This window comes from Elephas maximus, chromosome 17 (genome assembly GCF_024166365.1).
Source record: "Elephas maximus indicus isolate mEleMax1 chromosome 17, mEleMax1 primary haplotype, whole genome shotgun sequence".
Lineage (NCBI taxonomy): Eukaryota > Metazoa > Chordata > Mammalia > Proboscidea > Elephantidae > Elephas > Elephas maximus.
In genome coordinates this window covers 73,218,107-73,785,606 of record NC_064835.1, presented here as the reverse complement: position 1 = coordinate 73,785,606, position 567,500 = coordinate 73,218,107, and the positions used below count along the sequence as shown (strand labels likewise).

Sequence of the window (567,500 nt, the reverse complement as noted above, 5' to 3'; positions counted from 1 at the left end):
TAACCAACTACGTGTTCACATACTGTAATAACAGTATGTGAAATTCTGTGGGAGCTAATTTTAAATAGTGTTGAGTTGATAAACTCATTAAAACTAAAAAATTAATTTCCTCTGTGTAAATTTTGTATAAATACGTGGTAAGGTTTGAAGTTCAAATAGCCTAATTGAGTTTGAAGGGGGAAAAGGTCATTTAATTGGTCTATTGAAACGTTAACAGAAACAGATATGCTGTGGAAGAGACTTTCATGGCAGCAGCACAAATGTCCATATTCACGTGCAAAATTGTTAATTAGGGCACTTTAGTTGTTCATTTCTTTTTGTAATTGATGTGCTTAGTCCAACGGGGAAATCAATTTTATAGAAGAAATTTACATGACTTGCCAGAACCCTAAAATACATGTTTAGTTTTTATTCACAAGAGAATACTGTGTACAGTAAAACCCAAGTGCATGTTCAGTTGGAGACCTCTGCTTCTCTTTTGGATAGTGGAATGCCACTGTCATTTTTCTGTTTTATTTCCATTAAAATGTCCTGCATGAACATCTGAAGGTCTGACCGTATGTGAAACTTCACTTAGTTAAATATTTCGAGAAACCTGTGTCATTGTTTCAAGAAAAAGCTAGCTAAGAAAAAAAGAAGAAAGTTGTGGAGCATGGGTGGGATTGCTGATTCCACCCTCTTTAAATTGAGGTGTAAATGACATGTCTTTCTGAGAGATGGGTTTTACTGGGTGTCAGTGCTGATTATATTAACCAGGGAAGACCGCTAAGAAAAAGTATTCCAAGAAATTTTAAGATTTCCTTCATAAGCCTTAATGTGATATATTTCTTACAAAGTGGAGCCTTATTATGAAGCTGTGTTACTGAATGTTGGTCTTATACAATCTATACATACATGTAGTGCAATTTGTACGGTTTACTTTTAAAAGCACCACTTTGTTCTGTGATATTAGTACCACATATTTATGTTTGCAAATATGAAGAATCTTAGGGATCATCTAGTCTTGACTTTTTTATCTTACTGATGAGAACACCAAGGCCAACAGGTTGGCACGGAGCAGGTATTTGCTAACGCCCTGTCCAGTGCGTTCCCCTCCCCCCGCCACAGACATGTTGTTTGTTATGCAGTTCACATACAGAAATAATAATAATAAATTAAAAATTTAATACCTGAATGTTTAGGAAAACCATCTAGATTTGTAAAGTGTATTTTAAAATTATAGTGGGTTGTTTTATTTATTTATTTATTTTTAATGCACAGCTAAATGAAGCCCTAATTCGAATCTTCTCAATAAACCCAAAAATTTACTCTTCCTTACTTCACATAGGTGAAATCTTTTGTAGTTTACTCTCTAAACATTACAGGATATAAAACATTAACTCTGTATTAAATGTATATATATTCAAAAGGATCCCTTGAAGAGAAAATAACAAATTTAACATAGTAATTGGCACTGACTTTGTGATAATAAAATAAGTTTCTTAGGTTCCAGTGGTTTCAGGGTTTTTTTTGTTTGTTTTTTTTAATAGATGTCCGTAGATTGTTAAAATGTCGTGGGAAATAATTGCTTAGTCTTGCACATGAACATTATAGGTTTATTGCAATATGCCCTAAAATCTCTTAGTAAGATTACGAACATGTATTTTATTCTTTTCATTTATTTTTAAGCTATATACGTACACAGCCCCTATTTAGCTTGCTAGGGTAATGGGAATCCTAGGACATTTCATTGTTCCAGTATGCAAATGTATTTACATAGGAATAAGCCTAGGTTTCCTTAAAGAGGGCAACAGAACTGAAAACTGAGGCCAACAAATAAATGAAAGTTTCTCTAAATCCATTGGATAATAGAGGCAGTGTTAAGGCTAACCATAGTGTTGAACTAAACAGAGGGATTACTCCTGGGTTTTGCATCAGTTGTTTTCTGCCGGGTGGCCTCACTTGTCAAAAAAAAAAAAAAAAAAGTTTAACAGGCAAACATTCACATGGGCACATTGACAAAAGAAGTATGCTTAATTCCATCAAAGCTGGAAAAAAATCAATCATTAATTTATTCTAACTACAATTGTTGGTCATTTGTGAAAAGCATCTGGCCTTTAAGTCACAGGAACCTAAACCCAAGTACAATGTGAACACTTGTGAAGAGGATTCAAGTTTGGTATAAGGTAAAAGAGCTGTGTCAGTGTGTGTATATCGCTGTGTCTAACTACACAACGAACCACGTTTGGTTACCTACAATATTTGAACTCCATTTTGGTTTTGGGATTTTCAAAAGGTCATAAATGCAAATATAATGTGCTTTAAAAATGAAAAAATTGTCATTTGCAGCTTTAAAAAGCCCTGCTTTTTTACATGTCTTTTCATGGTTGTTTAACAATGTGGTATTTCAGCAATCTTGGTATTACAACTCAGAAATGGTTTCTAATGAAGTCTAAATGCAAGATGGAAAATATATTTTTAAAAAGGTTTCAGGAGAGACATACCCTATTTTCCATATGGCTAAGTAGTTGTTCAGATATTTGTTTTAAAGCTGGACTTAGACACCCCTGACTGCTCTCTAATTTGATATAGCTGGTCCAAGTGATTTTATTCAAGAAACTTTGGTAGGAGAATTCAGTGAAGGAGATAAATAATTTTGCAGGTATACTCATATTGCGAAGTACAGAACGAATTCACTCTTTCTTAGGATAGTAACATTATCCTTTTTTTTTTATATATAGCTTTAAAATTAGCAGTAGAACAGCTCAGTGTTGGGATACATTGAAATGTAAGTCAAAGCTTTAAATTAGTTGTGTTTCAAGCTCCAACACTATATAAATAAGCTTTCACCATAACCACAAAATTATACATAACAGGGTTTTTTTTTCTTTTTTTTCTATTTTTGTTCAAGAATAAACTTTCAAATTATTGAAGGTGGCCTAGGAAAAGCCTTGAGGAATGAGAAAATTAGAGCTCAAATTAGAACTAAAGAAAAAGTTACATCATCTTAATTGCATATGCTTTAATGTAATATGAATAATAGTCAACATATAAAAGCAGTCTCTCCCGCCATAGACATACTACCTGGTCTAGTGGCTTCTGATTGCACAAAGGAAATCAAACGTGATCTAACCAAACATTGTTGTTTCAAGGGCTTCATATAGAAATGATCCGTTTTCTTACTGACCAACTACTTTGACCACATTACTCACACTGTATGTCACTCACCAGTGCCCTTCAGCTTCCCCTGAGCTTTGAATTCTTACAAATTAAGAAAGATTATAAACACTTCTCATAAGTTAGGTTTGATTCTAAGCAAAATAATAATAGTAATAATAAAAAGACTGTTTTTTGTAATAAAAATTCAAATACTAGCCCTTAGTTCAGACATTTATTTCACTTCTGCCCTAAATATATTATTATAACAAGATGACCATGTTTTTTAAATGGACATTAAAATAAATCTAAAAATTTATAGGCCGTATGTGGAAGTCCTGTGTAAGCCTTGTTTAGTCCTAATTTCAGAGGCACTGATGCCCCAAGTACTGTTAGGATACTAGAGATGAGAGGGAAATTGCTTAAAACAGCTTGTGAAATATAACGTTTGAAATGGTTCTTTGAGGATGTGCAGATTATGGCTTGTATAGGGACTCCTTCCAGCTCTCTGGGAAAATGAGCTGTTGACATTCTTTTGGGTCATCATCCAAGATAGGAGGGCAACCACAAGGATTTAGCAGATAAATTCATCCCCAAAGACCTTTATCCATTTCATTGCAACCTGGAAACATTTATGTTGAATAGTAGCATTAATGTAGCCCATTTAGCTCTTCAAAGTGAGTCTTATGTTAAAAAAAAAAAAAAAGAAGGAAGAAAAAGAAGATGACGATGAAGAAAATCAAATGACTAGGATAATAACTTATTTAAGTCTTCTAAGAGATATTCCTTATTTACATAACTCTAAAGCACAAATCTTTTTTTTCCCCTACACTAGTTTCAAAAACTATGAATTTTACCAGCTGAATGAGTCCTATGTGCTACTTTTTAGTTGTTTATGACAAAGAGCAGAACACAGATGAATGTTTTAATCATGTGTTGTGAAGTGAATGACAACATTTCAAAAGATTGAAAATAATGTAATTTAGGTTCTGAGTCTCTTTGGGCTTTATGATTCAGGCAAAAAGGAAAGACGAAGCTGTGATAACGCATTGAAGGTATATATACTAAGAATCACACACATGGCCTTTCTTATTAAAAATGAAAAAACTTTCTGACTTAAACTGGAATGATACTATATAGCACTGAATGTGCAGGAAAGGTTCCCACAATGCATTGTGCAAACCTAGGGCTAACAAATACCCTGCTGCTTTGAACCCCCCCCACCCCCAAAGACAAAAGCACAATGAAATAGAAAGCTTACCACCGGTAGCTTTCAAAACGACAAACTAGGCAAACTATACATCCCCACCACTCCAATTTTGTCAGAATGCTAATGAGCTTGCTCTGATCTTTACTCGGCTTCCCGTGTTTTCTACATCTTCAAGGACCACATGGCGCTAGCAAAATAAAGACAACTAAATGAGAATTTCGAATGCTTTTTGTGTTAGGACTTGGTGCTTTTCAGTGGACGCACTCGTTGAATATTCTCAACTTAAAAGAGTACAACAGGGGGTTGGGTATGAACTTTTTAACAGGGGGAAATTTGTACAAAAGTAAATTAGTGAGATGAGGAAAATATGAGAAAAATTCCTGATTAATTTCCACTCCATAATATCAATGACACCTCCAGACCCACTCAGACTCTTCTAACAAGAGATGCTGATAAAAGATGAATGATTCTGTGTTGTTCACAGTGAATGTTTAGTGGTTCTTTAATAGCAGCATTCTACATAAAAGGCACCAGGAAGTACTCCGCATTAGCAGTTGAGATCACTAGTTAATAGGATGATGTCTTTTAGCTTTTGTCACAAGATTATTAGAAAGGATGGGTTTCTGTTCTCATCGTTGCCTAGTTTGGAGTGCCTGTTGAGTATAAGTGCTAAAATACAGGTTTCTCAGTATTGTTTCACATGTAAAGCAAAAAGCCTTTTCATGCAACACCTTTTTCCTTTTTGCCAGGTAATATTGTTATTGGTCTCTAATCTGCCCCTTTAGCTGCATTAAATGCTTGAAGTGTTCTGCTTTTCAGTGTAGCCTTGATGCTAGCTATTTGTGTCTATAGATTCATTAACATTAAAACAGACATCTATATACAGCATTCAATGCTATGATTTAAAAAATGGCAGATTATGGCGTTTTGTGGTTTTTGGGGGTACAGAAAAACAACATAAAATTAAGATTGCTCAAGTAAATACTATCAAAATATTTTCTTTGATAAAGAAATATTTTTATGAGGTTTTAATTATGTATTTGTTGGGAACATCTTTTTCACTAGATCTCTTTTCTCCAGCAATCACTGAGCACTTACTAGGAAATTGAGACTAGCCAACCCTATCCCTCTAGATACCAGTATCTAGAAAGGGGAAACTGAAAACCAAAACTGAATACATTTTCTTGTGTATGACAATATATGAACTTAGAGTTAGACTGGCTGTATACAGCAACTAATAAATAACCAGGAAAGGAAGTTTGAAATAGTGAAACTTTTCAGGTTTTGTATGGAGAAAAATTTTGGCAGTGTTCCTCACATTTAACATACATTTTGATACTTCTGTATACTATTTTTAAAATGTTCTCTTATCCTGAAGAATTATATTTTTGTACACTGTGCTTTGATCACATACCTTAAAATATTGCCTCTTATGATATTGAAATTCACTCACCCTTCTAACAAAATGGAGGGGAAAAACCCTATAGTAATAGGAATAACTTGGACAACCACAGTTAATAAAGTCAGGAAAAAGTATAGACTGTCTTCTAAATCTAGCAACAGCATTTTTTGAATAATCCAGTTATTCTATATTGATACGTATTCCTAGCGACCCTATAGGACAGAGTAGAACTGCCCTATAGGGTTTCCAAGGAGCGCCTGGTGGATTCGAACCGCCTGCCTTTTGGTTAGCAGCCATAGCTCTTAACCACTACACGACCAGGGTTTCCAGTTACTCTATATTCTCTATCATTTAGTGTGATATTTCTATGCTTCCTACAAGTGTGCTTGAGAATTGGTATTCCTGTAATGAAATGTATCCCTTTTGTGGGGGTTCTTTTTAGGTAGATATATGTCTATTTTCATACAAATGATAATGAGAAAAGAGGCCATATCATTCAAAAAATATACATTAAACTAGGTTTTATATTTATTTTGGCATTTAGTTATAAAATTTAAAAAAATTAAGAACTGTAGACTTGTCCTTAATGAAATTGGTTTCTAAGGTCATATGACAGCATGGTAAAGTAGAAAACAAAGTTTTTAGTTTATTAAAACAGGATGTTTCCATTTGCTCTCTGTACATCTAAAATACCAAATCGACAGACAAGTTTGAAATATTGTCTCTGCAAAGGAACTTTTCATAAATAGAAATACATGAGGGAATTTGGTGCTAAAAAGTAAATAACATGATGTCTAGGTTCCAAAATAGCACAGTGTTAGCCCATTGTTCTCTACTAAAATAATTACTAAAACTATTCACAGGGCATTGAATCCACGCCGGAGTAAGAAACCACTAAACAAATAACAGTTTATGTCTGTAATTTTTCTGCAAAGTGAGTTTTTAACACAGTTTCCAGAGGCAATGAGCCACATCTTTTGATACACTTTTAGAGTTGATAGAATCCATTCCTTTTTGGAAGAAAAATGTGAACACACAGTTTTAGTAAATATGGTGTTGTAGGTGTGTTTTACGTCTGTGTGGTTTTGACTGTGTCAAGATTTATTTTGCAAGAATGCAAAATAATAATAGCAATTAGCACTACAACTTCATGCAATTATATTCTAATCCAATATTAAGAAAAGTAAAAAAACATGAATGTGTTGAACAATTGACTCTGCCACATCCTTGATTAGTTGTATCCATAGCCAGGAGGAAGAACAGTGAGTCAAGGCCCAGCTCTCCAAGGTCTCCAGGTGAACCTTCTCTCCCGTGCGCCTGTCCAGTAGATACTGAAGCCCACCTGTTTCCCCCTGCAGCTAGCATAATTACAGGACAGACTTTTCTTCAATACTTAATCCTTAGTAGACTCTATTCTGGAAACATGGACTCAGCCCTTCCTTCCAGGGGTGATTTGGGAGCTTGGCTAGGAGAACAATAGTCAGGGTCCCAGTCTAGTGTTTGTATACTCATCCCTGCTTACTAGCTCGACTTTATCGCTCTAAGCCTCAATTTCCACTTCAATAGAATGCAGACACTATGGCTTTAAAATGAAAAACTGGGGAGAGAAACTAACTTTAATTCTCCTTAAGGATAAAATTCACTTACATTGTTTTGTTTCTTGTGATTTTCATTCATTGAACAAACATTTTTTGAGCACCTGTTACTCCTAAGACGCTATACACTGAGTGTGGAAACTTTACCCTGGTTAGTGAGCATAATTAGTTCAAGTTTGGTTACCCTGAGTCAAAGTTGATAATGGTGTGGTAGCAAAGAGAATTGTGAGAATTAAATGAGATACTTCATATCAAGCAATTGCACAGTTCCTGGTACATACGAAGAACTCAATAAAAGTGAGCTATTATTTGTATGATCTCTTAGTACTCAAATTTGTCAAAGTCTCTTCTGAAATAAAAGACAACAAAAGATAAAAAATACTAATGTGCTAAAATGTGCTAGGAAGCTTTAAATAAAATACCAAAAAAACCAAAAACAAACCCAGTGCTGTCAAGTCGATTCCAACTCGTAGCGACCCTATAGGACAGAGTAGAACTGCCCCATAGAGTTTCCAAGGAGCGCCTGGTGGATTCGAACTGCCAACCCTTTGGTTAGCAGCCGTAGCACTTAACCACCACGCCACCAGGGTTTCCTAAAATAAAATATTTATAATAAATTAATGTTCTCTAACATATTTGTCGTTCTTGTTAGATGCCGTCAAGTCAGCTGTGACACATACCAAACCTTTGTACAATAGAACGAAACACTGCTTGGTCCTGCGCCATCCTCACTATCGTTGCTATGTTTGAGCCCATTGTTCCAGCCACTGTATTATTCTGTGTTCCATATATACTGAAATAGGCCTTTGATTATTGAAAATAATTAATAATGAATAGAAACCACAGTGTAAAGAAGCTTACATTTTAAGGTGCTTAGGATGCTTTTGTACTTTACTTTTTTCACTTTGAACTTTTAAATTGGTAATATTCCTATATCCTTTTCTTTCTGTAGTTTTTTTCCTTATGTAGTTATAAGGAAAAGTAAACAACTGTCATCGTTTCAGGGTTCCGTTACTTTCACAATTTGTTCGGCTAATTCAAACATCTTTCATATCTATTTCTTCCTGCATTACATTATTTGGATTATTTAACAAAGGAAATCATAATTTATGTCTAGAACTAGTAGCAGCTTGTAGTTGTAGCTGAGTCATTGCAGTTCATGCAATAGGTATGGGATCATAGATTTCTAGAAGGGAACCTCTCTGATTGAGAAAAGCAGAGAAACTCCTAAGGTTTTCACTTCTAACATTTGTTTGTTTCCTTACTACTTACTGTTTGTCTTAAAATGTCTTTCTCATCTGCTGACTCATGTTTGTTAATTTATCCAGAATAACAAATGTATATAATTTCTACCAGTGATATTTGGAAAAGTATTTTTCACTACTAGAAATTTTGCATTGAAAATATAAAATATGATTTTTGAACTACAGAATTATCACATCACCATACTTTTCAGTTTGGAACCTGTCTAGTGCCTAAAGTGAGGTACACCCTTATTCTAAGTTGCAGTTATATTTTTTAACATTTAAAAAAGCAGAAATTCCAGGAAAATGTGTTTTTCTCAGCAACTATCTATGAAACAGAATTTAAGCATTTGAACTGATTTGGCAGCAACATGTTTTTCTTCTGAATGTGAAATTAAATTTGTATAATGTCATGCCAATGCTAAAATAACATGTTATACATGGAATATCACCCCTTCCTTTAAAAAAAATTAATCATAGTGACTTATTTGTGAAAGGGCTAAGACAGTGGTTCTCAAATTTTTATGTGCATAAAAATATCTGAGATGTTTGTTAGTCCAGATTCCCAGGCCCTGCCTAAAAGAATCTGATTCAGAGGACCTGGGATGGGGCCCATATTCTAGGCAGTTCTAATACAAGTGGTTCACAGATCACATTTTGAGAAACACTGGGCTAAGATATGCTAAACTTTTAAGTGTTAAACAAGTGCTAAGCGAAATAGTACAGCATAGAGATTTAACAGCATAGACTTTAAAATCAAGACAGATCCCAGTTGGAATCTGGATAGTCTTGAACACATTACTTAACCTCTCTGAGCCTCTATTTCCTTTCTGGTTAAAAAAGCAAAAAAACTGATAATACCTACTTCAGAAGGCTATCAAGAATCTAAAATACATTGATACAGCTATAGATGTCATTTGGAGCCCTGGTAGCTTAGTGGTTAAGTGCTACAGCTGTTAACCAAAAGGTTGGCAGTTCAGATCCACCAGCCACTCTTTGGAAACCCTATAAGGCAGTTCTGCTGTGCCCTATAAAGGCACTATTAGTCGGAATTGACTCGAAGGCAACGGGTTTGGTTTTTTTGGTTATAGATATCACTTATGTAAGAGTACTTAGCACACAGCCTGGCAAAGAATAAGCACTTAATAATACGTAAGTAGCTGCTGCTGTCAGTAGTAGTAGCAATGATTTCATTACTTTTCTGCCTTTACTTTAAAATTTTCCTTAGCTTCTAAGTATTATGTACACCTCCCATTCTGTCATAACTCTCCCCTTCCTCTCAGCACGGGCACACACACACACGCATATACACATATATTCCCAAGAAATATTGGAAGAACTGGTTTGGATATTTGGCGTAAGACTTTGGAAAGCTTTTTTTTTTTTTTTTAAACCTTTGGGTTATGTATGAAAGGTAACTTATAAATGTTTGTGTAGACACCATAATTTTTGCTTCTAATACATAACTCAGAAGAAGCCTTAGGAATTTTGCTAGTCCCAGCCCTGGTGGTGCAGTGGTTAAGAACTTGGCTGCTAACCAAAAAGTCAGCAGTTCGAATCTACCAGCTGCTCCTTAGAAACTGCATGGGACAGCTCTACTCTGTGCTATGGGGTAGTTGTAAGGCAAAATCGACTCCAACAGTTTTTTGTTTTCTGATCTGTGTAAGTTGTGTTGAATTGGTATCCTAATGATAAGAGTTTTGTAGGACACATGCAGAAACAAACCAAACTCAGGTATTTTGAGAAATTTATTTTAGGACATCATCTACGAATCAGCTTTACAAATGCATTTTATCCTTCTCTGTTTCATCCTAACACCTTTCTTAGAAACTTAACCATGATTTCATAATTTGGTTGGACAAAGAATGACATCAGAAATGGCTGAGTATGTGGGAGTTGCCTCCTCAGTCCACCAAGTCAAAGTCAAGGAAGGAGGCAACTCTGCTCCAACACCTTTCTCCCAGTTTCCCCAAATGGGAAAACTATTTTTCTTCAGAATTACAGATGTTGATGTACCAAGACAATTGGATGCATATGGACCCTTACTCGGTCCTTTTACCTTTGGGATAAACTTGTCCAGTTGAAGAGCTGTGAACCTTCCTTCCTTCTCTTGTTGTACAGGCTTACAAAATTCTGCTTTCAAATCATTGTTTACTCCATTGTCAGTTCTTCTAGTGGACTGTAAATTATTACGTCTTTTTTTTAGTTACTGGTTATGTCTTTAACATTCTTCATAGGACTCTAGGTGCTTTGCACAACAAAAGTGAACAAAGATAGACATTGCATCTGTTCCCTGTCCCCACATGTCACTTCCGAACTGGAATGTAAAAGGCATTTGTGCATTCAGAGGGGCTGTTTCCTCAGGAGAACTTCAAAAATACAAGTTAAGGAAAAACAGTTGGGTCGATACCTATTTTAAACAATAAAATTAGATATTTTCAAATGCTTAATATTACAAATTAATTTTTAATACTTATTGCTGATTTTTTTTTTTCCAGTAAAGGTTTTGTGTGTATGTATGTTCATGGGGAAATTTGGTAGGGAGAGGGGAGATTGATCAAAATTATGTGATTATTTTTACAGCTACATAGCCTTAAAGTATAAAATTTGGTATATATACATATATATAAAAAAACAGTTGTTTTCATGAGGGAATATATGAATTCGTTTTCTTCTCTGTTTTTAAACTGGTGACATTAGGTGGGTGATGATACATGAATTCACAGTACACAGAGTTATGCTCATCTGACTCCTGTTGCCTGCATTGACTGTCTGGTCTGGTTGTATACTGCTTCTACATCTCTTTACCCACCCCAGAGTCACCCAACCCCATCCCCCTTTATGCCAGCTGACTCTGAATTAATAGCACCACTTGGTGGCCAAAGTAAGAAATGTGTGTGAAACACCAACACTTCTTACCCCCCAACTCGTTATCCTCACATAGGCACTTCTGAGTTGGAATTTTTTTTTTTTTAATTGTGCTTTAGGTGAAAGTTTACAGCTTAAGTTAGTTTCTCATACAAAAATTTGTGTGACCCTAGTTGCTATCCCTATAATGTGACCGCACTTTCCTCCATTCCACCCCGGATTTCCTGTGTCCATTCAACCAGCTCATATCCCTTTCTGCCTTCTCATCTCACCTCTGGACGGGAGCTGTCCATTTAGTCTTGTGTATGTACTTGAACTAAGAGGCACACTCTTCACGAGTATTGTTTTATGTTTTATAGTCCAGTCTATTCTTTGTCTGAAGAGTTGACTTTGGGAATGGTTTTAGTTCTGGGTTAACAGAGAGTCCAGGGCCATGTCTTCTGGGGTTCCTCCAGTCTTAGTCAGACCATTAAGTTTGGTCTTTTTACTAGAATTTGAGTTCTGCATCCCATTTTTCTCTTGCTCCGTCAGGGACTCTCTGTTGTGTTCCCTGTCAGGGCGGTCATTGGTGGTAGCTGGGTACCATCTAGTTCTTCTGGTCTCAGGCTGATGGAATCTCTGGTTTATGTGTCTCTTGGGATAATATTTTCTTTGTGTCTTTGGTGTTCTTCATTCTCCTTTGCTCCAGGTGGGTTAGGACCAATTGATACATCTTAGGTGGCCACTTACTAGCATTTAGACCCCAGATGCCACTCAGCAAAGTGGGATGTAGAGCTTTGTTATGCCAATTAATGAAGATGCCCCCTGAAACTATGGTCCCCAGAGCCCTGCCCCTGCTACACTGTCTCCCTGAGCTGGAATTTTAAGAACCTCGTCATGGATATGTCTGTTGTATATTCTGAAGACCTAGCTACATAAGGAAAGTTAAAGATGTAAAGTCAAGTCAAGGAAGACATTTTAAAAAATGAATGTATTATGAATTTTATTGCTGTTTTAAAAAATAGAAATGGTTTTATATTTCAGGCATAAATACCTTTCTAGAGAAATAAATTATTAGTCAAATATTTTAAATTTTTCATGAGAATAAAATTACAAGAGCCAAAATTTAAAACCTTTAATACTGTTTGTTTTAAGTGCCAATTTTGAATCTAAGTAAAACATTTAAGTGAAATTATACTGAACATTGCACCTCAAAAAAACATTGCACTCAAAAAAACTCAAAAAAACATTGCACCTCAAAGGCAGGATGTTATTCTAGAAAAAAAGTACCAAATACTCATAAAGCCAACAAAGGCTGGTTTTAGACAATAGAATTCCATTAAAAGATTACGTCGTATCAATTATAGGAGATAAGAATGTCTTCTTTAAAAGTATCCTACAAAGTTGTCAGTGTAGACTAAACAGCTGTTTTACTAAATGCTGACATATATAATTGACTCGATGCTATTTTGTGTGGGAAACAAAATATTAACAGGTACATTGGAAGGACCACTATTGAGATGGTTTTTCTGAGGCTGGCCTTGGAGTTGACCATTACTTTAGGTGGGAATGTAGGTTAAGTGTTTCAGATGTAATTGCTCTGACTCTTTTTAAGTTGGCTGTAGCTTCTAGGAGAAGGGAGAGGACATGCAACACAACAGAAAGGCATACAGCAACCTGCTGGAGATTGGCCGTAAGATTTACGCCAGAATACAAGAGGCGCTGTTGGAGTAGTATGGTTCCTTAGTCTAAAATTTTTTGACATGATAAAAGGAGGAATTGAACATATCCTGGCGATTAAGCTGGGGAGAAATTGAAAAATAACTTTATCCTTGGGGTTCTAGAGATTCTGGTAGTCACACATTAGATTTTGATTGTCCTGAATTTCTGACTGGAGGAACCACTATTAGGGAGAGGGCCTTTAGAGTAGGCTTAATAGGATATGTATAACCTTGGGAAGGGAAATGTCGCATGGAGGGTTGACATTTGAGTAGCTCCTTTAAGAAAAGAAAAATGGGTGATGGGATAGGTCATGAGCTTCCTTACATGGGGGGAATGGAAAGTTAAAATGATGGTAGGATGTATTTTGGTTGATTGGCACAGTAAAATAGATATGTAAAGACATTAGAAATGCCATGCTCAATGGAACTAATCTCTTAAGACTTGCACCAAGTTGCCCGACATGTTTGCTTGTGGGTAGGTCTTTGTGGTGCCTGCACAGGCAGTCAGAAAAACCGTAAGACTGCCAGGAGGAATTACCATGTCTTGTTCCATCAATTATCCTGGGAGTCGTACAGTCAGAGAGTAGAAGCTTGAGTAGAGAATGTGGCTTTCTACCTAAATGGTGCCTAGATGGATGTATAGATGGATAGATAATAACAATAACAACTACTATTATTTATATAGCATTTACTGTGGGACAGGCAGTATTCTAAGTGCTTTACATGTATTAACCAACTTAATCTTCAGAAAATCCCATGAAGTAGTACTATTATCTCCATTTTACAGATGAGGAAACTGAGTCATAGGAAGGTTAAGTAACCTACCCAAGTTTACAGAGTCCTTAAAGAGCAGAACTAGAACTTGAATGCACCCTGATAATCAAATGCTAGACAGAATATTCTTGGTCACTTTCATGGAAGGATGTTGTAAATGGAATCAAGGTGTAGCTTGTAGTTGCCTGAGAAGTGAACAAGTCTACCCCTGAAACCCCCCATTTTTGAAAGGTATCACACATTACCCTATAATTCAAAGGTTATAGGGACACATCTGCATAGGAAGAAAGGCTGACTCTCCTTGTGAAGTATGATATTCTACTCTGAGATTATTAAGTCCAGTGACCTACATGGGAAGAGTAAACAAAACCCCCTCTGCTAGTGGGTGAACTAAGTGGACAGAAAAAATCCTTAGGATGAAGGATTTTTTTGTGTTTATCAGAGCCACTCAGAAGGGTTTGCCAGGCCTGGCCTAAATTCGAAATAAAGAACATTGTTCTGGTAAGACTGGTTACTTATGAGCCTGTAAGTGTTAAGTGGATGACTAAGAGTTGGTTCACAAGACCGACTGCCTAGATGTGAGGCCTGGTTCCAACACTAGCTAGCTATATGACTTGGTAAGTCATATAACCTCATTAAATATTTGATGCTACAATGATCATCATGGTCATTGTTATTCCCAGCCTATATGCAGAAGTTGTCAGTGATCTGGTGTCAGTGATGAGCGAGGGAGACATATGACATAAGAGCCTCTTTGAGGCACTTTTGCTCCTGAGGCTTCAGGAAACTGCAACAGAGCAGGGCTTTGAACTGGTTGAAACCCCTGCTGAGCATTTGCATTTCCACCCCAGGTATACTGAATCAGAATTTACATTTTAACAAGATCCCCAGCTGATTAGCTGGGTATCTGAACCTGAGCATGGTCAAAGCGGGTACCGAGTGGAAAAGGTGACACACTGAGGGCCAGACTCATGCTTTTTTGGAAACTGGAGGCTCTGGGGACACCCTAGGTATGATTTTTTTCAAGAACTTTAAAAAAAAAACTGTAAACAACACGGGGAATTACCTAAGAGTAGCTGACTGACTGCCTACAACATCTTTGGGGAAACTCTATTAGAAAGGAGCCCACCTAGAACACACTTGGAACGTATCCACCTGCGTTTGTCCTTCTATATTTAAAACATTATGTATACTGAATTTTCTGCACTTTTGACAGAATCTAATCTTATTCTCACCTGACATTTAGTAAATCATAGATTTCATCTACATTGACAATTTCATAAGCTGGTTTTAAAGATAGTTAGAAATATCTATGCGCTTCTAACATCAGAATCTCTCCCTGTAAAAACGATGACATCTTACTTTCCCAGGGGAGCTTTCTGCTTTATAAATATCTGATTTTTCTTGGTGAGGGTTTCTTGTCTTCAAATTACAGCACCTAAAATTGTCTTTTTAAAAAAAAAAAGAACTTTCTTTTGATAACCTGTAAGCTTTTAATGTTTCTTTAACTCCATAATTTTCAATCCTAAAATTTATCTTTTTCATTATTTGATATTAAGCAGTATATTCCATGATGTAATTTGTTCTTAAGTCTCTAAAACTCACTACAAATAACTAGACTCTCATTACCTAGTACACAGCCACATTGTTGTGTCACCATAGCTGTGGCTGTCTTTTGTGTGCAGCTGCAGAGATGGGGGAATTGTACTGATTCACCTCCATGTCTTACCTGTCCCGCTTACGACCAAGGACATATGAACTATAGGCTGGCTAGTTATGACTAACAAAGATTAAAAATATAATTTATGTCCATGGAATAGTTTAGAAACTTACCTTCCCTCAAGATATACAGTTATATGCTATATGTCCTAGTTATATGTCCGTCTTCACGCTAGGCTTTGAGCCCTTTCGAGGGCTGGGACCACATCTTGCTATCTTTGTATTTCCAGTTCCTGGTTCAGTGCTGCAGACACCACCATCTCCCCCTTCATTATCATCATCAGAACTAGCATGTATAGTCTTCAGTACTGTGCTAAGAACTTTACATGGATTTTCTCACTTATTTCCTATAACAACCATATGAAGCAAGTAATATGATTGTCCTTATCATACAGAGATGGGGAAACTGAGCTTTAGACAGATTAACTAATTAGTTTAAGGTCAAGGGATTCAGATAATTTTTTAAAAACTATATTGGGTATAGATTCAGCGTTCACTTTGTTTGCGTCGTATTCAGAATGACTGACCTAACCAGTCACGGAAACGATAAATAGTGTTGTTGTTGTTAGGTGCCGTCGAGTCAATTCCAATTCATAGCAACCCTGTGCACAACAGAACGAAACACTGCCCGGCCCTGTGCCATCCTTACAATCGTTGTTATGCTTGAGCTCATTGTTGGCAGCCACTGTGTCAATCCACCTCGTTGAGGGTCTTCCTCTTTTCCGCTGACCCTCTACTCTGCCAAGCATGATGTCCTCCTCCAGGGATTGATCCTTCCTGACAACATGTCCAAAGTATGTAAGACGCAGTCTCACCATCCTTGCTTCTAAGGACCATTCTAGCTGTACTTCTAAGACAGATAGACAATTATATATTATGTTTGACCCAATCAGAATTTATGATCTTATCCACAGGAGTTCCTTAGAATTAATGCAAACAACATTCATAAAGGTGGTCCTTAATTTACAAGAAGTATTTATTCTAAAGTTCATTTATAAAATCAGGTATTTTTCTGTAAAATACTTAAATTATGGATCAGGTCACCGGGGCACCTTACAAAAAGACTCTCACGTGTACCTATGTCCTCAAAAATAGATGAATCCTCATTTTCCCAGTGAGATCTCCCTCGAAATTTCATCTATGTGAATATATAAAAAAACCCAGTGCCATCGAGCTGATTCAATGTATAGAAGTTAGAAATACCTGTTGTAATATTTTGTTTAATTTAGCTAGATGTACGTACAAGTAGTCTATTCCATTTTTATCAGGAGGGATCAGTCCCTGGAGAAGGACATCATGCTTGGTAAAGCACGGGGTCAGCAAAAAAAAGAAAGACCCCAACGAGATGTATTGACACAATGGCTGCAACAATGGGCTCAAGTATAATGATTGTGAGGATGGCGCAGGACTGGGCAGCGTTTCATTCTGTTGTACCCAGGATCGCTATAAGTTGGAACCGACTCGACGGCACCTAACAACAACAACACATACAAGGAGTCCTGGTGGTGTCGTGGTTACATGCTTGGCTGCTAACTGAAAGGTCAGCGGTTCATACCCACCAGCAGCTCCACAGGAGAAGTATAGGACAGTCTGCTTCTGTAAAGATTACTACCTAGGAAGTCGTATTGGGCAGTTCTACTCTGTCCTATAGGATTGCTATGAGTCGGAATAGACTTGACGGCAAAAGGTTGGGGTTTACACATACATGCATACACATTTAAAATCACATGTCTTGAAATACATTAATCTAGAAATAATGCTTTTCTCCACTCTCACTTTTCAAGAAGTAATTTTATTAACCTCATCTTCATTTGGGCATTAATGTCTGTCACTTATATAGCTACTTTTGGGGTCATTCCCATGACACGGCTGTGAAAAGGCTCTTGGACAGGGAGGGGTGGAGAGGAATCGACCAGATGCAGTCCAAACAAAGGGGGCTTCAGGAGAGGGGAGAACTAGCAGGCATAACCATCTTCTGTAACGGTAGCTCACAATTGAAGTTTTCCCCCCACTGGAGGATGCCTAATTGATTCTCCAAGTAGTCTGTTCCACTGAATGATGCCTGTAAAAGCCACTTGCTATATTTTCCCCTATTTCAGAAAATATATTAAATGTACTTTAAAAAATAAATACAGTTTTGGAGTTCTGAGTGTTACAACTTGAGCAAAGTACCTCTCTCTACATAGTCAATATAGCAACGCATCAATGCATCACTTGAAATGTGGATCAAATTAATAGAGGTGCTTAGCCCTGGAAAGTTATGGGTGCAACCCCATCACATATATGACTTTAAAAAATACTAAACTGTGAATAAATATAAAGAATTTCATCAGGTATGTTTCCCATGGTAACTACTTCAAAGCTTTATTTATTTGTTTGTTTTATTTATTGAAGCTAACACTGACCCTTAAAGCATAAAAAATAACTGTTCAGACCCTATTAAGGAGTTGGGACAAGAAAACTGCTGTTAATTTCCAGCGTTAGAAATAGCTTCTTCTTACGTGGAAGTTTATTGAGAAAGAATTTTGGTGACATCATCTATGCCCCCTCCTATAGGAAGTGCATGCACAGAAGTCTGTTAAATGTTACCTGGAGAGAGATGTTCCCCAAATCCACCCCCGTTCCATTTTAGGGGATGGGTAAATAAAAGGTGTGTTTGCGAGAGTGCGTGTTAGGTTTTATTTTACTTCAACAAAAGGAAACAGGATTTTCCCCAGAGTTTATACCCTATGCTATAACAAATATATCATGCTAAGCGAATAGTGTTAAGACAATTATTGCTGAAAACATCAGAAAGATTATGAGATTCTCTTTTTATATTGATTGCTATTTGAGATTATTCTTAGAATAGAAACATCAGTCATGTGCTCATATAGTATAATTTATTTTCATAGTATCAGCCCATTTCTTGAGGTTAAAATATTTTCTAAAACCAGAGCACTGGAGTCCTGTTATAATGCTGGCTAGTAGAAGCGACTTCTCCATGACCCTACGTAACTGCAGTAAATGCATCTTTCTTGTCCGTTACATAAATCTAGCAAATTTCAGTGCCTGTGCTTTAAAATATGTTTCTCCAGTGCCAGTTAGTTGAGCACCTTCATGTGTCTCTCTGTTGTAATACATTACATCTTTCGAAGGTCAACGTATTCTTATAAGTACAGCAATGAAGACAATTTGTAATGGCAGCTTTTTTGTTGTTATGTTTGGTTTTGCTGTGTTGTGTCCTTTGAGAGCTGTATGTGATCACTAGTCAGCCTTCCCTGCTCTGGGGTTATGGCAAGATTTCAGCATCCTTGAATATTTTCATGGGGGATAATGTTGAATTTGTCCATGCATGTAACAGCAAGATATGTGTTTTTAATGTCTTTCCCATTGCATTCATCTTCTGTTGAGCTAAAATTTTGTTTCATATTTTGCATTTTTACAAAAATTCAATATCTGAAATACGTCTTTCTAAACAGAGTCAGTTTATGGTGAAAGGTTAATTAGTAGACACTTAAAAAATATGATTCATAACGTAAGGTATTTTTGCATCACTTTTATGCGTTTGAAAACTTACATTGAAACACTGCCTCTGGAAAAAAAAAAAAAAGAAACTGCATACAGATTCCTGGATGAGTGAATGAATTCTTGAATGAAATAAAAATCTTAACTTGAAATCACCTTTTTTTTAAGAGCTGGAACAGCAAAGTGCTTTCTGTGGTCAGCTACCACTTACCTGGTATTGATGGTCTGTGTCATCCTGTGCATTGTGTGGCTTTTTATTAAGTGGCTTTTGTTAACTATGGGATAGGAAGAATAGTTGGAAGTCATACTTACAGATTGCTGCTTTTCCTGCCGTTCTAATTATCCTTGATTATTTAGTAATTTTTATGAACCCTTCTTCAACTACAATAATTGATTAAAAGAAAAACTGACATTGAGATTGTGATGTCAGAAAAGACATCCTGGAGGCAAAATAACAACAGAAGCCTTTGAGGAAACAAAATGGAAAAAAATATTACCAGAGATTGTGTTACTCAATACTTCAAAAGTGAAGGCGAAGACCACTTAAATCTTACTTATCATGCCTGTATTGGCAGTGTATTTAGTAAACACAGGTACTTATTTTAATTATCGTATAACAACCCAGCCATGCTTTCACATTTTAGTAACTGTATATTTTAGAACTGTAGTACTTTGTCTTTTTTTTTTTAACTCCAAAATGGTCTTCAACAGTATATGTCTTGAATATATCAGTTCATGAGACTGGAAAAACATTGAGGATTTCAAAAAGTATCAGTATTGGCTCGAAGGTGACAAAAGTATGCTTGTAATGACAAATTAAAGATAATTTTGAAAGAAAGGTAGTTAGCCAGGTGAGGTTAAACAAGGTAAAATGATTTACGGCCATTTTGTAAAATAATGACAGTCTTCATTTTAAGCGACATTGTAAAGTACTTTATTCTGAGATTAGGTATTGTGGCAGAAGCTAAAAGTGCCTTTTTCCTAACAGTGCCAGAATACAACCTCCTTTTCTTTTTGCGCTAACAAGACTGCTTTACCACAGCGGCCCACTCTAAGTAATTAAATCAATCCTTTGTACTTACCGTATTCTCCTCTAGTGACGGTACTAGATCTGATTATATGCTTCATGCATATTCAAAGTACCGCACTGACAGCTCTTTAATGAGCTCTTACTTAATCAGTATGAACAATGTTCATCTTGTTCTTTTTTTCCTCATGCATTAGAGCTAGGAACAGTTGGGAAAAATGAAACATCCAGCATTCATTTGAAAAATATATTGTACTTTGAAAAGTGTCTAAGCTGAGGAAGTTGCATTCTGCCCTTTAAAAGTCTGATGGACAAATTGGATTACTAGTATTGGATTAAATAACAAATGGTTAGAGGAGAAATGAGAAAAGCTCACTGTGATCACAGGCTTTAATATTTTTTGTTACTCATAAAGCTAAAGGGGCCTTTAACCAGTTATTAAAGTCAGGATTAATTTGTAATGGTTCAACTTACTGGCTTTTTGAAGCTTTTCAAATTTAAAAATTTTAAATCCCTAAAACAATAGTGTAATCATGTATTAGGAGAAAATTTAATTTTTTTATCACTAGGCTAAGTATAGATTTCCATCATTGTATACTATCTCAGAGAAGGATTTAGGGATACAGAATTGATTTATCCTCAAATATGTTTTTTCATTTAATTTATATAACATTGTTGCCCCTGAATAACATGTCTTTAAATATTTCCTATTGTTAGGCTTATCTATTTCCTTGAAACATTTGTATTATTAGTCATATCCTAACAATTAGGAGAGAGAGATCTTTTATTCTTACCTAGAAATCATAGGCAAGAGTTAAACTGAAAATAACACAGTACCACATCAATATTGTTATTCTCAAGGAAGCAGTCTTTCATTGAAGAAAATGATGCTAATTTAAGAGTAGGCTGGTTGCTTCTAGTGTCGCCTGAAAGCTTCAATTATAGGTTAAGTTAAACTCAAAACAAAGTTTTAATATGTCTGTATTTTTAGAAGCCACTTGGGTTATAAACACAAGAATTAAGTCTTTAATCAGAAAATAAAATATCATAAAATCTACACCTATTAATATTGCCCACATGTGTCATTTCACTGATCAAAAAGGCCTTCACCAGGGTACAATTGGCCTTTTTCCAAATTGCAAGCTTTTTCTCAGCTTTTTCTTTTTACTCTTTCTTCTTTTGTTGCTACCCAGGGATTTGTGCCTATCGCAGCCTATATCACATGACCAGTGTCAAGACATCACATGGGCCAAAGTGAATACAAAACCAGCTACCCTAAAAGAGAGATTAAAAATACTGTAAAACAATAAAGTCTTTTGTTCAGACTCTAAAAGAATCTACCCTAAGTCTGCTTCAAACCATTTAACAGCATTTAATGAAGGCATATATACTAACTCTTCTCCCTGATGGTGGACAACAGAAACGCATTTTACAGGGATGCTCTGAAGTACATGTTTAATCTTTTATGCAGAGATCAGCTCTTTATATTTTATTTTCATTCTAAAAATATCTTCTTCAAATTTCTATTACTGTGTAAATAAAATAGTTAAATAGGTTATGGTACTCCCATAATGTATGCAGGCACTAAAAAGAATGAGACAGATCTACAGATGGCATGAAAAAAGCAAATCATAGGGCAATATATAATATGATCTAACTTATGAAAGAAGTTACGAGAAACCTGTATGTGTCTGTAGATAATGTGTGTACACGTGTGATAGGCATAACTACGTGTGTGGTCTGAAAGGAGATACTTCTAGAAAGCAGGGGGACTTGGGAAGGGTGAGGTTGGTGAAAGAGAACTTTTTACTCCATTATTGTTTGAGTTTTTTTAAATGGACTAGTAGTGTATTTGAAATTTAAAAGAGATGTTGTCGTCGTTAGTTACCGTTAAGTCAGTTACGACACATGGTGACCACAGGTGTTCAGAGTAGAACTCCTTCGTAGAGTTTTCAAGGTCGTGCTCTTCTGGAAGCAGATTGCCAGGTCTTACTTCTGAGAAGCCTCTGGGTGGGTTTGAACTGCCAACCTTTAAGTTAGTAATCCAGCGTTTAACCACTCGTACCACCTAGGAACTCCCTTAAAAGAAAATACCTTGTTTGAAAAAGAAAACTTAAGGAATAGTAGTCTTAGCTGGGATATTTAATTTCTTATTAGATATTTAAGTTACTCCTGTGGATCCTATATGGACATTGGACTGAAGATTAAATAATGGCCTAGCAAAGCGATAAACCCATCGTGGGTTTAAAAAAAAAAAAAAGCCAAAGAACTTTAAATTTGACTAGATACAATTTGACAGGAGAAGGAACAAGGTGAGGAAAGTTTTTTCTTGACTATGACTGTGGCCTACTTTTACATGAACAATACCAAATATATGCTATACGCTATTATAATCCTTGATATACCTAAGATATACTGGCCGGGGGGCGGGGGGGCGGAGAGACTGGGTTGAAGATGATGATGGAATGGGTGTTAGCGATAAAGAATTTTAAATACATCCTGTATGTAATCATTAACTTCATGATCTAAATTTCAGACAGCTTAGGTCATTTGTTCAAATATTTTCTGATTTAGTGATCATTATTATGTTTGTTGTAATATGTTTTTTCACAGATAGCTATAGGGTTTTGTTTTTGTTTGGGTTTGGTTTTTTTTGTAGCCTGGTCACGGTCAATACATTTAATAATTTGCTAAGTGGTTTCCCCTTTTAGGAAACCCTGGTGGTGTAGTGGTTAAGTGCTACCGCTGCTAACCAAGAGGTTGGCAGTTCGAATCCACCAGGCATTCCTTGGAAACTCTATGGGGGCAGTTCTACTGTGTTCTGTAGGGTCGCTGTAAGTCGGAATCAACTCGATGACAGTAGGTTTTGTTTGGGTTTTCCCCGTTAGCAATGATGGGTTTCAGCATGGTATACAGGTTTCCCCCGCTATCCTGTGAAACCTTTCATAAACCGAAATGGCGTAAAACATAGACGAAATTATCGTTAATTTACATGGGAAAATTTAATATTCCCAGACCCAAAAAACAACCTACCAAATCATACCAAATAACATATAAAACCTAAAATTACACTAACATCAATCCACTCAAGCAGCAGACCTTCCATTTTATCCATTACTGGATGCCCAACTAAAAGAGAGACCACTTTGTCACTAGCAGAACCAATAGTAACTTGGGCAGCTTTCAGGGATCTCTCTGCTTGTGACTGGTACGAATGGTGGACACAGGCAAGTTCAACGCATGCACAGTGTCTTTATTTTGTTCGCCATGATCGAAACAATTACGTCCAGTTCTATGTTAAGCGTGCGAGCTTTCTTAGGCTTTTCTGATACCTTAGGACACATCTTGCTAATGCATGCACAAAATAAATCGAGATAAAGCACAGATGCTCACAGACACAGTTCCAACCTATGGCGGCTTGATGCTGAGTGTAGTTCCCAGGGAACGAGCTTGGAGACGCCACTCTCACTGCTCGAGGTGTGCTGCCTCTTTAAGGGCTTGCCGCAAAACAAACACTGAACGCTATTTCCACTTTTTGCTTTTTTCATAAAACCGAAAATCGTCTTCAGATTTCTTTCAGTTAGCGAAAACAGGTACTAATGTAGGCCCTTCCTAAAAGCAATGTGGCATAAAGTCAACTTTGGACAAGTGGGGCTACCTCTAAACCTTTACTTTTGGGAAGGAAAAGAAGAAAAAAAGCAAGTTGTTACAAGTGGAAGCTTTCACACAATCTCTGGACTTTTCTGATCTTCCGGCTAGTCTTATAATTCTCATAATGATTTTTTAATGTTTTTTTTTTCTTTTTTTTTTTATTGTGACCATATGTCTGTCAGCGCCAGGAGTTCCTCATTGAAACATAATAACAAGTCAGCCTCTGGGGAGGATTTAAAAGGTGGAGCACTTTGTTTACTGTACTTAGTGTTAATATGGTCTGTAGGTATGTAAAGGGGTTCTGAAATGTACATGCTCAATAATAGCAGCTTTGGAAGATTGGCTTATGAGTTTTTAAATACTGATTTCTTTTTCAGGCCTTGGACTTTAATCTTATGTTATTATAAACAGTTTAATATGTACTATTGGGGCAGCTAAAACAGTATTTTTTTAAGTTAAAAAAAAAGACTTGTACTACACCTTTTATTTGGCTTGTAAGTGTCCTATAATAATAGATAAATTTTCCTGAATTTTAGGAAGGAACACAGAAGAAGAAGAAGCCATGATGCAGGAATGGTTTATGTTAGTTAATAAAAAAAATGCCTTAATAAGGAGAATGAACCAGCTCTCTCTTCTGTAAGTACTTACTTACCACTATGCTTGTTTGTCCTATGATACTGCTGAATCTTAGGCTTTTGTTATTGCTTTCTTTGGGGCTTCATATTTATTAGGTTTAATTTTTTTCTTTCCTTGGGGTTTATAGTATGTTTTATATAAAAATAAAAAAATAATAGACAACTGATTTTTATCTGAACTGTAAGAATTTTCAAATGGAGTGATAGACACTTGAAAAAGAAATGTGTTTATTATACTGAAGGCCAAAGAATATAAAAAATTTTGTGTTTAAGAAATAACCCACTTTTCCAAAACAGGAAGTTTGGGTTATATTGAGAGTTAGAGGGAATGAGAAATAAAACTGAAGTTCATTTAACGCCAAATTGTAAGCTAAAAAATAATTAACTCTAAGGACAAAAGTACATTTGTATTCTTCTGGTGATGCTACCCTAAATTTTGGAATAAAACATTAATGACTTAAACAAAAGTGACCTTTTTAGTATTGGAAGAATGACAATAAAATGGAGTCTAGACCAACTGTAAGCATTCTTTATCTTTAGCATTTAGTTTGCTATAGGACTTAATGCTTGTTCCTTTCTGCTCACTAGCAGCGTTCTTACAGTGTGCCACCTAGTGTGGGGATGAGTGGGCTTACAGGTTTTATTTTAGTGAAAAACTCTTATTTTTGTAACTTCTGCCACGCCTGAACTCGATGAGACAGGAAGAAGCACAAAACTTAAGGTCTTTAATTGTCTCTTTTTTTGTTAAATTTGCACTGGTAGTAGTACTTCATGCTTCTTGTATTTCACATGAAGTTTTGGATAAAAGAGTGTTTGTTATGAATTATGAGAAATATTTTACAAAAGAGCCTTATACCTGGCACTTAATACAAGAAGCATTGAAAAATGAGACTACTTGTACACAGATTAAAATACACCTCTGTGCAATTCAGAACTGAAGGAGGAAAATAAATAGTACTAGTAAATATTCTACCTGGGGAAGGTTTTAGGTTTGTGTATCATTTATTTGGAGTGGCTTAAAGTTAAAGAGAAAAGTCAGTTATGAGTCCTAAAATCAATGTAACCTAAAGGTTCTTTTAAGTGTTTAATGATTTAGTAATTAGCATATTGATGAACTTTTGCAACTCTTGCCTAGGGAAAAAGAACATGACTTAGAACGACGGTATGAGCTGCTGAACCGGGAATTGCGTGCAATGCTAGCCATCGAAGGTAAGAAATGCTAAAGTGGGGTGAGGTATGCAAGGTGTCGGTTGTCAAAGAGATTTAAAGAGTGTAATACACATCTGGTCTCACCAGGTTTTGTCTGAGTAGGGACCTACAGCAATTGCAAATAAATGCCTTAAAGGCAGAGAAAGCAGTAGCCATATAAATCTAAGGACCCCAATTCAGATAGATAATCATTATATTTGCTATTAAGCACAAAATTATCTGAACTTTTGATTAAGTAAGTTTAAATTTTCAGAAAATGGAAAGTATAAGGGGTTAAAGGATTTAATTGCATTTTACTTATATGTAATTTAAAGTTGCCCCGACTGGGGAGGTTTGAAAAAGATTTATCATTTTGATTTTGCACACTGGGACTCAAAATTTTACCTTAGTATTTCATTGATGTCAACACTGAAGTAAGTCACCAGCAAGTCTACTATAGTTCTTAAGATTACAACTCCTATTAAGTGAATATTCAGACAAAGACTGACATAGGAGATAAATGAAACGCTTTCACACTTTTCATAAAGCTTTCAAATGAATTATATAGTAATCTTTAAACATAGTTCATAATGTTAGTAAACACCAGCTAGCTTAACTATGCATTTACTACATATAATTATTTTTTTTTAATTCTCAGATGTTTTATAATGCTGTTCTTCTTATACCTCTTAGTTGAAAATGTCTTATAGTTCAAAGATGTCTGCTTAAAAGCTAATCCTTTGGGCTCTATAAAGTGGACCTTTTGTCTAATCAATGCAAATTGATTTTCCTATTCTACATTGACCTCTTAACCCATTGACTGTCCATGGTAATTTCGTTCTTCACCTGATAAGGTCCCTGATCCATAATAAGTCAATTGTAATTAGTTTTGAAACTAGAAATTTGGGTTTGTAAGAGAAAGCCACTTGAAGCCTTATATTTTAATAAATATTGTTATCAAATAAAATGCATGCTATTTACCTAAATAGCATAGTTTCATACACTTACAGGAGTTTCATTTTTAAATTACTTTCAAATCCATAGTCTCAATTGATAAATATAACTGACGACATTTTTATACACTCATTTAGAAATCGGATTTACTTTATAAGGCTTCACATAGCTAATTTCCTTTGGGGGCTATCCAGATATATTAACGCATACCATGTGGATAATGACTATAAAATTTGTCAGAATTGTTTAAGAAGTTCCGTGAAATTTGTTATTGAAATAAAGTACCCCAGAATACTAAATGTTGTTTTTCCTCTTGATATAATTTTTATAGTCATGATATGGTCTTTAAAAGAAACTGGAAAGCTAAATAGTCCCTTGAAAATTAGGTATACCAAATACTATACTCATTATATAGTCTTTTCTTTATGGATTCATTATACATTACACTTCAGAGTATTCTTTAAGTTTTTTACCTACCCTGTTATATAAAAAATATAAGACGTTAAATCGTCCCCAAAATACAGCTTGATACAATACAGTTGACAGATACTGGTTCAGTATTATTACCAAATACCGATCTTAAAGGGAGAGTCATGGTACACATATAAAAGATCCAGGCTCATCGGCAATCCTATCCCTCCCTATGTTCCAGACTTAAATTTTAAACAACCTAACATTTTATCTGCCTGATCATCTCGTACGATAGAAGACAAGTAGAAAATCATATTTTTTGAAAAAGGGGAAAAATGCTTTTCTTTTTAAAAGATCTTTAATACAGTTTTAAGTGTTTCTTTTGTTGTTGTTGTTCTGTTTTGCTTTTTAATTAGTATCATTGTCCCATATTTGACTGTGCCTTAAATCTCTCAGCCAGTTTCAGTTGCTGACTGAGGGAAAAAAGCTTTGGGAAAAGGAGCAGCCTGTTGATTACAGGTAAAGACCCTTTCTTGGAGAGAGGCCTGCCCCACTAGCCTGGGCAGTCCGTGAGCTGGGCTGTGTTGCAGAGGTACTGACCACCATCCTGGTGATCAGCTGTGAGGACAGTGTCCTCTGAGCCAACCCACAACCCTGGGAATGGCTACCTATGCAGTCGAATAGCCTTTTGGAGTGTAAAAATACCACAGTAAAACATGTGAATAGGCAACACTGGTTGGTTCTGTTTTGCTTTCCTTTGTTTTAAAGTCCATCCCTCTTTTCTTTACCCGTCCCTTCCACTTAGTAGCCATAAGACGGTTTTAGTAATAAAAAACTGGAATCTTCTTGAGTAAATCTGCTGCTGAAGCCATTCATCAGGAGAAAAGCAGAGAATTTCAATAGCCATAGCACGCTGAGAAAAACACGAACAGCTTGGTTTGAGAGCAAAAAATAATATTCAATACATCCATTCTTCTGAGAATTCATAATCACCTTGGCCTGTGTTTCACCTTTTTTTTTTCCTGAGGTGTTTTTCGTAGCAGGAGTTTCATTCTACTGAGCTAAGCAGGACCCCTCAAGCTAACGAACATCTTTTAGATACTTTTCCTATAGTTTTTTTGTTCCCGATTATTTAATGCCCCCCCCCCGGAAAGATAAATTCATTTCTGCACACATTGGGGTGGGCTTTCAGAAAGTGGTGTGTTCATCTTCTGCACAAGAAATGGATCTTCTCTAGGATTTTGTACATCTTGATTTATTCTTGGCTTAGTTTGAAGTGGGTGCTCTTTTAAAAGGATTTATGCAGAGGTTCACTATTTTTGTAGTTATGGTTTATATGATAAGCTTTTTATATTTAAAATCAATATGTAATCCTGTGGAGGAGCTTATCCCCTAAAACCCCATTTGTAAATCTATTTTAGCTTTGTTACACAGCACAGCCACAGCCTTCCATAGATTGATTAGGTGCAGTGCTAGAATCCTATCAAATGGCCTGCTCTGATGATGATGCAAACTCTTTCAGGATTGCTAGTTGACTGGAACTAAAGATAAGACTTGACTGCAATCCCCCAATGTGCTCTTTACAAAACTAGTGTTAATTTTCATCAAAGTGCCAGGCTCGTATATAGTGGCGAGGTTGAAGGTTTACTACAAGAACTTTGGGTCCTTTTTATTAAAGTGTTTATAGGTATTTCTCTTGCCTTTTTTCAAGGTAATTATCAACTTCAGCAAATAAACTGAATCAAGGAATGAATAATTGGCCCTATGTATAAAAAGGAGTTTTTTAAATTAACAAAACAGCTCAGTGCGGATGGACATAAACAGATCTCTTTATTTCAACACATTGGCTCAAATGCAGCATCAAAACTTAATCCTATTTGTTGCAAGAGGATATAGCTTTTATTGCAAAAGTACACTGGAATTTTTAAATTAATCAGAAGCCACATTGTCCTCTGGAACCAAAGTCAGTGTAGCTAGCTAGCTGTGACTGGCATTATAGGTGGGTAATCCTTTCTTAAAACGCATAACAGGTAACACATCAACTTAACATGCATCTTTCAAAACAACATTACGTCTAGATGAAGCTACTTAAAAAGGGATTTTTAAAATTTAGGGTTGAACATATAACATGAATCTTAATCAGTTTTAAAAGGTAATCTTAAATTTGTTTTTGTAAAAAAAAAATCAAAACATTTTATGTAAATTTCCAAATTAGCACTCAAATATACGTGAATATATGTAATTTATTCCTACTATGAGAAAGCTAATACAAGAAAAAGTATAGTTTTGTGAGAGTGAAATTTACTCTTGGCACATAGCTATTTCCTGTACAGCTGACTAATAATTCATACAGAGATACGAATGTGGTGAGGACAGAATTCCTATGAAAAATCCTACAAATTTATGCTAGAAAGGTTAAATTTGGCTCTGAAATGATGAAAATTACGTAAGTATTCTTAATTAAAAAAATGTTTGTTATAGTTATGGAAAATGTCATTATTGAGCTAGGAAAAGGTTATTAAAAATTATTAGAAAGTTCAAGGGCTAATAAAGTAAAAGAGTTTTCTCTTTTATCCATACTGTTAAACTCTTGTTTTTTTAATATTAAAAAAATTCTGATATTTCTAATTATTAATGAAAGGCTTAGAAGTGATTGGTCAAGTTCAGAGAAGGAATAACTTAATTAGGCTAAGTATGTGTCTGCTGCTAAATGGTACATTTTTTAAGTCATGTGGTTAAAATTTATGTTGGAAAAAATTATAATTTTCAGTTGAGTTATATTTTTTAAGCGAAAAGTGAAGAAAATTTATTTTGATAAAATTGAAAAGGCTCTTATGACAGTATTTTGAAAATAAAGAATTGTAAATCAAAGCTTGTGATTACAGTGACTTCTTGAGGTTGGAAATGGGATGCTTAATATTCATCAGAGCTGGTCATCGTAATAATTACAGAATTTAGTTACACATCTTTTAAAAATATATCAGGTTTTCCTGAGTTAGGATTTGTAAAACTACACCAAAAAACAAAATTAGATGAGATGACCTTTAAGATCTTTCCAACCTGAAGAGCCTATTATCTGCTCTGTAGAATGAGGTTGATTGAGAACAAGGACCAGATGAAAAAAAAATTTCTAGCATTCACGACCTCATTTTCACTTAAAACCAAACAATAAAATTGTGAGGGATATGGGTTTTCTTCAGTTTTGCCTTTTATTATTACTTTTAAAATTCTAGAGGAAAAAAAAACTTTCCGTAGTAAGTTTCTTTACTCATCTCCTTGCGTTAGAATGTTTCTTTATAAGAATGTAATGGTGATCCGTTATTTAATGTATTTATTTGTGTGATGTTTTGTAGGTAGTTAATATATGTCCTGTTTTATTTATATGTAGATATAATTTTGAGCTTATAATTAAAGGAACAGTGATAAAATTGAATAAACCATTCTAGCTTTTTGCTGCTATTCTAACCTCTATTGCATGAGGATGCATCTAATTTTTAATTTGTAAATACAAGATAGAATTCCCTCTAGCACCATTTGCTTTCATAAAGCTGCTGAGCAGTTTGCTGTCTTGAATAAATTTTGCTTTGGAGGGGGTCGGGGGGATTTGAACCAGCACATTCTTGTGTGGTTTGTGAAGATTCACATGGTAACCAGTGGTGTGCATTGTTAGGTTTATCTGAATAAGCACCAGCCATGTGAGTTTTAACATGATTGCCCAGGGCAATGGAGAGAGAAGGAGAAACCTGAAAGAATTGCACTCTCCTCTGTTTTTTGGAAAGTGCATTTACTGAGGGAGGGCGTGGGAGGGACACTGCTGGAGTCAGTGACTATGGTTTTTTTTTTGCTGTTGTTTTTAAGCTGGTGTCCTGTTTCCTTCTAGGTCCTCATTTGTTCTGCTATCTGCTTCATCATCTACTTCTTCTTTTCATTGTTTACCTTCCTAATGAGGGAGGCGGGGTAGGCTGGGGATTGATTGACAGCTACAAGCCCTTACAGTCTGGCCAGGGAGCAGTTGGCCTTGGTTTCAAAAGTGCTTTAAATGTTCGATTTGGTCCTGTTTCTATTAAATGAAGCTGCTGCTCATCTTAAGGAAATTATCAGACCAGCAAAGATTAGGAAATACGTTATTGGTGCCTAAAACCTTCCAAAACTGCCTGCACCCATGGAAAAAGCACTGCCCATCGGATTTTCCAACCCTTAACTTGGGCTTTCAAAAAGAAAGATGTAATTTTTCCTTTGCAAAAGTGCTTTGATTTCAAACCACCCAGCAAACGTCTCCAAAAGAAAACTGGCTGTGATGCGATCGAGAGCTGCAGTGTAATATTGCAGAGCAAATTTATTTTTTACTTCAAAGAAAAATGCTAATTAGCCGATTCACTACTTTTAAAGTTATTGTGAAGCATATGGCGCCCAGTGTGAGATACATCCAACTGCTAAAATTGAGCGAAGAGGAAATTAGCGAAGAATGGGCTGTTTGGGTGAGAGTGGGGGTGGGGGAGGAGGCTAGGTTCTCAGGCAGATTCTCTAACCTTTTCAGAATGATTTTATCGCCCTTCTCTGCCTCCCGCCTCCTGCCTCCTGATTTTACCCGCTTCCCCTACCTCTAACCCCTGGGCCAACCTCTTCTGGGCCTCAGGCTCCCTCCCCCAGATAGGCTGGACTCAGGTGCTGCGCACCTCCTCCCGGCCACTGGCTCACACCTGGCTTCTTTTGCAGGCTCCAGCCCTGCCGCGCCATCTCCATCTGCAGAAAATATTTAGAAAGTTAGGTTTTAGGGGTATAATCCACACCACGACGGCCCAGCTTCCCAGCACACACTAGCTAATGGATCTTTAAGACAGCTTGCCGAGAAATACAGGGAAACTGAAAAAGGCGGGAAGGGGGCAGGGGCAGGGGCCGGGTGTGCAGAGGCCCTGCTGGTTGGTAACAAGCCTCTGGTCCCGTGCAGACTGGCAGAAGACCGAGGCCCAGAAGCGACGCGAGCAGCTCCTGCTGGATGAGCTGGTGGCCCTGGTGAACAAGCGCGACGCGCTCGTCCGGGACCTGGATGCCCAGGAGAAGCAGTGAGTGGGCTATGGGACCTGGGTCGAGGCCACCTGTGAGTGGATAAGAAGTTTGTGTAAAGTTCAGCCCAAAGGTCCTGGGCGGACAGGGGCAGCCTCCTGTTGGCCCCGAGCTCCCATTCCCGCTGGGACTCCGAATGCGGGGTGGGGGGGGGGGGTGCTGCTCTGCCCTTCATGAAGAATAATAATTTTTGTTTCCTGTTTGTCCGACTTCCAGGGCCGAAGAAGAAGACGAACATTTGGAGCGAACTCTAGAGCAAAACAAAGGCAAGATGGCCAAGAAAGAAGAGAAATGTGTTCTTCAGTAGGGCCAGACCGGGACCTCTAGCAACATTTTAGTGTCTTTGGTCCCCAGACCAGAAAAAGTCAAACTCATTGTTGATTTAAAACTTTTAACATTTTGTTTGGCTGGATTGTACTTCTTTACCGCTGCAACCCTTCCCCCCGCCCCTTTCCAGATAATACACAGAACTCCAAAATAGCTCTGATCCCGGATTTGTTTGTGAGTTAAGCATTTCCTTGAAATCATGTGACACTGATTTGCACTGACACCTTGTAAGTGAATGGTATTGGGGGTGTTCAAAAAACTATTCAAAGAAGGAAAAATACTGTTTCCCTCATTATTTCCCCTCATTTTTTGATGGAAGGGAAATTTGAAAACATTTTTGTTATTGTTGTTAATAGCATAATGACGGTGGGGGGGGTAAGAGGGGGATAAGAAAAATGTCATCAATGATTTTTTTCCAGTTCTGCCATATGTAACACTTACTCTGCTACCTAAATTTTATAGTTAGATCATACTCAATCTACTTATTAAACCATGTCTGTTTACCAGTGGGGTTTTCTGCAGTTGTTTTGCATTTCACTATAAGGGTGATAGAGTTCTCCTCCTCAGCTTGCCTCAGAGGACAGTCCTTTAACATAGCCTGAGACAACCTGTGATTTGAACTTGAGCTGTGAGGATGGGACTAATTGACATGCATCAGTTTACAAAGACAGTCTTATCATCCGAGAATGCGCCATCTTTTTCTCTGGATAATTATTTATTACATCTAGCTTGGTTCCTACATTTTATTGCGTCTCACATTGGCTCAAGAATGCTGTTAATATTTATTCTGTGTTGATAGAAGTCTGTCTTGCCACTATGAGTAAATCCCCCAGTTAATATTTTCTTCTCTATCATAGCAATGTCATTTTTTTGTGTGAAAATGGTTATCTGTTTATTTATTACTGAGTCATATATAAATTTTCAATAAAAGCAGAAACTTTCTTACCTTAAACACTGCTGCTACTTTCTTGCAATGAAAACGTGACACTGGTTTGAGTGGAAGTTTGTGTATCCATAAGACTTGCCATGTGGAAAATGGATCTCTGGAACGCAGTGCAGGCTGTATTTGGAGGTGAGTAAGTTTACACCATCCCAAAGGGGCCCTGCTGACATATGAATTCGAATTGAACAGCAATTAGTCATATTTTCTTAAGCAGTGTAAACTATCATCCAGAAAAAGGGTCATCTCTTTTATTAAAGATTGCAGGAAATATGTGATTCCACATCACTGAAAAATGGTAACATCTTGATGAATTTTCCATGTTATTCTTTCAGTTGTTACAGTATTGCACTCCTGTTACTAGGTCTTCTGATAATAGGCAAGTCTGTAGGAGCTGTAAAAGGAAAAGGGTGATTGTAGGGGAAGTGGGGTGGGGTATTGTGTGCAGGTGTGTGTGTGTATGAGATGAGGGAAAATGAACTTTTAACAAGAAGTACAGGCTACAGGGGAAAAAAATGGTGATTCTATGGTAGTTTCCAGTCACTCCTCTACAGAGAGGTTCCAAACAAAGAAAGCTGTTCAACAAGTCTGGAGATTTAAAGAAAACAGTCCGCTAGCATTTAGCCTTTAAAAAAAAATGTATATATATATATATATATATATATATACACACACACACATATATATACATACACAGAAACATATACACACACATATATATTCACAGACACACACAAAACTGTATTCGAAAAGTATGCAGTTGTCTCCAATTGCTAGTCTTTCAAAATGACAAAAACTTGCCGCGGTAAAATTCCTTCAAGCAAAGGATTTTAGGAAAAGTTATGGAAAAGTTATCGGCGTTAAGTGACATCGTGTATTTGCGCCCCCCCCCCCCCAGCAGGAGAGCACAGCTAGCTGCAGCTCTCTGGGGGAAGCTTTCAGAAACGCTCTCTAACCCCAGGGAAGGATGCCACACAGAAATCGCCCGACCCGAGCAGCCTGAGGCTCGGGTGGCCAGCGTCACCCACCCGGTTTACTACGGATTCGGGCACCATTCACCCCTGAAGGGCCTTTCCGAGAGGCGGACCCCCTTAGCCGCGCCCGACCTACCAAGTGCCAAACCTTCCCTAGCCCTGTATTTGCTAGGGTGGTAGGGGCGGGCGTGCGGACCCGCTCCCGGCCCCTCCTGACCCGGTCCCGAGCCTCGCAGGGCTCCCATTTGGGCTGCTTAGTGGCGCCTGCACGCCCCGTAGCGGCAGCAGAGCGCGGACCCCGGGATTGTGGGGTCAGGCCCCGGGCTAGGGCGCCTCGTCCGGACTTGGCTGCGTCCGGCCGGGCGCCGGCTCCGGGCCGCGGGCGCGGACCCAGGACGCCGAGGGGCTGGGAACCCGAAAGCCCGCGCTGCAGGAAGAGAGGCAGTGGGCTCGGAGGTCGCAGCGGAGGAGGAGCATTGGCGGTGGGCTGGTTAGGGCACAGCCCGCGGGCAGCTGCGGAAATTCCGCCCCTGGCCAGGATCCCTCGGCCCCGAAGCCAAACCTCTCCGCTTGCTTTAAGTGTCCTTCAGAGCCTGGCCGGGCCTCGAGGTCACCTGGGCGCGGGATCCGGGCCCCGGGGCCCAGCTTTATCGCCTCCTCCCCGGCCCGGAGGCCTTGAGCTGGGTCCGCTTCCCCTCCCCCGGCGCTGTCTCCGCGGTGCGGCCGTTGCTGGAACGGTCGCAGATTCTGGCCCGGTGTCTCCCACCTGGACATTTGCCTAGCGACGGCCGCCTCAGCCCTCTGCACAGCGTACAAGAAACTTTCCTCTCTCTCCCTTTACGCTCTCCTCCCTCTCCCCTCTCCTCTCTCTCTTTTTCTTCTCTTAATCCCGGGGTTTTATGGGCTGAGCATTAAGAAAATTCGCCTGCAATTTGGGATTAGATAAATACTCTTATGGGGGGGGGGGGAATTCCATGCTACTTGATACCTCCCGACTTTCCTGAGACGGGTGGCAGCATCTGGAGCCGAAAGCGTCGGACTCCCGCTCGGCGGGCCCTGGGGACCGCGCGACACATTCCAGCGCGCACCGCCTCCCCATTTTGCCGGGCTGGTCCTGGACCAAGGCTCCGGCTGCCGGCGAAACAGGGCCCGGAGGAGCAGGAGACGGAGAGATTGCGGCACTGGGGCAAGGGCACGCACTCCGGCGCAGGCAGGCCAACCCGGGCACACAGCGCGCAGGCCCGGGTGGCTGCTCCGGGCTACGGATGCGGACGCCGCCGGCGCGCGCTCCTGGACGCTTGCACACTTCCCCCACCTCCAAACTAGTGAGCTCCAGCCAGCGCCTTGCCCCGGAACTGGGGGCGGGGGTGTCTTTCGTTTCTTTCTTTAACTCTCAGCACCATCTCCCGGGCTCCGATACCGGGGCTGCTGACTGCAGGCCGCACGGGCTGCCCCTGGCGGGGGCCTGCGCAAGCCTGAGTGTGTCCGCTCCGGGGGCCAACGATGCGCTCAGCGCAGTTTCTTTTCCCCTTAAAGCTTCCCCCCGCCCCCCGCATCATGTTTTTCCTTTCCCCTCGTTCTTTTATTCTGCTTTCCCTCTCTCTCGCTTTCTCTCCCTTTTGTGAATGGGCAGCGGTGTCTTTGTTCTGGAGAGAAGCGCCCGTGTCGCTGACTTTTGTGAACCAGAGAAGGATCTTGTAAAACCTCCTTTTCTCCTTCGTACTCCCCCACTCCCGCCCCTCCTTCCCTGCCCCTTTGATTAGATGTTCCTTCATCGTCAAAAAAAAAAAATGTAATTTCGTTGGTCTGGCGGCCACTTTCTTTGAACATTAGCTCGCTTTCAGCTCCAACTTCAATTAGAAGGAGTTGATTTTGAGAGATCAACAAAAGAACCGACCAAAGCCTTATTAAGGTCCTAAGAAGATCTCCCGGGTTCTTTGAGAAGCAGTTAAGGAAACAGTGTGCCCTCCATCATATTCTGTTACCGTATTTTATTCGGACTCCAAAGGAAAGTGTCGCTTGGGGGGAGGGGGAAGCACTTTGATGAGCTGCAGCCGCGGCCTCTTTTCACTCAGTGGGCTGCCCTTCCTCCTCCTCCTCGCCCAGCCCCCGGGCTGATGACGGTGCCGGACTCGGCGCCCCGGCCGTGTCGGCGCTCCCGAGCCATGCGCCTATCGGCTCCGTGACTCGCCCTCACACTTAACTGCTGCTCAAACTTTTCCCTCCGCCTGCTGGGGTGGGGGGATTAGAAAGAAGGGATGGGAATTCCTCGAAAGGAAATAAAGTCGTGCCTAGTATTCAGAAGGTGGTGCCATTGAAAACAACTGGCTTGTTCAAGGCTGGGGGCGAAAACGCTTTTTCTGCTTTGAAAAATCCACCAAGGTGGATGGGTAGGAGTTTGTTCGACTGGGAAATAGGCTTCGCCAGTAGGAACAACCCGGGAAAATCGCTTCAAGGAGGCTACTTCCGGGGCAGGTGGAAAAGAAGTTGAGGACAAGGGCCTGTGGCCACGTTTTGACCAGACTGTCCCTGGTAGCTGAAAATGGGAAAGAAGAGCAAGACAGAGTGGGAAAGAGAAAGTTTCCTATCAAAATCTTTCGATTCAGAAGAAGCGTGTGTGTGTGAGGGGGAAGGGACGCTGGGCTGGAACGTTTCAGAAGAAGCGTTTAGAATCTAAAAACACCCTTCGGGGAACAGGGCACGCCGAGAAGCAGGTAGGTTGCGGTGTCTCCCTTGCGGGTGCCATTTCCCAGCGCAGAAGTCTTGAGGCGCCGAGAAGGCATCTGCGCGCTGGGAGCTGCTCCCGCGCTCTGCAAAGTTGCCGGAGCCGGCACGAGCCGCCCGCGGCGTCCGCAAGCAGGTGACGGCGCTGGGAAGGAGACGCTGGGGCCCGCGCAGCCGCCAGAGGGGCCTGGGGCCCACGCTCCTCGAGTCCGCGGCCCCTGAGTCCTCGCGCCCATACCCGGGCCGCCGAGCCGGGTGAGCGCGCGGGAGAGCGAAGAAACCGGTTCTCCAGCACCTCGCCGCCACTCCCTCGGCCGCGCCGCGAAGGCGGGAGAGGGGGGAGAGGGGCGGGGGCCCCGGGCCAGGCCTCGGGACCCGCGCCCCTCTGCGGCCGGGGCTCCGGCGTTGCGCTCTCCTCGTTCGCCTGGCTTTGCGCGGCGTTTGGCAGTCGAGCCCCGGACTTAGCGCGCCACCGGGGCGGGGCGGGGCGGGGCGGGGCGGGCGGGCGGGTGGGGACAGCGGGGTGCAGGGGGCGGGGGAGGGCGGGGGCGCGCGGAGGTAACCCTCGGCTCGAGCTGCCATTGCCCGGCTCCCTGTCACTCAGCCCGCGCGGGGCCCCCGATTGGCGGCCTAGCCCCGTTACGCACTCGCCTCGCGTTCACATACTCGGGGAGGGCAGTAGAAAGGTGATCAATCTTCATCTGGCTACATTTCCAATCACCTAAACAACCGAGAAAGACAAGCCACTGCGACAAGGTAAATCGCTTGATTTATTTAGTTTACAAAGTGTCTGTTCAAGAATTCCCCAGCCCCTACCGCCTCCCTCCTGTACCAGGAGTGCAGCAACAACCGCGAGCCTCCTCCCAACTCTGTCCCTCGCACCCCCTCACCTCCTCCCTGCGGCCCTACAGCTCGATCCCCGGCGAGGCAGTGTCCCAGGAGCGTGTAGGGTTTTGCCAACAAAGTGTCTGTACAATAAAATGAAACTTGGAGGGACACACATAAAGCCACTGGGAGGGAAGAAAGAGATGGGAAGAGGGAAACTGGAGAAAGAAAGAAATCGGGGGTCCCAGACCAGCCTCGTCCAGTCCGGCGGGTAATTCCTGCGCCCCTCTGTTTTGCAGGTTGGCTGCCCGGAGGGTCTCGTTGAGGGCGCGAGGTAGATGGTGAGCGGCCGCGACAACTGAGGGCAGGTAAGGAGAAAGCCCAGGGGCCTCCCGGGACGCGGGGAGCGCGTCGGTTGCTCTTGCTTCCACCTCTTCAACTGGGTTCCGGCTTCCACAGGTCCTGGGCTGGGGGGCGGGGCTGGGGGGAATCGGCCTGGCGCCCCTCTTGGTGCGTGGAGGACCCCAGAGCGCGACTACAGTCCGGCGCTCCCGCCCGCCCAGTCTCCCCCGCCTCCTCCGAAGTGAGCGAGCTGAAGTGCTAAGTTTGGAGAAAGTCTTTGAATACACTGCAGCAGCCTAACAGAGCCGCGGTGGCTGGAGTCCCGTTCTCCCTGGGCCCAAGAACCCAGGCTGTTTCTCCTCCTCTCCTTCCCTGTAAACCCAGGCCGCAAGTCCCGGAGGACCGGGGCAAGGGCTTCTTTAGCTCTAACTTCTGTCCCTGAACTTCCTAGCCCAGCTTCCAAGGCCCGCTTTAGAGAGTTCCTGCGAAGCGGGATGAAGCGACAGGGCCCCTGGGCTCCAGCCCCACTCCTAGCGCCCCTTCCTGACCCCTGACACTAGAGCCTCGGGTTTGGGAAGCTGCGGAAACGAGGCTTCAACCTTCCAGTTAGGGGCTCGCGGGTTATGCCTCTGAGGCCTAGTTTTTTAGTTTCGGTCAGGTCCCGGGGCCGCGGGGTCCAGGGAGCAGGATAGGCAGGGGAGCTCAGGGGATCGGCTACATCCAGGCCTCCCAAATCCCCGAGGTCTTTTGGAGCGCCGAGCCGGTCACGCTTCAGCCTCATCCCGGGCCCCGTTGTCAGCAACAGGACCCAGCAGAAAGAAGGCCCGGCCCGCACCTCGGAAGAAGGGCCCGAGGCTCCGGCAGAGGCACCCGCCACCTCAGGCCGCGTCTTGCAACCACCACCTCTACGGTGGCCCCTTTTGCGTCTTTTGGTTGTGTCTGGGAGATCTGGGCCAGTAACTGCGCTTGAGGTGTGGTGGGATTCTGGGTGAGAGATCTTTCAGGGACTAGGCACAAAGGTCATCTGGAGGGGTGGCTGCGGACGGTGGGGCCGGGCCCCAGCTGCGGAAACCTTTAAAGAAACGAAGCCTCCCAAGTGGGCTCCGCGTCCAGAAGAGGCCAGGGGCGCCGGCCCTCCGCAGTGCTTCACCTCGGCCCTCGGGAGTGTCTACCTTTTCTTCCCGCTTTCAAGACATTAGAAACAAAACAGAATAACCCTTCATGTTCTGGGCAGCCTGCGGCCAGGGGCTGAATGAACGTTTGGTTGTTCAGCATGAGGCCGGCTCCCGCCGGACTCAAAATTTTGCTCAGGCTTAGGACCCTGCTTCCCCCTTGTTGAGGGCTTAGACCTCCCCAGCCCGGCCAGGCTTTTAACCTCTCCTCACTCCCAGCTCCGCCCTACGAGTGTCTTTCGCCTATTCTAAGCCCCAAGAGAGGCATGGAGACTCAGGAAAGTTCATTTTTCAAAAAAAGCTGTGGTCTCTGGATTTAGGCCTTATGGAGCTGAGTTGACCGCGGCGCTGTGCAGTCCCGGAGCCTGTGCACCCTCCCCATCCCGAGGTTTCTGACCTCGGACAGTACCTGGGAGCCAGGGTGGCTTGGATTGACGGTTACCATGTGTGTCATGTCTCCTAGGCCGGGCCCCCAGACGCAACAGAGCTCAAAGGATTGCGCGGTGGGAAGCCCGCACCGCGCCAGGCCCCCGGCCCCCTGGATCCGTCGGGGCGCCTCCACCCGGCTGTTAGCATGATGTCTTACCTCAAACAACCCCCATATGGCATGAACGGGCTGGGCCTAGCCGGGCCGGCCATGGACCTGCTGCACCCCTCCGTGGGCTATCCGGGTGAGCACCGGCCCTCCCAGCCCCTCCGCCCTTGCAAACGTTAGGGATCCTCAGTCTCTCGGGTCTGAGGCAGCCTGTTGCCGAGTAGGCCCAGGTAACCGATTGCCTAGTCTGCTTTCAATGCAAAGCTGGCTGCAGGCGCAGACAACAGAGTCAGGGGTGGGTGAGATGGACCAGGGCAGTGAAAAGGTGCAGCAATCGCCCTTCCAGCCCAACCGTGGGGGCAACCTGTCTACTGTTGTGCTCCCATCGCCCACACAGTGCATTTACCCACGGATTCGTTTCCCACGGGTGGCTATTACTTTTGTGGATCTAATCACTTTTTTCCCCCAGCAACGAATGAGAAATCTGAAGTCCCAGTGAGCTCTAACGGAAAGAGCTTGGCCCTAAGGCCTAACTTCCCTTATGTGAACATGCAGGCTGAGTTGAGGAAGGGTGGCCCTCCCCTGGACCTGTGGCTTGTACCAACTCTTCCACTGCTGAAGCTGACGGCTTGAGCCGAACCCTGGGTTTCTTTTCCAGTTTCCACTACTGCACCCCCATTTATTCTCTGAGTGTTTTCAGATCGTGTTTCTATACACCCTTCTCCCACCCCCAGCCAGCGTGTGTGTCGAGTGGAGGGGATGTGGAGGAAGGGAGATTACCTGACTTCTCTCCCTTTTTTAACTTTTGGGAGACAGGGAGGCGGGCAGTCCTGAAGACTTGGAGATACTGGCTCCCAGTCGCACACAGGCACTTTCTCCCACTTGTGGCCTAACGGGCTTATCCCCCTGGGAGAGTTTTTAATCCGAGCTCGGCTTCCCTATGTGAAGGCCGGACTCTGGAACTGCCAGGGGCCTGCCCGCGTCCTTTCGCGCTGGTCCTCGTGGCCACCGCTGACCCGAGGCGCCCCTGCGTGTCCCCGCAGCCACTCCACGGAAGCAGCGGCGGGAGCGCACTACCTTTACGCGTTCGCAGCTGGACGTACTCGAGGCGCTCTTCGCCAAGACTCGATACCCTGACATCTTCATGCGCGAGGAGGTGGCCCTCAAGATCAACTTGCCTGAGTCCAGAGTCCAGGTGCGCACGCCGGGGGCTTTTAAGAGTCAGAGTTTGGGCGCCGGGGCCGGTTGGGTATGGCCCAGGCTGATAAAGGCTCTCGGAGCCCCGGGAGAGTGGTGTGGTGTGGGGGATGGCCCCTCTCAGACTCCCCCTAGCGCTTTCACCTGGGCCAGGAAGATGTGGCAAAATTAAGTGAAAAGGCTTAGAGCTCTGAATCGGGCCATTGGCTCCGGGGCACCTTTGGTATCCAAAGTCCTTTTAAGGACTGCAGAAGGAAGAGCGGGGCTCCCGAACGTAAAGTGCACTGTGGGGCCCGACACTTGCCCCTGTTTCTTCGATTGCCCCTGGACTTGGCAATTTTCCTTGAGAGCCTGAATTCTGCCTCCACCCTTGCCTTCCATCTGGGGATCCTGGAACTGGAAGAGCGGAGCTTGACTGGAGCGTGGTGCCCTGCCTGGGAGTGAGCTCCGGGCATGGCGTACCTTGTTAAAAGGCGTTTCCTCTGCCCGGAGAGGACGCCCAGCGCAAAACCTGGCTGCGGGTTTTGCTATTTGTGTTTTTGTGATGGAAAAACACCTGTAAAATACTGTTCGGATTCTAACCCAGAGCTCTCTTTAAGGGCTTTTTATCCTGCATTCTTTCCCTGGTTAAGTGCTATGGCTGCTAACCAAGGGTCGGCAGTTCGAATCCACCAGGCTCTCCTTGGAAACTCTATGGGGCAGTTCTACTCTGTCCTATAGGGTCGCTGTGAGTCGGAATGGACTGGACGGCACTAGGTTTGGTTTTTTTTGTTGTTTTGTTTTTTTGTTTCTTCCCCTGGAGTCTCAAAAAAGGCCCAGAAATGCAATGCCGTGTGCCGGGGCCCTCTGAGAGGAGTGACAACTTTATGAGTGACCGTCCTATTTGGTTCCCCACCTGGAGCCCAGAAGCCCAGCAAAAGCCCTCCCAGACTTCCTTCCCCAGTTCTCCGAGAGCTGCATTTGTTCAGCCTCCCGGTCCTACTCCTGCTCCTGCCCAAAACGTTCGCCCTCCCAGTCCGGGCCTCCAGGGGTTGACTCAAAGTGTCTGTCCCCAGACTTGGTGAAACTGTCCGTTACGCCGAAGCCTGCTCTGTGCTTCGCCCCCCTTTCTTGAGCTCTGCTCCTAGCAGACAGGTCCTCCAAGCATCCTTGGGGGAGGGGACAGGCCCCTATGGGGCTGTGGAAAGTAGCCAACAGCAGCAGTTTGGCAGAACCTCTGGCGGGACAGAGCACTGGTCCCGCCCTGGGGCCCAATTCCACTGAGCAGGAGGGAAGGTCCGCCACCCTCCCCAGGAGTCGGTAGAGGAGGGGCTTTGAGTAGAAGGATGGGGGAGGGTGGAGGAGCTGGGAACACAGGGGCAGGGTCTGACTGGGAAGGGTGGAGGCCTGGGTAGGAAAGGGCTGCGAGATCCTGGACGGGGTGGTGGGTCGAAAGGGCGGGGGAGCAGCAAGCTCCACTCGGCCCCCTTCCCCACCCCTCCTGACTTGCTCTCCCCGGCCCGGCCCACTGCAGGTCTGGTTCAAGAACCGCCGCGCCAAATGCCGCCAGCAGCAGCAGAGCGGGAGCGGGACCAAGAGCCGCCCGGCCAAGAAGAAGTCTTCCCCGGTGCGGGAGAGCTCGGGTTCCGAAAGCAGCGGTCAGTTCACTCCACCCGCTGTGTCCAGCTCGGCCTCCTCCTCTAGCTCGGCCTCCAGCGCCTCCGCCAACCCAGCGGCTGCAGCGGCGGCGGGCCTAGGCGGGAACCCGGCGGTGGCAGTCGCGTCGTCGCTGAGCACGCCGGCCGCGTCGTCCATCTGGAGCCCAGCCTCCATCTCGCCCGGCTCAGCGCCGGTGTCGGTGTCCGTGCCGGAGCCATTGGGCGCACCCAGCAACGCCTCGTGTATGCAGCGCTCGGTGGCCGCTGGAGCCGCCTCGGCTGCGGCCTCCTACCCAATGTCCTACGGCCAGGGCGGCAGCTACAGCCAAGGTTACCCTGCGCCTTCCTCTTCCTACTTCGGCGGCGTGGACTGCAGCTCATACCTAGCGCCCATGCACTCACACCACCACCCGCACCAGCTCAGCCCCATGGCACCCTCCTCGATGGCGGGCCACCATCACCACCACCCGCACGCGCACCACCCGCTGAGTCAGTCCTCAGGCCACCACCACCACCATCACCACCACCACCACCAGGGCTACGGCGGCTCCGGGCTCGCCTTCAACTCCGCTGACTGCTTGGATTACAAAGAGCCTGGCGCCGCCACTGCTTCCACTGCCTGGAAGCTCAACTTCAACTCGACCGATTGTCTGGACTATAAGGACCAAGCCTCATGGAGGTTCCAGGTCTTGTGAGCCCAGGAGTGGGAGGAAGAGAAGAAAAACTACCTGCGCCCTCTGTGGTCCCCGTCCTGTTGCTGCTGCTGCACCGCCCGCCTTTGCCTCGGCTTCTCCAGAACTGATTTTTCACGCCCTAAAAAGATGCCCATTGCCTGCACTGCCGCCCCCATCCTCGTACCATTTGCTTGGGGGATGTGCAAACCCGCCCACCCCTTGGAGGGGGATCCGGTGCTTCAGCTAGACCCACCGGTTCTATGCGCGGGAGCTGTGTGCTCTCCTCCCCACCCCCACCGGACTCCCGAAGTCCCCCCTTCCAGTCTCTCTGGACACTTATTATGCACTTGCAGCCTCCGGAGACTCTTAGTTCTGACCCGCTGTTTGAGCCCAACACTTATTTATTCTTCTGGACGCTTGGAGTCACTAACTGGCGTATCTGCCCATTGGCATATTTCTGCACCCACACACTACTCCATATCCAAACAACCACTAAGTGTTTCTTGAAGACTGCCGCCCTTCAGCTGCCCTGGGCCCCGCTCCCCGCCTGCAAGCCAGAGCTTCCTGGCGTTTCCTCCTCCTGATCCTGGCCGCCGGGGTGCGCAAAGGCAAGGCCCGCGGGAGCGCGCCCCCGGCCTCCCGCGCACAAGTCCACTTCCCGCCCCGCCCTGCGCAGGATTGGCTCGCGCTTCCGCCTCGGCGGGAATGTTGTACATAGTCGGGTCCGTTCCAGGGGCCACTTCAACGTTTTAGTTGCTGTTGAGAACTGAGCATTATCTCAAGTCTTAGCGCCCAGAAAACAGAACTTTAAGATATATACAGTATACATATATATACGCATATAAAACAAAAGCAAAAAATATTTCCCTTCTGCCCCCCTTCCTCTCTTCCTCAAATGATGGCTCTTTCACGTTTTCAGTTATTAGGAAGCTGTTCTGTCCTCTTCACACCTTTTCCCTCTGTGTATTTATTAAAGAGAACAGCTTGGTTCTAGGAAGCTGGGCGCAGAGGACTGGGAGAGTTCGGGAGTGTGGAGATAACAGCTAAGTCAAGGCACTTGGGTGGGAAGTAGGTTGGGCAGCGGCGCCAGACCCAGCCCCTTGCCCGGTGTAAGCACAGAGTCGCAGTTGCGGTTTAGAGACCAAAAACAAAACAACAACAAAAGTCAAAATACACGTATTATGAAAAAACAGACAACAAACCCAGGCCCCAAACCCCAGTTCCAATTTCTGTGTCGGCTTCTCTCTCTCTAAACTACCCTGTTTTGTCCAGTGAGTTTTTAGTGCACCTTCATTCTCCGAAATCTGCGGAGAGCCCGCGCCTGTGTTATCAGTTTTGGTGGCTTTGGCCGCTTCGTCCAGTAGGTGGGAAAGTAATTTTTAAATTTGATTTGTCCGATGTGAAGATCACAAATGACTTGTTGAAATGTAAGGCAGTCCTCCCCCTCCTTCCCCTTTATCTACGTTATTCCCCGAAAATAAATGCAAATTAATGAACGATTTCTCAGTGTTGCTCTTCTGATTCCAGTCCCAGGTCCTGGTCTGGAGAGGGGAGGGCTGAAAGCAAGCGGAACCTCGATGTTAATAACTCGCGTGTTAATGACCCACGAGAAGCTGGGCCCCAAAGGAGAGGGCGGGAGGAAGTGGCAAGAAGAGCCCCCAGAAACATTCTCTTGAAGAGTGTCGTGTCCCCGTCCGCCTGGCCTCTGCCCCAGGCGTTTTGACCCCGTATATCCCTTCGCCATCCAGGGTAGAGACAGGTGTCAGGACTCAATGCCCGAAGCAATTCCATTCTCTTCAGGTGCAGGAACCTGGCACTGATTTCTTCACCCTAATTGCTTGCACCAGAAAAAAGAGGGGGAGGGTAAGAAGGCCGGGAGGCGGGAAAGGATGGCTCTGTAATGCTTTCAGAGCTGAGCCAAAAAAGAAAACAAAACGACCACAAAAAAAAAAAAAAAAAAAGGTCCGTGTCCTGCACATTGGCAGTAGACGACCTTCCTTTCTGCCGAGCTGTCTCGGGTGGCTTCATTGTGGCTGGGGAATCCGCGTCATTCCTTCCACGTGCTAAAATGTCCCTTTAAACCCTCAGTCTCCTGTCAGGAGAAAACAAATTATCTTTGCTAGTATAGTGAAGTTTCTTTAAAACACAAAACCTGGAAAAGTCGACAAGGACGGGTTTCACTTTGACAGGGGAAGAAGACTGCAGCCGGGGCTCGGGAGGACAGTTCCACCTCCCCCAGCGGGGGGTCGAAGAGTAACGGTCCCCCAGAAACAGACCCCGGAGCTGTCCAGACTGATCTGAAACCTCCTGGGTGTAAGGCCGGGAGGCTGCTTGACTTGTTCACGGGCGGGAAGGAAATAAGGAAACAACGAAAAGTTTCCTGCGAAGTGACCAACACCCTCGTACTCTTTTTATTCCGCGTGAGGCCTGAGAACGCAGCGTGAGGCCGAGTTCGGAAAACGACCCCTCCTCCAGGGCCTGGCGCTGAGCGAAGTCGTTGGGCTCGGAGCCTCGGCTGGAGAGAAGTCTCCTCAGCCGCGTCCTCCCTCTGGACTTCGCGGGCCTGGCTCGGGGCTCCCTTCCCACTCTGGCAACCCGGACCGCCTTCGACTCCGCAAGGTCCCTGGAAGGACACAGGGGCGGCGCCGCCCGCCAGGACGTGGGCCCGAGGTCAGGGCCCGGCGGCGTCGGCGCGAGCTCCCCCTCGGGGCGGCGCCTTCAGGGAACGCGACGCCGAGCTCCTCCTGCCGGGGGCGCCGCGGGCCCTCGGGCGCCGGGTCCGCACGTGTGGGCGGCGTGGGCGAGGGCCCTTCCAGCTCGCGCCCCCTTCCCCCGCCCTGGCCGGGGCACCTGGGCCGCAGGGCCTCCCGGACACCCCCCTCAGCGGGCCCTCCAGTGCCGCGCCCGGGCCGCTCCAGGCCGGACGCTGGGCTGCCCCACACACCGCTCCCGGAGGCAGCTTCTGAGGCGCTGGCTGCGCGGTGAACTGAACTCGGGAGACCCGGACAACCGGGCGGCCTCCGGAACGAGACACCAGGCCCCCTGGGTGGGCCTCAGTTTCCTCGTTTGTAGAGGTGGCGTAGTTATTTGGTCCCACTCAGACCGGGACGTGCCAGAACCTCCCACCTTAGGCAGAGGCTGCGGGCGGGAAGGACAGACGCAACTCCGGCGCCCGGCCTGCTTCTAGAAGTTTCGGTCTCCACAGGTTCCGGCGCCTGAGTACTCGGGCGGGCGAGCCCGGCGTCCAGGCCGCGAGGCTTCGTTCGAGGAGAGGCACGTGCTCCTCCTGGGGCCTCTCCTGGCCTGGGCCGGCTCGGCGGCGCTGAGGGAAAAGCCGCGAGCGAGGAAGCACCGGGGCCTCACGGTCCGCGGCGCCGCCTCAGGCAGCAGGACGCCGGAGCCGCGGGGCGCGGGGTGAGTCGGAGCCGGGCCGGGGGCGGCGGGGCGGCCGCGGGGCCGCACGGGCGAGGCGGGAAGGGCGAGGGCGGCCGGGCGGCGGGAGCGCGGGCTGTCCCTCCCGGCCACCTGTTACCGGGCGCGCTTCCTGACAGCCTTCCTCAGCTCGCCCTTCTGTCGAGGGAGGCGGGGTGTTCTTTTTGGCTTTGGGTGTTCGCGACACGATTGAGGCAACTGGACACCTCTTCAGGAGACCCCCCAGAAGAGTTAGCGACGTGTGGACGCCAACTGTTTCCTTTCTTGGCTCAACGAAATCTTCACGTTTTCTACACACAGCTTGTGTACTCTGCCCCTCGTCTGGGCGCAAAGAAGTCTACCCTTAGATGCGTCTATGAGAAGTACTTCAGGGGTAGAGAGGATGGATCATATTTGTGATTTTTAAAGTTTTTTTTTTTTTAAGTCTGAAAACTATCTTAAAAGCGCTGCATTGATATGCTGAAGCTGTGAGAAGATTCAGTGAAGTAACCTCGTTTGTTGCTGAGCTTTCCACTTATCTCTTACAGTAGCTTTTCTGGGTTTATGAAGCCGCTTCTCTAAATTGTGAATGTTTTCTGCGGGGGAAAAAACCCCACCTTAAATCTACAACAGTATTAAACGTGAGGGGAAAATCTGATTGAGAAGAAGAATAGGTAAAAACTTAAGACGTTGAATGTCAGTACATTCCTGTTAAATGACAGAGACCAAAAAATTGATTGGTTTCATTTCTTGTGTCAAAAGAAATTACTACTTTTTAAAAGTATTTTCTGCAAAATAGCAGTTTCCACAGCTAAATTGTGGTTTTAAAAAAAACTGTGAAAACAGAGAATACATTCGATACTCATTCTGGCAGAATTAATTAATATTAATGATGTCATTAAGCAGTGAGGCACTAACGTTTTCTTTATGGATACAGAAATGAAATGCATCTGGCATATAAATGTAGTTAATATATACATCATTGGTAAAGAGAATCTGTATCATTACTATTCAAGAGTAAAAAAAAATCACTTGGCTCCTGATGCAGAATTAATTTAAGAACAGCAACAAGACATCTTTATGAAGTTGCCTAATTAAAAACTGAACAAGTTATTCTATATTTTCCACACTTTCTCTCCCTTCCCCTATACACTTTAGTGTCTAAAATAAGATTGAAAAAATTTCATTAAGTTGAACCAAAAAATATTTGCATTCAAGAATACCATGCTTTAAGTTGAAACTACCAATTTAAAAATGAATACTAAGTAATAGCAGTGCATTGTCATTTGACAAGGAGAAAACATCTTCATTGTCTTAAAGAGCTAATCTGTTTAAGCAAATGGTTGGGCACCTGAAATAATAATGTGTTTTTAAAAAGGAGAAGCTTTAAAAATTTTTTTGGCTGTGTTCAGTAGGTGACTCTTGAGGGGGGAAAAAAAAGCAATTATGCCTTTTAATCTTCCTAATGATATTTACTGATATCTGAAAAAAGAATTGGAGAAGGAACATGCTTTTCACCTAATGACTCTTTAATCATGCTTTAAAATGGAGTTGGATTGTATTTAAAACACATTAGGTGTAGTCCTTCAAAAGTCATAAGAATATGCCAAAAAAAAACTTTAGAAATTTAGGTGAAGTGGCAGTTACACAATACAACAGAAGTTAAAACTGTTTTTAAATATGTCTCATGTTCTTAGGGAAAAAAAGCAAAGCATGCTGTGCTCTCAGCTAAAATGCATATCCCTCTAGTTTGTGAAATTGCAATTCACATTCTAGAATTACTTCAAATATAAGTGCATTTAAAAATATCTTGGAGTTCTTTCTAATCAGATAGGAATTGTGTGGGATTTGATAGGAATTTGTGACCCATCAAAATTTAAACATTGAAAATCTACTGTGTTTCTAAAAATTACACTTTGTGCCCCCTTTGAATTCTTTACTTGGTTACTAATATAGTGAAAGGGACACATTTGCATTCTATTCCAAAGGTCACAAATATATTTTTTTAAAGGTTAATCTTTATGAAATAGCTTATAAAAACTGTTTCAGAAAACTTTAGGATTACTTTGAAAGTGTATTATAGAATTAGGATTTAAGGACCATGAGTTAGAATTCTTTCAAGATTGAAGTGGAGTATAAGTAAATTATAACTAGTTTTGACACAGGTTGAAAATTAATTAAAATGTAAGAATAATGGTCTCTGATTCAACAAGTTATATCTAAAAAAAATAAAATAAAATATGTTTGGTACACAAATATTATGTATGTTCAGAGCTCTAAATGCTTATAAAATATACCATCATCTTTCATAACTATTTCACTACAGGAATCATGTTTTCTTTTTAAAATTCATTTTTAAAATGTTATTTTGAAATAGGCATACAAATAACATAAAATATGTATACTTTAAAGAATATTAAAATATACATAGAACAAGTTTTTAACAAATATTTTGAAAAGTAGATCTACAGTTGGTTACAATGTCAGTATTTAAATTTAATATTACATAAAGTATTTTCATTCCAGTGATTTTGTTAAATCCTTGAGAGTAGTAACTTAACATATAGGGACATCTTTTTAAGGAAGAAAAGCACTTAAAATCATAAGATATAAAAGTTCTATAGGCTTTTTAAAATTCTTAAGGTTTCTTTATTGATGGAACAATTGTGCTTTATGTTTTTAATGAAAATGAATCAGGGGCAACTATCTTCTTGTTTCCCAAAGCCATAGTTTCTCATCCAAAGCCATAGTTTCTACCCTTGATTTCATTACTGGTGCCTCTCAATTCCATACCGTATTTCTAGCCTAGACTTCTTTGTTGGACTTCATGTACCTCTACATTCACTAAAAAGAGATCATTGCATTTTAGCCCTTCCAAAAAAAAAAAAAATGAAGTTATTTATAATGATTTGATGTCTGGGACTTGCTTCAAAATAATAGAGGAAGAGAAGTGGGTGGAATGTAGATGAACTAAGATTAGCCCTGAGTTGATAATTATTGAAGCTGAGTGAGAGTACGTAGGATTTCATTATATTATACTTTTGTATATTTAAAATACTTTCCAAAATAACAAATGAAAAAAATATTTATTAGTTTGTGGAATGTAGTCTTTGCAGTGAATTGAGGAAATTTAGTTTCCCATGCTTTGGCTTATGCAGTATTATCCACATGTATTGTTTTCATTAATCTTCTCAAGTCTTGTGAAGTTGGTGGTGGTAAGGTGAGGATCAGAGTGGCTTGTTTACTTACTCAAGGTTGCATAATTGGTAGGTGGCAGATCTTGGTACTCTATTCAAATTCCCTGTTCTTTTGGCTATAGAAACTACCTAAAAACTTCCATGTATTAACAAACAGTAATGTTTTAAAAACACGCTATGTCATTTGAGAATCAGATTGACATTAACAAAACATGTTTTATCTAAATTCAACTTGTAAAATTTAAGTTTTGGTAACTGAAAATTGCTTCCTGGAGCATTCTTACCTTTATATGTTTCTTGGAATCACTTAAATCTTATTTTAATAAGTTTTCAGAGAGATGCTGTTAGAGTACTAAGCGAGGAGACTAGTCTTATACCTATATCTCATCTATCCCTCCTTGTAATTCCTTACTAATTTTCACTTTGTAAGTAATTTTTAAATTCACTGTTGGTTACTTAAGGTATTCTCTACTTTTCATGTTTATAAACTGTGTTGTCTAGTCTTGGCTGAGCCTTTTTTTGCTCCTTAGAACATTGCTTTTCTACATTATAGGAATTCTATTCGAAGGAAAGTTGTGTAAACCAGATACGGAGTTGAGATTAGATTAGTGGCCCTGTAGATGAGGATTAATTTATTGGTAAACAAACATTCATTCACCCTTTTTTTTCCTCCCCTAACTTTGCTGCCTTGGGAACTTCTTATTTCAAGTAGCCTTTGAAGCTTGTAGCTAGATTTTTTAAATCCTTGTCTTTTGGGGGCAAATTTTATTTTTCAAGCTAACTCTGAAAAGAAAAAGATAGTTTAATAAATTGAATAATAAAGATCGCATCACTCTGTAGCTATACATTTCTTTTATTGAAAAATAAACAGCAAAAGTCTTATTAAAATGGTATCTTTTATTTCTTAGCTTTTTCAACCTTCCATCTTGTACTTCATTCCTGCTTCTGGCCCCTTCAGTCTTCCTCTTGCCTGATACAAAATATAAAGGCTGTTTGTTCATAGTGTTTGAAGGAGAAGAGAACCACTAGCACCTATTTTCTCTATGTATTTCCTCAGCTGAGGTATAAACTATAAAACCTGATAATTTCTGCATACCTTTTTATTTGAATTTAAGAACGGAGCTTCTCTCCCACCCCCCCCATCCCGAGATTACATTCTAATCAATAATCAGCTAAACCTTTCACCCAAAAAAGAGTAGAAATCAACAGGGGTCCTAGTGCTAGGAGAAGCTTAAGAGGTAGGACTAAACTTTTCTGTACTTTCACTCCTTAGCACAGTGCCTGACCCAAGGTGGGCCTCAAATAATTTTTGTTGAGTGAATGAAATAATGAAGTCCAGTCACTAACCTTGAAGCAGATTTAAAAGTAATTCATCTCAGATAGAGAATTGTCTTTTTTCTTTGTGGCATTCAAAGTTAGTGAGTTTACCAAATGGATTCAATAGCAGGCTTACTAAATCTCTTTTAATCATCCTTAGAATCAAGACCTGTTTTGGTTACTTCTCACCATCACATCTCTTGTTGAATGTAAGAGTATTTTAAAATTTGGTTCACTAGAATTTTAAGTTTTAAAATATACCTAAAAGTCTATAATATTTATATGTACATTTTATCAAATGCTTACAAACTTAACAACATGTAACCACTACCACTCAGGTCAAGAAGTAGAACATTATTGGGACCCCAGAATTTGCCTTGGTAACCCCTGTCCCTCTTAGTCTTTTCTGTCTCTCCAGAGGTAACCACTCTGTTGTCTTACAGTAATTATTTTTTTGCATTTCTTTTCTAACTGAACCTCTTACATATCAACTCTTAAACAATATAGATTACTTTTTCTGTTTTGAATATTACGTGAATGGAATCCTACTGTATTATTATTTTATTGTGATTTAAGTGCAAATTTACAATTCAGGTCAGCATCATCTACAAAAAATTATACACACATCGTTATGTGACCCTAGTTGCTCTCCCTACAATGTGATAGCACACCCCTCCTCTCCACTGTGTATGTCCTGGGTCCATTAAACCAGCTCCTGTCCTCTTCTCATTTCGCCTCCAGACAGGAGCTGCCCATTTAGTCTCATGTATCTACTTGAGCCAAGATGCACACTCTTCACCAGTATTATTTTATGTCTTACAGTTCAGTCTTATTTTTGTCTGAAGAGTTGGCTTCAGGAATGGTTTTAGTTCTGGGCTAACAGAGAGTCTGGGGGTCATGTTTTCTGGGGCCCCTCCAGTCTCAGTCAGACCATCAAGTCTGGTCTTTTTACTAGAATTTGAGACCTGCACCCCATTTTCTTCCCCCTCCATCAGGGACTCTCTGTTGTGTTCCCTGTCAGGGTGGTCATGGGTGGTAGCCGGGCACCATCTAGTTTTTCTGGTCTCAGGCTGATGGAGCTTCTGGTTTATGTGGCCCCTTCCGTCTCTTGGGCTCCTATTTTCTTTATGTCTTTAGTGGGGTTCATTCTCCTTTGCTCCAGGTAGATTGGGACCAGTTGATGCATCTTAGATGGCTGCCTGCTAGCTTTTAAGACTCCAGATGCCACTTACCAAAGTGGGATGCAAAACATTTTCCTAGTAAACTTTGTTATACCAGTTGACCTAGATGTCCTCGAAACCATGGTCCCCAGATCCCTGCCCCTGCTACGCCGTCCCTCGAAGTGTTTGGTTGTATTCAGGAAACTTCTTAGCTTTTGGTTTAGTCCAGTTGTGCTGACTTCCCCTGTATTGTGTGTTGTCCTTCCCTTTACCTAAGATAATTCTTGTCAAAAAAAAAAAAAATTTTTTTTTTTTTTTTTTCTATCTAGTTAGTAAGAAACTCTGGTGGCGAAGTGCTTAAGAGCTATGGCTGCTAACCAAAAGGTCAGCAGTTCGAATCCATCAGGTGCTCCGTGGAAACTCTGTGGGGCAGTTCTACTCTGTCCTATAGAGTCGCAATGAGTTGGAATCGACTCAGTGGCAACAGTTTTTTTTTTTTTTTTAATCTAGTTAGTGAATTCCCCTCTTCCTCCCTCCCCACCCTCGTAACCATCAAAGAATGTCTTCTTCTGTGTTTAAACCTTTTCTTGAGTTCTTATAATACTGGTCTCATATACTATTTGTCCTTTGTGACTGACTAATTTCACTTAGCATAATGCCTCCCAGATTCATCCATGTTATGTTTCATGGATTCATTCTTGTTCTTTATCATTGGCCAGCACCCTTTGTTAAAAAGACTATCTTTTTCTCATTTGATGGACTTCGGGCCTTTGTCGAAGATCCAGGTGACCATGGGTGGATGGATTTACATTTGGGTTCTCAATTCTGTCCCACTGGTTGCTGTGTCTGTTGTTGTAACAGTACCAGGCTCTGTTGACTACCATAGTTGCATAGTAGGTTCTGAGTTCAGGTAGTGTGAGTTCTCCTACTTTATTCTTATTCTTCAATAGTACTTTACTTATCTGGGGCCTCTTCCCTTTCCATATAATGTTAATGATTAGTTTTTCCATCTCTTCAAAGAGTGCTGTTGGTATTTGAATCAGGATTGCATTGTATTTGTAAATTGCTTTGGGTAGAATTGACATTTTCACGATGTTAAGTCTACCTATCCATGAGCATGGTATGTTTTTCCATTTACGTAAGTCTCTCTTGGTTTCTTACTGTACTGTTTTGTAGTTTTCTTTGTATAGGTCTTTTATATCCCCGGTTAGATTTATTCCTAAGTATTTTATTTTTTTAGGGGCTATTATGAACGGTATTGTTTTCCTGATTTCCTTTTCATAGTTCCCAAGATTCTAGGAATGTTTAAATTTCACTTTTGATTTCTTCTGTAACCCAATGGTATTTTAGTAGTGTATTAGTTTCCATGAATTTAATCTTTTTTTTTTTTTTTTAAATTGTGTTTTAGGTAAAGGTTTACAGAGCACATTAGTTTCTCATTAAGCAGTTAATACACGTATTGTTTTGTGACATTGGTTGCCAACACCATGATGTGTCAACACTCTCCCCTTCTCAGCCTTAGGTTTCCCATTACCAGGTTTCCTTTCCCATCCTGACTTCTTGTTCTTGCCCCTAGGCTGGTGTGCCCATTTAATCTCATTTTGATTTATGGTCCTATCTAATCTTTGGCTAAAGGTGAACATCAGGTGTTACTTCAGAATTGAGTTAAAAACGTGTCTGGGGGCCATACTCTCGGGGTTTCTCCAGCCTCTGTCAGAAGAGTGAGTCTGATCCTTTTTTGTGAGTTAGAATTTATCTGCAGCTCTGTCTGGGGCTCTGTATTGTGATTCTTGTCAGAGCAGTCATTGGCGGTAGCCTGGGTACCGTCTGGTTACACTGGACTCAGTCTGGTGGAGGCTGTGGTACTTCTGGTCCGTTAGTCCTTTGGAGTAATCTTTCTCTTGTGTCTTTGGTTTTCTTCATTTTCCCTTGCTCCAGATGAGGTGAGTCCAGTGGAGTATCTTAGATGGCTGCTCACAAGCTTTTAAGACCCCTGACGCTACTCACCAAAGTAGGATGTAGAATATTTTCTATATAAAGTATGTTATGCCAGTTGAGCTAGATGTCCCTTGAGACTTTGATCCCCAGCCCTCAACCCAGTAATTCAGTCACTTACGGAGTTTGGATGTATCTGTGAAGCTTCCATGACCTTGGCCTTGGCCAAATTGTGCTGACTTCCCCAGTACTGTGTACTGTCTTACACATCAACAAAGTTACCACTTAACTACTGTCTAAGTTAGTGTTTTTCCCTCCTCACCTCTCCCTTCCCTTCCCCTCCCTTGTAACCATCAAAGATTGTTTCTTTCTGTATGTAAACCTTTTCATAAGTTTTTATGGTAGTGGTCTTATACAGTATATGTCCTTTTGTGATTGACTTACCTCACTCAGCACAATGCCCACCAGGTTCAACCATGTTGTGAGATGGTTTGCAGGCTCGTCATTGTTCTTCATCAATGTGTAGTTCTCCACTGTGTGTATATACCATAATTTGTTAATCCATTCATCTGTTGATGGGCATTTAGGTTGTTTCTATCTTTTTGCTACGGTGAATAATGCTGCAGTGAACGTGGGTGTGTATGTGTCTATTTGTGTGATGGCTCTTATTTCTCTAGGATTCCTAGGAGTGGGATTGCTAGCTTTTTAAGGAAGCTGTATGTTGTTTTCCATAATTGTTTTTATTGTTCGATGCCATCCTGTTGGTTTTGACTGATAGCAACCGTATGTACAACAGAACAAAACACTGCCTGGTCATGTGCCATCCTCTAGTCTTTGTTATGCTTGAGTCCATTGTTGCTGTCACTGTGTCAGTCCATCTCATTGAGGATCTCTCTCTTTTTCACTGACCCTCCACTTTACCAAGCATGATGTCCTTCTCAAGGGATTGGCCCCTCTTGATAACATGTTTAAAGTATGTGAGATGAAGCCCCACCATCCTCACTTCTAAAGAGCATTCTGGCTGTACTTCTTCCAAGACAGATTTGTTCGTTCATTTGGCAGTCCAAAATTTCAGTTTTTGTTTCTTCTATGACCAAGAGTTTTTCAGTAGTGTATTAGTTTCCATGAATTTGATCTTCCTTTTTTTTTTTTTTCCTTATTTATCCTGTTGTTGATTTCTTTTTTTTTGATTTCTAGTTTCATACTGTTATGGTCAGAGAAGACTCTTCGTATGATTTCAGTCTTTTTAAATTTGTTGAAACTTTTTTTGTGTCCTAGCCGGTGGCCTATCCTGGAAAATGACCCATGTGTGCTGGAGAAGAGTGTGTATTGTTCTGATGCTGGGTGGAATGTTCTGCATATGTCAATTAGGTCCAGTTGGCTTATGGTTTATTTAAGTTCTCAATATCCTTAGTAATTTTCTTTTTAGGTGTTCTGTTTATAATTGAAAGTGGTGTGTTGATGTCTCCTATTATTATAGTGGAGTTGACTATCTCCTTTCATATTAGTGTTTGTTTTGTGTATTTTGGTACATGTATATATGACTTAAAGTCTATTTTATCTGGTGTCATATGGCCACCCCTGATCTTCTTTGTTTACTGGTTACATAGAATGTTTTTCTCCACCCTTTTATTTCCAGTCTGTTTGTGTTCTTATGTCTAAGATGGGTTTCTTGTAGACAGCAAAAGGATGGATCTTTTTTTTTTTTTTTTTAATGCATTCTGCCACTCTCTGCCTTTTGCATGAGGCATTTAGACCATTCACATTTAAGGTTATTACTGAAAACGAAGTGTCTACCCCACTCATTTTGCTATTTGTTTTTGTGTTTTATATCTTCTTTGTTTATTCTGATTTTTCTGCTTTTGTTTGTATTTGGGTGTTTCCTTGTGATGAGCGTTTTTGTTACCTCCTTTCTTCTGAATGTTTCTTCTTAGTTGTTTCTTAGTGGTTACCTCATATGTTACATTACACAACTAACAATTACAACAATGTTTAACATATGAAAAACATTCAACTGTTACATAATAAATCTATTCCTGATATGCTCTTCCCTCCCTAGTTTCGGTTGGTATATCTCTAGTATCAATATAACCTGTATTCGATAATTTTACTTCGTATTTATTTCTTAATGCCCTTGCCTTTCCATTTGGAGTACTCTCTTGTGTTATACTTGCAAAACTGGTCTGGTAGTGGCAAATTCCCAGAGCTTCTGTTTGGGAATATCTTGATTTCTCCCTTGTTTTTGAATGACAGCTTTACTGGGCAAAGAATTCTTGGTTGGCAGTTGTTTTGGTTCAGAATTTTATATATTGCTCCATTGTGTTCTGGCTCTAAAGTTTCTGGGGAGAGCTGTACACTTATGAAAGACCCTTTCTATGTTATATTACATTTTTCTCTTGCTGCTTTCAGAATTCTCTCCTGTCTTTGGTTTTCAAGAATTTTATTATGATATGTCATGGAGTTGACCTTCTTGTGTCTCTTCTGATTGTGGCTTATGTAGCTGCCTCTATTTGTAGGCTTGGTTCTCTGTCCAGGTATGGGAAATACTCTCTGATTATCTCTCAGAAAATTGTTTTGTGCTTTATTGTTGCCAGGGTGCTCTGGGATTCCGATAATTCCAATGTTAGATTTCTTAATTGAATCCCACATTTCCTTTTGGGTTTGTTCACTTTCTTTGTTCTTTTCTCTTGTTTCTCTTGAGACGTAATTAGTTATTTTATCTTCTAGTTTACTTAGTTCACTTATTCTCTCTTCTGTCTAGATGTTTCTGTTGCTTTTTCTAATTCAAATGTCTTATTCTTCAGGTCCAATTGTTCTTTTTTGTTTTTATTCCTCATCTGCACTATTTTGTTTTCTGTGTGCTTTTTGTTTTGTTTAAACATATTTAGCACCATAGTCTGAAATTATCAATTCTTTGCACTATTCTGGCCTCCGTAGGAGAGATTTCCTCTTCATGTTTTGCTTTTAATTGTTCCTTCTTCTCTGTTGATTTTCTGTATATTACTATCTTTTGTTGAACTTGGGCCATTTTGTTATCTTTTTTTTTTTTTTAATTTAAATTCTGTATTCTATTCATTGTGGAAAATTTTGTGATTGGGTGCCCTGGTAGCCAAGTGCCCAGTTGCCAACCAGACTCCAGGGCCCGTACCCACCAGTAGCTCCACAGGATGAAAATGTAACAGACTGCTTCTGCAAAGATTGATAGCCCTGGGAACCCCATGGGACAGCTCCCTGAGTCCCACAGGTTCAGTATAAGTCAGAATGATCCAGCAGCAGCAGACTTGGTATCTTCTCCTGAGAACCTCTAGACGGCACTCCTGTCTTTAGGTTTTTTCAGTGTTGGTTCAGTTATTCCGGATACTTGGTCTCTGGAATTCAATATGCAAGCGTGGCAGGGGGAGTGTTTAGCTGTTTGAAGCTGCTGATGTAAGCAGTGGGATTCGACTTTTCTGTGGTGATGGTGGAGGGTTCTCTATGTCTTTCCCTTACTGATATCCTGCACAGGCACTCCCATGGTGTCCTGGTGTGGGCTGTTCCTGTGTCAACTGTCAGTGTGAACTATTCCCCTTACTTTGGTGCCCTTGTAGTTCCTCCCTGTGCAAGTGCCTACCCGTCTTGGGCCTCAGCGAGATCCAGCAGCACTCTCATGCAGTGCCACAGTCTCCCTTCACCCCCTCCCAATTGTGTGGCCTGCAAACTCCCACAGCCAATTTGCGCTGCTGTAAAAAAAACCAGGCTAGAGCTTCCTCACATCAGCTCCCTTTTTGTGTTCACTGTTTGGGGAATTATCCAGCCCTGTCCCAGAATGGCTGCGATGAGCGAGCACTCCCATTATTAGCAGGTAGGATCTTCTGGCTTCTATGCCAACCCTGTTTCTCCTTTCCCCTACTTTTGGCCTCACCTCAACTCTCCAGTACCTCAGCTGCTGTCCAGAGTTCTGAGATTTCAGTCTGTGCTTGTTTTTATTCATTGTTCTGTGTGTTAGTTGTTGGGGGCATAAATGAGAGTGTGTGCTCACTTCGCCATCTTGCCGTACCTCCCAAGGTTTCAAATTTATACCGAAGGAGATTGCCACATTTTTCTCCCTTGGAACGGCTGGTGGGTTTGAACTGCTGACCTTTTTGTTAGCTACCAAGCCCTTTAACCACTGCACTGCCAGGATTCTTTTGTCATATAGTAATATTAAATACTTGGATTATATTTAAGAATTGTGCTAACCTTTAAAAAGAAGATGGAGGTGTATATATTGACTTAAAAGCTGTGAGCAGGGAAAAATATTGATGAAAGTGTACAATATTAATACTTCTGAATTGTTTTTAGAAAAAGTTCATACTCATTACCTATTCTGAGTCAATTAAAGCTGTTGTGTTTTGCCGTACCATAATCACAGCTTAATTAGGTATCTGGGTTACTTTATATGGGTGAGTTCTAGCTGAAAATATTACATCTTGGTGCTTTGCCCCAATGATACCTGAAGGGGCAAAAATAATGTTAAAAGAACATAAAATTGACTGAGTTCTTATTTGTAAAAGGGTGATTTTTGTTTCAAAAAGATTTAGAATACAAAATTGATGAAATTAGTTTTGAAAGTAAGAAATTCAAAATTCTGCTGAAGAAATTTGTCTCTTTTTTCAGAGAACACATTTCTGAGCATAGTCTATTGTATTACACATTTATAATCCTGATGAAATATATTTGACAGTACTTTCCGAATTTTATGCTGCAAGGTGCTGGTGAATCAGATACCCTTAGGTTTACTCAGAACTGTGACAGGTTAACAGTTCTTACATGTGCTAATTCTTCAGACGCCCACAAAAAAATAAAACTCATTGTGATCAGAGTACAAACATTTACTTAAGGTTCAGACAACACAAAATGAATTTGGGATAGTCAGTTTTTTTATAGTTCATGTGGAGGAAGCAGTGTTAGTGTTAACATTTTTCCATGTTTTGTTGCTAACATCACTGATTCATTCTGTGGACAAGAGAATTCTAAGTACAAAATGTTCTTAGCAGAACATTTTTAGGAGCAAATCGATTTTTCATTAAAAATATCTTATTTATATCTGGAATTATGATTAAAGTAAATCTTTAAAGAAGCTTGAAAAAGTTTGTCTCCTGTGTCTTCTTTAGACATGTTATCTTCTGATGATGAATTTATAGGTTTTGAAATAAATCAGGCCCTAATCATACAAATAGCTTCCTGATAAACATAATCAATTGAAAATACATTTATTTTTACTCTTGAAAATACATTAAAATGATAGTCAAAGAATAAAAAAAAAAAAAGGCATAAACTCCTTAAAGACAAAGAAAACATGAGAGAAGATGTCAACAGAATTATGAAAGCTGGGAAGTGGGTGGATGAGTGGAAACTAACTTAGCAGAGTGGAGAAAGCTGAAACCTCAGCCTGTGCGGCTGTCTGTCACCTGCCACACCTGGCTAGCTGACAAAGCAGCTGTGCAGATACTGATTGTTCTTAGTCAAGTGGTCAGCATGAATTCAGTAGGAAACCTGAGCTCTGTTCTGGGATGATATGATTGCAGTACACATATATAGATTCTTGAGCTTGGGAATAAATGAACATGTACAGATGAAATATGCTATGTAAGCATATATTATGAATTGTGTTTGATTATAGGAGCAGGATGATTGTATCTAAGGAAGAACTTCAGTGGCTGTGTTAATTGAACAAGTGTAACTGTGGAAGCATAACATCTAGAGCCACACTGTCCAGTATGGTAGCTACTAGCCACATGTGGCTTTTGAGCACTTGAAATGTGGTTATTCTGAATTGAGATGCAGTATAAGTGTAAAATTCATCCTGGATTCCAAAGACCTAGTATTAAAAAAAAAAGTATAATACCCCATTGATATCTTTTATATTACTTGAAATAATATTTTGGACATACTGGGCTAAAGAAAGTATATTATTGAAAATGATTTCATCTGTTTTTCACTCTTTAAATGTGGGTACTAGATAATTTTAAATCACAGATGTGGTTCACATTATATTTCCGTAATTCAGCTCAGAATAGAGATATTCATCCCTATTGGGGATGGTATGGTTCCCCGGTCTGTTCCTTACCTTGGCTGTTTAAAAAGAAGGTACTCTGAATGTGGACCTCCTCTATATTCTGCTGCAGACCTTTTAGTAGCACCTACAGTACTACTAAATATATACCTTTGGCAAGCTATGAAATTAACGGCATTGTGAGTTGTGCGCTGTTTATTGAATAAAAGAGAATTGCATAAAATTAACAGAGCTTTTGCTAAAATTTGTAAATTTTTTGCATGCTATCCATTGTAACAACAATTACGAGGATGGTGAAGGACCCTTCGTTCTATGGTACATAGGGTCGCTATGAGCTGGAACCAACTCAGTGGCACCTAACAACAACAATATTCATCCATCACACCTTTTCAGCACAGCTCCCCTAATTACATCTAACTCTTCTCCTGAACCTGATAACTGAATTCTCCAAGAGAAGACCACACAGCTGGGCAAATTGAGGGCACCACAGAGTCATGGTTACTAACCTAGGCGTGGGTTCTCAAGCTTTGTAACAATCTTTCTGTGTTTTCCTAATCATCTCTTTAGCCAGTCTTCACAGTGGCCATTTAAAACCTCCTTTAGTCTTCTCAAATTTCCTCTCCTTGTTCTTCTGTCCAGAAGACCTTACTTCCTTCACTGAGAAAATACTGTAGAAGGCCTCAAAGAGAAATGCCCTTGACTTCCATCTATTATACCTACAGTCTTACCTGTGTTCACAGTCATTCTTTTACTCCTGTCCAGTGCAGTGCACGGCGATTTCTCTTTTCTGTCCAAACAGTTTACTCTCTTTGTGTTCTGGATGTTATTCCCTTCTGCTTCCTAAGAGACCTCTCTTTTGGCATCTTTAGTTTCTTTCTACTTCCCATTGGCTTCTCCCTAACAGCTGTTAAATATGCTCCCACCTCTGCTATCTTAGAAAATTCCCTCTTCACTTTGTCCTCCTATAGCTACCACTTGGTCTTCCTCTTTTTCTTCAGAGTTGAGCGTCTTGAAAAAAATTGTCTCCTTATTTCCACATCATCGCCTATCCACTTTTTAATTCACTGCAGTGTAGTTTCCACCCCTGAGAATATTTTTTTTCCCAGAGACACTAATAACTTACATGTTTGTGATCCAGGGGGTAGTTTTCATGTTTAACCTATCTATAGCATTTGATACTGGTAGTCTTCCTTGAAACAGTTTTTTCCCCTTGGTTTTTGTGATACTCTTCTAGTTTTTATTCTATGCCCTTTTTTTTTTAATTGTATTTTTGATGAAAGTTTACACAGCAAATTAGGTTCCCATTTAACAATTTCTATACATATTGTTCAAGGAGCCCTGGTGGCAAAGCGGTTAAACGTTCAGCTGCTAACCAAAAGGTCAGCAGTTCAAACCCACCAGCCACTGCATGGGAGAAAGATGTGGCAGTCTGCTTCCATAGAGATTACAGCCTTGGCAACCATATGGGGCAGTTCTGCCCTGTCCTGTAGGGTTGCTATGAGCCAGAATTGACTTGATGGCAGTGGCTTTGGTTTTGGGTTGGGTATACCTATTGTTCAGTGACATTGGTTACATTTTTCACAATGTGTCAGCTTTCTAATTATTTCCATTCTGGTTGTTTTGTTTCCATTAATCTAGCTTCTCTGCCTACTCCCCACCCCCACCTTCGCAAATATGGTATCTATTGACCGTTTGGTCTCATACGGATGAATATTTAAAGGAACACAGTACTCACAAGTGACATTATTTATTTTATATGCCGATCTATTATGTGGGTGAAAGATGATCTCTAGGAGTGGGATCAATTCCAAGTTTAAAGGGTATCTCAGGGCAGAAGTCTCAGGAGATCCTCTAGTCTCTCCCAGTCAGTAAGTCTGGACTTTTTTAGGAATTTGAGGGACCACCTGTTGTGTCCTTGGTCAGAATGGTTGTGGGTGGCAGCTGGGCACCATCTAGTTCTGGTGTCAGAATAGATGAGACTTTGGTTCATGTGAGCTATTAGTCCTGTAGACTAGTTTCTTTGAGTTTTTGGTTTCCTTTTTTCTATTTTGCTTCAGACAAGTACAGACCAGTAGTTGTATCTTAAGTGGCTAGTTGCAGGCTTTTAAGACCCCAGATATTACTCACCAAAATAGGATATGGAACAAATCTTTATGAACTATGTTATGCCAGTTGACCAAGTTGTCCCCTGAATATGCCACCACTTCTTAGTCTCCTTTGTGACTCCTCCTTTTCTGCTTACCTGTTAAATATTGATGTTCCTTAAAACCCCCACCCTGGGCTGGCTTCTCACTTAACGCATTCTTTCTGTGTAATTCACCCACTCCCATGTTTTCATTTACCCTAAATCTGAATCTTCAGTCTTAGTCTCTAGACACAGTTTCCATCCGCCTGTTGGGCATACCACAGTTTACCTCTGCTATCAGATCTGTTCTTCTTCTTCTGTTCTTTATCTCAGTTAATAAGAACCCTATCAACCCAAGAGCAAATATGGAAACCAGAGAGTCATTTACATGCCACCCTCGTTGGTTCTTCCTCAACTCAGAGTACCAGTGACCAAGTTCATTTAATCACTTAATAACTCTTAATTCTATTTACCTTTCTACATCTCAAATATAAATATAAAATAACACTAAAATCTCTCACCTACTTTATTCCAATGATCTTTTATCTGGTTATTCTTTTTCCAGTCTTGCTGCTGTGCATAAAATCTGTGGTAGCTAGTCTCCAAAGATGACCCCTAATGAACCACATCTCCCAGAATTCACACCCTTGTGTAGTCCCCTCCCATACTAATCTGAGCCAGCCCTATCACTTTAAGTAATAGAAATGTGGCAGAAGTGACACAGTGCCAGTTCTAGGCCTTGGCCTTAAAAACACCTAATAGCTTCAACTTTTGCAATTTTGGGAGCCCTAAAGTGCCACAGGACCACATGGAGAAAGTACCTGAGACTACACGGAGAGAAAGGCCCAGACATCTAGCATCCCAGATAAACCCAGCCTTTCAAATGTCCCCACCAAGATGCCAGACCTGTGAGTGAGCCATCTTAGATGTTCAGTGTCTATCAAACTCCCAGATGACCTTAGCCCCAGGTGACATCATATACCTACCTGAGCCCAGTCAGTCCACAGAATAATGAGATACAAGAAAATGATTGTTGTTTTAAGCCACTAAACTTTGTGGTAGTTTATTTCACAATCGATAAAAGCAAAGCAAAACTTCTCTCTGTTCTGCTTACTACCCCAGCCTCATCTCTGGCAATTCAGCTTTGATTTATAGTCCAATCTTTGCTAAATTGCATGAAGTTCCCCGATTGCACTCTGGTTTTTCTTACTTCTAGGTTTTTTCCACATATTGCTCTGCTGTTAGGATCTTTTTTTTTTTTTTTTACTTCTACCTTTCCCCTGGAAACCCTGGTGGTGTAGTGGTTAAGTGCTACGGCTGCTAACCAAAGGGCTGGCAGTTCAAATCCACCAGGTGCTCCATGGAAACTCTATGGGGCAGTTCTACTCTGTCCTATGGGGTCACTATGAGTTGGAATCGACTCGACGGCACTGGATTTGATTTGGTTTTGGTGACCTTTCCCCTACCAAATTCCTACTCAACCTTTAGGTCTCTGTTTTGACATCTCTGAGACGCTGGGTAATTAATTACCTTGCTTATGTTCTCACCTAGCAGCAAATACTCATACTGGCAGAATAAAGGTTGAGAGTATGGAGTCCATCAGTGTGATTCTTTGCAAGTTACTTATTCCCCCTAAGCCTCAATTTTTATTTATTTTTTATCTGTAAAATGAAGACAGTAATAGCAGTTACCTCATAAGGCTGTTGGGAGCATGTAAGAGTGCTTAGAGTGTGTGGCATGCACTGCTTGAAAAAGTGTTAGCTATTATTAATGGTATTAGTAGTATATGCCTGCTTATCATTTTATCCCTAGAGCCTAGCCAAGTGCTTGCACATAATGTTTACTATATAATGACTGAATGAATTCAGATCACTTGGATTTTATACTATTGATCCAAATAAAAGTCTGATTTCAAGCCTATTTTTCTATAAAATGAAATCTTCCACATATAGAGAGTTGCCTTTCATATTTGGGATACAATTCTCATTAGCTTGGTTTGCATGTGGAAACATGAGAGCATCTTAAGCACAAGAGAACAAACTATGGGATGGAAAGAGTCAGGACAAAGTTGGTGGGTAGGTATGGGATAACATCACCAGGCTTAACAAGATATTGGGCAGAGATGGGGTCAGGAACACCCAAGAATCACCCCACCACTAGGAGGCAGTCCCTAGCTGTCTCAGGGTTAAGTCCTGAAAGTATAAGCAGGATTCTACAAGTCAGTAACTATACTGGTTGTTCATGGAATATGATGAGTATTTTTGTAAATTAGGAATAAGCGTGAAGTGAATCTAAGAAGTATAACAAACCAAAACCCACTGCCGTCGAATTGAATGTTTCCTGTGTGCATGGCTTCATTGATAATAACCCACTGCCATCGAGTTGATTGCGACTCATAGCGACCCTATAGGATAATTGATAATAGTGCCGTATAATTTATCACTCACACTTTAAGAGTGAAAAGGAATGCTATTAATGACGATTCTGCCTGAACATGAGGCGTAAAATGAGACTGCCCCAGGTAGACTGGAACATAGGTTATCTTATTCATAGAGCTGTTCATTTATTCGCATATGGCAACCTAGTTAGCATTTAATCTTGGGAATATTTAGTCATGATGGCATATTAATTTATAAAGAATTAAATACTAGAACAACCTAGAGGTGTGTTCATAAGGTTCAGAAATTTAATGTAAGTAGTTTAGATTACAAATTAACATAAATAATAACAGATAATTTAAGAAGAATATAAAGATCTTTGCTGCACTGTTGCATGCAACTAAATCATGCTCCAAGCTGGACTGCCCTTTAGGCAGTTTCTTTGTTACATCGAGTCAGAGTAATCCTTATGGTGATGTAACTTTCTGTGATGACTGGTAGTGAGTTTACAGCTCATTTCTGCTTACTGTTATTTTCTAGACGTTTACAATAGCATTTATGAGTCAGTTGATTCACTTGTATGTGACTGGATCCGTTTTCTCTAAGCAATATGTTAATCTTTTTTAGAAAAACCTCCTTCGTGGAAAGATATGTAAGCTACTGATATGCAGAATTGTAATCTTGGATATCAACCTAAAAGTTTAGGGATTTCTATCAATACATATAGGAAATTGTCATGACTCTGTGGTCCATACCTTTCTTAAAACTTAAAAAATAATTGGTTTATATTTTTAGTTTCTGCCACCCACCTGACACCACCTGACAAGAGTAGAGCTTTCCATAGGTTTATTATTTGTATGTAAAGTAATATTCATCTTCTTTGGCTGTTTTGCCAGCATTTCTTCTGTTCCTCTAACCTATGGGTATTGCTCAAGGCTCCGTCTTCCACCTTGTAAACTTCTCTATATTCATTCTCCCGGTGAGCTCATTCATTCTGGTGATGAGAGATTCAGTTATTACCTCTATGTTGACTTTTAAAGCTGTCCATTCAGCCTGACCACCTCAATTTCATCAAATCAGACTCCCCTACCTGAGGTCATTTGTATTTGTCTCTCTCCTCACAAGTCTGTCTGTCCCGTATATTACTATCGGTCTTATCTTTATAAGTAATTCATCTTTACTACATTCTCTAGGAGCCTATAGTAGCCTGTAGCCTGTAGTTAGCATTTAATCTTGAGAATTTCTAGTCATGATGGCGTTTGGATTAATTTCTATAAAGAATTAAATACTAAAACAATTTAGAAGTTATTCATACGGTTGAGAAATTTAAATAGCTTTAGATTACAAATGAACATATAATAAAGGTTAATTTGTCTGTTACATAGAGTTCAGACTTCAATGCATTTTGAGTCTTTTAATCATCTTGTTCCACCCTTTCTCTCTCACTGGTCCCTCTCCCCTTGGCAGTTAGGCTGGTTTCTTCTTTGTCGTGGTAAACACACCTGACTGATGCTCTCCAGTGAATTCTGGAACGCACAACTGAAGGTCTGCCGTATCCTGAGCCTTTCCTGACTCTCCCAGGCTCCTAAGACTATTTTGTGAACTTTTGTTTCCAAGCAAATTATTGCAAAAGTGCTTGTACTTTTAAAGCACCAGCGTCCAAATCAGAAATCACATCTCGTAATGATGTGAATGTAGCAAACCTGCCTTTTCTTAGCGGGGAACAACTCTTTGCTACTGTGAAATTCCAGCCATCAGTGACAAATGATCCATAGCACCAATAATGTGGGGAAAAAAATGCTCGAAGTAGTCAAGGTCAAATGCAGGTAAACCATTGTGAGTGTGAACACTTCAGGCTGTTGGTCCCACGCTCCTTCCTGCTAAATTGGCACAACCACAGCTTGTCTCTCCTAGGAAGGCAGACTAGCAACTGTCCTGTGTATTAATGACACAGGACCATATTGTTGCTACTCCTTGACCTGCAAAGGGGAGCACGAGATTTGAGTCATACTAAATGCAATTGTCAGGCAATTGTCTTGAGGGGAGATGCTCCAGCTAGGAGAGAAAACTCAAACACATTCAGTTAAGTGGCTCATTGCTTCTTTCATCATTTAAAAAAGTTGAGGCATCTTCACTTAAAGCAGCAGAGGAGCCCATAGGAAAAAAGATGATGGACAGGAGCGGGTTCAGGTAGGTGAAGCAATCTTTCAAAACTCTGCTTCTGTTTAGGTAGGACCAACCCTGGAGATGAAGACCTGGCATGATGTTCATCTGGGCCGGATAACGTAGAACCCACTCTCTCACACCAAGGCAGTAATTTCCTTACCCACCCTTGGACACCAGGGAACAAGTGGTCAGGGTGAACAGTTTACGGCCGCACAGATTACCCGTGGCAGTTTACAGCAAAACATTACCTGAAAAAGCAGTCTTTGCCCTCCCTCAGCAACAGAATGCCCGGCAACAAAATTACACAGCTTAGAGAGAGCCACAAGGGTTCTGTTTGACTGCATTTTCCAGTTTACAGAGTGAGTGGTAAACCACTGGTATTTCTTTGCTACATATAAAATTGGCAGGAAATTTTTTGAAGAAAAAGAGAGAAGATGGGTCACTTAAAAGGTATAATTTATTACTTATAAAGGCAAGTACATGAATATTCAGTTGCCCTGCAATCTACCTTATGTTTTTTTTTCAGGTTAACTAAGGTACAAAAGTAAGGAGAAACAAGAGGCAAATACTAGTTACTGTAAGACTGCTCACATTTCTAAAATCTAAGGGCTGGCAATTGAAGCATAGACCATTTCAGGGTGTTTCAGTATCAATACATAAATACAAGGTCTCACTTCCAAATAAGAAGGGAAAAATTTTAAAAGATTTTCTTTTTTCCTCCCCCTATAGAGAAATTTTAAGAGCCCTGGTGGCACAGTGGAAGCCTGGTGGTGCAGTGGTTAAGAGCTCAGCTGCTAACCAAAAGGTTGGCAGTTTGAATCCACCAGCCACTCCTTGGAAACCCTATGGGGAAGTCCTACCTTGTCCTATAGAGTTGCTATGACTCGGAATCCAGTGGACGGCAACGGGGTAATGGGTGCCACAGTGGTTAAGTGCTCAGCTGCTAACTGAAAGATCATCAGTTTGAACCTAAGAAGCACTCTGTGGGAGAAAGATGTGGTAGTCTGCTTCTGTAAGGATTTATAGCCTTGGAAATCCTATGGAACAGTTCTGCTCTGTCCTCTAGCATCACTATGAGTTGGAATCTACTCAAGGGCAGTGGATTTGGTTTTTTAATAGAGAAATTTGAGTAGAGTGATAAAACTGAGTTTGGGACTTATTTTGAGAATTTTAGTGAGACATGTTTGTATCAGCCATGTTCATACTGTGTCTAAAAAGTCACCTATCTTGAGAAATCTAATCTTAAAGTTTTCTGTTCAAAATAAAAGCCTCAAATTAAAAAAAAAATTATAGCCCTTTTAATGGAATGCTAATATAGATATGTTATTAAAGTGCTGCTACACAGCAGCCTCAACTAAAAAAAAAAAAAAAAACAGCAGCCTCAACTACTAAACTATAAATAATAAATCATTTTCACTTAAACTATTGTGACTCCCACTGCCCTCCTTTGGGTGTTTCTAGACTCTTGGGCTATTAGGGTTGAATTCTTAAGAATTCAGAGATTCAGTACTGCAAGGGAATGGATCTTACATTTATTAAATGCACATTATGTTCTAGGCAGTGGCATAGATTCTTCACGCTTTATTTAGTCCTTACAACAGTCCTGTGAGTTTAGATATTTTTATTCTTCTTTTATAAATGACAAAATTGAGACCAAGAGAAATTAAATAACTTGTCCAAGATCATTCAACTGTTAAGTACTTGAGCATGGATTTTAATCTTGGTTAATTGGATACCACACCAGCTATTCTGCCATTTTGCATAATCTAGAAAGCAGGTTTAGTGCAAATTATTTTTACTAGTCAAAAAAATAAATTTCTAAAACTGGTTATGTAATCTTTGGGAGGTGACAATACATTCAGCTCCCAAGTGGGGAGCTGTTAATGACTAAGGAGTGAAGAGCTTATTTAGCAAAAATAAACATAGGTGGGAGACCCTCCACAGCAGCCTGCCATTTGACAGGGCGGTGACTATTAGACCAAGAGTAATAACAAAGAAACCATTTGGTAGACTAGACTAGACTAGAATCTCAAAGTAGATCGGAAAAGAGCTGATCAGGTAACTCTTTGCTCAAAACCCTTCATCTTGGCATCCAGTGTCACTTACTGCAAAGCCAAAGTTTTTGCAATGGCCTACAAAACTCTACATAATCCCTGCCCCTCCCACCACTGATTACTCTCTTACGTCCTCCTCTACTGTGTTTCTTCTTGATCATTATGTTCTGATAACTCCGGCATTCTTGTTGTTTCTTGAATACGTCAGTCATGTGTCTGCCTCAGGCCCATTGCATTGGTTGGTCCCTCTGTCTGGAATGTTCTTTCTCTAGATATCCATAGACCTCACTTTCTTTTCTCCTTAAAGTCTTTACTCAAGTGTCATCTTCTTAATGAGGCCCACCTTGATCACCCTACTTAAAATTGTCATATCGCCTACCCTAGCACTCCCTCATTTTGCTATACTTTTTCCATAAAACTTATCACCTTCTAACATACTATACAATTCACTTATTATATGTATTATCTGCCTATTCTCTTCGCCCTGTAATGTAAGCTCCATAAGGATTTTTATGTGTTTTATTTGCTGATGCATCCCCAGTGCCTAGAACAGGGCCTGGCAGTGCTTAATATTTGTTGAAAGAATGAAAGAACTCTTCTTCATTTCTTCAGATGTTTTCTGACATCTACAGCAAGTACGTAGAAGGATTCCTCAGCATATTATCATTAGACTGTTGCCCTGGTAGATGGTGGATGGATTCTGGTTATCCGAGTGACAATACGGTTAGTCCATTTTGGATAGAGTGACTTTTCTGTGATGATTCTTGAATTAACAGATAATGAAATACCAGTCTTGATTTTTTTGTTTCAACTTGTATATTCCTAGATGGCTTTTCTGTAAGTTTTTTTTGTTTTTTATTTTGAAAATTTTCAAATATATGCTAAAGTGGAGAAATACTTAATCCCATGTGCCCACCACCCAGCTTCAACAATTATCAACACCTGGCTATTCTCATGCCAGTAATACTCCTCCTTCTTCTCCTCCCCTCCTAAAGATTATTTTGAAGCAAAATGGAATGATAGGAAGACAACACATCATTTTATTCATAAAAGCCTGAAAGGCTTTTGGTACAGTTGAATGCCATTGAAACGCTTAACATTGAGGTTCATGATTCTTTAAAAGGAAATAATTAAATCCCTGCTAAAACAGTTCGCTTTAGCAGGGATTTAATTATTTTGCTGTATTTGTATCTTTCCATTTAAGATCTGCTAGATCAATTTTCCTATTTCCATTTGGTTTGAAGGCGATTTCTTCCCTTTTGGTTGTATAGCTTAATGTACTTAAAAAACAAAGACAAAAACTCTTCCCCTAAATGTTCCTGCCTTTCATCCTTTTATATGAAGTGATTGGATACTTAAAAAGGAAAAGCTAGTTGTTTTTAGGAAAGCGAGTAATGATTTAATTTTTCCAGAGTTGAGCTAGCTTTACTATTACTCTTAAAAAAGAAAAGCATTTCATAATTAAGGGTTCCCAGTTTTATCTCGTGGAATATGAGATGACCAAATCAGTGATGCATGAGAAGGGTCAATTTTGTTGTACAAATGACTGAAGAAGAACTGGATAAAACACTTTGTTCAGAGCAAATGGGCTGTGATTTTTATCTGAAAGACTATAGCTTATTTTTTAAAGCCTAAATTCTCTCTGAGCTATGGGGTTACTTTAGACAGTCTCAGAGCATGACCAAGGTCAAAATGATTAATTTGCTGAAAACTGTTCCAGGCCCCTAACATCTGTGGAAACTTTTTTAGATTGGGGCCAGTGGTAGGAGTAGTAGGTAAACAATTTGTGTAACTATCACAATGTGTGAATTATTAAAACAAATTTACTTTAAAATTAATTAAAATTTCATTACGATTCTCTGTGAATTTCAGTATCTTTATTAGACTACTAAATGTAGTCTTAATCATTTTCTTAGTTTACCATTTGTGCATTTGTGAAGGGCTAGTAAAAGATTGGAAGTTTGCTGCTACTAAATTGAAGTCCATATTAAGCAACCTACTCTGCTTAGAAACATTTGAAAGTTTTAAGTGCTGACTAGGAAATGTAAAAATGTTGTATTATCTTAAGATTTTCTTGACAGACAAATCAGTATCTCTGCCAGTTTTTGCATCATTATTTTTGGCAGGATATTTATCTGTAACGTAATGCCAGGATTCAGATGTATGGTAGTTGGAATTATAGAGGATCCAAAAAACTCAGTCTTAAACTGTGATACATCTCACACCCATAGAAAAGAGAGTGTGGATTACAAAAAACTGGTTGTATAAATGTGTTAAAGCTACCCAAATAAAGGTAAGTGGTTTCTAAAAAGGGGATGACGACGCTTGAGCTATTGTAACTTTGATAATTTTATCTATTTCAGGTTAACAGAACACTCAAAGTCTTAGCACTCCACTGGCTTTGACAGCACATAATGGTAAGTACACAGTAATGCTTAGCATTTCTTGAGGGGAAAGGCATGACTTTAGACAGTTTCTGACATGTATGTCCTTTACCTATGAAGGAGCAGTGCAAGTTACAGGAGAGAGGGACTAATTGATATAATAAAATTTCTGACGAGGTCGGGCGTAAGGCCATCCTAAATGGTTGTGCATAAGGGAGTTGGGCTAAGGGGGTGAGGAAGGGCTGAAATCTTGTGCTTTGCTTACTAAGCTTGTGTACCTAAAATAGGCCACTTTTCTCTTACACAGTGTAACCACATGAGCTGTTAGAGGCTCTGGTGGGCAGAGATGAGGTCCGAAGAAGTGAAGCCTACTCCATAATGACTATAGTAAAGTCGAAAGAAAACATCCAGATATCCCTTCAAATATTTAATATTTTATTGAGGGTAGGAGGATATTGATATTTTAGTAGAAAACTATCTTTTTATGTTCATAATAAAATATTTACTAGATGCACAGAGCATAGCTTAATATTTTAAGTTACGTTTTCCAAAAATTTCATTGTTTTTCTATCACTGACAACCAGGTAGTATTATTTATTCACACTCATTAAGGATCAAGGTAATGACCATAAAGCCCCACTTGATCTGACTCCTCCCTACCCTGTTGACTTCATCTCCTGCCACTTACTTTATCTTGCTCATTATAGTCCAACCCGAGAAAGGTCTTTTTTCTATAGTTTCTTCAAAGGCCAAACTTGTTCCTGTTGGGCTTATTATTCCCTCTGCTTTGAATGTTCTGTTCTCCCTTCTCCCCACCCTCCAATCTTTGTATGGTTGACTGCTTCTTATCCCTGAGGTCTTCTGCACCTCACTGTGGCCTTTCCTTCCTTTCAATCTGTATTTAGCCGCTTCTCCAACCCCAGTCTTTTGTCATATCACCCTGCTTTCTTCATAGGATTTATCATCTTTATTTATTTGCTAAGTATCTGCTCTTCACCTTAGAATGCAAGTCTCCCAAGAACCAGGGACCCTGTTTATCTTGTTTACCATTGTATTCTTGGTTGTCCAGGACAGTTTCTGGCACATAATAGATGCTTTCTAATATTGTTGACAAAATGATTAAAGTGGGAAAATCTTGTTCAGAATATATTTTAAAGTTATTTTTCTGTTTTTTTTTTGTTGGTAGCATGTTTTTCACTTGTCTATATTTTGGCTCTTCAGTCAATTCTCTTGTGCTGTTTTAAGAACCAGACAGTTTCCTGTGAGGCACATCAAACTGAGGTAGAAGAAAAACAACAACTTGTTCCTGATAAATAACACCATGCCATGCATGCCTTATGTAGTTTCAATTTTCTGCTGATGGTGACCATCAATTTGAAATGCCTGTTATCTGGATCAGGATTGATAGTATAGCACTGTGAAAACTAATAAAAACCAAACCAAACCAAACCCAGTGCCGTTGAGTTGACTCCGACTCATAGCAACCCTATAGGACAGAGTAGAACTGCCCCAGAGAGTTTCCAAGGAGCACCTGGTGGATGTGAACTGCCGACCCTTTGGTTAGCAGCTGTAGCACAAAACTACTACGCCACCAGGGTTTCCGTGCAAACAATTTGCAAAAATGATGTAGGTTGGTGCTGGCAAGAAATATTTTAAAATTTTCTCTCAAATGCTGCCAACTTTGATCATGACCAATATACATTTGCCTGGTTATGAAATAGTTGTGTTAAATAACCCCTTATTATCAATTTTTCCAGTGATGTTATAGCCATCTCTGGTAGACCTGAACCTCGGGCAGCTATTAGGCCAGATAGCCCTTTAATCGAGCTCCGGGGAATGGGTAGGTATGAGTATAGGTAAGTTTAAGTGTAATAGCAAGAATTTGAGGAGTTCTTGGCTGATGTCTCTTATTGTTAGTGAGTTAACAGGCAAGAGAATTTGCTGAGACTAAGGGAAGAAATAGTAGGAGGGAAGGTTTGAGGAAAGTAGTGAAAAATGAGAGGGAACTGACTAGGGAAGAATAAGAATTGTTGGGTAGAGCTGGTGACCAAATTGGGATAGGTAGCCACGCATTTTCAGTGGTACCAAGCTGTCAGGCTTTGATAGTACATAATGGTAAATATTTCATTTGTATGAACAACTACAAATGGGAAATATTTGGATAAATATAACAATTCTACTTCTTTCGAGTTCTTTAATATTTGAGTTGAAATAAAAAATCATAACACTAATGGGGTTTTCAGTGTATGTACATATAATATGTAAGTTAACTACAACATGAAGGGGGGAAGGGTAAAGGGACCTATATGATAGTAACGTTTCTACATTCCTCTTGAATTGTTAAAATAGTGATTCTAAGAAGATTGCGAAAAAGTGGCACAGTGGTTAAGTGGTCAGCTGCTAACTAAAAGGTCCATGGTTCAAATCCACCAGCTGCTCCATGGGAGAAAGATGCGGCAGTCTGCTTCCATAAAGATTTACAGCCTTGGAAATCCTCTGGGGCAGTTCTATCTCTGTCCTTAGGGTTGCTATGAATCAGAATCGATATCCTGTGCAAGCACTAATAAAAAGATATTTGGAATAGCTATATTAATGTCAGATTTAGAGCAAGGGAAATTACCAGGGATAAAGAGAAATTTTTATGGTGATAAAGGGATCTATTCACCAGTAAAACTTTTCAGTTCTAAATGCCTATGTCCTAACAACAGAACTTCAAAATACATGAAGCAAAAACTGATAGACCTGAAAGGAGAAATAGACAAATTCACTTATAGATGGTGACTTCCACCCACTCTAAGTGATTAAAAAAAGTAGAGAGAAAATCAGCAAGGATATAGAGCAACTGAACAACACTGTCAACCAACTGGATCTAATTGAGTTTAGAGAACACAACACCCAACACAGCAGAATCTATATTCTTTTCAGCTGTTCATGGAACAGGCTGAGATTGTGGGTTGGCAAACTTTCTGTGTAAAGAGCCAGATAGTATATATTTTGGGCTTTGTGAACCGTATGGTCTCTACTACAACTACTCAACTCTGCTATTGTAGTGAAAAGCAGCCTCAGAAAATTCATAAATGAGCATGACTGTTGTATTAAATTTGACCCAAAGGGGTTCTGTGGGTGTCTTAGATGGTCTGCCAAGTACACCATAAGGAAGTGAGACTCACATAGGAAAGCCAGAAAACAAATAGAATTTAGTACTTACAGGTCCCAGAGTGGAAACTATGGCATACCTTGATGCAGGACCACACAGGGGGTTAGGAGGTTGCACCTAGGGACAAAGTAACAACCAGCTGGAATTGTAGGAGAGGGCTTATGGGAAGCAAAGTGGGATCTCAGGATTAGTGTGCTGAAGTCTTATTGGTCAGTTTACAAGTTTCTAGTGCATTAGTGTGGGAAAAGGGAGAAGTTTTAGTCATGGGAACCCACTTAGGGCATGGCCTAGAGGGGCAAGGAGTAGCTACAGCCGTTGACAGACTGTTATAAGATAGTAACGTGTTCCTATCACAGGAAACCATATGGGGCATGCCTGGAAGGGCCAGTTGGAGACCACAACTTTTGAGATCAGGCTGTGTGACAAAATAGGAACAGTCCTGTCAGAAAATGGGTGAAAGGGCAGTTAGCAGGAATTAGAGGATGCTGAGAATTTGAAAGAGATTGTTTTTTGTTTCTTCATTCTGTCATGTTTTTAGTTCTTAATTATTTTGTAAAACTCTGTCTATGAAATGTTTTGTGACTCATTGTCATAATCAAAGAATGTTTGCTTACAAAAGCAGAAATCTGTCAAAAGGCCCAAAGAAAGGATGAATGAAAGGGTTGATATCTTAAAAGGGCATTTCATTTCATTCAGTTACTGGCAGCCTCATAGAAACATCTCTCGGGGCCAGCTGGTTTGTTACAATTCTTTGCATGTCTGCTTCTCTCTTTTCATTCATTATAAACTGAGTTCCCTGCTCACACATTCACTTGCATATGGCCCATCATGACCTTCTCAAAATGATAGCCTCAGACCTAGAATCCGCATGACTTCTGGCTCTTCCTCCCACAGTTATGTGTCCATGTTCTAATTCCAAATCCCCAGTATCTAATTGCTTCAATCATTTGTGGTCTGGGAGTGTGGTTGGGGGTGAAGGGACAGGGTCAAATGGTATAAGGGATTTGCCCCTTCCAACGTTGTAAGCAGGGCGGGAAATTATTGGCACCTTTGGTACATGTCATGAATAATTTTATTTTTATATACAGTGTGACTAATTATAAAGCAAGGGGATCTTTTTAGTCTGACAGTGTCTTTCACTCCACTTGTGAATTATGTGAGCATATCTCTTTTTAAAGTGATAACTTCATAAACTGATTACAAACTGAAAACAGACCGACTTTGACATAAAAAAAAACAGTGATAGCACCCCCTTAAATGAATCTCAAGTATTTAAAATTTCATTTTTTTATTTTACATAAAATTTTATCAAATGAAGAGTTTAATTCCACCCCTTAAAATTAAATATTATGTTATGACATTTTTAAAATAAAGGAGTCCATTTATGCTACATAGATATTAAAACCTAAGATTTTAGGAAAATCACTCTTATTCTATGTACATTCCTAGCATCACTTCCTGTATAATTTTAAAATCTGAAATCCTCTTAGCATGCAGAGTAAATAGATTATGATATACTGAAGGATTAAGCTGCAGTGTTTAGTGTCAGATTAATCCCTTGTATATTTTGGGTTTTTTTTTTTTTTTTTATAGATCATCACTTAAACTGACAAAAATATGGCTGCAATTCAGCAAAAAAGCTCAGTGGATAAGTAACACATTTCATTATTTTATGTAGGATAAATGCTATTCTTCTTGACAGGTTGCTGTATAATTCTCCCAATTAAATTTAAATATATCTAATAAACACACTTTTTTTTTCTTCCCCCAGAATTTCACAGGGATTCATGAAAAAAAGGTTAGGTGGTAAAATAAAACCCAAAATAAGGTGGTGTTTATTAAATACTGTTTGGATTATTCCCACTTCATCGGGGTAGCTCACTGGGTAAGAGTAAGTTCTTTTTAAATAAAAGTTTTCATCTTATTTTAAATATTTACTCATCGTAAAACAAATACAATAAAACTTTTGTGTTTAAAAGTTAATTCTATGAGAACATTAATCCACTTGATTACTAATAACGTTTTTGAACAAGATAAGTAAAACTTATATGGAATAGATGAAGGTTAAAGTGGAGCATGAAAAAGTGGAGCATGAAAAAATGGAGACAGCTATTATGGTATAGGAATTATGGTTTGAAATTAATGCATATTTAAAAAACATTTAAAGGAAATTTAAACAAATTGAAGCATAGATTTTTTTCTAGTAAGTCATATGAAAACAATTTAATGTATTGACTTTAAATATACTTGTTTGAATAAAAAATGTTTAAAAGTAAGACTTTTAATAAACTTTTGCGTACTTATTGTTGTCGAGTTTATTCTGACTCATAGCACCTGTCTTAGTCATCTAGTGCTGCTATAACAGAAATACCACAAGTGGATGGCTTTACCAAACCAAAAACCAAACCCAGTGCAGTCGAGTCGATTCCGACTCATAGCGACCTATGGCTTTAGCAAAGAGAAATTTATTTTCTCACAGTCTAGTAGGCTGGAAGTCCAAATTCAGTGCGTCAGCTCCAGGGGAAGGCTTTCTCTCTCTGTCGACCCTGAAGCAAAGTCCTTGTTATCAGTCTTCCCCTGGACTAGCAGCTTCTCCGTGCAGGACCCCAGGTCCAAAGGACACACTCTGCTCCCAGCACTGCCTTCTTGGTGGAATGACGTCCACAACTCTCTGCTTACTTCCCTTTCCTCTCTTGTGAGATAAGAGGCGGTGTAGGCCACACCCCAGGGAAAATCCCTTTACCTTGGATCAGGGAGGTGACCTGAGCAAGGGTGTTACATCCCACCCTAATCCTCTTTAGCCACAGGCAGAGGTTATGATTTATAAAACATAGGAAAATCACAAAATGGAGGATGACCATACAATACTGGGAATCATGGCCTAACCAAGTTGACACATATTTTTTGGGGGACACAATTCAATCCATGACAGCAACCCTATAGGACAGAATAGAACTGCTGCACAGGGTTTTGAAGGCTGTAATCTTTACAGAAGCAGACTGCACATCTTTCTCCTGCAGAGTGGCTGGTAGGTTTGAACTGCTGACCTTTCAGTTAGCAGGGACGTGCTTAACCTTTGTGCCATCAGGGCTCCACTTTTACATAGAACATGAAAAACACTTATATGTAGCCCATATTAAAGAAATGGTGAGATTATTTAAAAAAAAAAAAAAAAACAGCTTTCTCTGAAAAGTTGAGAATAGGATATTAAAGTTGTTAGCAGACCAAAATTAAAATTTGGATTTTTAAATTAATTTTATTTTAAACTCCATGGCTTTGTTTTTAAAAAAAGCAAATTGGCAGCTATTCAACTAGGATTATATTTCTGGATTATGAAATCAGAGGAATATTCTTAGTAAAAGAATGCTACTTCTAAAAGTCGGTTCTTTTTTGGAACTATTTTAAGGAGACAGCTAATCTGCACAGAGCTCAATGGAATTCAGAGCCTTTGAAATCATATAATAAGGTAAAACTACATACTATATATATTTTTTCAAATAATATAATTTATATAGTTTTAGAATAAAATAATACTTATAAACTTGATAGTCCTAATCTTTACTACCCCCATGTCTGTCAGTTTGTCGTACTGTGGGAGCTTGCATGTTACTGTGATGCTGGAAGCTACGCTACCAGTATTCAGATACCAGCAGGGTCACCCATGGGAGACAGGTTTCAGCTGAGCTTCCAGATTAAGACAGACTAGGAAGAAGGACCTGGCAGTCTACTTCTGAAAAGAATTAGCCAGTGAAAACCTCATGAATAGCAGCGGAACATTGTCTGACATAGTGCTGGAAGATGAGCCCCCCAGGATGGAAGGCATTCAAAAGACGACTGGGGAAGAGCTGCCTCCTCAAATTAGAGTTGACCTTAATGATGTAGATGGAGTCAAGCTTTCAGGACCTTCATTTGCTGACATGTAACCCATTAGCACGACTCAAAATGAGAAGAAACAGCTGCGAACATCCATTAATACTTGGAATGTGCAATGGATGAAGTATGAATATAGGAAAATTGGAAATTGTCAAAAATGAAATGGAACGCATAAACACGGACATCCTAGTCATTAGTAAGCTGAAATGGACTGGTATTGGGCATTTTGAACCTTTTAATCATACGGTCTACTACATCTGTAGAAAGAGATGATGGAAAAGCTCAATATCATCAGTCAGAACAAGGCCAGGGGCTGACTGTGGAACAGACCATCAATTGCTCCTATGCAAGTTCACGTTCAAACTGAAGAAAATTAGAACAAGTCAACGAGAGCCAAAGTATGACCTTAAGTATATCCCACCTGAATTTAGAGACCATCTCAAGAACAGATTTAACACGTTGAATACTAATGACTGAAGACCAGACAGTTTGTGGAATGACATAAAGGACATCATACATGAGGAAAGCAAGAGGTCACTAAAAAGACAGGAAAGAAAGAAAAGACAAAAATGGATGTCAGAAGAGACTCTGAAACTTGCTCTTGAATGTTGAGTAGCTAAGCAAAAGGAAGAAAAGTAAAAGAACCGAACAGAAGATTTCAAAGGGCGGCTTGGGTAGACAAAGTAAAGTATTATAATGACATATGCAAAGAACTGGAGATAGAAAACCAAAAGGGAAGAACATGCTCGGCGTTTCTCGGGCTGGAAGAACTGAAGAAAAAATTCAAGCCTCAAGTTTCAGTAGTGAAGGATTCTATGAGGAAAATATTAAATGAGTCAGGATCCATCAAAAGAAGATTGAAGAAATACACAGAGTCATTATACCATGGTCGACATTCAACCATTTCAAGAGGTGGCATGTGATCAGGAGCCGATGGTACTGAAGGAAGAAGTCCAAGCTGCACTGAAGGCATTGGCGAAAAACAGGGCTCCAGGAACTGATGGAATATCAATTGAGATGTTTCAGGAAACAGATGCACCACTGGAAGTGCTCACTTGTCTATGCCAAGAAATTCAGAAGACAGGTACCTGGCCAACCGACTGGAAGAGATCCATATTTATGCCTATTCCCAAGAAAGGTGATCCAACCAAATGCGGAAATTATCGAACAATATCATTAATACCACATGCAAGCAAAATTTTGCTGAAGATCATTCAAAAGTGCATGCAGCAATGTATCAACAGGGAACTGCCAGGAATTCAGGCTGGACTCAGAAGAGGATGTGGATCCAGGGATACCACTGCTGATGTCAGATGGATGCTGGCTGAAAGCAGACAATACCAGAAGGATGTTTACCTGTGCTTTATTGACTATGCAAAGGCATTCGACTGTGTGGATCATAACAAATTATGGATAATATTGCCAAGAATGGGAATTGCAGAACACTTAATTGTGCTCATGAGGAACCTGTACGTAGATCAAGAGGCAGTTGTTCAAACAGAACGGGATACTGTGTGGTGGTTTAAAGTCAGGAAAGGTGTGTATCAGGATTGTATCCTTTCAGCATACTTATTCAATCTGTGTGCTCAGCAAATAATATGAGAAGCTGGACTGTATGAAGAACAGGGCATCAGGATTGGAGGAAGACTCATTAACATCCTGCATTATGGAGATGACACAACCTTGCTTGCCGAAAGTGAAGAGGACTTAAAGCACTTACTGATAAAGATCAAAGACCACAGCCTTCAGTATGGATTATACCTCAACATAAAACAAAAATCCTCACAACTGGACCAATAAGAAACATCATGATAAATGGAGAAAAGATTGAGGCTGTCAAGGGATTTCATTTTACTTGAATCCACAATCTATACCCATGGAAGCAGCAGTCAAGAAATCAAAAGACACATTGCATTGGGTGAATGTTCTGCAAAGGACCTCTTTAAAGTGTTGAAAAGCAAAGATGTCACCTTGAAGACTAAGGTACACCTGATCGAAGCCATGGTATTTTCAGTCACATCGTATGCATGTGAAAGGTGGACAATGACTGAGGAAGACCAAAGAAGAATTGACACCTTTGAATTGTGATGTTGGTGAAGAATATTGAGTATACCATGAACTGCCAAAAGAAGAAACAAATGTGTCTTGGAAGAAGTACAACTGGAGTGCTCCTTAGAAGCAAGGATGGCAAGACACGTTACCAGGAGGGATCAGTCCCTGGAGAAGTACATTATGCTTGGTAAAGTAGAGGGTCAGGGGAAAAGAGAAAGACCTTCAATGAGATGGATTGACACAGTGGCTGCAACAATGGGCTCAAGCATAACAACGATTGTGAGCATGGCTTAGGACCGGACGGTGTTTCGTTTTGTACATATAGGGTTGGTAGGAGTCGAAACCAACTGAACAGCACTGAACAACAACAACAATCTTTACTAAAGGAGCCCTGGTGGTGCAATGGTTAAGCACTTGGTTGGTAATTGAAAGGTCAGCAGTTTAAACCCACCAGCTGCTCCCTGGAAGAAAAATTATAAATAAGAAGCTGCACTATATGAAGAAGAATGGGATTGGAGGAAGACTCATTAACACCCTGCGTTAAGAATTTACAGCCTTGGAAACCCTATATGGCAGTTTTGCTTTGTCCCATATGGTCACTGTGAGTCGGAATCAGTTCAGTAGCAGTGGGTTTAATCTTTAGTAAGGAGCCTTGGTGGTGCAATGGTTAAGCACTTGGCTGTTAACTGAAAGGCTGGCAGTCTGAAAGTCAACAGTGGCTCTGCAGGAGCAACAACCTAGTGATCTGCTCCCGTAAAGATCACAGCCTAGGAAACCCTGTGGGGCAGTTTTACTCTGTCCTATGTTGTTTTTAGGTGCCGTTGTATTGGTTCTGACTCATAGCAACCCTGTGTACAACAGAACAAAACACTGCCCAGTCCTGCGCCGTGTTTACAATTGTCGCTGTGTTTGAGCCCATTGTTGCAGCCACTATGTCAGTCCATCTTGTTGAGGGTCTTCCTCTTTTTTGCTGACCCTCTGCTTTACCAAGCGTGATGTCCTTCTGGTCCCTCCTGATAACATGTCAGAAGTACATGAGACAAAATCATATAATAAGGTAGAACTACATATTATATATATATTTTCAAATAATATAATTTATATAGTTTTAGAATAAAGCCTATAGGGCCACTATAAGTTGGAATAGACTCGATAACAACAACACAACAATCTTTAGTAACATGCAGATGTTCAATGAGAGCAATATATGATATAATTTTGGTTATTTGGCCTTTCAATAAACCAAAATATTTAGATATTGTCACTAGATATTATTTATTTTAGTAATCATAGTGTTTTAAATAATATGAATTATTATGGAAATTATTTGGGATTTGAGGATTTGGGAGAACAGCTGAAAGAGCTCATGGATCAATTCCTGAAGGAGAAGCTGTGAACCTATCAGTGCTAGGGTAGACGCTACCTAGCTGTTTCTGTCTATACCGTTCTTCTCATTTTAGAGCTGTGGTTGCTGTCATTAGTTGCTTTTAAATTGATTGCAACTCATGGTGGCCCCACGTGTGTAGAGCAGATCTGCTCCATAAGGTTTTTAAGGCTGTGATTTTTCGAAAGCACATTGCTAGGCCTTACTTCCAAGGCACCTTTAGGTGGGCTTAAACCACCAACTTTTTGGTTAGTAGTCCAGCACTTAACCATTTGTGCCACTCGGAATATTTAGAGCTGTGGTAGCCTGTTTATAATCCTCTGTGTTCCAGGACAGCCAGAATATCAATTTATTGGAATGCTTAATTAATAAACATCTCCATATTCACATTTAGAAAACACAGCATTTATAAATCATGATATTATCAAAGATCTCAAACATAACATATACTTACTATTATATAAACTTAGTTTTCTATACATTTGAGTTAATTTTTCTAGAGGCATGTGAAGTGGGGTAAATGGGCAGTTTAATTAATAACTAAGTTTTGTTTGGTTTTCACCTAGATAACTGGCAAACGTTATTATCATCATCATATAGGACAATGTATTTGTATCCATCTTTTATGTTTAATATTTCATTTAAATTTTCACTTTTTAGCACAGACTATAGTCTACTGAGGAACCATCATGGTGCAGTGGTTGAGTGCTCAGCTGCTAACCTGAAGGTCAGAGGTTTGAACCCAGCAGCTGTTCCCGGGGAGAAAGATGTGGCAGTATGCTTCCATAAAGATTAAACCAAAAAAAACTCATTGCTGTCAAGTTGATCCCAACTCATAGTGACCCTACAGGGCAGAGTAGAACTGCCCCATAAAGTTTCCAAGGCTGTAAATCTTTAAGGAAGCAGACTGCCACATCTTTCTCCTGGGGAGAGGCAGAGGGTTCGAACTGCCAACCTTTCAGTTAGCAGCCCAGCGCTTAACTACAGTGCCACAAGGGCTCCTCCATAAAGATTACGGCCTTGGAAATCCTGTGGGGCAGTTCTGCTGTGTCCTGTAGGGTCACTATGAGTTGGAATCAACTCAACCGCAACAGGTTTTGTTTGTTTTTTTAATACTCTGCTGACAGAAGACCTAGAAAGAGTATTGAACTTTTCCACCAGCCTCTCATCTAGTTGCAAAAGATATTGGTCAAATGAAAAAAAAATACTGTAGATCAGGAAATGTGGCCAGGGACAGATTACCCAATAAGCAAGGTATGCACGGGCTTACTTGTGCTTACTTACTCATCTGTAGTGCACAATTTCACCTATTTTTCACCACATCCTGCCCTACAGATGAGTACGTAAACACAAGTAAGCCCACATGTACCTTGCTTACTGGTTAATCCACCTCAGAATGTGGCCGGCACTGTGGGTTAATGACTATGTAGTAGAGTATCTGGACAGAATGTCACCATCTTGACAACAGTTGACAAAACTTAGTTAACTTCTGATTTATCTGTGTGATGAAGAATGGAAATAGTAAAATGAAAATTTGCTGGCAAGTCTGCATCTCTTTTTAGTATGTCTTACATACTATGCATTACTAAAACTTCAGAGTAGTAGCAAATTGAAAACTCTGAGTTTCCTTTTTTGTTATATCTTCTGGTAGAGGTACAAAAAATATAAAAGCTTTCAATCTTATTAACTATATAATTTAATTTCTGTACAGTATTTGAAAAAGATATTATAGACATCTACAATTGTAAAATACTTGCAATCTGCTAGTGAATGTGTTTCAAGAACTGTGAAGGATGAAATTTTGCTGTACTCGCTAACAGTTTCTTAGATGTTGGTAGAGAATATGAGACTCCTGGGTCAGAGACAAAGGACAGTTTATTACTCATGGCAATAGCAGTAGCCAGACTAACAATATTTTTCTTGCATTGATCCCCTAAATCCCATTCCTATGGGGGATGAGAAGAGGGCCAGATGACACCTGGCTACTATATGGGATGTAGGGGAGAGGAACCCTGAACTTATGGAACTTAAATCTTTTATAATGGGCAGAAAGCACGCCTGCTCTTTGCTCCAGAGGGAAACACTATCTCCCTCTGGAGCAAAGACTGTTCTGAGGGGCAGTCAGTGTCTCATAGCAAAATGTACAGGAATTCAAGAGACCCATGGAAAATTGCTTCCCAACATTAGGTCTGGACTGAATTTTTTGCTTAATAAATACTTCATTCATAATGCAAATTGGTAATGTAAACAAGAGTACGAGACGAAATGCTTAAAATACTTGGGAGAACCAAGTTTAAATATACTACTGTTGAAGCACCTAATAATGTACAATTTAACCCATTTCCAAAATTCTGCATTTTTAAAAGTAAGTAGGCTAAGAACTGTTACTTAGGACCACATTCCCATTATGCTTCATGTTTCTGAAACTAGTAAAACTTTTTTTTTTTAAAGCACTCTGAATTTAACAAATGTTAGCTAATTCATATTGTCTTTCTTCTTAATCCATACAGGGAGATTTTAATTTGTATCAGGCCATGAAAAAGTTCAGGGGCGAAAATGCATGTTTCTTTCTGAAGTTAAAAAAGGAAGTTTTTTATTTACACCAAACCAAAGTGAACCATTTTGAGAGAGCCACTATCTCCGATTTCCTGCAAATAAATAATGAGAATAATTAAAATCATGTTCAGAGTAGTTAATTGACCTAAAGTATATCTTTATTATTTTTAATTAAAACATTTATTTTAAAAACAGTGGAACAAAACTACAGGTTAAAATGCACTGTGCATGGTAAAACAAGAAAACTGTATATTTATCTTAGTCGATTATTAAAATTTTGATATAGTGTTCATAAAAATTAATCAAGAGAAACAATATATGAAGCATAAAAAGGCAAAGAAAGGATAGGATGCTAGTCAAAATTTGGAAACAGTTGAAGCCTTTATTTTTAATAATATTTTATTGTGTTTTTGGTGAAAGTTTATACAGCAAATTAGTTCTCATTTAACAATTTCTGTACGAATTGTTCAGTGACATTGGTTACATTTTTCACAATGTGTTAGCATTCTCATTTTTTCCATTCTGATTGTTCTGTTTCCATTAATCAAGTTTCCCTGACCCTCATCACTTTCTCATCTTTGCTTTAGAGTAAATGTTGACCTTTGGTCTCATACAGATAGTTTTTCTAAAGGGTCACAGTACTCACAGGTGATACTGTTTTCCTTTTTTTATGAGCCCATCTGTTAATTTAGCTGAAATGTGACCTCCAGGAGTAGTTTCAGTTCAAAGTTTAAAGGGTATATCAGGGTGACAGTCTTGGGGGTTCCTCTGGTTTCAGCCAGTCCCGTAAGTCTGGACTTCTTAAGAATTTGAGTTTTGTTCTACATTTTTTTCCATCGTATCAGGGTCTGTCTGTCGTATCCCTGATCAGAATGGTTGATAGTGGTAGCCAGGTGCCATCTAGCTTTTCTGGTCTCAGGGTAGATGAGGCCATGATTTGTGTAGCCATTTAGTTCTGCAGACTAGTGTCATCTCTGAGTGTTGGGTTTCCTTCTTTCTCTTTTGCTACAAATGCATAGAGACCAATAGTTGTATCTTAGATGGCCAGTCGCAACCTTTTAAGACCCCAGATGCTATTCACCAAACCAGGATGTGGAACATAAACTTTATGAACTATATTGCTCCCAATTGACTAAGTTGTTCCATGAGACTGTGGTTCAAACAGAGTAAACCAATTCTGCGAGGTGCTTGGTTATGTCTAAGAAGTATCTGTAACAGTGTCCCTGATGTGCTTTATTATATATATGCATTTATATGTAGCACACACATACGTGTATATACATACGCCCGTGCTACACCTGTATATGCACATGTATATACACACATGGACCTACCCATACACATACATACATACATATGTAACCACACACACATTTTCTGGTTGTTCCATCTGAAGGCTTTGCAACAAAAAGTTGCAAAGTTGTCTATTAAACTGTAGGTTATTCATTATTTGATCTGTATGATTTTATAATGCTGTCTGTTCTGAAAGGTCTTATATAGCATATAGGTCTTAATTTTGGTGTTATACTTAGTATACGATAGTGGCTTTTGAGGTAATGGTTCATAACAAAAGATCATGATTCTATAAACCCTTTATAAAAGTTAATGAAGTTGCAAGGAGATACTAACAAGATCCTCATCCATTTCCCATTTCTTATGCTTCCCATCTTTCTTTCACACCTTCCCCCCATCCCGATCAAGCAGAGAAAAATGAAAGATTTTAGAATAAGATTCTGAAATTGGAGGATCTTTGAGGGTAAAACTAAAGATGAGTGATATTATTTGAAAAATAAAACAATACAGTGTGGACATTTTTGAAAGTTTGAAGAGAACCTCTTTAAGAGTTGAAATGGTAAAGGGGAAAGGTAAGGAGAGAAGGGATAATGGTTAGCATTTACGCTAATGTCATAATTGGAGATACTTAAAGCATAGGTGAAAATTATTTTATATTCCTTAAGTTCTATTTACTAAGAGAAGTCTTTTAGAAAGTGATTGTATTTGTACTATTTTAAGTAGCTACATCTCAAATAAAACAGGTATGGGGCTGGAAAGTAAGGAAAACATATATGCATGTGCCTGTGAATCCTGATGTACAGTGATTAAAAAAAAAAGCTGGAAAAACAGGTAACAAGAAGAATGAGTAATACTGCCTGGGGGTTGTGTGTATGTGCTGGCAAGTTCAGGGGTTTTAAGTAGCTTTCAATTTAAAAACAAAACATTATAAGCACTGGCATTTAAAAAAAAATAAGCCCCAACTCTTGGCTTATAAACTATATACCAGAGTCAAGGTTCTACACCAGCAGAATGGTGGTGTAGAATGGAAACCTGGATTTGGCTTTCAGACTTGTTCACTAATGGGCAGAGATCCTAGGTAAATTATTTTGTTTTCCAAATTTCTAGATATAATTGTTGCTGGAAGGCTAGATTTTATATTTATCATGTGATTCAGCCATTTTCTTGATATTCAGTGGTATCTGTTATCTGGGGTTTAATATCTTATGTTTGGAATTACATTTTAAAAAGTGGAAATTATAGAATTAAATTCAGTAAAATTTTGCTGACGATAATTCAATGACAGTTGCAGTAGTACATCGCCAGGGAATTGCCAGAAATTCAAACTGGACTCAGAAGTGGACGTGGAATGAGGGATATAGTTGCTGATGTCAGATGGATCTTGGCTGAAAGCAGGGACTATCAGAAAGATGTTTACTTGTGTTTTATTGACTATGCAAGGGCATTCAACTGTATGGATCATAACAAATTATGGATAACACTGCAAAGAATGGGAATTGCGGAACACTTAATTGTACTCATGAGGAACCTGTACATAGACCAAGAGAAAAGGGGATACTGAGTGGCTTAAAATTGGGAAAGGTGTGCATCAGCGTTGTGTCCTTTCACTGTACTTTGTATGTTGAGCAGATAATCCAAGAAGCTGGGCTATATGAAGAACAACAGGGCATCAGGATTGGAGGAAGACTCATTAACAACCTGCAATGTGCAGATGACAGTCTTCCTTGCTGAAAGTGAAGAGGACTTGAAGCACTTACTGATGAAGATCAAAGACTACAGCCTTCAGTATGGATTACACCTCAACATAAAGAAAACAAAAATCCTCACAACTGGACCAATAAGCCACATCATGATAAATGGAGAAAATATTGAAGTTGTCAAGTATTTCATTTTACTTGGATCCACAATCAATGCTTATGGAAGCATCTATCAGGATGTCAAGTGACATGTTGCGTTGGGCAAATCTTCAGCAAAAGACCTCTTTAGAGTGTTGAAAAGCAAAGATGTCACTGTCAGAACTAAGGTATGCCTGACTGAAGCCATGGTATTTTTAGTCACCTCGTGTGCATGCGAAAGCTGGACAATGAGTAAGGAAGACCGAGGAATTGATGCCTTTGAATTATGGTGTTGGCAAAGAATATTTAATATACCATGGAGTGCCAGAAAAGTGAACAAATCTGTCTTGGAAGAAGTACAGCCAGAATGTCCCTTAGAAGTGAGGAGGGACCAGTCCCTGGAGAAGGACATCGTGCATCGTAACGTAGAGGGTCATTGAAAAAGAGGAGGACCCTCAGTTAGATGGGTTGACATAGTGGCTGTAACAGTGGGCTCAAACATAATAACAATTGTGAGGATGGTGTAGGACTGGGCAGTGTTTTTTTCTGTTGTACATGGGGTTGCTGTGAGTTGGAACCAACTCTATGCCACCTACCTACAACAACATGAAACTCAATTTCTCAAGGATCTCCCAGGATTTTTTTTTTCCAATCTTTTCTTTGAAGAACTTCCTTTTAAATGCACCTATTTTTCAAAGACTTCTTCAGGGCTTTTCCAAGTTTCTATGGTAGCTTGCCTTATGTTTAATAATCTTGACTTGTCACTGTTTACCTTGGGGGATATTTTGAAGATTAATGGGATGACATGTTTTGTACACTTAGTTATTTAATCATTATGAAAATCATATTCACTGAATAAAATTTGGAAAACAGAAAAGTATAAAAATTTACTCACAGTCCCATCAGCCATACAAAACTATGGTGTAACACATTGGTGTATTTGCGTCAGTCTTTTTTTTTCCAATATATACCTTTTATTTATTTATTTTTTTAACACAGCTGTAATCATATTACATATACAATTCTGTCTTTGTGTTTCACTTAAACACTTTCAATGCTCCCACAAAGTCTTTGATTTTAATGATTGAATTTTATTCCATCAAATATAATTTTACTTAATCATCCTTTTTTACGTTATATATTATTTTCAATTTCTTCTCTTTTATAAGTAACTCTCTGATGGACATGCTTAGGTAGAAAACTTTCTCTGTATTTAGGATTATTTTCTTGGTGTAAAGCACAGAAATAGAATTATGCAGCTTCAGGCCTCTGAATAAACACTGTCTAAACACTGTCAGATTGGTAGTTTTGCTATTAGTGGTGATTAACTTTTGAAGGCGATATTTTAAAAATAAAATACATTATGGATAAACGTCTTTGAATAGATGAGTTTTGACTTGAAATAACTTTTTTGGGGAGGGCAGGGTGAGCAGTGGTAGGGCATCACTTGTTTTGTTTCTTTCCTAGTTTGGGAGGAGGTGATTTTGTTTGGTAATAGGAAGTTGTGGTTCCAAGAGAGGCCGATTTTCATTATGTGTTGAAATTGTGCTCACCCTTGGCTGAATGAAGCTACATGTTAATTCCTGTAGTAATTTACAGCGACAAAAGAATTTTCCTTGGTTCTTCATTTGATTTCTACAGATGGCTGAGTACATTTTCTGAGCCACACCCTATTGCTGTTACCTAATGTTGGGTGATACCAGGTCACTTACCTTTAAATGTACACAGACTTTCGTAAGCAGTATATGCAGACAAGTTAGGTTTGCTTTGCTACAAACTGGATTTTGACCTTTTGCTGACTTAAAACAGACTTTTTTTTTTAAATTGTGCTTTAGGTGAAAGTTTGTAGCGCAAATTAGTTTTTCATTCAGAAATTTATACACAAATTGTTTTGTGATATTGGTTGCAAACCCTGCAATGTGTCAGCACTCTCCCCCTTTCCACTCCAGGTTACCTGTATCCATTTGTCCAATTTTCCTGTCTCTTCCTGCCTTCTCAGCTTTGCTTTTGCGCAGGTGTTGCCCATTTGGTCTCGTATACTTGATGAACTAAGAAGCACGTTCCTCACATGTGTTATTGTTTATGTCATAGGCCTATCTAATCCTTGGCTTAAAGGAGGGCTTTGAGTGGTTTCATTTCTGAGTTAGCTTGGGATCTGGGGCCTGTAATCGTGGGGGTTCCTCCAGTCTCTGTCAGACCAGTAAGTCTGGTCTTTTTTTGTGAATTTGAATTTTTTTCCATTTTTCTCCTGCTTTGTCCGGGACTCTCTATTGTGATCCCTGTGAGAGCGGTAGGTGGTGGTAGCTGGGCAGCATCTAGTTCTTCTGGACTCAGGCTGGTAGAGCTTGTGGTTCATGTGTTCCATTAGTCCTTCAGACTGATATTTTCCTGTGTCTTTGGTTTTCTTCATTCTCATTTGCTCCAGATGGGATGGGACCAATAGATGTATCTTAGATGGCTGCTCGAAAACTTTTAAGACCCTACATGCTACTCACCAAAGTAGCATGTAGAACATTTTCTTTATGAACTATGTTATGGTACTTGACCTATATGTCCTCTGAGACCATTGTCCCCAGCCCTCAGCCCTAGTGACTTGGTTCCTCAAGGTGTTTGGATGTGTTTATGAAGCTTCTATGAATTTGCCTTGGTCAAGTTGTGCTGACTTCCCGTATATTGTGTGTTGTCTTCCCTTTCATCAGTGATGTAGCGAACATGGGTGTGCATGTATCTATTCATGTGACGGCTCTTATTTCTCTAGGATTTATTCCTAGGAGTGGGATTGCTGGATTGTGTAGTATTTCTATTTCTAGATTTTTAAGGAGGGGCCATATCATTTTCCATAGTGGTTGTAACATTTTACATTCCCACCAGCAGTGCATAAAAGTTCCAGTCACCCCTGCAATCTCTCCAACGTTTGTTATTTTGTTTTTATGATTTGTACCAGTAACGGCAGACTGAGATGGTATCTCATTGCAGTTTTGATTTGTATTTCTCTAATGGCTAATGATTGCGAGCATTTCCTCATGTGTCTGTTAGCTGCCTGAATGTCTTCTTTGGTAAAGCTTCTGTTCATATCGTTTGCCCATTTTTTAATTGGATTATTGTCTTTTTGTTGCTGAGGTATTGAAGTATCTTATACATTTTAGAGATTAGGCCCTTGTTGGATTTGTCTTAGTCAAAATTTTTTTCCAAGTCTGTAGGTTCTCTTTTTACTCTTTCGGTGGTCTTTTAATGAGCTTAAGTGTTTAATTTTTAGGAGCTCTCACTTACCTAGTTTATCTTCTGATGTTTGTGCATTGTTAATTATGGTTTGCATTGTATTTATGCCATGTATTAGGGCCCCTAGCATTGTCCCTATTTTTTCTTCCATGATCTTTATCATTTTAGGTTTTATATTTAGGTCTTTGATCCATTTAGAGTTAATTTTTGTGTATGGTGTAAAGCGTGGGTCCTGCTTCATTTTTTTACAGATGGAAAATAAAATTTTGCCAGCACCATTTGTGAAAAAGACTATCTTTTCCCCATTTAATGGACTTTGGTCTTTTGCCAAAGATCAGCTGACCATGGGTGGATGGATTTATGTCTGGATTCTCAATTCTGTCCCATTGGCCTATGTTTCTGTTGTTGTACCAGAAACAGGCTGTTTTGACTACTGTGGCTGTATAGTAGGTTCTGAGACCAGGTAGTGTGAGGCCTCCTACTTTGTACTTTTTCTTCAGTAATGCTTTATTTATTCAGGGCCTCTTTCCTATCCATATAAAGTTGGTGATTAGGTTTTCTAACTCGTTAAAGAATGCTATTGGTATTTGAATTGAGATTGCGTTATACTTGTAGAATGCTTTGGGTAGAACTGACATTTTCACAATGTTGAGTCTTCCTATCCATGAACGTAATGTATTTTTCCATTAATGTAGGTTTCTTGCAGTAGTATTTCGTAGTTTGCTTTGTATAGGTCTTTTACATCCCTGGTTAGATTTATTCCTAAGTATTTTATCTTTTTAGAGGATGTTATAAATGGTATTGTTTTCCTGATTTCCTTTTCGAAGTTCTCTTTGGTGTATACAAATCCAGCTGATTTGTTGTTGTTGTTGATCTTGTATCCTGCTATTTTGCTAAATCTTTCTATTAGTTCCAGCAGTTGCTTGTGGAATCTTTGGGGCTCTCTATGTATAGTATCGTATCATCTGTGAATAGGGATAGTTTTACTTCTTCCTTTCCAATTTTGATGTCCTTTGTTTCTTTTTCTTTAGTCAGTGATTTCTTGAGCTATAAAAAGAATACCATAAAGAAAAAGTGGTATATTCTTATCTTTAATGTAGTTAAATTTCTCTTTATCCACCATAAAGATAGGAAAGAGACAGGCAACAAACTGGGAGAAGCTATTTGTAACACTGACAAAGGATTAGTATCCAGAACCTATAAAGAACTCCTACAAATCCGTGAGAAAAAGGGAAAAAACCCAATAGAAAAATGTGTGAAAGACAGGCATTTCAAGGAAGAAGAAACACAAATGACCAAAAACTACATGAAAAGATATTCAACTTCATTATTAATCAGGCAAATGCAAATTAAACCTGAACTAGAGACTGTTTCATAGCAACAAAAAATGGCAATAATTTAAAATAATTAAAAAACTACAGTAAAAAAATTTGGCAAGATTGTGGTGCATGGAATCTCTTATACTTGGCTGGTGGGGATATAAATTGGTAAAATTACTTTGAAAAAAAATTGGACTTATTTTTTAAAATTAAAGGTGTACATCACCAGTGATCAGAGATTTCCTTCCTAAGTGTATACCCTAGGGATATGTGGGAAAATGGTCAAAGCGGCATTGTTTGCAATAGTAATCATGAAATAATCTAAATATGCATTACAGTAGAGTGGATGAATAAATTAGGGTATTCATTCAGTGCAATAGTGCATACCTTTGAAAATGAATAAGCTTACACCTACACACATCAGCACTGATGAACTCCAAAAACATAATATTAAGTGATAAAAGCAAGTAACAAGAATAATACACTGTTTCCAGTTATATAAAGTTCAAAAAGATAAAATTAAACATTGTTATTTAGGGATAATAGCCACATATGGGAAAACCATGAAGAAAAGCAAGGGAATGATTAACACAAAACTTATGACTTTGAGAGTTAGGTGGAACAGGAGGAATACAGTTGGGAAGGTCACCCAGGAGACTTCAAAGGTACTGGTATTGTTGATAATTATCTGTGGATGGTATTTGGTTATAGGTGATTTTCTTTTTTTTTTTTTCCTGTCTTTACAAATTTATATATATATATATATGTGGCTTTCAGGGAAACAGTGTTATGTAGGGATTTCTATAGAGCAGTGCCTCCCAGTGGGGGGTAATTTTGCCACCTCCCTCCTCACTCTGCCAAGGAGACAGTTGACAATGTCTAGAGACATTTTTTGGTTGTCACGACTGGGTGGTTACTACTAACATCTAGTGGGTAGAAACCAGGGATGCTGCTAAATTAATCCTACAATGCACAGGCCAGCCCTCCACAACAAAACGTTACCTGGCTAAAATGTTAATAGTGCCAAGGCTGAAAGACTATGCTCTTGAGCCAGACTGTTTAGGTTTGAATTCCAGCTTTACACTTTAGAAGCTGTGTGACTATAGGGAAGTTACTTAATCTCTGTGTCTCAGTTTCCATGTTGATAAAATAGGGTTAATAGGGGTATCCACCTTATAGGCCTGTTGTGAAAATGAACTTAATTAAACATTTAAAGAGTCAGCCATATAATAAGCACTTGATAAATGTTAGCAATAATTATTTTTTTATAATTAGGGGAAGAAAATTATACAAAGACACATAGAAAAATTCCTACTTAAGAATGTATGAAAATTTTGAATGAGAAATACCTTTGCAAGCAATAATGACAGGCTGTGTTAATCTGCATCTTATCTGTACTTAATAAGAATTCCTGAATAAGAAACTAGAGTGCTGAACATAAAGGGTGTGTGAGTGAGTTAGTGTTAATCTGAATTTAATCTATAGTAATAGCTGAACTCAAAAACTATGGCAATTAGGTTAAGATACCCATTCTATACTTAGTTCGTAACCTAATGTTTCTCCTGTACTGTATAAAACCCCACAAAGATCCTTTGTTGTTCTTGTTGTTAGGTGCTGTTGAGTTGGTTCCAACTCACAGTGACCCTGTGTACTACAGAACAAAACAGTGCCCAGTCCTGCACCATGCTCACAATCATTGTTATGCTTGAGCCCATTGTTGCAGCACTGTCAGGCCGTCTTGTTGAGGGTCTTCCTCTTTTTCAGCGACCCTTTATTTTACCAAGCATGATGTCCTTCTCCAGGGAGTGATCCCTCCTGACAACATGTCTAAAGTATGTAAGGTGCAGTCTCGCCATCCTTGCTTCTAAGGAACATTCTGGTTGTACTTCTTCCAAGAGATATTTGTTCATTCTTCTGGCAGTCCATGTTATATTCAGTATTCTTTGCCAACACCACAATTCAGAGGTGTCAGTTTTTCCTCAGTCTTCCTTATTCATGGTCCAGCTTTTGCATGCATATGATGTGATTGAAAATACCATGGCTTGGATCAGGCACACTTAAGTCTTCAAGGTGACATCTTTGCTTTTCAACACTTTAAAGAGGTGTTTTGCAGCAGATTTGCCCAACGCAATGCGTCTTTTGGTTTCTTGACTGCTTGCTTCCATGGGTGTTGACTGTGGATCCAAGTAAAATGAAATCCTTGACAACTTCAATCTTTTCTCCATTTAACATGATGTTGCTTATTGGTCCAGTTGTGAGGATTTTTGTTTTATGTTGAGGTGTAATCCATACTGAAGGCTGTGGTATTCGATGTCTTCACTTTCAGCAAGGAAGGTTGTGTCATCTGCATAGGCCAAGTTGTTAATGAATCTTCCTCCAATCCTGATGCCCTATTCTTCTTCATACCTTTCCAGACTTTAAACCACACAGTATCACCTTGTTTGTTTGAACAACTGCCTCTTGATCTATGTACAGGTTCCTCATGAGCACAATTAAGTGTTCTGGAATTCTCATTATACAGAGATCCTTAGGAAGTAAATTTCTTTTTTTAATTTTTAAAAATGTAATTGTGGTAAAATATGTATAAAATAAAATTTTCCATTTTCACCCTTTTAAGTGTATAATCCAGTGGCATTAACTACATTCACAGTGTTGTGCAACTATAACCACTATGTATGTCCAATACTTTTTCATCACCCCAAACAGACACTCTGTACCTCTTAAGCAATAACTGTACCTTCTCCTCTCTCCCCAGCACCTGGTAACCTATAATCTACTTTATGTATTTGCCTAGTCTAGACACTTCATGTAAATGGAATCATACAATATTTGTCCTTTTGTGTCTGACTTATTTCACTAAGCATTATGTTTTCAGGGTGCGTCCATGTTGTAGCATGCATCAAAACTTCATTTCCTTTTATTAACCTAACGATAATCCATTGTATGGATATACCATGTTTCATTTATCCATTCATTTGTTGATGGACACTTGGGTTGCTCCCACCTTTTGGCTATTGTGAATAATGCTGCAGTGACTGTTGGTGTGCAAGTACCTGTTTGAGTCCCTGCTTTCGACTCTTTCTTTTTTTTGGAAGTCAGCTTCTTGATTGGAACTCATGTACACTTGTGTATCCAAGAGGATATACTTAAAATTTTGATAATATACTGTTTTTCATTAACAAGTGTTCTAAAAAGATAAACTTAAAAAAATTATATAAAATTTACAGTTAAGTTTCTTTAAGCTTTAGCAAATTAAACTCAAATAATTATGTCTATTCAACTGTAATATGGGGTATCTGCCTCCAAACAAATCAACAATATTTTTTAATCCTCAACACAGATATGTACCTGAAGAAGTAGACTGAAGCCATGATGTTGATAATTGCTATCATTAGTACCGCCATATAATTAATAAAATCCTATTGCATACATAGTCACAAAGCACTTCATAAAAATCCTGTGGGGTATGTGGGATTATCTCTGTTTTACAGATGAAGAACCTGAGGCTTAGAGAGATTAAATGATTTGTCTAAAGTCATAATGTTAGCAATTGTTGAACTATTATTCAAACTCAGCTCTCACAATGAATCAGTTATTATGATAATCCAGTATGGGCTATTAATAAAATTATGGGAATTCCTCTCATAGCTAACCTTTTTGAAATTGGTATAACAGGGCATTGAATCGCCTCTCAAAATTAACTTAGATGTTATGTCAGATACAGAATATGGAGAGGAGTTCAGGACCACTATTAAGATGTGATTTTTTATATGCATTACTTATAAAAGTTACACATAAATGTATTGGATAACTGTCATTATTATAAACCATTTATTTTTAAACTTTTTAATAATTTCAAACATATACAAAAGGAGAGAGAGAATGGTATATATAAACTGCTATTTTACCCATCACCCAGCTTCTTCAGTTAGCAACTTCATGGCCACTCTTAATTCATCTATACCCTTCCTATTTTCCACCCATATTTTAAAAGATAAAAAATTTTTATTTATAATTACAACTCTGAAATACTGAAAAGCTGAGTAGTTTTATAGAAAGATGTTTTTAGATAGACAGCATTTCCTGAGTTTAAAATAATCATATATAATATGCTTTTCCCTTGAAAATTAGATGTCTAATGATAAACAGTAGGAGAAAATGTGTTACCTGTTCTGTGCAGTCTTCTCTTAGTTCTCCTTCTAAAATAAAAGATCATAATACTAATTATCCTAAAGTCTAATAAAGGACCTTAACAAAATTATTGTTAATAACTTTTTAATTTCCTCCATAAACAGAAATGTACTTAAACAAAACATAAAGAAATTAAATGTTGAAAACTCTAAAACGGAAAACTCTTGGTTATTATAAAGCAATAACCAAGCCTCAAAATAATATGAAAGTACCAATTATTCTCATACATATGTTATGTCTAAGGTCTGCACTGAAACCGAAAAAGTAGACTATGTGCTATTCTGTTCTAAAATAATATCTTAGAACTAATATGACAAGTAAATTTCATCTAAGTGACTGTCATAGATTTAATTGTGTCCCCCCAAAATATCTGTCAACTTGGCTAGGTCACAATTCCCAGTATTGTATGACTGTCTACCATTTTCTCATTTGATGTGATTTCCCTATGTGTTGTAAATCCACTATGATGTAATAATTAGATGAATTAGTGGCAGTTATATTGATGAGATCTGCAAGATTAGACAGTGTCTTAAGCCAATCTCTTTTGAGATATAAAAGGGAGAAGTGAGCAGAGAGACATGGGGACCTCATACCACCAAGAAAGCAACACCAGGAGCAGAGTGAGTCGTTTGGACCTGGGGTCCCTGCTCCTGAGAAGCTCCTCTACCAGGGGAAGATTGATGACAAGGACCTTTCTCCAGAGCCGACAGAGAGAGGAAGTCTTTCCCTGGAGCTGATACCCTGAATTTGGACGTGTAACCTACTGGACTGTGAGAAAATAAATTTCTCTTTGTTAAAGCCATCTACTTGTGGTATTTCTGTTATAGCAGCACCAGATAACTAAGACAGTGACCAATTATGGTCAATTAGTGGTGGGTTCGTAGGGAACAGGGTTTAGAAGTTTTATGAGGCCGTTTTTTGCCACAATAGGAAAGAATTCTATAATTCATTAGTGATTATCTGCTCTCTGCAGCATTATACGTGCTGACCATGTCTCAGTACATCAAAGTGATGTGTTTAAAAGAGGCATCATCACTTAATTTATATGTCATTAGGCTGAGAGAAAAGTGTCATCACTGCCACAATCTAATTTTGTATTATTGATGAATATTAGATTGGCATTAATTTACATTGTCTCATCTTTGAAACAGGTAATTGTGTATAACTGATAGTATTTGTAAGTTCCAATTATGTTGTTATAACACTTACTGCATATATATGCCACTCATGCTACCTTACATTATTTTCTTTATTGATTTAATCTACTATCCCAAGTATAAATTTTCTGAAGCATATGGGCAGCATCTAATTTCTCCCTTGTAGTACTTGCATCAAGTAATGCCTTGATGATGATTGTATTTCTATAAAAATACATGTTACTTGTCTGCTTATTAACTTCACTTGCTGTTTTGGGTGTTTTTGTACAGTTGGGAATGTTTTATTTAGCTATATAGTTCAAAAATTTCCTAATATATGTAACACAGTGTGGAGCCATGCTGTGAAATCTGGATTGTGATGTTTTCTTAGAACATCTGAATTAAAAAAAAAAAAAAGAAATTGAATTGGCCCTTGCCTTTAGGTAGATAAATGCTGTATTAAGATGGTTATTTTCTTCTCGAAGTTCTCTAGGAGTATGAAATTCACTGTCTTTCTTAGAAACTGGTTCAATATTTTATCCCCCTCATGATCAATAAAGTCTTCCTATGACTAAACAAAAATAAAAGTACACTTCTTTAATTTAAGGGTGTTTTTTACTGGTCTTCCGTAGACCAAAGAAATAGCCCAGCGTACTTTGAGTGTTTTTAAATAGCAATTGCTGCCCTTGTAGTCTTCATATTTTTGAACTAAACAACTTCACTTCCTTTAACTTTTCTTAGTAGACACTAAATTTTACCACATGAGTCATTGTCAGTTTTCCTTGAATCTATGCCATTTTTTGGCATGAAAACTTAACTTCCATAACGTTAAGATTTATGATCTAGATTCTAGATGGACTTAATGTTTTATTGAAGAGATTGGTGTAATAAAGTGACTGTTCTTCTGACTGTGATTTCTTTTAAATATATACCAGTTCTGTTTATTCTTCTCGTAAAAGCCCGTGTTACTGCCTCATTCCGTTTCTTGTCAACTATGACAGTCCTCATCCCTTAACTGTATTTGTCTTATTGATAACTAGGGGCTCACATTATGCAAAGGGCCAGGGAGTAAATAATTAGATTTTGCAGGCCAAGAGACAAAATTGAAGATATGTAAATATGTATGCTGAGAATGACAACTTGAAGAGTAATGGTGTTGCATTCATTGTAAAAAAGAACATTTCAAGATCTATCCTGAAATACAATGTTGTCAGTGATAGGATAATATCCATACGCCTACAAAGAAGACCAGTTAATACGACTATTATTCAAATTTATGCACCAACCACTAGGGCCAAAGATGAAGAAATACAAGATTTTTATCAGCTGCTACAGTCTGAAATTGATCGAACATGCAATCACAATGCATTGATAATTACTGGTGATTTTAATGTGAAAGTTGGAAACAAAGAATAAGGATCAGTAGTTGGAAACTATGGCTTTGGTGATAGAAACAATGCCGGAGATCGAATGATAGAATTTTGCAAGACCAACGACTTCTTCATTGCAAATACCTTCTTTCACCAACATAAATGGCGACTGTACACATGGACCTCACCAGATGGAACACACAGAAATCAAATTGACTACATCTGTGGAAAGAAACAATGGAAAAGCTCAATATCATCAGTCAGAACAAGGCCAGGGGCCTGACTGTGGAACAGACAGACCATCAGTTGCTCATATGCAAGGTCAAGCTAAAACTGAAGAAAATCAGAGCAAGTCCATGAGAGCCAAAATATGACCTTGAGTACATCCCACCTGAATTTAGAGACCACCTGAAGAATAGATTTGACGCATTGAACACTAGTGACCGAAGACCAGATGAGTTGTGGAATGACATCAAGGACTTCATACATGAAGAAAGCAAGAGGTCATTGAAAAGACAGGAAAGAAAGAAAAGACCAAGATAGATGTCAGAGGAGACTCTGAAACTTGCTCTCGAACGTCGAGCAGCTAAAGCAGAAGGAAGAATTGATGAAGTAAAAGACCTGAACAGAAGATTTCAAAGGGCGTCTCGAGAAGACAAAGTAAAGTATTAAAATGACATGTGCAAAGAGCTGGAGAGGGAAAACCAAAAGGGAAGAACACGCTTAGCATTTCTCAAGCTGAAAGAACTGAAGAAAACTCAAGCCTCGAGTTGCAAGAGTGAAGGATTCTATGGGGAAAATATTAAATGACGCAGGAAGTATCAAAAGAAGATGGAAGGAATATACAGAGTCATTATACCAAAAAGAATTAGTCGATGTTCAGCCATTTCAAGAGGTGGCATATGATTAGGAACCAGTGGTACTGAAGGAAGAAACCCAAGCTGCTCCAAAGGCATTGGCAAAAAACAAGGCTTCAGGAATTGGAATATCAATTGAGATGTACCAGCAAACACATGCAGCGCTGGAGGTGCTCACTTGTCTATGCCAAGAAATATGGAAGACAGCTTCCTGGCCAACTGACTGGAAGAGATCCATATTTATGCCTATTCCCAAGAAGGGTGATCCAACCGAATGTGGAAATTATAGAACAATATCATTAATACCACACGCAAGCAAAATTTTGCTGAAGATCATTCAAGAACGGCTGCAGCAGTGTATCGACAGGGAACTACCAGAAATTCAAGCTGGTTTCAGAAGAGGATGTGGAACCAGGGATATCATTGCTGATGTCATATGGATCTTGGCTGAAAGCAGAGAGTACCAGAAGGATGTTTACCTGTGTTTTATTGACTATGCAAAGGCATTCGACTGTGGGGATCATAACAAATTATGGATAACATTGCAAAGAATGAGAGTTCCAGAACACTTAATTGTGCTCATGAGGAACCTTTACATAGGTCAAGAGGCAGTTGTTTGGACAGAACAAGGGGACACTGATTGGTTTAAAGTCAGGAAAGGTGTGCGTCAGGGTTGTATTCTTTCACCATACCTATTTAATCTGTATGCTGAACAAATAATATGAGAAGGTGGACTATATGAAGAAGAACGGGGCATCAGGATTGGAGGAAGACTCATTAACATCCTGTGTTATGCAGATGACACAACCTTGCTTGCTGAAAGTGAAGAGGACTTGAAGCTCTTAGTAATGAAGATCAAAGACCACAGCCTTCAGTATGGATTACATCTCAACATAAAGAAAACAAAAATCCTCACAACTGGACCAATGAGCAACATCCTGATAAACAGAGGAAAGATTGAAGTTGTGGAGGATTTCATTTTACTTGGATCCACAATCAACAGCCATGGAAGCAGCAGTCAAGAAATCAAAAGACACATTGCACTGGGTAAATTCGCTCCAAAGGACCTCTTTGCAGGGTTGAAGAGCAAAGATGTCACCCTGAAGACTAAGGTGCGCCTGACCTAAGCCATGGTATTTTCAATCACATCATGCACATGTGAAAGCTGGACAATGAATAAGGAAGACCAAAGAAGAGTTGACGCCTTTGAATTGTGGTGCTGGCGAAGAATACTGAATATACCATGGACTGTCAAAAGAACGAAGAAATCTGTCTTAGAAGAAGTACAACCAGAATGCTCCTTAGAGGCAAGGATGGTGAGACTGCGTCTTACATACTTTGGACATGTTGTCAGGAGGGATCAGTCCCTGGAGAAGGACATCATGCTTGGCAGAGTACAGAGTCAGCAGAAAAGAGGAAGACCCTCAACAAAGTGGATTGACATGGTGGCTGCAACAATGAGCTGAAGCATAACAACGACTGTAAGGATGGTACGGGACCGGGCAGTGTTTCGTTCTGTTGTGCACAGGGTCGCTATGAGTCGGAACAGACTCGACGGCACCTAACGCCAACAACAACAAATACTTATATAAGGAGAGAAAACAAATTTCCACAAAATTTTTATTGATGAAATTCAGAATATAGTAAATGAATATAATTTTTGTAATACACAGCTACTAAAGAGAAGGATGGAATTATTGTATAGGAGGATAGCATTTCATTTAGTTGGGGCTCGAAGTTAGTGTTCTCATCAAAATTGACTGTAAATATTTATCTGTTAATGTGACCTCTAACGAGATTTTATGTATTTCATCTTTGAAAATGCCTTTTCTTACAGATAAATACTACCAAATGCTGATATCAGTCCATGAGCAGCATATATTTTATAGAATTCTGTTAGATTGTTCTCTTGATGTTTGCCTTGTAATTTTAGGTTAAATTTATTAAGAAACATTATCAAGTTTGCTGCAAAAGTTAATTTCCAGAGTTATTTAGTTTGATAATAGTGGTTGATGGTGGTTCTCACTCAGAAAAACTAGTCTCAGCACTGAGCAAAAAAAATTCACAATAAAATTTTATTTACTGCTAAGTCATTGAAATGCACCAAATCTGTTCTTGAGATGGTATCCAAATTCAGGTGGGATATACTCAAGGTCGTATTTTGATTCTTGTGGACTTGTGTTAATTTTCTTCAGCTTCAACTTGAACTTGCATTTGAGCATGGACGGTCTGTTCTGCAGTCAGCCCTGGCCTTGTTTTAACTGATACTGAGCCTTTCTGTCATCTCTTTTGACAGATGTAGTCAGTTTGGTTACTGAATTTTCCATCTGGTGAGGTGCATGAATATAGTTGCCATTTATGTTGTTGAAAAAAAGTATTTGTAATGAGTAAGTCATTGGTCTTGCAAAATTCTACCACGTAATCTCCAACGTCGTTTCTATTACCAAGGCCGTATTTTCCAACTACCGATCCTTCTTCTTTGTTTCCAGCTTTTCCATTCCAATCACCAGTAATTATCAATGCATCTTGATTGCATGTTTGATCAATTTCAGACTGCAGAAGTTGGGAAAAATCTTAATTTTCCTCATCTTTGGCCTTAGTGGTTGGTGCATAAATTTGAATAATAGTCATATTAACTGGTCTTCCTTGTAGGTGTATTTATATTATCATACATTGTACTTCAGGATAGATCTTGTAATATTCTTTTTGACGATGAATGTGATGCCATTCCTCTTCAACTTGTCATTTTCGAAATAGTAGACCATATGATTGTCTGATTCAGAATGGCCAATACCAGCCCATTTCAGCTCACTAGTGCCTAGGATATTGATCTTTATGTGTTCCATTTCATTTTTGACGACTTCCAATTTTCCTAGATTCATACTTTGTACATTTCATGTACTGATTATTAATGCATGTTTGCATCTGTTTCTTCCCATTTTGGGTTGTGTTGTATCAACAAATGAAAGCTTGACTCTGTCCACATCATTAAGGTTGACTCTTTGAGGAGGTAGCTCTTCCCCAGTCGTATTTTGAGTCCTTCCAACTTGAGGGGCTCGTCTTCTGCCAGTATACCAAACAGCATTCTGCTGCTATTCATAAGGTTTTCACTGACCAATTTTTTCTGAAGTAGATTTCCAGGTCCTTCTTCCTAGTCTGTCTTAGTCTGGAGGCTCCACTGAAACCTGTCCACTATGAGTGACCCAACTGGTATTTGAAATACCGGTGGCATAGCTTCCAGTATCACAACAACGCACAAGCCACCACAGTACAACAAACTGACAGAAGCATGATATGGGATGACATCAAGTGTATCATACATGAAGAAAGCAAAAGGTCATTAAAAAGACAGGAAAGAAAGAAAAGACTAAAATGGATGTCAGAAGAGACTCGGAAACTTGCTCTTGGATGTAGTGTAGTTAAAGTGAGTGGAAGAAATGATGAAGTAAAAGAGCTGAACAGAAGATTTCAAAGGGCGGCTCCAGAAGACAAAGTATTATAATGATGTGTGCAAAGACCTGGAGTTAGAAAACCAAATGGAAAGAACATGCTTCACATTTCTCAAGCTCAAAGAACTGAAGAAAAAATTCAAGCCTTGAGTTGCAGTTTTGAAGGATTCTGTGGGGAAAATAATGAACGACGCAGGAAGCATCAAAAGAAGATGGAAGGAATACATAGAGTCACTGTACCAAAAAGAATTGGTCAACATTGAGCCATTTCAGGAGGTAGCATATGATCGACAACCGATGGTAGTGAAGGAAGAAGTCCAAGCCACCCTGAAGGCACTGGTGAAAAACAAGGCTGCCCGAATTGATGGAATACCAGTTGAGGTGTTTAAACAAATGGATGTGGCGCTGGAGATGCTTACTCGTCTGTGCTAAGAAATTTGAAAGACAGTTCCCTGGCCAACTGACCAGAAGAGATCCATATATTGTACTCATTCCAAAGAAAGGTGATCCAACAGAATGCAGAAATTATCGAACAACATTGTTAATATCACACACAAGTAAAATTTTGCTGAAGATCATTCAAAAGTGGTTACAGCAATATATCAACAAGGGACTGGAAAAATTCAAGTCTAATTCAAAAGAGGATATGGATGAGGAATATCATTGCTGATGTCAGATAGATCTTGGCTGAGAGCAGAGAATACCAGAAAGATATTTACCTGTGTTTTATTGACTATGCAAAGACATTTAACTGTGTGGATCATAACAAATTTTGGACAACATTGTGAAGAATGGGAATTCCAGAACACTTGATTGTGCTCATGAGGAACCTGTGCATAGACCCAAGAGGCAGTCAGTTGAACAGAACAAGTGGATACTGCATGGTTTAAAATTAGGAAAGGTATGCATCAGGGTTGTATTCTTTCACCGTACTTATTCAATCTGTATATGGAACATATAATCCCAGAAGCTATACAAAGGAGAATGTCGCATCTGGTTTGGTGGAAGACTCATTAATAACCTGTGATATGCAGATGACACAACCTTGCTTGCTGAAAGTGAAGATAACTTGAAGCACTTACTGATGAAGATCAAAGACTACAGTCTTTGGTATGGATTACATCTCAACATAAAGAAGACAAAAATCCTCACACCTAGACCATAAGCAATGTCATGATAAATGGAGAAAAGATTGAAGTTGTCAAGGATTTCAGTTTACTTGGATCCACAGTCAATGCCCATGGAAGCGGCAGTCAGGAAATCAAATGACTTATTGCGTTGGGCAAATCTACTGCAAAAGACCTGTTTAAAGTGTTGAAAAGTAAAGATGTCACTTTGATGACTAAGGTGCACCTGACCCAAGCCATATTTTCAGTCACCTCATATGCATTCAAAAGCTAGACAATGAATAAGAAGGATCAAAGAAGAATTGATCCCTTTGAATTACGATGTTGGTGAATAATATTGAATATACCATGAACTGCCAGAAGAATGAACAAATCTGTCTTGGCAGTACTGCCAGAGTGCTCCTTGGAAGTGAAGATGGTGAGACTTCGTCTCACATACTTTGGACATGTTATTAGGAGGGACCAGTGCCTGGAGACGGACATCATGCTTGGTAAGTTAGAGGGTCAGTGATAAAGAGGCAGACCCTCAACCAGGTGGATTGAACACAGTGGCTGCCAACAAGAGGCTCAAATATAGCAGTGCTTGTGCGGATGGCACAGGACGGGGCAGTGTTTTATTCTCTTGTACTTTTGGTTGCTATGAGTTGGAACTAACTTGAGGGCATCTAACAACAACAAGAAGTCATTGAACTGCTGTATGGTAGAGCAAGTCAGTCAGAATATTTGGCTTTCATTATTGACAAAAATTCATGGAACTGACAGTGGCTAGTTATGTCCATGAGAGCAAACGAAGTTTACCGCTTTCACTACTGGTTCAGTAACACATAGATCTAGATATTATCTAAAAGGTACCTGTGTGGATGAATAGTAAGTACAGTGAATAACCATAGGCTTTAAATACCTTGCGTTTTCATAAGCTTTGTACATTTGTTCAACTAAGCCTTTTTCTTCTCCATATATATTTTTACCATCATTAGCTGTAACCCATTTAAGCAGGTTCTACTTCAGGTTTTATTGAATTAGTATTTTATCAACTCCTTTGAAAATGTTCTTTCCTGTGGTCGTTGCACACAGACTGGTTTAGAGGCTAATTCCTCACTTCAAACTCAGCATTGATTCCTCAAATAAAAAACAGTAACTGAGCAGTATCTGTAACATGTGTTGATTCATTGGGAGCCAAGAAAAAACACTTGAAATCATTTGTCTTGTTTTTTAATCACCTATTGACATTGCTCCCAAAGTCCTCAAATTTTGGAGCAACTTGACTTGGCTGAATGGCCAGTGGTCTGAAACAAGTTTATTTTCTTTGGACACATTTCTTCAGCTGCTGCGGTCAGACAAGATTTAATTAGCTCACTATTGGTGGCAAATGGCTTTCCTTGCTTGGCTAACAAATAAGTCCTCAGAAACTTACTTTGGTTGTAGCCTCACTTTCAGTGTTTATTTTTCTGAAGAAATTCTGCTATGATTAGATACTCCATTTAAAATTTTCTAATTTTTCTGACCATTGCTTGCCTGTGAGTTGGGAATACTGTGATGAGTCCTTATTCTTGTTATGTAGACGTATATTGTAATCTTTTTAGCATAGGTATAGCGTCATTGCATAATAAACAAAATGGTTTGTCATCTAATTCAACAGCAAAACAATCTACATTCCTCTGTGTGTTAAAGGTGTGATATTTACAGTTCAATTTTCTTTTCTTATTTTGATATAATGAGCCTGCAGACGGATTAACCAGTAAGTAAGGCATGCCTGGGTTTACATTAAGCAAGGTATGCATCAGCTTACTTGTACCTACTTATTTACTAATCTGTGGTGCACAATTTCGCATGGATTTCCCCACATCTTTGGTGTGAAAAACAGGTAAAATTGTGCACTATAGATTAGTAAGCAAGCACAATTAAGCCTGTGCTTACCTTGCTTATTGGGTAATCTATCCCTGTGAGCATGCATTGGCAATAAAAATAAAATATTGTGGTACAGCAATATGTATGGCACTTGAAATGCTGTGGGTGTATAATGAATGGTGTCACTGCAATTTACAGTGTGACAGACAGCACTGCAAAGCACTACTCAACTCTGCATTGTAGTGTGTAAGCCATGGCGGTATGTAAAAGCATGAGCATGGTTGTGTTAAAAAAAATATATATTTTATGGACATTGAAACAGAATTTCATATGATTTTCATGTGTCATGAAATATTACTTTTTTTATTTTTTTACCCCAATAATTTGAAAATGTAAAAACCATTCTAGCTTGTAAACCCATATAAAACAGGTGGCAGTTAGGATTTGGAGCTTGGGGTCCACCTTGCAGACTCAGAGCAAATGGTTAATATTCTCGGCAGCTGATGAAATTTGGAGGTTTGAGTCTACCCAGAGGTGCCTTGGAAGAAATATCAGGCAATCTACTTTAGAAAAATCAGCCACTGAAAACCTTACAAAGCATATTTCTGACACACACGGGGTCACCATGAGTTAGAACTGACTTGACAACAACTCGTCTAGATAGTCTTTTTCTAAATTATGGCTAATTCTACTATTTTTTAACCCTTAAGTTCATTTCTATTAATTTTTTCCTTTTATGGAATTTATTTGAATAAATAAACTGAGTGATATTTATTTCTTAAATGGAGGATAGCTAACTTTAGCACAGCCTCTAAACCACCTAGAAGAATGCCTGGAACATTGTAAGGGCTTAGTTATTGTTGCTTTACTGTTGACATTCCTATTGAGATTTGCAGCTAATGGCAGTTGTTGTTGTTACGTGTTGTCAAGTGGATCCTGACTCATAGCAACCTATAGGACACAGTAGAACTCTGCCCCACAGGATTTCCAAGGTGAATTTGAACTGCCGACCTTTTGGTTAGCAGTCTGAGCTCTTAACCACTGCTCCACCGGGGCTCCCTAATAGCAGTAGGGAGGTGTTTACCATTAAAACACTTTGTAGCTTTGTTAAAAAGAATACAGGACTCAACCAAAAACCTTTCAGAAGGTGGGGTGTTATAGATTATAGTTTACTGTGTGCGCTGTGATAGAAGTAAATTGATATGATGAAACTTGCTTTCTGGAAAAGCCTTAATGGTTATATACTGGTCTCATTAGCTTTATAACAGGATGGCTGCTAAATTATTAAAGAATCTATTTCAGTATCTTACCAAGCAAGTTATCAGTGTTAAGCTTTTTTTTTTTTTAACAGAAATATTTGTGATCGTTAGCCAGTCTAAGTTCCTCACACTGCATATCTGTCAGGCTTTATTGATTTGAACACATCCAGTGTTTCTGCTATTTTTTCCTTGTATTACTCGAGCTTCCTGCCCGAATTCAAAATAGTTTAATTCACATATGATTTATGTAGAGACAGAAGAACCATTAAAAGTTTCTGTCTTTTTGCTCTTCTATTGCACTTTTTTTTTCTCTCTTGGGCTTATTTCCACTTTTCTTTTTATCACTCAACTTTAAAGTTTGCAACTTGGCCACCTTGGTCACTTGTTATTTTTTTGCTAACCAAAAGGTTGGCAGTTCAAATCTAGCAGCCACTCCTTGGAAACCCTTTGGGGGCAGTTCTACTCTGTCCTATAGGGTCACTATGAGTCAGAATTGACTTGATGGCAGTGGGTTTTTTTTTTTTAATGCATTAATTTAGTTTGAATAGTTTCTTTTTCATCCCTCATCTCTGCAGAATTCCTCCCTATTTTTGTTTTATGTTAGAAAGTATCATCTTTCCCATGGTTTTGTATTGTGGAAATAAACCTAAGTGGAACTGTGTTTTCCAGAATCCTCTTCTTGTATGTTTCCATGTTAGAGATGGCCAAAGAGAAATCTGTGCAAGATTTTGGAAGGAGGAAGCAGAATAGCAGTCATCACTCACTGAAGGTTGTGGTGCGAGATAGACACATGAGGGCCAGTGGATTCCAGCTTGTCTTCTCTAGTTCCATGTCCAGCTCTTCTCAAATACAGGCCCTGTTGAACAACAGTGAACCTAGAACTACCACCAGCTGCAGAGTCAACTGCGCTCCATAAACCTTCCCACCAAGCTGTCCTTTGTAGTCCCATTCTAGTGGTTGATCAAGCCTGGCTGCAGGAGGACCGGTTAGTGACTTTCCTCTGATCACCCTTTTGGAGCCTTACTTCTTCAGCTTCTTGCACAATTGTGTGAGGTCTTTTTTCCGAATTTGTTAGTCCATAATACTCCTAGAGGTGCTGTTTTCCTGACTGAACAATGATTGATACAATTCTGTAAATGAGGCAAAGTGTCAGCTTATAAACATGTATTTGTGTTTATCAGCAGTCCTGGTTATATCTCTAATAATAGCAGTTGATTATCTGAAACAAAAAAGACTACTTGAAATTTAACTGAGCTTCCATTTAAACTTCTAGAATAGGTAAAAATCTCTTGTTAGGTTAAGTAAAGCTTCTTTTTATTACAGCTGTCAACTGATCCTGGGAATTTCAGTGAAAATAAGAAATTGTTACTTTAAGAGCTTTGGTGGAGGATGGGATTGGTGAGAGATAAACACCACCAAAAAACTACATTTTAAGATGTAAAAGTTTTTTAAATGTGATGTTGTCATTGTTGTTAGGTGCCGTCAAGTCGGTTCCTACTCATAGCGACCCTGTGCACAACAGAACGAAACACTGCCCCGTCCCGTGCCATCCTTACAGTCGTTGTTATGCTTCAGCTCATTGTTGCAGCCACCGTGTCAATCCACCTCGTTGAGGGTCTTCCTCTTTCCTGCTGACCCTGTACTCTGCCAAGCATGATGTCCTTCTCCAGGGACTGATCCCTCCTGACAACATGTCCAAAGTATGTAAGACGCAGTCTCGCCATCCTTGCCGCTAAGGACCATTCTGGCTGCACTTCTTCTAAGACAGATTTGTTTGTTCTTTTGACAGTCCATGGTATATTCAATATTCTTTGCCAGCACCACAATTCAAAGGCATCAACTCTTCTTTGGTCTTCCTTATTCATTGTCCAGCTTTCACATGTGCATGATGTGATTGAAAATACCATGGCTTAGGTCAGGCGCACCTTAGTCTTCAGGGTGACATCCTTGCTCTTCAACCCTGCAAAGAAGTCCTTTGGAACAAATTTACCCAGTGCAATGTGTCTTTTGATTTCTTGACTGCTGCTTCCATGGCTGTTGATTGTGGATCCAAGTAAAATGAAATCCTCCACAACTTCAATCTTTTCTCTGTTTATCAGGATGTTGCTCATTGGTCCAGTTGTGAGGATTTTTGTTTTCTTTATGTTGAGATGTAATCCATACTGAAGGCTGTGGTCTTTGATCTTCATTAGTAAGAGCTTCAAGTCCTCTTCACTTTCAGCAAGCAAGGTTGTGTCATCTGCATAACGCAGGTTGTTAATGAGTCTTCCTCCAATCCTGATGCCCCGTTCTTCTTCATATAGTCCAGCTTCTCATATTATTTGTTCAGCATACAGATTAAATTGGTATGGTGAAAGAATACAACCCTGACGCACACCTTTCCTGACTTTAAACCAATCAGTATCCCCTTGTTCTGTCCAAACAACTGCCTCTTGATCTATGTAAAGGTTCCTCATGAGCACAATTAAGTGTTCTGGAATTCTCATTCTTTACAATGTTATCCATAATTTGTTATGATCCCCACAGTCGAATGCCTTTGCATAGTCAATAAAACACAGGTAAACATCCTTCTGGTACTCTCTGCTTTCAGCCAAGATCCATCTGACATTAGCAATGATATCCCTGGATCCACATCCTCTTCTGAAACCGGCCTGAATTTCTGGCAGTTCCCTGTCGATATACTGCTGCAGCCGTTTTTGAGTGATCTTCAGCAAAATTTTGCTTGCGTGTGGTATTAATGATATTGTTCTATAATTTCCACATTTGGTTGGACTGCCTTTCTTGGGAATGGGCATGAATATGGATCTCTTCCAGTCAGTTGGCCAGGAAGCTGTCTTCCATATTTCTTGGCATAGACGAGTGAGCACCTCCAGCACTGCATCCGTTTGTTGAAACATCTCAATTGATATTCCATCAATTCCTGGAGCCTTGTTTTTTGCCAATGCCTTTGGAGCAGCTTGGACTTCTTCCTTCAGTACCACTGGTTCCTGATCATATGCCACCTCTTGAAATGGCTGAATATCGACTAATTTTTTTTGGTATAATGACTCTGTGCATTCCTTCCATCTTCTTTTGATGCTTCCCGCGTCATTTAATATTTTCCCCATAGAATCCCCTGCTATTGCAACTCGAGGCTTGAATTTTTTCTTCAGTTCTTTCAGCTTGAGAAACGCCGAGCATGTTCTTCCCTTTTGGTTTTCCATCTCCAGCTCTTTGCACATGTCATATAACACTTCACTTTGTCTTCTTGAGAGGCCCTTTGAAATCTTCTGTTCAGGTCTTTTACTTCATCAGTTCTTCCTTTTGCTTTAGCTGCTCGAGGCTCAAGAGCAAGTTTCAGAGTCTCCTCTGACATCCATCTTGGTCTTTTCTTTCTTTCCTGTCTTTTCAGTGACCTCTTGCTTTCTTCATGGATGATGTCCTTGGTGTCATTCCACAACTCGTTTGGTCTTCGGTCACTAGTGTTCAATGCATCAAATCTATTCTTGAGATGGTTTCTCAATTCAGGAGGGATATACTCAAGGTCATATTTTGGCTCTCGTGGACTTGCTCTGATTTTCTTCAGTTTCAGCTTGAACTTGCATACAAGCAATTGATGGTCTCTTCTACAGTCGGCCCCAGCCATGTTCTGACTGATGATATTGAGCTTTTCGATTCTCTCTTTCCACAGATGTAGTCAGTTTGATTTCTGTGTGTTCCATATGGCGAGGTCCATGTGTACAGTCGCCGTTTATGTTGGTGAAAGAAGGTATTTGCAATGAAGAAGTCGTTGGTCTTGCAAAATTCTATCATTCGATCTCTGGCATTGTTTCTCTCACCAAGGCCATATTTTCCAACTATTGATTGTTCTTCTTTGTTTCCAACTTTCGCGTTCCAATCACCAGTAATTATCAATGCATTGTGATTGCATGTGTTCGATCAATTTCAGACTGCAGCAGCTGATAAAAATCTTCTATTTCTTCATCTTTGGCCCTAGTGGTTGGTGCATAAATTTGAATAATAGTCGTATTAACTGGTCTTCCTTGTAGGTGTATGGATATTATCCTATCACTGACAGCATTGTACTTCAGGATAGATCTTGAAATGTTCTTTTTGACAATTAATGCAACACCATTCCTCCTTGAGTTGTCATTCCCAGCATAGTAGACTATATGATTGTCTGATTCAAAATGGCCAATACTAGTCCACTTCAGCTCACTGATGCCTAGGATATCTATGTCTATGCGTCCCATTTCATTTTTGATGATTTCCAATTTTCCTAGATTCATACTTCGTACATTCCAGGTTCTGATTATTAATGGATGTTTGCAGCTGTTTCTTCTCATTTTTAGTTGTGCCACGTCAGCAAATGAAGGTCCTGAAAGCTTTATTCCGTCCATGTCATTAAGGTCGACTCTACTTTGAGGAGGCAGCTCTTCCCCAGTCATCTTTTGAGTGCCTTCCAACCTGGGGGGCTCACCTTCCAGCACTATATCAGACAATGTTCCGCTGCTATTCATAAGGTTTTTACTGGCTAATGCTTTTCAGAAGTAGACTGCTGGGTCCTTCTTCCTAGTCTGTCTTAGTCTGTAAGCTCAGCTGAAACCTTTCCTCCATGGGTGAGCCTGCTGGTATCTGAATACCGGTGGCATAGCTTCCAGCATCACAGCAACACACAAGCCCCCACAGTACAACAAACTGACAGACACGTGGGGGTTAAATGTGATATACTTGTCAAATTAAAAGATAATATAACTCTTGGACAGTAATATTACTCATTCAAGTATTAAACAAATATATACTGATTTTCCTACAGTGTGTCGGACACTGTTCTAGGGGCTGAGAATACATCCATGAACAAAAAAAGAAGAAATTCCTGCCGTTGCATAGGTTATATTTGATTAAGTATTATCGTCAATATTAGCAAGAAACACAAAATGATAAAGATCTGTATTCGTTAATTTGTTCTTACTACGATCATCCTTTAGTACATAAGTATGGCAGTTCACACACAGGAAGGCAGAAAGAGAAAATTTAATATGTTAACTGGCCACCTATACCAGAATATATGGTTTAAAAATTCTTTTTAAAGTATCTGTATACTATTTCTAAAACAGTTTTTAGAGCTGATCAAGAGCTAAATAGGGCAAAAGAGTATGCAATAAACTAGAGTCCAAAGAAGGCAAAGAGTATTTCAAGGAAGGAATAGTCAGTAAAGTCAAATGCTACCAGTAGTCATGTAGAGGAAATCTGGGAAAAAATCATTAGAATTAGTCAGTAGGAAACAATTGATCATTTTTTAAGTAAATATTTTAAAAGCATTGGGTAGAAAGAATCCTATAGGTATTAATATGTTTGGGGTTGATAAGAAAGTAGAAGTATTTAAAAGTTGTGGAGTAGTGGAAAATAAGGTTGGATAGAGATGGTATGGACAGATTCTAAAAGGACTAAACAGTTTAAGGTCCCTTTAGTGGCAGTGTGGAGAATGCATCAAACCATCCCACTGTACCTCTCCCACAGATCTTTATGATGAATACCCTGAAGGCAGGCAGTATGTCTTCTGTAAATACCTCTATTTCCACTATCTAAATTTTTTTTAATACAGTTTCTGGACAATAACTGGTACTCAATAATATTTGTTGAATTTTTGAATATTGAAATCTAACAGGTCATGCTGAATCTTTTATCATAATGTCTGTAAAATTTATCCTTCTCTGTTTCCACTATCAATATTTTCACTTAGGCTTACTTTACTTCCAAATTACTATAATAAACTTGATATCCAGTTTTTCCTTCTGTCATTTGTCATTTCAGTCAACCTGGATGAGGCCACGAAATTAATATTTTTATACTATGCATTTATTATATCACTTACCTGCTTTGTAACTTTCAAAGCCTTATCACTACCTATTGAAAAATATGTAGTCTTTGGCCTTACACCAAAGCCTATCCACAGTCTGGCCCATAACCTACCCTTCAATCCTTATCCTCCACTACTTCTTTACACCTTAGTATCGTTAGGCTTATAAAGATCATAAAGCCATGATTCACCAGTCCAGTAAGTGACTGTCATTGTCAAAATAACACAATCTAGCAACCAAAAGTAATTTTAAAATAACTCAAGTTCTCTAGTTATATTTCTCAGGTACCATAAAGGAAATTATATAGACTGCAGTGATACTTAAAAAATCTTTTCTGTCCCATCCACTTCCCTGAGATGCTGAAGCTGCTGTCAGGCATCTCCTTCCCTGGACTCTCCAGCACAAAAATTCCATATAAAACCTCTTAGCTCCACATGCCTCTCTTTTCCTTCTATTCCCCTTTCTTCCAAATTTTGCATCTCAAAGTCTCTAAGACTTAGTTAGGCCAAGCTGTACCCTTCTCAGAGAAATGGTGAAAGAATGAGTATAGACCAGGCTAGATTCATCTTTAGGGGACAGTGAGAAGGGGACATGGTGGATATACTCAAATGTTAATTATTTTTATCTCTTAACAGTCATCTGTATATTATTTGTGCTTTGTATCTCCATAATTGCTTGTGCACTTTCTTCTGCATTTTGAAATTCTACTTAACTTTGAAGGGCACCTCCTCCGCTAAACACCTTGGCTAGAAGGGATAGCTCTGTTACCTGGTCATGATTTTTTTGGTACTACTTTTAGGGAGTATATTACATAGCTGCCTTGTGTTATAGTATGATTGTGCACATTTCTTTCTTTCCAACTAAATTGGTTAAGAATCGTGCCGTATTTCTCAGTGACCATCACAGCCTAACTACTCAAAGTGTGGTACCCAGTCCAGCAGCTTAAGTATCATATGTGAGCTCTGCTCCAGTCTTACTGGATCAGAATCAACATTTTAACAAAATCGCTAAATGATTTGTATCCTCATGAAAATTTAGCCTCTGCTATAATCAGGAAATTTGGTATTTTGCATTATATCAACCAAGGGTGGTCTTATACCAACTGGAAATGCTCAGGTTTTCTAATTTTATTACTTTACTGTAAACTCTTGCAAGCTATAACTTGGTTTTTCTGTTATAATTTGAATATTTGGTTACCTTGGATGCTATGACCTTCTGCATTACAGGTCTTAGCCATCAAAGATCCAGGACCGATGTCTTTTTCAAGTTCACTCCTTCTGTCGGTTACTTGTCTGCAGTATATGGATTTTTTGTAATTGGAAAAAGGATTAAAAAAGAAAATTACAGGGTTAAAATATGTTATAGGTTTGAAAATACTATTTCTAAACTTCTGGGTATTTTAAAAATGTGAAAATTTTTCCTGGAACCTTTCAACAATATAGTAATTTAAACACTATGTTAATAAAAAAACATGAAGGCTGCTTTTAATTTTCCCACCATTAAATATTTGCAGGACACTTTGAAGAGTAGTTAAATTCAACTTTAATATACCCTGTTACCCATTGGCGTTGAGTCGATTCCTACTCATAGCGACCCTGTAGGACATAGTAGAACTGCCCCACAGGGTTTCCAAGGAGAGGCTAGTGGATTCCAACTGTCGACCTTTTGGTTGGCAGCCTGAGCTCTTAACCACTGTGCCACCAGGGCTCAATCTGTATTGTATACAAATACAATATTTTACGTATACACAGTTTTAAGGAACAGTAATCATAGAAACAAAATGTGATGCTCTGAACTTATGGATATTGCAAAATTAAAATCAATGGTAAAAGTTTATATTAAATAAACTTTATTTTCCTACCCTTAAAAGTAACCCACTATAGTATAGAAAAATCAAAAAAATGCAGAAAAAGAAGAACATAATCCAAATATCCAGAGTTCTTCTCTGGTTAGTTAGCTCCTATACTTAGTATTATGCATCTTTTTTTATTATATACTTTTTGAGATACTACAGTCTTATAAAATTTTATATCATCTCTCACATATATGATAGATATTTTTTGTTTAAATTATCATACTTTAAAATAGACTTTGTTTTAGTTGTACAGTTCTATGAATTTTGACACTTGTATGTTGTTGATAGTTGCCATCAAGTTGGCTCCGACTCATGAGGACCTGGCATATAACAGAACGAAATGTTGCCTGGTCCTGTGCCAGCTTCATGATCATTGGTAGACACCTGTATACCAAAAAACCAAACCAGACCCATTGCCGTTGAGTTGATTCAGACTCATAGCGACCCTATAAGACAGAGTAGAGCTGCCCCATAGACTTCCCAAGGAGTGCCTGGTGGATTTGAACTGCCGACCTTTTGGTTAGCAGCCGTAGCTCTTAACCACTACACCACCAGGGTTTTTGACACCTGTATAGATTCATGTAATTACAGCCACAATCAAAATACCAAACAGTTTCAGTGTGGCAAAAAAAAAAAAAAAAAAAATACCCTTATTCTTTCTTTACCCTTAGCCCCTGGCTACCACTGATCTCTTCTCCATAACTATAGTTTTGACTTTGAGAATGTTATATCATAGGAATCATACAGTATAAACTTTTGTGACTGGCTTATGTCAGTCAATATAATGTCCTTGAGTTGATCCAAATTGTTATATGTATGAATGGTTTGTTCCTTCCATGGGTTAAAAAAAAAAAATGGACCAGTAAACTGGTGTATGTATTCCACTGTATACATGTACCTGTTTATATATCCATTAACCCATTGAAGAATATTTGTTTTTCCCCCCATTTTTTTTTTCTTTTTTATTGTACTTCAGATGAAGGTTTGCAGAACAAACTAGTTTCTCATTAAACAGTATACATATTGTTTTATGACACTGGTTAACAACCTCGTGACATTACAACACTCTCCCTTCTCAACCTTGAGTCCCCTATTACCAGCATTCCTGCCCCTCCTGCCTTCTAGTCCTTGCCTCAGGGCTGATGTACCCCTTTAGTCTTGTTTTGTTTCATGGGCCTGTCCACTGTTTGGCTGAAGGGTAAACCTCAGGAGTGACTTCATTACTGAGATGAAAGGGTGTTCAGGGGCCATACTCTCAGGGTTTCTCTAAACTGTCAGGCCAGCACGTCTGGTCTTTCTTTTTGAGTTAGAATTTTGTTCTTCATTTTCCTCTAGCTCTGTCTGGGACCTTCTTTTGTGATCCCTGTCAGAAAACTCAGTGGTGGTAGCCGGGCACCATCTACTTGTACAGGACTCAGTCTGATGGAGACCATAGTAGATGTGGTCCATTTGGACTAATTTGTCCCTTGTATCTTTTTTTTTTCATTCTTCCTTGCTCCCAAAGGGGTGACACCAGTGGAGTATCCTAGGTGGCCACAGACAGGCTTTTAAGACCCCAGACGCTACTCATCAAAGTAGAGCATAGAACATTTTCTTTATAAACTGTTACGCCAACTGAGCTAGATGTTCCCTGAGACCATGGTCCCCACAGCCCTCAGCCCAGCAATTCGGTCCCTCAGGGAGTTTGGATGTGTCTATGGAGCTTCCATGACTTTGCCTTGTACAAGTTGTACTGGCTTCCCCAGTATTGTGTACTGTCTTACCCTTCACCAAAGTTACCACTTATCTATTTTCTATTTAGTGATTTTCCATCCCCACCCCTCCTCTCCCTCATAACCATCAAAAATTGTTTCTTTTTGTGTATAAACCTTTTCATGAGTTTTTACAGTAGTGGTCTCCTACAATATTTGTCCTTTTGTGATTGACTTATTTCACTCAGCATAATGCCCTCCAGATTCATCCATGTTATGAGATGCTTCACAGATTCATCGTTGTGTAATACTCCATTGTGTGTATGTACCACAGTTTGTTTATCCATTCATGTGTTGATGGGCATCTAGGTTGTTTCCATCTTTTTGCTGTTGTGAACAATGCTGCAATGAATATGGGTGTGCATATGTCTGTCCGTGTGACGACTCTTATTTCTCTAGGATATATTCCTAGGAGTGGGATTGCTGGATCATATGGTATTTCTATTTATAGCTTTCTAAGGAAGTGCCATATCGTCTTCCAAAATGGTTGTATCATTTTGCATTCCCACCAGCAGTGCATAAGAGTTCCAGTCTCCCTGAAGCCTCTTCAGCATTTGTTATTTCTTGTTTTTTTTGATTCATGCCAGTAATGCCGGCGTGAGATGGTATCTCATTGTAGTTTTGCTTTGCATTTCTCTTATGGCAAAAAAAAAAATTATTTTCTTTTTTTATGGCTAGTGATTGAGAGCATTTCATCATGTGTCGGCACCTTGAATGTCTTCTTTGTTGAAGTGTCTGTTCATTTCCTTTACCCATTTTTAATTGGATTATTTGTCTTTTTGTTGTGGAGGTGTTGGATTTTCTAGGAGATTTTAGAGATTTAGACCTTTGTCTTATTTGTAATAGCCAAAAAATTTTTTCCCAGTCTGCAGGTTGTCTTTTTACTCTTTTGGTAAAGTCTTTTGATGAGCATAAGTGTATAATTTTTAGAAGATCCCAGTTATCTATCTTATCTTCTGGAGTTCGTGTGTTGTTGGTTGTGGTATCCTGTTAATGCTGTACATTACAGCCTTTAGCATTGATTTCTGTTTTTTCTTCTATGAAGTTCATAGTTTTGGGCTTTATATTTAGGTCTTCGATCTTTTTAGAATTAGCTTTTGTATGTGGTATGAGGTGTGTTTCATTTTTTTGCAGATGGATATCCAGTTTTGCAAAAAGACTGTCTTTTTCCCATTTGATGGACTTTGGGCCCTTGTCAAAGATCAGGTGACTGTAAGTGGACGGATTTACATCTGGGTTTTCAATTCTATTCCATTGGTCAACGTATCTGTCATTGTACCAGTACCAGGCTGTTTTGACTACTGTAGCTGTATAGTAGGTTCTGTGGTCAGGTACTGTGAGTCCCCCTACTCTGTTCTTCTTCAATAGTGCTTTAGTTATCCGGGGCTTCTTCCCTTTCCATATAAAGTTAACGATAAGTTTTTCCATCTCTTTAAAGAATATTGCTGGTATTTGGATCGGGATTGCATTGTATTTGTAAATCACTTTGGGTACCCAGAACCCAGTGCCATTGAGTCGAATTGTCATTTCCACAACGTTGAGTCTCCCTATCCATGAGCGTGATATGTTTTTCCATTTATGTAGATCTCTTTTGATTTCTTGCCGTAGTGTTTTGTAGTTTTCTTTGTATAGGTCTTTTACATCCCTGGTTAGATTTATTCCTAAGTATTTTATTTTTTTAGGGGCTATCGTAAATGGTATTGTTTTCCTGATTTCCTTTTAATTGTACTCTTTACTGGTGTATAGGAATCCAGCTGATTTTTTTTTTGTTGATCTGGTATCCTGCTAGTCTGCTGAATCTTTGTATTAGTTCCAGTAGTTTTCTTGTGGAGTCTTTTGGGTTTTCTATGTAGAGTATCATTATCAGCAAATAGGGACAGTTTAACTTCTTCATTACCAATCTGGATGCCCTTCATTTCTTTTTCTTGCCGTATTGCTGTAGGCAGGACTTCCAGCACTGTGTTAAACAGGATTGGTGATAAAGGGCATCCTTGTCTTGTTCCTGTTCTCAAGGGGAATGTTTTCAGCCTCTCTTCATTAGGAATGATGTTTTGCATAGATGCCCTTTATTATGTTGAGAAATTTCCCTTCTATACCTATTTTATTGAGGGTTTTTATCAGGAATGGGTGTTGGACTTTGTTTTGGACTTTTTTCTTTGTCTTTGGTTTTAGCAAGTGTGATTATGATATGCCTTGGTGATTTTCTTTTGGGGTCTATCCTGTATGGGGTTTGTTGAGCTTCTTTGGTGGTGACCTTTTCACCTTTCATGATATTAGGGAAGTGTTCTGTCAATTCTTCAAGGATCCTCTCTGTGTTTTCTGTTTTCTCCCCCTGTTCTGGCTCCAATCACTTGCAAATTTTTGCTTTTGATTGTATCCCACATAATTCTCAGAGTTTCTTCCTTTTCTTCATTCTCTTTTCTGATTTTTCCTTAGAGTTGTATCCAAGTGTTTATCTTCAATTTCGCTGATCCTGTGTTCCATCATTTCAAACCTGCTCCTCAACCTTTGTATGACACTGTTAATTTCTGAAATCTTGTTGTTTATCTTTTAGATTTCTAATCATTGTTTTTGTATGATTTCTAGTTGTGAATTTATTTTGGCATTTTGTTTCTGTATTATTTTCCTGAATTCTTTCATTTTTTTTTTGTCTATTTTCTGTGAATTTATCTGTCTTTTCCATAACTTTGTCTATTTTTTCCCCATTTTTGTCTGCATTTTGCTTTAACTCTTGGACAGCTGTGAATATTAGAGACTTGAATTCCCTGTAAGGTAGTTCTAGTGCCTTTTCTTCTACTGGAAAGTCATCTGGAGTTTATTTTGGATGCCTGCTGGAACCATCCTGTCCTGTTTTTATATGTTTTGATTACTGTCTTTGGGACATTCAGTAGTTACTTTCTTTGTTTATTGATTATAGACCTGTTTGTTTTGTCCTGCTTTTTTGTTTTGTTTGTGTCTGAGCAGGCAGGCTATGTGATCTTTGTTATTTGCTTGTCCGTGGTCATGATACTTTTCACTTCTTTGTCCAATGGGTAGGGCTAGTCGCTCAGCTGTGGTGCAGCAGGGTAGGTCCAGCTGAAGGGGATGGGCTCGACTGGATTGTTTGTGGCATGTACTAGGGTCAACAGGGTGGGCCAGGACTAAGTGCTTTGCAGGTTCCAGTAGGCCATACCTGTGCTGCTCGAGGATGTGATGTTCAGCTCACAGTGCAGGTAGGCAAGAAGGAGGTCAGAGGTTGTGATGTGTGGAGCTCATATGGGTATGGGAGAGAGGAGAGAGAAACAGGAGCCAAAAACAAACAAAAAAGAGTGCTAAGGGAGCTTGCCATTGGAGTGGAGTGATGAGAAACCGAGAAATGGAGAAAAACAAAAAAGGAAAAAGAAAAAAAAAAACGATAAAAATTTGGAGGGAAAAAGAAAAGAGAGAACAGGCGCCAGGGGCCCACCGGTGTGGCTGCAAAGATTGGGGAACTGGCTCGCAAGCTGCACAGTACATCCTGGCTAGAGGGGGTATAGATGTCACACAGCACCAGGTATTCAGGAGGCAGGAAAAGAAAGTAGGTATAGAGAGATGAGAACAGAGAAATGAAAGACAGGAAGGAAACGAGAGAAAAGTAAAAAAGAAAGAAAGAAAAAAAATGCCCCCAGGGGCTGCACAGACTGGGAAAGTGGCGCCTACACCGTGCAGTACAGCCCAGCTAGAAGGCGCTCCTGAGCAGTGAAAAGAAAAATAAAACAAACCAACAAACAAAAGAAAACAGAACAAAGCAAAACAAAACAAAACAAAGGAAAAAAGTGCCAGGGATCCCACCAGTGTGGTGTCGTGGGCTGGGGGAGTGGTTCCCTAGTTGAGTGGTGCTTCACAGCCTTTCAAGAGGAAGCAATGGTGGCACAAAGAGCCAGGTTTTCGAGAGAAGGGAGGGGGGAGGTGCTGGGAGGCACAGGAGAAACCAAAAGAAAGAGAAAAAAGCAACATCAGCAACAAAATTCAAGTGGCCTGGGGCTGAAGCAGTTTCCTTCTGGCCAAGAAACTGCAGCTGGCAGGAAGTAGAGGAGACCAAAGGGTGTGGGTGAAGAAGGGTGGAGGTAGGAAAGCATAAATCTCAGGTTACCGGGTGCTCTGTTTCCTGCTGGGAACTTTGTGAAGTTGCTTTCCCATACTCCCTGTCCACCAGTCTCCAGTGTGGGTGGGGCAAATCCAAGCGGCATGGATGCTGTACTCGCCGGCCAGCTGAGCCACTGTCGCCAACCAAGAAGCGCAGAGGTCGAGCATTGGTGAGAAGATGGGGGCTGGGAAAGCGTGTATTGCTGGTTACCAGGTGCTCTGTCTCCTGCTGGGAGCTCTGCGAAGCTGCTTTGCCATGTTCCCTGTCCACCTATCTCTGGCAGGAGTCCAAGATGGTGAATCTGTGCTGAGTTTGCTGATAGGGGACCTCAGCATGTATCTCTCCTGGCTCTCTGTCAGTTTCTTATTTCATTCGGTGTTTGGCTGAGCTCTTTTATCTCTTAATTTGACACTTTGGGTTCCAGGAATGATGTTTGTCTCTGTTTTACTTAATTTTTCAGGTCTTTGCTGTGGAGGGACGGTGTGGTGCATCTGCCTATGGGTCCATGTTGGCCGGATGTTGCTCTTCCCCAAGTTTTTGGCAATTACAAATAAAGCTGCCGTAAACATTCATGTATAGGTTTTATGTGAATATGAGTTTTATTTCTCTAGGGTAAATACTAAGGAGCCCTGGTGGCACAGTGGTTAAGCACTCAGCTGCTAACCAAAAGGTCGATGATTCAAATGCACCAGTGGCTCTGAGGGAAAAAGATGTGGCAGTCTGCTTCCATAAAGATATACATCCTTGGAAACCCTATCGGCAGTACTCTCTACCTTATAGAGTCACTATGAATTGGAATTGACAACAGGCAGTAGCTCGACGGCACTGGGTTTTAGTAGGTAGTCTGGGTAGGGTAAATTAAATACTCAGGAATGGGATTGCTGACTCATATGGTAAATATATAGTTTATAAAAAAAAAAAATGAAACTGCTAAACTGTTTTCTAGAATTGCTGTACCATTTTGTATTCTGACCAGTAATGTAAGGGTTCCAGTTGTTCTGCATCCTCACTAGTGTTTGGTATTGTTGGTATTTATTACAGATATCCTTATAGCTATTCAGAGTATCTCATCATGATGTTAATTTGCATTTCCTTGATGGCTAATGATGTTGAATATTTCTTCATGTACTTACCTGCCATCTGAATATCTCCTTATTAAAGTAACTGTTCTAGTTTTTTTGTGCATTTTAATTGGGTTGTTTATTTTCTTACTGTTGAGTTTTAAGAATTCTTTATATATTCTGTATACAAGTCCTTTGTCATATATGTGATTTGCAAATATTTTCTCCTAGTCTGTATTTTGTCTTTTAATCTTCCTAGCAGTGTCTTTTGAAAAGCAAGTTTTTAATTTTGATAAAGTCCTTTTTATCAGTTTTTTTTCTTTTATAGATCATGCTTTTGGTGTCAGGTCTGAGAATTCTTTGCCTAATACCAGGTTATGAGATTTTCGCCTATGTTTTCTTCTAAAAGTTTTATAGTTTTACATTTTTTATCTAGATTTATGATCTATTTTGAACTGACGTTTAGGTTGAGATTCATTTTTTTTTGCACAATTGTTCCAGCACCATTTGTTGAAAAGACTATCCTTTCTCTCTAAAATTACCTCTGTTCCTTTGTCAAAAATCAGTTGGGCATATTTGTGAGTGTCTGTTTCTGAATTCTTTATTCTGTTTCATTAATCTGTGTTGTCTGTCCTTTTGCTAGTACCATGATTCTTAAATAATACAGCTTTGGAACTTGTTTTGTTTTTAGTTGCTGTTAGTTGGTAGTTAGTGCCATGAGTCACTTCTACTCACGGCAACCCCATGTATGCAGAGTAGAACTGCTCCATAGGTTTTTCAAGGTTGTGACCTTTCAGAACCAGATCACCAGGCCTGTCTTCTAAGGTACCTTTGGGTGGGTTTGCACCGCCAACCTTTCAGCTAGTAGTTGAATGCGTAACCATTTGTGCCACCCAGGGACTCCAGATTTAAGGCAGAGGATGACAAACTATGGTTCATAGGCCAAATTCGTCCCATGCCCATTTTTGTAAATAATATTGGAACATACCTACATCCACCTTTGACTGCTTTCATACTCCAATGACAGAGTTAAGTAGTTGTGATATAACTGTAAGACCTTCAAAACCTAAAATACTAAGTGGCTTTTCAGAGAAAATGTTTGTTAAACCCTGCTTTAGAACAAGTCCTAAAATTATGTCGTGTGATTTCCCCATCATTACTTCCCTTTTCAAAATTGTTTTTCCTATTCTAGTTTCTTTGCCTTGCACAGAATCAGCTTCTATATCTACAAAAGTCCCTGCTGAGGCTTTGATTAGAATTGTGATAAATCTGTACGTCAATTTGAAGAGAACTGACATCTTTACTATGTTGAGCTTTCTGATTCATAAACATGGTATGTTCCCGCATTTATTTTGGTCTTCTCTGATTTCTTGAATTAGTATTTTATAGTTTCACCATACAGATCCTGTACCTATTTCGTTAGTTTTATACCCAAGCATTTCATTTTTTCTTGGGGCTACTGTAATTGTTTTCTTTAAATTTCAGTTTCAAATTGTACAGTTGATTTTTAAGTGTTGGCTATGAATCCTGTGACCTTGCTAAAATCATTTATTAGTTGTAGGCATTTTTTAAATAAATTCCTAGGGATTTTCTCTGTAGACAATCATGTTGTCTGTGAATAAAACCAAAAAAAAACCAAACCAGATGCCATGGAGTGGATTCCTACATAAAGATGGTTTGATTTCTTCTCCAAGCCCTATGGTTTGGGTTTTGTGATAATGCACTGGCTAAACACTTTCATTACAATGTTGAATAAGAGTGGTGAGAGTGGACAATTTTTTTTTTCACTTGCTGCACATGCAGCTTTTATTGATTTTTAAAAAAATTATTGTGTTTTAGGTGAAAGTTTACAGAGCAAATTAATTTCCCATTTGATAATTTGTACATAAAGTGTTCCATGACATTGGTTGCATTCCCCACAATGTGTCAGTACTCTCCCCATTTCCACTCTGGGTTTTGGGTTTCCTTTTGTCCGGATTTTCTACCCCTTGATCTTTTGATCTTGTGTAATTGTTCGTTCTAAGGAACAAATTCCTCTCAGGTGTTATTGCTTATTTTACGGACCTATTGTTTGTCTGAAAGGTGGTCTCTGGGAACGGCTTCAGTTCTAGGTCAGAAGGATGTCTCAAGGCCATAGTCTCAAGTGTTCCTCCAGCTGTGTCAGACCAGTAAGTCTCTGACAAGTTTTGTGAATTTGATTTTTCTACATTTTTTTTTCCTACTCTGGCAGGGACCCTCTGTTGTGATCTGAGTCAGTACAGTTGGTAGTGGCAACTAGGCACAATCTAGTTCTTCTGTTCTCAGGGTTATGTAGGCTGTGCTTCATGTGGTCCCTTAGTCCTTTTGACTAATTGCTCTCTTGAGTCTTTGGTTTTTTTCACTTTCCTTTGCTCTGGATGGGAAGATACGAATCGTTGTACCTTAGATAGCTGCTCACAAGTTTTTAAGACTCTAGACACTACTCACCAAAGTAGGATGCAGAACATTGTCTTTATGAACTATGTTGTGCCAATAGATATAGATGTCCTCCAAGTTTGTGGTTCTTCACCTTTCAGCCTAGGAACTTTGTCTCACTAGTTGTTTTGTTATGCCTATGAAGTTGCCATGACTGTGTTCCTGGTGTGTTCTATTACCTATATTAATATACATGCAGCACCTACAATTATATATGTAGAAATATCCACCACCAAACCTGGATCTGCAGGAGGGTGTGCTCCCTTATACCCCTCCCATACCTCTTATGCACATCTGTCCACCTGTGTGGAGCCCTGGTGGTGCAGTGGTTAAGAGCTCAGCCTGCAAACCAAAAGGTCAGCATTTCAAATCCACCAGCTCCTTGGAAACCCTATGGGGCAGTTCTACTCTGTCCTGTAGGGTCACTGTGAGTCACAGTTGACTCAGTGGCAATGGATAATCTACCTGTGTATCCATTCGTAAGTTGTTTGTTAATACTATTGCTGCAGGATTGTCTGTCTTATAGTTAATTACTGTAAAAAAAAAAAATTTTTTTTTCCCTTTATTCTTATATTCTTCTCCATGTCTTCCTTTGCTTGGTCATGTTGTGGTGACTTCCCCCATATTGTGTATTGCCTTTCCCTTCACCAGTATTAACATGTTCCTTCTATCTAGTTTGGAAACCCTGGTGGCGTAGTGGTTAAGTGCTACAGCTGTTAACCAAAAGGTCAGCAGTCCGAATCCACCAGGCACTCCTTGGAAACACTATGGGGCAGTTCTCCTTTGTCCTATAGGGTTGCTACGAGTTGGAATTGACTTGACAGCAGTGGATGTATGTGATGATGTATCTAGTTAGTAATTTTCTCTCCTGGCCCCTCCCATCCCTGGTAACCATCAAATAATTTTTTTTTCTTTTTCTGTGTGTAAACCTTTTCTTGGAGCCCTGGTGGTGCAGTGGTTAAGAGCTTGGCTGCTAACTGAAAGGTCGGCAGTTCGAATCCACCAGCCACTCCATGGAAACCCTATGGGGCAGTTCTGCTGTCTCCTGTAGGGTTGCTATGAGTCAGAACCAACTTGACAGCAATGGGTTAAACCTTTTCTTGTTTTTTATAATAGTGATCTCATACAATATTTGATCTTTTGTGGTTGACTTATTTCACTTAGCATAATGTCCTTCAAATTCATCGATGTTGTGAGATGTTTCACATATTCATTGGTATTATTTATTATTGCATAGTATTCTACTGTGTGTATGTACCACAGTTTGTTTATTCATTTATCCACTGAGAACTTAGGTTGTTTCCATCTTTGTGCTGTTGTGAATAATGCTACAATGATCACGGGTGTGCATATATCTATTCGTCATGGCTCTTATTTCTTTAGGGTATATGTACCTAGGAGTGGGATTGCTGGATCATATGGTATTTCTATTTCTAGCTTTTTAAGGAAGTCCCATACCATTTTCCGTAGTGATTTTACCATTTTACATCCCCACCAGCAGTGCATAAGAGTTTCATTCTCCCCACAACCTCACCAATATTTGTTATTTTCTGTTTTTTTTTTGGTCAGTGACAGTAATGTCAAGGTGAGATGGTATCTCATTGTAGCTTTGATTTGAATCTCTCTAATGGAGCCCTGGAAACCCTGGTGGCATAGTGGTTAAGTGCTATGGCTGCTAACCAAAGGTTGGTCGGCAGTTCAAATCCACCAGGCACTCCTTGGAAACTCTACGGGGCAGTTCTACTCTGTCCTATAGGGTTGTTATGAGTCGGAATCGACTTGACGGCATTGGGTTTGGTTTTTTTGATAATGGAGCCCTGGTGGTGTAGTGATTAAGCGTTTGGCTGCTAACCAAAAGGTCAGCAGTTGGAATCCACTAGCCGCTCACTGGGAAACTCCATGGGGCAGTGCTACTCTGTCCTCTAGGGTCTCCATGAGTTAGAATCCACTTGACAGCAATGGGTTTTGCATTTAATGGCTAATGATTGCAAGCATTTCTTCATGTGTCTGTTAGCCACCTGAATGTCTTCTTTGGTGAAGTGTCTGTTCATATCCTTTGTCCATTTTTTAATTGGATTATTTGTCTTTTTGTTGTTCACATGTTGAAGTATTTTAAAGATTTTAGAGATTAGACCCTTGTTGGATATCTCGTAGCCAAAATTTTTTTCAAGAGTGGACATTTTTGTCTTGTTCCCAATCTTAGGAGGAAAGCATTCAGTCTTTGTCTAAGTATGATGTTAGGTATAGCTTTTTTTTTTTTCTCCCCCTCTTTTATAGATGCTCTGTATAGGGGGAGGAAGTTCCCTTCTATTCCTAGTTTTCTGAGAATTTTTTAAAATCATGAATGGCTATTAAATTTCATGGAATGTTTTTTTTTACTTGCATCAGTTAACCTGATCATCTAATTTTTCTTTTTTAGACTGTTAATATGGTGCATTACATAGATTGATTTTTGCATATTAAAGAAGGCTTGCATTCCCAGAATAAACCCCCACTAGATTATGGTGTATTATTATTTTTATGTATTTCTGAATTAGATTTCTTAATATTTTGTTGAGAATTTTGCTTCCATATTCATGGGGGATACTGGTCTATAGTTTTCTTGTATTTTCTTTGTTTAAGTAATGGCAGCTTCCAAAAAATGAGTTGGGAAGTATACTTTTGCCTTCTGTTTTCTGGAAGAGATTGTGTAGAATTGATGTAATTTTTTCCTCTAAATGTTTGGTAGAATTCTCTACTAAAACCAACCATCTTCTAGACATGGAGATTTCTTTTTCAGAAGGTTTTTATTAAAAATTTTAACTACAAATTCAATGTCTTTTACAATTATAAGAGTATTCAGGATATCTAGATCATTTTTGGTGAGGTTGGTAGTTTGTGATTTTCAAGTAATTAGTCCATTTCAACTAAATTGTCACATTCATATGCATAGAGTTATTTGCAGCTTTCTTTGACTATCATTTTAACATCCGTGAGGTCTCTTATGATATCCCCTCTTTCATTCTCGACACGGATGACATGTCTTTTCTCTCTCCCTCCCTTTTTTCTTGGTCACACCGGCTAGAGTTTTATCAATTTCATCGATCTTCGCAAACAACAAACTTTTTTTTTTTTTTATTGTGGTAAATATATATGTAACAAAACATTTGCCATTTCAACACTCTTCACATGTACAATTAAGTGACATTATGTCGCACAGTTATCACCATTATCTGTCAAACAAGCTTTTGATTTCATTGATTTTTTTCTGTTATTTTTCTGTTTTCAATTTCATTGATCTATGCTTTTACCTTTATTATTTCCTTTCTTCTGCTTTGAGTTTCTTTTTTTCTTCTTTCTTAGTTTTTTATGGCAGATGATTAGACTGTTGATTTGAGACATTTTTTCTTTCAAGCATTTAATGGTATAATGGAAATCACTAAGCACTGATTTAGCTTCATCCCATACATTTTGATATACTGCAATTTATTTTTAAGTTTATAATATTTTCTAATTTGCCTGAGACTGCTTTTTGGACCTACAGATTATTTAGAAGTGTGTTCTTTAAATTTCCAAGTGTTTTGAGATTTTTCTATATATCTCTTGGCTATTGATTCTAGTTTAATTCCATTATGGTAAGCCCCACCTGGCGCAGTGGTTAAGTGCTTGGCTGCTAACCCAAAGGTCAGCAATTCGAATCCACTAGCCACTGCATGGGAGAAAGTTTCCCACCAGCCACTCCGTGGCAGTCTACTGCCATAAAGATTTACAGCCTTGGAAACCCTGTGGAGCAGTTCTACTCTGTCCTACAGGGTCATTGTAAGTTGGAATTCGCTAGACGGCAGTGGGTTTTGTTCTTGGTTTTATGGTCAGAGAACATACTTTAAATTTGTTAAGGTTTGTTTTATGATTCAGTTTATGATCTGTCTTGCTGATTGTTCATGTGTATTTGAAAAGGATGTGTATTCTATTGTTGTTTGGTGGGACCTTCTATAAAGGTCAATTAAATACAGGTGGTAGATGTTATTGTTCATTCTTCCATACCCTTGCTGATTTTCTATTTACTAGTTCGGCACTGGGTTGTTTTTTTAGTTTTATCTATTATTGAAAAAGGAACATTGAAATCTCCAGCTGTAATTGTGGGTTTATCTATTTCCCTTGTCCATTCTATCACTTTTTGTTTCATGTTTGTTAGTGCTGCTGTTAGTTTCTTAGTGCTGCTGTAGCAGAAATATCAAGTGTGTGGCTTTAACAAATAGAAACTTATTTTCTCACAGTTTAGGAGGCTAGAAATTCAAACTCAGGGTGCTGGCTCTAGGGGAAGGCTCTCTTAGTCCACTCTGGGGTAAAATCCTGGTCTAAGCTTTTCTAGCCGACAGTCCTTGGAGTTTGTAGCTGGTCTACCTGTGTCTTCTTCAGATAATGGAGGTCTTCCCCAATTTAGCTTTCTTCTGTGACTAATCTGCTGTGTTTATATCTCAAAAGTGATTGGTTTAAAATACACCCTACACTGATATGGCCTCATTAACATAACAAAGAAAACCTTCTTCCCAAATGGGATTACATCCACAGGTATAGGGGTTAGGTTTTGTGACTTAAATTTTTGGTAACACAATTCAATCCATAACAATGTATTATGAAGTTCTGTTTCCAGGTACATATACATTTAGAATTTTACATCTTCCTGGTAAATTCACTCTTTTATCATTATATAATAATCTTTCTTTATCCCTGATAATGTCCTTTGCTGTGAAATCTACCGTGTCTGATATTAGTCATTTCAGCTTTATTTTCATTAGAGTTTGAATGGTATAACTTTTCCATCTTTTTACTTTTAACTTAGGTGTGATATGTGAAGTGAGTTTCTTGTGGACAGAATATAGTTAGATCATGCTTTTTTAATCTATTCTGACAATCTTTTTTATTAATTGGTATTTTGAGACCATTTATATTTAATATAATTCTTGATATGTTTAGATGTAAGTCTGAAAATGCTTTGATATTTGTTTCCCTTTTGTTCTCTTGTTTTTTCCTTTCCTGCCTTTTTTTGGATTCTTTGAACTTTCTTTTTAGTATTCTATTTTAATTTATATATTGTTTTAATTATTTTTGTGTAGCTCGCTCTTTAAAGTGGTTGGTCTAAGAATTATAAATACTTAACTTTTCTCACTGCAAGTGGAATGTAGAACCCTTGCCATTGTATAGGTCCCTTTATCCTTTGTACCTACTATTTGTAGTTTTCTTATGTATTACATCTGTCGTCATTCTTGTTTCTTGTTGGTAGGTGCCGTCAAGTTGGTTCTGGCTCATAGCGACTCTCTGTACAACAGAATGAAACACTGCCTGGCCTTATGCCATCCTCACAATTGTTGTTAACGCTTGAGCCTATCATTGCAGCCGCTGTGTCAATCCATCTCGTTGAGGGTCTTCATCTTTTTCGATGACCCTCTACTTTACAAAGCATGATGTCCTCCTCCAGGGACTGGTTCCTCCTGATAACATGTCTAAACTAGTGAGATGTTAAGTCTCACCATCCTCGCTTCTAAGGAGCATTCTGGTTGTACCTCTTCTGAGACAGATTTGTTTGTTCTTCTGGCTGTCCATGGTATATGTGATATTCTTTGCCAATACCATAATCCAAAGGCATCAGTTCTTCTTTGGTCTTCCTTCTTCATTGTCCAGCTTTTGCATACGTATGAGGCGACTGAAAACACCATGGCTTGGGTCAGGCACAATTGGTCCTCAAGGTGACATCTTTGCTTTTTAGCACTTGAAAGAGATTTTTTGCAGCAGATTTGCCTAATGCAACATGTCATTTGATTTCTTGACTGCTGCTTCCATGGGTGTTGATTGTGGATCCAAGTAAAATGAAATCCTTGACAACTTCAATCTTTCCTCCGTTTGTTATGATGTTACTTATTGGTCCAGTTGTGAGGATTTTTTTTTTTTATGTTGAGGTGTAATCCATATTGAAGGCTGTGATCTCTGATCTTCATCAGTAAGTGCTTCAAGTCCTCTTCACTTTCAGCAAGCATGGTTGTGTCATCTGCATATCACAGGTTATTAATGAGTCTTCCTCTAATTCTCATGCCGAGTTCTTCTTCGTACAGTCTAGCTTCTTGGATTATTTGCTCAGTATACAAATTGAATAAGTATGGTGAAAGGATACAACCGTGACGTATACCTTTCCTGATTTGAAACCACTCAGTATACCCTTGTTTGAATGATTGCCTCTCAGTCTTGTGTACAGGTTCCTCATGAGCACAATTAAGTGCCCGTTCTTCACAGTGTTATCCATAATTTGTTATGATCCACAGAGTCGAATGCCCTTTGCAGAGTCAATAAAACAGATATACATCTTTCTGGTATTGTCTGCTTTCAGCCAAGATCCATCTGACATTAGCAATGATATCCCTTGTTTCACATCCTCTTCTGAATCCAGCTTGAAGTTCTGGCACTTGCCTCTTGATATACTACCGCAACCACTTTTGAATGATCTTCAGCAAAATTGTACTTGTGTGTGATATTAATGATATCGTTGGATAATTTCCGCATTCTGTTGGATCATCTTTTCTTTGGAATGAGCACAAATAAGGATCTCTTCCAGTAGGTTTACCAGAAAGCTGTCTTCCAAATTTCTTGACATACACAAGCGAGTACCTATGGTGCTACATCCATCTGTTGAAACACTGCAACTGATACTCCATCAACTCTTGGAGCCTTGTTTTTTTGCCAGTGCCTTCAGTGCAGCTTGGACTCCTTCCTTCAGTACCACTGGTTCTTGATCGTATGCTACCTCCTGAAATGGCTGAATATTGGCCAATTATTTTTGGTACAGTGACTCTGTGTATTCCTTCCATCTTCTTTTGATGCTTCCTGTGTCATTTCCCTTGTAGAATCTTTCAGCGTTGAACTAGAGGCTGGAATTTTTTCCCTCAGTTCTTTCAAATTGAGAAACGTTGGGTGTGTTCTTTCCTTTTTGTTTTCTAACTCCAGGTCTTTGCCCATTTCATTATAATATTTTACTTTGTCTTCCCAAGCTGGCCTTTGAAGTGTTCAGTTTAGCTCTTTTATTTCAGAATTTTTCCATTTCCTTTAGCTACTGTACATTCAAGAGCAAGTTTCAGAGTCTCTCCTGACATCCATTTTGGTCTTTTCTTTCCTGTCTTTTAAATGAGCTTTTGCTTTCTTCATATTGACGTCCTTGGTATCATTCCACAACTCGTCTGGTCTTCAGTCATTCAGTGTGTCAAATCTGTTCTTGAGATGGTTGGTAAATTCAGGTGGGATATACTCACAGTCATATTTAGGCTTTCATGGACTTGTTTTAATTTTCTTCAGCTTCAGCTTGAACTTGCATATGAGCAATTGATGATCTATCCCGCAGCTGGCCCCTGGCCTTGTTCTGACTGATGATACTGAGCTTCTCCATCGTCTCTTTCCACAGATGCAGTTGATTTGATTCTTGTGTATTCCATCTGGCGAGGTCCACGTGTGTAGTCGCCATTTATGTTATTGAAAAAAAGTATTTGCGATGAAGAAGTCATCGGTCTTGCAAAATCCTACCATGTGATCTCTGGTGTCATTTCTATCACCAGTGCCATATTTTCCAACTACTGATCCTTCTTTTTTCTTTCCAACTCTCTTATTTCAATCACCAGTAATTATCAGTGCATCTTGATTGGATGTTTGATAAATTTCAGACTGCAGAAATTAAAAGTCTTCAATTTCCTCATCTTTGGCATTAGTAGTTGGTGCATAAATTTGAATAATAATCATATTAACTGATTTTCCTGGGATATTGTCTTATCACTGACAGCATTATACTTTAGGATAAATATTGAAATGTTCTTTTTGACGATGAATGTGACACCGTTCCTCTTCAGTTTGTCATTCCTGGCATAGTAGACCATGTGATTGTCTGATTCAGAATGGCCAATACCAGTCCTTTTCAGCTCACAAATGCCTAGGATATTGATCTTTATGTATTCCATTTCATTTTTGAAGACTTCCAGTTTTCCTAGATTCATACTTTGTACATTCCATGTTCTGGTTATTAATGGATGTTTGCAGCTGTTTCTTCTCATTTTGAGTCAAACCACATCAGCAGATGAAGGTCCCGAAAGCATTACTCCGTCCATGTCGTTAAGGTCAACTCTACTTTGAAGAGGCAGCTCTTCCTCATTTGTATTTTGAATGCCTTCTAACCTGAGGGGCTCATCTTCTAGCACTATACCAGACAATGTTCCACTGCTATTCAGAAAGTTTTCACTGGCCAATATTTTCAGAGGTAGATCGCCAGGTCCTTCTTCCTAGTCTGTCTTAGTCTGGAAACTCCACTGAAACCTGTCCACGGTGGGTGACCCTGCTGATATTTGAAATACCGATGACATAGCTTCAACCATCACAGCAACATGCCAGCCACCACAGTACTACGAACTGACAGACGCCTGGGGATATTATGTTTACATACATTGAAAGCCCCATTAGACGATGTTATGCATTTTGGCTTTCACCCTTTGAACATTTTTTAAAGAACTAAAGTGGAAAAAAAAAATCTATGCAGGTTTTTACTACTTCTGTTTCTTTCCCCTTATTTCCAATGTTTTAAGTTTCCTTTGGGTATTGTTTCTCTTTTGTATGATGAATCTCCTTTAGTAATCTTTTAGAGCAGTTCTAGTGGCAACACATTCTCTTAGTTTTCCCTCATCTGAGAATGTTTCTATTTCACCTTGGTTTCTGAAGGTTATTTTCACTGAATATAGAATTTTATGTTGACACTTTTATTTCAGCCCTAAAAAAATGTTGTGCCACTTCTGATCTCCAGTGTTTCTGAAGCGATGCACAGTTATCGGAACTGTAATTTTTCTCTGGCTACTTTCCAGATTGTTTTCCATATCTTTAGTTTTTAGAAGTTTGATGATGATTCTGGCCAGAAATTTCTTTGTATTTAACTTATTTTGGGTTACTGAAGTTTTTGAATATGTAGGCTTATGTCTTTTACCAAACTTGGTAAGTTTTCAGCCATTATTTGTGTATTTTTTCAGCACCGCACTCTTTTTCCTTTCCTTCTAGGACCCTGATGGCATTAATGTTAAGACTTTTTAGCATTGTTGCATAGGTCCCTGAGACTCTATTTATTTAAATTTTTTTTTTCCTTCTTTGCGGTTCAGACTGGATAAATTCTGTTAATCTGTCTTGAATTTCACTGATTCTTTCCTCAAATCTCCATTCTGCTATTGAACCTACCCAATGGGTTTTTAAATTTTGGTTATTGTATTTTTCAGTTCTAATACTTCTTTTTGTTTCTTCTTTATATTTTCTGTTTCTTTGTTGAGATTTTCAATTTTTTCATTTGTCTTAAGTTTTTGTGATTCTTTTGGAGCAATGTTACAATAGCTGGTTTAAAATTTTGTCAGATAATTCCTATATCTTTCATCTCAGTGTAACTGTTTTATAAGTATCAAAAACCTTAAACTGTCATAACTTTAAATTTCACTTTTGTAATATGTACATAGAAATATCCATCATGTGAGTTCAAATTTTCTGGTTTTTCATATGCTAAGTAATTTTTGATTGTATCTTGGACATACTGAATATTAAGATATGAGCCTGGGTCTTGTATAAATCCTGTGGTGAATGTTGACATTTTGTTTTAGTAGGCAGTTGACCTGGTTAGGTTTAGAGTGCAAGTTCCAACCCACCTTTTGTCAGCTGTGGTTCCAATATCAGTTCAGTTTTCAAAGCCTTACACTGTTATTTGGATTTGTGTTTGTGCCACCTAGTGGCCAATCTGTGACCTAACTGATAGTTCGTCAGTTTAGATCTCAGTCTTTTATATGCTGTTTAGCATCAGATCCACACATGCACAGCTTGGTGTAAGCCCTGAAGTTTATAAAAAACTTCATGGGGTCATTTTCTTGAGATCTTCCCTGTTTGCGATCTCCACTGGTACTTTCTGGTTCCTTGTTACTCCCCTTTTTGGTCTTCTAGCCACATACCCCCATGGCTGTACCTGCTTCCAGGTCCAAGTGGTGGCAAACCACAGAGAAAAAACTGGTAAACTTGCCACAGGTTTAGAGGTACTTCAGGTATTGGTCCTTGTCCCTAATCTACCTGCCATTATATACTTTTCAGAGTCCTCAGATAAGCTAGTCTGTGCATTTTGTCCAGGGTTTTTAGGTACACTGAATGGAAGAGACTGGGAGTAGTAAGAGTGTGCTTATTCCATCTTACCTGGAACTAGACCTGATGATCATGATTTTTAATAGCTGTATAGTATTATTTGGTTACGCTGTGATTTACTTAATTTCCCAGTGGACATTTAGATTGTTCATTTTTATGGTCACAATGTGATGGATATTTCTATGTATGTATTACAAAAGTGAAATATAAATTTGTGACAGTTGAAGTCTTTTGATACATACTGCCAAATTTATTTTATGAAAAAATTTATACTGATTTACAAAATTTGACTATCAGAAAGAGTAGTCAAAATGGACTGAAACACATGAAGCATTATTTTAAAATCCATATGTCCTCCTTTCCTCCAAAATAGTAGTCACTACTGGAGGTTGATGGGATACCTGTTCATTACCCTGAAAACTGGTAAATCTAAGGAAATCATCAAGTATTTACTTTGTATTATAGAAGCATCAAATAATTGATAAGGAAAAGTATAGAAGAATTCCAGTTAATAAATGCAGAATGAATGACAGAATTAGAAAATCACCATTTTATAACCCCAGTGAAATATAATCAAGGCAACTTCCATCAGTGAGTTCTAAAACACTAGCTTGATAGGGAACTTTATAATGGAGAATTCCATTGGTCAATCTTAGCAACCCTAAAAGGCATTATATACCTCATGATAAGATGTAATAGGAAGCATATGGTACCACTTACTATGCATTATCTGGGGTGCAAAACAATTTTCCCCAAATTTGTTTATAGAAATATATCTAAGAAATGCAAAACAATCCTAATTTCTAAATATAGGGAATTTTCAGATGATATGTATTCCCTCACCCCCCCCCCTCGTTCCCAATATGCCACCTATCTCTGGGAAGAGTTTTGCATATTTTTGGTGTACCTTGAACCAAAGGTAAAAGACATACTCTGAAAGGCAAAAGTCTTACATGGCACTGTCCAGGGTGTCTCAGGCCCCACTTAGGGATCTCCCTGGGAATCTACCATAACTAAAGAATGCAATTCTACACCCAGCTCTGCTTCCTGTTGTATATGAAATAGAAAGCGAAAATAATTTATTATTTAGTTGTAATTTTTTTGTGTGTATGTGGGCATCACTATCTTCCTTAGGTTGTTTTCTGCTCTTAAAATTCTTTCCCTGAAAGTTTTAATTTAGTAACCTTCTTTTCATCTCTCATTTTTGAAGAGAAAGATGTGAACCTAGATTCAAAGAATATGGCAGAGGGATAAAAGTAGATACAAAGAAATAATGAAAACAGTAAAGGCAGATAAACATTTCTACCTGGTCCCCAGTAGCATATGTTTCGTGATTTTGAAACTGAAGACTTAAACATTTTTACATAGCTGCAGGAAGTCCGTATTTGAGGGTAATTGCTTCCAGAAAAAAGCTCCTTAAAGTGAATCCATTTAAAAGCAGGATTGGAAATCATAGTAAATAGTGACAATAATATTCCATTAAAAATAATATGTAAAAACGTGGACCAGCTTATTTTATCTAATATTAATAAAATATAAACTATAATTTAAGCTCTGCACAAATTTTTAGAAGGAACAAAGATTAAACCAATTCGATTTGTGGGAGGGAATGGTCCTAGTTTTTCTGATCAAATAGTCTAATGCATGATATGGCATCTTTAACTTCACATTTGACTTTCACAGCGTACAAGATCAAAAAGAGGGTCATTTTTTTGCAAAAAATATTCAAGGATTTTGTCATTTTTCCCAAGGGCTTCCATTACCATATTTTTATGCAAATAACGCGCCCCTTCTATGTTTGTTTGCCAATTGCGCCTTCCCCCTTGGAGGTATTTTCATAAGTGCCGCCATGCCAATTGTTTTTACATGTTGCTGTAAAAATTAGCATAGTGTGCTACGAAAATACCCTATGGGGGGAGGGTGGAGTTGGCAAACAAACATAGAAGGCGCGAGTTATTTGTGTAAAAATACGGTAATATTTTGATGATAAATTCATTTCCTCTCACAGTTCTTTTTATTTCAACATCCTTGTGGAATTTCTCTTTTTCAGTTAACTGGTCTGTTATATGCTTGTTTTCAGTGGTTTTACATAGATGAGAGCAGTTCTCTAACATCTCTTTGACTTCATGAAATAGTGTATGTTTTGTGGGGACAAGATTTTCAGTTGTTTTGAAATGTGTTTGTATTGCTATGTTGGGTGTTAGAAATCTGACAATCAGTGAAAAGACTGATGAAGTGTGTGTGTATGTAGACAGGTGGAGATGAATGTTAGTATTAAGTGGGGAGGATATTTGAGTGGGGACTGAGTTAAATATTTCACATTTTGAGGACTGTTTTTATTCTGTGCAAACTATAGGGTATCAGATAATGACTATTTGATTAATAAGGACCCTTTGTAGTTGAAATTTCATGCTAAGTTATGAAGTTTGAATGCTCTGAGCTTTGTGGAAGAAAAGTACTATGCAAACAGAAGACCACATGTCACATGAACTCCACTAATAGAGGTAAAGCATTTCAAAAATGTAAATTCCAGATATAAGTTTGGCTTTATATATGAACTTATACTTTATAATGTTTTTCATTTGACTTAGTTAATAAATTTAAAATGCATTCTAAGCAAAATAGTAGCTCTTAAAATTCATAAAATTTGGAGCTTCCGATTTTTTGAGGTTTTTGTTTCTCTAGTTTTAGTTCTACAGAACTGTGGTTCCATAACAGCTGTGTATGTATAAAGCAGCTAATTTCCTCAAAGTTTTTCTTGAGTCATAGTAAAGCCACAATAAAATGCAACTTTTTTTCACAATAAGCTTTAAAGAGTCAGAAAAAGAAACTTAATTGGAGGCCAAATTAGGCTGGAGAGAAAATGGATATAGTCTTTTTGTTCTTCACCTCCCATTAACTTTCTCAGATTATCTTGATGAGCAATTTTAAACTACAGATAGCTACAGATTCAGTAGGTTCTTTAGGTTGCCAAATTTCTGACACCCTTTAATTTTTATGTTTTAAAAAGAGCTTAAGATTGTCGTTTTTGGAAATACGTTTAAAATTCTCAGTTTTAGATATAGCCTAAGGCTTAGAAAAATATGTCTACAGTTAGTTTCTAGCCTTATAGGCAACAAACATAAAACACCAAGTGGGAATAATGTGAACTGAACCAGCTCTATCTAATACATACTAAAGCTACCTTAGGATCTCAGCACACTGGAAATGTTCAGTATATCCTACATTTATTTTAGTTTAAGATGCAGAAATGGACTTCCTAGACATACGCCATATGTTCTTCTCTTATGCCAAGTTATCAAGAATTAAAAGACTGAGATGAATAAACAGGGTCAACTTAGGCTGAGCCAAATTAGACAACAGAATAATTGTCAGATTCTCTGTTGGCAAGGGCAGTTTGTTTTGAGCCAATCTTCATGAATTATAGGCTGTAAAAATTTTTTTTCTGGTAAGTCTACTGCCAGGCATTCTGTTGACAATTTTCTATGTTTTGTAGACGTCGAAAATTTTCATGCATTATATTGTTTATAGGCACACATAAGGATTTTGAATAGATGTTTTTGTTTGTTTGCTTGTTCCTACTTAAAGGCAAATTACTTAGCTATGAATTGAATAAAATCAACCTAAAATTTTTTTTAAATTTAAGAACTTTTAACAGGGTAGTATTTCATTTGGGGTTTCTTAAGTATTAATTTATGACAGTAAAAGTCAAAATAAATAAATTTGCTCAAATACAAGGTTTATTTGCTCTACAATATAGAGTTTTCAATCTGAAAGGAGATAATCTTACACAAATAGAAAATTGTGGCAACCAGAGATGTTGACTTATCTGAAATACAGTAATTAGGGCATTTGGTTACTGTTGTTGTTAAGTTCCATTGAGTCAGCTCTGACTCATAGTGACCCCATATATATCAATCAGAATGAAACACTGCCCAGTCCTGCGCCCCATCCTCCCAATCAGGTTACTAAGTCTAAATTATTTTTATTCTTTTCCTACAATTATTTACTTATACACTGGCCTTCTTACCTTGTGTGATTTTTTCCCCCTTTCTAAACTGTTTTTTCTTTGGGTTGTATAATGTTTTAAATTGCCAAGTCAAAAACAAGAAAAACCAAATATAGTAGTATTAATGACATAAAAGTATGAAGTCTCAATCAGCCAGTCAAAAATATGGAAAACCAACAATTTGCATGTGGGTATTAATGACATATAAAGTCTCGGTCAGTTCACATAGTTAAGATTTTTTAAGAAATCATTTGTAGCTGAGATGTTTTAACTGCTTTAGTTTAGGTCCTGATTGTTTTGTGTATCTAGAATGCCTACTTTACACACTTACTATTGGATATATTTTCTTATATTTAAAAAAATAATTTTTATTTATTCAACAAGTATTTACTGAGCATCTGTTACATGCCAGGCATTTTTCTAGGTCCTGGAGGATGCAATATAAAGGAAGACAAACATTCCTGCCCTCATACAGCTTATATTCTAGTAAGTTTGTTTATATACCAAAGCACAGTAGAATCTATTCAAAACCAGTTTTCAGTTGAATGCACCATGATGGATTAAAGTTAGTTCAGTTTATTAATTTTGCCAGAGGCTACCCTGAAATTAAAATTTTGTTGGTTTGTAAGCCTATAAAGAATATAAACAGTTGATGGGAAGGATTTAAAATAGGACAATTTTATAAGCTACGCTGATCTTTTATGGTTCATTCATTAATTCATGGAATGTTTGTTGAATGCCCACTCTGTGATACCAGGTTGGATTCTGTGGATACAACAGTGAGTAAAACCAGACACACACCACCATTAACCACTAGTGAGTCCAGGCTGTGGCCACGATGCCATTCTGTTTTCTATGCCTTACTCTTTTAGCACCTGAGACATTACTGAACTACTGAAAACTGTTTCTTTTTTTCTTATCCCTTGTTAAACTTGTTTGTGTGTTGAAGGAGAAATTAACAAATTTTGGGTAGCAAAATTCCCTCACTTGTAGTTCAGCTGTTCAAATTTAGCTCTGCTCATTCAGATTTGTTGTTGTGTATGCCATTGAGTCTGTTGTGACTCATAGCGACTGTATAGGTCAGAGTAGAACTACCCCATAGGATTTCGTAGGCTGTAATCTTTACGGGAGCAGATAGGTCTTTTCTCCTGCAGAGCAGCTGGTTGGTTCACACTGTTAACCTTTTTGTTAGCAACTGAGTGCTTAACCATTGTGCAACCAGGGCTCCTTGGCGAAGTACAAAAATAGATATCACATCAAAACTTCCCCTCATGTCAAGGCAGCTTTTCCTATTAAGTCAGCCTTGGTTAAATTCAAAGTGATCTATTACAAATGCAGATCACCTCCTGACACTTGGTATTAGTTTTCTATTGCTGCCGTAATAAATTACCACAATCTTAGTGGCCGAAACAACATAAATTTATTATCTTACAACTTTGAGAGCCTGCCTGCATTTCCTGGTTCATGGTCACCTTCCTCCATTTTCAAAGCTAGCAATAGTGGGTTGAGTCCTCACATTGAATCACTCTGATACTGCCTCCCTCTTCCACATTTTTTTGTTGTTATCCATAATTTTTTTTTTAATGTTTTATTGGGCTTTAGGTGAAGGTTTACAGAGCAAAATAGTTTCCAATTCAACAATTTGTACACAGAATATTCCAAGACATTGGTTGCCGTTCCCTCAATGTGTTAGCACTGTCCCCATTTCTGCCCTGGGTTCCCCGTTACCTTTTGTCCAGTTTTCCTACCCCTTTTTGCCTTCTCGTCTTTGCATTTGAGCAGATTTTGCCCTTTTGGTCTCATATAATTAACTGTCCTAAGGGGCTCGTTCCTCTTGGATGTTATTGCTTGTTTTGTAGGCCTATTGTTTGGCTGAAAGGTGGTCTCTGGGAATGGCTTCAGTTCCGTGTAAGAAGATGTCTTAAGGCCATAATATGGCGTTCCTGTAGCCTCTATCAGACCAGTCTCTATCAGTAAATCTGGTCTTTTTCATGGATTTGATTTTTGTTCTATATTTTTATCCTGCCCTGCCCCTTCCACATTTAAGGACTGTTGTGATTGCACTGGACCCATCTGAATAATTTAGGGTAATTTCTCTATCTTAGTCAGGAGGTTAGCAACCATAATTCCACACGCTACCCTAGTTTCCTTTTGCCATATAAGGTAACATATTCACAGGTTCTGGGGATTGGGACGCAGACATATTTATTGTCGTTGTTGTGAGGTGCCGTTGAGTCGGTTCCAACTCGTAGTGAGCACATGTACCACAAAACTAAACATTGCCCAGACCTGCGCCATCTTTACAATCCTTGTTATGCATGAGCCCACTGTTGTAGCGCAGACACCTTTTAGAAACCATTGTGGATATTAGTGTATGGTAGGCAGAATAATGGATGCAGACATTTTTGGGAATATATTATTCTGCCTACCACACATTAATATCCACAATGGCTTCTCACTGCAGTTAGAACAAAGACCATACACTCTAACATGGCCTACAATGGCCCTACATAACTTATCATCCCTTGTCCACCATTACAGTCCAGCTATATTGGCTATCTGTTACTCAGACCGCTCAAAGTGTTCCTACCCTACCATCTTTGCATGTGCTGCATCCTCTCTCTGGAATGCCCAGTCACCTTACTACACCACCACATAGATGATTTCTTGTCATTCAGGTCTTAAATACTACCTTCTGAGCAAAGACTTCCCTTATCACCCAATCTTTGTATTTTTTTTCTAGTACTTACCATTAATTGAAATACTCCATTTTCATATTTTTGCATGTTTGTTATCTGTATCACCTCCGTCTGCTCCCACCTGAGTGAGAGTTCCAAAGAGAGCAGTTGTCCTGATACAAATATATTGCACACCTAATATGAGCCAACTACATTCCAGGCATTGTGGTAGGGTTTGGGGAAACTATAATGTATAAAACAGTCATGGTGGTCCCTGACTTCATAGAGCTTATGTTAATGGAGAAGCAGGTATTAATCAAGTAGTTACGTAAGAAAATAAAATTACGAACATGACAAGTGTTATAAGATCTTACGTTTTAATGTCTGATGGAATTAATCCCCCTGTTTTTCACTGGTTTCCTGGCTATTCTTTCATGCTTTTTTTCCCCATATAAACATTAGTATTAACTTGTCTAACTTCATAAAAAAACTTTGTTAGTATTTTTATTGGGATTGCATTAAATTTATAAATTAACTTAGGGAGAACTGACATACTTATCATCTTGAGAGATCCTATCGAAGAACGGGGGGATGATTTATCATTTGTTCATGCTATTTTTATATCTTTGAGCAGTGTTTTAAAGTTTCCCTCATATAGATTTTGCACATTCCTTTTTAAGTTTATTCCTAAGTATTTAATCTTTTTGATATGTAAATAGTGTTTTCTCTATTATCATATCTTCTAACTGGTTATCGTTTGTCTATATGAAGGCGGTTGATTTCTGTGTGTTAATTTTATATCCTACCTTATTGAATTTTTAAACTGAGTTAATTTTATCATTGGTTCTCTAGGATTTTTCAGTTTACTTTCATATCATTACAAATAGAGATAGTTTTATTTCCTTATCAATTCTTATGTCTCTAGTTCAGGGGTTAGCAAACTTTTTATACAAAGGGCCACATATTTTAGGACACGTGGACTGTGCTGTCTCTGTCTCACCTACTCAAGCATACACAATAAACAAATGGGCATAGCTGTGTTCTGTTACACTTTATTAATAAAAACAGGTGGCAGTTCAGATTTGGCCGGTTGTCCATGGTTTGCCAACTCTTGGCTAATATCTCTAGTACAGTGTTGAATAGTAGCAGAGATAGTGGGCATCCTGCCTTGTTCTGATCTTAGTGGAAATGTCCTTAGTGATCTGATTCCCCATTAAATATGATACTGACATTAGGACTAATATATATATAAATTTTTGTCATGCTAAGAAGGTACCCCCAATTCCTATTTTTTTGAGTGTATTTATCAGGAATGGGCGTTCAATTTTGTCAAAAGTTTTTTCAACATCTGTAGAGATTATCATATGATTTTTTTGAATTTATATCTAATATGATGTGAAAAAAAAAATGGATTTGGTAACATTGGGCCAATCTTGTCTTCCCAGGATAAATTCCATTTGGTTATGATGTATTTTTTAATGTGGTATTGGATTCTGTTTGCTAATATTTTATTTAGTATTTGTACATTGATATAAATGAATGATACTGGCTTGTAGTTTTCTTTTTCGGTAATGCAGGAAGTTTTCGTTTATTTTCAGTGTTCTGGATAAGTTTATAGAGCATTGGGAATATGTGATCTTTGACGGTTTGGTAGAATTCTCCTATCAAACCATCTGGACCTGGTGCATTTTTATGGGGGCAGTTCTTTAATAACTTTCTCTGTTTCTTTTATGGAAATATGTCTGTTTCAGGTTTCTAAATCTCATGGTGGCCACTGTTGGCCATCTGTTTGTTGTTGTTGTTAGGTGTCACTGAGTTGGTTCTGACTCATAGCAACTCTGTGTACAACAGAACAAAACACCACCCAGTTCTGCACTATCCTTACTATTGCTGTTATGCTTAAGCCCATTGTTTAGCCCTGTCAGTCTATTTTGTCAAGGAATCTGTATTTACCTATTTTTATATAGGCTTTCAAATTTATTTGCATACAAGTCTGCAAAGTAGTCTCTTACACTTCAAAAAAATTTCTCCTGTTTCAATGGTTAACCCCCATTCTTTTTTTAATTATAATTTTAAATGCTAAATAGCTTTTATTTTCTAAAAAAAAAAAATTTATTTTCTAAAACATATTTATTTTGTTGTTGGTGAGAGTATGCATAGCAAAACATATACCAGTTCAACAGTATATGTACAATTTAGTTACATTGATTACCATATTTTTTACATAAATAACATGCACCTTCTACATTTGTTTGCTAACTGCCCTTCCCCTCCTCTCTGTGGTATTTTTGTAAGTGCCACTATGCCAATTTTTTTACATGTTGCTGTAAAACAAAATTAGCATAGTGGCACTTACGAAAATACCTTCTGGGTGGGGAGCAGTTGGCAAACAAATGTAGATGTGTGTTATTTGCATAAAAATACAGTACATTATTTGAGTTGTGTAACCATTTTCCCGCCCTTTTCTGAGTTGTTCCTCCCTCATTAACATAAACTCACTGCTCCCTAAGGTTCCTATCTAATCTTTCAAGTTGCTGTTGCCACTTTGATTCCATATAGATAGTTCTTAAAAGAGCATAATGTTCAAGGCAGACCTTTTTTACTAGTTAAGCTAAACTACTGTTTGGTTTTAAGAAGATTTTAGGGGATGTTTTCAAACATTATCTCAGGGCAATAGTTCCAGTGGTTCATCCACCCTCGATGGCTCCAAAAAGTCTGGAGGCCATGAGAATTTGAAATTCTGTTCTGCATTTTCTCCCTTTTGATCAGAATTCTTCTATGGAATCTTTGATCAAAATGTTCAGTAATGGCAGCTGGGCACCATCTAGTTTTTCTGGTCTCATGGCAAAGGGGGCAGTTGTTCATGGAGGCAATTAGTCGTACATTCCATATCTTCCTCCTTTTCCTGACTATCCTTCTTCCTCTGTTGCTCCAGGTGACTGGAGACCAACTATTGTGCCTTGGATGGCTGGCCGCTTTGGAGCTTTTAAGACCCGAGGCACTATACAGTGAACTAGGAGATAGAACAGAAGCACTATACACATTATCAGGCCAATTAACTGGGATGTCCCATGAAACCATGACCCTAAACCTACAAAACAAGGAACCTAACCCCATGTGGTATCTGGTTGTACATAAGCAGCCTCAGCCACTACTATTTTTTTGTCATTGTTATAAATATATGTAGCACACAAGTTCTGCCAATTTAGCTTTTTATGGGTGTACAACTACTGGCAATACAATAATTACAGTAATTATTGTAATTACAATAATTGGCTGTGCAACCCTACCTCGAATCAATGCAATTTTTCCATCACTGTTAACCCCCCCTATTTTCCCTCTCTCTTGCCTCTGGTAAACACTAATAAACTGATCTCCATACATTTACCTTTTCTTGTCTTTTTATATAAATGAGGGCATTCAATAATTGTCCTTTTGTGATTGACTTAGTTCATTCAGCATAATATCTTCAAGCTCCATCCATATTGTGGCATGTATCAAGGCTTTGTTTCTCCAACTGGCTGAGTGGTATTCCATTGTATGTATGTGTTACATTTTATTTATCCATTTGTCTGTTGATGGGCATTTGTTTCCACCTTTTGGATATTGTGAGTAGTGCTGCAATGAACACTGGTGTACAAGTCTCTTTTTGAGTCTCTGCTTTCAAGTCTTATTGGGTATATGCCTAGGAGTGGAATTGCTGGGTCATATGGTAGTTCTATTTTTAGTTTTTTGAGGAACCACCACACTATTTTCCACAATGGCTATAATGTTTTGCATTCCTATCAGCAATGTATAAGGGTTCTAATTTCCCAACATCTTTACCAGCATTTGTTATTTTTTAAAAAATCTTAGCCATCCTAAAGACACTGCCGTTGAGTCGATTCTGATTCATAGTGACCCCATAGAGTTTCCAAGGGTGTAAGTCTCCATGGAAGCAGACTGCCACATTTTTCTCCCATGGAGCCACTGGTGGTTTTGAACCACTGACCTTTCAGTTAGCAGTGGAGTGAAATGGTATGTATCATTGTGGTTATGGTTTGCGTCTCTCTGATGTCTAATGACGTTAAGCATCTTTTTATGTTTGGTGGCCATCTGGATCTCCTCTTTGGTGAAACGTCTAATCAGGTTCTTTGCCTATTTTATGACTGGGCTGTCTTTTTGTTGAGTTGTCAAAGTTTCATGTATATTTTGGTTATTAGATTCTTATTGGATTTATGGTTTCTAAAGATATTTTCCCAGTCAGTAGCTTGTCTTTTCACTTTTTTGGCAAAGTCTTTTTTTTTTTTTTTAAATTTTTGTTGTGCTTTAAGTGAAAGTTTACAAATCAAGTCAGTCTCTCATACAAAAACTTATATAAACCATACTATAGGAGTTGCTCTCCCTCTAATGAGACAGCAAACTCCTTCCCTCCACTCTCTGTTTTCGTGTCCATTTGGTCAGCTTCTGACCCCCTCTGCCCTCTCATCTCCTCTCCAGACAGGAGCTGCCATCATAGTCTCGTGTGTCCAATTGATCTGAGAAGCTCATTCTTCACCAGTATCATTTTCTATCCCATAGTCCAGTCCAATGCCTGTCTGAAGAGTTGGCTTTGGGAATGGCTCCTGTCTTGGGCTGACAGAAGGTCTGGGGACCATGACCTCTGGGGTCCTTCTAGTCTCAGTCAGATCATTAAGTCTGGTCTTTCTACAAGAATTTGAGGTCTGCATCCCACTGTTCTTCTGCTCCCTCAGGGGTTCTCTGTTGCATTCCCTGTCAGGGCAGTCATCGGTTGTAGCCGGGCACTATCCAGGTCTTTGGGTCTTAGGTTGATGTAGTCTCTGGTTTATGTGGCCCTTTCTGTCTCTTGGGCTCATAATTACCTTATGTCTTTGCTGTTCTACATTCTCCTTTGCTCCAAGTGAGTTGAGACCAATTGATGCATCTTAGATGGCTGCTTGGCAAAGTCTTTTGATGAAAAAAGTTTTTAATTTTTATGAGGTCCCATTTATTTGTCGTTTGCCATTTGTACTTTTGTTATATTAGATAACGTATTGTTAAAACTAGGCCTCACAGCGTTGCCCCTGCATTTTCTTCTAAAATCTTTATGGTTTTAATTTGCATATTTAAGTCCTTAATCCATTTTGAATTTGGTTTTACATATGGTGTGAGGAAAATTAAATGTCGTGGAATTCCCATTCTTCACAATATTATGCATAACTTAATCTATTTCTGGTCGTTCTCTGTCAGTGTACTGCTGTAACCAGTTTTGAATTATCTTCAGCAAAATTTTACTTGCATATGATATTAATGATATTGTTTGATAACTTCTGCATTCCACTGGATTACTTTTCTTCAGAATGGGCACGTATATGGATCTCTTTATTTGGTTGATCAGGTAGCTCTCTTCCAAATTTCTTGGCATAGACAAGTGATTGCTTCCAGTGTTGCATTCGTTTGTTGAAACATCTCAGTCAGTATTCCATCAATTCCTAGAGCTTTGTTTTTGTCAATGCCTTTAGTGGAGTTTAGACTTCTTCCTTCAGCACCATTGGTTCTTTATCATATGGTACCTTGTGAAATGGTTGAACATTGACCAATTCTTTTTGGTACAGTGACTCTACATATTCTTTCTTTTAGTAGGTGAGTTAAGTCCATCCACATATGACTGATAACGCTTGGTCTGAATTCCGTCAGAATATATTAATTAAGTGAATTTTGTTATACTTGCTATTTTTGTCTGAGATGTGTATGTGTTTCTTTTGGTTTAATTTATTAAAAATGATTGGATTTAGGAAGCTTTATATTTTTATTTTAGTGGTTACCTTTGAACTTCTATCTTTTCTAATGCCCCTACTGCTATCTTTTTTTTCATCTAACCTTTTTCTATCTATTTTGTTAGTGTTTATTGCCATCTTTTAACTCCCAGGTATTGGTGATACAACAGTCGCTGAGTTTAGTCTACTCTTTTCTTCTGTTTTCCCTCCATTTTCTAGTTGTATCATTCTACTTTGTCACAATATATAATATTTGTACATTACTCTCCCATCCTTATCCCCCATTTGTTTTCATCTCCAGTCTATATTTATATATATTAAAATGCTTACCATCTGTCCTTTTGCTCACGTTTCATCAGTTATCTTATAGTTGGATGAAACTCCTCCTGTAGGATATTCCTCAAGAAAGGCTCATGGGTACAGAATTTCCTATAATGAAAACTGTTTTTCTATAGCCTTGATTCTTGAAGGAGACCTTAGATGGATATAAAATTCTTGCTTCACACTTTCATTGAGTTTTTAAAAAATGCTGCTTCACTTTTGCCTTGCTTTGTATTTTGTTTTTAAAAGTCTGATACTACTTTAATTTTTTTGCCTTTATAAGTTATATGATCTTTTTACCTGGAGGCCTTTTTGTCTTCAAAATCTAATTATTCTAGGATGTGTTTTAGAGCCGGTTGTTCTGAGAAAATTTTCTGAGGCATCCAGTGTGCCTTTTCACAGTGTAGATTCAAGTCTTTTTTTTAAATTTCTGAAACATTTTCTTGGGTTATAGTTTTACATATTAATTCTGTCCCATTGTTTTTTGTTTTCAGGGAATCCGTTATACAAATGCTGTTACTTCTTAGCCTATCTTCCATTTCCATTACTTTCTTTTTTTTCTTCTTTATCTGATTCTTTATTCTCTTGCTTGTTTTCATTGCCTTTTATTTTGAATTTATTGTCCTTTGCATACATTATAGTTTATTTCATTTTTTCTGACATAATATTGTATTTTGCTTCCATTTCTTTAAGTTCACACAATTTCCCTTTTTCCTTTGGCCCATTTCTGTTCTTAGTTTTTGTCTTTCTAATTCAGGATAAGTTTTCATATACCCAAAGACTTGCTTGATGATATTTAATTCCTCCTGGAATGTTGTCTCATGGTTTTCTTCTATTTCTTAGTTTTGGGGGAATAATTTTCCTCAATAGATATGTTTTGGTTTTCATTTTTCTTCTTTTAAGTAATTCTGTATATAATTGTTCATCTTTTTCATGTTCATGTTTGTGGTACTGAAGTGTGCTTTGTGAGATCCTGGTTGAGTAGACCTCTCTTTGTCAGTGAGTTGGAACTGGCAACAGGTTTGGTTTTGGTTTTTAGGCACTTGTTGAAGGAGCCCTAGTGGCAGAGTGGTTAAGGCTTGGCTGCTAACTAAAAGGTTGGTGGTTCATCCAGTTGCTCCACAGGAGACTGACATGGCAGTCTGCTTCCGTACAGATTACAGCCTTGGAAAGCCTATGGGGCAGTTCTTCTCTGTCCTGTAAGGTTGCTATGAGTCTCAATTGACTCAACAACATACAACAATAACAGGCACTTGGATAGACATACAAATAAGGATTAGGATAGACATACAGATCAATGGAAAAGAATGGTGAATCCAGAAATATACACTTAAATTTATAGTCAATGTTTGACAAAGGTATAAAGACAATTCAGTGGGAGAAAGGAGTCTTTTCAATAAATGGTGGTGGTACAATTGGATTTCCATATACAAAAAATGAACTTAGACCATCATTCACACCATATATAAAAAATAACTAAAAATGTAAGAATTAAAACTATAAAGCATGTATCTTAGTTATCTAGTGCTGCTATAACAGAAATACCACAAGTGGATGGCTTTAACAAAGAGATATTTATTCTCTCACAGTCTAGCAGGCTGTCCAAGTCCAAATTCAGGGCATCCGCTTCTCTGAAGGAAGGTCCTTATCATCAGTCTTCCCCTGGTCAAGGAGCTTCTCAGGTGCAGGGGCCCTGGGTCCAAAGGAAGTGCTCTGCTCCCAGCGCTGCTTTCTTAGTGGTGTGAGGTCCCCCACTCTCTGCTTGCTTCCCTTTCCTTTTATCTCTTGTAGGATAAAAAGTGATATAGGCCATGCCCCAGGGAAACTCTCTTTGTATTGGATCAGAAATGTGACTTTAGTAAGAGTATTATAGTTCCACCCATGACAACATGTAAAAAAAAAAAAAAATATAGGAGAAAATCTTTGTGTTCTAAGGTTAGTAAAAGATTCCTTACATACTACACAAAAAGCACAATTAATAAGAGAAAAAAATTGCTGAACTGAACTTAACCAAAGTATGAAAACTTTTGCATTTCAACGGAAACTATTGAGAGAATGAAAAGGCAGCCACAGACTGGAAGAAAATATTTTCAAATCATATTCAGAACATAAAGAAATCTTACAATTCAGTAGTAAGATAACCCGATTTAAAAATGGACAAAAGATTTGAATATATATTTTACCAAAGAAGATACAGTAATGGCTAATAATCATATAAAAATGCTCAGCATCATTAAAAAAAAAAAAAAGCATCATTAGGGAAACACAAATTAAAACCATAATGAGATATCACTATACCCAACTAGATACCCATTAGAATGTCTATAATCAAAGAGACTGACAATATCAAGTACAGGTGAAGATGTGGAGAAACAGGAACCCTCATACATTGCAGGTGGTTATGTACAATGTTAGTCACTTTGGGAAACAATTTGGCAGTTTCTTAAGACTAACAGGTTACATTTAAACTTACCATATGGCCCAGCAATTCTACTCCCAGGTAGCCACACAAGAGATATGAAAAATACATAGACTCATAGATTTACATATGAATGTTCACAGCAACATTATTCATAATATTCTCCAAACTAGAAATAATCCAGATATCCATCAACTGGGAATGGATAAACAAGTTATGGTATATCCATACAATGGAATACTAGCGAGCAATTAAAAAGGAATAAACTACTGCATGCATAAACTTCAAAAACAATGCTACTTGAACAAAGCCAGACACAAATGACAACATATTGTATGACTCCATTTATTTGAAATTTCCAGATTGTATGACTCCATCTATATGAAACTCCTATAGAGACAGGAAGCAGAGCAATGGTTGCCTCAGGCTGGGGGTGGAATGGGAATTGTCTGTGAATGAACATAAGGGAACTGTTTGGGGTGGAATTACAGTGGGTGAATTTCATGACCTATGTAAATTATACCTCAGTAAAATTGTTTTTTTAAAAAAGTAAGAGGTAGGACTTCCTGGTAACTGGCAAAATAATAGTGGCTTCCTGTGTTCCATCTCCCACTGCCTCCTCCCTAACAATACGTCATGAAGGGAAAAATGAAAATCATGCCATCAGTGTAAGAGTTGCGGGTGGCAGTGGTGGTGGGACAGGAACAGCCCCAGGCAAGAACACAGAACACTAGAAATTCAACAGTTTTTCAGGAGTGGAAGTTTTTGAATTTGTTGCTTGCCTTTGTTTGATTTCCAGAGCCCTGAAATAGTTGTCTTTGTCATGTTTTATAACTGTTTCTTGGGGAGAGGATTTGTTGACCTTTAAACTCTGCCATACGTGCAAGTTCTGCCCCACTTTATTTACTGTTAATTTATATAGTTGGAGGCATTTTTCTCAAGGATATTAAAAGTATGTATGTATAATTGAGGAGCCCTGGGGGCGCAACGGTTACGAGCTCAGCTGCTAACCAAAAGGTCGGTGGTTTGAATCTACCAGCCGTTCCTTGGAAACCCTATGGGGTAGTTCTACTCTCAGTGGCAATGGGTTTGGTGTATATAATTGATATAAAACCCAAAACCAAACCCACTGCCATCGAGTCAATTCCAACTCATAGCGACCCTATAGGACAGAGTAGAACTGCCCCATAGAGTTTCCAAGGAGCGCCTGGTGGATTCGAACTGCCTACCTTTTGGTTAGCAGCCATAGCTCTTAACCACTATACCACCAGGGTTTCCATAATTGATATATATAAATATAAAAATATAGCCACTTCACAATTATTCCATATACCTGAGATCCTTAAGAGCAAGGGTTATAAATTACAGTCCAGGGCTAAATCTAGCCCACTGCCACGTGTTTTCTACAGAAAGTTTTATTGAAACACGGCCATTCTCATTCATTTATGTGTTGTCTGTGGTTGCTTTCACAGTTAGTAGAGTATGGGATCCATATGGCCTGCAACACATAAAATACTGGCTCTCTGGCCCTTGACACAAAAAGTTTGTGGACCCTTCCTTGAGAGCATTTATCATGATAATTACCATTATAAATAACACTATAATACTAAAACACTGTAGAGTTTTTTTTTTAATTTCATACTTATTCTTTCTGTTTATATTCACAGTAATCCAATGTGGCAAGCTGAATAGTTATTTAAATTATTATTTATCAAATTTCAAAAACTAATGGCAAGCTGACATTAAAGAAGTACAATCATATAAACCATAACCAAAACTACATATTCTAAAAATTAATAATATTTATTCAAGGTAATTTAACAATCCTAACTTTTAACAACAGAATATGAATAGAATTCAATATGGTTATAGTAATTTCATTTTGGCCCAGAGTAGCATTCATTCTAACAATTTTCTGTTTACATTCCCTTCTGCCTCCACCACGTTTGCTCTTGCATGAGCTAACTAGTACAAGGTATTAGCTATAAGAAAATGCACACTTTTTTCATTGACATTTTGAAATACTCTTGCTTAACTATCAGTTTACATTTAAACAGGGGATATTAAAATTGTTTAATATGAAATGCTAAATACTCTCCTTTATGGAACAATTTTCTTAATTCAACATCTCTTACCTATTAGAAGAGCCACTCAGTGTTCTTTGTTGAATAATATGTCTATGGATTGAACCAGAGGGAGGAAGGTTATCTGGAAATGTGTCTTCCCCTTGAGGTGCTAATGGTAGACCAACAAAAGCTTCATTTAGCATATCCCCTCTGTCTGAGGGCCCCAGGAGTTCTGTTAAAAAATGATCAAGATATGAGTCAAATATAAACACAATTTTGCTAACTCCCTCATAGGTCGGATTACAGAAGAACTTTCATATATCTCAGTGGAACTTTTTTCTTTTTTGTCAATTTACTATGTTTCACACAATGGAAATCTTACAGTCATACTCCCCTATGACTTCTGTCATTCTTACACTTGGCTGAGTCAGGGGAGTTTGATAACTGAATAATGAATGTTTTCAAGGTCAGCTTATAACATTTCCATTTATTGTGTTTTTGTTGTTATTAGCTGCCATCGGCTGGCCCCTGACTCATGGTGACCCTAAGCACAATGGAATGGAACGCAGCCCAGTCCTGGGCCATCCTCACAACCAGTTGTGGATTTGAAGTATTCTGATCCATAGGGCTTTCATTGATGGATTTTTCAGAAGTAGATTGTCAGGCCTTTCTTCGTAGTTTGTCTTAGTCTGGAAGCTCTGCTGAAACCTGCTCAGAATCATAACACCACATAAGCTTCCACTGGCAGACAAGTGGTGGCTGTGCTTGAGGTTGACTGGCTAGAATTAAACCTGGGTCTCTTGCATTGCCCAGTACCAAAAAAACCAAACCGAGTGCTGTTGAGTCGATTCCGACTCATAGCGACCGTAAGGTCCTAATGTTTTTTCCTTGGCAGACAAAAGATTATTGTATACTCACTTTGAGCTCTTTTTTCCAATTCCTGTTGTTACTGACTTTCCTTTCATATTCCCTTACAAGATACATATAATACAGATTGTCTCCTGCAACAATTTTCTGTAATAAATTCTGCCTACAGATCTGTTAGTACTATATTAAGGATAAAAAGGCATTTGTGGCAGCGCTTCTATAAGCCTACTTATTTTCCAGAGTATCATTACATGCTCTGTTTGTGTGCTTGCTAATCATGAAAATGTACAGAAGCTAAAATGTACGAATCTCAGTCTATTGTAGTCCTTAGATGGTACAATTTTCATATGTGAAAGTTGGGTTTGGTTGTTCATTCATACAAGCAAACATCATTAATCAATTAATGATTGAGAGTTTACTGTGTGCAAATTACTCTGGGAGATATAAAATGAAGAAAACTTAATCCCTGTTCTTGAGTATACAATTGGACAGTAGGGTAGGGAGAGAGGACAGGGGAAATAAATAGTAACAACACAGAAGTGGAGGAGAAAAATTCTTGGAAATACACTAAAGGACTTATTTTGGGTCCTTTGTACCTATTAAAAAAAAAAAAACCAAACCCAGTGTACGTATAACTACCCTGAAAGCACATATCCTTGATTATAAAAGGAAAGATCCACAGTAGAAGTGATTTACTATGCCTGGAATTTTGGGAGATGTCTGTAGAAGAGAAGAACAATTAGAATTAAATTTAATGGCCCTTTCTGACATTTATTTAAGTCTTAGATTATACCAGTAATACTGTGGTTTTATTTTAAAAGACAGTATTAACCTTATTTAATTCCAGGGAAGGTCTTAGGCATAACTAGTACGTTGGAGACAACTAATCAACAAAGCATAAGGTCTTAAACTAGCAAACTGCAATTAGTCAGAATTTGGGCAGAAGTGGGGCAGAAGACAGGGTAGGAAGTGGTTATAGCCTGAGTGACCTGTTACTTTCAGTCACAATTTTGTGTTCAACTGGCAGATAGGGTAAGGGTTTGAGCTGAAAGATACGTAATTGGGGAAATTTAGGTGCTTGCTAGAAAGCAGGAATTACCTAGAATTTTGTTTTGTTTTGCGTCCCTCCTAGAACAAAGGTTTTAAACTGTTAACCCATGTGCCAAATTCAGCTTACAGATGTTTGACCTATAGTACTTAAAAATTAGTTTGAATTACTTAACAACATTTAAAAATTGGGAGATTTAATATAAAACTCCAGAATTCTGGCTTAAAAAAAAAAAGAAAATTGGAAAATTTGGCAGCATTTGGCCTCCATTTCCAATTTGCGAGACAAGAGTGGTTTCTGCCCACTCCAGTTTATCCCAGACCCCATCACTCCCTATTGTTTCCATGACACTAAGGCAAAACACGTGTTCCATTTGTCTTCAAGCTTATGCACCTATAAGCATTGAGTTTGCTCTAGAGCAGGGATCGTCATCAAGCAATACATAGTCCAAATCCAACTCTTCACCTGGTTTTATATAGCCCAAGATCGTAGAATGATTTTTACATTTTAAATGGATGAAAAAAATCAAAAGAATAATATTTTGAGACACGGGAAAATTCTATGAAATTCAAATTTCAGTGTCCAAATAAAGTTTTATTAGAACACAGCGACACTCATTCATATATATATTGTCTAAAGCTGATTTTGTGCTAGAATATCAGAAATGAGTAGTTATAACAGAGACCATATGACCCACAAAACCTAAAATATTTACTACCTGGTCCTTTAAAAAAAAAGTGTGTTGAGCTCTACTCTACAACAAAAGGGAAAAGCTCCCCCACCCCCACTCTTTTTCTTTAATCTTTTTCTTGTCTCTCCCACTATTTTTCCACTGTCCTGTCTTACACATGCTCCTCCTGACCCAGGTCTTACCAAATCCCATTTCACAGCAAGAAGGAAAACAGTGAAAAACCCAGGAGACCAGGATTCTGATCTCTGCTTTTAACTATCTGTGCCCCTGGAAAAGTCATTTAATCTCTGAGTTTCTGTTTCCTCATTTGTTCAACAAAAGCGCTAAATTAGATCATCTCTAGAATATTTTCTCACTTTGAATTCTATGAAGTAGATAAAAAAAAAAATGAAGGAAAAAGATAAGCTGGGTGAATAAAAGTGTAAAGGACAAAGATTACAGAATGAGATCCTGGTAGCTAGGTAGGTAAAACAGAATACTAATTGTTACCTTTATTGAATTAGGCCCTTTATATATATTATCTCTAATCCTTATAATGACCCTATAAGATAGGTATCATTACCCTATTTGCAGATACAGAAACTGAGGGTCAAAGAGGTTAATTGGCTGGTTCTAGACCAGCATCTCTTAAGTGGCAAAAGAGTCAAGGTTCATACCTGGAATGTCTGGCTCCAAAGCCAGTACTGTTCCATTTCAACATGCTGCCTGAGTCAAAGGAAGATAAGTGAACTAAGGGAGCTGACTGCGGTTATTACATTTGTCTTGTGAAATCACTGGCGCTATTTCCTTGGTGATCTTGTATATTATTCTTTAAATCTATTCTTTTGTTGGCATTGTGCCTTCAAAGGAGATATCCTTTCCAGTCTAAAATCTCCGAAGGATTTTCAGGGTAAAACACATTTTGAGATGTGCAATCACATGGAAGAATGAAAATCTTTTATAATATTGTTTGTTAAACTGACAGCTCTACTTAACAGAAGCCATTAAAATATTTACAAAGTAGCAGATGCTCTTGTAAAAAAATACAGCTTTTTGGAGGCATAAAAATAAACAAGTCGATAAGTACAAGATAAGCCATTTGACAGCTTCTTTGTGTACACTGCACAATATACAGAAAATTCTGATATTTACAGAGCAATTATAGTATAAAGCCTTTAAGTTAAAAGGAACACAGACCCAGTAAGAACTGAACTGTTCACAAGACCTCTTCATATTTATCTTTTAGACAATTCAGAAAGTCCCAAACATAATCCTTAAGAAGTGTTAGGTTTTGGGTTTTTTTTTTTTTTAATTTGTTCTTAGAAAATAATTATATTCTCATATACATATGAACAAATTTTTGTTGAACTCTGTTGAGATCTCTATTGAACTAGATGAATTTCAGCCACTGCTCTTATGAAAATAATTACAAGTTGTGAGAAACAGACCGAGAGCAAACCAATAAATGTCAACAATTTTTTTTTTAAAGTGGTGTGGATGGTTAACGCGCTTGACTACAAACTGACAGGTTGGAGGTACAAGTCCACCCAGAGGCACCTTTGAAGAAAGGCCTGGTGATGTTGGTGATCCACTTCTGAAAAATCAGCCATTGAAAATCGTATGGAGCATAGTTTTACTGACACACGAGATTGCCATGAGTTGGAGTTGTCTCATAGGCAACTGGTTTAGTTACTTACTGCTAATACGGTAGTTAGACTGAAAGGAAATCTGGTATGACTTCTAAATCTCTGATATATTATCAGCTTAAGAAAATTATAGATCATTATTAAATATTCACATAGGTTAAATAATTATATCAGGCCTTTAAAAATATTTCAATAACATTATTCTTTTTCTGCCTTCAAGTTCACTTAGTTCTGTTTTTGTTGTCCCTCCAAATACATATTTTTTCTGTGCTGTTCTTAAGGAAAATAATATTTTCCCATCTTTTAGAACTGGAAAAAGGCAGGGGACTGAGAGAATAATGACGGAAGTGTTAGGACACTCAATAAATAAGTGTCAATAACTTGTCAAAAATAAGGAAGAGCAGGAAGACGAGTGATATCTTGACCCAAAAAGGCAAACACAAGCAACTTATCTTTTTGGCATAATGTTATCAAGTCCTACAATATTGGTCTCAGCTTCTTTATTAGTTAGAATACTTCTGTAAGGAGAAACTTCCCCTCATCAACTATTGGCTACGTATAATTCTCATATAAAAAGAAGTAGGAATGCTTAATTTTTCCTTATAATTACATGTTTTCCAGAGATGATCAATTATTAACTATCATAAATTCAAGAATACGCTCAATGTATCCCATTTTTACCCAAGTTGGTTCTTGTGTCCTTTTGATATGACCCTACCACTAATTACTGATAGCTTCTTAGTTATCTAGTGATACTGTAACAGGAAACTACAGGCAGGTGGCTTTAACCAACAGAAATTTATATATTCACAGTTTAAGAAGCTAGAAGTTTGAATTCAGGGCACTGGAACTAGGGGAAGGCTTTCTCTTATATGGGCTCTGACATAAGATCCTTGTCTCTTGTCAGCTTCTGTTCCTTGGTTCCTCGTTGATCTTTCTTCCTCCATCAGTGCTTCCTTATCTCTGTGCCTAGTTTGCTTTTTATATCTCAAAAGTGATGGCTTAAGACACACCCTCCACTGATATGACCTCATTAACATAACAAAGACAGTCCTATTCCTAAAATGGGGATTATATCCACAGGTATGGGGTTAGGATTTACAATACATATTTTTGGAGACAAAATTCAGTCCGTAACAGCTTCCTTGCTTTCTGGTATGACAAGATGCTCCAGGCTCATACATTTCATATCCCAGACCTGGAGTTGGATTTTTTGTCAAGAAGCACTGGTTCCTTTTAGTGGAAAAAATGGTATTTAGGGAACACAATCTGGGTGCCAGGGGTGCCCTGTGATTCTGGTATGATCATTGTCTCTAGGCTATTCCAATGGTAAAGCTTTTTTAAGATAAGCTACATCATGAGTTTATACTGAAATTCTCAATTCAGATTCAAATTTAGTTCTACAGTATTTTTATTTAACTTCCTTGATGTTATATCTCCATTCTCTCATGTTGAAAATCCTAGTTCTTAATAAAACTAACATAACTATCGTTTGCTTTATGCCACACTACACATGTGACTCAGAATCACAGTACGAACATTACTGCCAAGGTGGTAAGATTCTGTTAAAGGTTCTTTTTGTCCTTAGGGTATACCAATTTGGGATGTTTAGTTACAAATACTGTTTCAAAGTTACTTGGAATAATTCCTCTCTGTGTTGTTATGCCAACAATTAGATACAGTTAGCTTTGTTTCATTTTTTAGGATTGCTTTTTTTAAAAAGCCAATTTTGTTCTATAGTTATGTAAAGTTAACTGGTTTTTAAGTCTAATTGAAGGCGTCCTGGTGGCTCAGTGGTTAAACGGTTGGCTGCCAACTGAAAGGTCAGTGGTTCAAGCCCACCAATGGCTCCTCCAGAGAAAAGACTTGGCGATCTGCTCCCATAAAGATTACAGCCTAGGAAAGCCTATGGGAGAAGTTCTGCTGTGTCTTATGTGGTCACTATGAGTCGGAATCAACTCAATGACACAGTACCACCACCACAGAAACAACATATTCAAAGACGTCTAGCTTCTACACTTGGTCCCTAGCCCCTAGTCCTTCCTATAACAGCCGTTTAAAACATTAATTTTTTATCCTTCATTTAAATAAGCAAAAATGTGTTTATATAAATGGTAACATACTTTGTCCACCATGTTTTTTCCTCATAATAGATCTTGATGATGATGCTATTGTAGTATATATTTCCTTTTTATAGCTGCACAGTTCTCCATTATGTGAATGTACCATAGTGTATTCATCTAGTCTCCTTTTGATGAATATTTAGGTTCTGTTCAGTCTTTTGCTACAATAAATAGTGTTGCAATAAATAGCTTTGTACATATATATGTATATACATATATATATATAAATAAAGATATACACATACACACAAACACACACATTTGGTCAGGGTATCATTTTTGGGATAGATTCCTAGAAGTAGAATTTCTGGATCAAAGGGTAACTGCATATGTAATTTTTAGATATTGGCCAATTCTCTTCTGTAGGGCTTATACCATTTTGCACTTATAACGATCATGTATGAGAAGGTATGTGTCCCCGTAGCCTTGCCAAGAGTAAATGTTGACAAACTTTTGGATTTTTCCAATTAGGTGTAGTTTTGCTGCAAATTGTTCATATCTTTAGCTCATTTTTCTATAGAACTGTCAGCGTGTTTCTTTCTTTTAGAAGCACTTCATATATTAGAGATATTAACACATTCATCTGTGATCTAATTTGCAAGTGTTTTTCCCTGTTTGTTATATTTAAAAATTCTGCTTGTGTTTTTTTGCCTGTAAAATATTTTTTAGGGTATTGCATTTATCATTTTTTCCTTTTTGCTTCTGGATTTTAAGATATGGTACATTGACTTTCTATTGCTGTTATAACAAATTACCACAAATTCAACAGCTTAAATCAATACCTATCTTTTATCTCACTCTTCTGTGGTTCAGACGTCGGGGAACAGCACAGCTCAGCTGGATCCTTTGCTTAAGGCCTCAAAAGGTTGAAATTAAGGTGTCGGCTGAAATAGGCTACTATTTGCAGGATATGAGGGGAAGATTTTCATTCAGGTTGTTGGCTGAATTTAGTTCCTTGAGGTTGTAGGACTGAAGTCCCTGTGTCATTGCTGGCTGTCAGCCAGGGATCAGTCTTTACTTCTAGAGGCTGCTCATATTCCCTCATGCTTTCCATGTGGCCTCCCCCAGCAACAGCAGCTGAGTCCCTGTCACATTTCAGATCTCCCTGACTTCTCCTACTGTCGCAACTTTTTGACTCCAGCCAGAGAAATTTCTTTGCTTTTGAGGCTTCTTTGATTAGATTGGGTGTACCTGGATAATCCAGGATAATCTATTTTAAGTCTGTAACCTTAATTACATTTGGAAGGTGTCTTTTGCCATCTAATGTAGCATACTCACAGGTGCCAGAGGTCAGGATGTAGACATCTACCCCCCCCCCCACTCCCTCTGCCCCGGTAATATCAGTTGCTTAATTACCATCTGATCTGTAAAGTAACTTGCCTACATTTGTTTGGGCAGGGAAGGCATAAACTGAGAGGCAGGTAGATTGATTTTATACCCACTGACATCACAATCTCCTTTCCTGAAATATTGGGGCTAAGCAACCTAATTGAAATACAGTGATGACAAACCAACTTAGAAAAATGAGAAAGCCCCAGTAAGTGACAGCTCATTGAGACATCCATGTTCTTGGTCAGGGGGCCAGAATTTTCTTTGAAGGAAGTGCCACGTCTAATTAAAAAAAATTTTTTTCAGGTTGTGTTTATTATCAGTAACGTGTAATTTTGCTACTGGTGCATGGGGGTAAGAGGACATACAACTAAATTAGTGGTTATCATATAAAGGCAAATCTTATCTTTTTCCCTTAGACAAAACTAGACAGTTTTCTTACTTAAAACCTTCTGGAATAAGTGGGCCAATGTGGAGGAGTGCTAACTTATCCAGTTATCTGGAAAGTTAGTTAGTGTCTGGCACTCTTACAGCGGCTGGTATTTCCCTCAAGGAAAATGTTAGCTCCTGTGCTAAGAACATGGATATATCAATGAACTCTGTTATCTCAGGGACTGGGGGAAGAAAAAAACCTGAAAATATCCAGTTTACTTAAAAAAGTTAAGGAAAGAGAAAAGAGTACATTCTTAGCATTAAACACAAGATATTGTTCTATTTTCCTGGATTTCTAAATGATGGAAATGATTTGTCAGTACACATGCGTGTGCATATACACACACATACACAAGCAGCAAGAGGCCTTTAGCTGACTACGTTGGCAAAACTGGCACCACAGGAGGTCCACTTTTCCTAGGCAGGATCATACAGCGTCCTCAGGTTATAGGTATTGAAATCAGGAAGCCCATAGAAGAGAAGTGACTTGTCCAAAGTCATAACTAGTGAGTGTCAGCTCCAGGGCCAAATCTGTCCATAGTGTCTTGATACACAGCTCAGTGATCATTCCACCACACTGCTGACTGAGAATGCCATTGCTCTGTCCCTGCAGACTCTGTGTGAGAAGCTTGGCTACCAGCAGTACCGACTCTTACACACACCATGCTCATGCTTGCTTTTCTAAGGACTGGGGATTTTAAATGCTGGTTTACCTAGTCATGCTATCTGTTATTTATTTGGTGAAAAGGATGTGGACATCTTTGAGGGGGCCATTTTGTATACCACTTACGGTTATGAAAATTTCCCCCATTCACAGGTTGTACAGGGAATGTGTCTGCCTAGCAGTTACATGGCTTCACTTGTTCACATTTAAATTCCCAGTTCTTCTGGAATTTATCATGGTGTGAGGAGTGAATCAAATGTTAATCATTTTGAAAAAATCTAATATAGTCATTTAGTTATAAAGATTCCACTTACCAAAAAGTTGAATTTTTTTTTTTCTCCATTGATTTGAACTGCCTTTATCATATAAATTTCCATAGGCATTTCTGGATTGTATACTCTGTTCCATTGGGATACCAATACCAAACTTTTAATTATAGAGGCTCTATAGTATGTTTTAGGAGCCCTGGTGGCACAATGGGTTAAGTGCTGAGTTGCTAACTGAAAGGTCAGTGGTTCAAACACACCAGCAGCTCTGCGAGAGAAAGATGTGGCAATCTGCTTCAGTAAAGATTTCAGCCTTGTAAACCCACTGGGGAGGTTCTCCTCTGTCCCGTAAGGTTGCTATGAGTCGGAATCGACTCCGTGGCAATGGATTCATTTTTTTGTTTGTTTTTATGCTGTTGTTAGGTGCCGTTGACTCAGTTCCGACTCGTGACCCCATGTACAACAGAACCAAACACTGCCTGGTCCTTTGTCATCCTCACGATCATTGCTGTTTGAGCCCATTTGTGCAGCCACTGTGTCAGTCTGTCTCACTGAGGATATTCCTCTTTTTTGATGACCCTTTACTTTACAAAACATGATGTCCTTTTCCAGGGACTGGTCCCTCCTGATAACATGTCTAAACTAGTGAGACCAAGTCTTGCCATCCTCGCTTCTAAGGAGCACTATGGCTAACTTGTTCGTTCTTCTGGCAGACCATGGTATATTCAGTATTCTTTTCCAACACCATAATTCAAAGGCATCGATTCTTTTTCAGTCTTATTTATTGTGTAGCATTTGCATACATATGAGGTGATTGAAAATATCATGGCTTAGGCCAGGTGAACCTTAGCCCTCAAAGTGACATCATTGGTTTTAAACACTTTAAAGAGGTCTTTAGCAACAGATTTGCCCAATGCAATACATCTTTTGATTTCCTAAATGCTGCTTCCATGGGCATTGATTATGCATCCAAGTAAAATGAAATCTTTGACAACTTCAATCTTTTCTCTGTTTATTGCGATGTCACTTACTGGTCCAGTTGTGAGGATTTTTGTTTTCTTTATGTTGAGGTGTAATCCCTACTGAAGACTGTAGACTTTGATCTTCATCAGTAAGTGCTTCAAGTCCTTTTCACTTTCAGCAAGCAAGGCTGTGTCATCTGCATATTGCAGGCTGTTAATGAGTGTTCCACTGATCCTGACACCACATTCTTCTTTATATAGTCCAGTTTCTCAAATTATTTGCTCAGCATACAGATTGAATAAGTATGGTGAAAGGATACAACCTGGACATACACCTATCCTGATTTGAAACCAGGCAATATCCCCTTGTTCTGTTCGAATGACTACCTTAAAGGTTTACGTTCAGGTTCTGCATGAGCACAATTAAGTGTTCTGGAATTTCCATTCTTTGCAGTGTTATCCATAATTTTTTATGATCCACACAGTCAAATACCTTTGCATAGCCAATAAAACACAGGTAAACCTCTTTCTGGTATTCTCTGGTTTCAGCCAAGATCTGTCTGACATCAGCAATGATATCTCTCATTCTACGTCCTCTTCTGAATTTGGCTTGACTTTCTGGCAGTTCTCTGTTGACATACTGCTGCAAATGTTTTTGAATTATCTTAGCAAAATTTTACTTGAGTGTGATATTAGTGATATTGTTTGATAATTTCTGCATTCTGTTGCATCACCTTTCTTTGGAATGGGCACAAATATGGATCTCTTACAGTCAGTTGGCTAGGTAGCTGTCTTCCAAATTTCTTGGCATAGACGAGTGAGCACCTCCAACGCTGCATCTCTTTGTTGAAACGTCTCAATGGGTATTCCGTCAATTCCCAGAGCCTCGTTTTTTGTCAATGCCTTCAGTGTAGCTTGGAGTTCTTCCTTCAGTACCATCAATTCTCTATCATATGGTTGAACGTCAACCAATTCTTTCTGGTACAGTGACTCTTGTCCATCTTCTTTTGATGCTTCTTGCATCATTCAACATCTTGCCCATAGATTCCTTCACAATTACAACTAGGAGGTTAGAATTTTTTCTTCGGTTCTTTCAGCTTGAGAAATGCCAAGCATATTCTTCCCTTTTGGCTTTCTAACTCCAACTCTTTGCACATTTCATTATAATTCTACACTTTGTCTTCTTGAGCCACCCTTTGAAATCTTCTGTTCAGCTCTTTAACTTCATCATTTCTTCCATTTGTTTTATGTACTCTTATGTTCAGGAGCAAGTTTCAGAGTCTGTTTTGACATCCATTTTGGTCTATTTTTTCTTTCCTGTCTTTTTAATTACCTTTTGCTTTCTTCATGTTTGAGGTTCTTGATGTCATTCTGCAACTCATCTGGTCTTCAGTCATTAGTGTTCAATGTGTCAAATCTATTCTTGAGCTGGTGTTCAGTTACAGACGGACATACTCAAGGTTGTATTTTGGCTTTTGTGGACTTTTTATTTTCTTCAGCTTCAACTTGAACTTGCATAGGAGCAATTGATGGTCTGTTCTGCAGTCATCCCCTGGCCTTGTTCTGACTGATGATATTGAGCTTTTCTACTGCCTCTTTTCACAGATGTATGTATTACTTCCACTTATTTATTATGGCAAGTCATTGATAGACTTTTTGTATCTATTAAATTCTTTAAGCAAGATTTAAAAACAACTCAGCATCTTGGTCATATATTTTTCCTTTGAAGCATACGTATAAGAAGACCGTAAAACAAGGGCCAAAATAATCCTTTAGAACAGGGGTTGCAAAATCCTGCATTGTTGTTAGCTGCCATCAAGTTGGCCCATGGCTCATGGTGCTGGGCCAAATACAACCCATTGCCTGTTTTTGTATGGCTTGTAAGCTAAGAATGGTTTTTACATTTTTTAGTGGTTGAAAAAAGGCAGAAGAATAATGTTTTGTGACACATAAAAATTATATTAAGTTTATATTTTAGTGTCCAGAAGTAGTTTTATTGGCACTGAGCCTGGTTCATTCATTTATATGCTGTTTATGGCCGCTTTTGCACCCAAGAGCAGAGATGAGTAGTTGTGATGGAGACTGTGTGGTTCACAAAGCCTAAAGTAGTTCCTATCTGGCCCTTTACAGCAAGTTTGCTGATCTCTGGTTTATAATATTTCATGAATCTAGAAAAGCTGAGTCTAATACAGTCATAAAACTCTCCTTTTATTTTGATTCTGGTAGAGTGATCAAGAGAATAATTGGTTTGATCGTCACTTAGTAAAGTTTTTCATTTTCCTTCATGACTCAGGTAAATTCTTGAAACCAACAAATAAAGTAGTTGAAATAGCTTTCTTTTTCCTGAACTAAAATCTTACCTCACAGCTGTCATCCTAAAGTAAAAGGGAAGACTAACATATCATTTTGGGTTGGGTCACATAATTAATGGGCCAGTGCACACATTGATGGGTTTAGATGAAAAATGACTGAAATTTGAACTGTTAGTTTTCCCCTTCTTGTTACTTCAAAACTAGTTTGGGCTTTAAACTTCAATTTGCAGGTGTTTATCTTTTCTTACTTGTCAGGTAAATAGGCTTCCTGAGACACAGTTTTGTCGTTTTGTCTACCTAAAAATAAGAAAAACTTAAGGATCTCACAGTGGAATCCATAGATCAAAACTAGATTACCTAATGTCCCTTAAGGTTACATTCATGGGTATATCATTCAGAAATAAAAAAAATTAGAAGTGTCACTGTTGAGCACTAAGTTGCTGAGCAGTTACTCAGAAAGGTCTTTACCTCAGAGTTGAGCACTGACCAGAATTCAATTTGATAATTCATGGTAAAATGATTAAAATATTTGTCTAAAAACTAGCATTCAAATTATTAGCTTACTGAAATTAAGACCACAAAAATTACTTTGTTGCAGGTAAGGTTTTTTGGTGAGGGAAGGAGGGTGAAGATTATGGGGATTTTCATTGATTACATTTTCTGTATTCTTTGAATTTTTTCAATGAGTTCGTATTATTTTTATTATTAAGAATAAAAAAACCCAAACCAGTTGTCGTCCAGTCGACTCCAACCCATAGTGACCCTATAGGACAGTATAGAACTGTCTCATAGGGTTTCCAAGGCTGTAAATCTTCATGGAAGCAGATTGCCACATCTTTCTCCCGAAGAGCAGCTGGTGGGTTCAAACTGCCAACATTTTGGTTAGCAGCCAAGAGCTTTAACCACTGTGCCCACCAGGGCTCCATTATTAAGAGTTGAGGTTAAATAATTTTATATTCAAGAAAGCATATTTAGAGTATTACTAGTGAGAAGTCAGTAAACCGTAATGTTTATTTTCATCTTTTATTTCAGTTCAGAATTGCCCAGTTAGAAAAGTACGATGTGAATATGTATTTGTATATTTGTTTTTTGTGTTTAATATTTTAAAGTACAATTAGGCATTTCTCCTAAAATGCATTACTCTTTGAGTATACGTTTGAAGCAGAGATTATACCACAGTTCTGTATGAAGATAGTAAAGGTGTTCAGTGAAGTTTTTGGTATTAATAGCAACTTTAATTCAGTATATATTGTTAATAGTATGCTTTAAAATACTGGTTCAAAACCCGCCAAAAACTAATAAATTAATTTTCTTTGCCCTCAATCAGAAATACTGGCTAACCTATAATGAAGTTTGAATTAGCAATTACAATGTTTAAATGCACAATTTATGTGTATGCATAGTGTCATAAATCTTCTTTGCATTGCTCTTTACTATTAAGATTCGTTATTTAGTTTTTTCCAGATGGATGCTTTTATGAGCTTTAGCATTCCTTGAATTTACCTTTAGGCATTACGACAAAAGAAGTAGGGGTACTATAACCTGACTTGTTTAAAACATCACTACGCTACACTGAATGACAGTTTACAATTTACAAGTAGGGTGTGGTTAATAAAGTCACTGAAGCCGACCTAAGCATAGGTTTTCCCTTATTCACACTCCGGGCCTGTCAGTCACTTCTCCCACATGCTTTATTGCACAGGCATGCCAATAACTTAAACTATATTTTATCAGCCTTGTGCCCAAAGGCTTTAAAAAGACCATGCAATCATATCAATTTTTTAAAATTTCAGATTAAAGTCAAAGTCTTCAAGCAGAGAACTGCATCTAAAAAAGTTTCTCTACATTTTCTTAATTAGGGTAATGTATAAGAACAATAAAAATTATAATTTGACAAGAGTTGTTAAAACTTTGTTTTTAAAGTAGTTGCTCTGCCTTTTTTCCAGCGTTTTCCACATAACCTTTACACATCTAGAAAATATTAATTAAAATGACATACATAGTGTATATATATATATATATATATAAAATATACACAGTTTATCCTCTATTAACAGATTCCATATTTGAGAATTTGTTTACTCCCTAAAATTTACTTGTAACTCTGAAATCAATACACGTGACACTTTTGTGCAAAGCAGCAAGAAATTTGAGTTGCTTGGTGCATGTGTTTCCAGCTAAGGTTGAACAAGACAACACTGCCTTCTGGTTTCAGCTTTCATACTGTAATCTAGTGTCCTTTCACAGTCTATTTATTGCCACATCTTTCATATTTTTGTGCTTTTTGTTGTTGATTTTGCTGTTTAAAATGGCACCAAAGCATAGTGATAAAAGTGCAGTTTAGTGTTCCCAAGTGCAAGAAGGTTGTGATGTGCCTTATGGAGAAAAATATGTGAGTTAGATAAGCTTCTTCAGGGCATGACTTCAGTGTTAATGACTCAACAATACACAGTAAATAAGGTGTCTTTAAAGAGACACACATGTAAAATAAGGTTATGTATTGATCAGTTGACAAAAACATTGTGACCAAAGGCTGGCAATCCTGTATTTTTTCTAGGAGCAATGGCTCAGTATTCACTAATTCAGTGTTTACGGTGAGTACAGAACATGACTACCATGAATAACAAGAATTGACTCTGTATGCGTAATTGTATGTATGTAATGTTTGTTGTATGTGTGTGTGTATATAATTTTCAGTGATTTTATGTATGTTAAGGTATAGGAAAACTAAAACTAAAAAACTAGGACCTCCTAGTGGCTATACTGACTACACCTCCTTTCCCTGCTGCCCTAAGTGTAGCTTCCTTAGTAATTTTTTTCTCATTTTATCTATGTACTATCTGTTGAGATAGTACTTTTGATCTGTTGATTTTGTGGTAGTTTAGTTGTTGTTGTTAGTTGCCATCAAGTTGATTCCGCCTCATGTGGACCCCATGTGTCCAGAGTAGAACTGCTTCACAGGATTTTCAAGGCTGTGACCTTTCAGGGGACCCTGGTGGTGCAGTGGTTAAGAGCTCTGGCTGCTAACCAAAAGGTTGGCAGTTTGAATCCACCAGCCACTTCTTAGAAACCCTGCAGGGCAGTTCTACCCTGTCCTATAGGGTTGCTATGAGTCGAAATTGACTCAACAACGATGAGTTTGCTTTTGGTTTGGTCACCTTTCAGCAGTAGATCACCATGCCTATCTTCTCTGGCACCTCCAGGTGGGTTCCAATCACCAACCTTTCGACTGAAAGTCAAGCTTTTTAACCATTTGTGCACCAGGGACTTCAGTAACTGAGTACATACTTTCGTTTGTTTTTTAATTGTGCTTTAGGTGAAACTGTACAGAGCAAATTAATTTCTCATTCAACAATTTATACACAAATTGTTTTGTGACATTGGTTTCAAACCCCTCGACGCGTCAACGCTCTCTCCTTCCACACCTCAGTTCCAGGTTCCATTCATCCATTTTTCCGGCCCCATCCTGCCTTCTTGTTATTTTTGGGCCAGGTGTTGCCCTTTTGGTCTCATGTACATAATTGAATTAAGAAGCATGTTTCTCATGTTTGTTATTGTTTGTTTAATAGACCTGTCTAATCTTTGGCTGAAGGGTGAACTTTGGGAGTGGCTTCAGTTCTGAGTTAAAAAGGTGCCTGGAGGCCATATAGTCTCCGGTGTTCTTCCAGCCTCTGTCAGAGCAGCAAGTCTGGTCTTCTGTTTGAATTTCGTTCTACATTTTTCTGCTGCTCTGTCTGGGACCCTCTATTGTGATCCCTTTCAGAGTGGTTGGTGGCAGTAGCCGGGCACCATTGAGTTCTTCTGGGCTCAGGCTGGTGGAAGCTGTGGTACTTGTGGTACATTAGTCCTTTGAACTAGTATTTTCCTTGTGTCTTCGGTGTTCTTCATTCTCCTTCATACCAGATGGATTGGGACCAGTAGACACAACCATGGTACCCAGCCCTCAGCTTCAGTGATTCAGTCCCTCAGGGTGTTCTGTGGCTTTGCCTCGGTCAAGTTGTGCTGGCTTCCCCTACATTGTGCACTGCCTTTCGCTTCACCAAAGTTAACACTTATCTACTATCTAGTTAGTGATTTCGTCTCCCCAGCCCTCTCCTCCCTCGTAACCATCAAAGATTGTTTCTTTCTGTATGTAAACCGTTTCTTGAGTTTTTAAAATAGTGGCCTCACACAGTATTGTCCTTTTGTGATTGACTTACTTCACTCAGCATAATGCCTTTTAGATTCACCCATTTTGTGAGATATACTGTGGATTCATCATTGTTCTTTATAATTGTGTAGTGTTACATTGTGTGTATATACCGTAATTTGTTTATCCAAATGGGCACTTAGGTTGTTTCCGGCTTTTTGCTATTGTGAATAATGCTGCAGTAAACAAGGGTGTGGATATGTGTATTCACGTGATGGTTCTTATTTCTCTAGGATATATTCCTAGGAGTGAGGCTGCTGGATTCTATGGTATTTCTATTTCTAGTTTTTTCAGGAAGCGCCATATTATTTTCCATAGCGATTGTACCATTTTACATTTTGACCAGTAGTGAATAAGAGTTTCAACCTCCCTGCAACCTCTCCAACACTTTTTATTTTCTCTTTTTTTAATTAGTGCCAGTAATGTTGTTGGGGTGAGATGATATCTCAATGTAGGTTTTTTAAATTGAACTTTAGATGAAGGTTTGCGGAACAAACTAGCTTCTCTAAACAGTTAGTACACGTATGATTTTATGGCAGTGGTTAACAACCCCAAAACATGTCAGCACTCTCCCTTCTTGACCTTGGGTTCCCTATTGCCAGCTTTCCTGTCCCCTCCTGCCTTCTAGTCCTTACCCCTGGGCTGGTGTGTCCCTTTAGTCTCATGTTGTTTTACGGGTCTGTCTAATCTTTGGATAAAGGGTGAGCTTCAGGAGTGACTTCCATTACTAAGCTAAAAGGGTATCCGGGGGCAGGCATACTCTTGTGGTTTCTCCAGTCTCTGTCAGGCCAGTAAGTCTGGCCTTTTTTATGTGAGTTAGAACTTTGTTCTACATTTTTCTCCAGCTCTGTCTGAGACGTTCTATTGTGATCCCCATCAGAGCAATCAGTGGTGGTAGCCGGCACCATCTAGTTGTACTGGACTCGGTATGGTGGAGGCGTGGCTGTTGTGGTCCATTCAGTGTAGTTTTGATTTGCATTTCTCTAATGGTTAACAATTTCAAGCATTTCCTCATGTGTCTGTTAGCTGCCTGAATGTCTTCTTGGGTGAGGAGTCTGTTCATATCCTTTGCTGATTTTTAAATTGGAGTAGTAGTCTTTGTTGTTGAGTTGTTGCAGTATCTTGTAAATTTTAGAGATTAGGCCCTTGTCGGATATGTCATAGCCAAAAATTGTTTTCCCAGTCTATAGGTTCTCTTTTGACTGTTTTGGTGAAGTCTTTTGATGAGTATAAGTGTTTTAATTTTTAGGAGCTCCCAGTTATCTAGTTTATATTTTGGTGCTTGTGCATTGTTAGTTATGGTTTATTTGTTTATGCCATATATTAGGGCCCTTAGCATTCTCCCTATTTTTTCTTCCATGATCTTAATTGTTTTAGGTTTTATATTTAGGTCTTTGATCCATTTTGAGTTACTTTTTCTATATGGTGTGTAGTATGGGTCCTGTTTCATTTTTTTACAGATGGATATCCAGTTTTGCCAGCACCATTTAAAGAGACTGCCTTTTCCCAATTTAACGGATTTTGGGCCTTTGTCAAAGATCAGCTGATGGTAGGTGGATGGATTTATGCTTGGGTTCTCAATTCTGTTCCATTGGTCTATGTGTCTGTCATTTTACCAGTACCAGGCTTTTTTTTTTTTTTTTTTTTGAGTCTTTTTTTTTTTTAATTGTACTTCAGATGATGGGCTATAGAACAAATTAGCTTCTCATTAATTAGTACACATACTGCTTTGTGACATCAGTTGTCAACCCTACAACATGTCAACACTCTCCCCTTCTCAACCTTGGGTTCCCTATTACCAGCTTTCCTGCCCCATCCTGGCTTCTTGTCCATGTCCCTGGGCTGGTATGCACATTTAGTCTCATTTTGTTTTATGGGCATGTCTAATTTTTGGCTGAAGTGTGAACCTCAGGAGTGACTTCATTACTGAGTTAAAAGGGTATCTGGGGGCCATACTCTTGGGGTTTCTCCAGTCTCTGTCAGAGCAGTAAGTCTGGTCTTTTTGTGTGTGTGTGAGTTAGAATTTTGTTCTACATTTTTCTCCAGCTCTGTCTGGGACCCCCTATTGTGATCCCTGCCAGAATAGTCGGTAGTGGTAGCCTGGCACCATCGAGCTGTGCTGGACTCAGTCTGGTGGAGGCTGTGGTATTTAGGAGTACCAGGCTGTTCTGACTACTGTGGCTATATAGTAGGTTCTGAGATCAGGTAGTGTGAGGTCTCCTACTTTGTTCTTCTTTTCCAGTAATACTTTTCTTATCTGGAACCTCTTTTCTTTCCATATGAAGTTAGTGATTAGCTTTTCCATCTCATTAATGAATGCTGTTGGCATTTAGATTGAGATTGCATTATATCTGTAGGTCACTTTGGGTAGAATGATGTCCCCCCCAAAAATATGTGTATCAATTTGGCTGGGCCATGATTCCCAGTATTGTGTGGTTGTCCGCCATTTTGTGATTGCAATTTTATGTTAAAGAGGATTAGGATGGGATTGTAACACCTTTACCCAGGTCACATTCGTGATCCAATGTAAAGGGAGTTTCCCTGGGATGGGGCCTGTACCACCTCTTATCTCTCAAGAGATAAAAAGGAAAGGGAAGCAAGCAGAGAGTTAGGAACCTCCTACCACCAAGAAAGCAGCACTGGGAGCAGAGTGTATCCTTTGGACCTGAGGTTCCTGCTCTGAGATGCTCCCAGACCAAGGGAAGACTGATGACAAGGACTTTCCTCCAGAGCTGACAGAGAGAGAAAGCCTTCTCCTGGAGCCCTGAATTTGGGCTTGTAGCCTACTAGACTGTGAGAAAAGAAACTTCTCTTTGTTAAAGCCATCCACTTGTGGTATTTGTTATAGCAACACTAGATGACCAAGACAGTAAACATGGTATGTTTTTCCATTTATGTAGATCTCTTTTGGTTTCTTGCAATAGCGTTTTGTAATTTCTTTCTATACGTCTTTTACATCCCTGGTCAGATTTATTCCTAAGTATTTTACTTTTTAGGGGTGATTATAAATGGCATTGTTTTTTTTTTAATTTTCTTTGAGTACATATTTTTAAGATAGAGGCATATACATTTAGGTGGTAGAAGCAGGGTTTAAGCCAATAAAAATTCCACATGTTTTAGCACTTTCTAGTTTTAGAAAACTGGTTCTTAGGATTGCTATTCTTTTCTATACCATTTCAATTACAGCAGATTTCAAAGCTGGACTTGCGGTTATTGAAGTTCGTTACTTTTTCCATACCTTCTGGGATTAGAGCATGGAGTGAGAGAGTAACTTGAGAGAAACAGGAGCCACGGAAGACAGGATTGAATCTGACTGGATACATATAATTGTAAGCTGAATGTGAGGTGGTTGGTTACATCTGTGACCCTGAATGGCTCTAGGAAATTGTTAGCTAAAATGTATAGTATGGATGTATCCTGGAGGAATGTTAGATGGTGTCTCCAACTTAGGTTGTCTCCTTGATGACTGTTGTCTATTGCTTGGTGTATTAGAAGATTTACTGTAAGTCTTCTTATGTTTTTAGTCTGAAGTTCTTCCTAGCAGTTAATTGGTAACAGGTTTGTGAAGTTACCCAGTGGTACAAGAAAAAGCAGGTGTGGAAGTCAAAATTACTAGGGAGTGATATTCTGTTGAAATGAATGTAGCAAATTATTATATATAGATTTTTGCCCAATGATAAGTGAAACAGGGATGTTGTTGCTATCATATGTAGTAGTAGTAGAGATATTTTTTCAGGATCCAGGTAATACTTTCCTTTTTATTTCATTTGCGTGGTGAATAGGAGAATAAGGATATGCAAGCTTTTAGCAGTGTTTCTGCATTCTGAATGTGAATTGTGGTAAGGGATGAGATTGTAGGGCAGTTGGTAGTGGTAAAAAACTTTGATGAATATACTGATAGTACTTAGGAGGCAGTACGCCCAATGAAAGGAATAGAGCCATTTTGGTAAGCACATCTACCACTATCAGGATTAAATGTGGTCTTTGGGGAAGACAGGTTTGTTAAGAAATCCATAGTAATGATTTTCTAAAGATATTTAGGTATTTAGGAGGCAATGCAGTTGTAGTAACCTATTGAACCTTCTGGGTCTTTGCCCCAGGTACATGTGCTACAGGTGTCATATGTTGAAGGACAAGGGAGAATTTCAGGGTCTTGCCCTGGCCATAATAACCCTCCAGTGCAGGACTTACATATGAGCTTCTCCTTTGGGATACATAGAACCATAGCACTGGCAGAATGACTCCCCCATTTCCTGGCCTGCATCCCTTATCTTTAGAGGCTTGCCTCTCATGGTACTTTATTAGATCTGACATTGCTGTGAGCCACTTATTGTTTGCTCCTGATTGCCTTATTAATTAAAACTATGTGGAAAACTTATGATCTTACACTTTTTTTTGTATACTTTTTTGAGATGGTTCATTAAGCAGGCAGTGAGATTGGAAAACTGGGGGATGAAATAACCTGTGAACCCCAGGAACATTTAAGTATCTTTGATGAGAGATGTAGAGTGTCCCAGTTTGGGATGGATCCTTTCCATAGTTGGACAGGGTATTGCCTAGGAGAATCATCTTCAGGATCTCACAGATGTATTTTTAGGGGTTGGTCCAGAGGTGGTACTCTTGCAGGCAGCTCAGTTTTGCCTGGACAATGACTCATACAAGGCTGAAAGCTAAAGAGAAAAAAAAATTTTTTTTATGCAGACATATGATTATCCCTAATCTTGAAAGAGCAGAGGAGATCTTGATCCTCAACCTTTGGAATCTGGCTGAAGCGTGGCATGGGCTTAAGGACATCACATGTTATATTTAGCTTGAGTACCTGGCAGGCTTTCCCACTTACAGTTATACTCTATAGGTTCCGCTTCATTAAGTCTCAGACCATCAGAGGTGTGGGATGTTGGCAGAGTGGGAGTTTCCCTTCCTCCCCCTTTTGAAAACAAGACATTGAGAAAAACCGAAAAAGTCATGTACCATGGCCATAGATCAGGAATGTGGAAGTAGGGGCCTCTGGCTTGAACAGTTAATACACTGTCATGCCAAGCACCAAGTCTCTCACTTGCAGTTCTAGTAACAAGGTAGCTCCTTTATCTGCTGGTCTGAGAAGACCTCACAGGAGGCAGCATGTTTGGTCAGAATTCTAGGAATGAATAGAGCAACTGGCACACCAAGGTGGTTTGTAGAGCATGCTTAAGGCGGTGTCTAGAGGTAACACTTGTAGTAGTTGATTCATAGCCTCCATTTGTAGCTGGTACATTTACAGTGATTCTATGTACAGGTATAAGCACCTTAATACTTTATTCCCATTGCTATTGAGTCTATTCCAAGTCATAGAAACCCTACAGGACAGAGTAGTACTGCCCCACAGGGCTTCCAAGGCTGTAATCTTTACAGAAGCAGACTGCCACATCTTTCTCCTGCGGAGAGGCTGGTAGGTTTGAACTGCTGACTTTTTGATTTGCAGCTGAGCGCTTAACCACCACATCACCAGGGTTCCTTAATACTTCATTAGGTCTTTTAGTACGGAAATTTCCCAAGGATTTAAATATATTTTTAATATAAATTGCTTTCCATTTATTTCTTCTTTACATTAAAACTATGATTACATTGATTTATTTTATACACACACACACACACACACACATACACGGCAACTGTGGTGGTGTAGTGGTTAAGAGCTATGGCTGCTAACCAAAAGGTCAGCAGTTCGAATCCACCAGGTGCTCCTTGGAAACTGTATGGGGCAGTTCTACCCTGTGGTATAGAGTTGCTATGAGTCGGAAATGACTCGACGGCAACGAGGTTTTTTTTAAAATATATACATATATAAATATATATTATTTACGAACGTGATTTCAGGAAAGTAAAAGAGATGTCATATGAGGGTTTTTTTTTTTTTTTTTTTAAAGAGGAAAAGGTCTAACAGTTAAGAACAGCTGATATAGATAGCCTATAAAGAGAAAATTGGGAAGTGCCCCTCCCAAGACCAATTATCCACACTCGGACAAAATAAAATGGATATATTCTTTATTTTAGTATCTCATCAAATCAGAAACAAGAAACGACTACATCAGTACTAAATAAATATAAAGACATCTAAATGTCAAAAAAAACCAAAACCAAACCCAGTGCCGTCGAGTTGATTCCGACTCATAGCGACCCTATAGGACAGAGTAGAACTGTCCCGTAGAGTTTCCAAGGAGCGCCTGGCGGATTTGAACTGCCGACCCTTTGGTTAGCAGCCATAGCACTTAACCACTATGCCACCAGGGTTTCCATCTAAATGTAGAAGGCCTTAAATCTTTTTTTTTTTTTTTAAAAACATGTTATTTTAGGTGAAAGCTTACACAGTAAATTAGTTTCCCATTCAACAATTCATACACAAATTGTTCTGTGACATTGACTGCTGTCTCTGCAATGTGCCAGCACTCGCCCCATTCCCACCCTGCCTTCTCCAGTTTCCCTGCCCCTACTTGTCTTCTCATCTTTGCTTTTGGGCAAATGTTGTCAGTTTGGTCTTGCATAGTTGATTGTTCTAAGGGGCACATTCCTCACAGTTATCATTTATTTTATAGGTCAATCTGTTATTTGGCTGAAAGATGACCTCTGGGAGTGTCTTCAGTTCCTCTTCAGAAGGATGTCTTAGGGCGATAATCTCAGGGGTTCCTCCTGTCTTTATGAGTCCAGTAAGTCTGATCTTTTTTATGAGTTTGAGTTTTGTTCTGCATTTCTCTCTTATTCTAACTGGGATCTTCTCTTGTGTCCCTGGGTCAGAGCAGTAGGTAGTGGTAGCTGGGCACCATCTAGTTCTCCTGGGTTCAGGCTATAGAGGAGGCTGTGTTTCATGTGGGCCATTAGTCCTGTGGACTAATTGCTTTTTTGGGTCTTTGGTTTTCTTCACTCTCCTTTGCTCTAGACGGGAAGAGACCAACAGTTGTATCTTAGATGGCCACTTGCAAGCTTTTAAGACTTCAGACGCACTCACCGAAGTAGGATGTAGAACATTACGAACTGTTATGCCAGTTGAAATTGACCTAGATGTCCCATGAGACTGTGGTCCTTAGCCTTCAAGCCCAACAACTCATTCCCACGAGGTGTTTGGATATGTACAAGAAGTTTCCATAACTGTGCCCCCTATTTGCACTATTATATATAAGAATATATATGCAGTACATAGAAATACACAAATGCCCACAACTATATGTGCACGTGCATGTACTTCCATATGCCCTCCCTCACCTATATAGCATACATATTTCCCTATGTAACCATTCACAAATTTTTGGTTGTTATTACTGGTGTTGCAGAATTATATTTATGTTAGAGCATTTACTGTAGTTGTCCTTTATTTTTGTGTATCTGTCAGTGTCTTCATTTACCTTAGTCACATTGTGCTGACTTTCCCCATATTGTGTATTGCCTTTCCCTTCACCAGAATTAACATGCGTTTACTATCTAATTTAAGTGATTCTCCCTCTCTCCCATCCCTAGTAACTGTCGAAGAACACTGCTTTCTGTTTATAAAGGTATTCTTTTTTTTTTTTTTAATTGTACTTTAGGTGAAGGTTTACAGAACAATCTAGTTTCTCATTAAACAGTTGGTATACATATTGTTTTATGACATTGGTTAACCACCCCACAACATGTCAACACTCTCCCTTCTCAACCTTAGGTTCCCTATTACCAGCCTTCCTGTCCCTCCTGCCTCCTAGTCCTTGCCCAAGGGCTGGTGTGCCCCTTTAGTCTTGTTTTGTTTTATGGGCCTGTCCAGTCTTTGGCTGAGGGGGGAACATCAGGACTGACTTCTTTACTGAGCTGAAAGGGTGTCCAGGGGCCATATTCTCAGGGTTTCTCCAGTCTCTGCCAGGCCAGCAAGTCTGGTCTTTCTTTTTGAGTTAAAATTTTGTTCTGCATTTTTCTCCAGCTCCATCTGGGACCCTCTATTGTGATCCCTGTCAGAGCAGTCAGTGGTGGTAGCCAGGCACCATTATGGTAGATGTGTCCATTAGTCCTTTGGACTAATCTTTCCCTTGTATCTTTAGTTTTCTTCATTCTTCCTTGCTCCCAAACGGATGAGACCAGTGGAGTATCCTGTATGGCTGGTCACAGGCTTTTAAGACCCTAGTTGTTACTCACCACAGTAGAATGTAGAACATTTTCTTTATAAACTGTGTTATGCCAATTGAGCTAGAAGTTCCCGAAACCATGGTCCCCACAGCCCAGCAATTCGGTCCCTCAGGGAGCTTGGATGTATTTATGGAGCTTCCATCACCTTGCCTTGTACAAGTTGTGCTGGCTTCACATCAAAGATTGTTTCTTTTTGTGTGTAAACCTTTTCATGAGTTTATAGTAGTGGTCTCATATAATATTTCTCCTTTTGTGATTGACTTATTTCACTTAGCATAATGCCCTCCAGATTCATCCACGTTATGAGATGCTTCACAGATTCATTGTTGTTCTTTATGGTTGCATAATGCTCCATTGTGTGTATGTACCACATTTTGTTTATCCATTCTTCTCTTGATGGGCATCTAGGTCGTTTCCATCTTTTTGCTATTTTGAACAATGCTGCAGTGAACATGGGTGTGCATATGTATATTCATGTGGCGACTCATTTCTCTAGGGTATATTCCTAGGAGTGGGATTGCAGGATCATATGGTATTTCTATTTCTAGGTTTCTAAGGTAGTACCATATCGTCTTCCAAAATGGATGTATCGTTTTGCATTCCTACCAGCAGTGCATAAGAGTTCTGATCTCCCTGCAGCCTCTCCAACATTTGTTATTTCCTGTTTTTTTTTTTTATTCGTGTCAGTAATGCCAGGGGTGAGATGGTATCTCATTTTTAGTTTTGATTTGCATTTCTCTAATGGCTGGTGATCGAGAGCATTTCCTCATGTGTCTCTTGGCTGCTTGAGTGTCTTTGGTGAAGTGTCTGTCATTTCCTCTGCCCATTTTCAATTGGATTATCTGTATTTTTGTTGTATAGGTTTTGGATTTTCTTGTACATTTTAGAGACTAGACCTTTGTCTGATTTGTAATAGCCGAAAAAATTTTTCCCAGTCTGTAGGTTCTCTTTTTAGTCTTTTTGGTGAAGTCTTTTGATGAGCATAAGTGTTTAATTTTTAGAAGATCCCAGTTATCTATTTTCTGGAGTTTGTGTGTTGCTGGTTGTAGTTTGTTTCCTGTTAATACCGTGTGTTAGAGCCTCTAGTGTTGATCCTATTTTTTCTTCTATGAACTTCATAGTTTTGGCTTTACATTTAGGTCTTTTTCCATTTTGAATTAATTTTTGTATATGGTGTGGGTCCTGTTCTATTATTTTTGTGTATGTAAAGCTATTCTTGACTTTTTTATAAAAGTGGTCTCATGCAATATTTGTCCTTTTGTGACTGACTTATTTCACTCAGCATAATGCCCTCCAGATTCATCCATGTTATAGATGTTTCATGGACTCATCATTATTCTTTATCATTGCCTAGTATTCCATTGTGTGTATGTACCACATTTTATCTGTTCATTTGTGAAGATGGGCACTTACATTGTTTCAGTCTTTTTGCTATTGTAAATAATGCTGCAATGAACATGGGTGTGCATATGTCTGTTTGTGTGGTGGCTCTTATTTCTCTAGGATATATTCCTAGGAGTGGGGATTGCTGGATCGTATGGTATTTCTTGCTTTTTAAGGAGGTGCCATATCATGTTCTATAGTGAATGTACCATTTTACATTCCCACCAGTGCTGCATAAGGGTTCTGATCTCTTGACCAAGGCATAGAAGCTTCCTAGATACAACCAAACACCTTGAGGTACCGAATTACTAGGGCTGGGGACCATGGTCTAGGAGGACATCTAGGTTAATTGGCATAATATAGTCCATGAAGAAAATGTTTTACATCCTACTTTGGTGAGTAGCGTCTGGGTCTTAAAAGCTTGCGAGTGGCTATCTAAGATACAGCTTTTGGTCCATCCCATCTGGAACAAAGGAGAATGAAGAAAACCAAAGTCGTAAGGAAATGATTAGTCCAGAGAACTAAGGGACCACATGAACCGCAGCCTGAGCCCAGAAGAACTAGATGGTGCCCAGCTAGCACCACCGACAGCTCTGATAGGTATCACAACAGAGGTCCAGGACAGAGCAGGAGAAAAATGAAGAACAAAATTGAAATTCACACACACAAAAAGACCAGACTTACTGGTCTGACAGAGACTGGAGGGGCCCCCTGCTGACTCAGAACTGAAGCCACTCCCAAAGTATACCTTTCAGCCAAAGATTAGATGGGCTTGTAAAACAAATAATAACACAGGTGAGGAACATGCATCTTAGTTCAATCAGGTATGAGAGAAAATGGCCAACACCTGCCCAAAAGCAAAGATAAGGCAGGAAGGGACAGGGAAACTGGATGAATGGACATGGGTAGCCCGGGGTGGAAAAGGGGGAGTGCTGACACATTGAGGGGATTGCAAGCAATGTCACAAAACAATTTGTGTATAGGTTTTTGAATGAGAAACTAATTTCTGCTGTAAACTTTCACCTAAAGCACACACACACAAAAAGAACAAAGTAGGAGGACTCACACTTCCCTATTTCAAAATGTACTAGAAGTCTACAGTAATGAAAACGGTGTGGTACTGGTATAAGGATGGACATATAGGCCAACTGAACAGAACTGAGAGCCAAAAAATAAAGCCATGTATCTATGGGCCATTGATTTTGGAAATGATGCCACATCCATTAATTGGGGAAAACGATAGTTTAACAAATGGTGCTAGGACAACTGAATCTTTACATGCAAAAGAATGAATTTGGACTGCTACCTCACACCATATACAAAAACTAGCTCAAAATGGATCAATGACCTAAATGTAAGAGCTAAAACCATAAAACTCTTAGCAGGAAACATGGGGGTAAAGCTTATCTTGGATTTATCAGTGGATTCTTAGACATGACACCAAAAGCATGCGCAACAAAAGAAGAAAAAGATAAACTGCACTTCTTCACAATTAAAATTGTGCATGAAAGGACAGTGTCAAGAAAATGAAGAGACGACCTACACACCGTAAGAAAATGTTTCGAAACCATATACTAGTAACAGCTTAATATCCAGAATATATCAAGAACTCATACAATGAAACAACAAAAATAAATCCAATCAAAAACGGCAAAGAACTTGAATAGATATTTCTCCAAAGCAGATATACAAATGGCCAACTAGCACATGAAAAGATCCCCATTAGTCATTAGGGAAATGCAAATCAAAACCACAATGAGATACCACTTCACACCCACTAGGACAGCTATTATTTAAAAAAAAGAAACAAGTTTTGGAGAGTATGTGGAGAAATTAGAATCCTCATCTATTGCTGGTGGGAATGTAAAATGGTGCACCTGCTGTGGAAAACAATTTGGCCATTCCTCAAAATGTTAACATACAATTACTACATGACCCAGCAATTCCATTTCCCAAGAGACTTGAAGGCAGGGACTCAAACTGATAATTGTATTCCAGTGTTCACTGGAGTATTAGTCACATCAGCCAAGGCACCAACAACCCGAATGTCCAACGGCAGATGAATGGATAAACAAAATGTGGTATATCCACACAACGGAATATTATTCATCCATAGAGAAAAATGAAATTTTGATACATGCTATGACATGAATGAACCTTGAAAACATTATGCTGAGTCAAAGAAGTCAGATGCAAAATGTTGTATGAACCCATTTATGTAATATATCTAGAATAGAAAAAGAACTAAATGTTATTAGTGGTTATCCAGGTTGGGAGTTATTGCTTAAAGAAGTACTGAGTTTCTGTTTGTGGTGATGGAAAAATTTGGAAGTGAATAGTGTTGATGATTGCACAATATGATAAACATAACTGATGTCATTGAATTGTACATGTACAAAAATGTGGAAATGGAAAATGTTTTGTTATATATATTTTTACTATAATAAAAGATAAAGCAGGGAGGCTATATTAATATCAGATAAAGTAGATTTCAGAGCAAATATTATTATCAGGGACAGAGAAGGACATTACATAATCATGAAAAGTAATCCACCAAGAAGACATAGTAATCCTAAATGTATATGCACCGAACAACAGAGCTGCCAAATTGTAAAGCAAAAAACCAAAAAACTGTACACTTTAAAAGAGTGAATTTTATGGTGTGTTAATTAGATCTCAATAAAGCTGATATTTTAACAAAAACTGTATAGTTCTGCTTTTGGAAGATGGAGTAGACATATTTTAAAAAATGTTTGTGGTGGTAAAATACAGACATAAAATTTACCATTTTAACAATTTTTAAGTGTACAATTCAGTGACATCAATTACATTCATAATGTTGTACAGCCGTCATCACTATTTTCAAAAGTTTTCATCACCCAAACAGACACTTGTTGTTAGGTGCCCTCAAGTTAGTTCCGACTCATAGCACCATCCTCACAATAGTTGCCATGCTTGAGCCCACTGTTGCAGCCACTGTGTCAATCCATCTTGTTGAAGGTCTTCCTCTTTTATGCTGACCCTTTATGTTGATTGTGGATCCAAGTAAAATGAAATCCTTGACAACCTCAGTCTTTTTCTCTTTTTATCATGATGTTGCTTATTGGTCCAGTTGTGAGGATTTTTGTTTTCTTTATGTTGAGGTATAATCCATACTGAAGGTGGTAGTCTTTGAAATTCATCAGTAAGTATTTCAAGTCCTCTTCATTTTCAGGAAGCAAGGTTGTGTTATCTGCATAACGCAGGGTGTTAATGAGTCTTCCTCCAGTCCTGATGCCCCATTCTTCTTCACAGAGTCTAGCTTCTTGGATTATTTGCTCAGCATACAGATTGAATAGATATGGTGGTGAAAGGACACACATCTTTCCTGACTTTGAACCACGCAGTATCCCCTTGTTCTGTTCAAACAACTACCTCTTGATCCAGGTACAGATTCCTCTCGAGCACAATTAAGTGTTCTGGAATTTCCATTCTTTACAACGTTATCCGTAATTTACGATCCACACAGTTAGATGCCTTAGCATAGTCAATAAAACACAGGTAAACATCTTTCTGATACTCTCTCACCCAGGATCCATCTGACATCAGCAATGATATCCCTAGTTCCATATTCTTTTCTGAATCTGGCTTGAATTTCTGGTAGTTCCATGTACATATACTGCTGCAGCCACTTTAGAATGATCCTCAGCAAAATTTTGCTTGCATGTGATATTAATGATATTGTGCAATAATTTCCGCATTCAGTTGGATCGCCTTTCTTGGGAATAGACATAAATATGGACCTCTTGCAGTCAGTTGGCCAGGTAGCCGTCTTCCAAATTTCTTGGCATAGATAAGTGAGCACTCCAGCACTGCATCCATTTGTTGAAACATCTCAATTGGTATTCAGTCCATTCCTGGAGCCTTGTTTTTTGCCAGTGCCTTCAGTGCAGCTTGGACTTCTTCCTTTAGTACCGTTGGTTCTGATCATATGTTACCTCCTGAAATGGTTGAACGTCGACCAGTTCTTTTTGGTATAGTGACTGTGTGTATTCCTTATATCTTCTTTTGATGCTTCCTGAATCTTTTAATATTTTTCCCATAGAATCCTTCAGTATTGCAACTCAAGGCTTGAATTTTTTCTTTAGTTCTTCCAGCTTGAGAAATGCTGAGGGTGTTCTTCCCTTTTGGTTTTCTATCTCCAGGTCTTTGTATATGTCATCATAATACTTTGTCTAGCAACCCTTTGAAATCTTCTGTTCAGCTGAAACTTGTCCCCCATGGGTGATCCTGCTGTTATTTGAATACCAGTAGCATAGCTTCCAGCATCACAGCAACACGCAAGCCCCCATAGTATGACAAACTGACAGACGCATACACTTGGTACCCCTTAAATCATAACTCCCCATTCCTCCCTCCCCTTAGCCCCTGATAACCACTGATTTTTGTCTCTGTATTTGCCTATTCTAGATATATCATACAATATTTGTCCTTTTGTGAAACTCACTTATTTCGCTTAGCATAAGGTTTTCCAGTTTCAACCATATTATAGGGCTTCTGTGAGATGGAATGGACTCAACAGCAACAGGTTTGGTTTTTGGTTTTAGCAGAACTTCATTTCTCTTTATGGCATATGAGCAATGAATGATCTGTTCCACAGAGGGCCTTTGGTCTTCTCCTGCCTGATGATATTGAGCTTCTCCATAGTCTCTTACCACAGATGTAGTCGATTTGATTCCTGTGTATTTTGTCTGGAGAGATCCACATGTATAGTTGCCATGTACACTGTTGAAAAAGGTATTTGCAATGATGAAGTTGTTGGTCTTGCAAAATTCTATCATGTGATTTCTGGCGTTTTTTCTATCAACAAGGCCATATTTTTCAAATACCGATCCTCCTCCTTTGTTTCCAACTTTTGCATTCCAATCATCAGTAATTATTAATGTATCTTGATTGCATGTGTGATCAATTTCAGACTGCAGAAGTTGGTAAAAATCTTCAGTTTCTTCATCTTTGACATTAGTGGCTGGTGCATAAATGTGAACAATAGTCATATTAACTGTTCTTCCTTGTAGGCATATGGATATATTATTCTTTCACTGACAGCGTTATACTTCAGGATAGATCTTGAAATATTCTTTTTGACAATGAATGCAATGTCTTTCCTCTTCTATTTGTCATTCTTGGCACAGCAGACCATATGACTATTGAATTCAAAATGGCCAATACCAGTCCATTTCACCTCATGCCTAGGATATTGATCTTTATGCATTCCATTTCATTTTTGACGACTTCCAGTTTTTCTAGATTCATACTTCGTTCATTTTATATTTTGATTAGTAATGTTTGCAGCTAATTATTCTCATTTTGAGTCATGCATCATCAGCAGATGAAGGTCCTGAAAGCTTTAATGCCATCCACGTCATTAAGTTTGACCTACTTTAAAGAGCCAGCTCTTCCCCAGTTGTATTTTGAGTGCTTTCCAATCTGAGGGGCTCCTCTTCTGGCACTATATCAGACAATGTTCTGCTGCTTTTCATAAGGTTTTCACTGGCCAGATTTTTCAGAAGTAGATTTTCAGGTCCTTCTTCCTAGTCTGTCTTAGTCTGGAAGCTCCACTGAAACCTGTCAACCATGGGTGGCTGTTCTGGTATTTGAAATACCGGTGGCATAGCTTCCAATATCACAGTAACACTCAAGCCCCTACGGTAGGGGAAACTGACAGACAAATGGTGGTCAGCAGTCATTAAACCAAAAAAAAAAAAAAAACCATTGCTGCCGAATCCATTTTGGCTCATAGTGACCCTGTAGGACAGAGTATAACTGCCCCATAAGGGTTTCCAAAGAGCGCCTGGTGGATTCTAACTGCTGACTTTTTGGTTAGCAGCTGTAGCTCTTAACCACTATGCCACCAGGGTTTCCTCAGCAGGAATTAGGGAAATGCAAATCAAAACTACAATGAGATACCATTTAGCTCCCACTAGGATGGCTATGACTAGAAAAACAAGTGTTGGTAAGGATGTAGAAAAATTGGAATCCTCATCCATTGTTGGTGAGAATACAAAACGGTACAGACTCTGGGGAAAATAGTTTGGAAGTTCCTCAAAATGTTAAACATTTGACTCAGGGTTGCTGGATCATATGGTAATTCTATGTTCAACTTTTTGAGCCCATAATTCCAGTCCTAGATATTATACACAACAGATATGGGTACAAATATTCCACAAAGGACATACAGAAGCATATTAGCTCCAAACTGGAAACACCCATATGTCCATCAATAGTAAAATGAATAAATTGTGGCAAACAATTATGGTATACAACAGAATAGGACGTGTAATACAGTAGCCCCCCCTTATCCATAGGCGATATGTTCAAAGACCCCCAGTAGATGCCCAAAATCGTGGATGGTACCAAACCCTATATATACGATGTTTTGTCCAATACATAGGACAAATGTATGATAAGATACATTTGTTATTCTCTTACTGTGCCTAATTTATAAATTAAACTATGATAATTTATAAATTAAACTATGGTAGTTTAATTTATAAATTAGGCACAGTAAGAGATTAACTGTAACTAATAATAAAAAATAATGATATGCTATAATAAAAGTTATGTGAATCATGGAGCAGGATGGCATGAGATTTCATCAAGCTACATACTTATTTAACATTTTTGGATCTCAGTGGACTGTGGGTAACCGAAACTGAGGAAAGCAACACTGCACATCAGGGCCGACTAGTGTAATACAGATGCATTGCACAGACATAATGTTAAGTGAAAGCAGTCAGTCCCTGGAGAGTGTATACTGCAGTATTATATTCCAAAATCAGGTAAAACTAATTTATAGTGTTAGAAGTCAGAAGTGTTTATCCTTTGGTGATACGAGTTTGACAAGGAAGACTTTTGGAGTGCTGGTTCAGTTTTATGATCTGGGTTCTGGCTATATAGATGCTTTCACTTGGTTAAAATTCTTTGAACCAAACACATATAATTTGTATACTCCTCTCTTGGGTTTTTCTAAATGTATGCTATACTTTAAAAAGTACACACTAGTTTTCCTATAATAGAAGTACAATTCGGCCCTTCAGAAGCGAATCTTATGATCAATTCATCTACCCATACTCTTTGCTGAAACCCCATACTTTATGACAGGAGTTGGTGATGACAGTAACTGTAGAGGCTTCAGAAAGAGAAAGCAGGTGATGGACACGTATAATTTTATCACTTGAATTGCTTGGTCAACAAATAGATGTGTAAATTCCAAATATAAATTGATATATCTGACTGGTAGGTACTCCTAACCTTTGAGAAACCCAGAGATTCCTCCTATACCCCAGTCGCCTCAGGCTGCAGTACTGCAGATAATTCCACCCCCTCCAGTAAAAGACTTTCCTAAGCATTTCAGCATTTGAACTCAATTGTTTGATAGATAATAGGAAGAAAGACTGCTATAAATGCTACAAATCTCTAAAATACTATTTACTTAAATCCTTTTTAAAGGTGTTGTTTCCAGAAAGATTTCTTGAAACTCCAGGCCTCAGTCATCTTTGTGATATGTCATATACTTTGTCATATCAGGTTACCTTACATCGAATAAACAGAAGAATTAGGTTATAAACTTAGTATGCATGCAACCTGACGTGAAAATATTTGCCAACTGTTTCTTCCACTTAAATGAATATATTGCAAATATTTACTACAGACAACGTTTCTCTTTGACATTTTGCATTCTCTCTTGTCCTTGCACATGCATGTATACGTACAAACTTGTTCTACTTCCTTCTTAGAGGCGGTCATACTTGGAACACGGCAACTATCTAGTATAAATGCAGATTTGTACTAGATGAATAGTTGGCCAGCAAAAAAATTGAGATTTGACAGAAAGTTTACAAAGGAAATACTGTGGCACTTAGGTTAACATACCATTTGTTGTGAAAAAGCATTACCAAGATCTAAATGAATCTGAATTGCTCCTAAACACTTTCATTTCTGATCACTATGGCAACAAGAAGTGAGAAGTTCAGATGTATATTCAGGTAATGTAGGGATAAAGACTTTTTTCTGAGGAAAAATAATCACTGCATGCACACACACACACACAATCATCTCCAAATTATTCAGCTACATTAATTAAAATTTCTAAACAATGCCTATCTTCTGTTTCATGTTATGTTATAAATACAGCTTTAAGTCAGAATACCCACAGAAGGAACAATTCAATATCTTTTAGTTCTGGCAGTATTGCAGAAGTTTTCCATTTCATAAGCGAAGGAATTGCTTAGCTTAAGGTCATAGACTAAGGTAAAAAAGTTCAGCTCCACATTGGGGTTCTAATTGGTCAGTTTACCATGCAGTCGTTAGACTGTATGAGACAATGCTGTAAACTACCTTCTGTACTGTTAGCATGATATGATAAATTAAGAGAAAGATAAAGAACACTTGACTTGCTATCTTTTTTTTTTTTTTACTGGAGACTTACGCCAAAACAAAAACAAACAAAAAAAACAAGCCCCCCACCCCCAAACTCTTTAACAATTCAGTAAAAAGCAATTTTATGACAGCAAGGACTATGAGAAACAGCAGTAGAATTGAAATAAAAAAGCAGAAAGACAAAGCAGCTCAGAGTATGGGATTTGGAGTCAAAGGGGAACAGGTTTAAATTCTACCTCTGACACTGAGACTCTGTTTCTTTGTCTGGAAAATGGAATAACTAATATGACAGTAATTGCAGACCTTAGTACTGTGCCTGGCAAATAACATGTGCCTAATTTTTTTTTAATAAATAGTAGTTTTATTTTTACTAAAGGTTGGTTCCTTTTTCTCTTAGGCTGGCAATATTCCATTTTTAGATTTAGCATAATATAGAAGTTAAAAACATAAGCTTTGAAGTAAAAAGGGCCTGTGTGTCATAATCTTCTGCATTATATTTTCTTCATCTATAAAACAGATTTGTTGTGAGGTTGTGACCATTAAAAGAAATAATGCATGAACAGTATTCAATGTATTCCCCAACGTATAGTAAGCACTTGATCAACGGTAGCTAAAATCACAAGACCTAGATTCTGTTTCTAGCTCTTGCATTGATTCACTATGTAACTTAGAGCAAGTCACTCAGCCTTTCTGAATTTCATTTAAAAAATGAGTAAAACAGAACCTGTCCTGTTTACTTCTTAGGGTTTTGAGGCCCAGTGGATAAGAACTCAGCTGCTAACCAAAAGGTTGGCAATTTGGATCTGCCAGCCGGCTCCTTGGAAACCCTATGAGGCAGTTCTACTCTGTCCTGTAGGGTCACTATGAGTTGGAATCGACTCAATGGCAGCTGGTTTTTGAGATAATAAAATTATGCAGGTAAGTACTTTGAAAATTATAAAGCCTGATAAAAATGGATGGTGTTATTAAGATTTCGATGGTAGTTTAGAGTGTAAGTAGTATAAAAATGGCATTTTTGAATCTAATTTTTTAAAATCTAATTTATGCAGTCAAGAAAGCTATCCTTAATTTTTGTTAGCTTTCCGGGCAACCAACAAGAACAGTAAGAAACACCATTTTTCTATGTTGAATTAGTTTATTATGATACTCAGGATCAGAAAAATATTGCAGTTAGTAGTTAATATATTTTGTATTGTTATTCACTCAGGGATAAGATATTAACACCTGAATTATGTACACTGTAGAAAAGAGTATATATGACAAGTGTATTGAATATTTTTGTGGAGCAGAAAGGCTCAGGAATTCACTTCCAGCAGGAATGACATATTATTATGTTATCATATTAATTACTTTTAGAAAGCCCTTTAAAGAAAAAAGCACTCCTTAAATGCTTAGCATTTATTACTATAGCACCTAATAAGGTTAAGCTTTTCTTCAAAATGCAGCTACTGCTTGCTTGATGAGTTAGTTGTTAAATAACATGACAGAAATGGCAGCTGCTGTACTATGAGTCATTTCATGATTACAGCAATAAATAGAATTTCTATTATTAGTTACAACTGTTAACCCATTGTTCTTCCAAGGTTATTTCTTTTATAAAAACTGAGGCACTGAAAGGTGGAATTCATTCAGTTCCACACTTCACACTGGTACAGAAGGCCTCAGCTTCAGGAAAACTCCCTGCACTGTCCAGTCATACGGGAACCACTACTACGTGTGGCAGTTAAACTCTTGAAACACGGTGAGTGTGACTGAGGAACTGAAATTAAATTTACTTTTAATTAGTTTAAATTCAAAGTGATATTCAGTTTAGTTATTGTAAAAATTTTAAGGATGTGTAGGAAAACTTGGTACCTGAATTAATTGTAAGTTTTATGAAATCTAAATACAGATCAAGTATTTCCAATGAAAACTGAGCATCTGATTTGACATGTACTCTAAGATGTACTATAAAATATATAGTTACATATGTGGCTTGTGTCATATTTCTGTTGGAATAGAACTGCTGTATAAATTCAAAGACAAGTAATAAATGACATAATATGGACTCTACTCTCTTGTCTTTCCAATTAAATAGGAAGTTGGAGAAGGATATGTGAATGTTTAAAATTGTCAGTTCTGGTCATTTCAGAATCAGGAAGAGTTACAGTATAGGTCTTAGATATGTGAAGACTTATCCTTCAGGACCTGTGACTTGGGATTACCTCAGTTGTGTGCTGGTAAATGATTAACAACCAAATCTCAAACAAAAATAACTAATTTGTAGAGCTTGGCAGTTTCTGTGGTGTAAATACTTCCACCATCGCTGATTGTTAGCTACCAACAGGGTATCACTGAACTCTAAAAGCTGGGAAGAGACATACACAACTGGCATTTCCAAAAGCCATAGGAGCCAGCTCCAGTGCACCACTGGAATACCTTATGAATTCTTGAGGTCTACATTTCTTGAAGGATGTGTATGATACATGTGGCAGGGACTAAACAGAGTAGCTTGCAAAGAAATTCTGTCATATAGCTAAAAGTATTACAAGATGACTAGATTTGAGAATGTAGCCATTTTATTTTATTCAAGCCTTTGGAATCTAAGTGATTATAAAAACCTGATTTGGTCTGATTCCCCTTGAAAATATCAGTTTACAGCTAGGTGAAACCATTTTGTAATTTGTAAAATGTTATACAGCTATAAGATATTTAATTTTGATAAAGCAGACATACAGTTTTTAACTCATCAACTTTATAGGGCAATTATATAACAAAGCTTTCTTGTGTGAATAGAGATTTTCTGGTGTCATAGGATATAGAGGAAGAATACTTTCAGAATTGATATAATTTCTGACATAGAGTATTTTTTACATATAAAATATCTGTAAGGGGTCCAAATTCAGCTCTAAAACTCAACAAATTAATGATTTCTGTCAGCTAATGTGTATGAAATCATTCTGTTTATTTAGAAATTCCTCAGTTTCTATATTAGCTCCTGTCCTTGAGCACCTTGACGTTACACTTTTTGCTACATAAAATTTCACTATGTTTTTTAAAGTCACTAAGAATTTAATTCAAAATACCTTTTGAATTAAGCATTTCCTCCTATAAAGAAATCCTCTAAGAGCATATTCAAACAATTGTCTTCTAACAGTTAAGTGGCACAGGATGTTAATATGCTCAGCTGCTAACTGAAAAGTTGGAGGTTTGAGTCTATCCAGAAGCGCCTTGAAAAAAAGTCCTGGTGATCTACTTCTGAACAGCCAGCCACTGAGAACACTACGGAGCACAGCTCTACTCCTGAGACATGTGAGTCAGACTGCGAGTCAGGACAGACTCAAAGGCAACTGGTCGATATGTTCCAGAGGTACCAGTAAGTGCTGATTTTTTTCACATAGATGTTATGTTGGCTAGAATTTTATATGAAGTTACTTAGTTTCGGTTCTATTCTGTTATATCTAATTATATTACATGCATAGAATCTTAGTGCTGGGAAAGACATAGCCTCTTGTAGTCCTATCTCCTTATTTTACTGGTAAGGAAACTGAAACCCAGAGAAGTAAAGCAACTTTTAAACGTCATATGGTTAGTCCTAAAGTTTATACTGTACCCCTGTGTGAATCTATTTGTCCATCCACATTTGGGATTGTTAATAAAAGACAGCTGTACTTTACATTAGCCAAGCTGGCACATAGTCTATATTCTTTAACTTCAGTCTATTGGTTACTATTTAATATTATGTACCAAATCATCAAGCAGAATTCCATCATTATTTACTTGCAGAAAAATTAAATGGCCATCATTCTATCCATCAGCATAATTCACTAGTCTGACTAATAAGGCAGAAAAGAAGGTTTGAGATGTTTGACTTGTTCTGAAAATGACAAGAAAACAGGGTTAAGGCCTAAATAATTCAACGTTTGTGCCTTTCCCACAGGAAAAGACTATTTCCTTATGCTTAGTAACTTCAATATTGAATTCATGTAGGTGAGTTCTAAAAAGTTCACACATTATTTCAGAATAACCCAGTTTATAGTAACCTCATATTTCAGAATTTAAAAAAATGTGTTAAATGCTATTTAAATGAAGGAAAATTTCCATCAGAAAATAACAGGTAATTCAGAGAAAATCTATATTTGTCGTATTTAAGAATTTGGTATTATTTAGTATGTCACATTCTGTAATTGACAACATTATGTTACCACAAGGAAAGGAACAAAGGTTTGATAATTATGGCATTCTTAGGAACTTTACAGAAAACTATAAATCTCTTTTAAGTTATACCAATAATACAGTTTTGTGTAAGCCTCTGCAGCCAAGCAAACCAGTTAGCCTTTGATGTGCTTGTAATTATGAAGGGTTTAGGATTATGTCTTTAGGCAAAGTTGCCTAGAGATAGGAAGGTAAAGATCAAAACTGACAGGCATCATGACACAGTAAAGGGAAGACAGATGAAGTGGAGCCAAAAGTAAGTTGGCATGAATATACCTCCTAAGTCATACAAGTACAAATAATATAATGTAGCCTCTCAAAGATAGTGTAGGAAGTTGGTTTGTATAGTTAAAAAAAAAATTTTTTGTAGTTTAATTTTAGAAGAATTTTATATTAACAGTAAAATACTGTAATTAATGTATAAGAGTAAATCTTTCTCTTCACTCAGGTATCATCTACAGGATTTTTAATGCACTTTTACAGATGGTACCATGACTTTTAATGTTAAAACCAAAAAGACACTTGAGGAGGAAGATAACTTATTAAAATTAAGGTTTTGTATGATTTTTAATGACATGGGAATATGGTCAGCATACCATTGGGTAACAAAAAGGAAGATAAAATAATATGCTTCCAATTTTTTAAAAATATATGTATAGAAAAAAGATGAAAGAAATGCACTAACTTATCAGTAATCTCTAGATGATAATATAAGCACTCTATAGTCATTTTTATATTGCATTCTATAAAATTCTCCATTAAGCATGAATAAGTTTTTATATCAGAAATTGTTAAATCTTAAAAGGAGATGGCAACTTATAAAGTTACATCCTTTATGTAGCATAGTATCTGAAAGATGATATATGATACATGTATTTGGAGATACAATGCATTTGGAAAGATTTTTTAATGTGAATGTACGCAGATGCATTAAATGTGGCTCGGAGCTGTGTTTTATATTTTCTTTCTCTGTGGGGATTCTATAGAACTGATTTCCCAATTTTCTTCTTTTTTTCCTAAATGCCATTCTTCAAATCTTGTTGTAATAGACCAACTGCTAGCTGTCCCTTTACTATCTATTTTCTTATGCTTTTATAATAACAAGCATTTTACCGGGCATCTGGCCAAACACTGAAGCTATTCCCCAGGCTCTTACAGTTAGGTGTATTGTAGCCTTATGACCAGGTTGTGTACGATGGGACATGAGCAAAGTGATGTGCAACAACAAAAATGAGTATGCCTGTAGGCTGGGATGCACATCTTCAACCATCAGATAAAGGCTATCTCTAGAGATGACAAAGCAACAAGATAGAAGAAGCCTAGGAACCTGATACCAGCATGCTATACCAGTACTGGAATACCCCCCAAGATTACTATATAAGAAGGAAATAAAACTCTGTCTTTTGAAATTCATTGTGGTCTCTTATTATAGTACCCTAGACTGTTCCCTACCAAATATACCGTTGGCATTATACCACCACCATTAGTACCACCAGTGAAGCTCATTTAACCCTGGCAAGGGTGAAGGTGCATGAGGACAGATTTTACTACATAATTTGTATTGTACTACAGATTGATCTCAATCCGACTTGTCAGGATTACACTGAACATGGCACAGCTATAAAAATAGTCTTCTCTAAAGGAAAATATTACAGGATGCCCATGTCTACTACTTTCCTGACACAACCAATTTCTTAGATTCCATGTTTAATAAAGAATGCTAAAATTAAATAAGAATTATAACCAAGAAGAACAAGTAAAAATCTGTTTTATCTATAATAACTTACTAGTCAAGAAATGTTTATTCGGAGGCGGGGCCGAGATGGTGAAGTAGTCATATGCTTCTGGTGAACGCTCTTACAACAAAGACCGGAAAAACAAGTGAAACGATTATATTTATGACAAGCTAGAAGCCCTAAACATCAAAGGCAAAGTTAGAAAACAGACTGAGCAGCAGGGGAAGGGAGAGACGGTTCAGAAGCGGGTAGGTGTTGCTGGATCTGAATTGCTGGGAACCCTCAGGCTGCGGTGGGCTGGTAGTAGTGTTTGGCTAAAGTTTCCTCAGGGAGAAATAGTCAGCTACACAGCCTCCTCACACCTTTGGAACCAGAGAAGAACAGCGCTCTTGGCAAAAGCTAAGTACTTGTGTATATTTTATGGTGCCCCAAGCCCCCAAGCTGCCTTCAGTGGCTGTCGATTTCCCTGGGCCTGAGAGAGGTCCTGCTGTGTGCCCTGAGCCATTCTCCCAGCCTTGGAGAAGGAATAAATTCACACTTGGGGAAAAGATAATCTGCCAGCTTCACTAACCTGGGGAGCTCAGGCCAGAAGCGGCTCCTGTCCAGGCATAAACAGTCCATGGACTTAGAGTACCTTTCCCCCTTGCATGGACATGTGTGGGTATGTTTCAGGAGAGTAGGTCGTTGGCACACTTCAGTTGTTTCAGCTGTGCGGTGGGAAGGTGGGTGTTTGATGTTTGACACCGCTTTGCCTATTAAACAGAGTCCTCACCTACTCACATCAGGGGCCTAAGGACTGGTTGCTCCACTCAGGTCACCCAGCCACCTGTGAAAGGGGTCCAAGGATAAGGGGTACTTCCCAGTCCTTACAAACAAAAGCATTGGGTGCCCATGGGCCATCTGCAGAACCCGCCCACCTGTGCGCTCTAGGGAACAGCGATGAGCTTTCCTCACAGACCCTCGGGAGGCAGTTGCCAGCCCCCTGCCTTGTTCAGAGCATGACCCCCTGCTGCAATCAGATACCGGTACCTACACCAATTACCCCTGCCCCTCTAAGATTGTAGGACAGAGCGTGTACCACACACTTGATGACCAAACACTTGGACACCTGAGCTGAATCCATACAAGAAAAATGAATGGATTCCTAGGCTCATATACTTGATAACAGCTCTAGCCATCGGGTGACAGGAAGTTAGCACTTCAAAGGTGAAAATTACCAAGCTAGCTCACTCAAGCAACCTATTGGGGTGTATCAAAACAAAACAAAGAAGCTAGGCTACAGTAAGCAAACAAAAACTTGTATAACTTATAGATGGCTGAGAGACAACTATCAAAATCCAATCACATAAAGAAGCAGACCACAATCGCTTCAACAAGCTCTCAAAACTAAGAATCTAGGGATCTTCTGGATGAAGGTACATTCCTCGAATTACTGGATGCAGAATACAAAACATTAATATACAGAACCCTTCAAGACATCAGGAATGAGATCAGGAAGGATATCAGGCAATATGCAGAACAAGCCAAGGAATGCACAGATAAATAGTTGAAGAAATTAAAAAGGTTATTCAAGAATAGAATGAAAAGTTTAATAAGCTGCAAGAATCCACAGAGAGACACCAGTCAGAAATTCAGAAGATTAACAATTACAGAATTAGACAACTCAATAGAAAATCAGAGGAGCAGAATTGACCAAATGGAAGGCAGGATTGATGAGATTGAAGACAAAGCACTTGGCACCAAAATATTTGAAGAAAAATCGTATAAAAGAGTAAAAAAAAAAAAAAAAGCATGAAGAAACCTTAAAAATCATGTGGGACTCTATCAGTAGAAATAACCTATGAGTGACTGGAGTACCAAAACAGGGAGAAAAACACAAAATACAGAGAATTGTTGAAGATTTGTTGGCAGAAAACTTCCCTGATAACATAAAAGATACCTATCCAAGATGCTCATCGAACTCCACATGAGGTAGATCTTAAAGTCACCAACACATAATCAAACTTGCCAAAACCAAAGATAGAGAATTTTAAGAGCAGCTAGAGATAACCAAAAAGTCACCTACAAACGAGAGTCAATAAGAATAAGCTCGGACTACTCAGCAGAGACCGTGCAGGCAAGAAGGCAACGGGATGACTTATATAAAGAATTGAAGAGAAAAAATTGCCAGCCAAGAATCATATATCCAGCAAAACTATCTCTCAAATATGAAGGCGAAATTAGGACATTCCCAGATAAACAGTTTAGGGAATTCGTAAAAACCAAACCAAAACTACAAGAAATACTAAAAGGAGTTCTCTGGTTAGAAAATCAATAATATCCGATATCAACCCAAAACTGGAACACTGGACAGAGCAATCAGATGTCAACCCAGATAGGGAAATCACAAAAATAAATCAAGATTAAAAAATGCTCAAAACAGGGAAACAGCAATGTCATCATGTAAAAGAAGACAACATTAAAACAATAAAGAGGGAGTAAGAAATGTAGTCATAGGTCTTTCATATGGAAAGGAAGACAAGGTGATACAAAGAACTAAAAGTTAGGTTTAAACTTAGAAAAACAGGGGTAAATATGAAGGTAACCACAAAGCAGACTAACAATCCTACTCATCAAAATAAAATACAAGAAAAAAATAAAGGCTTAGTGGGAACAAAATCAATGACAATGAATAAGAGGAAAAGACGATATATAAGCTACTCAGCACAAAAAATTAAGTGGGAAAAAGAAGCTGTTAACAACACACAAAAAAAGACATCAAAATGGCAGCACTGAACTCATACCTATCCATAATTATGCTGAATGTTAAGTGGACTAAATGCACCAATAAAGAGACAGTGGCAGAATGGATGAAAAAACATGGTCCATCTATATGCTGCCTACAAGAGACACACCTTAGACTTAGAGACACAAACAAACTAAAACTCAAGGATGGAAAAAAATAAGCAATCAACCATCAAAAAAGAGCAGGAGTGGCAATACTAATCTCTGACAAAACAGACTTGAAGATTAAATCCACCACAAAGGATAAGGAAGGACACTATATAATGATTAAAGGGACAATATACCAGGAGGATATAACCATATTAAATATTTATGCACCCAATGACAGGGCTGCAAGATACATAAAACAAACTCTAACAGCATCGAAGAGTGAGATGGACAACTCCACAATTATAGTAGAAGACTTCAATATGCCACTTTCAGTGAAGGACAGAACATCCAGAAATAAGCTCAGTAAAGACATGGAAGATCTAAATGCCACAGTCAACCAACTTGACCTCATAGACATATATAGAACACTCCACCCAACAGCAGCCATGTATACTTTCTGTTCTAGTGCACATGGAACATTCTCTAGAATAGATCACATATTAGGTCATAAAGCAAGCCTTACCAGAATCCAAAACATTGAAATATTACAAAGCATCTTCTCTGACCATACGGCCATAAAAGTAGAAATCGATAACAGAAAAAGTAGGGAAAAGAAATCAAACACTTGGAAACAGAGCAATACCCTGCTCAAAAATGACTGGATTATAGAAGACATCAAGGATGAAATAAATTCATAGAATCCAATGAGAATGAAAACACTTCCTATCAGAACCTCTGGGACGCAGTGAAAGCAGCGCTCAGAGATCAATTTATATTACTAAATGCACACACACAAAAAGAAGAAAAGGCCCAAATCAAAGAATTATCCCTACAACTTGAACTAATAGAAAGAGAGCAACAAAAGAAACCCTCAGGCACCAGAAGAAAGCAAATAAAAATTAGAGCAGAATTAAATGAAATAGAGAACAGAAAAACAATTTAAAGAGTTAACAAGACCAAAAGCTGGTTCTTTGAAAAAATTAACAAAATTGATAAACCACTGCCCAAACTGACAAAAGAAAAGCAGGAGAGGATGCAAATAACTGGAATAAGAAATGAGATGGGCGATATTACAACAGACAGAACTGAAATTAAATTAAAAGAATGATACCAGATTACTATGAAAAAATGGTACTCTAACAGATTGGAAAACCTAGAAGAAATGGATGAATTTCTAGAAACACACTATCCGCCTAAACTAACACAAGCAGAGGTAGAACAACTAAATAAACCCATAGCAAAAGAAGAGATAAAAGGTAATTTAAAAACTCCCAACAAAAAAAAAGCCCTGGCCTGGACAGATTCACTGCAGAGTTCTACCAAACTTTCAGAGAAGAGTTAACATCACTACTACTAAAGGCATTTCACAGCATAGAAGAGGACGGAATACTCCCAACCTCATTCTATGAAGCCAGCATATCCCTGACGCCAAAACCAGGTAAAGACACCACAAAAAAATTACAGACCTATATCCCTGCTAACCAAAGGGTCGGCAGTTCGAATCCACCAGGCAATCCTTGGAAACTCTATGGGGCAGTTCCACTCTGTCCTATAGGGGCGGTATGAGTTAGGATCGACTCTACGGCACTCGGTTTTCGGTTTATATCCCTCGTGAACTTAGATGCAAAAATCCTCAACAAAATTCTAGCCAATAGGATTCAACGACATATCAAAAATATAATTCCCCATGACCAAGTGGGATTCATACCAGTTATGCAGGGATGGTTCAACATTAGAGAAACAATTAATGTAATCCATCATGTAAATAAAAGAACCACATGATCTTATTGATGCAGAAAAGGCATTTGACAAACTTCAATACCCATACATGTTAAAAACTCTCAGCAAAATAGGAATAGAAGGAAAATTCCTCAACATAGAAAAGGGCATTTATACAAAGCCAACAGCCAATATCATCCTAAATGGAGACAGTCTGAAAGCATTCTCCTTGTGATCAGGAACCAGACAAGGATGCTCTTTATCACCACTCTTATTCAACATTGTGCTAGAGGTCCTAGCCAGAGCAATTAGGCGAGATAAAGAAATAAAGAACATCCAGATTGGTAAGGAAGAAGTTAAAGAATCTCTGTTTGCAGATGACATGATCTTATACACAGAAAACCCCAGAGAATCCTCTTGAAAACTACTGGAACTAATAGAAGAGTTTAGCAGAGAGCATCAGGATACAAGACAAACATACAAAATTCAGTTGGATTCCTCTACACCAACAAAGAGAACATCAGAGAGGAAAGCACCAAATCAATATCATTTACAATAACCCACAAGAAGATAAAATACTTAGGAATAAATCTTACCAGAGATGTAAAAGACTTATACAAAGAATACTACGAGACACTATTTATTGCAAGAAACCAAAAGAGACCTATGTAAGTGGAAAAACATACCTTGCTCATGGATAGGAAGACTTAACATTGTAAAAATGCCTGTTCTACCAAAAGCCATCTATAGGTATGACACAATTCCGATCCAAATTCCAACAACATTTTTAATGAGATGGAGAAACAAATCACCAACTTCTTATGGAAGTGAAAGAGGCCCTGGATAAGTAAAGCATTACTGAAAAAGAAGAACAAAGTGGGAGGCCACACTCCACCTGATTTTAGAACCTATTATACTGGTACTGGTACAACAACAGATACATAGACCAATGGAACAGAATTGAGAATCCAGACATAAATCCATCCACATATGAGCAGCTGATATTTGACAAAGGCCCAAAGTCTGTTAAATGGGGAAAAGATAGTCTCTTTAACAAATGGTACTGGCATAACTGGATATCCATCTGCAAAAAAATGAAACAAGACCCATACCTCACACAGTGCACAAAAATGAGCTCAAAATGGATCAAAGACCTAAATATAAAATCTAAAACGATAAAGATCATGGAAGAAAAAATAGGGACAACGCTAAGAGCCCTAATACATGGCATAAATAATATACAAAACATTACTAACAATGCAGGAGAGAAACTAGATAACTGGGAGCTCCTAAAAATCAAACACCTATGCTCATCCAGAGACTTCATCAAAAGAGTAAAAAGATTACCTACAGACTGGGAAAAAGTTTTTAGCTATGACATTTCTGATCAGCATCTGATCTCTAAAATCTACATGATACTGCAAAAACTCAACTACAAAAAGAAAACCCAATTAAAAAATGGGCAAAGGATATGGACAGGCACTTCACTAAAGAAGACATTCAGATAGCTAACAGATACATGAGGAAATCCTCATGATCATTAGCCATTAGAGATACGCAAATCAAAAGTACAATGAGATTCCATCTCACTCCAACAAGGATGGCATTAATCCAAAACACAAAATAAATGTTGGAGAGGTTGTGGAGAGACTGGAACACTTATACATTGCTGGTGGGAATGTAAAATGGTACAACCACTTTGGAAATCGATTTGGTGCTTCCTTAAAAAGCTAAAAATAGAGTTACCATATGATCCAGCAATCCCACTCCTTGGAATATATCCTAGAGAAATAAGAGCCGTTACACAGATATATGCACACCCATGTTCATTGCAGCACCATTTACAATAGCAAAAAGATGGAAGCAACCAAGGTGCCCATCAATGGATGAATGGATAAATTATGGTATATCCACACAGTGGAATACTATGCATTGATAAAGAACAATGATGAATCCATGAAACATTTCATCACATGGAGGAATCTGGAAGGCATTATGGTGAGTGAAATTAGTCAGTTGCAAAAGGACAAATATTGTATGAGACCACTAGTATAAGAACTTGAAAAATAGTTTAAACAGAGAGGAAAATATTCTTGGATGGTTATGAGAGTGGGGAGGGAGGGAAGAAGAGGGGTTTTCACTAATTAGACAGTAGATAAGAACTATTTTAGGTGAAGGGAAAGACAGCGCACAATACAGGAGAGGTCAGCACAACTGGACTAAACCAAAAGCAAAGAAGTTTCCTGAATAAACTGAATGCTTCAAAGGCAAACATAGCAGGGGCGGGGGTTTGGGGACTATGGTTTCAGGGGACATCTAAGTCAATTGGCATAATAAAATCTATTAAAAACAAATCTGCATCCCACTTTGGAGCGTGACGTCTGGGGCCTTAAATGCTAGCAAGCAGCCATCTAAGATGCATCAATTGGTCTCAACCTACCTGGAGCAAAGGAGGATAAAGAACACCAAAGACACAAGGTAATTATGAGCCCAAGAGACAGAAAGGGCCACAGAAATCAGAGACTACATCAGCCCGAGACCAGAAGAACTAGATGGTGCCTGGCTACAACTGATGACTGGCCTGACAGGGTGCGCCACAGAGAATCCCTGAAGGAGCAGGAGAGTAGTGGCATGCAGACCTCAAATTCTCATAAAAAGACCAGACTTAATGGTCTGACTGAGACTAGAAGGACCCCGGAGGTCATAGTCCCCAGACCTTATGTCAGCTCGACAGGAACCATTCCCAAAGCCAACTCTTCAGACATAGATTGGACTATAGGATAGAAAATGATACTGATGAGGAGTGAGCTTCTTGCATCAAGTAGACACATGAGCCTATGTGGGCAGCTCCTATCTAGAGAGGAGATGAGAGGGCAGAGGGGGTCAGAAGCTGGCCGAATGGACATGAAAATAGAGAGTGGAGGGAAGGAGTGTGCTATCTCATTAGAGGGAGAACAACTAGGAGTATATAAAAAAATATAGCAAGGTGTATATAAGTTTTTGTATGAGAGACTGACTTGGTTTGTAAACTTTCACTTAAAGCACAATACAAGTTAAAAAAAAATGTTTATTCAAGAAAATATGTACCATGAAAGCACTATTAATAGCTGACCTCTACTGTGGTTTAATCTTTTCCAGACACTGTTCAATGCATGTATTAACTTACTCCCATAATAATCTTTTAAAGATGAGTAAACTGAGGCACAGAGAAGTAACTTGCCCAGGGTCGCACAACTGGTAGTAGTAAAGCTAGTCTTCAAACCCAAGCAGTCTGGCTCCAGAGTCCACACTCAAAATGTTAATCATAGGGGATTTTATAAGCCCCTCTCCATTTTTTATAAATCTCCTTTTAAAGTTTATTACTGATACTTAAATTATTTAGAGAATAGGTGATTAGAGAATGGGGATACCTGAAATAACCACATAGCTTAAGAATCATCAGGTACTCAATTTAGGTCAACAAAAGCTACACTGCCTTAATTTATATTATAATCTCTGTTAACAATGGCAACACCAGCTTTCAGTTTATAGTATTTGTATCTTTTTCAAAATTATTTTACATCTGTAATCTCATTCTATTTCCTTGTTTTAGCTCTTACCATCTCTCTTTTGTCATCCTACTAAGCAAGATAATAAAAATTTGCCTACAGAACTAAAAAGCAAGCAGAGGAGAAATAGAAGGGATAGACTATTTTCAACATCTTACTGCTACTATCAACTGCTTATTAAGATTAATTTTATGTTCTGTAGGCATTAAGCATGCAGACATGAACTGGTATGACTGAGTATAATCTGTTCCTTTCCTACTAAGGGGTATAAAGTTAGCATGTGTGACCGGTATGGACTTTATAGAATTTATTTATCTATATAAATGATAAACCAGAAATAAAACAACACTGCTTGAAGAGAAAAAAATTGAAAAGCTAGAAAATCCAAATATTATACACTTAGACTTCGCATACATGATAGAACATTTACTATAGTTTGTTCCACACACCCAATTTAAAAACAGGATTTGCCTGAAAAATATTACAGGCTTGTTGTTTATTGGTTAGAAGTAATTATGAGGATTCTTTATTCATTTTAATTTTTCCTGTGCATAGCAGTAAAAACTCGTTTGGTCCATCATTTTTGACCTCTCATGTTCTTTAAAACACCACAGTGGATTCCAAGGGCTCTGAATTAAAACTGGTAACAGACTTTAAGGCTCTCCCACAAACTGTGTGCCACTGACCTAACTGCTCTAACCCTGCTAAACCCTGGTTTGCATTTTCAGAGATATATTTATGGTTCCTTTTCCTCTATGGCCAGCACAGATGAGATATACCACTGAGAGTCAATTAGAAAATACAATAGAGGAAAACAAAATAAGGTCCACAGTAATAAATACAATAAAATATAAGCACGACAATGATGAGAAATTACCAAACATCATTGAAGAACATAAAAGACCTGAATAAACGAAGAGATTCACCACCATTTCTGGCTGGGAATACTCAATACTGTAAATATGTCCGTTATTCCCCCCAAATAATGTACAAAGTCGATGCAATTTCACTTAAAATCCCTGTGAAGTTTTTCATGAAACTTAAGCTAATTTTTGCATGCATATCAGGCACACCTTAGTCCTCAAAGTGACATCTTTACTTTGTAACACTTTAAAGAGGTCTTTTTGCAGCAGATTTGCCCAATGTAATACATCATTTGATTTCTTGACTGCTGCTTCCATGGGCATTGATTGTGAATCCAAGTAAAATGAAATCCTTGACAACTTCAGACTTTTCTCTGTTTATCATGATGTTGCTTATTGGTGCAGTTTTGAGGGTTTTTTTATTTTTATTTTAATTATGCTTTAAGTGAAAGGTTACAAATCAAGTCAATCTCTTACACAAAAAGTTTTATACACCTTGCTACATACTCCCAGTTGCTCTCCCCCTGAGACAGCCCACTCCCTCCCTCCACTCTCTCTTTTCATGTCCATTTTGCCAGCTTCTAACCCCCCCTCTACCCTCTCATCTCCCCTCCAGGGAGGAGATGCCAACATAGTCTTCAAGTGTCCACCTGATCCAAGATGAGGATTTCGGTTTTATGTTGAGGTACAATCCATACTAAAGGCTGTGGTCTTTGATCTTCATCAGTAAATGCTTCAAGTCCTCTTCACTTTCAGCAAGCAAGGTTGTATGATCTGCATATCACAAGTTGTTAATAAGTCTTTCTCCAATCCTAATGCGGCATTCTTCTTCGTAGTCCAGCTTCTTCGATTATTTGCTCAGCATACAGAGTAAGTACGGTGAAAGGATACAACCCTGATGCACACCTTTCCTGACTTTAAACCACTCAGTATCCCCTCATTCTGTTAAAATGACTGCCTCTTGGTCTATGTACTGGTTCCTCATGAGCACAAGGAAATGTTCTGGAATTCCCATTCTTCACAATGTTATCCATAATCTGTTATGATTCACACAGTCAAATGCCTTTGCACAGTCAATAAGACACAGGTAAACATCTTTCTGGTATTCTCTGCTTTCAGCCAGGATCCATCTGACATCAGCAATGATAGCTCTTATTCCATGTCCTCTTCTGAATCCAGCTTGAATTACTGGCAGTTCCCTGTTCGTGTACTACTGTAACCACTTTGAATGATCTTCAGCAAAATTTTACTTGTGTGCAGTATTAATGATACTCTTTGATAATTTCCACATTCTGTTGGATTACCTTTCTTTGGAATGGGCACAAATAAGGATCTCTTCAGTCAATTGGCCAGGTAGCTGTCTTCCAAATTTCTTAGCATAGACAAGTGAGTACCTCCAGCACTGCATCTGTTTGTTGAAAACATCTGAATTAGCATTCCATTAATTCCTGGAACCTTGTTTTTCACCAATGCCTTCAGTGCAGCTTGGACTTCTTCCTTCCGTACCATTGGTTCTTGATCATATGCTACCCCTGAAATGGTTGAATGTTGATAAATTCTTCTTGGTACAGTGACTCTGTGTATTCCTTCCATCTTCTTTTGAAGCTTCCTGTGTTGTTCAATATTTTCCTCATAGAATCCTTCGATATACCAACCTGAAGCTTGAATTTTCTCTTCAATTCTTTCAGCTTGAGAAATGCCAAGCATGTTCTTCCCTTTTGGTTTTCTAACAAAAGGTCTTTGCACATTTCATCATAATACTTTGTCTTCTTGAGCTGCCCTTTGAAATCTTCTGTTCAGCTCTTCTACTTAAGCGTTTCTTCCATTCATTTTTGCTCTTTTAGTTCAAGAGCAAGTTTCAGAATCTCTTCTGACGTCCATTTTGGTCTTTTCTTTCCTGCTTTTTTTGAAATGACTTCTTGCTTTCTTCATGTATGATGTCCTTGGTGTTATTCCACAACTCATCTAGTCTTTGGTCATAAGTGTTCAATGCATCAAATCTATTCTTGAGACGGTCTCTATATGCAGGTGGGAAATAAGGTCATATTTTGGCTCTCATGGACATGCTCTAAAATGTCTCACTAGATAACAATATCTCCTATTCAGTTTTGCCAAGAAATGTAGTGTTTATACTAGGATATGGAAATTATCTGTATTTATAGGCTTGTTTCTGTGTAATTGCCTGCTTACTTACATCTTTTTATTACATCAACATACATACAACAAAACATGCAATGTTTCATTAATTTCTACATGTACACTTCATGACTCTGATTATATTCTTCAAGTTGTGCACCCATTCTCGCTATCTTTTTCCCAATTATCCCGCCACCTTTAACACACATTCAATGCATTCTAAGTAAAAAACCCCACTGTGTCCCTCCCTCCTGTCCTGGTAACCACTTACGGTTTTTATATAATTATTTCATATAAGTGATATCATATAGTATTTGTCCTTTTGTGTCTTATTTTGCTCGGCATAATATCCTCTAAATTTATCTTTGTTGTGGCATGCCTCAGGACTTCATTTTTCTTTATGGCTGATTAAGTAGTCCACTGTTTGTATATACCACATTTTGTTTAGCCATACATCAGCTGATGGACATTTTGTTAGTTTCTACTTTTTGGCTATCGTGAATAGTGCTGCAATGAACATTGGTTTACATATGTTTGCTTCCATGCTTTCAGGTCATGGGTATATGCCTAAGAGGGGAATTGCTGGGTCCTATGGTAGCTCTGTATTCAACTTTTTGAGGAACTACCAAACTGCTTTCCACAATGGCTATACCAATTACAGTAACAATAGCATAGATGAAGGTTCCTGTTTCTCCACATTCTCATCAACGTCTTGTATTTTCTTTTTTTGATCACTGTCATTCTAATGGAGGCAAGATGGTGTCTCATTGTGGTTTTGATTTGTGTCTCCCTAATGGCTAATCAGAAGCCCTGGTGGCTGGGTGGTTAAGTGCTATGGCTGCTAACCAAAGGGTTGGCAGTTCAGATCTGCCAGGCGCTCCTTAGAAACTCTATGGGGCAGTTCCACTCTGTACTATAGGGTCACTATGAGTCGGAATTGACTCATTGCAATGGGTTTTTTTTTTTTTTTTTTAAATGGTTAATGACTTTGGGCATCTTTTCACGTGCTTGTTGGCCATTTGGATATCCTCCCTGGTGAAATGTCTGTTCAAGTCCTCTGCACATTTTCTGATTGAGCTGTCATTTTGCTGTTCAGTTGTATAAGTATTTTATAGATTTTGGCTATTAGACCGTTATCAGATACACAGTTCCTGAAAATTTTCTCCCACTGTATAGGCTGTCTTTTTAACTTTTTGATAAAGTCTTTTGATGGGCAGAAGTGTTTAATTTTTACAAGGTCCCATTTATCTATTTTTTTTTTTTTTCCCGCTTGTGCTTTTGTTGTCGTATCAGATAGTCCATTACAAAAACCCAGGTCCCACAGCTTTGTCTTTACATTTTCTTCTGTGAACTTTATGGTATTAGTTTTCAGATTAAGGTCATTGATCCATTTTGAACAGGCTTTTGTGTATGACGTAAGAGATCCTGGTTTCATACTTCTCCATGTGGATATCTAATTTTCCCAGCACCATTTATTGAAGAGATTTTCTTCCCCTACTTGATGGATTTAGCACCCTTGTCAAAAATCAGTTGACCATAGATGTATGGATTCATTTCTGGGCTCTCAATTTTATTCCATTGGCCTATGTGTGTGTTATTATACCAGTACCAGGCTGCTTTAATTACTGTAGCTTTACGTATGTTTTGAAGTCAGGAAGTGTGAGACCTACTTTCTTGTTCTTCTTTAGGATTGCTTTAGCTATTTGGAGCCCCTTACCCTTCCATATAAATTTGAGGGTTGGCTTTTCCATTTCTGTCAAGAAGGCTGTTGGAATTTTGATGGGGATTGCATTGTATTTATATTGCTTTGAGTAATATTGACATCTTAACTATATTAAGCCTTCCAATCTACAGACACAGAATATCCTTCCATTTATTTAGGTCCTCTTTGATTTCTTTTAGCAATGTTTTTTAGTTTTCTGTATATAGGTCTTTGACCATCCTGGTTAAATTTATTCCTAATTTTTAAAAAATTTTTCTCTATGTATTTATTGTACTTTAGATGAAGGTTTACAGAGCAAATTAGTTTCTAATTAAACAATTAATACACAATTGTTTTGTGACATTGGTTGCCAACCCCACAACATGTCAACACTCTCCCCTTCCCGACCTTGGGTTCCTCATTACCAGCTTTCCTGTCCTGTCCTGCATTCTCGTCCTTGCCTCTGGGCTGGTATGCCCATTTGGTCTCATTTTGTTTAACGGGCCTATTTAATCTTTGGCTGAAGGGTGTACCTCATGAGTGACTTCATTACTGAGCTAAAAGAGTGTCTGGGGACCATATCCTCCTGGGGTATTTTATTCTTTTAGATGCTATTGAAAGGGTAACGTTTCCTTAATTTTCTTTCCCTCTTGTATATCGCTACTATGTATCACTTACATTTTTAAAATTCCATTTCCTCCTTATCCTTCTTTTTTCCATCCTTTTAAATCTTTTATTATAAATGTTTGCTCATACATTTGTGTATTCATTCATTTAGTAAATACTGAGTTATTTATTGTGCCAAAGTCTAGGCTATGGATTCAGTAGTTTAAAGTCTCTGTCTAGTAAGTCCAACTCTGGGCTTCCTCAGAGATATTGATTGCTTTTTTCCTTGTGCATGGCCCATATGCTCTTTGCATGTCTTATAATTTTTCATTGAAAACTTGACATTTTAAGTGATACAATGTGACATCTCTGGAAATCAAATTCTCTCGTCTCCCCATATACCCCCCAATCATAGTTCTATAGTGCTACAGTAACGCAAATAGCACAGATGGCTGACTTTAAAGAACAGAAATTCATTTTCTCACAGTTCAGGAGACTGTGAGGCCAAATTCAGGGCATCGCTCTAGGGGAGGCCCTTTCTTGTTGGTAGCCCTGGAGTTCCTTGGTGTCTCTCTTCTCTCGATGTGTGTCTCTATGTATATTCTGGTCTTTTTATAACTCAGAAGTGATTAGGTTTAGGACCCACCCTGCTTGGGTATGACCTAATCAACTCTATTTCCAAACAGGATCACGTCCACAAGTATAGGGGCCAGGACCTCTATATATGTATTTCTGGGGGACAGAACTCAATCCACAACATTCTACCCTTTGTTGTTGTTGTGTGTTGAGTCAATTCTGACTCATAGTGATCCTATAGTACAGAGTAGAACTGCCCCCCTGGGGTTTCCTAGGCTGAAATCTTTAGTGGAGCAGATCACCAGGTCTTTTCTCCGACCTTTTGGTTAGCAGCCAAGCACTTAACCATTGTGCCACCAAGGCTCCTCTGGCCTCCCAAATTTCACATGTGCAAAACACGTTCAACCACAGCCCTCAGAAGTCTTAAGTCATTTCAGCATTGACTGTATGTCCAAAGTTTCATCTTCTGAATCATCTAAATCAAGTATGAGTGAGACTCCGGTGTATACAAATTCCTTTCTTTCCATGGACTTGTGAAACACAGAATACAAGTTATCTGCTTCCAGAGTACAATGGTGAGACAGCACAAAGTAGACATTCCCATTCCAAAAGGGAGAAAATGGAGGGAAAGAAGGGGTCACGAGTATTCAGCAAGTCTACAACCCAGTACAGCAAATCTCATTAGCTCTTGAGGCTTGAAAAGGATCTTCTGTTTTTCAGGTATACTGTATTTTATGCACATAATGCACACCCTTTGCGTTTGTTTGCCAGCTGTGCCCTCCCCTCGTCAGGCACCCTCACAAATACAGTCATGCCAATTCTTTTCCACATGCTGCAGTAAAAAAAATTAGCATAGCATACTTAATACCCCTTGGGGGGAGGGTGTGACTGGCATACAAATGCAGAAGGTGTGCATGATGTGCGTAAAAATATGGTATCTGGCCAATAGCAGACAGGGTTTCTGCTGAGATGGTTGATTAGATCCATCGGTCACAGGCAAACAGTTGTGTAGCCAAAGCTTTAGTGTCCTTTCCAAGGCAAGCTCTCTTTGTTTTTACAATAGAATTTTCCAAGTCTTTAAGTTCTGGGTTTTTTTTTTTTTTTTTTTTGCACAGTTATTTCTTAATCTTTTTCTTTTCACATTTTACTATAAGCAAAAAGGAAAAAACATGCTTTGTTTTCAAGATTTCACTTAGAAATCTCCTTAGCTAGATATCCAAGTTCATCATTTAAAAGCTCTACCATCTACCAAACATTTGAACATAATTCAGAAAAGTTTTTCGCCACTTCCTAACCGGGGTCACCTTTCGTCTAGTGTCCAATAACATGTTCATTTTTTCCTTTCAAAGCCTTACCAGAAGCAAATATAATGCCCACATTTCTAACAACATTCCATCCATAATTACAGAAGCTTTTTCTACAGGATTCATCATTTCTTTCTGAATCTTCATGAGTATCATGCTTAATGTCCGTAATTCTACTGACAGCATTTAGAAGGCAATCTAGGCTCTTACAGTCAAGTCCATCAACATTCCTCCGGCCTCTACCCATTATCCAATTCCAAAACCAGTTCCACATTTTAGGTGTAATCATCTTGATAGATACAGAAAAAGTACTTGATAAAATTGAACATCTATTCATGATAGAAAATCTTAGTACATTAGGAATAAAAGGGAACTTCCTTAATATGATTAAGATTTCACAAACAAAACAAAACAAAACAAAAAACCTTTCTGCAAACCTAATACCAAATGGTGAACTACTGAAAACGTTCCCAGATCAAGGACCAGAAAATGGTGCCTCTTATAACTTCTATTCAACATTATGCTGGAGCTTCTAGCCAGTGTAGTTAAGGAAAAAAAAAAAAAAAGGAAATAAAATACCTAAGAACTGGAAAGGAAATAATTAAACCACCCTTATTTATTTTTTTTTATTTATACATGCCTCATTAAAAAAAAAAAAAAAAAAAAAACATTGCCATGGAGTCATGGCAACCTCATGTGTTACAGAGTAGAATTGAGCTCCATTGAGTTTTCTTGGCTATAATGTTTACGGAAGCAGGCCGTCCTTCTGCAGTGCTGCTGGCTGAGTTTGAACTGCCAAACTTTTGGTTAGTATTTAAGCACAAACTATTTACACCACCCAAGGACCTATATGACATCATTAGAGCTGTAGAAAATCCAAAAGAATCTACAAACTATGACAATCAATAAGCAAATTTAGTAGTGTTGGTAGAAACAAGATCAATAGACAAAAATAAATTGTATATATGCCATTAAACAAAAAGAAAATGGAAAAAAAAGTTACCCCATTCAAAGTTGAAAAAGAAATACCTAAGATAAATCTAAGGAAAGATGTGGAATGCTGCTACAGTGAAAACTACAAAACATTTTTGAGAAAAATTAGAGAAGACCTAAATAAAAGAGAGATGTATCATATTCATTGATTGGATAGCTCAATATTATAAAGATATTAATTCTGCTCAAATTTAATTACAGATTAAATGCTATTCCAACAAAAATTTCATCCCTTTTGGGGTGAGGGGAGAATGACAAGGTGATTTTGAAATTTATATAGAAATACAAAGGGCCAAGAATAGTCAAAGCAATCTTAAAGAACAAAGCTGGACAATTTTCACTACCAAATACTGAGACTTAAAGTCAGAGTTGTTAAAGCCGTGAGATATTCATGCAAGTACAAACAGACCAACGAAATAGAACAGAGTCCAGAAACAGCCTCATACATACACAGACAGGTGATTAGGGACAAAATGATACTGAAGTGTAGCAGGGAAAGTATGGTTCTTTCAACACATGGTGCTAAGGCAACTGGGTATCCATAAGGGAAAAAAATTAATATTGAGCCCACCTCCACCACACACGAAAATCCATTCCTGATGCACAGTAGATCTAAATGTGAAAGGTATGTAATAGTAATTCTCTCAGAGGAAAACATGAGGTTATCTTTGTGGCCTTGGAATAGACTGAGATTTCTCTCCCAGGACACACACAAACACCTAATTGTCAAAGAAAAAAAGATAAATTAGAGATCATATTAAAATGAAGAATCCTTTTAAGGATTCAAAAGCCACAATTAAGCTAGTGAAAAGGCAGATCACAGAGTGGAAGAAGAAATTTGTGATTCATCTGTTCAGCAAAGTATTCATATCTATAAAATACATAAAACTACTCCAAATCAATAGGAAAGAGACACAGCATTCATTCTGGTGATTGGTGGAGTTTCTTCACTTTTCCGTATTTTGTGGTAATCTCATGTTCTTTTTCACCCTTAATAATTTAAATAGCTTTAAAACGCAAAGATGGCCTCTACTCTATTTGATACCCTAGTGGAAAAGGCAGAGTGCAGGACAACTGAGGAAAGTCACCATAAAAGTGAATATGAATTAACCTGCTATGTTTCCCTTAAATGTCTAGAGGGATAGGGATGGAGAACATTTGTATCCAAATCATATAGTGTCGAAGTTCCTATTAACATGGTATGGTTTCATCATCAAATATAAGATAGTACCTACCTCACAGAGTTGTTATTGTGGGTTGAACAGTGTCCCAAAAAAGTTATATTCGAATCCTGAACCTCAGTATGTGTGAACATGACTTTATTTGGAAATGGGGTCTTTACGGATGTAATCAAGTTAAGATGAGGTCGTATTAGCGTGGGCCATAACACAGTGACTGACATCTTTATAAGAGAAAAGAGAGGGGAGATTTGGAGACACACAGACATACACAGGGAAGAAGGCCATGTGGCGACGGAGGCAGAAGAGCGATGCAAGGGACACCAAGGGCCTCAAAATACACCAGCGTATCGAATACAGTAGAGGACTGTGGCAACCACAAGAAGCTATGAAGAGGCAAAGGAGGATTCTTCCCTAGGGCCTTCGGAGGGAGCGTGGCCTTGCCAACACCTTGATTTTGGACCTGTAGTGTTCTCCTTAACTGCGAGAGAATAAATTCCTCTTGTTTCACGTCACGTAAACCAAAACCAAACCTGTTGCTGGTGAGTTGATTCTGACTCCTAGCAACCCTATAGGACAGAGTAGAACTCCATAGGGTCTTCAAGGAGAGGCTAGTGGATTTGAAGTGCCAGCCCTTTGGTTAGCAAAAGAACACTTAACCACTGTCACCAAAAAAAAAAAAAACCAAACCTGTTGCCATCAAGTCAATTCTAACTCATAGCAACCCTATAGGACTCCTTAAGTCACATGTTTTGTAGTAAGTTATTATGGCAGCCCTAGGAAACTAATACAGTCATGGTGAGGATTAAATGAGTAATTTACAATAGTGTCTGGGCCAGGGTAAGCATTCAGTAAATTTTTTTTTTTATTACTTCAGCCTCAGTGCACAGTGGTTAAGAGCTCAGCTGCTAACCAAAGGTCAGCAGTTCAAATCTACCAGCTTCTCCTTGAAAACCTTATGGGGACAGTTCTACAGGGTCACCATGAGTTGAAATCGACTCGCCGGCAACAGGTTTGGTTTTTTCGTTTATTATTATGACTGGAAGCCCTGGTGGCGCAGTTAAGAGCTCAGTTTTACTTGATGGCAACAAGTTTATTATTATTAATATTAGGAGGTACGTGAAATCGTTAGCAAGTAACAAGTTACAGTGGTAGGTCAATTAAAGTTATTCTTATCTAATATTATACCAATAAATGTTATGGACTGAATTGTGGCCCTTCAAAATATGTTATAAATCCTAACCCCTATAATCCCATTTGGGAATAGTTTTTCTTTGTTATGTTAATGAGACAATATGAGTGTAAAGTCTGTCTTAAGTCAATCTCTTTTAAGATATAAAAGAGATTAAACAAGCAAGCAAGCAGGCAGAGATGGGGGAGAGATGCCAAGCCCCATGAAGATCGCCTGGGAGCAGAAACTCAAAGGATACAAGGATCTTCCTCCACAGTCGACAGAGACAGAACACCTTCCCTTAGCTGGCACCCTGAATTCAGACTTCTAGCCTCCTAATGATGGGAAAAGAAATTTCTGTTTGTTAAAGCCGCCTACTTGTGGTGTTTCTGTTATAGAAGCACTAGATGACTAAATCAGTGAATATGCCTTATCCATTAAAAAAAATTTGGAAGTGGCCTATGCACATCTTAAAAAAAAAAAAAATAGGTTCCATCAATTCGGAGCTCTCTCAGGGTCGGGGGAGGAGAATGGAACCATCTTCCTGGTAACTGTCAGCTCGGGCACTCAGGTGTAGAGCGGCCCTGGTAGGGTGCTCTCTGGTGGTAAATATTAGAGACGGGCTGACACTTGGTCCCTTTGGCTGCAAACAGTATCATAAAAACACAGCACACGATGATCTATCAATGGAAAGGCTCAGTATAGTAATTTCAAGCAACTTAAAAAATAGAAATACTATTAAAACTTGTTTGTTTCACAGGAGTTCCACAGAGAAAGGAACTCAGTTACAATTCTGAAAGTCTTTCGCTCAGTCTAGAAATAGAAAATATTAGAAAAAAAAGGAATGGGAATTATGATATCCAGGTATCAGAACCACCAGGTTTAGTGACATTAGGTCATTAAGTTTAGAAAAAGGAAGCTTATGTTGGTGTTATAATACGGAGAAAAACATTCATTTTTCTATATTTTAAAGTTTTAAATGGACCTTTAGATTCAGTCTGGGCTTTTGATTTGTATTCTTTGGAAGACTACACACTAAAATGACTCTGTCATTGTTGTGTGCCATCAAGTCAATTCTGACTCATAATGACCCCATGTAGAACTGCCCCATAGTGTTTCCTAGGCTGAAAAGGGCTCTAGTGGCTTCTAAACAGAAGCAAATCACCGACCAAATCTCAAATTCCACGTGAAGTCCTTTGTCTGATATAAGAGAATTATTTTGAAGTAAGACATGTTCATGTGTCTAAAGGGCTATATCCTGTGTTGGTTAATTTTAATAACAGTGCTGATGACAATAAACTCTTCCCTCAAATCTTATGAACAGAACAATGTCCTTTTTTTCTTTTTGCTAAATGATGACTAAAGTTAACTACTGATTATTATTTTCACATTAACAGAATTCCAACTTGTATATCCATATTGTACTATTTGTCACAACTTAATTCTTCTTTAAAAAAAAAAAAGACAGTCTATACGAAGAAAGTAATTCAAATTAACCAACCATGCCCTACAAACAAATGGAAATGATACTGAATAAGTACAAAAGGCACTTTAAAAAACCAGCATTAATTCTTACCAACTCCAGAGGTTATTGATTCTGCATCAATGTCGCTAGCTCTTTTCCTTGCCACTTCAGCTAGTGCCAATTCACCCTTATCTAGTGCAAGGTAATGGATGTCCTTTGGAAATAAAAGCAAAATAGAAGATTAATCCAAAATGAATCTTGGTCGAGTTACAAAAGAGATTTTGAAAGAAAGAAACATTGTTCAGATTACAAAACAGGGCAGATGAAAATTCTTTTTTGTATTTTAATATTCTCTGCAGGAGAAAGATGTGACAGTCTTCTTCCATAAAGATTTACAGCCTTGGAAACCCTATGGGGCAGTTCTATCTCTCATTTAGGGTCACTATGAGTCAGAATGAACTCAGTGGCAGTGAGTTTGGCTTGGGTTTGCTATTTTAATATTCTTGGGGTTTTTTTCCTAGTACAAGCAAATTTTTGTGAATTGGAGATCACAGCTATAACTAAAGGCAATTATTTAAACAATTTTAGGCCATTAGAGAAAAGAACAAGCTTTTAATAAAATATTTGCCATACTTGTTTTTATCAGAAAATAAAAACCTTAATTGCTATTTTCTTTAGTGAAGTTTTACTATTTGAGTGAGATTCTTCAATGAATTTTATCTTACATTATGCTATGCACTATCCAGGGAATACTATGCAGATTTGTCTCTCTGCTATTTATGTCTGGCACATATTACTTTATTTGTTAATACTGCTACTAGTATTTTGAACTCATTTTACCAACAAATAATTTTTTTTTTTAACTCAGTGCTGGGCTTCCTAAGACAACCAGGAAGAAAGCCCTGGTGATCTGCTTCTGAAAATTAGCAACAAAAATTCTATGGATCACAATATAGTGCTGGAAGATGAGCCCCCTAAGTTGGAAAGAAAACACACAGTGGCTGTAACAATGGACTCAAGCATACCAATGATTGTGAAGATGGCACAGGACTGGACAATGTTTTGTTCTGTTGTACACAGGGTCACCAACAATCAGGGTCAAATTGATGGCAACTAATAACAACAATGCTATGAGTCGGAATTGACTCGATGGCACTGGGCTTTTTTGGGGCAGGAATAACAACAACAAGTTCTGGGCACTGTTCTGGGTGTAAAGATGATGACAGGCTTTGAGCCCAATAGGTAGACAGACAATGGGAAACCAACAGTTAATTACCTAATGGCATGACAGGTTTCATGGCAGATATTTGCACAGAGTGCTGTGGAGTCAAAGAGGAGGAACTGATTCTGGGACTGAGTCCTGAAGGATAAATAAGAACTACACGAGGAGGATAGCCGGGGGAAAGGCATTCCAGACAGAGACTCACATCTATATATGCAGAGAAGCTTAAGAAAACGCTCCTGTCAGGGAGTGGCAGGTCTTTTAATATGGAAGGAGGGTTGGGTGTGTGGGAGAAAGTAGTGGAAAATAATACTGCACAGGTAGGCTAGCCACTGAAAAGGAGTTAGAACTCTTTTTGGTAGACAGAGTGATTGCTGGAATGAAAATTTTTATGACAGTACAAGTGGAAAAAGAATATGAACAGCCAATTTACAGTGAAGGAATATAAATGGTTTATAATCATGAAAAGATATTTTACTTCATTAATATTCAAAGAAATACAAATTAAAACAATGTAAACTTCAGATTTGGCAAGTTTTTAAAAGCCAATAGTACTCGCTGGTTGTAAGGTTGGAGAGACACAGGCACTTACATTAACTGGGAATATTTAATTGGTTAGGACTATTGAGCAGGGATTGACAAATTATAGCCCACAGCCAAATGTAGCCTGATGCCAGTTTTTATACAGCCCCTGAGATAAAAATGGATCTTATATTTTTAAATGGCTAGAACTGCATTCAACCACTGTTACTGAATGCTGAATGGTTTTGAAATTTGCTTCTGCTGCAGACTTGAAAATATTTCTTTAGTAATTTAACCAAAATTATAAGGCAAGACAGTGCATATATGTGAAATTCAATATTGTGATAAAGTCATTTCAGAGAAAACCAACATGGTTTGAATTGCAAGTAATGTCAGGCTGCATTATACACTTCCTGTGTGGTCAAAAGTTAAAAAAGCGAGAGCTACACAAACTCTCAGTGATATATTTTCTGATTTCAAACTATACTTCCATCAGCGTTTTTCAGAACTCAATGCCAGAACAAAGGAAATTTCCAGCATTCAAAGTCCATTTAACTGTTTCAAATTGGAAGTGCTTAATTTGCGATGAAATGACATGCTGAAAGGCAAATATCAAGAGAAGGGTCTAACAGAATTCTGAAAATGCCTTCTAAACAATGGACAGGCTCAATTAAAACCATATGCTCATGGTTGATATATTTGGCAGTACCTATCTATGTGAAATATGCCTTTTTTTTTTTTTGCATTGGGTAAATCTGTTGCAAAGGACCTCTTTATAAAGTTTTGAAAAGCAAAAAAGTCACTGTGATGACTAAGGTGCAGCTGACCCATGCCGTGGTCTTTTCAGTCACCTCATATGCATGCCAAAGTTGGATGATGAAAAGAAAGACAGGAGAAGAATTGATGCTTCTGAACTGTGGTGTTGATGAAGAATACTGAATACAGTCCTGAGTCACTTAAACACGATACGGCCTGTGAAATGGGTTGTAATGTGATTTGGACGTGAGTGAACACCATATTACATACTTAGCAAAGCTATACAAGATACCTTTTGTCTCACTTCCAGACTGATACTTCTCTTTTGCCTCTTGCTGCTGCTATCACTAGCACTGGTTTTACTGTGTTTGGGAGCCATGATGCACTTCACAGTAATATTTTCAAAAGAAAATTAGAGAGAGACCACTACAACACTCAAGAGACCTGAGATACATGAGATTGGATGATGCTGCCTACGAGTCGAAGCATACACTGTTACACGGGAAAATTTTTATTTGTAAGTAGGAAAGTTCACATCCAAATAACAATAGGAAGTACAGTACATACATAAGCCAGTAACATAGGCGTTTATTATGACTATAAAGATATACGTAATATAGGTTATATATGTAATGTACCATTATACACGTGACAGCACATCCGCTTTGTATACAAGAGACATGAGATATTCACGTTGCATGTGGAAACTGTTATGTTCACCATGTCCAGTTATGTCTGCTACATTCTGTTTTCTGATCAATATTTCTGAACTCTATTATAACTTTATGGGACCATGGACATATATGCAGTCAGACGTTGCCTGAATAGATGTTGTGTGGCGCATGACTGTACACCGTGGACTGCCAGAAGAATGAAGAAGTCAATCTCAGGAGAAATACCATAGCAATGCTTCTTAGAAATGAAGATGGCAAGACTTCAGCTCACTTACTTAGGACATGTCATCAGGAAAGACCAATCGCTAGAAAAGGACATCATGTTTAGTAAAGCATAGGGCCAAGGAAAACGTTTAATGAGATAGATTGACACAATGGCTGCAACAATGTACTCAAACAGCAACAGTCAAGCAGACGGTGAAGGACTGGGCACTGCTGCTTTCTGTTACACATAAGGTTGTCCAGAGTTGGAGTTGAGTCAGCCAACTACCAACAACAATCAACGTGAAAAGATATTTTGCAAAGGTGAAAAACATAAACTCCCATTACGAATTAGCATTAACAGAGGAGCATTTACAATTGATCTTGATGACAGGGAACACCAACTTTGAACCCCAATTAAAGGAAATGTTATCCACCCCCCCAAAAAAAGTCATTTATTCCCTCAGTAGATTTGTATTACAAAAATTGTATTCAATTATTGTCATATTTTTAATTCTATCCATAAAAATTTAGAAAATTTGTTTCCTCTTGTTATATAAACCCAAAAAACCAAACTCAGTGCTGTTGAGTTGATTCAGACTCATGGCATAATAACCTCAATTTTGTTTCTTGGACCTCAAACCTATAATATTTACTATCTGCTCCTTTAAAGAAAAAGTTTGCTTACTTTGGTATTTTAAAAATGTATCAGAATTTTAAATTTGCATATACTTCTTTGTGAGGAAATAATGGGACAATGTAAAGATTGGTGACAGCATTGTTTATAACAGTGAAAAATTGGAAGCAACTTAAATGTACATCAGTTAAAATAATCACATGATTATTTCTTTTAATCTAAGAAGACGATATATTATTTTTCATAATAGGTCCTTATGGGCATTGAATTTCAAAAATATACGACATTGTGTTCTCTTTACTAGTTTTTTTTTAAATAATTTTTATTGTGGTTTAAGTAAAAGTTTACAAATCAAGTCAGTCTCTCATATATAAACTTCTATACACCTTACTACATACTCCCACTTACTCTCCCTCTAATGAGTCAGCTGGCGCCCTCCTTCCAGTCTCTCCTTTTGTGATCATTTTGCTAGTTTCTAACCCCCTCTACCCTCCCATCTCCCCTCCAGACAGGAGATGCCAACATAGTCTCAAGTGTCCACCTAATGCAAATAGCTCACTCCTCATCAGCATCTCTCTCCAACCCACTGTCCAGTCCAGTCCATGTCTGATGAATTGGCTCCGGGAATGGTTCCTGTCCTGGGCCAAGAGAAGGTTTGGGGACCATGACCGCTGGAATTCTTCTAGTCTTAGTCAGACCATTAACTCTGGTCTTTTTATGAGAATTTGGGGTCTGCATCCCACTGTTCTCCTGCTCCCTCAGGGGTTCTCTGTTGTGTTCCCTGTCAGGGCAGTCATTGCTTGTGGCCAGGCACCATCTAGTTCTTCTAGCCTCAGGATGATGTAGTCTCTAGTTCATGTAGCCCTTTCTGTCTGTTGGGCTCATAATTACTTTGCGACCTCGGTGTTCTTCATTCTCCTTTGAGCCAGGTGGGTTGAGACTCACTGATACATCTTAGACGGCTGCTTGCTAGTGTTTAAGACCCCAGACGCCACACTTCAAAGTGGGATGCAGGATGTTTTCTTAATAGAATTTATTTTGCCAATTGAAATTAGATGCCCCCTGAAGCCATAGTCCCCAAGCCCCTGCCCCTGGCTCCACTGACATTGGAAGCATTCAGTTTATTCAGGAAATTTCTTTGCTTTTGGTCCAGTCCAGTTGTGCTGACCTCCCCGGTATTGAGTGTTGTCCTTGCCTTCACCTATAGTAGTTCTTACCTACTATCTAATCAGTAAATAACCCTCTCCCACCCTCCCTCCCTTCCCCTTCTCATAACCACAAAAGAATGTGTTCTTCTCAGTTTAAACTATTTCTCAAGATCTTACAATAGTGGTCTTATACAATATTTGTCCTTTTGCATCTGACTAATTTCACTCAGCATAATACCTTCCAGGTTCCTCCATGTTATGAAACGTTTCACAGATTCATCACTGTTCTTTATTGATGCGTAGTATTCCATTGTGTGAATATACTATTATTTATTTATCCATTCATCCATTGATGGACACCTTGGTTGCTTCCAGCTTTTTGCTACTGTAAACAGTGCTGCAGTAAACATGGGTGTGCATATATCTGTTCGTGTATAATATATCTCTAGGATATATTCCGAGGAGTGGGATTTCTGGGTCGTATGGTAGTTCTATTTTTAGCTTTTTAAGGAAATGCCAGATGGATTTCCAAAGTGGTTGTACCATTTGACATTCCCACCAGCAGTGTATAAGTGTTCCAATCTTTCCATAGCCTCTCCAACATTTATTATGTTTTTTGGATTAATGCCAGCCTTGTTGGAGTGAGATGGAATCTCATTGTAGTTTTAATTTGCATTTCTCTAATGGCTAATGATTGAGAGCATTTCCTCATGTATCTGTTAGCTGCCTGAATGTCTTCTTTAGTAAAGTGCCTGTTCATATCCTTTGCCCAATTTTTAATTGGGTTGTTTGTCTTTTTGTGGTTGAGTTTTAGCAGAATCATGTAGATTTTAGAGATCGGGCGCTGGTCGGAGATGTCATAGCTGAAAATTTTTTCCCAGTCTGTAGGTAGTCTTCTTACTCTTTTGGTGAAGTCTTTAGATGAGCATAGGTGTTTGATTTTTAGGAGCTCCCAGTTAGCCGGTTTCTCTTCCTCATTTTTAGTAATGTTTCGTATTCTGTTTATGCCTTGTGTTAGGGCTCCTAACGTTGTCCCTATTTTTTCTTCCATGATCTTTATCGTTTTAGACTTCATGTTTAGATCTTTGATCCACTTGGAGTTAGTTTTTGTGCGTGGTGTGAGGTATGGGTCCTGTTTCATTTTTTTTGCAGATGGATATCCAGTCATGCCAGCATCATTTATTAAAAAGACTGTCTTTTCCCCAGTTAACTGACACTGGGCCTTTGTCAAATACCAGCTGCTCATATGTGGATGGATTTATATCTGGGTTCTGTATGCTGTTCCATTGGTCTGTGTGTCTGCTGTTGTACCAGTACCAGGCTGTTTTGACTGTGGCTGTATAATATGTTCTAAAATCAGGTGGAGTGAGGCCTCCCACTTTGTTCTTCTTTTTCAGTAATGCTTTACTTATCCGGGGCTTCTTTCCCTTCCATATGAAGTTGGTGATTTGTTTCTCCATCACATTAAAAAATGTTGGAATTTGGATCAGAAGTGCATTGTATATATAGATGGCTTTTGGTAGAATAGTCATTTTTACAATGTTAAGTCTTCCTATCCATGAGCAAGGTATGTTTTTCCACTTATGTAGGTCTCTTTTGGTTTCTTGCAGTAGTGTCTCGTAGTTTTCTTTGTATAAGTCTTTTACATCTCTGGTAAGATTTATTCCTAAGTATTTTATCTTCTTGTGGGTTATTGTAAATGATATTGATTTGGTGATTTCCTCTTTGATGTTCTCTTTGTTGGTGTAGAAGAATCCAACTGAGTTTTGTATGTTTATCTTATATCCTGTTGCTCTCTGCTAAACTGTTAGTTTCAGTAGTTTTCTTGAGGATTCCTTAGGGTTTTCTGTGTATAAGATCATGTCGTCTGCAAATAGAGATAATTTTACTTCTTCCTTGCCAGTCCAGATGCCCTTTATTTCTTTGTCTAGCCTAATTGCTCTGGCTAGTACCTCCAACACAATGTTGAATAAGAGCAGTGATAAAGGGCATCCTTGTCTGGTTCCTGTTCTCAAGGGAAATGCTTTCAGGCTCTCTCCATTTAGGATGATGTTGGCTTTGTATAAATGCCCTTTATTATGTTAAGGAGTTTTCCTTCTGTTCCTATTTTGCTGCAAGTTTTTGTTATGAATGGGTGTTGGACTTTGTCAAATGCCTTTTCTGCATCAATTGATAAGATCATGTGGTTTTTGTTTTATTTATATGGTGGATTACATTAATTGTTTTTCCAATATTGAACCAACCTTGCATACCTGGTATAAATCCCACTTGGTCATGGTGGATTATTTTTTTTGATATGTTGTTGAATTCTATGGGCTAGAATTTTGTTGAGGATTTTTGCATCTATGTTCATGAGGGATATAGGTCTGTAATTTTCTTTTTTTGTGGCGTCTTTACCTAGTTTTGGTATCAGGGATATGCTGGCTTCATAGAATGAGTTAGGTTATTTACTAGTATATTTGATTTAAGACTTTTACATCTATACTGAATTGTCTGTGATTTTTTTTTTTTTTTGGACGGGGGGCTGCCCTTGAGTTGTACCAAAGTTATTCTAGTCTTAAAAAATGAGTTAGGTAGCTTTTTCTATTATCTCTCCTTTGGACAAATTTGTATTAGATTCTTCACTGATTATAAGTAAAATATGTGGAATACATTTGAAAAGAAATTACCAAGCATTACTGAAGAACATAAATGAACATGTGATGAAAATGAAGACATATATCTGCTTATGGCTGGGAAGAATATACAACATGAAGACAATTCTGACCCCAAAGAACCTGTCAAATTCAGTGGAATTACAGTCAAAATGCCCCTAAAGTTTTTCATGTAACTTAACAAGTTGATCTTAAAATTCATACAGCAAACCAAATAGTCAACAAGATCCACGACTTACTCTAGTTAATATTAAGACTATACAATGCTGGCATAGAAGCATATAAGCCAAATAACAAGAGCTATGGGATACACTATAGGATGGAGAGCATATTTCCATACATATATGGAAATTTGTCAAATGGCATAAGTTGCATAATAAATTAGTAGAGAAAAGATGGACTATTCAATAATTAGAGCTGGAACAATTGATTTTTCACATGGGAAAAATATGATTGGAGCTCTACTTCAGCACATACACAGGAATGCTTCAAATGTATTACAGCCTAAATGTGAAAGGTAAAACTTCAAGACTTTCAGGAATATATTGAAAACTGAAACATGAAACAAAAAATACAAAATAAAAAAAAAAAAAATAGACTGAGTAGCTTTTACCCATTAAATTTTTTTTTTTAATTTTTACAAAAAAGTTACTGTAAACTCAGATGTTCTTCAGCCAGCAAATGGATAAACAAATTGTGGTATATCTATACAATGGAATAACACTCTGCAATAAAAAAGAACAAAGTATTGATTCATTCAACAATGTGGATGCATCTTAAATGCATCTTGCTAAGTGAAAGAATCTTGATTGAAAAAGCTACATATTGTATGATTCCATTTATATGACATTCTGGAAAAAGGCAGTACTATAGGATGGAGCCCTGGTGGCCCAGTGGTTAAGCACATGGCTGCTATGCTATTTTTTTTTTTTACAGCAACATGTAAAAAAACTGGCATAGTGGCACTTTTGAAAATACCTTGAGGGAGGGTGTGGTTGGCAAACAAACATAGAAGGTGCAAGTTATTAGTGTAAAAATACAGTATTACCCCTTTGGTTTTCTTCTCCAAAATGAGTAAGCTCAATCTAATCATGAGAAAACATCGGACTATCCAAAACTGGGAAATATTCTACAAAATAATTGACCAGTGTTCTTCAAGTGTGTCAAGTCACAGATTGGAGAAACTATCACAGACTCATAAAGGAGACTAAAGAGACGTAACAGCTAATGAAATGTGGGATACTGGATTGATTCTGAAACAAAGGCATTAGCGAAAAAACTGGTGAAAATGAAATAGTCTGTTGTTTAGTGTACAGTATTGTAAAAATGATTGTTTCTTGTAGTTAGGTACCATCGAGTTGGTTCTGATTCATAGCGACCCTATGTACAACAGAATGAAACACTACTCAGTCCTGCGCCATCCTCACAATTGTTACGCTTGAGCCCATTGTTACAGCCACTGTGTCAATCTATCTCGTTGAGGGTCTTCTTCTTTTTCATTGGCTCTCTACCAAGCATGATGTCCTTCTCCAGGGACTAATCCCTCCTGATAATATGTCCAAAGTATGTGAGATGTAGTCTCGCCATCCCTGTTTCTAAGGGACATTCTGGTTGTACTTCTTCCTTGTTTCTTAGTTTTGGTAATTGTATTCATGTAAAATGTTAACACTGGGGAATCTGGGCGAAGGATATAAGGGAACTCTCTGTACTATTTTTGCAAATCTTCTGTTTAAGTCTAAAATTATCTTAAAATAAGTTTAAAAATTACATGTAGAAGAAGGTATAATGCCACCAAAAATGATTATGCTGTACTGACAAGTGGGTAAAAAAGAAGGCTGCAGAAAAATATATATATATTTTTAATTATTCTACTTTAGATGAAGGTTTACTGAGCCACTAGCTTGTCATTAAACAATTAGCACACATATTGTTTTATGACATTGGTTAACAACCTCACGACATGTCAACACTCTCTCTTCTCGACCTTGGGTTCCCTATTACCAGCTTTCCTGTTCCCTCCTGCCTTCTAGTCCCTGCCCCTGGGCTGGTGTGCCCCTTTAGTCTCATTTTGTTTTATGGGCCTGTCTAATCTTTGGCTGAAGGGTGAAACTCAGGAATGACTTCATTACTGAGTTAAAAGGGTGTTCAGGGGCCATACTCTCAGGGTTTCTCCAATCTCTGTCAGGCCACTAAGTCTGGTCTTTTTTTGTGATTTAGAATTTTTTTCTACATTTTTCTCCAGCTCTGTCTGGGATCCTCTATTGTGATCCCTGTCAGAGCAGTTGGTGGTGGTAGCCGGACACCACCTAGTTATGCTGGACTCAGTCTAGTGAAGGCTGTGGTAGTTGTGGTCCATTAGGCTGCAGAAAAATTTTGATGGTAACATTGATAGCATTAAAAATATGCATAGCTTAGGGAGCACTTAGTTTAAGTAAATGTTGGTCTCATCCCATTTGGAGCAAAGAAGAATGAAGAAAATGATAGACACAAGGAAAATACTAGCCCAAAGGACTAAAGGACCAAATGAACCAGGGACTCCATCCACCAACCTGAGACCAGAACTAGATGGTACCCAGGTGCCACCAATGACCACCCTGACAGTGAACATGATAGAGAATCCCAGACAGGGCAGGAGAAAAATGTAGAACAGAGCTCAAATTCACGTAAAAAGACCAGACTTCATGGTTTTTTAGAGACTGGAGGAACCTCTGAATCTACGGCCCCCTGGATGCACTGTTAACCAGAACTGAAACCATTCCCGAAGCCCGCTCTTCAGACAAAGATTAGACAAGACTATACAACAAAAAATAATACACATGAGGACTGTGGTTCTTTGTTCAGTCAGATACACGAGACCAAATGGGCAGCTCCTGTCCAAAAGCAGGATGAGAAGGCAGGAAGGGACAGAGAACTGGTCGAATGAACACAGGGAACCCAGGTGGAAAGGGGGAGTGTGCTGTCACATTGTGGGGATCGCAACTTACACCACAACACAATACAATTTTTGTATGATAAATTGAGCTGTAAACTTTCAACTAAAGAAGCATTAAAAAGAAAAATAAAATAATTAAAAGACAATAGTTGTATTGTCTATTGTTGCAGCTTAAATAATACATAGTTTCTGTCAGTCAGGAATTCAGGAGCACCTAAATTCTGGCTGGTTCTGGCTCAGGCTCTCTCACAAGTTTGCTGTCAAAATATCTGCTGGGGCTGCCGTCATCTGAAGGTTTGACCGGGGCTGAAGGATCCATTTTCAAGATGGCTCCCTAACATGACTGGCAAGTGTTTGCTGGATGTATGTAGGTAGGAGGCCTAGTTCCTTCTAGTACATGGACCTCTCCTCAGGGCTGCCTGAGTATTCTCATGACTTGCTTCCCCCAAGAAAGTGATTCAGTAGAGCCTGCCTTGAGCACTGTGCTCTTTTAAGAACTATCTATGTGGGATCAAACTGACAACAGCAACTCAAACATTAGATAGGAACCTTAGAGGACAGTGAGTTTATATTAATGCGGGGAGGAACAACTCAGAAAAGAGGGTGAGAATGGTTGCACAACTCAAAGAATGTAGTCAATGTCACTGAACCGTACATGTAGAAACTGTTGAATTGGTATATGTTTTGCAGTGTATATTCTCAACAGCAACAAAATAAATAAGAAGGTCTCCTAATATTTCTGTGGGGAGGACTTGAAGCACCTTGCTTGCTGAAAGTGGGGAGGATTTGAAGCACCTTGCTTGCTGCAAGTGGGGGGAACTTGAAGCACTTCATGGTGAAGATCAAGGACTGCAGCCTTCAGTATGGACTGCACCTCAACATGGGGAAAGCAAGAATCCTCACAGCTGGACCGGTGAACAGCATCATGATAAACAGAGGGGGGATTGAAGTTGTCAAGGATTTCATTTTACTTGGATCCATAGTCAATAGCCACGGAGGTGGCAGTCAGGAAATCAAATGACGCATTGCACTGGGCAGGTCTGCTGCAGAGGACCTCTTTAAAATGTTGAGAAGCAAAGATGTCACCTTGAAGACTAAGGTGCGCCTGACCCAAGCCATGATATTTTCAATCACATCATATGCATGTGAAGGTTGGACAATGAAAAATGGAGACCAAAGAAGAACTGATGCCTTTGAATTGTGGTGCTGGCAAAGAATACTGAATATACCATGGACTGCCAAAAGAACGAACGAATCTGTCTTGGAAGAAGTACAACCAGAATGCTCCTTAGAAGCAAGAATGAGGAGACTGTGTCTTACATACTTTGGATGTGTTGTCAGGAGGGATCAGTCCCTGGAGAAGGACATCATGCTTGGCACAGTACAAGGTCAGCGGAAAAGGGGACCCTCAGCGAGGTGGACTGACACAGTGGCTGCAACAATGAGCTCAAGCCTAGCAACAATTGTGGGGATGCTGCAGAACCAGGCAGTGTTTCATTCTCTTGTGCACAGGGTCGCTATGAGTTGGAACCGACTGGATGGCACCCAACAACAACAACAATAGTATTTCTGTATACTGGTATTGAGTGATCTCTAAGATATATTAAGTTAAAAAGAGGAAAAAAAATCAAGGTGCCAAACAGTGTGTTTAGTATGTTACATTTTATCTAATAAAGTGGGTATATGTGACTATAATGCATATTTAGTCATACATATTTTTCTGTAAAAGGATGGACCAAAACAAATAAAAATGACAAACTAAAAGGGAAGGAAAGGAACAGCATGCAAATAACAGAGACTGAAGCTAGACATTTCTGAATGTATCTTTATAGACCTGACTTTAGAACCATATACATTTTTTACATAATTATAAAATAAGATTAAATAAAAATAAAACCAAAAAAATCAGTTGCCTTTGAGTCAATTCTGACTCATAGCAATCCCATGTATTTCATAGTAGAACTGCTCCATAGGGTTTTCATGGTTGTGACTGTTTGGAAACAGACCTCCAGAACTTTCTTTCAAGGTGCCTCTGGGTGCGTTCGAACTGCCAACTTTTTGGTTAGTAGTCCAGTGCTTGTGGGATTGAGGCATATCCAGAATGGGTCCTGCCAGTGGAGGACTGTGGGATTGAGCAAGAGGAACTGACTGGACAGTAACCACTGTCCCATATTTGTACAGGGACATTAACTAGACTCTTCGGTCTAACAGTTGCTGAGTAACAGCATTTAAGTGCAAATCCAACTATCAATTAGTAAAATTAACTCCCTAGGACCTACCTCCTTTGGAGCCCTGGTGGCACAGTGGTTAAGCGTTTGGCTGCTAACCAAAAGGTCAGCAGTTCAAATCCACTAACTGCTCCTTGGAAACCCTGTGGGGCTCTGTCCTATAGGGTCATTATGAGTCAGAATCAAGTTGATGGCAACCGGTTTGGTTTTTCTGGTTTAAGACCTCCCTAGAGCCATTTCCTAGAGCCATTTCCCTCGCAGTTTCCAGACCTCACTTTGCCTTCCCTTTCCCCTGCTCTGGTATCACATCTTTTTCCCTCTTTGTAATGCATCCACTCTTTGAGCATCTATGTTAGAACAAAAGGCCCCATGGGAGCCAATATCATAACCTAGGTTAACTAACAATACTGCACAGTGGATTCACTGTGTCACAGGATATAGTGCTGCTGTCCTTGAACATTTCTCCTTATTTAAAAGCCTTTAGTCCAACCAACCTGGCTTTTACTGCCTCTCTTTTCAGAATTTGAACTAAGCTTTCCAGGAGCTTTACCCTTCAGCCCCTGTGACTCCAGCTTTGGTGCTGCCTCAACCACTGGCCAGGCAGGGCCTAACTGTTTGAGTCACCCAGGGACTCCCCCCCCAAAAAAAAAAAAATCCTCTAAAAAATTTAAAAAACAGTAAGAAGCAAATGATCTTAACAGTATATCAAACTGATGGCATAACTACATGAAAATAATTATTTCAAGTCATTTAAAAAATACACAGAAATGTTTTTACCCTTTGTGAGATATATGTAAGAAGGAGGGAACTGCAAAGACATCTTAGAATATTTTCATTAATTATATATGTAAGAAGGAGGCAGCTGCAAAGACATCTTAGAATGTTTTCATAATTATACTAATAGTAATATTTGTAGAATTATTCTGACTTTTTCTTTTTAATATAAATATTATAGAACAGAGGTGAGCAAACTACAAGCCATTGGCCTAGTCCAGCCCATTTGTTTTTGTAAATAAAGTTTTATTAGAATACAGCCACACTCATTTGTTTATACATGGTTTCTGGCTGCTTTTGAGCTATCATGTCAGAGTTGAATAGTTCCAATAGAGACTGTGGCCCACCAAGTCTAAGATATTTATTGTCTGTCTTTTTATAGAAAGTTTACTGATTCCTGTTCTAGCTGTTTCCTCTGCAAAACAGTGACAAACTCCGTGGCAATAAGGACCATAGCATACAGCCTATGAACTCTAATTACCATTTACCACTAAAAGGGGAACCAAGACTTCTTGATCATATGGTTGACTGTCATACCAGAAGGCAAAAAAGCTATGAGTCATCCCAAGAGGACCCAGGAGCCAAGTAGAAGGGACATACATGGCTAAAGATACATGTAAAATATTACCATCTGGACACTCTTTAAAGGAATAAAACAAAACCCAGCACTCAACAACTTAAAATTCATAAAGTTCAGCTCCCAGTAAACGATACTAGGTATAAGAAGAAATAAGAAAATGTGACCCTAACCAGGAGAAAAATTAGTCTCTTGAAATAGATCCAGAAATGACATAGATGATGGAATTACCAGAAAAGGACTTTAAAACGGCTATTACGAAGTATGTGTGTATTTGACACATATATGTACAAGAATTTACAGGAACACATGAACATCATGAGGAGAGAGTTAGAAGGTATAAAAAATACCAAAATGGAACTAGAGATTCAAAATATAATATTTGAGAAACAGAAAATCTATTGGATGGGACTGAGTAAATTAGACACTGCAGAATAAAAGATTAGAAAACTTGAAGACAAAACAATAAAAACTATACAAAATGACATACTCAGAGAAATAAAGACTGGAAAAACTGAACAGAGCTTGAATCGGCTGTGGATAATATTAATCAGTGTAATTTAAGAATAATTGGAGGCCCAGAAGGGGAAGAGAGGAGAACAAAAAAAAATTTTTTTGAACAGATAGGGGCTGAAAATTTTCCACATATGATGAAAGCTATTAACCTGTAAATATAAGAAGTTCAATGAACTCCAGCAAGATAAAACACATACACATACCACAAAAAACAACATAATCAAACTGCTGAAAACTAGTAACAAGGATAAAATCCTGAAAGCAGCCAGAGAAAAAAGGCACATTATCTACAGAGAGGTAGAGATAAGAAATATCACAGACTGACCATCTAAAGTAGAGCCCTGGTGGTGCAGTGGTTAAGAGCTCAGCTGCTAACCAAAAGGTCGGCAGTTTGAATCTACCAGCCATTCTTTGGAAACCCTATGGAGCAGTTCTCCTCTGTTCCCATAGTGTTGCTATGAGTTTGAATTGACTTGATGGCAACGAGTTTGGTTTTTTTGGACCATCTAAAACTGTCAATTTTAAAAACTGAATTCAGAATATATTTGCCAGAAAGCAAACTCCAGACTCAGATGCTTCCCTGGTGAAATCTATCAAATATTTAAAGAAGGAATAATATTAATAGTGTCATGGATTGAATTGCGTTCCCCCCAAAATATATGCCAACTTGCTTAGGCCACGATTCTCAGTATGGTTTGGTTGTCCTCCATTTTGTCATTGTAATTTTATGTTAAGAGGACTGCGTGGGATTGTAACACCACCGTTACTCAGGTCACCTCCCTGACCCAGTGTAAAGGGAGTTTCCCTGGGTTGTGGCCTGTACCACCTTTTATCTCTCAAGAGATAAAAGGAAAGGGAAGCAAGCAGAGAGTTGGGGACTTCACACCACCAAGAAAGCAGCACCAGGAGCAGAGTGTGTCCTTTGGATCCGGGGTCCTGTGCCTGAGATGCCCGCAGATCAAAGGAAGACTGATGACAAGGACCTTTCTCCAGAGTCAACAGAGAGAATAAAGCCTTCCCCTGGAGCTGATGTCCTGAATTTGGACTTGTAACCTACTAGACTGTGAGAAAATAAATTTCTCTTTGTTAAAGCCATCCACTTGTATTGCTGTTGTAGCAGCATTAGATGACTAAGACAAATAGTATGCATACTCTTCCAGAAGGGAGAAAAAAAAAAGTTGAAGAAAAGAAGCAGGAAGGGATGATTGGGGAACACTTCTTAATTCATTGTATAACACCAGCATTACAGTGATTATCAAAACCAGAAAAAGACATTTAAAAATTAGACTGATAGCCCTTATAAACATAAACACATAGCAAAGTACATCTCAGGAATGCAGTGTTTAACATTTGAAAAAAATCAATGTAATTTGCCATTCTTAACAGGAAAAAGGAGAAACACGATATGATCGTTTCAACAGAGAGAGAAAAAGCATTTGACAATTCAATACCCATTGTTAAAAGTTCTCAACAAGCTAGGAATACAAGGAACCCTCCTCCAGCTGATGAAGAGGATCTGTGAAAACAGTAGAGCTGATACCAGACTTAAGGATGGAAGACTGAATGCTTTCTCCCATAGATCAGTAACAAGGCAAGGCTGGTCACTCTCACCACATCTATTCAATATTATATCAGAAGTCCTAGGCAAAGCAATAAGACGGGAGTAGGGGGGAAGGCACAGAGATTAGAAAAAAAGAAAACTTTCTTGATTCCAAGACTGTATGTTCATGTTGGCCTAGGTATAAAATTCTAAATAATCTATCAAAAAGTTACTAGAAACAGTGACTACAGCAAGGTCGTCAGATACAAGTATAATTTTAAAATTTATTGTAATTCTGTATACTAGCAACAATTGGAAAATGAAATTAAGAAAAAATACCATTAATTATGGTTTCATAAAACATGAAATAATTAGGGTTAACTTTACCAAAATATAGGCAAGATACATACACTGAGGCTCCAAAGCACTGTTGAAATAAAGAAGATCTAAATAAACAGAAAATATACCATATCCATGAACTGGAAGACACAATATTTTTAAGATGTCAATTGTCCCCAAATTGATCTACAGATTTAATGCAATCACAGTGAAAATCCCAGGAGATATTTTATAGAAATTAAACTGATCCTAAAACTTACATGGAAATACAAACAACCTCGAGTAGCTAAAAAAATCCTTAAAAAGAACAAAATTGGAGAATTTACACTGCCTGATTTCAAGACTTACTATCAAGCTATTCATCAAGACAGTATGACGCTGGCTGAAGTACAGACCAGCATTTCTAAACCTTGTCACTATCTACACTTCAGGTCAGATAATTCTTTGCTGTGGAGAGCTGTGTTGTGTATTGTAGGATGTTTGGCAGCATCCCTGGCCTCTACCCACTAGATGCCAGTAGTACCTCATCCCCTAGTTGTGAGAACCAAAATGTCCCCCGGGGGAGCAAAATTGCTGCCCATTGAGAAGTACTGGTATAGACATATAAATCAATGGAACAGACTAGAGTCCAGAAATAAATTCACTTAAAATTGGTGAATCTTATTGTATTTAAATTATACCTCAATAGAGTTAGTTTAAAAATAACATCTTCAATGGACAGAAACGTTAAATACACTAAAATTAATGAATAATAATAATAATATTTAAAATGTAATCAGTGGCTTTTAGAAAATGCTACGGAAACAACTTCTTTTAATATCTAGCAAATATAGGCAAAGAAGCAAATATTTATCCTTCCTTTCCTACAGGAATTGTACCTCAAGGTATCCCAACAGAGAGAAGGGAAAGTTTTTGTTTGTTTGTTTTAAGAAAAATTCCAGCTAAGAAATGAAGAAGCCATGATAGAATATCACCACTTTGCAGTCCTAATGAAATAATAAATGTAGGTAGTGATCATTGATATCTGTTAAAACCATGCGGTGGAAAGTTTCAGGGGAACTTTATAATGATTAAATTAGGCTGACAACCCATGAACCCACTGAGGAAACTTAACATCAGGAAAAAGAAAGCCTAACATTATTTGACACTTGGCAGAGGCATACACATCTATGAAGCATCTTTGCCAAAAAAAAAAAGCAAATAATTTTTGTTGTTGTTGTCTGTGTGTATATACACACAAACTCATCACCAGATTACAGAAAATACAGGAGGTAGAGGAACATGTTAACCACTCCACAGATAATGCAATTGGCACAACCCAGAATATGGCACTCCCACACTTCTGTTAGTTTGTTGTACTGTGGGGACTTGCGTGTTGCTGTGATCTTGGAAGCTTTGCCACTGGTATTCAAATACCAGCAAGGTCACCCATGACAGACAGGTTTCAGCTGAGCTTCCAGACTAAGGCTAGGAAGAAGGGCTCAGCAGTCTACTTCTCAAAAGAATTAGCCAATGAAAACCTTATGAATAGCAGCAGAACATTGTCTGATATGGTGCTGGAAGATGAGCCCGCCAGGTTGGAAGGCACTCAAAAGACAACTGGGGAAAAGCTACATTCTCAAAGTAGAGTCAACCTTAATGACATAGATGCAATCGAGCTTTCAGGACCTTCATTTGCTGATGTGGCACAACTCAAAATGAGAAGAAACAGCTACAAACATCCATTAATACTTGGAATGTGGAATGCACAAAGTATGAATCTAGGAAAATTGGAAATCATCAAAAATGAAATGGAACACATAAACATCGATATCCTAGGCATTAGTGAACTCAAATGGACTGGTATTGTCCATTCTGAATTGGACAATCATATGGTCTACAATGCCAAGAATGACAAATTGAAGAGGAATGGCATTGCATTCATTGTCAAAAAGAATATTTCGAGATCTATCCTGAAGTACAATGCTGTCAGTGATAGGATAATATCCATATGCCTACAAGGAAGACCAGTTAATATGACTATTATTCAAATTTATGTACCAACCAATAAGGCCAAAGGTGAAGAAACTGAAGATTTTTACCAACTTCGGGAGTCTGAAATTGATCAAACATGCAATCAGGATGCATTGATTATTACTAGTGATTGGAATGTGAAAGTTGGAACAAAGAAGAATTGGTAGTTGGAAAATATGGCCTTAATGACAGAAACAATGCCTGAGATCATATTATAGAATATTGCAAGACCAAGAACTTCTTCATTGCAAATACCTTTTGTCACTAACATAAATGGCAACTATGCATGTGGACCTCACTAGATGGAATACACAGGAATCAAATCGACTACATCTGTGGAAAGAGATGATGGAAAGGCTCAATACATTCAGTCAGAACAAGGCCAGGGTCCAACTGTGGAACAGACTATCAATTGCTCAAGTTGAAACTGAAGAAAATTAGAACAAGTCCATGAGAACCAAAGTACAACCTTGAGAATATTGTACTTGAATTTAGAGACCATCTCAAGAATAGATTTGAAGCAGTGAACACTAATGACCGAAGACCAGATGAGTTGTGGAATGATATCAAGGACATCATATATGAAGCAAGCAAGAGGTCATTAAAAAGTCAGGAAAGAAAGAAAAGACCAAAATGGATGTCAGAAGAGACTCTGAAACTTGCTCTCGAATGTCGAGTAGCTAAAGCAAAAGGAAAAAATGATGAAGTAAAAGAGCTTAATAGAAGATTTCAAAGGCTGGCTTGAGAAGACAAAGTATTATAATGAAATGTGCAAAGACCTGGAGGTAGAAAACCAAAACAGAAGAACATGCTCGGCGTTTCTCAAGCTGAAAGAACTAAAGAAAAAAATCAAGCCTCGAGCTGCAATATTGAGGGATTCTATGAGGGAAAATATTAAACGATGCAGGAAGCATTAAAAGAAAATGGAAGGAATACACAGAGTCACTATACCAAAAAGAATTGGTCGACATTCAACCATTTCAGGAAGTAGCATATGATCAGGAATCAATGGTACTTAAGGAAGCAGTCCAAGCTGCACTGAAGGCATTGGTAAAAAAACAAGGCTCCAGGAATTGACGGAATGACAACTGAGATGTTCAGTAAATGGATGCAGCACTGGAAGTGCTCACTCATCTATGCCAAGAAACTTCGAAGACAGCTACCTGGCCAACCAACTGGAAGAGATCCGTATTTATGTCTAATCTCAAGAAAGGTGATCCAATTGAATGCGGAAATTATCAAACAATATCATTAATATCACATGCAAGTAAAATTTTCTGAAGATCATTCAAAAGCAGCTGCAGCAGTACATCGACAGGGAACTGCCAGAAATTCAAGCCGGATTCAGAAGAGGACGCGGAACCAGGGATTATCACTGCTGATGTCAGATGGAACTTGGCTGAAAGCAGAGCATATCAGAAAGATGTTTACCTGTGTTTCATTGACTATGCAAAGGCATCTGACTATGTGGATTATAACAAGTTATGGATAACTCTGTGAAGAATGGGAATTGCAGAACACTTAACTGTGCTCATGAGGAACCTTGACATAGATCAAGAGGCTGTCGTTGGAACAGAATTGCATGGTTTAAAGTCAGGAAAGGTATGCGTCAGGGTTATATCCTTTCACCATACGTATCCAATCTGTATGCTGTACAAATAATCTGAGAAACTGGACTAAATGAAGAAGAATGGGGTATCAGGGCTGGAGGAAGACTCATTAATAACCTGCAATATGCAGATGACACTATCTTGCTTGCTGAAAGTGGAAAGGACCTGAAGCACTTACTGATGAAGATCAAAGGCCACAACTTTCAGTATGGATTACACCTCAACATAAAAAAAAAACAAAAATCCTCACTACTGGACCAAGAAGCAACATCATGATAAATGGAGAAAAGACCGAATTTGCCAAGGATTTCATTTTACTTGGATCCACGATCAATACCCATGGAAGCAGCAGCCAAGAAATCAAAAGACGCATTGCACTGGGCAAATCTGCTGCAAAAGACCTCTTTCAAGTGTTGAAAAGCAAAGATGTCACCTTGAAGACTAAGGAGTGCCTGACCCAAGCCATGGAGCTTTCAATCGCCTCATGACAATGAATAAGGAAACCCAAAGAAGAATTGTCACCTTTGAATTGTGGTGTTGGTGAAGAACATTGACCATACCATGCACTGCCAAAAGAACAAATAAATCTGTCTTGGAAGAAACACTACCAGAATGTTCCTTAAAAGCAAAGTATGGCAAGACCACGTCTCACATACTTTGGACGTGTTATCAGGAGAAATTAGTCCCTGGAGAAGGACATCATGCTTGGTAGAGAACCAATGAAAAAGAGGAGGACCTTTAACGAGATAGACTGACACAGTGGCTGCAACAGTGGGCTCCAGCATAACGACTGTGAGGATGGCACAGGACTGGGCAATGTTTTGTTCTGTTGTATACAGGGTGACTATAAGTGGGAAGTGACTCAATGGCACCTAACAACAACAACAGAATATGGGAAATTCTTCAGGGCAAGGGGTCCAATTTCTTCAACAAAGAAATTGCCAAACCGGTAGGGGTGGGAGAAGATCGGTAGCTGGAACTCAAAATAAGATATGAGACACGTAAGTCAAATATCATGTTGGAACTTTTTTGCATCCTGGGTATCATGGATTGAATTGTGTCCCCCCAAAATATATGTCAACTTCGTTAGGCCATAATTCCCAATATTGTGTGGTCGTCCTCCATTTTGTGATTTTCCTATATATTATAAATCATAATCTCTGCCTGTGGTTAAAGAGGATTAGGGTGGGACGTAACACCCTTGCTCAGGTCACATCCCTGATCCAATGTAAAGGGAGTTTCCCTGGGGTGTGGCCTGTACCACCTTTTATCTTACAAGAGATAAAAGGAAATGGAAGCAAGCAGAGAGTTGGGGACCTCATACCACCAAGACAGCAGTGCCGGGAGCAGAGTGAATCCGTTGGACCCCGGGTTCCTGCATGGAGAAGCTCCTAGTCCAGGGGAAGAATAATGACAAGGACCTTCCTCCAGAGCCGACAGAGAGAAAGCCTTTCCCTGGAGCTGACGCCCTGAATTTGGACTTCTAGCCTAGTAGACTGTGAGAAAATAAATGTCTTTGTTAAAGCCATTCACTTGTGGTATTTCTGTTATAGCAGCACTAGATGACTAAGACACCAGGATACAAACTACATTTTAAATATTTCAGGAGATAATTAGGGTAATTTGAACAACAACTGGATACTTGATGATATTAAGATATTGTCTTTTTTGTTATGTGATAACACTATTATGGCTGTGTTTTCTTTAAAAAAATGAACCTTTATATTTTAGAGAAACATACTGAAGGATTTATGGGTGAAATAATGATTCTTCAAAATAATCCAAAATGGGAAGTGCAGTGATTGAAGGTATAAATGAAGTGTGTTCAGTCATGTATTGACAATTTTCAAAGCTAGGTGATGGCTCTTTTATCCATGATAAAAAGTAAAATAACTCCATAATAAAGAATTAATAGTATATTTCCATTTAAAAACAAACTTCCTTTGTCCGTAGTTACAACCTCCTTTCCAATCCTAATGGTATTTTTTGTCTCTTTTTCTGTCCTGATCATATTTTTCAAACTATTGTCTTACAGATATTTTCTGTAAACTGGCTTTGATTTTGAGAAATTCTCCTTTTTAAAAATATACTTCATTAATTTGTTCTATCTTCATTAATTCCATTCCTTCTACATCCTTTGCATGAATGGGTTTAGGGGTAAGAAATTTCTTTTGAGTTACTGCTTTGGTTGCAAGCTATAGATCTTGATATACAATATTTTAATTGCTTTTTGTAGTTTATTTTTAATTCTGTTGTATGGAAGTCACTGGTTTATGATAGCAATCTTTTTTAATTTATTCAAATTTCCTTGGTGGCTTACATATGGTCATTATTTGTGAGTTTGTTAATAATGTACATTTTCTGTTATCAAAATATAATAACTTTTATTATATATAAAAATATCTTTATTAGCTCGAAATTCCTAATTGTTCTATTATATCGTTACTTAGTTTTTTCCTTTTTGGTGCACAGTTTTCTGAAAAGAATATGTTACAATCCTGCACTCTGACTATAGATTTTTCAATTTTTCCTTGAATGGCCTTCATTTATAAAATATATTTTGGAGCTGTGAAGTTAAATGAATAGTGGTATATATGCTTGATGGATTATTTCTATTATGAATTATATCACTATGAAATCCCTTTCTGTATTAGTTTTCTGTTGCTACATAACAACTTATCTACAAATTTAGCCACTTAAAACAATAAACATCATCTCATACAGTTTCTGAAGGTCAGGAATCCAGGAGAGCTTAAGTGGATGATTCTGATTCATGGTCTCTCATGAGTTTGCAGTCAAGATGTTGGCCAGAACTGTGGTCATCTGAAGGTTTGATTGGGGCTGGAGGATCTGCTTCTAGATTGCTCATTCATATGGCTGTTACCTTAAGCCCCTAGTGCCTACTGGTTGTTGGCAGGAAGCCTGTTATTCACTGTATAGACCTCTCCATAGGATTGCTTGAATATCCTCATGACATGGCAGAGAGCTTCCAAAACAGTAAATGATCAGAGAGAGAGGGCCAAGGATGAAGCCACAACACCTTTTATGACTTGGTTTCAGAAGTCACACACCATAACCTCCACCATGTTCTATTCATTAGAAGTGATTCACTTGGTCTGGTTCACATTCAAGGGGACGGGAAGATGAGCACCACCTTTTAAAGAGACAAATGTCAAAGAATTTGTGGGCATATTTTTAAAGTACCACACCCTCTTTTTTCTTTTAAAATCTTTTGTTTTCAAATATTTTGGTAGCATTTGTTTGTATATCTTTTTCTAACCACTTTTGAACCTTCCTGTGTCATTTTGGGTTTTGGAATGTATTTTATATGCAACATACATCTGGATATTTAAAAAACCCAATCTTATGGTCTCTGTTTTCACTAGGTAAATTTAATTCATTCACAGTATACTTAACTAATTTTTATACTTATTCCAGCCAGCTTATTTTGTGTTTTCTAATTACCATATATATACTTATTTCCTTTTCCTTATATTTTTATTTAATAAGTTTTCTTTGTTGTGTTTTTTCTATGTATAGATTCAAAGTTATACCAATCATTCCTGTGATCAATATCCTTAAATTCTTAACACATTCACATCAACTTATTTTTTATAACAATAGCTAGGACCTTAATCAGTACCTATACAATCTCACTTTTCCCCACTCACTCACCTTATTTCTCCTGATGGAGCACCCCAATTATTCACTCTTGCTTGCCCAGGAACACCACCTCATTCCTAGCATCCCCTTCTTCAGGAATGGGGAACATCTGATCCTGCTCTGAAATTTGGGAGACGTCTTCTCTCAACATTTTGGTTTCTACTTTCCTGCTTCAATTTGATTCTGTTTGTTTTGTAGTTTTCAGTAGATTTCTCACAATTTCTGGTTCATCAAGTATTCTCCTTATTTTGAAGTCCCTTTGTAATTATACACACACAAACACTCCTTGTATTATTTCTAGAGATTTGGCACAGGAAGGAGAAGTTGTTGTATTTCTTAAAGCAGAAGAGGCACATTTCATTTGTGTAGGTTTAAGTTTCCATCTGATCTCTTTTCATTTAGAAGTTATTTATTCTTTCAGTGGAGAATTTAACTTTCAGGTCCAAGCTGGGTTTGAGTCAATGGGAGCTAGACAATACTATATTCATGGTATTCTATATTATGATTTAAATGTATATAATAAATGATAAGTCTTATTTCTGAAGCTAGTAGGTATAAAACTCCTCTATATAAAAACAGGGCCAAGGAAGCAATTCCATGTCAACTTGATCACCAATCAAGTGCCTAGGAGTGGCAGATGTAAGCTCTTCTACAAAAATCGTGCCAGTGAAAGACGAACTACCCAAAAGAATCATGCCAAGGGAAGACACAGATGGCTGGACAGCAGCAGCTATAAGTCTTTTTATAGCATTATCAGATGGTACAGTTGACATTCCAGTTGGCTCTGTGCCGATGGCCAAGGTAATTAGAAATGCCAACATTAGCGTGTTCAGAGGCATACTCCTTTTTACACCATCGAACATGGTTCCAGAGAAGCAATTCTGGGTGGCAAATGAGTAGCCTTTATGCCACAGTAAAAATTAGGCTGGAGAGGTTACCTGAATTTTCGAAAACAAAATAAGGTCCCAAAAGACACTACTAACTTGTATAGTAAGGATTCATGGAATCTTATTTTATTCAATGGGTTATAATTGTCCCACAAATTTTAATATATTGCATTTTCATTATAATTCAATTAAAATATTTCCTAATTTCTCTTGTGACTTCTTCTTTGACCCATAGAATTTTTAGAGAAGTGTTATTTAATTTTCAAATATTTGAGAACCTTCTAGATACGTGAATGATATTGACTTGTAATTTAATTCCTTTGGTGTCATGTTTCAATCTTCTGAAATTTACTGAGCTTTATTTTGTGGACCAGCATATGGTCTATGTTTAGTGAATATTTCGTGTGCATTTGAAAGAATGTGAATTTGGGGATTATTGGGTATAGGTACAATAAATGTCATTTAGGTCAAGTTGGTTAATAGGTTCACATATTCTATATGTGGATTTTTTTTATCTTATTCTGTTGAGTTACAAGAATTGTCTATTTCTCTTTATAGCCTTATCAGCTTTTGCTTCTTGTATTTGAAGCTCTGTTATCTTCAACATAAGCATTTAATACTGTTTTATCTTCTTACTTGACTTTATCACTGACTGTCTCTATCTCTTGTAATATTCCTTTGTCTTGAAGTCTGCTTATCTGTTTGCATAGTATATCTTTCTCCATCTTCTTACCGTCAGTCTATTTGTTTCATTATAGATGAAGTGTTTCTCTTGTAGACAGAATATAATCAGGTCTTGCTTTTTAATCCAGTCTGATAATCTCTGGCTTAAAAAAATCTAATCTCTGCTTTTTACTTGGAATGTTTATTGTTGCAGTTAGTTGCCATGGAGTTGGCTCCCACTCACAGTGACCTTGTGTACAACAGAATGAAATGTTGCCCTGTCCTGAGCCATCTTCGTGATCTTTGATATGTTTAAGCCCTTGCTGTGGCTATTGTGTCAATCCATATCATTGAGGGTTTCCCTTATTTTTGCTGACCTTCTACTTTACCAAACATGATGTCCTTTTCCAGCAATTGGTTTTTCCCGATGACATATTTGAAGTGATTTAGAAAATAATATTGAGTCATTATTCCCAGTCCTTGAACATAGAGAGGGTGACCCAGCTGGAGGTAGGATAACAAGCACTCACAAGGACACATTAACTGGCCCCTGAGGTATAAAGACCATAGATGGGACAATCTTGGAAATTATCTTTTAGGGAACTTTTCACATAAAGCCAATCAAACAGAACACAAAAGGAGTCCCACTCATCTTTTTCTACTAGCATTTAGTGAATAGAAAATCTGTTGGACCAATGAAGACTCTCCTGACTGACATTACCATGTACCAATGATTACTGAGAGGGACAATTCAAAATGTAGGATCACAGTGTCTAGCCAATCTGTGAAAAGGTGAAGCTTTCAATGGTTTTGCCCATTTTGTAATGTTAATATATATTGATTATACTGTAACTTTCTTGGGACTCAGGCAGACTTGGCTGTGGCAGCATGCTTGTCTGTTTTCCCATTCTTGCCTATTCTGTAATATTCTCTGGACTCAGGAAGACATGGCTGTGGCAGCATCCTTGTCCATTTTTCCACTTCTGTCTATTCTGTAATATATCCTCGGACTCAGGCAGACATGGCTGTGGCAGCATGCTTGTCCGTTTTCCCATTCTAGCTTATTCTGTAGTATTTCCCTAGACTTGGGCAGACATGGCTCTGGCAGCGTGCTTGTCTAATTCCCACTTTTGCCTTTTTGAATATATGCCAAATAAAACTGTCTTTTTGCTTTACTAAACTTTGTGATGTTTTTGCCCTACAGCAGAAGTAAGGAAAACAAAGTTTCTAAGGAGCATTCTGGTTTCATTTCTTCTAAGATCCATTTGTTTGTTCTTCTGGCAATCCACGATATAGTCACTATTCTTCTCCAACAGTCAATTTGAATTTAATGTAATTATTTTTATCAATAGAATTAAGTGTACTATCTTTCTATTTTGCCTCCTTGCCTGCCTTCTTTCTGAGAATTTTTGAAGTATTTTTTCCTATTGACTTTTTTTTTTTTAGGTATATATCTATTTAAAATCTTTTTAGAAGTTCCTCTAGGTACTGTAATATGTAATCTTATCACAGTCGGCTGAAAATGAGGTAAAAAGGTCTGAACCTTACAACACTATGATTCCATTGACTCACTCCTGTGCTGGTACTGTCGTTCATTTACCTCTACATGTATATAAATACCATGGTGCATTGTTACTATTTTTGCTTTAAACAATTATCTTTTAAATATATTTACAAATGAGAAAAAGGCTTCTTTATTAACCCATCTGATTACCTTTTACTTCATTCCTTTGTGTAGATCCAAGTTTCCATCTGATATCATTTTTCTTCTGATTGAAGAATTTCCTTTAACTTTTCTTATAGTCCAGATCTGCTGGTGTTACGTTCTCTCCACTTTCATTTATTCAAAAATGTCTTTATTTCTTTTTCTGTTTAAAGATTATTTTCTCTACATATGGAATTTTTTATTGAGAATTTTTGATTTTTTCAGTGCATCAAAGATACAGTTCCATTATCTTTTAGCATTGTTTTTTTCCTTATGAGAACCCAAACCAAAACAAGCCCATTGCTGCTGAGTCAACTCTGACTCTTAAGAACCTTACAGGACAGAGTAGAACTGCCCCAGAGTGTTCCCAGGATGCGGCTGGTGGGTTTGAAAGGCTGACCGTTGGGTTAGCAGCTTGAGCTCTTAACCGCCGAGATTTATATCTGTCATTGATCCTCTTATGTAATATACTTTTCTGAATATTTTTAAGATTTTCTCTTCATCTTTGACTTTCAGTACTTTGGCTATGGTGTGCCTAGATGTGGTATGAGTAAAAAAAAATTTTTTTTTTCCTATTTGGAGTTTGCTGTGCTTCTTGAATCTGTAGATCGATGATTTTCAGCAAGTTCCAATTAGATGTATTTTAGACCACTTGATTTTGGCCCACAAGTTACTGAGACTCTGTTCCTTTTTTTGCAATAATTTCCCTTTTTGTTCTTCAAATTTCTATTTATCTGTCTTCAAGTTCACTGTCTCTTTATCTTGTGCAATATGCAATCTCCTGTTAAGCACATCCAGTGAATTTTGAGAGGTTATTTGAATCTTCTACAATTTTAACTTTATCTCCATTTAATTTATTTGTAAAGTATTATGAGGTACTGTATATTTAAAATCATCAGAATGGCAATGTTACCCTAATTTTTGTTTTGATAGTTGCACTTTTTTTTTAACAGAAAGGAATCATTATGAACAGTGATAAAATTTAAGAAAAACTACAGTTGTGCCTTATTTTTTCATAAAGTCAAAGCCTTAAACAAAGATCTGCTGTGAAACAATAAAAAATTTTAATTTAGAAAATCTGTTTGAAGACATTGGAGAGCTCATAGGCAGGGAGTACTTAAGAGACCAAGATCCTAGACAAAAGCGAAGCCCAGAGAAGAAAGCTTGGCAGTTGGTGCCACTTTTTCTTTTCAAAGCATTTGCCAACTTGTAATAGGTCACCAAGAGGCTGAGAAACTTAGAAAAAAGTAGTGTTTGGTTAGTTGGGAAGATGCACAAAGCTTTAGGTAGACTCAGTGGGCTAAAAGCACAAAGATTTACTTCAGAGTAAGATCTTTCAACTGGGACTCCGGAGGGGCTATGCTCTTGAAATAAGAGTAAACTGGCTAGAAAAAGGAGTATAGACTAGATGGAACATATAGAAAAAAAATAGGGTAGGCTCAAACACAATTATATTAATATTTAAATTATACTTTGATTAAAAGATAAAAATTCTGAGAATTGATTAAAAATGTCCAACTATATGATTCTTACAAAAGATGTATAAAGCAACAGTGTGAAAAAATGGAAAACATAAACCAAAATAAAACAGGTGTAGCTACACTTTGAGATGAAGTAGATTTTAAGGTAAGAGGCATAGCTAGAGAAAAAGAGGAATTTTCATAACTATAAAGGCTCAATCTACCAAGAAAATATATAACAGTTCTAAGTTGCTATGTTGTTATGTACCTAAGTACATAGCCTTAAAACATATCAAACAAAAATGACCGAACTAAAAGGACAAACAGATATGCCTACAACCATAGTGGGAGATGCTGGCACACAATTCTCAGTAAAGATACAGAAGAATTGAACAACGTGCTACAAACTCGATTTTATGTAGAAAATGGTACCCAACAACTACGGATACACATTCTTTTCAGTGGATGTGGAAACTTTACCATTGAGCAAAAAATGGACCATAAAACAAGTTTTAACAAATTTCAGAGGACTGGAATAATACACAGTAAACTAACATTAATGTATATCTGTAAAGAATCCCTCAATGTTTGACATTAAGAAATACACTTTTAAGAAACCATGGTCAAAGAAAAATTCACAACAGGAATTTTAGAAAAGATTTTGAGCTGATTGATAATGAAAATACAACATATCTAAATGGCCAGAGTGCAGCCAAAGTGATGCTTAAAAGGAATTTATAGCCTTGAGTGCAGATACTAGGAAATAAAAGCTAAATGATTTAAAGTCAATGATTTAAAAGCATCCATCTCAAGAAGTTAGAATCAGAAAAGCAAATTTAAACAAAGAATGTTGGAAGACTTACACTACTGATATCAATACTTAAAAAATTACGGTACTTAAGACGGTTTGGGGCTGGTGAAAGGATACAGAGTCTAGTAGTAGACATACATATATGTATACATATATATGGGCACTTGATTTGTGACAAAAGGTGGCCCTGTAAATCAGTGAGTAAAAGACAATGGTCCTGGGTCAACTGGATATACATATGACAGAAAAGAACTTTGACCCATACTTCAAGTCATCCCCCCAAAATCAGTGCAGGTGGATTATAGGCCCAAAAGTGAAGACTGGTATAATAAAGCTTCTAGAATATGACAAAGGAGAGTATTTACAATACCTTGGAGCAGGAAAAGATTTGACAAAGGAGAGTATTTACAATACCTTGGAGCAGGAAAAGATTTTTTAATGACCCCAAAAAGCACTAACCATAAGGGAAAAGGTTGATATACTGAATTATGTTAAAATTAGTAACTTACGTTCAAGAAAATACACCATTAGTAGCATGAAAGAGCAAGCCACAGAGTAGGAAAAGATATTTTCAACGTATATCACTGCTAAAGGACTATTTCCTATCTTTCTCTATCTTATTTATAACTCCTACAAATCAATAATTAAAAGCTAGAAAGCCCAGTAAAAGAGTGGGCAAAAGACTTGAATAGACGCTTTATTAAAGGGAATAATAGCCAGTGGAAGCATGAAAAGGTGCTCGATTTCAGTAGTCATCAAAACCAAAAACACCAAACCCGTTGCTGTCAAGTCGATTCTGACTCACAGCGACCCTACAGGACTGGGTAGAATTGCCCCACAGAGTTTCCAAGGAGTGCCTGGTAGATTCGAACTGCCTGCCTTTTGGTTAGCAGCCATAGCATTTAACCACTACGCCACGAGGGTTTCCTCAATAGTCATCAAGGAAATGGAAATTCATAACACAGGGGGATATAACTACGTACCTACCAGAGTGGCTACAAGTAAAAAAGCTAGAATGGGAGTAACGGGAATTCTCCTGCACTGGATGAAAATTAAAATTTTAAAAACTGTGTGCTGTATCTAGTCAATGTAAGTATATGCATACCTATTACCTAGCAATTCTTCCTCTTGGTTGTATCCAGGAGAAATATGTATATTTGTGTATATATATAGTGTGTATTTGTGTATATATACTGTGTATATTTGTGTGTATATATTGTGTATATATATGTATACATACATACATATACATAAAAAGATATATGTGAAAATGTCCAAAAGAACCTTATTCAAAATAGTAAAAACTGGAAACAACCCAAATGTCCATCGACAGTAAAATGGAAAAATATATTGTCATATATTCATACAATGGAATGCTGTACAGCAATTAAAGTTAATGAACTATTGCTACAGACAACAAAATGAATGAATTGCACATTGTTTATTAAAAGAAACCAGACACAAAAGAATACTGTATGGTTTCATAGATACAAAGTTTAAACCAGGTAAAACTAATCTACATTGTTAGAAGTCCAGCAGTGGTCACCTTTATTTAAGATAAGGGCTGGTTATGGGGAGGGGACGTGAATGGTGACTTCGAGGGTACTGGTAATGCTCTAGTTTTTTGGCCAGGGTGCTCCTTTTCTGAAAATTGACTGAGCTGTGTACTTGCAAACTGTGCGTTTCTCTGTGTGCATGTTATAAACATGTATCACAGAAAGCTACCATTACTGTCATATTGCACTATACCATTACAATTTTAACTACATGAAAAGCTGGAAAGACAAATTGGACTAACTTTCATCGTTTTTGGAAAGACTTTTTTTCAGTAAGACATCCGTAACTTGCGGTGTGCACTATGCAGTTTTGATTGCAGCACTGCCATCAGTAGAAGCCCGTTAATACTTTTCTATGGACCATATTTAAACTGATGTTGGCGTTCTGTGACCCCTTGGGCCCCCGACTGCTTGCCAAACTAATGATATTTTAAGCTAAAGCAAATTTAGTCTTTTTTTATAATTTATTTTTGTTGTTGTTGTTAAGAATATACACAGCAGAATATACCCCAGTTCAACAATTTCTACATGTACAGTTCAGTGACATTGATCACATTCTTTGAGTTGTGAACCATTCTCACCTTCCTTTCCTAGTTGTTCCTCCCACATTAACATAAACTCACTGCTCATTAAGTTTCCTACCTAATCTTTTCAGTTGCTGTTGTCAATTTGATGCCATTTAAAAAGGCACAATGCCCAAGGCAGACATTCTTTACTAGTTAAGCTAAACTACTGTTGGGTTTTGAGAAGACTGCAGGAGATATTTTTGGTTTAAGGTTTAAGGACTATCACAGGGCAGTAGTTTCAGGAGTTCATCTGGCCTCCACAAATCCAGGAAGTCTGGATTCCATGAGAACTTGAAATTCTATTTTTCATTTTCCCCATTTTGATCAGGATTCTTCTACAGAAATTTAGTGTTTTTGATTGGTATATTTAATTCAAGAAGTGAGCTCTTGTAAGGTATTAAATAATTAGTATGTAGATCGACTGTGTATTCACAAGATGAAGTTTCTTACCTTCACACAGTATTTTTATATAGTAGGGAGGACTACTATAGTTAAAGAAAATACCAAGAAGGTCTGCTCTTTTAATTTTATAACTTTTTCCAATTAGTAAAACAATAACAATTTTCTCAGCTAAAAAGATCCACTTTATGCATGAAGGCCCCCAGGTAGAGACTACACTTTTTGAGTCCATTAGTGCCTGTAGTACCTACTGTCTCCCTGATCTCGTTTGCTTGGGGAAGCAGCTATTCTTCAGAGCCAATTAATCTGGCAGTGGGACTTTCAATTATGAACCAAAAAAAAAAAAAGCCCACTGCCGTCGAGTCGATTCCGACTCATAGCGACCCTATACGACAGAGTAGAACTCCCCCATAGAGTTTCCAAGGAGCGCCTGGCGGATTCGAACTGCCATCCTCTTGGTTAGCAGCTGTAGCACTTCAGCACTACGTGACCAGGGTTTCCTTCAATCATGAAAAGCGTGTTCAAAATGGAAGGACCACAAAGGGGCTGAAATTACATGCTGAGAAAGGAATATTTTGCTCATTTTGGCAACAGCAGAGCCACAGATACCCAGGTACTAAAGTCTGACATTGAGAAAACACCAACCACAAGCACACTCAGCTATAAATTTGTTTGGAGTGGCCTACCCAGAAAGGTGATTTTGAAGAAATGAGGTTCCTAAACATGGTTATCTACAATTTTTAGCTTGAAGAATTAAGTAAGTGAATTTACAAATTGTCATTCTATTCCAAACACATCCTGGGGCCTGATTGGAAAAACTTGCTTATTTTAACTTGTGTCTTTCACCTTGGGTTTATCTTGGCTTTTCTCTCCAATTTCTACCTTCTAACACTGTACTAGAGCCCTGGTGGCACAGTGGTTAAGCGCTTGGCTGCTAACCAAAAGGTCAGCAGTTCAAATCCAACAGGCACTCCTTGGAAACCCTATGGGGCAGTTCTATAGGGTTGCTATGAGTCAGAGTCAACTCAATGGCCACAGGTTTGGTTTGGTTTTTAACAAGGTATTGCGCCCAAAATGTATTTATTCCATAACCTATACTTGGGACTGATCAAACTTACCTTACAGTTCAATTAGGTGTTTTCCTCATTAAATATCCAATATTTTAACTCTTAGCATGCATTTGCTAGAAGCAGCAGGTAGGTCTAGAGGTCAGGACAGAGGCTTTGGGGTGAGATCTGGGTTTAAAATCCTGGCTCTAGTCTTTCCTAGCTGTGTTGTTACTGTTAGCAGCCACTGAGTCGGCCCACAACTATGGCAACCCCATGCACAACAGGGTCAGACCATCGTGATCCATAGGGTGATTTTGGGATGACTTTTCGGAAGTAGATGACCAGGCCTAACGGTGCAGTCTTGGGAAATTAATTCTCTTCTATAAAGCTCAGGCTCCCCCTCATAGCCTATATTACAGGACTGTAATACTACAGGGTTGTGGGGGGAACATGACATATGCCTACAAAGCTCTTAGTGCAGTGCCTGACATTTTGTAGGTGCTCAATAACAGTAACTTTCCAAAAGCAAGGACTGTTTCTCTATAAATGTTGAAAATTTCTATTGAGGGGAAGTTATTTGAAATTCATGCCCATTTCTTAAAGTCTGTTTTACTTATAAAGGTGATGATACTGAGGCATTCGTCTAAACTTGATTTACAAACTCATTGCAATTCCAATCAAAACCCAAGGGAATTTTTTTCAACTTGACAAAATGATTTTAAAAATTCACAAACACGCTAGAATAACCAGGAATATTCTGAAGACAAAGGGAGTGATGAAGAGAAGGTAGGAGAGATGTGTCCATCATATATTAAAACATATTATAAAACCCCAGCAATTAGAACAGTGTGATGGTGACACAAAAATTGACTAATTAATTAACCAGAATAGAGAACGTGTACAAACGTATTGACAGATAGCAGTCGTTACTATATGCCAGATGCCACGTATATATTGACTCATTTAATACTTAAAATAAACTGATGATATAAGTTTTCCATCACCACTGAGGAGCCCTGGTGGCATAGTGGTTGAAAGCTGGGCTGCTAACATAAAGGTCAGCAGTTCAAATCCGCCAGGTGCTCCTTGGAAACTCTATGGGGCAGTTCTACTCTGTCCTATAGGGTCACTATGAGTCAGAATCGACTCGACGGCAGAGGGTTATCACCACTAAGGAGCCTTGGTGGCATAGTGGTTGAAAGCTGGGCTGCTAACCAAAAGGTTGATAGCTTGGATCCGCCAGCTGCTCCTTCGAAACTCTGTGGGGCAGGTCTACCCTGTCCTATGGGGTCGTTGAGTCGGAAACAACTCAACAGCAATGGGTTTGGTTTTGGATATAGGTAATAAAACAGAGGTAAACAGAATTAGGTAAATTATACAAGATCACACAGCTAATGAGAAATAGAGTTTGGATTTGCATCCCGGCAGCCTGGCTTCAGAGTCCAGCGCCCTGATCCCCAAAAAGTGCCCTCATACTGACTTTTTAATATCCAAGCCTGCAGCTGTTGTGCTGTGTGCCTCGCATCTCTCTACCAGTGACTGATGCTAATGCAAAAAGGGAATACCTGAAGGTTAACTAACACACTTTTTTGTGATTCCTTTGTGACCCAAATAGTATTATTATTAGTCTTTTAGGAAGCGATATCTTGTGGGTGAAAAAGAAAAAAATCACTTATAGGTAGGAATAATCCTTTTTTTTTTTTTTTTTAACTTTTAAATTCAAAGGAGCTACCATTTCTCAGTATATAGGCTATAGACCTATGTCTAGAAAAAAATGTCTAGATGATGGTTTAAATAGTAAAAATTGATCTATTAGAAAACATGATTTTTTCTCTAGACAATTTCAACACGGAACTTCAAATGTATATAGTAGGTTTGTGAGCTTAAATAAAACTTTGTTTGAGGCCTTAATGTTCGTTTTATATTTTGGGCTTCCCTAAGTGGGTTTGTTTTTTTAAGGCAGATCTGGAGCCCTGGTGGCACAGGGGTTAAAGCGCTCAGCTGCTAACTAAAAGGTTGGTGGTCCAAAACCACCAGTGGCTCCTTGGGAGAAAGATGTGGCAATGTGCTTCTATAAAGATTACCACCTTGGAAACCCTACGGGGCAGTCCTACTCTGTGCTATAGGGTCGCTATGAATCGGAATCGACTCGACAGCAGTGGGTTTGTTTTTTTGTTTTTTAAGGCAGGTCTTGGGCTATAAGCAAATTTATATGTGAAGAGTGAGAGTGTGGAGTTTTAAATAATGACTGTTTACTTTTGCAAATAAAAGAGGAATTAAAACGATTCCTTTCCTTCCCTTATTTTAGGTTTTTCTCTTACATGTAAAAATCCTCGGGTTAGGGTTAAGATTAGAGCTAGCCTTTCAGTAGAAAGGCTATTTGGATTGAAGAAATTTCAACCAACATGGAGACTTTATATTGTTACTGGCTAAACTGAGGCTAAATGCTGAAGCAGGTATGATTTGAAAGAGTTTAGAAGCTGGCTTTGATGGTTCAGTATCATTAATTAATAATCAAATCACTAGAAATTACAGATCAATATAAAACCTTGAGAGAGGAAGTTTGCCAGGCACCAGACATTCACATACTGATCTCTTTAATTTTTATCTCAGCTAGGAAAAAGACCGTTGACTACAGACTTATAAAAAGTAAAGAGATACGAAGAAAATCATCCTTTACTGGAGTAGGTAAGCAGTAGGGATGAGAAGGTGGAGATAAGGAGGGAAAGTTAATGGGGTAAAAAAAAAAACCTAAAAAGTGACATAAGTAAATTTCTGACATGATGATGTCTACCTATATAGATTTTGATGAATAAAACCTTCCCTCAATATACTAACCTGCCTGCTCAACCAGACATAACTAAACAAATGACAAATAACAAAAAGTTCCTACGTTTGAAAGAAATTAGGTTTTTTTCACGATCACTGAAAGCGCAATTTAATTGAATGATGTAAATTTAGAATTTAAATAGCAAACTCAATCCAAAGGCCAAGTGACTTAATGTACCGAGCCCATATTAACATTTAAAATGTCAAAGCTTAAACTACAAAATGTCTTCACTGTACAAAAGATTCAGGTACAAGACTCCTCCAGAAGATTTTCTTGTTTTCAAGCAGCTTTGGCTCTATTGTTTCTCTGGCAGTGGTGAAATCTGGCATGGAGAAGAATACGCCAGGAAGCCAGGGAAGAAACCCAGCCTTTGTTCATCTGACCTCACTGTGACACTGGTGCACGAACTCGATGCAGAGCACAAAGGTCTGTAAGCTCTGTCCGGAGCGGGTCAGTTTGACTTTTCTGTAGCTAGTTAGTGAGAGGACTAGAGTGTACATGAAATTTATAACTTCTTGGATCCACTTTGCACTTAAAAATACATGTAAGAACAAACCTAATTTATTACTTCTCACTAAAATCTAAGGAACAAACTGAGCACATTCAAGATCTATAGATATGTTTTGCCCTGTCCTGGCTTCTGCAGTGGTGCATCAGAGAACAGATTAGAAAGACATTTAAGTTTATTAGAAAGGTGTCATCCTCTCATATCAAGGTACATGAGGAGAAAAGTTTAAGAATTATAAATTCATCTTAGAAAACACAAAAAATCCTTTGGGCTCTGGCAAAGAAAATGTCAACAAGTCAAAAAATACTAGATGGCTATTGACCAGTTTCACGAAGGCAAAGCTGCAAGACAAGATGGAATAATGCCTTTTGCACCATGTGTTTAAGGCTGAAAATGACACTAATCCCTTTTAATGGTCACAAAAGCTGACAACTTACTCAGCCTTAGAACTGGAGGCACAAAATCATCCCTGGGAATGACTCACCATAAACAGGTCACGAGCACCAATGTCAACAGCTAAGAGAAATGCCTTTTCAAACCTCTGGTACCTATAAGGAAGAGAAATGTTATATATTAGTTGTGAACAAAACTACATAAAAGGAGAGAGCTGTTTGTTTAATGTGTTTATGTGTCACTGTTTTTGCTCTTCTGATGCGAAAAATATCTTCAAATAACTCTCATTTAGCCTGCTGCAGTCTTCCACATGTGAAATGTCATTGAGTGTCAGAGGAACTAAGGTACAGAAAGCGCACATGGGGCCCTGAGCACTGTCTGCAAGGACTAGCACAGCCCAGCATAGGCACTATTGAATGTAGGAAGATGACAGCTTAGAAGATGCTTCTTTGACAATTTTTCACTTTATTGTGTTTGTAAGAGAAAACTATGAGGAAGACAGCAAGATGACAGTCATTAGATCAGATAATTATTATTTCTGTGTTTCTCAGGAAAAGTTGGTAAGTCAAATGCTAAATTAGTACAAAAATCTCCTACCTGTGACTTTGAAAAAAAAAAAAAAAAACACACACATCCTAAGTTGTAACAGGACAACATACATGATTTTTTATTTTTGAATATTACTTTTCTATTCTTTTTCACAATTGTACTCTCTTTCCCCAAAGTATAATTTTGAGATTTTCCTTTGTAAAAATTTACTTTTAGGCTAAGATACATGAGAATAAGCTACAGTTTAAATGAATAACACTCATACAAAGTTTAAGATCTTGAGAAAAAAGCATGAACATATCTGTTGCACAGGATTTTGGGATAAAAGGTCTTTTCTATTTTGCCTGAGTGCCTAGACTTACACAGATATAACTCTCAGGTTTTCTGACTCTAAAAATAAGCAAGTTAATAACCAAGTTCTCTGTTCTCTATTCCATATTGCACACAGTGAGATATGGTGACAGAAAGTATAACAGAGATGTGAAACAAAAAAGAAGTATGGAATATTATTAATAAATTTCACAAATTCTATTAGTGAAATAGGTAAAATAAAATTCAAACAAACAAGGCTTGTTAATATTACATGTGAGTTGTAATACGTACAACCTGAAGCAAATGAACAATTTCCATGTTTTGTTTGATGACTGTAACTCCTGTGTCCTCCTTGGCCTTCTAACTAGTATCTCTAGCATCTGCACCAATCCCTCTCAGCTATGTGAGATCAGAAGGCAATTTTGTTTATTTTGTAGGTGAAGAGTGTTCTGCTCGAGGAAGCTAACTGATTCATTATACATTCAGCGGAGGTGGGATATGCTGAGGAAGTCAGAAGATCGGCAAGTTATAGTGCTTCTCCATGCATTTGCTGCCATTTTGCATTTTTTTCTTATTCCACTGAAACCATTCTGGTAATAATAATCAGCCTACTTCTAATGATAAAACCTAGGGGTATTTTTTCTTTCATAACTTCTCATCATGTGTGCCCTTTTGGCTGCATCTGACTACAAAAACTGCTCCTCCTTGAAACTCTCCCCTTCCTTGGCTTTGGAGACACCAGTTCTTTGTTTTTCAGTTTCTTAGATCCCATCTTCTTAGTTTCCTTTCGTACTTCATTTTTTATCTGCCTGTCCTTGAAGTTGTTCTTCTATTTCTGTTCACTCACTCCAATCTCCTCCGTGATCATATCCACTCACACGATATTATCACTTATATAAATGACTCATATGTCTACATCTCTAGGATCCATTTCTTACCTGAGCTCCAAACTCATATTTCCAAGCATCTCAAATTTAACATGTCTAACATGTTCACTATTACATGAATTTGGCAACCATATATGAAAAATTGGATTTGGAGAGAATAAATTTAAGGGGGACAAGTTAGGATGTGCTCTTCTTTCTAGGTGGAAGGTAATGATGGACACTATAATGAAATACCAAAGGGAACTTTAAACTAGATAGCTGACAAAAATACTTAAAAATGCATCACTGGGTGCTAAAAAAGTAAGGAAATCCACAAGGACATCACATCTCCAATCCATAAAAATAACAAACCAGTGAATGAATCAATCAAAGTCCACTGGTTGAAACTGGAGTAAGGACCTTGAACAGATAGAAAATATGAAAGAAAAGGCAGAAACTTCTGAAACCATCACCCTCAGGAGACTGAGCCCTGAGCAATTCTCAAGATACAGGAGTTAAGCTTCAGACTTCTGATTAAGCCAACTATAGGCACTAAGCCTGAGAGTTCTGAGTAAGCCAGGGGATCAAATGGTCCCAGGTTAGTAGCGGCCTGTAACTTGGACAAGGAAAAAAAATCCTGTCTGGTTAAAGTACTTCTGATAGAGGTTCCCAGGATTACTACAAATTAAAGTGAAATGGATATGAGTTCACAATCAAAGATCACCAAACACATAAGCCACTATGACTAAGAGTCAGAAAAATTAATAGATTTAGATCTTCATGGATTTCAGATAATTGAATTAAATTTAACCTATAAAATAACTCAGTATAAAATGTTTAATGAGATAAACGATGGGATTATTAAAATAAACCTGCAATAAGATACAATAAAAAAATTCCAAGTATACATTTTTAAATAAGTAATTAAATGGTTTATTAAAAATTAATTATTGAAGTTTATAACATGGCACAATGGAAGGAAGAATTAGTGAACTAGATGATGCATAAGTAAGGAATTACAAAGAAGGTTACATAGACTAGAAATAAACATGAAAGAGAACATGAAAAAGTCTAACGTATGTCCAAACAAAGAATTAAGTTAAAGGCTGAGAATTTCCGGAGCTGCTAACTATCATACCAATAGACACAAGAGGAACAATATATATCAAGCAAAATAAATCGAAGGAATCTATAGCTATGCACATTTGTAATGTAGCTGCAAAACTCCAAAGGCAAACCGAAGATCTTAAAAGCTGCCTGAGAGAAGACAGATCACCTACAAATGAACTACAAACATACGTACAGCTGACCTTTCTCAATGACAACAATGGGAGGTAACAAGAGAGTGGGAAAATATCTTCAAATTGTATAGTGAAAATAACCATCAACCTGTATTTCACAGGAGCCCTGGTGGCGCAGTGGTTAAGGGCTATGGTGCTAACCCTATGGGGCAGTTCCCATAGGGTCTTTATGAGTCAGAATTGACTCGAGGGCATGGGTTTTTTTTTTTTTTTGTATGACATGACAATGGAACAGTCAAGAATGAGAATAAAATAAAATCACTTCTAAATATACAAAAACTGAGTGTAATCAACAGATCTTTGTTGAAGGGACTTTTAGGGGGATGTATGTCAGGAAAATGGAAAATGACCTCAAAAGGAAGATAAAAGTAGCAAGAAGGAATGGTTAAAAAAGATAATAAAGTCAAATTCAAACCCGTTGCTGTTGAGTTGATTCTGACTCATAGAGACCCTATAGGACAGAGTAGAACTGCCTCATAGGGTTTCCACAAGGGCTCCAAAAAAGATAAATATGCTAAACAAATAGGTAGATAAATGAATAATATGGAGCCCTGGTGGTAGAGTGGTTAAGAGCTCGGATGCTAACCAAAAGGCTGGCAGTTTGAATGAAAGCTTCGCAGTTCGAATCCACCAGCCACTCCTTGGAAACACTATGGGTAGTTCTGTTCTGTCCTATAGCATCGCTATGAGTTGGAATTGACTCGATGGCAATTTTTAAAAAATATATATATAATATATAACATTCTAATATTTTTTAAGGCCAGGAATACCAATTATTGATATCATGTAAATCAGAAGGGAATTAAAGTATTATAGCCCTTGTTTTTCTGTATTATTCAAGATATTAAATAATGTTAGAATTTGGTAACTACATATAGAGAGGGAGAGAGAGTGAAATTTCAGTGATAACCAGTAAAAAAGTAGAAATAGTGGGTATAATTTGCAAAATAGTCAAAGAAGTGGATTGGGGATGAATGTCGGGAAATTTAATAAAAAAATTCAGGCAGTTAAAAAGTCAAGAAAGGAGACAAAAGAAGCACAGAAAAAATAGGACAAAGTGCAAAGAATGACAGTAGAAATAGCTCATTATTATAAAAATAATCATGAAAATGGATTAAACTGACCAGTTAAAAGGCAGATTATCAGATGGGAAAAGTAAAATCCAGCTATAGATTATTTATAAAAGCCACATCTAAATCATAAAAACAAAAATGGTTGAAAGTAAAAGGATGGAAGAAAATATATCAAATAAATAGTAATAAAAAACAAGCTGAGGACATTGCTGCTGAATGTAAAATAGGGCAGGAACTTTGGGAAAAAAGTTTGGTAGTTTCTTAAAATAGTAACATAAACTTGCCATAAAAAAACACAAACCAAACTCGTTGTCGAATGACCCAGCAATTCCATTTCTAGGTATTTACCCAAAAGAAATGAAAACACCTGTCCACAGAAAAACTTCTGCACCTTATGTTCATAGCAGCATTATTCACAACATCCTGAAAGCAGAAACAATCCATATGTCAATCAACTGATGAATAAATGGACAAAATGAGGTATATCTATAAAGCGGAATAGCATTCAGTAATAAAAAGGAATGAAGTACCGATACATGTTACAACAAAGATGAACCTCAAAAACATTCAGTGTAAGAAACAAATACCATATTGTACGATTCCAGTTACATGAAATGTCCAGAAAACACAAGTCTATACAGACAGAAAATAGATTAGTAACTGACTAGAGTTGGAAATGAGCCAGAATTCATTCCACTGCTAATGGGTTTGGTTTTTTTTGCTTTTAGAGTTGGGAACAGGGAGTGACTCCAAACGGCCATGAAGGATCTTTTTTGGATGAAGCAATTGTTCAAAAACTGGATCATGGTGATAGTTTCACAGCCTTTAAAATTTATTAAAATTTTTTATTTGATACTTTAAAGGGATAAAGTTTAAGATACTTAAATTATACTTCAATAAATTCTCTTAAAAATTAAATCCATGTAGCTATATTATCAGACAAACAGACTTTAGTAGGGATAGAAAAAGTAATAACAAAATAATGGGTTCAAGTCTCCAGAAAGACACAAAAATGGTTAGCTTGTGTGCACTTAATAGGCTCAAAATGTATATAGCAAAACTTGATACAATTAAAAAAAATAATGAGGCAGTATCATAGGAAATTTCAAAAGGTATCTATGAATTTTTGCTAGATTAAAAAGTAAAAAAATTAGTAAAAAATAGAAGTTTTAGACAACATAATTACAAAGGTAGGTTTACTGGATACACAGAATTTTTCAACCTTAGAGAATACACATTCTACCTAAGTATAAATGAGATATTTACAGAATTATATAGTAAGTCAAAATTATATTATGTAGTAAGTCAAAAAGCAAGTCTCAATAGCATAATGAATCTGTCAACACTGCAATTAAGTTTGACAAAAAGGTAAACAATAAATTCATATGTGTTCAGAAATTAAATCGTCACTAGTCAAAGAAGAAATCATAATAGAAATTTTAATATACTTAGAAATAAATGATAATGAAATATTACATAGAAAAACTTAGGCAAACAAGGCACTTAAAGGGAAACCCATAGCCTTAAGTGCTTCTGTTAGGAATGAAGAAAGCTAAAGGTGAGTATCTAATAATTTAGAAAAGGAATAGTAGAATAATCTCAAAACAGTGAATAACATCTTCAAAGTAATGATGGGGAAAAAAAAACTGTCACTCATAATTTTTTTAATCCAGCGAAAAGAATAATTTCAACAAGAAAGGTGAAATAGATATTTTCAGAAAAATGAAAATTTATCACTGTTAGACCAAGACTATAAGAAAAGCTAAAGGAAGTTCTTTAGGCTAACAGAAAAGATACGAGGTGGAAACTATCCTCCAAGAATGAATGAAAAGCACTAGAAATGGTAAATATCTATTAAATACATGGGACTCCCCTCCCCTTATCTCTTTAACATATCTGTGACTGTTTAAAGAAAAACTATAGCATTATCTTGTGGGAATGATAACATAGCTAGATTATACATGTGGCAACTACAGCATAAAGAATGGAGTGAGGTAAATAAATAGAATAATTCAGTTGCAAGGTTTCTGCATTTCACATGAAGTGGTACAATGTTAATTCTAAGTAGATTATGGAACATTAAAAATATATAATGTAAATCTTAGAGCAACTATTAAAAAATACAAAGAGATATAGCTAAAAAGTAAAGAGATAATATTCCCGTATGTTTTTTTTTGTTCTTTGTATTTTTTTAAGGGTAGACACTTACATTTAACTTTCCCAGATCCAGTGCTACCTTCCCCTGGCTCCAGAGGCTTGTGCAGACTCTCCACCACTCAGTTTCTCCTGACTTAGAAAACGCATCCTGAGTGCTACAACTTGCCTCAGCCCATGTGTGCCAGCTGATCCAGCCTGCAGGGTGTCATCCAGGTCAGGTCTGGCAAATCCTTGCTACTTCTGAACTGTCCCTCCCTACTCCTGCTGCTCAGTCCAGCTCCTCAACTTTGTCTTTGATGTTCAGGGCTCCCAGATTGTCATATATAATTGATTCACTTGTTTTTGGGTCATTGTTGTAAAAGGGGTCACAGAAAGTGTCTTACGCTGGGTTCTCTAGAGAAGCAAAACCAGTAAAGCATATAAATATACATAGAGAGATTTATATCAAGGAAACAGCTCACATGATTGTAGGGGTTAGAATGTCCCAAGTGTTTGGATCAGGGTAGAGGCCTTTCCCAGTTCATGAAGCTGCAGAAGCTGGTGAATTCAAGATGAGCAGGTCAGAAAGCAGGGCTCACGCTCACAGGCTATGAAGGTCGAGGTATCCCCAAGGTCAGCAGGCAAGACTGCAAGGTTTCTCCTGATTCAGGTAGCTGCAGGGGCTGGTGAACACAAAATAGGCAGTGTGGGGAGGACTCTTGCTCGCAGGCTGTGAAAATTGACGAATCCCAAGACGGACAGGTAAGCTGCTAGCTCAACTCCCAAGAACCACAGATCAGACAAGAGATAGCTGCTGGATCCAGAACAAGCAAACAACCTTTGCAAGGCGAGCAGGAAGGATGTAGGCAGCGGAAGGTGGAGAGAAGAAGGCTGAGGGGGCGGTGAGCTACCACAGTCCCCACCCCCGCCAGTGTCACCCAGCAGATTCCATCATGGTGGTGATCACATATCAAATTTCAACAGGGAAGTGATCACAACATACATGCGTAGCCAATTAGCCCTCTGATTTTTTTTAGTTTTGTGGGTTTTCAAAATATAACAATCGCTTTATTGTGGTAAGTGTACCTATAACAAAACATTTGCTATTTCAACATTTTTTATGAATACAATTCAGTGACATCAGTTATGTCCATCATGTTGTGCAAAAGTCACTACTCTGTTTCCAAAATTTCCCATCATCCTTAACAGAAGCTCGGTGCCTTCTAGGCAATGACTCCTTCTTTCCCCCTCACTTACACACTTTGGTAACCACTAATAAACATTGGTCTTTATGTATTTGTCTATTCTAGATATTTCATGTAGGTGGGATCATACAATATTTGTCTTTTTGTGACTTATTTCACTCAACATAATGTTTTCAAGATCCATCTTTGTCATAGCATGTATCAAGACCTCATTTCACTTTGTAGCTAAGTAATATTGCATTGTATATCCATGCCACATTTTGTTTATGCATTAATCTGTTGATGGACATTTAGGGTGACATATCCATTCAATGGGGAAAGAATTGTCTTTTCAACAAATGGTGCTGGGACAACTGGATTTCTACATGCAAAAGAATGAAGTTGGACCTTTCACACTATATACAAAAATTAACTCAAAATGAATCAATAACCTGAATATAACAGCTAAAACCATAAAACTTTTAGAAGAAAACAGGGGAAAGCTTCAAGACCTTCTTATAGGCTACGGCTTTTAAAATATGACACCAAAAGCATGTGCAGCAAGAAAAAAATAGACTTCATCAAAATTAAAAACTTTTGTGCATCAAGGGACATTATCAAGAAAGTAAAGGGACAACCTACAGGATGGGAAGAAATATTTCGAAACCATATATCAGATGACGCAGTGGTTAAGAGCTCAGCTGCTAACCAAAAAGTTGGTTGTTTGAACCTTGGAAGCCCTATGGGGCCATTCTACTCTGTCCTACAGGGTCACTATGAGTTGGAATTGACTCGATGCAATGGGTTTGGTTTTATACATTATATATACCTGGATTAATATCCACAATTTTTAAGGAAGTCTTAAAAAACTCAACAACATAAAGGCTAACATCCAATTAAAAAATGGGCAAAGTCATGAAAAGATACTTCACCAAAGAAGTTATACAAGTGGCCAATGAGCACATGAAAAGATGCTCAAAGTCATTAGTCATAATGGAAATGCAAATCAAAACCACAATGAGATACCACTTCACACCCACTAGGATGGCTGCTATCAAAAAAACAGAAGACAAGTGTTGGTGAGGATGTGGAGAAATTGGAACACTCATGCATTGTTGGTAAGAATGTAAAATGGTGCAGCTGCTGTTGAAAACAGTTTGGCGGTTTCTAAAAAAGTTAAGCATAGAAATATCATACCAAAAAAAAACCAAACCCAGTGCTGCCGAGTCGATTCCAACTCACAGCGACCCTATAGGACAGAGAAGAACTGCCCCATAGAGTTTCCAAGGAGCACCTGGCAGATTCGAACTGCCTACCCTTTGGTTAGCAGCCGTAGCACTTAACCACTATGCCACCATGGTTTTTTTAGAAATATCATAGGATCTAGCAATTCTACTCCTGGGTATACACTCAAAAGAATTGAAAGTAGGTACTTGAAAAGACACATGTACACCAATGATCATTGCAGAGTTATTCACAATAGCTAAAATGTAAAGACAACCTAAGTGCCCGTCAACAGGTGTGTCATGGATTAAATTGTGTCCCCCCAAAATATCTGCCAACTTGGCTAGGTCATGATTCCCAGTATTGCATGATTGTCTACCATTTTGCCATCTGATGTGATTTCCCTCTGTGTTATAAATCTTATCTCTATGATGTTAGTGAGATAGATTAGCGACAGTTATGTTGATGAGATCTACGAGATTAGATACTGTCTTAAGCCAATCTCTTTTGAGATATAAAAGAGAGAAGTGAGCAGAGAAACATGGCGACCTCATGCCACCAAAAAAGCAGCACTGGGAGCAGAGTGCATCCTTTGGACCTGAGGTTTTTGCACTGAGATGCTCCCAGACCAAGGGAAGACCAATGACAAGGACCTTCCTCCAGAGGTGACAGAGAGAGAAAGCCTTCCCCTGGAGCCGGTGCCCTGAATTCGGACTTCTAGTCTACTGGACTGTGAGAGAGTAAACTTTCTTTGTTAAAGCTATCCACTTGTGGTATTTCTTTTACAGCAACACTAGATAACCAAGACAAGCTGAATGGATAAACAACCTGTAATATAGCATACAATGGAGCATTCATTGCTCAACAATAAAGAAAAATGAAGTTCCGATACATGCCACTACATGGATAAACCTTGAAAACATTATGCTAAGCGAAATAAGCCAAACACAAAAGAACAAATATTGTATAATCTAACTTATATAAAATACATGGAATAGTAAATCCATCAAGCCAAAAGAAGACTGGAAGTTACCAAAGAATTGGAGGGGGGATGGGAAAAATTATTTAAAAAAGTAAAAAAAAAAAAAAAAGATTCAATCAAACATATATTTATTATTTATGTTTCATAAAAGATGTTGCTAACATATAGTATTAGAGTAAAAATATAAAAACCAAATAGAACAAAAGTAACTGACTTTGCTTAAGTAAGTATAACTAATGTTAGATCCTCTTGAGTAGTCACATTTACATTAATATAGCATCTATTATTTGAAATTAAAAGAACACATTTATATTTAATACACAGAAATGAGTGAAAATGAAAATATCAAAATCCGTGGCATGCGGCTAAAGCAGTGCAAAGAGGGAAATGTATAGCACTAAATGCTTACATTAGAAAAGAAGGAATGTTTCAAATCAATAATCTAAGCTCCTGTCTCAAGAAACTAGAAAAAGAAGAGTAAAATAAACCCAAGCCAGCAAAAGGAAGAAAATGTAAATAAGAGCAAAAATTCATGAAACTGAAAAGGAAGATAATACAGAAAACCAATGAAACAAAAACCTGGTTGACAAACTTTTACCAAGACTGACAAAATAAAATGAGAAGACACAAATCATCAGTATCAGTACTGAAACAGAGGATAGTGTCACAGATCCTGCAGCCATTAAAAGGATAAGGGAATACAGACACTTTTATGTTACACTCATAAATTCAACAACTTACAAGAAACAGACCCTTTCCTCAGAAATCACAAACTACCAAAACTCAAATCAGACAGAATAGTCCCATACTCTTCAAAGAAACTGAATTTTTAATTAAAATGCTTGGGAAAAGAAATCTAAAAAGAAAAAGAGAATATTTATATGCATCAGTTGTTCATATTAAATTTTGTCTGTGAAGCTAGAATTCCAGAAGATAGTAATTTTTAAAATTAATGATCTAGCCCAAAGTTCCTGATTTATTCTAGAATTATAAGTTATTAGAAGTCCCCCATGCTGTACTGGAAACTATAATTGGTAGTTTTTGTATATTATTGTTTTTGTTGTGTGCCAACTCATAGCAACATATATGACAGAATAGAACTGTCCCATAGGGTTTTTTAGGATATAATCTTCGTGGGAGCAGATCACCAGGTCTTTTCTCCCGTAGAGTCGCTGGTGGGTTCAAACTTCTGACCTTTCGGTTAGCAGCTGGGTGCTTAAACGTTGCGCCACCAGGGCTCATAGTTCAAATGTATGTAAGTGCAGTTTTATTTCATCTAAGTCATGATGCACTAAGACTTTATTGTCCTGTAATTTTATTATTTTAGTTACTTTGAAGCCTGGCTAAAATTTCCCTCTATTCTGTATTCTATAAAATTTACCACTGGGTATGACTGTTTTCTACCTCTACACTATTTCTTTCTATATGGAATTCTTTTCAAATATAAACTGTTTCTGATTATTTTATATCATAGTACAAAATAAGGCATCATGCAAAAACGAAAGTTGTATTTTTCACAAATCAAATACTGAATGGTAGTCAGAAGCCTCTGGAAAGAATACCCTGAATTAGTTTCTATCCCTTTTACCCCTAGAATACAAGGTTTATAAAACCACATTAAAATAACACATTTGAAAACTGAAGTCACTTGGCTTATTTTCATCCTTTGAAGGAGAGAAGTACATTTGGGAAGAGAACCGAAAACCAAACCTGTTGCTGTCGAGTCAATTCCGACACATAGCAACCCTATAGGACAGAGTGAAACTGCCCCATAGGTTTCCAGGGAGCGCCTGGTGGATCCAAACTGCTGGCCTTTTGGTTAGCAGCCGTAGCTCTTAGCCGCTACGCCGCCAGGGTTTCCACACTTGGGAAGAGAACCAGTTAAAAAAAACAGTTGCCATAGCATTTTGACTCAGGGTGACCCTATGTGTGTCAGAGGAGAACTGTGCTCTGTGAGGTTTTCAGTGGCTGATTTTTCAGAAGCAGATCACCGGGCCTTTCTTCTCAGGCATCTCTGGGTGGACTTAAACCTGCAGCCTTCCAGTTAGCAGCCGAGCACATTAACCACATGCACCACCCGGGGCCTCCTTAGGAAGAGAGGCTTATACACACTGTGGGACCGACTAACCCACCTGTGCAGCCCAGGGTTTTCCCGCTTACAGGTGCTCACCTCTGCTTAACAAGAGCAGGATCATTCCATTTTACCTGCCGATTCTCCCAGACTACGTTTGAGGAATATGCCAGATCCTAGCCTTTCTTTTCCAAAGGGCTGAAGTGAGGGAACTTACGGAGTAGGGATTTCCTCCCTTTAACACTGTGTGCCTCCCTCTCTAACACATAAGCCACCCTCTAGTCAGTCCCTGATGGATGTAGGTTTAAGGCTCACTCTGTGAGCAGCAGGGTGCCACTGCCCACCTGCTCTGAGCTCTAAGCCCCTCTGAGAGCACAGTATACTGTAAGTTGAGAAGGGACTGTGGTGGAATGGAGGCAACCCTGCTGGTCTGCTCCATTTTGGCACAAACTGGACTCTTGGTTTGTACAGGGATTTATTAAGGCTTTGGGAGTTTCTTGGCAGTTGGTAGGCATTTTTCAGGCACAAGAAGGAAATTTATGAGCTTCTAGGATGCTTTGTTTACTCACACAAATGTAAATAACCAAACTATATAGTTTTTTAGGCTTTCCCTCCCTCCCTGCTCTTTAGCCTGAAATTTGGTTAAATAATACAGTATTGTTTTGGAACTATAGAAAATGCTAAATATCTGTCTGTTTACTTTAAAAAGATGCTGACACGGTGTAAATAACATTTTCTTGCGCTTCCAATTTCTAATCTAAAAGATGAGAACAATATAATCTCTGCCCCAATCAACTTTATAGGATTATACTGATAAATAACTTAATATATGGAAACAAATATGCTTCAGAAATCAACATGAAACCATTTTCTATTTTTAGTCCTGACACTTTAGTACTGACGCTTCTGTAGTACCACGAAATACAAACCGAACAGGTGTTTAGTTGTATCATGGGTAATATATTTAGGGACTCATAGAAAATTGTACTTGAAAGGACAGCAGCTGGAAGCCTGAACATGCATGGTTCAATATTCTTGATTTAGTCTAGGTTCAAAAGCAAAGCGTAGAGGAGCCTGGAGTCAGTGTCTCCTAAGGTGGAAAAGCTGCTGAGCACATGACCTTGTGGCCAGGCCAGAGGCACAGGAGGGCTGACATTCTGCAGCTTGAAGGGGCTAGGAAGATGGTGTTCACTCCTCACAAGTAAGGTGAATCCAACGTGAATTACTGCTTCCTGGTACACCCCTGGTGGCATAGTGGTTAAGAATTCGGCTGGTAACCAAAAGGTCGGCAGTTCAAATGCACCAGGTACTCCTGAGAAACCCTATGGGGCAGTTCCCTACTGTCCTATATAAGGTTGCTGTGAGTTAGAATGGACTTGATGGCAATGAGTTTGGGTTTTTTTTGGTTATAGCCTAGTTGATCAGTGTCTAGTTAAGGTTGTATTAATGAAAACCTAATAATGTACTAGCTTCTTTTTTACTAAAAAATAAAAAGTACTCTTCTTTTTGAAATCATGGTTGGATTTCGATTCGTGTAATATTTTGATTCTGTGCACATATTCCATGATGGATTTTTAAAATTGTACTTTATACAATAACATTTCTCGAGAGAGTTGGACTGGCAACTTCATATAAGAAAAAAAATCTATTAAAACATTTCTAAGCAACATTTTTTTTTTTTTTCAAACAAAGCAACACAGAACCAAACCTTAGCAGTAAGGGCCACATAATAATGGAGGCCTGTCATACATTTAAAGTTATGCACTGGTTTTTCTGAGAGATTTAAGTACTCAAAGTTTAAAGTTTCAACTACTGGATGACATTAATGACAGCTTTTCTATGCTGTAAGAGCTAATTAAGAAAATGACTTTTACTCCCTTGCTCAAACACTTATTGACTTTTATTTTTTAATTGTCTAAATTCTTTTCAATTTTCACCAAAAAGAAATACTGAATTGCCACGGAACTTTACGCCAAACATACCGCTTCAACAGTGGCTTCCCTTCAATGTATAGATCCAGTGAGTAACTGCCATTGGTTTTTCCTCCCACGGAAAACCTACCTGTTTTACTAACCTCTCACTACTTAGCTGCTTCGCAATAGTCTGTCTCTCTCTCTGAATACAGGCACCAGGCAGGTTCTCGGCAAAGTGAGTCAGGCTGAAAACAGATGTTAATTAAAACTCCTGACAACAGCCCCTGACACCTGTTCTTTGCCACGTCATTTACTCTAGCCCCGGGCTGCCAACTCCCTTTCTTTATTTCAATAATTCTCTGCAGCTTTTCTTCCATTCCAGCTGTAGGTCTTTCACGCTGGTGATTGTTTAAACATAACAAGAAAGCCAGGTTTTATTGAGCCAACCTATCAGAATGACTACACACACAGTCAGCTCAGAGAACCCAGTGTCACAGCTCTGATTAAAAATCAGCTACTTTCTAATGGTAAATTTCAATTGTCTGGATGCGATATTGCAGCAATTTTAACGATGGGAACAGGAATTTAGTAAATCAGTGAAATGTACATACCTCCTCTAACCCTCTGGTAAGACAAAACCAAACCCACTGCCATCGAGTCGATTCAGATTCATAGTGACCCCATAGGGTTTCCAAGGCTATAAATCTCTATGGAAGAGGACTGTCACTTCTTTCTCCCTCAGAGCCCCTGGTGGTTTTGAACCGCTGACCTTTCAGTTAGCAGTCAATAGTTTAACCACTGCGTCATCAGGGCTCCTTAACTCTCTTGCAGATCTTTGTAAAGTGTTTTCATGACAGGACAAAATGGAAGAAAGGAACATATAGCCCTGAGGAAGATTTAAATTGGCCGTAATCACCTACACATGTAGTTAGAAAGGATCAACATTCTGGAATGGTAACTATAGGTAAGTCTCTAAAAAGAAAACAAACTGCACAAAGATTCTGCCAGAAACACTTACATAGTGGATCTCAAAAAAAGTAATCAAGACTAAGCAATATAATATTGTGGCCAAGGTAGTGAGATAATAAATGTATAAATCAGAATATCCTGATACTGATCGCGGACCACAGATCCTGAATCCATCCAAAGCACTGAGTCAGGGCTTCCAACTGCATTTTAACAAGATCCCCAGGTGATTCTTATGCATACATCTACATTTTGACAACATTCTGTTAAAATGTAGACTCTGATTCAGTATATTGGAGGGTGGAATGCAAATTCTCAGCAGGGAGTCGAACTGGAACGCACTGGCTCGAAGCCCTGTACTGAGCAGATAGAAGGTAGAGCTTTGAGCTGTATTCTTCACACCTGGCTCAGTGCCTAGTGCACAGTAAACAAGTATTTGTTGAGTGAATGAATGATTTTTACAACCAAAGAAAAATGTGGAGAAGATTCTGGGGAGAAAAAGATAACGAACGGCTTGGAAATAAAGCCTTCTGAACCCAGTTGGCACTAAACCGTGCATACATCACCATTTAGGGTAGAAAACTCTTGCTGCTCAGTTTATTTTAGCGGCACATGATCTGCCCAAGCATCAGCCTAATTCATTCTTTTACAGACGGTGCAAGTAAAGGGAGGGGGAAGAGAGAGACGCAGTGAGGACATGAATGGCAGACATTCAAACTATATACTTCTCAAAGGAAGCAGTGAAGCTCCAAGATTCATAGCATCTCAGGGAATGGAAATTTCACTTGAAAACATGGGACAGGGGAGGAAGGATTTAATTTTTTCCTCTTTAATGAGGCACTGTCACATGCACATCCTGGTAAAATTAGTAGAATCCCATTTTTCTGTCAGTCAATCGTGTGTGTATGTGTGTGTGTGCACGCACGTGTACGTGTGTAAAGGGGGAGGGGGAGGCAGCATGTCTAGAAAGTAAAACAATATTCTGTTCAGTGAGTGACCGATTTGTTACTCTTAATTTTATCCAAGTCATCAGTGGTGTTTATTAATACTACAGTCCCGAGACTATGAATAGGACCCAGTACTGCTAGGAGAATATGTTAATAACCCAGGTCTACTTAGCTATTGCTTGTCCGCTGGAGTCTGCAAGGCTGAATATGTGATATCTCTGAGATTTTCCCAGGGACTTGAATGAGCTTGCCCCCTTGAAAGTTAATGTATTTATTTATTTGTTTTAGATCACAAAGTACACAAAGATCTTGCTTCCACAAAACAACTGTCCTTGATTGGGTGGGTGCTTTATTTACAAACTAGGTGACTCTTAGATACACTTTCCTCTTCACTTTCCCTGTAACATAAAACCCCATAAAATGATGGTGTGGGTACAGTTTTAGTGTTGGTCTTCATTTATAGTTAAAAACTTTAAAAAAAAAAAAGAAAAAACATACAGAAGTATAAAGAAAAAAATAATTATTACTGTTAACATCTAGATACACATACTTCCCCTTATTTAAAAAAAATGTTTTTCAATAAGGGGACAAAATAATCGCTCTTGCTTTTGTAAAAATGATACATGATCATAAAAAGGAATTCAGATAATGCAGAGAACACAAAGATGGAAATATAAAAAAAAACTCCTAAATTCTACTACCCAGAAATACCATTGTTTACATTAGACATCTTCATATGGGTGTAACACAAAGAGAATTATCCAGGAATTATTGTATGTAAATGGATTTATATTGTAGGTCTTATCAATGGTTAAATGCTCTGCTGCTAACTGAAAGGTCAGTGGTTCGAACCCACCCAGCAGCTCCTTGGGAGGAAGACCTGGTGATCAGCTTCCATAAAGATTACCAAAAACCAAAAACCAAATAGTCAAACTCACTGCCATGGAGTCAATTCCAGCTCACATATTATAGCCAAGAAACCCCATGGGGCAGTTCTACTCTGTTACATGAGGTCACTACGGGTTAAAATGGACTCAGTGGCACCTAACAATAACAATACTTGCTAATATACAGCATTAAATTCTTTTTACTTTAAAAGAAAAAGAAATAAAAGCAAAATTTTATATGAATTATTAACCTTCAAATACTTTTTTCTTGACCACATATTGTTTCTTAAAAGATCCCTATAAGATTAAAAAAAGACATTATGAAAAACATTTAGTTTTTTTAACTACATGTATTACTTTTAAACAGTAATCAGTAATTCACTGTTTTGAAAGATAACACTGATATTTCTCCAACTTCCAATTTTTATGATAAAGTTATGTTATTTTTACATTATCCAATGTAATAGTCAATCTCTTTTCTAATCTTAATTTCTATACTTGTTTAGCATTGGTTATATATAAATGGGTTGTTCACCACCATGCTCCTTTGGTTTTTCTTATGGATTCTCCATTTCTGAGATGCATTTTATTTAAATTCATTGTTAGTTTTTTCACAAAGGGCTCAAAGATGCTATATTCTCTGAAGACCTTCATGTTTGAGAATATTTGCCTATTGCTTCTAAACAAAAATCTCAACAAAGAATAATATATTCTTGAATAACACTGCTGGATTCTTTTATCATTTCCGAGACTCTTTTCTTACATTATATATTTGAATACAAATTATGTTGAATCAGCTGTCTTCCATACATGATACATCCTTCTAATTGCTTTAAACTCTGTCTTTTCATCATTGTTACCTGGGGTATCTCAAGTCTGTCCTGATTTTCAGGAGTGTCTGTTTATTCTGTTTTGTGCTGTTTTTATTTTATTTACTGGAAATGTTTAGACCATTTAAATATAATGTGATTATTGATATGTCTGGATTTAAATCTACCATCTTGCTATATTTTCTATTTGTCCAATCTATTCATCATTTATTTTTTCCATTTTTCCTGTGTTCTTCTAGATCAAGTATTTTTAATGATTCCATTCTATTTTCTTGATTATTATCAAAATATTTTCTTTCTTATATTCCAGGAAGGAGCCTAAGGTTTTAAATGTCACTACAAGAATGATAAAAACCTGTTGCCACCGAGTCAATTCTGACTTATAGCGACCCTACAGGACAGAGTAGAACTGCCCCATAGGGTTTCTAAGGAGTGGCTGGTGGATTCAAACTGAGGAGCTCTTTTTGGTTAGCAGCCAAGCTCTTAGCCACTGTGCCACCAGGGCTACACAAGAATGATAGTTTCATACAATTATTGCTCAAGACATAAGAGACATTGAGGTTGGGGCTCATTTGCATTTCTAAAATAATAATGCTCTTATTTTAAAAGAAGCATCTTATTGTAGCATGTAAGTTCTGGATTAACTGTTACTGCTTGCAACTCCTTCAGTAGTTGTCGTTACAGGAATACATGCCATGAATGTAAGATTGGTCCAGTACTAGGAAACCAGTTAATAAAACTGTGTATCCAATAGGTCAAGAGAGAAAAGCTATATATAATCCTAATGATCCCCAAAACATATGCAAAAAGATTCAAATATATCAGATGCTTAGTAACCTAGGGGAAACCCTGGTGGCATAGTGGTTAAGTGCTATGGCTGCTAACCAAAAGGTTGGCAGTTCAAGTCCACCAGGTGCTCCTTGGAAACTCTATAGGGCAGTTCTACTCTGTCCTATAGGGTCGCTATGAGTCGGAATCGACTCGACAGCAGTGGGTTTTTTGAGTGGGAGTAACCTAGGAACAGAAAAATGCTTAACATTATTTTTTTAAAACCCACAACAGCATGTATTTCAAAACAACTGACAATATCGTGGTAAATTATGAAAGATTAGCAACACTGTCACTCCAGGTACAAATAAGACAAGGCTGTCTTATCACCATTGTTAACTTTGTTCTGTTAGTACTAGATAAGAATGAAAGGTATAAATGTGGGAAGGGAGACTGATGGCTATTTGTAGATAATATGATTGTCTACCTTGAGAAGCCAAAATAATCAACTGCAGAACTATTAGAAATAATTTTTAAAAGTCCAAAAGGTAATTCAATACAAAATTACAAATATCAATAGTTTTCTTATATACCAGCAATCATCAGTTAGGGAGTTGGAAAAAAAATCTCAGTTACATTAATGTAATAAAATAAATAAATAAATAAATATTTTTTAATTACATTAAGAAAAAAAAAACCTACAAAATATTCAACAATAAGCTTAATAAGAAATATATATGCCTATAAAAATACTGGAAGCCCTGGTGGCATAGTGGTTAAGTGCTATGGCTGCTAACCAAAGGGTCGGCAGTTTGAATCCGCCAGGCGCTCCTTGGAAATTCTATGGGGCAGTTCTACTGTGTCCTATAGGGTCACTATGAGTCGGAATCGACTCGACAGCACGGGGTTTGGTTTGGTTTTGATTTTTTTATAAAAATATACTAAAGGACATAATGGAAAATGAGTAAATAGAGACATACATTATTAAGATGTTGATTCTTCCTGAAAAATCCATACATTCATGCTATTCTAATCAAAATACAAACAAAGCTTGTTTTTGTTTGTTTAGAACTTAACAAAAGGACCCTAGAGATGATCTAAAATTTAAAAAATAAACATTATAAAGTAAGGTCACTCTTTGTATCGTATGCAAAGTTGCAGTAAATGAAAAGGAATGGCAGAGGGCGCACGGCACGGATAGATTATTGAAAATAGAGCCCATATACTAAATGCCTGTAAGACCAAGCAGGCAACTGAAATACATTTTCAATGGGCCAAAAGTGAGAAGCAATAAGCTCTGCTGGGGACTGTGGCAAAGGGAGAACGCCGCCCATTATGGAGGGACATGCACTACTCAGCTCTACCTGACTGCAGTCTCAAAACTCAGGTTTGGTATGAACAAACCCTCTGATATTTTTAAAGAGAAATCAGAAATTAGGTTTTTATGTGATGTCTCAATTTTTAAATGCTGACTCACGTTCTTAAAATATATATATATATACCAAACCAAAACCAAATCCAGTGCTGTTGAGTCGATTCCAAGTCATAGCGACCCTATAGGACAGAGTAGAACTGCTCCATAGAATTTCCAAGGAGCGCCTGGTGGATTCGAACTGCTGACCCTTTGGTTAGCAGCCATAGCACTTAACCACTACATCACCAGGGTTTCCATATATACATATGTGTGTGTATATATATATATTTAAAAAAAAAGGAGCCTGGTGGCGCAACAGTTAAGTGCTCAGTTGCAAACCAAAAGCAGGGTGATTTGAACCCACTAGCCACTGCATAGGAGAAAAGACTTGGCAATCTGCTCCCATAAAGGTTACTATCTAAGAAATTCTATGGAGCAGTTCTACTCTGTCCAATAGGGTCACTATGAGTTGGAATTGACACAATAGCACACAACAACAACAATACATAAATATACAGAATAAAATGCACAACCATGGCTTTGAATTTGCTGCCAAAAATCGTTTCAAAATTGTTCATTAGTATGGAATGAAAGGAGCCCTGGTGGCGCAATGGTTAAGAGCTTGATTGCTAACCAAATTGTTGGCAGTTCGAATCCACCAGCCACTCCTTGGAAACCTTATGGAGCGGTTCTACTCTGCCCTATAGAATTGCTATGAGTTGGAATTGACTCCATGGCAATAGGTTTTTGGTATAGAATGAAAGTGGATTCACAAATCTGGAGAAAATTGTTGAAAATGACGTTAGCTCAACTGGCCAAACAGTTGGGAGAAAATAAAGCTGTATCAATGTGTTACTTCTTATGCCAAATTATTTTCAGAGGGTTAGAAGAATAAAATGTGAGATATACAGTCATAAAGGTGACTGAAAGAAATAGTGATTTTTTTTATAATCCTGGGAAAAGAAGATCTAAGAATAACAAACAAAATATTATACTGAAGAACACAGATATATTAATTAACTTTATAAAATTTTCTTTGAACAACAAAAACAAAACCCATGTACTAGATTGAAAACATATGGCAGGTAAGGAAAAGAATATTTCCAATATATGAACAATATCCCTAATATCTGACACTAACCTAAAAAATCAGTAAGAAAACAATAAATATTCCAATGAATAGACAATTCACAAAAGAATCAGAAATGGTTGATCAACTTACAAGACTCACATATGTACCAAACACAGGTACAAGAATGTTCATAGCAACATTATTTGTAATAGCCCCAAACTAGAAACAACATAGATACCCCACAACAATAAACGGATAAATAAATTGTGATATATTCCTACAACATTCATCATGAAAATATAACGTTTAGTGACAAAAATCACCATACAACTGCCACATACTACCACGAGTTAATGCTATAACCTGTATTACTCTAACAAACGTGATGTTGAGAAAAAATTCAAACAAAAGAAAACATACTGTACAATTTCACTGACATAAAATTTAAAAACAGGTAAAACTAATGTACGGTGTTAGAGTTCAGCATAGTGGTTATCTTTGGAAAGGAAAGAGAGTGACTGGAAGGTGGCAAATCCGAGGCGCTGGTAATATCCTATTTCTTTATTTGGGTGGTGACTACATGGTTATGTTTACTTTGTGATCATCGTGCTAATTCAAAGAGCTGGAAACATGATTCGTTCATTTTTCTGAATATATGTTAATTCAGTATAAGTTAAAAACAGAAAAGCAATTTATTTTAGGAAAAACAGAAAGGAGAGCAAGACAGGAAATGACTGCAAACAAATCAATACCCTACACAACTATCAGCACTCTACTAAATCTATATGTCACAGTGTTTATAAAAGCATCCTCAGTTATCATGATACTACTTGGCCACCTTTCAGTAGTACCGTCTTTCTCTATGCAGAACTATTAACTGATTGGCAAAGTTCTCAAATATGTAACAAAAGAAAGGTTCTCAAATATGTAACTGTCATAGATTGAATTGTGTCCCCCCAAAATATCTGTTAACTTACCTTGGCCGTGAGTCCCAGTATTGTGTGATTATCCACCATTTTATGTGATTTCCCTATGTGTTCTAAATCCTATCATTATGATGTCATAAAATGGATTAGCGGCAATTACACTGATGAGGTCTACAAGATTAGGTAGTGTCTTAAACCAATCTCTCTTGAGATATAAAAGAGAGAAGTGAGCAGAGAGACCTGGGGAACTCATACTGCTAAGAAAGCAGCACTGAGAGCACAGAACATTCTCTGGACCTGAGGTTCCTGTGCTGAGATGCTCCCAGACCAAGGGAAGACGGATGCATCACAAGGACCTGAAGAGCCAACAGAGAGAGAAAGCCTTCCTCTGGAGCTGGCACCTTGAATTCGGACTTTTAGCCTACTGGACTGGTGAGAATAAACTTCTCTTTGTTAAAGCCGTCCACTTATGGTATTTCTGTTATAACAGCACTAGATGACTAAGACAGTAACAGAACACTTTTTCTCTAGCAACAGCCTGATTAATGTCTCATTTACAAAATTAATGTCCACTTTTTTTTTATATAATGTTTCATGGTTCACTGTTCTCAGTGCTCCATTTAATAGATAGCTCAGTAATAGGATGTCTACACAATTTTAGCACAATTAGATTTTACCTGTTGACCAAAGTTTGGAAGAACACCTGTGAAAGGTTCATGGTACTAGTTAAGAACCAGTGAGCTATACTGCTAATACACCTGAGACATGAGAAAAGGGTTGCTATTTCATATAAAGTTGCATCATCTAAAAATCCATCATCTAAATATCTACAGTAGATCATCACAATACCTGGCATATAACACAAGAGGGAGGGAGAAGTTAGGGTTGTGGTTGATGAAACCATTAAAAGCATGGATAACTGAAGATCCATTTCTTGGAATATACTGAGGACGATAACAACAATTATAATAATAATATGTGAAAGGAACTTGTAGCTTCTAAGTCTTCTCGAAAAACTGCACCTCTCAGCAAAGGTGTCTTTCCTCAGTGGAGAATTCATAATTAGGCCTTTGTACTCCTTAAAGCCAAATTGCCTTAAAAACAGCTATGACCTATCAGAGAAAATCCCAAGACCCACCCTAACCTCTTAAAGCCAAATTGCCTTAAAAACAGCTATGACCTACCAGAGAAAATCCCAAGACCCACCCTAACCTCTAGGAGGTTATAGAAGAATTATATTAAGGTGGAGTTTTATACTGTTTCCTACTTGACTGTGAAGGTGATGGCAGCACTGGCCAGGGCTTTTTAGGGTTTTAAAAATGCGTTTGGAGGCTTCTGCTTCTTGGAAGATGTGTTAGGAATACTTTTTCCTATACCTCCATCTAAGTATAACTAAAAAATCTGAAAAATAGAAGAAATCAGATCAGCTAGAGATCTTGGTACCCAAGGCACAACATGTTGCTGTGGTCCCTTCTGTTTACCTTGTATATCCCAAACGTGGAGGTGAAGCAGTCAGCAACCTGAAAATGCCAATACGCACAGATAAAAAAAGCCTCAACAAGAGAAGAATCAGCTTAACAAAACACAAGTTTTGTAGAAATAATTGCTCTATTCCAGGCAAACACCAAGAAAAATTTCTGCTCCATCCTCACACATGCCAGCAGGGGCTGAGCGACTTCCAACCTCGCTGAAAGAACTGTCAACCCTGAATCCTAAACCCAGAGAAAATATCCTTCAATATGAAGGGGAAATCAAGATTCTTATACAAATAAAAGCTAAGAGAATTTGTCATGAGCACACTACCCTAAAGGACTGACTAAAGGAAGTTCTCTGAACAGAAAGGAAATGATAAAAGAAGGAATCCTGGAACATCAGGAAGGAAGAGAGAACATATAAGCAAAAATATAGGCAAATACAATACGCCTCCCTTCTCCTTCTGAGTTTTCTAAATTATTCTTGATGATTAGTGCAAAAATTATAACACAGTTGGATATGGTACTAAATGTATGACAAGGTAATAGTTAAGACAATTATGTTATAAACAGAGAAGGACGAAGGGGCGTAAAGAGAGGTAAAATTTCTATACTTCACTCAAATTGGTAAAATAGTGTCTGTCACCAGTAGACTGTGATAAGCTATGTATATGTAATTTAATGCCTAGAGCAATCACTAAAAAAGCTACATAAAGAGATACATTCAAAAGCACTCAAGATAAAATGAAATTAAGAAAACAATTCCATTTACAGTAACAGCAAAAATAATAAAGTTCTTAGAAACAAATTTAACCAGGCAACTAGAAGACCTGTACACTGAAAACTACAAAACTTTTCTGAAAGAAATTAAAGACCTAATATGTGGGAAGACATCTCGTATTCCTACAGTACAATGTAATCCCTGTCAAAATTCCAAATTCCTTTTTTGCAAAAATGGACAAGCTAATCTTAAAATTCGTATGGAATTTCAAGGGGCCCCCAATAGCCAAAACAATCCAGAAAAGAAAGTTAAGGACTCATATTCCTGATGTCAAAACTTACCACAAAACTATAGTAATCAAAACACTGTAATACTAGCATAAGGATAAACATATAGATAAAGGAATAGAATTGACAGTCCAGAAATAAATATATCCATCTATGCTCAACTGATTTTCAATAAGGGTACCAAGAACATTCAAGGCGAAAGAATAATTTTTTCAACAAACGGTGCTGGGACAATTGGGTGTCCACGTGAAAAAGAATGAATTTTGACCCTTAATTCACATCATATATAAAAATTAACTCAAAATGGATCAAAACCTAAATATAAGAGCTAAAACTATGAAACTCCTAGAGGAAAACAGGGGTTTAAATCTTTGTGACCTTGGAATAGGCAATCCGAAAACCAAACCCACTGCCACCAAGTCGATTCTAGCGCATAGCGACCCTATGGAAGCAGACTGACACATCTTTCTCCTGCTGAGCGGCTAGTGGGTTTGAACTGCCGACCTTTCAGTAAGCAGCCAAGCATTTTAACCACTGTGCCACCAGGGCTCCTTAGAATATGCAAAAATTCCTTAAATATGACACTAAAAACACAAGCAACAGAAGAAATATTAGATAAATTGGACTTCATCAAAATTAAAAACTTTTGTGCATCAAACACTATCAGATAAAGTAAAAAGATAATTCGTAGGAGAAAATATTTTCAAATCATATATCTAATAAGGGCCTAGTCTCCAGAATATATAAAGTACACTTACAATTCAACAACACAGAGACAAAAAGCCCATTTAAAAATGGGTAAAGAATTTGAACAGACATTTCTCCAAAGAAGATACACAAATGACCAATAAGCTCATGAAAAGATGCTCAACATCATTAGTCATTAGGGAAATGCAAATTGAAGCCACAATGAGATACCATTTCACAATACAAGGATGGCTACAATAAAAGAGTCAGATAACAAGTGTTGGGAAGGATTTAGAGGAACTGAAACCCTTACATATCGCTGTTGAGAATGTAAAATTGTGTAGCCAGTTTGAAAAACAATCTGGCAGTTCCTCAAATGGTTAAACACAGCGTTACCATATGACCCAACAATTCTACTTCTAGAGAAATGGCAACAGATTTCACACAAAAACTTACACATGAATGCACACAGACATTATTTATAAATGGCAAAAAGGTAGAAATAACTTAAATGTCCATCAGTGGGTAAATGGATAAACAAAATGTGGTATATCTATACAGTGAAATATCTTTCAGTCATAAAAAGGAATGAAGTACTGATACATGCTACACTATGGACGATCCTTAAACAAACTTACCCTAAGTGAAAAAAGCAGACACAAAAGTCACATAATATACGATTATATTTATATGAAGTGTCCAGAATAGACAAATCCACAGAAGCAGAAAGCAGATTAGTGGTTTCTAGGGAATGGGGAGGAAGAGGAATGACCGATGACTGCTTGATGGGCACGGGGTTTCTTTTTGAGTAAAAATATGTTCTGGGAATAGATAGTGGGTATGGTAAATACATTAAAGCACCAAATTGTACACTTTAAAACTATTTAATTGGTGAATTTTATGTTATGTGAATGTTACCTCAATAATAATAAAACATACAAGACCAATCTAGATAAATCAAAATAAATTTCTACAAAATGTTCAAGGAACTCACACGAAAGCAGAAAAGAGAAAATTGGGAAATAAAAAGGAGAGCACAAACAAAAGAAAAAATAAATGGTAGACTTAAGCCCTAACATATCAATAATTGCATTAAATGAAAGTGGTGTAAACACACCAATAAAAGACAGAGATTGCCAGAATAGATTAGAAAAGATAACCCAAGAATATGTTGTTTACAAAAATTCACTTCAAATATAACCATATAAGTAGGTTGAAACTAAAAGAATAGAAAAGGTATATCATGTAAACATTAATAAAAAGAAAGCAGAAGCAGCTATATTAATATCAGATAAAAAAGGTTTTAGAGCAAATAAAATTACCAGAGATAATGAGGGATATTATATAATGATAGAAACTCATAGAAATCCTAAATATGTATGCACCAAACAACACAGCTGTAAAATATGTGAAAAAAGCCAATAAAACTGAAAGGAAAAATAGATAAATCCATAATTATAGCTGGAGACTTCGATATCCCTTTCTGAACAATTGATAGAACAACTAAACAGAAAATCAGCAAAGACACAGAAGAATTCAACGACATCATGAACCAACTAGATCTATCAATATTTATATAACATTACACCCAACAACAGTGGAGTACACATTATTTTCAAGTGCCCATCAAACATATACCAAGATATCCTGGGCCACAAAACAAACCTCAACAAATTGAAAAGAAATTGAAATCATAGGGTATGTTCTCCAACCACGATGGAACCAAATTGGAAATCAATAACAGAAACCTTACAGAAAAATCTCCAAACACTTGCTAACAATATGCCTCTAAATAATCCATGGGTCAAAGAGAAAGTCTCAAGGTAAATAAAAAAATATACTAAGCTGAATGAAAATACAACACATTAAAATGTATGGGACACAGCTAAAGCAGTGCCGAGAGGGAAATTTATAGCACTAAATGCTCATGTTATCACAGGGACCAATCCTTGGAGAATGACATCATGCTTGGTAAAGTAGAGGGTCAGCAAAGAAGAGTAAGACCCTCAACAAGATGGACTGACACAGTGTTTACAACAACAGGCTCAGGCATAGCAATGATTGTGAGGATGGCACAGGACTAGGCAGTGTTTCTTTCTGTTGTTCATAGGGTCACTTTGAGTTGGAATTGACTTGACAGCACCTAAAAACAACAACAAAGGCTCATGTTAGAAAAGAGGAAGAGCCTCAAATCAATAATCTAAGTTCCCACCTCAAGAAACTAGGACAAGAAGAGCAAAATTAATCCAATGCAAAAAGAAGGAAGAAAACAATAAAGAGTAGAAAAATAATACAGAAAAACACAAAACAAAGGGCTGGTTCTTCAAAATGATCAATAAAATTGACAAACCTCTAGCAAGACTGACAAAGAAAGAAGACACAAATGACCAACATCAGGAATGAAACAAGGGATATCACTACAGACCCTATACACCTCAAAGGATAACAAAGGAGCACTATGAACAACACACACACATAAATTTGAGCTTTGATGAAATGGACCAATTCCTTGAAAAACACAAACAACCAAAACATACCCAATGTGGAACAGACAATTTGAACAGCTCTACAGCTCTAAGGAATTTTATTTCATAATTTAAAAATTCCTAAAAATGAAATCTATATGCCCAAATTGAAATGTTTAAAGAAGAATTAATACCAATTCTACACAGTCTTGTCCAGAAGATAGAAGTGGAGATAACACTTAATAATTCATGTAATTATACATAAATCAACATTTGGTATTATCTTGAAACCAAAATCAGACAAATACAGTACAAAAAAAGAAAACAGACCAATATCCCTCATGAATATAAATGTAACAGTTTTTAACAAAATATTAATAAACAGAATTCAGCAATACATAAAAAAGAATTATATACCATGACCAAATGGGGTTTATTCTGGGGATGCAAGCCTGGTTTGATATTCAAAAATTATTCAATGTAATCCACTAAATGAAGACTAAAAAGGACAAATTACTCGATCACACCAATCAATGCAGAGGAAGTATGTGACAAAATTCAACACCCATTCTTGACAAAAACTCTCAGAAAAGTGGGAAAAGAGGACTTCCTTAACATGATAAAAGCATCGACTAAAACCTACAGCTAACATTATTTTTAATGGCGAAAGACTGAATGCTTTCTCCGAAGACTGGGAACAGGAAAGGATGTCCATTCTCTCCACTCTTCTGCAATATAGTGCTGGAATTTCTACAGTGTAACAGGGAGGAAAAGGAGATAAAAGGCATATACACCCAAAAAGGAAGAAATAAAACTCTCCCTATTTACAGATGACATGGTAGTCTATGTAAAAAATCCTAAGGAATTTGCAAAAATCTCCTAAAACCAATAATTCAGCAGTGTCTCCAGGGAATTATGCTGTGTGAAGAAGGCCAATCCCAAAAGGTCAATACTGTATGATTTCATTTATATAACATTCTAGAAATGGTAAAATTCTAGAAATGGAGGCTAGATTAGTAGTTGCTAGGGGTTAAGGAGGGGTGAGGGCAGAAGATAAGTGGGTGTGGCTTTAAGAGGAAACATGAGGAATCCTCATGATGCTGGAAACTCTGTTCTTGACTGTACTAATGCCAATACCCTAGATGTGATAGTGTACTATGGTTTGGCAAGATGTTACCATTGAGGGAAACTGGGTAAAAGGTATTAGGATCTTTCTGTATTTCTTACAACCGCATGTGAATCTACAATTTTCTAGAAATAAAAATAATTATTAAAAAAAAAAGGTAGCTGTGTTTCAAACGTGAGGATTGCTGCTATTCAAAAATCATCTAAAGCCTGGTAGGCAGAGGTCTTTTTGGCATCTCTTAAACGCTGCTTGGAGCCCTTTATTCCCTGCCTGTCATCATCTCCTACCTGTCCCTCACTGACACATAGGAGGTCAGTGCTCTCATATGTGGACCGAATCCAGCACTGTGATGGCACACCCAGGTTGGACCCATTATGTTTGGTGTGCTGAAATTACCTCTTGACCCATTCCCATAAATTAAAACTCCCAACTTCTTAGTCCCAGGGTCAATGAAGTCCATCTACAAAAAAAAAAAAAAAAAAAACCTCATTTCTGAAGTAATTAACACAATATCACAAATGGAACTTGCTTATATCATTTTTCCCTTGTGCATTCAGGCTGCATGCTCCAAACAACTACAGGTGTCCCCTGCTGTTAATTTATATCAGAGGTCAGATACTTTTTCTGTAAAGGGCCAGTTAGTAAATATTTTTGGCTGGTGAGGCCATATGCTCTTACCACAACTACTTAACTCTGCCATTGTAGCATGAAAGCGGTCATAAACAACATGCGAACAATAGGCTTGACTGTGTTCCAAGACAACTGTATTTACAAAACCAGAAGGCAGGTTGTAATTTGCTGACTCCTGTTTTGTACAATCAATCCCAGCATTGAGGTCAAAGTGGGGGTCCTAGGGCATGCAGTGACTTCAATAGAGGGGAAAATGCTTACTTAAATAGGGTTTCTGCAAGGATTAAATTATGGTAATAGCTAGCTAGCACACATTTGAATCCAGCACCTCATGGCTGATGTGGAAAAATGAGTTAATGTAGCTAGTGTGCTGTCCTTGAAGATCTCCCTAATCCCCACATTCTAATCCGTGGTTATGCCCTACTATGGGAATTTAGGAGGCTCTTCTGAGGAGTGCAAATGGTCAGCGCACTGGGCAGCTAACTGAAAGTTTGGAGGTCCACCTCAGAAGAAAGGCTTGGTGATCTACTTCCTAAAAATCAGCCATCAAAAACCTATGGACCACAGCTCTACTCTGACACACATGGGGTTGCCATGAGTTGAAATCAACTTGAGGGCACCTGGATTTTTTTTTTTTCCCCTTCCATATGTAACTCTCAAGAATGGCAGGAATTCACGAAAACAAAAATAGGAACAATATAATATTGCTACCTGTTACCTTTTGTCAAGAACTTTCAAATAATATTTCATTTGAATGTGACAACAACCCCCAAGTAGGGATGAAAGGTGTTATCTCCATGTCAAAGTTGACGACAGTGAGGATCAGGGAAAGCCCTCCTGGTGAAATGGTTAGGACATCGACTGCTAACCAAAAGGTCAACAGTTTGAATCCACTAGCTGCTCCTTGGAAACCCTGTAGGGAAGTTCTACTCTGTCCTAAAGGGTCGTTATGAGTCAGAGTCAACTTGACAACAAGGGGTCTAGTGTGTTAAGGGTAGACCAGAACCTAAGCCCATAATTTTCTGATATCCTAGGACTGGCTTTCTTGGGGAAGCCCTTCTTTTTTCCTATTGGAAAGACTAATCAAAGCTTCAACATTTTTGATGTTCTGAGAGCCCCCAGCTGACAGGTTCATGCAGCCCAATGTAAGAGAAAATGGCCCCAGTCAAACAGTAGGCAACCATGAGAGTGGCTTAATGCAAAGTAGCACCCTTGAGACCATAAAATCTCCTCATTCCTCCAACTACTCCCAGAAATGTTTCATTATATAAAATTAAGTTCATTTATTATACTTATTATGAAGCTAAATTATGATTATATTTGAAATACATCAGATTAACATTGTTCTAAGTTATTTGAGTCTACCCTATTTATTTGTGCCATTCTTCATGACTTATTACTGATATACTATAATTGCTCACTTAGAATTTGAAAAAATTAGAACCCACTAAGCAGAAAAAGGTTAGCTTAGGGTACTGAGATGTTTCTACTTGAATAAGCCTGAGAAACATAGGGTCATAGAATCTCCGGGTTGAAAACAACCTTGAAAGTATAAGGAATTCTCACCTATTCCCACTTCCTCCCCAAACCAGGACTCTGCTACTAGTTTGGCAGTTTTGTTTAATTTTAAAAGGAAGCATTTCCTTCTACAGCATGCATTCTCAATAGGGGAAATATCAAATTCGAGGGGGGCAAAAAATGGTTCTTAGGGGGTGAAAAAATCATAAATATCACAATGGTTTGTGGTCTTCCAAAGCCGGACCCTATTTGCAAAATTTTATTCCTTAGCATTTATCTTGTTATGAAGAAATTAAATTCCATTCACTTAATTTCAACTTTTCTCCTTAGAAGGCAATAACGAAAAAAAAAGGGGGGGTGGTGGTGGTAGAGAATGCTGTTCTAAAAGGTCATTTAGTCCACCTTCCTCTAATTTTTTAATCTCTACAATAGCCATCGTCAATAACTGCATTCACTGTGCCAGACTGTACCTTAAGCTCTTGTTACATGGATTGTTATATTACATCTCACAACATCCTCTTGTGGTAGGTACTATGATTGTCCTTATTTACAAATGAAGAAACTGAAGCTAAGAGATTAATGATAAACCCGCACTGCTACCCGCTGCACTGTGCTGCTCCTCCGCACTAGCACACATGTCCCTTTTGGTCCGACACCTCCAGAAAAGAGGATCTCTTTATCTATCGAGGTGGTTCATTTCATAGTATGATGGTCAAGAGGACGGACTTTAGGTCAGATGAACCCAAGTTATAATGCTGGTTCTGCCACATAATGTATGTGATGTGGGACAAATTACTTAAAATCTCTTTAAGCCTCAGTTTCCTCATCTGTAAAACAAGGATAATATATCCTTACATATTGGAATGTGAGGATTGAATATGACCACGCTTATAAAGCTCTTAGCTTTAACCAGGACAAATTCAGTAGCAGCAATTCACATAATAATACAAATAGCCTATATACACAGAAAATGCATGCATCATCATTATTACCGAACAGATCAAATCCATTGTGTCGAGTTGATTCCACTCAAAGCGGCCCTATAGGACAGAGCAGAACTGCCCACAGAATTTCCAGAGAGTGGCTGGTGGATTTTCACTGCCAACCTTTTGGTTACAGCAGCCACATTCTTAACCACTGCGCCACCAGGGCTCCATCATCATTAGTAATAAAAGAAATTATATTTAAAGCAGCAAGGTAGCAAATTTCACATATTCAATTGTCAAAGCCTAAAGAAATTGATGAGCTCAATCTGCATCCTGAGCAAATAATCCCAGAAGCCAAACTATATGAAGAAGGACAGCATCAGGATTGGTGGAAGACTCACTAACAGCCTGCGAGATGCAGATGACACAACCTTCCTTGCCAAAAATGAAGATGACTTGAAGCACTTATTAATGAAGGTCAACTAACAACAGCAACAACAATCAAGGACTTTAAAAACATGAATGATCGCTAAATGGGTAATTCAACTTAAAGGAATTTATTATCTAGAAATAAGGAGATAAGTGTATAGAGATACATACATGTTGTTATTGGTAGCTGTCAAATCAGAACAGCTCCAACTCATATTGACCTTATGTATAACAGAAGAAAATGATAACCATGTCTGCAACACATCCATGATTTACTACGTGTTTGAGCCCACTGGTGTGGCTATTGTGTCAATCCATCTCATTGGTGGTATCCCTTGTTTTACTCACCGTCTGCGTTAGCAATGAAACCCTGGTGGCACAGTGGTTAAGAGCTATGACTGCTACCCAAAAGGCTGGCAGTTCAAATCCACCAGGTGCTCCTCGGAAACTCTGTGGGGTAGTTCTACTCTGTCCTATAGGGTCGCTATGAGTCGGAATTGACTCGACGGCAATGGGTTGGTTTGGATGTTAGCAAACCTGATCTTTTCTAGCAACTGCTCTTCCCTAGTGATGGTCAAAGTAAGCAAGCTGGAGTCTCATCATCCTCGTTTATATAAGGAGCATTCTAGTTGTATTTCTTCTCAGACTTATTTCTTTGTCCTTCCAGCAGTCCACAATATATTCAATATTTTCCACCAGCACCACAATTTGAATTCATCAATTCTTCTGCTGTCTTTTTTCATTGTCCAGCTTTGGCATGAATATGAAGCAATTGAAAAGATCATAGCTTGGTTTGGGTGCACCTTAGTCATTAAAGTGACATCTTTGCTTTTTTAGAACTTTAAAGAAGTCTCTTACAGTTGTTGTTGTTGCTAGGTGTCACTGAATTGGTTCTGACTCATAACGACCCTATGTACAACAGAACGAAACACTGTGCGGTCCTCAGCCATACTCACAATTGTTACACTTGAGACCCCCTGTTGCAGCAACTGTGTCAATCCATCTCATTAAGGTCTTCCTCTTTTTTGCTGATCTTCTGTTTTACCAAGCATGATGTCCTTCTCCAGGGACAGCTCCCTCCTAACAACCTGGCCAAAGTGTGAGAGACGAAGTGTCACCATCCTTGCTTCTAAGGAGTATTCTGGCTGTACTTCCTCCAAGACAGATTTCTTCATTCTTTTGGCAGTCCGTGGTATATTCAATATTCTTCACCAACAATGTAATTCAAAGGCATCAATTCTTCAGTCTTTCTTATTAATTGTCCAGCTTTCGCATGCATATGAGGCGACTGGCAATACCATGGCTTAAGTCAGATGCACCTTAGTTCTCAACGTGACATCTTTGCTTTTCAACACTTTAAAGAGGTCTTTGGCAGCCAATTTGCCCAATGCAATGCGTCTTTTGATTTCTTGACTGCTGCTTCCATGGGTGTTGATTGTGGATCCAAGTAAAATGAAATACTTGACAACTTCAATACTTTCTCTCTTTATCATGATGTTGCTTATTGGTCCAGTCGTGAGGATTTTTGTTTTCTTTGTATTGAGGTGTAATCCATACTGAAGGCTGTGGTCTTTGATCTTCATCAGTAAGTGCTTCAAGTCCTCTTCACTTTCAGCAAGTAAGGTTGTGTTATCTGCATATTGCAGGTTGTTTATGAGTCTTCCTCCAATGTTGATGCTGTGTTCTTTTTCATATAGTCCAGTTTCTTGGATTATTTCCTCAGCATACAGATTGAATAAGTATTATGAAAGGATACAACCCCGATGCACACTTTTCCTGATTTTAAACCACACAGTAATCCCTTGTTCTGTTTGAATGACTGCCTCTTGGTCCAGGTACAGGTTCCTCATGAGCACAATTAAGTGTTCTAGAATTCCCTTTCTTCACAATGTTATCCATAATTTGTTATGATCCATAGTCGAATGCCTTGGTGTAGTCAATAAAACACAGGCAAACATCTTTCTGGTATTCTCTGCTTTCAGCCAAGATCCATCTGACATCAGCAATGATATCCCTCATTCCACATTCTTTTCAGAATCCAGCTTGAATTTCTGGCAGTTTCCAGTGGATGTAATGCTGCAACCGCTTTTGAATTATCTTCAGCAAAATTTTACTTGTATGTGATATAAATGATACTGTTCGATAACTTCCATGGTCTGTAGGATCAACTTTGTAATGGGCGCAGCTACGGATCTCTTCCAGTCGGTTGGCCAGGTAGCTGTCTTCCAGGTTTCTTGGCATTGACAAGTGACCACCTCCAGTGCTGCATCTGTTGAAACATCTCAATTGGTATTTTGTCAATTCCTGGAGTTTTGTTTTTGGCCAGTGCCTTCAGTGCAGCTTGGACTTCTTCCTTCAGTACCATTGGTTCTTGATCAAATGCTACCTCCTGAGATAGTTGAATGTTGACAATTCTTTTTGGTACAGTGACTCTGTGTATTATTCCATCTTCTTTTAATGCTATCTGTGCTGTGTGATATTTTCCTGTAGAATCCTTCAATACTGCAACTCGAAGCTTGAATGTTCTCTTCAGTTCTTTCAACTTGAGAAATGCTGAACATGTTCTTCCCTTTTGGTTTTCTAACTCCAGGTTTTTGCACATTTCATTATAATACTTTATTTTGTCTTCTAGAGCCACTGTTTGAAATCTGCTGTTCAGCTCTTTTCCTGCATCATATCTTTCTTTTGCTTTAGCTAGTCTACATCCAAGAACAAGTTTCAAAGTTTCTTCTGACATCCATTTTAGTCTTTTCTTTTTTTTTCCTGTCTTTTAAACAACCTCTTGCTTTCTTCATGTATGATGTTCTTGATGTCATTCCACAACTCCTCTGGTCTTCAGTCACTAGTGTTCAATGTGTCAAATCTACTCTTGAAATGGTCTCTAAATTCAGTATGACTGAATTTAGACCTCTAAATACTTGAGGTCATACTTTGGCTCTCATGGAATTGTCCTAATTTTCTTCAGTTTCAACTTGACCTTGCATATGAGCAATTAGTTCCTCAGTTAGGCTTGTTTTGACTGATGATATTGAGCTTTTCCACCATCTCTTTCCACAGATGTAGTCAATTTGATTCCTGTGTATTCCATCTGACGAGGTTGATGTGTATAGTTGCCACTTACGTTGTTGAAAAAAGATATTTGCCGTGAATGAGTTGTTGGTCTTGCAAAATTCTGTCATGTGATCTCCAGCATCATTTCTATCACCAATGCCGTATTTTCCAACTACTGTCCCTTCTTCTTTGTTTCCAACTTTCACATTCCAATCACCAGTAATTATCAATGCATCTTGATTGCATGTTTGATCAATTTCAGATTGCAGAGTTTGGTAAAAATATTCAGTTTCTTCCTTTTTGGCCTTAGTGGTTGGTGCATAAATTTGAATAAAACGCATATTAACTGGTCTTCCTTGTAGGTGTATGGATACTGTTCTATCACTTCAGGATAGACCGTGAAATGTTCTTTTTGACAATGAATGCAACACCATTCCTCTTCAATTTGTGATTTCTGGCATAGCAGACCATACAACTGTCTGATTCAAAATTGCCAATACTAGTCCATTTCAACTCACCAATGCCTAGGTTATCAATCTCTCTGTGTTCCATTTCATTTTTGACAACTTTCAGTTTTCCTACATTCATACTTCATACAGTCCATGTTCCAATGATTAATGGTTGTTTGCAGCTGTTTCTTCTCATTTTGAGTCATGCAACATCAGGAAATGTAGGTCCTGAAAACTTGACCCCATCCATGTCATTAAGGTTGACCCTACTTTGAGAATGTAGCTTTTCCCCAGTTGTATTTCCAGTGCCTTCCAACCTGAGGCTCATCTTCCGGCACTACATCAATGTTCTGCTGCTATTCATGAGGTTTTCACTGGCTGATTTTTTCAGAAGTAGACCACCAGGTCCTTCTTCCTAGCTTGACTTTGTCTGGAAGTTCAGCTGAACTTCACCATATGTGACCCTGCTGGTATTTGAAATACCAGTGGCATAGCTTCCAGCATCACAGCAACATGCAAGCCATCACAATACAACAAACTCACAGATGCACAGATATGCCCAATTTGACCAGTTCAATACATCATTTGATGTCTTGACTGCTGCTTCCACGGGCACTGATTTTTGATCTCAGCACAGTGATATTCTTAACTACTTCAATATTTTCTGTTTATCATGATGAAGTACCAGTGGTTCTTGATCATATGCTGCCTCCTGAAATAGTTGAATGTTGGTCAATTCTTTTTGGTACAGTGGCTCTGTGTATTCCTTCCATCTTCTTTTAACACTGTCTGTATAATTCAATTTTTTGTCCAGAGACTCCTTTAGTATTCTGACTCAACACTTGAATTTTCTCTTCTATTCTTTTAGCTTGAGAAATGACATCATGTTCTTCCTTTTGGTTTCTAACTCCAGGTCTTTATACATCCACTCCTCAGTTATTGATTAGGTTCCAAAGACAGGTTTGTTATATGGAATCGGTGTTATATGCGAGTTTAGGGCCGCACACCATCTTTGGTGCTGGTGTGTTCCCCCCGCAATCCCCCATCACTCACCACCCATTGAGCGCCCCTGGTGTGTTTAGGGATGCAAGTTAGGGGGGTCTCCTTCCCTACCACCTCCTTCTCCAGCACATGGAGCCCAGAGGTTGGGGGTAGTAATACTCGGGTGTTGCCCACTGCTCACCACCTCCCATTGCCCACAAGCTCCCACCACTCACCCTGGGTGGGGACCCCACTCATTCCTCATCTGCCCTGGTCAGACAGCTACACGCAACCCCTTCCCGCCCCTCCCCATCAATCTCCCCAGCACCTCCGGGCCCTCGCTTAGCCTCCCCCTGCCTACTGGCAACCTTGCATTGTCTCACCATCATCCAGTACCCTATATGCCAGGCCGAGACATCACAGACAGATGAAAGAAGGTATCCGTGGCCAGTCAGGTGTTGTCACTCATGTGGCCCAGTCATTGCTGGGGCCCCCAGTATATTGTTCGGGGTGGGCCACGTGGGTAACCTGGGATCACCACGGCCCCACATGGGGCCCCTATCATTGGAAGCAATGCTTGAGAATTTTTTCAAAGTTGTTGCAAGTGCAACCTGTTGGATAATGACCTAGTCAAGTGAGAAGCAGGTATATTTCATTATAATACTTTTCTTTGTCCTTTTAAGCAGCCCTCTGAAATCTTTTCATCATTTCTCCTATTCTTTAGCTACTTTATGTTCAAGTGCAAGTTTCAGAGTCTCTTCTGACATCCATTTTGGTCTTTTCTTTCTTCCCTGTGTTTTTTTTTTTTTTTTAATTTTTATTAAGCTTCAAGTGAACATTTACCATTCCAATCAGTCTGTCACATGTAGGTTTACATACATCTTACTCCCTTCTCCCACTTGCTCTCCCCCTATTGAGTCAGCCCTTACAGTCTCTCATTTCGTGCCAATTTTGCCATCTTCCCTCTCTCTCTATCTTCCCATCCCCCCTCCAGTCAAGAGTTGCCTACACACTCTCCCGTGTCCACCTGATTTAATTAGCTCACTCTTCATCAGCATCTCTCTCCCCCCCACTGACCAGTCCTTTTCATGCCTGATGATTTGTCTTCGGGGATGGTTCCTGTCCTGTGCCATCAGAAGTTCTGGGGAGCATTGTCTCTGGGATTCCTCTAGTCGCAATCATACCATTAGGTGTGGTCTTTTAGTGAGAATTTGGGGTCTGTATCCCATTGGTCTCCTGCTCCCTCAGGAGTTGTCTGTTGTGCTCCCTGACAGGACAGACATCGATTGTGGCTGGGCACCAACTAGTTCTTCTGATCTCAGGATAATGTAGGTCTCTGGTTCATATGGCCCTTTCTGTCTCTTGGGTTCTTAGTTGTCGTGTGACCTTGGTGTTCTTCCTTTGCCTTTGCTCCAGGTGGGTTGAGACCAATTAATGTATTTTAGATGGCCGCTTGTTGGCATTTAGGACCCCAGGCGCCACAATTCAAAGTGGGATGCAGAGTGTTTTCATAATAGAATTGTTTTGCCCATTGACTTAGAAGTCCCCTCAAACCAAGTTCCCCAGACCCCAGCCCCTGCTTCGCTGACCTTTGAAGCTTTCATTTTATCCCGGAAACCTCTTTACTTTTAATCCAGTCCAATTAGGCTGACCTTCCTTGTTTTGAGTGTTGTCTTTCCCTTCACCCAAAGCAGTTCTTATCTACCGATTGATCTATAAAAAGCCCTCTCCCTCCCTCCCTCCCTCCCTCCCTCCCCCCTTTGTAACCACAAAAGTATGTGTTCTTTTCCGTTTTTTCTATTTCTCAAGATCTTATAACAGTGGTCTTATACAATATTTGTCCTTTTGCAACTGACTCATTTCGCTCAGCATAATGCCTTCCAGATTCCTCCATGTTATGAAATGTTTCAGAGATTCGTCACTGTTCTTTATCGATGCGTAGTATTCCATTGTGTGAAAATACCACAATTTATTTACCCATTCGTCCGTTGATGGACATCTTGGTTGCTTCCAGCTTTTTGCTATTGTAAACAGAGCTGCAATAAACATGGGTGTGCATATATCTGTTTGTGTGAAGGCTCTTGTATCTTTAGGGTATATTCCGAGGAGTGGGATTTCTGGGTTGTATGGTAGTTCTATTTCTAACTGTTCAAGATAACGCCAGATGGATTTCCAAAGTGGTTGTACCATTTTACAATCCCACCAGCAGTGTATGAGAGTTCCAATCTCTCTGCAGCCTCTCCAACATTTATTATTTTGTGTTTTTTGAATTAATGCCAGTCTAGTTGGTGTGAGATGGAATCTCATCGTAGTTTTAATTTGCATTTCTCTAATGGCTAATGATCGAGAGCATTTTCTCATGTATCTGTTGGCTGCCTGAATATCTTCCTTAGTGAAATGTGTGTTCATATCCTTTGCCCACTTCTTGATTGGGTTATTTGTCTTTTTGTGGTTGAGTTTTGACAGAATCATGTAGATTTTAGAGATCAGGCGCTGGTCGGAGATGTCATAGCTGAATATTCTTTCCCAGTCTGTAGGTGGTCTTTTTACTCTTTTGGTGAAGTCTTTAGATGAGCATAGGTGTTTGATTTTTAGGAGCTCCCAGTTATCTGGTTTCTCTTCATCGTTTTTGGTAATGTTTTGTATTCTGTTTATGCCCTGTATTAGGGCTCCTAGGGTAGATCCTATTTTTTCTTCCATGATTTTTATCGTTTTAGTCTTTATGTTTAGGTCTTTGATCCACTTGGAGTTAGTTTTTGTGCATGGTGTGAGGTATGGGTCCTGTTTCATTCTTTTGCAAATGGATATCCAGGTATGCCAGCACCATTTGTTAAAAAGACTATTATTTGCCCAATTGACTGACACCGGTCCTTTGTCAAATATCAGCTGCTCATACGTGGATGGATTTATATCTGGATTCTCAATTCTGTTCCATTGGTCTATGTGCCTGTTGTTGTACCAGTACCAGGCTGTTTTGACTACTGTAGCTACATAATAGGTTCTGAAATCAGGTAGGGTGAGGCCTCCCACTTTCTTCTTCTTTTTCAGTAATGTTTTGCTTATCCGGGGGTTCTTTCCTTTCCATATGAAATTAGTGATTTGTTTCTCTGTCCCCTTAAAGTATGACATTGGTATTTGGATTGGAAGTGCATTGTATGTATAAATGGCTTTTGGTAGAATAGACATTTTTACTATGTTAAGTCTTCCTATCCATGAGCAGGGTCTGTTTTTCCACTTAAGTATGTCCTTTTGAATTTCTTGTAGCAGAGTTTTATAGTTTTCTTTGTATAGGTCTTTTACATCTTTGGTAAGATTTATTCCTAAGTATTTTATCTTCTTGGGGGCTACTGTGAATGGTATTGATTTGGTTATTTCCTCTTCGGTGTTCTTTTTGTTGATGTAGAGGAATCCAAGTGATTTTTGTATGTTTATTTTATAACCAGAGACTCTTCCAAACTCTTCTATTAGTTTCAGTAGTTTTCTGGAGGATTCCTTAGGGTTTTCCATGTATACGATCATGTCATCTGCAAATAGTGATAGCTTTACTTCCTCCTTACCAATCTGGATGCCCTTTATTTCCTTGTCTAGCTTAATTGCCCTGGCTAGGACTTCAAGTACGATGTTGAATAAGAGCGGTGATAAAGGGCATCCTTGTCTGGTTCCCGTTCTCAAGGGAAATGCTTTCAGGTTCTCTCCATTTAGAGTGATATTGGCTGTTGGCTTTGCATAAAAAAAAAAAAAAAAACTAGGCTTTGCATAAAGAAAAAAAGATGCCCTTTATTATGTTGAGGAATTTTCCTTCAATTCCTATTTTGGTTAGAGTTTTTATCATAAATGGGTGTTGAACTTTGTCAAATGCCTTTTCTGCATCTATTGATAAGATCATGTGGTTTTTATCTTTTGTTTTATTTATGTGATGGATTACATTAATGGTTTTTCTGATATTAAACCAGCCTTGCATACCTGGTATAAATCCCACTTGATCAGGGTGAATTATTTTTTTGATGTTTTGTTGGATTCTATTGGCTAGAATTTTGTTGAGGATTTTTGCATGTATGTTCATGAGGGATATAGGTCTAAAATTTTCTTTTTTTGTAATGTCTTTACCTGGTTTTGGTATCAGGGAGATGGTAGCTTCATAGAATGAGTTGGGTAGTATTCCGTCTTTTTCTATACTTTGAAATACCTTCAATAGTAATGGTGTTAAGTCTTCTCTGAAGGTTTGGTAGAACTCTGCAGTGAAGCCATCTGGGCCAGGACTTTTTTTTGTTGGAAGTTTTTTGATTACCGTTTCAATCTCTTTTTTTGTTATGGGTCTATTTAGTTGTTCTACTTCTGAATGTGTTAGTTTAGGTAGGTAGTATTGTTCCAAGAATTTATCCATTTCTTCTAGGTTTTCAAATTTGTTAGAGTACAATTTTATGTAGTAATCTGATATGATTCTTTTGATTTCATTTGGTTCTGTTGTGATGTGGTCCTTCTCGTTTCTTTTTCGGGTTATTTGTTTCCTTTCCTGTTTTTCTTTAGTCAGTCTAGCCAGTGGTTTATCAATTTTGTTAATTTTTTCAAAGAACCAGCTTTTGGCTTTGTTAATTCTTTCAATTGTTTTTCTGTTCTCTAATTCATTTAGTTCAGCTCTAATTTTTATTATTTGTTTTCTTCTGGTGGCTGATGGGTTCTTTTGTTGCTCATTTTCTATTTGTTCAAGTTGTCGGGACAGTTCTCTGATTTTGGCTCTTTCTTCTTTTTGTATGTGTGCATTTATCGATATAAATTGGCCTCTGAGCACTGCTTTTGCTGTGTCCCAGAGGTTTTGATAGGAAGTATTTTCATTCTCGTTGCGTTCTAAGAATTTCCTTATTCCCTCCTTGATGTCTTCTATAACCCAGTCTTTTTTCAGGAGGGTATTGTTCATTTTCCAAGTATTTGATTTCTTTTCCCTAGTTTTTCTGTTATTGATTTCTAGCTTCATTGCCTTGTGGTCTGAGAAGATGCTTTGTAATATTTCGATGTTTTGGATTCTGGAAAGATTTGTTTTATGACCTAATATGTGGTCTATTCTAGAGAATGTTCCATGTGCACTAGAAAAAAAAGTATATTTTGCAGCAGTTGGGTGGAGAGTTCTGTATAAGTCAATGAGGTCAAGTTGGTTGATTGTTGTAATTAGGTCTTCCGTGTCTCTATTGAGCTTCTTACTGGATGTCCTGTCCTTCTCCGAAAGTGGTGTGTTGAGGTCTCCTACTATATATGTGGAGGTGTCTATCTCACTTTTCAATTCTGTTAAAATTTGATTTATGTATCTTGCAGCCCTGTCATTAGGTGCGTAAATATTTAATATGGTTATGTCTTCCTGATCAATTGTCCCTTTTATCATTATATAGTGTCCTTCTTTATCCTTTGTGGCGGATTTAAGTCTAAAGTCTATTTTGTCAGAAATTAATATTGCTACTCCTCTTCTTTTTTGCTTATTGTTTGCTTGATATATTTTTTTCCATCCTTTGAGTTTTAGTTTGTTTGTGTCTCTAAGTCTAAGGTGTGTCTCTTGTAGGCAGCATATAGATGGATCGTGTTTTTTTTATCCAGTCCGTGACTCTCTGTCTCTTTATTGGTGCATTTAGTCCATTTACATTCAGCGTAACTATAGATAAGTAAGTTTTTAGTGCTGTCATTTTGATGCCTTTTCATGTGTGTTGTTGGCCATTTCATTTTTCCACATGCTTTTTTGTGCTGAGAGGTTTTTCTTAGTAGCTTGTGAGATCCTCATTTTCATAATGTTTAACTTTGTGTTTATTGAGTTGTTACGTTTTTCTTGGCTTTTTTCTTGAGTTATGGAATTGATATTCCTTTTTGTGGTTACCTTTTTATTTACCCCTATTTTTCTAAGTAAAAACCTAACTTGTATCCTTCTATATCGCCTTGTATCACTCGCCATCTGGCAGTTCAATGCCTCCTATATTTAGTCCCTCTTTTTTATTATTGTGATCGTTTATCTATTGATTTCCATGATTTCCTGTTGTGTGTATTATTTTGTTTATTTATTTATTTTTTAGAATTAGTCTTAATTTGTTTGTTTTTGTGCTTTCCCTATTTGAGTTGCGTTGATATCAGGACGTTCTGTTTTGTGACCTTGTATTGTGCTGGTACCTGATATTATTGGTCATCCGGCCAAACAATCTCCTTTAGCATTTCTTGCAGTCTTGGTTTAGTTTTTGCAAATTCTCTAAACTTGTGTTTATCTGTAAATATCTTAATTTCTCCTTCGTATTTCAGAGAGAGTTTTGCTGGATATATGATCCTTGGTTGGCAGTTTTTCTCGTTCAGTGCTCTGTATACGTCGTCCCATTCCCTTCTTGCCTGCATGGTTTCTGCTGAGTAGTCTGAACTTATTCTTATTGATTCTCCCTTGAAGGAAACCTTTCTTTTCTCCCTGGCTGCTTTTAAAATTTTCTGTTTGTCTTTGGTTTTGGCGAGTTTGATGATAATATGTCTTGGTGTTTTTCTTTTTGGATCAATCTTAAATGGGGTTCGATGAGCATCTTGGATAGATATCCTTTCGTCTTTCATGATGTCAGGGAAGTTTTGTGTCAGGATTTCTTCAACTATTTTCTCTGTGTTTTCTGTCCCCCCTCCCTGTTCTGGGACTCCAATCACTCGCAAGTTATCCTTCTTGATAGAGTCCCACATGATTCTTAGGGTTTCTTCATTTTTTTTAATTCTTTTATCTGATTTTTTTTCAGCTATGTTGGTGTTGTTTCCCTGGTCCTCCAGAAGTCCCAGTCTACATTCTAATTGCTCGAGTCTGCTCCTCTGACTTTCTATTGCATTGTCAAATTCTGTAATTTTATTGTTAATCTTTTGGATTTCTACATGCTGTCTCTCTATGGATTCTTGCAACTTGTTAATTTTTCCACCATGTTCTTGAATAATATTTTTGAGTTCTTCAACAGTTTTATCAGTGCGTTCCTTGGCTTTTTCTGCATTTATCCTAATTTCATTTGTGATATCTTTAAGCATTCTGTAAATTAGTTTTTTATATTCTGTATCTGAGAATTCCAGGATTGTATCTTCATTTGGGAAAGATTTTGATTCTTTTGTTTGGGGGATTGGAGAAGCTGTCAGGGTCTTTTTCTTTATGTGGTTTGATATGGACTGCTGTCTCCGAGCCATCACTTGGAAACTAGATTTTCCAGGTAGTCGGCTAAAAAAAAAATGCAGTCAGATCCCTATCTGAATTCTCCCTCTGGCTCCGGGTATTTGGATGTTAATGGGGCCGCCTGGGGAGGGTGGGGGAGGGATCTGAGAGCTAGGAGTGTAAAAAAAAAAAAGGAGTGTAGCACCACAGAATATAGAGCTGAACACCGCGTTCACGCTCCGCCCCCGTTCGCCAAAATCCGGGCGGGACAGGTCCCCTGCTAGGATGCTGCTTTCCTTGCTCGGATACCAGTCACTTCCTCCTGGGGACTTCTCCCTCCGGTGCGCGGCACCGCTCGCGGGCACTGGGTGGGCGTTTCCCGCACGAACGGGTGGGCCCGCCCCCAGGGTCTATTCAGGCGATTATAACTGGGCCCCGCGGTCACGCCCCACCCTTGCGCGTGCCCAAATCCCAGTGGGACGACTTCCGGGTTGGGACGCTGCTTTCCCCGTTCCGGAACCAGTCACTTCCTCCCAGGGACTTCTCCTTCGGGTGCGCCACACCTCTCGCGCGAACTGGGTGGGCGTCACCCGCACGGCCAGGTGGGCCCGCCCCCTGGATCAATTCAGGGTAATAAAAATGGACCCCGCGCTCACGCCCCGCCCCCGCGCGCGCCCAAATCCCAGCAGGACGGCACCCCGTCTGGGACGCTGCTTTCCCTGCTTCGGGACCAATCACTTCCTCCCGGGGACTTCTCCTTCCGGTGCTCCACACCTCTCGCGCGAACTAGGTGGGCGTCACTCGCACGACCAGGTGGGCCCGCCCCCTGGGTCAATTCAGGGTAATAAAAATGGACCCCGCGCTCACGCCCCACCCGCGCGCGCGCCCAGATCCCAGCGGAATGGCTCCCCGTCTGAGATGCTGCTTTCCCTGCTTTGAGAACAGTCACTTCCGGGGATTTCTCCCTCCGGTGTGCCGCGCCACACGCGCGGACTGGGTGTGCGTCCTCCCGCACGAACGTGTGGGCCCCGCCCCGGGGTCACTTTAGGGAAATATAGTTGACCCCCCCCCCGCTCGCGCCCCGTCGGCTTCTCGCCTAACTCCCGGCAGGACGGCACCCCAGCTGGGACGCTGTTCTCCCCACTCCCAGATCAGTCACTGCCTCCCGGGTGCTTCTCCCTCCGGCTGCGCCTCTACGCTGCCCGCGCCAACCAGCTAGACTTCCTCCCGGGATGGGTTCGGGGGGAAGGGGTGGGCCCCCTTTCTGTGCCGTCTGCCCCCCTGGGCTCTGCCCCAGATCGGGCTCCGAAGGTCACCTGCCTGGTACGCTGGCTCCTGGTTCTGAAAACAGTCGCTGTCTGCCCGTATTTGTTCGTTTTCCGTCTCTAAGTCTGTGCTTGTTGTTCAGAGTTCGTAGATTGTTATGTATGTGATCGATTCCCTTGTTTTTCCAAGTCTTTGTTGCAAGAGGGATCCGCGGTAGCGTCCACCTAGTCCGCCATCTTGGCCCCGCCTCTTCCCTGTGTTTTTAATGACCTTTCATTTTATTCATGTATGATGTCCTTGATGTCATACCGCAACTCTTATGGGCTTTAGTAATTAGGTGTTCAGTGCCTCAAATTTATTCTTAAGAGAGTCTCTAAATACAGGCAGAATGTATTCAAGGTTGTACTATGGCTCTTGTGGACTTGCTTTACGTATTTTTACACAAATAATGCATGCCTTCTATGTTTGCCAACTTCACCCTCCCCCCATGAGGTATTTTTGTAAGTGTGCTATGCTTTTTTTTTGTAACAGCAACATGTAAAACAAATTGGCATAGCGATGCTTATGAAAATACCTTGTGGGGGAGGGTATGGTTGGCAAACAAATGTAGAAAGCATGCTTTATTTGCGTAAAAACATGGTAATTTTCTTCAGCTTCAACTTGAGCAATTGATCTGAGGATACTGATCTCTATCGCCTTTTTCCACAGGTGTAGTCAATTTGATTCCTATGTAATCCATCCAGTGAGGGGCACGTGTATAGTCATTGATTGTGTTGTTGAAAAATAGTATTTCCCATGAATAAGTCATTGGTCTTGCAGAATTCTACTGATCCTTCTTTGTTTCCAACTTTCACATTCCAACCACTAGTAATTATCAGTGCATCTTGATTGCCCATTTGTTTGATCAATTTCAGAGGGCAGCAGTTCATAGAAATCTTCAATTTTTTCATCTTTGGCAACCACAGCTGGTGTGTGAATTTGAATAATGGGCATCCTTAAACCATAAACGAAATCTTTAAACTTTAAACCAAAATGATCCCCTCAAGTCACCTTTGAACCAAATAACAGTTTACCCTAATTAGAAAAGAATGTCTGCATTAAGCATTACATTCTTTTGAAGAATTATATGTGACCAAACTGACAACAGCAACTCAAAAGGACAGATAAGAAGCTTAGGGGGGCAGTGAGTTTATGTTAATGATGGTGAAATGGTTTGGAAAACATTGTCAATAATGAAACCAATGTCACTGAATTGCACGTGTAGAAATTGTTGAAGTGGTATATGTTTTCTTGTATGTTTTATTTCACAAAAAAGGACAAAAAACAAAAAAAAAACCATAAGTAAAATAAGACTATTTTAAAAAGTTGGTAAATTAACAGAAATAAAAATAAATTTAATATATTGATCTCAACATTCAGCAAACTTGTTATATTTCTTATTCATTTTAACCATGTCTATATTTTTATGTAATTACAATAGTAGCTGCATTTCAACACTTCCATTTCTTACATCTTTTATTGTGTTATCTAGGTCCTCTAGTACAATACTAAATAGAAATTGTGATAGTGTGCATCCTTACTTTTTCCTGCTTTTTAAAAAACACTTAACATTTTTCCATTGAGTCTGATGGTTGCTTTAGGCTTTTTTTTTTTTTTTTTTTAAGAGATATCTTTTTATCAGGTTTAGGAATTTCTCTTCTTTCTTAGCTTGCAAATGTAATTTTTAAACTCTTAATTTTGTAAATGTTACATTATTACATTTTTAAATGTTGAAGCAACCTTAATTGATGGTATAAACCCAACAAGCTATGATGTATTATATAGTTTTTATATATCCACTATAGTTTTATATAAACGGCTGAATTCTTGTTAATATTTTAAGTTGAGATTTTTGTATCCATGCTCATGTATATGAGTAGCCTATAATTTCCATTCTTGTATTGTCCTTTTTTTTTTTATTGTCCTTATCCAGCTTTAGTACCAGGCTTATACTGGCCTAACAAAATAAATTTGCCCAATAAAACAGGAATGCAGAAATCTGGAATTACCTATTTCTTGAAGATTTCATAGAACCTCACTTGCTGAAAACATATGGGATGAACTTTACTTTGTGGAAAAAACATTAACTAGTAATTTAATTTCCTTAATGGTTATAGGGCCACACAGGTCTTCTATTTCTTCTCCAGTCAGCTTTGGATATTTTTATTTTTCTAAGAAATTTTCAATTTCACTTAAGTTTTCTAGTTTGTTGCCATAAAATTGTTAATAGTATTCCCTTAATTTATTTCAGTTTTTAAAAATATGTGATTAGTCTATTGTTATGTCCCATTTACACTCCTAATATTGTTCATCTATTTTACTAATCATGTCAATCAGCCCTCTTTTGTATTTTTATTTTCTGTTACATTAATTTCCAAACTGAATTTATTATTGCCTTCCTTCTACTTTTTTTTGGCTTTATTTTACTGATTTTTAAAAACGTCCTGAATTGCATGGCTTATTATAATTATGTACTTTTTTAGTCTTTCTACTTGCCAATATAAGCAGTTAAGGCTGTATACTTCCTTTCATAACTCTGTCCCAGAACTCTCCTCTCTATTCCTCACTGAAACGTCCCATGTCCAAAATTATACTCCTGATTTTTTTCCACTTACCGTGTCTTTCTGCAGTCTTACTAGTCTTGTCAATGGCAACTCCATTTTCGCAATTGCTCAGGCCCAAACACTTGAAGTCATGCTGACTTCTTTTTATATCAAAACCCTCATCTAATCTGTTAGTAAATCCTGTCAGCAAAGCCTCCGAAATATGTCCAAAACCCAATCACTTTGTCATCACTTTTGCTACAAATCTCTCGAAACAGCTACCATTTCACATCCAATTATTGCAACAGCTTCCCAATTGGTCTTCTTGCCCTTTACCTTCTACAGTCTATTCTCAGCACAACATCCCAAGTGATCCAGTCATTCCTTTCTTCAAAATCATCTATTGACTTCCCCTATTTTCAAGAAAGAAAATCCAAATCCCTTATAAATAGCTTCAAAATCTTATATGATCTAGCCACCTGCTACCTCCCTGACCCATTCTCTTATTACTCTGCCTCTTATTCACTCTGCTCAAGGCAAACTGGCCTCCTTGCTGGGTTTTATCTCAAATTTCACCTCCTTCGCAAGGCCTTCCCTAACCACCTTATTTAAAATTGCAGTTCACTCACCCCACCACCCAGTACTCTCTAGGCCCTGACTCTGCTTTGTTCTCTTTCATGGCACACATCATTACTTGACATACTATATATTTTATTTACTTATTTATATATTGTTTCCTTTACTATAATGTAAATTCTATAATGCCACAAATATTTTTTGGTCTGTTTTGTTCATTGCTATATTTCTGTCTCTAGTGCCTGGCATGTGGAACTCAGTAATTAATAGCTGAGTAAATAAAACTCATTCTTTGAAATTTTTAAGGATGTTATGGTCTAGAACATGGTCAATTTTTAGAATGTTTTTTATTTCCATGAAAAAAAATAGTCTACAGTTGTTGGATATAATACTGTATACATATCCATCATTTCAAGTTTTAATTGGTATTGTTCAAATCTTGTATTTACTTATTGATATTCTGTTTGTTTAATCTATCAATTACCGTAAGAAGAGAGTTAAAAATCTTTTAACTTATGGTGGATGTGTCCATTTTTATTTTATGTAGTTTGAAACCATGTTATACACATTTAGAATGGTTGTATCTTCCTGGCGAATTGATTTTTCCATCAGTATCTCTAATCTCTGCTATAGTGAATTTGCTTTAAAGACTATTTATATAACATTACTGTACCTGCCTTAGCTTTCTTTTGAATATTTCTTTTAGATATAACTTCTTTCTATTCTTTAACTTTTAAATTTTCTGTGTATCCTTTATAAAGAGGATTTAGCTGTAGTTAAAAACAAATCTGTTCCAAGAATTTTTGCAAATGAAAAACTTAGCCTACTTATATTGAAAATAATTATTAATTTCTTTGGATTCATTTTTACTACCTCATTGTGTATTTTCTATTTTTCACTTTTTTTTTTTTTCATGTTCTCCTCCTGTGTTCCCCCTCTCCAATTCTTGTCTCCTTTTTGGTTGATTTTTCTTCCCTCACCTATTTGCAAATTATATACTCTTTTAGTGAAAACCTAGAAATTCTACCATGTATATTTTACTTCATAAAATCTAGAGCAAATTAGTATCTGTATCGTCTTCTTAAACAAGGATCTTAGAATGCTTTAAGGAACCCGGATGGTGCAGTAGTTAAATGGCCACTTGCTAACCAAAAGGTCAGTGTTTCGAACCCACCGGCCGCTCCAGAAGAGAAAAGATGTGTCAGTCTGCTTCCATAAAGATTTACAACCTTGGAAACTCTATGGGATAGTTTTATTCGCTAAGTCATAACTGACTCAACAGCAGTGGGAGGGTTAGAATGCTTCAATTCTCTTCACTCCCCTTCTGATTTTTATGTTGCTATTTGCTATTGTCCAGGATTTTATTTTATCTTAATTTTTAAACCCCATGAATTGGTTATTATTTTCCAATATTTTATACAATCACTTTTTGTCTAGGTTCCCACAAATCTGTCACTATTTTCTGTCCACCATTTCTTCTTGCATCCCAAACCTTCCTTCCTCCCAGTTCATTCACAGAGGATGCTGCCCTTCACGGGTCCTAGATTCCTGTGGGGATCTCTAATCCCACCTCCCACTCTGCCTGAGCCCTTGGCTTTGTTTCCTAGCCCTGAGTACACAGCCTTTTTAAACAAAGCACCTCACCACCAGGTGCCAGCAGATGCCCTCGAGGCAAACTTTGAGTTTGCTTATTCTTGTGGAATCAAGCATCCTTGTCATTTCAACCTCTGATTGTTTCCCTTAGCTTCCTGCCAGTTCGACCATGCTTTAACAAATATTTTAAATATATTATCTAGCATTTTTAGGTGATCTGAAGGTTGCTTTTTTTTTTTTTTTTTTTTTGTCCCCTGCAAATTTATTCTCTTATTGCCTCAATATCCTTAGGTAATTTTTAAAATACTCATTCTTTGAAATAATTTTATACAATTGCATGTGCTATTAGTGAAAAGTATAACTGAATAAGCCATTTAGAAATCAAAGTGGTTAGTTATAAAACAGTTTCTTTTTGCCTGGCATATATATTTTGCACAGCTAAGAACCATTTCCAAATGTAAATACTGGCTCCAAAATAATATATATAACTTCTCCAACATTTTATTATAAAAGATTTCAAACATACAACAAAGATGAAAGAATGTATATCCACTACCTGGATACTACGATCATCATTTTACGATATTGTTTTATCACATTCCTAAGCATTACCCATCTTTCTATCATTCGTCAATCTTTTTTTTACATCACACAAGAAAAATCAGACATCAGCACACTTTTCCATAAATACTTCGGCATAAATATAATAATTTTATTTCTAGGCAATGAAGCTCCCTATTCAAACATTTTGCTTATTTTATAAGCATTTAAGAAAGCGTGACTCTCAGTGCCACAATCACATAATACCATTTGAGTCCTAAAACAATAGTTCTATAGGTAAAAGGTGGGAACAACCACATTAAAATGAATTAATCATTAGTCCTTTATATTTCTACGTGAGTCAAAAAAGCTTCATATGTAGCACATTCATTTGTAATATCTATACATTATTTCATCAATATTATAGTTTCTGTATGTTTATAATAAAAAGCTTTTACTGGTTAATTCTTTAGTCAAAAATTCTGGAGGACTACTCAAATTCACGGATGCAGACAGGTGAAAAATCACCTTCTAAACTTACGTTTAATGTAAGCTGTGTCTGCCTTCTACGAGTGTCTTCTAGCTTAATGATTTTATGAATTAGACTGTATCACTGCTTTAAATATCTACTATAATACTTTATTTAGCTACCATATAGAGACTGCACTTCTACAGTTTTCTATATAAGAAACATTATTTACATTTTAATATAAGGAGCAATTATTTACATTTCTTGGGAACGTCTCTTTATGAAAATGGTCACTTTGAACACGTACAGAGAGGTGTCAGGAAAGAACATGAGAAGTAAGTTTAAAAGTTTAGAGTATGTCTGGATTTGGAGGAAGGCTTTCAGGATAATTTTTTATATGTGCTAAAAACAAAAAGGGTGAAGCAATGTAAAAGGATGCTGTGGAATTCATCTGCTATCAAGACAAAACCAAAATTATGTACAAAAACATTTATTTTAATAATCTACACAATATGCTTGTCTCTTATCACAAATTCATATTATGACCTCACCCTTTGTATTCTGGAAGCAATTAAAATCACTGTCATATTTCATTCTTCTTTACCAAAAGTATCCAATGTGGACTCAGACAATCTGAGTTCCACCACAGCTTTACCAGTGAGTGATCTTAGGTACATCCCTATCGTCTGTGGGGTTCGTTTTCTTCACCTGCAAAATGAGTGCAGTAGACTCAGCTCTATCTTCTGGTGCTAACTTTCAGTGAGCCATCGAGCATTTGGAGTAACCTAGTTCCAAAGACATATATATCTTTTTCAACCTTCTTACATGAAGTCAGTGGCTGAGAATCTAATTTTTTTTTTTTTCATATCTCTGGGACATGTCATTTTAAGGGCAAAGATCTAGAAGTAGAGAATAAGACTTGTAATTTTTAAAAACTTGGTTAAGGGTAGACACCAGCAATAGCAAAGAAATCATCTTCTAGAAGCCCCATTTTTGTCCTTCTATTTAACCTAAACTCCATGTAAACACTTTAAAATTCCATGATAGAAAAAGTTCATCAGTCCTTTGTCTCAAACAAAAAAACAGGCGAATTTAAAGAAAATCCTCTAAATATATAAGTGGTATGGACCAGGGAAAAGAAAATGAGCATATATCTTAATTTAAAATTCCCTATGCTGGTCTTTACTGTTTAGGACTTATTTCACTATCTCAAAACTTTCCTAGAGTATTAAAGATCTAGGTACCAAAGGGCAGAGGATGATGCAATTCTAGCACTGCACAAATACATAAAGGTATTTGGCCTGTTTCTTTCCCCGCTAAGGCAGAAGACTTTCTTGGCAGCAGATTAAACAAAAGAATGGTTCTAACTTAAATTATCTCATTTAATTTCTTCTCAACTTCATTTTCTTTTTTCATAATGCTATGTATAGCCTACTGTTACGAGAACAAATAAAAACATTAAGACAGAAATAGAAGCAAAGCATGCCAAAAAAAAAAAAAGGAAACATGAAAAAGCTAGTATACTTTAAGGGAGAATGTCCAGTTCCAGATCTAACTACACACAAAAAGCTACTGTCGCACAATAACAACAATGATAGTTAACTGCCCCACCAAAGTATGCCAAAACAAAAGGAATCAGAAAACTGCATTTGAGAAACTCCATGAACAAAAAACATTTGCACATTAGTAGACTGTGTTGCGGCAGAATATGAGCGTCCTAGGCCAGCAGAATGGTTACAATGGTAAGAGTGGCCAGGGACACAGTGTAGATCATCAATAAAAAAGTATGCCCAAAGTCCAAGTAAATGTGACACCTGACCCAGCACTCATAGAGATTTGCCTCATTCAGGGTGAAGAGTCTCTACTAAAGTCATTCAGATACGGAGGTTAAGATTCAATTTACAAATCCAAACTCCTGCAATACAGTAATGCTTTTGAGCTTCTACAAAGACTGTTTTCCAAAGGTTTCATTGCTGGGTACAGTTCAGAGTGCCACTGAAACCTACTTATAGAATATGAATATCCACAAAACAACACAGCTCCATAAACCCTGACCAATCTGAAGGCCTGCCCCCTCCTTTTTTGTCAGTTAAGAACATCAGTCTACTGTTAAAAGGATGACAATTTCCAGGTATTTAACAAGACAAAAAAAAAAAAAAAGCCAGTTGCCGGTGACTCAGTTCCAACTCAGAGTGACAAAATTTGACAACCAGCAATGGGCCACTGGTCTACAGAAAGTAATGACCTGGCAATCTGTAAAAGCAGACTTAAGATCTGGCATCACCAATAACTTGCTATTTGGTCCAAGCAAGCCACTTACCCATCCCTCAGTTTATTCATTAGTCAAATGATAATAGCCCCTTAACAGGGTTGTTCTAAAAAAATTTTTAAAAAGGGAGACTTCACATGAAAGTTTTTCAGAGTAAAAAACTAACAGATTACATTATTAGTAAAATAAAACTACAATAAACCCATTGCTGTAATTCTTTTGGTACATGGAGTTGAAACTTCTATTACTTTTATTGTAAAATTTATCACATATAAAACTATTCAAAATGTACATATACAATTAAAAGAATAATAATTTAATGGACTACCATATATACCCCCACTCATCTTAAGAAATGGAATGTTACTTACACCTTGAGGCTCCCATGTGCCTCTTCCTTTCATATTTCTCTTCTTCCACCCCCAGACTATCCTAAATTTTCTGTTAATCACTTCCTTTCTTTTATGTATAGTATTACCACATTTGTATCCCTAAACTAACTAGCCATCCATCCACTCATCCATTCTGTTTTTGAACTTTATGTTAAATGCAGTATGCTGTATATACTTGCCCCTCAACTTCTATAATGTTTTTCTCAGAGTAATTTCTTGACATAATTATCTAATTCTTCCCCACAATCCCTAAAGTTAAAGGAATGTATCATGCTCATTTAAAGCAGAGAAAGTGAGGCACAGTAAAGCTAGGCAACTTGCCACATTACATTACAGGACTATGGACAAATCTTTCCACAGTAATTCTGAAACCAATGACTGTCTCCGAGCAGTTGTATTTTTAGCTTCCTTTTAAAAAAAAAAAAAAAAAATTTTTTTTTTTTTGTTTAAAACTAAACAATTCCTCTAGTGCTAGGAGCAAATGAAGTTAATATTTTAAAACTGACTTTATATAGCTGGTCTTTTTGCTACCATATTAAAGTGGCAGTTACATTCAAGTGATGATGGAAAAGCCCTAAACAATATTCAATTATATTCCTTTAAAAAAAAAAAAACAAAAAGAGCAAATTAAATAAAGAACATCAAGAGATTTGCCTTTCTCTTAGCGGGCAGGCTGTTAGGAAACAAACAGCCTCATTCTGGAACATTCTATTTAAAGAAGATGGATTCTAAAATAGGTAATTAGTTTGACACTAATCCATTCAAAGATAGCATTCACCTGAGCAAGTGGTGGAAGAACCTCCTTGCATATTTGCTGATCTGGTCTCTATATTCCAATACAGTGGTATCCAGGAGTGGTCTTGTTGGAGCGTAGAAGGTCCCAAGGCTTGCCTCAAGCTGTGCTGTGGAATTCAAACAGAGCAGCCCTAAAACAAGTGAAACTCCTTCAATTACAAAAGAGTACTCATGTTTGCAGTCAGTCAGGTTTTCCAAACTTGGATGAAATGTGAGCTTGTTGCAGGGAAGATGAAATTAAAATATGACAGCTGGTACAAAAACAAACCTGTGTATAAACTTTCACTTGAGGCAAAGCTGACAATGACTCTGAGCAACAAAAAGCTGTCAAAACTGAAGAAATCCATAATGAACCAACCTCTCACCACAAATGGGTAATTAAAACAGTGACTCATCAGAGTAACACAGTTTGAACTAGTATTTCCAGTAAAATCAACTCACATTGTGCTCAACATTTGCTCTCTTTAGTTGGAAGGAGAAAACAAACCTTTCTTTACTGTGAATTACAATCAACATAGTAGAAAATTTTTTTAAATAATACAAATAAAATTAGCCTTATTGGAGTAAGTATATCTATTACAATCTTTTAAGCAACAGTGACATTCCCTCTATCTTCCCTAAGTATTGCCCTCACCAACGAGACTCTGGTTTTGTCCAAGTTTGAAAGCTAACTAACGCCCCTGGTAGGGATGACATGCTAACTGTGCTGTCAACTGATACTCTCCTGGGCAAGAAGGACTGGAGAGCAGGTTTTGATTGTGGGAACATCAAGTACCTGGAATTTGAGGTACCAGTCCTGGCAGGAAAAAGGCTCATTTTGCCTACTTCATCCTACATTTCTTCCCAGAAATACCTGGAAGTTAAGTAATTACCATAATGGTGATAGTAGGAGTATGTATGAGAAGACTACGGTTCACAGTAACACTCCACTGATTTTTATGCTACTAGCAATGGGTTGTGGCACAGTGGTTAAGAGCTCAGCTACTAACCAAAAGGTCAGCAGTTTGAATCTACCAGCTTCTCCTTAGAAACCCTATGAGGCAGTTCTGTTCTATCCTATAGGGTCACTGAATCGGAATTGACTCGAAGGCAACAGTGTTTGTTTTTTTTTATTCAGTTTAGCACTGGGTTAAGGAGCCCTGGTGGCACAATAGTTAAGCGCTGGGCAGCTAACCCAAAGGTCGGCAGTTTGAATCCACCAGCTGGAGGAAGAATGTGGAGTCTGCTTCCTTAAAGATTACAGCCTAGGAAACCCTATGGGGCAGTTCTACTCTGTCCTATAGGGCCACTATGAGTTAGAATTGACTCGAAGGCACACAACAAGAAGCACTGAGTTGAATAAACAATTCCTGATAGCAAAACTCTTTAGTTTCAGGCATATTTTGGATTTCAAAGTATTAAATATCTCATCAGAGTAACTGCTATGGACTTGGCTAAGCTGTTGGTAATTTCTTCTTTAAATCTAACATCTAGACAGTAAAATCAGATGAACTTTAGGGTTTTTTTTTTTTTTTTCAGAGCAGCAGTCTACATTAAAATTGAATATAGCAATGCTATTGTGAAAACAAGCCAGATTCTCTTGCCATTGCTTGTTTTCTTGACAGCATGTTTTGTACATCTGAAATGTTCAAGCCTACATGGAATACTCGTAACTCCCAGCATGGTTACAGATTCATTAGACAGCCCAGCTTGATGTTTAAAAGCAGAAATGAAGATCTTGAAGATAAGCGCAACGCTGCGACAAATAAAAAGACCTCACTGGGTTCCACTAATAAAAGGAAAACAAACTACCCTGTCAAATTTGTTAGATTCAGAGAGAAAAAACCTCAACAGAGAAGAATTCTGAATGTTTGAGAACTGTGCTGTGCAGTTACATGGGGAAAAGTGCACATATCTACTTAAAATGTACGTCTTCTGATAACCCAGCATCGTACAACTGTTTTTAATAGCCTAGTATCATTTTTTTTTTTTTTAGTATCATACAAGCTTTTTATTTCCGTATCTCCCCTGTACATTTCCCTGAAAATATCCTTTATTAAGGCAAGAATCTGATAACACCTATTTGTGAAGTCCCTAATAATCTCTCTTACAACACAAATCCACTCAGGTGTCCTGAATGAGAGTCAGTATTTTATCTTCTCCCTATTTCTTCAACTGTAAGTTTTGATAATGTATACCATAACACTCATTCTTTGGGGACTCTGCTTTTTGTTGTTGTTGTTGTATGTACCCAATCTGGAGAATGAACCAATACTAAAAAATAATTGAGATAATCCTGCAGGCAGAAATATTGCTGTAATACATAGTGCCTTAAGATCTTGGAATTATACTCTTTATTTTTAACTAATATTCATTGAGTACCTACTGTGTGCTAAACACAGCGCCAGGCATTTCCCATTGTAGAAATAATGGAATATTCATAGATGAATTGGACTTCCTCCAAAAGCACATTCAACTCACACTACTTTAGTTTTACACAAATAATGCATTTGTTTGCCCGCCACACCCTCCCCCCTGGTATTTCTGTAAGTGCACTATGCCAGCAAACCATGCTATTTGCGTAAGAATACGGTAAATAAATATTTATTGTGGGACTCTCTGAGTCAGGACAAGTCCCAAGTTAAAAGAACTGAAACAAAAAGGAGCAGCCTGGCTATAAATCTGGCAAAAAATATTATTTTTTTAAAGTGACTGGAAAGGACTATCGCTTGGGTAAGGACTTTGAGGATAGGAGAAAAATGTTGATGTCTAGAGTGAAGGAGGAATAAGGACCTTTGTTTGGGGTCCTTTGTCTACCAGACTCTAGTGAGTACATGAAATTCCTCATCAAAGTTTGAAATCTGAGCGTATTCCATACATAAGCTGAGACTCAAAAGTACAACTGTATTGTGAGTCCCAACATAACCATACACGGAAAAGTTGTTGACAAATACTACACAGTAAGTACCAAAAAAAAAAAAAAAACACAGTAAGTACCATATGGGAATAATTATTTGGTATTTGATCCTTTCAGTTTTAATAGGGCATTAGTATTTTTGTCTTTTAATCTTTGATAACATAATTTGAAAACATTAAGAAAAAAACTGACTCAATAAAATATACTTCATGTATATGCTTCTTCCCGTATGTACACAACCCATTCATGACATCTGTTTCAAGGCTGACCTTCTCTCTCTGGAGTGAGCTTTTGTCTGAGAAGATGGTTTACAATGGCACTCATGCTGACAAAGCACTGGTGACCCAGAGTGTTCCAGTTCATGCTGCTTAGGAGGTTTATGGCCTCACAGATCTCATCACAGTGAATGTACTGGAAGATCATGTCCACTGGGCTCAGCTGTCCCCGTGTAAAGATACCTGTCACCAAAAAATGCAAAACCATAAAAAATGTAAAAAATAGAATAACAATAACAGAGTTCACTTTTCCATAAAGTAAAAACCAATAATTATTTCTTCCAACAGTGCTAGAAACGTGGGATTCTGGGGGGCAAGGGTGACATGGCTCTGTGGTTAAATCCTCATTTTAGATACCACTTCCAATTAGCTTATGCTTATCCTTCAAACCAAAACCAGACCCACTGCTATCGCTGTGGGAGTCGATTCCGACTCATAGTGACCCTACAGGGCAGAGTAGAACTGCCCCATAGAGTTTCCAAGGAGCACCTGGTAGGTTCGAACTACTGACCCTTTGGTTAGCAGCCATACCACTTAACCACTATGCCACCAGAGTTTCCGTTTATCCTTCAGTACTTATTAACTAATTTACACGCCACATAACAAAACTGCCCAAACTAAAAGTGAAAAAAAAAAAGAATTTTTTAGGTGGGTCACAAATACTAACCCTGCTTTCCTATCAGTCATCTAGGCCTCTACTTGAGAGCTTTAAAGACACACAATTCCCACTTATCAGTATCATTAGTTCTAAGTTGCACCCAGTTTTCAGCCCTACACACTTGGCTCTTAAAATGGGTTAATTAGAATGTCGGGAAAAGTACAAAGATTCATGACAAATATTATGAATAACAATGTAGTTATATGAATGCTTTTAAGCCTGTTTTTATCAATGAGTTCTCTGAAGTGATAGTTTCTTCACTGTCACCACATATCAGTTTAATTTAAATTGGTACTTGGCAATTATTCTCTTCTACTGAAGTTAAGAAATGAGCAGAAGTGATCCTGCTATTGATTGCATTCACAGCAAATATTAGCTATAAAATATCTTGGTACAATATAAATACATTTGTTATCCTTTTAAAATGAAAGAAAACCCACCTCTAATCTTAGAGGACCGAGAACACAAAGCAAAGGGGAGGAGGACATTCTGTTCAGGTTTTATCATCTTTAAAAATGGCTGATCTCATTTAAAACTAACGATTTGTATGTAATTCAATGACAGTAAGTACTAACACTTTAAGTAGATTTTTAATTTTAAATATAAAAATGGCTGGCTATAAATCTTATTTTCTTCAGCCAAACATGTTTACTGATTTGAGACTATGAAACCTCTCAGTACAAATAACTGTAAAACTAAACAAAGAAATATATGTGAAATTACTTTGTGAGCTATAAAGTACTATTAAATATTACAGCAATTGTTCTTTTTATTACTATCATCATAATCATTTATCTAGAATAGTTATGTTTCAGGATTTATATATATATATAAGTTCTTGAGAAAGATGCTAAAATCCCTCATATTAACTCCAGTCACATCAAAATGAGGACTTCTGCTAGTATCAAACAGGACTCAACTTGATAGGGAATCTGGGGAATTGCCCTGACTGCATTAAGCAATAAAACTTTACTGTTCTTTTTGTGTTGTTAGAATCGACGAATGCTACGGTCCAAAAGCCTCTAGTCAATCCTGGAAGTCCTCATAAATCAGGGTAGTTCCTTGGCAGCTATATTAACCTGTAGGAACTTTGCAGGAAGTAGAAAATATCTGAAATCTCTTGTCTCTACCTACACCTTAAGCGAGAGTAATAACTGACTTGCTAAAAGGAAGAGTACCACCCAGCATAGTTTTTCATGTTTGTACTTTTGCAGAGAACATTTTGCTGTGCACATCACCATGTGCAATAAGAGAGCCACTAAAACCCCCAAAGTGTCAAATAATTAAGGAAACAAATAATCTAAAGATAACTCATTTTGTTTAAGTACAAGATAAATTATAAATTAAGATACACAGATTTTAATAAAAAATAAAATCAGCAAATGAGATGCTGTGACTTACAATACTCAGAAATAACTTATTTTTACTTAAAATGTATTTGTTAGAGTCATTAAATCTTTGAATTAGTGGGGCCCAGATTTATTCCTATTTGCCTAAAATTTGGTGTTGCCCTGAACCTTTGCTTATGACTTTTTTAAAGTTAGATTTTTAGATTTTATTTACACAAAATTGAAGTCCATTATCAGATTTTTGCTTCATTACACGATAATGGAGTAACTGAAACCAAGCTTACGCTCTCACTGTAAACAACTAGAAAACTGGACAAAATAAATAATTGTTGTCAAATACTGGAGAACAAGCAGCAAAGGTCTATAACCTTGAAAGAAAAGAAACAAACTAGGTAAGCCTCAGAATGGCCTCTTTCTGTCTAGAACAACTTTCTAGGTTGTAGTGCAGAGGAAGTTGAGGCAGCAAGAATTTGTAAGGCAGAGAAACAGAAAGGAGAGAAAGAGATGCAAAGAACTCCAATAATGTGCACAGAAGTCCCCTTGAATCTGTTGATAAATACTAAGCTGTACAAAACATCATGAGGCAAAAACAACGAAGCTGTAAGATGAATAATTCCTAGAGCTCATAGTCAGCTAGGACACATTCATGGTTTGACCAATCAGTGTAGAGAATCCTCATTAAATACCAGAATATTCAGTAGATACCCAAAAAAGTCACAACTTAGTAGTATGGTTGAACTATCCCAGAATAAATGCTACCCTGGATCACGCAAGTGTCTAAGTGCTTGACTACTAGCCAAAAGTTTGGCAGTTCAAAACCATCCAGAGCAGCCTTGGAAGACAGGCCTGGTGATCCGCTTCCGAAAGGTCACGGTTTTGAAAACCCTATGGAACAGTTCCACTCCGCACACGTGGGGTCACTATGAGTCAGAATCAACTTGATGGCAACTGACAATAATAACAAAGCTTAAAAATAAACCTTGAAAGCATCAAACTATCAGTTAATTTAGTAACTTAAATGCCTTTCAGAATTAAACCCAAGACTATTTTTAAAAATAAACAAAATTCAGCATTTGAAAATATAAAATTCATAATGTTCAGGGTCCAATCAAAATTATCAAATGTCCCAAAAAGCAGGAAAATGCGGCTCATAACTAAGACAAAAATCAGTCAATGGAAAGATAACCAGAAATAACACAGATGATGGAACATGAAACAAGGCTTTGAGACAACTATTATAAACATGCTTAAGTTTGTAAAGCGAAACGTGCATAAAAAGTGAGTAATGGAAGACATACATATATACACATACATACATAAACCCAGTGCCGTCAAGTCAATTCTGACTCATAGTGACCCTATAGAACAGAGTAGAACTGCCCCATAGAGTTTCCAAGGAGCGCCTGGCGGATTCGATCTGCCAACCCTTTGGTTAGCAGCCATAGCACTTAACCACTATGCCACCAGGGTTTAAACATACATACATACACAAATATAATATATAGATATAGGTATATTTTAAAGGAGCTTCACAAGATTAAAAATACAATATCAGAAATGAGCAGCTCACTGAATGAGATTATACTGCAGAAGAAAAGATCAGTAACCTTGAAAATACGGCAACAGAAACTATCCAAACTGAAGCACAAAGAGAAAAATGACTGACAAATATTAAAACAGCTCCAGTAACTTATGGGTCAATAAAAGTGGCCTTATAAGAGTGTAACTGAAGACCTAGAAGGAGAAGAAAGAGACTGGAGAGTAGAAAAAAATTTTGAAGAAATAATTGCTAAATATTTTCAAAGTTTGATGCTACCATAATCCACAGATCCAAGTAGTTCAACAAACTCCAAGCAAGATAAACATACAGAAAAATACACTAAGCTAACAAAGAACATAATCAAATTGTTCAAAAGGTGTGATAAAGAGAAAATCTTAAAAGCAGCCACAGGAAAAAGGATACGTGATATAGAGAAACAAAGATAAGAATGATTAGAGACTTTGCATCTGAAAATATGCAAGCCAAAAGACAATGGTGAGATATTTTTAAAGTGCTGAAATAAAAAATAAATTAACCTAAAATCTATACTCTTATAAGACCAATTAATTTTAAAAAATGACAATTTTAAAAGTACAGAATGAGTTCTGAAATACATAAAGCAAAAACTGACAATAAAAAGGAGAAAAAGCCAAATCTGCAATTATAGTTGAAAATTTCAGCACTTCTCTCTAATTGAGAAAACATATAAACTGAAAAACAGTAAAAATATAAAAGTTTTGAACACCTCTATTGATGAACTTAACCTAACTGACATTTATAAAACACTCCACCAAACAACAGAATATGCATTCTTTTTGAACTGCACATATATTATTCACCAAGATAGAGCATACTCTGAGTGATGAAAACAAGCCTCAACAAATATGAAAGTTTTGAAATCATATAGAATGTGTTTCCTGACCACAATAGAATAGAGCAAACACACACAACCTGCATGTCCAGATGGCTTCATTGGTGAATTCTATCAAACATTAAAGGAAGAAATAATATCAAGTCTACAAAGACTCCTCCAGAAAATAAAAGAGAAGGGTACACTTGCCAATTTATTTCCTTTTTTTTTTTTAGGCTAGCATTACACTGATACCAAAACAAGAGAAAGACATAATTAAAGAAACTAAAGATCAATATCTCTCATAAATGGATGCAAAAATCCATAATAAAATATTAGCAAACCTAGCAATACACAGAAAAGATAATACATCACAAACAAGTGAGATTTATTCCAGAAGTGCAGGGTTGTTTAAACACCTCAAAACCAGTCAGTAAAAGTCACCATACATCAAAACAAAAAACATACACTATAACCTGTGAAAGCCAGAACCTGGGTAAGGCAGAAACCTGCCAGAGAAAGAAAACTCAAATATCTTCCACTAAAACGAGCAAAAGCAAAGTGGTAAAACTGTGCCCTATCAAAGGCAGAAAACTTGTGAGATCCATCAAAACAAGGCAGTCCCATTGAGTTCTGGCACTTACAGATTTCACTGTATAATGATTTAAATAAATGCAGAAAAAGCATTTGAGAAAATTCAGAATCCACTCAAGATAACGTATCTCAGAAAACCAGGAATGGAAGGGAGCTACCTTAACCTGGTAACATAATATTTTCCACCTAAGATTTCAAACAAAGCTAAGATGTCCTCTCTTACCACTTACATTCAATACTGTGCTGATGGCTCTAGCCAGTGCAATAAGGCAAGAAAAAGAAATAAAAGGTATACAGGTTGGATAAAAAGATGTAAAACTGTATTTGTAGCCTTCATGATCATCTATGTAGAAAATCCTAAGGATTTTCTAATAAATAAAAAAGTTCCTAATACTAAGAAATGAGTTTAACAGGGTTGCAGGATACATGGTCAATATTTTAAAACTTTATTTCTACATAGTTAAAATGAACAGTTAAGAACTGTAATTAAAAATATTATTTACAATAGAATGTCAAAGCATGAAATACTTAGAGATAAATTTAACTAAATATGCACAAGATCTTCACATTTAAAATTCTAAAACATTGCTCAGAGAAATGAAACCCCCATTGCTGTTGAGTCAATTCCAACTCATAGTGATACTATAGGACAGAGTAGAGCTGCCCCATAGGGTTTCCAAGGCTGAACCCAAATCTTTCTATAGGACAGAGTAGAGCTGCCCCATAGGGTTTCCAAGGCTGAACCCAAATCTTTACAGAAGCAGACTGGCACATCTTTTACCCACAGAGAAATGAAAGAAAACCTAAATAAATGGAGAGGGATGACTGTGTTCATGAATTGAGAGACTCAATATTGTTAAGATGTCATTCCTCTACAAATTGATCTATAGATTTAACATCCAGCTGGATTCGATACCAGTCAAAATCTCACCAGGTGTTTTTATAGAAACGGACAAGCTGGTTTCAAAACATATATAAAAATGCAAAGGATCTAGAGTAGCCAAAACAATTTTGAAAAAGAATAAAATGTAGATAAGTGGGTGGCTGGTTGGTTGGTCATGGGTAAGATCCTCTGTTGAGAAGGCAGGTGAGTTTAAAGAGCACAGTAAAGGTTGCAAAAGGTACAGGTGAGAATGCAAGAGCTTTCAGGACTCAGCAGAATAATTAGGGCCTCTTCTTGAAATTAATCTCAGCCTTGTATGTGTGGAAATATGATAATGATTATCAGGTGAGGAAATTCTGAATATATATTGCTTTATATAAAACAGTACCTCTAGACTTCCATGTGGGAAGATTATACTTCTTGCTCCCTCCTGAGGATGACATGCTCTTTGCATTGTTCTTCCTATAGCAGAGGCGATGGCCTTTAATGCTCATGTGATCAGGTACTTGTGCAGTGACTAGTCAGGATTAAGAATGGAAAGCTCTAGTCTTGGAACAAAGTTTTCCTTCAACATGACATTAAGTTACCTAATCTAAGAGTCAAACTCCCAAAATCTTAGCCTCCTGGCACCAGCCACTGCCATGTTTATATACGACAGCATTCTATTTTAAACTATGATCTATCTCTCTCAGCTTCCTAAATTGTAAGCTACACCTTTCACGTCAAATTTTCCAAAGGCTTGCATAACAAGCATCTGAAAAAAACTCATAAATACTCCCCAGTGGGGAAACTGCACATGCAACTACCTGTTTATATATGCAGCAACTTGAATTATACATGAAAATTCCACATGGATGCCCAGAATCAGCACCATGTTAATTCCAGAAGTATATTAAATTTTTTGGATGTATTTAGTAGCAAATCCTAAGAAAATCTGTTCTTTAAACAGGGTTTTCTTAAAAAAAAAAAAGTTACTAGTTGGAATCTACTGTTCCAAAGAATCTACTCTTCTTAGGAAAAATACATAATTTGTAATAAACATTAATCTTATAATAAATTAACAATGAAAACCAAAAATTTTAAAACAGTTGTTGAAAACTCCATATTTAGATCTTTAAGAGACCCTATAAGACTGTAAATTTTCCGAAACCTATAAAACTTAAGAGTCATATTAAAAATAAAACTTAAATGACAAATGTCAGTGGCAGAAGTTACCACCTTTTCATTTGAATGCTTGACTTATATTGGGTAATTCTCTTCCAAGAGACCTTCTTGGAAAAAAGAGGTGACAGCCAACTCATTGCCTAATTGATTTAGGAACAGTGCCCAGGGAGATAGTCCAATTAAGTTTACAAGCTGGCAATTAGCAGGAAGCCCTCTAAATCCCTACACTGAGAGCCTGTTTACTTTAGTAAGAAAGCAAATGTGCTAGAGATAGGAAGAGAAAGCTGTGCTTTTTGCAAGGCTGTTGTGAGTAGGCCCACAAGGGAAGAATAAAGAACAGCTAGGTATACGTGGGCAGACAGCCTTCTGTTTGACAGGTAAATGGGTAATTTAGAGGATGTGAGTGTGTGCGTGCGTGTGTGTGTGTGTGCGTTTTAACAGACATGCAAAACACCAAACATCCACTTTAATTAGTGTTGTGTATGGAGACACACAACTGTTAAACATGGAGTTGGGCAAAGCAGACCTGCATTATCTCGTAACAAATGAGATTCCAAACATTTTTTCTTGGACAGTATTGACATTCTGAATAGATTTAGTTGTGTTTTTATGAAGTGGAAAGAACATAGTTCTCATGTTATATCATCTTTCAGGTTAATCAAATCATTTTTACTAGATTTTTTTCACATGTTCAACTTTAGAGTCAAGTAGATCCATTAAAAAAAAATTGGCAGCTATTTAACAAACACTACAACTTCAGAAAAATAAAAACTTAAAACTCGGTACCTCAGAGTCAAATCCTATAAGGAGTTTTAAAATGTATTTACTTTTCTATGCTTGCAAGTAGCTATCGTATGAATTAACTGAAATCTGCTTTTTTAAAATCTACGTGAGTTTCTTTCAAGAATGTTAAATTATACAAAAGTACCTAAAGTATATCACATATTTTGGGATGTAGCCAGTAAAGCAAAACTTAAGCTGACAAAAGACAAATGACTCATAATAATAAAATTTCATTTTAAAGTGTCCTGGTTGCAATGGGTTACATTAATGTATAACTTTCAGAGATTTTGATAAATTCTTTTGAATATTTTTATCCAAAGGAGAAACAAAAGCAAAAAATTATATAAATAGCTTCAGTAAATTCTAACTAAACATCTGCTTTTCCTTCTCTGAAAATATTTGCTTAGCACAATTCCAATTTGGGAAGTAATAGACACCTATAATTTAAAATAATTTTTATAGAAAAAGTATTATAATCTTACAACACACAGCTCTTTAATAGACATAGTAAGCACTTTTTAAATATTCACATACCTGCATCTTAAAGTTTATTTATTTGTTTATTTTAGTAGGACAGCTTATTTTGGAAAATATCAAGTTTGAAAGCTGAGGCTTTTTAATCACGGCAATGGACAAATTAATGCAATTTCCAGATTCTTCAATATCTAATGTTCCTTCAGCATTTAGAAAACCATCCACAAAGCCTTTTTGAGGAAAGTATATGGAATAATGGTTGAAAGGCAAGTATACTTACGGGATAAGTATGCAAATCAAAAACCTTCATTCCAAGAACAGTTTTATTACCTTAATTATAACATCAGTACTAATAAACACTTTACTTACTCACCAACTTCCTTGACTTACCAAGTTTAAACAAAAGCACACCCAAGGGTCCTCTGTCAAACCTAAGGAAGAGGAGATCACAAATGTCCCTACTTTCAGGCTTCTGAGAAACAACCTGAGGTGCTATCCACTGCATTTGAACGAGGCTACTGGCGACATTAAAGTATTTATTGAATTGCAGCGTTGCCCTCGGTGAGCGGTCTTCAGCCAAAAGCTGGATGTTAATAGGGGACAGAGCCATATCAAAAATTTGCAGCTCCCCTTGGTTGCTGCCAACTAACAGAATGGCGCCGCTTGGGTGGCAGCTTATTAATGAAGGCAGAAGTTCAGCCTGGACTAAGAGCGTCACTCTACGGTGAGTTTCATAAAGAATTACTGAAGAATCTTCACAGCCCAGAATCAGTTTGTCTTCAGTAACAGTCCTGCAGCAACTGATGGCCTTCGATCTTAGTGGTATTCTGGTGACTGACACACACTGGATCTTGTTCCGAACACACTCATAAATGCAGCTGTCAGCCATGGGCTCTTTGTCTCCACCGGTGGAGCCCTCCACTGTGAGCACCTGATAAGGCTGTTTGGTGCCAAAATGAACATCCAGTGGGTTCCATTCTGTACGGATAGAACTCAGAACCTGTAAGAAATATATCAAGCATATTCAGACAGACCTTTGTTTTTCTTCGGCTGTCATACATAGGCCTGCATATTAATCCAGTATCCTACTGTTGACCATCAATTACCACTTCGAACATCAGCAACATTTAAGTACACAGCACATATACAGCACACAGGGCAAAGCTGCAGAAATTAAACTGGAAGATTTAAATATTAATGCTTTGTTTGGCAAGTCTATAAACAACTTGAATAAAGACAAATACGTCCCACAACATGTAAAAACTAATAAGGTGAGCTTTTAGGGAAATAATGTGGTTAGCAGAGTATCTAAAAACGTTTGAAGTTAGATTTTTAAAAGGATCAATAAAAGGCTTTAAACAATTGAGTTAATCTCTTTCTCATCCACTACCCTTACTGGTTCCTACTTTTTATTAGTAGGGCTGGATAAAACCCACTGCTGGATAGGCAAAGAAAAAAAATTAGAATCCTATTAATAGTCTTGTAGAAGTATTTCACTATCAGAAAGGGTATGAAGGGTTATTAAGTAGACAAATAACCAACGGAGAGAAATAATAATGCAATATACTGGTTTAAAAATTAAAATATAAAATTAGGACCTGGTAAATAATATTTTTTTAAATAATATAGTTTGTCAATACTGGTGAGAAAAAAATTTTTAAAGCATCTTTAATGTAGAAAGGAAAATCTACCCTACAGCAAATAAAATGGGGAAGAATAAAGACAAAGAGGCTATCCACTTTATTCATATGTTAATGAAAGGAGACCAAGAATCCAGGGGGTGGTTTTGGAAAAAATATATTCTAACACTTACTTTGCCAGAAACATCAAAATCAGATATAACGTGTTGTCATTGAGTTGATTCCAACCCATAGCGATCCTAGAGGACAGACTAGAACTGCCCCATAGGATTTCCAAGGAGCGACTGGCGGATCTGAAAAAGCAAATGGTTAAGTGCTGCACTACTAACCAAAAGGTTGGCAGTTCAAACCCACCCAGAGGTACTTCAGAAATAAGGCCTCCAAAAGGTCACAGCCTTTAATCCACTATGGAGTGCAGTTCTACTCTGCACACTTGGGGTCACCATGAGTCAGAACTAACTCAATGGCAACTGAAAACAATACACACGTGATAAAATTTCATAAAACTATATATATAAAATAAAGCACGTAAAATTTGATGAAGTCTGAATAAGGCACACATGAGTTAATAGTATTGTACCAAGGTCCTTTTCCTGAATTTGACAATGTAGTTTAGTGTGGTTGTATAAGACATCATGAGGGGGAGCTGGGGGAAGGGTACATGAAAGGAATTTGCTATTTTATTTTTACCAACTTCTATTAAGTCAAACTATTTCAAAATAAAAAAGTTATTTAAAAACAAAATACATACAGCTATTTTCAGGAGTGCTGGATCGGGGAGTGGGGAGGAGGGTCAATATCCCTTTTTAAAATATTCATCCTACACATCATTGCCAAACTAATCTTCATGAAACTACATGCTTTTGCTCTAGCTTCCCTGTTCAAGCCCTTCAATGGCTACCCACTGACTAATGAGTTTAATTTTTATTCCCCCGCCTGGAACCCAAGATCCTGTAGGATCCATACCCAACCCCTTTTCTCACTCACACACTCTTTCGTGCTCTCATTTTTCTTCTCTTGACTGACAAAATTTTGATCACCAGCTATGTGCCAGGCACTGCCCTGGGTGCTGGGGATACAGCAGTGAGTAAATTCTCTCCCTTGCAGAAGACAAGGCAATAAATAGGCAAGAATATAGAATAAGTACTATGAGGAAAAAATAAAGCAAGGTAAGCGAAAGGGGGTGTGGCAGAAGTAGGAGGTTATGTGATACTGAGTCAAGAAAGGCTTCACTGACGAAGGTGATCTGAAGGAAGTGAGGAGGGGTGAGCCACGAAGGCATCTGGGAGGAGAGGCAGGAGCCTGCTTGGCACTGTCAAGGAACAACAGGAGCCAATGTGGCTAGAGAAGGGTAAGCAAGGAAGACAGTGGAGGGAAACTGTGGTGGGGGTGGTCATGAAGGTTGTGTAGTAGTTTATAGGCCACTATAACCAAACCCATTGCCATTGAGTCTATTCTGACTCATAGTGACCTTACAGAACAGAGTAGAACTGCCCCATAGGGTTTCCAAGGCTGTAATCTTTATGGGAACAGACTGCCGCATCTTTCTCCCACAAAGTGGCTGATGGGTTCAAACCACCAGCCTTTTGGTTAGCAGCCGAGTGCTTAACCACAAGCCAGGCCATTACCCAAAACCAAAACCAAATCTGTTGCTGTAGAGTCGATTCCGACTCACAGGAACTGGCTTTTTCTCTGAGATAAGAAGCCATAAGCAAGTTTTGAAGGGGGAAGGCCTGATCTGACTTACAAATTCTTCTAGTGCTATCCTCTACAGTATTCCCTCACATACTTTGAGTTCAAACTAAAACCTGCCCTGCATTTTCCCAGCTCTATAACTTCACCCATATCCTCTGCCTAAAATCTACACTTTTCACTGATACAGTCACATTTCTACTCTGTCCTATAGGGTCGCTATGAGTTGGAATCAACTCAAGGGCAACAGGTTTGGGTTTTTTTTTTTTTTTTTTAATACCATAGCCTTCAGTATGGATTACACCTCAACATAAAGAAAAAAAAAAATCCTCATAACTGGACCAATAAATAACATCATGATAAACAGGGAAAAGACTGAAGTTGTCAAGGATTTGATTTTACTTGGATCCACAATCAACACCCATGGAAGCTGCATTCAAGAAATCAAAAGACACATTCCATTGGGAAAATCTGCTGCAAAAGACCTCTTTAAAGTGTTGAAAAGCAAAGATGTCACCTTGAAGAATAAGGTGCGCCTGACCCAAGCCATGATATTTTCAATCGCATCACATGTATGCAAAAGCTGGACAATGAATAAGGAAGAACGAAGAAAAACTGACACCTTTGAATTGTGGTGTTGGTGAAGAATATTGAATATACCATGGACTGCCAAAAGGACAAACAAATCTGTCTTGGAAGAAGTACAACCAGAATGCTCCTTAGAAGCAAGGAAATGCAAGACTACATCTTACATACTTTGGACATGTTGTCAGGAGGGATCAGTCCCTGGAGAAGAACACCATGCTTGGTGAAGTAGAGGGTCAGGGAAAAAGAGGAAGACCCTCACCAAGATAGATTGACACAGTGGCTGAAACAATGGGCACAAGCATAGCAGCAATTGTGAGGGTGGCACAGGTCCAGGTAGTGTTTTTGTTCTGTTGTGCACAGGGTCAATACGAGTCAGAATTGACTCGACAGCACCTAATAACAACATATTCACCTTTGAAAAACTAGACCAAATGCTATCCCAGTTTTCCAGATTCCTTCCAGCTGAGTGGTATCTCATCCCACTTTGATCCTACCCCTACAGCACCTTCCCAGCCCTAGCTCAGCCAATACCTCTCCTGTAACACTCTGCCTCCTATTTGCTTCTGACTTTCAGTTATATGCCCTCATTTTTTACTGTAGGCTTAATAACAGGAACCATTTCATGTATTTTACACCTTTTTTATATCTTGCATAGCAGCTAGCTCAAAATTGTGCTGGTAACAGGTGTGCAAAAAACTTTTTTAAACCATGAATTCAAAAAACAAACATAACACTGGCCAAATATCATATTGTAGAAAGCTTACATTTTTACGAAAGAAGACTTAGGACAGGTAACTGAGAGGCCAGTGATGTTGAGTAGGGCCTGTACTTACAGAGGGACAGCCCAAAAGGAGGGGCCCAGCCAGGTAGCAGTCTAGGCCAAGGGCAAGTTGGTCTCAAGGTCCAGGGAAAAGGGTCCCAGGGTTTCTCAGTTTTAACAGTTTGTGAGACTCCTCCAATAGGCTTAGTAGTTTCACCAAGAGAAATGGAAAAAGAGAATAAGACCATAGATCAGATGGAGACCTTCTGTGGCCCGCCATTGCATCGCTTCTCCTACTACCAATCCCAGATAACTCTAAAATGCTAGCCTAGGTCAGTGGCTCATCTGCTGTCCCAACTAAATGTCCACCTGGTTATTGATCGCTGGAATTCACTTAAGGGAGGAAAAAGTCCTGCGTGTCATAATTAAAGATACTATAAAAGTTTAAAGATTAAATAACACTTTAGTGTGCAAAAGTTTCAGGAAAGAATAAGTCCATCGATAATAAAAATAAAATAGAGTACTTGCTAATCACTTTTTATACACTGTCTTATTTTATCTTCTCAATATTCCAAAGATAGAAAGGGTACAAGATAACAAAAAGGATGAAAGCCATTAACACCAAATAAAGTCCAAATTTGGTATTTAAAATTCATGGCTACATTCAAGAGATAAGGAAAAGGAGAGTCAGAGAGATGGTATAAGTTGCCCTTGGTCTCAAAAGTAATGAGATAGAGCTGCAGTCTGAATCCAGGTCTGTCTGACTCTAAAAACCAAGGTTTCTGCAGGGCACACTGCCTCACAAGCACAGGAAGTTTATGAATGTATTGGCTCTCCCCCATGTGATCAGAGAGAGGGAATGAGAAGAACAACCGGGCAATGAGATCCTTAATTGCGGTGAAAGATCTCCACAGAGGGGAGAATAGTGAGAAAAAGGTGAAGGGACTGAGAGACAAAATATTCAAATGACAATGGAGCCTGCTAACCTTGTGGGGGAGAAAGAAAGAAGCTTGGGCCGAGCTACATTTGTCAAATAGTGACTAATACAGGCAGCTGTGTTTCGTATGATTGAGGAGGTTTGCATGTGTTCTTAAATAGGCTAACCTCTTTTAAAGAGACTCCGTTCTTGGATTGAGTGAGCTGTAATGAAAATAAATAGCATGTTTTATAAATGTAATGTAAAAACATCTCTAAAATGAACCAAATAAAAAAGCAAACTATCTCCTTAAAACAAAAACTATAAAGATGCAAAATATTATTTCTAGTTTTTGCATCTGCCTATATATGCTATGAGTCAGAATCGACTCGACAGCACTGGGTTTGGTTTGGTTTTACACAGAAAAGGATAAAATGAAAACTTAAGTTTCTTTTATGGTGTTTTATGGATTCTTTTGAAAATAGTATTATGTCAAGAAAAGACAGTCAAACTCATATGACTCAAAATAAAATGATAACATCCAAAATACCTGTATGTCCAAAGCCAACAGCCAACATCATCCTAAATGGAGAGAGTCTGACAGCATTCCCCCTGAGAACGGGAACCAGACAAGGATGGCTTTTATCACCACTCTTATTCAACATTGTGCTGGAGGTCCTAGGCAGAGCAATTAGTCTAGATAAAGAAATAAATGGCATCCAAATTGGTAAGGAAGAGTTAAAGGAATCTATTTGGAGATGACGTGATCTTATACACAGAAAACCCTAAAGAATCCTCAAGAAAACTACTGAAACAGGATACAAGATAAACATACAAAAATCGGTTGGATTCCTCTACACCAACAAAGAGAACATCAAAGAGGAAATCACCAAATCAATATCATTTACAATAACCCACAAGAAGATAAAATACTTAGGAATAAATCTAACCAGAGATGTTAAAGACCTATACGAAGAAAACTATAAGACACTACTGCAAGAAACCAAAAGAGACCTACATAAGTGGGAAAACATACCTTGCTCATGGATGGGAAGATTCAACATTGTAAAAATGTCCATTCTACCCAAAGTGATCTATGGATACAATGCGATCCTGACCCAAATTCCAATGACATTTTTTAATGAAATGGAGAAAGAAATCACCAACTTCATATGGAAATGAAAAAGGCCTCAGATAAGTAAAGCATTACTGAAAAAGAAGAACAAAGTGGAAAGCCTCACACTACCTGATTTTAGAACATACTATTTATACTACCACAGTAGTCAAAACAGCCTGGTACTGGTACAACAACAGATACAGAGGCCAATGGAACGGAATTCAGAATCCAGAGAGTAATCCATCCACAATGAGCAGCTGTTATTTGACAAAGGCCCGAAGTCTGTTAAATGGGGGGAAAGACAGCCTCTTTAAAAAAATACCTGTATGTCTAAAATAGTATTTTAATTACATAGGTTTGGAATTTAATTCCAAGTCAGACTCAACCATCTATAACAGCCACAGCAACAATGCACAGTAGAGGAAGCACAAAAAGGGGTTTGAATCCTTGTTTTGGCAATAGACAGTTCTGTGATCTTGGGCAAGTTAGCGTCTCAGAACTGCAGCTTCTGAAGAGAAAGCCATGGATTTATAGGCAAGGACGCAAGACATCAAAAAGGATGAAAAATACTGATAGTAAATAAAATTCAAATTTGGTTATTTAGAATGCAAGGGTGATATTTCATTGTGGACTGTAAATGCGGAAAATAATTTTAAACACAGAAAAGATGTAGCTTGGAAGTTAATATTATAATGATTTAATTTCTGTACAATATTTACCACTGAACTTGGTAAAAAGTAGTGACTCAATAAACATTATTGATTGAATATATTTGAAAGATAAGACATAAATTTCCCAATTGCAGGATTTTAAATTTATTTAAATGCAAAATAATGTGATTTTTAAAGATAACCAATACGATTAAAATAAAAGAAACATTTCAGTGTATGAAAATAACAAATATGTACTCTGCCACAGTAAAGGTATCTTGTACTACAATAAAATAAAACGAGGAGCCAGAATAAATACACAGTGACAGTAAATCTACACAGAAAAAGCCTATAAATAATTTGACCGACACAGCACAGACACTTAGGGCCAACATTTAGGTCAATCAAGAAGAGAGAAATATACTCAGATGTTACCTAAATGTGATAGTAGTTCTGTTTTTAACTGAAAGGAAAAGTGGACTGAGATTTCAACTGGAATTCTGCAGTAAGAAATTTTGTATTAAAAAGTACGGAGAAACAGATAATCATCAATAAAAATGGACTCAGATAAACTGTGGTAATGAGACATAGGGGAAGAAAATTCATTCATTCAAGTCTTCTAGGAAAATGTTAATGTCATAGACCAAGATAATGAAAATGAAATGTTATACCTGAGTTTTCAGCAGCCTTTTAAAATTATCAAAGCATGCTCTACCGACTGAAGAACTTTATGAAAAAAGTGTTAATTCATTTTCTGGTTGTAAGACATTCTGTTAGTGTAGCACTTAAAAATAAGAAGCTAAAAACATCAAATCCAAAATTATTAATGCAAAACACAAAGAAATAATAGTTCTTTAAAAACCAAACTTGCACAGATGAAGCCACCTCTCATATTTATGTAGCTAGTTTTTCTTTCCAAAATGAACTTAGATTGAAGTACTACTCAGGAGATGATCGAGGTCAAGATATGACGCTAAGATAAAGGCACGAAAAATATGGTGTGTGATGAAGGAAGAAATGTTAAGTGACAATGCCCTGAAGAAAAGCAGAAAGAGAGAAAAAAACTCTAAAAAGAATGGCCCCTGGCTCCTGACACTCACATAACCAATCAAGGTTACTTGTACCTTCCATAAAGAGGAAAAAAAAAAAAAAAACATTGTTGTTGAGTCGATTCCAACTAATAGTGACCCTGTAGTACAGAGTAGAACTGCCCCACAGGGTTTCCAAGGACTGGCTGGTGGATTCAAACTGCCAACCTTTTGGTTAGCATCTGAGCTCTTGACCACTGTGCAACCAGGACTCCTCCATGAGGCATGCTCATTATTAAAAAACCAAAGACCAACGGTTGCGGTGGAGCTGACTCCAACCCATAGCAACCCTGTACAACAGAATAAAACTGCCCCATAGTTTCCAAGAAGTGGCTGGTGGATTCGAACTCCCCATCTTTTGGTAAGCAGCTGAGCTCATAACCACTATGCTACCATGGTTCCTCCAGAGGCATGCTTCTAATTAAAAAACCAAAGACCAAACCTGTTGTTGTCGAGTCAATTCTGACTCACAGAGACCCTACAGAACAAAGTAGTACCACTCCCCTCCTCCTCAGGATTTCCAAGGACCAGCTGGCGGATTCAAACTGCTAACCTTCTGGTTAGCAGCTGAGCTCTTAACCACTGTGCTATCAGGACTCCATGTTCATCACTACCCTCTGCGAACTTCATGATCAAGAATTTGAAACTTTTCGGACTTCCAGCCAACATGGCACCACAGACAGATGCACCGCGCCGTCCCTCCATAGCGAAGACCCGAAAAACTAAGTAAAACAGAGAAAACATCAGTCCTGGAACCTGAAGTGTCAAATGAAGACATAAAGAACCCAGCCAAGCGCCGAATGGAATAAGAAACTGACAGAGAACACAGGGCAAGGAGAGATACGTGCGGAGGTCCCCTATTAGCTAACAGCATGGGTTCACAAACTTGGACTCCTGTTGGAGATCGGCAGACAGGGAGCACAGGAAAGCAGCTTCACAGAGCTCCCAGCAAGAGACACAGCACCTGGTAACCAGTGATACATGCTTTCCCACCCCTCACCCTCTCCCCACTACTCTACCTCCGTGCTTCCTGACTGGCAGCTGTCGCTTGGCCAGCTGGGAAGTGCACCGTCCATGCTGCCTGGATTAACCCCACCCACATCAGAGATCAGCAAACAGTGAGAATGGGAAAGCAGCTTCACGAAGTTCTCATTAGGAGACAGAGCACCCTATAACCAGCGATACACAATTTCCAAATCCCTACCCTCTTCCCTCTCCTCTGGGCTTCCTCTGCTTCCTGTCGGCAGCCGCAGTCTCTTGGCTTCTGGCCCAGGCCACTTGGATTTACCCCACCCACACTGGCCAGCTCCCTGAGTGCCATTTGTATGTTGATGTTGTTGTTGTTGTTGTTAGGTACCGTGGAGTCTGTTCCAACTCTAAGCGACCCTATGCACAACAGAACAAAACACTGCCTGGTCCTGAGCCACCCTTAAAATCATTGTTATGCTTGAGCTCATTGTTACAGCCAGTGTCAATCCACCTCCTTGAGGGTCTTCCTCTTTTTCGCTGACCCTGTACTCAGCCAAGCATGATGTCCTTCTCCAGGGGCTGATCCCTCCTGACAACATGTCCAAAGTGTGTAAGACGCAGTCTCGCCATCCTTGCTTCTGAGGAGCATTCTGGTTGTACTTCTTCTAAGACAGATTTGTTCGTTCTTTTGGCAGTCCATGGTATATTCAATATTCTTCGCCAACACCACAATTCAAAGGCATCAATTCTTCTTTGTTCTACATTATTCATTGTCCAGCTTCCACATGCATATAAGGTAACTGAAAATACCATGGCTTGGGTCAGGCCCACCTTAGTCTTCAAGGTGACATCTTTGCTCTTCAACACTTTAAAAGGTCCTTTGCAGCAGATTTACCCAATGCCATGCATCTTTTGATTTCTTGACTGCTGCTTCCATGGATGTTGATTGTGGATCCAAGTAAAATGAAATCCTTGACAACATCAATCTTTTCTCTGTTTATCATGATGTTGCTCATTGGTCCAGTTGTGAGGATTTTTGTTTTCTTTATGTTGAGGTGCAATCCATACTGAAGGCTGTGGTCTTTCATCTTCATTAGTAAGTGTTTCAAGTCCTCTTCACTTTGAGCAAGCAAGGTTGTGTCATCTGCATAACGCAGGTTGTTAATGAGTCTTCCTCCAATCCTGATGCCCTGTTCTTCTTCATACAGTCCAGCTCCTCGGATTATTTGCTCAGCATACAGATTGAATACGTATGGTGAAAGAATATAACCCTGACACCCACCTTTCCTGACTTTAAACCAATCAGTATCCCCTTGTTCTGTCCGAACAACTGCCTCTTGATCTATGTAAAGGTTCCTCATGAGCACAATTAAGTGTTCTGGAATTCCCATTCTTCACAATGTTATCCATAATTTGTTATGATCCACACAGTCAAATGCCTTTGCATAGTCAATAAAACACAGGTAAACATCCTTCTGGTATTCTCTGCTTTCAGCCAGGATCCCTCTGACATCAGCAACGATATCCCTGGTTCCATGTCCTCCGCTGAAACTGGCCTGAATTTCTGGCAATTCTCTGTTGATATACTGCTGCATCCATTTTTGAATGATCTTCAGCAAAATTTTGCTTGAGTGTGATATTAATGATATTGTTCTATCATTTCCACATTCAGTTGGATCACCTTTCTTGGGAATAGGCATAAATATGGATCTCTTCCAGTCAGTTGGCCAGGAAGTTGTCTTCCATATTTCTTGGCATAGACAAGTGAGCACCTCCAGTGCTGCATCTGTTTGTTGAAACATCTCAATTGATATTCCATCAATTTCTGGAGCCTTGTTTTTCGCCAATGCCTTCAGAGCAGGTAGGACTCCTTCCTTCAGTACCATTGGTTCCTGATCATATGTCACCTCTTGAAATGGTTGAACATTGACTAATTCTTTTTGGTATAATGACTCTGTGTATTCCTTCCATTTTTTTTTTTTTTCTGTTGATAGAGTTGCTTTTTTCCATTTCTTTTGGTTTCTTCTGTGCCTCCTAGTTTTCTGTCAGCAATTCTTCAATGATCTTCTCTGTTTTCCGCTTTCTCCCCCTGTTCTGGAACTCCAATCACTCGTAAATTTTTGCTTTTGATTGTATCCAACATAATTTTCAGGGTTTCTTCATTTTTCTTTGTTCTTTTTTTCTAATTTTTCCTCAAACAGAGTCGTAGCCAAGTGTTTGTCTTCAATTTCGCTGATCCTGTCTTCCATCATTTCACAACTGCTCCTCAGCCCTTGTATGACACTGTTCATTTTTGAAATCTTATTTATCTTTTGGATTTCTAGTTGTTTTTGTATGATTTCTAGTTGTGAATTTATTTTGGCATTTTGTTCCTGCATTATTTTCCTGAATTCTTCCATTTTTTGGTCTGTATTTTACATGAATTTGTCTGCCTTTTCCATGAATTTGTCTATTTTTTCCCTCATTTTTGCCTGCTTTTTGCTTCAACTCTTGGATAGCTCTGAATATTAGAGATTTGAATTCCCTGTCAGGTAGTTGTAGTGCCTTTTCTTCTACTGGAAAGTCATGTGGTGTTTAATTTTGGATGCCTACCGGAACCATCCTGTCCTGTTTTTTTATGTTTTAATATTGCCTGTGTCTTCAGGACATTCAACAGTTATTTTCTTTTTTTGATTGTAGATCTGTTTGTTTTGCCCTGCTTTTTTATTTGGTCATGTCTGAGCAGGCAGCCTGTGTGTTCTTTGTTGTTTACTCATGTGTGGTCATGATACTTTTCACCTCCTTGTCCAATAAGCAGGGCCATTGGTGCAGCAGGGAAGGTCCAGCTGAAGGAGAGGGGCTGGGATGGGTTGTTCATGGCATGTACTAGGGCCGACAAGGTGGGTCGGGAATTAGTTCTGGGCAGGTTCCGGTAGTCCATGCCTGTGCTGCTTGGGGGTGTGATGTTCAGTGCATGGTGCAGGTAGGCAGGAAAGACAGGGAAGGCTGTGATGTATGGAGATAATATGGACATAGGAAAGAGGAGAGAGAAACAGGAGCCCCCAAAAAATAAAAAGAGTGTTAAGGGAGCTTGCCATTGGTGTGGAGAGATGAGAAATGGAGAAAAACAAAAAGGAAAGAAAATAAAAGAAGGAAAAAGAAAAAAATAGATAAAAATTTGGAAAAAAAGAAAAGCCCCCAGGGATTTCCCTGGTGCAACTGCAAAGACTGGGGAAGTGGCTTCCAGGCTGCTCAGCATAGCCTGGCTAGAGGGGGTATAGATGTTGCACAGCACCAGGTATTCAGGAGACAGGAAAATGAGGTAAGTATAGAGAAACAAGAACTGAGAAATGAAGAAAGACAGAAAGGAAAAAAAAAAAAAAAAAGAAAGAAAAAAAGTAATGCCCCAGGGGTTCCACCAATGCAGCTGCACAGACTGGGGAAGTGGCTCCTAAGCTGTGCAGTGCAGCCTGGCTAGAAGGGGCTTCCAAGCCACGAAAAGAAAAAGAAAACAAACAAACAAAACAGTACAAAGCAAAATAAAACAAGGCAAGGAAACAAACAAAAAGCCCCAGGGATCCCACCGGAGTGGTGTCACAGGCCAGGTGAGTGGTTCCCCAGTCCAGCAGCACTTCACAGCCTTTGAAGAAGATGCAAAGATGGCACATGGAGCCAGGTGTTTGAGAGAAAGGAGGGGGAGGTGGTGAGAGGCACGGAAGGAACCAAAAGAAACGGAAAAAAGCAATAGCAGCAACAGACAAATGGCACTCAGGGAGCTGGCCAGTGTGGGCGGGGTGAATCCAAGCAGCCCAGAGCTGAAGCAGTTGCCTCCTGGCCAAGAGACAGAGGCCAATGGGAAGCAGAGGAGGCTGACTGGGTAGGGGGAGGAAGGGTGGGGTTTAGGAGAGTGTATATCACTGGTTACTGGGTGCTCTGTTTCTTGCTGGGAACTTCGTGAAGCTGCTTTCCTGTACTCCCTGTCCACCAATCTCTGATGTGGGTGGGGCATATACAAGTGGTACGAACACTGCACTTCCCGGCTGGCCGAGTCACCATTGCCAGCCAAGACGCACGGAGGTAGAGCAGTAGGGAGAGGATGGAGAGTGGGAAAGCACGCATCGCTGGTTACTGGCTACTCCATCTCCTGCTGGGAGCTCCATGAAGCTCTTTTCCCGTGCTCCCTTTCCACCTATCTCCGGAAGGAGTCCAAGTTGGCAAATCCGTGCTGCGTTCGCTGATAGGGCACCTCCACACGTACCTCTCCTTGCTCTCTGTTCTCTGTCAGTTTCTTATTCCATTTGGTGTTTGGCTGAGTTGTCTCTTCATTTGACACTTCAGGTTCCAGGACTGATGTTTTCTTTGTTTTACTTAGTTTTTCGGATCTTTGCTGTGGAGGGACGGCGCAGTGCTTCTGCCTATGGTGCCATGTTGACCAGAAGCTGGCCATGGTGTTTTCCATTACCTCATATATATGTGAAAGCTGGACAATGAATAAGGAAGAATACTCTGCAGAAGTGAGGCAAACAAGACTTTATCTCACATACTTTGGATATGTTATCAGGAAGGACCAGTCCCTGGAGAAGGGCATCATGCTTGGTGTGATAGTTACGATTGTGTGTCAACTTGGCTGGGTCATAATTCTCAGTGTTTTGGCAGTTGTGTAATGTTTTGATCACTTACGTGTTGAACTTTGATATATGATCACCCCCATGATAGACTTTGCTGAGTGGTATTGGTGGGGCAGGACCTGTGGTGGCTCACCACCCACTCATCCTTCATCTCTCCACCCTTCACCGCTTACTTCCTTCCTGCTCACCTTGCCAACACTCCTGGCTTGTTCTGGATTCAGCAGCTGTCTTTTATCATCTGACCTCTGGTTCTTGGGACTTGAGCTAGCAGCTTACCTGTTGACCTTGGGAGTCATTGATCTTCACAGCCTGCGAGCAAGAGTCCTGCTCCTCGATCTGCCAATCTTGGATTCACCAGCCCCTGAAGCTAGGTGAATCAGGAGAAACCTTGCAGTCTTGCCTGCTGATTGCGGAATTTGTCAACCTTCATAGCCTGTGAGTGGGCACCCTGCTCTCTGACCTGCCGATCTTGGGTCCACCAGCTTCCACAGCTGTGAGAGCTGGGAGAGGCCTCTATCCTGATCCATGGACTTGGGATGTTCCAGCCTCTACAGTCATGTGAGCTGTTTTCTTGATATAAATCTCTCTCTCTAGGTATTTATATGCTTTACTGGTTGTGATTCGCTAGAGAACCCAGCCTAAGACACTTGGTATAGTAGAGGGTCAGCTGAAAAACAGGAAGACCCTCAAGGAGATGGATTGACACAATGGCTGCAACAATGGGCTCAAGCATAACAATGATCATGAGGATGGTGCAGGACCAGGCAGTGTTACATTTAGTTGTACATAGGGTCGCTATAAGTCGGAACCAACTCTACAACACCTAACAACAACAAGAAAGATGAGAAGGTAAGGGGGTCAAGGAAGCTAGATTAATGGAAACAGAACAATCAGAATGGAAATAGTGACAATGCTGACACATTGTGAAAAGTGTAGCCAACGTCACTGAATAATATGTACAGAAATTGTTAAATGAGAACCTAATCTGATATGTAAATTTCCTCTAAAAAGACAATAAAGTATTAAAAAAAAAATTGGTCACATTCAGAAGGTGAGAGAGAACCATTCATTATCTTGAAAACTGGTAAATTAAGGATAAAAATAAGGCATTTTATTCCGCCTATAAATCCAACCACTGAGTAAACAAATAGTAGATGAGTAGAAGTGTTTCTTTACAAAAGTATTCCATCTAATAAATGAAAAAGAAATGATAGGATTAGAATATTACCATATTGCAACCCTAATAGCTAATGAATCTAGGCATTCAGCATCAATAGCTGCTAACACCAAAAAGAGACGAGAGAGAAAGAAAGAGAAACTGGTATTACGTGCCTCCTGATGAAAGAACATATTAAAAAAAAAAAACCCTGTTGCTGTCAAGTCAATTTTGACTCACAGCGACCCTATTGGACAGAGTAGAACTGCCCCATAGGGTTTCCAGGGAGCAGCTGGTGGATTCAAACTGCACCTCCAGAGCATACCATCACCTAGATAAGGTCTGACAAAAAACCCTGAACATGAGTCTGCTCAAGCCACCAGATCCAACTACTAGCTTGCAAAACTAAGGAAGGGCAGAGAAGCATGTTGAAGTGGGTCATGATTATGTAAGTAACAAAATCCACACTGTCAGAAACTACAGTTTCAACATGTAAGTTTTAAGGAAAAGAAAGGGATGGAGGGGAAATTTGTAGATTAAAAGAGATTTAAGACAAACAAAAATGTGTTAAATGGCAACATTTAAAATATGATTCATGGTGATGCACACTTAGGTTCTGAAAACTAAAAAGGTACATTAAAAAAAAAAAAAAACCTCAAACCCGCGGCTGTTGAGCTGATTCTGACTCACGGTTGCTATGAGTATGAGTAAATAGATACATAAGATATTACAAATCACAGCAGTGGTTTTTGGGGGGCAGGTAAGGGACTGAGTTGTGGCACAGCACATGGAAGTGCCTCTGGGTTAAGCTCTGGCAAAATTTCAAGAGTGTTTTTCTTATTAAAAAACAAACCAAACCTGTTGCTGTTCAGTTGGTTTTGACTCACAGTGACCCTATGGGACAGAGTAGGACCTCCCCATAGGTTTCCAAGGAGCAGCTGGTGGATTCGAATTGCCGACCTTTTGGTTAAGAGCCAAGCTCTTTACCATTATACCACCAGGGCTCTGTTTTTCTTATAGTAACTCATTAAACTAGACATTTATTTTGTGTGGTTTTCTTTATGTGTGTTTTATTTTATAATAAAGAGACTGAAATAAAATAGCATCCCTAAAATAGGGACATTATCTTTGTTATTTGGTTGAGAGCTATTACAGCAGTACGCATTTTTGGGGGAAGAGGTGTTTCTTAAATATTTTGGCTTTCTAGTTTTTTTTTTTTAGTGGGATGGATTTACAATGCTTTCTGAGTGCTTCTTTTTTCAAATTACACTATATTAAAAGTTGGTCACATTTTTACTTCCCCATTAGTTGCTATTCATGCAAATCACTGCAAAAATAGTTTTTAATTATTATGGGGAAACATGATCTTTCTGAGATTATCAAATTTCCTAACCCATGCCCACAGTTTTTAAGGCTTAATAACTCTGCTTATGTATTTTTGATTAATTGGATAAATTCAGGTGGTCTTTTCTAAGTAAGATACCTTGAAATGAGCACAATATTCAGAAAACATTATTAAATCCATTACAGCTAAAAAGTTAAATTCCTGGTCAAATACAAAGCAAAGGAAAGAAAAATTGAGTTGTCATCACATTACTGACAAACTGAATGAATAAAATAATTATAGGATGATGGTAATAACATTCCAAAAGGAAGTATGAAGAGGGTGTAGAAATTTAAATAAAAATGACTACTATATTATATGTGATAAGCTACACAATTATTAAATACATTTCAAATGAATTTATTGATAAAATTTTTTTTCTGCACATTATCCATTGTATATTTTTAAAACAGAATTTTTTTGTTAGACTACATAACTCTCTGTGCTTCTAATTAAGACATACTGTTGTTTAAAAAAAATTTTTTTGTTGTTGTTGTTTAGAGCTTCATGGTGTGAAATTAGACCCACAGTTTTCTAATATCCATAAAATAAATTTTAAAACGTTCCTCCTCTGAAAGACAGATAATGCAGTCACAGAGAGCTTATTTCTATGTTCCCTTTGTTTTCTTTTTCTTTTTTTTTTTTTTCTGGTGCTTGGTAAGCCAATTTTCTACTTAGAATCTACTGTTAAAACTCTCATTTGGTTCAGTATGTGGGCTTTATCCTTTCCATGGTCTGTTATGCAAAAAAAACAAAAACAAAAAAAGCCTGCCTTAAAAAAAAATTTTTTTTTTAAGTTTGCTGTAAAGCAGTGATACCCAATTAGAATGCATATGAGAATCACCTAGGGAACCTTTGAAAGAATATAGATGCACTCTCCCTACCCGCCATCACCGATTCTGTCTGGATTGCCCTCTTTGTAAAAGCTCCCCAGGTGACCGTACTGTGCTGCCAAGGCTAGAAACCACTGCTCTAGAATCCTGCCACTGTCCAAAGAAAAGCTTATTATCTGTTCTGATTAAAGCAGGATAGGAAATGCTTTTTAAAATTCCATACTTTCATAGATTCAAGGATTACATTTTCCCTCTATGGGGCTGCTATTATTTTAGTTTGAATTTTAGAATTTTATAGCACAGTGTATGTTTTATTCTGATGATTAGTTCAAGAAGACCATTGGCCACTATTAAAAAAAAATTAAAAGAGATATGCCTGAACACTGTTTTTATAGACTGGTGGTTTTAGCTCATGATATTTTGAAATATTCGCTACAATTCATAGTTAAAGATACTTATGTCTCCACAAACAAAAAAGAAAAACAATTATTTCCCCAGATATTTCTTCCAAAAATATTCACCTTTTGCATACCAAAGTTCACATAAGGATCTGAAAAATAAATCTTTACATATTTTTCCAAAAGTTTAATTTGATAAAATGACCAGAAGCCCAAATTCTAAGACAAAAGTTATTTCCCCCAAAAATGAATTATATATCTTCATATATCAGTATTGAGAAAGGGATCACTAAATACAAAATCGGTGTTGAATAAAAAATCCTGTGCAAATATCACACACAACTTTATGAAAATATACACAAAAACCCAAATCCAGGGCCGTTGAGTCGATTCCAACTCATAGTGATCCTATAGGACAAAATATTTATATAAAATGGGTAATTTTCTAGAAATACAAATTATAAAAAAACAACTCAAGGAAAAAATAAAAATCCTCCCAAACAAACAATCCTTAAAAAATGGAATCAGGGATGAAAAATCTACCCTCTTTGAAAGACACCATACACAGGCATTTTACAGATGAGTTTCACCACCTTCCTTCCTGGTAGTGTTTCAGATAGGAGGAAAAGAAAAAACAAGTCATATCACTCCACGGGGCTAGGAAAACCTTGATGTCAAGCCTTAAAGGAATAATAAAAGAAAGTAAAATTGTGTACCAATCTCATATTTGAGCACATTATGAAACCTCTTTAATCTTCAGTCCTTACCATCTCTCTAAGTAGAATCAGGAAACCCTGGTGGCGTAGTGGTTAAGTGCTACCGCTGCTAACCAAAAGGTCAGCAGTTCAAATCCACTAGGCGCTCCTTGGAAACTCTATGGGGGGCAGTTGGTGCAGTGGTTAAGAGATGGACTGCTAATAAAAAGGTTGGCAGTTAGACTCCACCAGCCATTCCATGGAAACCCTAGGGGGGCAGTTCTACTGTCCCGTAGGGTCGCTATGAATTGGGATGATGGTGATGGGTATAGGTACACATATTCTACCCATAGCACCTTTACCACTTTAGTGCACTAAACACGTTTTCATATTTGTCTCTCATGGTAAACACTAAGATCTTTGCAGGCAAAGAGTGTTTCTTATTATCTTTGAATCCCCAGCATGTAATCCACAGTGCTCAAGCTCAGTAACTACTAAATGATGTGGGAAGAGAGAAGGAAGGGTCTTTCAGGTAGAAACACCACCAGTGTGAACATGCAGGAGATGGGAAATTAACGAGGCAGTAAGTAAATTCATTTGGTCACAGCATAGATTTGTTTAACACTGGGAAGGTAAGTCAGAGCCAGTCAAGGTGGGCCTTTCAGTGCCAAGGCTGTGTTTGGCTTTGGCATTTACTGAAGGCATCTGAGCACGGTAATGGCTGAATCAGATCTGTGCTTCAGAAACCCAGATAAGCACCTATCTCATCTAAACCCTTCATTTTAAAGATTAGAAAACTAACACCAGACAAGGTAAATGACCTACCCAAGGCCACAGAACACAGAACTGACTAGAAGCAGGCAGAATCTTAGAGGAATTAAGCTTGATTAAGGTCACAAAATACAGTAAAATCTGTGAAAGCCGGAACCTGTATAAGGTGGGAACCTGTCAGAGAAGGAAAAGTTAACTGGGTGTTTATGAGGTAGGATTCTTTTTTTTTTTCTTTTATTGTACTTTAGATGAAGGTTTACAGAGCAAATTAGTTTCTCATTAAATAATTAATACCCATATTATTCTGTGACATTGGTTGCCACCCCCACAACATGTCAATACTCTCACCTTCTTGACTTAGGTTCCCAGTTACCAGCTTTCCTGTCCCCTCCTGCCTTCTTGTCCTTGCCCAGAGCTGGTATGTCCATTTGCTCTCGTTTTGTTTTATGGGCCTGTCTAACCTTTGGCTGAAGGGTGAACTTCTGGAGTGACTTCAGCACCGAGTTAAAAGGGTATCATACTCTCGGGGTTTCTCCTGTCTGTCTGACCAGTAAGTCTGGTCTTTTTTTGTGAGTTAGAATTTTGTTCTACATTTTTCTCCAGCTCTGTCCAGGACCCTTTATAGTGATACCCGTCAAAGTAGTCAGTGGTATTAGCTGAGCACCATCTAGATGTGCTGGACTATGAGGCAGAATTCTTGATAAAGAGATAGAAAAGTGGTAAGCGCCCTGTCAAAAGTGGAAAACATGTGAGACCTGGAAAAACAAGGCAGTGCTGTCAAGTTCTGGCTCTCCCAGTTTTCACTGTATGTGGCCCAACTAAGAGGTAAACCCAAGTTCGTCCAACTCCAAAGTCAATGACCTAGATGACACCACTAGCTATAGACCATATATATATCCTTTTAGCACAGTCCTCATTTCATGTAGTGTATTCATTTAAATAAGGGTAATTTGTATAATGTATAACTTACAGCTGACTTAATGATCTTTACTTGTTTTATAGGACAGAACACTTCATTGAATCCTACTTAGCTCGGTTACATTAAGTCATTTTGATGAAGTGTTTTACTCAGTGAGCTCCTGGGATGAAGATAAGTAAAATGGTGGGCATGGTCAAGAATAAGAAACAAAGTGCTTCCCTACCTTCACAAAATCACTAGGGACCCAAGCACAGGACACTACAAGTAGTTTTAGTCACTGCCACCAAATTGGAAAAGTTCCAGCAAAAGGAAACTAAAATATCTAGAGGGGATTGGCAGGGTTTCTAAAGGAGACAGAATTAAAAATAAAATAAATGAAGACTTTACAGTTTTAAAAGACATCCTGCAAGTTTATAAAACCAGAAGAGGTAGACAGGGATGGAGAAAACCTGGATTTATTCCTTGTATCTCAGAATAATATTTCTAGGAAATACTCCTTAAAGCCTAAAAAGATAACAGATTTAGAGAAAATATAGGAACATACTATTTTACCCAGTTAAAAAGTAAAAAAAAAAAAAAAAAAGAGGGAGCTCTTTTAAAGTTTTTTTTTTTTTCTTTTAAAAAAAAGGAAAGAAGAGACTTTCCTACTCAAAGTACTGGTACAAGCTGAAAATACACAGAGGTTCACATATGTAAATGTATAATCGAACCATAGTTAAGAGTAGATAGGCTGGGGCTATTGTCCTCACCCTCTTCATTAGCTCTTTTGGTGCTCCTGTCCAAGACAGGATCTTGGAGTGAGGAGGCCATTGTTTTACAGCACTCTTTACATATTCTTGTCCCAGCCATGGTTTGACACTACAGGGTCTTGTATAAAATAGGCATTTGACTAAAGTTTACTAATAGACTGATTGAAGTTTGAAGAGGTTGATTGATAACATAGCTTTAACGGGCATGAAATCATGAGCAAACAAGAATGTTAGTGCTCATAATGATAATAGTGACAATCCCAGTCGTGAATAGTGCTTCAGAGTTTACTCTATGCAGGTACTCCTCTAAACGCATCTATTAACGGATTGATCTTCATTAACGTTCGTTTTCAAATAATGAAATTGTGGCCTATAGAGATTCGAAACTTACTCATGGACGGAGGGTAGCAGAGCTAGGGTTTGAATCCAGGAGCCTGTGCTGTTAATCACTGTGCTATCCCAGCCAGCCTTCGAATTGTCTGGCTAGCCTCTAGATATGGTATTTTTAAGATTCCATTTCATATGTAAGTTCCTTTTTTCAGTGTTTGAAAAAATAAATTATAGTTAAAAAATTATTCATTTATTTCAGGATAGAAAAACTAATAATCATATTTTATTTGCTCTTCATAACAATGCATATATTAGTTTTCACTTTACCTCTAGCCTTCCTTGAGCATGACCCAGGAGCAGCAGATTGGCTCTGTCCTTCTCAGAAGAAATAGGGGCCCAAGGCCAAGCATCATCACTGTACAGGGGCCACCAGCAAATAACCATATCCTGAACACAATTGATAGCTAGACGGCGCTCTGTTGTCCTGTTTGCTGGACCAGGTATTTCATAATAGGAAATCTAATGGTTTAAAAAAAAAATACGAAAACATCTCTTAAAAGATGCAAAAGTCCTCAAAATGTTACAAAAATTAAAGCATTGGTAAATGCAAGTAAATATGCACATAAAGATGGGCTTAAGAATATGTCAGAATTTACCAAATTCATTTGACACATATAAAAAAGATGTATGTTCAAAATTCTCCCCATTTCCAGCAGAGGAAAAATGTGAGTTAGGGAGGAATTGGCTCTAGCCGTTCAAATCAATACCAAAATGTACAGTCATGGTTGCTTCACAGCATCGACCTACACATAGGATTTAAGACCAGCCGTATTAAATGACAAGTTCAGTACTGCTGACCAAGAGTGTCTGACTACTGTTTAAGACATAACACATTAACAATGACTGACAACAATAAAAGGAAAAGCAACTCAAGGCAAATATCTCTTTACAGAATATAGGAGACCTATGCACATATATCCTGCATCAAAGGGATAAGCCACAGCATCGTGCGTAAAAGTTTATGCAGCTTCTGAGAATTATGCTTCTCTTTCTTAGGAAGGATTTGTAGAATTTATTATTCAAACTATGTTATTTTGGAACATGGTTATTTGAAAACATAAGCACGGCACCATCTGGGTGACACATGCCAAGGAAATATAGATTGCACCGTATTTCTGCTTAAGGAATTAATGGAAGGTTGATAGCCTGGAAGAGAAAAAAAAAAACTATCTTGCCATTGCTGGTCAGCAATAATCGAACCACTTTCTGGGGATTAAGCGCATGGCTAAGCCTACTGGACCAGACACTAGCAAAGGGCAGGGGGTCTTCTTATCAGAGAAATGCTTCTGGAGCCAGTCTCACTACATGACAGATTGCTTTCATATTCCTGTCTGCAAGGCAACAAAGGATGGCAGTAATGCGATAATGCCAGAGTGCAATGGGTGTTAAGAACCCGTTGCATTTATGTATTGTATTTAGTAAATAATCAGGCTCATCCAAATTGTGATCTCACCACTCAACCAAGGCCATTAAAATCAAGGTTAATGCTTTAATAATCCTCTGCTATTTTTTTTTAATATCGTCAAAAGGAACCCTTCTCTATTTGCGTGGCCATAATATTACTGACCCCTTCATCCTCTCAAAGCACATCAAAAGGAACTGAAATCAAAGTAATTACCAGTGTTGTTCTCTCATGGTAAACATTTAACTCCTTGCACTTCCCTTCACTGTTAAAGAAATGCAATTGGATTTTAAAAAATGTAGATGGGAAAACTTAAGGTCAATAATTTCAGGATATTTATACTGCAATTTTCTTTGCCGAAATGATTTCGATCTGAATGAATTCAAGTATGGGTATAGCTATAAAGAAAAGCAGAATTATAATACTCTATGCCACTTCTTAGTTTTAAAATCCAAATGGACAATGACAGAAGTACTTAAGCTTTCAAGTGCAAATTCCTGTATTTAGGCTTCCAGTATAAGTATTTTAACTAGCTATGTACTTATTAGACAGAAATACTACAATGGGATTGGTAAATCCACAAAAATATACATTGTGATGTCCTACTTGCCACACAGGCATTTACTTACGAATTTCTAGATGAGGAAATAAGAGTTAAAACTAGTGATTGCCATCTTCAGTCCTCACATAATGAAAACCATTAATGTTCTCTGAAATTTCATGTTCTCTATGACTTTTCATGGCATCAGTACTCTATCACGATGGGTAAGTAGACAAGAAAAATGAACAAATTTCTGCAAATATCCAATACTTAGTTTTGACTAAATGTTGTTGCTGTTGGGTGCCTTCGAGTTGGTTCCGATTCATAGCCTGGGCCTGTGCCATCCTCACTATCGTTCTTATGTTTGAGCACATTGCTGCAGCCCCTGTGTCAGTTCATCTCATTGAGGGTCTTCCTCTTTTTCCTTGACCCTCTACTTTACCAAGTATGATGTCCTTCTCCAGGGACAGGTCCTTCCAGATAACATGTTCAGGGTGCATGAGATGAAGTCTTGCCATTCTCACTTCTAAGGTGCATTCTGGCTGCACTTCTTCCAAGACAGATTTGTTTATTTTCTGGCAGTCCATGGTATATTCAATATTCTTTGCCAACGCCATAATTCAAAAACATCAATTCTTCTTTGGTCTTCCTTATTCATTGTCCAGCTTTCGCATGCATATGAGGTGACTGAAAATATCATAGCTTGGGTCAGGTGTACCTTAGTCCTCAAGGTGACATCTTTGCTGTTTAACACTTTAAAAAGGTCTTTGCAACAGATTTGTCTAAAGTAATACGTTGTTTGACTTCCTGACTGCTGCTTCCATGGGCATTGACTGTGGATCCCAAGAAAATGAAATCATTGACAACTTCAATATTTTAGCTGTTTATCATGATGTTGTTTATTGGTCCAATTGTGAGATATCTTTTTTTCTTAATGTTGAGGTATAATCCATACTGAAGGTTGTATTCTTTGATCTTCATCAGCAAGTGCTTCAAGTCCTCTTCACTTTGAGCAAGCAAGGTTGTGTCATTTGCATAACACAGGTTGTTCATGAGTCTTCCTCCAATGCCGTATTCTTCTCCATATAGTTAGGTTTCTCGGGTTATCTGTTGAGCATATAGGTTGAATAAGTATAGTGAAAGGATAGAACCCTGATGCACACCTTTCCTGACTTTAAACCTTGCAGTATCCCCTTGTTTTATTCAAATGACTGTCTCTTGGTCTATGTACAGGTTCTTGATGAGCACAATTAAGTGTTCTGGAATTCCCATTCTTCGCGATGCTATCCATAAACTGTTATGATTTGAACAGTCAAATGCCTTTGCATAGTCAATAGAACACAAGTAAACATCTTTCTTGTATTCTCTGCTTTCAGCCAAGTTCCATCTGACATCAGCAATGATATCCCTGGTTCCATGTCCTCTTCTGAATCCAGCCTGAATTTCTGGCAGTTCCTTGTCGATGCACTGCTGCAGCTGCTTTTGAATGATCTTCAGCAAAATTTTACCTCTGTGTGACACCAATGATATTGTTCAATAATTTCCTCATTCTGTTGGATCACTTTTCTTTGGAATGGGCACAAATATGGATCTATTCCAGTCAGTTGGTCAGATAGCTTTCTTCCAAATTTCCTGGCATAGAGGAATGAGCACTTCCAGCACTGCATCGGCTTGTTGAAACGTCTCAATCAGTATATTCTGTCAATTCGTAGAGCCTTGTTTTCGGCCAATGCCTTCAGTGTGGCTTGGATTTTTCCTTCAGTACTGTCTTAGTTATCTAGTACTGCTATAACAGAAATATTACAAGTGGATGGCTTTAACAAAGAGAAATTTATTCTTTCACAGTTTAGGAGGCTGGAAATCCGAATTCAGGGTGCCAGCTCCAGGGGAAGGCTTTCTCTATGTCGGCTCTGGGGAAGGTCCTTTTCATCAATCTTCCCCTGGTCTAGGAGTGTCTCAGTGCAGACCCTAGTTCCCAAGAATGTGCTCCACTCCTGGCTCTGCTTTCTTGGTGGTAGGAGGTTCCCTGACTCTCTGCTTGCTTTTCTCTTTTATATCTGTAAAAGAGACTGACTCAGGATACAACCTATTCTTGTAGACTGAGTCCTGCCTCATTAACATAACTGTCTCTAATTCTGCCTCATTGACACCATAGATGCAGGATTTACAACACATAGGAAAAGCACATCAGATGACAAAACGGTGGACAATCACATGATACTGGGAATCATGGCCCAGACAAGTTGACATACATTTTGGGGGGACCCAATTCAATCCATAACAAGTACTATCAGTTCTTGATCAAATGACGCCTCCTGAAATGGCTGAACATCGACCAGTTCTTTTTGGTACAGTGATTCTGTGTATTCCTTCCATCTTTTTTTTGATGTTTTCTATATTGCTCAATATTTGCCCACATTGTTGTTTTTAGGTTCCATCAAGTCAGTTCCAATTCATAGTGACCCTATGTACAACCGAATGAAACACTACCCAGTCTTGCACCATCCTCACATTCATTTCTATGTTTCAGCCCATGTTGAAGCCACTGTATCAACCTATCTCGTTGAGGGTCTTCCTCTTTTTCGCTGACCCTCTACTTTACCAAGCATGATGTCTTTGTCTAGGGACTGGTCCCTCCTGATAACTTGCCCAAAGTACTCAACATGAAGTCTCACCATTGTCACTTCTAAGGAGCATTCTGCATATACTTCTTCCAAGTCAGATTTGTTCATTCCTCTGGCAGCCCATAGTATATTCAATATTTGTCACCAACACCATAATTCAAAGGCATCAATTCTTTAGTCTTCCTTATTCTTTGTCCAGTTTTTAGGTGCATATGATGTGAGTGAAAACACCATGGCTTGTGTCAGATGCACCATAGTCCTCAAAGTGACATCTTTGCTTTTTTTTAACACTTTAAAGAGATCTTTTGCAGCAGATTTGCCCAATGGAATATGTCATTTGATTTGACTGCTGCTTCCATGAGCATATCGTTTGGTTTTCCATGAGCACTGATTGTGGACCCAAGTAATATGAAATCCTGGACAGCTTAGATCTTTTTTCTGTTTATCCTTTAGCCCACAGAATCTGTCAATATTGCAACTCAAGGCCTGATTTTCTTCATTTCTTTCAGCTTCTAGGTATCTGCACATTTCATTACAATATTTTATTTTGTCTTCTTAAGCTGCCCTTTGAAATCTTCTGTTCAGCGTTTTTACGTGATCATTTCTTCTGTTTGCCTTAGCTACTCTACATTTAAAAGCAAGGTTCAGAGTCTCTTCTGGCATCCATTTGGGTCTTTTCTTTCTTTCCTGTCTTTTTAACGACGTTTTGCTTTCTTCATGTATGATATCCTTGACATCACTGCACAACTCATCTTGTATTCGATCATTAGTATTCAATGATTCAAACCTATTCCTGAGTTAGTCTCTAAATTCAGGTGGGATATACTCAAAGTCATACTTTGGCTCTCGTGGACTTGTTTTAATTTTCTTCAGCTTCAACTTGAACTTGTATATAAGCAATTGATGGCCTTTTCCATGGTCAGCCCCGGCCTTGTTCTGACTGACAATACTGAGCTTCTCCATCCTCTCTTTCCATGTGGTGTGTAGTCAATTCAATTCCTCTGGATTCCATCTAATGAGGTCCACATGTACAGTCACTTTTTGTGTTGTTGAAAAAAGGTATTTGCAATGAATAAGTTGTTGGTCTTGCAAAATTCTATTATGTGATCTCTGTCGTCATTTCTGTAACCAAGGCCATATTTTCCAACTACTGTTCCTTCTTCTTTGATTCCAACTTTAACATCATAATCATCAATAGTTATTAACGAATCTTGATTGCATATTTGATCAATTTCAGACTGCAGAAGTTGGTAAAAATCTTCAATTCCTTCATCTTTGGCATTAGTGTTGGTGTGTAAATTTGAATAATAATCATATTAATGGGTCTTCCTTGTAGGCATATGGATATTATCCTATCATTGTCAGCACTGTACTTCAGGATAGATCTTGAAATGTTCTTTTTGACCATGAATGTGACACTAGTCTTCTTCAATTTATCATTCCCAGCATAGCAGACCATGACTGTCTGATTCAAAATGGCCAATACCAGTCCATTTCAGCTCATTAATGCCTAGCATATCGATCCTTATGCATTCTATTTCATTCTTGACAACTTCCAATTTTTCTAGATTCGTACTTCGTACATTCCACGTTCTGATTATTAATGGATGTTTGCAGCTGTTTCTTCTCACTTTGAGTTGTGCCACATCAGTAAATGAAATTCTCGACAGCTTTACTCCATCTATGTCATTAAGGTCAACCCTACTTTGAGGAAGCAGCTCTCCCTCAGTCATATTTTGAATGACTTCCAAGCTAAGTGGCTCATCTTCTAGCACTATACCAGACAATATTCCACTGTTATTTTTTTATTCCATAAGGTTTTCACTGGCCAATTTTTTTTTAGAAGTAGACTGCCAGATCTACTTCTTCCTCCTCTGTCTTAATCTGGAAACTCCACTGAAACCTGTCTGCCATGGCTGACCCTGCTGATATTTGAAATACCAGTGGAAAAGGTTCCAGCATCACCGCAACACGCAAGCCACCACAGTACGACAAACTGGGACTAAGTATTAAAATAACTATATTTTAAATATTGAATCAGAAAATAAAATCCCTAGGCTTTGTAAAAGGAAATGAGTTACTTTCCAATGTGCAGAAACGACATGGAATGGTTATGTTCTTAATTTCCCAAATCTAAAGAGAGAAAGGTAGAAAGAATAAGCAAACAAGTAATTGCCTGACTTAAGGTATTAGGTCTATTTTCTACAACTAGTTCATAAGAAAAGATGACATCTGACAATTTATCTCTGCTGTCACTAAAGGGTAATTACTATCCTTCAGTTAAGAAGACTCTACCAAGGTATCCATCACACCTAAGATAGAAAAATTAGTCATAAACAATTTTATATAATAGTGTTAAAAAATTTACTTTAAATGGCTTAAGTTAGTACATACTGGTGCATTTTAAAGACCAATACTAGTAAATAAACAACTTTTCAAATAAATCTACAATTAGCCATTCTGAAAAACAGCATCCCATTAAGAATGCTAACACTATTTTTGACTATTGATTTCCAAGGAAAGAAAATCAATATTATATTAAGTTTTATGAAAGCTCCACGAAGTTGACAAACAAAACTAGATTTTAGTTATTCCATGATGAAAAGCTTAGAGCTATTTTCTTCCATATTAAAAATCTTTTTTATAAGAATAAATGTTTCTGCTAAATAAAATTAAATTCTCCTCACAAGACTACCACCTTAATAATAATGATAAATAATTCCAAAGGCCAAAAAATTATGTTAAATACTACTTTTCCAAAAACACTTAAAATTTCTAGCCACAAAGCTGGCTTCTAAAGATCTTTGCCCTTGCTATAGAGTCTCTAGGTATAGCATAAGTATGCGTCTTTTTTTTTTTTTTTTTTAAGGGCACTGTATATCAGCTCTGTTCCCAGTGAACAGTGAACTGTTTCAAATCCACGTCGCAGAGGCTGGATCAATCTTGCAAACACAAGTCATTGCTGAAAAGAGGCCTTGAACTGAAACAGCCTGGAAAATGTATTAGATCTTCATCTTTGCAAGAGGGTATGCCTTCCAAGCAAGTTAAAATGTAATGTGGCAAAACTTAAATTAAACACTTCATTTAAAATAAAAATCATGCCTTAACAGATGTAAAGTCCCTGATTCAAGGAAAAAAATTACCTGGAGTTAGTGAAGGGAGAGATACTAACACATAAAGGCGATTTCTTTTGGCATCTTCTCCAGTTATAGTGGGGGTGATGGGGTGGGGGGGGGCGCCTTGTTTATTACACTTTTCTATTAACCTTTGAAAGTACCTTCTTCCTTCTCTTTTCTTTTCTTGTGAAATGGAAACCAGAGCAGCTATCCTGGCCTAGAAAGATGATATGGGTCTTGGGGAAAATGAGAACGGTGTATATACTACCACTAGAAAGAAAACCATTTTCAAAAGTGTAACTTGCCTCTATCATGTCTTTGATATAAATTGCTCCAAAGATGCCATTGTTAGACCCCTATAGTGAGAGTGAAAAAAAAACTTAGGATGGCCACTGTTTCCAGTGAACCCAGCTAAATACTGTAACAACTCTCGTTTTTCTGAAATTCAGAATTATTCAAGAATAATGAGCATAACACCAACTCATGTGATACTCTAGTATACTTTAGTAATTAATAATACTACTATATAATTTGAAATCAGTACCTTATAATCCAAGGCTGAGAGTTTTTCCAGTCTTTTGTTTCCATCAGGAGAACCTATCTTCTTGGTAAACTGAATAAAACATAGTTTGTTTTGTGCCAAAAATGATAAGATGATAAAACTGTCTGTGAGAAGAGCTAAAAAAAAAAAATTTTTTTTTATAATACCATGTTACCAATAAAATAATAATGAATTAATAGATGTTTTCCTCTGACATATAAAAGGTTATTTTCAGAATGAAGAAAAATATTACACTGAAGTCTCTAAAGTCTCCTAAATGCCACTGTGACTTTTTACTAGGATATTAAGGATAATTGTGAATAAATAATAATAATCTAATCATACATGGATTTGATACTTTTTCTTCTCTCCTGTGACCATTTCAATATACACTAATGATTGGGGACCACTAGCAAATGAGATACATTTGGAACCAGGCCTAGGAAAGCATAGAATAAAGACTGTCTCACACCTGAATGCAAAGATGAAAACATTTACTTTATTTACACTTAGCTTTTAACCCTGTGTCTACAATCATATAAACCATCTGAGAATACACTGGACTTATTAGGGGATACAGATTAGTCTTCTCCACCCGATGTAATTTTATTTTTTAAATTTTGAAAATTTATACCAATGAACCTTCTTTAGAGGGTATATATGCTGAATGAAACAAAGCATATTATGCCCAATATGTATATTATATAAATTAATATTTTATATGAAGACTAGCAAAAATATTCCATAGCTTTACTTCTAGAGCACACAAGAAGAAAGACAGTATTCAAGGGTTACATAAAGGGACATGACTGTTGTATAAAATTATTGATAAAAACACATAATGGAAATTTGAGAAATGTTTTGTATTGTTCCTAATATAAAGAAGTTATTGAACATTTTATATATTTTCTTTACTTCCACACCCCTGGCCATGCAAGTGATGGACTTCGATCAACACAATTACAGGAGAATCTGGATACCACCAATAAAGCACATTGTTATCATGGTCCCATAAGAATGTATTATTTTGGGTATAAATAAAAGAAACAAGTGAAAAATAATAATAAAGACACGAATAGTGCTGAAGTCTCCTTTTAATTCTCACAGAAGAACATTGATATAACAAAATTGTCACAGTCACTATTTTATTTGCAGTGTCAACAAAGGGGTCAACTATGAGATAGATGAAAATGGAACCTCTTGCACAGGCAAGCTTCCTTAGCACCACATTCCTATAAGAGGAAATGGCATACTTACAATCCTACCCCCAACTTATTATTATTAGTAATATGGATAATTATAGCCATCCTGCCGAGTGTTTTCTTTAATATGATGAAATTGTGTCTGGTTTATTTGGAGGTGGCTAGTGAGAACACACAGCAGAAGGAAGGCTTCTTTACTCTCACCTCTGTTCTTCGCTTTGATTGTTCAATTTAAAATACTGACAATTTTCAATCTTTCGATAATGCAAGCTGTTTTTACACCTTTTTACCTTGGAAAAAAGAACATAATCTTAAAAATTCATATACTATAAAGAAAATGGGCTTTGTAGCCAAAACCTGGGTTCAAATCTCAGCTTAGCCATATGACCCTTGACATGTTCCTTAGTATCTCAGCTTGAGTTTTCTTATCAATAATTTGGAAATAACTGTACCTTATAAGGTTGTTTTGGGATTAAATGAAATAGGTATGCTGACACCCAGCACACAGTCTTTAGGGCTCAATAAATGTCACTATCCTTCCTTTTCAATAACTGGCTTAAAAACTTCTTTCTTATGTGTTAGGTACCAATTCAGTACTGATTGTGGTGTCACTTAATAGAATCCAGATTTACCCAGTATATTTGGCCTTGATTTTTTATATGTAGAAAGTGCAGGCTAAAGTCTTTCCAAAGTTACTACTCATAGACTTTGGTAACACAGAACCATCCTGTGTCCAAAGCACAGATTTTTATTGATGGCTGTGCTGACACATTTGTGTTATTTATTCAAAAGTCATTTGCATGTGAAAATATTTGAAATGTCAACAATAGGCAACTAATTCTGGAAGAACACACACCACAAAATCACACTATTTTGAAAATCCTTACATTCACATTTTTTGAAGAAAAGTGTGAAGAATACTCAGAGAATAAGCCTAACAGTTGGCAAGACAAAAACTTTGATATTAAATATTAGTCAAAACTTCTACTGGTCCCAAGGGTTGTAGCTACGCTATTACAAGCAATTACTTGTTATGTTTGCAAGTCCCCAGCGGTAATAATTAGTCTACCTGTTGACACACTATTTCTCCTGCTCCACGGTTAATGTAGGCAATTGATTTGCACATGGGGGTAATTACCATCACTGATAGTGTCTGAGATGAGCTTCCCCACCAGGCTTCTGTCGATCACCACTTTCTCCAGCTGTGGCCCAGAAAGGCTTAGCGATACCAGCACACCTGAACCAAAGAGGAGCTAAAACCAGGTAAGGGGGAGGGGAGATATGCCAAAAGTTAGAATCTTTTTAAAAACATCGCTCTCTAAACATACAATTTATGCATACGTCTACGCTATGAAATTATAAAGTTTTTCTTCATTAATTACTGGCATTCTGAGTAAAAAGAGACAGGTGGCTAAGTGCCCTGATTAAAGCTACCAAAATGCAGGAACAGAATCTAGTCCATGTTTATTAGGAGTCCATTCTTCTAAATACTTAGAAAGTACTCATGCAGAAATAATCACTGTGTTTTGTATTCAGAAAATGTAGTGTGTTCTTTTAAAATATTTTGAAAGATTACTATTTGCATCAAAAATTAAAAGAATATTTCTTGAGGTCTGAATACTCACGGCTACACATTAAATATAGGAGATGCCACAATTACAAAATGAAGAGCTAATGTTAAGATTTATTTGAAATGTAAACCCCACTAAAGAGTTTGTTGGTCTAAAATATTAAAAATACATGTAAATCAGGGCAATTAAGGTAAAATATTAATATTTTAAAAAATATAAGTAAATATACCAGAAAGGAGAGATAAAGAAATCTTGTAAAGTACCCAGGCTTTACCAGTATCAGCATTCACCACCCAACAAAAGATGATTGGGTATCATCATTAGGATTTTAGGCTGCTACTTTCCATTTGTGGCAGCATAATTCATTCATCTCCAAATGTTCAAAACACTCTGAAAGAACTACACCTATGCTTGTTAATCTATGAGATTATGGAATATCAACATTGGGAGAAATTGCTTCACCTTCAAGGTGACAGGCTCAAAGCTAATGAATCACAGAACAGCATATGATAAAAGAAGGAAAAAAAAATTGTCAGTGAACTAATCATGAAAATGCTAGCCAAACCCAAAGACAACTATGATTTCAAACAAAACAGGGGAATCCCCCACCCACCTAGCCATCATGTCCCAGCTAGAGAGGAGGATTCTGTGCCAAGACATATTGGGACTTGTGTGAAAGACAAGCTGCATGAAAGGCTGGGGTTATGTAAAGAAAGACCACTACTCCCCCTGCTAACAAATTCCAGGGGCATGAATCAGAAAGGAAACCGAAAGGTCTCTTTGCACACAACTGTTGGAATCCTTGTCCTAGTCACCAGAAAGCTTACTTTCACCATGAAACACATGACTTAATAATGCCCTGAAAGAGGGAGGGAAAAGGACTTAACAACCATCTTTATTGGTCTTAGAGACTACAATGAAGGTACATTTGTTCCAAGAATTTCAAAACACTTCACAAATTAATGTCTACTGAATTACACCCAGTCCTGCAAAATACACTGATGAAAAATACTAATATTTTCCTTTTTTGTAATTCCCCAATAACAATATAGCATATAGTCTTCACGCTCAAATTCTCCCTTCTCAGGCAGACAACCTCAGGGACATCTTCTCTGTTTAGCTCTCCCTCCTAATAGCTTTTCCCTTTTTGCAAATCCTAACTTGTCCTTTATTCAAAACGTCTATAAAATCTGTCCTTTCCTATTACTTTTTATCTACTAAAACTTTATACCTGTACTCTCATGCACCTCTTTTCTTAATTATCCATTGTCTACTAGCTCCTTATGAATACTGGCTAGGCCACTTTCATCTTTGCATCTTCAATGCCAGGCACATAATAGGTACTAAATAAATGTCTGGAGAATCATAACTACCTCATCATCACATCAGATAATTCAGAGTTAGAAGGAAACTAGTCTAATCATCCACTTTCACATGGCAAGGAAGTTCCTTCTGAACAAGGACAGATTATGCAATAAGCAAGGTACACACAGGCTTATTTGTGCTTACTTACTAATCTGCAGTGCACAATTTCACCTGTTTTTTTTATCACATCCCATGTGAAACTGTGCACTACAGATTAGTAAGTGAACACAACTAAGCCCATGCATACCTTGTTTATTGGTTAATCTGCTCCCATTTCTAAAGCAACCTTTCAAGCATTCAGCCCATGCATGAATACTGCCAAGGACCAGGAGCTCATTACCTCACAGGAAAGCTATTCTACCATTGCACAGTTATAATCAAAAAACTGAAGGTCAACTATATGCTAAGCAGTAAATTACATTTGCTGGCCCCAAAATGAATCAAATATAATCCTGAAAAAACAGATTAAATATACATTAAGAGAGGTAGAAATACAAGCAAATAAGCGCAATAAAGCACTGTTACTGCTCCTATTATAGCAGTATTACAGGCTACTGTAGACACTGAGAAGGAAATAGTGACTCTTAAGTTTGAGGTTAAGGTCTAAAGCTGTCTTCTCAGAACTTCACAGTAGCCCCAGTTTTTATTCAATAGTTCCCCTTTCTAGAAAACTGCCCTTCAAATATTCGAAGACAACCAGTCAGCGTTGGCTCTACCACTTTCTAAGGTGTGTGGCCTTGAAAGCATTACTTAGCCATTCTGTGCCTTCATTTACTTATATGAAAAATGGAGGTAATAGTATTAACTTCATCGGGTAAGGATTAAATAAATTTTTACAAAGAAACACTAGAATAATGCCTGGCCATAGTAAGTGTTTACAATTACTATTATTCAATCATTACTTATAAAACATGCTCTCACCATGCTGTTTGCCATCTCTGAACACATTTTTTTTTTAATTTCTTTTAAAATCTTGTATCCAGATTGGACTTAATATTAGACGTGGAACACTAGACTCCAGGTGAGGTATAGCCAGTAAAGAGTAGTCTTTTGTTACTGTATTAGTCATCTAGTGCTGCTATAACAGAAATACCACAAGTGGATGGCTTTAAAAAAGAAAAATTTATTTTCTTACAGCCTAGTAGACTAAAAGTCCAAATTCAGGGTGTTAGTTCCAGGGCAAGACCTTCTCTGTCAGCTCTGGAAGATGGTCTTTCTTGTCAATCTTCCCCTGGACTAGGATCTTCTCCATGCAGGAACCCTGGGTCTAAAGGGCACGCTCTGCTCCTGGTACTTCTTTCTTGGTGGTATGAGGTCCCCAACTCTCTGCTTGCTTCTCTTTCTTCTTGAGAGATAAGAGGTGGTGCAGGCCACACCACCGGGAAACTCCCTTTACACTGGATCAGGGATGTGACCTTAGTAAGGGTATTACAAGCCCGCCCTAATATTCTTTAACATAAAATTATAATCACAAAATAGAGGACAACCACACAATGTTGGAAATCATGGCCTAACCAAATTGACACATATTTTGGAGGGACACAACTCAATCCATGATAGTTATCTTCTCCATTTGCTATGATTTCACAAAAATATCTTCTCCAAGATATTTGCAATTTCCTCAGAATTTTGAATTTTAATTTGTCCAAGTCCCTAATCCTTTTTTTTCTCATTTTTTGTTCTCGCCACTGCTATCACGATGTAATCAGTTATCCTACTAGAAATTGCTTTTTCTGCATGTAAGTGTTTATTATGTTATAAAATTAACTCCAAAAGCTCACTTTTGTGGGGTGGAGGAAGAAGGCCAACCTACGGGAGTGGTAAGACAGAACTTGAGCTGGAAAGGATTAGAAGGGGACGGTAACTGTCAAGGCGCAATAGGAGAGTATGCCGTGATAGATACAGATCTAAACATGGAACTAGGCATCGTGATTTGGGGACTATGGGTCCTACCTAGTGTGTTTGGGCATTCCTTCAAAAATCCTTTTCAAAAGTAGGCGGAGCCAATGATTTGCACATTCATTCCACAGATAGAAATTTGGTACCATGTCTCAGCTAGTTCTGGGTGCTGAGGATACAACAGTGAGCAAAAGAGACAAAGCCCTTGCCCTCGATACTTTCATAGAGTATGCATTTGAGTCTGGACACAGACAAACAAACACCCACTGCCATTGAGTCGATTCTGACTCATAGCGACCCTATAGACAATAGACATATAGTTTTAATATAATGTCAGATAGCAATGAGTGGTATGGAGAAAAATACAGTAAGAATAAGGATATTAGGGAGAGGCTATTTTAAGTAGGATGACAAGTAAACCTCTCTCAGGAGATGAATTTTGAGTACAGACCCATAAGACTAAAGGAGCAAGTCCCACAAATATCTGGAGAAAAGGAATTTGAGGCAGAAAGAACACCAAATGCAAAAACTCTGAAGTTGGGATGTGCCTGGGATGACTAAAGAACACCTTGAGCCAGTGTAGCTGGAGGAGAATGAGTGAGAGGGCTATGTGTAGAGGATGAAGTCAGAGAGGTGCTCAGGAGCCAGATTAGTTGGACCTTGTTGATGAAAAGCCATTGGGTTTTAAGTAGAGGAGAACGATAATCTATGTTTCGAACAGAATCCTCTGGCTACTCTGTTAAGAACAGAATATTAGGGAGTCAGGATAAGAGTGGAAGCAAGGAGACCATTAGGAGGCTAGTTCAGTGGTGCAGGTAAGAGAAGATGATAACTTGAACTAGAAAGGTAATGGCAGAGAAAATGATAAGTAGTCAGATTTGAGATATATTTTAAAGGAAGATTCACTAGGATTTGCTGAAGGACTAGATGTGGCACATAAGAGGAAGAGAAAGTCAAGACTGACTCAAAGGTTTTTAGTCTGAGCAGCTGGGTTTACTGATAGGCAACACTGGTTGTTGTTGTTGTCACTAGGTGACACTGAGTCAATTCCAACTGATAGCAATGCCATGTGACAGAGTAGAACTGCCCCCATAGGGTTTTCTTGGTTGTAATTTTACTAAAAGTAGATCACCAGGTGTTTCTCCTAAGGCGCAGCTATGTGGGTTTGAACTGCCAAGCTTTCAGTTAGCAGCTGAGCACTTAACCATTTCACCACCAGGGCTCCTTAGGGAACACTGGAGGAGAAGCCAATTTGGACTGTAGGGAATCAAGAGTTTGTTTTTGGATATGTTAAGTTATGATGCCTGTGGACATACAAATGGAGTTATCGGGTAGACAATTAGATATAAGTCTTAAGTTCGGGGAGGGGTGGGCTGAAGATATACATTTGGGATTCACCAGCAATACAAAGGTAGAATTTAGTCATGGGACTAGATAAGCTCTCCTTAAAAAATGAGTGGAAAGGCAGTCTAAGATGGCAGAGTAGTTAGACGCTTCATAACGTCCCTCTTACAGTAAAAACTTGAAAAAAATGAGTGAATCAGATATAGATGACAACTTTAGAACCCTGAGCATCAAAGACAAGGCTGAAGAATCAGTCTGAGCACCAAGTAGGAGAGACAGCACAAAAACAGCAGACATGGAGAATTATGGATTGCCAGTGCCATGCTAGCCAAACCTGCACAGCACGGCCATATTGAGACAAAGCAAGCAGTGGTGCAGCCAAGAAGGAGCGAGTCTGCACTCTTGTCCAGAGCTAGGCAGTAGTGCTTCCTGCCCGGCAAAAGTTAAGTGCACACACCCCACCAATCGCACCCACCCCAGTCCCCGATGCCAGAGGCTCACAGGCCTATGGGGCCCCGCCACGTCCGTCACCCATCCCCCCTCCCCACGCATCATCTCAGGCTGGCAGCACCCACCACTACCCCGCCCCCTAAGCCAGGAGCCTATGGACTAGAGGTGCCCGCCCCTTTGCTCAGTCACTCACAAGGGGGCCCACAGACCTGCAGCACCTAATCCCTCCAGCCACCTGCTCCAGGGGCCTGAGGGCTGGTGGTGCCTCCAACTCTCTGCAGCCACCTGTGCCGGGGGCCTGAGGGAAAGTGGTACCTCCCACTCCCTGCAGCCACCTGTGCCGTGGGCCTGAAGAATGGCAGTGCCTCCCACTCCCTCTGGCCACCCACACCAGTGGCCTGAGAGCTGGCAGTGCCTCTCACTCTATCCAACCACCCACGCCAGGGGCATGAGTGCTGGAGGTGCTTCCCACTCCTTGCAGCCACCTGTGCTGAAGACCTGAGGACTGGTGATGCTTCCTACTCCCTCCAGCTGCTCTGGGGGCCTGACGACTGGCTGTACAACCTCACCCATGACACACTTTAGCAGATAGGGGCATGCCTTCCAATCAGGCACCCATGGACAGGTGATATCCCCTTGCCTTGCCCCTCGCCATCACCCCTCCCCAAGCAACTGAAAGCTTGTGCTTGCTCTGAAGACCCCTGCACAGCCCTGCCCACCCAAGACTGTTGGTGTGAGTTTCCACACCACCCACCCGGTGACTGACGACCCAGGCACCCTTGCCCCAGCCAACCAGAAATCGGCAGAGTGCACACACAACACCCAATGCAGACGTCAAGGAGAATGCCCCCTGCACCCACAGTCAGGTAACCAGCTGGACAGATACATAACCTCACCAGAAATGGCACCTAAATCCTCAGCAACTCCAGAAGATGGGCAGACAGAGATTCATGTTCGCATATCTAGTCGCTGCCTCACCCACCTGAGAACATGAGACAAGAGCTTCAATGTGGCCAGATTAAGTGACCAGAGTAGCACACAAGCCCAACTGTCATGGATTGAACTATGTCCCCCCAAAAACATGTGTATCAACTTGGTTAAACCATCATTCCCAGTATTCTGTGGTTATAATTTTGGTTAAAAGGATTAGGGTGGGATTGTTACATGTGGTTATCATTCCCAGTATTCTATTTTGTGATTATAATTTTATGTTAAAAGGATTAGGGTGGGATTGTTACACCCTTGCCAGGTCACATCCCTGATCCAATGTAAAGGGAGTTTCCCTGGGGTGTAGGAAGCAAGCAGAGAGTTGGGAACCTCATACCATCAAGAAAGCTGTGCCAGGAGCAGAGTGTTTTATTTGGACCTGAAGTTCCTGCACTGACATGCTCCCAGACCAAGGGAAGGCTGACGACAAGGGCCTTCCTCCAAAGCCAACAGAGAGAGAAAGCCTTCCCCTGAAGCTGACGTCCTGAATTTGGACTTCTAACCTACTAGACTGTGAGAGAATAAATTTCTCTTTGTTAAAGCCATCCATTTTTGGTATTTCTGTTACAGCAGCACTAGATGACTAAGATATCAACCTACTCAGGTATAACAAAACAAAACAAAAACTCAGGACACAGCAAACATTCAATAAATAAATAAACACAACAGCTTCTTGATTCCTTGGAGACAACAAACAGTATCAAATCACATAAAGCAGGACAAGATGGCTCCAACAAGTGACCAAAATAAAGAACCAGAAACCCTTCCAGAGGAAGAAATGGCAATGGAACTACCTGATAAAGATTTCAAAAGACTAATATACAGGATTCTTCAACAGATCAAGGAAAACATTGACAAAATCATAAACATAAACAAAATCAAGGAAAACACACATGAAGCAATAGAAGAATTCAGGGAAACAACACAAGAAAAAAATGACAAAATAGAAAATTCGAAACCATACCAAAACGGCAACTAGAAATCAAAAAAATTCACAAAATTTCAGAAATAAATAACTCAATAGAAGAATATAGGAGCAGAATTGAAACAATGGAAGACAAATCTCTTAACACCCATTTGCTTGAGGAAAAATCTGAAAAAAGAATGAAGAAAAATCAAGTAAGCCTAAGAATTATGTGGGGCACTATCAAGAGAAAAAAATTGCACATGATTGGAGTTCCAGAACACGGGGAGGTAATGGAAAACACAGAGAAAATTGTCAAAGATTTGCTGACAATTAGAAACCTTCCTTAATATCATGAAAGATGAGAAGATATCCATCCAAGAAGTTCAACGAACTCCATACAGAATAGACCCCAAAAGAAAGTCCCCAAGACATACCACAATCAAAACTGCCAAAACCAAAGGAAAAGAAAGAACTCTAAGAGCAGCTTAAAAAAAAAAAAACAAAAATCAGGTACAAAGGGGAACCAATAAGACTAACTCTGATTACCTGGCAGAAACCATGCAGGTAAGGTGAAGAAATGGAATGACATATATAAAATTTGAAAGAAAAAATTGCCAACCAAGAATTATATATATATGATGGCAAAATTAGGATATTTCCAGATAAATAGAAACTAAGGGAATTTGTAAAAACTAGACCAAATTTACAAGAATATTAAAAGGTTTCCTTCAAATAGAGAACCAACAACATCAGAAAACAATCTGAGATTAGGACAGAGGAAACAATCAGCCAGATACCAACCCAGATAAAGAAATATCAAAAATAAAACAAAGCTAAAACAACTGAAAACAGGAAAACAGAGATGTCAATCTATAAATGATGACAACATCAAAACAAAAAAGAGGGAATAAATGGTGTAGTTATACAACTTTGATATAGGGAGGAAATCAAGATGACATCAAGATACAAAAGACTGGTTTAAACTTAGGAAGATAAAGGTAAATTTCAAGATAACCACAAAGAGAGTTAAAAAAAAAAAAAACGTACTCATCAAAATAAAAACAAGAAAAACATCAAGACCCAGCAAACACAAAATCAACAACAAAAGAAATGAAAAGAAAAGCCACAGACAAAAAAACTCAGCACAGAAAATTAAGTGAAACAAAAAAATCATCAACACCACAAAAAGAGTACGACAAAATGACAGCAGTAAACTCATACCTATGGATAATTACACTAAATGAAAATGGCTTAAATGCACCAGTAAAAAGACAGAGAGTGGCCGAATGGAGAGGAAAAAAAATATGACTCATCAATATGCTGTCTATAGTAGACACATCTTAGACACAGAGACTGAAACAAACTAAAACTCAAAGGACAGAATCCACCAAGAGGACATAGCCATAATAAATATATATGCACCCAATGGCAGGGTTCCAAAATAACATTAAAAAAAAAAACAAAAAAACTCTAACAGCATTGAAAAGAGGAATAAACAGTTCCACAATAATAAAGGAGACTTCAATGCACCATTTGTGGTGAAGGAAAGAATATCTAGACAGAAAATCAGTGAAGATACAGAAGATGTAAATGTCACAATCAACTAACTCAACCTCATAGACATATACAGAACAATCCACCCAACAGCAGCAAAGTATACACTCTTTCCAGTGCACATGGAATGGTCTCCAGAATAAACCACATTTTAGGCCAAAGAACAAGTCTTAACAAAAATCCAAAACATCAAAATAACACAAAGCATTTTCTCTGATCACAATGCCATATAAGTAGAAATCAATAACAGGAAAGCTGTTGTTCTTAGGTGCCATTGAGTCAGTTTCAACTCATAAGGACCATATGTACAACAGAACAAAACACTCCCCAGTCCTGAGGCACTCTCACAATCGTTGTTCTGCTTGAACCCATTGTTGCAGCCACTGTGTCAATCCGTCTCGTTGAAGGTCTTCCTCTTTACCACTGACCCTCTACTTTACCAACACAATGTCCTTCTCCAGCGATTGTTCCCTCCTGATAACGTGTCCAAAGTATGTGGGGCATACTCTCATACACTAGTCTTCAAGGTGATATTTTTGCTTTTCAACACTTTAAAGAGGTCTTTTGTAGCAGATTTCCCCAACACAATGCATCTTTTAATTTCCTGACTGCTGCTTCCATGGATGTTGATTGTGGATCCAAGCAAAATGAAATCCTTGAAAACTGAGATATTTTCTTAGTTTGTCATGATGTTGCTTATTTTTCCAATTGTGAGGATTTTTGTTTTCTTTACTTTGAGGTATAATCCATACTGAAGGCTGTGGTCTTTGAGCTTCATCAGTAAGTGCTTCAAGTCCTCTTCACTTTCAGCAAGCAAGGTTGTGTCATCTGCATAATGCAGGTTGTTAATGAGTCTTCCTCCAGTCTTGATGCCCTGTTCTTCATAGAGCCCAGCTTCTTGGATTATTTGCTCAGGATATAGATTGAATAGGTATGGTGAAAGAATGCAACCCTGACGCACACCTTTCCTAACTTTAAACCACGCAGTATCCCTTTGGTCTGTTCTAACAACTGCCTCTTGATCTATTGTCCTCACAAGCACAATGAAGTATTCTGGAATTCCCATTCTTCACAATATTATCCATAATTTGTCATGATCCACACAGTCAAATGCCTTTGCAAAGTCAATAAAACACAGGTTAACATCTTTCTGGTATTCTCTGCTTTCAGCCAAGATCCATATGACATCAGCAATGATATCTCTGGTTCCACGTCCTCTTCTCAATCTGGCCTGAATTTCTGGCAGTTCCCTGTCGATATACTGCTGCAGCCACTTTTCAATGATCTTCAGCAAAATTTTACTTGCATGTGATATTTAATGATACCATTTAATCATTTCCACATTTGGTTGGATCACCTTTCTTGGGAATAGGCATAAATATGGATCTCTTCCAGTCAGTTGGCCAGCTAGCTGACTTCCAAGTTTCTTGGCATAGACGAGTGAGCACTTTCAGCACTGCATCTATTTGTTGAAACATCTCAATTGATATTCTTTCAATTCCTGGTGCCTTGTTTTTCGCCAACACCTTCAGTGAAGCTTGGAGTTCTTCCTTCAGTACCATCAGTTCCTGAACATATACTACCTCTTGAAATTGTTGAATATCGACCAACTCTTTTTGGGATAGTGACTCTGTATATTCCTTCTATCTTCTTTTGATGCCTTCTGTGTCTTTTAGTATTTTTTTCTCATAGAATCCTTCACTATTGCAACTTGAGGCTTGAATTTTTTCTTCAGTTCTTTCAGCTTGAGAAATGCCGACCTCCAAGTCTTTGCACGTCATTATAATACTTAACTTTGTCCTCTAGAGTTGCCCTTTGAAATACTCTGTTCAGCAGTTTTACTTCATCATTTCTTCCTTTTGCTCTAGCTACTCAACATTTAAGAGCAAGTTTCAGAGTCTCTTCTGACACCCATTTTGGTCTTTTCTTTCTTTCTTGTTTTTTTAACAATCTCTTGCATTCCTCATGTATGGTGTCCTTGATGTCATTCTACAACTCAACTGGTCTTCAGTCATTAGTGTTCAACACGTCAAATCTATTCTTAAGATGGTCTCTAAATTCAGGTGGGATATACTTAAGGTCATCCTTTGGCTCTCACGGATGGGCCCTAATTTTCTTTAGTTGCAACTCGAACTTGCATATGAGCAATTGTTGGTCTGTTCTGCAGCTGGCCCCAGCCTTGTTCTGACTGATGATATTGAGCTTTTCCACTGCCTCTTTCCACAGATGTAGTTCATTTGATTCTTGTGTATTCCATCTGACGAGGTCCACATGTACAGCTGCTGTTTATGTTGGCGAAAAAAGGTATTTGCAATGAAGAAGTCCTTGGTCTTATGAAATTCTATCATGCAATCTCTGGCACTGTTTCTATCACCAAGGTCATATTTTCCAACTACTGATGCTTCTTTGTTTCCAGCTTTAACATTCTAATCACCAGTAATTATCAATGCATCTTAATGACATGTTTGATCAATTTCAGACTGCAAAAGTTGGTAAAAATCTTCAATTTCTTCATCTTTGGCCTTAACGGTTGGTGAGTAAATTTGAATAATAGTCACATTAACTGGTCTTCTCTGTAGGCGTATGGATATTATCCTATCACTGACAGAGTTGTACTTCAGGATAGATCTTGAAATGTTCTTTTTGACAATGAATGCAATGCCATTCCTCTTCAATTTGTCATTCCCATCATAGTAGGCCATATGACTGTCTGATTAAAAATGGCCAATACCAGTCCATTTCAGCTTTCTGATGCCTAGGATATCAATCTTCATACGTTCCATTTCATTTTTGATGATTTCCAATTTTCCTAGATTCATACTTTGTACATTCCAGGTTCTGATTATTAATGGGTGTTTGCAGCTGTTTCTTCCCATTTTGAGTCATGCCACATCAGCAAACAAATGTCCTGAAAGCTTGACTCCATTCATGTCATTAAGGTCGACTCTACTCTGAGGAGGCAGCCCTTCCCTAGTTGTATTTTGAGTGCCTTTCAACCTGGTGGGCTCATCTTCTGGCACTTTGTCAGGCAATGTTCCGCTGCTATTCATAAGGTTTTCATTGGCTAATTCTCTTCAGAAGTAGACCATTGGGTCCTTCTTTCTAGTCTGTCTTAGTCTGGAAACTTAGCTGAAACTTGTCCGCCATGGGTGACCTTGCTGGTATTTGAATACCAGTGGCATAGCATCCAGCATCACAGTAACACGCAAGCCCCCACAGTAGGACAAACTGACAGATGCATGCGAACAGCAAGGGAAAAAATAACATACATGAAAACTGAATAACACATTGCTTAAAAACCACTGGGAAATAGAAGAAATCAAAGATGGAATAAAAAAAAATTCATATAATCAAATGAGAATGAAAATACACCTTACCAAAACCTTTGGGACACGGCAATAGCAGTGTTCAGAGGTAAATTCACAGCAATAAACACACACATCAAAAAAGAAGAAAAGGCCAAAATCAAAACATTAACACTACAACTTGAACAAATAGAGAGAGAGGAGCAAGGAAGCCCACAGTCACCAGAAAAAGAAGGAAATAATAAAGGTTTGAGGGGAAATAAATGAAATAGAGAACAGTAAAACAATAGAAAGAATCAACAAGACCAGAAGTTGGTTCTTTGAAAGGTCCAACAAAATCTACAAACCACTGGCCAAATTGACAAAAGAAAAGCAGAAGAGGAGGCAAATCAGAATAAGAAATGGGATGAGTGACATCACAAAAGACCTACTGAAATAAAAAGGATCATAACAGAATACTATGAAAAATTATACTCCAAAAAATTTGAAAACCTAGAGAAAACGGGCAAATTTCTAGAAACACACCATCTACCTAAACTAACACAAACTGAGGTAGAAAAACTGAACTGACTTGTAACAAAAAAAGACTGAAGAGGTAATAAAAAAAAATTCCCAAGGAAAAAAAAAAAAAAAACCTGGCCCAGATGGCTTCACTGGAGAATTCTACCAAACATTCAGAGAAGAGCTCATACCAATACTACTCAACCTATTGCACAGTATAGAAAAGTAAAGAATACTCACAAATTCGTTCTATGAAGCCAATACAACCCTGTTACCAAAGCCAGGCAAAGACACCGAAAAAAAAAAAAAATTACAGACCAATATTACTCATGAATACAGTGGTAAAAATTCTCGACAAAATTCTAGCAAATAGAATTCAACAGCATATCAAAAAAAACAATACATCATGACCAAGTGGGATTCATACCTAGTATGTAATGATATTTCAACATAAGAAAATCAATCAACATAATCTACCACATAAATAAAAGAATCAACATGATCATCTCAATTGATGCAGAAAGGTCATTTGATAAAGTTCAAAACTTACTCCTGATAAGTAGTCTCAATAAAATAGGAATACAAGGGAACTTCCTCAACATAATAAAGGGCATTTATACAAAATGAACAGCCAGCATTATTCTGGAAGCATCCCCCTTGAGAACAGGAATGAGACAAGGATGCCCTTTATCACCATTCTTAGTCAACATTGTGCTGGAGGTTGTAGCTAGATCAACAAGGCAACAAACGGCATCCAAATTGGTAAGGAAGAAGTAAAACTACCCCCATTGGCAGATGATATCATCCTACACATAGAAAACCACAAAGATTCCACAGGAAGGCTACTGGAACTAATAAAAGCATTCAGCAAAGTAGCAGGATAAAAGATCAACATACAAAAATCAGTTGGATTCCTATACACCAACAGAATACTTTGAAAAGGAAACCAGGAAAACAACACCATTTTCGACAGTACCCCAAAATATAAAATACTCAGGAATTAACATATTCAGGGACATAAAAGACCAATACAAGAAAACTACAAAACACTACTGCAAGAAACCAAAAGAGACAAACATAAATAGAGAAACATAGCATGCTCATGGATAGGAAGGCTCAACATCGTGAAAATGTCAATACTACCCAAAGTGATCTACAGATGTAAGGCAATCCCAACCAAAATTCCAACAGTATTCTTTAACAAGATGGAAAAACTATTGACAACTACATATGGAAGGGGAAGAGACCATGGCTAAGTAAAGCACTATTGCAGAAGAAGAAGAACAAAGTAGGAGGCCTAACACTACCTTACCTCAGAACCTACTATACAGCCACGGTAGTCAAACAACCTGGTACTGGTACAAAGACAGACAATGGAAGAGAACTGAGAACTTAGACATAAATCCCTCCACCTATGGACAGCTGATCTTTGACAAAAGGCCAAAGTCCATTCAATGGGAAAAAGACAATCTCTTTAACAAATGGTGCTGGCAAAACTGGATGTCCATTTGTAAAAAAATGAAACAGGACCCATACCCTACAGCATACACAAAAACTAACTCAAAATGGATCAAAGATCTAAATATAAAATCTAACACTATCAAGATCATGGAAGAAAAAATTAGGAACAGTGCTAGCGGCCCTAATACATAATATAAATAGATAGCAAACATAATTAAACAATGCACAAAGAGCAGAATATGATCAAGATAAATGGGATCTTCTAAAAATTAAACTCACTTATGCTTATCAAAAGACTTCTCCATAAGAGTAAGAGAACCTACAGACTGGGAAAAAAAAATTGGTTACAATACATCCGCCAAGGGTCTAAGCTCTAAAATTTATGGAAAACTTCAACAACACCTCAACAACAAAAACACAAACAATACAATTAAAAAATGGGCAAAGGATATGAACAGATACTTCACCAAAGAAGACATTCAGGCAGCTAACAAACACATGAAGAAATGCCCTTGATCATTAGCCACTGAAACCAAAAAAAGCAAACCCATTGCCATCAAGTCGATTCCAACTCACAGCAATCCCACAGGGTTTCCAACGCTGTAAATCTTTACAAAAGCAGAGTGCCACATCATAGAGCAGCCAGTGGATTTGAACTGCCAACCTTCTGGATAGCAGCCAAGGGCTTTAACCACTGCACCACCAGGGCTCCTTCCATTAAGAAAAAAAAAATTTTTTTTTTTTTAGCCATTAAAAAAACCTGTTGCCGTCGAGTTGATTTCAACTCACAGAGACCCTATAGGACAGAGCAGAACTGCCCCATAGCGTTTCCAAAGAGCCACTGGTGGATTTGAACTGTTGATCTTTTGGTTAGCAGCTCTATCTCTTAACCACTGTGCCACCAGGGCTCCGTTAGAGAGATGCAAATCAAAACTACAATGAGATACCATCTCACCCTGACAATAATGGTGCTTTAAAAGAAAATAACAAATGTTGGCAAGGTTGTGGGGAGATTGGAACTCTTATACACTGCTGGTGGAAATGTAAAATGGTACAATCACTATGGAAAACACTATGGCACTTCCTTATTTAAAAGCTAAAAACTGTTGCTGACAAGGCAATTCAGACTCAAGGCAACCCTACAGAACAGAGTAGAACTGCCCCATAGAGTTTCCGAGGAGTGGCTGGTGGATTTGAACCTCCAACCTTTTGATTGGCAGGCAAACACTTAACCACTATTAAAAAGCTAGTAATAGAAATACCATATGATCCAGCAATCCCACTCCTAGGTATATACTCTAAAGAAATAAGAGCCATGACACAAATAGACCTTGGTACAACCATGTTCATTGCAGCAAAAGATGGAAACAACGTAAGTGCCCATCAACAGACGAATGGAAACAAATTGTCGTACACACACCCCATGGAATACTATTCAATGATAAAGAATAATGATGAATCCGGGAAACATCTCACAACATGGGTGAACTTGAAGGACATTATGCTGAGTGAAATAAGTCAATCACAAAAGGAAAAATATTATATGAGACCACTATTATAAAGATGGTTGCCAGGTATAGGAGGGACAGGGAGGGAAAATTACCAAATAGAAGACGTGTGTTCACATCAGTGAAGGGAAAAGCAATACACAACATGGGGGAAGCCAGCAAAACATGACCAAGGGATGGGAAGACACCAAGAGGAATGCAACAGCAAAGGACAACAATGGTAACTGCTTTAGCATAGACGACTTTGCAACAATAGTACTGTCGTTGTTGTTAGGTGCCATCCAGTTGGTTCTGACCCATAACAACCCTATGCACAACAGAATGAAACACTGCCCGGTCCTGCGCCATCCTCTCAATTGTTGCTCTGCTTGAGCTCATTGTTGCAGCCACTGTGTCAATCTATCCATCTTCCTCTTTTTTGTTGATCCTCTATTTTACCAAGCATGATGCCCTTAACAGTATTAACAAACATTAATTTCCAAAGGTAATTAATTTCATAGGTAGATAGGTATACCAAAAGGTGTGGAAGGATGTAAAGGAACATATCCACCTGCAGATATAGGTTTGGTTGTGGATATTTCTACACACATAAGTAAAGGTGCTGCTTATATATTATAGGCAATTGAGCACACAAGGGCCACAGTCAGGGCAACTTCTTAGATATAACCAAACACCTTGCAGAACGAAGTTCCTAAGCTTGAAGGCAAAGGGCCATAGACTCAGGGGACATCTGCATCAATTGGCACAACATAGTTCATGAAGAAAACGTTCTGTATCCTACTTTGGTGAGTAGGGTCTGGGGTCTCAAAAGCTTGTGAGTGGACATCTAAGATACAACTATTGGTCTCTTCCTGTCCAGAGCAATGGAGAATGAAGAAAACCAAAGACTCTGGGGAACAATTAAGTAGTCCAAAGGACTAATGGACCACATAAACCACAGCCTACACAACCCCAGGACCAGAAAAACAACAGAGGGTCCTGGACAGAGCAGGAGAAAAAAGTAGAACAAAAAAATCAAATTCACAAAAAAGACCAGACTTACTGGTCTGAAGGAACCCTGGAGACTATGGCCCTTCTTAACTGGAACCGAAGCCATTCCCGGGGACCACCTTTTAGCCAAACCATAGAAAAGCCCATAACGTGAACAATAACACCTGAGGAGAACTCCTTAGAACAATCAATCATATGAGATCCAAAGGACATTTGAACAGAAGCAAACATGAGAAGGCAGGAAGGGGTAGAAAATCAGGACGAAAGGAAACGGGACATAGGACAGAAATGGGGAGAGCGCTGACACATTGTGGGAAATGAAGCCAATGTCCTGGAACATTTTATGTACAAACCATTGAATGGGAGACTAATTTGCCCTGTACACTTTGACCTAATGCACAGTAAAAAATTAAAAAAAAAAAAAAAATGGAAAGAAAAAAGAAGTCCAAGTTCTGAGCTTTGGGCATTCCAACCTTCAGAGATAGTAAAAGATCAGAGCTAGCCCTCTTGTTGAAACCTAGTTTGGGTAGTCATTAGGATGAAGGTGTGCCCATTGTTTCAGATCTCTAAATGTCCTATGGCCTAGAGGTATGCCTAACACCAGAAACAGGAACTTAGTGGGAGAACCCACTAGCATAAAATAATTAATAAGCTAATTAATGCATTTTTATAAAATAGCCTGTGGGGAAGCATGAAGTTTCCTAGTACTGGTGCCAAAGACACTCCTGGATATGGTAAAGGAGATGACTAGAGTTACTAAAAAATAGGCTGAAACTTAGGGAAAGGATATTCTAAGCCAGATGGGAAACACCTCTGCGTATTTCCCCAAAGTGGTTAGCCCTTAAGCCACCTAAAATGAAAATATTTGTGTAAAATTTGGTACATAGGGAAGAAAAGGGGGCACTGAGATAGTGTCCTACTCCACTGCAAGGGGCTGGAGAATTCCGGCAGCTCAGAAGCTGAAACAAGAACAGGCAGAGACAAAGGCAGGTACCTCCAGAGCAGATCCGAGCTTCAGAGGAAACCCAGAGAATGAACCAATAGGGAGGTCCATAGGATTTCCCAAAGCCTTCACAATTTGAAGGTTGCTTTTTGTGCAGGAGAAGACTGAGACAAAATAGGGATTGCAGCTCTTCCTTCTCTGACACTCTCCTAGGCAAGAATTATCTTTTTTGTTTTGTTTTTAATATTTCTGTTCTGGCCATGTCTCTTTCTGTTGCCTTTACCATTTTCTCTCTCATTTTCTTCACCAGAGGAGTGTGTTTTTTCTTTAAGAAACTAGGAAATGATTCTCAGTCTTCAGGTGGCTCTCCAAATTGACTTCTCTAAGCTTTAGTCTACAGTACTTGGGTTAATTGCTTAACTGAAAGTAAAATGGCACTGGGAGCAGAGAAAAATTATATCAGATGGCATCACTAATCAACACAAAACATAAATAACCACAGAAATTTGGGCTTCATTCATTCAGTAGGTCCCACAACGTAGTGAGTGCCTATTCTATGTCAAGCACTATACTGGTTGCTAAGGATACAGTGCTGAACAAGGTCAATTTTATTTGTCCAAACATATTGGTAGAAGACCTCATCTCAGAGAGAAGTATAGGTTTTAGTTAGAATAGATGATGCCTAGAAGATGTAGTTTAGAACCCATAAAAAAAGAGAAATATACCACACTTGATGTCAAGTATTAAAAAAGAACTGGTACAAAAAAATAATTGTGAGGGAGTTATTTTATAATGGTGATCACAATTCCACTGAATTCAAGATTCTCATTAGATTAAAAAAAAAAAAACCTCCCCCCAAATCCATGTGATTATTATCACACCTGAGCAGAAAGGAAAAGCAGAGACACACAGGCTCAGCACTAAAAATCAACCATGGGTGATAGGTTCAACCCATGATTTGAGAGTTAAGTCATGAGCAGGCAGCCAAGACTGATCCCATGAGATCATTAGGAGACATGTGGGAGACAGCAAGTGCTAAACACTTCAATCCAGAGAAACAGCAAAGTAATAGGATACTTGGACAGAATTCTAGGGCTCAAGAAAATAAAGTATTATAGAGACACTCTCCTAGAGGCCCCAGGAGCATCATGATGTTATCTACCCTTCACCTTCTTAACCACGTACCCACCCACCCCGACTCCTAATTACCAATCCATAAGATGAATTCTAGAGAATCTCTTAAGAACTACAGACAGGCTAAGAATTTCACAGTGGGAAACTCTATAATGAAGAGTAGGGTCACTGCTTATTTTAACAGATAACCTGCTGTAGAAGAGCTAACATGTTTTCCGTAATTAATTTCAGAATTTATTTTATATTAAGAAAACATTTACTGAGTATAGAGGGAAACCATGCCTGACTAATCCATTAAAGAGACAAAAGTGAACACAGTTAAGACAAAAACCAAACCAAACCCATCACTGTCGAGTCAATTCCGACTCAGAGAGGCCCTATAGGACAGAGTAGTATTGTCCCACAGGGTTTCCAAGGAGCACCTGGTGGATTCAAGCTGTCAACCTTAACCACTACACCACCAGGGTTTCCAGTTAAGACAAAGATTAAAAAATTTTGACTCACTACAGGGAATTGATTTAAGGACAAGAAACAAAGGGACAAGAAATAAACAGGTATTTTTCAAGATAGAGAAATGTTAGCAGTGCTTATTCCCAAAGATTTGGGTGATGTTATTCAACTTATGGAATAGATACCTGACTAGTGGTTTGCCTGTCAAGTCCACTGCAATTTAGAAAACATCACTTTCTCATTTACACTCACTATAAAATGAATGCTGCTATATTTTAATCGTTAATGTAATTTTAAATTCACTTAACATCAAACCAAACCTGTTGCTGTCCTGTCAATTATGACTCATAGCAACCCTCAGAATAATAATCATATAAATATGTATATGTATATATACAAACACATACACACATACATATGTATTACAGCTACACAAAGGACAAGTGATTTTTCCTAGAAAATACTTATAATCATGATCAAAGTCACTAAAGAACAAGGTCCAAAGATAAATTTTACATTTGCCAGTAGTTTTAAAGACCTAAAGGGATAGAAACAGTGGTAAGAAGCGAACAGAGAGAAATACCAGATAATATATTATTTTAGAATATTTTATAACTTACAAAGGACTTTCACACACTATCTTTATAAAATCACGTAACATGTCAATACAGCTCTGGTACATAATAAGTACTCAAACAAAATAATAATGCTAATCCTCACATGAACTCACAGTCAGAAGGGTAAGGCAACTAACCAAAGGTTGCATTAAAAAAAAAAAGTTGCTGTCTAGTCCACGCTGACTCCTGGAGACCCCGTGTGTGTCACAGTAGAACTGTGTTTCATAGGTTTTCTATGGCTGATTTTTAGGAAGTAGATTACCAAGCCCTCTGAGGCACCTCTGGGTAGACTTGAACCTCCAATTTTTTGGTTAGGAGCTGAGCACATTAACCATTTGCACCACCCAAGGACTCCAAAGTTCTCCTAATTAGTGGGAAATCAAGACAAGCCTACTAATGACAAATCCTATGCTATTTCACCTGCTGCTGAAGAACTAATATCGTTACATCTTGTTTTTTCAGTTGTTTCTCATGCAATATACCATTCTGGTTTTCCTTTCTCTAGCTCTGTCTTCACTTTCCCTCTAAATGAGTGATTCTCAGCCAGAGGTGATTCTGGCCCTTGGAGACATTTGGCAGTGTCTGGAGATACTTGGCTGTCACAAGCTTTACACATTAGTCACCTCCACAAAGACTCACCTCAAGGGAGTGCTTGTAAATAACTCACTGTAGAGGTGAAGGTATTTTCCATGTCTCCACTGGGCAGATTCAGGGGCTCCTCAACTTCTAATGAACACTTTTCTCACATAAAGAAAGGGTAATGTGACCAGCTGTCCTTTCTCATGAATGAGGACTGGTCAGGTGCCTCATTCAGAGCGGGGGTCAGTGCACGGTCCAGATCAGGATCCCCAAGGAAATCTGCTCGACATGTCTCCAGCCACTTTCAGGGCAATGACTAATGACTAATGCCAGCTGTCAAGATACAAAGAGCCCCAGGGCAAGTCAGAGCTACCTTGGCTTGATAGAAATATCCTGTAAGAACATCTCCTTGCTTTTGTTCTAATTCTATGCTCACCAATCAGCCTTTTTACCTTTAGTCTCTTGAGTAATTCATCCATCAGGTGGGAATGCTCCAAGCAAATGAGCAATGCCTGTGATGCCAGACATCTCCCACATGGCAAACTAATAAACTTCTACTCCCTCCAGTTAATAAATCAGTTGCTTCTGAGTTGTTATTGTGAACGTTGTTAGTACAAGAAAACAAATGGAGATAACATAATAGATTAAGTTTAATTCATCAGAAATTTTCTGCCCAAGTCCATGATAAATTGTTTAAGTGGGAAGGAAGTTAAAAAAAAAAAAAGTTGCTGACATATATACGAATACCATGATCCCATTTTGTTAGGGGAAAAAAAGCGGGTGTGGCATGTTTTTATATGTATATATATATACACAGAAAGGAGCCCTGGTGGTGCAGTGGTTAAGAGCTATGGCTGCCAACCAAAATGTTGGCAGCTCAAATCCAACAGCCACTCCTTGGAAACCCTATGGTGAAGTTCTACTTTGTCCTATAGGGTCACATGAGTTGTAATCAACTCGATGGCAATGGGCTTTTATATATACATATAAATCATCAGTATAAACACAAGAATAAGTCAGAAAAAAAATATGCATCAAACCGTTGACAGTAGGGTTCTCAAAGAGATGGAATCGGGAGTTGAAAAGCATGAGCTTCAACTTCTTGCCTTACAGATTTTTGTAAAATTAGGATTATGGATGATTTTTAGTTGTGTGTGTTTTAACTTTTCAAAAATAAAGAAGCTCTTAAAATATCTGTCTACGACCAGACTTACTGGTCTGACAGAGGCTGGAGAAACCTCAAGAATGTGGCTTCCAGAGATTCTTTTAACTCAGAACTGAAGTCATTCCTGAGGTTCATCCTTCAGCCAAAGATTAGACAGGCCCATAAAACAAAACGAGATGAAATGGGCACACCAGCCCAAGTGCAAGGATGAGAAGGTAGGAGGGGACAGGAAAACTAGTAACGGGGAACCCAAGGTTAAGAAGGTGAGAGTGTTGATGTGTCGTGAGGTTGGCAACCAGTGTCACAAAATAGTAGGTGCACTGTTTAATGAGAAACTAATTTGCTCCGTAAACCTTCATCTAAAGCACACACACACAAAAAGTTCAGAATCTAGTTTAGAAAGAAAGGAGGGAGGGAAGGAGAGAAGCAGGAGGGAAGAAGGTAACTGGGCTGGTCCCGGGGAGGTACTTTGGCAGCCTCCAGTGGGTTCCTGCTCCCTCGTGAACATGGTCATGGTGTTAGGGGCATGATCCATGGATTCATGGCATTCTTATGTTATTAAAACAAGATTTCCTAGTAACTCCAAGGTTTGTCAAGAAATAAGGAATAATCTGAATTTTGTTGCCAGCACTAAGAGAATTTCATGGTTATAGTACTGGCAGAGCTTCAGGAGAAAAGGTTCATCCATTTATCATTTTAGGCGTTTTGAACTGGTAGCTTTCCTTTTGGAGAGCTACATCATAATGCATATCAAATGTCAGACAATAATCCTGTTCCTACTCCTAGGGATGAGTCTTAGGGAATAATTCAAGAGGAGAAAAGCTATATCATTGGGAAACATTTATTGGGAAAAAGATATGCTTAGAGCAGCATTATATAATCTATACAAAACTGGAAAGAGGCTAAATTTCCAATAATAGATGATAACTGAATAATGATATGTCAATGCTATTGAGTTACCGTAAAAATAATATAAGTGTGAGAGGCAGACATGGAAACATATTGGTGAAACAAAGTGAAAAAAGCAAAAAAATCTGGCTACAAATATATTATTTCATGATTTAAACAGATGTTTTTATGCCACAAGTGAGAATATGAATCATACTTCAAATGAACCAATAGTAGTCCTTTACAAAAAGAATTCAAATAGGAAGCTGAACCAGTCCCCGTCTTCTGCAATTTAACTAATTAAAAAAATTTAAGACAATCTTTTTCTTATTGTACTGCCTCATTAGATTGTCCATTCATGTCCAATTTCCTCACTTACTGCGGAGGATCACCACTAACGACTGTAAAGTGTGGTATATCCAAACTATGGATTACTGTGTACCTACTAAAAACAAGGAGGTAGATCACTGACAGGTTTGTTACACATTGTTATATGTTTAGCAAGTCGCAGAACAATATGTATAGTGTGATTCCATTAACATTAAGGTCATGTTTTCCAACTACCAATCCTTCTTCGTTTCCAACTTTCACATTCCAATCACCAGTAATTATCAATGCATCTTGATCGCATGTTTGATCAATTTCAGACTGCAGAAGTTGGTAAAATCTTCAATTTCTTCATCTTTGGCCTAGTAGGTGGTGTGTAAATTTGAATAATAGTCATAGTAACTGGTCTTCCTTGTAGGGTATGGATATTATCCTATCACTGTCAGCATTGCACCTCAGGAAAGCTCTCGAAATTTTCTTTTTGACAATGAATGCAATGCCATTCTTCTTCAAGTTGTCATTCCCAGTATAATAGACCATAATGATTGTCCAATTCAAAATGGCCAATATCAGTTCATTTCAGCTCACTAATGCCTAGAATATTGATGTTTATGCATTCCGTTTCATTTTTGATGATTTCCCATTTTCCTAGAGTCATACTTCGTATACTCCACATTAATAATCAGAGTTATTAATGGATGTTTGCAGCTGTCTCTTCTCATCTTGAGTTGTGCCACATCAGTAAATGAAGGTCCTGAAAGCTTGACTCCATCCACCTCATTAAGGTTGACTCTACTCTGAGGAGGCAGCTCTTCCCCAGTGGTCTCCTGGTGCCTTCCAGCCTGAAGGGCTCATCTTCTGGCCCTATATCAGACAACGTTCCACCGCTGTTCATAAGGCTTTCACTGGCTGATCCTTTTCAGAAGTAGACCACCAGGTCCTTCTTCCTAGTCTGTCTTAGTCTGGAAGCTCAGCTGAAACCTGTCTGCCATAGGTGACGTTGCTGCTATTTGAATACCTGTGGCATAGCTTCCAGCACCACAGCAACATACAAGCCCCACAGTACAACTAACTGACAGACGCAGGGGGGAGACGATGGTTAGAAGGGCCATATTAAGTAATTCACTGCACTACAGATGTCTCTGTGTTTTCTTTGAAATTTTTAAATATCCTTGCAATGCCCTGTAAATTCATTGTAGTTCCTAGGGTGTCTTGGTGCACAGTTTGGGAACTGTGGGTCTAGGTGGACAGCTTGGCCTTAGATAGAATGGACTGCTCTTCTGTAATGCAAATGGACAAATGTAGATACAGGTAGATTTGTATGCCTGACACTCAGTGGCAACTAGAGCCTCACAATTCAACACAGACTTCTCCTTAGACCAAATGACAGGTACTTCTTTACTGTAGAGAGCCACTGTGAGTATTTTGTATATAATACAAATACACTTTATAGTTGTAACTGCTTTTTGTTTCACAGACACTTGTTAAGTAGTGTATCCAACTTAATAGTTTAAAAAAAAAACTTAAGGGGTATAAATTACAATTTGTCAAAAGCACTTGATGTATTTTCTTCATCAGATATGTTGGTACATATGTAGCATAATTTTATATATCATGAACGTAACAGTCCTGGGTTCCCACACCCAACCTTAGATGTTCAGTTTATACATACATTTCTATCTGGCATATTTCAACCAGTGCATCGAATACAAAGTTCTAAAATTTAAAATAAGTCTTATTTTAAGTTTTTATATAAAAACCCAGTATAAATATTCAAATATAATACATTACAAATCTCCTCATTAGCTAGCTATGGAAGTAAAACCTCACTCTCCCTTAAAAAAGGAGAGGGAAGTTTAGCATGTCTTTGTTTCTACTTTGTAAAACACAGTGAGAATCAAAAAGAGAGGAATTAAATTACACAGATTTTGAACTCATTTAGCTTACCATACTTATTATTAACTATAACTGAACATAGTAGGGAAATCCATAGTCCTGAACCAGCTTCCTTTGTAGTAAAATACTTTGTAGCTTCCAAAACATTATTAGACATGAATGCCAAGGGCCAAGGCACGGAACTATATGAGTTTCTTTAAAGAAATGTTTTAAAATGAAAACAATAAAAAAACAACCATTTACGAATAGAACAGGAAGGAAACGTTAATTGATGATACAAAGGTATATTATTATAAAGTAGATGATCAAATTTTTCTTTGTGTCATAACCATGTTTCAAAATTGTGTTTATATCTCACTATATTCTTAAGAGTAAACAATTAACATATCAATAGATTATCATTGGTCATGAAACTTTGAATTGAGATAGCCAAGACACAATGTAATTTTCTTTCTATTTTTCTTGGAAAGAAAATAATTGTTTGATTAAGGTATTATGTTGAAGTCCCTAGATGACAAGTAAGATTCCTCAGGTTCAGGGTTGTATGTGTGTGCAAACACAAACACACATATACACATACATTTCTTTTTCAATAGGTATCAGTGTGGGTGTGATGCCCATAGACGTATACAACTAGACCTCCTTCAAGAGGAACTCAGGCTAGGAGCATACTTAACTGATAGCCTCCAGAAGCCACCCCTGTGAGCCTTGAGGCCACACTTTCCCCAGGTAGCTACCAGTCAATGAATGACTAAGCATGCTGGGGTAGGAGGGCCGGCCCAATCCTGTCCAACTGGAGACTCCTCTCATAAACAACCGTGGCTCAGGGGCTCCCATTTGGCCTGGCTGAAACTTTGTCAACATTGTGCGTGGCCTGAAGCTCTTCCTCCCCAATGACTCCTCCTTTCTCCTTTCACAAGCTTAAGCCCGGCAGGAAAGGCTCTCCCCACCTACCCCTACTCCCTTCACCCTTTATCTCTCACACCTCCCCCAGAAATCTTTTAGTATATGCTTCTCATAAAACCCAAACTGACACAGTGGGCATGTTTAAATGATTTCAACTTTATATACATACACACACATACACATATAATGAGGCTTTTGCCTGCTTCATCCCACTGAAAATACTCTTACCCAGGTAGCAGTGACTGACTCCATGCTGCTCCATCCAGTGGACAAGTCTCAGGCCTTACCTTAATTACCAGCAACACTTGACTCTTTTCTTGAAATCTGGCTTCCGGGGCACAATGTTCCCTTCATTGTACTGTACCTCTCTGGCTTCTCCTTCTCAGACTTCTTTCTCTCTATCTCCCCCTTTCCCCATCTCTTCAACCTCCAGGTGCTGGAGGGCCCCAGAGTTCAGCTCTTAGCCTCCTCTCTTCTGTCTGCACTCACTCCCTTGGTGATCTCGACCAATCTCTTGATTTTAATACAACCTATTTTTTATGTGCCTGCCTCCCACATTTATATCTCCAGCCCAGAACTTTTCCTCAACTACAAACGCCCATAACCAACTGTCGACTTGACTTATTCAGTGGATATCTAATAGGCGTTTCCAACGTAACATACCCCAAATTGAGCTCCTGATGTTGCTGTTGGTAGGTGCTGTCGAGTTGACTCTGACCCATAGCAACCCGATGTGGCAGAGCAGAACTGGCCCATGGGTTTCCTAGGCTGTAATCTTTATGGAAGCAGATTGCCAGACCTTTTCTGCTGCAGAGACACTGGGCAGGCTCAAACTGCCGACCTTTTGGTTGAGCTCCTGATTACCCGTCATGGATTGAATTATATCCCCCCAAAAATGTGTGTATCAACTTGGTTACGCCATGATTCCCAGTATTTTGTGGTTGTCTTCTATTTTGTGACTGTAATTTTATGTTTAGGAGGATTAGGGTGGTATTGTAAGACCCTTACCAGGTCATATCCCCGATCTAATGTAAAAGGAGTTTCGCAGAGTATGGCCTACGTCACCTTTTCTCTCTTAAGAGATAAAAGGAAAGAGAAGCAAGCAAAGAGATGGACACCTTCTACCACCAAGAAAGCAGTGGTGGGAGTACAGCGCATCCTTTGGACCTGGGGTCCCTGCATGGAGAAGCTCCTAGTCTGGGGAAAGATTGATGAGACAGCTGACAGAGAGAGAAAGCTTTCCCCTGGAGCTGACACCCTGAATTTGAACTTTTAGCCTACTTTACTGTGAAGAAATAAATTTCTCTTTGTTAAAGCCATCCACCTGTGGTATTTCTGTTATAGCAGCACTAGATGACTAAGACATTACCAATTACCATTACTCATTGCCATCGAGTCAATTTCAACTCATAGCGACCCTACAGGACAGAGGTGAACTGACCCATAGATTTTCCAAGAAGCAGCTAGTGGATTCAAAGTGCTGACCTTCTGGTTAGCAGCTGAGCTCTTAACTATTGTGCCACAAGAGGTCCTAATAGTCCCCCCACAAAATGTCTCTTCCTCATCTTCCCCATCTCTGTAAACGATAACTCCATTCTTGCAGGTGCTCATCAATTTTTTCTATATCCCACATTTAATCCCTCAGCAAATGCTGATTTCTCAACACTCAAAATACACCCAGGATCTGACTACGCCTCACCTCCTCCACCATTACCATCCAATTAAAGCCACCATCCTGTCTTGCCTGGACTATGGCGACAGCCTTCTAATTGAGCCCCTTACTTTGATTCTTTAACCTCTTCAATTTTTTCCCATCATAATAGCCACAACTGACCTAATTAAAAAAGTAAATCAGATAATTTAACAACAAAAAGACAAACAACCCCATCAAAAAATGGGCAAAGGACTTAAACAAATATGCCATGAAAGAGGATATTTAAATGGCCCAAGCACGTGAAAAGATGCTCAATGTCATCAGTCATTGACCCGTTGCCATCGAATCAATTCCAACTTGTAGCAACCCTACAGAACAAAGTAGAGCTGCCCCATAGGGTTTCCAAGGCCGTAAATCTTTACAAAAGCAGACTGCCACATCTTTCTCCCATGTAGTGGCTGGTGGGTTCAAATTGCTGACTTTTCAGTTATCAGCCAACCGCTTTCACCACTGTGCCACCAGGGCTCCTTCATTAGTCATTAGGGAGATATAAATCAAAGCCACAATGAGATACCACCTCACTCCCATTAGTATGGCAATTATCAAAAACAACAACAAAACAAAATAAAACTGGAGAACAGATGTAGGCAAGGATGTGAAGAAACTGAAACCCTCATCCGTTGCTGGTGGGAATGTAAAATGGTACAGCTACTATGGAAGACATCTTGGCAGGTCCTCAAAAAGTTGAATATAGAACTACCGTATGACCCAGTAATCCCAATCCTAGGTATATACCCAAAACAAGTGAAAATGGGAATGCAAACAGAAACCTGTCCACCAATTTCATTGCAGCACTTTTCACAATAGCCCAAAGGTGAAAGCAAGCAAAATGCCCACCAAGAGATGAATGGATAAACATGTAATATATATACAATGGAATACTGCCCAGACATAAAGAGAAATGAGATCCTGATACAGCCACAGTATGGATGAACCTTGAAAATACTATGCTGAGTGAAATAAATCAATGACAAAAGGACAAATACTGTATGGTCTCACTTATATGAAACGAGTAAATATACAGAAACCAAGGATTATTAGTAGTTATCAGGGGTGGGAGGGAGGAACGAATGGGAATTTTTTGCTTAGTGAGCATTGAATTTGTTAATAGTGATCGCATAATTCCAAAAAGGATAGTGATAATGGTTGCACAACATGAAGATGTACTCAATGTCACTGAATTATACATGTAGAAGTTGTTGAATTGGCAAATGTTTTGTGCATATTTTCATCACACGTAAAAGTATATATATATATATTTTTAAGTAAATTAAATCATGTTCCTCCTCTGCTCAAAATCCTTCAAGGGCTTCCCATCTCCCTGAGCATAAAAGCTATGTAACTAGGGTCTCATTTCCTCTTTGACCTCAATTCCTACTACTCTTCTCCTTGCTCATTCTACTCTGGTCACATAGGTTCCTTGCTGGTCTTCCATCATGTCAGGTATACACCCACCTCAAGACCTTTGCACTTGCTGTTCCTGCTACCTGGAACCGTCTTCCTACAGAAATCTTCCGTGGCTGTTTCCTCACTCCTTCACATCTTAATCATGTGACACCTTCTCAGTGAGGCCTTTTCTGGCCACCAAATATCAAGCCCAACCTGTCCTCACACGCACTTCCTATCTTTCTTGCTGTATTTTTCTTTAGCAGTTTTCACTCATATATAGTATATATTTTACTTGTTAATCTTTGCTTAACTGTCTCCCCTGTTAGAATACAAAGCTTCATAAGAGCAAAGATATTGGTCATTTTGTCTGTTTTGTTCACTGCAGTCCCCAGCACCAAGTATACTATCTGGCATATTAAAAACAAAAATAAAAAAGGTTGCCATCAAGTCAATTCTGATTCATGGCAACCCCACGTGCATCAGAGTAAAACTGTGCTCCATGGGGTTTTCAATGGTTGATTTTTTGGAAGTAGATTGCCGAAAAATCTGAGGTAACTCTGGTTGGACGTGAACATCCAATCTTATGGTTAGCAGCCAAGAGTGTTAACTGTTTGCACCACCAGGGACTCATCTGGCATATTGTTGTTGTTAGCTGCCATGAAGCTGGCCCTGACTCATGGTGGCCCCATGCACAACAGAACGAGATGCTGCCTGGTCCTGTGCCACCCACATGATCAGTTGCAGACTGGACTGCTATGATCCAGTTTTTATTGGCTGTTTTTCGGAAGTAGATTCCCAAACCTTTCCTCCTAGTCCATCTTAGTCTAGAAGCTCCACTGAAAACTGTTTAGCGTCATAGAAACCACTCACAGACAAGTAGTGGCTGCACTTGAGCTGCACTGGCGGGAATCAATCTGATCATAAGGAAGAATGAATACTGAGCAAGCAACTAGCAATGTCTTCCATATATGTTATTTCTTGAGTTAGTCCTTACCTATTGACTTCCTATTATCGTAAATGAGGACTGAATTCTCTTACATGATCTCCGGACCCTCATTTCTAGCTTTCCTTATCCTTCTGATATAGTTAAACAGGAATTTTTGGTTAAATTTATATTCACTGTTTACATTATAGCAGCTACTGAAGTAGTGTTTACTGCTGAGCCATGCAGTGAATTATGAGACTTTTTTTCTTCTGCACAATTTTGTTTTTCTTGGAGATAATAACCACTTGTTTTTCATTTACTTAGTTTTCTATATATCTATCACAAATTCTTTCTGAACTCTCCAATAGCCTCTCAATAAAATTTTCACTGCACTCAAACATAACAGGTCATCTATGGTTCCCTTCTCCCCTCTTGTACATCCCTCCTGGGACCTTCTTGCCCTCACCCCAGCTGAGACTCGTTGCATTCTAGGTCTAAGGCACAAACATCATTCTGAGACTTCTCTTCATCTCCTTCCTATGTTAGATCCCCTGTCTCTTCGGTCCTGAGAATCTTGTTTCTTGCTTTACTCTGTTGTTTTAAGGGCAGTACATTCTTCAGTAGCTTCCTGAGAAAGTGCATGACACATAAACGTTTCTGAGATCTAACAAGTCTGACAATGTCTTTACTTGAACGACAATTTAGAATTCTAGGTGTAGAATTCTAGACTGAAAATCACTTTCCTTTCAGAATTTTGAAGGCATCATTCCTTTGTCTTCTATCTCCTTTTGTTGCTGATGGTAAGTCTGATGTCATTTTGATTTCCTATCCTTTATATGTATCATGCTTTTCTTTCCTCCCTCCTTCCCTTCCTTTTTTCCTTCCCTCTAGAAGCTTTTCAGATCTTCTCTTTGCCTTTAGTTTTCTGAAATTTCATAAAATATGCCTTGGTATTGTTCTTTTTTTAATCGAACTGTAAATATGCATCTCCCAGTCCTGGGAAATTCTCTTCTATTATTTCGTTGTTCTTTTCTTCTGTTTTTTATTATTTGTTAGATATAGGACCTTCTAGCCAGATACTCTAATTTTCTTATCTTCTATCACCTATTGATCATTACTATGTCTTTTGTCATTCTTCTCTGAATTACAGGGATATTTCAATTTTATCTTCCAACCCTTGTATTAATTTTTCTATTTACGACATCATATTTATAATTTCCAAGAGCCCTTTTTCTTGTTCCCTGATTATTTTTTTATTAAGCACCTTATTCTTGTTCTAAGGATGCAGCCCAAAGCTCCTCTTTTTGTATTAGTTTTAGTCTAGTTATTAAAATTACTCCTGATTCTTTTTATTTTCTGTTTATTGCATTGCCCCGATTCTTTTTATTTCTACTGCAATCAGGAGTTCAGGAGTCTACTGCTTACATAATTTTTCTATATTTTGCTGAAAATCAATGTGGTAGAGTGGCTAAGGACATGAACTTTGAAGCCAGTCTGCCTGAGTCTGAATCCTGGCATGACTTACTAGTTGTGTAATTAATCTGTATCTCATCAATAAAATGAAGATTATAGTAACTATTTCACAGCGTTATGAAGAGGGCAGTGAGTTAGTATTTGTTCCATGAGGAATGAAAATGAGTTAATAGTTGTAAAGTACTTAAGAGTGCCTGGTACACAGTGCTATATAAGTGTTTGTTAAATTAAAAATATATACCGAAGTAATATAAAAACTTAATAAATATGTACTAAGAATTGCAAAATACCCAGTAGGAGAATATCAGAAGTATCTAGATTAATGACTTCCAGTCCATTTTCACATAATTTTACACACATAAATATGTATCCACGGCAAATACAAATTTTATTTTATATAGATGAAATAATAGCATACATAAAGTTCTGCACTTACTGGCAGACATAAGATGGTTTCAAATATTTCCCTATTATGAAGAGTTTACTTGGACATTTATGTAAATGTTTCTCTAGGAGTCATAGCTAACGATGGAATTGTCCTCCAAATTGCCAACTGTACACTCCAACCAGTAGTTTATGAGAATACCCATTTCTCTATAACTTCACCAACACTTGATGTTGTTAGACTTATATATTTGCCTATGTGTTGAATGAAAAAATAGTATCTCATTGCTATTTTAATTTGCACATTGTAATGCTAGATGAAAAACGATCCCTTTAAGATCATTTGTATCTAACGGAGAGTCACTCGAACTAAACAGAGGAGGAACACACAGGCAAAGTCAACAATATTAGCAATGACCTAATTCATTAGTTCAGTGTGGGGCTCATGTGTGTTTATTTTATGACACATAAAAAAGAATATAATATATAAATATCAAATTATATGATAAAAAATTTAATACATACACACAATATATCATCTTTTAAGCAAATGTTTATAAGTACATATATGCATAGTAAAAATACAAACATCAAAAGGTAAATAGTGGGTAACACCATGTGGTCAGATTAGATGATTTATGACCCTTTGGGCTTTTCTGTGTTTTCCAAGTTTTCTGTCTTAAGCACGTCTGTTATTTTTGTAATTTTAAAGAAAGTCATTAAAGACCATTAAAAAGTAGGAACATGTAAAGTATTAAGCTATCACACACTGGCTGAGTTTCATTGGCCTCAAAGGGTTCCTGGATAGTGTTATTCCTTTGTTTACTAACTTATTAGTATAAGTCAAAGAAGGTCATCAAATAAATATCTATGGAGAAATCGTTTCAAGCTACATTTCTAGCCCTTATTTTATTATCTACAGGCAATATATCTTCAGTAATACTTTTCCCCACCACCAAGCATGTCCTTCTCTTCCTCCATATTTCCCCCAATTATGTCCTATTGTCAAAGTCCACCTTAAACCTAATCTCCTCTATGAAACCTTAAACAACTACCCCAATCAACAACAATTCCTGAACACTAGCTGTGTTTAGGTACTATACTAAACAATTTAGCATTTAATCTCAAATTATTCTTTAGTTTTATACACTAATTTGGTTTCTCAAATATATTTGAAGTCAGTCCTTTGAAGGCAGGGATTCCATCTAATATTTTCAATAGTTCCTAATATAAAGATGGGTTTATTGTTGGGCCTCAATAAATGCCTGTTGATAGACAACTTAGTAATGATAACATTGAGACATATAAGTAGTTAAATATTAAAAGAGGAAACAAAGTGTGCTTCAAGCCTTTCTTAAGACTCCCCCGACTTGTCCACCCTCTGATCTTCAGGGAAACAAACATCTATGTCTACAATTCCTCATTACTCCGATTTTCCTGTTTCTTTTGCCAGCTCAGTTCTCCTCTCTTGTCACCTAAATCAGAGAATCCTTGGCTCCCCTCATGGGGCCGTCCCCTCAATGGCTTCATATCATCTCTTTGCTGTTTCCCCTCATATCCTCAGCTCCAACCTTTCACTCCGGTTCCACATTTCCAATAATCATTTGATTGTCTGGCTGCTTCAAACGTAACATGGCCAAAACTAAAATTTCTACCTACCATTCTAAATTTCTTTGCTGGCTTTCAACATTCTCTCCATCTTCGCCTCATCATACTTCCCTCTGAAATGATCTTACTGCTCCCAGTTCTCATGTTTTATCCTACATCCCACTGCTAATTCTTCCATAAGTCTAATTTTTATAAAGCACTTGCCTGCTCTAAAAGTGCTGATAACATTACAGGATAAAGTATCAATATCTAGTGCAACACTCAACGCCCCTAACAACGAGGCTTCAGGTTGCCTTTCAAACGTTGCACTTCATTGTCCAACAGAAACCATCTGGCCCCAGATGGGCCCATCTCCTCACTACCATATAGACACCCCATTTAATTCTCACTTGAATTCCTCAGTTAATCTAATTCCTTTTTTCTATAATGCCTTTTCATTTCGCCTAACAAAATTTTATGTATCCTTTAAGGGCTAAGTAAAGTTATAACTTTCCCACAAAATTTTTCTTAACTGTTGCAGATTACATTGATCTTTGCTTTCTCTAAACTCCCACTATCTTTTTTACCTGGTGCCATACCACTTAGCGGAAACCCTGGTGGCACAGTGGTTAAGAGTTATGGCTGCTAACCAAAAGGTTGGCAGTTTGAATCCACCAGTCGCTCCTTAGAAATTCTATGGGGCAGTTCTACTCTGTCCTATAGGGTCACTATGAGTTGGAATCACCTTGACAGCAATGGGTTTTATACCACTTAGCATTCATTAGTGTCCCAGTGATTTCCTGTGTCTATTCTCCTTGACTGGGTTATATTAGGGACTCGACCCATGCCTTACTCTTCCTTAGTGACTTGCACAGTGCCTCCCTGGTGAGCAGTCAACAAATACTGTATAGGTAATATGCTATTACTAATAGCTGTACCATAAAACCATGGTTTGTCTATTGTTATTTTCTGAGGAAATCATACTGATTCTCACAGAATTTGATGAAAGGAAAGACCAGTTAATGAGGCTGTTCATTTTTATAATTTAGAAAGTTGTAATAAAATAAATTTCATAAGGTCACAATTTATCTGTGATAGACCTGGAAGATGATTTGTATCTTTGCATAGCTTGTCAAGTAATTCATTACAGGAATTAAAATAGGAAACTGTCTTTTCTTGGCATTTTAAAATTATACCTGGAAACGCAGAATTGTTATAGAAAGAAACCAAAGTGAAATCAACTACATTATATGCTTTTATAGGTAAATATAGAGACATGATTCAAATAATACAATCTAAAATCAACATATGTCAAGTTGTATTTATGCTTAATGATAATATTGTTTTTAATATGTAATAATCTGTGAATAAGAATCTGACTTGAAACATAATTCTTTCAGGAATTTATGAATTCCACCATAGTGGTGAACAAGCTAATAGTGTTTTAAGGCTGAAACTCTATTCCCTAAGAACAGTTTGTAAAATGAGTTAAGAAATTCAAAGCAGGAGATTATTAAACACTTTCTATTAAAAAAAAAAATTTAGGAGACAAAAAAACTGAGAAATATATTTAATAGGTAGTAAAACTAAAATTCTAAATTACCTTTCATGTCTTTTAATACATCTCAAATGAGGTACAGCCATAGTCTGAAAAACCAACTTCAAAAGACAATTTTCTCCCAAACATATGTGTAGGTGAATCTTCATTTGTAAACTGTTCTGAGTTTACTAGTGGAGGGAACTATTTTTAAAATGGACAATTTTAAAATTGTCCATTAGATCAACAACATTAACTAAGCTTTGGTAATGATGACAACCTATAAATGTTCATTATTATTTGACTGAGGGGAAGATCCAACTTCAGACTGCATCTCCTGAAACTCTTTATGTTGTTGCAACCGCTTTGCTAATTTCTAAACAACTGGACCTTTTGAAGAAATAAAGATCCCTTAAGGGAAGACAACTAAAATCAATTCCATAAGTCCTAAGCTTGCCAATTTCTTTGTGGGCGAAAGATTTATGTTAGTCGTGGAGTGGCCAAATTTAAAAACTGGGAGAGAAGATGGTTTAGCAAGGAGGGTGCTGAGGAACTTTTTTCACTTCTTTCCTAAGAGTTATAGAACACTGTATGTTTGGTCAACTGCTGCCATTTAAGGCTAAAAATGTGATGCTGAAGTTAATTTTTTAGAAGGATCTACAAAAACAGGATACACAAAATATTTTTTAGAAGACCTACCTAACAGCCCCGTCAAGAAACTGACAAAGTGGGCAGATAATGTTAGGTGGTCTCTGAGAGGCCCTATGTGTTTTTAAGTGTTTCTGTGATGTGAAGTAGTGCCTTGGATGGACCTGTGCGTGGAAGTCAAGGTATCTTGTTAAAATACGCCACATCACAAATGTGCTGATGTCATGGATTGAATTGTGTCCCCCAAATACATGTGTATCAATTTGGCTAGGCCGTGATTCCCAGTATTGTGTGATTGTTCACCATTTTGTCATCTGCTGTGATTTTCCTATGTATTGTAAATCCTGCCTCTATAATGTTAATGAGGCATGACTCAATCTATGAGATTGGATTGTGTCTTGAGCCAATCTCTTTTGAGATATAAAAGGGGAAGCAAGCAGAGAGACAGGGGGACTTCATACCACCAAAAAAGCAGCGCTGGGAGCAGAGCATGGGGTTCCCGTGCAGAGAAGCTCCTAGTCCAGGAAAAGGATGATGACAAGGACCTTCCTCCAGAGCCAACAGAGAGAGAAAGCCTTTCCCTGGAGCTGATGCCCTGAATTTGGACTTCTAGCCTACTAGACTGTGAGAAAATAAATTTCTCTTTGTTAAAGCCATCTACTTGTGGTATTTCTGTTATGGCAACACTAAATAACTAAGACAGCTGGTAGTGAAAGGTCTATTTTAGGAACATCTTATTGTTCAGAAAAATAAAATACAAAATATGACAAAACATAAACAGAGGTAAGTGCCATTGGAAATATTAAAAACAGACTCATTGGTACACACGCTTAAAAAATCAGTATAGTCAGGTTGCTGTAAACAACAAAAGTCTTAGGATGTATCATAAAAATTCCTTCTCTGAGCTGAGCTAATTCAATAATAAGGGACATCCCTCCCCATGCTTTCCCCCAAAATGCTTGCTTATTAAATTAAAATGCAATAAAATCTATCTAAAAAGGATTGCCTATTGGGATGCTCCACTGCATATTTTAAGAGGCTTGACATGTTCCAACTTACCCCGTGTGATGGTAAGGGTGGAGGCCATGAGACACACCCCTTACTACAGGTGGCAGGCTTGCCCTCCAGTCAAATAATTTTGAGACTGTTTTTAAGGTGACTAATGGCATTAAAACTACAATTTGAGTTGCACTAAGTTTGAAACTTTCTGGAGCATATTTTGTATTAAGTTTTTGAAGTGTAAAAAGTATTTTTATGCAAACAATTTATGAATATTTTATAATCTCATTTTTTGAATGGTGTCTAAGGTGAATTTAAGAAGTATTACAGTTCTAAAAATATTAACTCAGCCTTATAGTCTCTGGAAAATAATAATTTTGTGCCAGTTGCAGAGGTAACTAAGTAGTTACCTCTATGAGTAAAGTTAAGACTAGTTTAAACAAAAAATGAGGAAAAACTACCAGTCTCCATCAAGTCAATTCCAACCCAGGGAGACACCATATGTTTCAGAGTAGAAACTGCGCTGCATAGGATTTTCAAAGGCTGTGATCCTTCTGAAGTAGATTGCCAGGCTTTCTTCTAAGGCACATCTGGGTGGATTTGAACTGCCAACCTTTTGTTAGTAGCTGAGTGAAAACCATGTGCACCACTCAGGGACTCCTGAGGGAAACCTACAGTCCACTAAAATGACTGTCTATATTCATATAAACCTAACAAACTAGATATGCTTATAATTACTACAAATTTGATGTTCTAGATTTCTGAAGAGAACTACCAGCCTAAAGTTCAAACAAGAATGGTTAGATACAAAATGTCACATTGTAAACAAATAAAAATTTAAATTCATACAGGAAATCTAATTCCAGAAAACTGTAATAATTATTAGTAGTACTGATACAACTTCAATTACACTGATGAACAGAATATAAAACAAACAAAAAAACCAGTTGCCATCAACTTGATTCCGACTCATGACGACCCCATTGTTACAAAGTAGAGCTGCTCCACTGATTTTCTTGGCTGTAACCTTTATGGAGGAAACTCTGGTGGCGTAATGGTTAAGCACTACAGCTGCTAACCAAAGGGTCAGCAGTTCGAATCTGCCAGGCGCTCCTTGGAAACTCTATGGGGCAGTTCTACTCTGTCCTATAGGGTTGCTATGAGTCGGAATCGACTCGACGGCACTGGGTTTGGTTTGGTTTTCGGGAATCTTTATGGAAGCAGATTGCAAAGACTTTCTTATGTGATGCCACTGGGTAGGTTTGAACTGCCAACCTTTAGGTTAGTAGTCAAGTGCAAACCATTTGCACCACCCAGGGACCTCCTGAATAGACTATAACTTATGATTATTCTTTTTATCATAAGCAAATGAAATTTTTCTAGACAAATAGTATTTTCTAAATCTATCAGCAAAGCTGGAAACCCTGGTGGTGTAGTGGTTAAGGGTCCAGCAGCTAACTGATAGGTTGGCAGTTTGAATTCACCAGGCGCTCCTTGGAAGCCCCATAGAGCAGTTCTACTCCGTCCTATAGGGTCACTATGAGCTGGAATCGACTCAGTGGCGATGGCTTTTGGGTTTAGAATCAGCAAAGCTGAGGCTTTTATCCATTATGTTGTGACCAACAGACAATAATTAGGTCCTTATTAAATTCTGAACCAAGGCCCATTCAATATTTAGCTCACTCTGTCTAGACCCTGGTAGTGCTCTCCAGTGGAACATTCTGTGATGGAAATGTTCTATATGATAGATAAGTTCTATCTGCACAGTCCAGTACTATAAAATGTAGCTACTGAGCTCTTAAAATGTGAGCAGGGCAATTGGAAAACTGAGCTTTTCTTTTTATTTAACTTTTAAAAACGTTTTCTTTTTTGTTTCTATCTTCTTATCTTTTTAAAACTTTCCTGTCATTTTATTTAATTTTTATTTAAATAGCCACATATGACTAGTGGCCACCGTATGAAGCAGCACAGGGTTAAAGGTTCAAAATCCAAGACCAAAGGTCTTGTCATATTAGGTGTAACTCTAGTCTGCTTGTTGACCTCCGTAAGCATGGTATTCCCAAACACCGAAGTGCCAGGCCACACAACCGTTTGTCCTATGGTTTCATCTTCATTCAAAAATATGATTAGATCTATTCCAGTAAATACCTAATGCAACTTTCAGACAACATTCAAACAAAGAATATCATCTGAAAAGATTTTTATCAGCATTTATAGGGTGCCAGTACAGCCATACCGATGAATGAGGTAGGCTGCCTCAGTCGGATTGTCTGTTAGTTCTAGAATGTCTAGAATTCAAGCTATGAAATAGCTGCTCCTAAAAAGTATCTGTCTATTACCTATCATAACAAAAGAATACCAATTACTGCATAGTTTTCAGCTCCACTGGTTAAACACTGCAAAAGCACGTCAAACCATTTTACCTGACAGACATATTTGTCCTTCCATTTGCTCAGCACACACTGACTGTTTTGCATCAGCTCCTGAAGGACAACAGAAAAAGAGAGAGTGCAGTCGGCTATACACATTATCATTATCAGTTAAAGTGCTTCTGATTTGAAAGCAAAAAAAAAAAAAAAAGATCAGCACGCCACACAAAGATGCAACTGTTTTGGAACTCCTCAGTAGACAAAAGCAAAGCTATCGTCACCATGAGAGCTGATCCTTTATGAAAATTAAAGCTGGTGAAAGATGTTCTAAAACAGACTTGCTTGTTGCTTTTTGGGGGGAAAAACTTTTTAAAAGATACCTCCAACTCCTTGAGTGAATCTCGAAGCTTTTCTGGGCGCCTGTTTTTGAGCGTCCAAGGATAATCTCGTGCTGGCAAATAAAACATGTATTACAGTTAGTTAAACGCGACTTAAAAAGGAAACTCTACGTAGCAGTGTGACTTAGGAAGATTAAAATAAAACACCTTCATAATTGAGAGGAAGTGGGCTTCATTTCTATCATCAAATGACAGCCTTTTGAAAGGCTTTGTCATAGGAACAGGATTCTTACCACAAAACAATCTCTCTGATCATAATTTAATGATGACAACCAACAAGGCTCAGAGAGTCCCTGGAAGAGTTTCCTAGGCCTGTGAATCTAGTACTTAACAGTAAATGACCTACTCTATACCATTGAAATAACTGTTTGTGTAAATAATTAAACTTTCAATCCAAAAGAAATCACAAATTTTGCCAGTGGCCTTCTCAGACCTTGAAATTCTCAGGAGTAACTGACTATAATGAAGAAATAATACACAAAAATAACACATAGAGGAATTTAAAATTAAGCTTCAAAGTTACATATTTAAAAAAAAAATCTGAGGAAAATCCAAGTTTTAACAAATCAGGCACCAATAGTATGCTTTTTTACTTAAAATACTCCTTTCTAAAATATATACAATTCAATAACGATAAGGCTCTGTTTTGTTTTAAACAAACTTAACTGAAAAATAAAATCATTTACTATAGAACCACTCCTCGCTTATTGATGTTTAGGTTCCAAAGACTAAGTCATTATACAAAAACCAGTGTTATACAAAAATGGAGGATGACCACATCAGATCACAAAAATCATTACACAATTGCCAAATTACATCATTACATAACTGCCAAACCACTGAGAACCATGGCCCTGCCAGATTGACACAAAACTTTAACCATCATAGCCAGCATTACTCTCGCCTCCCACTCAGCGTTCGTTACTGCCAGATGTACATTGTTAATGTGCAAAATAGTCGAATAGTATATTTTTTACAATTGTCATAAATGAAATGTCTGATAACGAGATAGTTGATAAATGAGAAGGAGGTGTATTCTCAATGTTAGCCTAAAACAAACTAAAGACAGTTCTGTTTAAAAGAATTAATAGAGTGTTAAACTCATTACAGTGATACAGTGCATCATGAAAATGATTTTTGAATTCTCTTAAAAATTCCAAATAACAGTCGTGTCTGTGTACATATATATACATGTGTACAAATGTATATATATTTATTGTATGTGTATATATATAATACATAACATTAAAATTTGACAGTAGAATTGCTATATACCTTATTTCGGCAACTAATTTGGTTCTATAAGCATAATTTCTAACGCTTATAGCATACATGCAAATTTTAAAATCTGTATTACAGCTACAATACAGTATTTTTAAAAATTAAACATGTCAATTTGACCTTTCAAAATGTAAAAAGTGGTCATTTCAGCTCTAAGTATGTTCCAAATAAAGTCTTATTTCTAATTTTAAGTTCATTAAAATCACATGACATTGTAACCATATTACATATGTAATATATTTACATATTTGGGAACAGAAAAGACTAGGGGAAATAAAATACTAATACTAATAATTACAAATCTTATTTTCTTAAAATAGGTAAACTTTCAATAGTTTAGGCAAAGTTTGAATTATAAAATGTTATCATCAGAACTTAAGTATGGTATATTTATTTTAAATATATTAAATAATATAAATATAGTTCATTAAGAAAGCTTATGTTTACATAAGCACATTTCTGACCAAAATAGAATAGAGAGGTTTCAATAGTTAAATTAGAAAGGCCTAACGAATATAAACTTACTATGCTTATGTACTCAAACAATGGGTTTTGCAATTACAAGAAATTTGGTGGGAATAAGGTTTCCTATTTGTGCAGAAAGAAGAATGTTAAGACTGAACCTTCAGGATTATTAAAATTCCAGTTTCATAATAATTAGAAAAAAATATCAAGTAAGCTTACATTCTGCCAGCTTCTGTTTTTCTTCTAAGTTACCATGTTCTGTCACTGATATTGTGGTGAAGGAGAGAAGCAAAGAATGAAAAACAGTGGAATTTATTTTTATTATAATACCTTATATTTTTAATATTAACATGTATAATACATTATTACACACATATTGAGATTAACAAATTTTGCTAAACTTTTAAAAGGACAGTTGAAAACATTGCCCTAATTTGGATGTTTTCATTTCATAGAGATATTTCCCAAATGTGCAGTGAAAGGCTTATAGAGCTCAACAGGTGGGCCAATATTCTAAGCTTCCAATCTCATCAGATAGGGAAGGGAACTGCAACCGAGCCTAGAAGGCAAAGTTGCTTCAGTCTGTCATCAGAACCATGAAGTCAGCCTATTAACCACCAAGCTAAGCACACAGGATGCCCACACAAGCCTCACTTCAACAAAGACCAAAACAGGAAGTAACTCTAGCTAGAAAGACCTTTTGGCCCATCATGAAACTTCTAGGATTAATAGGATTAATCAGATAAAGAAAATTGATCATTCACTCAGAAATGCCTATTTCAGATATCAGGTGAGGATCTGGGAGGCCGGCATCAGTGGGACCCATGCATTAACAATGCCCTCTACTGGGACACAGATAAATAAACATGAATAGACTGTCCAGTTATCAACCTGATCAGCAATAAAATGAAATTTTTCATGTTCTTCTACAGCATTTCCCCAATGTTGCTTAACTTGGTACTGAACAGATATTAAACTCAGCATTTTTCTAAAGGATTGAAGTGACTTTTCTTGAAATTCTAGAATTTATCTAAAGCTCATAAAAACAATTTTTCATGGTCAGTATTTCCTAGTTTAAATGTTTCATTTATAAAAATTAGTTCAGTGGAATAGCTATACTTTACCTAGTAGCTCTTTCTTGTCATAATACTGGTAAGTCCCGATGTCTCTGTCTAAAGGAAGGAAGAAAATAACATCAAATTGTGGTGAAAAGTTCAGGAGAATGAGAAGCCAGGCCACACTACATGGAGGTGCGGCCTGGAGGGTAGAAAGTCTCTTTATGCTACTGGAATTGAAATAGCTCAGAAGCATCTGGAGATGGGTTTATCTATTCTAGAGATATGCAGGGACTAGAAAGTTTATCAATCTAATGAGAAAAGATTCATACAAAACTGTAATGGAATGAGGAAAATGTTATTAAAGTACTGAAATAAAAGAAGTCCAAGTTTTCTCCTTCATAGTTCCTCTAGTATTATTCAAAGGAACTGTCACTAAACAATGCCAAATGAAATCAGCGGATGGAAATGCTCTAGCTGTTGGATTCTGAATTGTGGCTTTTCCTCCTCCTTTGATTTAGGTCAAAGGTCTAGTTCCCAGCCTATGGCACTTGGGGAAAATCTACAGGAAAGAATATGGAGGATGAGGGGAAGTATGGATAAATTATCTGAAACCTGTTTCATTTCAAACAGCTTTCCAAACCCCTTCAAATTTGGATTCTTTGCTGGGGTGACATAAGAAGCAAAGATGTTTAGAGTGATTTTACCAAGGAATTGGTTCTTGCAATTTAATTATAGGAAAACAAAATTATTGTGTCTGTTCTCTTTGTATCTGTGAATAATGAAATATCTCTTTCATTGAAGCAACATTTATTTCCTTCCATGCAAAATAATTCTCAGTAACAAAAGGAGACTAACTACAACGGTTTCTAAGGACGTGGCAGCAGTACAGGCTGCCCCCTAGTGACTGATGGCTCCAAACTTCCTCAACTGACTGATCTACCTCCAAAAAATACATTATTCCTATAATTAACTTCACAAATATCGTTTTTCAAAATAACCAATCATGTACACTTACAGAAGCTGTATTTTATTCAGTACGCCATTAATTGGAGCATGTGATTTTAAAGAGTGCAGTTTATGATGTCTAACAAGGAGTGACTAGGAAAAGGCAGGTCTAGGGTACTGAGAATACTTTATTTCTTGAGCTGGGAAGTAATTAAAACTACCATTATAACTACTATTTGCAGTTTGAAACAGATCCTTAGGATCACTGTTTATACTTCTAAACATACCCTTTCGGTACATATGTTATACTTCAATAAAAAAGATTTTTTTAATCTAAGAACCAACGGCACTATGTACAGAGGCAGTGGCCCATATCATAATATTTCGACCTATAATCATTCCATTGTGTCTAAATTACCACAATTCTAGAAGAGCCACGAGGATCACAGGGGCCCTGACTTCTGTGCACACAGCTGACCTACTGCATCTGGCCCACAGTGGGGTTGCCAAACCCAGGCTGGACGAGGAGGGCGTCTACATGGGAGGCCTGCCCCACATGGAGGTCAGAGCCCAAGCTGGATGATGAAGGTGTCTGCATAGGAGACCTGCCCCACATGGAGGTCAGAGCCCAAGCTGGATGATGAAGGTGTCTGCATAGGAGAGCTGCCCCACATGGAGGTCAGAGCCCAAGCTGGCTGATGAAGGTATCTGCATAGGAGGCCTGCCCCACATGGAGGTCAGAGCCCAAGCTGGATAATGAAGGTGTCTGCATAGGAGACCTGCCCCCCATGGAGGTCAGAGCCCAAGCAGGATGATGAAGGTGTCTGCATAGGAGACCTGCCCCCCATGGAGGTCAGAGCCCAAGCAGGATGATGAAGGTGTCTGCATAGGAGACCTGCCCCACATGGAGGTCAGAGCCCACGCTGGATAATGAAGGTGTCTGCATAGGAGACCTGCCCCACATGGAGGTCAGAGCCCAAGCGGGATGATGAAGGTCTCTGCATAGGAGGCCTGCCCCACATGGAGGTCAGAGCCCAAGCTGGACAAGGACGCATCTGCGTAGGAGAGCTGCCCCACATGGGGGTCAGAGCCCAAGCTGGATGATGAAGGTATCTGCATAGGAGGCCTGCCCCACATGGAGGTCAGAGCCCAAGCTGGATGATGAAGGTGTCTGCATAGGAGGCCTGCCCCACATGGAGGTCAGAGCCCAAGCTGGACAAGGAGGCATCTGCGTAGGAGAGCTGCCCCACATGGAGGTCAGAGCCCAAGCTGGATGATGAAGGTCTCTGCATAGGAGACCTCCCCCACATGGAGGTCAGAGCTTAAGCTGGATGAGGAAGGTGTCTATGCAGAGAGTTGGCTGGTGTGATGTGTCAAAACCACAGCAGAGTGACAGGGATATTCACGTGGGGCAATGGCCTGGTAAAGGGTGTCAGAGACTGAACAAGGTGAGTAGGGCATCCACATATGGTGGAAGCCCAGCATGGTGGTCAGAGCCCGTGTGGGGTGAGAAGAGCACTCACACAGGGAGGGAGTGGCAACAGAGACAGGAGATTGATTGCATATAGATTAAGTGACTAAATCAATTAAAGATAATGGAGTCCCAGGTTTCCCACTGCCAGAGAATATAGAAAGGGAGGAAATTAGAATGAACACTGTGGTGGTGGGTTGGAAATTGGAGGTACCGGTTTGAATGTATGATTTTCAATATGTAAAGACAGATATAGAAGTGGATGTAAATGTGCATGTATACATGCACACATGAATACATATATTCCCTCAGCTCTGTCCACTGAGAGGGCCTGGGAGCAGCGATACTCCAAGAGCAATGAGCACACCTTCACTTCTAGGTTCTACTGTCCTCTAAAAGGAACCAAGCTCCTGAGACAAGTAGCTGATTCCAGGGCTGGGGCAGGGAAAGAATAATATGAGCCCAGGCATCTGTTGTACCAGAAAGCACACAAGTGCTCAAATATTGTCAGGGACATATCAAAAAGAAAGAGAAGCCAGCCCAAGCGGGGTCCTACTGGCCACATCAAGGATAATATAAACATCAAAATAAATAATGGTACTAATGGGTCTCATAAGCATAGAATAAAATCGTATACAGTACATAGAGATAAAATAAATAATAAATATATGTAAAGTTTGATGAGGAACAAGATATTTACGTAGTTTCAAGGTAACTCTCTGCAACATACTTATTAATTACAAAGGGAAGGAGCAACTTTACAGTGGAGAAGCCTAGCAGACACCACTTTACTCAAGTCCATGTGAGCATCATCAGTAAAGGGACAAATACCTGTACCACCTGAGAGGATGCACTGAGAACAGAGAGTCACTTCTGGGATATTCCTGCCAAACATGCATAACCCAAATCTAATCGTGAGGAAACTTCAGAAAATCCAAACTTAGGAACACGTACAGAATAACTGGCCTAAAACATGATATAATGGTCTCATAGCTTACTGTGAAAGGGAGGGTAAATTTGGTGAGAATTTACATAGATGAAAGTGTCTATATTTTCTTCTCACATTCCCTTGATGAGCTAGCTGGAAAGAAAATACTAGCTTGGCAATAATTTTCCTCTAAATTTTGAAAGCATTGTTCCATTGCCTCATAGCTTCCAACGGTGGTGTTGAAAAGGTCAAGGTCAATCTGACTTCAACCCTTTGTATGCAACCAGTTTTTTCTTGCTATAAAGTTTTTGGATCTGGTGTTCTGAAATTTCACAATGATGAGCCTTGATATACATCTTTATTCATTCACTGTGTTAGGTACTTGATGGGCCTTTTCAATACAGAAACTAATTTACTTAATTCTATAAAAATTTCTAGTAATAATTCTTTGACAATTTCTACCTGTCCTCTTTGCTGCTTTTCCTGGAATTACTAGTTCAAATCAAAGTTCCTAGATTGAGCCTCTAATATTCTTATCTTTTTGATTTTTTTATCTTTGTCTTGCATTTCATTTTTCTATCCTATTGATTTTTTATTGATGCGTATTTTCAACATAATTACTTTACTGATTATAAAAATAATATATGTTCATTACAGAAAATTTGGAAAATAATGAAAGCACAAAAAAGATAAAGGAACCACACTTCCACTGTTCAGAGACAGCTATTGATAACATTTTATTGTTTCTCCTTAGGTCTCTGGGTGGTACAAACAGTTTGCACTCATCCAGTAACCTAAAAGTTGGTGGTTTGAGCCCACCCTGTGGCACCACAGACAAAAAGGCCTGGCAATCTACTCCTGTAAAGATTACAGGCAAGAAAACCCTATGGAAAAGTTCTACTCAGTAACACATGGGGTTGTCATGAGTTAGCAACGGATTTGGTTTCGTCTGTCCTTAGAGTCTTTTTTCTGCATGCGCATTATTAAATAAAAGAGTTATATTGATAATGTTATCTTAGCATGCTTTAAAATTGTTTTAAATATTGAATCAATACAAAAGGCTACATGTAATGTTTAAAAATACAAAAGAAGATATATAAGGGTAAAAAATACAAAAATCTCCCAATTTATGAAAAAGAACAAAACTTTTAAGCCTTCTGCATGACCTTCCTAATTCTATTCCCTCCCGTCTCAGAACTATACTAAATTTTGTGTTTATACTCCTCTTAATTTTCTTTATTGTATTACCATATAAGTTTGTAATCTTAAATGATATATCATTTAATTTTGCCTGTTGTTCTTTAACTTCTTCTAAATGTAATCATACTATCTGTACTCTCATGCAACTCTTTAATTTTTTGGCAAATTTTATGGTTCTGGCCTTCATCAAGCTGTTGCATAACAGCTATAATTTATTCACTTTCTCTGTTGTATAAACTTATTTATCCATTCTGCTACTGACAGACACGGGGTTGTTTCTAGTCTCCTATATTACAAACAGTACTGTTAGGAACACTTTGGTCTCCTGGACCACAAGTGCCACAGCTTTTGCTAGGGCATTTATCTAGGAATGGAATTATTGGTCTACACGTTATAGGTTATGTGCATCTCCAGTTACGCTAGGTAATGCCAAAATGTTTTCCAGTTATGCTAGATAATGCCAAAATGTTTTCTAAAGTAGTTGGACCGATTTATATTTTCAACAGCAGTGAAATACCCTCACTTTTTTTCTATTTTCTGAATTTAACTCTTTTGAGTTTTTAATTTTCTTTCTCTGCTACATATTTTTCATTTTCAAGAGGTTAATCTTCTGAAGTTTCTTTATTTTGTTTAAACTACTATTTTTTTGTGTGTGTGCTTTAAGTGAAAGTTTACAGTTTGTTAGTTTCTCATACAAAAATTTATACGCACATTTTTATGTGACTGACCCTAGTTGCTCTCCCTATAATGTGACAGCACATTCCTCCTTTCCACCCCAGATTTCCTATGTAAACTACTATTCTTGTTTCAAGTATCTTTTCTTAAGTGTCTGTGGCTTTTTCTTTTTTTTCCTTCCTATTTTTTTTTTTTTTTTTATGTTATCTATTTCTTCAGAGATCCTTTTATCCACTTTTTTGTTCTCTTTCCTCTTGGAGACATTCCTCAAATGTTTGGTGATCCTTTGCTCACTGTGAATATTTAAAAGCCAGGCACTAGGAAGCTGATTAGAAGCTCTGTGTACATGAATAAAACCCACTGCTGTCAAATTGATTCCGACTCAGGCAACCCCATACGTGGCAGAGTAGAACTGCTCCATAGGATTTTCAAGGCTGTGACTGTTTGGAAGCAGACTGCCAGGTCCTTTTTCCAAGGCACCTCTGGGTGGGTTCAAACCATCAACCTGTTGGTTAGCAGTCGAGTACTTAACCATCTGCGCCACCCAGGGGCTCCTGTGTACATGAAGAGGGCTTGTCAACTGGTGGGTTTCACTAATCAGCCTGGGTATTTCATTGAAGGACTCCTCTTAAATGTCAGTGTACATAGGTCTTCTCTCTGGGGCCTGCAGTTGCTCCAGAGATGAGTCCTTCAAGCTCTTTCTTTCTTGGGAAGTGAACAACTGGCTGTGGTATTCTCAGAACCAAATAGGATTAAGTGGCCCTCACCCATTAGAATGCAGGCTTTCACTTCATCCTTGTTTTCAGTTCATTGCTTCTCCCCTGTCTTCTTCCACTGGGCCTGGTATACCCAAGTTTACAGCCTCCATAATTAAATATTTCTTTTTATAGAAGGGGAGGTGTCTAACTACTTCTTATGCAAACTTTCAAGTCCCTTTCTTAGAACCCTCATGCCACATACCCATTTCCTGTAATATTGGGATCCTCAAATTTCTGTACCTTTACAGAGTTTTCAGGCATAAACTGGCTTTCAGTAGAATTCTCTTCTGTAGGCATTTGAAACTTAGATATTTTAGCTCTGGTAATTCTTTCTTCTGCCTTCCAGCTTCCAAAAATTGCCCAACTGCACTTGTCTCCTCTCTTATTCCCTTAGTCCTCATGGGTTTACCCTTTCTTTATTTTAATTCATTTAATTTTAGAAGAGTTTTGGAAGGAAGTAAAAAAAAAAAACAAAATCCACTGCTGTCAAGATGATTCTGACTCATGGTGACCCCATCTGTTACAAAGTAGAACTGCTTCTTAGGGTTTTCTTGCCTGTAATCTTTTATCGAAGCAGATTGCCATACCTTTCTTCTGTAGCAGAGCTGGGTGGGTTTGAACTGCCAACCTTTAGGTAAGTAGTTCAGAACAAACCATTTGCACCACCCTGGGGCCTAAACACGTGTTAAATCCACCTTGTTTAACTGGAAGTTCATTTATACATTTTAAGGAAGATAAGACTTAATGAAAATACAATGCCATTTATCTGATACAAAGAAAAATACTTTCCAAGAGAAACAATCTTCTTAGCAATCATGCTAAAGGCATACGAATGCCTCCTCTTAAACACAAGAATTGCTTCAGATAATAAAGAATAAAAGATTTTAACATAAATGTATTTCCTAATAAAATACACTTTATTCTATAATATGACTAAGCACCGAAAAGCACTGAAATTACTACCCTCCCCAAAAATGTAAAATGCAAAAAACATGATGTACATCTTAGTTGTATGTTTGAAATGTTATTTTAATATTAAACAGAGATGCCTCTCTCATTTGCTGGCCTACAGACATTTACAAATATAAATCAGTTACTATGGACAGTCCCAGGAGAAAAAAATTGGACACGTGCATATCTTCAAAGGAAACAAATATTAATAAATAATTTAATTTTCAAAGTTCATTTTCAAAACAGGAACTCTGACTCGATCTGAAAAAATAAGTTAATCAGAGTGACTAAAAGGAATTATGTTCTGTTAACCAATTTTTCATTGACTATGAAGAAAATAATGCCACTCCTATTGGTGAACCCACGGTGTAGCCTTTGCTAAGACTTATTTATAATGTTGTAACTTAAACTTAAAGAATGTTGAAATTAATCCAGAATTTACTTACCCCCAATATGTAGGGTATTCTTCAAAGACCACAAGTGCAGTTCAGTCAAGCAGAAAGACATCTGATGGCAGAAATCTCCGTCCTATTTAAAAATAAGTAAAAAGAGGTGCCAATTAATTACCTTCTATTAGGATTACCAATAAAATCAAAATCCTTAGGAACAGCAGAGTCATTTGCCACTACTGATATTTGAGGTATGATCCATTAGAATAAACACATTTTAATGTATCCTTGATTAACCTTCCAAATATAAACTCTAAAAAAAGGAAAAAAATGCACTTTTTTTCTAGATTTAGTATTCTATCACACTGAGAAATGTGATAGTAAGAATATATATATTTAGGTTTTCAATAGCATATGTTTAGTTTTTAAGGCTCTGAGTATATTTAGAATTATTTGGTATATGAGCATTTTTTTAAACTTATATTTTTAAGGAAGGGAAACATCTGTTAGATAGTTATGATGTATAAACACATTTTGTAGTGCATTTTCAATATACAAAGCAAATATTTACAATCTCTCACATACAAATAGGCTAACTAAAGTGGAAACTTGCAAGGTAAACAGTATATAGTTACTATAGTAAGAAACATATTTACTTAAAAGCAAACTGTGTGAAACCACATTGGCATGCAGGTTTCCTAGATTAGCTTGTTTATCTGCATGCCATGATAGATCCGGTATTTTATTCTAACTGCATAAAATATATATATATATATGTATATATATAAACCAAAAAAACCAAAGCCACTGCCATCGAGTCGATTCCGACTCATAGCGACCCTACAGGACAGAGTGGAACTGCCCCATAGAATTTCCAAGGAGTGCCTGGCGGATTCGAACTGCTGACCCTTTGGTTAGCAGCCTATATAGATATATATGTATCTTATAGCTCCTCCCAATTATAATAGCACAAGCTAGTGATGGATGCTTTTGGGATTTTTTTCTATAAAATAGAACTTCTTCAATTTGGCCTAATTGGGAGAAGGTGGATCTGAATCAGAAAAAAAAATTTTTTTACAAAAATTTGAAAGTAACCTATATAACTTTAAGGTGTTTGCTTGGAAATATTTGTAGTACTTTTTAAAATTATTATTATAAGAAAACCCTGGTGGCATAGTGGTTAAGTGCTACGGCTGCTAACCAAAAGGTCAGCAGTTCAAATCCACCAGGTGCTCCTTGGAAACTCTTTGGGGCAGTTCTACTCTGCCCTATAGGGTCACTATGAGTCGGCATTGACTTGATGGCAGCGGGTTTTGGTACACTATGTGTATACTATGTTTTTGTTGTTGTTAGTTGCTGTCAAGTGAATTCTGACTCATAGTGACCCTATGTGCAACAGAACGAAACACTGACCAGTCCTGTGCCATCTTCACAATTGTTGCTATGTTTGAGCCCACTGTTGTAGCCTGTTATGGATTGAATTGTGTCCCCAAAAAATACATGTCAACTTGGCTAGGCCATGATTCCCAATATTGTGTAACTGTCTACCATTTTCTCATTGATGTGATTTTCCTCTGTGTTGTAAATCCAACCTCTATGATGTTAATGACGTGGGATTAGAGTCAGTTATGTTAATGAGGCAGAACTCAATCTAAAAGATTAGGTTGCGTCTTAAATAATTCTCTTTTGAGACATTAAAGAGAGAAGTGTGCAGAGACAGGGGAACCTCATACCACCAAGAAAGAAGCACCAGGAGCATAGCGCATCCTTTGGACCTGGGGTCCCTATGCTGAGAAGCTTCTCGACCAGGGGAATACTGATGACAAGGACCTTCCCCCCACAGCAGAGAGAAAGAAAAAGCCTTCCCCTAGAGCCAGTGCCCTGAATTTGGACTTCTAGCCTCCCAGACTGTGAGAGAATGAATTTCTCTTTGTTAAAGCCATCCACTTGTGATGTTTCTGTTATAGCAGCACTAGATAACTAAGACACAGCTGATGCGTCAACCCATCTCATTGAGGGTCTTCCTCTCTTTTCCTGACCTTCTATTTTACCAAGCATGATGTTCTTCTCCAGAGACTGGTCCCTCCTGGTAACACGTTCTCACATTCTCCCTTCTAAGGAGCACCATAGTATTATACTGTATACTATATTACTATATAGTATGTATACTATATTATACATTGGAAATTCATAGAGTAATTTAAACTACTAGCATTTTTTAGAGTGATCATAAAAGAAATGTTCCTTCCAGTAAACTTCTGAATGAACAAGAAAAGAAGTTTGTTGGAGATGAAGAAAAAGCCCTAAGTTTCTTTAACATAGGGGGATGACTATAAAATGTATCCATACTATTCATTGAGATGTACAGATGACACAACCTTGGTTGCTAAAAGTGAAGAGGACTTGAAGCACTTACTGATGAAGATCAAAGACTACAGCCTTCAGTATGGATTACACCTCAACATAAAGAAAACAAAACTCCTCACGACTGGGCCAATAAGCAACATGAAGAACATCGGCACATACTGAAGTTGTGAAGGATTTCATTTCACTTGGATCCACAATCAACACCTATGGAAGCAGCAGTCAAGAAATTAAACAACACATTGCATTGGGCAAATATGCTGCAAAAGACGTCTTTAAAGTGTTAAAAAGCAAAGATGTCACTTTAAGGACTAAGGTGTGCCTGAACCAAGCCATGGTGTTTTCAAGTGCCTCAAATCATGTAAAAAATGGACAATAAATAAGGAAGACCAAAGAAGAATTGATGCCTTTGAATTATTGTGCTGGCGAAAAATATATACATACCATGGACTTCTAGAAGAAGGAACAAATCTGTGTTGGAAGAAGTATAGTCAGAACATTCCTTAGAAGCAAGGTTGAAGAGACTTGGTCTCACATACTTTGGACATGTTATCAGGAGGGACCAGTCCCTAGAGAAGGACATTATACTTGGTAAAGTAGAGGGTCAACGAAAAAGAGGAATACCCTCAATGAGATGGACTGACGCAGTGGCAGCAACAATGGTTTCAAGCACAACAACGATTGTAAGAATGGCACAGGACAATGTTTCGTTCTATTGTACATAGGGTCGCTATGAGTTAGAATCGACTCGACAGCACCTAACAGCAACAACATTCATATGGGTAAACCATTTGATTCCTTTTGATTCAAAATAATCAAAATATAATTTTATATATAGTACAAACTTCCTTTGTGCTTCCTTCACCTTTACATCTGAAGCACACTTACAGTCATCAAGAAACAGATCAACTAACTAGAATTCAATGTAGTAAGAATTCAAATAGTAGAGTGAACAATGTAGCCATGGCTGCACAAAACCCACCAACTAGTTGCTGTTGGGTTCATTCCGACTCATGGTGACCCCATGTGTGTCAGAGTAGAACTCTGCTTCACAGGGTTTTCAATAGCTGATTTTTTGGAAGTAGACTGAGGCACCTCTGAGTAGACTCGAACCATCAACTTTCCAGTTAGCAGCCAAGCATGTTAAAAGTTCCATTACCCAAGGACTCTACAGAAGAGGGGGTTCAACCCTGCCTGGAACAGCAGGGTTATAAGACAGCTACAGAGAAGTTGTGAAATTTTAGTGGGACTTCAAAAATGCATAGGATTACACTAGTTAGATGATAATGAAGAAAAGAATGATGACAACAGCAACAGATAGCTTATTAAACACTTACTTGGGCCAGGCATTGCTCTAAGGATTTTATAGGAATTAACTCATTTAATTCCCATAGCTATTCCTTGAAGTAGTACCATCGTTACTCCCCAAAGGAGGAAACTGAGGAACAGAAAAGGCACGTAGCCAGCAGGTAGTGGGATCTGTACTCACAGCCTCAGTGCTTTACTGAATTGAGTATAGAGAGGTAGGAGAGGGAGGGATGCAGCAGGTGGAGTAAAAGGATGGCATGTCCAAGGAACAGTGTGTGTGGGGTGGAAAAGTGATAGAAAGATGAAGCTGAAACGGGTAGGACGGAAACAGCTTGGAATAACAATAGTAAATTCTAGATTGATCTGAATTTACTCCACTCCTTGTTCTAAGGAAACAAACCAAAAAACCTCAAACCCACTGCCATCGACTCAATTCACAGTAGTCCTATACTCCATTCATAGCAACCCTATAGGGAACCTACGGGACAGAGTAGAACCACTCTCCTCCCCCATAGAGTTTCCCAGAAGCAGCTGGTGGATGCGAACTGTGGACCTTGTGGTTAGCAGCCAAATGCTTAACCGCTGCACCACCAGGGCTGAAAGCTGAAATGAAGGAACCGTCGTCAATCCCTAAATATGCTCTGCTCAAACCAGGAGCTGGCTGCCACAGTGCACAGGTGTGGAGGGGAGAGCCGGCAGGCTGCGTTACTAGGGGCGTTACTATGGGAGAGCACACAGTTTGTCATCAGCAGGTTGTAGGGCACCAGGGAAATTAAACTAAGTAGTCATTCTTCAAAGCAACTGAGTATTATCTTTCAGAGCTGTCAGCTTGGGAGGCTGCCATTACTCAAAATATTTCAAAGCAGCGTTCCTTGGAATTGCTTTCAGTTGACTTTCTGAGGCTTATTTCAAAATTATTACTTTATAGTTATCCTTTTTTTTTTTTTTAACCCAAACAATATATTAGAATAAGTAAACTGTACTGTTCTCATTTGGATAAGTGAATTTTTGTTTTTTTAAAAAAAAATCAGTTAATGAATTAAATAAATACTTATTTTGCATCTATTTAGCTTAATGTGTGGATTCTAGACTCTGCCTGCCTGCTTTCTTACCCTGATTTCTTGGCTTACTAGCTAACTCGGACAAATTACTCAACTTCTCAGTACCCCCTGCTATAAAATGGGTATAATAAAGTACCTTCCCCAGGACTGTTTTGAAGTGACCTTTACTCACTCAGTTACCTTACCGCTGCTGTTCCTGCTACTGTAGTAACAAATACTATCTCTGTTCTTACATCGCAAAAGTCATAATGTGAAATAAATAAGTGAATGAGTGATTAAGTACTAAGTACAATATTTGTTTTGTGAAGGAAAAACATCACTACATGGAGGTGGTATTTGAACCAGGCTATGCAGATTTTTTTATGCAGATGAGTGAATATTTTATTTAAATAGGGAGGAAAGGATGTAATGAAACAGGTACATACACACTGCCTCTGACACAAAGCAACAAATGTCACCAGCTTCCAGACTACTAGACAATATCACATTCTTCGATTTAGTGTTTATTCAGATACTAATAATTAGAATTTATGATAATTTCAGAAGACTAGCCTGAAGGTTAGCTGTCTGTATCTACATAAAAAGGTTTTATCATGCAAATCAAATATAAAGCTTTATAAATGAAACCCAAAGAGCCACACCTTTATTTACATATCAAAAGAAGATTGTATCTGAAACTCTATTAATCAGTTTAAGTGAATTCAGCAATATGAAATTTTTCTAAACTTTTCCCTGATAACAGCAATGGAAAGTAGATTGCAGTTTTGTCTAAAATCCACTTTGGCTATTTTTATGAGACAGAAAGGCCTTTAACTAAAAGCTGATAGGTTCACTGCCCATATCTCTACTTAGCTTGAAAGTCCCAAACTACTCATAAATTATGGTGTTTGAAGAGAATAAGCAAAAAAAGCTTTGTTGAAAGCTTCAAATGCCAAGCTAAAAGCCCCTGGCCCTTTGTATTTGGACATAAGGGGAAATTCTGAGAACAATACACTGTAGACTCTATGACCTAGACTTGTCTTCCAGCTCTGCACCCAAAGATTCATGTCCGGTTCCAAAGACGGTGAGAGGTCTGAGAAAAAATGCACAAGATATTTCTCAAAATGCTGTGGTATACAAACGACCCTGCTCTGTGTTCCCAATAAAGAGTACAGGACGAAGGGGGAAGAAAGACACTCTTCTGTGGCCCCACAGGGAGGATGGTATAAGAGCAGAGAAGCAATTGCAGGTGGTGGTGCCCAACAGAAAGCAGGCAGAACTGGTAGCCCGTGGGATTAATGTACTCATTTGGAGTGGTGGTAACCAGACAAAACAGGATCTGCACCCAACAAAAGCAGACATGGTGGACAAGCAGTGGTTCAAACCACCCAGAAAATGGCAGCAATAAGCAGTTGATAGAGCAAGCTAACAAGTAGTGGGTGAAGCAGGAAGAATTAAAATGGCCAATGTCCATTAGTAAGTAATTGAATTTGTTTATCAACATTATGAGACAACTCCTGTTTAAAAAAAAAAAAAATTTTTTTTTTTTTTTTTTAGACTCCCCAAAATACATGTGATTAAGGAGAGGGCTTTGCAAAGGGTTGTGCAAGGTGGGCAAAAGATAGCAAAATATGAGTTATTTACCCTTCTTTTGCCCTAAACTTCAAGTATCTGCTAGTAAGACCATATAAAATTAAAGGGAATTAACAAAGTAAGTAAAACAAATCTGCAAAATCTATACTAACTAGATGGGCGGGGTGGGAGGGGACCAAATCAATATCCTTTTTAGCCCTGCCGATGTATTGCCATCTTTCTACTGTGCAGATTTTCTGAAAGGCGCAGACCTTGAAATGTCTTGCATCTTACTCAAGAACGCCACCAGTTAAAAGGAATGCTGGTAATTTCCTGGTATAAAAAAATCTGCCTGGAGGAAGTAGTCAAGACTGAGCTTGTATTATTCAAATACTGTATTAGTGCACAAATAGTTGTTGTGAAGGGGGGAAGAGAAGCATTTCAGAAGTGTGCTGTATTCTGAATTTCAAGAGGGGGGTGAGGGCAGGAATTAGAAAGGCAGTGGGATCATTCAGGGGGGCTTCACAAAGTAAGCAGAGATGATGGTGCCCCACTGAGGGCCGTAGTGCACTTCTCTGGGGTACGAAACCGAAGGCACATGGCTTAGAACAGGGACAAAAGTCGCATCTGCCAAACTGTGGTGCCGCATAGGGGAAAAATGAATGATTGGCTGAATGAATGAATGACAAATACATATAGCAAACTGTCTTATTACTGAATACTGAATAGGAAAAAGAATTATCCAAATGAAAAGAAGGAAAAAACCTAAACCAAAAAAAGCCTATAATTTAATTTTTCATTTATTTTTAAATATCTTTTTAACTTTGACAAATTTATTTTAATTTTATGAGGTAGTTGATGACAGTCTTAGGAGTTAAGAACATTCTGCAAACTCTTAATCTCCATGAGATAATAAGAAGCATGCTTTGAACTGAGCTCAACCTAAATTTAGGATGACAGTTCTCTTGTGGGAGAGACTCTATGACAAATTTAGAATTTTGAGAATGGAGAGATGAGAAGATTCCAGGGAGCCACATCTTGTTTTCCATTTATATTTTTTAAAAGTTTCAAAGTTTAAGCCTCTCCTCCAAAATGATTCACGCTATAAAAGCCAAATCAAGCTCGTTGCCATCAAATCAATTCCAACTCATAGCGACCCTATAGGATAGATTAGAACTGCCCCATAGAGTTTCCAGGGAGCACCTGGTGGGCCAAACTTTTGGTTAGCAGTCGTAGTGCACTTAACCACTATGCCATTATTTGCCTTAAGAATAACTGTTACCATATAGACTAAATTTTGAGAAAGGAACATGCAAAATAGAAACAGTTGGACTAAGACGCTATGATTTGTCATACTTTGATAATCTTCTCTTGTGAAAAGTAAACAACTATGTTTTAGATTTAAAGATTACTAGTCACTAAATAAATCTGCAAAACACTTACCTTCTGCCAGGGTAGTTAACTATGCAGTTTCCTGGCTTCTGAAGTCAACTGTTTTTATTGTTTTGAGAAGTATAGGAAACCTGAGGGCAAATAAACCCTAAACAGGACAGGGAAGAAAGAAATAAGGAAAAGAAGACACTGCTGTAGTTGTAACAAAGATAAATGATACTACGGCACCAACAAGACAGTTAAAATGGATATACTCTAGCAAAAAACAAAAACCTCAAAGAGCCTAAGGGAAGCTTTCTTGGGTATAAGCTTACAACGTTCACTTGCTATTTATTATCAATAGGCTTTCTGATGAATGTCTACCCACCAATAAGAGCTATGGCTGCTAAGAAAAGGTCAGCAGTTCAAATCTACCAGGTGCTCCTTGGAAACTCTATGGGGCAATTCTACTGTGTCTCAAAGGGTTGCTGTATGTCAGAAATGACTTGACAGCAATGAGTTTTTTATTCAAAATGTACAACAACAAAGACAACTAAATAGCATAAATTTAAGGGAAACCACTGGTTACTTGTATTTGGTGCTCCAATCATTAGATAATTTTCAAATTGCATAAAACAATGAATTGCTCCACAGTACCTTGTCCAGGGACACCGACACAGTATCATGTTAATACTTGAGCATATACGTGAACACATTTAATCAATGGCATGTTAGCAGGATCAAGCATTTTAAAAATATGCAGCACTAAACCAAACAATTAAGCAATGATCAAGTTTGTGTCAAAGGGTGAGGAAGTCTCAAAATAAGACCTCAAGCTTGGATTGAACCTATTATAACAAAAGACTGAAATACAGGGAACACTGGGTCATTTGTACCTCAGACAGCCCTGTGATATTTAAATATCCATTCAACATCACAAACACTTTGAGCACCTTTTATATATGACATTTTACTGTAGGTCATGGATACAAAGATTTATAAAATAAGGTCTCTACTATCAAATAGTTTATAATCCAGTATAGCATATTAAAAAGCTACAGAAGCAACAACATGAAGTAGTTGGTGGTAAATGTTAATTTAGTAACATAAACAAAGGGCTATGGATGTTCAGCAGATGTTGTAGTATGACAATAAAGAAATGATATCTTATAAAGTAGAGGGCATGTGCAGACTGTGTGAGAAGAGGGAACAACACACAAAAGCATAGATTAGGCAGACAGATGCAAGGCTTATCTGAGAAATAATGAGTAATCTGGTTTGGTCCTGAGACTCACTACCACGCTAAGAAAGTCTCTGAATAGCAAACTTAGGAGTCAGGCATTTTTTTACCGGGTAGCTAATGAAGAATAATAAAATTTCTAATCCAGGAAAATAGTAAAAGTAGTCAACAGATCACAATTGTTGCAAGATTAGCTGGGAGGTGTGGGGCAGGGGGGAGGCGGGGATAGAGGAGTGGAGAAGTATCTGATGAAAGTGACCTGTTAGAATGGCAATAAAATAACATATAACCCTGATGTTCAGTATCAAGGACTTGAAATGAGATGATGAAGATAAAGTTGGAATGTAAAAAATGTACATAATTCTAATCTTTTGAAGAAAGAATCAATAGTGTATGTGGGGCTGATGAACTGCAGAAGTGTGGAAGAAAGAAGAATCCAGAATGATCACCAAAGGATGGGGACATGGTTACTGCAGAAGAGTGGCCCTTGTTTTGAACGTGGAGGCCCCACGCCTCCATCATCTTGTGCCAGGCAGAAAGGTACCAGTACATTCCCTCCATTCACAACGACCGCCTCAACTACTCAGCCCACACACCTCAGTTTTCCTAGCCACTGACCAGGATGCTGGATGTCCTGTTACATGTTTGCCTTGCCCCTTGGTTTGTAACTCTGGCTCTTCCTCTTTCTTAGACTGTGATTCAGGTTCCTCACCCTGGCAATGATATCTCAGCCACGCCTAGTTCCTAGGAACACCTTACCCAGACTTGTTCCCACCTGGTTTATCCTAGTTTTAGGGGCAGGACTTGGATTGAAACATACTTAGAAACAGGTTAGTCTAGAAGAGGAGTAAGTTTTAAGGTTAACAAGCTGAATTTTAGACACAGTGGGATTTTAGGGGAAAAATGTCTGGGTAGATATGTCTCACTGGTAGCTAGAAATAAAGGAAAGGAGGTGAGCTATATGAAAACTATTCTGGAATTTTCTAAATGGAAAGGAAAGTTAAAGTCACTGAGTAAGGTCCCAGAATAAAAATAAAGTCAAGGCTAGAAATTTTAGTAATTTCCCAATGAGGAGACAATGAAAAAGACTAGGACAACAGAGTGTAAAAAAGCTATGCAAGAGAAAAATGTTTTTTTTTAAGTGGTTATTGGTAGCAGTCAAGGATCCTTGATGGCGTAGTGGTTAAGCACTCAGCTGATAAATGAAGGGTCGGCAGTTTGAACCCACCAGCTACTCCGTGGCAGAAAGATGTGGCAGTCTGCTTGCATTAAAGTGACAGTCTTGGAAACCCTATGGGGCAATTCTGCTCTGTCCTACTGGGTCGCTATAAGTCATAACAGAATTGACTCGAAGGCAGTGGGTTTGGCTTTTTTTTTTTTTTAAATAGTATCAAACTTTTTGTTTTTAAATTTTGATGTAGAGATGACCTCAATCTGGTTTAATGAGTAATAATGTTTTAAATCAAAAACACAAAGATTAAGTCTGCTGAAAAAAGGTGTGGTCCCACTGTTCTGAATGCTGGGCTCTGAGCCAAGAATGCTTTCTTTCTAATCCTGCTGTGACAAACTTACTCCAAATCATTTAGCCTCTATGCCTCAATTTCCCCACCTACAAAAACAGGGATAATGATATTGACCTACATTTGTAAGAGTGTTGTAAGGATTAATTAATGCTGTATAATGCTTTGAAAAGTACTAAGCATTATTAGTGGGTATTGCATAACTTATTGCCTGTACTACTGAAAATTTTATCCTTTAATTTGATTCAGACAGCAGCTATCAAATAAATGTTCTGGCTCCCTTAGTAACATTAACTTTCCAAAATTTTATTATTAAATTGTTATTTAAAACATACTTAGATCGTTCTATTTGCAATACCTGTGGCTTAGCTTCCAGCATCACACCATGGAAGTCACCACAGTAGGACAAACTGACAGAGATAAGGTTGTATCACAAGTCTCATCTCACAGCATATATAGTTTTAGATCAGTTCAGAGAAGTCTAGGACACCTTTTCAACCTAAATGTTAATTTATTTGATAATGAGCATCCATTGCAAGTATTCAATAATGCCAAAAGATAAATACCTTAAATTATTATTTTTTTTAGATTTAACACCTAACACTAAGCAATTAAATGATGGAAGCAAAACACAAAAGCACAGAACAGTGTGTTAAAAACACTGTCTATCATGTCCCTTTTTAAAAAAACAAGTGTTAGGACTTAAACTGTCCAAAAAGTGAAGAGAGAAACTTTTAAAACCCATTAGACCCTCTGTCTAGTCTTTTGTTTGTTTCCTCCTGGGTTTTGAAGTTACAACTGAGAGTATATGCTTATCGTTTTAAGAAATGCAAACAATGCCAACCAAAAACCAAACTGGTTGCCATCGAGTCGATTCCAACTCATCGGACAGAGTAGAACTTCCCCATAGGCTCTCTCCAAGGAGCAGCTGGTGGATTCAAACTACCGACCTTCTGGTTAGCAGCTGTAGCTCTTAACTACTATGAAGAAGCTAAAATTAACATGTTCCACTCTCAGACCCCCTTCCCACTCTGAAGGGAGCCACTGCACAGTGTGGCTGTGGCCTTCCAGACTTCCTCAACGCACTTACAATATGGCCACGTCCATACTGACTTGTTTTGTAAAGACAGAATAATGCACTAGCTTTTTTTTCACTGACCACCACAACATGGATATTCTCTCTGTTAGCATATCCAGATGCACCTCCTTTGTTTTTAACAGCTGCAAGATATTGCAGTGGATAGAGATCATAACTCACCTGTTCTCTTAGTGAGCAACCTTTTGTTTCTAATCTTTGCCTTACAAATAATACTACCATGAAAATACACATGCTCACCTTATGTTTTGATAACCAAACCAGACCAGTTGCCATCTAGTCAATGCTGGCTCATGTTGAACCCATGTGTTGCACAGTAGAACTGTGCTCCATAGGGTTTTCAAGGCTGTGACCTTTTGGAAGCAGGTCACCAGGCTTTTCTTCTGAAGCGCCTCTAGGTGGGTTCAAACCTCCAACCTTTTGGTTAGCAGTCAGGTGCTTAATAGGTACTGCCAAATTACCCTCCAAGATGACAGCACCAATTTACATTTCCACCAGTAACATGACTGCACTTTTCCCTACATCCTTGACAACAGGGAGCATTACCAAGTTTTTTTAATTTTTGTCAATCTGGTAAGTTAAAAATGGGTTCTTGTAATTTTAAGCTTCATTTTCCTATTCATTAAAGACATCAAATATCTTTTCATGCATTTTTTAAATAACATTTTATTGTGTTTTACATGAAAGTTCACAAAACAAATCCTGTTCCCCTTTAACAATTTTTACAAAAATTGTTCCATGCCATTGGTTACAATTTTTACAATGTGTCAGCATTCTCATTATTTCCATTCTGCTTGATCTGTTTCCATTGATCTAGCTTCCCTACCCCTCCTTGCCTACTCATTTTGCTTTTGGGTAAATGTTCACTGTTTGGTCTCATGTAGCTAATTGTTTCAGGGAGCACATTACTCACAGGTGATACTGCTTATTCTAGAAGTCAATCTATTATTTGGCTGAAAGGTGACCTGAAAAATAGCTTCAATTCCAAGTCTGAAGGGCATTTTAGGGTGACAGTCTGGGGATTCCTCTTCTCTCTATTGGTCCAGTAGGTCTGGCCTTTTTTAGGAATCTGAGTTTTGTTCTATATTTTTTTTCCCATTCTATCCAGGAACTTCTATTGTGTCCCTGGTCAGAACAGTGGGTAATGGTTGCCAGGGCACCATCTAGTGCTTCTGGTCTCAGGTTAGAAGAGGCTGTGGTTTGTGTGGGCTATTAGTCTCATGAGTCAGTTTCTTCTTTGAGCCTTTGATTTCCTTCATTTTCTTTTGCTCCATACAAGTAGAGACCAATAATTTTATCTTAGAAGGCTGCTAGCAAGCTTTTAAGACCCCAGATGCTATTCACTCAACTAGGATTGTAAAACATTATCTTTGTGAACTATATTATGCCAGTTGACTAAGTTGTTCCCCAATCACATATTTTTTAACAATTTTGCTTCTTCTATAAATTACCTGTTCTATAGGGTCGCTATGAGTCAGAATCGACTTGACAGCAATGATCATCTTGAGCCCACATTTCCACTGAGTTCTTTATCTCTCATGTAGTAATAAAACTAATCCTTTATTATATACATTGGAAATACTCCTTTTAAAATAATTTTCATCAAGTTTATATGTGAAGGAAACAGGGGAATGCAGAATCCACGTGTTTAAAAAGTTGGGCATAACATTAAATAGAAAGCTCTTTGAACTCAATTCAGCTCATGCTGCACAAAGTCCCGAAGAGATCTAGGCCCCAAGGCCAGAGAGTGGGTCTTCACAGCTGCTAACAACTGGTCAAATGACGCCATTTCTGGATAAAGCAAAGGCTGCAGATTGCTGTGTTCCAAGTGCACCCGTGCAGCATTCTTCCTAGAAAAAGTTAGAAGAAATTCTATGCCTAGAAAGAAAAGTAGGAGTCCCTTCACCTCCCTGAAGTAAATTGTGGCAGAAATCTTTACAAGCCTCCTTTTCTACTTAAATTTGGAAAATATTCCTCTAGGGCATTGTTCAAACTGTTTAATTCACTTAGTTAAATAGATCTCGTCAATTTAACATCTTCTTTTTTTTTTTTTTTTATACCGTAAGCAGTTTTGGCATTTAAACAGTTTATCAATAGCTTCTTCATTGTGGCCTGCTTCCTCTTCTTCATTCGACTCATTACATGCAACAAATTAAATTTCACTAATATTTAAAGCTCAGTGCTGACCTTTGCATAACCATTTTCTAGGTTCCTGCTAACACAAACATCTTGTTTGCTGATGTTCATTTTAAATATTTTGCTGCATACAAGTTTCCATTATTCCAAAGAGACTTCTATCAGGTTGCGATGCATTTTTTCATGACGATGCAAAATAATTGCAATGGCTTATATTAGGCATTTTAGAAAAAAAAGATATGCTTGTATAAGCAAATAACAACCATCTTCTGTCACCACTCCCCCCAACACATTCACCTACCTTGTGATCTTCAAAAATATGGACTTAAGTCTTCTGAGGACTGACTACCTCAACACAACAGTAAAAAGACAAGGAAAACAGAAATGTTGGCACCGTGATAATGATAATTAATTCTAGATTATAATTCCATAAATGCAGTTTTATGCTACACTTGAAAGAAAGAAATGTGGCTTTGAAGAAAAAATAAACTGAATTTCAGGAATAATTCCTAAAGAGCTGAGTTAAAAACAAGAGAACACTGAAATGCTCTTATCTAAACCAATGCTTAAATGCTGAAATAATTTGTCAATTTGGAGTTACTGTTTTAAAAAGCATATAAATCAAAGACTGTTGTGAAGCGAGCAAGAATGAAAAAAAAGATCCTTTCTCTTCAAATAGGGAAGACAGGGTAAAATTTTGAAGTGGCCCGAAGCTATACTATCTCAACCTTGTCAAATTTCACTTGTCAACACTTTGATGACAGATTGCCACCCCCTCCAAAAAACAAACCCTAGTAACTGTTGAAAGACACTGCTCCTTATAAAAAGTCGAATAACTCATGCAACTTGATAGTTGTACTTCAAAATCTTTCTTCCCGAAAAGAGAGTTAACCTTTTTTCTACGGCTTCTATCAAAACTAAGATGCCAAAGAGCCCTCCCAATGTGGGGAAATAAAAAGTGAAAAACATTTTTAAGTCTCTACAAAATGCAATTAATATTCATTATTTCATCTAATCTTCACAATAACTCTCTGAAATTATATTCTAAATTGCGTGTGCATGGGTACTGTGTATATGCACAGAAGCATTTTTCTGAGCACAGAATGGCAGTTTCTCCAAAAAGTCTGTATGCCTCTCCCTACCCAGTGCCGCCAAGTCGATGCCAACTCATAGCGAAAAATCCCTTAATTTACATATGTGGAAACTGAGGCCTAGAAAGGTAAAGCAATTTTAAATAGAGGTAAAGTTCAGTCAGCTTGTTAGTGAACAATTAGGACTAGTGCAGTGCTCTACTAAACACAACACTCCATAGAACCTCTGGTTAAGCTTCTGCATAACCACCTGAGACAGGTGTCAGTTTAAAGAAAAACAAACCAAACCCGTTGCTGTCAATTTTGACTCATAGCAACCCTGTAGGACAGAGCAGAACTGCCTCATAGTTTCCAAGGAGTGCCTGGTGGACTCCAACTGCCAACCTTTAAGTTAGCAGCCACAGCCCTTAACCACTAGGCCACCAGAGTTTCCAGTGTCAGTTTAGACTTGTATAATTAACCAATGGCGAAAGATGTAGATGGCCAACTTTTACTTTATTTTGCTTAGAAAGCTCTTAAAGGAAGTCATTTGAATGACTATTTAAGGATTATTTTTAATTAATATATTAATAAACCAAACCCACTGCTGTTGAGTCGATTCTGACTCACAGCCACCATATAGCTCATAAATAAACTGATGTATCTAAAACAATTGAAAAGTTCTGATGTAAAATCAGCATTTCTTGGGCACTAAAAAAACCTTGACACTATTTGCTTAACAAACTTCATAGATAACATTAAAATAAGCTCCAACGTGAATTATTAATGTCTTATGGCTGATTATTAAATAAATTAAGGTCTACATTTTAAGCTGCTATATATATTATATCAGAGAAGCTTTACTTCCATTTTGACTACCCTCATTTGGTAACGGTTCCCATTAAGTTCTCAGCCCCTCAGTGTCTATGACAAGTTCGTAATAAAATGTAAACAAACCCTAAATTTGTAAGAATTCTGCAGTGAATGTTTTTATCGTGATTTGATCTTTGTTCATACTCTTTCTTTCCTGATTGGTTGTGTTTGCTTTTCCTAATGGTTTGTCACAGCGTTCTTACTTATACCACCCTTTTAGTATTTTGTTTCAATGGCTGAATAGAGAACCAAAGGCTGAAAAGAACAGCCTTTTCTTATTGAAATGAAGGACTGCGAATAACCACCAGGGTCCCCTGAGAATGGATCAATTTCACCTTAATATATTTAACACAAGCATACATCATCGGGGCTTAAAATGTTAATAATTCCCTAAAGCAGTAGGAAATTATTACCTGGGATTTAAAATGAGTAGAACAGAACAAGGGAGATCTGGATTACGATCCTGTTTTACCACAAAGCCCAAATAAATCATGGATTAATTAAAAAAATGTTTCCTGTACACATTATCGAGCATTAAGTGGGATAACATATTTGGAAATATGTGGCAAATGATAATTTTCCAATAAATGTCAGTTTCCCTTATGTGAATTTTCAATATACTGATTTCAGTAATGCTTAAGTAGAAAAATATAATAATTTTAGAGTTTACTGAGTATCACTTCACCTTCTAATTATTTTTCATTTGGTTCAAACTACATTACGGAGCATCTACTACGTGCCAACAACCAGACCAGGCACTGTGCTAGGCATTCAGGATATGAAGAAGGAAAAACAAGCGCTATTCAACCTTCAGGCACATCACTGTGGAATCTTCAAACACTGAGGCCGGGCTTCGAACCAGTTCTTCCCGGTTCAATCGTGGCTGAGGAAATGACACCAAAACAGACCCAAAATTCTGAAATTTGGATGAACCAGAACAGGAAAAATTATGGGTTGAAGCCCTGCTAGAAACTTAATCTCCCTATTAGAAAACAAGGGCAGTGTACACATTGCATAGCAACCAAATCTCTTGCCAGTTGGATTCTGCACACAGTCGGAAACAGCTGTGCCCCGCTCTAAGATGGCGGCCAACAGCATAGCTTTGAATGTGTGTCACGCTCCCCAGTCTTGGCAATAATCCAATCTCACACAGCAGGCCCCAGAATAAGGCTCACCATGCCTCTTCCAAGTCTCCCATTCCAGGGTTTCGACCTGTAATTTTTCCTGTTCCGGTTATAGTTCTGAGACAGGTCTGGGGTCCTGAGATAAAATTAACCCTCTTGTGAACAGAGGCTGTAAAAAAAATTCCAAAGCAAACAAGATATGTTGTAGGCCGGACAGCAGAAAACCACTATCTCAACCTGAGGCTAAATTTTACACGATTAGCAACCCGATTTCCCTTCACACTTTCTGTTAGGATTGTTTTTCAGACAAACCAACTAAAACCAGAATCCCACACAGGCGCAGAAAGGATTTGGTTGACTGCTGGATGTCCCCATCCCATAATAAGTCCTGCCTAGGAACCAAAAGAGTCATGCCAAGGAACTTAAAATCACCAGATTTACATCATCTCTGTTTGTAGTACTTGGAGGAAAGCCTGGTGGCATAGTGGTGAAGTGCTACAGCTGCTAACCAAAGGGTTGGCAGTTCAAATCCGCCAGGTGCTCCTTGGAAACTCTATGGGGCAGTTCTACTCTGTCCTATAGGGTCACTATGAGTCAGAATTGACTGGATGGCACTGGGTTTGGTTTTGGTTTTGTAAATACTCTGACCCATTTTAGAAGTGAGAGGTCCATCAACCACTTCCTGCCAAAAACCTGACCCAACTCCTTTTTTGAATATGCATATTATTTCCCAGAAATCCAATGAATATGTATAACTTCCCTTTTACTGCATAATAAAAAACTTCTCCCAGTCCTCTGTTCTAGGAGACAGCGCTTTGAGAGTGATCTCCCTGTCTCCTACTTGCTGCGAGTATTAAACTATGCCTGCTTTAAATCCACTTGACTCTTACTCTTAGTGACAGTACAAGCAGCGGACCCACTGCATTCAGTAACAGTTCCAGGTCACCCAAATTTTAAAAAATTGAGTCTGTTTCAGTTTCACTTCATCAGCTAGACTAAACTGGTTTGAAGACCTGCACTGGGGATAAACGAAATATACCAAAAGCTTCCAGAGAAGGAAAGAAAAAGAAAAAAAAAAATGCAAACAGGCCACATAAAAGGGATCAAGTATCAAAATGTCATCAGATTTCTCAACAGCAACATTGGAAGTTAGAAGACAAGGGAGAAATGTTGCCAGTTTATGAAGGAAAATTATTTCCTACCTATAATTCCACAACTAGCCAAACTGTCACTTAAGTGAGGTTGGAATAAAAGCATTCAGATTGGCAAGATCTCAAAAATTTAACTATCATGTATTGTTGTTCGACAGCAATGGATATTGTTGTTCAGGACGTTACTGGAGGATACATCCCATCAAATGAAGGAACAAGCCAAGAAGGAGGAAGATCCAGGAGCCAGGAAATAAGAGATCTAACACAAAAATCAGGAAAAGGGAATTTCCAGAATGATGATGAAGGAAAATCTTAGAAGGTTATCTGTGCCTCACAGAGAGGGCGATGAGTCCAGATTAAAGCAGGAGGACAAAGAACTCAAAAGAAATGTCTCCAAGAAAAAAATAAAACTGATAAATAGGCTACCTGACGCATTTGAACTTTACTGAAACAAGATTTACACCTCTGCTGGGGATGCTGGGAATGAAGAGGTAATAGATCTATTTGAAAAAAAAAAAAAAAAATGGCAAATAACAAAGTAAGACAATCATTAACTGCAAAGAAAACAAAAAGTTGTGCAAGAAGGAAAATGTAATCATAGTACGCTGCATAGTTCAGTTTGAGTATTTATATAGTTGCAATAATGTAAACACACCATATTGATTTAACCAAATACTGTGCTATAACTGTTAGAGGGGAGACAAAGATGTGTGTAGAAAGAGGTAGATGCAGAGTGGACATTAAATCCTCCTCTACCAAAGTAAGAACAGATTAAAAACTAATTTTTTTTTTTTAATGAAGAAACCAGTACATATGTGTTGTTAACAAATATGGAGGTAAATATCAACTGAAATAACTAAAGAGTTGAAAGTGATTAACTCTGAAGAGTATTGGGGAAGAGAAATGTCGTTGTTGCTTATAAGCCTTGTAGAAGTCTCACTTTTTATACTATATATATATATATATATATACATAGTTTTGATTTAAAGAAAAAGTCTCCCATCTCCTACCTAGTTTACTTAGAACACATATGCAGATGGAAATGGCAGTGAACACTGAGTAAACGCCTCATCCTAGGTGCTTCCCCTACTGCTGTGTTAATGCCTTTCACGTCTTGGTAAACCAAAACCACACCAAACCCACTGCCGTCAAGTCAATTCCTACTCATAGCGGCTCTATAGGACAGACTGGAACTGCTCCATGGGGTTTCCAAGGCTGTAAATCTTTACAGAAGCAGACTGCCACGTCTTTCTCCCATGGAGTGGGCTAGTGGGTTCAAATCTCGACCTATCGGTAAGCAGCTGAGCACTTAACCACTGTGCCACCAGAGCTCCTCAATGTCTTGGTAATCATCCTTTATTCTCCTTCAAATTGATGGTTTAACCACACGTGATAGAACTAATCATACTACCTTGATAGGCATTTTCTGTGAAATAATATTTTCTATTTTTTTTTAATTAGAAATACAAGTAGGGATTTTTTCTAGGGTAACTCATCATTTTGTCTTTTTAACATTCCATGGTATCAGCTGGCATTTAAAAACTGGTTGCAAAACTGCTGGGCTACAGACAGTCTACCTTTAGTATTTAGGAGATGCATATTCTGTGGAGTGCCAGGCTAACTCAAAGCTTTGGGGAGACATTAAACACCCAGATCCAGATACAGAGCTCAGGAATGAGATCTAGGATGGAAATACGGGATTAGGAGCAAACAAAGTAGTTGAAGCCATGGACATGGACGGAAAGGGGGGTGGTAACTAGTGGAGTCTCAGGATGGAGGGCAGGTTTATTTTTTAAGATGGAAGAGGCTTAAACTATCAATTATTCTTATGACTCCTTTATTTGCAATCTCTCTTTCCCATCTTCTTTCTCAAGGAATTGGCCAGTGCCAGGGCTGCCAAGAACACAGCATCAATAATTGGTTTTGGTGCCAACTCAGGCTGCAGCTGTGTATCTGTAAACGGTAGAGTTCAGATTTGTCACAGATAGTGCCAGCCAATGAGAAGGTGCCTCAGTATTAAAAACAGGGTTTGCAATGTCTTTTGGAAAGATTAATAAATATTATATGTCAGCTATTTTCTAATCAAGAAATATTCGATGGTACATGTATTTTTAACTGCAAGTTATTTTTTTATTTATAGCTTAGAATACGTAGGTTTGGCACAAACCCTAGTAACCATGCAACCTCTTTTGATGAACATTCGTTTCCACTTACGTAAAGTACCTTATTAGTGAAACTGATATTTGGATGATTTGGCTTTTCAAGCACAAATTTTATGGTGTGATTTCTCCATTGCAAGTTGTCCAGTATGTGGCACACTCAAAAGTACTTCCCAGTAAAGATAATAAAAGTTTTAGTACTGTTACAGAAAAAAAAAAAATTTTTTTTTTTTTTTTTTTTTGGTTACAGGGCAATGGTCAATTCCTGAGAACTACACTGTGTTGGGTGTTGTTAATCTCTTACATATAATCTAAATCACTGATTATGCCAATAAGGAAACAACTGCAATTTGCCATTAGAAATTATATTTACTTGTTTTTATATCTCCACAAGTTTGGAAAATCTCTAAGCTGTTAGTGTTACTCATGTTTGATCAAGAAGAGAGAAGAACATTTTCTTCTCAGCTAATGACAGAGGTACCGTGTGCATTTTCTCACTGAGACTTTACAACAACCACATAAAGCAATTTTTATGTCCCTATTTTATAAGTTAGAAAAGTAATAGAGCTATACTTTTAACAAAAATCTGTTTAAGCCCAGCCCATGATTTTGCCACTACATACTTCTTTCATTGTAGGTTATTTAAAACATTTTTAAGTCTGATATTCTTTTACTCAGTTAAATCTATGAATACTATACTTTGAATGTGGATAAAAATCTCCTAATAACAAACTCCATAGGGCATCTGCATTTCCAGTCATATCACCAACTATTTTTCCCCTTCTCAACAGCATGGACAATATATATACACTATGGCTACACAGAAACGCCGCCTCCTGTTTAATTTTAAAAAGAAAGAAAAGGAGGGAAGAAGGCAGGGAGGGAGGAAACAAACAATAGACAAACTGAAACCCCACCCTTTCAGCCTTTCTCACTGTCACCACCTCCATGTCCTCTTTGGCTCTACTCCTCCTAAAATATATGCCCATCTTTCGACTTCTTCCCACCTCCACTCATACCACCCTAGTCTAGGGCATCACCATATTTCAGTCAGTACTTCAACAGCCTTCTGACTGGTTTCCCCATTTTGACTTTCAAGTCCCTACAATCCATTTCCCCCATAACTGTCAGCCTGGCCTTTTTAAAATATAAATTAGATCACTTTATTTACTTATTTAAAGCGCTTCAAAAAGTTCTCATTACATATGTCCTGAAGTCCTTATACTGGCTTAAATACCCCTGTGTGAGTTGACCCCTGACTACTTCTCCTACATAATCTCCCTTTACACTCCCTGGGAAGACAAGTCGGGGTGAAATCGTAAACAGCCTTGGATGAAATACAACAGTCTGGACTTCATCCCACAGGTCAATGATTTTTAAACTTTTTTTTTTTTTTTTTTGCCACTTTTTTCCTTAAAATCTTGCAAACCATTTCAACATATAAAACCTGTAAAAGTTGAGATATTCCAGTTGAAGCAGGGTCTGGGGGCCCCAATCCAATCACTTATAAGGAACTAATAGCTCCTTAAGGTCAGATGGTTGGATGTAGGGGTAGGGAGATCTTTTAGCTCTTACTGTCTAATCCTACTGCATTTTATGGATTGACCTTCCATGTCTCAGCTTTCCTCTCACACTTTATCCTTTAGCTCAAAGTCTGTGAATATTTCTTTGACTTTACACTGCAGATTACTATTTCAGTCTGTAGCTAGATCTATCATATCTTTATATATATATATATATATTTGGGGGATTGCATTGTTAATCTCAGAGATCTCTTTCACTTCTTTTCGATAGTGGCCTATTCTTGTTCCATTATTTTCTGGAATTTTTCAAAGATTATTGATTAGATTATATCTTCTGTTTCTTGAATTAAATGTTTCATTCAAATCAGTTGTCCGTTCATGAAGGCTCTTCTTTTTCACGCTAATGTTTTTCTTAAATGTCTGATGGTCCTTGGGTATCCGCTCATATTTGTAAATGGAGACCTACACTGATGAGCATACGTGGCTGGCACAGGTTTTCTTTGCAGATGTAGAGCTCTGTTTCCCCCATCAGGTCTCTTTCCTGGACAGGAGGCCTGACTGCTTCTATGTAAGTGACTGTGGCCATATTGAGATGTGCAGGCTGGACCAGGGAACAAGCTGGGTGGTCCTACTGGCAAAAAAAGGAGAGCTTTAACCTGGTGTTGGAATACTTCAATGTATTTCCCTGCTGGGCAGGACTGCCTTTCCTTTCCATTTTTCCTCCCATCCACATCTATAACATAGATAAATCCTCCCAAATCACTTCCGGATCAGTTATTTCTTGCATGTCCCACTGGGAAGGCTTTCCAGCCACACTGGAAGCCTTTCCCAGATAGGTGGTTTACCTTGCATATGGTTTTTGCATCTCAGAAAAAGGCAAATGTCACTGCTGCTTGTTGTTCGTACTGTGTGTGTTTTAATGAAACAAATGGGAAAGGACACCTGCAAACCCGCCTACCTAAGGTTTTAAGTGTCACTGAGTCAGCTCCAACTCATAGCGACTATGATGAAATGCGTCATCCCTTTATGTAGCCTTTTGCCTTGGTTCTTTGGAAAAATAGCTTGAGAGATTTTCCCTTTAAACCCTGAGGAGTTACTTTTGCCCTAGTTTTCTACCCCAGAGGGTTTGTTACTTTTCTCCAGGTTGATTGACAGCTCCTGGGTAAACTGTAAACAATTTATGGTTTGATATTTTTTGTCTGATCCTGTGCTGTAGCCTGCCCTGTGATTGGTATGCACCTTGCAGGGATTGGGCAACATACTATGCAAATCAAATAGAGATTATACAAATGAAGTTACTATAGCCTACTGTGCAGATGAAGTGTCTGTAGCCTACCAAGAAGGGACTGGTCAGTTCATGGCCTAGTAGGAGGGCCAGGTCTTGAAACTGATAAGGAGTTTGTGTATACATGCAGCCAACCCCACAAAGGCTTTTCAGACAGAAAGAAGCAGGAAGAGAAGCAATAGGAAGAAGCAGAAGAAAGAAAGAAGAGAAAAGCAGCAGCGAAAGCGAGAGGAGGCAAAAAACAAACAAACAAACTCAATGTCGTCAAGTCGATTCCGACTCATAGCGATTCTATAAGACAGAGTAGAACTGCCCAATATGGTTTCCAAGGAGCGCCTAGTGGATTTGAACTCCGACCTTTTTGGTTAGCAGCCGCAAGGAACCTCCTAAAAGAGCTGTAACACGGGTCAAGGGCTTTAACACTGAAGACAGTGAAAGGTTCAGAAGGGACCCAGTGGCAGAGCCCGTAGCAACAGGCCCAGAAGGAGCCCAGTGGCAGAGCCAGTGGTGACAGACAGCAGGGCCAAGAAGAGTCTGTTCTCGGGGGGCCAAGATGAGGCCTGTCCTAAATGGGCTGAGAGAAGGACTGCACAGCTGAGAGAAGCTAAGAAAACTGTCTTGAACTGAGGGAGACTGTGTCTTTGTTATCTAGTGCTGTTATAACAGAAATACCACAAGCAGACAGCTTTAACAAACATAAATTTATATTCTCATAGTTTAGGAGGCTAGAAGTCTGAATCCAGAGCATTGGCTTGAGGGGAAGGCTTTCTCTATCGGCTCTGGAGGAAGGTCCTTGTCTCTTCAGCTTCTGCTTTCTGGTTTCTTGGAGACCTCCATGTGTCTTGGCATCTATCTTAGCCCATCTTTCCCCCACTCGCTTGTTTAATCTTTTATATTTCAAAAGAGATTGGGTCAAAATACACCCTACAGTAATCTTGCCTCATTAATATAACAAAGACAATCCATTCCCAAATGGGATAATAACCACAGGCACAAAGGTTAGGATTTACAACACATATTTTGAAGGGACATAATTCAACCCATAACACTTTCCTGTGTGCTTCCTGAACCTGATCCTGATCCTGAGTTGTAGCCTGTTAATCCTGATCCTGAATTATGGCCTGTTGCTTCCTTAATAAACCATTTAATTGTATATACAGTCTGTGAGTTCTATGTGGCTACTGCAATGGATTATCAATCCCAAAAGAGAAGTGGAGAGTTCTGTGGGAGGGATGGCGGGTGTTAGAATTGGTAAAAAAGTTGGAGAGTAGAGGTATGTCTGACCTCCACCTCACAGGGATCAGCCTTGGGCTGATCTTGATTTGAGTTATCCCTCTTGAAGTTAGACAGGTTCTAACGCTACTCCTCCTACCACGTCACAGCAAGCTTATGCATAACAGAACAAAATGTTGCCTGGTTTGGTGCCACCCTCGCAACCGTTGTTATGTTTAGCCCAATGTGGCAGTCATTGTATCAATCCACCTCACTGAGGGCCTTCCCCTTTTTTCACTGACCATCTACTTTACCAAGCATGATGTCCTTTTCCAGCAATTGGTCTCTCCTGACGATGTGCCAAAGTAAGCTAGATAAAGACTCACAACCCTTGATTCTAAAGAGCATCTGGCTGTACTTCCTCCAAGACTCCTCTGTTCGTTCCTCTGGCAATCCATGGTGTATTCAATATTCTTCACCAACACCACAATTCAAATGCATAAACTCTTCTTCGGTCTTCCTTATTCGTTCTCCAGCTTTTGCATGCGTATGAGGTGATTGAAAATACCATGGCTTGTGTCAAGCGCATCTTAGTCATCAAAGTAAGATCTTTGCTATTTTAAGATTTTAAAGAGGTTTTTTGTGGCAGATTTGCCCAATGCAATACATGGTTCTGCCCTTTAAATAATTACCCCAACTACTTTACCAGGAGGCCCCTGGGTGGCACAAATGGTTAAGCGCTTGATTACTAGCAGAAAGGTTAGCAGTTCAAATCCAACCAGAGGCACTTCAGAAGACAGGCCTGGCAATTTTATTCTGAAAGGTCACAGCCTTGGAAACCCTATGGAGCAGTTCTACTCTGCACACGTGGGGTCTCCAAGAGCCAGAATGGACTTGATGGCAACAACAACTGTACCAAGAACTTGAAGTCTCTGGGCATCTGCTTTAATTCAATTGTTTTCTCTTGTGTGTATTTTTGGGTGTTGTTTTCCAGATAAATCTTGCACTTTCTGTCTCTCAGGAATTTCTCAGAATTTCTGACAGCAGCATTTTTTCTTGTCCAATTGTATTTAAGTATCTTTTCTTTAATTCCTAGCCCCCCCCCCATTTTAAAGGATTTAAAAAGAGAAGTAGTAGCATACATTCAAAATTTTCTTTTAGAAAGGTAGAGAGGTCTTAGAATATTTGTAAATTAAGAGGAAAGACAGAGTGGATTAATGGAGGTTAGAGATATCAGAATAAATTTCAAACTCTTACCACAGCCTACCTCTCCAAACCATCTTTTATCACCTTCCTCTTTAACACACTATGCTCCAGAAACACGGGCTTTCTTTCTGTTCCTTAAAAAAAATATCAAACTCATTCCTGCTTCAGAGCCTTTGTATTTGCTCTTCTCTTTACTTGGAAATCTCTTCCCTGTAGTCTTTAAATGGCTGGCTGCGTCTCATGATTCAGGTCTTTGTACAAATGTCACTTCCTAAAAGTCTTCTCCAACAACCCCTTCTAAAATTGTTCCAGCCCAGTTTCTGCCACATCATTCTGTCTTGGTTTTAACCTCACTGAGCTCATCCAACATAAGATTATCTTGATTATGTCTTGCTTACTTTTCTGAATATGTGGACTAGCATGAACATACATGATGCTGCTCTGTAATATTTCCTCTCTGCATCCTCAAATATTCAATAGGTATTTGATAAATGTGTGAAGAGAAGATATAGCCAATGAAGCAAGATCCCAGAAAAGGCAAGAGAGAATTGCAACAACATCAAAGTTGAAGGGATAGACATAAGAAGAAATGATTTTTTTATTTCTGAGATAGGTGGGAAATGAAGAAGGATGAAGATAATATATTTTGAGGTATCGGAAGATTATTCTCCACAGGTATTTCACACTTCCATAAGTGAGACACTGAATGCCCTTTGTTCCAAACTATCTTTTCAAGGATAGCAAACAGCCTTGGCAAACAGAGATAGTGTCTTTTATGAAGCAAAGGACAGACATGACTACCGTCCAATATAATAAAGATAACTCTCCCCTCCAGAGCAAAGAGAAGGCATGCCTACTACCCATTAGAAAAGATTTGGGGTCCCTTAAGCTCTGGGTTTCTCTTCTGTAGTGCAACCAACTGCATACAGGAGTCATCTGGCCCTCTTCATGTCACCCTGTGGGAACTGGGGTTTAGGGAACTAGTGCAAAAATGCTGCTGCTCTGGCTACTCCACTGATGTGAGTAATAAACTGTGCTTCATCTCTGACCCAGGAGTCCCCAGCATCCATGAACCTGCGACAGGCTAACTTGTTAGGTTACAAATAGGATAAACCTCAGATTCCTCACAGTTCTTGATATGATGTAGAGAGGGAAAAAAAGTGAGACAATTTAAGTTGAATGACTTATTGTTTTCTAATGAAGGATGAAGTAAGGTCATCTGCTGAGTGAGGCACAAGTGGTTTGGGAAATAGTCACAGTAAGAAAGAAAGCAAACTAGAAATGAACACCTCTTCTTCAACCTGTCCCTGGCACCAGCTGATAAACTCTGTTGTTTTTTTGCCCAATTTATGTTAATTTTGCCCTCTCCAGTCGTATAGAGTTACTACCTTGGTTCAGGCCCTCTATTTCAATAAACTCTCTAAAACACCATTCTACTGATAGATTAATCTTATCAAAGAACAAGTCTCGTCATATTATTCCTCTTTAAAAATCCTGCTATGACTTCCCATTGCCACAAGCATAAAGTTGTAGCAAGGCCTTCATAATCATTTTCCCCATCTACCTTTCTAGTCCTGCCTCCAACACAAATCCTAGAACTGTTACTAGCTGACATAACAACGTGTTACCTCTATGGTCTTATACTTTTCTACTTTTTGATGTGCGGTTCCCTTTATCTAGAATATATTTCCAGTCATTCAGTAGTTTTGTTAAGGTCTTTTTCAGATCCCACCACCTCCATGAACCACTCCTGTTCCCCCAGCCAAATGGAATCTCTTCTGCAGCTGAACTCACATGGCACTTTATCTGTATTTCCCATATAGTGTGCATTTTCCGTTTTAGTTATGTTTCTACTGTATCTGCCTGATAACTCTTTAATCCCTCTCATCCTTTGGTTTCAGTGACACTACACTCTTCTATTTTTCTCCTATCTCTCACCAGCTGCTGCTTCTCAATGTTTTTCACTGGTTCTTCCTTTGTCCATCTCTTAAATGTTGGGTTACTCAGGGTCCTATTCAGGATATTCCTCTCATCTTTTTATACCCTCCCTCCAAAACAACTCATCCACTCCCATCCTTCGATTACCATCTACGTGCACTAACTTCAAGTTCACCATTTCTAAAATTGAATTCATGTTCTTCCCTTTTAGACTCCTTCCGTGGTTTCAATCACACAGAATGGAAGCACCATCCCCCTAGTTACCTAAGTCAGAAACTTGAGTCTCACTCTTCACTACTATTTCTTCCACAAACCTCCACATCCAGTCAATCACAAGCCTGTTGCTACTACTAGTTAAATATTTCGCAAATTCATCTAGTTCTCCCAATGTCTACTGCTACCACCAAAGTGTGTGCCCCCAACACTTCTTACCTACTTATTCAAAAAGTCCTCAGTTGGTATTACTGCCTCTAGTCTGACTCCCTCTGATTCATTCTCCACACTGCTGCCAGGGCAATCTTTCCAAATAGTAACAACAGTCACATCATTCCTCTGAAAAGCCTCAACGGCTCCCCCATTGCACCAAGGATGCAATGAGATGCAAGGTCACTGCATCAAATGGTACTTGCTCACAGCTTGAGCCTCACCTCTGAACACTGAAGTCTGGCAGTTCCATGACTCATGCCACGCCCTCTAGCTCTGCTTTGCCTTTGTACGCATCGTTCTATCTGAAACACACTTACCTATCCCCATTCCCTTCTTCTTTCCAGTCCTTCACCTGGCCAAGCTTTGCATATGCTTAGGCCTCAGGTTAGACAAAACCTTCCTCCAGTAAGTTTTCCCCAACACCAGATCCCATTCTGGATAGATGATCAAACCCATTCCGTCACAGGTACTTTCAGAGTACCTTCTGCTTTTCCCGGTCAAAGCACTCATCAACTATTTATTCTCTGTCTCCTCTACAAGACTGTGAGCAACCTGAGGCATAGTAGATTAACATATTTACTGTTATATACCCAGGTTCTTGAACACAGTAGGTGCTATATAAATACTTGTTATCAAATGAATGAATAAATGGACGAATCTCTTATTCCTGCCCAACAAGAATGCAAGTCCCCTAATGGCAAAACCTAAGTCTGATAAATCATTCGATAACCATAAACTATGCTCAGAAAGACAAGAACATTTCTTTTATTTCAGATAGTCAAAATGAGGCATAAATTTCAAAGAACATGATCTGCATTATAAAATTAAGCTCATAAGGCTGAAAATGAACCTCAAGAGTTAAGCAGTCCAGGCCCCTGCCTTTAGACAAGGAAAGTATAATCAATCCCTCAATTCTGTATGACTAAATATTTACAAATTATGATTAATATTTTTAAAACATGTGAAATTACAAAATTAAATATATATAATACCAAATAAGATGTTAAAGTAAAAACTGTGTCACTACATACAAATTGGTTCATTAGTACTGGGGTGTTGAAAAAGAAGGAACATTGAGAAATGTGTCGAATTAAAATGCTGCAATCTACTTTAGAGAGCTTTTAATGTTTTTAAATATTCTGAGCCATCACTTTACAATGGAAAACTGTGCCTTTGACAAATTGCTTTGGGCATTCTAAGGGAGAGAAATTCACACAAGCAAGGTTGCCCGGCTATGAAGATGATTTCCATACTCCAACTATTCTAGCATATATTATTAACATAAGTCTGCTTTAAATGTACTACAGCACCCTGTATATTTTCTTTACAGCTTACTATCAACTATCAAAATCACTGGTGTCAACACTTCCTTTAAAAACATTCATTCATGTATCATTCAAGGAAAATATTTTTAAAGCATATATTATTTTGACATGTATTTTCAAACTGACAAGAACTCAGCAGTTACAAGGGTTTACATTTTTTAAAGTAATAAAGCTAGCAGAAAAGATGAAACTAGCCTGATGGAATTTCACTGACTAATGATTCTGAGAGTTAGAACCCTATTATTCCCAAGAAAGAAATATTTAAGAAAAATTACATATTCATGGAAATAAGTCACTTTTATTTTGGTCTGAAAATCACATGCGGTGAGTTGTAAAATAACTCTGTGACTAATGCAGATATTTTCAAAACAATGTAATACCAGTAATTAGAATTCATAGGCTGGTGTCTATTTCTCAGACATGTTCTTGATTTTTCCCTGTGCAATTACTGAACCCAAGTCCTAGAACTTTAACATACTGTTAAAGAATATTATCTCAACATCTGTTCGTAAAATATTTAGAGGAAACATACTTTAGCAAAAATAACACTGGATGTAAAAATGAAAAATTTCCCAAAGATGCAACTATTAATTTTTGCAAATCAGTTTATATTTCCTACCAAGAGAGTTCGTGCTTAAGAGCTATGGCTGCTAGCCAAAGGGTCGGCAGGTTGAATTCACCAGCCACACCTTGGAAACCCTATGGGGCAGTTCTACTCTGTCCTGTAGGGTCGCTATCAGTCGGAATAGGCTGAACAGCAACAGGTTTGGTGGTGTTTTTTTTTTTTTTTCTGTTTACTTACACAGTTAACCCTCAGTGTACACTTATGTGGAAATCTGTATTTCCTAGTTGCAATCTGATTACTTTTTTAATATCTAAAGTAAAAAACTGTACAGGTCTTATACAGTGAAAACAGACAGAATTCTTTCACACTGAGTAAACAGGGTAAGCTGAATAAGGGCTGTACCACAAATGATAGTTAAAAAAAAAAAATTCTGTTAGAGCTTTGATTAATCCAAATAAACTACTTTAAGTAGTGTATTTCAGAAGTAGATTTCTTTCTAGTAGTTGAACTGTTGCCTACAGGCAGTCAGAGAAATATGAACTAATAATTCCAGTAAGTACTGTCATTTATTTATTTAGATAAGTAGGGAGGTAGATAGATAACAGCTACCAAATCATTTCTTGAGTTACTCAGAACATATTTTTTGCTCATTAGTACTTAAATAATCTAATAATTTCATCATTTTTATTGGTAATCATCTTAAAAAGTAAGGTATGCTATTAAAAGATGATGTTGCAAGAGCTCGGTAATGGTATTATTTTTGAGAAGTAGTTACATTTTTTAAAATTAGACTTCTATAAACTATACAGAAACTATTTTCTGTACCACTATTAAAAGGAGGCTTAAACATGGTCTGTACAATTATATTCAAAACAGAAACAAGCTTTCTCTATTTAGACACAGTATTTAATTTACTAGTTATTTTAATAAACAATTCATAGACATATTTTTTGGGCTCTGTTAACAGTCTTCTAAAACATCAAAATATTTTTCTTTTACAACTAGATTATTTACATTCCTATAAAGCCAAAGTATAAGAGTTACTGAAAGCCAAATTAATTGAATGAATTAAAGAAGGTGTGAATACAGCAAATTCATTACATAAAATGTTCGCCTTCAGTTAGTTAGGTATGCTCTGCCCAAGAGAGCAGCTTGTTGGTGTAGAAGCCTCCTCTTACGGCTGGCTAAAGAATGGACTCGGTGCTTGCTGGAAGCACTCCTAACCCTTAAGGCATAAAGAAATGCTAGTCATAGACCAGAAAATACCTGGGAGAGTATATTTTATATTATATATGCTTAAGATCATGTCTCTCTACTTGACTGCTTATGTTAGATACAAAACACAGAAAAACAGCAAGTTAGGCTACATCTATTCCATGTTTTCCTAATTAAAACATTACACTCTATAATTCAGTTTTTACTGGTCTCATTTTGATTTAATAAATATTTTAACCCAAATGGATTTCAGTGATACTACATAATTTTTCAAAACTGCATGCAAATAAACAGGCCTTACTGTCAGGATAGATAATGCAATACAATGCTTAATAAAGTAAGTTACAATCATACGTGGTTTTTCATTTCATGTCAGTCAGTTTAAAACTGCATAACCTTGAAAAACAAACTTACTTCAGGTTCTTTTTTTCCCACCACGGTATCCTTCCTTGCTTTTTTTTTTTTTTTCCAAAACCATTTATTTAACATTATATAAAAAAAAATCTAACAGTAAATATTAAAACATGTAAGAAATGTTTCAATTTTGCCTCAGTTGGTATTAAAGCAGCAAATGCTGGGTTTCTGTCCTTTATTTCCATTCTCTGATCAAAAAAATGCATTATTAAACGTTAAAGGTAACTGTATAGCTGTCATCTAAAGTCAGCAGCGTAAAAAAAAAATTTTTTTTTAAGTCAGCGGCATACACACTAGTTAATAACTTAAAACTAATGAGACCATGGACCAAGCCCCTTTTTTGACATCACTTTCAAATCTCTTTGGGCTAAATTTTCAGTCAGCAAGTGAGATTAACCATAGCGATCTCATTACCTTAATGAGTGTGCTATGCATGCCTTCTCAATGCACCGAACACGAGGCTCATACAGTTTATCTTTTAAATATGTAAATAAATTTGTACAAAACCCAAGTTTTTTATAGAGCCTAAACAAACATATAATGTATATATACACACATAAACATGCACATATTTACACGTTTGTATTATATGCCTATATATGTATCTCTCTCTCCACACTCCATCAGTCTTCTACGAAGCTAAGAAGTTGAGTAATAGTCATTAAAAGGATTACCCAAAATAAGTGCCTGCATAGCACTATCTTGGACGGGGTTTGAATGAGCTATATATTTAACAGAGCGTGTCAAATGTGAGGATTCCCATTCTTGAGACTATATGTAAGACCTAAATGAAACTGTTTGCAGCCTGAATACCACATTCAATACTACAGCCTGAGAAGGAAGTATTTTTTTCCTTCCTGCAGTGAATTTGATGCCTCTGAAAGACTGGCAGATTTGGAAGAAAAAATGCAGTTCTAAACTAAATTAAGTATTCACAGAACAAACACTGCAGCTGCCAGAGCAATTCAAATTTCCTATCACCAATGTTTCAATCCTCTTTTAAAAGAATGATTTCTGAGGTTAGAGGTGACTCCCATTTTCATGGCTATTCAGTCCCCTAGCTAATGTAGCTAACATGGGTGCCATTAAATACTGACAGTTGTGATAATGGATATGTCTGCAAGCGCAGCGAGTTGCTTTATAAAGGGCGTCAACTACTATAAAAACTGTGATTTTCAATTCCACAAATTGTTCCTGTAACATTTTATCTACAATTGTCTTACATTCAAATACTAAATCTGTTTTTAATAAAATATTAATTACATGTTGTTTTCCAAAAGTTTCAAAGAGAATTGAAAACATTTTACTGTAAAATGAAAATAGGTATCATCAAATAAGCCATGAGCAATGGCCCAATTGTTTGGAAACAACAGTCCTATAGTATCGCTATGAGTCAGAATTGACTTGTGGGTTTTTTTTTAATAGTAATACCAAACCATCACTGACATGTGTGTGTCTGTGAGTCTATGCACACATGTACCCTTAGTTCACAAATAGAAAGATGACTCTCCTCTTCAAACATCCTCTGTTAATTACTGGTAATAATCTAGCCAGTATTATACCCTGTGAAGAAGCGTGAGCATATTCTGAAATAAATGTGTAATGTATAATTTATTCCTAAGTAATAAAAGAATATTACCTCAAAATAGAAAATTCAAAGAAAAATCCTAAAGGTGATAGTGCTGAAGAGAGGTATTATAACTTTAGAGTTTCATAAAACATAAATCTATATTTATAAAAATGCTGTAATTTTAGTATTGTTATCTGTACATAGAAAATAAGTTCAAAAATAATTTAAAGTCCTATGTTGTTTCGTTACGAGTGCAGCATAACATCAGTTTTGTGTGATTCTGTATGATAAAAGAGATCTGATTCAGTTAGAAAAACAGTGCGTTAAAAATACAGTGTGTGTGATCGTCAGTTATGATAGCCTAGTGAAGCGCTTACATTGGTCCTGATTTTTCTGTAACTACCTCTGAATGTTTTAAACGATGAGACAGTCTCACTTTGTGCTTTCAAAATATCAAAAGGCATTGAAAAGCGAGTGTAACTGAAACACTATTAGTCACTAAATTGCAAGAAAACACAAATGACTTTTTTTTTTAATTTCCAAAAAGAACCATGTCTTAAAGTGAAAAAGAACTTAAAAGGAAACAAAACAAAACAAAAAACTTTCAGAATGCAGGTTATGGCTTTAAATAATTATCCACTGAAAAATATTTTTTCTTCTCTTTCCTTACTTTAATATACAAGTAAATCCACAATAATTATTTTTCATCTTAGAAACTGACTCCTCAATTTAAGAATTTAATAGCCTGAACTTACATAGGAATGCAAGACTTATTTTTAAAAACGGATAAAAGAAGACAAAGCATGCCAAGAGGAAAGCTACTTTTCAAGTTTTAACTGATCAACAATCACTTGATAAGATGAAATATAATATTATAGATAATTACTCAAATCCTAGGGCATTTTAGAATGACTTAAAATAAGAGAGGGTAAGCCTGTATAATTATATAGAGCAATTCAATATTTAGATATTTGTAGAAAATCAGATTGAACCATTTTTTTTTAATATAGTTAGTTGAGCTTAAAACGCAATATAAACAATATACAAATACCTTGAGACCTTTGTTTGTGTTCTAACTCACAAGTTAGGTCCACCCCCTTTTGAATCCCAGAGCAATTAATAGACGGGCGCGATTCATCCATTCTATTTTAATCTTTTGAGAGAACTCTCATTCCCAGAGTTTTCTCAACCTGAATTTTAATTTAATCCTCATGCCTTCCAAGAAAAAAAAAAAGTACATACTTCATTACAGGGTCCTTGCACAATTGCACCACCTAGTGTTACTAGGCAATAATTCTACACATTTAGTAAAGCTTTCTCAGTGTTTAATGAAACCACCACCATCATCACCATACCATGACCACACTATATCAACCATCTAAACTGTAACCTGTTACCTTTAACCAATTTAAAACAGCTTGAGATGTATTAAAATTTTAGATTTTCATTGTAAAGTCTGTTCAAATATTCTAAATGTGCTCTGATGCAGGCTCTCCAAATACATAGTTTAAATGTGTTCAAACTAACTACGTATTATTTTAAAACAAATCACTTTTTAAAATCTAGATGTGTTTCCATCTCGAAATTAACAGAGAAAAATGAGAATGGTGGGTGGCTTGTTCACGGGCAAAGCAATGACGTAACTTCTTTCTAGCCCTTTGGCTGAGGGCTACAACTGGGCTCTTTTTCCTGTCCTCCACCCAAAATCACAGTTAAAGGCTATTTGGCTGTGCATAAGGAAAGGCATACTACTATAATTTCCTAACTGAATAACTGTTAGATTTTAAAAGCTAATGCTCCTATCATGATGTTGAGCAATAACCTCTTTAAGTATGTATCCATGAATGACAAAATACCATAATTATATTAAGTTTATAATATAACCTCACATTTATTTTAAAAGGTACATGATGATTATAAGTCATTACTGCTGTTCTCTGTGGTAATCACGTATAAATGATAAATTGTTCACTTGAATTACTATAATCAACAATGCCTTTATGTAGTTAAAATCAAGTTGAAGGGAAAGAAAGGGAAACCCAGGTGGAACAGAAAGGTAGTCTAAGGCCCTTTCAAAGACTTTAGGATCCATTATGTGATCTTGGGAGAGTCATCCTATTCCTTGTCTAGCAGCAGGGTGCTGTGGTTGTAGATTACAGAATTCCCTGGCTGGTAAGTATACCAGTTCTCCAACTTGCCAACCTCCAGTGCTGAAGCCAGGAGACAGCCAAATATGACTTGGCTTAGGGTAGGATCCTAAGTGTTAAAACGTGTAAGTGTGTGTGTGTGCACGCGTGCGTGTGTGTGTGGTGTGTGTGGGGGGGGGGGAGAAAAGGAGACCAAGCCAGGGAAGGGAAGGGAGGGAAATGAAAACGGAATGTTTTCAATCCAAATTGAAAGCTAGTCTAGGCTCCCCACATGAACAACAGAAGTATGTAATCAAGTCTGCTTTTGCTAGTGTTTATTTCCGTTTGTTTTCCAGCATCACCCATTACCGTGAAGTCAATTCTGACTCACAGCGACCCGAAAGGACAGAGTAGAACTGCCCCAGAGGGTTTCCAAGGAGTACCTGGTGGACTGTGCCTCTATAACTATGCCCTTTCTTAGTTCTTAAGGAGCCTGTGATAATCTACCCTTTCTTTTATCTTTGGACATTTCATGTCACCTTTCCCCTAGCTGACAGTTGTGATTTACATAATTTGGTTATTTGCCTAAAGCTAGACAAGAGCAACAATCCAAGGGATAATCCACCATGTCATGTAAAGCCCAGATCCACTGAGAAACATTCAAGTGTTTATGGAACAGTGTGTATTTCCTAGAGGCTGAGAGTACACAGAATTTGATACTCCCTTAATGAAAAATGGGACAAAGCTCTGCAAAGGCTTCCTCCTCCAGCCCCTCTAAACTGTTCTGGCAGTTTCCTATCACTGATCATGAGAACTGGTCACTATGGTGATATTAAAACCCGTTGCCGTTGAGTCAATTCCGACTCTAAGCCACCCTATAGGACAGAGTAGAACTGCCCCATAGAGTTTCCAAGGAGCGTCTGGTAGATTCAAACTACTGACCTTTTGGTTAGCAGACATAGGTCTTAACTGATACACGTTCAGGGTTTCCATAGTGATATAAGTGGCTCAAATGAGAAAGTATCATAAAATGTGGCTATGGTTTAAAAACCTTTTCTATGGTAATGTAGATTTTAAATTCAAGAGGAAAGAAGACAGAGCCCAGGCCTGCTCTAGGTAAGAAATCTAACAGGCAATCCATCCCCACCATAAAGCTTGAACCTTTAAGTACTAATTTTTTTTTTTTTCAAATTTTAAGTTGGCTTGCTGTTTTTTGGTTTTTTATCATTTTTCTTTTTGTTGTTAAAAATACACCCAACAAAACATACACTACCTCAACAATTTCTACATGTACAATTCAGTGATACTATGTAAATTTCTTCGAGTTGTGCAACCATTCTCACCCTCCTTTTCTGAGTTGTTCTTCCCATATTAATATAACTCACTGCCCCCTAAGTTTCCTATCTAATCTTTTGAGTTGCTGTTATCAATTTGATCCCATACAGACAGACCTTAAAAGAGCATAGTGTTCAAGACAAAGGTCTTTTTTTACTAGTTAAGCCAAACTATTGTTTGGTTTTAAGATTTCAGGGGATATTTTTGGTTCAAGGTTTAAAGATTATCTCAAGGCAATAGTTTCAGAGGTTCATTCACCTTCCACGGACCCAGAAACCGGATTCCATGAGAATCTGAAATCCTGTTCTGCATTTTCTCCATTTTTAATCAGGATTCTTCTATAGAATCTTTAGCCAAATGTTCAATAATGGCATCCAGGCACCATCCAGTTCTTCTGGCCTCATGGCAAAGGGGGCAGTTGTTCATGGAGGCAATTAGCCACACATTCCATATCCTCCTCCTATTCCTGACTCTCCTTCTTCCTCCTCTGTTCTAGGCAAATAGAGACCAATTGTTGTGCCATAGATGGTAGCTTGAAAGCTTTTAAGACCCCAGGCACTATACAATGAACTAGAAGGTAGAACAAAACCAAAACCCATTAATGTTGAGTAATTTCTAACTCACAGCAACCCTATAGGACAGAGTAGAACTACCTCATAGGGTTTCAAGACTGTAAGCCTCAAAGAAGCAGATTAACACATCTTTCTCCCGCTCTGACTTTTTGGTTAGTAGCACTTAACCACTGTGCCACCAGGTATCCTAGGATGTAGAGCAGAAGTACTAAACACATTATTAGGGATGTCCCATGAAACCACAGTGAAGCAGATATAAAGCTACCCAATCTCTCCTATCCCTAGAGGACTCCAAAGAAAGTTGCCTTCGTACTGAAGGGGGTCAAAGGGTCCTGCTCCTGAGAAATTGTTGCCTGAAGCCAGCTATTGCACAGAGTTGCAGTACAAATTCTTATGACCTGGGTATCCAAAACACTTTAAGCCGTGAATTTAGCACAAAGTGGTCCCAGACCAATAAGTGACCTCAAATGCATATCGGAAGCAAACACAATTTCTCTTGGAGGAATACACTTTGATTACAGGCTCCAAAGAACTACCATAATTAATTTTTCAAATAAAAAATGACAATGAAACAAAGCACCATGAGCAAGAACCAGTAGAAACAACAAACAAAAACAAACTCAAAGACTTAACATTAGGATTATCAAGCGAAGAAAATAAAATAATTGTTTATTATATTTAAACAGAGAAAAAACAAGATTGAAAATACTGCAGAGAACAGTAAACTATAAAAAGAAACTTAAAAGATTTTAGATTAGTAAATAGAATTCCTAGAAACAAGAAATATAATAGTTGAAATTAAAAGCTCAGTGGACATAATTAACAGAAGATTAGAATAAAGAGCTGGAAAATACCAGTTGGATTTTTTTGTTGTTGTTGTTTTTGTTTTCAAGAGAGTTAGCTTAAGATACTTAAAGAGTAAGAAAGTCTACCATATGTCCAATAGTTCAAGAAAAAAGGAGAGAATGGGACAAAGGCAAAATTTGAAGAAATACTAAAATTTGTTCTGCACTGATGAAAAACAATAATCTACAGATTAAAGAAGTTCGACAACTCTGAAGGTGGATTAAGAAGAAAAAATCCATGCCACATACATCACAGTCAAACTGGAGGAGTCCAAAGAAAAGACAAAGACAAGACCTTAAAGCAGTCCCCCCAAAAAAGACTAATTGTCTTTCAAGAAGCAACAGGTTGACAGCTGACTTCATTAGCTACAAGAAAAACCTTGTGTGGTTTTATTAAAATCAAATAAACAAGCAAAAAGACTTTAACACAAAAATACTTAAGATAAAGACAGTCACTTTATAATGATAGGGATTCAATTCACCGTGAACTGCACCTGATAACATCACCCCAAAATATACAAAATAAATAATAGAATTAAAAGGACAGATAAATTCACTCTTTTAGTTTCCTGATTGAGTAATCAGAGAAATCAGTATAGATACAGAAGATTAAAAAACACCATTAACACATCTTAAACGCTAGCAAGCTGCCATCTAATATGCATCAATTGGTCTCAACCCACCTGGAGCAAGGAATAATGAAGAACACCGAAGACACAAGGTAATTATGAGCCTAAGAGACAGAAAGGACCACATAAACCAGAGACTACATCAGCCTGAGACCAGAAGAGCAAGATGGTGCCTGGCCACAACCGATGACTATCCTAACAGGGAACACAACAGAGAAACCCTGCGGGAGCAGGACAGCAGTGGGATGCAGACCCCAAATTCTCGTAAAAAGACCAGACTTAATGGTCAGACTGAGACTGGAGGGACCCTGGAGGCCATGGTCCCCAGACCTTCTGTTATCCCAAGACAGGAACCATTCCTGAAGCTAACTCTTCAGACAGAGATTGGACTGGAATAAAGGATAGAAAATGATACTGGTGAAGAACGAGATTCTTGGATCAAGTGGACGTATGAGACTATGCTGGCATCTCTTGTCTGGAGGGGAGATGAGAGGGCAGAGGGGGCCAGATGCTACCCAAATGGACACAAGGAGAGAGAGTGGAGGGAAGAACTGTGCTATATCATTACAGGGAGAGCAATTAGGAGTGTATGGCAAGGTGTATATAAATTTTTGTATGAGAGACTGACCTGATTTGTAAACTTTCACTTAAAGCACAATAAAAAAAAAAAAACCCACTATTAACAAACTTGTCCTAATGGACATACAGAGAACACTGTACTCAAAAGCTACAGAATACACTCTTTTCAAGCTCAATTTGAAAACTGAACATCAATAGGCCATAAAGCAAGTCGACAAACACCAGGTGATTTAAATCATACAGAACATATTCTCTGACCAATTAAGCCAGACATCAACAAAAATAGAATTAAAATAAATTTCCATATGTTAGATAAGGTCACCAATGACGTCCTTGTTCCTAAAGCTAGTGGGTACTTCTCGGGCCTCATCTTACTTGAGGTCTCTCCTACCATCTGACACTGCTAAGCACCCCCTCTTTCTGGAAATATTCTCTTCCCTGTGGTCTCCAAGACTCTAGTTTATTTCCTATTCCTCTGACCACTCTTCCTCTTTGACCCCACTTTTTCTGCTCATGCTTAGTGTTCCTCAGAATTCTGTCCTAGTTCCTCTTCTCACTTTATCCTCTCTCCCTAGGTGATCTTATCTTCTTCCACAACTTCAATTTCCACCTACAGAATTAAATCTTAAGCACAGACCCATAGAAAAGAACGCTGTCTCTCCTTCACTTAACTCCGGAAATAAGCATAACTGCATATAATGTTACTTACTATGGACCAAATTTGAACTCCCATCCTTCACCAAGCAAACCCACCCATTTTCTGTGGTTCCAGTTTTAGTGAATGGTACTGCCTTTCAAAGGAGCCCTGACGGCGCAGTGGCTAAAGTGATGATTGGCAGTTAACCGAAAGGTCAGAGGTTCAAAACCGCCAATGGCTCTTCGACAGAAAGATGTGGTAGTCTGCTTCTGTAAAGAGTTACAGCTTTGGAAACCCTATGGGGTTGCTATGAGTTGGAACTGACTCAATGACAGTGGGTTTGGTTTGGGACTACCTTTCACTCCATTGTGCAAGGCAGAAACCCCTCCTCTACTTGCTGCTCATATCATTTACTCCTCATTCTCATTTGTTGCTCACATTCAATCACTGTCTATCAAATGCTACTTTATGTCTTTCAAAATCATCTAAACCTTTTCTATAAAACATCAGCATTTATTCTATCAGTCTAAAAACCAAGGCTCTAAAATTCATTATTTCTTATATATAATACAAAACTTATCGTAATTCCAGAAGAAAAACTAGCTTAGCTTTCATTTATTTACACATCTATCTGTATTACGTATGTTTAAGTGCCATTCATCTTAAAAAGAAAAATCAGATTAAAAAAACCTTCCTTTTACTCCTAACTGCATTCATTCATTCATTCATTCACTCAAGATTTTCTGAACACCTGATATATTCTAGCCACGGTGCTGGGCACAGTGCTAGGAAATGAAAAGACAGAGAGCTCTTGTTTCTCAGAGATCAAGGGTGTCCTTAATACACTGCAGAGCCCTGGGGGAGCAATGGTTAAGAACTCAGCTGCTAACTAAAAGGTCGGCAGTTCATATCTACCAGCTATTCCTTGGAAACCCTATGGAGCAGTTTTACTTTTTTTATAAGGTCATTATAGGGTTGCTATGAGTTGGAATTGACTCGACGGCGTTTTTTGTTTGTTTTTAATACATTGCAGGTGAAAATGCAACACGTGGTTGCACAATAAAAATAGTCCTAGGTAAGAAGGACAGCAGTTAGAATTCTAGCTCCTCTATGACTTGAAACCAATTCCCTACCTCATCCTTGGTTATGCCCTGTACCTGCTGGTGTCTAGTCGATTCCAACTCATAGCGACCCTACAGGACAGAACAGAACTACCCCAAAGGATTTCCAAGGCTGTAAATCTTTACAGAAGCAGACTACCACATCTTTCTCCCACGGAGCAGTTGGTAGGTTTGAACCACCAACCTTTTGGTTAGTAGCCAAGTGCTTTAACCACTGTACCACCAGGGGTCCCTTGATTATGCCCTGTAGTACCCTTTAATATACTATGACTTCTAAGAACTGACCCTATCCTCACCCCTACCACTTGGGATCTAGAGGCTTGAGCCATAAAACCAAACTGTCCAGGACAACACAGGGAATCACCCCACTGCTATCATCAGCAGGACCGGCAACCATGAAGCCTCAAACCCTGGTCTGCCAGACATTTTATATTTCCTTTAAGAAATCTTTAGGCTTTAGAAATACCTGGCTCTAAAGGGCCCTATTCATACGAATACTCATCTGCACATCTGCCAGCCAACACAAGCAATCAAATGAAATATAGGAATAGTAACTGTGATGCCGTGCCTTATTCCTACCTATGGGGAAAGTGAGCCACCATGCTTCCTATGAGGCGTTCTAATAACTAGAGTGATTCTCAACAGAGGAGGTAGGGAGGGAATCAGATTCAGCCAGGCGGCTTTGTCAAACTACACCCTAAAGATTATTGCATGAAATATACATTTACCCTCAGACACAGCAATCCCTCTTCTAGGAATGCCAAAAAAGAAAAGCTATATGCCCATTTATGAGAAACCCAGAATTAGCATTATACTCAATGGTGAAAGACTGAAAGCTTTCCCCCTAAAATCAGGAACAAGACAAGGATGCCCACTTTCATCACTGCTATTCAACATTATACTGGAAGTTCTATCCATAGCAATTAGGCAAGGGAAAAAAAAAAAGGTCATTCATATTAGAAAGAAGTAAAACTGTCTCTATGGGCAGAAAACATGATCCTATATATATATAGAAAATCCCACAGAATCCACAAAAGAGCTACTAGGGTTAATTAAAAAAAAAAAAAAAAATCAGCAAAGTTACAGGGTACAAGATCAACACACGAAAATCAGTTGTGTTTCCATATACCAACAATAAACAGTGTGGAAAAATAAGAAAATAATTGCATTACGATAGCATCTAAAAAATAAAATACCTAGGAATAAATTTAAACAAGGAGGTGGAAGACCTATACATTGAAAATTATAAAACACTACTGAAAGAAATTACAGGAGACTTAAACAAATGGAAGGCCATCCTGAGTTCATGGATTGGAAAAACTTAATATTGTTAAGACGTCACTAATACCCAACAGATTCAATGAAACACCTATCAAAATTCCAATACCTGTTTTTGCAGAAATGGAAAAGCCAATCCTTAAGGTCATATGAAATTGCACAGACCACAAACAGACAAGTTGGAGGGCTCATACTACCTTGATTTCAAAACGTACTACAAAGCTACGGTAATCAAAACACTGTGGTACTGGTTTAAGGACAGACATATGGATCGATGGAACAGAACTGAGAATCCAGAAATAAACTCATACATGTATGTATGGCCAATTGATTTTCAGTAAAGCTGCAAAGACCATCCAATGGGGAAAGAATAGTCTCTTCAACAAATGGTGATGGAACAAATTGGTCTCCACATGCAAAAGAATGAAGTTGCAAAAGAATGAAGGTGGACCCTGACCTCACACCATATATAAAAGTTAACTCAAAATGGATCAACGACCTAAATAAAAGAGCTAAAACCATAAAACTCAGGAGCAAGCATAGGGAGAAGTCTTCACGACCTTGGATTTGGCAACGGATTCTTATATATGACACCAAAAGCACAGGCAAGAAAAAGGATAAATGAGACTTCATCAAAACTAAAAACTTTTGTGCAAAGGACATTATCAAAAAAGTGAAAAGACAACTTCCAGAATGGGAATAAATATTTACAAATTATATACCAGATAAGTGTCTAGTATCCAGAATATATAAAGACCTCTTAGAACTCAAGAACAAAAAGAAAAACAAGCCAATCAAAAATGGGCAAAGAACTTGAATATACATTTCTTCAAAGAAGATATATAAATGGCCAACAAGTACATGAAAAGATGCTCAACATCATTAGTCATTAGGGAAATGCAAATAAAAACCACACTGAGGTGCTACTTCATACACAAGAACATGGGAAATAACAAGTGTTGGCAAGGATGTGGAGAAATTGGAACCCGCATACACTGCTGGTAGGAATGTAAAACGGTTCAGCCTCTGTAAGAAAACTCTCCAAGGCTACTGAGATTATGTCAAAAAGAGACAAGATTCAACTTGAAGAGTCAGACTTTTGGAAAACAGTTGTGTGTTATCTTCTAAGAATGAACATTCATATACCTTATGACCTAGCATCACTTCTTACGTGTAGATACCTCCTAAACACTTGCACATGTCCAAGAGAACATATGTATAGAAGAATGTATCTTCACAATACCAAAATCCTGAGAACAACCCAGATGTTCATCAATAGGAGAGTAGATAAATAAACCACAGAATATTCAAACAGAATACTCATTAGCAGTGAAAACGAATGAACCATGGTGACATGGAACAATCATGTAAAGATGTAGGTTACAGCCAAAGTCATTCCTTTTATTTGCCAATTGTGAGTTCACAGAGGTCTATCACATTTTCAAAAATAATTAAATAGCTAAACAAGAAAAAAGAAATTTCCAATACCGAAAAGCTTTAGATACTTTTAAAATCTTGCTGATGAAAAGTGTAACTCTTACATTAGCAAAGCATGTTAGCTACACTGATCTTGGTTAACGTTAAAACAATTAAAACCCAAATGTACTAAAGTAAAACGCCAGCATAATGTTTTTGTTTCCTAAAACCAAATACACATGCGATGTCTTTGTTCAAATAAAAGGCACCCATATGAAAAGGGTGATGTATTTTGATCATCTTTCAGCTTTCTAAAGGCCTTTTTAAACCGATCTGCAACATACCCTCTTAAATCTTTCTTAAATCTGCTTATCCTGGTATATATTTAAACACTTTTTTTGTTGTTGTTGCTTTTTTAAGAGATAAATTCTACATACTACAAAAAGGTAAGTAGTCTATTATCCAAAGAAAGCTCTCAAAAGTTATTTCATTAGTTTAGTAACAATGCTCAATCTGTGAGCATCTGGGTACTCTTTAATAAAACATAATGTTTAGAGATGATAACTTCTTTTATAAAAGATAAAATTTCTCCAGTCATTCTTTTATACTGTCTTTTTTTCCTCCATTTATTCCCAAAGAATTATACCTACTCCAATGCATTTAAAAAAAATTTTTTTTAAATAATTGTAAATAGACTTCAGGAAGCAATAAGAAAATGCCAATTTTAAAAAGGTTTATATCCATGTTAGATAATAAGTGCTTGAAGGATAACTGTAGACTTAAAAAAGTGATTCAATTAGAAAAAAATGGCTAGCTCTTGTCAGGAAGGCTGCAATGTGTAGATGCAGTATCTCACCTTTGGAGTTTTCATGAATTTGTTGAGAAGACAAAAGATACAGACTCAAAAGGTGAAACAAAAACACAAAAGACAATAGAAATACGCGATTAAATGTCAAATAAAAGGTGTTAACAAACTACCTATAAGATGACTTAACACAGAGAAATCACCATAAACCAAGAAACAGCTTCATGGAAGAAGTGGAGCCCAGGATGTGTTCTGTTAGATGAATAGCAAACACCCAGAAAAGGAGACAGGTAAGGGGATCATATGTAAATAGAATCAAAGTTTTTTTTCAGGGTAAAATAAATGCTAATGTAACTGAAGAAGACGACAGTAAAGGACAGTAAAGTTGAGAAAAATGAAAAAGACAGGTCATCACAAAACTGTGGAAGGCCCAAATGCCAAACCAAGGGGTGTGAAACGAAGTTGAACCTGTATGGGTCCCAACGGCACACACAAGAAAGCATGGAACAGACTTTCATTGACAATCGCAATGAATATTTTGTAAGTTCTTGGTTCCTCCCACACCACTGTGAGGGGGAGAGGGGAAGGATGGTTATAAAAATAAGTTTGGTCTAATTTTACCAGCTTTTCCCAAGTAACAGGATCACAAATGAATAATGTGAACACTTTAATGTGAACACTTCCACTGTTAAATTCTACTTACGAAGTATGATGCTACTTTTTCCTTCATTCTCTTTAATAAAGACTAAGCACTTATTTCGAAGTTGTATAAAGTATTTCCCCCCATCTTGGTGCACGTCACAGCCAGTTATTTTTGCAGCTGTGAAGTTCCTTCAAGGTCTGTCATTTGCTTAGGTGAGGGGACAAACACCTGGGGTGGTCTGTCCTCCAGGATACTGTATTTCCTTAATTCGTCTCTGTTCAGAAATGATTTATGCACTTGGGATTGTAGGGTTTTTTTTTTTTTAAGATTAAAAAAAAAAAATTACCAAGTCCCATGTAGGCCTTGTATTAAGGTGTAATTTTCCATTCATTAATTTCATGTAACTCTTCAAACTTACTTTTACATTACTGTGATCCTTTAAAAATAACTTTTTTCTTGATAAGTAGAGCATTCAGTGTGAACTGGGTCATAGGGATACTCAACTTTAGAAGAAAAGAGAACATTTTTTAGAACATTTTACTAAGTTTAGCCTAATGGAGACACTGCAACAACAGTACAAAGAACTCCTGCACGCCCTCGCCCCAGCTTCCCCAATTGTTAACATTTTACTTCATTTGCCTTAACATTCTTTCACCCACACAAATGCACCAGAACATCCTCCCATCCATGCAAACACGTGGGAGTATCTCATCCCTCCAAACACGTTGTCATACACACATATTTTTTCTGAACCATTTGAAATTAAGTAGCAGACATGATGCCTCATTACCCCTTAATACTTGAGTGTATATTTCTTGAAATTTAGAACATTCTCCTGTTACATAACCACAGTACAATCAACAAATCAGTAAGTTAACATCAATGCAATTTTACTGTTTAAACCAGAAACCCAATTCAAATTTCATCAATTGTTCCAATAACATCCAGGATCATGCTTTGCATTTCATTGTCATCTCTTTGGTCTTCTTCAATTTGAAACGTTTCCTCAGTCTTTCCTTGTCTCTCATGGTGCTGACTTTTCTGAAGCATAAAGGCAGTTACTTTATAAAATGTCCCTCAATTTGGATTTATCTGATATTTCCTCGGGATTAGATTTGGGTTATGCATTTTTGGTAAGAATATTACAGAACTAATGCTATGATCTTCTCAGTTCATTATACCAGGAGGCACACAATGTCAATTTCTTCAAAGGGCACTGACTCCATTTAGCAGAGAATGGTACTTAGAAATCAAGATCTGAACCCTAGTGTGCTCACTACTACTAGACTGTCATTGTTGCTGGGTCCTCTCAGGGGTCAGAACTAGGAAATATACGTAGGTACCCACACACACACACGGCCCATTATTCGTTCAGTAACTAAAAGGACTCGTTTTTAATTCTAGTCTTAAGAACAAAGTTTTAATGAATCAAAGTTTTGATATGACCCCACAAAAAAAAAGTTTAATGGAGATAGAGCAGATGACAGAGGAAGACAAGCAAGAGGACTTCTACTGATCAACTAGCCTAAGAAAGTATCATCTAAAAAGTGTCATCCACAAGCAATCCACAATGACAGATACTCCACCTTGTTGAAAATGGTATTATTTAACAGTTGTAACCTCTGCAGTGTGGAAATAAAAATTCCGAAGCACTGCTAAGTAAGATTGTTTTCGTTGTTGAGTGCCATTGAGTCAATTTTCAACACACAGCAACCTCATGCGACAGAGTAGAGCTGTCCCATAAGCCTTCTAGACTAATCTTTATGGGAGCAGATTCCCAGGTCTTTCTCCTTTGGAGCTGCTGGGTGGGTTCGAACCACCAAACTCTCGGTTAGCACCTGAGTGCCTAATCGTTGTGGCACCAGGGCTCCTTTCACCGATTATAGACTTTTCAAAAACAATGTGTCTAAAGACACAAAAAGCCACATATTGTATAATCCTGTTTATATGTAATGTGCAGACTAGGCTAATCCATAGAGACAAAAAGCAGATTAATGGTTACTAGGCACTAGAGGGAAGAGGGACTAAGAAGTGACTGCTAACACATTTGAGATTTCTTTTTGAGGTGATGAAAACAGTCTGAAATAGACATTGGTGATGGTCGCTCAACTTCATGAATATACTAAGAACCACTGAATTGTATACTTTAAAAGTGTGAACTTCATGGTATGTGAATTAAATCTCAATTTAAAAAAAGTGGTGGGGGGGAGGTCAACAGTGTAAGACTTCTCAAAGGCATATCAAAGATTAACTTTCAGGGAATCTCATGTTGCCAAACTTCTCTCTACACCAAACAAAGAAGTTGTGATGGATAACACTGTCACTTATGTGAAAAGTTGCTTCATCAGAAAAGGTCCAAATGTCAAGAACATCACTGAAAGTTTCAATTTTTTCCTTTATTAGTTGACAGAGGTCTAATTTGCCTGGTAATCTTCTCGTAGCATTTGAGCATATTGTAGGCATGCTTTGGAGTCTCACTGTTAGAATTCTGTGCCCTGTGGTTTTTGGAATATTCGACTCAGCAGATGCACAGTGTCTGTTTTTGGGACTCGGCGCCAATGCCCTCTACACTTCAGTCACAGTCTCTCTGCTTGTCATCTCCGAGACATAGGCTTGTTGGGAACTAAGCCTAGTGTCCTTGAATATTTCATCCAGTTGTTAATTAAATGTCTACAGGAAGTCTCCTTATAATAGGAAGTGAGTTTTCTTTGTATTGTAGTTGTGAACTTGATTTCAACTAATCATGGAACACAGTTGACTTTTTCTTCAGTGCTTGTCATCTTTAATCAGAAGGACTGAAACAAAAAATTAAAATAAAAATTTTGTTATTCAAAATTCATGAAACTACTTAAGTACAAAAGAAATTTAAGTCATTAAACTTACAAATAATTTTTTTTGTAAGTCTGTAGCACTTTTACTCCTGAAGTTATTCAAACTAATCTAAGACTTTGGGGACATTCTATACTTTTAATTTGTATAAAACCTCCTCAAATAAAGCTAGGGTAATTTAAGAAAAAAATAGTAGCTGGGAAATTCAGATCATAACCTGTAAGACAACTGTACCGTACCCCCTAACAATAGAAATTATTTTCTTCTCCAAAAAAGAACTAGGAAAAGAAACAAGAAATGTAATACTTGTTTGGGTAGAAATTCAAGTGCAAATGAACTAGTTTAGAAAAAAGGAAGACATCTCTAACTATGAAAAACACTGAGTAAGTTTCTGAAGAATGAAGAGCACTAAAAATTCCATGAGAACCTCTCATGTTTAGTGGGAGACATACAGGAATACATACAGTGAAGTAAATGTTTAGAAGAGTTAAAAATTGGAAACAGCCTAAAGTTCATTAATACGGAGAATGGATAATAAAGGATAAAGTGGACAACAACTTGGATGACTCTCAAAAGCTATGTTAAGAAGCAGGCTGCAGAAAAATACTTATAATAGGGTTTCATTTATATAAAATTTAAAAATGATTCAAACTAAACAAAATACTATTTAGGATATAAATAAGAAATCTATGAAGAAAGAACAATTAACACAAAACTTGGAATCATGGTTATGTTTGGTGGGTACCGGCAGGAATGAAATTGGGAAGGGTCCCATAAGTGTTTCCCAAAGCATTAGTAGTGTTCTATTTCTTAAGTGGGGTGACAGGTATACTTGTGTTTGTTTCATGATTTTTTCCTTTATGTTTGTTTCACATATTTTTATACCTAGCTAGATCTAGCCTATGTCACCAATGAGAAGAGAGGAAAAAAGATCCAGCTGGAGGGGGAGGTTCAAAGATGGGAAAGTCCAAAGATTCCAAATTTGTCTTCCTTATATTGGACAGCTGGATTTTTTCCTTCTATACCCTTGGTACTGGCAGATGAAGCCCAATTTTCTGATTACAGAAAATTGTTAATAGGGCATTTTCCATGGGAAATGGACTGCTCAATATTGAGCAACTAAAAAAAAAAAATAAACTACAGAAACAACTGAGTGTTGAAAATAAGATCACAACTGAAATTCACAACTCTCATTTTCAATTTTGCCTTTACCAAAACATGATTAATCTCATTGACTCGGTGCAAACATTGTAAATATGAAATAACAAAAATATCTGTACAAAAAAAAAGTCTTATCTCCTTTACACATTGCAATAGAATGAAAATTTTAAATCGGAAAAAAAAGTCTTTGCTATTTAAAAGAAGAACATTTGAAATCATCGCCATATCATGTATCATCAAGGGGAAATGGTGGAGGACAAAAATGTGGAGATTTTAAGAGCTTATCACACAAAAGACATTCAATAAATGCTTCTGTTCTCCCCACTGAGGAGTACCTGATTTTTTTCCCTCCTTTCTTTAGGCTTCACCTCACCAATTTTTCCCTCCATTTTCCTAGTCCTGGCCTAAGAAGCTATTGTTTTCCAGTCAGATATATCGTTCTAAAAAGCAAAGATGTAACTTTAATGATTAAAGTGCACCAGATCCAAGCCATGGTCTTTTCAATCACCTCATATGCATGTGAAAGCAAGATAATGAAAAAGAAAGACAGAAGAAAAATTGGTGCGCCTGAAGTGTGGTGCTGGCAAAGAATACTGAATAAACTGTGGACTGCCAGAAGAACAAACAAATCAGTCTTAGAAGAAATACAACCAGAATGCTCCTTAGACACGAGGATGCCAAGACCGTGGTTTACTCACTTTGGACACATCATCAGGAAAGATGAATCTCTAGAGAGAGAAATCATTACTGGTAAAAAAGAGGGTCAGAGAAAATGAGTGAAACCCTCAATGAGATAGACTGACACAGTAGCCAAAACAATGAACTCAAACAGAGCAAGGATCACCAAGACAGTGCAGACCAGGCAATGTTTCATTCTGTTACATATAAGGTTGCTATGGGTCACAATCAACTCAATGGCAACTAACAGCAAGAACATAACAAAGTAGTAGTTAGGACCGTAAGTACTGAAGTCAGACAACCTGTGTTCAAATCCTGGCTCTTCTACTTACCAGCTATGAAAGAAACCTTGGTTTAATTACTTAACATCTCTCTATCTATTTTCCTCATCTGTAAAATGCAAACAGTAATAGCAACCACCCTATAGGTCGTTGTAAAGAATACATGTGGTAATACATGTAAAGAGTTTAACACAGTGGTTGACACATAATAATGACTCAATAAATGTTAGCTATTATGATTACTATTTACCAGGGAATTTCTGAATTATTTCAGCATATTTACACGCGGCTGGTATTTTTTATTCCACCATTTAAAAGTTATCTTATGTTTGAATATTTAATCACTTAAATAAATCAGTAACTCTTTGAAATCTGGATTCAGCTGTATGGCCAGCATATTGAAAAACAGCTGACCTCACATTTTAAATATCTCTTTGGATTACTTTTTTGATGGCTGCTCTAGAGATAACAACATGCATATTTAACTTTTCACAGTCTACCAGGCATTAATACTGTACAATTTCACGTAAGTGCAGGGACCCCACAACCTCCCCTCCCAAACTTTATGCTGTAATCGTTGTATGTATTACATCTACGTATATTATGAACCTCACAATACAATGTTATGGCTTTTACCTTAAACAGTCATATGTCTTTTAAAGAAATTGAGAGAAGTAAATCTATGTACCCACATATTTACCATTTCGGTGCTCTTCTCTCCTTCCCGAAGATCCAAGTTTCTATCTGACACTTTCCCTTCAGCCTGAAGAACTCCCTTTGGGGTTTCTGGTAGTGCAGGTCAGCTGGAGACAAAATCTCATTTTTGCTTCTGCAGTGTTACTCCCTCTTTGTAAGTTGATTCTCTTTCCATTTCTGCCTGCTTATGGTCACTCTCCAGTGCCTTCAGAGAGTTGGTGGGGTTTTTGTTGTTGTTTTGTTTTTTCTCCAGGATTTATAACTGTTTTCTGCGGAAGATTAATTCAATACAAGCTACTTCACCACTACTGGAAAAGGTTCATATTTTCAGATGTCAGAAAAGTTTTAAATATTCAAAGTATACTCTTGGACACTTGACCATAGGTGAAAGAAAATAACTATGAATAAAACTATATGTCATTGTTATCACTATTATTCCATAAATTGATTTATATGGTCTAGACTATAATTCAGCAACCTAAATTATTTTAACATTGCTTCTATTTTTCCTACATATAATATATACACTCCACTTTCTCCTCTGTAAACTTGATAATAATCATCTACCTAGAAACGTCATCTAGAAATCTATAAACATTATTTACTTGGCTACTGCTTCTACTAGTTAGGGCTTTTGTGTTTTTGTTTGTTTTTTTAATTATTATTATAAACATCAGAAACCAACTCCAGTTAACTTTAGCAGTATATATATATACGTATATATGTACATATAGAGAGAGAGACAGGAAGCAAGGAAATCAGGCAGGCCACAGAGTCAATGGAAGCCTCGAGAATAAGGCTCCAGAGGAAACTAAAGGTTTTTTTTTTTTTTTGGTGCAAGAAAAGGCTGGAAGCCTATTCAATGATTTAAAAGCTGCACCTGCAGCAAGTGAAGGTGATTGTGATGAAGAATTTGTGGCAAGCAGCAGCTGAATTTACCTAACACTAAAGGGCAACTATGAGGTCTGTAAGTCAGACTTTAGTAACCCATGAAACCTGGAGACTGCCTGTACTCATCTCACCTCCATCCACACCACTGGACTCTCAACTACTCCACATAGAGTCTGCTGACTCTGTGTCACCACAGCCATCACTCCCTCAGGATTCAGTGTCCTGGGCAAGATTAGCTGACTGGCTCACAGTCTGACTGCCAGGGGCTGGTAAATGGAGGCTCCCGCACCATGGGGTTGCTATGAGTCGGAAATGACTCAATGGCACCTAATGACACCAACAACAGCACCATACTTGGTATTCCCTAAAATAGGCAGGGTATGTGGGTGTTGGGGAACCAAATTACAAAAACGACCATTGTACTACCTGATGTAGCTATTTCTAATATATTACTATTATTTATAAAGTGGAAAGTATAAATTACAACAGTGCAAACATCAGAGCAAAATCATACAACATGAGGATTTCATAAAAATAACACGTCATGCTTGCTTCTTTCTTGATTCAGTGTTCCTGTTAACGAATGCAATGGATCTGCCACTTGTACTCCTGTTAACAACAACTAAGAGTCAAGTGGATTTAAAGCAGGCATAGTTTAATACTCACAGCAGGTAGGAGGCAGGGAGATCACTCACAAAGCACTGTCTCTCAGAACCAAGGGCTGGGAGAAGTTTACACTATGCAGTAAAAGGGAAGTTATACATATTCATTAAACCTCTGGGCAATATCATGCATATTTAAAAGGACTGGGCTGAGACTTAGCACGGAAGTGGGTACCGGACCTTTCACTTCTGAATTGGGTCCAGCTTCTGTCTGGTGATGCATATCTAGCATTTTTAGTTCCCTGATATAAGTTTCTTGGTTCCTAGAAAGTCAGGACTATCGTTTAAAATTTAGCCTCAGGTTGGGATACTGGTTTCCTTGTGTACAGCCTATGCCATATCTTGTTTGCTTTGAAATTTTTACAGCCTCTGTTCACAAGAGGGTTAATTTTACCTCAGGACCCCAGACCTGTCTCACTTCTAATTATTTTGGAGTTAAAGTTATGTCCAATTTAACACCTGATATACAAAGTTCTCATTTATAAAACAAATAAGGAAAGGAGGAATTACTTCCACTAGAAGTATATCCTTGCTTTTCGAAAAGTATTTGCTGCTGGATTCCTTCAAATAGCTGGCTTCCCTGTTGCAATTAAAATAGAATTAAATTTACAAAAGCTCTATTTTCTTCTACTTTCTGAACCAGGACACAGGTTTTAACCATCCAACATTTGCATTTACACTGGAAACATTTTACTCATTCACCGATTCATGCACTCATTTTGGGGTGCCTGCCCTTAAAGAATTTCCATGACTAAACTGAAATAACTGACTAGATATGAAATAATTTCTCTTTTCCCACTACTGAAATCAAGCTCATATAAAGTACAAGAGGTGAAACTAGTATTGAACAGTAAGGAAAAAACTGTGAAAGACTAAAATTTAATAGGTATGCTGACTAACTCATCAGTTTCACAGTGAATAGGACACCTTAAAACTCTGTAGGGAGAGAAGCTAACTTGCAGAAAGCTGATAATAATACAAATAAATCCTGTCCACAGAAACGTAAATTGTGTCCTGTGGAATGCAACCGATTATTGCCCTGTGGATACTGACAGGAATCCGCTGGAAAGCAACAGGTTTGATTTGGTTTTGATTTAGACACCTATCAGTTTTGCCAGTTATGCATTCATTTCTAAATTCATTTCAGCATTCTGTATGTGACTACAGATGTAAGACACTTTGAGGTTTTTTTCTGAGCTGCCTGTAATATGCTGGTTCCCTCACTGGAGTCCCTGGGTAACTCTTTTGGCTGCTAACCCAAAAGCTGGAGTCCACCCAGCGGAGCCTCAGGAGAAAGGCCTAGCAATCTACTTCCGAAAAGTCAGTCACTGAAACCCTGTGGAACACATTTCTTCTCTGACATCCATGGGGTCACCATGAGTAGAAAGCAACTTGACAACAAGTGGTTGGTTCCCTCATTAATTAATGAGTAAAATAAAATCTTTGACATGAATTCATTTTATACTTGTATGAGAGTCATGATCATACCTTCTTTTAAAATTTATCCTTTAACAATAGTTGCCTTAGTAGAGGGCTAAATTGAAAAGATAAATACACACAGCTGGCACCAATAATTCTTTAATGTTATTGTTAGCGGCCATCAAGTCAATTTCTACTCATAGTGACCCCATGTGACAGAGCAGAACTGCCTCATAAGGTTTTCTACTAATAATCATTATGGGAGTAGATAGCCTGGTCTTTCTCCCATGGAGCCGCTGGGAGGGTTTGAACCTATGACCTTTCAGTTGGCAGCTGAGTGCTTAACCGCTGTGCCTCCATGACTCCTTACAACCTTCCAAATACAGCAAAGGAGAGCTGCCTAGAAAGATAACCTCTATAACTAAACAGACTCTGGATCACTGATACAATGATTCTTTCTCTGTAATACATAATAGAAATATCCTAGAAATTAGTGTTCTCAACCACAGATAGACAATTACATATATTATATAGCATAGACAGTTTAGGGGGCAGTGGTAGCTCAGTAGTAGAATTCTCTTGCCTTCTATACGGGAGACCCAGGTTCGATTCCAGCCAGTGCACCTCACGCGCAGCCACCACCCGTCAGTGGAGGCTTGCGTGTTGCCATGACGCTGAACAGGTTTCAGTGGAGCTTCGAGACTAAGACTAGGAAGAAAGGACTTGGTGATCTTCTTCCAAAAAATAGCCACTAAAAACCCTGTGGATCACAATGGCCTGATCCCATTGTGCATGGGGTTGCCGTGAGTTGGGGGCCAACTTGACAGCAGCTAACAACAACCCAGACAGTATGAAAAATGAGAACAGTCCTAACATTAAATGGATGACCATTTCCATCACTTAGGAAGAATCCAGAAAATAACTATAAATCCTAGACTCTTGTATTTTAACTCCTCACCTAGTTGTATGTCACACTGAGAAGCAAACAAAAAAACCAAATCTGTTGCCGTTAAGTGGATTCCGACTCATAGCGGGCGGCCCTAATTCATAATTTGACATCAAAAGCTTATTTTTCTTTTTAAATACAATTAAGTCATTTTATTTTTTTTCAACTGGAAATAAGTTAAATATCCACCAGTTAATAGCTTTCTCATAGTCAACTTATTACAATAATAAAATCAGATTTTTGAAGCCAGAGAAAACCATGTTCTTTTAAGCTCTCACATACATATATGGTAGCTTCACAATTTCATTTCAAACATTCTTAATTCCAAATAATGCTTTCTAAAAGCTCCTTGGCCATAAGTCCTATTCAGTATGGTAACTTAATTCATTTTAGATGCATATTTCAAATTTCTATATTTAATCCTACCTAGAGAGTAGTTTCCAAAGTGCTATTTCCTGAAGCCAAAACCCAGACTTCATGTCTCTAGAGTAATCTTGCCTTATACTAGTTTCAACTTCAGTAAGTCTGTATCCCTTCCCAAAGTGGTTCTGGCTGGCCTGGGCTTGTTGTAAATAGTTGGTTCTGTCAGACAGCTTTTTAAATGTCAACACATATAACAATTCACGTGATGTACAAGGAAAGTATTGTACTTTAAAATAAAGATGTGGTTCCTCTTGTGAAATAAAGTTTATCATTTAGGAGAGTCTACTTAAAGGAAATGGGATAGTTTTATGTCCTCCAGAAAGAACTGAGAGGGCATATCGTTTCACTTTTCCCTTCCTTTATCCCATTTCAAGCACCATATAGGAGATGACCTAGAGTTCAAAGATTTTATTTGTGACAGAAAAAGAAACATATAATTAAAAGATATAAACCTACAAAATCTAATAGTCATATGAGCTTGTGAGATTCCCAACTGTTTGGCATTTTTAATACCTGAAAATAATCAAATAATTTTATGTTAAATACAAATTTCCCAAGCTCCCCAGGGTATCCCCTCTAAAATTTTAAACAAATATACTTGTTATGAAAAATAGTATTTTATCCAAATATCAAATATTATACTGAGTATTTGCACAGCAAACACAAACAGTCCTAATCCCAATCATAGACTATGTTGTGAAATGTTAATGTATTTAAATTTTTTAATTATACATGGAATTAGCTGAGATACTGCACTTTAAACAATTAGTTATTAATATTTCAGTCATATTAAACAGCAAGAGCACATGAACAAGTGATACCCAACACAGGAAATTTCCAAAGGCAAAGTGCACATTGGGTAACATCTAGCTTTGGCTTCTGGAAAATGTTAACCACAAACAGTCTACAGTCTACACAGATGTTCACAGAAGTGCTGAGTGGCTCTTTTAAGGAAAACACTAAGCCGTGATGCTGTAATAACAGAAAAATATAAGGAAATTATAAGAAGTTTTATTTATACCTCTTAGGCTCAATTAGTAGTATAGATTTATTTAACAATTATAGTTTCACAGTAATTTTAATGAATGATACAAGGTATCAAATTATTGAAAATCCTCTTCCCAATTTTATGCCAATTTCAGGATTATCATTATTTAAAGTAAGTTTAAATAAATATCACAGTATTGATATTCTGAAAATTACTCAGAAAGTAAATCACTTAGCTTACCTTGCCTACAGAAAGGACAGGGCTTGGTTCTGGCAGAATGAAGAACTAGGATACAGCTACATCTTGCCAACTATACCCACAGTAGCCACTGAAGGAAAACTATCAACACTGTGAGAGGAGCTAGCCACAGACATTCCATGAAAAGGAACAGTAATGTGTTCTGAAAAATCATGATTCCTCCCCAACTGTCTCCCCTCCCACCCCACCCCAATACATACACGCAAACACTGAGGAGGCCAGGAATGGGCACCTGACACAGTCTGGAGATAAGCAAACTATGAGGGGACCTGGCAGAGAGAGCTCTGCCCAAATAACAACGGTGATGACCTCCCGAGCCAATCTAACTCTCTCTCTAAGGAACTAAGGACCCAGACAGTTAAGAGCAGGAAGAAATGCAGAAAGATTTTAAAACAAGCTGAGTCACATTACTGGTGAACATTGGAATAAGATCTGTGAACTCCTAGAGCTAGAAGGACAGTTAGATAAGTCAGAATCCATAACTTTCTTAGATTCTTGAATGACCTACCAGTTCTATTTTCCATGAGACACAGTTTGAGCAGAAGCTCATGACTACAGACGCAATGCAGGCTGCAGATGCTCGTCTTGCATCTCCTTGTGAATTTGTGGTCATATTTAAGAAATTCAGCTTTGTGGACCAGACAAGGCTTTCAGACCACTGGCTTATGTATTCTCCTCATTTTGATCTTTTATATTAAGCTACTAAGGTACTTGGTGTCTGTGGACTTAAAAGCTTGTAAACACCCATCTAAGGTACAACAAATCGTCTCATTCCGAACAGAGGAACAACAAAGAAGCTAAAGAACCAACAAGAGTAACGTATGGTTCACAAAAAGGTATCGCACAAAGCAGTACCTAGGAGACTCGAAGAAACCTAGATCGGGGCTCGGCCAACGCATAGTGATCAAAGATTCTAATTGAATCATGATCATGGGGGGGAATGTTGAATGGCAAAATTAATAATAGATGTATTACTTTGATTTTAAGGTTTTTCTTATCCAGGAAACCAAATATTAACCAGCAAAGGCCTGCCAGAAACTGCTCTATGGCAATGTAAATTTGTCTTATCCTTTTTTGTTGCAAAAGGGTAGTCAACAAACCACTACTTTCTAAATAAAATCTCAAAGGCTCTTAGCTACAGGTAGGTAGAGGGCCAAATTATTAGCAGCCTGGCCAGAAGTAAACTGATATCAGCAGATCTCAGTTTAAAAAAAAAAAACAAATCTGTTGCCATCGAGTTGATTCCAACTTATAGCACCTCTGTAGGACAGAGTAGAACTGCCCCACAGGGTTTCCAAGGAGCAGCTTGTGGATTCGAACTGCCGACCTTTTGGTTAGCAGCCCAAAGCTTAACCACTGCACCACCAGGGCTCCAAGGGTGGAAGGCAGAGTTCAATCAATTTGTTAAGATTAGCCAATTGTTGATCTTCTATATTTCGAAACCCTGGTGGCGTAGTGGTTAAGTGCTACAGCTGCTAACCAAAGGGTCAGCAGTTTGAATTCGCTAGGTGCTCCTTGGAAACTCTATGGGGCAGTTCTACCCTGTCCTACAGGGTTGCTATGAGTCAGAATCGACTTGACGGCACCGGGTTTGGTTTGGTTTTGGTTTCTTCTCTTTACAGGGCCGTGGTGCCACAGTGGTTAAGTGTTCAGCTATTAATCAAAAGATTGGCAGTTCAAATCCACCAGCCACTCCTTAGGAACCCTATGGGGCAGTTCTACTCTGTCCTATGGAGGTGCTATAAGTCAGAATCGACTCAATGGCAACAGGTTTGGTTTGGTTTGGTTTTTCCTCTCTTTATAAGCACCATTGTACCTCACTTCTTTGAGCCATTTGTTTTTCCTGGAATCAAAATGGCCTCCCTACATGCATACAGAATGACTACTCAGAAGAACCCATATGTTCAAATTTTAATGTTTGATTATTCTTAACACTTGTCCTATTTGTTCCTGTTGGGGGTCAGGAGGGGGCTTGGAACTCTCACAGTTTGCCTTTTCCTGAGTTCCCCTGAGGCCTTGAAAAGTAGCTGAGAATGATGTTTTTCTTGTTATATGTATCCTTAAAGTACAGCTCCCCAACACAAAGCATCTGGGGTGGTCTGTGTGCCTAAAAACCAAAAGAGTACTAATTAAGAGATCTTCTGTTTTGATCTTAACACATTTTCTAGTACCAGAAACAGCTGATCAACATTCAACCATTTCAGAAGGTAGCATACGATCAAGAACTGATAGGATTGAAGGAAGAAGTCCAAGTTGCACTGAAGGCACTGGTGAAAAACAAGGCTCCAGGAGTTGACAGAATACCAACTGAGATGTTTCAACAAATGGATGCAATGCTGGAAGTGCTCACTTGTCCATGCCAAGAAATTTGGAAGACCTAGCCAACCAACTGGTAGAGATCCATATTTATGCCCTTTCCATGGAAAGGTGTTCCAAAAGAATGTGGAAATTATTGAACACTATCATTAATATCACACACAAGTAAAATTTTGCTGGAGATAATTAAAAAAATGGTCACAGCAGTACATCAACAGGTAACTACCAGAAATTCAAGCTGGATTTAGAAGAGGACGTGGAACAAGGCATATCATTGCTGAAGTCAGAGGGATCTTGGCTAAAAGCAGAGAATACCAGAAGGATGTTTACCTGTGTTTTACTGACTATGCAAAGGCATTCGACTGTGTGGATCATAACAAATTATGGATAACACTGCAAAGAATCGGAATTTCTGAACACTTTATTGTGCTCATACGGAACCTGTACATAGACCAAGAAACAATCATTCGAACACAACAAGGGGATACCGTGTGGTTTAAAATTAGAAAAGGTGTGCGTCAGGGTTGTAACCTTTCACCATACTTATTCAATCTGTATGCTAAGCAAATAATCCAAGAAGCTAGATTATATGAAGAAGAACGGAGCATCAGGATTGGAGGAAGACTCATTAACAACTTCCAATATGCAGATGACACAACCTTGCTTGCTGAAAGTAAAGAGGATTTAAAGCACTTACTGTTGAAGATCAAAGAGCACAGCCTTCAGTATGGATTACACCCGAACATAAAAAAAACAAAAATCCTCAGAACTGTACCAATAAGCAATATCAAGTTTAAAAAAAAATTGAAGTTGTCAAGGATTTCATTTTAATTGGATCCACAATCAAAGGGCCAAGGTGGCTACACTTGTCTGGAGAGAGAACTGCATAGAGAGAGAACTCCAGATCTGTACAGGATTCTCCTTGAGAATTTGGCCGAGTATGGACAGCACAGGCATATGAGGAAATTTCACAAGGCTGGGGAATTAACAACCAGAAAGAAAGATAACGGTGCTTGGCACTCACACAGGGAAAGAGTGCCTGTTCCCGCCAGCCCAACAGTAAACCCTCATGATTCACACTCATTGGGTACAGTAGACAGAAAAGTCTTGGCTCCGAAGTGGGTAATAATTAGCCCTAGACTGAACACTGCTCTGGTCTCACCTAAGAAATCTTAAAAGCAAGTCCTGAAAGGATCAACTGTTTCAAAGTAACTTAACTGTGTCCCAGAACAAAGCTAAAAATTATTTATAGAAATCTAAAAATATCCAGCACCCAACAATGTAATATTCACAACATCCAAAATGCAGGAATACAAAGAAGCATAAATATATGATCCATAATGAGGAAAAAAGTCAATCAAAACCAACTTAGCACAGACAGAAAAGTTATGATTCGGAGACAAGAACGTTAAAACAGTTATAATAACTGTATTCCTTATGTTTAATAAATAAGAGTTTAGTAAATATGAAAAACCAAAACCAAGCCAGCTACTGTCCAGTCAATTATGCTCCTGGTGAACCCATGTATTACAGAGCAGAACTGTGCTCTGTAGGGTTTTAATGGCTATGGCCTTTAGGAAGCAGGTCATCAAGCCTATCTTCCGAGGCACCTCTTGGGGAGTTTGAACCATCAATCATTCAGTTAGTAGGCAAGCGCTTAACCATTTGTGCCACCCAGGAACTCCAGTAGATATGAATGATATTTAAGAAGACCCACATCGACGTTCTAGAGATAAAAAACTATGATATGTGAGATGAAAAACACACTGGATGGGATTAATGGCAGATTAGACATTGCAAAAAAAAAGATCGGTAGCCTTGAAGATACAGCAATAAAAATGACAAAATAAAACACAGGAAATTTAAAAAATGAAGAGAGCATCAGTGAGCTGTGGGATAACTGAATCAGCCTACTACACATGTTAACTGAAGTCTCCAAAGTGGTTAGGGAGTGGCACACAGAAGATATTTCAGAAATAATGGTCAAAATTTCCCCAAACTTGTTAAAAACTATAACCTGTTGATTCTGGAAGTTCAATGAATGCCAAGCACAAGTAAAAGGAAAACTACACGAAGGCCCATCATAATCAAATTACTCAGAATCAGTGATAAAGAGATAAGTGTTAAAAGCACCCAGAGAAAACAAGACACTGAAGTAGAAAGATAAAGATGACAACACATTTCTCATCAGAAACAAGGCAAATGAGAAGACAGTGGACCAACATCTTTAAAGTATTAAATGAAAAACTGTCAATCGAGAATCTATACCCACTGTAAATATCTTTCAAAAACAAAGACTTACTCAGACATAGAAAAGCTCAGAGAATTTATCACCATATTATGAGAAATATTAAAGGAAATCTGTCAGGCAGAAAGAAAATGATCTTTCTAAGAATATGGATTTACAAAAAGGGATGAAAATACAGAAAATGGTAACTACATGCATAAATATTTAAGATATTTGTCTCATTATTTAAATCTCTTTAAAATACAAATGACTACTTAAATAAAAATAAGAACGTACTATGGGGTTTATAAAGTAAAACGTATAATAGCACAACGGTCAAGAGGGAAGAAATAGAATTATTAAAAGTTTCTTACACTACACATGAAGTGGTATAATATCACTTGAAGGTAGACTATTGTCTTAGTTAGCTAGTAGTACCATAAGAGAAAGTACTACAAATGGATGGCTTTAAAGAACAGAAATTTATTTTCTCAGAATTAAAAAAAAAAAAAACAACTTGCTGCCATCGAGTTGATTCTGATTCATAGTGACCCCATAAATCCAAATTCAGGGTGTGGCTCTACAGGGAGGTCCTTCTTTGCTTATTTCAATTTCTAGTAGCTGCAGGCCATCCTGGGCTTGTAGATGCATCTGCCCTGTGTGTCTGTCTTCATATGGTGTCTTCCCCCTGCGGTCTCTATGTCTATTCTACTCTCTTTATAACTCGGAATGATTAAGAGTAGGACCGATCCTACTTTGGTATGACCTCATTAACAAAACAAAAGAAAAACCTATTTCCAAACAGAATCACATCTACAGGTACAGGGGATAGGACTTCAATACATATTCTGGGGGCACACAAGTCAATCCACAACAGCTATAAATCCTAATGCAATCACTAAAATAACAAAAGAGTTATCATTAATAAGCCAACAAAGATAAAATGGAATCATAAGAAATTTCAGTTAACCTGAAAGAACCAAAAAACCCATTGCCTTCCAGTCCATTCCAATTCACAGAGACCCTAGAGGACAGAGTAGAACTGCCCCATAGGGCTTCCAAGCAGTAGCTGGTGGATTCAAACTGCTGGCCTTTTCATTAGCAGCTGAGTTCTTAACCACTGCACCACCAGGCCTCCAATCCAAAAGAAGAAAAGGGGAAACAAAGAACAGATAGGACAAATAAAATAGAAAACAAAAAATAAGATAACAGATTTAAACCTAACTTTGAAAATCTGAACAGGAATTACAAAAATGAAAACTTCTGTTAAGGTGGAAGATTCATGTGTGACTGTTCTTTTTCGAATTTGCTACTCAATACTAAAAAGTTCTAAGTCACTTATATATGTTTTTTATAAAATAACACACACAAAAATGACCATATATACATGTACATATGTATATGTTAAATAATAAAAATGGATAAATAAAACAAATGCATACACTAAGAAGCAGAAGATTATCAAAACTTTGAAGACCATTGTGCACCCTCTTCTACCCTCCACCCCAGGCAACCACTATCCTTAGTCCTTCTGTTGCTCTTCTTTATGATTTTACAGATGTGTATGAAATTCTAAATAGGATTTTTAAATTTTCTAAAAATAGAATGATACCATATGTATTCTTATGTGATTTGCTTTTTTCCCTCAAAATTTTGTTTTTGTGATTGATTCATGTTGGTGTGTGTAGCATGGTACATTCATTTTCAACGTATCTATTGATTTTTCCTATGGATGGACGTACGTATTATTTAGTCTTTTCTTGGAAACAGTTCTCAGGAACATTTTTGTACGTCTCCTGATGTAAATGGGTATCTATAGGAGCAAAATTGCTACATGTTTTTTCAGAAAATTAATGCCAAAATGTTTTTCCAAAGTGGTTGTACTAACTGACACTCGTACTAGTACTGTATGAAAGTTCTTGTGGGTCTACACTCTCAATAATACTTGGTATTGTTAGGCTTTTTAATTTTTGCTAATCTGATGTGTGTGAAGTAATACATTATTGCCGGTTTTCCTTTGTGTTTCCTTGATTACTAATGAGGTTGAGCATAATTTTATATGTTTATTGTCCATTTGTGTTTTCTCTTCTATGAATAACTGTTCTTATGTTTTGCCAATTTTTCTATTTTATCTTTTTTAAAACTGATCCAGAGGAGTTCTAGACACATTTTCAATACTAAGCCTTGGTTAGTTATGTGCATTGTAAATATCCTCTTCCAGTATATGGCTTATGTTTTCATGCTTATTATAAGATCTTTGATAAACAGAAGTTCTTATTCATCAATTTTTTCCTTTACGGCTTATACTTTTAATATCTTTGAAGAAACCCTTCTTGGTACAACAACAGATAGAGATCAATGGAATAGAACTGAGGATTACCCAAACATAAATTCATCCACCTATAAGCAGTTAATATCTGACGAAGGCCTGAAGTCCATTAAATGGGGAAAAGACAGTCTCTCTGACAAACGGTGCTGGCATAACTGGATATCCACCTGCAAAAAAAGTGAAAACAGGACCCACACCTTACACTATGCACAAAAACTAACTCAAAATGGATCAAAAATATAAATATAAAATCTAAAAAGACAAAGATCATGGAAGAAAAAACAAGGACAATGCTACGAGCCCTAATACAGGGCATAAACAGAATATAAAACACAACTAAGAGCGCACAAAAATCAGAACAGAAACTAGGTAACTGGGAACTCCTAAAAATCAAACATTTATGCTCATCCAAAGACTTCACCAAGAGAGTAAAAAGACAACCTATAGACTGGGAAAACATTTTTTGCTACGATGTATCTGGTCAGGGTCTAATCTGTAAAATTTACAAGAAACTATAAAACTTCAACAATAAAAAGACAAATAACCCAATCAAAAACTGGGCAAAGGATATGAATAGGCACTTCACCAAAGAAGACATTCAGGTGGCTAACAGATACATGAGGAAATGCTCACGATCATTAGCCACTAGAGAAATGCAAATCAAAACTACAATGACATACCACCTCACCCAAACAAGGCTAGCATTAATACAGAAACACAAAATAATAAATGTTAGGTTGTAGAGAGACTGGAGCACTTATACGCTGCTGGTGCAAATCTAAAACAGTACAACCGTTTTGGAAATGGATTTGGCACTTCCTTAAAGAGCTAGAAATAGAAGTACCATATGATCCAGTAATCCCACTCCTCGGAATATATCCTACAGAATTAAGAGCCCTCACGTGAATAGATATATGCACACCCATGTTCACTACAGCACTGTTTACAATAGCAAAAAGATGGAAGCAACGAAGATGCCCATCAATGGATGAATGGATAAACAAATTATGGTATATTCACACAAAGGAATACTACACAACGATAAAGAACAACGATGAACCCGTGAAACATCTAATAACATGGAGGAATCTGGAAGGCATTATGCTGAGTGAAATGAGTCAGTTGCAAAAGGACAAATATTGTATGAAATCACTATTACATGAACTCAAAAGGTTTAAACACAGAAGAAAACATTCTTTGATGGTTATGAGAGCGGGGAGGGAGAGGGGAATTCATTAACTAGATAGTAGACAAGAATTATTTTAAGTGAAGGGAAGGACAACACACAACACAGGGGAAGTCAGCACAACTGGACTAAACCAAAAGATAAGAAGTTCCCTGAACACAACCAAACACTTCATGGGACAGAGTAGTAGGGCCACGGGTCTAGGGACCATGGTTTCAGGGAACACGTAGGTTAACTGGCATAACAAAGTGTATTAAGAAAATGTTCTGCATCCCACTTTGGTGAGTGGTGTCTGGGGTCTTAAAAGCTAGCAAGTGGCCATCTAAGATGCATCAATTGGTGTTAACCCACCTGGAGCAAAGGAGAACGAAGAACACCAAAGACACAAGGAAAATATGAGCCCAAGAGACAGAAATGGCCCCATAAACCAAAGACTCCATCATCCTGAGACTAGAGGAACTAGATGGTACATGGCTACCACCAATGACTGCCCTGACAGGCAACACAACAGAGAGTTCCTGATGGAGCAGGAGAAAAGTGGGGCACAGAACTCAAATTATCATAAAAAGACCAGACTTAATGGTCTGAGTAAGACTGGAGGGACCCCAAAAGACACGGCCTCCGGACTCTGTTAGCTCAAAACTAAAACCATTCCTGAAGCCAACTCTTCAGACAAAAAAAACATTAGACTGGACTAAAAAACATAAAACGATACTTGTGAAGAGCGGGCTTCTTAGTTCAAGTAGATATATGAGAATAAATGGGTAGCTCCTGTCGGGAGGTGAGTTGGGAAGACAAAAAGGGACAGGAGCTGGTGGAATGGACATGGGAAATCCAAGGCGGAAAGGAGGAGTGTGCTCTCACATTACAGGGATAGCAATGAGGGTCACATAACAATGTGTGTATAAATTTTTGCGTAAGAAACTAACTTGAGCTGTAAACTTTCACCTAAAACACAGTTTAAAAAAAAAAAAAAGGGAAACCCCTCTTTATTCTGAGATCATAAAGACATTCTCCTATATTGTCTTCTAAAAATTTTAGAAATGTTAATGCAGTTCCCCAAGTAGTTAATGGGGAATTTGACACTTTTCAAATATCATACAAATCACTTCTTTCTCACAAGAAAAAAAAATGTTAGCTATACAATGGAGGGGTCGGGTTGTTATAGGCCTAATCCAGCGGTCAGTCTTCCAAAACCAAAAACCAAATCTGCTGTTGTTGAGTTGATCCCAACTCATTGCAAGGTCAGTCTCAGCTCCACTAAATATGGATTAACTAGACATCATATGCCTTCTGAAGGAGCCCTGGGGGGACAATGATTAAGTGCTCAGCTACTAACCAAACTGTTGGTTCAAAATCACCCAGCAGCTTTGCAGAAGAAAAGACCTGGCAATCTGCTCTTATAAAGATTACAGCCTAGAAAACCCTATAGGGCAGTCCTACGCTATCACATAGGGTCCACACGAGTCGAAATTGACTCAACAGCACCTAACAACAGTAACATATGCCTTCTGATGTGATACAATAAAAGGAGACAACACAACCTATAGTCTAAAGCAAACAAACAAAAAACAATGCTGCCATCAAGTCAATTCCAACTCATAGCACCCCCACAGTCTAGCCAAAAAGTATTTACTTAGAATCCATCAAGCCATTAAAGCTAACTTCCAGTTTACAGGAAATACACAGGAGAAGGGAATAAACCAAACCACACCGTAAGCAAGCAAATCTAAAAAGGCTCTGTATTCAACATGTCAATGCCATAAAAAAAGGTACTATACCAGATTAAGAATGATTCAAAAACAAAACAACCAGGGACAATGTATCTACAATTTTGAAACACCAGCGAAAAATAAATGTATGTATGTAGGCATATATGTGGATAGGTGTGGCTATATGAATGTGTGTGTGTGTATACATGTATAAGTATACGTATACGTACATATATACGTGACTGTATTCACATATATTCATATATATAATAAAGCACATAGGGAGCACAGTTACAGATACTTCTTAAACATAACCAAACACTTTGCAAGATCGGTTTTCTGGGTTTGAAGGATTAGGATCATAGTCTCATGGGACTTCTCAATCAATTGGCACAGCAAAATTCACAATGTTCTACATCCTAGTTTGGTGAGTAGTGTCTGGGGTCTTAAAAGCTTGTAAGCGCCCATCTAAGATTACAACTTTTGGTCTCTAGTCATCCAAAACAAAAAAGAAAGAAAGAAACTAAAGATTCAAAGAAGAAACTAGTCTACAGGACAGTCCACGCAAATCACGGCCTTCTCTACCCTGAGACTGGAAGAACTAGATGGTGCCCAGCTATCATTATGAACCTTTCTAATCAGGGCCGCAATGGATGGATCTGGATAGAGTGGGAGAAAAATGTGTATCAGAACCTCAAATTCCTTTAAAAAAAAAAAAAGACTTACTGGACTGGTTGAGACTGGAGAACTCCCAGAGACTATTGCCCTGAAATATTCTTCAGACCTTGAACCAAACTAAGGTCTGAAGTGACCTTGTAGCTAAATAACAGATAGGCTCAAAAAACAATGCATAGCCCCTGTAAGTACTGCGCCCCTTTAAGAAATCACCTATCTGAGACAAAACAGTCAACAATTACTTTAAAACAAAGATGATAAGGTAAGAGGGTAGAGAAACTAGATTAATGGAAACAGAACAACCGGAACAGAAATAACGAGAATGTACACACATTGTTAAGAATGTAACCAATGTCACTGAACAACTTGTGCAGAAATTGTTGAATGGGAACCTAAACTGCTGTGTAAATTTTCACCAAAAGCACAATAAAAAAGAATGCACCTATCACACTATATTATCAGTCCCCACTGAATTATTTTAAAGACAACAGAAATAAGGAAATCACTCAGGGAAAAAGGGACTGGATTTTTATGCAAATAACTCACACCATCTATATTTATTTGCCAACTATGCCCTCACCCATGTGGTATTTTGCTAAGCATACTATGCTAATTTTTTTTTTTTTTTAACAGCAGCATGTAAAAAAAAATTGGCATAGCAGTGCTTAAGAAAATATCTCCCAGAGGGAGGATGCGGTTGGCAACAAACATAGAAGGTAAGCATTATTTGCATTAAAATACGGTAGTCTATAGGCCTACTGGTGTACATGCACTACCTCAGACCCGAAGAACAAGATAGTGCCCGGCTGACCATTCTGATCAGGCCCACAGTAGATGGGTCCTGACAGAAAAGGAGAAAAACCTGGAACAGAACTCAAATTCTTAAACCAGACTTACTTGACCAGCTGAGACCAGCGGACTCTCCAACACTATTGCCCCAAGGTAAGTTTTAAATTTTAAACCCTTGAGGTCACCTTTTAGCTAAATAACATATTGGCTAATAAAATAAAGAATATTACTAGCGAGTAAGTAACAAGCTCCTTTAAAAAATCATCTATAGGAGACGAAATGGTCAAAAATTACTCTAAAGCAAAGATGAGAAGATAAGGGAACAGGGAAACTAGAGTACTGGAAATGGTAAAACCAGAACACAATGAAAGAGAATGATAACACATTGTGAAAAGTGTAACCAATGTCGATGAATAATTTGTGTAGAAACTGTTAACTGGGAAGCAATCTGCTGTGTAAACTTTCACCTTAAACACAATAAAAAATAAATAAAAACTGAAATGCATCACAGCTCTATAGAGACTAACTGTTGACCTTTGCTGAACCTCCCCCCCTTCTGGAAATATGCTGAAGGAACACTGAAAAACAAAGAAATAATGTCCCCCCAACAACCCTGGCTATTAAAACTATTATCTTCTCTTGAGTATACATTCATAGTCTCTTGCCAATCATGACAGCCTCATGCAAACTCTGAAATTAAGGGGGAAAGGGGGAGTCAGCATATTACAAGATGGAAAAGTTGGAAAGACCCGCCTTGATGCTGGAAAGCATGGGCACGTGATATAATCCTGGCTGACAGGACCGGAAGGGAAGTCAGTCAGGGCTTCTTGGAAGGATTTTCCTTCCTAATAAAACAGGAAGATAAGGAAGTCTCCCATCTTTGCTGGATATCAGATCTGTGTATCAGCATGAGAAAGCTGAAACCATCTTATAATCACCGAGGTAACCTCACTAATAGACAGCATCTCACCTATCCCTTAGTCCTCCTGACTTAGGCATCGTTTCAACTCATCCAAGTCCTCACTGTCGTAGATTTTTTCCTCAATAGTTGAGCCACCAGAATCACTTTATTTCTGAGCTTCTGGATAATGCAAACGAAAGATTCTTTATTGTTTATGCCAATTTGTATTATCTTACTTGTAACCAAAAACACCCTAACTGACAAATATTTCATGGGTTGTCTTAAGGATCAAATGAGGTACTATGTGCAAAACACTTAGCTCAATAGTGGCATACAACTCAGAGCATTGAACTATGTAATATTAATGAGGAACAAAAAATTGGACATATCATATAATGTCATTGAACATAACTGTAATTTAATATCAATAAACCGTATTTATACATATTTGCCCACATTTCCAGATTTTATGGTCACTCAACATTAGTATCCCTATTTTACTGATATAAAACCAAAAAAAAACCAAACCCACTGCCATCAAGTCAATTCCAACTCATAGTGACCCTATAAGACAGGGTTGAAGTGCCCCATAGAGTTTCCAAGGAGCACCGAGCAGATCTGAACTGCCGACCTCTTGGTTAGCAGCCATAGCACTTAACCACTATGCCACCAGGGTTTCTGATATACTGAGGCTTAATGAAATTTGCTCGAAGTCACACAGCTAGGTAGCAGAGTTAAAACCAATGAAGTTCATGCCTTCCACTTTAAAAAAAGTCAGGGAGCTGGAAACATGTAATTATCAAAAAGAATTCTAATGGATCATGTTTTATTCTAATTTACATAAAGATGAAATAGGAGATTCTAGCAACAGAGTCTAATTCTATCTCTAGACCACTCTAGACAACTTGATTACATGAAGCTCCCATGACTACAACTTCCATCCTGTCAAAATACCCTGTACTTCACCATTCCTGAAAATTCTACCTATGTATTTTATAGTTAAGAATACTGGGATGTGTATAAATGGTATATGTATAAGATAATAAAAAATAGTAATAAAATGATTCTCATTTTGGCTACAATTTTACCACCACTTTTATTTTTGCCATAACTAAACTTGATTTTGGAATTACTAGCTTTGAGGCTCGAACTGAAGTGAATGCCATAACCATATTTTTAAATACTATATATTCCTCTTAGGAGTTATTTCAGAAGACTTTCAGAAAATGTTCTGCATGCCATTTAAACCAACAAAATAATTTCTGAGGTACCCAACATTTTTTTTTGTGTTTAAAAAAGAGTACAAAGCCAAACATTTATTTCATCTTAGCTAAGTGAACAATGTAGCCCTACATAATCTTTCACTTCAAAAAGATTTATTATAATAACTTGGTCTCTGATTTACTTCATAAATCTTAATCTTGCTTTTTAAATTATCCTATTTTTAATCACACTATTATCTAACATGGCTATTAATCACACGTATGCTAGAGTAAATCATGTATTTCTAAACATGCAGCTGCTTAAACCAACCGCAAGGCATCGTTAGGTTACTTTCTAAATATTCCTTTGCTAATTTCAATGAAAAGGAATCAGATTATGATAAAATTGTTATATAAGAAAGCTTTAAAGTTTAACTGTACTTCACTAAAGAAAACATCAAAATGAATGACTTTTTACTAGATGAATACCAATATTACATATGCTATAACTAAAATTAACATTGGGTTAAACGATTCTATACTAAGATCTTCTGAGCTCCAAATTCCTAAGGTGTCAAGAGCCAACGTTTTATTTCACGGATTTTAAATTTAATGCTCCTTTAATATGCTCTGCTGGATGTTGTTAGAATGGTATTTCAAATATTTTCTGCAATTTGAATTAAACAATGCCTAAATAACACTAAGCTGGGCAAAAATATTTTAATAAGTACATCGCCAAAGCTAGCATGACAGTTTAATGCTCTATTGTTTGTTGCTTTAACAAAAACAAATGTTTACAAGGAATTCAAAAACCACCTGGAGATTCAAATACACAGTGGGACTGCAATGACTTATTGTGCTACTTGACATTAGTTATTACCAGGGATGGTTCTCACAGGAAGGCTGACAGGAGAGAAAACCTTATTATTTGTATGATTTGAAATGTGCTGATATGCCTACCTGCCCCCAAATCCTGTCTTGCAATGTATTATATTACCTGTGAAAGACAATGTATACACTAATCAGTGCTAATGTGTTCCTTAATCTGATTGACAAGGGCCATTAACTTTAAAGAGAACAAGACCCGTGAACTACCAGACAGGTGACTCTGTGCATTTGGGCTGGAGACATGGCATATACACGATGTCTGTGGTGTTCCTGGACTAAGGGACTGTCGTGTCCGGGTGCAGTGAGAGTGCTGGTTAGGAAAACTCTCCCTCTAAAATTCACTTTAAGCTGAGGACAGTAATCATGAGCTTGTAAGAACAATAACAACATGGAAAACCCTCTTTCTCTTAGCAGCTGCTATGAAAATTCGGTTTGGAGGATCATGGGAGAAATTTTTAATAAGTGCTCAGTGTGGGAGATAAAACTCTGACAACAGTCTTTGAAGAATAGCGCACTCCTACTCTATAAAAGAAAGGCAGAGCAATCTGCTTTGCTCCCAGAGAGTGGCTGGAGAGGGAGGGGAACCTGAGGGCAGCATGCTGTGTGCCATGTCCAAGCTTTACTAAGAAATTAAATGTGAGTCGCATTTTTTTTTAATTCAATCACATAAGGAAATATTTATTCCAATACAATCAACCTTGATCTTTTAAAATGTCTTTTTATTTTCTGCTTTCTTTTAACAAAAATTAATAGACTGCAGAAGTTATTGAACAATATCATTAATATCATATGCAAGTAAAATTTTCCCAAAGATAATTCAAGAACAGGTGCAGCAGTACATCAACAGGCAACTGCCAGAAATTCAAACCAGATTCAGAACAGGGTATGGAACAAGGGATATCACTGCTGATGTCAGATGGATCTTGGCTGAAAGCAGAGAATACCAGAAAGATAAGTGTTTCATTGGCTATGCAAAGACATTCGACTGCGTGGATAACAAAATACGGACAACACTGCGAAGAATGGGAATTCCCGGACACTTAATTGTGCTCAAGCAGAACCTGTGCACAGACCAAGAGGCGTCATTCGAGCAAAACAGGGGACACTGTGTGGTTTAAAACCAGGAAAGCTACGTGTCAGGGCTGTCTCCTTTCACCAGACTTAGTCAATCTGTATGCTGAGCAAATAATCCAAGAAGCTGGACTACATGAAGAAGAACAAGGCATCAGGACTGAATGAAGACCTATTAACAACCTGTGATATGCAGATGACACAACCTTCCTTGCTGAAAGCGAAGACAACTTTAAGCACTTACTGATCAAGATCAAAGACTACAGCCTTCAGTATGGACTACACCTTAACATAAAGAAACCAAAAATCCTCATAACTGGACCTATAAGCAACATCAAGATAAACGGAGAAAAGACTGAATTTATCAATGATTTCATTTTACTTAGATCCACAATCAATGCCCATGGAAACAACAGTTGAGAAATCAAACGACGTTATCACATTGGGGAAATCTGCTGCAAAAGACCTCTTTAAAGTGTTAAAAAGCAAAGATATCACTTTCAGCAATAACGTGTGCCTCACCCAAGCTATGGTATTTTTAATTGCCTTCTATGCACATAAAAGCTGGACAATGAATAAGGAAGACCAAAGAACTGATGCCTTTGAATTATGGTGTTGGCAATGAACACTGAATATACCACGGACTGCGAGAAGAACGAAAAAATCTGTCTTGGAAGAAGTACAGCTGGAATGCTCCTCAGAAGCGAGGACAGCAAGACTTCATCTCACATACTTTAGACATGGTATCAGGAGGGACCAGTCCTTGGAGAAGGACTTCATGCTTGGTAAAGTGGAGGGTCACCAAAAAAGAAGACCCTCAACAAGATGGATTAACACAGTGGCTCCAACAATGGGCTTTTGGTTAACAGCCTAGCTCCTGACCACTGCACCACCAGGGCCCCTTAAGGATTCCAGTCCTCCTTACTATCATTATTCAGCACGGAAGTCCAACAGCCTCGCTGAGAAGACAAGTCTAGCCTCAGCCGCAGGCCCGTCTCCCCACCACATTCGGCACTTGTGTAGGCCATGCAGCCATGGTAAAGCTGCCATCAAGCTGATTGTGACTCTTGCCAACCCCATGGGTCAGAGTAGAACCGTCCCATTGGGTTTCCAAGCTTGAAAATCTTTACGGTAGCAGACTGACACATCTTTCTCCCATTAAGCAGCTGGTGGGTTCAAACTGCCAACATTTTGGTTAGCAGCCAAGTGCTTAACCACTATGCCACCAGGGTTCCTTATAGCTACGGTAGCCATGCCCTTTTGAAGAGGTCTGAATCCATGCCCTGGGAAGAGGGACCATCGCCTAATCCTTCCTCAGCTAGAGGTAACAGGCATTCTTTTGCAATGACTTCTGGATTTAGAGGGCCTCCTTTGCCCCATTTAGTAGTTACCCAACTTCCCTTGTTCTAGACAGCAATTCTTCATATTAAATTTTCAAAAAGCCAGTATAGTTCTGTCTCCTGACTTAACTCTGACTAGTATAAAGGGTATTCGTTATACAGTTCTTTCAACTTTTCTGTATGTTTGCAAATGGAGGGAAGGGATAAGAGGGAATGCAGGTATATTTAGAAGAAAAGAAAGTCTCTATTTGTGTGGAGCAAAAGAGAAGGAAACCAAAGATTCAAAGGAGAAACTAAAAACAAAATGAGACTAAACAGGCACACCAGCCCAGGAGCAAGGACAAGAAGGCAGGATGGGACAGAAAAGCTGGTAATGGGGAACCCAAGGTGGAGAAGGGGAAAGTTGACACGTCGTGGGGTTGGCAACCAATGTCAAAAAACAGTATGTGTATTCATTGTTTCATGAGAAAGTAATTTGTTCTGTAAATTTTCATCTAAAGCACAATTAAAAAAAAAAAAAGGAAGAAATTAGTCCACAGGACTAATAGCCCACAAGTATCACAGCCTCTTCTAGCCTGAGACCAGAAAAACTAAACGGTGCCCAGCTACCACTACTGACCTTTCTGATCAGGGTCACAAAAAAAGGTCCCACATAGAATGGGAAAAAAGTGTACAACAAAATTTAAATTCCTAAAAAAGGCCAGACTTACTGGACTGATAGAGACTAGAGGAACCTGAGACTATCACCCTAAGATGCCCTCTGAACCTGGAATTGAAGCTACTCCTGGAGCTCACCTTTCAGCCAAATAATAGCCTGGCGTATAGAATAAATAACAACACTCACGAGCAATGTGCTCCCTTAAATAATCAACTCTCTGAAATCAGAGAGTCAACATTTACCCAAAAGCAAAGAGGTGAAGGCAAAGAGGGGAACGCAAGCTACATCAATGGAAACAGAACACAGGGAATGGAAATAACAAGAATGCTAGCACATTGTGAAAATTAACAAATGTCAGGAACAATTTACATAAAAATTGTTAAATGGGAACCCAATTTGTTCTGTAAACTTTCACCTAGAACACAATAAAAATATTTAGAAGAAAGAGAAGAGTGGCAAAACATTAATTGTTGATGCTGGATGATAGACTGGGAAAATTATAGTACTGTCTCTGCATTTTCTATATGTTTGAAATTTTCCATCACAAAAGGGTTAAAATTACAAAGGGGAAGAAAGGCTTTATAAAATCCAGGGGGAATGGCCAGGACTTCAACAGACAGGCTTGAGTCCAAGATGAAGATTAAGTTGAGGATGTATAAAAATATGTAGAGGCAGGGCATATCTGAGGAACAGCAAGTAATCTGAATTAAGTCTAAGATGGATAATGCAAATGCATGTGTTTGGTGAGGTTTTTCCTCTCATGTTTAACCTTCACTTCAGTATGTTCAGTATGCTAAGCAAACATAAACTAATACAATAACTTACAGATGGCTCAGAGACAACAGTCAATATCAAGTCACATAAAGAAACAGACTATGGGGAGGTGGAGCCCAGATGGCTGACTAGGTAGGAGCTACCTCGGATCCCTCTTGCAACAAAGACTCGGAAAAACAAGTCAATTGATCACATACATGACAATCTACGAACGCTGACCATCAAGCACAGATCTAAAGAGTTGACCTGAGTGACAGAGACTGAGAACAAACAACCACAGGGAAGCAGCGACTGTTTTTGGAGCCTGGAGCCAGCGTCCTAGTCAGGAAACCTTGGAGCCGGGCTTTGCACTGGGTGCAGGGGAGCTGAGCACGGCATCCTGAGACGGGACGCAGCCCTAGCCCCCAGAAGTGACCTCGGGGGAAGCCCAGCCAGTGCACGCAGGCAGCGCAGCGACACGGTTGACAGGAGGAGAAGTCACCGGGAGGCAGCAACTGGTTTTGGAGCCTTGAGTGCGGCGTCCCAGCAAGGGAACCTTGGTGCTGGGCTTTGGACTGGGAGGGGAGGAACTGACCACGGCTTCCGAGACAGCACAAGCATGGGACACGGGCCTGACCCTCGGGGGCAATCTCGAACCAGCCAACACACACAGGCTACACAACCCTCGGGAATCTCCAATAAAACAGTCCTCACCAAGAAAGATAAGTAACTTTGTCTATATTCCAGGGTACTACCCTCTTCTACGTATCTGATCCCTCCCCTCCCCTTCCCAAGCAGCTTCATTAACATTGGAATTTCCTGAGCCAGACAGTGAAGTATGCTGCGGCTTTTCTTTTTTTTTTGATCTTTTCCTAACCCATTCTCCTGGCCTGAGAGAAGCAGCTACAAAAAAAACCGGGGACCAAAAATCCTTCCCTAATTGGACTAAAAATACAGAACCAGCTCCAGCCAAGCACATGAGATCCACAGTCTTGGGCTTTCATCCCTACAGGGAACAAGGTGGCTATTATAATGCAAAGGCAATTCTAATAGGGATCTGACTGTAATTGTTTTAGCGGATTACTGGAAAGACAAGTTTCCCAGGTCTGATATCTCCGTGCATTCAACAGAGCCCTCACTGACCCACAACAGGGAACTGAGGGCTGAAGCTCCCCCCAGACCACCTAGCCTCCTGCCTCAGGGGTCTGAGGATCGTGACACCTACCAGTCTGTAGAGGTACTGGCATTGGGGGCCTAAGGTACAGCTGCAGAGCCCACCCACCAAGGTGCTTTAGGAATAGAGACACACCTACCTCACTGGCACTTGGGGGAAGCCTGTCAGCATCCTGCACCCCCTGGAGTGTGAACCCCTGCTGCTAGTAGAATCTGGTGCACACAACTATCACCACTACTTCTCTAGGTGGAGAGATGACAGTCTGCACCACACACTTGATGACCCAAAATCAGATTCTACTCAAGAATAGTGAATGGACTCTTAGGCTTATATATCTGGTAACAGCCCAAACCAGCTGGTAATGGGACATAAGTGATTCAAGGGCTACAACAATCAAGACAGCACAATCTAGTAGCCCATCTATGTATATTGAAAGAAAACAAAACAAGATAAGACTCAGTAAGCAAATATAAAATAAATCATTACAATATCTTAGAGATGGCTCGGAGACAGCAGTCGATATCAAACCACATAAAGAAGGAGACCATGATTGTTTCTACAACTCCCCAGACTAAAGAATCAAAATCTTTCCCAAATGAAGATACAATCCTGGAATTGCCAGATAAAGAATATAAAAAACTAATTTACAGAATGCTTCAAGACATCAGGGATGACCTCAGAAATGAAATAAGGCAATCTACAGAAAAACCAAGGAACGCACTGATAAAGCAGTTGAAGAATTCAAAAAGATTATTCAAGAACATAGTGGAAAAATTAATAAGCTGCAAGAATCCATAGAGAGACAGCATTCAGAAATCGAAAAGATTAACAGTAAAATTACAGAATTAGACAACTCAATAGGAAGTCAGAGGAGCAGACTCAAGCAATTGGAATGCAGGGTGGGGGATCTGGAGGACAAGGGAATTGACACCCATATAGCTGGAAAAAAAATCAGATAAAAGAATTAAAAAAAATGAAGAAACCCTAAGAATCATGTGGGACCCTATCAAGAAGAATAACTTGCATGTGATTGGAGTCCCAGAACAGGGAGGGAGGACAGAAAATACAGAAAGAATAGTTGAAGCTCTGTTTGCAGAAAACTTCCCTGACATCATGAAAGACGAAAGGATATCTATCCAAGATGCTCATCGAACCCCATATAAGATTGATCCAAAAAGAAAATCACCAAGACATATTATCATCAAACCTGCCAAAACCAAAGATAAAGAGAAAATTTTAAAAGCAGCCAGGGATAAAAGAAACAGACTATGATCACATCAACAGGCTTTCAAAACAAAGAATCCAGGGATCTTCTAGATGAAAGTGCATTCCTGGAATTACCAGAGCCAGAATACAAAAGTTTAATATACAGAACTCTTCAAGACATCAGGAACGAAATGAGGCAATATGCAGAACAAGCCAAGGAACACACAGATAAAGCAACTGAAGAAATTAGAAAGATTATTCAGGAACATAAGGAAAAGTTTACTGACCTGGAAACATCCATAGACAGACAGCAATCAGAAATTCAGAAGATTAACAATAAAATTACAAAAGTAGACAACTCAATAGAAAGTCAGAGGAGCAGAATTGAGCAAGTAGAAGCTAGAATTTCTGAACTCGAAGATAAATCACTTGGCACTAATATATTTGAAGAAAAATCAGATAAAAGTATTTAAAAAAACGAAGAAACCTTAAGAATCATGTGGGACTCTACCAAGGGAAATAACCTACAAGTGATTCGAATACCAGAACAGGGAGGGATAACAGAAAATACAGAGAGAATTGTTGAAGATTCATTGGCAGAAAACTTCCCTGATATCGTGAAAGATGGGAAGATGTCTATCCAAGATGCTCATCGAACTCCACATAAGGTAGATCTTAAAAGAAATTCACCAAGGCATATTATAATCAAACTTGCCAAAACCAAAGATAAAGAGAGAATTATAAGAGTGCCGAGGGATAAACAAAAAGTCCCCTACAAAAGAGAACCACTAAGAATAAGCTTGGACTATTCAGCAGAAAGCATGCAGGCAAGAAGGCAAAGGGATGACATATTTTTAAAAATGAAGGAAAAAATTGCCTGCCAAGAATCATATATCCAGCAAAACTGTTTCTTAAATAAAAAAATACGAAGGTGAAATTAAGACATTCCCAGATAAACACATGTGTAGGGAATTAGTAAAAACCAAACCAAAACTACAAGAAAGAGTAAAGGGAGTTATTTGCTTAAAATATCAATAATATCAGGTATCAACCCCAGGCTAGAACTCTAGGCAGAGCAACCAGAAGTCAGCCCAGACAGGGAAATCCAAAAAAACAAAGAAAGATTAAAAAAAAAAAAAAGCCCAACACAGGGTAACGGCAATGTTATTATATAAAAGAAGACAACTTTAAAATAATAAAGAGGGACTAACAAATGTAATCACACACCTTCCATACGGAGAGAAAGATATGGCGATACAAAGAAATAAAAGTTAGGTTTAACTTTAGAAAAACAGGGGTAAATGATAAGGTAACCACAAAGGAGACAAACTATCCTACTCATCAAAATAAAATACAAGAAAAAAACAGACTCATCAGAAACAAAATCAACACAACAAATATGAGCAAAGGACAATATATAAAGATAACCTACTCAGCCCATAAAATCAAGTGGGAAAAACAAACTGTCAACGACACACAAAAAAAGACATCAAAATGATAGCACTAAATTCACACCTATCCATAATTACCCTGAATGTAAATGGACTAAATGCACCAATAAAGAGACAGAGAGTGGCAGAATGGATTAAACAAGAAGATCCATCTATATGCTGCCTACAAGAGACACACCTTAGACTTAAGAGACAAACAAAAACTCAAAGGATAGAAAAATATATATCATGCAAACAACAATCAAAAAAGAGCAGGACTGGCAACATTAATGTCTGACAAAATAGACTTTAAAGTTAAATCCATCACAAAGGATAAGGAAGTACACTATGTAATGATTAAAGGGACAATACATCAAGAAGACATAACCATATTAAATATTTATGCACCCAATGACAGGGCTGCAAGATACATAAAACAAACTCTATCAGCATTGAAAAGTGAGATACACAGCTCCACAATAATAGTAGGAGACTTCAACACACCACTTTCGGTGAAGGACAGGACATCCAGAAAGAAGCTCAATAAAGACAAGGAAGATCTAAATGCCACAATCAACCAACTTGACCTTGTAGTCATATACAGAACACTCCACCCAACAGCAACCAACTATACTTTCTTTTCTAGTGCACATAGAACATTCTCTGGAACAGAGCATATATTAGGTCATCAAGTAAGCCTAAGAAGAATCCAAAACATTGAAATATTACAAAGCATCTTCTTTGACCACAGGGCTATAAAAGTGGAAATCAATAACGGGAAAAGAAATCAAACGCTTGGAAACTGAACAATACCCTGCTCCAAAAAGACTGGATTATAGATTAAGGATGGAATAAAGAAATTTATAGAATCCAATGAGAATGAAAACACTTCTTCTCAGAACCTTTGGGACACAGCAAAAGCGGTGCTCAGAGGCCAATTTATATTAATAAATGCACACATCCAAAAAGAAGAAAGGGCCAAAATCAAAGAATTATCCCTACAACTTGAACAAATAGAAAGAGAGCAACAAAAGAAACCCACAGGCACCAGAAGAAAACAAATAATAAAAATTAGAGCTGAACTAAATGAAATAGAAAACAGAAAAACAGTTGAAAGAATTAACAAGACCAAAATCCTGGTTTTTTGAAAAAATCAACAAAATCAATAAACCACTGGCCAAACTGATAAAAGAAAAACAGGAGAGGAAGCAAATAACGCGAATAAGAAATGAGAAGGGTGATATTAGAACAGACTCAACTGAAATTAAAAGAATCATATCAGATTACTATGAAAAACTATACTGAAACAAATTTGAAAACCTAGAAGAAATGGATGAATTCCTAGAAACACACTACCTACCTAAACTAACACAAACAGAGATAGAACAACTAAATAGACCCATAACAAGAGATTGAAAAGGTAATCAAAAAACTCCCAACAAAAAAAAGCCGTGGTCTGGACGGCTTCACTGCAGAGTTCTACCAAACTTTCAGAGAAGAGTTAACACCACTACTACTAAAGGTATTTCAATGCCATTTACAGTAGCCCCCAAGAAGATAAAATACTTAGGAATAAATCTTACCAGAGATGTAAAAGACTTATACAAAGAAAACTACAGTACACTTCTGCAAGAAACCAAAAGAGACTTACATAAGTGGAAGAACATATCTTGCTCGTGGATAGGAAGACTTAACATTATAAAAATGTCTATTCTACCAAAAGCGATCTATACATTTAATGCAATTCCAATCCAAATTCCAATGACATTCTTTAATGAGATGGAGAAACAAATCACCAACTTCATATGGAAGGGAAAGAGGCCCCGAATAAACAAGGCATTACTGAAAAAGAACAAAGTGGGAGGCCTTACTTTACCTGATTTTAGAACTTATTATACCGCCACAGTATTCGAAACAGCCTGGTACTGGTACAACAACAGATACATAGACCAATGGAACAGAACTGAGAATCCAGACATAAATCCATCCACACATAAGCAGTTGATATTTGACAAAGGCCCCAAAACAGTTAAATGGGGAAAAGACAGTCTTTTTAACGAATGGTGCTGACATAACTGGATATCCATCTGCAAAAAAATGAAACAAGACCCATACCTTACTCCACGCCCAAAAACGAGGTCAAAATGGGTCAAAGACCTAAATATAAAATCTAAAACAATAAAGATCATGGAAGAAAAAATAGGGACAACGTTAGGAGCCCTAATACATGGCATAACAGTATACAAAACATTATTAAGAATGCAGAAGAAAAACTAGATAACTGGGAGCTCCTAAAAATCAAACACCTGTGCACATCCAAAGACTTCACCAAAAGAGTAAAAAGACTACCTACAGACTGGGTAAAAGTTTTTAGCCATGACGTTTCCAATCAGCACCTGACCTCTAAAATCTACATGATACTGCAAAAACTCAACTGCAAAAAGACAAATAACCCAATTAGAAAATGGGCAAAACATGAATAGACACTTCACTGAAGAAGACATTCAGGAAGCTAACAGATACATGAGGAAATGTTCATGATCATTAGCCATTAAAGAAATACAGATCAAAACTACAATGAGATTTCATCTCACTCCAACAAGGCTGGCATTAATCCAAAAACACAAAATAATAAATGTTGGAGAGGCTGTGGAGAGACTGGAACACTTATACACTTCTGGGGGGAATGTAAAATGGTACAACCACTTTGGAAACTGATTTGGTGCTTCCTTAAAAAGCTAAAAATAGAACTACCATACGATCCAGAAATCCCACTCCTCAGAATGTATCATAGAGAAATAATAGTCTTTACACGAACAGATATATGCACACCCATGTTTACTGCAGCAGTGTTTACAACAGCAAAAAGATGGAAGCAACCAAGGTGCCCATCAATGGATGAATGGATAAATAAATTATGGTATATTTACACAATGGAATACTACGCATCGATAAAGAACAGTGAGGAATCTGTGAACCATTTCATAACATGGAGGAACCTGGAAGGCATTATGCTGAGTGAAATTAGTCAGTTGCAAAAGGACAAATATTGTATAGGACCACTATTATAAGAACTTGAGAAATAGTTTAAACTGAGAAGAAAACATTCTTTTGTGGTTAGGAGATGGGGGAGGGAGGGAGGGAGGGTGGCAGAGGAGTATTCACTAATTAGATAGTAGATAAGAACTACTTTAGGTGATGGATGGGAAAGACAACACACAATACAAGGGAGGTCAGCACAACTGGACTGAACTGAAAGCAAAGAAGTTTCCTGAATAAACTGAATGCTTTGAAGGCCAGTGTAGCAGGGGCAGGGGTTTGGGGACCATGGTTTCGGGGGACATCTAAATCAACTGGCATAATAAAATCTATTAAGAAAACATTCTGCATCCCACTTTGAAGAGTGGCATTTGGGGTCTTAAACGCTAGCAAGCAGCCATCTAAGATGCATCAATTGGTCTCAACCAACCTGTATCAAAGGAGAATGAAGAACACAAGAACACCAAGCCCAAGAGACAGAAAGGGCCACGTGAACCAGAGACTACATCATCCTGAGACCAGGAGAACTAGATGGTGCCCGGCTACAACCAATGACTGCCCTGACAGGGAACACAACAGAGAACCCCTGAGGCAGGAGGAAAGCAGAGGGTTGCAGACACCAAATTCTCATAAAAAGACCAGACTTAATGGTCTGACTGAGACTAGAAGGACCCTGGTGGCCATGGCCCCCAGACTTTCTGTTGGCCTAGGACAGGAACCATTCCCAAAGCCAACTCCTCAGACAGGGATTGGAGTGGACAACGGGTTGGAAAGGGATGCTGGTGAAGAGTGAGCTTTTTGGATCAGGTGGACACTTGAGAGTATGTTGGCATCTCCTGCCTGGAGGGGAGATAAGAGGGTAAAAAAAAAAAAAAAGAGGGTGGAGGGGGTTAAAAGCTGGCGGAATGGACATGAAGAGAGAGAGTGGAGGGAGAGAGCGGGCTGTCTCATTGTGGGGAGAGTAACTGGGCGTATGTAGCAGGTGTATATAAGTTTTTCTGTGAGGGACTGACTTGAATTGTAAACTTTCACTTAAAGCACAATAAAAATTATTTTAAAAAATCAAGAATTTAAAGCACGTACCTATGTATGTATGTAGTAAAATGAATATTCATATTTTCTCTACCCGCCAAAACATTAAAGTCCCTTGGGCCCCTCCTCAGTAACATCCCTTTTTTTCCTCCCCTCGGAAATGACAATTATCCTGATATTTGATTTACAAAAGGCATGTTTATTTAATACAAACTGAAAATATTATAAATTATAAAGCCAACCAGACTTTTTTTAGAGAAGAACTCCCAATAAAGATAAGGTCATGGAGAGCAAATATATCTAAATAAAACATATATTTTGACAATTCATAAAAAGCACATAGGAATATAGACCTGTTGCACACGTTAAATATACAGACAGCCCAGCCAGACCACAAGGACTCTGCTGCATTTTGACTCCCAGCATTGGCAGTGTCTGAACCTGCCATCCATCTCAAGTCTCTACATGACACTTGCTCTTCTATCTACTTAGGATGCTGCAGGGACATAGGTTTCCAGCATAACAGAGAACAGGAGACAGATGTTGCCCAGGGTCACCCAGGCACTGACTGTTTTCTCAACCCCTCCTGAGGACGTGGGCTTGCGGATATTAAGTCTGATTCAAGATTCAAGATCCAAGACAGTGAAGTCCTTGCAAACATCCTTTTAAACAGACACACTGATACTGTTAATGTGAGTTCTTCCCGACTGGTGATGGTATAAGCTCCAGAATAAAAAGACAATGATTGAGACAAGAACTAGACTTCTTTCTGGCCTCTGACAGAACTCTTCCTATGCAGTCAGAATCACAGACAGCCACGCACCCCACAGGGGATCCAGGAGCAAAGATTTAGTGCAGCTGCTCCTGCTCTGGGCAGATGCTTTGTTTCCACTACATTCTAGCAGCGTTGTACAATAGAACTTTCCATGATGATGGAAATGTTTTATATTCTGTCACATGCAGTTACTGAGCACTTGAAATGTGGCTAGTGTGACTGAGGAACTGAATTTTTAATTTTAGACAGCCATATGTGACTAATGGGAAACCCTGGTGGCGTAATGGTTAAAAGCTACGGCTGCTAACCAAAAGACCGGCAGCTCGAATCCACCCAGGCGCTCCTTGGAAGCCCTATGGGGCAGTTCTTTTCTGTCCTGTAGGGTCACTATGAGTCAGAATCAACTGGAAGGCAATAGGTTTGGGCTTTGGTTTTTTGTTGTTTTTTTTTTTTTTTAATATGACTCATGGCTACAGTATTGGACAGTGCAGTTCTACAGCCTTAGCTTAAAAGAAAAATCAGGAATGTAAAGCATGTAGGTATGTATATGGAGCCCTGGTGGCACAGTGGTTAAGTGGTTAAGAGCTCGGCTGTTAACCAAAAGGTTGGCAGTTCGAATCCACCAGTTGCTCCTTGGAAACCCTGTCCTACAGAGTCGATATGGGTTGGAATCGACTCGAGGGCAATGAGTTGTTTTTGTTTTTTAATGTGTGCATATATGAGGAGCCCTGGTCCTGCAACAGTCAGAGCACCCGACTGCTAATCAAAAGGTCGGCGGTTCAAAACCACCAGGTGCTTTGCAGGAGAAAGATGTGGCATTCTGCTTCTGTGAAGATTTACAGCCTTGGAAACCCTATGGGGTCACTTCGAGTCAGAATCAACTTGATGGCCGTGGGTTTTCTGGGTATGCATATACTTATGTTTTCTTACTGCCAATCCAAAACCCCACACGTAACATTGCAAATGTCTTTCTACCTCCTCCCACCCCCTTTAGCTGCCTGGCAAAATCATTCATCTGTCCTTCAAAAGTCACTCAGGCAGTACCTCCTTCATGAAGCCCTGGTGGCCCAGAGTTACTAGCTCTTTGCCACAACAATATACTAGACTGGTCACATCATGTTATTATGTGTTTACACATCAGTGTTACTGGCTATACTGGGGGCTCCAAAAAGGCTGCAACTATGTCATACTCATTTTTAATCCCCAGAGTCTAACAGAGTACCACATCCTAAAGCCCCTGCTCTAAGTTCTCCTGACCCATTTCTTAAGACTAGTCTCCATTCCACCAATCCCAGGCTCTAACTATTCTACCGTTTGAAACTCTATAAACCCATCCGCAACCAACATCTTGGAACTGGGGAAATTCCTGGTCATATTATCCGTATCAAAAGGTATTACACTTCTATATACAATCCACTAGGCACTCCTTGGAAACTCTATGGCGCAATTCTACTCTGTCCTATAGGGTCACTATGAGCTGGAATTGACTCAACGGCAGTGGGTTTGGTTGGGTTTATACAATTGTTCAGTACAAAACATTGTTAAATAGTGGAAATGATGCATATTAGAAACCACATGAAAACAGCAAATAAGTCATTAAGACGTGAACCAAAAACCAAACACTTTGCTGACAAGTTGATTCCGACTCATGTGGTACAGAGTAGAACTGCTTTGTAGGGTTTTCTTGGCTATAATCTTTATGGAAGCAGTTCACCACTGGCTTTCTTCCACGGAACAAACAGGTGGTTTTGAACTGCCAACCTTTAGGTTAGCAGCTGAATGCACACTGCTTGCACCACCCAGGCTCCTTAATTAAGACATGTTGTTGTTGCTGTAGTTAATTACCGGGTCAAGTTGATTCCAACTCATGGCGACCCCATGTGTGCAGAGTAGAACTGCTCCATACAGTTTTTCAGGCTGTGACCTTTCAGAAACAGGACTAAATACATAACTTTGGGAATTTTCAACACAGAGGTGGCATTTGAAGCCATGAGGCTCACGAATTAGGTCACTTGGGGAGCGAATGTAGGCAGAAGAATAGGGACACTTAAATGTTAAGAAGTCAGAGGTAAAAAGAAACTTGCAAGGAGACTGATAAAGGACAATTAATGACATAAAAGGAAAACCAAAAAAGTATGCTGGCCAAGAGCCAAGTAAAAGGTGATCCAAAAATCTGCCATTATGCCAAAGAATCCATAAGAAAGCTACTAAGGAGCCCCAGTGGCACAGTGATTAAGAGCTCGGCAGCTAACCAAAAGGTCAGCAGTTCAAATCCACCAGCTGCTCCTTGGAAACCTTATGGGGCAATTCGACTCTGTCCTATAGGGTCATTATGTGTCAGAATCGACTCATTGGCAACGGGTTTGGTTTTTGGTTTCGTTAGAGCTACTAAATGAATTCATCAAAGTAGCAGAACACAATAAAAATAACAAAAAAAATCAGTTGTGTTTTTATACACCAGCGATAAACAGTCTGAAAAGAAAATAATCCCATATACAATAGCATCTAAAAGAAAATTCAGGAATAAATTTAACCAGGGAGGTTAAAGACTCGTACACTGAAAACTATAAAACACTGCTGAACGCAATTAAAGATGACCTAAATAAATGGAAAGATATCCTGTGTTTACGGATTAGAAGACCTAATATTGTTAAGCTGTGACTACTACTCAAAGCAATCTACATATTCAATGCGCTCTCTACAGATTCCAACGCAGCCCTTTTTGCAGAAATGGAAAGGTCAATCCTCAATTTCATTCAGAAATGGAACGATCCCTGAATAGCCAAAACAATCTTGAAAAAAGAAAAACACAGTAGGAGGACTCACACTTTCCAATTTCAAAATATACTATAAAGCTGCAGTAATCAAAACAGCATGGTATTGGTATAAAGATACACATACACATCAAATAGAATAGAATCGAGAGTTCAAAATTAAACCCATACTTTTACGGCCATTTTTTTTTTTTTTTTGATTAATGCAGAACACAACTTTATTATAGCAATATATGAAACAAATAACTTTAAATGTTCATAACCACCCTATCCACTACGATTGATGGTGTTATTCAGCTCACTCAAGTTTGGGGGAATAGTTTACAGAATTCTTGAAATTCGCTGACCTTCATGAAGACATGGATTTGAAATACATATACGCGTTTGTGTTAAGAGCAAATAAATTTTCACTCTCCCAACATTATTCATCATCTCAGCATTTTCATACACCCTCAGTGAGTTAACCAAGCTCAAAATCCTTTATTACTAAAAGAACCTGCGCTGTTACATCTGTCATTGGCAACATGCTTAAAAGAAAGCAGTTTTCAATGAATAATGACTAATAGGTAACCAAGAGGGCTGTGTTGTGACCTAGTTCCTTTTTCCTTTATAGCAAAAAGAACTTTTTCACCCATATGTCCAGTCCAACCCCTAAGGGCTGACAACATCCTTGAAACAATTCCTTTAAAAGTGCTCTAAACAGCAGCCATTTCCATTTGAACAGTCGGATGAGGATTGTACCCTTCAATCTGAAAAGTCTTCAGCTTTGAAATCACCAGTTGTTTCAACCTTCTGAAGAATTTTGAGCTTGGGGAAAGGTCCTGGTTCTCGCTGGAGCTAAACTTTCAGCAGCTCAGTGTGATTCAGGTAAATGAGTGCATCTCCCAAAGTATATACAAAGTCACCTGGCTTCAGGCCCGTGATGTGTGCAATCACAGGTGAGCCAGGCATACCTGGCGATGGTGAAAGGCACCTCCAAGCCCCTGTCTCCTGAACCCTAGTACAGCTAGCAGGACAGCCCAATGTTCACCTCATAGAACTGGCAAAGAGCATGGCAGGGAGGCAGTGCCATCTGAGGAAGGCCTTTTAGATTCCAAACACACATGAAGATTCTTCTGTCGTCAGGGTTGGTTTTGATTGTGTCAGTAGCCTTTTGCAGCTGGTCTACTCCTTGACCTATATAATCTGAATTCAGATCTTTATATTCGGCCCCAAAATGCCTCCACTGAAAGCCATAAACTGGGCCTGAATCTCCTTGTTCTCAGGTGGAGAGTCCCAGGCTGTCCAAAAAGTCTCAGGATCCACTGGCATCCCAGATCTTCAGTCCCTTGGAAGACAGTTCTTTAGCATTGGTGGATTCCTTGATAAGACACAGCAACTCCTCCAAAACAGCCCTGCAGAACACAAGCTTGGTTGTCCCCGAAGAAAGCTCATCTCTTACGTTGTGCCTGCATGCCAAAGATGGAGTGGGAGGAGGGAGGAGACACTGCTGAAGGGGGACTGAGCTTCTGTTTGGGGTGATGTAAAACATTTGGAAAGGGACAGTGGTGACGGTAGCACAACACGGTGAACGTAATTAATGTCACTGAATCGTACCCTTAAAAATGGTTAAATGGCAAACTCTTTGTCGTATATATTTCACTACTATATTTTTTTTCAATCTGCCATCAGTTATGACAAATGCTATTGATATATCAAGTAGGAAAATAAATCATTCTATTTCTTTCCCACAGTAGCAAATTCTTCAACCGAAATAGAAAAGGAAAAAAAAAAATACCACTTGGTATTGATTGACCAGAGTCGGAGAAAAAACAGAATTCATACCCGTGTTATCTTTTGTATACGATGTTTCCTCATTTTCATGTATGCTATTCAGAGCATCGTGTCTGCTATAGGGTCGCTAGGAATCGGAATCGACTCCACGGCAACGGGTTTTGGGTAACATACACGTGAAACAAGGTTCCAGTGAGTCCAGCAATTCTCTCGGGCAGCATTAATTTTAAATGAAAACATCCTAAAGTTGTTTTACCAGGCGCCACGCTCCCCGCCCCGCCCCCCCAAAAAGAAACGTTGCCGTCGAGTCCATTCCGACTCATAGCATGGCAAATGCAGGTCTGGCATAACTGAAGGGACGGGATGATTTACGGAGCAGCCAGTTTCCAAAAGAGAATAAACGAAAGCGTCAACATTCACGTGGGGTTTAGAGAAAAAGTTAGATCCACAGACTGAGTTCCTGGAGGAAAGGCGCTCATCTCCCACAAAGCAGACGTCCAACAAATAATTTTCATTTAACTGCGAAGTAGCTGCATCTTACAGTGGGGAAGGGACGCGAACTTCAGGGCACTGCACTCTCCCGAGCACCGCTGCATCCCCACGCCCTGGCACTCAGCACCGAGAAAGGGTCGGCCAGTTCACAGCAGTCCAGCATCCCAGTAAATAGAGGCAACGCTGGACGGCGCACGACCGCATCCCCAACCCTAACGTTAAAAAGAAAACCCCTTGCCCTCGGGCCACAGCTCACCTACCTTGAAGTGAGGAAGACAAGCGGCCCCGGGCCTCCTCCGAGGGGGCACCCCCGCACAGCCCTTGAGTCGTCAACGGACGATGCCCGGGGCGAGGATTCCTCAAGGCCAGGGAAGGAGGACCCAGGACGACGCGGTGTGCTCGTCGGTCCTCCTCAGCCTCCGAGCGGACGCCGCCGCCGCAGTTCTCTCAGGTGCCTCCCGGCGGCCCGAGTGTGCGCGCGCTCCTGCCTCGTCGCTTAGCAACCTGAGAAGCCGGCCAGTCTTCCGACACGTCAATTCCCCGCCCCTCCAGAATGCGAATGCTGTTTTTTAAAAAAAGATTTGCTTCCGGGTCGAGTGGGCTTTGCGCAACGGAAGGCCTCCTCACCTCCCACATTTAACCTCGGGGGAGACTAAAGTCTCGAATACGCCCATATGGCTAATGTCGCTCACAGAGTCCGTCCCTCTTCCCTCGAGTTACACACCCTTCCTTTCCCGCCAATTGCTGGGTGCCATCAGGCAGGACCTTTCCGCCGTGGGCTAAACCATGCGCTTGTAACCATCCTCCAATCACAGCGGCTCTCCCTCGGGGACTACTTTGCAATAGGCTAACAGCGCAGGGAGAAGGGCGTGAGAAGCCACTGGGATCTGGGGAGCTGTAGTTTAGTACTGGAACGAAGTGCTTCCGTGATTGCACCAGCTCCAAAGCAGCGTAAACTACAGTTCCCAGAGGGCGCCGTGGTCGGGAGCCGAGTCTTTTCTCGCTAACACCGCTCGCACTCTTCGAGTTGGTTCCGCGGTAGAGGTGACCCGACTCCTTGAGGCTGATACTGCAGGTGCTGGAATTGTCCGCGCGGTTCCCGATCATGGTGAGTGTGGACCTCAGCTCCTGCCCAGCCCCCGGGCCCGCGGCCTTTTATGGGATTTCTTGCATTTGAAGGGCTTTTGGGGGGGCGGCTGTGCGAGGCGTGATCTTCGCGCCCTTTGAAACGCCGAGCCTTGGAGCTCTGCAGACCATCATCTGGGGACTGTCGCAATAGCCCAGTAATCGGGAATGGATAGATTTCCACCTGGGGTCCTCTTAGGAGGATTCTGGAGACCTCGTTGTCCTTGAAGAACCTTGATCTCAGTGGTGCTGCATGGCAGGGGACAAAATAAGAGGCTGCGGATTTTCTCCAAAGGACGTTAGGTTTGATATTAGGGAGGGGGAGGTCAGGCTCTCAACCTTCTTTTTTCCTCTTAAGCCTACAGTGTTTTTAAGGGCTTTTGTCACTGAGTCCTTGAAAGCAGAAGGCCCTGGATTGTAAAGGTAGCGATCACCAAGTGCTCTAGATTACTATCTACGTTTTGAGGAGATGTGTTTCCGCCATATCTAATTTCACAAAATGTTATTTAAAATCTGTTCATTGATCTTCTTTTGGAATGCGGGGACTTGTCACTGCGTCACTAGCAAATATCTGGTACAAATATTCTTTACTGGTCTGTACGTTATGAATTCTAGAAGCATTACTTTGAAGTATAATAGCATGTAACCATCTTGTCATGTAAAATCTGGATTATCTAGATCTCTGTATCTTGTCTCTACTGAAGGGGAAGAGGGGGTTGGCGGGGAAGCTCTGACGTAGGAATAATCTGCATACATACAGTTTGAAGGTGACATCCATACTGAGAAATTGCTTCGGTTCTTGCATTTATAGTTGAGATTATTTTTTGTCTTTTGTACTAAAATGGGTGGGGAGTGTGCAGAAATGTTTGGATGATTTGGGAATTTCTCAGAACCTGAAAAGACCGTGCAAGGCATTACATCCTCTACCTTTAGAAGCGGTCAGTAAAAAAAAAAAAAAATTTTTTTAAAAGACACCATTAATTCCCAGTGTTAAATCTAGGTTTCCTATGTGTTTTGTCAGAGAACATAATTAGTTATTTAAATGATGGTTTCAGTGGGTTCTAGCCTAATAATTTCAGCAAGAAAGAAGGTCACCTTGGAAAACCTCCCCACCTCAATCTTTTAAGTTGAGATTATTGAGACCTAAAGAGAATCTTGTTACACAACAGTTTGCCCCAAGGGTTCCACACTCGTATGACCGTGTTGTGTCATACGGGACACTTACCAAGTCACTCTGAAAAGCCACGTTAGTAAATGAAGTTCTTGATGAAAATGCAAGCTCATACTGCAAATGCAGACTCAACTACGTTATCAGCATTTAAATTACCTAATAGCTTTATTCCTTGAGTTTTAGAATTAGAAGAAAACTTGGAGATTATTTTTTCTAATTTTAAATGTAGTCTGGTGAGGTCAAATGATTTTCCCAAGGTCACAGAGACCATGGCCCCTGATTTCTGAGTTGTTTTTGCTGCACAGTAGTTCTACCCAGGCCTTACCCTGGAAGGTCATTCGGGTGCCAGATAACATGGGCACTGCTTGAGGAAGAATCCTTCTGCCAGTTGCTTGGAGCTAACAGCAAGCTGTCACATGACTCAGTCTCCCTGCTCCTTTGAGAGAGTGTACGAACAATGGAACAATCCCTGGGCTTGAGAAGAGCTGTCTTTTGTAACCTTAATACAAAGCTATTTTTTTAGGGAGTGAATTCCTTGCTTGTGTCCATAAGGAATCCAAATGGTATTGCTTGTCTTTTATATTACAGGAATATAATTAGAAAGTAAGAAGGGAATATTCGGGTCTTGCTGTGGAAATGCAGAACAAGTGTTTGGATTTAAGCCTTACAACTGAGACTTTAGCACATGCGCAAGACAGAGCCTGCATCTGCAGGAAGGTCATTAGTGCCCTGCAGAGAGCAAAGGCATTCCTTCTTTGGATCTTGGCAAACTGCCCAGATATCTGAGCAAAGAATAGTAACCTCTGTCCACACTGTAACATTGTGAGAAGTCAGTGGGACTCTCCCACCCTCCCGCTTTTCAACTGCAAAGGAGCCAAATAAAGCACTTCCTCTCCCTATTTTATCATCAAATATTTAGACACTAACTGGGCTTCACACCACTCTTAAGAAGATGGAATTACCTACCTATGAAAATAATTTGTCCAAAGATACAGAAACTGCTGAGGTGGAATCAGTAGCTGTTCATCACTTGGCCACAACCCCTTCACTAAGGACTGTGGTACTGCGAACACATTTTTTAGTAGCTAAAATTGACTGCATTAATCTTCTCTAACCATCTGGCTCCCTGACTTTCTGGGAGATTAAGCCTTATAAATAATGATATTCACTCCCCCCACCTTTATTTCTTATCCTAGTTTTTTTTCATTGAAGTAGCATGTTTTTTGTTTTTTCCTCACTGACATTCATTCAACAAATATTTGTTGAACACTGTATGAGAGTACAAATTCAAGTCAAACGTGGACTGCTCTCGGGGGTTTCACAGTCTAGTAGAGAATAACAGTCATGTATATAGAAAACCTGAGGCTATAAGGGTCTTTAAAAGAAAACTTTGTGGTGACCCATTGCCGTCGAGTCGATTCTGACTCATAGCGACCCTATGGGGCAGAGTAGAATGGCCCCATAGGTTTCCAAGGAACACCTGGTGGATTCAAACTGCTGACCTTTGGTTAGCAGCTGACAGAGACCTACAGAGACCTATTAATAATAATAGTACTTGCTACATGTTTTTAGTGCTTTGTATGTGAACTCAATCCTTAAAGCTACCCTGTTTATTAGATGTTATTGTTATTATTAGGTGTTTACTATTAAGTAGTCAGGTTGAAACATGATTAATTGCTTTGTGAAACCTTTTTTGGCTGAATGTTGTTGTAAAGTGAATGGAAAACCACTGTTGATCCTCTTCCTGATGTGGAGGATTCTGTAGAGCAGACGGGAGAAGGCAGATTGGCATCATTGGATTTGTAAGGCTCAAAACCCTGGTGGCGCACTGGTTAAGAGCTATAGCTGCTAATCAAAAGGTGGGCAGTTCTAATCCACCAGGCGCTCCTTGGAAACTGTACGGGGCAGTTCTCTGCCCTGTAGGATCGCTATGAGTCAGAATCGACTCCAAGGCAATGGGTTTTTTTTTTTGTTTTCTTTTAGTGGCCTTCAGGGTTTGCTCTGTGAAAAGCAGTACCACCACATTAATGCACAGCAGCGTTCTTAGGCCTATTTTAGAGATAAAATAGCCCAAAAAATGTGGCTAAGATTATGTAAGTAAATACAGGATAACATGGTTCACTCCCTGTACAGTGAGGGTTAAATAACACCATATAAATATGCAGCCAAAGTGTGCATATTCCAAAGGAAGTTGCTTAGTTGATTTGTGCATGCTGGGACAAGTCGGTAAGTTAACCTTCTACTGAGCCAGATGCTGAAGAGATTTTAAAATTTTAAATGAACTTGTTAAAATACATGTTTGTCTTATAGGGAGAATCCCAAATATCTTCTGTGTAAGACAGTACTCTTTAATAAGACGTTAGAGTCCCTGGATGGCACAGTTAAGCACTGAGCTACTACCCGAGATTGTCTGCATTGTGGTGGTAAAGTCAATTCACAGCATCCTGCAGCAGAAGTCTTTTTCAACTGTAGACGGTGTCCTCCGGAGCCATATGCTGCCCTGACTGGAAGTTGGTTGGTCTTTTCTCTATAGCCCATCCATCTGCTAGTCCTCAAATTGAAAGGAATGTAAAATCCTAATATATTTCCTAGTTTGAAAACCCAGTGCTGTCCAGCCGATTCCTCGTAGCGACCCTATAGGACAGAGTAGAACTGCCTTCATAGGGTTTTCCAAGGAGCACCTGGTAGATTCTAACTGTCGACCTTTTGGTTAGCAGCTGTAGCTCTTAACCACTACACCACCAGGGTTTCTAGTTTGAAGAAGCCCCCCAGAATTCTGCAAAGGTTGGTGATTTCAAGTCCACCTAGAGACACATCAGAACAAAGGCCTGGCAGTCTATTTCCAAAAAATCAACCATCAAAAACCCTGTGGAGCACAGTTCTGCTTGGACACACTTGGGATTTCCATGAGTTGGAATCAACTCCACAACAACTAGTTTCTTTTTGGTAGTAAAATGTTAATGGGTCTCTTTCGTTGCAGTCTGAACCAATCAGAGTCCTTGTGACTGGAGCAGCTGGTCAAATTGCATATTCACTGCTGTACAGTATTGGAAATGGCTCTATCTTTGGTAAAGACCAGGTAAGAGCTACTATCTGTAAGTCCTAAGTCATTAGAGTAAAAATATTAACAAAGCCCTGTATTTAATTGCAAACAAATTATAAAACAGTGAAAGAATAGATAATCCCAATAAATGGAGTAGGCAAATTGCTCTAAATGGAAGCTGGTAAAGTGTGTGTATGCACCTTCAAGGCCTAGAAAATACTTTGCAAATCAGAACTATTCCATGTGTTTAAAGTACTGCCACCCACAGGTGTTAGTCAGAGGGAGATACTGGCTAATGACAGCAGCTGTTAGGGACAGTCAGGTGGGATAGAAAGTTACTGCATCAGCACCTCTTGTTAAAAAATGCTCTTTAGGCTCCAAATAGTAGGGCAGGCAATCCTGCTTCCTAGGAGGAAGCAAGTACCCCAATTCCAGCAGACCTGATTAGCATACACTAAAATTAATGTCTGAAGTATTTATTTATTCTCCTGACCCACAGATATTGAGTTCTTCCTTAGTTTTCCAGGAACTGAAATCAGATATGCTGTTAATAAGAGCAAGCTGTGGTATGTCACATCAACTTGGTGTTTTTCCCATGTACTCCATAAAATTTCAGTACGGGTGATTTCTCTTACGGTGTCCCGTTAGCAAGCCATTGCTGGCTTTGTAGCATTCCTTTTCCTGAAAATGATGTGGTGATAGGTGCCTTACCTCCTTAGTTACTACGAATAGTCAGTGGGAGGAGTTGTACAGACAATTATACACATATGTAATAAACAAAAACCATGCAAAAGAACTTTTTTGTGACCAGATGACATAGCTTGCACTGACAGATGCCATCCTTGCTACTTGACAGCCCCTGATTCTCCTGCTGTTGGATATCACTCCCATGATGGGTGTCCTGGAAGGTGTCTTAATGGAACTGCAGGACTGTGCACTTCCCCTCCTGACAGGTGAGTTGGGGGAGTGGAGGAGAAGAAATCTTATTCTGCATCTTTCAAAAAACATTTGTATAATTGTTAATTAGCCTCTGAATTAGAAATTATTTCATAAATTATTTTGTTTTTGTCTTTATTTAAACTAACAGCTATTTGTCGCAGGACTGGACAGTGTTTTGTTCTGTTGTACATAGGGTCACTGTGGGTCAGAACCAGCTCCATGGCACCTAACAACATACCAAGAATAAATAAGGATAAAAACCAGAATTAGCCAGTGTCAGGCAAACACCTATACTTTTTTTCCCAAAATGCTTACATATGTACTATTTAAGTATAATATTGCACCAGGGTTACACACCCAGGATTGTGTACTTTGTGGTGGCCCTTAAAGTCTATTCACATGAGAACAGCAGCACCCTGCAATGGAAACCTTTTCAATTCTAAATGGTGTCCTAGAGCCATATGCTGCCCTGAGGATGAAAGTTGGTTGGTCTCCTGTATAGCCCATCCCATTTGCTAGTCCTCAAGCTGAAACGAAATGTAAAATCGTAATTATACACTTCCTACTTTGAAAAAGCCCTCCAGAGTCCTGCAAAGCACCTTTGAGAATCATTGAACTGTTACACGAATATAAGACAGAAGTCTTAAATGTTAGATATCATTAGATTGAAAGGTTCACTAAAACGTTGTTAGGTGACATTGAGTCAGTTTGGACTCATAGTGACCCTATGTACAGCAGAACACTGCATGGTCCTGCACCGTACTCAGTCTTTGCTGTGTTTGAGCCACCGCGTCATTGTTGGAGCCACTGTGTCAGTCCACCTCATTGAGGGTCTTCCTCTTTTTCCATGACCCTTTCCTTTTATTTATTTATTTATTTATTTTTTCCTTTACCAAGCATAATGTCCTCCAGGGACTGGACCCTCCTGATAACATGTCCAAATTAGGTGAGACAAAGTCTCACCATCCTTGCCTATAAGGAGCATTCTGGCTGTACTTGCTCTAAGACAGATTTGTTCATTCTCCTGGCAGTCTATGGTATATTTGATATTCTTCACCAACACCATAATTCAAAGGCATAAATTCTTCTTTGGTCTTCCTTATTCAGTATCCAGCTTTTGCATGCATATGAGGCAATTACAAATACCATGGCTTGGGTAGGGAGCACCGTAGTTCTCAAAGCGACATCTTTGCTTTTTAACCCTTTAAAGAGATCTTTTCCTATAGGGTCACTCTGAGTCAGAATCGACTCCAGGGCAGCGGGTTTGGTTTTGGTTTTTTTTTTTTGGCAGCAGATGTGCCAAATGTAATACGTTGTTTGAGTTCTTGACTGCTACTTCATGGGTGTTGATTTTGGATCCAAGTAAAATGAAATCCTTGACAACTTCAATATTTGGTCTCCATTTTTCATGATAGTGCTTACTGGTTCAGTTGTGAGGATTTTTGTTTCTTTATGAAGTATAATCCGTACTGTATGCTATAGTCTTTGATCTTCATCAGTCTAAGTGCTTCAGTACTCTTCCCTTGCAACAAGTAAGGTTGTGTCATCTGCATATCACGGGTCGTTAATGAGTCTTCTTCCAATCTTAATGTCCCGTTTTTTTCCAATCCTGATGCCGCATATAGTCTAGCTTCTTGGATTATTTGCTTGCATACAGATTGAATATGTTTGGTGAAAGGATAACAACCCTGACGCACACCTTTAATGATTTTAAACCACAGAGTATCTCATTGTTCTGTTCGAAGGACTGCTTTTTGGTCTATGTACAGGTTCCGCATGAGCACAACCAAGTGTTTCTGAATTCCCATTCTTCCCAGTGTCATCCATAATTTGTTATGATCGACATAGTCGGAGGTTTTGCATAGTGAATAAAACACAGGTGAAAATCTTTGTGGTATTCTCTGCTTTCAGCCAAGATCCATCTGACATCAGCAATGATATGCCTTGTTGCACATCCTCTTCAGAATGCAGCCTGAATCTCTGGCAGTTCCCTGTTGATGTACTGCTGCAAGTGCTTTTGAACTATCTTCAGCAAAATTTAACTTGTGTGTGATATTAATGACATTGTTCCATAAGTTCCACATTCTGTTGGATCACCTTTCTTTGGAATGGGCACAAGTATGGACCTCTTTCAGTGGGTTGCCCAGGTAGCTATCTTCCAAATTTCTTGGTATAGACGAGTGAGCACTTCCAGTGCTGCATCCGTTTGTTGAAATATTTCCATTGATACTCTGTCAGTTTCTGGAGCCTTGTTTTTCTCCAGTGCCTTCAGTGCAGTTTGGACTTCTTGTTTCAGTACCAACAGTTCTTGATCATATGCTACCTTCTGTAGTAGTTGAACATCGACCAATTCTTTTTGATATAGTGACTGTGTATTCCTTCCATCTTCTTTTGATGCTTCCTGGGTCATTCAATATTTTCCCCATAGAATCCTTCACTATTGCAACTTGAGGCTTGAATTTTTTCTTCAGTTCTTTCAGCTTGAGAAATGCTGAGCGTGTTCTTCTGTTTTGGTTTTCTAACTCCATGTCTTCGCACGTTTCATTATAATATTTTGCTTCGTCTCTTCAAGCTGCCCTTTGAAATCTTCTGTTCAGCTCTTTTACGTGATTTCTTCTGTTCACTTTAGCTACTCGACGTTCAAGTGCAAGTTTCAGAGCCTCTTCTGACATCCATTTTGGTCTTTCTTTCCTGTCTTTTTAATGACCTTTGTTTTCTTCATGTATGATGTCCTTGATGTCATTCCACTACTCATCAGGTCTTCGGTCAGTAATGTCCAGTGAGTTAGTTCTATTCTTGAGATGGTCTTTAAAGTTAGATGGCACATACAAGGTAGAACCCTGGTGGTGTAGTGGTTAAGAACTTGGCTGCTAACCAAAAGGTTGGCAGTTAGGAACCACCAGACGCTCTTTGGAAACTCTGCGGAGAGTTCTGCTCTGTCTTATAGGATCACTATGAGTTGGAATCGACTCAGCGGCAGTGGAGTTTTGGTTTATACTCAAGGTCGTGCTTTGGCTATTGTGGACTTGTTCCAATTTTCTTCAGCTTCAGTCGAACTTGAGTATGAGCAGTTGGTGGTCTGTTCTGCAGTTGGCCCCTGGCTTCATTCTGACTGATGATATTGAGCTTCTCCACCTGTTTCCAGAGAGGAAATCGATTTGATTCGATTTGATGCTATTCTGCAAGGTCTACATGTGTAGTCCCCATTTATGTTGTTGAAAAAGGTATTTGTGATGAATAAATCTTTGGTCTATGCAGAATTCTGTCATGTAATCTCCAGTGTCGTCTCTGTCACCAAGGCCATATTTTCCAACTACTGATCCTTCTTCGTTTCAGACTTTCCCATTCCAATCACCAGTAATCATCAATGCATCTTGACTGCACGTTTGATCAATTTCAGACTGCAGAAATTGGTAAAGATCTTCAGTTTCCTCATCTTTGGCGTTAGTGGTTGGTGCATAAATTTGAATAATAGTTAACTGGTCTTCTCTGTAGACGTATGGATATTATCCTATTGCTCACAGTATTGTACTTTAGTATAGATCTTAAAATGTTCTATTTTGATGATTAACGTGATGCCATTCCTCTTCAGTTTGTCATTCTCAGCATGGTAAAACCCGTTGCTGTAGAGTTAATTCCAACTCATAGCAAACTTGCAGAACTGCCCCATTGGATTTCCTAGGCTGCAATCTTTATAGAAGCAGACTGCCACATCTTTCTCTTGCAGAGGAACTCGTGGGGTCGAATCGCTGACCTTTCAGTTAGTAGCCGAGTGCTTAACCACTGCGCCACCGGCATAGTAGACCATATGGTTGTCCAATTCAGAATGGCTGATACCAGTCTATTTTAGCTCCCTAATGCTTAGAATGTTGATCTTTATGTGTCTTATTTCATTTTTGATGACTTCCAATTTTCCCAGATTCATGCTTTGTGCATTCCATGATGAGAATATTAATGGATGTTTGCAACTGTTTCTTCTCATTTTGAGTTGTGCCACATCAGCAGATGAAGGTTCTGAAAGCTTGACTCCATCCACGTCATTAAGGTCAACTCTACTTTGAGGAGGCAGCTCTTCCCCAGTCTTCTTTTGAGTGCCTTCCAACCTGAGGGGCTAGCGTCTGGCACTTCATCAGTGTTTTGCTGCTATTCATAAGGTTTTCACTGGCCAATTTTTTCAGAAGTACACTGCCAGGTCCTTCTTCCTAGCCTGTTTTAGTCTGAAAGCACTGCTGATACCTGTCTACCGTGGGTGACTGCTGATATTTGAAATACTGGTAGCATGGCTTCCAGCAACACAAAAGCCACCATAATATGACAAACTGACAGATGTAATTAAAACATAAGATCAAATTATAAATGAATTGGAATATTTTTCTTTAGTTATGCCTTCATCATGGCCTTTCTCTTTTGGTAAAGATTAATTAATGATACTTTCTTAGAAGTGTGCACAAAGCAAAATACATATACACCCCAGAGAAACCAGCCTCAGAACCCGTGTATCTATCTGTTCAATAACCATTCACTAAAAGGTGTATTCTACCATCTAAAGCTTTCAGTCGCGTAGTCACGTTACTCTGCCCAGACTATTCTGTTGGCTCCCTTTCCTCACCATTGCTTTCTCCAGATCAGCTTTCTCTGCTGCTTTTCCCGCCCATTTATATTCCTTTCTCTGCTAAGTTCCCTCTGCTCTAATAGGCCCAGGTTACAGCCAGCTTGTGCCTGGGCAGCTGTGAATATGACAGGGGATGGAAGGTTCAGTAAATAAAGATGTATAGTGGGGAAGAGGAAGATGGATTTTTTTTCCTCCAGCTGGGGCTCCTGCATGCACCTGTCGTTGGCTCATAGCAACGTGGCTGTGACTCAGGTTCACTGGCTTCTTTTTACCACTAAGAAAGCTGAATCCAGGTCAGGACCTTTTTAGGACCTGGAGAGAGAGAGGGGTAGGATAATGTGTTCTTCAATCAAAAACCAAGTGGCATGTGTTTAGTGGTCTAACTCTAGCTTAGTGGTTGAACTCTGGACTGATCCAGGCTGTCATTACAGCTGCATTACGTTAAAATGACAGCCAGCTAATCTCTTTATACCTTAATATCTTCATCTGTAAAATGTGAAGATTAAGTTTAATAATGCATATAAATTTTAGAATTATTCTTGACACCAAACTAAAACCAAACCCAGTGCTGTCGAGTCGATTTCCGACTCACAGCGACCCTAAAGGACAGAGTAGAACTGCCCCATAGAGTTTCCAAGGAGCGCCTGGCAGATTCAAACTGCCAGCCCTTTGGTTAGCAGCCATAGCCCTTAACCACTACGCCACCAGGGTTTCCTGTTCTTTGCACAGAACTCCTCAATAAATAATTTGTTACTGGTGTTGACCTTAGAGCAGTTGTGATTTAGAGATTAGGTGAATCAGTTGCTGTTTTGTGCCATCTGTGGTAATTAATGTAGATAACAAATGTGGGTCAAAGGTTATCATCTTTTACCTTGGATTCTATAGGATTTCAAAAGATAATGCTATATAATTTTTGAAATGGTGGTAATTACTGAAATAAAAGCAAAATAAACTTGATGACGTTTCTGCTAATGTGGTTAATATTATATACAGAATATGTCAATTGTGGTTTTTTCTTTAGACTCTTGGAAATTTGGTATATAATGGTAAACAAAGTGGAAGAATGAATGGGTAGAGTCAGTATGAAAAAGCAAACTTCAAACTAGCTCTATTTTTTGCCCTGTTCATAGATATCATTGCAACAGATAAGGAGGAGGTTGCCTTCAAAGACCTGGATGTGGCCGTTCTCGTGGGTTCCATGCCAAGAAGGGAGGGCATGGAGAGGAAGGACTTACTGAAAGCCAATGTGAAAATCTTCAAATCCCAAGGGGCAGCCTTGGATAAATATGCCAAGAAGTCAGTTAAGGTGACCAGTGTTTTATGGAGTTTTTCATTATTTGTATTTGAGACTTCTGTTTTAAGTGCAAATGAAATTGTTTGCCTTTTTTTTTTAATTCAGTTCTGTACAGGCTTCAGTAAATCTAGGTGTTTTTTTTGATAAGCTCTACCTCTCTGTTTTTCTTTTTACATAGGTAGAAAACTGTATTCAGAGGTGCCTATTGCAGTGACATGGAAATTTAATATTAGCTCTTAACCCTATAGAGAAGGCATAGAACTTTCTGGTACTTTTGCACTAACATGCTTCGCTGCATGGGAATGTTTGTTCAGATAGTTGGGTTTTTGTTTGTGAGGAGGGGTGGCTGCAAGCCGCTTTTATTCTTGGCAGTAGCAAGTGGTGGTTACTAATTGCTCAGATTTTCTTAATCCGGGGAATTTTAATATGCTTGTTTCTGGAGGAAGTTGAGACAATATGACTTCCTGTTTTGTTTCTGTGTTTAAGCTAGTCACCCAATCAGTACTTCAGTTTTTAAATTTGGCTTAATATTACACTCGCGCCTCCTTTTACCAATTACCTGTCAATTCACTAGAGAACTTAATTGTCACGGCAAAGAGGTTTGCTGGTTAGAGATTTTACTGTATTTGATACACTGCTTTCTCCCTACCCCAGCTTCAAAAAAAGATAAAAGAAAATTTATAAGACTTTTAAAGCTGTTAATTATGATGTTCTACTTATTACGCGATTTCATAGACATCTGCATTTTTGCTTTCTGTGACTTCATTTTAAATGGTTAACTTTTATTCTCTGTAATTCTTAACAAAAAATAATAGAAATGAGTTAATTAGAAATCCAAAGATCTCTTAGAAAAAATTATAACGTTGTTTGAGACTGCTGAAATCCAGGCTGCTTGGAGTTGTAGTACTGCTTGCACGATAATCCTCTTTGCCCTGAAAAGTTACCTTGTTTTGGAAAAACGTCACTGACACTGGAGTATTTAGGGGCAACGAAGTATCACCTCTGCAGCTTGCTCTCAAATGTGCCAGAAAAGACTAAGGATAGTTTGTGTGTGTGCGCGTGTGCACAGAGAGAGATGGGGCAAATCGAAGAATCTGGCCAAAGAGGATTTGGAAGTCAGCCTTTTTCAATGTGCTTGTAGATTTTCTGTGTTTGAAATTATTCCAAGATAAGATTTTTTTTTCTTAATTATTATTAAAGATTTTCAAAGCTTAAAAAGGTCTATGTATATATGCCGTATTTTCATTCAGTGTGTTCCAGACCTCCCCAGTACAAAACGTAGCCTGAAGTTCTCTTCTTCTGAAAATTGATTCAGTAGGTCTGGGGTGGATGGGGCCTGGTAATCTGTATTTTAACAAATATGCCAGGTAACTCTTAGGATTAGGCAAATTTAGGAAACACTTTAATTCATAGAGGCAAATCATTGTCCTGAAGTCAACTGCTCAATTAGAGTTTTATTTCTTGGACTACTGTTACAAAAGGGAAAATTTCATGAATGAATGGAACTCTGCGATACTTAGATAAATGCTGTCTCTGTTTTGGCACATAACAAAATAGACAGGTACCTTAGCTCTTGGACATTGCCACGTGGGAAGGTGCTTATGTAAATAATGGTAGCTCTATTGAAGACATGTTTTCAGTAGTCACTCCAAACACTTAACAAGTTAAAAGTTTTTAAAAGAAAGGGTAGATACTTACTACAAACTACAATGGTAACAGTACATACTTAGCTCCTACAAACTTGGTACAAAGGCTACATTTTACATTTGTAAGATAGTTTTGTCAGTCAGTTTACCATCTAACTCTTCTGCGCCTCCCATGCACCCTAGGTCATCGTCGTGGGGAACCCAGCCAATACTAACTGCCTGACTGCCATAAAGTCAGCTCCATCCATCCCCAAGGAGAACTTCAGTTGCTTGACTCGTTTGGATCATAACCGAGCTATAGGCCAAGTAAGAAAAATACCTTTTCAGTCTTATGAATGTTGAACTTTAAAGCCTTTTCTCTCACTTTTAAAGTAGCTGAGTCTAGTTTGTGCTTTTTTTGTGTTGGGGTGGTTTCTTTAGTAGAAAAGCTATTACAGTTTGTTAGGAAATCCTTAAATCTGTTCTCTTAAGGACCAGAGGCTGGACTTCCTACGTCATTTTATTTTCAGCCATATTTCGATTGCTAAATACAGTAAGTAGTCCCCCTTATCTGTGGGGTATGTTCCAAGACCTGCAGTGGATGCCTGAAACCACGGAAGAGATAAATAACAGTAACTAAAAATATAATAATTATAACAGTATAAAGTAATCAAAGTTTTATGTGAATGTGGTGTCTCTCAAATACCTTACTGTACTGTACTCACCCTTCTTGTGAGGATACAAATGCCTACCTGATGAGATGAAGTCAGATGAATGACATGGGCACTGTAACCATCCCTTACTTGCAGTAAATGGCTTGGTGTCACTCATTTCAGGGGACCCATTGCTGAAGTCTTCGTATAGGCTGAATTTTTTCTGGCACAACCACATTGCCATCAGTCGGAACATGTTTTCTGTTTATGCCTTCCACCCACAAATTCAATGCCTTGCCATTTTAATTAAGCATTTATCACACACTGGGAGTGTAACTTTTGTAATATGAGATGCGACGGCAGAACCAGCAGGAATTTCTTTTTCCTTTCTCACAATTTCCCAGATAGAAGATTTGTGATGGATCTTAGCAACCTCAACATATAATTTGTTTTCTTCCCTTATTAAGTCTAGAACTTTCACCTTTTCACTTAAAGGAAGTACTTTATGGCTTCTCTTTGGCATATCCAAATTGCCAGCATCATTAACTTTTGAGCTTTGGCCATTATTAAGTAAGAAAAGGGTTACTTGAACACAAGCACTGCTATACTGTGATGATCTGATAACCGAGACTGCGCTGAGTGACTAACGGGTGGGTAGCATACAACGTGGATACACTGGACAAAGGGATGATTTAGTCCTGAGCAGGGTGGCGTGAGATTTCATCACACTACTCAGAACGGCACACAATTTGAAATTTAGGAATTGTTTCTGGAATTTTCCATTTAATATTTTCAAACCACGTTCAATCACAGGTAGCTAAAACTGTGGATAAGGGAGGACTGCTGTGTAATTAAATGCAGTTGCTTAATGTCCCCTTGCTATAGTGGCTAAAATTAGTTACCAATGTAGACAGTTTACATGGTGGTTCATAATTTAATTTACTTTTGACAAATATATACCCAAAAAAACCCTATAAAAAAAAATGGTGGTTCATAATTTAATTTACTTTTGACAAATATATACCCAAAAAAACCCTATAGGAGGTTATAAAAACAAAGATTTGAGCTTTGGGTGTTTGTGTGGTTCTGTCTCCATTTTCCCTGCAGCTAAGCAGTCAAATTCACATTTTTAATTTTTATGCCTTTTTAATATAATATTGTTTCCATAAGATTTTCTACTTTTTGGTATTTAGGAACTAAATTTTAATTGTTGTCATTTTTTCTTAACCCTTGGAGCCTTAGATAAATATACCAAAAAGTCAGTTATGTTGACGAGGGCATATTTATCTAAGGCTCGAAGGGGTAAGAAAAATTGACAATTAAAATCAGCTTTTAAAAAACTCAGAGGCCATGCCACTCAATCAAGCAAGTTACCTAGGCTTTCTTAAACTCCCAGTGATCCTGGTACCCTTGGAAGTCACAAGAACATTGCAGGATTCAGCCATACTTCATTCCTTTTCCTTGGCGCTTTTCTGCCCATGTCCCCTCATCCAGGGTCATCACGGATAAGTCTGTGAGGGTAGTCCTTTTTCTAAGAAAGAATAGACTTTCTTTAGTTTCAAGAAAATTGTATTTTTACCGGAAGGTGATGTGAGACTTGTGTAAAAAACTACTACTTCCTTAAGTGGGAATTGATCATATATCAGCTTTGGAGTGCCCAGTGAAGGAGAAAAGAATTTACATTTGCTAAGATTCTACTAACAGACCCTAGGTGGTGCAAACGGTTAACATGCTCAGCTGCTAACCCAAAGGTTGGAGGTTCGAGTTCACCCAGATGCTCCTCAGAAGAAAGGCCTGGAGAGCTACTTTGGAAAAATCAGCCATTGAAAACCCTGTGGAGCACAGTTCTACTGTGACACACGTGGGGTTGCCGTAAATTGGAGTCATCTCCACAGCAGCTGGCTTTTTTTTAAGCTTCCACTGTAAGCCCAGTGCTTTACATGGCGATTTTTTTATTTAATTTGTATAGTAACTATATGAGGTAGGTATTATTATCCCTGTTTCACAGGTGGGAAACCTGAGGCTCAGTGAGATCAGGGGACCTGCTCAGAAACATGTGGCTAGAAATGATGGGGCCACCTAGACCTGACTTCACAGTGTGCATTCTTGGTTCAAGTGGTCTGAGTTCACTTACTGGCTCTGTGACCTTGTGGAAGGTATATTAGTTCAAACTATAAAAGAGATTAATTGTTTCTACCTCAAAGCATAATTATAAGGATTCAATTAGGCGTGATCCATGTTAAGCCCTTAGCATGGTACCTGTCACACAGTAAAACTCAACAAATGTTACCTACTATTGTTACCGCTGGGTTTTATTATTATTAAGAGGGGTAGAGCCTAGAGTTGATAAGAGCTGAAGCTCAGAAATATCTCCCTGAACATTCCAGTTAATTAGAGGGTCATTAGGTAACAAGTTAAAAAGGCAAAATGTTCCCTCAGAGGCTTTAGATTGTGGGCTGGATTTTGGGGAGGAGGGTTGGTTTTTTCTTATGTCCCAGGATGGCTGGAGAGGAATAGGAGCATGTATAACCAGCAGCAGGGGATTTGGGTCCTGTGGGACAGCCATAAAGGAAAGGATGACAGTATAAGGCGGCGTAGTTATAGACTGTGGATTGTCAGAGGGTAACATATTTAGCTCCTACATGGAGAAAGAGCCTAAGAAATAAAATGGCAAAAAAGCAAACTTCCTTCTTTACTGTTTTACCTAAGGCCTTAGTGGAGGCAAGCACTGGCAACGTATGCCTCCAGAGGTGCTACTAAATGATGTTTTATCCCAGTGCCTGGAACACTTTTCCTTGGTGGGGGTGGGGAGCAGGGGGTGGTCTGAATGAGGAAAGAAGGAAGAAAGCAGACTGTGACCAGGAAGAAAGCAGACTTTGACCGCTGCAGCTGACATGTATTCTTTGTTATTCATTGGCCCTTGGGTGAGGCTGTTTTCTACATGTCAACCTGACAGTGTCAGACCTTCTAGAAAATTTTTAAAGAAGCAGTTTCTTCCAGCTGTAGATATTGATCCAGTGAGAAAAATACACCCGAAGATTAATTTTTCTTCTGTGAATGGTACTAGGCTGACATAATTTGTTTTGGCATTCAGAGGACATAGCTCCCTAGTGACTTTTTATCACCTACGGGACCCTCCTGTATGTTTGCAACCCAAAGTTGCATTAATGTCTGCTGACAAGGTAATTTGGCAGTGAAACCAGTTAGCAGATGTCACGGGGAAGAAAATTACCAGAGCTGGAGAAGATTTAGTCAGAAACCATTTAACAGATCTATAGGGTCACTATGGGTCAGAATCAACTCAGCAGCAATGGGTTTGGTTTTTTGGGGTTGTGTATGAGAGACAGGGAGCGCTGGTGGTACTGTGGTTAAGCATTTGGCTGCTGACCAAAAGGTCAGCAGTTCAAATCCACCAGCCGCTCCTTGGAAACTATATGGGACAGTTCTACTCTGTCACATAGGGTGCTATGAGTTGGAATCGACTCGGCAGCATCAGGTATCAGTTTTATATGACAGACATGAAAGTGGCTAAAGGAGTAAGGAGCTGTTACGCAGGGTACACATGTTAATTTAGATAAGTTCTGAGAGGAATAGTATTTAGAAACGGTATCTCCTGGGTGCAAAGTACTTGGCCTTTGCTGTCCAGACAGAATTGGATTAACTCAAGAGATTGAAGGAACAACACAGGGAGGGCAACAGAGACAAAGGAAGAAAGAGGAGCCATGGAAGCCTGTGGAGGGGAGAGGCCCAGAGGAAATTTGCCATCACAGCACTTTGGAGCAGTTGGAGGGGACATCGGGAGGCGTAGGTTCTGAATTATTTGTGATATGTACCTTCAGTTACTTGCCCAAGGTATGAATTTCCTTTTTCTCTGTAATGCTAGCTAACTAAGTATAAGTTAGGGTAGTTCGTCCCACCTCCTTTCAGGTCATGGCACACCCAGAAAATAGTACTCGTTGGATAGCATATCACTGAACCCTAAAGGCTAAGTAGATCCATAGCTGGGCACCCCAGGAACCAACCATTGACTAATTTGTGGAGACTGATAGTGTAGTTAATAGTTCTAATATTTGTAGCACTCTAGATAAAGCAGAGATTAGATCAGAAATGATTTAAAATATCAAAAACAAACAAATTTTTAATCATCTAACTATTCCCACGTGCGTCTGTCAGTTTGTCGTAATGTGTGGTGGCTTGTGTGTTACTATGATACTGGAAGCTATGCCACCAGTATCCAAATACCAGCAAGGTCACCTATGATGGATGGGTTTCAGCTAAGCTTCCAGATTAAGACAGACTAGGAAGACTAGGAAGAAGGACCTGGCAGTCTACTGCTGAAAAAAAAAAACCTTATGAATAACAGCAGAACATTGTCTGATATAGTGCTGGAACGTGAGCCCCTCAGGTTGGAAGGCACTCAAAATATGACTGGGGAAGAGCTGCCTCCTCAAAGTAGAGTCGACCTTAATGACGTGGAGTCTAGCTTTCAGGACCTTCATTTGCTGATGCGGCATAACTCAAAATGAGAACAAACGGCTGCAAACATCCATAAATAATAGGAATGTGGAATGTACAAAATATGAATCTAGGAAAATTGTAAATCATCAAAGATGAAGTGGAACGCATAAAGATTGATATCCCAGGCATTAGTGCACTAAAATGGACCAGTATCGGCCATTTTGAATCAATCATATGGTCTACTGTGCTGGGAATGACAAATTGAAGAGGAATGGCGCCACATTCATTGTCAAAAGAACATTTTAAGATCTATGCTGAAGTACAGTGCTGTCGACGATAGGATGATATCCATAGGCCTACAAGGAAGACCAGTTAATACGACCACTGCTCAAATTTACGTACCAACCACTAGGCCAAAGATGAAAAAATTGAAGATTTTTACCAAGTTCTGCAATCTGAAATTGATGGAACATGCAACCAGGATGCATTGGTAATTACTGGTGATTTGGAACAGGAAAGTTGGAAACCGAGAAGAATTGGTAGTTGGAAAATACAGCCTTTGTGATAGAAATGACACGAGAGATTGAATGATAGAATTTTGCAGGACCAGTGACTTCTTCATTGCAAATACCTCTTTTCAACAACGTAAACAGCGACTATACACATGGACCTCACCCGATGGAATACACAGGAATCAGATCTACACCTGTGGAAAGAGATGAAGGAAAAGCTCAATATCATCAGTCAGAACAAGGAAAGGGGCCAACTGCAGAACAGACCATCAATTACACGTGTGCAGGTTCAAGTTGAAACTGAAGAAAATGAGAACAAGCCCACCAGAGCTAAAGTATGAGCTTGAGTATATCCCACCTGAATTTAAAGACCATCTCAAGAATAGATTCGATGTGTTGAACACTAATGACCGAAGACCAGACAAGTTGTGGAATGACGTCAAGGACATCATATATGAAGAAAGCAAGAGATCAGGAAAGAAAGAAAAGACCAAAATGGGTGTCAGAAGAGATGCTGAAACTTGCTCTTGAACCTCGAGTAGCTAAAGCAAACAGAAGAAATGATGAAGTGAAAGAGCTGAACGGAAGATTTGAAACAGCAGCTCGAGAAGACAAAGTAAAGTATTATAATGACACGTGCAAAGACCTGGAGATAGAAAACCAAAAGGAAAGAACAACGGTCAGCATTTCTCAAGCTGAAAGAACTGAAGAAAAAATTCAACCCTCGAGTTGCAATGTTGAAGGATTCCATGGGCAAAATACTGAATGATGCAGGAAGCATCAAAAGAAGATGGAAAGAATACACAAAGTCACTACCAAAAAGAACTGGTTGACATTCAGCCATTTCAGGAGGTGGCATATGATCAAGAACCGATGGTACTGAAGGAAGAAGTCCAAGCTCTACTGAAGACATTGGCGAAAAACAGGGCTGCAGGAATTGCTGTATTACTCGTTGGTATGTTTCAGCAAAGGGATACAACTCTGGAAGCACCCACTTGTCTATGCCAAGAAATTTGAATAACAGTTACCTGGCCAACCAACTAGAAGAGATCCATATTTGTGCCTATTTCCTCTATCTCATATATTAAATTTTAAAAGCTCAAACATGTATATCCATGTAGCATTATTAGCTACTCATGTTCTATCTTAATTATTTTTACTGCTAATTTTTTTTATCATGGGCTTTGGATGAAGGATTTAGCATTTACTGTGCTAAGACTTGCATGTGAAGGCTGAACAATGAATAAGAAATACTGAAGAATTGATGCCTTTGAATTATGGTGTTGGTGAAGAACATTGAATATACCATGGACTGCCAAAAGAACAAACAAATCTGTCTTGGAAGGAGTACAGCCAGGATGCTCCTTAGAAGCAAGAATGGCAAGACTTCAGCTCACATACTTTAGTCATGTTTTCAGGAGAGACCAGTCCCTGGAGAAGGGCATTATACTTGGTAAAGTAGAGGGTCGGTGAAAAAGAGGAAGATTCTCAATAAAATAAGATGGATTGACACAGTGGCTGCAACGATGGGCTCGAGCATAATGATTATGAGGATGGCCCAGGACCAGGCAGCGTTTCATTCTATTGTACATAGAGTCACTATGATTTGGAACCAACTCCATGACACCTAACGACAACAACTATTTCAGGATTTAAGAAATGAGTCTCAGCTTAGTTTAGGGGTTATAGTTAAAGACAATTTGCTTTACTTGTCTGAATAAATGAGTATGTAGATGAGTCAAGTCATTGCAGACATTTAGGTAATGGATGTTTTCATCTTTTCCTTTGGTTGGCTGTTGTTTTTGGTTTTTTACTTTTTATTAGGATAATTATAGACTGAAAAAAGTTGCAGAAATAGTACAGAGAGGTCTCATGTACCCACCACTCAGTTTCCCCCAAATGCTGACATCTCATGTAACTGTAGAGCATTATTATCAAAACAAGAGTTTTGACTAAACTACACACTAACTCAGATTTCAGCTGTTTTGTATTCACTTACTTTTTTGTACATCTTTGTGAATGATTCTGTGATATTTAATCACATATGTAGAGTCCTATACAGCAAGCGACCCATTGCCATCAAGTCAATTCTGACTCATAGTGACCCATAAGCAACATTAAAGTCAAGATTCAGAACTGTTGCATCACCCACCAGAGAGCTCCTTCATACTGTCCCCTTATAGTCATACCCTTCCTCTTCTCCTTAACCCCTGGAAACCATTTATGACATCTCTATAACTTTGTCATGTTGAGAATGTTAAAAAAATGAAATCACACAGTATGTAACCTTCTGAGATTGGCCTTTTTCACTCCACATGATACCCTTAGCATCTATCCAAGTAGTTGCATGTATTGGTAGTTTATTCCTTTTTATTGCTGAGTAGTATTCCATTGCATGAGTGTATCACAGTTTGTTTACCCATTTACCTGTTGGAGGACATTTAGGTTGTTTCCAATTTGGGATTAGTCCTACCCTTTGTTATATGGTCAGTGCTCAAATAGGACTTTGGTATATAATGTTGCTTTAATTTATGTGTGCAAAAGCTTTAGACTCTGGCACAACCTATTTTTTTTTTTCTTCCATTCTTATTGTGATATAAAGGAAAGAAAATTCACCCATAATCTCACCCTAACACATCAACTTTTTTTTTTTTCTTCTACATTCCCTTTTGGTTCACAATAAATTCTGCTACCTAATTCCAACAAATTATATGTACAACTAATCATAATTTCTCTTCTTCACATTACCTTGCCACCCAAATAGAATAAGCAAGCTGATACTATTTAAATCCTTTAAGACGTAACTTTCTAACACTTTATGTGGCTACTCTACTGCATAATATAGTTGATATTTATGGGACTACAAAGCATTTCAAGACCCTAAAGTGCTTTCTGAACCATCAGCTAGAGACTTACCGTATTTTTATGCAAATAACACGCACATGATTGGCAAACAAATGTAGAAGATGAATTATTTGTGTTAAAATGCAAAACAGATACACCATATTTTTATGCAAAGGGTACGTGCCTTCTACGTTTGTTTGCCAACCATGCCCTCCCCTCCCACAAGGTATTTCCATAAGCACGGATTTTAGAGCTGTGGTGGCACAGTGGTTAAGAGCTATGGCAAACTACGGCTTCTGACAAAAAGGTTGGTAGTTCAAGTCCACCAGTCACTCTTTGGAAACCCTATTGGGCAGCTCTACTCTGTCCTATAGGGTCGCTATGAGTTGAAATTGATTGAACATCAACAGGTTTGTTTTTTTGGGGGGTATTATAATTTTAGTGTTACGTATATTTAGCCACTTTTCTTCAGTTTCCTAATCTATAAAATGAGGTTAGTCATACTTTGGTAACCTAAGTCCCTTCCAACTCCGATATTTCCTATTTAAGATTATTTGAAAATTAGTCATTTGTATATGGTGGTGCAGTGGTTAAACGCTTGGCTGCTAACTGAAAGTTCAATGGTTCATACTCACCGGCTGCTCTGCAGGAGAAAGATTAGCAGTCTGCTTCTGTAAAGATTACAGCCTAGGAAACCCTATGGGGCAGTTTTACTCTGTCCTGTAGGGTTGCTGTGAGTTGGAATCGACTCAACAGCACACAGCAACAACATAACATATAATACAAATTTCACTTAAGCATAGCATTACCTTCCTCAACCATCGAAGTAAACAGAGTCACCAAATCTGGAGAAGGAAAACTGATTGCTCAGCAGTGCTAAGGAGACATCTCCTAGCATTAACAACAAAACAAAGGTCATAGTTACAAATTAAAGAAATATTAACCTCTTGGTTGATGTTGTATAGTTGATAAACTTACTGTACCCACTGCCGTCGAGTCAATAGTACAAACTTACTGTACTGATACATTAATCACAACCTATAAGAAGATCTCTACTTTTAAACATTCTACTTACATAGTCTATCCTGTTTTTCATGTTCACAGTTTGCTTACATTATTAAGCTGTTTTAGGAAACTACCAGGCAGCACAAGTTACATTTTTATATATAATTCTTGTGTTCTCTTGAAGTTTCAAAAGCTTTTTATCTTTAGTTAAGGGTAAACATGTCACAACTGGAGATAAAAACATCTGTCTCATAATGTACCTGTTTTAATTTGACTAGATTGTGCTTAAACTTGGTGTGACTGCTAAAGACGTAAAGAATGTCATCATCTGGGGAAACCATTCCTCAACTCAGTATCCAGATGTCAGCCATGCCAAGGTGAAATTTCAAGGAAAGGAAGTTGGTGTGTACGAAGCTCTGAAAGATGACAGCTGGCTCAAGGGAGAATTCATCACAGTAAGAAAAATCTGTTGAACCCTCTTAACAGCCAAGTGAAAAGAATTCTGTAGAGACCCCCCGCTTTGCTGACCTGAATGTCCCCTGCAGGAAGGCAGGCTTTCACTGTTGCCCTGATGGCCGCGTGGTTCCTCTTTGGGTCCTAGTAAGCCAGTTGTAATCAGTCTGATCCGATCTGATGTGTGGCAGTCAACAGTGATTGTCGAAATGGAACAAAACTAGAGTACTCTCTAGCCATCGATTATCTTTACACAGAGATCCAGTTCTTTGTGTGAAGTGTGGTAAGCTTTTTGTGGGAGTTAGTCATCTTCTGTGTTCAAGATGAGTATAACTGAAATAGGTTAGCAAGGCTGACGTTGGGTCATTGCATGATTTTCGAGGGGACATATTAAGCTGTGGTCATAGGGTTTCCCCCCAGGATCAGCTTGGAACGAATGAAAATCCTGCTGTCACGATCCGGTAACACTCTGTCTCTACCCACCCCACCCCAGACCGTGCAGCAGCGTGGCGCTGCTGTCATCAAGGCACGAAAACTGTCCAGCGCAATGTCTGCTGCGAAAGCCATTGGCGACCACATCAGAGACATCTGGTTTGGCACCCCAGAGGTGAGGGCTCAGTGATTTGCATGGGCCATTCTTTTGTTTTTGTCCTTTTTATCCTAACCTGTCAGATAGGTTAGGTTCACATCCCAACCTGGCTGCCTACTAGCTGAGAACCTTGGGAAAGTTACTTAATGTTTCTGAGCTGCTTCCTCATCTGTTACGGGACTCCCACCTCACAGCATTATGGCGTTAAATGAGATTTTGTATGGCAGGTGCCTGGCACATGATAGGGGTAATTTTTTTCCTTCTTAAAACCTATGTTGGGCCACAGCTTCCTCACTTATAAAATGAGGCTTATGTTTCTCCTGCCTGCTTCGCACATGGGTTGAAAGTGGAATGAGATAATATCAGTGAAAGTTCCCCTGTCATAAAAGTGCCTGGCCATGGTTCCTTACGCAGTAATGAAGATACGCATGTAAGAAACTGTCATCCGGTTTAATTTTGTTAGTTCATGAGCCAGGAGTTGCTTAAGCTAATCCTTATGTACCATGAGAATGTAAAACGTGGTTGTTTTCAGGGAGAGTTTGTGTCCATGGGTGTAATCTCCGATGGCAACCCCTATGGTGTTCCCGATGATCTGCTCTACTCGTTCCCGGTTGTCATCGAGGTAAAGGATTTCGGGGTCATTCCTCTTCTTTGGAAACGTAGTTGTGTATTTTTCTTAAGTCTGGTAGCCTAGAAAGTTGTTTCTTAACTAAATCAGACATGGTTGTTTCTCAGCTTTGAAATTATGTGAAGCAAGATTCAACTCTTCCATTAGGCACAGTATGTTATGCCTCTAAAACCAGATACCTGCAGGATAGTCTCTCACTTCTGAATGAAGCAACACCTTTAACTTCGCTGCTCTTTAGTACAGCTGTCCTAGAGTCAATAGTTTTTTATACTCACTCACTAAAGCTTCATTTAGTGGTTTTTCCTAGATTCAATGGGTTTTAAATTACGTGTTGAGCTTTTATCAGAATTATCCATTAAGTTAATTAAGATCTGAATTTTGATTTGCTTCTTCAGGATCAGGCTTCGAAACATACATACCTCTAGATTTAAGTTCAAATCAGGTTGTAGCCTGCGGGAAGATCAGCTCTAGCTTAATTGTCAATCTCTTATTTGTAATTATTTTTAAACAGAATAAGACCTGGAAGATTGTTGAGGGTCTCACTATTAATGATTTCTCACGTGAGAAGATGGATCTTACTGCAAAGGAACTAACAGAAGAAAAAGAAAATGCTTTTGAATATCTTTCCTCTGCCTGACTGGACAATCATTTTGATGTTATTAAACACCCAAAAGCTGAGGAATCTAAATGTCGTCTTTGACTCTAGTACCAAATAATAATAATGCTATATACTTAAATTATGTGTGAAAAACAACACATTTTAAGGGTTATGTGCTTCTTGGTACAAATTTGTGACGGTTTGTCATCATGGTGTTAGTGCTGCATTCTAAATAAAAATATATATTCAAAGGAAAATGACTCAGACTCTAATTTCTACCTAATATTTTCAATTCAGAAAACAAAATTGCATGTGTCCCAGCTTGAGTAAGGAGTTTGTTTGTTTGTTTTCTTTTTAAACTAGTGAAGATGAAAAATGTTACAAGGTAAAGCATAAATCCCTGTTTTTGTTTTTTTTTTAAATACAACAGTAAAGGCCATCTTGGGATAGTGAACCTATTTACTTCAGAATATATTTTTAAACGTAGTCTGCATTAGGCAGTTAAACACATATTTTTTAAATCTTAAGGTTTGTGCTTTGTAAATAATTTGATTTTAACACTGGTTATTAAATAGGTTGTGGATAATACTTGTTAACAGTTTTATGCAATTGAATGAAATTATAACAATCATTTTTTTATGATAGAAGGGAAAATAAGAGTCTACTCTTGAGGTATTCTTCTATTGCAGATTTATAATCATTTATATTTCATGACCAGTAAATGCCATAGAAATTTATTCTAGGTGTTAATAGAATGTTTTCAATCTGTGGTCTTTTTTTTTTTTTTTTAAATCCATGAGGACAGGAGACATCTGTCTTTTCGTCTTTGTACTTAACACAGTCTCTGCATATATAAAATAAAAAATCCAAACCCATTACCATCCAGTTGATTCCAACTCAGCAACCATATAGGACAGAGTAGAACTGCCCCATAGAGTTTCCAAGGCTGTAAATCTTCATGGAAGCAGACTGTCACATGTTTCTCTTGCAGAGTGGCTGGTGGGTTTGTACCACCATGGCTCCTGAGTCTGTATATAATAGGTACTCAATATGATAAATCCCCTTACATGCTCTTTATGGAAACCCTGGTGGCATAGTGGTTAAGAGCTATAGCTGCTAACCAAAAGTCAACAGTTCGAATTCCCCAGACGCCCCTTGGAAACCCTATGGGCCAGTTCTGCTCTATCCTATATAGGGTCTCTGTGAGTTGGAATTGACTGGACGGCAGTGGGTTTGGGTTTTTTTTTTTCTTTTTTGGTTTTGCTTTTCGTGGATGCTCAAGTACTTGTAGGTTGGCTTTGTTATTTTAAATTACTGGTGTGATTATATTCCTTTATTTTATAGGCACTAAAGGAAAAAGCATGTAAGTGAAAAGTACCTTTTAGAACTGCTATTAGTTAGAAACGAGAACAAATTTCATTATAGAACCAAATTTTTATATAAAGAAAGTATGAATATGTACCAGTATTAAGTTATTGTCTCTCAGCTCCAAATACTTCTGTACTGTGTTTGTGATGCTGAGACTGGGACTCTGCAAAGCACATTTCTCCTTTGCCAGCTGCTCTTTGTTAAGAATCTGCCAATAAAAGATACTTGAGGGAGACTAGAAGGTTGGAAAAGGAAGAAAGCACGTGTTCCTTCCTGTTGGCTTCCTCGCTGTCATTACCATCTCTTCACTCTGTATAGGCTACAAAAGAAGAAAACAAATGATTCAAATGTTTGGAACTAACTAGAAGCTTGAAAACAAAGTAATTTTGTGTAGAATTAAAAGAAAATAGTATATGAAGAAAGTATGTGTACCCAAGATAGGAGGTACAACTAGAAGATAATACAAACATAATTAATTCAATAATCTTTTCACCTCTATCATCGATTTGTGTAAATTGGTCTATTACATGACTCTGTCAATTAACCTCACCCAACTCCTTAGAATCAGGGATCACATAAACAAATGGGAGGGCTCGCTGAAGCGATCGGGGAGATTACTTACACAAACCGGTAGTTTCTCAAAAACTGCTTGTGAAGCATAGTTTTGTGTTTGACTATTCACATTTTGAAAATAATTATCTATATGCTGCCTACCTCTGTCACCGTAACCGAAAAAACAGAGCACTTTGTTACTATCTCTCAGTGTGTCGAGTCCAGGCCCAGGAAATTGTGCCCTTCAGCAGCACTGTAATTTGTGAAACACCTAGGCCTTTCGTAGCATTTTACTAGAACTTGAGAAGTGACACAAGGGTAAATTCCAGGGAAAAGACGTTGCATTTCAAGCCCATAGAGTTGAATTCAGAAACTTTCAAAAAGGCAGACAATCTGAATAAAAGAAACCTTAGGAGAGACACGGCCTCTGCAAATCAGCACGCCCCAGCAGTGCCGCCTGAACGATGGGAAGGACGGCCGGCACAGCTGTAAAAATACAGAAAATGTATTATTATTGTGATAATAAATAATAAAGGAGGCTGCCAGTTAAATTATACTTTAAATAAAAGTAATACTTGTTAGAAAATCAAACAGATAGTATTAAGTGAAAATCAAAATCCCCTTCTATCTCCCAAGGATAAAGATTTTTCTTTATCCTAAGAAAAAAAAGACGTATTTATCTTGAGTTTTTTTTTTTTTTAAGTGAAGGAATATAAAATGAAATTTCCCTTATTCACCTGAGGTCCACCCTCTTAAATCCCACTTTTGTCAGAAATAGTGTATGCCTAAGTATGTATGTAAATGTGTGTGTGTGATTTTTCCCTTTTTTCTACATAAATTATACCAAATTCATTGTTCTGCACTTTGCTTTTTTCCCCGGATGACATATCTTGGAAATAGAACTATATCTATATCCCAAATGGCTCTAGGTGATTCTACAGAGCCTCTTCATCATCTTAACAGATGTAGATCTGGGTTCAGATCCCGGTCAACGTACGTCAAGCACAGCCACCACTCATCAGTGGAGGCTTGCGTGTCGCCATGATGCTGAACAGGTTTTAGCAGAGATTCCAGACTAAGACAAACCAGGACAAAAGCCCTGATGATCTGCTTCTGAAAAATCAGTGAAAACCTGATGAATCACTATAGGCCAATCCTGTTGTATACAGAGTTGCCGTGAGTCAGGGACTAACTGGAACTGTTAACAACACTATTTCGTTGAATGGATACACCAAATGTTACTTAGCCAATCCCTTATCAATGGACTTTTAGGTTCTTTCCAATCTTGCTACTCTAAAGATGCAGTCTTTTTGTTAAGTAGGTTATTTTACACATGCACAAGTGTATCTGTGGGATAAATTCCTGGAAGAAGAAAGCACTGCAAAAAAAAAGTTTAATACTGTTGAATCTGGTTTGTTTTGAAGGTAGCGGCCTTGTGGAGCCTATAGTAATATGTACGTTTAATGCCATTTTCATTGGTTTTCCTCTAACCCTTTTTTTAAACAAGATCTTGATGAAACGAGCACAATATTTTTCAAGCAATATTGACCAGAGACCAAGTCTATTGGAAGATACCTTTCTGGTGTATAAGCATAAGTAACAGAAACACGTTCTTAGTTGTTCCTATGAAGTTGGCATAAGAACCCATGGTCTTTGGGATCATTACAGCTTTAAACAACCTTAACAAAACAAGAAAACATACCCTGTGTTTGGGTTTCCAAATATTGATTGATCGTAATACAACCTAAAGGGGTTACTGACTCAGCAGTAATGTATAGACTTTGAGGTGTTTTTCCATTAGTATCATCTAACTAGTATTACCCAGCACAGTTCTAATGTAGTGAGAGCTCAGTAAACATTCGTTGAATGAATGAATTTCTGCTAGTTTGTCCTCTAACCCTGGTAGTAAGATACTTGTCACCTAGAGCTGGATCAAACCTATATAGCCTGCCCTGGTTAGCCTGATTGAATAAAACAGGTATCTCTGAATACATCCCAGTTCCTCACACCCCCACTGACACTGCCACTGCCCTGGTCCAGGCCCTCATCATCTTTTCAAAAAGACTAGTGCAATAGAGATGGGGACTTCAGGGGTATGACCTTTTGGAAGCAGATCACCAGGCCTGTTTTCCAAGGCTCTTCTGGGTGGGTTCGAACTGCCAACCTTTCCACTAGTAGTTGAGCACCTATACATTTGCACCACTCAGAGTTATTATTTAAGGATGATATTTTATTTCCCATTTTCCAACCATGGGCTTGGAAGTCAGGCAAACCTGGATTTAGATCCCAGCTCTAACTCTTTTTTAGGTGTCCTTCAATAACCTTTCTAAGCTTTGATTCCTTCATCTCCAAAATGGGGAAAATAACAGTATCAGCTCATAAGGTCTTCGTGAAGATAAATATAAAGCACATACTAAGGCTTCAAGTTTTTTGTTGGGTTATTTTTCCTTTTTTTAACTCCTTAGCATCATCCCAAGGTCTGTCGTAATCAGGCATAATCAAATGCCACTTCCCAGCCCCATCTTTGACTATCATTTTCTGCTCCCATGTACCCTCCACTCTAGACATGTGCAACTACGTGCGCAGCTGATATTCAGCCTCATGGTTCCCTGCCTTCATTCCTACATTTTCTCTGCTTGGAACACTCTTTTCTACTTCTCTAGAGAGCCCTACACGTAGGCCATCGATACATGTTTACTAAGGAATAAAATCCCAAGGAACCTCTGCGCCCCTATGTTAGGACTAGTTCTGCAGAAGACTCTAAGACCAGGACTTAGGATACTGGTGCAAGTGATTTATTAAGGCAGTGCTCCCAGGAGAAGTTACCAAGGAAGAGGGAAGAGCTAAGGGCTAAACAGAGGAGGAAACCAAGCAAAAGGTCATCCTGCCAAGGATCACTTCAGCCCGATCAAACCTGGGAACTTCCATCCTGAGGCAAGGGGCTGGGGCTTTCCTACCCTCAAACCCTCCAGTCAGGGGTCAGGGGGTGGAGGCCGTAATTCCCCCGAGACTTTCTGCTCACAATACGACAGCAAAGCAGGCTCTAACAGCCCAAGGGCAACCTCCACAAAACAGCCCCAAGTGCTGGATACTGGAAGCTAAAGAAAGTTCAAGGGGCTGGGAGTGTGGGTGCTAAAAGGACTCTGGGCAGAGCACCAACGCCGTCCACCCTACCCACCTACTCCGCCTTACTGACCTCTAATGAAGCCCAGACACTGTATTTTAATGCTGTAAGAGGACATACAATGTGAGTTCTGCCCATGATTTACATCTGCATGATTTTCACTGATGTGTCTTCTCTTCGTTCGTGGCCCTGAGGATAAGTTTCTTTAATTTCAGTCCAGAGCTGAATCCATGGCACTACCTTCTTTTTCCAGGCTGGCAGCTGCCTTACCCAGTAGCAATAATATCTTTAGGCTTGAGCTGGGGAGTTTTCAGAATAAAGTCACTCAGAGTCAATACTCCCCTGTTTATTAATTTATTCAACAGAGACTAGTCTGTGCCAGGCACCATGGTAGTCCCAGGTCCAATAAAGAGTTCTATATTTATTGCTGATGTAATCAAATGGGGAAGACATGCTATAAATAAAGTAGGCATATGCTTAAAACTACAATAAATTCTTGGAAGGAAACTGTGCAATGTTAATAAGAGGGTTGAGGATCTACCTAGATAGTTCTGACAAAGTTGAAATTTACCCCACACTCCTGGAAAATAGCAATGGTTAATGCCCCCCGCCCTTTGTTTTATAAGGAGCCCTGGTGGTGCAGTGGTTAAGCACTTGGCTGCTAACCAAAAGGTCGGCTGCTCCATGGGAGAAAGATGTGGCAGCCGGCTTCCATGAAGATTGCAACACTGGAAACCCTCGGGGCAGTTCTATTCGGACCTGCAGGATCTGGAGGCAATGGATTTGGTTTTGGTTTGTGTTATAGGAAATTGCTTACTGCAAAGAACCACCCTTCCCCCATATGACTTGATAAGACCCAAGGATGGCTTTCTTGTTTACCATGAAAAAGCCAGACACAAACCCTCCACATTCCCATTCTTTGCTCATAATGATTAGCTGAGCCATCAAACAAATGCTTGTTAACCAGATTTGGTTAAGCTTCTCTCCTTCCCCCAGGTCCCTGAACTTCGATCCACCCTCAGCCTGAGCCAACATACAACCCCTCCTTCACGTCCGCTCCTGAAAATAGACTGGCCTCAGGATAGAACATTCTCTGATTTACTGTCCAAGCGTGTACTTCCTTTTATCGTATTTCCTCACACCTGATTCTTTCTAGCCTTGTTTACTTCTCCCTATAAAGAAAACTCATGGCAACTCTACGTGTAACAGAGTGAAACTGTTCCATAGAGTTTTCTTGTCTGTGATCTTTACAGAAAAGATGGACAGGCTTTTCTTTCAAGGCACCACTGGGTGGGTTTGAACTACCAACTTTTAGGCTAGTTAGTAGTTGAGTGCAAAATGTTTGTACCACCAGAGGACTACCACATGGGGTCACCATGAGTAGGAATCAACTTGATGGCAATGGGTTTGGTTTTTCAATAAAAAGAGAAACTCTTCTGCTTAACCCTTGAGATGCTTGCAGATGTTATGTTCTGGGCATTCTCCCTATTGCAGTAGTCTCTTCCTCCCAACCCTTGTAATAATCCTTTAGAATAAAGTCTCTTCTTGCTAGGTCTGGAACTCTAGTGGCACAGTGGTTAAGAGCTTGGCTGCTCACCAAAAGGTCAGCAGTTTGAATCCACCAAGAGCTCCTTGGAAACCCTATGGGGCAGTTCTACTCTGTTCTGTGAGTCGGAATTGACTGCACCAACGGGTTCACTAGGCCTTGATTTGTTTTGTATTTGGCGATTCTCTAAGTCCTTCTGAGGACTTGGTATTTAAAGCCAAGACGTGAAGAATAAGAGGAGGAGGGGGGCTCCTTCCCTAGCCCCCAGACAAGGAGAATAATACAGAGAAAAGCCCTGAGACAGGAAACTACTCCTGTTCAGGAAAAAAAAGGTAAGTGATGTCGAGTCAGTTGCAACTCAAAGCCACCCTATGTACAACAGAATGGGAACACTGCCCAGTCCTGTGCCATCCTTACAATCATTGTCATGCTTGAGCTCATTGTTGTAGCCACTATGTCAATCCATCTCATTGAGTGTCTTCCTCTTTTTCGATGACGATCTACTTTACCAAGAATGATGTTCTTCTCCAGGGACTGATCCCTCCTGATAACATGTCCAAAGTATGCGAGACATATTCTAGCCGTTCTGGCTTCTATGGAGCATTCTGGTTGTACTTCTTCTAAAACAGATTTGTTCATTCTTTTGGCAGTCCACGGTATATTCAATATTCTTCACCAACACCACAATTCAAAGGCATCAATTCTTCAGTTTTCTTTATTCATTGTCCAGCTTTCACATGCATACAAGTTGATTGAAAACACCATGGCTTGAGTCAGGCACACCTTAGTCTTCAAGATGACATCTTTGCTTTTCAACAATTTAAAGAGGTCTTTTGCAGCAAATTTGTCCAATGCATTGTGTCTTTTGATCCCTTGACTGATGCTTCCATGGGTGGCGATTACGGATCCAAGTAAAATGAAATCTTTGACGACTTTAATCTTTTCTCCGTTTATCATGATGTTGCTTGTTGGTCCAATTGTGAAGATTTTTGTTTTCTTTATGTTGAGGCGTAATCCATATCGAAGGCTGTGGTCTTTGATCTTCATCAGTAAGTGCTTCAAGTCCTCTTCACTTTCAGCAAGCAAGGTTGTATCATCTGCATAACAGGAAGATGCAGGTTGTTAATGCATCTTCCTCCAGTCTTGATGCCCTGTTCTTCATCACAGAGTCCAGCTTCTTGGGTTATTTGCTCAGCATACAGATAGGACTCAAAACAGAGTTGGAGAGGTAGGCAGGAGCGAGTCCACACTGGACATTCACCTTATCCTGATACAGGCTGGAATTTCATTCAGATTCTACATTTTGGACCACCCAGAAGCCCACTTTGCCCTCATTTTGAAAAATACTTCTCCAGGCTACAAAAAACAAAACATGACTCATTATTTTTTTGAGCTCTATTGGCATTATTGCCAATTTGAGTTAATAGTACCTACTGTAGGGACAGTTGGTGTCCCTGGGCAGTGAAAATGGTTTAGCCAGAAAGTTGGTGGTTTAAACCCACATGCAGGTACCTCATGGTGGCACAGTGGTTAAGAGCTTGGCTGCTAACCAAAATGTCAGCAGTTTGAATCCACAAGCCACTCCTTGGAAAGCCTATGGTGTAGTTCTACTCTGTCCTATAGGGCGACTATGAGTGGGAATCGGTTAGATGGCAATGGGTTTTTTGGAGGTGCCTTAGAAGACAGGCCCAGTGATCTGCTTTCAAAAGGTCACAGCCTTAAAAACCTATGGAGCAGTTGTGCTCTGCACACATGGGGTCACCATGAGTTGGAATCAACTCTATGACAACTAACAGCAATGTAGCAGCTGCAGGTCCCTGGGTGGCGCAAACAGTTTACAGTTCTACTCTGTAACGCATGAGGTCACCATGAGTCAGAATCAACTTGTATAGTGGCAGTGGTAGTTTGGTGGTAGAATTCTTACCTTCCATGTGGGGGACCCAGGTCCAGCACCTCAAGTGCAGCTGTCTCTCAGTGGAGGCTTGCGTGTTGCTATGATGCTGAACAGGTTTCAGTGGAGCTTCTAGACTAAGACTAGGAAGAAAAACCTGGCAGTCTACTTCTGAAAAACCAGCCAGTGAAAACTCTATGGATTACAGTGGTCTGATTCCATTGTTCATGAGTTTGCCAAGAGTTGAAGGCCAACTGAATGGCAGTTAACAGCAACAACAATAATACCTACCACACAGGACTGTGCTAGAATTAAGTTAGATTAGGTGAAAAATGAATGTTACTTCACCACTCTCACTGTGCTCTGTGATAGAGGAAATCACCTAATTCATTGCTGAGGTATCAGACTAAAACCCAAAAATTCACTGCTGAGGTATCAGACTAGTCTAGTGGAAATTTATACCAGTGAAATTTTTTTAACATGCAAAAGAATGTCTAATACGTAAATCTGAGTCCTTTATACATTCTTAACTCTTACCAAAAAAAAAATAAACAACCAAACCCGTTGCCAGAGTCGATTCCGACTCATAGCAACACTAAAGGACAGAGTGGAACTGCCCCATAGGGTTTCCATGGAGCGCCTGGTGGATTTGAACAGCCGACCTTTTGGTTTGCAGCTGTAGCTCTTAACCACCACACCACCAGGGTTTTCTCTGTACTCTTAAAGCTTATAAAAAGAAATATCAAAGATAAATAAATATAATTTTAAGATTCTAGTGCTTTGGTTGTCAACAATGCCGATTAGTGACAGTTTTGCTTATGGTCACTGAAAAGAAGCCATATTACCCTACTCCCTTCTGGTATTAGAATGCAAATATGGCAAATTAAACATAGCATCCCCTCCATCAAAGAAAAAATGATTATATAAAAAAGTATATGTACATAAGGATATTAGTGATAATGTGAAAAGAACTAAATAAAGTTACAATCTGTAGAAGGAAGAATTTTAAAGCTGGAAAAAACATTTGCAATTATCCAGTAAAACTCCTTTGCATTTTTTTTAAATGAATTGAACTAATGACAAAGGTCTTTAAAGTTTAAGTATTTTTTGTTTGTTTGTAAAAACAAAACAAAAAGCCTTTCTCCAACATACTCAAAAGTAAAAACAGGGCTTGAGTAAATGGAAACACTAATGAGTTGAGAAATGGATGCCAACCAGGAGCTCTTGGTCTGTCTGCTCTGGCTGGCAGCTCCTCTGGGGGCAGAGCTGTACTCCAGCAATTAGCACCTCACTGGGGAGAAATATTTAAGAACTCTCAACTAAGCCTTTCAAGACACAGAATAAATTCTTGCACATTGCACTGGGAAGTGGGGGGTGGGGAGGAGGGCAAGTTTCCACCTTAGCCATGCTTTTGCAACCCAAAAGCTAATAATTATCCATGTTTTAAATCCAAATTCAAATACTTCATAGTTGTTGGAGTGATAACATAGACCAGCTGCCTTCCAACTCAGCCATGAAACTCAAAAATTTTCAGAATTATCTTGAACTTATTATAGAGATGGGTTTAAAATAACATCAAAATGATCACATTGTATTTTCAGATGAAATTATGACCTTATTCCTTCTTCTTCTTTATTTCATGTGTATATACATATACATTTTTTCACATTTATTTCATGTGTATATACATATACATTTTTATCTCAACCATTTATCATGAAAATACAAACAAGTATCTTGAAACCACACTGCTTCTAGGCAAGACAATATGAAAATAAAAAAAAAGAAGGGCGATTTATTAAAACTATTTGTAGTGTTTGTTTCCTCTTATGCTTTCTTTCATTTATCAAAAAAATAATACAAAACAACTGCATTTCAACTACTAAACCCTTGAGGATTAAGACAGACTTAAATGAAAGAGGGGCTTATGTAAATACAACCACCTTTGAGTTGAAAATGGGACCAATTTTCTTTTCCGCTGGCTCAGATACCAACGTCTTGTTGAGAAGATTTCCCAAAATGCTCAAACAAGTGCTTAGAATGAAAACTCAGCCAGCAGAGTGGAGAGCTGGGAAGGCGGGGCTGGTGGCTTATTTCCTGGGCTGAAGCTGCATCTTTGGACTTAATAGCTTAAGGAGAAGTACAATCTGCAACTTAGGTGGAAATGGACTTCAATGTGTTCCTTCAACACAGACAATACAGTTGATCGTGTTCTCTAATTTATTATTAAGAATTTAATTGCCCAGGTGGTAGACCTTTTTTCCCCTCTGAATCTATTTATTGAGGTCGTCATATGGAACATGATTACCTTCATGTTGATCTCTGAGCTGATCTCTGAGCATATTAGAGCAATTTCTTTCACTACCCATGGCCCTTAATTGACACCATTCTGCATGCCCTTGGTTCTCTCTTCGAAGCATGAACACTGCAATCATTTTTAAAATGTTAGCTAAAAACTCTTGATAAAAAAAACTAAAAAAAGTAGTTTTTTTTTTTGTTTTTTTTTTTTTTATCAAGAATAGAAGAGGGATAATCATTCGGTTTTAAACCGGTTGTGAATTGTATGATTTGATGAGAATCTATTTCAGCCCTGATCCTTGTTAATATGTAAAAATAAACACAACCACTAACAGATCACGCAGGAAGATTTTCTAGACATTCTGACCTTCTTTCATTTCCTGACCACGACGGCAGTGGTTTTTTTTTTTTTTTTTTTCCTTGCCCCCCAAATCTATGTCAGTCTGCTGGCCATTTAGGAAACAAGAAAAAACAATGAAGGACAGAGAAGAGTTAATAAGCTGGCATCACTATGCTGGGTGATGGGTAACACAGATCATCAAATCAAAGAAAATTACCCAACAACTTCTTTCCTTTAAAAAGACTGTAATAGGGGGAATTTCAAGGCTTGGAATGCCCCACTCCCTTCTTCTCCAACTATCCATATCCCTCCCAGCTACTCTTCAAGACTTGCTTCATTGTCACTATCTCTATAAAGTGGTTCTTCCTCAAAACTCCCATAAAATTTTTGGTACAATTCACTTCTTAGTCATGTGTTGCCTCACAGCATTGTGTCCTTTTGAACCTAAACTGCTAGAATTATTTACTTTTCCATGGATCTATGTCTTATTTCACTAGATTGTAAACTCCTAAGGGTCAGGAACTACATCTTATATTCTCTAACCATTCTTAGGACCATACTTTATACCTAATGTACTTTCAATAATTATTTGTTGGTTTAAAAATAAATACCATGCAACTGGTTCAAACAAAAATTCTAGAAATCAGTTAAATGACACATTTGACCAATATTTCCATAAAAAGATAGTTTTCCTTCCTTTGATCTTGACTAGCTCATTTTGTTTTCTAAAACCCTGAAGGTCTTTATTCTAAAATACTAGATTTTTTTCTCACTTTCCCAAAAACAGGACTTCTGTAAGTTTAAAATACAGTGGTCATTTATACTTAACTTTCGCCAAGATTGTCATAATTTGGAGAAATCTGAGGAGCATTTCATTGACAATTTTTATGTTCTAACCTCTGACTATGTTAAAGGGACACAGGAAACTTTATACTTTTAAAATACTAAAAATCATAATTGTGATATTATCATACAGTCTATGTTCCAGCTTCTTGCTTTTTTAAAATAGAATGATAGTGAAGCAGGCAGTCATGAAAGGGTTATTAGGGGTTATTAACCATCCCAGAATAGTTGTTTTTCGGAAAAGTCTACTCTTGCTACATTTTTGTTGCAACTTTTACAACACTTCACCATGATTGGTTGAATCTCCAGGTTTCTTGTCTTCGCCCGGCGGGAGTTCAAGGCTCAGGTGCGCTGACTCCAGATCTACCTGCTATATGACCTTCCTGGGGTGGCAGTAGCGAGCCATCGCCATTTTTTCAGGACTGCGCGCAGAATTTTTAGAGCCGTGTGCAAAAACCCATTCGCTAAAATTATGCAGACTGCGCGCGCATCACAAGACTGAAGATCCTCCCCTCACTGTTCATACATATGTCTGTCACTCCCTATAAAAGGAGCAAATCTACCCTAGTTCAGGGAGCTGGCAGCCTTAGGTCACAAGACCCTGCCTGTCTCCCAGTTTCCAAACTGTGAATAAACCTTTCTGTTACTTCAACCCTATGTCCGGATGACTTCAATTCAGTAGTCTGCTTGACAAGAACTTATTAGTTGACAGCTTCAATAATACCTAATATTTTTCTATTTGGTAGCAAAAATGTACTGAGTTTTATCCTCTTGGTAGAAAAAATTACTAATATCAATTTTATACAATCTCTCCCAGAAAATAGAAAAGAAGGGGACACTTCTCAACTCATTTTATAAAGACTGTATTCCCTGATGCTAAAACCAGACAAAGACAATAAAAAAGAGAAACTACAGACCAATATCCTTCATGAATATAGATGCAAAAAATATTTAAACTATTAACAAACAGAATTCGGCAATATATAAAAAGAATTAAACACAGAATTTAACAAGCTAAAAATCACATGATTGTATCAAATGACGCACAAAAAGCATTTGACAGACTTTAACACCCATTCGTGACTAAAAAAAAAACTCTCAGGAAAATAGGAACAGAGGAAAACTTCCTCAATTTGACAAAGAGAAAATACAAAAAACCTATACGGTTAACTCAATGGTGAAAGACTTTCTTTCTCTCAGATCGGGAACAATGCAAGCATGTCTGTTTTTACCACTCTTATTCGGCAGAGTGCTGGAAGTTCTAGTCAGTGCAATAAGGCAAAAAAAAAGGAAATAAAAGGCATACAAATTAAAGAGGAAAACCTACTGCGTTGAGTCAATTCTGACTCATAGCGACCCTAGAGGACAGTAGAACTGCCCCATAGAGTTTCCAAGGAGTGCTTGGCGGATTCGAACTGCTGACCAACCACTTGGTTAGCAGCCATAGTACTTAACCACTAAAAACTCTCCTATTTACAGATGACACGATTGTCTACATAAAAAATCCAAGGAATCTACAAAAAAAACCCAGAACTAATAACCTAGTTCATTAAGGTTGCAGGATACAACGTCAACATGTAAAAATCAGTTGTATTTATACAAACTAGTAGTGAACACATGAATATCAAAATTCAAAACACAGTGCCATTTACTATCAGTAAAAAAAAGTGATATGTGCAAATATAACAAAATATGTACATCACTTATATCCTGAAAACTACACAATGCTAACCCAAAAAACCCATTGCCGTCAAGTCAATTCTGACTCATAGCGACCCTATAGGACAGAGTGGAACTGCCCCATAGAGTTTCCAAGGAGCGCCTGGCAGATTCAAACTGCCCACCCTTTAGTTAGCAGCTGTAGCACTTAACCACTATGCCACCAGGGTTTCCACACAATGCTAATGAATGAAATTAAAGAGATTTAAATAAGTAGAGAGACATATCCTGTTGGAAAACCTAACATAGTAAAGGTGTAAATTCTTCCCAAATCGATAAGCAGATTTAACTAAAACAAAAAGGTAAACAAACAAAGAAAAAAAAAACCCAAACCTGTTGCCTTCAAGTTAATTCCGATTCATGGTGTCCCCATAGGACAGAGTAGAACTGCCCCATAGGGTTTCCAAGGAGTGGCTGGTGGATTTGAACTGCTGACCTTTTCGTTAGCAGCTGAGCTCTTAACTAGTGGGCCACCGGGGTTCTGATTTAACTAAATTCCTAACAAAATTCCAGGAATCTTTTTTATAGATATACACAATATTACTTGAAAATTTATATGGAAATGCAAAGGAACTTGAATAACTAACAAGAATAAAGTGGGAGGAATCATTCTCCCTTATTTCAAGACTTGTTATATAGCTACAGTAATCAAGACTGTGCAGTATTGGCAGAGGGATAGACGCATATACAATACAACCTGTGAAAGCTAGAACCTGTGTGAGGCAGAAACCTGTCAGAGAAGGAAAACTCAAATATTTCCCACCAAAACAAGCAATGGAAAAGTGGTAAGACTGCACACTGTCAAAGGCAGAAAACTTGCAAGACCTGGAAAAACAAGGCAGTCTCATCAAGTTCCGGCTCTCACAAGTTTCACTGTACAAATGGAACAGAATTGGGAACCCAGAACTAAACCCACACAAATATACCCAATTGATTTTTGCCAAAGATGCAAAAGCAATTCAGTGAAGAAAAGACAGCCTTTTCAACAAATGGTGCTGGAGCAATCAAACTCCATAAGTAACAAAATGAACCTAAGTCTCACATCTTATACAAAAATTGACTAAAAATGGATCATAACTCTTAAATGTAAAACTACAAGACTTAAAAAAAAAATACACATACAAAAGAAAGTCTTTGGGCTCTACAGTTAGGCAAAGACTTTTAATACCAAAAGCATGGCCCGTAAAAGGAAAATAAATTGAATATATCGGACTTTATCGTAATTAAGACTGCATTAAGAGGATGAAAATACAAGCTACAGAGTAAGAGAAAATATTTGCAAACCACATACCTGCAAAAGACAAGTATATATAAAGTACTCTCAAAACCCAACTGAAAAAAAAAAAAAAAATCCTGACCAAGAGAAAGAAAGGAAAAAAAGAACTGCCAATAGAAAATAGCTAAAAGACATGAACATACATTTGGCCAAGGATGACATACAGATGACAAATAAGAACATGAAAAGATACACTTAGCATCATTAGCCATTAAAAAAACCTGTTGCCGTCCAGTCGATTCCGACTCGCAGCAACACTATAGGACAGGGTAGAACTGCCCCCATAGAGTTTCCAAGAAACGCCTGGTGGATTCGTACTACCGACCGCTTGGTTAGCAGCCATAGCACTTAACCACTACCCACCAGGGTTTCCCAATAGCCATCAGTGAAATGCAAAACCAAATGAGATTTACTACGTATCTATTGGAATGGCTTAAATAAAAAATAGTGACAACACCAAATGCTGGCAAGAATAAGGAGAAACTGGATTCCTCATGCTTTGCTGATAAGACTGTAAATGGTAAACAGTTTCTTTAAAAAAAAGAACTAAGCATGAACTACCATAAAAGCCAGCAAATGCACACCTGGGTATTTATCTGAGAGGAATCGAGATTTAATTAATACTCATGTAAAAACTTGCACATAAATGTTTATAGCAGCTTTATTCATAATAGCCCCAAACTGGAGGCAACCCAGATGTCTTTCATCAGGTGAATGGTTAAACTGTGGTACATCCATACCATGGAATACTATTCAACAAAAAAAAAGGAACAAACTATTGATACATGCCACAACCTGGATAAATCTCCAGAAAATTTCTCTGAGTGAAAAAAAAAAGAAAGGAGTCAATCCCAAAATGTTACATACTATATGATTCCATGCATATAGTATTCTTAAAATGACAAAATTATAAAAACAAAGAACAGGTTAGAGGTTGCCAAGGGTTAAGGAAGGGAGGAGAGTGGGACATTACATATATAAATGTAATGATATAATATATGGCCTTTTGTGTCTGGCTTCTTTCACTTCGTATAATTTTTCAAGGTTCAAACATATTGCAGCATGTATCAATACATAAGAGAGGGAGAGTAGTGGTGTGATCCAGAGAGGCTCCCCGAGACATTGCTATGTAGAGCCAAGGCTCCAGGCAGGACCGTGGCTTCTTGTATTTGTCTAGAATGAGTTAGTAGGGTACCCAAGTTCTTTGCTTGAGGTGAAGTGGAATGGGGTTTCCCCAGATTTGCTTAGTACAGTAGTTCACAGACTTCAGCCTGGGTCAGAATCATCAGAAGGGCTTGTAAAAGCACAAATTACAGGGCCCCATTTCTCTAGTTTCGAGCCCTGGTGTTGCAGTGGTTAAGAGTTCATGCTGCTACCGATGACTGAGAGAGCAGTGGGATGCAGACCCCAAATTCTCATAAGACCAGACTTAATGGTCTGACTGAGACTAGAAGGACCCTGGTGGTCATGGCCCCCAGACCTTCTGTTGGCCCAGGACAGGAACCATTCCCGAAGCCAACTCTTCAGACATGGATTGGACTGGACAGTGGGTTGGAGAGGGATGCTGGTGAGGAGTGAGCTTCTTGGATCAGGTGGACACTTGAGACTATGTTGGGATCTCCTGCCTGGAGGGGAGATGAGAGGGTGGAGGGGGTTAAAAGCTGGCGAAATGGACATGAAAAGAGAGAGTGGAGGGAGACAGCGGGCTGTCTCATCGGGGGAGAGTAATTGGGAGTGTGTAGCAAGGTGTATATGGGTTTTTGTGTGAGAGGCTGACTTGATTTGTAAACTTTCACTTAGAGCACAATAAAAATTATTAAAAAAAAAAAAAAAGAGTTCATGCTGCTAACCAAAAGGTTGGAAGTTTGAATCTACCACTCGTTCCTTGGAAAACCTGTGGGGCAGTCCTACTCTGTCCTATAGGTCAGAATCGACTTGATGGCAATGGGTTTGTTTTTTTGTTTGTTTGTTTTCCAAGTTTATAAATCAGTAGGTCTGTTGTTGGAGCCCAAGAATTTGCATTTCTAACAAGTTCCACAGTGATACTGAAGCTCCTGGTCCAGGGACCACACTCAGAGAACCTCTGACTTAGTGAGTGGCTTTATTCTATTGGAAATAATTCTGAAGAAGGAAGATGATTTTTACTATCACCCCTTCAGGACCTACCCTTTCCAATGAATTTAGTACTGGAATTTTCCATGGCTTGTTTCCTTGTCTTATATGACCCAATATGTTTGTCTTGGTTCAAAGATAAATGGGATGCAGTGGAAAGGGTCGAGCCTCAATATGCTGGTGCAGCTGTGAGTAAAAATAGGGGAAAGCCAAGTGAAATGTGAAGATCCTGAATTAGCTACCGCTTCTTGTGCTGATCCTTGGCCAGTCTGAGGGTTTCCAGGAGGTCCTTCTTGGTAGCCATCAGTTTTCTTAGCAAGTGACCAGCTACCAAAGTCTCCATGGTGCTAGAGGATGAGAGAAAGGAAAAGGAACCACAGTTAGCATGGAATGAGGGGTGCACTGAATTTGGGTTGGCAAATTCTATGATGGAAAGACAGATGATTACAATGGTAACATTGTAGGTAGGAGGTGGAGAAACGTTAAGTACAATACTGTCAAATACTTTGCCAAATGTCTTTCCAAGTGGGCTGTGAGGAACTAGCAGTAGTCCAATGGACTTGTACTTACAGGGCTTTGGAAATTTCACTCAAAAACCAGGAGAAAACCTTGGGACCATGATCAGACAAAGAGAACACTTCTGGAGGCGAATGAACAACAATATGGATTCTGAGTTGCTTTCTGACCACGTGGAGCAGAGCCACCATGCCAACCTGGACTGCTCACTCTCCTCAATGTTGTGTAAGAGAAAAATTCTCTTTTTCAAAGCCACTGTACTTTCAGTCTTTTAAAAAAAAAAAAATTTTTTTTTTCTTTTAGCCTGTCCTTTAACATGTTTATAAGTATATACAGTGATTATTTGGGGATTGAAGACATGAATTCATAAAAATAAAAGTTGTATATGGTAAGTGCTAAGACAGAGAAAGGAGAGATCACTTTGGGCTAGAGATATCAGAGAAGGCTACTCATACCCGTTGCCATTGAGTTCGACTCATAGCAACCCTATAGGGCAGAGTAGAATTGTCCCATAGGGTTTCCAAGGACCAGCTGGTGGATTAGAACTGCTGACCTTTTGGAGAGCAGCTGAGCTCTTAACCACTGTGCCACCAGGGCTCCAGGGCTTCCTACTCCTAGGAAGTGGTATTTGACCTGAGTCTTGAAGAAGAAAATTTCAATAAGCACAATGCTTATATCTGTTTGATTTTCACAAGCTTATTATCTGGCCAGGTGTTCCTGAAGCTTTAATAACTTTCTTCATGGATATAAACTGCCTAATTGAAGCCTTGGCTCCATATGGAAAGAGAAATTATTTAAACCTATAATCTGGTTCAATCAGTGAGTTAAGTGCTGCAATTCTTAGGGGCCATTTGTTCTGATAATGCAATACTGAATTATGCAAGTAGCCCTGATGATTTCTCACATGGCCACTGGCATAGCATTTGCAGAGTTGCTTCTGTGAAGTTCTGACAAGAACAAGGACAGAGCATTAGCCCACTAAAAGCTGCCCTCCTTCAACACACACGTATACACACACGATCTCTGATTAATTAAAGACCTTGGCTCATGGCATCCAGCAACTTGGATGGCACACTGGGTGAGGATGAGTCCCTCGTAAGGACACAAGACTTAACGCAATTCATAAGTCCTTGTGAAATTCAGATACTTGGAATTTTAATGAGAAGCAGTAAAGCCCTTAGCTGAAAAAAAAAAGCAGATCTCAATTCAAACAAAGGTGTGTTTTTATTTCACAAGAGAAGTAAGGAATTAATTTGCTTGAAATTGAGGACTGTCCCTGTATCTATAACCAGGCAACTATGTGGAAGGCCCCCACCAGATGGCTCCCCTGCCTGCCTCAAAATCTCCACCATCTGCTGAAATTTATTGGCACTAAGGCTTCATTTCCTTCAGTTAAGGCTTGATCCCTATTAAAATGTTGTAGACTTTCTGAGAAAACAGTTTTTTTATTTTTATTTTTTGTACTGTAGATGAAGGTTTACAGAACAAACTAGTTTCTCATTAAACAGCTAATACACATATTGTTTTATGACATTGGTTAACACCCCACGACATGGCAACACTTTCCCTTCTGGACCTTGGGTTCGCTATTACCAGCTTTCCTGTTTCCTCCTGCCTTCTAGTCCTTGCACCTGGGCTGGTGTTCCCATTGAGTCTCGTTTTGCTTTAAGAGCCTGTCTAATCTTTGACTGAAGGGTGAACCTCAGGAGTGACTTCCTTACTGAGCTAAAAGAGTATCCAGGGACCATATTCTTGGGGTTCCTCCAGTCTCTGTCAGGCCAGTAAGTCTGGTCTTTTTTTGCAAGTTAGACTTGTTCTACATTTTTCTCCAGCTCTGTCTGGGACCCTCTGTTGTGATCCTTGTCTGAGCAGTCAGTGGTGGTAGCCAGGCATCATCTAGTTGCGCTAGTTGGTCTCAGTCTGGTGGAGGTGGCAGTAGTTGTGGTCCATTAGTCCTTTGGACTAATCTTTCCCTTGTTGTCTTTGGTTTTCTTCATTCTCCCTTTCTCCAGATAGGGTGAGACCAGTGGAGTGTATTAGATGGCTGCTCACAAGCTTTAAAGACCCCAGACGCTACTCACCTAAGTAGAATTTAGGACATTTTCTTTATAAACTATATTATGCCAATTGAGCTAGATGTCCTCAGAGACCGCGGTCCCCACAGCCCTCAGCCCAACAATTCAGTCCCTCAGGGAGCTTGCATGAGTCTATGGAGCTTCCATGACCTTGCCTTGGACAAGTTTTGCAGGCTTTCCCGGTATTGTGTACTGTCTTACCCTTCACCAAAGTTACCACTTATCTATTGTCTGTTTAGTGATTTTCCATCCCCACTCCTCCTCTCCCTCGTAACCATCTGTCATGGATTGAATTATGTCCCCCAAAAATGTGTGTATTAATTTGGCTGAGCCATGATTCCTGCTATTGTGTGATTTTCTTGTATGTTGTAAATCCTGACTCTATGATGTTAATGAGGGAGGATGGGCAGCAGTTGTATTAGTGAGGCAGGACTCAGTCTACAAGACTGGATTGTGTCTTGAGCCAAGCTCTTGAGAAAGAAGAGAAAGAAGCAAGCAGAGAGACAGGGGGACTTCATACCACCAAGAAAGCAGCCCCAGGAGCAGAGCACATCCTTTGGACCTGAGTTCGCTGCTCCTGAGAAGCTCGTTGACCATGGTAAGATTGAGGATGAGGGTCTTCCTCCAGAGCTGACAGAGAAAGCCTTCTCCTTGGAGCTGATGCCCTAAATTTGGGCTTGTAGCCTACTAGACTGTGAGAAAATTAATTTCTCTTTGTTAAATCCATCCACTCGTGGTATTTCTGTTATAGAAGCACTAGATAACTAAGAAAAAAACATCAAAAATTGTTTCTTTTTGTGTGTAAATGTTTTCATGAGTTTTTATAGTAGTGGTCTCATACAATATTTTTCCTTTTGTGATTGACTTATTTCGCTTAGCATAACGCCCTTCAGATTCATCCGTGTTGTGAGATGCTTCACATATTCATCATTGTTCTTTTTCATTTTGTAGTACTCCATTGTGTGTACGTACCATAGTTTGTTTATTCATTCATCTGTTGATCGACATTGTTTTAGTCATCTAGTGCTGCTGTAACAGAAATACCACAAGCGGATGGCTTCAACAAAGAGAAGTTTATTCTCTTACAGTTAAGTAGGCTTCAAGTCCAAATTCAGGGCATCACCTCCAGGGGAAGGCTTTCTCTCTCTGTCAGCCCTGGAGGAAGGTCCTTGTCATGCATCAGTCATCCCTTGGTCTGGGAGCACCTTAGCACAGGACCCTCAGGTCCAAAGGACATGCTCTGCTCCCTGCACGCTGCATTCTTGGTGGTATGAGGTTCCCCTCTCTGCTCACTTCCCCTTCCTTTTTATCTCTTGGGAGATAAAAGGTGGTTCAGGCCACATCCCAGGGAAACTCCCTTTACATTGGATCAGGGAAGTGACCTGAGCATGAGTATTACATCCCACTTTAAACCTTTTAACCACAGGCAGAGATTATGATTTATAACACATAGGAAAATCACAAAATGGGGGACAACCACACATGGCCTAACCAAGTTGACATATTTTTGGGGTGCACAATTCAATCCATTACAGACATCTAGGTTGTTTCCATCTTCTTCCTATTGTGAACAATGCTGCAATGACCATGGGTGTGCATATGTCTATTTGTGTGACGGCTCTTATTTCTCTAGGGTATATTTCTAGTAGTGGGATTGTTAGCTTTCTAAGGAAGTGCCATATCATTTTTCAAAATTGTTGTACCATTTTGCATTCCCACCAGCAGCGCTTAAGAGTTCCAATCTCCCTGCAGCCTCTCCAACATTTGTTATTTTCTGTTTTTTTGATTTGCGCCAATAATGCTGGGGTGAAATGGTATTTCATTGTGGTTTTGATTTGCATTTCTCTAGTGGCTAGTGATTGCGAGCATTTCCTAAGGTGTCTGTTAGCTGATTGAATGTCTTCTTTGGTGAAGTATCTGTTCATTTCCTCTGCCCATTTTTTAATTGGATTATTTGTCTTTTTGTTGTAGAGGTGTTGGATTTTCCTGTAGGTTTTAGAGGTTAGGCCTTTGTTGAATTTGTCATAGCCAAAAAATTTTTCCCAGTCTGTAGGTTCTCTTTTTACTATTTTGGTGAAGTCTTTTGATGAGCATAAGTGTTTAATTTCTAGAAGATTCCAGTTATCTAGCTTACCTGCTGGAGTTTGTGTGTTGTTAGTTATGGTTTGTATCCTGTTAATGCGGTGTATTAGGGCCTCTAGCATTGATTCTATTTTTTTTTCTATGATCTTTATAGTTCTTGGTTTTATATTTAGGTCTTTGATCCATTTTGAGTTAGTTTTTGTGTAAGGTATGGTGTGAGGTATGGGTCCTGTTTCAGTTTTTAGTTGGACATCTAGTTTTGCCAACACCATTTGTTAAAAAGACTGTCTTTTCCCATTTGATGGACTTCGGGCCCTTGTCAAAGATCAGGTGACCATAGATGGGTGTATTTACGTCTGGGTTCTCAACTCTGTTTCATTGGTCAATGTATCTGTCATTGTACCAGTACCAGGCTGTTTTGAGTACCATAGCTATGTAGCAGATTCTGAGGTCAGGTAGTGTGAGTCCTCCTACTTTATTCTTCTTCTCCAATAGTGCTTTACTTATCCGGGGCTTCTTCCCTTTCCATATAAATTTAATAATAATAAGTTTTTCCATCTCTTTAAAGAATGTTGTTGGTATTTGGATTTGTATTGCATTGTATTTGTAGATTGCTTTGGGTAGAACTGTCATTTTCACCACGTTGAGTCTACCTATCCATGAGCATGGTATGTTTTTCCATGTATGTAGACCTCTTTTGATGTCTTGCAGTAGTGTTTGGTAGTTTCTGGGACAACAGTTTTGTTAGAGAGAGGATGGGGCGACAAAGAGCCTGAAGAGAAAAGGATTCAAAGGTGGAATTCTGTTGGCTATGAAGATAATGGAGAAGATAAACTTTGCCAACTTTACTACAGGCGAGACTGCTAGTAACACCTGGTTTAAGAACTAAATCCAATTCAGTGTGGAGTATAGATTTTTTTTTTAAATATATTTTATCGTATTTTTGGTGAAAGCTTACACAGGAAATTAGGTTCTCATTTAACAATTTCTATAAATATTGTTCATGGAAACCCTGGTGGTGTAGTGGGTAAGGGCTACAGCTGCTAACCAAGAGGTTGGCAGTTCAAATCCAGCAGGTGCTCCTTGGAAACCCTATGGGGCAGCTCTATGCTATCCTATAGGGTCGCTGAGAGTCAGAATCGACTCGATGGCAGTGGGTTTTTCTGGTATACATATTGTTCAGTGACATTGGTTACATTCTTCACAATATATCAACATTCTCATTACTTCCATTTTGGTTGTTCTGTTTCCATTAATCTAGCTTCCTTGTCTCCCCTAACCTTCCCATCTTTGGTCTAGGGTATATTTTAACCATTTGGTTTCATCTAAACAATTATTTTGAGAAGCACAGTACTCATGGGTGATGTTATTTTTTTTATGGGCCAATCTATCATCTGACTGAAAGGTTACCTCTGAGAGTGGTTTGAGTTCTAAACTTAAAGAATATCTCGGAGTGATAGTGGTGGGGGTTCACCTAGTCTGTACTGATTCAGTAAGTCTGGCCTTTTTTTAGGGATTTTAGTGGCTGCAACAATGGGCTCAAATATGGCAATGATTGTGAGGACGGCCCAGGACTGGGCAGCATTTCGTTGTGTTGTACGTAGGGTCGCTATGAGTCAGAAGTGACTCGATGGCACCTAACAAAAACAACAGCATGATTCGGCATACCCAGTCCTATGTATATACGGTATGTATATACCCTAGAGACCTAAAATACAAACAAGAGCAGATATATGCACACCTATGTTCATTGCTACTTCATTCACAATAACACATAAATGGAAACAACTGAAGTGTCTATCAGTGAATGACTGGATAAGCAAACTGTGGTACATAAATACAATGGAATACTACCCAACCATAAAGAAAAATGATGAGTATGCAAAACATATTATAACATGGATGGACTTGGAGGGCATAATACTAAATGAAGTAAGTCAAGCATATCAGGACAAATGCTGTATGATCCCTCTTTTATAAGAAGACAAGAATAGATAAGTATAGAGACCAATGTTCATTGGTGGTTACCAGGGTGAAGGGGTGAGTGGGTGGGGAAAGTACAATTTATACAGTAGAGACTAATTATTTTTGGTGATGGGAAAAGTGCCATCAATTGTGGATGTAGTAGCACCTCACAACCGAAGTAATAATGAGCATTTGAATATATATGGATGGATATAGGCAAATTGGTATACAGGTAGGTACAGATGCATACATAGGTGAGAAGACATAGAAGTATTTTTGTGTGAGAAACTAACTTGAACTGTAAACTTTGACTTAAAGCGCAAAAAAGAAAAAACAAGTATCTATAAAACAAAAAAACCTGCTGCCGTCGAGTTGATTCTAAGTATCTATAAAAAAAAAAACCAAACCTAGTGCCGTGGAGTCGATCCCGACTCATAGCAACCCTATAGGACAGAGTAGAACTTCCCCCGTAGAGTTTCTAAGGAGCGCCTAGAAGACTTGAACTGCCAACCCTTTGGTTAGCAGCTGTAGCACTTAACCACTACGCCACCAGAGTTTCCCAAGTATCTATTTTTTTTTTTTTTTTTTATAGGTATGTGGAAATATAAATATGTGAGTGCAGGCACATATATTTATTGAAGATACAAATATCAATACTCCTTAGACATAACCAAATACCTTCAAACACTGGTTTTCTAGGTGTGAAGGCTTAGGACCATAGTCTCATGGGACAGCTCAGGCAATCGGCATAACATAGTTCACAAAAGTCATGAGCTGCATCCGAGTGAAGTGAGTAGCATCTGGGGTTTTAAAATCTTAGAAGCGGCCATCTAAGACACAACTACAGGTCTCAACTTGCCCGGAGCAAACCGTTAAGAAGGTAACCAAAAATGCAGAGAAGAAACAAGTCTACAAGAGCTACAACATCATCTACCCAGAGACCAGAAGAACTAGATTGTGCCTGGCTACCATCACTGACTGTTCTGACTGGGACTACAATAGTTGGTCCAAGATAGAGTGGGAGAAAAATATGGAACAGTCTCAATTTCATATGAAGTTTAAAAAAAAAAAAAGCCAGACAAATTAGAATAGTAGAGAACAGAGGACTCCCTAAGAGTATTGCCCTGAGACACTCTTTAAATCTGGAACCGAGCCTATCCTCTGAAACCACCTTTTAGAGCAATTGAGTGTCACACAAAATAAAGGATATTACTGGTAAGATTGGTGCCCTGCTTAAAAACCATTAGTATGAGACTAAAAGGTCAATAATTTCTGAAAGGCCAAGATGAAAAGATAAGGGGGAAGGGAAACTAGAGTACCAGAAAGGGAAAAAACAGGACACAAAGACAATGTTGACACATTGTGATAAATATAACTAATGTCCCTGAACAACTTGTATAGAAATTGTCAAATGGAAACCTAACTTGCTGTTATTTAAAAAAAAAAGATCATAACTGGAGTCCGTTAGTCATTTCAGTTACTTTTCCTGTGCAGTACTCTCACCTTTGGTTTTTTTGTTGTTGTTGAGAATATACACGGCAAAACATACATGAATTCACCAACTCAACCATTTCTACATGTACAGTTCAGTGACATTGATTACATTCTTTGAGTTGTGCGACCATTCTTGCCTTCCTTTTCTGAGTTGTTCCTCCTCCATTAACATAAAGTCACCACCATCTAAGGTTTCTATCTAATCTTTCGAGTTGTTGTTGTCAATTTGATCCCATATAGGTAATTCTTAAAAGAGCATCATGTTCAAGGCAGACACTTTTTACTAGTTTAACGAAACTAATGATTGGTTTTAAGAAGACTTGGAGGGATATTTTTGGTTTAAGGTTTAAAGATTATCTCAGGGCAACAGTTTCAGGGGTTCATCCAACCGCTATAGCTCCAGAAAGTCTAAAGTCCATGAGAACTTGAAATTCTGTTCTGTATTTTCTTTCTTTTGATCAGGATTCTTGTATAGAATCTTTGATTAAAATGTTCAGTAATGGTAGCCAGGCACCATCCAGTTCTGGTCTCACTGCAAAGGAGGCAGTTGTTCATGAAGGCAATTAGCCACGCATTCCATATCCTCCTCCTAGTCATGACTCTCTTTCTCCCTCTGTTGCTCTAGGTGAATAGAGACCACTTGTTGTGCCTTGGATGGCCACTTGCAAGCTTTTCAGACCCCAGGCGCGACGCAGAGAATCAGAAGGTAGAACAGAAGCACTAAACATGTTATTAGGCCAATTAACTGGGGTGCCTCATGAAACCATGACCCTTCACCCTTGATTTTGAAGGATTCCCTTTGCGGCTTCTGACCTTCCAATGCCTCCGCTGGAACCTCTGAGGCTTCTTTTTCTTCATTACCTCACCATCCAAACTTGCCTATTAGAGCAAAGTGGCAGACACCACTGGTTGCTTACCCATCAGCCATTTCCTCCTTATCCCTTCTTTCTTACTAATTGTTGTTTAATTCAGCTGTCTGAAAACCAGGTGCTTCAAAGGAAACTAGGACCACTCTTAACCCAGGGGTGATTCTCAATTAATCTATTCATTTGTGAAAATTTCATTCATCTTGTCAATTGGTTCAGGAGCAGACCAACTGAGGAAGGTGAGAGGGACTTCTGAAAAAGTTTTCTTGCCTTAAATAAGCACATAAGAAAGGGTTCTTTTCTCATCTGGTCACTGGACATTTTTGTATGAGGATGTGGTGGTTGGTGCTTCTGTAACCATCTTGTCAACATGAAGGGATTAGCCTGACACCAAAAGCCAAGATGCTTGTATTAGATTCCTACTGCTGCTGTAACAAATTACTACAAACTTAATAACTTAAAAAAAAACACAAATTTTTTTACCTTACAGTCCTGGAAGTCAGAAGTTCTAAAATTAAGGTGTTGGAAGGACTGTGTTCCTTCTGGAGGCTCTAGGGCAGAATCTATTCCTTTGCCTGTCAGCTTCCAGAGTCCTGTATCCCTTGGCCCACAACTCCCTCCTCCATGTTCAAAGCCAGCAGCATAGCATCTTTAAATCTCAATCTGACTCTGACTCTCCTGCCTCCCACATTTAAGAATGCTGTGATTCATTGGGTCTACCTGGATATTTCAGGATAATTTCCCCATCTGAAGATCCTTAACAACCACGTCTGCAAAGTCCCTTTTGCCATGTAAGGTAACATATTCACAGGTTCTGGGCACTAGGTTGTTGACATCTTCTAGGGGCCATTATTTTGCCCACCTAATGAGCCCAGCAAAGGAGAATGGAAAGAACCTGAGTTCTTAATGATGGGACTGAGCTGAACCAGAATCTTTTACCTCTGGATTTCTAATTATATGAAATAATAAATTTCTGAATTGTTTAAGCCATTTTGACCTGAGCCTCTGATGCTTTTGACTGAAATCATCCTAAATATTACAGAAAAGGAAGGAGAAAAGACCATTTACTGAATGCCTATTGGACCTGTGGATGCAGTGTGCCTAAATCCAGCTGAAGATCCCTGAGGCTGTTTACACCAACCAGGTGGATTTTCTGATGTCACCCTGTCCCACCACAATGGGCTAGTCTGCTACAAGATGTTGACTCTTCCCCAAACTTGCTTTTTCCTGCTGCAGACAATTCTGTTATAAGGCTAGTTGTAAGCTCTCAGGGTCCATTTGCAGGCCAAGCCAGCGCTCTCTACAACTTAACCTGTGATATCTTTAGGCCAAAAAGTATTAACCTGAGGGCCTTGGGAGTGATAGATAAATATATAGAAGATAGGTAGATAGATATAGATATATAGTAAATTATTGGGTGGTATATGAATTTCAGGTATATGAATTGGCTAAAGTTATGTGTAAAAATATATTGGTTATGAACATATGTGCATTTATGTGGAGAGGAAGCACCATAATTTTAATCAGATTCTAAAACATGGCAGGTGACTCAAAAAGATTAAGAAAGAGCTACTTACATTCAGGAGAAAAAGATTGTTTTATACAATGAACTAAGCAGGAGAAAGGCTGAAATTATTTTGTAAGGTCAGAATGGATGGGAAATATTAGAGACAGCCTTCTATTTTCAGGGTTACCCAATGAAGTACTACAGATTTTCAGGGACAAGCTTGTTTTTAAGTTAAGATACTTTTAATGATATTTTTCTGTCTTTCGTGCATAAACTTATCATCAATGAAGGTCTTCCTGTGCCTTGGAAATTGGGTAGACTTGGCTTGGGGACTTCTTCCTACCACCACCCAACTCTGTGACTTACTTTGGCCTGTGTAAAGTTCCTTAAAATTTCTTTGAATTCCCTTGGATTTCATTTCTCAGGGTCCCTTTGCCTCTGCGTCTGTGATTAAACATGCTGCTTCTGGTTCATCCCAGTTAAATGCAGACATGAAACTCAGTCTCTTCACTAGTGTCTACGAAACAAACATACAAAAATCATCCCTCAGGGCAAATTTTTCATGAATTTAGACAACTTTGCATTACCAAGTTACACTGCTGGCACTTTCTAGCTGTAGCCAGAGTATGAAAAAGGAAGATGGATGGAGTGGTAATACGTGGGCACACCAGTCACGCTGTTCTCACTCTTAACTCCAGCCAGATTCACCTCAGAGACCCAGAGTCTGGTAGATAGAAAACTCTATTACTGATTCCTGACTTCAGGAGCCAGAAGCTGTCCTCTTTCACCAATTAGCTTTGCATTCTGAACCCACCAGGGCCTTGGTTTCTTCATCTGTATAAAATGAGGGAGTTGGACTAAGCAGCTGTAAGGTTTCTTTCAACTCTGAAAGTCTTTGTATACACAAATCACCTATACCAGGCCTCACTGCAAAATAAAACCACAAGTCCTTTTATGTACAAGCTGTAGGTCCAAGCACCTATCCTATATGACTACATGAAGTCCAGCCTTTTACCAGGTTTTCCTCCCCAAGTTTCTCAGGAAATTTCCCAGGGTACTGCCTCACATATGTTCCAGCATAGGACCCTTTGCCCTTATGAAATATTATATTATTGTCAAGTTATTTGCTGTCCCTCCCTTACCTGGCTGCTTCTCATTAGGCCCATCCCTATGGGAGGATTACACTTCTTGCCTCATTGACATCAGGCTTGGCCATGTGACTTGCTTTGACTAATGAAATGTGAGCGGTGCCATTACATGGTTCTCTCTCCTCGCTCTGTCACAAGACTAAAATGTCTCAGACAGGGGCAGTTTCTCCAACCCAGGTCCTGAAATGTAGAGGGCACGAGCAGAGCTACATTTAATCTACAATTAGTCAGCTTAAGCTGACTAATGCTTGGCCCTTCAACTTGATCCTGCATGTTCTCTTTGTTGCTGACAGTCATCCTGAATTTATAATGTGGTAGAAACTGTTGGTTACCTACTTAATAGAGACTCTCCTCCTCCTTCCTTGATGACAGAGACCACCTCTCATAATACAGGCTCACTTTCCTAGCCTCCCTTATAACTAGGATGTGGGCATGTGAACCAATCCTGGACAATGGGAAATGAGGAAAGGTCTTCTGGGGGACTTCTGGGAAAGATTTTCTTTCCTGATAAACAGAAATGTATGAGAAGAGAGTTCCTTTTCTTTTCAAATGTTGGATGTGGTTGTTTGATTAGATGCAGTTAATGCTGTGTGGTACCCAGGTCCTTCTTCAGAACCAAGGTACTTATTTCCCAGCAGCTGGAGTGATGGCTACTGATGGCTCACAGCTGCATCCTTCCTCTAGCATGGCTCTTAGCCAAAGGAAGCAGCCTCACACAAGGTTATGCCCCATCCTCAAGGATAACTCCCATCTAATCTATGTGGGAGTACAAGGCCTGGTGCCCTTGCCTCAATTTTGGTCCTATCTGAAGGGGATTGGATAAGACCTTTGCTGCCACAGCATTGCAGTTCAACTTCTCCCTCTGACGAATCTCGCTTCCCTTGCTCCTTCATAGATATTGTTCCCAAATGTAGTCCCCAATAAGTCTGCACACAAATCCTAGAGTCTGTTTCCCAGGAAACTCGACTTGTGATGGTAGTTGATTCCTGGAATAGTGGCTGCCCTTTTGCTGCCACATACTTAAATGAACATGCCGAGGATAATGAAGCAGAATGGTGGAAAGAGCTTGGGTTCTTCATAACCTCATTGAGGGATTTAACCCATTCTTCCACTGTCCTAACTTTCAGTCTTGGTGTTAAGTGTGATAATAAATATCCCTATTGCTTAAGCTACTTTTGGTTAGGTATTCTGTTACTTACAGCCAACTGATAAAGCTGCTCAAACATTATAATAGCTACTTTTGATTAGTGACAGAAGGCCAATACCTTAATTTATGCCTTCTTTCCCCTAAACTACTTCATCGAAAACACAATATGGTTCTTCAGACTAATACAAAAGTAGCTACTCTGAGAGCCCATGGGCTATCCAGACAGTGGAGTTACCCCAAGTTGGCTCCCTGCCTAGTCCAACTGGCCTCTGCTTGGCAGGGACCTGTCACTCCTTAACCATCTACCACACCCAGATGCCTCTAACTGTGGATCACAGACCTCGCTTTATATCTGCTTAATTAATACAGCCCACCAAAGTTGCCTTCCAAATGAACTGTCTGCTCCAAAGGCATATTCTAGTTTCCATCCTAGAAGATAAAGGGTAATTTATAATTTTTAAATGGAAATTTGTCCAATTTCAAAAAACTTAAGGCTCAGATCCATTGGGTATCCCTTTATACTCCTGTGGTTCTGAATAGTTTTACACATCTCCATTGACCTAACCTTACTTCACATTATAACTTTGATTTTGATTTTTGGCAGAAAACAACAGCAACAACAACAAAAAGCCCAGTGTGTGTTTTAAATGGCTTGGATGGAGTTGCTTCATATATATCCTGCAATAGTGCAAGGAGAGTGTCCAAAGTCCAGATAATCTCTGCCCTGGATGGACAAAATGTATTCCTGGAAAAAGACAGAGTGGGTGGGTTTAAGACAGTGCTTCTCGGGATGTTTGAGCTGATTCACAGCAGTGTACTTTTCCACCCCATTTCTGTGATGGGGTGATCCTCCCTATATGCTGACTGTGCAGGAATGTCACTTGGACCTAGGAGTGAGCGGATTGGATAGAAGAGACAGCAGAGAATACAAAAGGGCCAACAATTGAAAATAGAATTGAGTATTTCAATCAAAAGAGGTCTTTAAAAACAATACTTATCATTGTTTATTATAAAATCAACACATTACGGAAAATTTAGAAAATACACGTAACCTAGTAATTCCCTAAGTCAGGGGTTACCTATTCTTCCTTTAAATGCCAAAATAACAATAATTCTAAACTATTCTTAACTTTTGTGTTTCAGTGACATGTTCATGTTTATCAGACTTAATGAAAATTCATAATATCAAATGAATAGTTGATTTTGAATAGCATTTGTAATAACACAGGATTATTTTTAAGGCTTAATAGTTGAGTTTAGTGGAAATTTTTCATATATACAATATATTCAAGTCTAAATTATTGAAAATGTTTCCTTGAATATCACTATATACCACCATACCCACTGCTGTCGAGTTGATTCCAACTCATAGTGACCCCATAGGGTTTCCAAGGCTGAAATCTCTACAGAAGAGGACTACCACATCTTTCTCCTGCAGAGCCACTGGTGGTTTCAAACTGTTGACCTTTCGGTTAGCAGTCAATTGCTTTAACCACTGTGCCACATCTAACTACATATATTTGATAAAATTCAATTGCATTTAGTGGAGGAAATCTAAACCTACGTTTAAGGTAGGAAACCCTGTTGTAATCTCTCATTCCATCCTTTACTGTTACTTCATAGCACTTATCACCATTTGTAGTTATATATTCATATGTGTGACTATGAGTTTTCTATTCCTGCCTAACAAATCACCCCAAATCTTAGCTGCTTAAAACAGCACACATTTATTATCTCACAGTTTCTATGAGTCAGGAATGTGGGCACAGCCTAGTTGGTCCTCTGCTTCAGGGTCTCTCACAGGGCTGTAATCAAGATGACAGCTGGGGAATGGCATCTCATTTGAAGACTCATCTAGGGAGCATTTACTTCCAAATGTCACTCAAATGTTTGCTGCAGATTCACTTCTTCACAGGCTATTGGACTGAGGCCTCAATTCCTCATTGCTGTTGGTTCTCTTGGTTCTTTGCTACATGGACCTTTCCATAAAGCATCTTACAGCATGGTACCAAGCAGGCAAGAGCACAAGAGAGAAACTGCAAGTAAGAGAGCACCAGTGAGAGAGTTAGAAAGTTGGAAATTGCAGTCTTTTGTAACTTAACCACAGAAGTGACATCCCATCACTTTTGCTGTATTCTATTCATTAGAAGTCAGTCACTAAGTGCAGCCCACATGCAAGGGGAGAGGATTACACAAGGCCCTGAGTACCAGGAGATGGGGATTGCTGGGTGAACATCTTAGAAACCTGCCTGCAACAGTATTTGTTTAATGTTTATTTTCCTTAACCTCCTTATTAGATTGTAAACTTTTTGAGAGCCACATCTCTTTGTTCGTGGTTGTTTTTCTAGCCCCTTGTAAAATCTGTCATAGAAGAAATACAATTGGAATACTCCTTAGACACAAGGATGGGGAGACTTTGTCTTGCTTTGGATATCAGAAGAAACTAACTGCTAGAGAAGGACATCATGTTTGGTAAAGTAGGGTCAGCGAAAATGAGAAAAACCCTCAATGAGGTGAACTGACACAATAGTTTCAACAATGGGCTCAAACATACCAAAGATCATGGAGATGGGGCAGGACCAGGAAATGTTTCATTCTATTAAAAAAAAAAAAATTTTTTTTATGGATTGCCACGAGTCTGAGCAGACTTGATGGCAAATAACAACGACAACATTAAAATGCATGGCAAAGAGTAGGACTTAACACATGCTGGTTGAAATGATGACAGAATGAGCATATTTACTGGCTATAAGTATTGATGCTTAAACAAAAGGGTATTTCTGTTATTATTCATTATGTGTTGCTTAAATCATTTTTAATACAAAAACACACAATTTCTCTCTGTTATAGCTTTCTGTTATCAACATAAGCACTTATTCAAATCTAAGATGCCACATAGACAAATAGCTATACACTGGTGTTGTATTTTGAAGTTATCAGTGAAATAAATTGGTAGATGAATAGAGACCAAATATAATACAGCATAAATGAATTAGTGCAGAAAGTGGGCACTGTGCAGAGAGCCACCTCCACTCTCTCAGTGATTCCCATGCCCTGATAGATGAAAAGGACCTTGATGAGTGGAGGGTGGTAAAAAGCACTTCTAGGTAGAAAAAAACATTTGGACAAAAACTCAATGTCAAGGGTGTATATATTGTGCACAGGGATCCATAGTTGAACATTTGGCAAGAGGGGAGGGCGCCTATAGGCAGAACTTGGAGACAAGTTTGGCGGGTAAGGATAGAATCATAAAATGGGATGGATCTTAGTGGTTGTCTTAGGCTGGGCTCTCTCTCTATATATATGTATATAAAATATATATATATACACATACATATATAGAGAGAGAGAGATTTATCTTAAGGAAATAGTTCATGCAGTTGTAGAAGCTGGCAATTCCCAAGTCCGTGAGTTAGGCACCGGGCTGGAGGCTTCTCCTGACTCACCTAGCTGCAGGAGCTGACGAACTCAAGATTGGCAGGTCAGACAGCAGGCTGCTGGCTCACAGGCTGGGGAGGCTGACAAATTCCAAGATTGACAGATAAGCTGCTAGCTCAAGTCCCAAGAACCTGGCGGTCAGATGATGATGAGCTGGATGCAGAATCCAGAAGACAGTCTTGCTGGAACATCTGTTTATATACTGAAAGCAGGCCACACTCCCAGGGAAACTTCCTTTCAACTGATTGGCTACTCATAGCAGATCTCACCATGGAGTAGATTACATCATTACATAACTGCCAAACTATATCATAACTACTAAACCACTGAGAATCCTGGCCCAGCCAAGTTGACACGCAACCTTAACCATCACAGTGGTCATCTAATCTAATCCTTTCACATTTAATATTGGGAAACAGAGGCATAAATAGGACAAATGACTTAGTCTATGTACCATAACAAGTCAATAGCAGAGTAGGAAGTGTTAGAATACAAAGAGCACATACATTAGTGATAAATAGCTGGATTTGAAACCCAGTTCTACCACCCACCAGACTGACCTTAGGTAAACAGCTACTTCTCTGAACTTTAGTTTTCTCATCTGTAAAGTGGTAATGATAGCTCACACTGCTTGAGGTTGTTTTGAGGATTAAATTAGATATTTCCATATGGTCTGTGATATCCATATATTCATAATCTGACAAAAAACATGAGATCTCTGCATCAGAGAACAGACCATTTAGCACTCACAGAGCATCCCAACAGGGTGACATGGTGAGGGCCTGATGTTATCCTGAGCATGCAACAGGATTGCACTACAGAAGAGGAACCTCGAAATTATGAGACTTGGAGCTTTATATGGGGCTTCTGGCAGGTCTGCCCAACCTCTCCTCCAGAGAGAGAGAGAGAAATAGACAGATAGATAGATAGACAGACAGACAGATAGACAGACCCGACCTTATCTTTACTCTGGAATGTAAGCAAATGTCTCTGGGGGAGAAGAGCAAATAGCTCCAGGGCAGATAAACCTCTAAGTCTCTCCAGAGCAATACTCTGTCTGAAACTTCCAACACATGCAGGTCATTCAATCATCCTTTAATCAAGTTTGCCAGTGCTCTTTGCCCAGAAAGCCCAGGTAGCGAAAATATTTATGGAGAATTGCATCCCAATTGTAAATACCCAGTAAATGTTAGCTCCCAACATTTTCATGACATCAACACTACACTACGGGCCTCTCAAACCTTTCCCCACAAATACCATTGTTGAGAGACCAAAGGTGCGTTGGTCACAAGATACCCAAAGATGAACAGCCCCACTGGTTGTAGCATGTCGTACATGTTTCCATTTGGTCATTTCCTGGATTAGCACTCAGCTTAGCAATCTGTTGGCTGCCTTCTGGGGCTACTTTCATATACATAATTTCTGCAGATGAGAGATTCTAGAGAGCATCTTCTAGGTAGTAACTGGATAAGATTTTTACCTATTAACTAATAGGTTTCCTGTGCCCTGCTACTGTCCCCCTGCACTCTCCCAGACTTGGCAGCTACATGGGGGATCACTATGGTTTTGGGAAATTTTATACAAGGAAACTAGAGAACAAAGATGCCAACCTCTTTAAAAAATTCTTGTTCAGACTTGAAACAGAAAGACTTGGAAGGCTACATGATCTTATTAAACCGGTTCCACAATGTACTCCTCCCGTAATCTAAGACTAGATAAAGATCTCTGGAAGGAAAAGTCATAGAGGTGGTCACTAGTGAAGACGGATGTGGGTCTGCTCCCAGCCTACCCTAGACTGAGGAGGAAGCAGAAATAGAATCCCCTGTAAGGTGACAATTCCAGACTACAGATGAGAGATGATTGTGTGAACCATGGCAACAAAAATGGAAAAAGGACAAGGGTGAATTTGGGAGGTTTGGGGATTTTGTAGGTGAAGTTCATAATATTTGATGACTGAATACAGCTTGAGAAAGAGGGTGGAGTCTAGGGTGACTCAGGTTCCTAAATTGGGTGTTATGTGGCTAAAAACATTTGGAAAGCGGTCATGGGTTAATTGGATGTTGTAATGATGGGCTTGTACCTTCTATCTTGATAAAAATATTTGTGACCCTTATGCTGTAATAGAAGAACTAGAACTGGAATTTTATGTGATAATTGCACGATGTTGTTGATTTCATGCATTTGCTGACTTTTTTTTCCCCTGGTTTTCGATAGTAATTTTTTTCCCCCTAGTTTGGAAAGTTGTAGAACATCTGCCCCATGTATCAACACCCATCCCAACCCTACTCCAAGCTGAACAGAGGGGCGTTTCAGCATCTGGTAATTCCGTTAACTGAAAAAAAAAACAGTTTAGGGAGATTTGAGATAATTAAATCCTTAGACTTGGTTATGCATGTTTTTCTCAAGGTCATTTTTAGAACATACAGATGGAGAGGTCCAGATCAAACCCCAAGTGAGAAGTAAAGGCTGGAGATCTAGGTTTGGGAGTCATCAGTATATAAGTAGCCATTGAAAACAAAGTTGTATCCATCAAGGTTTTGGTTACAAACAATAGAAACAAACCCTGGTTTGTTTAAGCAGGAAAATAATTTTTTAGAAATAATGGATAGCTCATAGAATCTCCAGGAAGATGAGACTATATGACCAGAAACAATTCCCAAATCACATTGCAGAACTGGGTCCTGCCCCTACCACCAACACTGACATTATGTGGCATTGGATACCAGCATTAACCTTTGCTTCTGCTCCCTCTAGACTCCGAAGGTGCTGTCTCCACCCTTGCCAGAGACTTCCACAAAAGGCTCCTTTTTCCTTCACTAGTTCCCAATTCAGTCTGGTGTGGGTATAACTAACTAAAAAAAAAAAAAAATTGTAGAGGCTAAAACAAGTGCCTGTGTCCTAGCTGCAAGTGAGGCTGGAAATGTGACTGTCAATTTGGTGTCTACAGTTGGAAGCGGGGGCTTATAAAGTGGGGAAGGGGGTTAAATGTGGCTAAGAGGAATAAAAAATGTCCAACACAAGAGTAAAAGCTGAGATTATGAGAGAGGAAACATGGGAGTAAGGAGAGAAGATGAGAAAGGATAATAATTATGGCCAACACGTATTGAGTACTTACTATGTGCTGAGAATTTTATAAATAAGAAATCATTTACTCCTTAGAACAGCTCTCCCAAGTAGGTACTCTTGGTTTGCAGGTGGGGAAATGGAATCACAGAGTAATTAAATACATTGTCCAAGGTCACTCAGCAAGAAGGTCTGATACCAGAATTTGTGCTCTTACTATATGGCCTCTCCATGGGAAAGGATGAAGATGGAATTCTAGGAAATACATTTAGAGAGGAGACAAAGAAAGTGAAACAGGCTGAGAAAAAATAAATGATCAGCAAGCTGGAAGGAGGTCAAGGAGAGTGCTTTCTAAATCAGAAGCCATGGGATAAGAGGGTCTTAAGGGATGCTGGGGAGTCCCTGCGTGGTGCAATTGATTAACGCACTCAGCTGCTAACCAAAATGTTGGAGATTTGAGTCCACTTAGAGGCACCTCAGAAGAAAGACCTGATGAACTATTTCCAAAAAATCAATAATTGAAAATCCTTTGTACCGCAGTTCTACCCTGATGCAGAAGGGGTTGGCATGAGTAGGAACTGACTCAACGGCAACTGGCAGGAAGAATTGGTGGTTAACTACCTAAAGGATGAGGACTGAAGATAAACCATTGGATTGGGCAACCAGGAGGTTACTGGAGATTTAGCAGGAACAATTTCAAAAGCCTGATGCTGATAGACACAGATTACAGCAGTTTACATGAGGCAGGAACTTAGGAGAAGACATGGAAGGGATAAGCATAGACAATTCTCTGTGTGAGAGGATTGGAGATTTAGGAGAAGGTAGACCCTTGAGTTACTTTACCAAGCGCTGATGGTGTAAACGGAAGTTCTGTGGTTTGCTGGTTTTATTTCCCATGAGTTAAGGCAAATTTTTAGAAATTGTGATTTAAAACCAACCAGCGGTTTTGGGCAAACATCTGCACAACATGTGTTGGGGTTGCCATAGTGATTGTCTCTCCAAGAAATTCCCAGTAGGATATTTACATTGAAGCTTCTGTGTTTCAAAATGAAGACATAATTTTAGATACTAAGGAGCTTTACATATATTCCTCCTGAATGTTAATGTTATTCAAATGAGTAACAGAACACTTCAGATGCTTTTGTTCCTTAAAAATGAAATGTTTTTTTCCCCCTCTGTCTGGAGATACTCTTCTAAAACACAAGAGCTCAAATAACTGCAAATTTAAATAGAGCTTTTGAGCTGTACAGCAGAAAGGAGTTAGGATTTAGAAGGCTGATTTCAGTGCCTGCTGTGTGTTTTCATTTCTCTTTGCTAGGGCCAGTTGCTGTATTTCAGAAACATGAACTGTCTGAAAGCAAAGATGTGTGACTGAGAACATGGAATCGGTTTCCTATGTATGTTTAATGCTCTGGTTTGAAAGAAATGCTTTATTTCTTTTAAAAATCCCCTGCTGCTTTGGTGAACTCATGTCTTACGTGTGCCCAGAGGACCAAATTTTGTGCTCCCACCTTCAGGCTGAAAGCAGTTTCCCAGACCCAGTAGTTTAGTCCCGTGTATTAATGACTGATTCTCCTAGAGGGTGACCACCTGACCTGCCAGGGCCTTTTGAAGTTCCTGCTACTGCCAAGGCTGCTCAGCTGTGGTTGTTTTCCATCTCCTCCTGTTACTATCCCACCATTTTGATCTGCCTAATATTGTGAGAGCTCACACAGAGCATGCTGGGACCTTACCACAAACCCTATTCCATTCAAATATGTCCACACTGTCAACGTTCCACATACATTCTTTGCTGGAGATCAAGGAAATCAACTTTGGAATCTCGGCCAAGTTCCCACTGATAGAACCCAACAGACCCACCAAATGCTGGGCTTAGATATTCACAATACAGAGGCTTTTCATTACAAATTCTTGGGAAGTTTATTTCATTTGATGTGATGCTGGACTAAAACAAACCATCTCTCAGAAATACCCATGAATGCCTATTAAAATTTGTGGGCCCCTGCCTTATTGTAGTAATGGTTTCAGGAGTGTATACATATGCCAATATTTAACAAATTATACCCTTTAAATTAGTGCAGTTTATTCTATGTCAGGAGCCCTGGTGGCGCAGTGGTTAAAAGCTCAGCTACTAACCAAAAGGTCAGCAGTTTGAATTCACCAGCTGCTCCTTGGAAACCCTATGGGGCAGTTCTACTCTGACCTAAAATTTGAATATTAAAAAAATTCAGTCCCTTCCTGTATGTTTCTTAAGGTTGCCAGGAGATGCTTACACACTCCGAACTCTGTCCTAGCTTCTCCGCCTCCTTTTCTCTGATTACTGCTTCTCCAGGATGCTGGACCCTCTCTCTGGTTCTCTTTGTTCCAAAATCTGGATTCCTTAAGGCAGTGAGTACTAATCCAAGCCTGATAGTAAAGTGTGCTGATTACCAAAAACTTTTCTGAGGATTTGGGTGTCATAGGTAGGTGGCAATTGTAGCACAGAAGAGGGCACAACTTAAAGTGAGCTGTTAGGTGCCTCTGTTCCCATAGCCTAGTGCTGCTCCCCTATGCAGGGTGTCCTTGCTGTCCCTCGCCCTATCTCTGTGACTCTGGGGCCATTTTCTCACTCTCTCTTGCACCCCTTCTTCCACCATTCCCTTAGCTACAAAATTTCTGATTCAGGCTCCCAGAAAAACTAAAAAGGCTTAACACAAAAATAACCTCTCCACCCAAAGAAACCGGTCCTTTTAAAATAATAGGCAGGAGAGTCTTAGCTCACATTGTTCTGTACCCAGTTTTTCTGGATTTGCTTTAGTACACTTAAGGAACCATTCAAATTACCTCTACGCCCACCCCACAGGAACATTCCACCACAGAAGAAAATCCAGATCTGCACTCTTAGAAAAACACGGAGGAACCTGGAAGGCATTATGCTGAGCGAAATCAGTCAGAGGCAAAAGGACAAATATTGTATAAGACCACTATTATAAGATCTTGAGAAATAGTATAAACTGAGAAGAACACATACTTTTGTGGTTACGAGGGGGGGAGGGAGGGAGGAAGGGAGAGGGTTTTTTACTGATTAATTAGTAGATAAGAACTGCTTTAGGCGAAGGGAAGGACAACACTCAATACATGGAAGGTCAGCTCAGTTGGACTGGACCAAAAGCAAAGAAGTTTCCGGGATAAAATGAATGCTTCAAAGGTCAGCGGAGCAAGGGCGGGGGTTTGGCAACCATGCTCTAAGGGGACTTCTAAATTAATTGGCAAAATAATTCTATCATGAAAACATTCTGCATCCCACTTTGAAATGTGGCGTCTGGGGTCTTAAATGCTAACAAACGGCCATCTAAGATGCATCAATTGGTCTCAACCCACCTGGAGCAAAGGAGAATGAAGAACACCAAGGTCACACGACAACTAAGAGCCCAAGAGACAGAAAGGGCCACATGAACCAGAGACCTACATTATCCTGAGACCAGAAGAACTAGTTGGTGCCCGGCCACAATCGATGACTGCCCTGACAGGGAGCACAATAGAGAACCCCTGAGGGAGCAGGAGATCAGTGGGATGCAGATCCCAAATTCTCATAAAAATACCATACTTAATGGTCTGACTGTGACTAGAAGAATCCCAGCAGGCATGGTCCCCAAACCTTCTGTTGGCCCAGGACAGGAACCATTCCCGAAGACAACTCATCAGACATGAAAGGGACTGGACAGTGGGTAGGAGAGAGATGCTGAAGAAGAGGGAGCTAATTATATCAGGTGGACTCTTGAGACTGTGTTGACATCTCCTGTCTGGAGGGGGGATAGAGAGAGCTGGAAGCTGGCAAAATTGTCACGAGAAAGGAGAGACTAGAAGGGCTGACTCATTAGGGGGAGAGCAAGTGGGAGTAAGGAGTAAGATGTATATAAACTTATATGTGACAGACTGACTTGATTTGTAAACGTTCACTTGAAGCTCAATAAAAGTTAATAAAAAAAAACGGTACTCAGGTATGCGAGGATGGTTCAACATTAGAAAATCAATCAACATAATCCACCACATAAATAAAATAAAAGAATCACATAATCATCTCAGTCGACACAGAAAAACACATCTGACAAAGTCCAACACCAATTCCTGATAAAAAACTCTCAATAAAATAGACATAGAAGGGAAATTCCTGAACATAATAAAGGGCATCTATACAAAACCACGTGTCTGTCAGTTTGTCGTACTGTGGGGGCTTGCATGTTGTTGTGATGCTGGAAGCTGTGTCATTGGTATTCAGATACCAGCAGGGTCACCCATAGAGGAAAGGTTTCAGCTGAGCTTCCAGACTAAGACAGACTAGGAAGAAGGACCCAGAAGTCTACTTCTGAAAAGCATTAGCCAGTGAAAACCTTATGAATAGCAGCAGAACATTGTCTGACATAGTGCTGGAAGATAAGCCCCCCAGGTTGGAAGGCACTCAAAAGATGACTAGGCAAGAGCTGCCTCCTCAAAGTAGAGTCGACCTTAATGACGTGGATGGAGTAAAGCTTTCGGGACCTTCATTTGCTGATGTGGCATGACTCAAAATGAGAAGAAACAGATGCAAACATCCATTAATAATCAGAACCTGGAATGCACGAAGTATGAATCTAGGGAAATTGGAAATCATCAAAAAATGAAATGGAATGCATAAATATAGATATCCTAGGCATTAGTGAGCTGAAATGGACTGGTATTGGCCATTTTGAATCAGACAATCATATAGTCTACTATGCTGGGAATGACAACTTGAGGAGGAATGGTGTTGCATTCATCGTCAAAAACAACATTTCAAGATCTATCCTGAAACACAATGTTGTCAGTGATAGGATAATATCCGTACACCTACAAGGAAGACCAGTTAATATGACTATTATTCAGATTTATGCACCAACCACTAGGGCCAAAGATGAAGAAATAGAAGATTTTTATCAGCTGCTGCAGTCTGAAATTGATCGAACATGCAATCAAGATGCATTGATAATAACTGACAATTGGAACGTGAAAGTTGGAAACAAAGAAGAAGGATCAGTAGTTGGAAAATATGGCCTTGGTGATAGAAACAATGCCGGAAATTGAATGATAGAATTTTGCAAGACCAACGACTTCTTCATTGCAAATACCTTCTTTCACTAAAATGAATAGTGACTATACACATGGACCTTGCCAAATGGAAGACACAGAAATCAAATTGACTACATCTGTGGAAAGAGACAATGGAAAAGCTCAATATTGTCAGTCAGAGCAAGGCCAGGGGCCGAATGTGGAACAGACCATCAATTGCTTCTATGCAAGTTCAAGCTGAAACTGAAGAAAATCAGAGCAAGTCCACGAGAGCCAAAATATGACCTTGAGTAAATCCCACCTGAATTTAGAGACCATCTGAAGAATAGATTTGATGCATTGAACACCAGTGACTGAAGACCAGACGAGTTGTGGAATGACATCAAGGACATCATCCATGAAGAAAGCAAGAGGTCACTGAAAAGATAGGAAAGAAAGAAAAAGCCAAGACGGATGTCAGAGGAGACTCTGAAACTTGCTTTCGAACATCGAGCAGCTAAAGAAAAAGGAAGAATTGATGAAGTAAAAGAACCGAACAGAAGATTTCAAAGGGTGGTTTGAGAAGACAAAGTAAAGTATTATAATGACATGTGCAAAGAGCTGGAGATGGAAAACCAGCAGCGAAGAACACACTCGGCATTTCTCAAGCTGAAAGAATTGAAGAAAAAATTCAAGCCTCGAGTTGCAATAGTGAAGGATTCTATGAGAAAAATATTAAACAACACAGGAAGCATCAAAAGAAGATGGAAGGAATACACAGAGTCATTATACCAAAAAGAATTAGTTGAAGTTCAAACATTTTAAGAGGTGGCATATGATCAGGAACCGATGGTACTGAAGGAAGAAGTCCAAGCTACTCTGAAGGCATTGGTGAAGAACAAGGCTCCAGGAATTGATGGAATATCAATTAAGATGTTTCAACGAACAGATACAGTGCTGGAGGTGCTCATTCGTCTATGTCAAGAAATATGGAAGACAGCTTCCTGGCCAACTGACTGGAAGATCCATATTTATGCCTATTCCCAAGAAAAATGATCCAACTGAATATGGAAATTATAGACCAATGTCATTAATATCACATGCCAGCAAAATTTTGCTGAAGATCACTTAAAAATGCCTGCAGCAGTATATTGACAGGGAACTGCCAGAAATTCAGGCTTGTTTCAGAAGAGGATGTGGAGCCAGGGATATCATTGCTGATGTCAGATGGATCCTGGCTGAAAGCAGAGAATACCAGAAGGATGTTTACCTGTGTTTTATTGACTATGCAAAGGCATTCGACTGTGTGGATCATAACAAATTATGGATAACATTGTGAAGAATGGGAATTCCAGAACACTTAATTGTGCTCATGAGGAACCTTTACATAGATCAAGAGGCAGTTGTTTGGACAGAACAAGGGGATACTGATTGGTTTAAAGTCAAGAAAGGTGTGCGTCAGGGGTGTATCCTTTCATCATACCTATTCAACCTGTATGCTGAGCAAATAATTTGAGAAGTTGGACTATATGAAGGAGAAGGGGACATCAGGATTGGAGGAAGACTCATTAACAACCTGCCCTATGCAGATGACACAACCTTACCTGCTGAAAGTGAAGAGGACTTGAAGCACTTACTGATGAAGATCAAAGACCACAGCCTTCAGCATGGATTGTACCTCAACATAAAGAAAACAAAAATCCTCACAACTGCATTCAATGAGCAACATCATAAGTGGAGAAAAGATTGAATTGTCAAGGATTTCATTTTACTTGGATCCACAATCAACAGCCATGGAAGCAGCAGTCAAGAAATCAAAAGATGCATTGCATTGGGTAAATCTGCTGCGACACTTTAAAGTGTTGAAGAGCAAAGATGTCACCTTGAAGACTAAGGTACACCTGACCGAAGCCATGGTATTTTCAATCGCATCATATGCATGTGAAAGCTGGAAAATGAGCAAGGAAGACTGAAGAAGAATCGATGCCTTTGAATTGTGGTGTTGGCAAAGAATATTGAATATACCATGGACTGCCAAAAGAACGAACAAATCTGTCTTGGAAGAAGTACAAGCAGAATGCTCCTTAGAGGCAAGGATGGAGAGACTGCGTCTTACATACTTTGGACGTGTTGTCAGGAGGGATCAGTCCCTGGAGAAGGGCATCATGCTTGCAAAGTACAGGGTCAGCGGAAAAGAGGAAGACCCTCAAAGAGGTGGATTGACACACTGACTGCAACAATGAGCTCAAGCTCAGAAAATAACAAATGTTGGAGAGGCTGCAGGGAAATTGGAACTCTGAAGCACTGCTGGTGGGAATGCAAAATGGTACAACCATTTTGGAAAATGGTATGGTGCTTCCTTAAAAAAAAAAAAAAAAAATCCTTAGAAGGCTAGAAATAGAAACATACTATCCAGCAGTCCCGCTCCTAGGAATATATCCTAGAGAAATAAGAGCTGTCACACAAATAGACGTACGCACATCGGTGTTCATTGCAGCATTGTTCACAACAGCAAAAAATGGAAACCACCTATACGTCTATCAACACATGAATGTATAAACAAACTATGGTACATACACACAATGGAGTACTATGCAATGATAAAGAACAATGATGAATCTGTGAAGCATCTCACAACATGGATGAATCTGGAGGGCATTGTGCTAAGTGAAATAAGTCAATCACAAAAGTTCAAATATTGTATGAGACCACTACTATGAAAACTCATGAAAAGGTTTATACACACAAAGAAACAATCTTTGATGGTTACAAGGGAGGGGAGAGGTGGGGATGGAAAATCACTAAACAGACAATAGATAAATGGTAACTTTGGTGAAGGGTAAGACAGTACATAATACTGGGGAAGCCAGCACAACTTGTCCAAGGCAAGGTCATGGAAGCTCCATAGACGCATCCAAACTCCCTGAGGGACCGAATTACTAGGCTGAGGGCTATGGGGACCATGGTCTCGGGGAACATCTAGCTCAATAGCATAGCATATTTTATAAAAAAAAAAATTCTACATTCTACTTTGTTGAGTAGGGTTTGGTGTCTCAAATGCTTGTGAGCGGCCGACCAATACACTCCACTGGTCTCACTGCATCTGGAGCAAGGGAGAATGAAGAAAACCAAAGAACAATGGAAAGATTAATCCAAAGGAGTAATGGACCACAACTACCACAGCCTCCACCAGACTGCATCCAGCAGAGCTAGGTGCTGCCTGGCTACCACAACTGACTGCTCTGACAGGGATTGCAATAGAGGGTCCCAGACAGAGCTGGAGAAAAATGTAGAACAAAATTCTAACAAAATTCAAACCAGACTTACTGGTCTAAAAGAGACTGGAAAAACCCTGAGAGTATGGCCCCTGGATACCCATTTAGCTCAGTAATGAAGTTACTCCTGAGGGTCACCCTTTAGCCAAAGATTAGTCAGGCCCCAAAACAAAATGAGGCTAAAGGGACACACCAGCCCAGGGGCAAGGACTAGAAGGCAGGAGGGGACAGGAAAGCCAGTAATAAGGAACTGAAGGTCAAGAAGAGGAGAGTGTTGACATTTCGTGGGGTTGGTAATGCCAACGAAACAATATGTGTACTATTGTATCAATGTCACAAAACAATATGTGTACTAATTGTTTAATGAGACGATAGTTTTCTCTGTAAACCTTCATCTACACTAATAAAAAAGAAAAAAATCAGGACTAAATTAAAATATCATGTTTAGTGCTAGCTCTGAGTGGTTCAAGAGCTTCAAACAACGATTTTTCACTGTATAATGTGAAAAAAGGAAGTGGTAAATCTGTGAGTGTTGATGGGAAGGCAGAAGAAGAATCTGTGGAAACCCTAGATAAACTAATTGTAGGGAGAGGTTATTTACCTTAGCAAATTTTCAATACGAACGAAACCTCCTTATTCTTGAAGGGAATGCCTGAAAGGACCTTCATCCATAACGTGGCATTCACACAGCATCCAAATCATATAACGTCATGTTTCACAGAACGTATCATGGATGTTAAAGCAATGCATGACCGTATGTGTGTGTTAGTGTGTGCGTGTGGATATATATATACACATACATATATACGTGTTCTTGGTTAAATAATGCAATCATCAAATGCAACGTGTGAACTTTTGATTGGATCCTGGTGCAAAAAGCTAAAAAAAAAAAAGAAAAACATGGTGCTGATGAAAACTGTGAAATTACACTTTTTATTCGATTCTCAGTGCACCTCATACACAACCACTACCCATCTGTCAGGGGATGCTTGCATGTTACTATGACACTGAATAGATTTCAACAGAGCTTACGGACCAAGATGGACTAGGAAAAAAGGCCTGGTGATCTACTTCTGAAAATCAGTCAACGAAGACCCTAAGGATCACAACGGTCCAATCCGTAACCAATCATGGATCAAGGGAATGGTGCAGGACTGGGTAGCATTTCATTCTGACATGCATGGGGTTGCCATGCATCAGGGGTGACTTGACAGCAGCTAACAACAACAACATTTATAGTGTAAATATATATTCATAAGTACAACCAGAATGCTCCTTAGAAGCAAAGATGGCGATACTGCACCTTACATACTTTGGATATATTATCAGAAGGAATCAGTCCCTGGAGAAGGACATCATGCTTGGTAGAGTGCAGGGTCAGCGAAACAGGAAGATCCTCAAAAAGATGAATTGACACAGTGGCTGCAACAATGGGCTTCAGTATAACGATGATTGTGACCATGGTGCAGGACCGGGCAGTGTTTTATTCTGTAATACACAGAGTTATTTTCCTCCTGACCTTGAATGCCAGGTCTGACCCCATGGGGAGCAGCTATACAGCAGAGAAATAGCAATGCAGCAGGAAGATTATAGGAATGCAGATGCCCGAGTGTGAGTGTGTGTAGGGGGAAAGCCAGGGCAGAGGTGGTGTAAAAAATAGGGAAGAAGAGACAGAATCTGAGATGGATGTAATGATGCAGCTCCCACAGCTGATGGAGAGCATGCTCCCCTCTGCCCTTTATCAACCTATGTCAAGTTTTGGGATCTGGTCAGAAATGGCGTCTGAGCCATTAATCATGCTCACCTTTGGGCTGGGTTAACACTGCAAATAGCAAGGGTCAGCAACCTCTTATCAGCCTGAGGTAGGGACGCAAACCTAAGACACAATGAGAAAAGAGAGAGGAAAAAAAATAAGTGGAAAGAAGGAAAAAGAAAGAAGACTTGAGAATAAGGGAAGTAGAAAGGGAGACTAAAAGAAAAAATGTTATAGCTCTCAAGGAACCAATCAGAGGTGTTGTTACCACTGCTACACATAAATATTGTGCAGAGAAGGGAGTGATAGAGGCAAAGTCCACTGCACAGCTGGGACCCCTACCTCTATCTCCACTCAGCAGCAGTGGATTAATCTGTAAGCAAGGTACGCATGGGCTTACTTGTGTTTACTTACTAATGTGTACTGCACAATTTCACATGGGTTTCACCACATGAAAGATGTGTAAGTAAGCACAAGTAAGCCCGTGTGTACCTTGCTTACTGGTTAATGCATCCCTACCACTCAGGCTCTGCTCTGAGATTTTTAGGGGAACTAAAGTAGCGTTGAACACTAATGACTAAAGACTAGACAAGCCGTGGGATGACATCGAGGATATCATACATGAAGAAAGCAGAGGTCATTAAAAAGACAGGAAAGAAAAGACCAAAATGGATGTCAGAAGAGACTCTGAAACTTGTTCTTGAATGTTGAGTAGCTAAAGCAAAAGAAAAAATGATGAAGTAAAAGAGCTGAGCAGAAGATTTGAAAGGGCAGCTTGAGAAGACAAAGTAAAGTATTATGATGACACGTGCAAAGAGCTGGAGATGGAAAACCAAAAAGGAAGAACATGCTCAGCATTTTGCAAGCTGAAAGAACTGAAGAAAAAATTCGGGCCTCGAGTTACAATACCGAAGGATTCTACGGGGAAAATATTGGATAACACAGGAAGCATCAAAAGAAGATGGAAGGAATACACAGAGTCACTATACCAAAAAGAATTGGTCAACATTCAACCATTTCAGGAGTTAACATATGATCAGGAACCAATGGTACTGAAGGAAGAAGTCTGAGCTGCACTGAAGGCACTGGCGAAAAACAAGGCTCCAGGAACTGATGTTTGAGGTGTTTCAATAAACAGATGCAGCACTGGAAGTGCTCACCTGTCTATGCAAAGAAATTTGGAAGACAGCTACCTGGCAAACTGACTGGAAGAGATCCGTATTTATGCCTACTCCCAAGAAAGGTGATCCAACCAAATGCAGAAATTATCATACAATATCATTAATATCACATGCAAGCAAAATTTTGCTGAAGATCATTCAAAAGCAGCTGCAGCAGTATATTGACAGGGAACTGCCAGAAATTCAAGCCACATTTAGAAGAGGACATGGAACCACGGATATTATTGCTGATGTCAGATGGATCTTGGCTAAAAGCAGAGACTACCAAAAAGATGTTTACCTGTGTTTTATTGACTATGCTCAGACATTCGACTGTGTGCATCATAACGAATTATGGATAACATTGTAGAGAATGGGAATTCCAGAACACCTAATTGTACTCATGAGGAATCTGTACATGGATCAAGAGGCAGTTATTCCAACAGAACAAGGGAATGCTGTATGGTTTAAATTCAGGAAAGGTGTACATCAGGGTTGTATCCTTTCACCATACCTATTCAATCTTTTTTTTTTTTATTCAATCTGTATGCTGAGAAAATAATCTGAGAAGCTGGGCTATATGAAGAAGAATGGGGCATCAGGATTCAAGGAAGACTCATTAACAACCTGTGTTATGCAGATGACACAACCTTCCTTGTTGAAAGTGAAGAGGACTTGAAGTACTTACTGATGAAGATCAAAGACCACAGCCTTCAGTACAGATTGCACCTCAACATAAAGAAAACAAAAATCCTTACAACTGGACCAATAAGCAACTTCATGACAAATGGAGAAAAGACTGAGGTTGTCAAGGATTTCATTTTACTTGGATCCACAATTAACACCCATGGAAGCAACAGTGAAGAAGTCAAAAGACTCATTGCATTGGGCAAATTGGCTGCAAGAGATCTCTTTAAAGTGTTAAAAAGCAAAGGTGTCACCCTGAGGACTAGGGAGCGCCTGACCCAAGCCATTGTGTTTTCAATCACCTCCTATCCATGAGAAAGCTGGACAATGAATAAGGAAGGCTGAAGAAGAATTGACGCCTTCGAATTGTGGTGTTGGCGAAGAATATTGCATGGACTGCCAAAAGAATGAACAACCCTGTCTTGGAGGAATGCTCCTTGGAAGCAAGGATAGAGAGTCTGTGTCTCACATACTTTGGACATGTTATCCGGAGGGATCAGTCCCTGGAGAAGGACATCATGGTTGGTAAAGTAGAGGGTCAGCAAAAAAGAAGAAGACCTTCAACGAGATGGATTGATATAGTGGCTGCAACGATGGATACAAGCATAGCAACAGTTGTGAGGTTGGCCCAGGACCGCACAGTGTTTCTTCTGTTTTGCATAGAGTCGCTATGAATCGGAACCTACACGATAGCACGTAACAACAACATCAACAACAAAGTAGCCCACGACAACTAACAACAACAGTAGTCTCCAGAGTGCCAGGAGGGCAATTAGGATTTTCTTCCTTCAGCTGGCATAATTCTCTTCCATCCCTGTGGCGGTTATGAGAATGTCCCTACCAGACTTCCAACTACAGGGAGCGTAATGGATCAGGGACCCAGCTCCTGTGCTCTGAAATCCATCATCACGTTTCTTCCAAGGCGACACTTCCCACAGGCTGTTCCCAGCCAATGACCAAGTGCAGCAGGGATACTAAGAGAGGCCCAGATCTGGGAGACACAGGAAACTTCTGATGGCTACTTTGGCTCAAGAACTCCCCAATAGCCTTGCCGAACCTTCCTTAGTCTACATGGCAATTTAGAATGCTTCCATCCAAACTTCCTTCGCTTTTGCCTTACCTGAGGTTAGGCTTGCTTCCCGAACGGGTTGTCCTCTCAGCCTTTTCTGGCTCCCTCCCCATTTTCTGGAAACCCTGGTGGTGTAGAGGTGATTCCTCCAAATAAAATCCTTGCATATTTAATCCCAACTTTGTGCCTACTTCTCAGAGGACCCAGACTAACACAATCCCCAAGCACTAGCTGGAATAGGTAATCCCAGCCTCAATACCCATGGTTCTGCAGTGCCCTTAATTAATGCTTGCTCGGTTATACTTAGAGAATCTTCACCGTGCTCAGGGTGTGGCTTGATGAGTCAGTCCCATGCTCAAATGGGCTCAGCTTTCTGGGAAGAAGTTCTGGCTTTGTCTGTGGGCACACCCTCAGGCTCTCTCTGTGGGGAAGTAGATGTCCATTTTTCCAGGCAAAAGACATGGTTTTAGTCTCCAAATTCCATTAGAAAAGAGTCAACTGCAGGATCTACTTGCTTGATCACTACGTTTTAGGGGCTTAACCAAGGCAAAACATTGAGTACCTCTCCAATTCTTTCCAGAGCACTTGACTTTGAACTGCCTCGTCCAACAGAAGAAACCTGTTTGGAGTGATATCTGGGGAGCCTTGTCTGTCCAGTCATTCCTGCAGATTCTAGGCATGATCATTGGATCCATTGGAAAGTTGGATACTTGTACATCTCATCTTGCATCCGTATAAAAACAAAGCTAAACTGCTTTCTCTGAGTTCAACCTACAACTATAACTTCAGTTTTTAATAAATATGACTTCACAAGAAATTGATGCCTTACAGTGAATGGGAGTCTGGAGAGAAAAAGGTGGAGGAAGAAGAAAGGCAGGATGCGGAGGGCCTGAGCTGGGCCCAGGGTGAAAATAGAACTGGGCCTTGGACTGTAGAGTAAAGGGCATGTGGTGATTAAAGGGAGCCCAGGGAAAAAACAAAAGCAAAATCCAAGAGGCCAAGGACAATACAAAACCAAAATAAGGCAGATACTTTAGCTGAGGGTCCACCCAAATAGGCCAGGCAGAGGCAAAGGATGGAAACAGGGGAAAGCAGATCAGAGCAAGAGGCCTCACTGGAGGCTAGGAAGTGAAAGCTGGAGAGGGTTCTGGGGCTGCAGGACACAGGTCCTGGTGCTTGAGATAGATGCCTGTAGCTGCCACTAGAGGCCATTTAGCACAGCTGTAAGATACAACGCCTGGAGCCAGGTCTAGCCTGATATATCAGCCAAGTTGTGGGCTAGTTGTGTGATGCTGGATGATTTTTCTTAGCCCCTCTGTACTTCACTTTTCCCACATTAAGACATCAACAACAACAGTATCTACTTTGTAATGTTATGAAATAATGAATGTGAAGCAATAGAGTAGCCCATGGCACATAATACATGCTTGAAAAATGTATGTATACATAGGTGCCAGGGCTAGACACATTAAGACACCAAGCCTACTTAGACAAATGTGTTAGATTGACATATTCAAGTCAAGCAGTAGAATTCAAGATGGAATTAGATGTGCAAGAGATTTACTGGGGAAATATCTGTGCAAGATAAAGTTGGAGGGAGCAGGAACACGTAGAAAGCATTATCAGACCATATCACAGGAAGATTGTGTAGGAAGAGCCTGCCGACTAGGAATCCTTGAACCAAGTTGCCCATTAGAGCAGTCTCACATTGGGGAGAAAGGCCCTGACTTTAGTACCCTCACTGTTCAGTCACTGGATGGGAGTTGGAGCTGTTGGTGAGTTATGCTCTCCACAACAGGCTCTCTTAAAGGGACATCTGAGTGGCGCATCTCCATGGCCTCCAAAATAGTCTATCAAACCCATTGCTTGTTGACTGAATTTGCTCTGGGAATAAGAAAACACTTTTCATCATATATCTGTACCTCCTAGTGTTGTTGTTAGGTGCTGTTGACTTGACTCCGACTCATAGCGGCCTTAGGTATAACAGAATGAAAGATTGCCCAGTCCTGCACCATCCTCATAATCGTTGCTATGCTTGAGCCCGTTGTTGCAGCCACCATTTCAATCCATCTCACTGAAGGCCTCCTTCTTTTTCACTGACCCTCTACCAAGCAAAATGTCCTTTTCCTACAATTGATCTCTCCTGATGATGTGTCCAAAGCAAGAAAGACAAATTCTTGCCATTCTTGCTTCTAAGGAGCATTCTGGCTGTACTTCCTCCAAGACTGTTTTGTTTGTTCTACTGGCAAACCATGTTATATTTAATACTATTCATCAACGCCACAATTCGAATGCATCAATTCTTCTTTGGTCTTCTTTTTTCATTGTCCAGCTTTTGCATGCATATGAGGTGATTGAAAATACCATGGCTTGGGTCAGGCATACTTGAGTCATCAAAGTGACATGTTTGGTTTTTAGTATTTTAAAGAGGTCTTTTGCAGCAGATTTGCCCGGTGCAATACCTCCTTATAGAAAACCCTATTTGAGAAAGTCTTTCTTCCAGAATGTCCCAACAGATTTGGTCCCCATAACAACTCTCTCCCCTGCACAGGCAAAGCTGCAAGGCACCATAAAAGCCTGGCACTCTGCATTCCCATCTGAGGTAATCTTACCAAATTCCCTTCTAATTGCCTTCCTGAGCCTGCTTGTTCCATTTTCCAGTCCCAGTTTGGTAAGATTACCCCAGTTGTGGTGGGTGTTGCCTTTCTGTTGGATGAGGATGGGTCTACTTTGTTAGTTTCCAGGTCTGATCTTCTCCCCATACTGTTTTCACTTCTCTGTTTGCTCCATACCCCCAGGCCTCAGGCCAGCCTTGCACTATTCCTGATCCCACTCCTGGTTCCCAGAACTCAAACCCACATCAGAGGCTGAACATTCCATTAAGATGAGAGGTGAATCTAGTTACTGAGAAACAAATGCTTTCTCTTCCTGGTTAAAGAGAACAATGAGATTAACTATGTTTATTTCCTTTTCTCTTTGACTGCAACTGTTAACTGGTTTAAAAAGTTTGTTTCTTTCTTTTTATATTCCCCCCTCCAGACTACTATATAGTTTTGCATATAGTAATTGAAACTTCACAGGGAGGTCTGGGAAATTTAACAAAGTGGTTCAAAGTTTATCAGGAAGAATGTGAAAGGTATAAGATCCAAAACATTTCTGAGAGAAAAGTGCAACAGAGGGGCATTTCCCTACCACATATAAAACTGTATTATAAAGAGTACTCCAATGGTTTAAAATTAACAGAATAGAAGTGTTATAATTAAATCCCATTGAGTTCTTGGTCTTTCATTTTCCTTAATGGTGGAAAATGCTCAATCCTTCTGCTTCATTTGAACTCAACTGTTTGATTTAAAATGTAGTTTCTTTTGGGTAAATATTTGAACAACTCTAAGATCTGAGGAGTTGATCAAATATTTACCCCCCAAAACAACTTGAAGATCTGAGAGGAGTCCTTGGGTGGCACAAACGTTTAAGCATTTGACTACTAGCCAAAGATTGATAGTTCAAATGCACCCAGAGGCACCTTGGGAGACAGGCCTGACGATCTAAAAGGCCACAGGCTTAAAAATCCTATGGAGCAGTTCTACTCTGCACACATGGGGTCTCCATGAATGAGAACTGACTCAATGGCAACTAACAACAAGATCCGAGGCCACCCACCTTCTTGTCAGGATCTGTGTGGTATCTAATTTACTTATCAGATGTCCTGGCATGGGGCAGGGCATCCTGTTCTTGTGCTAGCCTCTGTCTACATTAGAATATAGCTGATCCTCATCCCCCCTAGTGTAGGAGGTTCTTTTGAACCCAACCCCAGATTTCTTTTGGTCCTCTGGCTCTTTCGTCATTTTCCACCTCCCTTGGGAGCTCAGGAATGTCCCTTGCCTTCCAGAACCACCCTGGAGTTTGAGTGTCTGCCAAGTGCCCCTCAGGCTCATCTACACACCTCTCTCATCTGTATCCACACCTCATCTACCACCCAGGTAGGAGTTTCTCAGGGTCCTGGCTCAATTCACTGCACCCAGGGCTTTGCCAATAAGTGTTCTACAGTCTCCTTGGCTGGGATTCCCTCAAACCTTTCTGGATGTTTCTATCACATGCTCTCCACCTGGGCCTTAACTCTAGGTGGTGGCATGTATAGTGGAGCAGTTTGGAGAATGGTTCTAAAGTAAAGAGTCTATACTTTATTTGGTCCCTTCCAAAATCTCCTTTCCCTGACTCCTGTTCAGACCCTCATTTCCTTCTTTTTTGGGGGAGGGGGGGAGGAAGGGCAGAAAGATGGCTTAATATATTTTTATGCACTGTTTTCTACACTAGTTTTTAATATAAACCATGCTTACTTCTCCAAGTTTGGCTTTTGCTATTTAAATTCAATATGGGATGATAAGAAAACCTTCCTCACTTTTAACAAAGACTAAATTTTGCAAATCAAAGTTTCCAGCTTATTGCTTCTGTTATATGTTTAGGAATTTATTTGGAAATCCAATTGACCTTTTCCCTCCCTTAGGAAATAGACATCTTCCCTTTGAAGGCCAGACATGTAGAATGAAATCACTTGTTTACATAGAGTTTTGTGATAACATGAATGGAAAATAGAACTTAATATCAAAATGTTGTCCAATATAACAACGGACAACAAATTTATGGTTCTGATAGAGCAAATATTAAAACTTTATGAACCGCTAATCAATGACCAATTTTTTTTTCTATAGTTTGTAATTACCCCTCCTCTCCCAGTAGTCTACACATTTTCTCCAGCCCCAATGTTTTATTTTTATTTAAATATTATTCAATACAGTTCTACCTCAGGCAATAACTGACTAGGTTATTTTAAGCTAATCCTAGCACTGATAAGAATTACATAAGATACACAAATATAAAAATAAACTTCTGTTGAAAGGCATCAGGAAGCTATTAAGGCAGTGAGAATTTACAGAGCTAAGAGCCCTAACAAGAAGCCTAGAGAGGGGAGATCAGCATTTGGTGCCCTTTTCCTTCAAGGCAATTGCTGCTTCTGAAGGTGAAAGCTATGGCTGAGTGCGTGAGATGCTGAGCAGAGCTTTTGGCAAGCTTGGTGGGCAGAAAACCCCCAGGGAGGAGTGGTCCTGGGAAATGCCCCAGGTTTTTGTCTGGGACCTTGAAAGGGGCTATATCCTAGAGTAACAGTGAACCAGAAACAGACCAGCCCTTACAGCAGTGGTTCTCAATCATGGCTGCACATTGTAATTACATAGGTGGTTTTAAAGAGATAGCAATATACCATAATTTAAAATATATCTATGAAATTATGCTGAGTGCAAACGGTCATTGTGAAAGGCTATATACTACATGATTCCATTTATGTAACAATCATGAAATAACAGTTACAGAGATGGAGAACAGATTAGTGGTTGCCAGAGGTTAGGGATGGAGGGGAGGGGATAGGTGTGGCTATCAAGAGGGAGTGATAATACAGTTGAGTATCTCAATTGTAGTGGTGGTTATGCAAAGCTATTGATGTAACAAAATTGCTTGGAGTTACATACACACACATTTACAAGTGCATATATATAACTGGTGAAATCTGAATCAACTCTGTGGGTTGTGCCAAAGTCAATTTCTTGGTTCTGGTATTGTACTATGGTTGTGTAGGGTGTTGGCATTTGGCGAGAGGAGTTTGGGAGAAGGGTCCATAGGATTTTCCAGTACATTTTTTTGCAACCTCCTCCGAACCTAAGATTATTTCAAAATAAAGTTTAAACAAAGCTGTGTGCGCGCGCACACACACACACACAAAGATATCAACGCCCCACTCCAGACCAATTGAATCAGATCTCTGGAGTAGAGTCCAGGCACCTGCATTTTTTTTTTTTAAATAATTTTTATTGTGCTTTAAGTGAAAGTTTACAAATCAAGTCAGTCTGTCACATATAAGCTTATATATACCTTACTCCATACTCCCACTTACTCTCCCCCTAATGAGTCAGCCCACTCCTTCCTTCCAGTTTCTCCTTTCGTGACAGTTTTGCCAGTTTCTAACCCACTCTACCCTCCCAACTCCCCTCCAGACAGGAGACACCAACACAGTCTCAAGTGTCCACCTGATACAAGTAGCTCACTCTTCATCAACATCTCTCTCCAACCCATTGTCCAGTTCCTTCCATGTCTGTCGAGTTGTCTTCAGGAATGGTTCCTGTCCTGGGCCAACAGAAGGTTTGGGGACCATAACCGCCGGGATTCTTCTAGTCTGAGTCAGACCATTAAGTCTGGTCTTTTTATGAGAATTTCGGGTCTGCATTCCACCGTTCTCCTGCTCTCTCAGGGGTTCTCTGTTATGCTCCCTGTCAGGGCAGTCATCGGTTGTGGCCGGGCACCATCTAGTTCTTCTGGCCTCAGGATGATGTAAGTCTCTGATTCATGTGGCTCTTTCTGTCTCTTGGGCTCTTAGTTGTCGTGTGACCTTGGTGTTCTTCATTCTCCTTTGCTCCAGGTGGGTTGAGACCAATTGATGCATCTTAGATGGCCGCTTGTTAGCATTTAAGACCCCAGACGCCACACTTCAAAGTGGGATGCAGAATGTTTTCATAATAGAATTATTTTGCCAATTGACTTAGAAGTCCCCTTCAGCCATAGTTCCCAAACCCCCGCCCTTGCTCCGCTGACCTTTGAAGCATTCATTTTATCCTGGAAACTTCTTTGCTTTTGGTCCAGTCCAATTGAGCTGACCTTCCCTGTATTGAGTATTGTCCTTCCCTTCACCCAAAGTAGTTCTTATCTACTAGCTAATCAGTAAATAAGCCTCTCCCACCCTCCCCCCGCCTTAACCACAAAAGTATGTGTTCTTCTCAGTTTATACTATTTCTCAAGATCTTATAATAGTGGTCTTATACAATATTTGTCCTTTTGCATCTGACTAATTTCACTCAGCATAATGCCTTCCAGGTTCCTCCATGTTATGAAATGTTTCACAGATTCCTCACTGTTCTTTATCGATGCATAGTATTCCATTGTGTGAATACACCATAATTTATTTAACCATTCATCCGTTGATGGACACCTTGGTCGTTTTCAGCTTTTTGCTATTGTAAACAGTACTGCAATAAACACGTGTATGCATATATCTGTTCGTGTAAAGGCTCTTACTTCTCTAGGGTATATTCCAAGGAGTGGGATTTCTGGGTTTTATGGTAGTCCTATTTCTAACTTTTTAAGAAAACACCAGATAGATATCCAAAGTGGTTGTACCATTTTACATTCCCACCAGCAGTGTATAAGAGTCCCAATCTCTCCGCAGCCTCTCCAACGTTTATTATTTTGTGTTTTTTGGATTAATGCCAGCCTTGTAAAAAAAAAAAAAAATTTTTTTTTTTTTTGTTGGAGTGAGAAGAAATCTCATCGTAGTTTTAATTTGCAATTCTCTTTTTTTTAATGGCTAATGATCAAGAGTATTTTCTCATGTATCTGTTAGCTTCCTGAATACCTTCTTTAGTGAAGTGCGTGTTCATATCCTTTGCCCACTTTTTGATTGGGTTGTTTGTCTTTTTGTGGTTGAGTTTTAACAGAATCATATAGATTTTAGAGATCAGGCACTGGTTGGAGATGTCATAGCTGAAAATTTTTTCCCAATCGGTAGGTAGTCTTTTTACGCTTTTGGTGAAGTCTTTAGATGAACATAGGTGTTTGATTTTTAGGAGCTCCCAGTTATCTGGTTTCTCTTCGTCATTTTTGGTAATGTTTTGTATTCTGTTTATGCCTTGTGTTAGGGCTCCTAACGTTGTCCCTATTTTTTCTTCCATGATCTTTATCATTTTAGTCTTTATGTTTAGGTCTTTGATCCATTTGGAGTTAGTTTTTGCGCATGGTATGAGGTATGGGTCCTGTTTCATTTTTTCGCAAATGGATATCCAGTTATGCCAGCACCATTTGTTAAAAAGACTATCTTTTCCCCAATTAACTGACACTGGGCCTTTGTCAAATATCAGCTGCTCGTATGTGGATGAATTTATGTCTGGGTTCTCAATTCTGTTCCATTGGTCTATGTGCCTGTTGTTGTACCAGTACCAGGCTGTTTTGACTACTGTGGCTGTAAAATATGTTCTAAAATCAGGTAGAGTGAGGCCTCCCACTTTCTTTTTCTTTTTCAGTAATGCCTTACTTATCCAGGGCTTCTTTCTCTTCCATATGAAGTTGGTGATTTGTTTCTCCATCACATTAAAAAATGTCTTTGGAGTTTGGATCAGAAGTGCATTGTATGTATAGATGGCTTTTGGTAGAACAGACATTTTTACAATGTTGAGTCTTCCTAACCATGAGCAAGGTATGTTTTTCCACTTATGTAGGTCCTTTTTAGTTTCTTGCACTAGTACTTTGTAGTTTTCTTTGTATAGGTCTTTTACATCTTTGGTAAGATTTATTCCTAAGTATTTTATCTTCTTGGGGGCTACTCTGAATGGTATTGATTTGGTGATTTCCTCTTCGATGTTCTCTTTGTTGATGTAGAGGAATCCAAGTGATTTTTGTATGTTTATCTTATAACCTGAGACTCTGCCAAACTCTTCTGTTAGTTTCAGTAGTTTTCTGAAGGATTCCTTAGGGTTTTCTGTGTATAAGATCATGTCATCTGCAAATAGAGATAATTTTACTTCCTCTTTGCCAATCCGGATGCCCTTTATTTCTTTGTCTAGCCTTATTGCTCTGGCTAGGACCTCTAGCACAATGTTGAGTAAGAATGGTGATAAAGGGCATCCCTGTCTGGCTCCTGTTCTCAAGAGAAATTCTTTCAGGCTTTCTCCATTTAGAGTGATGTTGGCTGTTTGTTGGCTTTGTATAAAAAAAAAAAAAAAAGCCAACAGCCAACATCTAGATGCCCTTTATTATGTTGAGGAATTTTCCTTCAATTCCTATTTTGCTGAGAGTTTTTATCATGAATGGGTGTTGGACTTTGTCAAATGCCTTTTCTGCATCAATTGATAAGATCATGTGGTTTTTGTCTTTTATTTATACGGTGGATTACATTAATGGTTTTTCTAATATTAAACCAGCCTTGCACACCTGCTATAAATTCCACTTGGTCGTGGTGGATTATTTTTTTGATATGGTGTTGAATTCTATTGGCTAGAATTTTGTTGAAGATTTTTGCATCTGTGTTCATGAGGGATATAGATCTGTAATTTTCTTTTTTTTGTGATGTCTTTACCTGGTTTTGGTATCAGGGAGATGGTGGCTTCATAGGATGAGTTAGGTAGTATTCCATCATTTTCTATGCTTTGAAATACCTTTAGTAGTAGTGGTGTTAACTCTTCTCTGAAGGTTTGGTAGAACTCTGCAGTGAAGCCGTCCGGGCCAG

The 567,500-nt window shown here is 38.6% G+C and overlaps 4 protein-coding genes and 1 pseudogene across 22 annotated transcripts in view; 3 read left to right on the top strand and 2 right to left on the bottom strand.

Annotated features, from left to right (window-relative positions):
- Positions 1-33,362, top strand: part of EHBP1 (EH domain binding protein 1) — a 350,658-nt gene extending 317,296 nt beyond the window's left edge. For all 5 annotated transcript variants that reach the window (XM_049857490.1, XM_049857491.1, XM_049857487.1 and 2 more), the window contains 4 exons: positions 24,369-24,468; positions 25,603-25,676; positions 31,969-32,083; positions 32,301-33,362. In XM_049857490.1, coding sequence (XP_049713447.1) covers positions 24,369-24,468; positions 25,603-25,676; positions 31,969-32,083; positions 32,301-32,391 — 380 coding nt within the window. In that variant the 3' untranslated portion in view covers positions 32,392-33,362. The remainder of the gene's footprint in view (positions 1-24,368; positions 24,469-25,602; positions 25,677-31,968; positions 32,084-32,300) is intronic.
- A 4,358-nt stretch (positions 33,363-37,720) lies between these two features.
- Positions 37,721-44,294, top strand: OTX1 (orthodenticle homeobox 1). Of its 2 annotated transcripts, XM_049856776.1 has the most exons (5): positions 37,721-37,805; positions 38,174-38,242; positions 39,852-40,059; positions 40,967-41,118; positions 42,634-44,294. In XM_049856776.1, the coding sequence occupies exons 3-5, from the start codon at positions 39,963-39,965 to the stop codon at positions 43,450-43,452; spliced, it is 1,068 nt and encodes a 355-aa protein (XP_049712733.1). In that variant the 5' UTR covers positions 37,721-37,805; positions 38,174-38,242; positions 39,852-39,962; the 3' UTR covers positions 43,453-44,294. The 2 variants fall into 2 exon arrangements, with proteins under 2 accessions (XP_049712733.1, XP_049712734.1); XM_049856777.1 differs by lacking the exons at positions 37,721-37,805; positions 38,174-38,242 and having other exon boundaries at positions 39,814-40,059.
- A 40,170-nt stretch (positions 44,295-84,464) lies between these two features.
- WDPCP (WD repeat containing planar cell polarity effector) lies at positions 84,465-484,179 on the bottom strand. 14 transcript variants are annotated; one of them, XM_049856218.1, is made up of 19 exons: positions 483,533-484,179; positions 395,667-395,748; positions 388,359-388,406; positions 387,454-387,498; positions 385,471-385,541; positions 385,145-385,204; positions 346,457-346,571; positions 344,120-344,253; positions 336,160-336,351; positions 314,961-315,570; positions 312,538-312,666; positions 306,270-306,458; positions 303,088-303,211; positions 249,419-249,482; positions 212,606-212,708; positions 152,066-152,228; positions 114,555-114,649; positions 96,448-96,479; positions 84,465-84,706 (listed from the first exon to the last, which is right to left on the bottom strand). In XM_049856218.1, exons 2-19 carry the CDS (start codon positions 395,725-395,727, stop codon positions 84,656-84,658), a joined length of 2,286 nt encoding a protein of 761 aa, XP_049712175.1. In that variant the 5' UTR covers positions 395,728-395,748; positions 483,533-484,179; the 3' UTR covers positions 84,465-84,655. The 14 variants fall into 14 exon arrangements, 12 of the variants coding, with proteins under 12 accessions (XP_049712175.1, XP_049712177.1, XP_049712174.1 ...); XM_049856217.1 differs by lacking the exon at positions 84,465-84,706 and adding an exon at positions 85,123-85,619; XM_049856220.1 differs by lacking the exon at positions 114,555-114,649.
- Positions 481,196-482,744, bottom strand: LOC126060149 (thymidylate synthase-like; annotated as a pseudogene).
- A 101-nt stretch (positions 484,180-484,280) lies between the features above and the next one.
- On the top strand, positions 484,281-509,071 carry MDH1 (malate dehydrogenase 1). Its single transcript, XM_049856229.1, has 9 exons — positions 484,281-484,380; positions 488,549-488,647; positions 489,468-489,564; positions 495,293-495,468; positions 497,286-497,408; positions 506,832-507,008; positions 507,500-507,613; positions 508,128-508,217; positions 508,735-509,071. Exons 1-9 carry the CDS (start codon positions 484,378-484,380, stop codon positions 508,858-508,860), a joined length of 1,005 nt encoding a protein of 334 aa, XP_049712186.1. The 5' UTR covers positions 484,281-484,377; the 3' UTR covers positions 508,861-509,071.
- The last annotated feature ends 58,429 nt before the right edge of the window (positions 509,072-567,500 follow it).

Coding starts and splice junctions, on each gene's coding strand:
- MDH1 (XM_049856229.1), top strand. Junction 489,565..495,292: donor TGCACTTCCCCTCCTGACAG/GTGAGTTGGGGG, acceptor CCCTGTTCATAG/ATATCATTGCAACAGATAAG. Junction 508,218..508,734: donor CGTTCCCGGTTGTCATCGAG/GTAAAGGATTTC, acceptor ATTTTTAAACAG/AATAAGACCTGGAAGATTGT.
- OTX1 (XM_049856776.1), top strand. CDS start 39,963: ATGATGTCTTACCTCAAACAACCCCCATATGGCATGAACGGGCTGGGC. Junction 40,060..40,966: donor CCCCTCCGTGGGCTATCCGG/GTGAGCACCGGC, acceptor GTGTCCCCGCAG/CCACTCCACGGAAGCAGCGG. Junction 41,119..42,633: donor TGCCTGAGTCCAGAGTCCAG/GTGCGCACGCCG, acceptor GGCCCACTGCAG/GTCTGGTTCAAGAACCGCCG.
- WDPCP (XM_049856217.1), bottom strand. CDS start 395,727: ATGTCTTTCTGCTTGACTGAACTGCACTTGTGGTCTTTGAAGAATACC. Junction 312,667..314,960: donor TGTGCTTTTGTTTAAACTTG/GTAAGTCAAGGA, acceptor AATCCTGACTAG/TCACTGCACAAGTACCTGAT. Junction 85,620..96,447: donor GAGAAGACTGCACAGAACAG/GTAACACATTTT, acceptor ATGCATTTGTAG/CAAAAGAGAAAGAAGGAAAC.